Source organism: Felis catus, chromosome E1, assembly GCF_018350175.1.
Source record: "Felis catus isolate Fca126 chromosome E1, F.catus_Fca126_mat1.0, whole genome shotgun sequence".
In the NCBI taxonomy this organism is placed as follows: Eukaryota; Metazoa; Chordata; class Mammalia; order Carnivora; family Felidae; genus Felis; species Felis catus.
The window spans coordinates 48,305,773-48,842,564 of record NC_058381.1 but is presented as its reverse complement, the minus strand read 5'-3'; the positions used below and the strand labels follow the sequence as shown (position 1 = coordinate 48,842,564).

At 47.0% G+C, this 536,792-nt stretch overlaps 2 protein-coding genes, 4 long non-coding RNA genes and 1 other non-coding gene across 12 annotated transcripts; 5 read left to right on the top strand and 2 right to left on the bottom strand.

Annotated features, from left to right (window-relative positions):
• The first annotated feature begins 51,770 nt into the window (after positions 1-51,770).
• On the top strand, positions 51,771-454,854 carry PRKCA (protein kinase C alpha). 4 transcript variants are annotated; one of them, XM_023244468.2, is made up of 18 exons: positions 51,771-52,028; positions 54,940-54,971; positions 208,745-208,827; positions 325,090-325,201; positions 328,631-328,759; positions 364,073-364,229; positions 365,303-365,437; positions 365,691-365,787; positions 379,281-379,304; positions 395,160-395,297; positions 396,348-396,521; positions 398,516-398,607; positions 401,112-401,174; positions 402,061-402,199; positions 424,296-424,376; positions 432,920-433,027; positions 435,793-435,933; positions 448,267-454,854. In XM_023244468.2, exons 1-18 carry the CDS (start codon positions 51,856-51,858, stop codon positions 448,429-448,431), a joined length of 2,043 nt encoding a protein of 680 aa, XP_023100236.1. In that variant the 5' UTR covers positions 51,771-51,855; the 3' UTR covers positions 448,432-454,854. The 4 variants fall into 4 exon arrangements, 3 of the variants coding, with proteins under 3 accessions (XP_023100236.1, XP_023100237.1, XP_044900797.1); XM_023244469.2 differs by lacking the exon at positions 379,281-379,304; XR_006589713.1 differs by lacking the exons at positions 435,793-435,933; positions 448,267-454,854 and adding an exon at positions 432,397-432,523 and having other exon boundaries at positions 432,920-433,020.
• On the bottom strand, positions 90,442-93,306 carry LOC109494423. 2 transcript variants are annotated; one of them, XR_002149297.3, is made up of 2 exons: positions 93,129-93,306; positions 90,442-90,922 (listed from the first exon to the last, which is right to left on the bottom strand). It is a non-coding gene; the product is annotated as an uncharacterized LOC109494423 (long non-coding RNA). The 2 variants fall into 2 exon arrangements; XR_002738210.2 differs by lacking the exon at positions 93,129-93,306 and adding an exon at positions 92,151-92,650.
• LOC109494422 lies at positions 396,203-420,938 on the bottom strand. Its single transcript, XR_002738205.2, has 6 exons — positions 420,388-420,938; positions 416,152-416,277; positions 405,312-405,459; positions 401,305-401,514; positions 397,465-397,596; positions 396,203-396,544 (listed from the first exon to the last, which is right to left on the bottom strand). It is a non-coding gene; the product is annotated as an uncharacterized LOC109494422 (long non-coding RNA).
• Positions 442,682-442,788, top strand: LOC111557879. The gene has a single exon (XR_002738295.2). It is a non-coding gene; the product is annotated as a U6 spliceosomal RNA (small nuclear RNA).
• Positions 454,855-465,583: 10,729 nt separating the features above from the next.
• LOC111557850 lies at positions 465,584-466,477 on the top strand. The gene is made up of 3 exons (XR_002738234.2): positions 465,584-466,115; positions 466,192-466,334; positions 466,419-466,477. It is a non-coding gene; the product is annotated as an uncharacterized LOC111557850 (long non-coding RNA).
• Positions 466,478-476,120: 9,643 nt separating this feature from the next.
• Positions 476,121-518,762, top strand: CACNG5 (calcium voltage-gated channel auxiliary subunit gamma 5). Of its 2 annotated transcripts, XM_023243849.2 has the most exons (7): positions 476,122-476,234; positions 504,441-504,531; positions 508,878-509,130; positions 510,571-510,657; positions 512,361-512,501; positions 515,292-515,437; positions 515,747-518,762. In XM_023243849.2, exons 3-7 carry the CDS (start codon positions 508,935-508,937, stop codon positions 516,002-516,004), a joined length of 828 nt encoding a protein of 275 aa, XP_023099617.1. In that variant the 5' UTR covers positions 476,122-476,234; positions 504,441-504,531; positions 508,878-508,934; the 3' UTR covers positions 516,005-518,762. The 2 variants fall into 2 exon arrangements, with proteins under 2 accessions (XP_044900579.1, XP_023099617.1); XM_045044644.1 differs by lacking the exon at positions 504,441-504,531 and having other exon boundaries at positions 476,121-476,234.
• Positions 518,763-530,447: 11,685 nt separating this feature from the next.
• LOC109494117 lies at positions 530,448-531,521 on the top strand. Its single transcript, XR_002148696.3, has 2 exons — positions 530,448-531,081; positions 531,313-531,521. It is a non-coding gene; the product is annotated as an uncharacterized LOC109494117 (long non-coding RNA).
• The last annotated feature ends 5,271 nt before the right edge of the window (positions 531,522-536,792 follow it).

Here is a 536,792-nt window from a genome sequence, read left to right as displayed (position 1 = left end):
AGGAGTGGCTACATACAAGGGATTGAGCAAGCAAGCAAATATACTAAGGAGTCAAGATTTTTGCTGGTAAGGAGAAGTAGCAATGGGGAAAGAAGAAAACTAAAACAAACCCTGTAGTGTTGGACTGTAAGTGGAGATATCAGTACAAGTTTTGCAGAGACAGAAACAGAGACAGCAATTTTAGATGTAAAGGTGCGTCCGTGTGTATATATGCATGTATACCTGTACATACATATAATTCCCACCTCTTTCCACTAAGGTAGCCTGGGAATGACAAGATACTCAGTAGCAGTGACCATACCTAGTGCCTAGATCTTGGTTTCTAACAGAACTATCTGTGAAAGGGTACGAAGGCTCCTTGGAAAATTGGCCGATTCCAGGACTGGAAAGTGTTAGACAAATCTGGAACATCATGTGATGAAGAGAAACTCAGATAATGCTCAGAGAACGAGGGGGACATGTTAAAAAGACCCAGAAGTCATTTGAAGAGGTTCTCAATAGTCAAAGAGGAGACAATTTGAGGTTCAAAATAAGTAATGATAGTAATAAGTTATAATCTATTGACTAAAACAGGAATCAATGAGTCCATGTTGATAGTAATGAACATATTAACAAGGATATGGGAAGATAAGAAAGTTCTTCTTTATGGTAGAATGCCAATTAATTACTATGGTAGGAATACTGGAATCTGAAAATTGCAATTTGGAAATCATCACAGAAATATTTAACGGTGGCAAGAGATATCAGTGGACGTTAAACCTCAAGGGTATTAGTGGGATTAGAAATGAGATGCTCATATAGCCTTAAAAGTGTCTCCACTTAAAATACGTATTTATTACAAAGAGAGGGAAAAGGAATTTATAGTGAAGGAACTCAGCAGACACTATCTTAATCAAATAATCAGAATTATACCACCATTAATGGTGGGCACATTCGTTGACGTAGCGTGCCCCCCGGAGAAGTTGGTGATGGGAAGAACAGAGTATCTCTTCTACAATATTCTTGCCAAAACCATAATGACCTGGGTTGTGTCATGAGAAAATATTGCACATACTCAAGTTGAAGGACATTATGCAGAATGACTGCCCTGTAATCTTCAAAGAGGCAAAGGCCATGAAAGGCAAGAAAGATGGAGGGAGCCTAGGGAGATGTGTGAAGCTGGTGCTGCAAGAGACTGAGAGGGTGTTTGGTGAAGGTTGAATGGGGTCTTGGGGTACAGAGTATTTGGAGGCTTTTGTTCTATTCTTGGAAATTTTCTGTCTACTTGAAATTTGAAAATTATTAAACATATAACTAAAAAAAAGAAAAAGGAATACGTGCCTTTTTCATGGTTTCCTTGAGAGTGGTAGGGTTGTTTTTTAATTTTCTTTTAAGTGTTAATTTATTTTTGAGAGAGACAGAGAATGAGCAGGGGAGGGGCAGAGAGAGTGGGAGACACAGAATCCAGAGCACTGTCAGCACAGAGCCCGACACGGGGCTCAAATTCGCAGACTGTGAGATGGTGACCTGAGCCGAAGTCGGACGCTCAACCGACTGAGCCATCCAGGTGCCCCAATGAGATGTTGTTCTTAAACCAAACTGTATGAGACCTCAACCTTTTTGCATCACCCCATTAAAATCAATGTATTGGAGGGGTGCCTGAGTGGCTCAGTCGGTTAAGTGGCTGAATCTTGATTTCACCTCGGGTCATGATCTCGTGGGTCATGAGTTTAAGCCCTGCATCAGGCTCTGAGCTGGCAGCAAGGAGCCTACTTGGGATTCTCTCTCTGTCCCTCCCCCACTTGCACTCTCTCTCAGAATAAATATGTAAACTTAGGGGAAAAAAAACCAATGTAATGGACAGAATGTTTTTCAATTTTAAGTGTGTATATGTATATGTGTGAGTGTGTGTGTATGTATATAAAGAGAAGTGGCTATAAGTAGATACGCATACTATGTCTACACATTATTTTTGAACCATTGACATCCAGCTCTCATTTGCCAACTACTAGACTTCGGGAAAGGATGCAAAAATTATAGTAACAAGCCAATGAAGAGACAACTAAATCCAACTTAGTCTGACAAGTTATGAGGGGAGTCACGTGGGTTTGGGGTTTGATGGAGGGTCTTTTTTGTTTTTTGGCGAGTAAAATTTTCCCTTGTGTGTACAATTAAATACAAAGGCAATGGATGATGATGTGCACAATGAATACATTAGAATTACTGTTAGTCCTGAGTGCACAGCCACTTGAACGTGTCTGAGAATTACAAGATGTTCCCAGAACTCTTCCAAAAACACACACGGGTCTAATGAACAGCCTTCACGATGAGCCTTAAGAGGAAATGCAATCCTTTATCTTCCGTCTGTGAGTTGTTGTCCTGCGTCCCTTCGGCACCATGGGGTCGGCCTGTAGTCTGGTCTATCTTCTCCTGCACATAGCTCAACTCACACTAACTAACTTGCAACAACAACCAGGAAGCTGGCTGATAATCGAGGTTAAGTGACATTTTAAGGACACGTTGAAACTTACCACTGAAGTTTAGTTTGGCAGAGCGAATGGAAAAACCGTTAAGGCAAAAACCCAAGGATGGGGCAGCTGGGTGGCTCAGTCAGTTGAGCGTTCGACTTTGGCTCAGGTCATGATCTCATGGTTCGTGAGTTCAAGCCCCACATGGGGCTCTCTGCTGTCAGAACAGAGCCTGCCTAGGATCCTCTGTCCCCCTCCTTCTCTGCCCCTCCCTCACTTGCATTCTCTCTCTCTCTCTCTCTCTCAAAAATAAAAATAAACATTAAAAATCTTTTTTTTAAAAAAAGAGGGGTGCCTGGATGGCTCAGTTGGTTAAGTGCCCAACTTTGGCTCAGGTCATGATCTCATGGCTCGTGAGTTCAAGCCCCATGTCAGACCCTGTGCTGACAGCTCAGAGCCTGAAGCCTGCTTTGGATTCTGTGTGTGTCTCTCTCTTGTCCCCTCCCCTGCTCATACTCTCTCTTCTCTCTCTCTCTCTCTTTCAAAAATAAATAAACATAAAAAAATTTGTTTTAATAAAAAAAGAAAGGAAAGGAAAAAACCCAAGGAATTTTGGCAAATCAAGTGGTTGTTTTGTATTGTTGGGGTTTATACTCCCCACTAATTAGCCAACCCTTGGATTTCATGTTGCACTTAGTGTATTGTTTTATTAACCATGAACAGGAATACACAGACACATAGACACTTAAGTTGGAGAATACTTGAAAACATCTGTTTTACAAGAAAGATAGGAACTTGTACTTGAAACTCTTCATGGGTTTATATATCCTTCCCTATTCTGCTTTGTAAATTACATTATAGAGACCTAGACTCAGAGTCCAAGGTTCTGTATTCTTAAAATCACATTGCATCATACGTTCAAAAGTGTTCTTATTTACTTCACAAGCAGAGACTTTGACCAAAACATTCAACATTTAGCAACAGTTTAGATTTTACAAAAAACCTCTCAATATTGTCTCTTCCTGGAGTGGGAGTCTAGCCGACACCCACCAACAAACTCCCAGTAGAAAGATGCAAGTCCCTTTGCTCCTATGATAACAGAATCTATCAGGAATGATGAACATAATTGCAAAGGGGATAAAGGAACATGTCACAGGGCTTAATGGGCGGGATTCTATACTTCTAGAAATACGTAGTCAGCCTCGGTCAGCACTGAAACATCTTTGTGTGAATTCTAAGATTCCCTACATGGAAATAGCTTTTACCTTGAAGGCTAATGTCTTTATATACTACAATTTCAATCTTTATCCAGAACTGCTGTTTTTAACCTTGGCTGCACATTATAATGTCCCAGACTATTGGAAGAAAGCAAGAAAGAAAGAGAAAGATTGAACAGAATTTCTAGGAGCAGGGTCTAGGCATTGGTAAATTTTTTAAGTGCTCAGGCAATTATAATTGCAGTGAGAGTTAAGACCCTCTGATTTAGAGTATCAATATTTACTTAAGTACACCTGATAGGATTCTACCTCTTGCCAAAGTGAGACTGCCGTCTATACTTTCCATATTATGCAACCTCTAGACCTCTTCTGGATTAACTCTGGGTTCCGTGAATTCATTCATTTTTTACCAAACACTTACTAGGCCCTTACTAAGCTGTATTTTGTGGTTGATATTAGAATTTCAGAAAACATGTAAGACTTGATTGTTGTTGCCTATAAGGAGTCCCGGGCTTACTAGGATTGAGATACGGTGCTATAAATAAAGTAATAGAAGAAAGTTAAAGTTATTCTTCTTCAAAGCAACCGCAGAAACTTCACAGAGGATATTTCATTTGGCTTATGTTTCACAGAACTTAGTGGTTCAAAGGGAGTGACATGGGGTGGGGATACAATGGCAAGGATAGAATATTCCAAGTAGCTGCCGAGGCAAGGGGGCACAAAACAGCATGCTGTATTCCCAATAGGTGCAAACAGTTGAATGCTGCTGGGGCAGAATAGTTCAGGTGTGGAATAGTGGGAGATGAGGCTGGAGAGAGGGTAGAATCTAGAGGACAGACGATCTTTTATTCCATGCGTAGGAGTTTGAACTCATCCTGAAGGCAGTGAAAGGAGGACCATGGTCAGGTGTGTATTTCAGAAAGGGTATTGACAGCAGTGGAGAAGGCAAATAGGGGTAAGAGAGTAGTATGGGATTGGGAAGAAAAAAAAAAGAAAGAAAAACCTTAGTACATCTCAAACAGAACTCATCTCCCATCCTGACTCTCCAAAGCAACCTTGCGTTCTATGCCGTCAGGGATCGGGAGACATTTTTATGAAACGAGCCATATGAAATTAGCCATGTGTACCCCCAGCCACAACGGTTTGCAACATTGCTGTGCTTCTGAAACATGCATTGGAAGAAAGGACTTGATTCCCAAACAATGAGCTGAGATACCAGAAGAATAGACTCCAAGCAAACGACGAAGGACGGTAGTCGGAATAGGAGGGGGTTTGGGCTGGGCAGAGTCACTAAACCAGATGTTCAGGTTTTAAACTGGGGTGGGAGAAAAGTGCCCAGATACAACTGTGATATAGAGTCTATGGAGGAGAATACGAACCCGAAAGAAAAAAGGAGCACAGGGTGTGGTTCTTCGGAGGATGACTCCGTCGGGGAAGGAGGACAGGCTCACCACAATGGAGGGAACGTGGTGTTCTGGTTAATCATGATGCCCTTACGTTTGGGTCCTGTCTATTAGCTGTGGCATTTTTGGCAAGTAAGATCCCATAGTCAAGTTTTTATCTCTAAAATGGGTAAGAAAAGAAAACCTACTTCAAAGTCCGACTGTCAGGATTAAATTAGTATGCATGCCAGGGTACTTAAAAAATGCCTGGCTTACACTGAGCACTTGAGAAAATTTTGTTCTCATGAACATTCTTATTAATATCACAACGACTGGGATGACTTAAGCCAAGGTACTGGAAATTCTCACACAAAACCACAATAGATTTCCAAAAGGATCAGTGGATTGGTGCTCATTACTAGAAAACACACACACACACAAAAAAAAAGAAAAGAAAAAAGAGAGCTACATTCCATATCACCATTTTACTACTGCAAAATGCCCAAGTTACCTGTCGGTGATGGAATGTGGGTATTTTACACTCTTCCTTCTTTTTTTAATACATCAGGCTTTTGTTTCGTTTCATTTTTGCCGATTTTTAAACATCTGATCAGTAGCTAAGACAGAAAATCTATTTCCACATTTGGGGAAAATATAAGATTTCCTGTGTGGAAATCTACAAACACAAAAGTAGGGATGTGATCCTCGCGTGTTAATTGAGCATTCCTGGGCACTGCTTGCTTACCTGGCCTCTGTCCCCATGGGCAGCACAAGCATAGGCCTCCCCTTTGTATAGAACTCATCTTTGTATAGAAAATTCCACAGATGCTCCCCAGGAAATCCAGCAGAGTCATCATGTCCCCCAGGTAACATCTAATGGTCACCAGAAACTCCAGCCAATTCTTCTGGAACCACCTTCTCAGCTAGCTCACTCTCCTTGGCCCCCGTAACTCCTGGGCAGGAGGGTCTGGTGCCAGGTCCCAACTCCCTCCCTTTCCCTGCTTCATGTGAAGTCCAGAGTTAGGGCACATTTGGGACAAAAAGCCTGTGACACTTTGAAACACAAAGAAGAGAACACTAGGATCTTTCCCATAGGTGCCATGCACTGTTTAAAAAAAAAAAAAAAAACATACTGTAAGAAATAGAAAGAAAAGATCTGTATGATCTCATTACTAGAGATTCTAGAAGGGAACAGATGAGGCTTAACAGATGAGGGCCTGCGAATAAAATGTTGAAAATGTGTTCACTGATGATCCGATATAGAAGAAAATGAGGAGGTAGCCAGAGACACGAATTTGACTTTTCAAGATGTTCTCTGATGAGCTCCGATATAGAAAGAAAAGACTATGCTGATAATTTTTTTAATTCCCCTCCCCCCCAAAAAAGGACAGAAGGAGGGGAATATTACAAGAAATGAATTCAAATGCAGCTTAAACCAAGTCTGCAGAATGTCAGGAGCTCAGCTGACTAAAGGAAATCTAGGTTGAGATAAAGATCACGAGAGCTACAAAGGACAACAAAGGTGGGGGACGGAACAGGAAGAGCAGGGGGGTGGTATTCTACTTCACAAACAAGGCGGCTCATGCAGAGAATTATATTTTTTTTCTTCTCACTATAAAAGCATGTTATATCAGTCTAATCAATCTGGAAAACAAACACTTGAAACAAATAAAAATCATATGATCTTACCAGGTAGAGTTATGTCCTTGCAGCATTTAAAAAAAAAATTTATTAAGTTGGCTCCATATCCAAAGTGGGACTTGAACTCACATCCCTGAGATCAAGAGTCCCGTGTTCTACCAACTGAGCCAGCCAGGCCCCCTGCAGCATTTAAAAATATTTTGTTTAATGTTTATTTATTTTTGAGAGAGAGAAAGAGAGCGTGTGTAGGGGAGGGGCAGAGAGAGAGAAGAGACCCAGAATCTGAAGCAGGCTCCAGGTCTGAACTATCAGCACAGAGCCCGACCCGGGGCTCAAACCCACAAACCATAAGACATTACCTGAGCCAAAGTTGGACGCTCAACTGACTGAGCCGCCCAGGCACCCCATGCCTGCAGCATTTTTATATACCAAAATCAAAATCAGGATCATACTGAACATATAATTTTGTGTTTTATTTTCATATCATAAGCTCTTTCTCAGATTGTTACATATATTCACGGTCTTCTATTTTATTTTATTTTATTTTATTTTATTTTATTTTATTTTATTTTATATTATTTTTACTGAATTTATTATTATTTTTTAATGTTTATTTACTTTTGAGAGACAGAGTGCGAACAAGGGAGGGGCAGAGAGAGAGGGAGACAGAATCTGAAGCAGGCTCCAGGCTCTGAGCTGTCAGCACAGAGCCCAATGCGGGACTTGAACCCACGAACCATGAGATCATGACCTGAAGTGAAGTCAGATGCTTAACCGACTGAGCCACCCAGGAGCCCCTCACGGCCTACTTTTTTAAAGCGACTATACAATCTTTCATCAACTATAGTTTAATTATCTTCCGAATTTTGGACATTTCACCATTGTGACTAACGCCACCGTTAGGATCCTTTCACAAAACATTTGGACACATTATTTCTTTAGGATCTTATTTCTAGATGTGGAAGGACTTGAACAAAAAGCAAAACACTCCTTTTAGATTTATTTATTTATTTCGAGAGAGACAGAGACAGTGGGAGCAGGGGAGGGGCAGAGAGAGAGAGAGGGAAAGAGAGAATCCCAAGAAGGTTCTGTGCTGTCAGCACAAGCCCGATGCAGGGCTCGAATTCACAAACCCCAAGACCATGACCTGAGCTGAAACCAAGAAAGAGTCAGACACTTAACTGACTGAGCCACCCAGGCACTCCAAAAAGCAAAACATTTTTAAGGATCTTGATACACATTACGTAGTTGCCTTCCAGAAAGGTTAGCCTATTTATGCTCCAAATTTCCAATGCATGAAGGTTCCAAATATATGGCAATATTAACACTAGACAAAGAGAGAGCTCAATTATTTAATTTTTAGTCTCCCTTGTGAGCAAAGAAAATTTCACTCAACCAACGAAGTTAAAGTAGGCATCATGAAGATGGGCTTGAAGCTCAACTAGAAAACAATATAAGCATCTAGCTGTCCAAAATGCATTTCAGAGGGGGCACCGGGCTGCCTCAGTCACTAGAGCATGCAATTCTTTTTTTTTTTTTTAATTTTTTTTTCAACGTTTATTTATTTTTGGGACAGAGAGAGACAGAGCATGAACGGGGGAGGGGCAGAGAGAGAGGCAGACACAGAATCAGAAACAGGCTCCAGGCTCTGAGCCATCAGCCCAGAGCCCGACGCGGGGCTCGAACTCACAGACCGCGAGATCGTGACCTGGCTGAAGTCAGACGCTTAACCGACTGCGCCACCCAGGCGCCCCTAGAGCATGCAATTCTTGATCTTGGGGTTGTGAGTTCAAGCCCCACATTGGGTGTAGAGATTACTTAAAAACAAAATCATTTTTAAAAATTCATTTTGGGGCTATACACCCAGAAAAAGAACTTGTAATTGGGACCTAAACAACGCTGTCATTTATCTTTACGATATAGGATGGTAAAGAAGACAATCTAATAACATAAATATTTTATTTAAATATATATATGTACAACACTGTGATATTGTAAAGAATATATACAGAAAAATGCTAGAAGTCAAGGCACCAAAATGTTAAGAGTATTTCAGGTAGGGGGAGATCTTTTTTTTTTTTTCTTGTTTTCTCCATTTCCAAATTTTATGTAATGAGTTTGTATCACTTTATAGTGGGAGAAAAAATGAATTTTTAAAAATGATAAACAAGAGAGATTTCTAAAGACATGGGAGGAAAAGCCATAGATTGTGAAAACCAAGGATCAGTAAGTTTGACATAAATCCACAGCCCAATGCTATGGGCTATTAGACAAGATGGCTTATGTGCAGTTGGATGAAGGTACAATGATTAAAAATCAACATAGGGGGCGCCTGGGTGGCGCAGTCGGTTAAGCGTCCGACTTCAGCCAGGTCATGATCTCGCGGTCCGTGAGTTCGAGCCCCGCGTCAGGCTCTGGGCTGATGGCTCAGAGCCTGGAGCCTGTTTCCAATTCTGTGTCTCCCTCTCTCTCTGCCCCTCCCCCGTTCATGCTCTGTCTCTCTCTGTCCCAAAAATAAAATAAATAAATAAATAAAAAAAACGTTAACAACAACAAAAAAAATCAACATAGGTTCTCTTCCAATAGGTTACAACAAATTAAGACTGAGTCTGTTTCTGACATACTTATTAGGTTAGTAGATAAGAGGAAATGCTTTAGCTATAGTGTGTGCCTCCATTTTAGCAAAGTATTTAATGGCTTCTCTGTTTTTTTTAAAGAGTTTTTTTTTTTTAACTTTATTTATTTTGAGAGCGAGAGAGCAGGCATGTGAGCAGGGGAGGGACAGAGAGAGAGGGAGAGAAAGTATCCCAAGAAGGCTCTGTGCTATCGACACAGAGCCTGACTCAGGGCTCGATCCCACAAACCGTGAGATCAGGACCTGAGCCAAAATCAAGAGTCAGACACTTAAACACTGAGCCACGCAGGTGCCCCTCATGGTTTCTCTTTTGATTGTATCTTCGGAAGTGAGATGCTGACCTGTGCATTGGACTAGGGCACCCGGCTGTCTCAGTCAGAAGAGCGTGTGACTCCTGATCTCAGGGTTGTGGGTTCAAGCTCCATGTTGGACGTAGAGATTACGTAAACATAATTTTAAAACTTTAAAGATCTGAAATGTGGATTTGACTAACATGTTACTAGTTGATTCAGCAGCTGCTTATACAACGATATGTGAGAAGCTCCGTTCAGTAGCTCTAACAAAACAACCGGACCCCATGGGGCTTATTAGCTCTAATAGGGTTAGATTATGTGAAAGGAAAGGAGGTCTTGGAGGCTGGTTCACTTGAAGGCACAAATCTCTCCCATGAATATGATCTATTGCTTTTTTCAAGAAAAAGTTAATCTTTGTGCTCACTTTGGCAGCAAATGTACTAAAAACGGTATTCTTTGAATGTAAAGTAGGCATAGACACCCAACGATGTTGATTTCTGTGGACCCCTCAAGAAGATCGCGGAATTTAAGCAACATTCTTAAAGCATCTCATTGTATGAATGTGCACAAATACATCAGGGACCTTTATAGACGACTTTCCTTGTCTCCTAGGTGAAAACAAATCCAAGTTATCATTTAACCTGTCAAGGGTAGGGGCGCCTGGGTGGCTCAGCCGGTTAAGCCTCTGACTCTTGGTTTCAGTTCAGGTCATGATCTCACGTTTCATGGGTCCGAGCCCTGCATTGGGCTCTGTGCTGCCATCGCGAAGCCCGCTTGGGATTCTCTCTCTCCCTCTCTCTCTGTCCTTGCCTCGCCTGCTCTGTCTCTCTCAAAACGAATAAAACTTTTTTAAAAAAATGAAAAATAACCTGTCAAGGGTACTCATGACTTTCCTTTCGTTTCTATGAGTTCTCACATTACTTTTCTTCAACAAAGCACATCCAACTTCATATACTTGCCTTGCTCCAAGTCTCTGCATTTAGATATCCGTATCCTCGAGCTAAGGATCTTTGTATTATGTGCATTAGAATACACTCCTCTCCTTAGCCCATTATGCAAAAGACTGATCATTTAGAAATCATTTCAATAAGAAAACTATAGAATTCTGTCCCCAGTCCTCTTCTAATATTTTCAACAATCAGATGAGCTCTAAAAAACTCTAAAAAATTCAGAGGTTGCACAAGCTGAGAGAATGCAGAGTTGATCACAGAAAAGCAACATTAGCCAGAGACCACAGGATAAATTTCACAAGATCAATGTAAATCACAGCATGCCAGTTGATTAAGTAGAGGACGGAGCGGTTCTAGCATGAAGAATTTCCAGATGCTTCTATCGACCACAAGTTCAGCCTGACCTAGTGATGGGGCTGAAATGTAATCCAGTTAGGCTGTGTTCAAAGTCATAGACAGCTCCACTCTTGAACACAATTGCTTCTTTGTATTGTGCTGGTCAGACCAAAGTTCAGCAATTCTTAAAGAGCTCTGAAAGACAATGAGTAGTCTCAAAGTCATGTAATGGGATAATGATTCAAAGGATCATGGATGTTTACACTAGAGAGGCAAGACTTAGAAAGCTGTCTCCAAACATTTTAAGACCGGTTATGTGGAGGAAGTTTTAAGCAAGTTTTAAACTTTGTTTTGAGTTGTTCCTGAGGGCAGGACTTGAGTTAATGAGTAGCATTTATAGGGAAGAAGGATTCAGTGTATGAAATAAATGTTTAATAATTAAAGATTTTCATCAGCCGAATTGGTTGCTTCAAGAAGTGGTGAGTGTCCTGCTGTCAGAGGTAACATCAAGGTTCTGGGCCCTTAGAGTTCAACTGAGTGATCATTCCAATAATAAATCAGGACACTGTCCTACTTAGACACTCCGTGGCTCCCCATTAAAATTAGAACAAAATAGAGTCTCCTTACCATGGTCTACAGAGCCCTCCACAGTCTGGCCCCTGCTGACTTTTATTTTCAGCTCTCTCCTCTTTTCTGTTTTTTGTCTATTTATTCACTTATTTTTGTGATTATTATTTTTAAATTTATTTATTTTGAGAGAGAGAGAGAGTGCAAACGGGGGGGGGGGTGCAGAGAGAGAGGGGGACAGAGGATCTGGGTTGAAAGCACAGAGCCCAACTTGGGGCTCACTCCCACAAACTGTGAGATCATGACCTCAGTCAAAATCAAGAGTCAGATGCTTAACTGACTGAGCCACCCAGACACCCCTGTGATTATTCTTTAATGATGACTATGGGCCAGGGCAGCTGTGAACAAAGCCAACAAAATCTCTTCCCTTAAGTTGCTGACACTCTAGTGGAAGAAGAAAGGCAAGAGATAATGATAATGAATAAATAAACGAAGCGTCAAGTGATAAGTCTCATGAGAAAAAATAAACAGGATAAAAGGAACAACGAGTGACGATGGAAGGAAGCGCCATTTTAAACAGGGTAATCAGGGTGCACCTGGGTGGCTCACTTGGTTAGGCGTCTGACTTTGGCTCGGGTCATGATCTTGTGGTTCATGGGTTTGAGACATACACTGGGGTCTCTGCAGTCAGTGAGGACCCTCTGTCCTCACTTTGGATCCTCTGTCTCCCCCCACCCCACTCATGCTCTCTCTCTCTCTCTCTCTCTCTCTCTTTCTCTCTCTCAAAAATAAATAAACATAAACAGGACAATCAGGGCAGACCTCTCTAAGGAGGTAACTTAGAGCAGATACCTGAAGGGAAGGAAGGAGTGAGCCCCAGGGATCCCTGAGGGTGCACCAGGGACACAGCTCCAGGTCTGTGGCATGTGCAAGGAAGGGACCAGCGAGGCTGGAAGGGAATGAGGAAGGAGTGAGTGAGGTCAGAGATGGGGTAGAGGGGGAGCTGTGAGGGGAGGGCAGCAGATCTTACAGGGAAAGCACCCCTCTCATGGGTGCGGGGAGTATTATCCAGGTGAACACAGATAGGAGCAGAGACACCGATACGTCGTGCTCTCTAATAGTCACTGGAACAGGGTTTGGGTTTATTAGGAACAGGAATCAACACTTGCAAAGAAAGGAGAGGAAGCTAGATCGGGAGAGAAAGAGGTCGAACTAAAATGTGAACCCAGAAAGCCTTGGGCAACCCAGGGGGGAGCACTGGAGCCAGTACACTGTCAGTGTCCTGAAACATCTGGGGCTTTTATGTGTCCTTCTGGCTCGGTCAGAGGACGCAGGTGGCCCAGGATGGGCATGACTTCAGGCAAGGACCCAAGGTCCTCATCAAAGGAGACGATGGACTCCTTCGGTCCATCAGTGGGAGGCCGTGTGCTGGCCACACTCCCTGCAGGTGGGCAGTGAGTCCTTCCCTGATGGAAGATTTGGTAGTGCATCTCTGTGACTACCACAGAGGTGGATACAGAAACTGCTAGAGTTTCTCTTTTATTCATTTCTGCCCAAGAACATCCCCAAGTTTCATCAGGGCCAACGGCTGCCCAGCTGGATACCACATTTCCTAAACCCCCTTGCAGCTAAGCGTGGCTATGTGACGACATCCTGACCAATGGGGTGTGAGCAGAAGTGATATGTTCAACTTCTAGGTTGCATCTTTAACAGGGAAGCCATCTCTCCCCTACATGCACACACATTCTCGCTCCCTTGCTATGGTCTGGAATAGAAGCCATGGTTGTGAGCCTACTTCAACCATGAAGACAAGACCAATAATGAAAGGAATGCTGGAGACACAAGATAGATTCTGGTTCCCTGGACGACCTCACAGCAGAGACCCTTCTACCTCTTGGCTTGAGAAAAATAAGCAGCTATCTTATTTGAACGACTATATTTATAGTTCAGCATCACAGCTAGGATGATATTTCTGTTTCAGCATGTTAGCCCACACCCTAACTACTGCTGAGGCGATGGCCATAGTCCATGTTTGCACCAAGATGGCGGCAAGGGAAGTGGTGAGCAGTGATCAAACTCATTTGGAAGAAACAGTCTGTGATTTGCTGATGGATGTGATGTGAGATTTCAGTAGAAGAGAAGGTCAAGAATGACCCAATTGTAAGCTTCAGCAATTGGAAACATAAAGATGCCATTTATCGAGATCAGGAGACTAGGAAGGAGTGGACTTTGAGTTTGGTTCACAAAGCCACAAGTGCAGTTTTTCACCTGATAGATTTGGGACGCCTACTAAGGCCAAGTTGGGTATAAGAAGCTGGAACTGAAGGGGCGCCTGGGTGGTTCAGTCAGTTAAGCGTCCGACTTCAGCTCCGGTCATGATCTTGCGGTTTGTGAGTTCGAGCCCCGCGCTGGGTTCTGTGCTGACAGCTCAGAGCCTGGAACCTGCTTCGGATTCTGTGTCTCCTCCTCTCTCTGCCCCTCCTATGCTCATTCTCTGTCTCTCTCTGTCTCTCAATAACAAATAAATTTTTAAAAAAATTTAAAAAAAAAAGAATCTGGAATTGAAGAGATAACATATGGGAGATGAATCTGGGAGTTGTTTTTTTTTTTTTTATGGTATTTAAACCCACAGTCTTGTTTCCTCCCCTGAAACATGTCAAAGTCTTTGTAGTATTTCTCTCTGTTTGGAAAACTTTTCTTCCAGATATTTCCATTGCCCTTCTGCTCATCACTGGGGGCTTTTGCCTTCTGACCCCATTCACTCAGAACCACACCACCCTGCTTTATCTCCTCATCACACGTACCAGCACCTGACATTGCCTTTATTAATTTGCTTATATATTTATTGTCTGCCTTTCTACCTGGAGTGTGGGTCCCTCGGGGGCTGACTCTGTCTTTACCTGTTGCATCTTTAGCACCTAGAACAGTGCCTGACACACAATCCATGTGTTCCATAAACAGCCGTCAACTGACCGATGGAAGAAGAAAGGAATCGAGCAACATGGGTGTTCAAAGCCATTTCCCCGGCAACACTCACCAACTCCAGATTCGCTTCTACAAATAAACCTCTTTGGAAGATGCAAATGCCTCTTGGAAAAGTTAAGTCTCATCCATGTTATAACAAAAATTAATTAAATCAGATTATATACATAACAAATATGTATTATAAATACATAGATAAATAGATATCAGATAGAGTAGCATTCAAGAAATAAGCTTTTGGTTGAAATGGAAGGAGAATCTTTTTTTTAATGTTTTTTTATTTTGAGAGAGAGAAAGAGTGTGTGGGGGCGGGGAGGGACAGAGAGAGAGAGAGTCTCAAGCAGGCTCCGTGTTGTCAGTGTAGAACCTGGTGCAGAGCTCCCTCCCATGAACCATGAGATCATGACCTGGGTTGAGATCAAGAGTCGAAAACTTCACTGACTGAGCCACCCATGTGCCCTGGGAGGAGAATCTTTAAGGGACTGGGTAGGCCTAGCAGCAGCTAGAACAAAAAAATGAAGTGTGGAATGAGAGCAAGTATGACTGGCCTAAGCAGAGAGAGGGCAGAAATCAGAAAGACGCAGAACAGAAAGTGACCAGGGCCAAGTTTATCTTCTTGTAGCATCCGTGGAAGCTGTGCACAGAGCCTGCGTTACAAGATCGTGATTGCCATTGAACAGTGTGTCTTAATCTCTTTCAAACTCATGTTTTTAAACAAACTCATGCAGTTTATTACTTAATGCATGTGCTCAGCTACTCGTGAGATAGGGCTGAACACGGCTACAAGTGGGGGAAGAAATCACCAACCTCATAACACTCTCCTGCACATAGATGTCGGTCCTTGAGATGTATTTATCAAACCTACTGCTTTTTTTTTTTTTTTTTAATTTTTTTTTCAATGTTTATTTTTGGGACAGAGAGAGACAGAGCATGAACGGGGGAGGGGCAGAGAGAGAGTGAGACACAGAATCGGAAACAGGCTCCAGGCTCTGAGCCATCAGCCCAGAGCCTGACGCGGGGCTCGAACTCCCGGACCGCGAGATCGTGACCTGGCTGAAGTCGGATGCTTAACCGACTGCGCCACCCAGGTGCCCCCCTACTGCTTTTTGATAAACATAAAAATCTTGTGCCCTCAGTTAATGTTATTTGAACAAAACGCTACGATCAAAACTAGATTAGAGCAATGGTAATGTAGAAAAGAATTTTTTATTGAGATGTACGTAAATTTTAGTCGTAAGATACGAGCGTGAGCTTTGCACTAACTTCGTCTTAGAAACCCAGCCGCTCGCACAGGGACCCGCCCCTCCAGCGGCTTTTTGTACCTGTCCCTGAGGCTGCTTCGTGCTCAGGCACAATGGACTTTAGAATAATCTCCCACTGTGTGTGCACGTGCACGTGCATGACCGTACCCCTAACCGGGACCCTTCACCCCGCTGTAGGGGGAAGAAAAATATCTTTTCCTCCTACCCTTCCACGTTCTCTTGGCTGGGGCTTCTGTGACGAAAGACAGATTAGGAAGAAAAAAAGCAAAGAAATCTATTCAAGTTTTGCATGACATGGAACACCTTCATAAGGAAATGAAGACCCAAACAAATGGTTAAACTGGACTATTTTTTTAAGTTTTTTTTTGTTTGAGAGAGAGAGAGAGTGGGGGAAGGGCAGAGAGAGGGAGGGAGGGAGAGAATCCCAAGCAGGCTCCGCACCATCAGCACAGAGCCCAACATGGGGCTCGATCTCAGGAACTGTGAGATCATGACCTGAACCTAAATCAAGAGTTGGATGCATGACTGACTAACCACCCAGATGGCCCTAAAGCCGACCATTTTTATGCTAGGTTTTGTCATCAGTGGTCAGTTTGGTGAAGAGTAGAAAGTTGTGGGGAAATACAATAGGACAAAAAGATATGAGGCAAAGGAAGTCAGCTGGGGGAAACTTAATGGGTCCTGTTCCTTCAGATTCCTCTGGTGGCCTCCCTCTCTCTGGAGATAAGAATGCTCCTGTCCTTGGGGGCTATAAGGGTACATCCCACACAAGGGTCTTATGATCTGCTTCTGGGGAAGGTCACACAGTCCCTCCTGGGGCACCTCGCTGGCTCAGTCAATAGACTGATTTTTGATCTCCAAGTCATGAGTTTGAGCCCAACGTTGATCTTAGAGATTACTTAGGGAAATAAGGGCAAAAAGTCCCTTCTGCACAAGCCATTTGTCAGATTCCTTCAGCTTAAAATACTCAATATATCAAGGTGCCATATTTTGGAGTAGAATGTCCTGATCCCCATCACTACAATGCTTTCTTTCCTACTGGTGGGAAAACCAGGAAGAGTAAAGAGTAACTTAGCTTCATGGGAAGCATCCTGGGCTGTGTTGGCTTCAGAAGAGACATCCTGTGGACCCTTCTAAAGGCAAATTCCCCCAAGTCTGACCAACTGCCTTGGAGAACACGGCTGTGGAAGGACCTCAAAGCCCTCCGAAGTCTTAATCCGGGTTAGTACAGTCGGCCACTGACTGCATCTAGCCTCTCTGGCTCAGCCCCATGTCACTCCAAACGATCTCTATGTGCTCTCCTCGTCAGAGGTAGACAGAAAAAAGCGAAGTCAAAAGACAAGGAAAAGGGATTTGTATGTGCATCAACTCCCTTCTCCAATGTAACGTGAATTTTCACGTAGTAGGAGCTATATTTGTGAAACTGCCAAATAAGAAGTTCAGATGTTCAAACTCCCTCCTGTGAACGTTCAGAGATGGTTGTACAGTTATCACAGTCCTCATCCACATGTTCAAAACTATTCCAACAGTACAAAATATAATTAGTGAGGTAAGTTACCTTCTCATCTCTGACCACCCTGGTTCTCCTCTTCAAAGTCGATCACTCTAATGCTTTTCTCGGGTATCCTTCTAGACATCCTCGATGCAATAATTTATTCTCTGCTATTCTATTTACAATGATGCCAGCATACTATTCACACTGTTCTAGATCTTGTTTCTTTCACTTAACAGTATATCTTGGTGACCATCCCATAACTGTATGTATGGATTTGCCGTATTTTTCAAACAGCTGCATAACATGCCCATTGTATAGGGGAGTATATTGTAACTTATTAAACTAGTACCCTAGTGATGAACATTCAACTCGTTTCCAGTCTTCTGCTATTGCAAACAGTGGTACAGGTTTCCTTGCGCACGGGTGTAAATACGTCCGTCAGATGAATTAATAAAAGTGAAATTACTAGACCAAGGGTGTGCACATGTTAAAATTCTGACAAGTAGTCTCAAATTGTCTCCTGTTGGAATTTGGCAGAAATTCTGGAATTGCCTTTCACTGAAATTGTAGCAATTTCACAACAACCAATAATGTATTAAGAGAAACGCCGGCTGTTTAACTCAAGTCTCAGCGGACGTTTCCTTCAGTGAACACCAGGTGGCAGAACTAGACCCCCCTCCCCACCCCCCCAGCGGACACCCTGCGGGACCCAAAGCGTCGTTTTCGTTCTATGGATTCAGTAGATGAATTTGGCGAACCAGTTGTACATTAACGAATCTCTCTATAGATGGAGATGTTTCCATACATCAGCAATGGCAGATGGCAGCCTGTGCTTTTTCTTCCCCCTTTACTTGACAAAAACACTAAGACGATCTTTATCCTTTGCTCCATGATCCTTCTCCATTACCCAAACACTACCTTTTCTCCAGCTGAATGGAAAATGTGCGAATGGCGTAGAGAGCAGAAGATAGTGATACTAACTCTTGGAGTTGCATTTATGCGTGGAAGCAACTTATTTGGTTCATGTTGCCGCAACGAGGAAATGCATGAACATGTGTATGTCACGTAAGACTATTTCTTCAAGCAAATAGACATGAATGATTAAAGTGATGAGGCTTCCTTTCGGCAGTACATCAGCACACCAATTTCTCAGCGCAAAGACATTCTTGTTTTCCTGGAGTGTGTCATTTGAACAGAATAAATATGATTAGGGTTGCGCCTGCTTTGCCGTTTATGAGTAAACTTTTAGATCTGAGTTTAAATAGCTGCCCCCAACCCACACACGCAATGGAAATAGTACTTGTTGGCTTGTATGTACCCACCTGTAAGATGCTTCCTAGTCTGCGGGTGGGGTGGGGGGAGGGATATTTTGAATCAGGTAAACAGGTAGGAAGTTAATGAAATTGATCTCTGAGCTACATTTATAGGATCAATATCAACTACCTATTACAGTCTATTATTGTTCTTTTAGAGGGAGTGACAGATGCCTTATTTGTGAAGTATCTGAAGACAAGAGGTGTGTGATTTTAGTGGCAAAAAAAACATCTGATTGCTGTAGTTCCTTGGGACACTGAAAAGTCCTTAAACTGAACAGGAGGGGACTCTGCCTCAAAGAGGGAAAATGAAGGTTTATAAGACCTATTAATTGCTAGGTGTTTTCCAACATCCATCTCAATGTCTATGACAACTTTATGAGGCAGAAGTTATACTTATGTTTTAGATGAGGAAACCATGGCTCAAAGAAGTTAAAAATGGGGGCGCCTGGGGTGGCTCAGTCGGTTAAGCATCTGACTCTTTTTTTTTTTTTTCAACGTTTATTTTTTTTTTTTGGGACAGAGAGAGACAGAGCATGAACGGGCGAGGGGCAGAGAGAGAGGGAGACACAGAATCGGAAACAGGCTCCAGGCTCTGAGCCATCAGCCCAGAGCCCGACGCGGGGCTCGAACTCACGGACCACGAGATCGTGACCTGTGAAGTCGGACGCTTAACCGACTGCGCCACCCAGACACCCCAAGCATCTGACTCTTGATATCAGCTCAGGTCATGATCTCACGGGTTCGTGGGTTCAAGCCCCGCATCAGGCTCTGCACTGACAGTGAGGAGCCTACTTGGGATTCTCTGTCTCCCTTTCTCTCTTGCCTTCCCCCCTGCCCTCAAAATAAATAAACATTTTTAAAATTTTTTAAAAAGAAGTTAAATGACATGCATTAATCAACACCATTACTGAGTAAGCATCAGGATTTAGAACCAATTCTGGGTTCTCGGTGTGTGGCACCTGGGACCAATGGCAATGGCATCACCGGCACACCTGGAAATTTCCCCCAAATGCAAATTCTCTGGCCCCAACCTATTCTTGCTGAATCAGAAACCTTGGAAGTGGGCCCAGGAGATTTTGATGCACGTTCAAGTTTGAGAACCACCGACCTTGAGGCGTTCTGTTCCACAACATTGGGATACATGGAAGTGATGCGTGGGAGGCGGGAGAAAGTGTTCACCGAGGTACCATCGTGAGCCAGACACGTGTGATGTGTGTGTCCCATCTTTTAATCCTCACGACTACCACGCAAGTTAGGTGTTGTTACTTTGATTTTATGTTGAGGAAACCAAAGCTGGGGATGGTAAGGTCGTTGGTGGAAGCTAGCAATATCAGGAAGAGTCAGAGACGCAATTCACACATGGGTCTATCTGAGTCCAAAGCTTAAGCTGCTTTCAACATACACTAGAAAGCTCTATCCTAATAGTGATATTGGTCAGCTTAGTGTGTGTCTATCCTGAGGGCACGCTACACACACAATTGTAGTAGGCTTAATTGTGCAGCTTCCCAAACTAAATCTAGATCAAAGACAACATGAGAAGGATGATGCTAGAATGTACTGAAGGGAGCTAAGGGAGCTAACGGCAGCAACCTGAAAGGCAGATAGCCTGAAAGCTATTAAAAAGTGAATAACTCTTGAAAAAAATGTAAGCCTACGTCACTTCATAATCCGAAAAAGCAACGCAGGTTAGTCATAAAAAGTTGAAGATCTGGCACTCTATTGTGTGAGGGTCAATGACACTCCTTGACCTTGTCACCGTAACAATGGATATCTCAGGGGTGGGTGGGCCGTTGAAAACAGGTTGAGTTTTCCATAAACGCTGTGTCAAGTGCATTTCAGAAAGATCCGCATAAGAAATGGTTAAAGTCAAAAATGCTTTTGGGGGGCGCCTGGGTGGCTCAGTGGGCTAAGCATCTGACTTCGGCTCAGGTCATGATCTCGCAGTTTGTGAGTTCCGGCCCCACAACAGGCTCTGTGGTGACAGCTCGGAGCCTGGAGCCTGCTTCCGATTCTGTGTCTCCCTCTGTCTAACCCTCCCCTGCTTGCACTCTGTCTCTCTCTCTCTCTCTCTCTCAATAATAAATAATAAACATTAAAAAAAATGCTTTGGCTCTTGAGACTCAAGGTATAATTCACCTGAGCAGTTCTTCTGGACAGAATTGTGCACTCCTCAAGGCCACTACTGCCCCAAATCAAGTTGGCCTCAGACTTCCAGCCCATCTTTCCTTTTGTCTCACTTTTACTGTTAAAGGACCCATGTTGCATCCAGCTCTAGCCCTCAACCTGGAGAGACTGAGGTCCTGACCTGGACACAATCACATGGAAAAGGCTGGAAGCTTGAATTTAAGTTATTCGTGCTCCTGAAATAACAGATAAGAATCCTGGAGGAGCTGACCCATCCCTTCGTTTTTCTAACACAATAAAAGAGGCCCCATGAGTTCGAGCCCACCCAAGGACGCCATGAATGAATGAGTGAATGAATGAATGAATGAATGAGCCCCATGAGTTCAGGCCTACCCAGGGATGCCATGAATGAATGAATGAATGAATGAATGAGGCCCCATGAGTTCAGGCCTACCCAGGGATGCCACGAATGAATGAATGAATGAATGAGGCCCCATGAGTTCAGGCCTACCCAGGGATGCCATGAATGAATGAGTGAATGAATGAATGAATGAGCCCCATGAGTTCAGGCCTACCCAGGGATGCCATGAATGAATGAATGAATGAATGAGGCCCCATGAGTTCAGGCCTACCCAGGGATGCCACGAATGAATGAATGAATGAATGAGGCCCCATGAGTTCAGGCCTACCCAGGGATGCCATGAATGAATGAGTGAATGAATGAATGAATGAGCCCCATGAGTTCAGGCCTACCCAGGGATGCCATGAATGAATGAATGAATGAATGAGGCCCCATGAGTTCAGGCCTACCCAGGGATGCCACGAATGAATGAATGAATGAATGAATGAATAAATGAGGCCCCATGAGTTCAGGCCTATCTAGGGATGCCATGAATGAATGAGTGAATGAATGAATGAATGAATGAGCCCCATGAGTTCAGGCCTACCCAGGGATGCCATGAATGAATGAGTGAATGAATGAATGAGCCCCATGAGTTCAGGCCTACCCAGGGATGCCATGAATGAATGAATGAATGAATGAGGCCCCATGAGTTCAGGCCTATCCAGGGATGCCATGAATGAATGAGTGAATGAATGAATGAATGAATGAAAAGAGACCCCATGAGACAGCTCTAAAAGAGACTTCAAACACTTTCTTAGCCATTGTTGCTAGTACAGTCACTCACCAGAGATTTTTTTTTTCAACATTCCTAACCAGGATTTTTTTTGCTCACTGAGTAACAACACACTTTGATGGTTGAAAATAAAAGATGAGCTAACAGACCACATATCAGAGTCTTAAACGTCCAGGAAAAATAGGACACAGAAGTGTACAGAGAATCCAGGAAACCGGCCAGAAAGAACAGGTCAGCGGGCCTGCCTGAGGGTTCGGACCCACGAGAGTTCTTTGCCGCACTCTGCAGGGACCCGGCCGATGGTCAGCCCTAGCTGCTAACAAGATCATGGTAATTCAGACTCCCGCTGGGTCGTGCCGGGATAGTCAATAGTGTCTCACGGGGGGGAAAAGAAAAAAAATGTTCCTACCTGAATCGCTCATCAGGCTGGACTCATTATTGGCCTCTCCATAGCTGGGCTAAAGCGACAGGAAAGCAATTTAGGGATAGCTGATCTAGAGCACATCAAGGTACAGTAGCTGAGCGGATACAGCACCAAATTCAAGAGAACCCCTTAGGTGGCTCCTACCACCAATGCGGGTTTCAACCGGCACCGTCTGAACAAGCTTCATAAAAAGTGCCGACGACAGGGGCACCTGGGTGGCTCAGTCGGTTGGGCGGCCGACTACAGCTCAGGTCACGATCTCCCGGTCTGTGAGTTCGAGCCCCCTGTTGGGCTCTGTCCTGGGCGCTCAGAGCCCGGAGCCTGCTTCTGATTCTGGGTCTCCCTCTCTCTCCACCCCTTCCCTGCTTGCTCTCTGTCTCTCTCTCTCAAAAATAATAAACAATAAAAATTTTTTTTAAGTGCCAATGATAGAGCAGCAACAATTTGCACGAGCTCTCACAGGTGGTGGAATATCTGAGGGATTGGGCTAACACGTGGGGTGGGACGGAAGCCAGAAGAGACAGCCGCCCCCAGAGACCAGCTCAGCGCCCCGTCCGCTCTGCCTCCCTCTCCTCTCCTCCCCTGGCCCCGGCTCCGGCAGCAACTCCTTTGCTTCCATCAGTTAGTGTTGGTACACAGCTCCCGCCATGTGCTAAGTGTTGTTCTTTATGTGACAGAATCCTCACGATTCCACGATGTAAGTACTATTATTTCCCCTCTCCCGGACGCAGCAGCTGGGGCTCTCGGTAAGGTTAAGTATCTTACCCAAGCTGATGCAGCTGTTAGGATGTAGGGCTGGGATTCAGACTCAGGCATTCGGACTCCCCAGCCTGCCCTCTGAACCCATCACGCTTGCTATCCAAGTGTGGTCCCCAGAGCCGGGATGGGGCAGCAGAAAGTATCAGTATCTCCCGGGGGGCTTGTTAGAGTGCAGAATCTCCGGTCCCTCCCGCCCAACCCCGAATGAGAACCTGCATTTTTTACAAGATCCTCAGGTGGTTCATGTGCTTATGACATCTAGGGAGCAGCTCGCTCTGGACTGCTGTGCCTCTCCTCCCCTTCTACTCCCAGTGTGCATGCACGCCCTGGGGACGGGCGGGGACCAGGCAGGGCTGGATGGAGGGACGGGGACGGGGCAGACCGTCAGCTAGAGGACACGGTGGCATACCACCAGCAGGAGGGTGGAAAGGGGTGCTGAAGTAGATTTTGTTACTTCCAAAGACATGGCAACAACTTTTGTTGCGATTTCCCTGAGCTTGGAGATGTTTTGTGACCCTGAGCTTGGAGATGTTTTGTGATGCTGACGGGCTCGAACTCTCACCATTCGAATGCTCCCCTCGGTGCTTGACTCATTGCCAAGACGCAGCTGCCTTACCTCTGCCCTCTGTTTCTCAGAGCCTGTTTCAGTGCAGACCTTGTCCCCTTTCATGAATGAGCTGGAACTTAAACTCTGCCTGAAGATGAGTATCTGGTCCTAGAATCAAAGATCTAGTGTTGGGTCGGGGGTAGCTATCTAGTCCAGCAACCCTTAACCCTGGAGATGCCTCCCAGGTCTCCAAAAGCTCTTCCAAAACATACTCCCTGAATCCTCTCTGGATTCCATGAGTCAGAATCTACAGGGAGACCTAGGGATCGTTGTTTTAAAAAGCTTTCAGGGGGCACCAGGGTGGCTCAGTTAGTTAACCGTCCAACTCTTGATTTCAGCTCAGGTCATGATCTCCCAAGAGGAGCCCCATTCTCTCTCTCTCTCTCTCTCTCAAAAATAAATAAGTAAATAAAAAATTTTTAACGGACAAAAAAGGACATTTTGTGTTGTGTATATCTCACCACGATAAAAAATGAAAAATGAAAAAAAAAAAAAACAAAAACCCTGCAGCTCTGTCATTTACCAGCTTGTGCCATTTCTCCAAGCTGCAGTTTCCTCCGTCTGTAAAATGAGTATAATATTATCTTCCGTACATGTTGTTGTAAGGGTCTGATAGCTGTGGTTAAATAAAGCACCCGGCACCATATTTGTGTCTTCATGGTCACTTAGAGAGTGAAAGTGTTTATATGTGATGAGTCATGGGAAATTTGGCTTTGTAATTGCTGGGGAATTAACCCCGAGAGGCAAAGCCAGATGAGCAGTCAGTCAGAGAGGGCAGAACTGACACTTTAAGGAATCAGAACACCAATGAGTTTTAAGACAAAACACCGGCCTTCGAAGACCTTGTAGCTTTTAAGGGGCAGTTGATCTCTGGACCCGGACTCCTCCCAGCGGCTCCTTGCTGGTTCTCTTCCGTGGTCAGGAAGTGGGCAGTTTAGGAAGCCCTGGCCAAGACCATGGTTCTCAAACCTGGGTGTGCTCTAAAATTGCACAGGGAAGACCGTTAAATACACAGATGCCAGGAGCCATTCCTGGAGCCTCTCATCCGACGGGGCATCAGTTCAGGGCTTGGATGGATCCTTCGTTCCTCCAACTGACTGGGACGCACTAACAAGTTCAAGGGCCACTGGGCTGGGGACTGCTCGCTGCCTCTGATGCCCACGTAGTTTAAGTGGCCATGTGAGGAGGAGGGCTGGGACAAGATCCTGAGGTCTCAGGAGGCCGCCACGGAGCCAAGAAAGACAGAACAGTCCGAACCCAAGACGGGAAGTCTGTGGAAGCATCAAGAAAGCAGTTTCAAGCCGCCAGAAAGAGAGGACGACAAAAAGAGAGAGGGAGACAGTCCACGGCTCTCGAACTGTGTCAAATTAGACGGAGCTCCATTCAATGAAACATGCAACACCATTCTGCGGCTTATAGTTTGCTCATAGAGGTGGCTTCGGCAATGAAAACAATTACGCACCTGACTTGGTTGTACAATTACGGAAGGTCCCTCTAGCCGGACTAAGAATCAAATTGGCCTGGTACAGGTTAACAGGAGAAAATCAAATAACGGGTGTACGGATGGGGAATCCACATAGACATGGAAATTCCAAAGACAGGCCAGCAAAATGCGGTATATAGGTCATTCTGAACCGGGGAGAAGGTGGGTAGGGGGCTGGGACTTCGGAGGAAAGAAATGCACCTCACAGGACAACAAGAAGACCGGACGTGTGGTAATTAGACATTTGTCCTGCCAAACAGATGGGCCACTCAGATAAAATTTACCTCTGTTAACAACCCTTATTCTGGGAAAGACCCCCAATTTAGATTCATCTGTGTGGTTAAGGGAGGACAAAATTTCCTCTTGGGCCCACAGGGTCTCAAGCGCCTTCAGCCCAGAATAATCCATATGCCAACGTAGCCCATTCCAGCAGGGGGCTGTCCTCAATCTCTTCAAGAGTGACGGCTGAACATTGCAAAGTGAGAAAGTTAGGTGTGGATTCTGGTGCACCAAAAACCCCGTTACTTTATATCTCGAGATCAGACTTAAATTGCTTTGGCCTCCTACCCAATGGCTGGCAGAAAATTCAATCCCAGGAGGTTCTGGAGGGTCCCTCCGTCCTCCTCTTGGTCACACAGTCCTTTGGCTTCTGTGGCATTAGCAGAGTGGGGCAGGGGCTAAGGCTGAGGCCTCAGCCCATCCTCACAAGCTTTTTCCAAGTTGTTCTCTGGCCTCCAAGATGCGACAGAGAAGTTCGGTCCCTGCCAAGACACGGTCTCTGAGTCTCAGGCATTGCTGCTCTATGGTCTCAGCAATAGCCCCCCCATCTCGTTGATCGGTGAACAACAAGGCCCCCTTCACTGGCCTAACGGTACTGGAGGCAAGAGGCAGCCTCATGCATGCTCCCAGGGAGCCATCACTTGCCCCGTGGCCATTTCTGCCTCCCACATCCCTTCAAGTTGCTCTCACTTGCTTATTTCTGCAGACCCCCTGCAATGCGCCCTTGGACACATCGTGTTGGCCCTTCCCTCATAGGAATGGGAGCCAGTAGGGAATGGAGAGAATAACCCCAGGTAGAGGACTCTTTTTGTTTTTCAGTAATTCTCCCTGTTGCTGCTGTGGAGCCCGTGGTTGGCTCCCTTCTCTTTTCATTGCCCTCAGCAGATTTGGGAAACAAACACATTTACTAACCAGAGAGGGACACGGGAGTCCCGCGGCCATAGTAATTGTGTTATCTAGATGGCAAATGGAGAACTGCTCCCCTACTGTGCCCCCACCCCCACCCCCATCCCACGACCAAGACTGGGCATTTCCCAAAGCACCCTTTTCCTGAATCACTACTTGGACCTGCTTAGCGCTGCTGCTAAGAAAGCCTGGATCTTGCCTAAAAACGGTCACATCCATTATGTCAAGTCTGGCCCTAAGATTTGCATGCATAAATGGCTACAGTATAAAATGTCCTGAAACTTCTGTTTTGCGGATTCAGTTCTAGAGGTGTATGAGTCAGGGTTCTGAGCTGCGAGTAACAGCAAGTTAACTGGCAACGGTGAGCACAAAAGAGTTGTATTAGAAGGATATCAGGGCACTCATGGATTCCGCAGGAGGGCTTGGAAAAGGCAGAACCAGGGGAGGTGAGGCGGCAGGTAGCCCGGCCATGGTGCTTGGCAGACAGCATCATAGACCACAGGACAAGAAACGGGACCGCCATGAGCAATCTCTCCCCTCCACTCCTTTAAAAAATATTTGTACAGGGGCGCCAGGGTGGCTCAGTCAGTTAAGCCTCTGACTCTTGATTTCGGCTCGGGTCATAACCTCACAGTTTGTGAGATCGAGCCCCACACTGGGTATTTATTTCATTATTTCATGACTGGAATCTCTTTCTCCTATTTCGCCCATCCCCCCACCCAAACCACCGGTCTGTTCTCTGTACTTATGGGTCTGTTTCTGTTTTTCTTTTTTAATTTTTTTTAAAGTTTATTATTTTGAGAGAGCGATTTTAATTTTTTTTTTAAGTTTGTTTAGTTTGAGAGAGACAGAGAGAGAGAGAGTGGGGAGGGGCAGAGGGAGAAGGAGAGAGAGAGAATCCCAAGCAGGCTCCGTGCTGTCAGTGCTGAGCTGACCTGGGGCTCGATCTCATGACCATGAGATCATGACTTGAGCTGAAACCGAGAGGCAGATGCTTAACCAACTGAGCCACCCAGGAGTCCCAAGTCTGTTTCTGTTTTAGGTTCGTTTGCTCATTTGTTTTGTTTTTTAGATGCCATAGGTAAGTGAAATCATATGGTGTTTATCTTTCTCCATCTGACGTATTTCACTTAGCATAAAACCTTCCAGGTACACACACGTGGTCACAAATGGTAAGCTCTTATTCTTTTTTATGGCTGCGTAATATTCCATTGTATATTCTTATGTGCGTCTATATTCATAGACATACCACATCTTCTTTATCCTCTCAATTCTCAGTGAATACTTCCCTAGCCTGGCCATTGTAAATCCTGCTGCAACAGACATGGGAGTGCATATACCTTTGCAGAGTAGTGTTTTTGTTTTCTTTGGATCAACACTCAGCGGTGTAATCACGGGATCATACGGTATCTCTATTTTTAAATTTTTGAGGAGCCTCCGCTCTGCTTTCCACGGCGGCTGCACGAGTTTGCACTCCCAACGAGCGTGCAGGTTGGTGGCGTTAGGTACATTCACAGGGCAGTACAGCCATCTCCCCCATCCGTCTGCAAGACTGTGTCATCGTCCCAGACCGAAACCTTGTCCCCAGTAAGGGACTTCCTGGTGTCCCCTCCCCTGAGCCCCTGGAAACTATCATTCTACTTTCAGTCTCTATAAATCTGACTACTCCAGCTGTCTCACGTAAAGGCCATTATACAGTCTTGGTCTTTTTTGTGACTTTATTTCCCTTCGCGTAAGGTCCTTAAGGTTCATCCATGTTGTAGCATGTAGCAGGACTTTCTTGCTTGTTAAGGCTGAATAATATTTTATTGTATGTGTGTACTACATATTTCTTATCCATTCATCTGTCAATGGACACTTAGCGAATATGCCATTATGATCATGGCGATACATATACCTCTTCCAGGGACGCCTAGGTGGCTCTGTTGGTTGGGCGTCCGACTTCAGCTCAGGTCATGATCTCATGGTTCATGAGCTCGAGCCCCCTGTTGGGCTCTGTGCTGACAGCTCAGAGCCTGGAGCCTGCTTCGGATTCTGTGTGTCCCTCTCTCTCTGCCCCTCCCCTGTTCATGCTCTCTGTCTCTGTCTCTCTCTGTCTCTCAACAATAAATGTTAAAAAATTTTTTAAAAAACAATACCTCTTCCAGACCCTGCTTTCAGTTCTTTTGTGTCTATAACCAAAAGTGAATTGCTTCACTTGGACCATATTATGAATACTCTCCTCTTTGTGACTATGCCTTTATGTACCTCTTTTTTTTTTTAATTTTTTTTTAATGTTTATTTATTTTTGAGGCAGAGAGAGACACAGCATGAGCAGGGAAGGGGCAGAGAGAGAGGGAGACACAGAATGTGAAGCAGGCTCCAGGCTCTGAGCTGTCAGCACAGAGCCCGACGTGGGGCTCGAACTCACGAACTGTGAGATCATGACCTGAGCTGAAGTCGGACGCTTAACTGACTGAGCCACTCAGGCGCCCCTTTGTACCTCTTTTAAGATTCAGCACCTCAGGGGAAAGATAGCCAACATCGTTGATGTCTTGGACAGTTATCCCTTAGCCCATCTCTCACTGTGGTCACGCCCCAGGCATGCTGGTGCTCCCACCTAAGGCACCCTCTGCCTGAACCTCAGGAACTCACCCAGCCCTCAGTCTGTACCCCAGAAGGTGTAGGAGCATCTCCTAGAGACCAGCATCCCAGCCTCCATTTTCTTTAAAACAGTTTTATTGTGATGCAGTTTCCAAATCATACAATTCACTTATTTAAAGTATACAATTCAGAGGCACCTGAATGGCTCAGTCAGTTAAGCATCCAACTCTTGATTTCAATTCGGGTCATGATCTCATGGTTCGTGAGTTCAAGCCCCATCCCTCTGGGCTGACAGCACGGAGCCTGCTTGGGATTCTCTCTCTCCCTCTCTGTCTACCCCTCCCCCACTTTCTGTTTCTGCCTCTCTCTGTCTCTCAAAAATAAATAAGTAAACATTAAAAAAAATAAAGTATACAATGCAAGGATTTTTAGTCACTGATACGTGCAACCACCACCATAGCCCATTTTTATCACTTCAAAAATGTTCCTATCTCCATAGATTGTCCTGTTCTGGAAATCTCATGTAAATGGAATCATATAATATGGGGTCTCTCATGTCTGGCTTCTTTCATTTAGCATCATGTTTTCAAGGTTCATTCGTGTTTACCATGTGTCAGTACTCCATTCCTTTGCGTAGCTGAGTAATATTCCATCGTATGGATAGACCGTGTTTTATTTATTCATCCACCAGTTGACGGATATTCAGGTTGTTTCTATCTTTTTGTTATTGAACAGTGCTGCTATAAACATCTGGGGTCAAGTTTTTGTGGGGACATATGTTTTTATTTCTCTTGGGTGTACGACCAGGGGTAGAATTGCTCTAGCCTCTTGTTTTTAAAAGACAACTGGGAGAGTCATTCTAGATCGTTCCCCAGATGGTCCCCAGCAGGATGGAGCCCCGGTGCCCACACTATAAGCAGCTTGGTGCCACACCCTTAATTGGTACTTCCTTCTTCTCCACTGTATTTGCTCTGCACCTGCAGGCTTGCTCTCTGGGATCATCTCCAACATAAACTCCCCGCACCCAAATCCTTGTCTCTGGCTCCGCTTTTAGACGACTCAAATTAAGATCTGAAAGCTCATCACTGGCAACACTTATTTACACACTTGTTCTCCAGGAGTCAGGGAGAAGGAGTGTGTGGTCCTTTCACCTCCCATGGTTCCAAGACTCACCCCCAAATAGGAAAGGTGTGCTGCTGGGGCACCTGGTGGCTCAGTCAGTTGAGCATCCAACTTCAGCTCAGGTCACGATCTCGCGGTCCGTGAGTTCGAGCCCCGCGTCGGGCTCTGTGCTGATGGCTCAGAGCCTCGAGCCTGCTTCGGATTCTGTGTCTCCCTCTCTCTGCCCCTCACCTGGCTTGTGCTCTGTCTCTTTCTCTCTCTCTCAAAAATAAACAAACATTAAAAAAATTTTTTTAATAAAAAAAAGAAAGTTGTGCTGATAGGAAAAACCACATATGACCACCACCACAAAAAGACCCTATAAGGTGATCCCAGGGGATAGAGGAAGCCAACTAGAGTGTTTCATGCACATTACGCTAACAAGGACCTATTTAATTCCCACAACGGCTCTAAGAGGTAGGTGCTGTCCGAGAGGTTGGGAGTGTGCCCAGGGTTGTCCGGGAAGTGGAGGGGCCCAGACTGGCAGCCAGGTTTGTCCGGTTCCAGCGCCTGGCTTCTTTCACGTCATCAGCCCTTCCTACGGGGCTCCTCACGGCAAAACTGTAATTCCCTAATTGCCTTGAAGTGAGAGCGTCGTCTTGGCTCCAGATCCCACTGCAAATGAAGCCAGATGCTTCTTTTTCAGCCTTATGAACCTCCCATCGCTGAGAGGTGGTTGGCTCCCCTTTTCCCTGGATAGAGTACAATTTTCATTTGCTTTTCAGTAATCTTATTGATGGACTGTGGTTCTGAACTGCTTCATCCTTGACAACGTCGAGGCCAAGGAAGGGCAGGCTGCCCCCCAGTGGGCCACTTTGGCATAAGAGTATTTGAGCTGGAAAGCCATCAGAACCCAGCAGATTCGGGAGAAGCTCTTTATCTCCACCTCAACCGCCTGAAAAGAATTTCTGTGGAGGACCTGCTCCAGGAAGAGAGCTATCACCATAGATAAGCACAGGATGATATGAACCAGGTATGATAGACCAGGAGGAACCTAGCAAGGCCTGTTTGATCAAAGTCCTTGGGTCCCAATTGTTTATCAAACATTGACTCTTTTTCATTCTTCCTGAAGATTGCTTTCCTTCCCTTTGAAGACCCAGGCTCCTACCCCTTTCTCCTTAGATCAGAATGACATATAGACTTCATTTTGCCTGTCTCCACAATTTCCCTGTCTGTGTGGGTTGCCTGCACGTTTGCTATCGAGTTTTATTTTCTCCTGTCAACCTGTCTCGTGACAATTTGGTGCCTAGTCTGGCTAGAAGACCTTGAAGGGGACAGGGGTTCTTGCTCTCTGATAACACACTGCCCCCAGTGTAGGGCCCCAGGGTTGGGAGCATCCTGGTTGAAGAGGAAAAGTCCACGATCGAGCAGCACGTCTTGCGTAATGCTGTGGTTTCTTCCTTGGTTAAAAGTGAGCATGCTTTGGGGTGCCTGGGTGGCTCAGTGGGTTAAACGTCTGACTTCGGCTCAGGTCCCGATCTCAACGGCTCGTGGGTTTGAGCCCCGGGTCTGGCTCTGTGCTGACAGCTCACAGCCTGGAGCCTACTTCAAGTTCAGTGTCTCCCCCTCTCTCTGCTCCTCCCCCACTCATGCTCTGCATCTCTCTGTATCTCAAAAATAAATAAAAGTTAAAAAAAAATTTTAAAAATGGTGGGTATGCTTCATGAGCAAACGCTGAGAAACCATTCACACCCGTGGTTTGTGGCTGTTTCTGGGACGGTAGGTGATAAAGTCACTCAACACATGGACTCTGCAGTGAACCGGGCCTGAGTCTAGGCTCTGCATTGTCCAGCTGTGTGCGCTTGACCAACTCACTTCACTTCTCTCAACCTCAGCGTCCTCATTTCCAAAGCGAGGCTTTGATATAGATCAAATTAAATGACATTTGTGAAGGGTCTATACGGATGTCAGCTTTGTTACTGTAATCTCTAGAAAGACCAAATATGGCTGTTTTCTTACCAACCAGGCTGATGTCCGAAGTATGGAGCAAATGTTAATAGTGCCTGTACCAAGAAACTATTCAGGGGCGCCTGGGTGGCTCAGTCGGTTAAGCGTCCGACTTCGGCTCAGGTCACGATCTCACGGTCCGTGAGTTCGAGCCCCGCGTCGGGCTCTGGGCTGATGGCTCAGAGCCTGGAGCCTGCTTCCGATTCTGTGTCTCCCTCTCTCTCTGCCCCTCCCCCGTTCATGCTCTGTCTCTCTCTGTCTCAAAAATAAATAAAAATGTTAAAAAAAAAAAAAAGAAAGAAACTATTCAAAAGCCTAAGACCTGTGTCACAGATGCCCATTGCATGGACGGAAGGAAGAAAGGGAACCCGTTAAATCCACGTGTAAGTCTCGGAAGGAGCCCAGATACTTTGAAACGGTGGTTCTCAAAGCGTGGCACCAGGGCCAGCGACAGAAGCGTCATGGACAAGGAATGTGCTCAAAATGCAAATTCTCAGGCCCCACCTGGGTCTATTCAATCAGAAACCCTGGAGGTAGGGCCCATTTTAATGACATTTAGAAGGTTTTATTAATTACGTTTTTTGGATTGAATAAAAATGTAACAAGATTAACACCCTTCCGGTGGCTGGAGATGCAGCGTTTTTAAGTACACGACCTCAGCTACCCCTCACAACAAAGCGGATAGGTGTGCTTTATTGTTACCATTTTCCAGTCAAGAAAACTAAGGCTCAAGAGAGAAACAGAGTTTGCCCAGAGCCACAGGGATTCCCCTGACGCCAGCGTACTGCCCCACTACATTGCGGGTTATCCTTTCGCGAGATTAAATGTCTAAGGCAGTCTTTCCAGTAGATGACTAAGTAAGCTGGCACAGACTTCCAGACTAGCCAGGACAGTGACCACAGCATATCAGGAAGATGTGTCACTAAGAACACAAGACAGCAAGCGGTCTGATTAGGAGCATTCTCTGGTGACCTTTACCCACCTTAGGGATCCTTTCCTGGCTGGTTCTTCCACACGTTGCGCAATCACTCCCATGCTGCCTGTCTCCCATCCTGCTTCTGCACCCCACCCACCCCAGGAGAGCCAGGGGCCCGTCCCTGGCTGAGATTTCAGGCTGACCGACCTTCCAAGGGTGTCAGTTGAGCACCCCACCCTCCGAGCTCTCCTCAGACTCTCTGGGCACAAGCAAGGACTGCAGCATTTCCATTCTGCTTTAGCTGAACGGTCCTCCCTTCCAGACTGACGTTTCCTTGTACAGAGGGTGGGGTCCTCTGCTTCTCTGGATGTGTCATCCACCAGTAAGGACAACCAAGAGTCATCCCCAGTACTTCACACAGAAACCCTCCTCTCCCAGGGCACCTGGATGGCTCAGTCAGTTAAACGGCCAACTTCGGCTCAGGTCATGATCTCAGGGTTCATGAGTTCAAGCCCCGCGTCAGGCTCGGTGCTGACAGCTCAGAGCCTGGAGCCTGCTTTGGATCCTGTGTCTCCCTCTCTCTCTGCCCCTCCCCCGCTCATGCTCACTCTCTCTCTCTCTCTCAAAAATAAAATAAACATTAAAAAAAAACCCTCCTCTCCCAAATGGATTTTCCATTTTCTTACGTAGGGGCTCCCAAAGTGTAGTCAACCCCTGCTGACACTTATTCACACCCTCGTGTGAAGGAAGAGGGAGAATTCATCGGGGACTGAATTCTAGTAAGTCCTAGGGAAATGTTTCCTTAATGATGTCAGGTCCCCCAAGGCTGGATGGAAAAGCAGGCTACATTCAGGGTTCTGTTCCAGCCGCCAGAAGACGTGGCTGATGATGTTCCAGGCTACCCTTCCCTGTGCATAATCCTGCTTACATCTCACTGGACACTCTCACTGCAAAGGAGGCTGTGGTATTTTAGCCGAGCGCATTGCCTCCAGAATACAATAGCAAGGAAGAAGGGGCAAATGGGGTTGGGTAGACAATGAGTATTCTCAGACACTGGGGGCATAGTTAGCTATAGGAATAGGAAGTTTAAGGTCGGCCATGCCAATACCACAGAGACTAAGAAAAGGCCATACAATCTGGCAACCAAGAAGTCTCTGATGACCTTTGAGAGGCCGAACTCCGTAGGGTAGGTGTGTGGGAGTGGGGTGTGGGAGAAGACCTATGACAAGGGTTAGGTAGTGAGCAAAGGCTGAAGGAGTAAAGATGTCGGACCGAGACATCTCTACAGAGATAGCTGAGTCAAAGAGGAGAGAAAGATAATAGAAGTGCACACAATTCCTAACCTTTATTTTGACTGCTTCTTTTCTCTCCCTACTCAATCTCGACAAGACTTGCTAACAGCAAAATTGACTGATGGGAGCCTCAGCCACTCTCTCTTCTTCTGCCGGGGGCAGGTGCTAATGAGGAATGAAATGACCAAAGGCTGAACTGCAGGAGGGAGAAGTGAGACCCCGGAATAGATACCAGCCCCGCTTTGAGCACTGAGGGAAGATTTTTTTCCATCACAGAAAGCTTTCTGTTAAGTTCTTACTTTCATCCCTGATATATAGGGGTCTTAAGTAGGGAACTTATATTTACTGAGCACCTACTATGTGCCAGATACAGGGCTTGGAGTCTAATGTCTATATCCCACGAAGTGCTCTCAGTAGCCTTTGTGGGGATGTCCATTACTATCCCCAGTTTCCAGAACAGGAAATTAAGACTCACGGAGGTTGAGTCATCTATCAAGATCAAGCAGCTACATGGGGCGCCTGGGTGGCGCAGTCGGTTAAGCGTCCGACTTCAGCCAGGTCACGATCTCGCGGTCCGTGAGTTCGAGCCCCGCGTCAGGCTCTGGGCTGATGGCTCAGAGCCTGGAGCCTGTTTCCGATTCTGTGTCTCCCTCTCTCTCTCTGCCCCTCCCCCGTTCATGCTCTGTCTCTCTCTGTCCCAAAAATAAATAAATGTTGAAAAAAAATGTTTATTAAGATCAAGAAGCTACGTAGATTGCCACTGGGAATTACATCTAGATCTATCTGCCTCCAAAACCCTTAGTTTCTCCATTATTTTTTGGAAGATCCGTGAAGTGCTATCAGGGAGTTACAGAAATGTACTTCTTTGAGCACAAATTCTCAGAATAGACAAGGAATCCCCCTTCATTTGTTTGTTTTATAAAGTCCTGATCTGTCTTGCTCTCAAGAGCCACTGGCCTAACAGAAATCCTCAGAAGGATTCGCTTGAGGAATCTAAGCCTTTGCTGTCTGTCTAGGTTTTCTGTGAGCCTAAGCAGGCAACAAACTCCCAGCTGCTCAGCCAACCCACTCCAGGGGCACTCGGACCTGTTAGCAAAAGGATAGGGAGTGGGAGCCAGGGGTCCCAGGCCTCGGCTAAGAGAATCTCTCCGTCAAGGGACAAAAGCATCGCAACTCTCATAACAACTTGGCATTGACAGAGTTTTTAATAAACATAGACATTTGCTACTGTTAACTGCTCCAATCCTTCTCATCAAAAGTCAAAGAGGGTTTTGGCCCCTATTTGGATTATCAGCAGCAATAAAACATCTGGAATGAATCCACGAGAGGCCTTTCCAGGATCGTGTGTGTGTGTGTGTGTGTGTGTGTGTGTGTCCCTCTCTCTCCCTCCCTCTCTCCCTCTCTCCAGGTCAGGTTACATTTCTGATCATCCATTGAGGCTCTTTTATTTGTGGAAATCTGCTTTAGAACATATTTCATGCGGTAAAAGAGGCCAAAAGTGATGGCTACATGTTTATTTATTATTTTCTCATTAAGTGGCCCTGCAGTGAACCAAAACCGACCTATTGGACCAAGAAACATCTATTGATTTCTTCTAAGGCTGAGTCAACATGAAACGAAATTACTGGATGCAGTTAGAAGAAGAGATCCTAAGCTACGGTGGTGCCCGTTAACCTTTTCATTCCAAATGTCTGGCGGGACCCGTTGGCCAGTATTTGGCCTAGAGCACGGCAGGGGTGGAGGCTATCTGAGGCACTTTGTCTCTCACTTTTTAAAAACTTGGATCAAGACACCGTGTTGTGCAACACGAATATTTTTCTTTAAAAGGCAAGTATATATAGAGGTTATGTCTGGGGGATGGGGAGGGAAGAGACAGCGGGGAGAAAAACATTTCTCTGATATTTGTATTTTCCCACGTTGCCTATCTGAGCCTTCTTTTAAAAAACAAACACTGGCTCGAATGAAAAAAAAAGAACACCCCCACAAAAGAGGGGGGGCACGCGTAGAGGTTGTTTTTGAGAAGCTCACCCTCTCTGTACAGATTTTTGGGAAACCCATCATCACCCATCTCTTTCAAGCTGACGTGCCGGTTGCAAACTCACAAAGAATCCTGGGCGTTACGGTCTCTAAAAGAGAAATGTGGAGGCAGACTTTCGGGCTTGGATCCTAACCTCTGTGTCGTTCTGGCAGGTTCTCTTGGTCACACGTACCCAGTGAAGGGTGAAGGGGAGAGATGAGACCTAGTCCTGAAAATTTGAGGGAAAACATTTCTGGCTGTAATTAGCTGGACATTTCAGGAAAACTCACGTGGCCTTCAAAGCTCTCCACTCTGTTTTGTTTGAGAACCTTCAGCTCCAGTGTCCCCATGTGTAAGCGGAGATTTTTTTTTCAGCTCAGAGATTCATTGATTTGGAGCCTCTGACAGGTTCGGCTTGGATGGGTAGGGCTCCAAGATGGGGCGCCTGGGTGGCTCAGTCGGTTAAGCGTCCGACTTTAGCTGAGGTCATGATCTCACGGCTGGTGAGTTCGAGCCCCACGTCGGGCTCTGTACTGACAGCTTGGAGTCTGGGGCCTGCTTCGGATTCTGTGTCTCATTCTCTCTCTGCCCCTCCCCAACCCGTGCTCTGTCTCTCTCTCTGTCTCTCAAAAATAAATAAAATGTATTTTTATTTATGTATTCTCAAAAAAAAAAAAAAAGAATAACAAGAGAGGCTCTCTCCATATCCTGCACACCCGTCCTTAAAACACATATTTTATTTATCATATGATGAAGTATGAGGCAAATTGGTGATTGTTAGCCTATTGCATATTCCCAAAGGACTTTTTTAAGGGGCGTGTGGGTGGCTCAGTTGGTTAAGGTTCTGACTCTTGATTTCAGCTCAGGTCATGGTCTCACAGTTCGTGAGTTCGAGCCCTGAACAGGCTCCGTGCTGACAGCACACAGCCTGCTTAGGCTTCTCTTTCTCTCCCTCTCTCTCTGCCCGTTTCTTGCTCATGTATGCTCTCTCTGTCTCAAAATAAATAAACTTAAGACAAATTTTTTTAAATACATAAATGGTTGGTGTTTGGTAGTTCAGTCCAATAATCCAACAGTTTCTAGATACCGGAGTAGAGAGAAAATGGACACGGTTACACTTTTTTAGGAGAGCCTATATCTGAAAATTCAATCTGATGGAAGGATAACTTAGAAGCTCTGGGAATGGCCTTCTTTGTCCTTTTTTTTTCCCTTTAAGAACTTCTTCAGATAAGAGCTCTTCAAATTTACCCTAGTGTGTGTTTAAAGATGACTAATCGGTTGCTTTAGGAATCAGAAGAACTTAAAACTTAAGTGTGAAAGGTCAAGGTTGTTATGGCTGACCAGTCAGAAGTGACGTCAGAGCATCATCCAAAGATCATCAGTCATCAGGTAACACAAGTGGGCCCTGAGCTCCTTAAGGATAGGGACCTTAGCTTTCATCTCTGATTCTGTGGACTAAGCAATATGTCTGAGTAGCATCAGAAGCCATGGGCCATGGACTTTGTCTACCATGCTTGAAATGATGTGGCCCAAGGGGACCTTCCCGGGGGCAGGTGGGGTACATTTGGGACCCCAGGGACATGAGGGTGTGGAGGCACAGGATGGAGGAAGGGCAGTGAGGATTCAGGGAGAGAACAGGACAGGGCAAGAGGGACAGCAAAACTGTTCTGTGGCATTGATGGGCAGGACACGTTCTAGAGTCTGCATCTTTGGGCACAGAAAGAAAGAGACTGGACAACAACCCTCAGAAGCCAGGTGGTCCCCAAGAATCAGCCTCCTGGCAGATGCAGGGAATAGACAACCAGAGGAAGAGGAAAAGGTTGATGAGCTCCACTTCTGACGGTCTTCCATTCCCCAGGCGCCAAAAGTAGGATGTACTTCCACGGCCCTCATTAAATCTGGAAGGAGAGGGTCATCAGGGCCTCCTGTCCTCTCAAGTCCCTCCCACTTTCCTGATCTTGCACATTTATCTAAAAAGCCAGAGAGGCAATCCACAGATGGACAGAAAAGATTTAGAATGCAAACAGGATCAACTGAGGGAGTCAACCAGAGATGACTGGTTTGGGTCAAAGCGAGGAGGGCTGGGACCAGATTCTCATTTGGGTGTGATGATTCAGGTCAGCCCAGCCAACAAGACTGGACGCTCCACCAGAAGAGGGACTTCATTGGAGTCACTGCTGTATCTCTGATGCTCGAACGTAGTGGACAGTCTAGGCATATGTACTGGCTGTGGGATGAATGGAGCCAGGATGTGCCAGATGCTGTGCTAGAAGGTGGGAAGGTATGAAGAAAGGACTTTATGAAGCTTGCTGTTGGGGAGACTAACTCTGAAAGGATAATTATCCCAGAGTGTGCCGGAGATCAGTGTGGAGGGCTGGGGAAGCAAAGAGAGAGAAGACAGGGCACAGAAAGGCAGGAACTACCTCGTAGGTAAGGGGAGGCTCTCACCCCACTGAATCGGGAAAGAGGTAACTGGAGACAAACATGGCGGTGGCAATGACATGCCCAAGGCTCACCGGGTCATCGTCATCACACAAAGTCCAACAGAAACGCTTCCCAGACGGATTTTGGCCTTGATGGCCTCACATCTGACCCCTTAGAAGGAATAGCAGCAGAGTTCATTTGCAGCCCTTTACTCACATCTGCGGTACGAAACTAGGTATATGTGGCTCACATCTCTCCACGGTCTCCTGGGTCGTCCCTGAGGTTCTGTTGAGTTTAGGACATCTTTATCAGTTTTAGTGGCTTTGTTAGGGTGTGTTTAAGACACCGCCTAGGAATAGCCATAAAAAACCATAAACCCATGTGTGGCTGTCCAACTTTGACGGTGTCCATAATATCACCCTCCTTTACCGTATTCTATCCATAAGTTAAATTATTGCAACTAAAAGAGGAACCCTCCCAGGTGCACAACAGAAAGCACAGACGGTGAGAAACACGGAACGGTTCACAATCACAAAATTGTACGCGCGCCTTCAGTCCTCAGCCAGCAAAGGAAAAATGATTAGTCGTTAATGATTCCTGGCGGGTTAGGCTCCGGGCTTAAGATTGATATAGTTATGGAAGGACAAAGTACCAAGCACCAGAGTTTGTGTTTCAGTGCATCATCTGTGCCACGTCCAGGTGCTCTGAGGTAAATTATACACTCTATGACAGGAAAAACCCCTGACAAATAGGTGGTGACTCAACATGGAGGTGTTGAAATCTTTGTTTTGCCTGTTTGTTCCTACCTTGAGCCAAATGAAGGAAGCTCTGTGTTCAACTGCTACAAATCATTCTTGCACCACTCAATGGAAGACTGGCCTTTCTCTGATTCTTTCATTATTTACATTCTGCCAGCCGCAGCTTTAGTTCCTCACCAAAAGATTTCCTAAACTGGGGAAAAGAAAGGAAGGAAGGAAGGAAGGAAGGAAGGAAGGAAGGAAGGAAGGAAGGAAGGAAAGGGAAAAATCTCAAACTACCCCTGAGAGAACCCACTTGGGAGAATTCCTCTCATCAAGACAAACATAGAGTTGACACGCAAAGTGCTGAGGCCACCAGTATGATCATTGCATATGGCGGATGGGCGAGTGGATGGGTTCAGGACATGGGCTGTGGCTCAGGCGTCCAGGGTTCAAATCTCAGCTCTGCTAGTTCCTAGCTGTATAATGTTGGCTATATACCTTCACCTCTTCGTGTCTCATTGCCCCTTTGCTCCCCTTGGGTTAAATGGGGATAGTATTAACACCACCTCCTATGACGTGACGTTGAATAAGCTAACACTTGCTTATAAAAAGCTTAAAATAGTTCCTGGGACATCGTTAAGCCCTCAATAAATGTTAAATATTTTTTTTTTTAATTGTCATTTGTCTCTTGTGAAACTTTATGTGATCAAGTCTGTTTAGGTTAGCTACAGAGAGCTAAGTGATCTAGCCTCAACTACGGATATTTGTTTATAAATTTAACATTTATATTTCATTGGTCCAATGGGCAAGGAAATACCATTGTCTGACCGCCTCAGCAGACTTGCCCCGGATGTCATTTTTTCTGTATGAGAACAGCTATCATCAAATGGTATGCTTTCTGCATTCAATTAATTCACTCCTTTGAAATTCCACTAAAATTGTTTTCTTTTTTTTTTTAAGCTTTTTTAATGTTAATTTATTTTTGAGAAAGAGAGAGGGACAGAGTGTGAGCAGGAGGGGGGCAAGGAGAGAGAGGGAGACACAGAATCCGAAGCAGGCTCCAGGCTCTGAGTTGTCAGCACAGAGCCTGACACGGGCTTGAACCCACTAGCCATGAGATCATGACCTGAGCTGAAGCCGGACGCTTAACCGACTGAGCCACCAGGCGCCCCAGTAAAATTGTTTCCTGTGGCTATGGAGCAATCTGTAGACTAGATTCTTTTTCAATGTTAGACCTTGTTTTTCTTTTAGCTCAAACCATTTCCTGATCCATGACACCCAGGCTATCAGGGAAGCACCAAGTTTCAAAGGTAACGAATCTAGATTTGACAACCTTTAGTCCAGTTTCCTCTGAATCATTTTGATTCTTTTAGGGAAGCAGCTCATGCCCTCTTAGGAACACCCATGCATGCAGTACCCCAGCTACGGCCCTTAGGCTTCCCACTGTTCCCAGATCTTTTTAAAAGGGCAGAAGAAAAATCTCCACGTAACACTGGGCATCAGATAAAATGACACACAAAGCTGTTGTTAAAAAGAAAACCACAGGGGCGCCTGGGTGGCTCAGTCGGTTGAGTGTCCAACTTCAGCTCAGGTCGTGATCTCGTGGTTCATGAGTTTGAGTCCCGCGTCGTCTGCTGACGGGGCAGAACCTGCTTGGGACTCTCTCTCTCTCTGCCCCTCCTTCGCCCTCAAAATAAATAAATTAATTAAAAGAAAGAAAGAAAGAAAGAAAGAAAGAAAGAAAGAAAGAAAGAAAGAAAGAAAGAAAGAAAGAAAGAAAGAAAGAAAGAAAGAAAGAAAACCACATGGGTGCCCGGGTGGCTCAGTCAGTTGAGCATCCAACTCTTGATGTTGGCTCAGGTCACGATCTCACTGTTGTGAGACTGAGCCCCGCGTCAGTCTCTGCACTAGACACGGAGCCTGTTTAAGATTTTCTCTCTCTCTTTCTCTGCCATTTGTGCTTTTTCTCTCAGAGAGAGAGAGAGAGAGAGAAAGAAAGAAAGAAAGAAAGAAGAAAGAAAGAAAGAAGAAAGAAAGAAAGAAAGAAGAAAGAAAGAAGAAGAAAGAAAGAAAGAAGAAAGAAAGAAGAAAGAAAGAAGAAAGAAAGAAAGAAGAAAGAAAGAAGAAAGAAAGAAGAAGAAGAAAGAAAGAAAGAAAGAAAGAAAGAAGAAAGAAAGAACAAAGAAGAAAGAAAGAAAAAAGAAAGAAAGAAAGAAATCCACCAGCCTAAAATGGTGTCACTTAGACCAAGTTCCCAAACTGATGCGTCATACATGATCTAATTACAGTTTCAACCTTCCCCAGAAATGTCATCTCACTTGACCCACAGGCCAGGAGTTTTTCAGTCCATACCAATGAATCTGTCACCTGGGTCCTCTCCACCCTCCCCAGAGAAAGATGAGATAATCCCTGTGGAAAGACACTTTGTTTTTCCCCTAGAAAGCTGCCTCACCTGGAGAAATGCTTTTGTTTGGCTAACAACCTTCTTGCCCCACACTCCTTCTTTAAAAACCTTCCACTTTGTCCAGCTTCTTGGGAGTGCCTGCACTTGCCAGGTGGGATGCGGCCCGATTCATGGATTGTTTCACAAAGCCGATTGGATCTGCAAATTGTCTTGGTTGAATTTTGCTGTTTAATGCTGTCGATGTGAGTTTTTATGTCCCCCGAGGGTCACTTTTGTCATTCTTTTTGTTTTGCCCAGAACAACACTCAGAGCATATTGTTACCCTCTCCTGTTTAATTTACTGAAGTTACAGGTTGAAAATATAGTTTCTTCCTTAAGCTTTTAGGTTCAATTTATAAATCGCACTCTTTGATGTACAAGTCACTTTAGAGATGCTTGAAGAAAACCCTCACACACCACAGCGAAGTATCAATCGTCTGGCAAACACAGTTCTCCCCATGAAGACCTACCATTCAGGTTTCATAAGTCCAAGGGACTAAACTTATAAAACCGATGAATCTTAACGTTCTCTTAAGCGTTTTGCTCCCGCTTATAAAGGCAGTATGAGTGCAACTTGAAATTACAGTCCAAATCCATTAGTGGGTTGCACATTTTAAATTAGAATCACAAAGCAAATCTGTTAAAAGCCCTCAATATGCCCAATTCTCTCGAATACAAGTATACACAGTTTGTTTCTAAGATCAACCGAAAAATACAAATGCTGCAGGGTTAAGGTACTTTATCATCTCTACAGGTGAGTCTGGATCTCCTTGGGGTGGAGAATGTCCTCCCCCTGAATAGTAGACCTTTATACCCTACCTGCAATGTGAGATTCCTGTCTTACCCAGCCGAGGCTGTTGCTAGACATCCCAGAAGAGAATGAAATCTCCAACTAAGACACCCAAGGGTGACTTTTCTTGTGACTGCCTGTGGATTTGGGCCCTTTTTCAGTCACTCTGCCCCAAATTCCATTCTCCCCATCTGCCTAAAAACAGAGCCTTCCAAGAGAACTCGACTGTCATAAATCTCCTTCTTGGGACTTTCATAACTTTTATCAATGGAGATAAAGTCACGGCGATAAGGAGTCACCTACACAGATGTTGTCACAAAAATACCACATTTCCCATCTGTTCTCCTAAAGGCCTGTTTATCCTTCCCAGAAGCCGTTTGTTTTTTACCTACATGCCCTTTTTTCTCACCTGTCTTTCCCTACTGACATGTTAGATCAGCCTCCAATTCTAACCACCCCTTTGAGTAACATTTTTCTGTGTGCCTCTGCATAGGTACACGAATACATCTTGGTCTTTTCTCCTGTCAATCTGTCTTTTGTTCATTTAATTCACACGTACCCAACACTGAACCTAAGTGGGTATACGCAACTCTTTTTCTTCCCGCACACCTATCAACCATACTTAGCCAATGTGTCTACTGGACATATCTATTCACTGCTCCCTCTCCAGGGTGATTCCTATCATCACACAAATGTAAGGTTACTGGCCCATAAAACGTGTATTTAAATCTCATTGACTGCCCTCCTTGACTTCTTTTACTACCGTTTTCCATAGCACACTGTAACCTCTCACTTCACTTTCTCTTCTTCCCTTCTTTCTTAAACCCCCTCCAAAAAGCTTTAACGCCTCCCACTTCTCCACTGAAACTGTCTCTTCTGTCCAGTCTTCATCCCCAATGTCTGGGAACAGTGCCTGAGCATGTAAAGCATCCTCCATCAATATTTACTACATAGATTGTTTCTTTTTTTTAATATCAACTTTTTAAAAGTTTATTTATTTTACTTTTTGAGAGAGAGACAGCATGGGTGGGCAGGGGCAGAGAGAGAGAGAGAGAGAGGAGAGGGAGAGAGAGGGAGAAAGAGGCGGGGGAGGGAGAGAGAGGGAGGGAATATCTCAAGGAGGCTCTACAATGTCAGGGAGGAGCCCAACATGGGGGCTCAAACCTACGAACGAGGACATCATGACCCAAGCCAAACGCTTGACCAACGGAGCCAGCCAGGCGCCCCACAGATTGTGTTTCTGAATACCTTCCTTATTCTCCTTATTTGCTAAAGCCACACTTTGTATTTGTATAGAAATCAGAGTGACATTTGAATGGATTCCAGGACTTTGGGAGGGGTCTCCCTTCCAGTTCCAAGGCCATGCCGAACAGACACAATTGCAGATTGTAGCGTTGGCCAAAAAAATAGTGAGTGTGCATTCAATAGAACCAAGCTGTCATCACCGCACTGATACTTATGAACCAGCCTCCTCCCCGGAGGGGGCTGGCATTCTACGCCACTTACTGACCTACCTGTCTGAACTTTGCTGTCCATCCCTTCCGGGCTGCTTCTCCAAGTTCTGTTTCAATCTTTGCCCTCTGCCAATTGGTGGGAGGTGTGCTATTTTTGCTTCATTACTGCACACAGCATAAAACACCCAAACTGAAACGGGATCAAAGCTTTGAAGGTAGTTATGCATGGGCTTTAAATGATGGCTGTCATAAAAATAGAAGTGAGCATATGTGAGGAGTTACATTTTGCCAGGTGGAATGTCCCCAGCCTTCCTTCTCCCACTGAAAGCACAAAGAGAATGTAAATTATACAGAGGCAGGGATTGTATCTGTTGTGTTCCCACTGTATCAATGTATGGCAAACACACAGGGCGCCTGGGTGGCTCAGTCAATTAAGTGATTAAGCCTCCGGCTTCTGCTCAGGTCATGATCTCACTAGCTCAGAGCCTGGAACCTGCTTCACGTTCCGGGGCTCTTTCTGCCCCTTCTCTGCTTGTTCTGTCTCTGTCTGTCTGTCTCTCTCTCAAAACTAAATAAACAAACCTAAAAAAAAAAATGCACACAGTATAATATATTAATATTCCAGGACTTAGCATTCATTGCTGTGCATATGGATGGGCAGCTGGTCAATGCCAGAACTTTCCCTCCGCTCAGCTACCTTAAAGTTAACTCCCACTCCCAACTATCGTTTAAAACCAGTTCCTAGGAGCATCTAGGTGGCTCAGTCAGTTAAGCGTCTGACTTTGGCTCAGGTCATGATCTCACGGCTTGTGGGTTCGAGCCCCTTGTTGGGTTCAGTGCTGACAACTCGGAGCCTGGAGCCTGCTTCCGATTCTCTGTCTCAGTCTCTCTGGCCCTCCCCAGCTCCTGCTCTGTCTCTCACTCTCTCTCAAAGATAAATAAACATTAAAAACAACAACAACAACAAAAACCCAGCTCCTAGACTTTTCGTAATGCAAAATCCTAGAAAGAATACAGAAGTCCTTGCCCTGAAAGGAGAGGTTGGAGGGAGGTTTTGTCCAAAAGGATATATAATAAAGGGTACAAAAAAATGACAAAGGAGGGGAGGAAGTAAAGGTGGATCTAGCTGTGGGCAGGGGAGTAAATTTTTTTTTGGTGGGGGGGGAGGTGAGGAGGTTTCTGAGAGGCTACTGAGAATGTGGGAAATCCCAATGAGTGTGGCAAGGAAGAAAGGGAAGAAAGGGTTGAAAAGTCTGGTTGGGGGTTGGTTATAAATTGGGTTTTGTTTGATTCTCTTAGAGGGACTTGAGAAATAAATGATATATTTTTAATTTTACTATTTCCTTTTTCTTATTGGACTGTGCTTCTGTATTTTCATAGAATTTTATTTTAGAGAGAGAGAGCCAGTGGGGAGAGGGGCAGAGAGTCTTTTTTTTTTTTTTTTTTTAACATTTATTTATTATTGAGAAACAGAGAAACAGAGCATGAGCAGGGGAGGGGCAGAGATAACGGGAGACACAGAACCTGAAGCAGGCTCCAAGCTCTGAGCTGTCAGCACAGAGCCCAACGGGGGGGCTCGAACTCATGAACCGCAAGATCACGACCTGAGCCGAAGTCAGATGCTTAACCGACTGAGCCACCCAGGTGCCCTTAGGGGGAGAGAGTGTCTTAAGCAGGCTCCATGCTCAGCACAGAATAGAGCCTAAGGAGGTGGGGCTCAATCCCATGATGCTGGGATCATGACCCGAACCGAAATCAAGAGCTGGACGCTTAACTGGCTGAGCCCCCCAGGCGCCCCTGGACTGTGCTTCTTTAAATGATATTCCACTCCAGGGCTGAAGCTCTCTCCTTCTGAGTGATAGCAGAACACTGAGTTCCCTGAGGGCAGGAAGCATATCTTCTTTATTTTGTATTCCTGGGTGTAGCCAGGCGCCTGCTACAGAGTTGGAGCTCAGGGAGTAGTTCTGGAATGGAAATAAACCAGACTGTCACCTACCAGACCTAGTGGGCTTGTCTTAGCCCCCCAGGCAAGGGCAGCTGAAAGCCTTGTGGGAGGGCCAACTGGTGTTTCGGCTAGTTTTCTTCTGGTTTGTCTGTTGGGTTTAGTGTGCTTAGCTCCTCGACTTGTAAAGTTTTTAGAGTTTTGTTGCCGTATGATTGACTTACAGTAAACTGTACTGTATAATTCAAAGTGTATAATCCGGTGAGTTTTGATATGTGAACACATGGGAAGCCCACACCCAAAGAACATAGCCGTCACCCCAACAGCTTCCTCCTGGTCATGACGTTTGGCATGTTTTGTGTTGTTTCAAGGTTCTGTGATCTAGAGGTAAAGAGGAGAGGTAGGGGATGGGTGAAAGAAGGTTCATCGTGAAGCGACAGTTGTCGAATCCGGGTGAGAGGTACACTTTCGCACATAGGTGGGCAGATAGTTTTCCCCAGCCAGGTTTGGGAAAGTGGGACAACTCTTGTGTACCCACTTCCATTTTAATCAGTAGTGAATGGCAAGTCATGGGAGTTGTGGGGGTTGTCACATAACTAGCATTTGCAAAGAATCCAGGCACTATGACCTTTGCTGAAAAGCAACTTAAAGGTGAAGGTGGGGGACCACGGTATCTATTTGCAATGCGAACTCTTATGTTTTTGTCAAAAAAAAGTTTTTTTAATGTTTATTTTTGAGAGAGAGGGAGAGACAGAGCATGAGCAGGGGAGGGGCAGAGAGAGAGAGAGGAAGACACAGAATCCGAAGCAGGCTCCAGGCTCCGAGCTGTCAGCGCAGAACCCGAGGCGGGGCTTGAACTCATAAATTGTGAGATCATGACCTGAGCCAAAGTCAGACGCTTAACTGACTGAACCACCCAGGCACCCCTGTTTTTGTTTTTGAGAGAGAGAAAGAGAGAGAGAGAGCACAGGTGAGCAAGGGGGAGGGAGGGGGGGGGGGAGAGAGAGAGAGAGAGAGAGAGAGAGAGAGAGAGAGAGAGAGAGAGAGAGAAGCAGGGCTGGAGCACACAAAGTGCGATCATGACCTGAGCTGAAGTCTGATACTTAACCAACTGAGAATCCCAGCGCCCTCTAAGGTACGTTTTTATACTCCCTCCATGTGTTGCCTCATAGTCATTGGGAGTGGAGCGAAATACATCTGTCAACTCAGAAGAAAGAACTTAAAAGAACACGGGAGCTCTCAGCTCTGTTCCCCCAAAATGCAGACTTGGTAAAGCCAAGAAGGACCACCCTACCTTGCATTTGTATGAGATTTTACGATTTACTAAACACTTATACTCATCAACTGGTTAAATCCTTTAAAAAAATTTTTTTTTTTAAGTTTATTTACTTTTGAGAGAGGGAGAGAGACAGACCATGAGTCGGGGAGGGGCCAAGAGAGAGGGAGACACAGAATCCGAAGCAGGCTCCACGCTCTGAGCTGTCAGCACAGAGTCCGACACGGGGCTCGAGCCCACAAACCGTGAGATCATGACCTGACCTGAAATCTGACGCTAAACCGACCACCCCAGGCGCCCCTCAACTGGTTAAAATCTTAAGAAAGTCCTAGGATGGTTAAGAATATCTCCATTTTTAGAAGGAGAACTCAATTTACTCAAGTTACACAAACTAATAAGTGCCCACATCTGGTTTGTGGCATGGCTACTATGCAAAACTGGAAAAAAGTGGAGAAAAAACACTTTCAGGAGGAAGCTGAAATACTGGACACCAAGAAGCCTTCTTGGGCAATCCACTCAGGAATTCAACTCCCAGTTGTAGTCGAGGGATAAGGAAGAGGTGAGGGTCCATGGCTTAAAACAGATTTCTCAGATATTTTACATTCAAATTGACAGTTTCTACTTCATGCAACAATAACAAAATTCTGGCAACAAAACTTTCTGTGTTTAAAATAATAAATGGGAGCACCTGGGTGGCTCAGTCAGTTAAGCCTCTGACTCTTAATCTTGGCACAGGTTATGATCTCATGGCTCCTGGGACGGAGCCCCACATTGGGCTCTGTGCTGACAGTGCACAGCCTGCTTGGGATTCTCTCTCTCCTTTTCCCTCTCTGCCTCTCTCTGTCACTCTCAAAAATAAATAAATAAACTTAAAAAAATAAAATAATAAATCCCTTCTTTTTGATTAGAGGAAAACATGAAAAAAATTATGGCTTCTGATGCCCTTTCAAAAGGTGAGTCCTAGGCCAACGTCTTCTCTTCCAGTACAGAAAAGTATCTATGTTCCCACCACCAGAGATAGTCACTTAGATGGACATTTTGCTGTATGTGCCTTTACACACACATGTGCATTCACAAACACATTTGTATTCATATAGATGCAAGTGTGGGTAAGTGTACAGACATTTTAAAAACTGGAATCATGGGGCGCCTGGGTGGCGCAGTCGGTTAAGCGTCCGACTTCAGCCAGGTCACGATCTTGCGGTCCGTGAGTTCGAGCCCCGCGTCGGGCTCTGGGCTGATGGCTCAGAGCCTGGAGCCTGTTTCCGATTCTGTGTCTCCCTCTCTCTCTGCCCCTCCCCCGTTCATGCTCTGTCTCTCTCTGTCCCAAAAATAAATAAACGTTGAAAAAAAAATTAAAAAAAAATAAAAACTGGAATCTTACTTTGAATACTGTTTTACCTCCTGCTTCTTCTACTTATGAGCAAATTAATTCTTTTAATACGATATAGCTAATTAGAAATCTTTGGTGCTTTGTTTCCAGGCTTTTTAAAAGTTACCATTTTTCTTAAACTAGAAACAAAGATTCTAAGGTACAGTAGAGGACACAGTGAAAGGTTAAGTCTTCCTCCAACCTCTTGGACAACCGTACCTGGTCGTCCTGGTATTAACTCTGGGGCTTCTGACCCACCCACCCCTAGGAAATACTATCCTCCTTCCTAACTTACCGAGCGGCAGGTCACTTCCCAGCTAGACTTTGTCTCTCACCATTTCATGAGACCTGCCATTCGCCCCAACTCTAAACACTGCCTAAGTAATTATACATCCCCCCCCCCCCTGTTTTCTCAGCTCTCCGAAACCTTGGATTAAGTGCATAGAGTAAAACATGAGCCTTTTAATTATCTTGGTTACCATAAATCGCAGAATCAAGCTTTTTATACACGTAAACAATTCCTATTGCTCCATTTGAAAACGGCCTGGTCCATTTGAAAACAGAATAGTGATTCTGCACAGAGCAACAAGTTTTAGGTGGTAGCCTAAAGATTATTGGTTTTAAGTGAACCAGTCTGGTTTTAGAGTCATCACTGCAGTGGCCTGACTTTGATCCCAGCCCCCAGCCTCTGGGTCCTGCTGGTCTGAGCAAGACCTGTACAAAGTCTGGAACTTACTGCTCAAAGGCAGGGCTCACAGAGAAGGGTTCTGACAAACCATATTCAGTCTACCATTCCCTGTTCTTTCCTGCACCTTCTCCATGAAGCAGCTGACTCTAAAATCATTACCAATGCCCAGGACTGACTTACCGCTCCCTCTCCCCCTTTCTGTAATGCCCTCCATTTCAGTGCTATGCAGGAGAATTCTCCGGTTGGGTAGAGGGGTGAACCGCAGCCCACATTTCCATCCGTCCTTGCCAGGGGCAGCGTTACACTGCTTGGTAAACCTGTTCCTGGTACATCTCCACCCACAGCCCCCACAATTGGGCTACGCTGTAGGCAACTGACCACTGAGGCTCAGCCCAGTTATCCATCAACTGGCTTCTAGTTAGTTCTCTCTTCACCCACAAGAAACAACAGTAACAACTGAGGCAAGAAAGCCAAGTCACAACCTGAAAGAAAAGATATATTGTCTCCATCTGGTCCACCCATCGGGGAGATCAGTCGCTCCATTCCACCACATAGGAGATGACCAAGCTGCTGCCATGGCTCCTTTGGTTGTTAGCTCATCCTCCGTACTACTTTACTCTGGGATTCCAGTCTCTGCAATCTCACCCTCCAACTCTGCCAGCTTTTTCTCCCATCATTACATCAAAGCTTTAGGGAAACCGAAAGAATCCTGTCTTTATAAAATGTATGAGGACCACACTTAAGATGGTGAGGAGGAAAGAATTGTGTGTTTTATTCTGTGTGCTATCGGATTTACGATTCTTAAACAACAAACAACCATGGCTTGGAATGCTTACCGTGTTTTGCGGAGAAGTTGATCCATGTTCCTAACATGCTCTGCTTTTCATTCCTTCCCTTGCCTCTTCCTTTTTTGCCTCCTCTGCTTGGAGGCGCTGCCATGATGGGTGAACTTTCTGATCAGAGTATCAAACAGGTGCACTCTCTTAGCATTAACAACATTGTAAACGGGCCAGCAAAGCGCACGCTCCACTAATGGCCAGTCTATAGCTTACACTTGCTAAAATACGAAAGACACTTCTAGAATGAGGCATTCCATGAGCCAATCTTAAAAGATGGTAGCCCTAGGTGATCCCTGTGATGGACTCTAAAATTGGCATATATCTTTACTTTTTTTCCTTTTTATTTTAAACTTCTTGAAGAATTAAACAACCTGCTCTCTTTCTTGATGTTCCTCAGCTCGTGTCGCTGTTTTGTGACCCTCGTGACTCTGACAACGTAGAAAAACCACAGTGAGACGCTGGGGGATGGTTGTTTCCCTTATGTATGTTAAGCACCCTCCAGGCAGAACTAATAAATATTCAGCAAGTGATTAGTTGGTCCATCCCCACGTGTCCTTTGCAGATCCCTGCCAGCTCTCCTTTCACCAGCAGTTTCACTTGGTAATTTACAAGTGTTCTGGCTGCACTCTGCACCTGCCAGCATTGCAGTAATTAGCTTAGGATGCAAAACGCTTTCTAAATTAAGGTTCCGGACTTGTAGAATCAAGAAAGGCTGATAATCAACCTTGCAACTGTAGTACCCAACGAGCAACGGGATAAATAGGGATAAACAACCAGGGCAAGTCCTTTAACCGTCCCGCGTGCACATTAGAGGTCTATGCAAGATGCAGGTGAAACCCAGCTCAACAGTGAGGGGCAGGTGGCAGGGTCAGTGGGCGAAGATTTGCAATCAAGCCCTTCCTCCTGCCCTATATAAGCAGCGTGGAGGGCGCGGGCCGGGGCGTTTGGGGGCACCTACGGCTGGAGGGGCATAAAGCCTCAGCGCCGCGTCTCGGAAGGTGAGGAAGGGCGGGTGTCCGAGCGGGTTGGACCCAGAGACGGCGGCGGCGGGCGCTGCCTGGAGCCCGGTGCAGCGAGTCGGACGTCCCAGCGGGGCGAGGGGTGACCAGGAGCCGGGCGGGGAAGGATGAGCTGGCTGGGATGGGAGGAGGAAGCCGAGGGAGCAGGAGGCAGAGCCGCAGGAGCGGAAGAAGAGGAGGCGGAGGAGGGCGAGAGGCAGGAGGGAAGGGAGGAAAGGAGAAAGGCGGCGGAGGAGAGCGGCCCGCCCTCCCGGCGTCCTCCTCCGCTCCCAAGTTCGGGCGGGCCCGGCCCGGGCCGCCACCGCCGCCACCCCACCCCCGCCCTTCCCCGGGCTGCTCGCAAAACGCGGAGGCGCCGACTCCCCCGGGCGCTCGCGCTCGCGTCCGCCCCGCGCGCGCCCCCGCGGCCCTCGTGCTCCGGGCATGCGCAGTGGGCGGCGCCGCTCCGGGCCGCCCCTGCCGCCGAGAGTAGGAAGCGCGAGCGCCCGGCGCCGGGCTGTCAGTGAGCGTGGGGCCAGCGAACGAGCGAACGGCTCCGGCTCCCGCGCCCGCTCCGGCCCGACTCTTCCCCGGCCGCCGCCGCGCCGCGACCTCGGCCGCCGGCCCGCGTTCCCCCTCCCCCGCCCCCGCCCGGGGTCGCCCGCCCCCGCCCCCCGGCCCTCCCCGGCTGCTGCCGCTCCCCGGTGGAGGCAAGAGGTGGTTGGGGGGACCATGGCTGACGTTTTCCCGGCCAACGACTCCACGGCGTCTCAGGACGTGGCCAACCGCTTCGCCCGCAAAGGGGCGCTGAGGCAGAAGAACGTGCACGAGGTGAAGAACCACAAATTCATCGCCCGCTTCTTCAAGCAGCCCACCTTCTGCAGCCACTGCACCGACTTCATCTGGTAGGTGCGCGCGGGCCGGGGCGCACGGCCGGCCGCCCGGACCCCCTCTCGCGGCGCCCGGGGGCTGGGGACCGGCCCCTTTGTAGCCTGGGTCGCATCGCTCCGGGGACCCTCGCCCGCCCTCCCCGCCCCCACGGCCGGGCGCGCCCACTCCGGGGCTGACTCACTCGGCGAACTTGGAAAGCCGGCCGAGTCCGAACTCTCGCCCGGAACGGCGCGCGCGCTCCGGCGACGCTTTCGGGCAGGACTCCCGGGGAAGTCGCCGCCAGGTCACACACACACCCCCCTGCCGCAGGAGGGGAGGCTGGCCCCACGCCGCAGTGACACCGATCCCCTTCGCGGGTCCAGTGTCCTCCTCCTAGGCGCACCCGCCCTTCTGCACCGATAGAGGAGCTGCTGCTTGGGTGTGAGCGAAGGGGAGCGAAAGAGCCCAAAGGGCAGAGTTTTCCCGGAGAAACACGCCCGAAGTAACCGGGGAGCGGCGGCGACTGCGCCTCGCGGTCCAAGTTACGGGCGAGCCAGGCTGGGCGCATTCGGGGGTGTGTTTTGCTCCCCAGCGGGCTTGGACTGCGCTGCTAGCTTGGGTCCCTGCCTACTGTAGCTTGTATCCGCCGGGCACGGGAGACCGGACTTGCCCGGGTGAACCCAGGGGGAGCGGAGAGACCGCAAACTGCTGAAAGCTTGCAGTGGAGGAGGGGGGACTAAGACCAGGCGAATGGCAGGAGGGCAGAGGGAGTCGTCTAAAACAGACCCTGTCAACACGAGATTAGACGTGCAGCCTGGTTGAAGAGGACCGAGGCCTTAGTTAAGAACACTACTGTAAGGTGTCAGAACTCAAGTAGAATGAACAGGGGATACAGACATTAACTTGGGCCAGTGGTTTGGGGATCCTGGTAAACGGAAAGCCTTCAGGGGTCTCTGCACCCCGTGAGACCAGGTGCAACCGTACATGCCCTTTTCTGGTCACGGTTCTGGCTTTCACTGATTCTCAGAACGTGGGCGACCCCTTCTCCCACAGACCCCAACGTGTAGAAAGCTGGAACTTCAGGAATACCAGGTGTCCCAGTTTTTTCCCCTTTAGATTGGCAGATACCTACCAGCCTTTTAGTATGAATTCACGAATGTGACTAGGAGGCTCCCCAAGTCAGAACTAAGGCAAGCGTTCCTTAATTCCTGTCGACCTTAGGCTAGGGGCCGCACTCGGGTGACAGTGTCTCCGTGCACCTTGCCACTAACCTTTGTGTGACCTACCCTGTTGGGGCCCTGGGCAGAACTGGTGGATGGCTATGTGAATCCATCACACCTGGAGGCAGAGCACTTCAAGCATGGTGCTAATAAAACGCTTAATTTTGCCTCTGGATGGCATCTGAATTCACACGGCGGGGGGAATCAGTACCACGAATGTGCTCATAAGGTGCTCAATTTTTCCTTTATGGAGATTATCTGAATCCATCACACTTGGAGGAACTCGCCTCTAAGGGCACCACAGATGTGCCAAAGTGCTTAACTTTACCCTTCTGGATGGCTATCCGAATCTACCACACCTGGGGAAAATCCCCTCCAAGGGAGAGTTGGACAAGCCTAGTCCTAATAAGGTGCTTAGTTTTTTCCTTACAAATCTCAATAGTTCCGTAAAAAGCACAGTCATGTCTATGAATGATTACCACTTGTAGTCAGCGTACAAAGCAGTTGTGTTCCAAGGAGGAGTTAGGCATATCTACAGTTATCTAAAATAAGTTCTTAGAGCTTCAGGGCAAAGAAGATCGTGCATCTAGTTAAGGGGAGTCCTGCAGCCTCCTATCCCATGCTCCATAAAAAGGGAACAGTAAGACTGCTGTCTGTGCCAGAAGTAGGTAAATTAGGAAAGACTTGTAACATACATACCCAGGCTCGCTAATGTCTTTCCACTATCTGGTGCCCCAAAGGACCTGGTGAACTGCTGTGGCACTTCGGGTCACCAGGTGTAATGTGAAGTGGAAAATGTCTCCCTGTCAGCTTCCTCCCTGGCTAATTCCCCTGACCGTAAACTACTTGGAAGGTCCTGGAAAATATTCACTAGGATTGTCTCGCAGTGGTTTTAACTTCAGTTATCGTTCATTGTTTCTGTGGGCCCTTAATTTACCAGCATGTTTTAAATATTAAAACACTTTAAAAACCATAAAAGTTTGGGTTTATGTGGGGGGGGGTGACTAAACATATGAAGGGTCTTGTCAACTTAGGATGGCTATGTAAAGCAAAAGATTAGAGCTTATGCTAGAGTTTAGTGCAGTTCATTCTAGTTGTAACCGTGTTTATGGTTTAATGTGTCTGGCAGGGAGGGCAGAGTAAATCTTCTAAAGTAACCTACAGGAACAAAATAGCCTCTGTATTTGCTTTGAATCCTGTTGATTCTCCCCCCAAAAAAATTCACGTGCAATTTTAATAAACATATATTGTAAAACCGGTCTTTTAAATCAAAACTTAATGTTGAGTGGGTACTGTTTGGAAGTTTCTAGACCCCTATTCTATAATAAATGAAGCCACTTCTTTAGGGAGAGCAATGACTTTCATTTGGTCTTTAGGGACAAAATCAAAGTGTACTGCTTTCAAACATAGTCCTCTTGTTGAACATCACGGCCAACTCTAAATACCCTAGCCGTCTGGTCTTGAAACTTCAGTATTAATAACAAAGTGTAAACTTAGAGAAGATTGTTGTACATTGAAAAAATTCAAGGAGCCTTTGGAAGCCATACAGAGGTTGTTTTTTTCCCCCAAAACCGAATTTATTCAGTACTCTGAGCATGTTTTCCTATAAAATCGTTGGTTCTCACGTGTAAACCCTTAGTTCTGTGGAATACTGTTTCATAACTGGCTTAAACTATGGTATACAACACAAGATATGTTAAGATATTTTGTTGTTTCTGTTTTTCAGGGGGTTTGGGAAACAAGGCTTCCAGTGCCAAGGTAAGCTGTCACGTTGGATTTTATTTTCAAGTACAACATGAAACCAGCATTCCAAACGGGAACAATATTTCCAGTCCTCTTTTCTTTGTGATCCAAAAAAAAAAGGTGGTTTAGATATTTTCAAAACGAGGTCTCTAAATTTGGACTGTTTAAAAAAAAAAAAAATCAAACGGTATTGCCTAGTAATCTGCATATAGAGCTGCCTTTTTCTCATTGAAGAAAAAAAAACCTTCCTGTAACTTTATTTTTTGCCAAGAACATTCTTGTCAGAAACTGCTGTCTCTGTGTGGGTGTTGAAAAGAAATGGAATCACTTTGTATTCATGCGGCTTTTCTGGTTCTCGCTCGGTTTTTGTTCTTTATTGCTCTTACCTATGCCTTAGGTTGGACTCCTTGTAACTAATTTTGGGCCATGTATCATTCTAGCGATTCTTCTTGTTTTTGGTTCTCGATTGTTGTCCAGAACAAAGTCAGCATGTCTAAAAGTTACCTAGATCAATCATAATGAGTTGCCATGCTAGGAGGCACGTTTTTCCTTTAGCGTGAATGTGACTGTGTACTAACGACCTCTTGCATCTGGGGAGAAATCCATTTATTTCTACCTCGTATCTGTAGTTGTGTGTCATGCGTGTTAGGTAGCTGTTCTATACGTTGTGTTCTGTTTAAAGTCCGTGCTTGGTAGCTTGTGAGGGCATTCTGGGCTCACAAGCCCACCTTCTGGCTCTCTTCATCATCTATATTATGTTTACTTAGTTGTGGTTCCATTTCCCATCTGGGTGAAGGTTTATTAAGGTAAGTGGAAAGTACGTCGTAGACTGGAAAATATTATCCTAACACTGTTTAATACTAAGTACATCAGAGAGAGACCGTGTACTTCTTAGAACCCTAAAATTGTGCCAGCGAGTTGGTGTATCTTTTAAAGTTCAAATTCATGAACTTGTTTCTTACACTTCCTAAATACGTCTTCAACGCAGCTGTTTTATGGTATAGTTAACATTCTACCTTCACGAGTGCTTCCAACTCTGAATCAATCCCTGAGAGTTGGGAAATCAAGAGATATTCCTTTATGGAGAAAGGTGTGTTACTGCCTCACTCCTTGTAAAAGATGAAAGGAAGATGGGGCTCTTTACGTTTTCCAGTTGTGGACCTGAACTTTGTTAGGCAATGTTTGGGCGTAGGTTGGAAATGTGACTTTATTTTTTAAAAGAAACTTAATGTTTGTTTTTTGACAGATACAGAGCACGAGTGGGGAAGGGGCAGAGAGAAAGGGAGAGACAGAATCTAAAGCAGGCTCTGAGCTGTCTGCGCAGAGCCTGACGCGGGGCTGGAACTCACGAACTGTGAGATTATGACCTGAGCCGAAGTAGGTTGCTTAACTGACTGAGCCACCCAGACACCCCAAAATGAGAATTTTTTTTTTCTTGACCCTTCCTTTAAAAAAAAAAAAGTGGCAAGTGTGGTTCCGGGCTAACTGATTTACGTCTATTTTTTGTAACATTTGGGTGGGAACCTATGGAAACATAAAAATACTTGTCAAAATGAAGGTTAGGTGTTAAAGTGTGTCATTTCTTATATGTTAAGACTTCAGGATAAGCTTGGTCCCTTCTAGACCTGCTTATTTGAGTCAATTTTGTTGAAATCAGAGTGGCAGTGTTAGGGGTGTAAGGGAGTCCTGCATGGTCCCCCCACCCCACCAGACTACATTGAATTTTTTCTTTGGAGTGGATTAGATTCATGGTTTCATGTGAGCTTGACTCCCATAAAGTAAGAAGTGAAATTGTAGGCTCTTCTCTTTTCCCTCCCTCAGATAAGATATTCAGTCACTCTTCAAGAGCTCAAAATTTCAAATCCTTCTCCAATATCCACCCACCACAGTAGGCAGTGGATATCCTTCCCTGTCAAAATCTTCCTTATTCTATTATTTAGTGGTTGCATGTTGGGCGTATCAAACTTAGCCATTTCCGATGCTTTAAGTTCACACTAGTGAAATATTGTCAGTGATGTCCTTGGACACCATGGTATTTCTATAAAAGATACCTAGAAGAATGTGTGTACATCTTAGGTCTTAATGAGTACAGCCGTGTTCTCAGAAGGTTACAATTTGCATTTTCAGTATTAAGCGTACCCCATTCCTTTCACTCTTACCAGTATAGGATAGGTCTCTTTTTTCCTGACATTTTTGCTCTGGTAAGTGAAAAGTTTTAATTTTCATCTGGGTAAGGCTGAACATTTTTTCAGACTCGTTTTAGCCTCTGCATTCTGTGGATTGCTTTTACCTAATACTTGAAATGTAGTTCTTACAAAGCAGACAAAATAGAGCAGCGAGTATGTGGTTGATGCAGTTCATTGGGGAAGAATTAAACCACAGGTCTTATTTGGGTGAGTTTCTGCACTGCGTTTACAAACTGTAATTCACAAACCATTTCAAATACAACCTAATATGCTATCTGCTTGTTACATTTTGTTTAGTATGTATGCTCAGCATTTGACTTCGAGTATGCATGTGTTAATCCATTATTCATAACTTCTGGATGTTAGCCCAGGACAATGCCTTTTAATTGCACAAATACAGTTCCCTAACACTTGCATTTTGGCACTCTCCTCTAAGGTAACATCTCATCATTTTAGAATATACTCAATTTAGAATACACTGTTTTTCTCTTAATGTTCTACCAACTTAAAATCTTGTGTTTGGTAGAGTCCTGGTCTTCAGGAGAAGAACCCCTCATCCCGTGCCTTTAGCAGCATACCCTCTCGAGATGGCAGTTGGAGTTGGAGACTTTTTGTATTCCTTATGTTTTCTCACCTGATGGAGGCAGCATCTTCTAGCTCTTAGTATATGGTCCATGACTTTGGTCAGTAGAATAGCTGTAGCTAAGTATACCTTGGAGAGCCGTATGTGCTCCAAATAGCTCACCTGTTCATAAAGTAAGATAGCTTGAAATCTAAAATATCAACTCCCTTCGTAAATGTTCAGAACTAGAAGACCGAAGCTGTGACTGGTAGCCCTTTAAAACTGGGTTTCTAATCTATGCTATTAGAAAGCATTTTATAAGCACACAAAGGCTTCTTTTCCCCCCTGCTTCTTCCCCTCCTGGAGATGCAGTCCAAATGGAAACAGGACATTTCTCCAAAGACTTCCTGGATTGTTGCCATTTGTGCTTCATGCCGTTGTTTAGATGGCAGTACAGGGGTACTGCTCTGAGAAGGTGGATCTTACCGGGGCTGGTAACCGAGGAGGATCCCACTGTGAACATTGATTGGCTGCCTGAAATCGTGAAAGCAAGGGCCATACACACTGGAGAACAAAGAAAAACGCAGAAAGTAGAGCGAGGAGCTGTGAGATAGTTAAGGTTCTTAGATGACCAGCGTGGTGCTCTGTAGCTCCGTCCTTTCAAGGGTAATCTCAGAATTTGCCTTTCGATTTTTGTGAGGCTTAACTTTCTCTTGGTTGATATGCTCCTTGCTGGTTTTTTCCTGTGAGGCTAGCAGAGAAGCTGGTCCTTGCCCCCAATCTGTTCCCTCCCTCCAGGAGAGGGAGAAGGGTTTCTCGGCCTGGTCATTGATGAGGTTGAGATTCAGACCTTGGAAGGTCTGTCTCCTGTTGCTAGTCTTGTGCACCAGCTGCGTCTGGAGCTTCTGTCATGGAACAGCAGAGACCTTCACCATGCTGCTCAAATGTTGTCTTTTCTCTGGGGGTAGTGGAGCCAGTGGTCTTCTCCCTTTCACTACTGGGAAAGGGAACAGGCCAACTAGACTACTAGACTTCCCCCCCCCCCCCCCCCCAGCAAGACTGCTTGCAGTTCTCAAATTTCAGTGATACAAACATTCTCTCCAAATGTGACCTGCTTATCAATGTGACAAACCGTTGTTAGCCTGTTAAATCTGTTCCATCTCGGCATGTTTTTTCTGCTTTTTCTGTTCAATGTCCCAGATCTTCAAAATGAACAACTACCCCAGGATCTTTGAAGAATCCCCTAAAGAGCATCAGACCCCCACCAGTGACCACGATCAACAGACTGTGGCTCTGATTGATCAACACTGGATGTTTGCGGGGTCTGCTGGGAATGCGTGCAAGCTTGTGTGATCCCCGTGTGCTGCTGTGCATCCATCTTGAATCCGGAGCCGTTGCTCTAAGTGCCCCCCAAATACTGTACTACTTCTGTGATTCTAACTGAAGCTACCTTTCAGCAGTTAGGGGGTTTAAAATCCATTTCCCTTAGGCTGTGGCCTTCAGTTTTGAAGGCCTGTTTCAGAATAGATCTTACCAGCTCACCTGAGTGGGATGGCGTTTCTTCTCTCTTGAATGAAGGTTGATGGTGTGTTCTTATTTTTATGAAATGTTCTTTTGAGAGAGCATCCCAAGCAGGGTCAGAGCCTCCAGCCCAGAGCCCAATGTGGGGCTCGAGCCCATAAGCTGTGAGATCATGACTTGAGCCAAAGTCAGATGCTTAACCTACTGAGCCACCCAGGTGCCCCTGAAGATTGATGTTTGAGGGAAGAATGTCCCCCTGCCCTCCCTCTGTTGGCTGCATGAGAGAAAGAATTGCAGAAAACTGGGCCCGTTTAAGGGAGGATGACCTTTAACAGGGGATAAAGTTGGCAGCTTTGCAGAAAACGATGTCAGGTTCTTTCCATGGCTTACAAGACGCTGGGAGCCACATGGTGTGGACACCAAGTGCTAGGAGGTGGAAGGGGGCTGAGGTCTGAGTTGGGCTGAATCACGAAGTTGACTGCCTTCAACAGGTTTCCTTCCCATGTACTAGCTCATCCACATTAGTGATGACCCACTGATTTTCAAAGCTGACCCCACGATTTCCCATCTTTAAAACTGGGGTGCTGGCATTTTGGCACCCCATTTCTTGTTGGTTACTCTTCATATGAGAAGCTGTGTTAACTGTAGGGGATCTCCCGGGGCCATCGAAACAATCCCAAAAAGACCGATCCGTGGAAGAGTATAATTTGAAATTCTGATGGTTTTGCCTTGAGGTCAGATCAAAGCCTTATTTCATCTTCAAAGAATAAAATTGTCAGAAACACCTAAAACAGAACCATGGTGGAGGTGGGCAGTTAGAACTGCCTTTCTTTCCAATGCTTTTTTTCCCCCCCTCCATAAAAATGCGTTAATACTCATTAGAAGTAGGGATGCATGGATGAAATTGTTGGATATTCCCATTTGGTGCTATATACTTGATAGGAAATGACTTCTGATTAATGGCTTCCTGAATTGCTACTTAGTGCGTTAAGTGAATGTGTTTAGTTGTACACTCCCCACCAGAATCTGATTCAGTAGTGTAGGGGGGTGATTATCCGACTAAGCAGGAGAAACCCTAATTTTTTGCTGATGGACCTGACGTTAATGATAGGATTTACTACCCTCTGAGCGTTTCACTCCTAGGCGACATTCTTCAAACTTAAGTTTTTAGGCACATTAATTCTTGTTCGGTTTTCCTTCCAGGTATTCAAACTAGTGTTCACTGTGGAGCTTTCCTATTAGGATGAAGTCCAGCTCCTGAACGAGACCTCTTAAGTTTCCTGGTTTCTTCAGACTCGTCTACCGATGCTTTGCTTCTTTGCGTGCTTGAGTTACTGCAAATAAGTTGCAGTTTCCCAGAAAGGGTCCTGTTCAAATTTTTTTGCCCCGATAACCTGTCTCACCTGTCAATATTAGCCTGAAGTTTAGCTCTGACGTCTATTCTCCCTGCCTTTCTGGACACTCTCCCAGTCATGGGACCCTCCCCCTCTGTCGTTCGTCTCCTCTGCCAGCCTTGAGAGCAAGGACTGCTTGTTTCTGTCTCCTGTTTAATGCAGTGCCTGGCACTTGGTAGACACTATATAAATATTTGTTGGATGTATGGTTACACAAACGACCTAAGATATGAATGTCCATAGCCAGAAGGATTGCAGTGACTTCTGCCTGCATACTTTTTTTTTTTTAAATTTCGTTTATAATTCAAAGTGATGTCAACTAGGATAGATCATTAGATGACTTCAGAAAAAGTAACTCTGAAGCTAAGCATACCTATTCAAAATAGGAAACAAAATGCTAATTTGTATCTAAGTTATAAGCAATGGTAAATTTAATAGCAAACCACTTAATGTGCCTTTTATCTTCAGAGAAGTATCTAGGCATCCATAAGGAATACTATTGCCACAAATTAAACGGCATCTTATGGGCCACGGCAGGACAGGGGAGATGTCTTGGGTACAGGGTGAAAAGTTAAAACCAGCTCCAGTGCACGTGTTTGGTACAGTCATTTAAATGTTCTGTTTCATTTGAGAGTGCTAATCGCTGAAACCAGACCGTCATGCTCCAGAGGGAGTAGTAGCTCAACTTTATTGATTCTGATATTTTTAAACTGCTCGTACCTGAAATGTTTGTGCCTTGATGTGAGAAGGAATGGAGGAGTGTGGCAAAAGGAGTGCCCAAGTGGAACTGTGAAAACTGACAGTCGCTTTAAAGACCTCTGTCAGTTGAAAGGAAAGACAAACCGATGTTAAATGCTGAGAGATGCTGGACGCTTAGGAACTGTGACATTTTACATGATTCCATCCCCAGAGCCCCCTCATGAAGCACAGGATAGGATCTCTTAGAAATGAGCGTGCTGAAGAACTACCAGGCTGGTGGGGGTGGAGCAGGGGGTTCAGATTCAAACAGTTGTGCAGAAAACCCTTTTCAGAGCCAACTGGAAACTTTTTTGGTACTTACAAAGCCTGGATTTATATTAGAGGAAAGAATGAGGCCATTAAGGGAAACATTTCTTGGTGACAGAATTAAGGCTTCAGTGTCCTGTCTGTCAGAATTTCCATGACCAAGCCCTTTATTTCAGATGTTTTCTACTAAACTGAAGTGTTATGTTGGACTTCAAGCCGAGGCATGGACACTTCAGTATTGGTATGGTATTAATGTCAAGTCGAGATGACATGACTGTAGCTACATTAAAGCCCTCTATTATACAGAGGGGGAAAATGGCTTCTGGAAATAGATTTCTATCAAAAATGTAATGGAGGGGAATGATTGTTAGCACAAGATCAGAATTAAGAGCAGGTTCACCAAGACTAGTATGAGGGCAGTTCATCTTGAATGAGTTTACTTGTGGGTTTTTTTTCCCCTCCCCAGCAGTTACCCATCTTTAGTTGTAGCATTTTGGGAAATAGGGGATCCATCTGTAGTCCCTGCAGTGATTGCAATAGGTAGTTAGGAAACAAAGGTGGAAATGCGGGACGTGAAATTGTCCAAGTTGTACTTCAACTTTATAAACTCGTTTGTATGAGGAATGGGGTAGGAGGAGAATCCAGTTAACAGCTACATTCTGAGCTGTGAATAATCACAATAATTGAGATTAATTACAATTGTGACGATTCGACTCCCATGTTTTCACCAACAGGATAATTGACACTCTTGACTCTCCTGGTATGTCTAGTAGTTCATGCACAGTAGTCCATGCTGTAGGTTTTCCTTAAAACCCTGCGGTCACCCATGAAGGGTTTGCTCTTAGACATTGTTCCAAGCACTTCTCATCAACACCGTCGATCCTCACAATTTTGAAAAGGTAAGCAGTGTTCTCCTTTTATAGATGGGGAAACCAGCACTGAGGCACAGGAAGCTTAGAACTTGTCCAAGGTCACAAAATTGGAAAACAGTGGAGCTGGGCTTCAAACCCAGGCTGTCTGGGTCCACCCTCCCAGGCTGTGAACCCAAGTGTTGGGCTTCGTAGTTTTTTTTTTTTCTTCCAATTTTTAAGTTTATTTGGAGAACACATGCACAGTGGGGAGGGTGGGGAGAGGGAGGGAGGGATGAGAATGAATCCCAAGCAGGCTCCACATGGTCAGCACAGAACCCCCATGTGAGGCTCCAACTCGTGAACTGAGATTCTGACCTGAGCAGAAACCAGGAATCAGGTGCTCGACAGATTGAGCCACCGGGCACCCCCCCCCCCCCCATAGTTCGTTCTGTTTGGTAGGCTTACACCACTACCTGGGCTATGGAGGTGTGAAAGAGGGAAGTCTTTCAACTCCGTAACACTTGCCATACTAGTCACAGCGGGAGATGATGCCAGATCTGTGCACCTGCTCTGTAGATCATGCCTGGCACTGGGGGGCATGGGACAGAGCCCTGGGCGTCGAGCAGAGAGGAATGCTAGACGAAGAGTCTTCATAATAGAAGTTCGAATGAGATAGGGGTGGTCGAAACATTATGGGGGTGGGGAGATACTTCCTGGGCTCGTTAGGAAGGAGCTTTGGAGTTGGGCTTTGCAGGATACAGAGAATTTCCTTTGGGAGAGATGGGGGAGGCTTTCTAAAGCGAGGAAATAACTAGAGCAAAGGGGAAGGAGGTGGCGGCGAGAGGGACTCGTATAATTGGGGAGCAGCGTAGGCCAGGACGGAGGCATACTATCAGAAATGTCGCAAACGTGCCTGTCCCCAACGGAAAACCTGATTCGAGAAACCTACGTGGCACCTACGTGTTTTCCTCCACATGCTGCTTCTATGCCAGCACTATTTCATACCTTCTTATGTGGTGCTTTTCTCCTCAGAAAATTGCAATTACAGGAGACTAAAGCATTGTCTTCATGTGAAAGATTTTTTCATATTAGAGATTAGAAAATAACTTGCTTTAGGAAGTGCATGGCTTTGACCCTATTCCAAGGGTCTCTGTTATGAAGCTGGGACTGTTAATTGCAGCATCCTGTTGGAAGCCCAGGTTGTTACAACAGGGAAATTACGTGACTAGAGATAATCCACTGAGTTAGACTCGATGTGTTCATAACCTTAATAATGAAAAGTAGAAAAAGCACCTAATTAAAATCATTTTCTGTTTCCAGAACTGCATACTAAAGGTCAGAACTTCTGGTTTGTTGTTAGTGGTTATTCCCAATCCACGGTGCTAGACTTGGATGTTTATAATCCTGATCAGAAATGCGTTTAAAGGAAGGCAGAGGGGTGCTGCGGAGCTGTGCGTTTTGGGAGAGAAAAAGGACTTTCACGTGGGTTTGAGTTGCAGAATAAAAACTCACGTAATCCTGTCACTATGCTGACCCGGGCTTATGACGTGCCAACACCCTATGGGGAACTGGCCTTGTTCCCACTCTGTAGGAGCAGATGGGGGTCGGGGGCAGGGTGCGCGGGGAGGGGAGCAGGCGGGCAGCTTGTTCATGGTCAGGTGGCTTTGAGACCAGGCGGATTCAGTAAATGTGATCTTTACTATCTGAAGCTATACAGCTAAGTAGCCAATCCCTTTTACCTTTCTCATTCTGCTTTCCCTTAGATTATCTAATAAAGCATGACTTGTGGTGCTGTTTATTGTAATTAGGATAAAACTCCCATTGACTCAAAGCTAGGCTCGGGCTTATAAAGGCTTTTAACTTCTGTTTGGATCGCTCTTGAAATTAAGAGGCAGTAAAGGAGCTTCATGTATTTTCCTTTTGAATTAATGCATGCAACTGTCATTTTGAAAATGCAAGATGGGAGCTGACTCTAAAAATTTAAGATCCCACAACTTGATAACTTCTTACAATGTACAGAAGAGTTCAAATCCTACTTATCTTCTATTCCATAAAGATGCTTTTCTTTGGTGCAGTTGTAATCCTAAGTTTGTACGTGGATGTTTTAACACTTTGCCAGTGGAATACAAAAACACTGGTCCTGTTCTGAGTCATTTGCCTGATTTTGAAATCTTAGTAGACCTCACTTTTTCACATGCCGAGTTGGAGCATTAAAGTGATTTTTGTTGAGTTTCACATTCGTTTCTTCAATCTCAATGACTCCTTAACATGGAAAACCTTTTTGCAAAAGGTATGCTTAAGAGAGTTGAGGGGGTAGGTGTGGGGGGAGAGGGAGACAGAGGCTCTGAAGAGGGCTCCCTGCTGATCGCAGAGAGCCCGAAGCAGGGCTCAAACCCACAACTCGAGATCATGACCTGCGTTGAAGTCGAAGACTTAACCCATTGAGCCACCCAGGTGCTCCAATCCTCCTCCTCCTCAAACTTTACCACCCCTTTAAAAATGAGGGTCGCCTGGGTGGCTCAGTCGGTTAAGTGGCAGACTTTGGCCCAGGTCATGATCTCATGGTTCATGGGTTCAAGCCCTGCGTTGGGCTCTGTGCTGACAGCCCAGAGCCTGGAGCCTGCTTCAGATTGTGTCACCCACTCTGCCCCTTCCCTGCTCATGCTCGATCTCAAAAAAAAAAAAAAAAAAAAAAACAAAACTAAACGTTCCAGAAGCATCCAGGACGATTAGGTCTAAACTCTAGGTATCAGAGTTAAGCTGCATGGCCTTGATTTTTCCCTTTTTGCTCAATGGCACCATCAAGCACCATAGCACCTGCTGGGATTGAGCCGAGTCTGTGCTCCTATGATGCAAATCAACATGCAAAATCACATTTTATAAAGATTAATTATTGGGTGGGAGCTGGAGTAGTTGGCATGATAAAGACCGGCCATCGTTAAGGTGCCTGGGTGGCTCAGTCGGTTGAGTGTCCGACTTCAGCTCGGGTCATCTCACGGTTTGTGAGTTCGAGCCCCGTGTCGGGCTCTGTGTGGACAAGCTCAGAGCCTGGAGCCTACTTTGGATCCTGTGTCTCCCCCTCTCTCTGCCCTTCCCTGCTTGTGTTCTGTCTCTCGCACTTTGCGGGGGTGGGGGGAAGACTGGCCATCATTGTCCTTGCCTAAGGCGAATCTAATAAAACCCAGTAGAAGGCTAAGATAAGGTGAAGGTGCTGGGGAGCAGAGGATAACACCCCGGATGAGGCTCTGGGTTTATTAAACTCTTGGTATCCTACCTCCCGTTATATTAATGGTTTTCATGACTTCACAAACTCAGGAAAAACTGTTCACAATAGTAACTGATAAAATTGTGAACAAGGTGCTTTTGGCTGACTCTTATCAGTGCAGAATTAATGAAGGCCTAAGTTTTATCTCCAAATTTGGAAATGCATGGTCAGCTTCTGGCCCTTGTTTGTATTCCTGTGTAACCCTTCGATGTTAAATTGTATTCAGTATGTTGTAGACTTGGTCCTAACAGGCTGCAGCTATGTGGAGGCTCCCTTGGGATATTTAAAATTTATTAGAAATGGTAGAACTTACTCGTGTGAGATGGGCAAAATCTTTTGGTTGCTAAGAACTTGGGTAGCTCTTAAAAGCATCGGATTTAATATTAAGTTCTGGATTCTTAAAATTTGTTCCAGAGCACAAGCAGGGTTGAGGGGCACAGCATCCCAAGCAGGCTTCGTGCTTTGTGCAGAGCCTGACATGGGGCTTGATGCCATGGCCCCGGGATCATGACTGTAGCTGAAATGAAGAGTTGGAGGCTCAACCAACTGAGCCACCAAGTCTCCCCAAGTTCTATATTCCTAAGCGATAAACACATGCTTGTGTTTAAATGTAGATTAACAACCTGAATTAACATGCATCTAAGCATTCCTCTTTCTTGACCTTCTTGGTGAATTTTGTAGTCAGGGGATCAGGAAGAGCTAGGTTCTTAGAATTTTAAATCGACAGAGGACTATGGAGACTGTATAGCTGAGGTCCTTGAATTCATAGCTGTGGAGTTGGTCCCCAGAGTTGAGTGACTTGATATAAATGTAACCATGCAAGTGTGACCACCTGAATCTCCAGCCCCAACTCCTGTCCGGTGCTCCCCTCCTCCTGTTTGGTAGGTCATAAACCTGTGTACTTAGCTGTAACCCTGTAGCCTCGAACCTTAGGTGATGTTGCCAGTGACCATAGGTGCTCATCCAGTAGTTTGTATTTAAAGAAGTGAGGAACATGCCAAGTAGGTGGTTGATTCCCTTTACTTGAAAAACGGCTGTGCGTTCTAGAGGTGATGTGTCTTGCCCTAAAGTCCAGGAGTTGCATTAAGGATGATCTATTTTGTAGTGTAGATGACCAGTGGGAGTAAGATCTTGAGTTGGTATTGGATGGGAATTAGTGAGCAAGGAAGAGGTCTACTTGAAATTCTTTTTTCCTGACTTTTTTTCTAATTTTAATTCTTTGGGAACAGGCTATGTTCCTAAGGCTACTTAAAAAAATTTTTTTTTAAATGTTTGTTTTTGAGAAAGCATGAGCGGGGGAGGGGCAGAGAGAGGGAGACACAGAATCCAAAGCAGGATCCAGGCTCTGAGCTGTCAGCACAGAGCCCAATGTGGGGCTCGAACTCCTGAACTGTGAGATCATGACCTGAGCTGAAGTCAGATGTTCAATCAACTGTGCCACCCAGGTGCCCCTAAAAAAAAAAAAAAAAAAAAAAAAATGTTTTTGACGTTTATTTTTTTGAGAAACTGAGTGGGGGAGGGACAGAGAGAGAGGGAGACACAGAAACTGAAGCAGGCTCCAGGCTCTGAGCTGTCAGCACAGAGCCTGACATGGGGCTTGAACTCAAACTGTGAGCTCATGACCTGAGCCGAAGTCTGCTGCTTAACCAACTGAGCAACCCAGGTGTCCCTCCTAAGGCTACTTATAATCTTATATGGAGATCTCACACCATTGTTGGGCTGGCATTTTCTAGATTATGTGAAATTCTGCACAAATCAGTATCTATTTAATCCTAGATACTACAATCACCTGGAGATTTAGAGTAGCCCCTTAAAGGAGATGTGAAAAGTAACAAAATGTAACCATGGAGTTTACTTGGTTTTGCTTTCTGTAGTAAAAGTAACTCCACCCTTAGAATTTATTTCTGGACCACAGTACAGCCAAATACAGAAGTCAGATCTTTATTTCCTATAGTTGCAGTGTTGATCTGAGGTTCTGATCTTGGAAATACAGTAATAGAAACACAAAATAAACAAAGTGCTAGATCTGAGAACATGTTTATTCATACTTTTCTCAAAACTCATTTTCTATCTAAATCCAAACAACACAAGTCCTTGTTAATTGTTCCTTGGAAAATTGTTCATGTCCTAGATTTCTAAGTTCCTCTAAAAAGGAGCTCAGAATGATCATTCCTCCTGCCTCATCCCCCGCCCCCCCCCCCCCTTGGTGAATTTCCCTGCAGTATTCTTGGATGTCTTTATTGCTCTGAGTATTTGAGCCCTGTTCAAAATCAGGAAATTCTAAGTGAAGACCTACCACTGTATGAATAATTTTGAATATTTTTGTTAGGACTTAAGTGCTGAGAGTAGGCAGCTTCCTTGCTACATTCTCTTGCTCCTTTGTGCCTGCTCTATGGAAGTTACTTATGCTTTGGATAATAGCCTGCCGTTTCAGATAATTCTGTTTTCTGGAAAGAAAGCTTTGAATCTGGGGTGGGGCAGTGAGTAGGGACTTGGAGGTTCATTAACTGAGACACCAGCCACATCTCTGGGTGATTAAACTGTCCCTGGCACTAATTGGGGTTCTGTGTCCTCAAACACTTGAAAGAAAGGTTTTTGTTTTTTCCCTTTCAAACGGTTATTTTGAACTTATTTTAGGTACAGGAAGGGTGAAAAATGGTACAGGGGGTTTCCCTAGATCTCTCACCTGGCTTGTCTCCCTGTTAACATTTGACATACATTTCCTTATGTATCTGGGAGTGCCAGGGTCTTTGGACCTGTAGAGTTTCCCATGGTCAGAATTCTTGCTGACCCTCCTGCTTACACAGCACATTGCTCTATTTTTGGCAGAATGGCACCTGGACACAGGTTTGATTGGACTCGGGTTCAATCTGGGTCATGGTTTTCTTTTTTTTTTTAATTTTTTAATTTTTTTTTTAACATTTATTTTTGGGACAGAGAGACAGAGCATGAACGGGGGAGGGGCAGAGAGAGAGGGAGACACAGAATCGGAAACAGGCTCCAGGCTCTGAGCCATCAGCCCAGAGCCTGATGTGGGGCTCGAACTCACGGACTGCGAGATTGTGACCTGGCTGAAGTCAGACACTTAACTGACTGGGCCCCCCAGGCGCCCCTTTTTAAAATTTTTTTTTTATGTTTATTATTGAGAGACAGAGCATGAGCATGGGAAGGGTAGAGAGAGGGGGAGACACAGAATCCGAAGCAGGCTCCAGGCTCTGAGCTGTCAACACAGAGCCTGATGTGGGACTCGAACCCACAAGCTGTGAGATCGTGACCTGATGAAGGTCGGACGTTTCACCGACTGAGCCCCCCAGGCATCCTTTTTTTTTTTTTTTAAGATGCTGTTCTAACCATGTGCATGTAGTTGCATGTATATTGTGGAAAGAACACCAGTGGAGTATTTTCCTATCAAACCATCCCAAGTTGAGGACTGTTGACCTAGTCAAATGGGTTTAAGTTTTGCAGTATCCAGTATCAACGTGGGAACACTTGCATGCTACACGTGGAAACTAGGTTGTCAGGTCTTTCCAAATGTATGGTGTTCATTATACCTCTATGCAAATCTTGGTTTTTACCAAGCACTGTGGGTGAGAGGTCCGTGTGGGTGTCTGTGGTGGTGGAAAGAATTGCTAATTGTCAAATAGCCACTTAACCTGCCTGAGCCTCACCCGCGTGACTGAACTTACGGTATTTTCTGTTCTGGGTCTTAATTTCCAACAGAATTGGGACTTGAGAGTTATTTTTGTACACTGGAACATCTGGGGGGCAAAGAGAATAAGCACATGAGGGGAGTTTGGTGTGTGCCTATCTGAAGAAGCAGATGGTCCTCTACTCTTGGACCTGCTGTGTTGTACAGAAGCATATGCTGTTGATGCGGAGGGAAGAGGGTTTTCATAAGAATCGGGGGCCTTTTCACCCAGGAATTTAAGTTTTAGCTAAATGATTTGAGATGTCTGGAAAGCTAATGGTTCCTTAAAGAACTGTAGAAGTACCAAAAAAAAAAATCACCTAGGAAGTGCTAGACCGGGAATTGGGTAATCTTGGTTTGAATCCAGTTTAGGCCTCTGCCATCCTTGTAATGAGGGAGCTGGGTTCTCTAAAAGGTGGCAAACAGGTGACATTCTTGCCAGCTGCTGTGGCAGAGAAGGCTAACCGTGATCCTCTTTCAACTTGAGAACCCTCCACTTTATACACCAGGTAGCCGTAAATATCAGGTGATCAGAGTTGGTGTGGGGGCCCAGCAAACCTGGTCATTCCTAGGCTGCCTTATTTTCCAGGTCCCCCCCCCCCCCCCCCCAACTTTTGACCTCTTGAGGATCACGAAGATGAAAGAGCTAAGTCACCTTTCTGGTCAGTGTTGATATGTTCCCCCCTCTCACTGCTTCTAGGCCTTTTGGCTAAGATCAAGTGTATCTGTTATGGGTTTAATGTTTCCCTCTCTTAATTCTTTGATACAAGAACAGTATCTCTAAAAAAAAAAAAAAAAAAAAAAAAATCTATGGTACCAAATTAAAAAGAAAAACCCTTGGGGCGCCTGGGTGGCTCAGTCGGTTAAGCAGCCGACTTCTGCTCAGGTCGTGATCTTGCAGTGTGTGAGTTCGAGCCCCGAGTCGGGCTCTGTGCTGACAGCTCAGAGCCTGGAGCCTGTTGCAGATTCTGTGTCTCACTCTCTCTGACCCTCCCCCGTTCATGCTCTGTCTCAAAAATGTTTAAAAAAAAAAAAACAAAAAAACAAAACTTGAAACACTGAAATTTTGATGCAAAACAAATCACCGATTACTGGGAATACTTTTAAGTTTGAGAAACTGAGACCATGTGAGTGGGGGAAGGGCAGAGAGAGGGAGAGAGAATCCCAAGAAGGCTCCGTGCTCTGTGCAGAGCCCAAAGTGGGGCTCGAACTCCTGAAACGGAGATCGTGACCTGAGCCAAAACCGAGAGTCCGACACTTAACTGGCTGAGCCACCCAGGTGCCCTGGGAATTAGTCTTAGGAATGGAGTTGGTTTAGGATGGTGGTGGGTAGGGGGAGAACCCCGTTCATTCCTTGATGCTATTTTTATTAACATGGAAGGTGTTAGATTCTTCTGACTTCTGATGGGTCTCAGCCAGTGTTTTGGTTTTACTGTCTGGTTTATGTGAACTTCTTATAGTTGAGATCTGGTATTTGAATTGCTTTTGATTTTGTGTTCTTGGACCCGTGTACTCTCTCTGGAAATAAGATCTGTAGAGGAAATAGCAAATAGGAGTACACCTCTGTTTTTGACTTTGTGGGAAGCGAGATGAAGGCTGAAGGAACGGTAGCCTAATCAGAGCAGTACTTGCTGGTGGTGGGAGTCGACTGCTGTGTGCAGAAATGCATCAGAGAGGAGATTAGGTTGGAAGCAGCAAGTTGGGATGCAGTGTTCCTGAAACTGAACAGAGTTAAGGGAGAGGAGAAAAACCCTATGGGGTAAGTAGTTGTGATTTATTTATCTATTTTTTTGAAAGCTTGCTTACAATCCTTTGAGCTAGACAGAGCCCTAGGATTACTTTGTTTATAAGACTGCATGCTTTTGTGTGCACAAATCCTATTTGTGCAAATTTGACCTTTAATTTCCATTACGGTCTCCCATCCCTGTCCTCTTTAAAAAGCTGGCCTCTTGTGTGAAGCGTTAGGCTTTACGGTTGTAAGGCCTTAAGACTTGCATCGGTAGCTGGCAACCATACATCTCATACATAATACATAACCATACCAATACATAATATGTATTTAGTACATATTCTCTACCAGGCACCATGTTAGTTCCTGGGAATGATAGTACCTGAAATCAAATGGAGTATGGCCTTGGTGGATGGTTAGGGGTCAGGCACTTTGCATAGCTTATTTAATCTTCATGACAAAAGGAGGACAGGTGATCTTATGGATGAGGTGTAGAGGTTGTGTTGCCTGAATTCTACAACTAAGTGGGTTAGGTTAGTATTTACGTATGGATTGTGATGATGGATGCATTGTTTTAAAAATCAAACATAGGTTATTGTGATTGTTCATCCAAAAATGGTTTTTGAAAGGTGAATCCTTCATATTTTTAAAAGATTACTTTTTTTTTTTTTTACAACTTGGATCCAGGTGTTGTGTGTCCCCCATCACCTCCCCCCCCCCCCCATGCCAAGTCACTCCTATTAAAATGTGGAAAATCTCTTTGTAAGAACATGCTCTTTAATTTCCTGTCTTAGATTCCGGTGGGATAGGGTGATCTAAAACAAGTTCAGTCAAGCCTAGCAAATATTAAATTGAGGTTTCAAAGATCCATGGAATGAGTTTATACTTGACAAAAGATTAATTCAGCCCTACCATTTTACTTTCTAGGAGTGTCCTCTTTTCTCTCCTTACCTGAGGTTGGGAGACTTTGTAATTAGGTTTGCTGTAGGCCTGCTCTGTCCATCTTTTTGAACTGTCGAGGTCAGTTATGTTGAACTTCTCCGGTTGTCAGGTGCAATCTGGCCATCACAAACTTGACTTCTCCTAGAAGTGGTGGTGTGTACTTCCTGATGTGATCACCGGATTTCATATATGAGGTTTCTTCGATAGGGTTCTAATTTACCAGTACTTGTGACTGCTTGATATTCTGAAGTTTGATAAAGGAGAGGCTTGCTCAATGACGGGTTATCTTTGTTTTACTTTTGATCGGTTTACTTAAAAATATTGTTACCTTGTTTATCCTACTTCCATAACCTCCCAGCATTTGAAATCAGTTCTGCAAACATCTCTATCCTTAACCCCCATGATTTAATTCTTCAGTTTCCTGTCTGCCCTCTCTAGAACTTTCTCATGTCACATATTGGAAATGAGTCATTAGTAGTTAGCTTTTATTTGAAGATTAGTACAAGTTTGTAGGAGAATTGCACAAAATGAGGTAGAAAATTTTAGATTATTACCTATTTAACAGATGGTGTACTTTAACATCATTCTATCTGCCCAGTGTAGTGCCTAATGCTGGATATGCAAATGAGCCAGACTGAGAGCATGTCTGCTGTAATCCCTCTAGTAATGGACCCAGCCACTAATCCAGTAGTCACGTGGGGAAATTACCATAGATTGCTTATGGAATTATAAAGGAAAGGCCTCAGGACTCTGCTGGTAGATAAAACGGGGTCCTAACTTGGGGGGAGGGGGTCAGGAAAATCTCAATGAAACCACATTGGAATGAGCTCCTAAGGATAAAAAGGGGTTATTGAGGTCAAGAAAAAGGGAAAGGCTTTCTGGACAGAGCAACCAGCCTGTACAGAGATCCTGAAAGGAAGGAACATTGTGTTCTAGAGACCCAAAGCAGCCCTTAGTTAATGGAGTTTTTGAAGCAAATCAAAGCATCTTTTTTTGTTCCTTCCCATGAGTTAGGGTCATAAAATCATAAAAAGTATTTAATATTGCATGTCGTAATGTATCCTTTTTGCCTCTGGCATTCCTCTTGGATCGTGAACATAGCTGCACTTCTGTTGCAATCCCAAGAAAAGCCTTATAAGGCAAAAATACTAATGATGTTTCATGAAAAGGACTTGAACGATCAGTAAAGGGAACATTAATGCTATTTCCTAACATCCACTGAAGTTTTACGTGTCTGGTCTACAAATCCTTAATTGAGGTACAGTTAACCTACACTGTTTCAGGAGTACGCTACAGCGAATTGGCAATTCTGTACGTAATGTGATGCCACTGTAAGCATAGTCCTCATCTGTCACCATACAACCTTATTACAAGATTGACTATATTTCCTGTGCTATGCTTTTCATCCCGACACTTACAGGGGTCTTGGGCTCTACTGATGTAGCTACTTGGGCTCATCCCCGAGACTTACTAACTGGGAGTGTGTACCTCTTGGTACTCTTCACCTCTTTTGCCTATCCTCTCCCACCCTCTGGAGTATTCTGAGTGAGGGTGCAGTGTGAGAAAAAGCTGGAGAGGCAGACAGGAGCCACCTTGCAGGTCTTAAATAGAAATCTTTTTAACCCAGTCTCTTAGCCTAGGGGGTTCAATAGCCTGCCTAGCCTTTTAGTCTAGCCATGGGGGATCCTTCGGAGAGCTTTAAGGAAGAAGGTAGCCTGATTTGAATTTCCTTGGAAAGGTTAACACCTGCCATCAAATGGAGAACTAACCAGAAGCGGGCTAGAGTGGATGGGGGCCGCCCATTGGGAGGCCCACCTTGATTCTGGTGAGAGATTTCCCAGAACTACAGAGGTCGTAGTGGAGAGACGTTGATACATCCAGGGTCTGCTTCAGCGAAATCTGCTGCACGTGGTGATGAATGGCTCGTGGAAGCGGGAGGGTGGGGGTCAAAGATCCGCAGGGCGGTGGTGTCCCTCGGTACTGTGTGGCAAGCGAGAAGCCCGGGTTTGGGGGACGAGCATGTGATTTCTGGACCTGTGGAAAGGGCAGTGCCTTAGGTCTCCAGAAGGGCTGAAGGTGAATGTCAGGAAGGCCTCTGGATTGAGGCCCTGGGGCTGAGAGGGGTGGCCAGAGCTGGTGAGGAAATACGAGCCCTCTCCCTACAGGTAGAACTGAATGACGCAGCAAGGATTCGTGTGCCTGGGGGGAGGGCCAACGCAGTCACAGTCCATCTCAGAATGCTGTCATTGTGTGTGGAGATGAGAATGAGCCTGCCAGAGCGGGGAAGGGGGTGGTCAGCGAGGCAGGAACAAAGCCGGGGAGGGGCTCTGGTATTGGAAAAGGCAGGGAGGAAGGGGATCGGTTGACGGAGGCAGGGTGAGGTTTACAGATAAAAGCTGTGTGGGTGGGATGTTGGGGGCAGATACTGTCATGGGGCCAAGAGCAAAACGTGCTGTGTCCGTGCCCATCTGAGCAGCAATTCCCTGCAGGGTGACTGAGGGTTGTTCGCTTACCAAAGTAGTTGTGTCTTTGAGGGTCCGGCTCCCTGGGAAGGTCCACGTCTTTCAACCAACCAGGTTGAAAATGGTGTTACCCTTTCATCAGAAAGAACCCTCTGAAAGCAGAGTGCTTGAAACCAGTCTTCACTGAGTTGCTCTTGGCTCCTCCTCTCTGCTTTTCTCTTGGGTATTAATACAGAAGGAAACTGCTGGAGTAAGAGGTTCTCAGCTAATCAAGGAAGGTACACACGTCAATCGTCGCCCCTCTGCCTTTACTCAGCTAGGACATTTGTACGTATCCGTAAAAGGACTTTACTTTTTCAGTCGTACAGCTGTAATATCTATTTATCCTATCAGCAGAGATAAAAGGGATCAGTAGGCAAGCGAGCATTTGTCAGTGTTTGAGAGATGTTAAGCTCCCATATTCTATTAGAGACTTCACTTTTCAAGTATTTTGTTAAGAGGGCCTCAGCATGATCGTAGGAAAAGGTATTTGGAGGGTCACGTGCTCGAGAATTAACGAGATTGCAGAATTTTATAAATAAGATGGACTTTCAAACAGCCACGGAAGAAGGGATTTTGGACTCCTGTCTGTGTGGACGAGGCTGGCGGTAGGATTGATGGGTTCAGACTCTGGGAACCCTGGTAGGAATGAAGATGATGTATGCTTTCACTCTGTCTACTCCTAGACTGTTTGTTCTAAGAATCTGGTCTGTTAGTACTCTGTATTTTTAACTCGAGCAATCCCATAAACTGACAAGGGGCATATTCAAGATGCTGCTGATAAAGTCTGCCCCGAAGATCACATTTTAGTGGGTGCTTCCGGAGAAATCTGTGGGGCTGGGGCATCACGTAATTGAGAAATTTTAGCTCCCTGCTTCTTGGACTTGTTCTCAGGGAAGGTGGAGCTGGATGTGTGGTGGTCTGAGCTGTGTATTCGGACGACCTGGTCTTGTAGTTCAGGTCCAGAGAGCCTATGTCCCATGCTTCCTGTCTTCTCAACGTTTTGCTTGGCCTCACTCCTTCTGACCTAAAGTGTAAATAGGGCCCCTTTGCGTGTCTCTCTCTGTAACCTGTGGAGACTTCTATGTAGTTGGTGCCATGGTACGTATTTAACACCATTACACTTGGATTGTGCTAGTCCGGATGGCCAGTTCCATGCCACAATGACACATTAATCCCCTAATAGCAGTGGCTCAACACGAGAGGTTTGCTTCTCCCAGAGGCATCCGTGGTCACTGTGAGCCCATGATGGGACTCTTGTCCACACAGTCATAGGATCTTGGCATCTAGAGCCTGAGGCTGCCTCTTTCAGAAGCTAGGGAAGAGAGAGACGAGAAGATCCACAAGGGCTTTTCATCATTTCTACTCAGAAATGACTCCTCCTCTGTCCCTGCCCCCCACTTGGTGGCCAGAGCAACATGACCTTCCAGTGGGGGTGGGGGGACTGATTGGAAGTTGCTGGGAAGAATGGGAATATTTGAGTGGTCTGGTCTCTGCTACGTCTGTAGCATCTTTATTTCTGTGAAGGAAACTTCTGACCACTGTATTTGTTAGAGTATAACCTTACTTGTTAAATGTCTTGCCATAGCCTTAATGAAAACCGTCTTAAAGACCATGTAGACTGTTTGCCTTGTTAAACATTTATTTTTTATAGTTTTTTTTCCTTTCAAAGACTTGATCATTGTGTTTTCCTCTTGAATCCGATGACGTAGAACAAAAGAAAACTGCCCCACTCACAACAGGATGTATAAATGTACTACCTTTTGGAATAGACCATGGGAATTCTGGCAATACCTGTGGCATCTGAGTAATTTCATGGCCTCTGATGTAGGGTTTGGGGGGGGGGGGAAGTGGCAGACACTGGCATCCTAGCTAGATTCATCCATTTTCTGTGAGGTCTAAAGAGGTTCTGGTATTTTTAAGGGATCTTGTGATTTAAGAGTCTAGTTCTTTTAAGGAGACTTACATTTTTGGTTTAGGTAGAATGAAGACTTGAGATTTTCCTTTGGTCCTACCTGATGAGCACCTCTGTCCCATGGAAATTTGCAAGAGAAACCAGCATGGAGGCAGGAAGTCTGTCAATGAAGTCTATTACAATCACCGTAAAATAGTTGTGCCTAATAGAGAATCTAACAAAATACAAGAGTGATTATTAATGGAAGTGGATTCCTCTAAATGCTGAAAAGCTTTGTATTCCTCAGAGCACTTAGTCGTTACCGGTATTTCTGTTACAGCATGAATTACCCAGCTGTTCTGATGGATGTTCAAGGATAAAAGTGGTCTGCTCTGAATAAATGGGACCTTATTAGAAGAGTCTACATTAATAGTTTTCAGCGTGTGTATTTGCATGGTCATTTAGTTTTCCATAATGCTGTCTGTTGATAGGCTTATCTTGTTGGAACTACTTTCCAAGTCCTGTGAAGAGAGAGAACATTTCTGTGCACTGTGCTTGTTTGGAGGCTGAGGGAGGGGTCTGGAGCATGTACATGGAACAAAGAGGATTTGAGTCCTCACCAATGCAGGCAGTTCTCTTGTCAGCAACCCCCCAAAGGACATGGGATTCCTTGAGTGCACCTAGTGTGTGCCCTAACAGGACAAGCAGAAGGAGGGTGGGGGCTTTCCTTCTCCTGGATGCTAACTTCAGAAACTCTTCAGAGGGTGCTGTTTTCAATTTGTATTTTGGAGCTCACATGTGCAAACAGGAGAGAGTCCGAGAATTTCAAGCAGATGCTAAGCTTCATGCAGAGCCACACTCGGAGCTTGATCCCACGACCCAGGGATCATGACCTGAGCTGAAATCGAGAGTCAGACACTCGACTGAGCCACCCAGGCACTCTTAATCGAAACCTTGACCTTGTGGTTGGATTCAGAGTTTATTCAGAGTTTAAAATTCTTATCTCCTTGCCTCTGATTCGTGTTTTAGACATGTTGCAAATAAAGTGTGAAGGACAAAGTCAAGAAGTAATCTTTGTTAATCTGTTACACTTCCTCTTCCAGTGTGTATATGGCTTTTTCTTTTCTGGTATGTTGAGAGTTAAATACATTATTAGATAACTTCTGTCACCTAAGGACATATCGTGACCAACAAGCAGTTAAAAAGTGACTAAAGACCTTGAATAAACATTTCTCCATAGAAGATACACCCATGGCCATTAAGCACGTGAAGAGGTGTTCCTCACTGATCATTAGGGAAATGGAAAACAGGACCACAATGAGATGCCAGTTCCATTAGGAGGGCTGTTATCCAGAAAACAGGAAAACCAGGTTGGTGTCAGTGTGGAGAAATTGGAACACCTGTGTATTGCTGGTGGGACTGTAAAACGCTTGTAGCCACTGTGGAAAATGGTACGGTAGTTCCTCAAAAAACTAAGCCTAGAAATACCCTACAATCCAGCAATTCCACTTCTGGATGTATTCCCCGAATAACTGAAGGAAGGCAGAGATGTGAACAGATAATCATAGCAACCCTTCTATTCGAACAGCGTTATTCACAATAGGCAAAAGGTTGAAAGCAGCCCAAGTGCCCATTAAATAGGAAATTCAGACACGTGCTACAACACGGATGAACCTTGGAGACAGGATGCAGAGTGAAATAAGCCAGTTAACAAAAGGACAGGGGCGCCCGGCTGGGCTCAGTCGATTAACCGTCCAACTTCGAGTCAGCATAAACTCAGTTTGTGAGTTCGAGCCCTGTGTCTGATTCTGTGCTGAGAACCCGGAGCCTGGAGCTTGTTTCAGATTGTTTCCCCCTCTCTGCCCCTTCTTTGCTCATGCTCTGTCACTCAGAACTGAACATTAAAAAATTAAACAGGAACAAACACTGGGCTTCCACTTGAGGTCCTGCAGTAGTCAGGTTTACAGAAGCAGGAAGTAGAACGAGGACTTCCAGGAGCTGGGGGAAGAAGGGGAACGGGGAGTTAAGGTCTCACAGGTAGCTTCCATTTGGGAAGATGACTGTGTCCCGGAGGTGTAGATGGTAGGGGTGGCTGCAGAATTTACTTAGTGCCAGAGAACTATACGCTCAAAAATGGCTAATATGGATTATAAGTCCTATAGGTCACCACAATTTTAAAATTGGTAATTTCCTATGTCCTTAATATTCTCTGCAAACATGATGTGTGTAATCCTAAAACACCTATCATTTTCTTTGGATAGTGACCTTATTTTGCTTCTTGCTAATCAAAACAATACAGTGACTATCCTTGGATAGCAGTTTTTTCTTACAGGAAGACAGATCCCTAGAAGTGAGGTTTATTAGGCTACATGGTATGAACTTTAAGGCTCTTGATCCATATCGTTCCATTACCCTCAGTTATTCTCGTTCCAGCCAAGCACTTATCTTTTCAGACACCACGTACTATCATTAAAAACAAATTGTCATTTTTCTAATGCACGCATCTTACTAGTGATTTTAAAATGGTCCCACTCTAATCATGCCCAAAACATAGGGAGTGCTTGCTCTTAGTCGAATGAATTTGAGTATTTGAGTGCTAGCCACCTGCCCCCTTGTTTTTTTAGGTGTATAGGACATCCTATCAAATAAGATTGATGTTTGTGCTTAAAGTCCAATGGAAGGGTCCATTAGAGAATCATAGTTGATGATTGTATTTGCTATCAAACGAGAATTAAGCCTGACCCAACCTCCAAGAGACCAGGCTTCTGTGGGACACACTTAAGCCAGGACTTGGGGATAAATAGAAGGCCTGTAGGCAGAACAGAGGGCGGGGGGAGGGGTGGGAAGGTTTCCAGAGGAAAGATCCCATCTTGCGAACCACCTTTTGTTGTTCACCTGTTAATTACCCTTCTCCGTCTGCTTCCTCTGTCTCCTCCCAAGTATAAATATTCCCTACCCCTGCACCCCTATCTGCGGTAGGAAGGACCCTGCGCCCACAGAGTTGAGGGGACTGCTCCATGGGCCTTCCCCTGGTCTGGAAGTGGAGCTGGCAGCGTGGGATGGTGTGGGCCGGAGTCCGCCCTTCTAGGACTCTGCTCATAGGTCCCCTTTATTTGTAAGGCTACTTGATTAGAATCCATAACATTTTTCATTTCCTCTATGGAGTTAAACTAGAAAATCCTGGGAAAGGGTAGATGGGGAGGCCCCAAGGGGACCTTGAGATGTCTGAGGGCTCAGGATGCTGAGGGGATAAAGGATTAGAAATTGTCAGCTGTTCCCTAAAGCCACGTTCACTTGCATGCTAGTCTCAAAACTTAAAAATTTTCTTCCACTTTACAACTAGGAAACCAAATCTCCATGAGGTCACTAATTTGCCCATGTAAACAGAGCAGTTTGTGGTCGACCTGTAAACCTGGTTGAACTAGTAACCTTAACTTCCTAATAAGCCTCCGTGCCGTGTAGGGGAAGACCAACCACGTGGCATTGGCCTTTTGATTTGGAGTATTAAGAGCTGGATTGAGTGGAATTCTTGAAATCCTACATGCTGAAGCATTAGCCTGTGACGACCATTTCTGTGCTTTTCCCCGAATCCAGAACTGAGCTGGACTCCTGAAATGTGTAAGCAACATAGGTATGGGTTTTGGTAGTTTGTTTTTTTAACCTGGAATTTTTTTTTTTCTTAAACCTCAAATTTTGGCAGGTGACCCGTTCTTAACTCAGAAAATCCTTCCAGCCAGGCTGTCCAGTTCTTCCAGAGGCATCTGGAGAATCCCAGGTCCCCTTGGGTATTGTTGATAACCTGGCCTCACACCTCTTTTTTTTTTTCCAGGGAGCCTTTTTGGGGTTGGCACTGACCCCTGAGGCTGCCAGGGCTCTGTTGCAATCCCCAGAGAACATTGGTTTTCTTCGGTCCCTGACCAAACTTGCCCCTTTCCATTTCTGCCTGGCTCTGAACGGAAGACTTCAGTCCAATTTTCAGAACTGGCTGTTTTGATTCTGCGCAAAAAAAAAAAAAAACACAAAAAAAACACCACTTTGGCTGCGAACCATGCTCTGCATATTCGCATAAGCACCTAATGTTGCTTTACTAAATTACCGAGAGGAGATGATGAGGGAAGACTGGCACCGGGAGCATCTGCCAGGGCTGTATATTCTCCTTGTATCGGTTTGCCTGACTTCCAGGATTGTTTTCATTCTGCAGCTGCTCTGCAAGCAAGTTTGGTATGCTGAGGGCGACACCCGTTCTCTGTCCCCCTCCACCCCTCCTCCGTTCGCTCATCTTAAACATGTGGGGTTTGGGGGTTATTCAGTAGCTGTGTTAATAGACGAAATGTTTAAAATCTAAACGAGCAAGTTCTGCAGCTGTGTCTGGGCTTTGACAGCATTGTGGGAGTTCAGAGGGAAGAAGGGGTGGGGGACGTTGGGTAGAATGGAGGATAAGCAACAAATAAGATGTTTTTGCAATTTTAATTGGCTCTTCTTGGCACAGGTTTCTTACAGCTGATTCTCAGACACTGACAGAATCTGTGTGCTAAGTAGTTTGTTGGACATAGCAACAAAATTCCCCCGGCCGGTATATTACTGGTGGTGGAAACGTGTTGCCTGATCTCCAGGTAACGAGGACCTACTTATCGCAGGGATCTTAGGCTCACAGGTTTCAGTTTTATCATTATACAGTGTGGAGCTGCAGAGCTAAAGAGAGTTTGCTCTCCCCTCTTGGCATTCCTTAGATATTGATTGAAGAGTGAGTGTGGGTGTGTGTTGGAGGGGGAAGGAGGGGCCGGGATGGGTAGATCGTGTAGATAACCTGTGCTAAAAGGAATGGAATAGATACACAGCTTAAACAGTTCCAGTTACGTTATCAACCTAGGGAGGGGAGATGGCTGGGTTTGGAAGCTGACTTGTAACACATCTGGAGTCCTAACCTTCCAGAGTGTTACAAAGTTTGCGAGTGTACTTCCGATATCCCTGCCTTAATGTCCTGTTTATTTGTCCCAGTATTCATCTATTCTCTTAAAATGAGGCCTTCGGAAAAGGGGCTCAAAAAGAATGTGGATTCTTTTGGAAAGCTCAAATTTCTTAAACTTCCACTTAGCCTAAGATCCCTCTTGTTCACGCAATGATTTTTTTTTTTTTTAAACCACTTGGAAGCTAACTTTTAGCTTCTAAGAAAGTTTCTTACCTGACTGTTTTCCTAGAGTTACTGAAAAACGATTCTCGTAAAGGAAGTTAGATTTCTATCCTGTTCATTTTAGCTACCTAATATTTTGTCGTTACTACTTGAGGGGAACTTCGAAAGAAATACAACAGCTGTTCTGGAGTACATTTAAAGAACTGTAAACGCCAAAATCTGTTGTTTTTCCTTGACTCCCTTCTCTCCCCCGAAGACCTTTAAATAGAATCCGTTTCCTTTTGCTGCATTAACCCCAAACCCTATCTGATTTCTTCCAGTTGCCAACCAAAGAGTGGCAGCTTGCCTCTGAAGGCCACCAGAAAGGACAAAAATGTTTTATTCAGATAGTCGGATGTTAACCTAGGTCCTCAAACCAGAATGCCCCACCCACCCCCGCACACCAACAAAATAATCCTTAGAACTCGGAATCTGCCAATTACGATACGGGCGTTTGATCAGATTTTCAAAAGCTTTTATAAAATTATATAATACAGGTTAAACGAAAGGCCTGAATTACAACTTTTATTGCAGGAGCTAAAAGTGTAAGCTGTACCATTTGTGCACTTGATTGATCCCAGGCTTAACTGTAAGGATCGTTTTGGGGTAAAAATGGTGTGGATTAGTTCTGTGTTAAACACACCTTCATCTTGGTTATGTATTGCATTAAACTCTTTGGGAACAGATAATAAAAGACATTTAAGCCTTACGGACCAGCTACACTGAAATGTTTGCCAGACTGTGGCTCAGGCAAAAACAATGGACTTTGGCTTGAAGGTAATCTCGGTAATGGGAAACAATTACCAAGGCCTTGGGGAGAAAACTGCTTTGGGGTGGGTGAATCGGCCTTCGGCAGGGGACTGGGGAATTCTGGTATCCGTGCTGGTAGATGGAGTTTGTCAGAACAAGGCCACAGTTAGGTTTAGGTTGTGAAATCTTCAGAAGCTTCTCATAGCAGATAGGTCAGCGGAGACTTGGTTCTTCAGTGCAAACACGGATGCTCCAAAATATTAATTTGCCTGGAGTATAATCATGGCATCTTAGTTTAAGATGAGAGAATAAACAATGTTCAGGGGAGTGGGAAATTAGAGTATAAACGTTAGGATATTTAAAATGTTCAATGGAAAACGAATGTCCTAATTGGGTGCTCTTGTCTGTTCAGAGTAGGCAAAGGCTATCTGAATTGGGGCATCTCAAATCTTATTTTTTTTTTAAGTTTATTTTGGTGGGTGGGGGAGGGGCAGAGAGAGAGAGGAGACACAGAATCTGAAGCAGGCTTCAGGCCCTGAGCCGTCAGCCCAGAGCCAGACACGGGACTCGAACTCCTGTAACTGAGATCATGACCTTAGCTGAAGTCGGATGCTTAACCGACCGAGCCACCCAGGCACCCCTCAGATCTTTTATGTAAAAGTCATTTATATGGAGACACCTGGGTGACTCAGTCGGTTATGCGTCCAGCTGTTGATTTTGGCTCAGGTCATGATCTCACGGTTCATGAGTTTGAGCCCTGAGTCAGGCTCCATGCTGACAGTGTGGAGCCTGCTTGGGATTCTCTCCCTCTCCCTCTGCAGCCTGTGCATGCATGCATGAAAATAAACTTATAAATGACTTCAGTAGAGTGTGTATGGGGTGTGTGTGTGTGGTTAGTCATCGATAGAGCAACTATTACCGTGGTTAGGCCAGAAGGAGTAATTCCAGAATTATTGGGCAGTTGAGAAAGGGAACCAGTAGCAGCCCTATCCCTATACTGCCCAGAGGAACTTGACCATGTGTTCCTGTTTAAAGGGCCAGTGCCAGGAGTCCTGGAAATCCCAGGGCTGGTTATGTGGGAGTCAGGAGGGAAGGCAGTTAAGTCCTTACATCCTTTTTTGCCTATAGGAAGGATAGATACAATATTACACATCTTGAAAAGTCACTTACATGGATTTTTGTCATTCTTTACTCTTTTGAGAACCTTTAAAACCCTCATAATGCCTTGGTGAATAAATTTCTTCTGGCTGGTCACAGATCTGTCTAGAAGGTTATGGACTTTTGACTCTTGGCGGAAGTTTTGGGACATGGCAAGCCTCATTTCTTACAGTGTTTGCTTGCAGCAGATTGTAGTTGACCCTTCAAAAGAAGTTTGTTGAAGGGTAAAAGCATTTTCTAAACCATCAGAGTTTTGAATTTTTGAAAAGTAGTCAAGTGAGGAATGGTTCTGCTGAGATGAGTTATAAATGGCGAACAGTTACAAATAATTAACTAGATACTTGACCGTGCCAGTATGATCCTAGCACAGTGTGATAGCAACTTGGAATCTGAAATTGAACTCGACCGAATAAAGTTTGTTTGCCCTGTATGTGAATAAACCTGGCTTTTGCAAGTTGCCCTAAGCGTTTATATATTCTTAAGCCACCTTGCAGGTTCTTGGAACTTGTTTGAAATAAGTCTCAAGGCATCTTGTAAAATTGTGATTTCTGGTTCATTGCTTTCTTACAGCCCTTCTACAAGGAATTTAAGATGTTGGATAACCTTACATGGGCCACAGACACAATATATGTGGCTTAATAGGTTGTTTTTCATATAGTTCTGTAGTTAAAAATCTCACCAGTCAACAAATGTTAAACTATACACAGTAAGGGTGCAGCAGTGACCATATCAGATGTGTTCCTCCTAAGGAGTGCTAAGATCTACCGTTAAAAAGCTGAATCAAAACTATCCCAAGAGTGGAGTCTATGTGGGATGTAGGGTAAGCATGTGAACCTATTTAAGTATAGGTAGAGCTAATGCCAGACAACTCAGGGAATTCAGGAAAAGGACAGATTGTGAAAGTTACAAGCCTAGATACTGTAAAAGAAAGTAACTGAACAAAAATCTTGAGGGAGACGGAAGAAAAATGAGAGGAAGTACTAGCTTGCTGATGCTTGTATCAATCCAACTATTCACGTATGTACAAAGATGCCTGGAATGGTTTTTGCCTATTGCTAATATTTTTGTAGATGTCTGTGCTGATTTATTTCTGCATTTGCCTTTCTATTCTGTGTTGCATAAAATCTTCAAAATACTTAATTTTTAAAAGCTGTAAAGGAGTGCCTGGGTGGCTCAGTTGAGCATCCGACTCTTGATTTTGGCTCAGGTCCTGATCCCAGGGTTGTGGGCTTGAGCCCTGCATCTGGCTGTGTGGAGCATGGAGCCTGCTTAAGGTTCTCTCTCTCCCTCTGTCCCCTGCTTGTGCTTTCTCTTTAAAATAGAATTTAAAAAGGATGTAAATAAGCCTAGGTGTTAACAGTAAATCTCAGATGTTTGGGATATGAATGGTTTCTCCTTGTACTGCTAATTTCTAAAATTAGGGGGAGATGGAATGTTTCCTATACTGAACCCTGGTTCTATTACACATTACAGACTTGTTTCCTAAGTAACTGAGAATATACATGGGGGCTCTAGGTATTTTTGATAATCCTTCTGTGTCCCGCTTAAATTTCTCCCACATCACGTGGTTTGTCCCTCTTACCTATTCTGGGGGTCATACTGGTCCCTGTTACAATCACAGAATGGTATGGCTTCCTTTCCATGAAACTTTCCCTTGTTTTCATGGAAACCTATTGAAAGCTAGGAGGGGTGAGGTGGGCAAAGGCAGTTTTGAGATGATCTTTTTTTTTTTTTTTTTTTATAAGTTCACTCAGCCCACCCTTCAGAGATGAGGTTGGAGGGAGAGAGCAGGGGGAGTGTGAGCGGACTGGACAGGACGCTGCTAAAGCGATCCTGCTGAAGGGTGATGGTAACAATGGCAGAGGAGAGATGAGAACTCTGGGAGGGATGTGAAGGGAAGGGAGGGTCAGGGTGACCCCTGGGTTCTGAGCTCACACAACAGGATGGACGGTGGTGCCATTTGGGAGACACGGTGTGGTGGAAGAGGAGCTTGGTGTTTGTCTGATTCATGAGGCACAACTAGGTAACCTTGGGCTTCGTTTCAAAGTCAATAGTATCCTGCTGCTGAGTGTTATGTCTTTAGAGCCCATGAATGGGCTTCCTGGGGCCCTTTGCTCCTTAAGGTCTACAGCATTTTCGCATTTTTGGGTGAGACGCTTCTGCTGCTGCTGCTCCTCTCTTGGATGAGACCCTCAGGGAGAGCCAGGACTCAAAGGTTAAGAACCACTAAGAATGTCTCATCAGTGACTGTTCGTGAATACTTGTTCTTATGCTTCATGAGTCTTTAACAACATGAATGAGTAGAAATCTGTTGAGCTTTGTAACAGGGAGTTCAAACTGCCCCTAAGTCCCCCCCCCCCTTTTTTTAAAGTTATTTTGAGAGTGCAGTGGGGGGGGAGGGGTAGAGAGGGGGGTGGGGACCGAGTGTCCAAAGTGGACTCTGCTCACAGAGAGCCAGCCAGATGCTGGGCTCAAACTCCAGAATGGTGAGATCATGACCTGAGCCGATGTTGGATGCTTAACCAACTGAGCCACCCAGGTGCTCCGAAGTTTTTTGTTTTTTGGACCTTTTCCCTAACCACCTAAGACCAAAGCGATTGCTTTCAGTTCCTTTAGTGGTCACTATACATGGGTTGTTTTTTGCCTTATTTCTGTATTTGAGCATGCTGCCTGGCTTTCTAAATAGAAACCGCAATCATTAGCCTTTCCTTGTGTTCTGTAACTTACATAATTATCCCTGTGAGTTTAGTGTTGGTTCCTGTTTTACAGGTAAGGAAACCGAGGCTTTAATAACGAAGGAAAGGGAATTAACTCGTGTTAAGCAAGTGGCAGAACAAGGATTTGAATCCAATCTAGTGGACTCTAGAGCCCCACTGTTTTCTGCTATGTTGACAAGTCCTGTTGGTGAAAGTGATGCTTGTTTTTAGTATCTTAGTGCTTTGTAGTCCAGTCCTTACTGAAGGAGTGAGTACTGCTGTCTAATCCAGTTGTCTGTATAACACGCAGAGTAATGCCCCTTTTAAATTGGTTTCCTGTATCCTGAGTTCAAGCCTTGAGTCAAGTTCTGTGCTGACAGCTCAGAGCCTGGAGCCTGCTTAGGAGTCTGTTTCTCTCTATCTCCCTCCCTCCCTCCTTCCCTCCCTCCCTCTCTCTGCCCTCCCTGTGGGTGCATGTGCGCGTGCTCTTTCTCAAAAATAAATCAACGTTAAGAAAAAATTGTTTCCTGTATCTTGTAAACTAAATTCCCTTATGCCCTGTACCTAGATTTTCTTAGGAGTTTATATACCCTTTGGGAAGAGCAAAATCATTCAGGTTCAGACCTGACATTGATTTGTGTGGCCATCCTTCCCCTCCCATAACAAGTTTCTGGCCAGTTTTTTTATTGTACATGTTGCTGCTTTTTTTTTTTTTTTTTTTTTTTTTTTTTTTTTTTTTTTTTTAAGTAGTGATTGAATTAAAAATCCTTGTTAGGAAATTGAATTTCTGAAGTAGTCCTTTCTGTTCAGCCTGTGTAACTAATGGACAATTACCTTTAAGTTTCCTCGGGAAATCCTGCTTTAATGACTTTGAGAGTAGTGTTTACATATGCGTTCACTTGCCTGGTTAGTTTTACAAGGAAATCCAGACAGGTTTGGGTCATCCTATCCATCAGGCAGCCTCCAGAGGTGGACTCTGGATCTCCTAGTTTTAGAGGCTGGCTTTCCCTGACCTCCTGGGCAGGGGAACCACTTCTTTCCCAGGGGGAAAAAAGGAAAGTGTCAGAGTGGTGGCTGAGTGCAGCATAGTCCTTCTGATTATTGACATTTTTTCATGAAATTGCCTCATGAAGCAATAGCCTTCAAATTTAGGATGAAGAAAACTCAGAATTCCAAAGAAATGTGAAATAAGCAAAAATTGGGAACACTTAAGGGAATGCGTATCCCTGATAAGTGCAATTAAGTATATTAACATTTTGATTCTGAGGTGCCTGCCAAATACAGTGCCTTGTATATAACAGATTGTTATTTATTGAACGAATGCAGTTGGGTGGATAAATGCCCCTGGGGTCTAATCTCCATGGGGTCAGAGTTGCTGTATTTCTAGCATCATCTAGAAGGTACTCTGACAAAATTGTGAGTAGATAACTGAATGCTAGTAAAAGATAAATTGTTGCACTGGTTTTATTATTAACGACAAACCCTGAGAGATGACAACAAACTATATTGGAGAAGCCAAGGTTACTAGAAACATTATGTCCTGTGACACTAGAAATCACTTTTACTTGGAAATATTAAAGGACATTTGGAAATTTTAAATATAAATTAAGCCCATGGTTTTTATTTTTTTCAAACAAGGAAACATGACAGATCATATGCAGCCCTTAAAATTATAAGCATTACATTGCTATAATAATATCAAATAAAAAGCATATATAAACTGCTTTCAATTATATGGAAATGATATATTGATATCGAGGAATAGATGAGAATATGGATATCCAATCCATGGTCCTTTCAATAGTTAATTTTATATTGTGGTTAAAAACACACAGCGTTAACTTTTTAAATACTTGAGTAGTGTTAACTATATGTGTATTGTACAAGGGCCATTTATTAAACTTGAAAGTCTCAGGGCCCCTTGATCCTAAAACTATTGGGGACTCAGCTTTTGTTCCTGTGGATTTGTAGAAATACTCGTCTTGAGAGAGAGCATGTGCATAGTGGGGGAGGGGCAGAGAGCGGGAGACACGGGATCCCAAACAGCACTGACAGTGCTGAGCCCTGATACAGGGCTCGAACTCACAAACCGACCGTGAGATCATGACCTGAGCTGAAAGTGAGAGTCGGATTCTTCAAAATGTTAAAACAACAAACCCCTTACATGTTAACACCAGTTTCCAATAAAAAAAAATTTTTTTTTTACAAGACAAAATGAATGGTGTTGCACATATTGGAGATTTCTGTAACATCAGACTTAATGAGACCCTGTTGGACTTCGGTGCTTTGCTTTCAATCCGTTGTGCTGCTGTTGGTTTGGCTAAGTAATGTCCCCCACAGATGTAATTGGAAAAAAAGCATTTTAACAGGCATTTCAAATAGTTGGAGACATTCTTTGATAGAGTTGGCAAGTGAGTTTATTTTTATTTTTTTAAATGCTTAGTTTTGAGAGAGCATGAACAGGGCAGGTGCAGAAAGAGGGGGAGACACAGAATCCAAAGCAGGCTCTAGGCTCTGAGCTGTCAGCACAGAGCCCGACACGGGGCTTGAACTCCCGAACCGTGAGATCATGACCTGAGCCGAAGTCGGATGCTCAACTGACTGAACCATGTAGGTGCCCCAGCAAGTCAGTTTTTAAAGATTAGCAGAAATGGGGGCACATGGGTGGTTCAGTTGGTTAAACATCTTGACTTTGGCTCAGGTTATGATCTCGTGGTTTGTGTGTTCAAGGCCCATGTCGAGCTGTGTGCTGACAGCTCAGAGCCTGGATTCTGCTTTGGATTCTGTGTCTCCCTCCCTCTCTGCCTTACCCTCCCCTACTCGTTCTCTCTCTCGTTCTCTCTCTCTCTCGTTCTCTCTCTCTCGTTCTCTCTCTCTCGTTCTCTCTCGTTCTCTCTCTCTCGTTCTCTCTCTCTCGTTCTCTCTCTCTCTCGTTCTCTCTCTCTCTCGTTCTCTCTCTCTCTCGTTCTCTCTCTCTCTCGTTCTCTCTCGTTCTCCCGTTCTCTCTCGTTCTCCCGTTCTCTCTCGTTCTCCCGTTCTCTCTCGTTCTCCCGTTCTCTCTCGTTCTCCCGTTCTCTCTCGTTCTCCCGTTCTCTCTCTCTCTCCCGTTCTCTCTCTCTCTCCCGTTCTCTCTCTCTCTCCCGTTCTCTCTCTCCCGTTCTCTCTCTCTCTCTCTCCCGTGTTCTCTCTCTCGTTCTCTCTCTCTCTCTCTCTCCCGTGTTCTCTCTCGTTCTCTCTCTCTCTCCCGTGTTCTCTCTCGTTCTCTCTCTCTCTCCCGTGTGTTCTCTCTCGTTCTCTCTCTCTCTCTCTCTCCCGTGTTCTCTCTCTCTCTCTCTCTCCCCCCCGTGTGTGTTCTCTCTCTCTCTCTCTCCCTCCCGTGTTCTCTCTCTCTCTCTCCCTCCCGTGTTCTCTCTCTCTCTCTCTCTCCCCTGTTCTCTCTCTCTCTCCTGTTCTCTCTCTCTCTCTCCCCCTCTCTCTCTCCCCCTCTCTCTCTCCCCCCTCTCTCTCTCCCCCTCTCCCCCCCTCTCTCTCTCCCTCTCTCCCCCTCTCTCTCTCCCTCTCTCCCCCTCTCTCTCCCCCTCTCTCTCCCCCTCTCTCTCCCCCTCTCTCTCTCCCTCTCTCCCCCTCTCTCTCCCCCTCTCTCTCCCCCTCTCTCTCCCCCTCTCTCTCCCCCTCTCTCTCCCCCTCTCTCTCCCCCTCTCTCTCCCCCTCTCTCCCTCTCTCTCTCCCTCTCTCCCCCTCTCTCTCTCCCCCTCTCTCTCCCCCTCTCTCTCTCCCCCTCTCTCTCTCCCTCCCCCTCTCTCTCTCCCTCCCCCTCTCTCTCTCCCTCCCCCTCTCTCTCTCCCTCCCCCTCTCTCTCTCCCTCCCCCTCTCTCTCTCCCTCCCCCTCTCTCTCTCCCTCTCCCTCTCTCTCTCCCTCTCCCTCTCTCTCCTGTTCTCTCTCTCTCCCTCGTTCGTTCTCAAAAACAAAAATTTTAAAGGTTAGGAGAAATGGAGAAAATTAGACCATATCTGTGTCCACTGGTCTGTCTTAAATAATGAATAGCTCTTTTAAAGGCTGTGTGACCTCATTCTTTGGTTGTTTGGAAAATAGTTTTATTTAGCCCTGATCTTCTGAGTGTTGACACATTTCATTATGAAATATCAAAAAAAAACAAAAAAAACCCGTTAATATCACCATCAATCTCATAAACACCTTTATTAGGGCTGTCAAGCTCATGGAAGATTTCTAAAATTCTGTTTTTTCACTTGAAAGCTTAAATTTTCTCATTGGCAATAAAAACGCAGTTATTTTCCATGAAGTGGCAGGTTCATTTTCAAGAAAGTCTTGGCAAATACCTGAGTCTGAGTAACCATAGTTGGTAGCTGTCTTTGCAGTAAAAAACGTGTCCCATGGAAAGAGGGGACAGGACCACCATCACCCTCGGAGGGCAGCCGAAGTGCTTTGTGTGTCCAATCGAATATCAACATGGAGTCTCTAGTGTTTCAAGACCTTCTTAAATATGAAGCTGGCCTTAAGCAGCAGGTCCTGGGGTTTCAGGGTGAGATGGAGGTAGTGTCTGGTGCCAGAATACGGTAACTGCTGCCTTGAATCGTGCTCAGGGGCCAGCGATCTTCCTGCCCTTGCTTCTGTGCCACCGGGGCAAACGGCATCCTGGCGAAAAAGGGAAACAATGAGTTAGTATCAGGATAATCGTTTTGATCTTGCTCGACCCTTGGAAGTCTCTGGATCATACTTTGAAGAGTTTGGAAAAACATGAACATGCATACTTAATAAATGGAAGTTGTATCCATTGTCTGCAACAATACATAACCTCCAGTTTATATTTATCTTGGAGAAATGCACTCAGGACATCCAGTGTCACTGTCTTATTTCTGTTGGCATGAAAAATGGTTTGCATACCTTTAGCCTACATCAGCAGGCAGCTGGCATAGGACCCAAGAGCAGGTTGGACAACAGAGATGAGGGTAGGCAGCCCGAAGTTAGGATACTCTAACAAATGAATCATCCACATGTGGATAATGGCGTTGTAAAATTATTCCCTGCTTTAGTCAGCAGTTTAGTTGAAAAGCAGCGAAAACTGTACAGTTAAAAATTACGGGTCTCCAAAATAGGCTTCGAGTGTAGCCTTTAACAGAACTATATCTAGGGTTGGGTTGAGCATTTTCATAGACTCTGTCTTTGGGAATGTAACTTTAAGAGCCTTGGTAATTTCCCTTAATGGAGTGTTCAAATTGCACCAGACTCCGAACAAAATGTGAAAAGCTGAGGTGGTGTCTCTAAGGAGCATTGGTCAAGTGGACAGAAGTGACCCCCCCCCCCCCCGTACCTACCCTAAGAATCCCCAGTAACTTGTGGACAATCCTCGAAACCCTCGAATAAATCACATCCTGCCTCTGGTAGCAGGTATAGAACAGAACTTATTTTTGTCTTTTTAAAGTTTGACAAAATCGTTTTTCTTGTGAGAGTTGTATTTAAAAAAAAAAAAAATTTTTAACGTTTATTTATTGAAACAGCATGAACGGGGGAGGGTCAGAGAGAGAGAGAGAGAGGGAGACACAGAATCTGAAACAGGCTCCAGGCCCTGAGCGGTCAGCACAGAGCCCGACGCGGAGCTTGAACTCCCAAACCGCGAGATCATGACCTGAGCCGAAGTCGGACGTCCCACCGACTGAGCCACCCAGGTGCCCTGAGAGTTGTATTTTTAAAAAGGGAAAACTCCGGCAGATGCTGGCTTTGTGCTGCTGTCCTGTGAGGCTAAACAGACATGTGCATCTGGCAGGGTTGTAGACTTCTTGGTGGTGGGGGAGGGTAGGAGGAAACCGGTAGCTTGAGCTAAACCGGTCTTGGAGTACAGGGCTCTACTGAGGTTGCCAAATACCTTGTCACATCCTTTGTTTCTGTTGTTCTACTTGTAATTATTCTCCTGGCCTGATGGATGGAAGAGACGAATCCTTCTCTGCTTAACAGTCTTGACCGTGAAGGGTTTGTCTGTCTGGTGGACTTTGGCAGGGCTGAGCGGGTTTTCCGGGGCCTCCCGGTTGTCCAGCTCCTGTGTTCTTGTACCTTCTCCAAGCTGCTGACTGCGCACCAACCCTAAATTATTCCTCTGGTAGAAAAACACTTGGCCTGGCTCCCAAAAACTCCTAATGCTCTCCTCACTTGCACGGCTCTGATTGAGTGTTAGGTATCTCTTTGGCTGCCTCCTGTGTCTCTTCTTTTTAGGGCCTTTGTCAGTGTCTTATGTGTGTGAAACATGAAAAATGAGCCATAGAGCTGCTGGAACTGGAAACTTAGGGTTTTTAGGCCACTGTTCCTTTATCGCATGGCCTTATCGGGTTCTTTGGTTACAGAGGTTAAAAAACAAAATCCACCCTAGGAGCCAGTAGATGGGGGGTGGGGGGGGAAGGGGAGGGAGAGGATGAGCACGTGATGGGCAGTGAAAAAAGATATTGTAACTAAAGCTCTGGCCAGTATCCTCAGAGCCGTGGCCTTTGAGGTGCTGGCAGGAGTCTGCTTACAGCTCAGTCCGGTTGCAGATGAGACAAACTTGGGATAACAGCCCCTGCCCACCCCCCCCCCCCGCCCCTGCTTTAGAACGGGCTTTTCACAGGTAGTGGTTCTGGGGGGTGGGGTGGGGGGAGAACCTGCATCCCCAGGAGGCAGCGTGCATCTCTGATCTGAAAGGGAGGGCACAGGAGGGGTGGCCAGTTGAGTGTCCAGCCCCCTCTCGGCTCCAGCAGGTGTATGTCCCCTTTGAGACGAGGGAGGGGTTGGTGACAGACGTGACAGTTTTTCCCTCCTTGCTGGCCCAGATAAAGGAAATGAAGTGAAAATACTTAATATGGGTGTTGTCTACCTTTTGGAAGGCTGAGTGCTTGTGCTGGGGGCCGGTTCACGGATAGTCATGCGGTTTAGATGAGCATCCTTGAGAAAGTTCCCAGAGACCTGTTGTGGTTCCTTCTCTCCCCCTCAGTGTGGAGCCCACGGCTTCCTTTCTCTGCAGGCCTGCAATAGACCACATGCTCTTCAATTCTCACCTGATGGGACTGCAACACGTTGTGGGTCTGTCCGTTGGTTCACTTACCAAAGTGTAAATGTTTGGAAGACACGGAGGTGGACAGTCTGTCCCAATCAGCCTTGGACTTGGCCCTGCCTGGGACTGAGCCTGGTACAGGGCTTGAGGGGGTGGGGCAGGTAGATCAGCAGTGACGGGTGAATGGGGAGAGTCATTGGCCAGGAACACCATGGAATTGCCAGCACGATGGTGATTTTATCCCCCCCCCCCCCCCCAAGGCTGTGGAGGGATGCGGGCCAACAAACGGGCAGAGGTAGGGATGCCAGTATCTGTGTTACCTGGACTCCAGCACCGGTTGGGTGCCCCTCGCTTCTGAGCCTGAAGGAGCTTCCCCCTCAGTGTCTGTAGATTCAGCCTCAGATGTCCCGAATTTGAGGATTTGAAAGTAAAACCCTGCACCCAGGATTCTCAGATTTTCCTGGCTCCTCACTTAAGGCAAGGAGCGTGATTCTGTTGATACTTAACATTTCTTCTTCCACGTATTGGCTTGAGAAAGGGCTTTGGAGAACTGGAAAATGCCTTGACATTGGAAATAAATAAATTTCAGTATGTGTTGCTAAAGAAGTAGTCTTCTAAGCTACTCTGGGGTTAAAAAATTACTAGAGGTTTTGGATTTCATGTTTTAAGTCCTAGTTAGTATTCTAGTTATTTAAACTCGTAGAACCAGGAGCCAAGACTGGCTGCCACTTCCCTCCCTGGATTGGCTTCATCCCTGAGGGTAGTAAGTGGACTTCCTCTACTTCAGTGCTTACAGATGCTAAAATGCCTTACATCAGGTCCCGAGGGTACCAGTGCCCAAGTCCAAATGCTGACAGATCCATATTTCCATTGGAATCCCTGGGAGAAAGAGCTTGACCCCAAATGGTCAGGTGCCCACCATGGTCCGGTGAATTCTGCCCATTCAGAAGGAGCCTGGAGAGTAAGTGTGGCTTAGAGACCTCAAGTGAGCTCCCAGTGTCTGGGGGTTGTCTCCAGAGGCTGTAAACAGACTCCCAGGGCCATACAACTTAGAGCAAGGGATGGGGGTCCGGCATGACCCCCGTTCCTTTATCACCAGTTACTTCCCATGGCTTCTTTTGCTGGGGGGGGGGGGTGAACTTGGCCCCTCCCTGAGGCCTGTACTTGTGGGGGAGATGGAATTCTCAGAGCGGGGCTTGTGTTAGGCACACAGCCCAGGCATCTCTGCTGCAGTGTTGTTCAAATAGTTCTACCAAAGTGGTAGTTTCCGTGGCTAGCCGTAGGAAAGATGAAAGGGGAAGAATGTCAGGAAAGGAAAGAGCATCTTGAAGCTTCTCTGGGGGTGGTGGTGGTGTTTCCGGAGTTGTGTTTTAGGAGTTGGGGGAGGAGGGAAATGGTTGAGAATGGTACATGAGGGATGTTCTTGAATTTTCTGAGAGGAAATCGTTTTATCCAGCCACTTCCTATTTCAGAAATAACTCTCAGGGCCCTGCAGTAATCTGTTTTAATATGTTAGACGTCTCAGTCGAAGATCATTGTTCACGGTCCACCGGCTTTACCTGGTTGCAGCAAAGATAGTTTTGTTTTTATGCCACGTGCTCGAGAAATCTATTAAACATCTGGGTAGATAGGATTGCATTAAACTAATAAAAACCCCTGGTTAAAAGAGATAAGTGCTAGATTTAACATTGGAAATCCTTTCCATTAAGTACAGTGCAGGCAGGTCTTTCCGCACATTTTGGTGAAGCTTACCCATTTTTGATGGCTTGCTGTGATCATAATCTCCACTGTAATTTTTATAATTGCTCTCGGTAACCTATTTGGGCTGCCTGCTCAGTTCTACAATCGGTGTCTGTCCTTTCCACAACAGGTAGAACCGGGTCATTTGATTCAGAAAGGGAGTTTGCTTTCTCTTGTAACTTTTGGGATCAGCCCCTTAGTACCTTACCCGGATTACCAGTGAACATGTCCTATATTCCATCTTGAAAATTTATCTGTTGGGGCATCAGGTTCTTTAAAACTTGTGTTTTCTGTTTTATGGGAGGAGCTCTTGGCTAGGGTTGTAGACCTCAGCACCGTCTCTTACTAAATGTGTTCTTCAGGCAGCACACAACTTTGGACTTTCATAGTGGGCTTTTTTTTTTGTTGTTGTTGCTTTTCCTCCAGATAAAGTAGGTCCATGATGATCTAGAAGGTCCCTTCCTCCCCCATTGAATCCAGACTCGGATTTAAGAAATTGGATCTTTGTCATTTAGGGTTCTTATTAAGCAGAATAATTCTGTTCCTTGCATGCAGCCTTGCGGTTCTGTATCCCTGTAAACACAACACCTGATATGCTTGCTTTGTAGACACTGTGGGTTGAGTAAGTGAATGAATAAATACACGGTGGCCATTCTGAAACTCCTGTCTGCAGTCTAAATACATAAATGGGGGTTCAAGCCAACCCAAGTCTGGCCTCTGATTTGGAGCCCAGCTTGAAAATGGAAGGTTAAAACCCCTCTTGGAGTAAATTGCAGTCTCGAGTCCTGGACCATCCTTGAATCCCTCCAGGTTCTTACTCTGCAGGACCCAGAACACTGGGCTGTTCCTTTTTCCTGCTTATTCACCCTGGGACTGCCCACTTGACTAATCAGTTTAAGCTCTTCTCTCTTAGGCCACTAATCCTATTTCTCCAGCTGAGAAAGCAGCAGGATACTAGTAACATGTCCCATAGCTATTAAAAGATAGTGCCTTGCACCTTAAGTACTACGTATTGTCCTCTGCAAAAGGAGGACCCTACACCAGAATCTTCATTTATGCTTTTTTTTTTTTTTTTTGCGATCTTTTATTTTCCAGTGTCATCAGGGGAGAGACAGAATTTTTATTGTCCTCGCTGATTACACATTTCTGCTTTTCAGCATCATAGTGACAGGCTTGCCTTCTTATACATGTTTACGTTTTACCAACCTGCTATGAACCCTACTTACCAGAGGGGGAGAAAACAGTGACCATTAGAATAATCTTTGGCATGTGGTAATTTCTGATTAATTGGAACTAGGCACGTTTCACAATACTTGCTAACCAGTCTCAATTCCTCCAGGTCAGATTTTCTTGTTGAACACTCCCTGCACCCTCTCTTCAGTTTATATGCAGGGAGGGCTACATTCAGATGGAGATCGATCTCCTAAGCAGACGGCCAACCCAGATCCTTTCAAAAACCTTGCTGCAGGTGCTAATGGAAGCCTAGAGAAGGTGCTAATGAAGGGGGAGGTGGTGAAATGCTGCCTGTTAAAGCAGTAAATTTCTGGGATTTTTGGAGTTAAGGGGTGTGACTTGGGGTCTGGTAGCGATGGAGTTCCTGATGTCCTGCTGCCACATCTTGAATTCTCACCAGTAAGTCTGCATCTGTTGGTTGTGTCCTTCTCTGAACTTGGTCTGAAATGGTGCCATCACTATTACCATGGCCATCTTGATCATTTGGAGTCCTTTCATGGTCTGATTCAGGTGGGGAGTCCGATATTTTAGGGATATCTTAGGGAAGATGTTTGCCCACTTGCCCATTGCTGGTTTCCTTTGAATAGCAAAACCAAAACATCTTTTATGTCCAGCTTTGGGGGAAATGATTCAGTCATTAGTATTGTATATACATGCAGTTGACAAATTGTCAAGTCCCTGCTTAGAATGAATTTGGGAAACTGCTCATAAAAATAGACCCTGCCATTTATAATACATAGTAGTCACACTGTCATTAGTGACTAAAAAGCTGGAGGTAAACCTGAAAGCTGATGGTGATCAGTGATGAGATGGAGGACTTCTTTTCTTCATTTTCTCTAATTTCTTGTACAAATTTTGAGTGAGTGAGTGCCCAGAAGGGGCAAAAAGAGGGGGAGAGAATCCTATGCAGGCTCTGTGCCATCAGTGCGGAGCCTGATGCAGGGCTCAAACCTGTGAACCGTGAGATAATGACCTGAGCTGAAGTCGGACACCTAACCGACTGTGAGCTACCCAGGTGCCCCTGTCTAATTCTTGTTTTTTTCTTTTTTAAGGAAGCATGCTATTTGTGTAATGATATACCACATAGCTGGATATTTTAAAGTGAGCAAGACTTGCAAAGCAGTTAGAAATGGAAGCTTTGGTTAAAAGTAACCCCCTAAAATACTCTTGGGGATTTAGAAGTCTTTTCTCTAAAGATCATTTGGGGGGATAGGGTTGCTTGGAGGTGAAAGTTCCCAGCAGGCAGAGCTCTCAGGTGTAACTTGAGTGCAGGTTGTCAGGGGCTAAAAGGAGTTGGAGAAAGAGAGGAGAGGGTGATCAAACAGGGATGAGGGCACCAAAGGCAACCGTGGTCTAAATCACACCATCTTGGACCAGCTCTCGTGCATTTAGCTTTGTTTTCACTGCCATTGTGTCCTTTTTTTGCTTTTGTTTTTGAAGGAGAGACACAGCATGAGCTAAGGGAGGGGCAGAGAGAGGGAGACACAGAATTTGAAGCAGGCTCTAGGCTCTGAGCTGTGAGCACAGAGCCCGACGTGGAGCTTGAACCCACAAACTGCCAGATCATGACCTGAGCCGAAGTTGGATGCTTAACCAACTGAGCCACCCAGGAGCCCTGCCTTTGTGCTTTTTAATGCGGCCAGAATTGAGAATAGTAAGGTCTGTCCTGATAGGAGAGGCAGCAGAGGCATAAAAAAAAAAAATCCAGTAAAAATTTTAAAAGCTTAGGTTTGGATTTAGAATGCATTACGGGCATCAAAAAGAAAAAAAAAAAAACGTTCCTAATTCTCCTGAAGGTAGAATGGCCACAGGGCTTTGGGATTAGAACCAGGTTGAATAGTGGGCCTGCAAGTTATTAGCTGAGACTTGGGGACCAGTCCCCTAACTTTTCCTACTTAGAGTTCTCTATAAAATGGACACAGCTTTCTTGTAGGGTTGTGTGCTTATTAAATAAGAGATCAGGTATACACGGGTTCTTACTGTAGTATACAGCATGATACGTACTTGGTAGATGGTGGTCATGAGCTAACAGTGATGAAGTCAGTGGTGTTACAGACCCAGCTAATGCTGTGTTCTGGGGAACACGATGTGTTGACACTAGTTTGGATTAGGAACCTGGTCCCGATTGTAAGTGGTTCCTTGGAAGTGCAAGCAGACAGCAGAATAGTCGCAGACGAGTTTCTTGTGTAAGACCTCCTTTCTGTTGGGGACCCCTGAGTGGCTTCTTGGGGTTGGGCTCCAGCCTGGGTGTGAAGCCTACTTAAAAAACAAAAACCCTCTTTTGTGTTGAACTTGGAAGCAGAGGAAAGGGTAACAAATTGTACAGAGCGCAGGGATATTAATTAGAAATATGACAGCACCTGGGTGGCTCAGTCAGTTAAGCATCCGATCTCAGCTCAGGTTGTGATCTCGCGGTTCTCGAGTTTTGAGCCCCTGGTTAGGCTCTGTGCTGCCAGCTCAGGGCCTGGAGCCTGTTTCAGATTCTGTGTCTCCTCCTTCCTCTGCCCCTCCCTCACTCATGCTGTCTCCCTCTCAAAAAAAAACATTAAAAATTATGACAACTATAATCCATTTTTGCCTTCACTTAATATTTTAAAACTTCATAGTCTGATCTCTTGAGCATCTTGAAAAGGAGAAACTTGGTAAACTGTAGTTCTCAAGCATCAATCTATAGGCGCAGTTGTTGCATATTTTTTTGAGGACTGAACTTATTTTCCCAAGAGGGCAAAGGAGCTCTTAACTGTAACCGAGTGGTGCATGCCCTCCTGGGGTACTAGGTGGACTCAAAGGATGCTTTGTTAGCGGCTGCAAAATGTCTTCAGCTCTTGAAGAGACCAGAATCCGTTACATTTAGGTCTTCTGGTATGCAAAATACTCATTGCACATAGTAATGAATGGATGGTAAACTGTTAGTCTGACTCCTTTCCGTAAGATGCAAGCCTAAAGCTAACCTAATATTAAGAAACAGAACCAACTGCGTGGCTCATTCCAGTGCAACAGCCATTTTAATTCGTGGGACTACAGTGTTTTTCTTCATACAAAACAGGTACCAACACTTGTTTGAATTTTTTTTTTTTTTTTTTTTTTTTTTTTTTGGCTAAGTGACGGCACATTGACTCTTTGCAAATTAATTCAGGATCTCATGGCTGATTGACTTAGCGAGTATACCCCAAACGGCTCCACTCCCACAAAGAAGTGTCTCATATTTTCACACTAAAAGTCCTGGTCTCCTTGATTTCATTAGTTGCGTATATTGTGCTTGTCGGAGGAATTGGAAAAAAAAATTGAGGTGCTTACAATGAGAGTAGCTTGACCTTCTGGTAAGGGAGGGTCTCACCTCACACGAGGAGGTGTGAACAATGAAATGAGCCTAAGATTCACCATGAAGTCACTGTGATTTTCAACATTGTCTTTGTTATCCTGACAGCTGATGGGTTGGTTGCCTTTTTGTCTTAGCTGTGCTCCCTTTAAAAGTAAAGTTGTCTGGGAATCTAGTATAACATGTTTTCGTACAAACTTGCCACTCTCAAAATGCATCTGGAAAGAGCCAGTTAAATTTAAAAGTGTGAAATTTGGAGGTTATGAAACCTGAGATGGCCTCAACAAAGAAACTCTCCAGAAATGCCTGAGTGGCACCAGTTTTCATTGCTAACAGCCCATGGACATTCCTCCCTTCAATTCTTTGAAAATGCGCATGCTTGTCAGAAATGGTAAATTTGTTACTGGTTTTGGAATTGGCAAGTTTTAAAAATTATCATGGTTTCTTAGTGTGTTCAGAACTGGATTCGATACACAGAAAACTGGTTTCACTGCTTCCTTAGAGATATGTCATGCCATGTAATGACCTAAACCTCTCAGGAGCTATAAAGTTGATGGGATTAAAGCAGCCTCTTGTTTGTAGAAGAATCCCAGTCTGGCCGTGTGGGTCTGAAATCCTAGAGGGCCTTAACAACTTGAGTTCATTGTCCTCTGAAGGGAGTAGGTAGCTTTATTTAGTAGAATACCCATGGGTGGGTGTGTGTGTGTACGTGCACATGTGTGCGCATCACATAAGGGATGGGTTGAAGAAATGCTGATGGGACAATTCAGTAAATTGTGTCCCAAATACCTAATAATTCATTCTGGGCCAGCACCAAAAATATTTAAGATTTTTTTAAGGATTCTCTCAAGGAGTTGGGAACAGAGAAGGATTACAGAAGTATTTATAGTAGGCATAAACTTGCACATAAACTCAAAGTACCTTAAGCACACTTGTTGGAATTATTTTAAAGATGTGAAGTAATTACTTGTTGTAGCCATTGTTTAACTCCTACTAAACCGTGTTTAACTGTTGGTTTAGCTCTGGTTTTCACCTCTTAAATCCCACGTTCCCTAGACCAGAGTTAAAGCAGCGATAACCAGGATGTCCTCAAAGATGATTAGATTGTAAGAGGACAAGGTTTGTGGAGACTTGGGGATCCTTCATAGCACTGTGAAACTGCGACTGAAAGAATGTCTTCTATGCTACTCCAAAATAACTTTCCTGCTCAGATGGTGCTGGGCTTAATTACCAAGACCCTAAATAGATCTTACTTCTTTGTAATATTTGAAGTTGGAGGGAAAAGCTTCCAGAGATGAGAAGCTCAGCAAACAAGAACCTTTCACACTTGTTGAAGGTATTAGGAGTTGATTCAAATGACATTGCCTTTAATTGATTGGAGCTCCCTTTCAGTGCTTGGGGGTGGGGTGGGGAGGGAAAGACTCCATGGGAGCCTGAGTTGCTACCAAGAAAAATGCCCATTGTTTCCTTGTGGACCCTGACCCTGTCTTCTCTGCCATGTGGTTGGTCATGGGCCCTTTTCCTGGTCTTGGCTGAGAAGTCCAGAGATGGGAGTATAAGATTGGAAGAAGCCCCAAGGTGGATGAGGAGCTCGTAAATGTTGGTTGTGGCAGCAGGAAACATGGGGAATAATGTGAAAGGACCAGCTCTTTGACCTGCATGGTTCCGGGGCCTTGGGCAGATCAAATGTACGGGATAAATGGGCTTTTTTTTTTTGCAGCATCCTTCATAAACCCCTCTTGAGGAAATCTCAAAGCCATGCTCATGATCTGAACTGGATAAGGTGGTGGTGGTTGTTGTTGTTGTTGTTGTTGTGGCTCCTTTGGCACATGGTTGAAGTCTGTGGCTCCAAAAGCATCGAGTTGGTGAATGGTTAGTTCCAAAGTTGTACTTGGCAGTTGAGGGTAAAGTGCAGACCGGGGTTGAGGGAATGTTGTTCTTGTTTTTGGGACTTTAAGTCTGTTTCTTGTTTTGTTTTCCATTTGTTTTGCGTAGGTGATTAAAAAGGAAGGGAAGGAGACTAAGTTGAGGTTTCAACATGCTTTTCATAACCTATGATGATTTCATTGGCGATGATTTGCAGGACTTGAGGTCTTGAATGCTGCTTAGCCGTGTCCAGGATGTGTTCCTGGAAGGAACCAGTCTGAGTGAACTGGTCTTTCCATGTTAACTGTATTTCGGATTCCAGATATCAACAAGCCATTCAGCTGAGAGCATCCTTTTTGGATCTTGAGACTTCAGAGGCTAAAATAGGTGTAATCTCTTTATCCTTTTGTGGTTCTTTTTGGAGATGAGCACATCAGAATTTTATTGTTTTAAGCTAAGCGCGTGGACTGTACCCAGTTATCTTTTCTGCTTTTCAAAGAGTTAACTATTATTGAAGGTGGTCACTGCTATTGTAGTGTTAACAGATGGGTAAACTGTAGCTTTTCATTAAGAGAGCAAATAAATCAGGTCTACCTCGCTTAACGTAGTAATCTTGATGACCATGGCAGTCTTTGAGCATGTTCTCTGCGTCAGGCAGTGCTCCCTGCTCCCCTTGATTCAACGGCCCGGTGGATCTGGTTCACAGGGGAGGTGTGAGGTCTGTTACCCCATAGCTTTGGTGCAGAGGCTATACCTGCACCTCCTCTCCTATCAGCCCCCTGTATTTTCTAGAAGGAGTTGAGAGCTTTTCCTTTTGCTGCTGCTTCCTGAGTGGAATGCCACCCCTACCCTCCACCCCCTTCCAGCCTGGCTAGTGCCTCCTGACTCTTCAGACTGGGTGTTTTCTCCTGTCCTTTACTCCTTTTGTTCCGTAATTTCCAGTGTTTCTGCTGTACATCTGTTACAACTGCCTGGTGTTGGATACCTTTACTTGGTCCTCTGCTGCTTAGGGCAGAGACCAAGTCTTGTGTGCCTCATGGGCCTGGTACACTGGATACAATAGGTCAAGTTTGATTGTGACTTGATGGGGAATTGGATTTTCCTACCCTCACTAATTAGGATGGTACCTGCATGTTTGTGGGTTCCTCAAACCTCTTGCGTGAGAGTGTCCTAGGGCTCTGAGAGATTCTAGAAATCTGATGTGTTGGAGACCATCCAAATGTGCCCAACAATTCCATCAAGCTGTATCCTCATTCATGTGGAAACTCCTTTTGCTTCTGCCGATATATTCGTTTTGAGTGAAAGACCTTGCAAAACCAAGTGCCAGCCAGCCCAGGGCATCCAGAAAGCCTGGCATGACTACTTTGGTGTCTATGGTGTTTTGCTCAGTCAACCTTTGTATTCTACACAGGGCAATCTCTTCCCATTGCAGTGGCATGAAATGAATCTTAGAGGGAGTGACTGAGTTAACAGTGAAGCCAGAAAAATGAAGCAATGGCTTTCCTTATTTAGATTAAAAAAAAAAAAATTCTTGTTAAATAGAACACTATAGCTAGCTTTTTGGATGTAAAGAGATCTCCTTACATTCCATAAGTAATAAATCCTGACTTCTTGAGGCAAATTGTCTACTTAGTGAGTTCATAGTGTTTTAAGTAAATTCATTAAGAACGAGCACTCTTCCAATAAAGCCCATTTCTCAAAAAGTCTGTGTGCTCTGCACTGTGCTGGCTGCTGGGAGAGATGTGGAAATGGACAGGCTAGGGATTGGCTTTTAAAAGATGACCAATTTCATGCGAGCAACAGACCAGGGAACAACCTGCAATCAAGAAGGCGAATCATGATAAATGGCACCTGAGAGGTCAAACCAAAGTGGTTTTAAGCCAAAGAATGGGAACTGAGGGGGATAAGTTGACTTTGGTCTTAATGGATGTACTTCATACAAGTAGCCCCATGGGGAGAGGGAACCATGTGAGCAGAGAACACGCATAGAGGTTGGAAGACCCCAGACCTAGAAGAATAGCGAGAGAAGTCCACGTGGTTGAAATGTAGGGAATGTCGTGGGGGGGGTGGGGGGAGGGAGAGTTTGATGCCTGCCCACTGACTATGACATGATGAGGGGTGGCTTTTCCCTGATGTAGAAGTTTCCACTGTTCCATGGCTGCTGCTCCTTCTTGTGCACACTCAGGATTTTTTTCCCCTCTCCTTTCCACTTTCCATCCCATCATGGTCTTCTGTGAACTTTCTAATTTTAAACCAATCGATGTGATTTTTCTCCTGCATGGGTGGCTCAGGGAACCCTTTACGAAAATAATTTCCCACTTGCAGACTATTTCAGAACCAAAGAATGTAAAACATAATTGCATCAGATGGTTGCAGAGTGGTGGTTTTCATCATGTGTTCATGACTTCCAAAGGTCTGTCTGTAAGCCTCTCCTATAAGAAGTGAATATATCCTAAACTTTAGGAGAAAAGAAGAGGGGTCTAATCTTAATAGCAGTGTTGATCTTCACATCTTGATGTTCCTAGAATGTGTTCTTGACTTTATAGTGGAGTTGAAGCTTTGGTGGTGGGGGGAGGGCCAACTGGAAATAGGAGGTCACACTTTGAGGAATGTCTCCAACATCAGCATCATGCGGGGGTCTGTGGTATGTATCCGGCACGACCATGGGATAATTAGTCTTGGTATGAAATGCCTCCTGCAAGAGCAGAGGAAGGATGGAGAAAGGCTTACCTGTTTTTGCTGGCCACTTAGAAGCCTAATGCAGGAGGAGGGGGAAAAGGGTGTGAGTGAACGACCTGAACTCTGGACTAAGCACTTGATCTCCTGGAATTCCATTTCATCAGAGGAAGTTGTGTATCTTGTGTATCTTAGATATATTTGACCAGTAAGTTCATGGTCTTAATCACTGAACTCCTGTCTCTACTGATGTTTTTTGCTCTGCCCTTATCTTACTGTGATATTTACATTCCCCAGTAGATTAACTCTTAGTATACCTTGTGGTAACTAGAATAAGTCTCCTGTAATCCTAAATACTCAATAAATATTCCTTAAAAGGAAGATGATTCTCCTTGACAGAAAATTGATTTTGTTCAGTGTGTATCTACTGAGAAAACAGACTTATGAATGTTTAATACTACCTGATTATCCTACACTTACTTAAGCCCGGTATAAAACGCATGCCAAAGCCTAACATAAATGATTTATTATGCACCATTTAATGTTATCTGAGCCATGGTTTTTCTTATGAATTGAGTGTTGATAGTCATGTGGTGGTCCTGCTTTTTACTTCCCTACAGAAGGCATCTGAGGTGGCTACCTGTGCTCTTTGCTGAATAGTCAGAAATGTGGAGACATCTGTTACTTGTGTGTCTGTATCATGATGGGAATCACCCTTGTACTTTCCAAGTTTCCTTTATAATTAACATTGTGATAGCTACAGAGCTACCCCCGAAACCATCCCCACAGATGGTCCTAATCTCCCCAGTTATAAAACTATGTCAACATTTTTTAAAGATGTTACAAACAACTATCACATAGTTGACATTTTAGATGTCAACGCAGATGATCTTTTTACATATTTTATTCAAGATGTAGCTATTGTACTTCCCGAGGAAAAATCCTTCTGAAGCTTTTGGTTTCAGAAGGTCTTCGATAAATAAAACCTTGATCGTATTGGTGGGAAAGGTACTTGAAAGCAAAATTTACTGTTTCCTGAGTAACTTTCCCAGGTAGGCCCTTTCTAGTGCCGTGCACCTGACTACCTTATTAAAAATAAATCGCCTCTGCGTTCTCATTTTCAGGGCCTGGTACTGAGGCTGGAAGTGGGTGGATGGGGGCTGGCCGTTCTTTTCTACCAGGGAAAAGGCAAATAGTGAATTCTGGAGAGACCTTAACTGACCCATTAAGTGATGGAGCATGTGAATGAGTTGTAGGGAGTTTGTCAAGGTTAAGGCCCGGAATTTGAAGGAGTGAGATAGCAGGGGACAGAGGGGAGGGAGGATGTTAAAGAGGTGGTGGACAAGCTGTTAGACTTTGGGGGAGATGAACTTGGGGAGCCTGTCCCCTCCGGCCCATTGTCTTGAAGGCGGTGGATGGGGGCAATCTCACTTGTATTTCTATGACCCTTGGCTCCGTGTGTGATGATGAAAACAAAAGGATAGGCGTGATCTAAAAGTCCATCCTAAAAAAGCACTTCATAGCAGAAATTTTAATCATTGTCTAAATTATTCAAAGACTTGAGAAGCACAATAAAGATCCCAAGCTCTTGCTAGAATAAGAATTGTCATGCCAGTGATCTCTTCCTTGCCCCCCCCCCATCCCCCTGCCCCCGTTGGCAAACAGGGCAAAACTAATCTCTTGAACACATGGCTTTCCCAATTTGCAAACAGTTGGGAAATTTCAGGGGTTTTTTTGTTCTTTTTGTTTTTGTTTTTTTTTGTTTTTTTGTTTTTTTTGTTTTTTTACAGGACCCTGTTGAGTTAAAACCAAACCAAAAAAAACCTGTTCAAGGGAAACCAAAAGGGGCCCCAGTGTTCTTTGTGGAAATATCAGGGCCATTGGCCGAGAATTCCCCAGCTCAGAATCTGAGCTAAGAAAAAGCCTGCTTGGTCACCTTGGTGGATAAGAGTTGACAGTAGCCTGTGGAAGACAGGTGAAAAATTATGGTCTGGAAGCCAGAGGCTGTGAAACAAATGCAGAGGTGACAAAGATATGCAGTAAAAACCATGGCCGTATGTAAAAACAGTAGTTAAAAACAAATTTAAAATTAGAAGTTCTAGAAATGTGGGGATTTGCCCTTCCTATACCATTTTAAATCCTTTGCTCAGACCTTTCAAAATCTGTTATGCTGGTAGTGAACTGAGTAGAATGGTTTCATAAGGTCTGTTTTTCCCTCCTGGTTAAATAAGTGACTGGGTTAAATAAAAGCAGTCCTGTTGTGGTCAAAACACCTAGTTCGTGGTCTCCTAAAACCAGGTTTGAAACCTGAGTTACATCCTTGCTGGCCTTACGGTTCTCGGCAAGTTTTCAGTGTTCAGCTTTGTCATGGTGCCTCATTCCCTAAACGAAGATCATACCAATTTGCAATACAGTACTCAAAAGCATGCAGAGTAATTCGAAATGCTTTGCAAAAGGTTCTTGTATAGAAAAGGTGCTTAATTTACTGCGTGCTAAGTTTAAGAGGCATCACTTGTGATGACTTCCCTGTATTTATGAAACACCCTACAGGTCTAATTCTTTCACAGGGAGTAACTTGAATGAGTAACTGAAAGACTGAGATACTTTGCCAACTGGCTAGATTGGCAGTGTTGTGAACTCAGCCCTCCAACTGTCCACTCAGTGGCATTTATGCCACAATGTGTTTAAAGAAAGGAGGTTCGTATAATCTTGGTGTTTCTTCTATGGAGTTCTAGGCATTTGGTTTAAATTGTTGAAGCTGATTGGGCATTCCGAAAAATCTAGGCTCAATTGTTGACCATCGCAATGACTTTGGACTTGTGGCAAATCCCTTGGCGTATTTGGTGTTTCTCATTCATAGTGTATGGAGAGCTGCTTTATATGAGGGAAGGTGTTTAAGAGAAGACACAGGTCAACACATCTTTAAAAACTATTAAGTTCCATACAAATAGAAAATACTCCTGAGCCTCCTGGCTGGTTTAGTTGGTTTTAGAATGAAGGGGGCAGATGGAAGGTGTGGGTCTTGCTCTCTGGCCCGAATCATCTGACCCAGAGGAAAGTTTGTTTCTCAGCCTTTGTTTCCTAATCTAAAACTAAGGGAGTTCGGCTATCTGGCTCCCTGTCCTTGTCAAACATTCCAATCTAGTGTATCCCATTGATCCTTGACTGGTATCTTCTTTCTCCGAGGTTGTGGAAGATGGCTCATGGGGTGAGAGCTGGGTATTGCCTGCAATTCAGATGATTTTGTTCAACTTCTGTTGACTGATTAGGAATTTTGCCCAAAGGGAGGTCAAGGTAAACCTGTTAAGTGCCGGGGGTTTATCATACTCTAGCTGGTGCAGCGTCTCTAAGGTCTTGTCTCCTAATGAGCGTCACTTATGCCCATTTAATAAGGTCTGAGATCTTTGTACTTAGGAGGATCTTGTGCAGATTGTTCTTAAAGTCCAGAGATTCCCTCGTGAAACAGCAAAAGTGTGGGGAGGGAAGACCCATGAGAGCAGAATTGAAATTTACACATGGGATCCCCCCAAATATCTCATTAAAGGTAATTAATTGCCGGAGGCTGACTTCAGCTAGATATTGATCAAAGCAATTGATGCTGGATAAATGATGAATAAATTATGGAATTTTTAAGTTGAGGGCCTTAAGGTACTCTTCCTGATCTCCAGGTATACTGCCCCATAACCAGATGGATTTTCTTGTGAAAAGTGGTTCTTGGGGCACAAGACTGTCTTGCAAGTCCCTGCCTAAGACCTGGCATGTAATAGATGTCTAAAACTTCGTGTTGAATCCAACCAGGAATTCTAAAGTCATTAGTATTTGAACAAGTCTAAGAGAGTAAGCTCTATTGAGAGGCTGAAGCTAGAAGGATTTGAAATGTGGATAGAAGCTGTGTGTGTGCATGACATCAGTAATTATTTATCAATGAAGATCACCTATTGGGTCTTACTGTGTTTGAGAATCTCCCAGGGGCCTCATTTAAAAATGCATCTCCAGCAGCTGAGATTCTGACTCCATGTGTCTGGTTGGGACCCAGAATCTGCACTGAGCCCCAAGGGGGTCTGTGGACCAGATGTTTTAAGTCCGACCTCTATATGCATGGGCATTTAAAGCTCCTTGGCAGTTGCAAAATTAGAACTCCAACTGAAACCACCTAAGAGGTAGGTGTGTGTGCATACACGTGTATTACTTATCTCAATACTGGGTCTGCTTATTAGGAGAATGTTTCACAGCCAAATTCGTAGATGTTTGGGTGTACTGGTGAATCACTAATTCTGTAAAATGTAAGCAGTGATACATGTACCCTTTCCTGTGAGGTGATAATCTGTTAAGCAAAATTCAGGAAACCTTTAGCTGAACCTTTGTGACTTTGTTAGATGTAGTCTTAACATACACCCCCCCCCCCTTTTTTGGCCACATAATTAAGTACATTGATTCTGAAACTGCAGGGATTGGGTTGCTGACCCCTGTAGAATTGAAAATCCAAGTAGAATTTTTGACTCTTCAAAAACTTAATAGCCTACTGACCAGAAGCCTTACTGACAAGTCAGTTAACAAATGCTTTGTATGTTATGTGTGTTATATACTATATTCTTAGAATAAAGTAATAGAAAAGGTATATTTTCCCTTAAGACGTTTAAATCTGTATTAGAGCAAGAGTGAGCATGAGCCCCAGGGGAAGGGCAGAGAGGGGGGAGAGCGAGAATCTCAGCCTCAGCACTGTCTGCTCAGAGCCCGATGCGGGACTTGAACTCAAAAACTGAGATGATGACCTGAGCCAAGATCAAGAATTGGATGCTTACCTGACTGAGCCACTCAGGCACCCTGACAAGTACTGTATCTGTCTATATAGAAATCTGTTTATCTACAGAAATCACATGTCTGTAGATCCACACAGTTCAGATCTATGCTGCTCAAGGGTCGACTGTCTCTTCTCAGCAATTTTCTCTGGAGAGTTTTCCCTAAGAAATGAGTAGGCGAGCCAAGATATACACAACCCAGGGTGCTCATCCTTGTCCTCTATCACAGGGAAAAATGACCAAAAACTAGGATGGCTGCAAAGGGAGGTAGATTAAGTTATGGTCCCCACATACAGTTAGATACACAGCTATTAACTGAAAGTGTTGAAGTCCATTTGTGGTCCTGGAAAGATTTTTAATAGATGGATAAAGGAGAACACTGGTTAAGGAACATGGTAGGCACATAATAGAGCTAACATTTACTGATTGCTTCTTACAATGTATCCTTTCATCCTCACTAAACCTTTGAGTTTGAAGTGGTGTTATCCCTATTTTCTGGACATGTGGCCAGAGAAGGAAAGTGACTTGCCCAGGGTCACACAGCCTGTAAGTGGCCTCTGAAGTTCTGGTGCTTTCACTGTCCTGGGATGTTGTGCCTATACTAATGTGTAGACCTTTAAAGGCCTGTGAAGATACACAGCAACATGTCTCTAATAGGTAAGAGCATGGTTTTGTTTTTCTGCTGCTCTGAACTTTCTCATTGTTCCCCAACTGCCAGTTGTTAAGTAAACCAACAAATAATCCTCCAGTGGCTTTCTAAACGTGTAAAGCTGGCTGTTCGTATTGCTTGGGTGTTGGAGGGATTTACTCGGAGGGCATCACAGAGAAGCCAAACCGATTAACTGCCATGGGGAAGGTGCCACGGAAATCCTTGTGTTGTCATGATCCGTTTCTATGCCGTGACGGGGGGGGGGGGGGTGTTATCTCTTGGTTTGTAACCAGTGAAGCCCTCCAGGCTTGGCTGTAGATTTGATGCTAAAAACCCGAGGACCATGTTATCAGCTGACACCCTGGCCTTTAATCAGGAGCCCAGCGCTTCCTGGTTGAGTGGCTTCTTTTCCAGAGGGAGGGGTGGAGGCTGGACCCCGGTACTGGGGAGGCCAGCACTTCTCTTGCCTCCCTGCCTTCTGCGTTGGGTGTATGTCCTCCATGGTCATGGGGACAGGTCTGTGTCTGCTGGAGGAGGGGGCTCTGCTGCCTGTGTGAGGCACAGCTCCCCATGTTCCCTCCTGGGCTTTGCCGTTTCAAGCCTCTTTTTGCCTCCACCTCTCTCCACTGGAGCCAGCTTCCCTCACCCTGAGGGACCTGCCTTGTCCCTGCTGTTGTGTGCTGGGTGTGGCTTCCTCTTCCCTCGTTGGGGGAGCACTGAGGTCTTTGTCCTCATCAGAGACTGAAGGCCTGTTTGTCCTCCTGGATTTGTTTCTCTCGAGGTCGTGGGGACATCGCCTCCATCACCTCTGCTGTTCACGGGGCCGCTTGCCCGTTACCATGGTACTGGTCCAGCCTGAAGGAGCTGCCATTGTCTAATTTCCTGCCTCATCCCTCGGGTCCCCTCGGCACCTCTGTGCCCTGAATTAAACAAGTCCAGGATGACATGGTAGAAGGAGCTGGATTCCGGGGTGTGTGGGGATTCCTGGTCTGTGATTCTGGTCTTCAGGGAAGGAAAGGAATTGCGTGACGTTACAATTGCCATTTTTCTGAGTGTGTGCCAAGCGCTGGCACCTGTCAGGTACGTTCCTGCTGCACTGACTGTTCATGTGTGTGGCCTCGAGGCGAGTGTGGTTTCATGGAAGTGTTAACCATCGAATGGAGAAACCTGGCTCTGCAGGAGACAACCCAGAAGGTGTTTGGGAGAAGAGAGGGAATAGAGTGTGGTCATTGGAGTTGGAGCTGAAGGCACTTCCAAAAAAGGAAGTGCCCAGATCTGGTTAACAGATATTTATGACCCATGGCCTGGAAACACCTGAATGTGTGAAGACTTGCAGGGCCCTGGCTTGCCTTCCACCACAGGCACTTTTCTGTTCAACTTGCTAGCTGAAGACGTGTGATCATTCAGGGCTGTACAGTGATGGATGGGTTGTACTTCTCTGGTCCTGCTGTTTCAGGATCCTGGCCAGTGGTACTTCTGGCTGGTCTTTTTATTGTGTGCATTTTGCTCTATTAGCTGATGACCTCTTGGTGAAGCTAGTTGAAGTCTTCAGGGAAAGGGTCTCACATCTACCGTATTACAGATGGTCCGTGTAAGCCACATGCTTGTTGAACAGCTTTTAATGTTAAAGCTCTGGGGAGCGGGGGCAATTCCTGTGTGTGTGTGTGTGTGTCCTCTTGACCAGTTCTAAAATCGGGTTTCCTCGGGGCTTGTTAGAGCCTTCAGGTCATCTGCCAGGGAGATGCTAAGTTGGGAGAAAACAGATGTAATGAGGAGATACAGGGGCTCAGAGGAGCTCGGGTGAATCTTCCAGTTCCTGGCTTCCTGGGCTTGCCCTGCTCGTTGGAACCATGCGGACCCAGCATGTTGTGTATTTGCCCCTCGGCAGTAAAGGGGTTACTGGTACCTCCCTTGCTGATGTGTTGAGCTGTGAAGATCCACTTAGGTCATGGATACTGAAGGGCTAGAGGGCTTGTAAGACCTGATTTGTGATCTCTGCCAAGATTTCCTTGTTGAGTGCACATTTTATGGACTTCTGCATGTTGGGCACAGTGCCGTATACTGGCTGTCCTCAGGGATAGGGTCCCAGGACTGGCAGCCTCCGCTTGATGTAAATGTCAGTTCTGTGGTCCCTGCTGGGACCTGCTGGATTGGAATCTCTGGGGCCCAGGAATCTGCATGTGTAGCAAGCCCACCTCTTGATACTCCCATTCAGATTTGAGAAGAAACCTGGCATTGGTAGGAAGGATGCAGAGACCAATAAAAAGCTAAACGTTGTGGGTGAGGTTGGCACAGGTGGCAGAAGGGGGGAAGGGGAGGAGAACAGGCGGTCTGCTGGATGAGCTCTGGTTTTTGGGCTCCAGTGTGAGATACAGATGTGGGTCAGATAAACTACTGTGGACATAGGGGAGAAAGGGGGGGGCGGGTGGGGGGTCCTTACCTTGGGTGTGCTGAGAGCAGACCGGGCTTGAGTGCACACTGGAAGGGGAAGGTAAGGCTCCCCTCTCCACTGGTTCTGCTTGGCACATAGGCCAAGAAGCCTTGCGTGACCAGGACCGTGAAGATGCTGGAAGGCGTACCAAGCCAGTCCAGAGCTTGAGTTCAGATTGCCGCAAGGGGCTGTGTGCCTCATTCCTCCAAAGACGTACTTTTTTTTTTTTTTTTTTTTTTTAAAGTTTAATTTTGAGAGAATGAGAGGGAGAGGAACAGAGAGAAAGGACACAGACCCTCAAGCAGTCTCCCTGCTGTCAGCACAGAGTCCAGTGCAGGGCTTGAACTCAGTAACCATGAGATTGTGACCTAAGCCAAAGTTGGATGCTTAACCAACTGAGCCACTCAGCTGCCCCAAGAAATAATTTTTCTGTGAACTTAGAATTGTTCAAAAAAAAAAAATGTAAGGTTGAGGTTTCCCATTTGTCCCCTACTCCCACAAACACATAGCCCTCTCCCACAATGAATGTCTCCCCCGCCAGGGTAGTGCATTTGTTAACAATGACGAGCCTACATGGACACATCCTAATCCCCCCAAGGTCTATAGTTTACCCTTCACTCTTGGTGTTGGACGTTCTGTGGGTTTGGGCAAATGTGTAATGACAGGTGTCCATTGTTATGGTATCATTCAGAATATTTTCACTGCCCTAAAAATTCTTGGCCTATTCATCCCCCTGCTCCCTGGAAATGATGGGCCTTTCATTGTCTCTGTAGTACCCCCCCCCCCCCCCCCCCCCGCTCCCAACCAAGTGTCACGGAATTGGACACCCACAGTACATAACCTCTTGAGCTTCTTTGACTTAGTCCTGTGCATTTGTTTCCTTCTGTGTCTTTTTCATGGCTTGATAGTTCAGAACGGGTGAAGAGGAGATGATACAGGTGTTCGGTTATGATGTGAGCTATGGGAATAAAGGCACCACATAGGGAAATCCGGTCAGTGGTACTGTAAGTATTGTATGGGGACAGATGGTAGCTGTCCCTGCAGTCAGCATGTGTAGAGCTGTTGAATCACTGTGTTGTATACCTGAAACTAATCGTGTCTGCTGTACTAAAAAAAAAAAACAAAAACAAAAAAAACCTAAAAACTCAACTAAAATTCCTACAAAATTATAGGTTTAGTGTTTTGAAGAAATAAATGCCCCTGTCTTATTTGCTTCTGAAATCGAGCTGACTACTAAGTCACAATCCAGTTTAGGAAGTGTTTGGACCTTGTTCCCAGTGAGCCATTCAAGAAGCACATAGAGCAGAAATAAGAATGTAAAGATTCATGTGGGCTGCCTTGTAGGGAATTAAGAGATTTGACTTCATGGGAAAAACTTGGTTGTCTGCCCATACTTATATGTCTATACTTAAGTTGAGATACGTAAATAGACTCTGTACAGTTTAAATTAGGAAGTCACACACCTACTCAGGTTCTTCATGATGGCCTTTGTAAAAATGGAATTAATAGTACAGACCTCATGGGGTGGTTGTGAGGGTTAGTTGATAGATTAAAAGCCTTAGAATAGAACCTGATGCTTAATAAATACTCAGTAAGCGCTTATTAAATATCCCTTTTATTTCTCTAAATATTTCTAGTATGCTGTTAAATCACCAGCATAATCACTACTCGAGTGTTAAACACTCTGCCATAGAAGTCTTCAAATATATAAATGTGTTAATTACTTTTGCCCACAGTAAGCAACTAATAGACGGTTACAAATAATGAGGTAAGGCTAATATTTTCATTGTTTCATAACCTATTTTTTTCCCTTAGTTGTAATACTCTAGATTCGTGAAAGGCAATTGTAGAGTCAGGTGGCAGAAGGGATTGGTGGGTCAAGTTCCTTGCCCTTAAAACATCTTAAGGGATGAGATGTTGCTAAGGCTTTCACAAACAACACCAGTGATGGTTAAAAGCAAACCCAAACAGGCAAAAACAAAACAAAACAAAAAAACATAAAAACCCCACCTGGGATGGCATTTGTTTGTTCCTTCTTAAGAAGCCTCGGGAAAATTTTTTTTTTCTATTTCTGCCCAAATGTGGCAGAAGGTGTGAATGTGTGAGGAGCTGTATAGGGATGGCTTGAGGCCAGTTACAAGTCCACATTCGTAACTTGGGGCTCTGTCTCTGTCCTCAGAGAGTCCCTAGTCTAGGGAAGCAGGGAGGGTGTGTTGGGTTGAGGGGCTGCTAGAGGTAATGAACTCACCTGGTGGAAGGTTTTAGGTGATGAGCCCATGGGCATCATTCAGCCAGGCAGACCTGACTGCTGGGAACGCAGCCTGAGGAGAGGAGGGCCGGGAGGGGTCAGGTATGAGGGGAGGGAAAGGCTTGGACAATAAGGTCACAGAAGTAGCGTGAGGTCAGAGTGGATTCCTTGTACAAGCCCTCGAGCAGATTTACTAGGTGAGATGTAATTCCTGGGTGTGGAGAAGAAAAGTGGATGTGGATTTGCCAGCACATGAAGAAGTTACAGTGAAATGTACCCCCATCCCCACGGTCCTAGTTCAACCTCCTCCTTCTGCTGGCTGCGTTCTAAGAAACAGAGCAAGTTATTTTGCTGTCATCTTAAATTATGTTGTGACTTCTCTCTAACCTGTGGTCTCCAAAGCAGCAACATGTGGACAGCCAAAATCCTCTTCTGTTCTTGTCTGTGGTATTCTGTAGTCCTCGGGAGAGGATTCGAAGCTCCTTCTGAAATGCAGGCTTATGTGATGAGGCCTATCATGGTTTCTCAGGTGCTCCGAGGACCTATGACAGCAAAGTACCAAATGGTGTGAGAGACTGTGACGCTTTGGCTCTTCTGTTAATCTGCATACGGAAACTTCTAGACATGGATATGTTTGCAGAAGGAATGTATGCAGCAAGGAAGGGCTCGGCTGGGAGAACTGGTTTGGTGGGGGGAAACATGGAGGCCAAGGCTCTCCAGAGTGGCCGGATGGATGGGCTATGCTTGTGGGGAAGGCCATGGGCTGCGGGTTGGGAAGAGATCCACCCCGTCTTGTGTTGACGGGGGCAGTGTGCTCAAGAGATGGCTTTCAGCTTTGAAAAAAGACTAAGTCATTAAATACTAGCTTCTGTTTTTACTTGAAAACAAGTACTGCAATATATGGAAAGAACAGAAAAATGAGAAAATAGAGGGGGAAAAAAAGCTTAAACTTAGTGGTTCTCAACTGGGAATGATTTTGCTTTCTCGGGGACATCTGGCAATGTCTGGAGACCGTGTTGATTGTCACAGCTGAAGGTGGGGGCATGCTGCTGGCCTCTACAGGGTAGAGGCGGGGGCTCTGCTCAACATCTTAGATGCACAGCGCAGATCCCAGGGCCAAGACCAGCCCAGCTCCAAATGCCAGTAGTGCTGAGGGGGAACAAATCCTACAGGAATCTCTCCAACACAATTTCCTTTATGTTGGTATATTTTTCACTTTATATGCAGGTATACATAAGAACATATATGGATTTATTTCTAGATACTTCGAGTAAACATTATATTCTAATGATGCTGACTACGTAGTAACCTAAGGGTTGCAAAATGGTCTTCCAGACTTGGCATCCCGTGTTTCTGTAATGCAAATATTCTAATTTACTGCTCTTGGGAATGACCTATAATGAGCAATTTTGTGCTTTTGGCTTTTTCTGAATTGGCAATTATTTCTTGAAGGTAGGATTGACAGGTGTTCACATTAGTTTTTCTAAGGGGGGGTAGAAATTTTTTTTTAACGTTTATTTTTGGGACAGAGAGAGACAGCGTGAACGGGGGAGGGGCAGAGAGAGAGACACAGAATCGGAAACAGGCTCCAGGCCCTGAGCCATCAGCCCAGAGCCTGACGCGGGGCTCGAACTCACGGACCGCGAGATCGTGACCTGGCTGAAGTCGGACGCTTAACCGACTGCACCACCCAGGCACCCCAATTTTTAAAAGTTTCTTGGGAAATATTTCCAAACTGCTTTCCAAAGGCATGGTACCAATTTCATGGTGTGATCGATGAAAGGACTTCCTGTTGGCTTGTGTTCTTGCCAGTATAGAGAGTCAGTGTTTAGGGGGAAAATTAAAATGTGCTTTTCAGGGGTGCCTGGGTGGCTCAGTTGGTTGGGTGTCTGCCTCTTGGTTTCAGCTCAGGTCATGATCAGGTCATGATTGTGGGGTTAAGCCCTGCATCGTGTTCTATGCATGATGGAGCAGGCAGAGCCTGCTTGGGATTCTTTCTCTCTGCCCCTCCCCTGTTTGTGCATGCATGCACATTCTCTGTCTCAAAATAAATAAACCTAAAAAAAAAAAAAAAAGTGTTTTTCCAGTGAGAAGTCTTCTCTCCCAAAGCTTGTGAGAGTGTCACTATCCTTACAGCTATGAGTAGCATCAGAAGCTATTCTACAACTGTCTATTCAACAAGGTGATTATGACATAGGTGAGTAGAATGCCTATGCTGACAGCAGGGAAATTTATTAAGAAAATACGATAGTTTCAACTTACAGGATTTTCTGAAGAACCAGTCATTTGAAGCCTCCTGGAAAAGGTCAAATTCTAAGAAAGCAAAACAGTTTTTTCTGAAATGATTAAAGTTATAATGTTGAGGTAAAATGTAAGGTTGGTTACACTGAACCCTGTAGTTGTACATTTTATAGGGCACTGAGCTCTCTGTAGCATTTCTTAAAGTGTATTTCCTGGGTGCACAGGACGGTCAATAATCACGTACTAAAGATCAGTGAATAAATTGATAGCCACACCGTATGGTTTGGAGTATAATTTTCTACCAAAATGATGAAAGAATTATGGTTGAACATTGCCTTTTGATGGACTTGTGGCCTTGGTTATGAGTTATTTGATGTTAAAGCATTGGTTAGAAACAAAACCCCCACCTTGTCAGTAGGAAACCTCTTTTGTGGAACTGATTTGTCCTAGGGCTGGACTTAACCCATTGTCAAAGAAGGGAGTTTCTCGTGTTTTCTGATGGAGTAAGGAATAGAGGGATAGCAATAAAAAATCAGCTCTTACTAGAAAAGATTTAGGTCTTTTTGGGGAAAAAGATCTTTCATAATGTTTTGGTTCCTCTATGTGAAGGGAGAGGGGAACCATTCCAAGTATGTTTCTTTAAATATTTGTTGGAAAATGACTTTTTTTTTTTTTTTTTTTTTTTTTTAGTAAAGACATCTGCTTTTTCAGTTCTTTCAACATCTTAATTTCATCTTGGTGCTGGGATGTGCAAGTAAATGCCTGACCTGGGATTTTGCTGACTCTGCCTTCCTCCTCTGACTTTGTAAACCTTGTTTCGATTATCTTTCTGAGAAACGTGGCTATTTTGATTTGTTTTAGGAGGGCACACACAGAGCCATGTGATACATAGTGCAGTTGGGACAGGGACTGTAGACTGGGACTGTTCACAAACACAGTGTGGGTCATTCCTTATCCTAGGTTCATGGACTCTTTTGCAACTTTCTCTGCCCATCAACCTAGAGTTCAAAATAAAGACCAGGGACACCTGGCTGGCTTGGTCAGAGGAGCGTGCAACTCTTGATCTCAGGGTTGTGAGTTCAATTGCCAAGTAGAGATTATTTAAAAAAATACTTAAAGTCAGGAAAAAGCATTGCATCAAGTACTTAAATTGCTCTGACTAGTCTTATATTCACTACAGAAGATATTTGAAGACCGTGTTTTTGTCATTTTTATGGGAATCGGGTGTAAGACTTAAACCTGGGATGAGCCACTTCAGAATCAGATGCCTAAGCACGTGGGATTTTGGTCACGTTGCTTTATTGGGCTCTGCCCTTTTCCTTACTGTGTGTTATCACTGGTAAGCTATACGTTTTGATTTACAAAAACACATCTGGGGCACCTGGGTGGCTCAGTCAGTTAAAAGTGTCTGACTTAGTTTTGGCTCAGGTTATGATCTCACAGTTCATGAGTTTGAGTCCTGCATCGGTCTGTCTGCTGACAGTGCTGAGCCTGCTTGGGATTCTTTTTCTCTCCCTCTCTTTTTGTCCCTCCCCTGCTCACCTTCTGTCTCTTTTTCTGTAGCTCTGTCTCAAAACAAACATAAAAAAATTCAAAAAATAAGAACATGCTTAAAATATAAAACATGTACTTCTGATGTAAAAAAAAAAAAAAAAAAAAAAAAGGTACAAAACATGAAAAAAACCTTTTTCTCTTGCCACAGGCCCATTTCACAGCTGTAACCTCCATCAACTTCTCTTGTGGATTTTTTCAGAATTTTGCTTTTGTCGTTTCTTTTACTGTTTTTAACTTACAGCACAGCCTGTAGTTCTGCAACTTGATTTTTTCACTAACAGTAAAGATCTTGGACCTCTTTCCACCTCTGCACATAGAGATGCAGCTTTGTGATGGTCAGTAGTGTTCAATTATGTGGATGTGCTATAATTGTTTCCTGCTGAACATTTAACTTCCATGCTGGGTTGTGACTTTTAAAGCAGAGCTGTAGTGACATCCTTGGACTGTCTGGATTTGAATTTGTGGCTTTACCTGCTTCGAACAGGTTACCTTATTGCTCTTGGCCTCTGGTTTCTACTCTGTAAATGGGGGGGAGGGGGGTGGATTTTATGTGTAGCAAAAGAGGTAATGCATATGCACTTCGAACAATGCCTGGGACATGGCAAGTGCTCAGTAACGGTCAGCTCTAGCCCTGGCTGTGTACGTCTTTGCGCGCCTAGGAATATATTCCTAAAAGCAAATCGTTGGATTGCTAGTTGGGGGGAAAAAAAAGTGCAACTCAAATCTTGATGGGTATTCCCAGTTGCCCTATGCAAATGTTGCCCTGAGTTACTCTACCAGTAAGTAAACTTCTGATCTTTGAAAGGCAGTTTCCTGTTCTTGTTTTTATTTTAAACCTAAGTCTTGAAAGCAAGTTTCTTCATTACTTCTGTCTACTTATCTCTGGTTTTGACGACATAATGACACCTCTTAGAAGTGCCGGTGTGGGGAGTGTGCTTTACAGTTTGCCCGTGGAAGAATTAAGGAAAGGACTTGTGGTTGAAATTTGCTCCCTCACTGTTTGGATACAAAGTGCTCGGACAAGAGTAAAGGTTATGTTCTGTGTGTTTAATGTGGCTTGACATTTGCATTTGAGCAGGTACATCCGGTCTGATGAACAATGTGGAGACCCATTTGGATGACTGACATCAGCTTGTGGTACAACAGGAAAATTGTTCTGAGAACTTTGCTTCTCGTTGGGTGGGGTCAGGGGGCAGGTGCAGCGCTTGGCCACAGTCCGATGCACAGTCTCCTGCTGAGTGGTAGAGGAACTGAGCTTCCTGCTTGCAGCCTGTGGTGAGGCCTTGTTAGCTGTCAGTCTCATCAGGTGGACTGATGCAGGGGGCGGCTAGAAAGGGAGTGGAGGGAGTGAGGCCCCTGCAGGGGATCTTGGCAGTGCTTTGGAGGCACCTGGCATCTTGGGAGTGTGTCCGTCTCCTGGAGTTGGTGACCTCCCTTTCCTTTTAGTGGAGACTCCCGACAGTCCAGACAAGGACACGCTTCGCTTTGACCTTCCTGCAGTACTAAGAGGGCAGGGTCAGTGGGAAAGTGGCTTCTCCAAGGACGGTGAGGTGGTAGTAGTCCTGGCTGTTCTTGACCTCGCGGCTGCTTGACAGTTACCCCTCGCTGGTTCCCTCCAAGCCTGGGGGCTCCCGGTGCAGTCCTGTGTGGGAGCCCCAGGAGCAGGGCAGAGGTAGACAGGAAGTCAGAGCCAGCCTTGATAGGGCAGCGAGCGTGCAGCCGGCCTGCACTGCAGACCTTCCAGAGGGCTCCACCTGACCTCCTCCCACTGCGCTCTGACTCCGTTGTGTTGCCCCTGGCTCCTTACCAGGACTGGTTCTGTTCTAAGGTGTCTAGACCCTTGTTCCTTCATCGATCATCTCCTTCCCTGGTGTGGAGTTAGCTGCCTCTTGAAATCAGGTTATTTCAGGACTCAAATAGTGGAGCAGAAAACCTCTGTGCCAGAGAATGCAAGAGGGGACCACAGGGCAGCATGAGTGGGGGGCACACAGGATGCTGAAGTCCCTGGGTCTGAGTGAAGTCCCTGCCGGTAGCTTCCTTGACTGTCCACATAGTGACCCGTAGAGGCTTTGGGGGGTGGAGAAGGAAGGAAGGAGGGGGAGGGGTGAAGTTTTAGCTCTGTGGAATCAGACTTTTTTTTTTTTTTTTTTTTAACCGAACCTAAGAGTTTGCGAGGCAGACTACTTAGAGATTCAAGTCAGTATTAACCTCTTGGTCACAGTTCTGTTGCAGAACTTGAACATTAGGACCCTCTCCCTGCAAAAATGCACACCGTGTATTCCCACAAAAGTGCATGCCTGGTAAGGGGGTTCATGGGCCCCTGGAGTTTGTCAGAACCTGCACTGTGGGGCAACTGCATTGTCCCCCCACCCGCAAAAGACTGAGGTCAAGGTTCCTACTTGCCCAGGATCATACAGAGGTGGTGTGTCAAATCCTCAGACTTCAGAGCCTTGTCTTGCCTTTCTTTTTTTTTTTTTTTTTTTTTTTTTTACAGTGCCATTGGCCTCTGGGGGGGGGGGGTGACCTCATGTTTTAAGACCTGAGAAGAATAACCAGAGGATACTGTACTTCATATGAAATGGATGATGTTACTAAGAAGTAAACATAGAGGTGAAAGAAAAAAAAAAAAGGCATGGGCAAATAGTGAATTGGTGGACATTCCTAGTGATGTTCATTTAAGCCATTGATGTGACCATCCTGATTTTGGAGAAACGGCTTTGTGTATTGCAACAGTCGTAAACAGCGTGGCACCCTCCCATTCAGCTTACAGCTCTGCGGTTAACCTGAGATCATAGCTGCTCTTCTTTTGCTCACATCCTCCCAGGGACCTCCATCAGAAGGCCTCCACATAGAAGGTGCTCAGGGAAAGGTCTGTAGAATTGAATTCCACTTGTATAAGTAAGGCTGGGCTGGGAGGGGAAGGAAGAGAGGTATGTAGCTCACCTTGGGCCTGTGCCTCCCTAGAGACCGGCCTCCTTCTGCAGCATAGCACGTGTGAGGAGCATAGCTGACCTCGGCTAGACTTGGTGGGGGAGGGGAGGGGACTCTTCAGCCTTGAGACCTGCACGGTCTCTGCCTCAGTATCCCCCTCTGCAGAGGGGTACCTCCCAAGGGTTGTGAGGAACAGGAAACGTAAATGTAAAACTAGGGTAGTACTTACCGAGTCCTCGGGAAACAAGCAGGTACCACCTTCAAGGTCCTCTTCTATTGTCGTGATGACTGTCATCACCGAGTGAGCCATGGTGGTTGAGTGTGAGTGGTGTGCCTGGCACAACTATGCTTTGCGGTGCTCTGGTCCCATTGGGAGCAGGTCACTGCTGCTTTGCAGATCGCGGTCAAAGAGCGAAGGTGGTACAGGGTCACCACCTTCTGTGATCAGGCTATCAGGCTTAAAAGTGGTCATCTGTTTGACGTGCGTGGACCCCAAAACTTGATTTGTGTATGCAGTCTTCACAGTCTTCTGCAGAAAGTCCAATACAAGTTTATTTAGAGTACACACGAATAATGGCTCATCTGTTTGTAAATAATCCAAGGGAAAAATCAGTTGCTTGGAACAGTATAAAATCATGAAGGACAGACTATTTTGCAAGATTTGAGCATCCCCAGATGATGTGTGTGTGTGTGTGTGTGTGTATGTGTACATATATAAATATAAATATATATAAATGTGACCTAAACATTCATGTTAATAGTTGAGCATTCCTGGTCTCCTTGGGCTACAATAGCTGAAACTGGGTTATGAGAAAGAACTTTCAAGAGCTATCCCTGAGCCAACAAAAAGCTGAATCAGTCAACTCCCACTCAGCTTTTTAAGGAACACTGCTTTTTAATCTAAAAAAAAAAAAAAAAAAACCAAAAAAAAAAACCGAACTGTTTCCACAGATGTTTGCGTTGTCAACAGGGCCTGCGGTGATTTTTGTGGAGGGCGGAGGGGAAAGGCCGTGAACCTTGATCTCCGAATTTCCCGGGGATGATCCTATTTGACATTTCAGTGATGAAATCCCAGCTTTGTTCTCGGAAAGGTCTTCCCTGAGCCGTTGCTTATTCAGGTGACCTGTTGTGGGGTCTTCGAAAGGAGTTTTACAGGAGCTCCCGTGGCCGCCTCCATCATTCGAGACTTTAAGCAAAGCTTTCAGGAGCTTAGCCTCTGGGGGGGGGTAAGCAGCTGTGACCTTCCGGTGGACTCTCCTCCTGAGGTGAGAAGGGATCTCCTCCCAGGTGAGGGATCTGTTGGACGATTCTTGAGCCAGCCTTTCAGTAGGGAATTAAAAGTACTAACAGGACTCTTCAGGCATTTTCCACTCTCCATGGTGTTGGCCAAGCACTTTGGTGGTCTGTGGCCCGAGTGCCGGGGTCTTGGAATGGAGCTTTCGGAGCAGTGAGCAGGAGAATGCCACCGATCCCCTCTGTTTTGGCTTCTGGTCCACTGTCGGGAGTGCTCAGCCCGTGACCCCCACAGGGGCAACATCTGGATGCTTCAAGGCACCCCTTCCACCTTCACACACATACTTTGTGGTTCACTCACTTGTCTTGTTCATTCCCCAAATACTGACTGCTTCTGATGTGTTACTCGAGTGCCCCTTTCTCCCTCCAAGAGAAGAGGGGCTCTTCGCTCCTCCCACCTCAGCTCCCACCTGCCCCATCAGAGTACCTGGGGCATTCGTTACTCCCTGTGGGCAACTGCTGCTCCCTGTGGACTGATGGTCCCTGGGCTCCGGGGCAGAGGCTGGTTGGAGGTTCCATTCCCTGCATCTCCCACGGTGCCTCGTGGTGGGTGCTTCATTGCTTCCCGGATGGAAAATGTCCAGTCTGTTGTACTGAATCACTAAATGGCCATGTGGTCATCAAAAACTATAGATGTTTAAACCGACAAAACTTGAGAACGGCGCTGTGAACGTTTGTGTTCCTCTTAACTGGACCTACACATGGCAGGCGTGCCTACTCCATCCCCCTTCTACACACACGTAGGTACACATACACGTGTGCACACGCTCGTGCCACAGGGTCTGAAAGTCGGCTGCAGACAGGCCAGTACAGCCCTGAATATTCCAGTCTTCAGGAATATGAAGCCATTCTGAAGTATCCATCCAGGGACATGGTGCTGTGGGAGTGCAGAGCAGGGAAAATGCTGTTTTAAGCTGGAACAATTAGAAATGGTTTCATTGAAAAGGTAACATCTGAGCTGAGCCACTGGGAATGCAGACAAGAGTTTATGGTATCCCTGTCTCACATCTTAACAGGGAAAAGATACCATCTTTCAAAAATGTCGTATTTTCTTGAAAAACTCAATTTTTACCATATTTAGGTGGAGTTCTTTTATGATTCCACTGTGGTTTTATAACCACACTGATTCTTTCCTTAGCCTCTCAGGGGTTGTCATTGAAAAAGTGCCTTTAATTTTGCTTGCATTGACTAGTAGGCTTATTAATGTGCAAGCGGGGGCTGTGTAGACCAGCAGAGTGCTTAGTCAGCTGGCTTTTCCTCGCTGTGAGAAATGCTAGCGAGTGCTCAGTGACTTAGGGCAGCAAACCAGAACCAACTTTTGCACTTTGATGAGAGCTGTGGCTTAATTTTGTTATTACCCACCGGAATTCTGTACATCCATAAATGTAGGCTGTTCCAAGTAGTTGGAACTTCACCTATTTCTACCATATAATAGAAGATTTTGCTAAATAAAAAACGTGTCCTTGAAGTCGAAAGGCCACCCCTGAAGCACTTTGGGGAGCACCGTATGCTTTATAACAATTAGAGGCAGCATTCGTGTGAGCAAACCACTCACACCCTGGACCAGTCCAGAGAGGCACTTTGAGAGCTATGAGGTATTTTGTTGGCTATGTAAAAGGGAAATTTATGGATAATATTCACTATTGGTTTAGAGTGGAAACCGTAGCAGCTTGTGTGAACTGGAAGTAATTCCAAACATAGACCCGTGGGCTTCTAGAACATGGCACTGTGAGCAGTGGTAGAGGTCATCCTTACCAAACCTGGGTCTTGATTTTCATTTTTTAAATCCAAACCCTTCTCTGAGATTAATCCCTGGTTTTGTTCAGCATTCTAACAGGTGGTTTTTTCACTGGGGCGGTGGTTACATAGAAGGTCTGGGGATGGGGGAGAATGTGGGATAATGGTAGGGCGCATCTTAGTACCACCCTGGCTTCTGGTTGGTTCGCTGGCTCAGTGTGTCCAACACCCTCTGGGTTTTACGCGGGAGTGTAGGGTCGCCATGTCTGCAGGCCATCGTCACTGGGGTTGTATCTTCCAACACCCACAATCCACATGATTGCCCAAACCCAGTTGGCAGTCCTCTCAGTGTAGCAGAGGACCCAGAGAAGCCAGCTCCCCCTCTATCGGTGAGTGGTGTGCTGGGCGGGAAGGCTCTGGAGCCTGGGTTTGTGCAGAGCGTGGAGTAGAGCATTTGGTGGGGACCAGCAGCTTGCTGTGCTTGAGGCCCTCGGTTTTCTTTGGCAGCTGTGTGGCTCCTAGGTCAGAGCTACCAGAGGTGCCCTGGGGACCCCTCCAGGCTGAGGTATCGAATACAGGCTTGAGTGGGGGGCCTCCCTCAAGGTGGAGGTGGACCTGACTCCTCTGTTGGCTTTTAAAACAGTCTAGGAAGGCAGATGAGTAGGGGCAAGTTTGGTGCCATGGGGGACAGAAGCCATTTTGAGGTGGGGGGGGGTGGATCTTGGCTTAACATTTCAACATGAAGAAAACTTTTCTTTCTGAAAGCAGAGGTCTGCAGAAACTGCCATGATTGAGCTCAAAATTCCTGGGTCAGGATTAGAACTGGGCTCTCATCCAGCACCAGCCCTTCCATGGGCGGGCCTGTGTGGCGGCAGGTAGGGAGAAAGAATGAATTTGCAAGGAAAGACTGTCACACCCAAAGTCTTAAGAGCGGCCCTGCCATGGGTAAGTGATGAATGCCGTGCTTTATTCACTTTCTATTGCTCATCATTCACGGCCAATTTAATGGTGTGAGGGTGCAAACCCTGGGTTCTAGATGTTGAGAGTTTAGCTGTGGAAAAGACCACTGAGTCTTGTTCTAGTGGGGCTACTGTTCTGTGGGCGGGGGGGGGGGGCCCATGAGCAGGGGAACAGGGCTGTCACATGGGTTGCACCCTTGAAGTAAGGACTTGATGGCTGACAGTGCTGAGTGGAATTTCAATGCAAGCCATATGCAAGTGTACCTTTTCCAGTAGCCACATTGAAAGTATAAGAAACGGGGGCACCTGGGTGGCTCAGTCGGTTAAGTGACCTACCTAGGCTCAGGTCATGATCTCGTGGTCCGTGGGTTCGAGCCCCGCATCAGGCTCTATGCTGACAGCTCAGAGCCTGCAGCCTGCTTCAGATTCTTTGTCTCCCTCTCTTTCTGCCCCTTGCCCACTCCTGCTTTGTCTCTCTCAAAGATATTTTAAAAAATCTTTTTAAAAGTACAAGACGCTGGGGCGCCTGGGTGGCTCAGTCGGTTAAGCGTCCGACTTCAGCCAGGTCACGATCTCGCAGTCGGTGAGTTTGAGCCCCGCGTCGGGCTCTGGGCTGATGGCTCAGAGCCTGGAGCCTGTTTCCGATTCTGTGTCTCCCTCTCTCTCTGCTCCTCCCCCATTCATACTCTCTCTCTGTCTCAAAAATAAATAAATGTTAAAAAAATTTTTAAAAAATAAAAAAATAAAAAAAAAAGTACAAGACGCAAGTACAACTCATTGTAATATTTAATCCAGTATATGTTATGTAACGGATAGATAATTTGAGAATTTTGGTTTCTTGCATCAAGTCTTCTAAATCTGGTATTTTACACTTAGAGCACATCTCCATTTGGACTTGGACACGTTCCATGTACTCAGCGGGCACATCTGGCTAATGGCTTTGGGCAGTACAGGCTTAGAGCTCTAGGGACAGTGGTACAGGTCCACGTTAGATTGGGTAGTCTTCTAAGCAAGACCCATCAGCTGAGGACAAGCAGTAGCTCTTAAAAATGACCTGTTCTGTGTTTGCTGCTGCTGGCCCACACATCATGCTAAAGCATTTTATTTCAGCTGATGAAAACGGCTTTTTTTTCTTTCTTTCTTTCTTTTTTTTTCTTTTTTTTTTTTTTTTGGCAGTTTTGCTCTGAGCACTGTGGGATAGGATACCCTGAGGACAGGCAATAAGAGATCCCTCAATATTCTAGGAGGTGACAGTGGAGAGAGTGGTTAATTCTTGCGGGCTCTGGGGCTTCTAGGGGCTGCCTTTTGTCTGAGCCTGCGTTCTGGGTGCAGCAGAAGGCAGTGTTGCAGATGCCTTATTTTCCACTGCCTTCCTTAATGATGGGATAGAATTCCACCAACGTTCGTGTTTAACCTGAAAAGTCTCCCACTGGGAAAAGTCTCTGGCTCAGGCAGCAGGACTATTTTTAGCATTATTTTAGTACAGGTTTAAACTGCTATTTTACTGAAGATTGTAGCTATTAATTTTAAACTTAAGCAAGGATAGGGTTGCTAAGTATAGTTCTCCCACCTACTTAAAATAATTTTCATCAGAGTTTTTCCAGTTCAGCTGCACGTCAAGGAATTGGTTCAGTCCGTTTACGAAGGCCTTGCAAAAACCTGAGGGGAGTGTTTGCAAACAGTTTTTACACCTCCCCTTCCCCTGCTTTCGTGTGCACAAGTAATGTGTTCTTTGGTGCCAGTGTGAAAAAGACAAAAACAGTCTGTTATTATCCCACATCTTGACTGCCTTGTTTGTACCTCTAGGTTTCTATTTTCCAGTGCAACTTCATGTGTAATTTTATATAGTTCTTTTTTGACACTGAAAATTGAGTATTTTCTCATGTTAAACGTTTTTCAGGAATACGCTACAGCTGCATAATCTACCTTCTGTTTTGTCCTTGATTTAACTCTTGGTTGATCCTCTATTTCCATTTTTATTCTAAGCAACGCTGGGATAGACATCCTTCTACATAACTATTTGAAAGTCTAATTATTGCAGCAGGGATTGCCAGAAGTGAATTCTTGGCTCCTTAAGGCTTTTGACACATGCTGCCAGATTACCTTTGAAAACCTAGTGCAAGCCTAGGGTGCCTGGGTGCCTCAGTTGGTTAAGCAACAGACTCTTGATTTCAACTCAGGTCATGATCTATGGTCTGTGGGATTGAGCTGCCAGTGTGGAGCCTGCTTGGGATTCTCCACTCAGACGTGTGTGCGTGCACACACTCTGTCTAAATAAACTTGAATATAACCTTGTGCTAGGTGGTCTTTTTTTTTTTTTTAAACCCTACAGTGTATGTGCCCTTCTCCCCCAGTTCAACCCATGCGGGATTGATCACTTCAAGGAAATTGTTGGATAAGCATGTCCTTGTGATGCAAAAAATTTTTTTTTGTGATGCAAAATTTTTAAATAAGGAAGAAAAGATAATGGACTCTCCTTCTGTTTTTCTTCTTAGCCTGTCTTTTGGAGCCCTTGTCCTTGACTGATAAGGAGCAAATGTCTTAGGCAAAATTGAGGGATGTTGGGTACAGGGGTCACAGATGGTTTTTGACTGCTTTTTTCTTGGAGCTCTGTTCATGAGTGTTAGGACTTGATAACTCATGGTACTGAAGACTTGAGTATGTCAAGCTACTCCAGAGCTTTGTGGTAACGTTAGCATGTGTAATCAGTAATAGGTCATAGAATATGACCCACTTGAGGTATTGTTAGTACTGTTACTCATAATGCAGTGTTGACGGCTGCGTCCTGAAGATACCACTATGTTCTGACTCCTATGTTTTGCCTCATTTTTCATGGCCTCTGCAGACTAGGGCTTTGTGACATTGTCTAAACTCCAAAGGAAAGGATGATAGCTATTGTATTTCCTTCCCCAAGGGAGCTGAGATCTATGGCTGACTTTTTTTTTTTTTCAGTTACTGTGTACTAGGCCCTGAACCTCAACACTTGATTTCATATGGTTAATCCTGACAGCATTTATGGCAAGTACTAATATCTCTATTTTATTGACAAATTTGAAGCTCAGGTAACTTCCTTGGAATCACACAGCTAGAGATGAGCAGAGCTGGGGATTGGCCCCACAGCCCAGGTAGAGTCCAGGCTCAGTGTCCCTGATGGGTGGGAGGAAATGAAGATTAAAACCAGAGAAACACTCAAAACCATTGGGATTCCAGCTCCGACGTTCTTTCCATCTGCCACACGCGGGTGTGATTTATGCCGACGGAGAGAAACTGAGGAGACAAAGTAGGTGATTGCACAGCAGTCTTGTAACCTAGTCACATGTTTCAAGTGAAGAGTGGCTTAGGGTGTCTTTGAGAGGTCTTAGTCCAGCATCAACTTTGATTTTTTTCCTAACTTGGAAGATTAAGTGGATAAAGAAATGAGGGGGTTGGAGTGAGGAAGGCATTGAGTGGATAGAAGGCAGGGGAAGTTCCATGAGTAACCGTAGGAATCCTAGGGGACTAGAAGCTAGGAGGAGCATGGTCTAATCAGACAATTAGGTTTAATCCGACAATTAGGAAGCAAGACAGAGGAGGGAAGGCTACCCAATTTGGAGGATGTGTGTTAGTATTCAGGGTAATCAGACAGGGAGAATCCTCAGCATATGTAATAATGAACGGGCCAGCAGATGGATGATGGGGAGAGGTGGGTGGCTTTACGCTACTCCTATGTTCTTTTAATATGAAATCCTAGCATAATTGCATCAACTCATTTAAAACAAGGTTATGCAATTAGGGTCCTACTGTTAAAAGCTTCCAGAGATTTCCGTGTGCTAGGTGGAGTTACGTTTACTTTAAAAACCAAACTTGTGCTCTCTCTTTATAGACTTAATTTTTTTTAATGCTCAATTTTTGGTGTTTACTGGTTGTGCAGTTTCTGAGCTAGTTTGGAGCTAGATTCAGAGCTAGTTTAGAGATGAAATACATGAACAGTTTGGCTGTGGAAAGCCCAGAGGAATGAAACTGTGGGCATGGGGAATCCCTTGTTGGAGAGCGTTTTCATGTGGTCCTAGGCAATTTTCTTTTATAAGAAAATCAGTTTATTACAAACCAGAACAAAATTTAAGTCTCTAAATTTCTACCTTTCCCTTTGAAGTTGTCAAAACTTTAATGTTGCTCTTTATTGTGGTTAAAACATAGAACCTAAAAGTTACCATCTTAACCCTTAAGTATACAGTTCGGTGGCATATTAAGGATGTCACTGTTACGAGACCGATCTCCAGAACTTTTTATCGATCTTGAAGAAGACTCTGTACTCCATTAACTCCATTCCTGTCCCCACTGCCCCTCGAAATCACCAGTCTCCTTGGTTTCTACGAAACTACTACAGACACCTCAAGAGTAGAGTCACACAGACCATTAGTTGCCCACTTGTGTGACTTAACGGGATGTCCTCAAGGTTTATCCATGTTGTCAGATGTAGCAGAATTTCCTTTCTAAGGTTGAATGATCTATTGTACGTGTCCACCATATTTGGCTTATCCATTCATCCATGGCTGGAGAATTGGGTTGCTTCTGTGAACATAGGTGTGTAAATCCCACTTGGAGGTGCTTTGATCTCGTTCAGATATATACCCACATGTGGGACTGTTTGATCGTATGGTAGCTCTATAGTTAGATTACTGAGGAATCTTGGTACTGTTTTCCACAGCAGCTGCACCGTTGTACCATCTTCCTGTGCATGAGAGTTAGAATTTCTCTCCATCCTCACCAACCCGTTTTTTTTTTTTTAATGGTAACTGTCCTGATGGCAAAGAGATCTAGTACATCAAATGTTTCCTCATAAACAAATATTAAAGCACTATGATTTGAGATGTATCTGTTGACTGCTACATTACCTAAAGAGAATGTTTAAAACACATGCATATAGGAGTACTGGTTGCCCAAGAATATTCCAGACAGTGTTCCACTTTAAGTGTTTGAATGGAGTTCTACTTTATTTAGTGCGTTCAGTTCTGTAAATAGGGAGTCTTACAGTGTGCCAGTTGAGAACACAAGGCTTCTTACAGGTAAAGCCAGAGTTGAACCTTTGAAAATGAGTAGAGTTTCACCTGCTAACTTTTAGGGATGTGAGTGGAGTCCCTGCCGTCAGACCCATTGAGGAAAAGGAAGGCCTGTTGAGGAAAACTCCGGGCAGTATGATGCTGTGTGGACATGCTATTCAAGGAAGGTGAGGTCCCAGAAGTTGGCCTGATGCACGTCTCAGAGCTTGGGTTTTAACCTATCGAAGGTGGGAAGGCAGTACAACATGGAGTGACATCAGCACATCACTCTCACAATGTAGTGGTGCATCAGAGATGAGGTAATTGGTTTTCTCTAATTTCAAGTGAGATCAGAGCTGACCAAGGGCAGCAGTAGTAGGGACAAGGAAGGGGGGAAAGTTTCAGAATAACTAGAAAAATCAGCCATTTGCTATTAAGTATGTGGGTGGTGAAATAAGAGGGAAACTTGAATACAAGTCCCAAATTTCTGATAGGGATTCCATGATCTGAGAATGAGAGCAGGATACTGGGGCACACGTAATTCCATTTTGGACATGTCGAGGTTGGTGCATCTGTTGTAAGACCTGCAAATGGCGAGGGTGTCCAACTGGCCTTGGGTTGAAGTCCAACTTGCCAGAGAGTTCAGAGATAAAGATGTACTCTTGGGATTCATTAGACTGGTTAAAACCATGACTCTGGGTTTATTTTGGGTAGCCCCAAAATAGGGTGTGGGGCAGAAAAAAGGAGGCCTCTAAGTGTGATGTTGATGGATCTGGAGAATGGGCTGTGAGAGTTGGGGGTGGACCAATAGGGAGTTGGGTCACAGGCTAAGAACATAGGAGTGTTCTCAGACTCACCTGCTGAAGCATGTGGACCTTTGCCCAAGCCATTTCTGTAACTCTGTGGCTGTGGGAAGCTAACCTTAGCAAAATGTTCAACGAGGAGGTAAAGAGCTTGAATATAAAATGCTTTTTCAAGAAGTTCAGGTGGGTCAAAGGAAGTTTTTATTTACAAAGGGTGGGAGAGATTGGAGCATCTTCTTATGGAAGAGAAGAGGTCAGTTACCATTAAAGGAGCTTGTGTTCTGCAGGGCTTGTTGTGTACAGTGGATTCAACATCTGTGCGTGGACAGATGCAGGGGTGAAGTTTGTGCCTGGGTCACTGATGAACTGAGGCACAAGACTAAGTGGCTGTGGGTGACATTGGCTAAGAGCCCTCCCCCCCCCCCCCAACCTGTGTGGATTTCTTACCTACAGCACTAAAGATGTCTCCTGGTTTTGAGGGACAAATTGAAGATTTACGGTGAAGAATGAATAGTTAAAATAGAACTGGTTTCTAAAAGACCCTGGAAAGGGGGGACTGAAATCTTGGTGAAATTATTTTTTTTTTTTCTTTAATAGGAGTAAGACATTTAGGGGAAATTAAGGAAATGAGATGGAGAAAAACTAAAATATTGATGGACTTGGTATTAAAGATGTTTGAAGGATAATTTTTTTGTGAGGAGTTCAGGACTTTATTTTTCATCCGTGTTGTCACGGGGTCCTTCAGCGTGAATCCCCCTTTTCGGCCTCTCCTGGTATGTCTTCTGCAGGAACAGTGGTTTTGATTTCACCTGCACATGGTGACCCTTGGCTTCATATTTATGGACAGATTCATTACTCAGGATTCGAGTTGCTATTAAGTGCACGGCACTCTATTTTAACAGGGTTGTATCAAGAACATACTGGAGTTTTCTTAAGAGGCTACAATAGCATGCATTCCTTCATCAGTGACTTCTGAGCAATTACTGGGGGCATATTGAAATCATTGCAACATATTTCCGTATCAATAAGCTTATTGTACCCCCCCCCCCCCCCCCGGAAACTTAACCACATTCCAGTCTAGCCTAAGGAGGAGATATTATCCCTGACCCTTATTTGGTGGTGAAGATAAGGAAATGCCCACATCAGAGGATTGACAACTTCATAGGCCCCTGCCCAGCTCAATGCGGTGCTTCGGTAATGGGAAGATTCTGAATCTCCTATTGAATTTTAGCTCCGAGTAAGATGCTAGCATTATTTATGAATTTACCCTGTGAGCTATAATTCAAATCCTTAGCCATTCAAATGAAAAAATGAGTCACTAGGAGTAGTGTTTTACTTGGAACCCATTAAAGCAATTTAAGTGAAAGTTTTCCAGGTATAAATACCCAGTTCTCTGCAGGAGGGCGAGATGTAGAAATATCTTTATGAATGCTCTTGGTGAGCGAGGGAGACTGCATGGATAGTCTTTCAGAGAACTCGGCAGCCGTAAATCCATTTATGAGTAATTCAAGTAATAGAGCCTTGCAGCTTAATGCTAGTTTTTAATAATGTTGTTAAAAGAAACGAGAGGTTTAAATGCAATGCATGGAGAAATGGGGCCATTACAAACTTGAATAAGTGTTGTCAGTGGATCCAGTAGATTCTTTCATCATTTTGTGTATATTGAGGTTGTTGACTTTAAGTTACTCAAATGGAAATTCTCTTCCAGAGAAGAGTCCTTTGTTTATAGTTTAAGGACTGCTGTGGTTTTCCCAGAGCCTCACTTCTCTCCTCATCCTGGACAAATACATTTGTTCAAAAGTCAACCAGCTGTTCGTTTTATATCTTAGGAAGCAAGACTGTAGGCAAGCACCGAATTTGTGGTTCAGGCTCAATTCTTACCCTTACCTCCCATTTCTGTTCCATGCAGTCACATGCTGGGTGCCTGGAAGGAAAGTAATGGATAGTAACTTACTCCAGCACCATGTCCAGCATAGGACATTGCACTAAGAGATGCCCAGAATATATTTGTTGGTAGTTTTCATGAAGTAATACTGGTAAGGAACTACTTGTTATTCTTGACTCCTTCATGGAGGGGGGGAAAAAAAAGCAAAAAAAAAAAACAACCCCAAAACAAAAATGGAAAAAATCCTTGCATATGCTGAATATGCAGTAGTCTCAGTATCTGTGTCTTAGATGCTTGTCATTGATTTATTTTGGGCAGGTCACTGCTAACAAGCCCTATAGGAGGTTAGCTGTAAGTTTTTCTTCACTAATATTCCAGAACTGCTGAAATCTATTGGTCTTAACACTACCCCAATGCTACACCTTGCTAGAAAGCCCTTCTTGATGTAACAAACCCATCTTCCTGGAATTTCAGCCCATCTGTTTCTCTATCAGGAGGAAAGGTGGAGGACAATGATGGCCCATAGAAGGCGCACTTCCCAGAGCCTTGTGAGAGGCAGGTGTGAGAAAGGAGAGCTGTGTGCAGGCCCTGGACATTCTCCTGTAGCTGGGGACCCCACAGTCTGTTCTCTGGTTTTGCCACTCGCGGCTGACTTTCCTGAAATGGCCCATAAACACAGGAACGAGCTATGGGTAGTGGTTTCTGTGGATTTACGCATGGACCATCCATGCCTCCTGGGATGCTTTCTGGATCAGATCCAGCTGTCACTTCCCATAGAAAACGTCTACGTACATTTAATGCCCCCACCAGATCTTTCGGCAGCAGTGTTCCATTACTGCACACTCATTAATAACGGGAGGGTGGGGGACCAACCTTCTGTGTAATTGCTGTTTGAAGTTCAAGAGTAGACCTCTAAAGACTTAGTTGGCTTTAAAATGTGAATTTAGAAGTTCGTGGTAGGCAAAGCATATTTCTGAGGGTTTGTAATCCGTAATTCACCCCCTGTACCTCTGCGTGTGAAACTAACCCTTTCCAATAGCTACTATTGCCTGAATGAGAAAAAGTTGACAATTCTTGGCCGATGGCTGTCTATGCTCTCCATTAGCAAAAGTTTTTGTTTTTGTTATTGAAAAACTCCAGCATTTTGGTAGATTATGCTCTGCTGGGCTCTGCCAGGTTTTCTGTTGTTGTGTTCATATTAGTGGGTTTCAGGGGCTTCCTGTGGTATGGAGGAAGAACGGGGTACATTATTTTTGCCTCTTTGTGTGCAAGCACACACACACACACACACACACGCACACACACACACACACACACACACAGGCTTCCTTCTTTCCCACCAGCTGCCAGATTTGAATAGCTGTCCCGGTTTGCTCTGTCCTATACATTGAATTAGTGGGCTGAGTTGAGCTGAGAGCAGCCCATTAGAGTGATGGCCAGTTGCCAAACACACCCAAAAAACTTGCTTAAAGATGTCTGAGGAAACGGTTAACAGAGAACATGCCTTTGGGTGTCAGCGCCTTTGAATTCTTGCTTGTTTTCACTAAAGGTCTCCCACTAAGGCAGCTTTGAATTAACAGTGTGATTTCTTTATGGGTTTAGTCTCTTTACCAGGGTAACTTAAAAAAAAAAAAAAATTCACTGGATACTCAGATAATGTATTTTATAAAGATCTCCCCATTGTACAGATGCTGATAACCCTCCATGAACAAAAGACTGTTCTGGGTCACCCAAGGGTGTGATTGGAATCAAAATAAAACCGGTTCCCAGTGGCTACTTACCACTTTCTCCATCATGCCTGGAAAGCGTGTAGCTTTTCTTGCCACGAGTCTGAGGCAGGGCAGAAAATGCTTCATAAAGCATTGTAGAGTTTGGCTGCGTTTTCCAATGTCCCAGAGAAGATGTTGGTGGATAGGAATCTGTTGTACAGAAGTTATGGATCCTTGGTAGTTAAAACTTAAAAAAAAAAAAAAAAAAAAAAAAAAAAGGCATTTGGTCATTTGTACTGATTTCTGTAGTTGGATTTTGCTGCCGAGGAGGTCAAGATGAACACCATCTGCCTTCATTGTCACCTGCTCTTTTCCCATCCCCCTACCCTCACTGCTGTGGGGGTCCGGAACTCACTGCTGGGTTTTGCCCCGCCTGCAGAAAGCACTCGTGCCTGCTTCTGAGGGACTAAATTCTTGGCAACCTCCTTATCTGTAGAGGACTTTATTTCTAGGAAATCTAATTTCAGGAAAATGATTGCATTTCTGAAACTCTTATGTGATAGTCTCCCTTGCTTTGAAAATGAAAGCCTGGGTATTAATATTTTTTCCCTGTTGTGTAGACTCTTTGAAATTAATTTTGTATTTGTCCACTGGGCATCCTGTTGAAGTAGGAGTTAAATTTGAATTGTGACTTTCATGTTTCTGTCTTGAATTGATCCATTTATTTCAACCCAAATGTGTCCCAGAACTTGTTATAGTTTGCATATAAACATTCAAAATCTGCGTGATGCTGCTAATCTGAAGAATGTTTTGCATTTCTTGTTAAAGAAACAAAAAACAAAAACCCCTCTTCTTCCTTCACACTTAAATTAGCACACTACCAAAAGTGCTGCGTTTTATGGTACATTAACAGAATTTTACTTTATCCTAACTTGTCAAGGATTGACATTCATTCTTAAACATGGCAAGCAGCATTTGAGGTCTGTCTTGAACAAGGTTGTGTTTTTCTTAGAAATAGTGGATAAGCAGTTCAAAAATCAGTCTTTTAAAAACTGAAATTCATCATTTAGAAATGGGCTGGATAAGGTTTTGAGCATTTATGTGATTTGTTGTTAGAACCACCCATGACTTGAAGGTTATGCTCAGTGACATATTATAAAAATTGGCATTGACATTAATTCACTGTCTCTACCCCTTTTGGGTAGATGGATGATACACACTGTAAGGATTTACTGGAAAACATGCTGTAATCAAAATTGTCAAAGGCAGCTACAGGTCTGTGACATGTCATTTGCAGATAAACTGAAATTATGCAAAAGGGAAAATATTGGGAAGGAAAATAATTCTCAGTCTCATTATTCAGTGTTTAGAAAGACCTACTAGCTATGAGATGGTGTTGACTATGTTTCATTGATAGTTAATTAGCATCTTTGTAATGGTAGGATTTATTCAAATCACTGCATATTAGGGCAGCATTTTAGTCTGAAGGTTGTCAAACATCTTCGTATTACACTTGGAGCTTTGAAAACTAATTAGTAAAAAATGAGAGGAGACATTAAATCTGTGTCAACTAATCATTCATATCAAGGCTGCAACATCCAGCTTGGGTGTTAAAAGTGCTGTGTGCATGTTTGAGGGTGCCTGCCCAAGTGGGAGTGTGCAGACCCATAACTTGTTACCTAACTTTTTTTTTAATCTACTTGGTTAAAAAAAAACAAAAACAAAAACAAAACCAAACTGGTTGTAGTTTTACTCCCTCCACTGTCCGTGTAAATACTCATTTTTACCTTCAGCAATTAGGGCGGGAAGGGGGAGGTCAAATACCAACCAGCGCACTTGCTATGTGTTACTTGCTTGTGATATGTGGGAAGTCAAGCACTTCTGGTACAGTATTTGGCAGTTATCAGAAAACTCTAATTTTTTTGGAAGTGTTTGGTTGCCACTTACAAGTGACAGCTGGAGGAATTTTGGAAAATCTTGAGGTCTGCCCTTGAAATACGGGACACTTGGGGTGCCTGGGTAGCTCAGTCAGTTGAGTGTCGAACTTTGGCTCAGGTCATGATCTCCTGGTCTGTGGGTTTGAGCCGTGTGTTGGGCTCCATGCTGACAGCTCAGAGCCTGCAGCCTGCTTTGGATTGTTTCTCCCTCCCCTGCTCATGCTCTGTGGCTCTCAAAATAATAAACATTTAAAAAAAATACATGGGACACTAATGAAGTAAGGAACAGGTTGGGTGGGGCAGAGGTAGGGGGGAAGGTTCCGTTTTCCTTTCTCCTTTGCTTCACTTGTTGAAAATCTCGGTGGTTCTCACTAGGTCTTGGGGGTGGGGTGGGGCTACCAGGTAGGCTTGTGTTGTCTCTGTCGTATGCAAGGCAGGTGACACCCTCATTGTCTTGCTATCCTGTGTGCAGTGTCCATTCTAATGAATTATAACTTGTGATAAATATTATTCCTGTTAATGGGAAAGGAAAAACCTGGGAAGGTGGGTGCTGTTGCTTTAGTGAGTACCCAGAAGCCCTGTACCATACGTCCTTTATTCTCGGATGTAGTGGGACTATTAGAAATCATCGGCATCTCTGAAATGTACATATGTCAGAATAACTTGGTATTGAGAGAGGTTTGTGCTCTCCAGTCCCTATGAAGTAGATGAGACCACAATTTCTCAGTATGTGGAGAGTCCCAGACAGAAAACCAGACTCGGTTGGTAGATCCTACTGGTCTACCACTGCCCACTGCGTTCATGTATTCACCTGTTCACTCCTTCAGCCAACGAGGACTAGCTAGATGCCTGCCTGCGTGCCTGTTCGCGTGTCAGGCTGGAGGGAATGGGACACCTGGTCGTGGTCTCCCCAGTCCCTTTCTCAGAAGTCTGTGGTATACACGTTAATGGGCTTCTGCTTTGGAAGGCTCTTTAATTGTGCAGGAGTTATCACGATGGAATTTTTCATGCCTGAAGATCATACATCTTTCCATTTGGGGATGTTTTTTCTTTACGGAAGCAGTATCTTGTAGATCGCACACATTAGAAGCATTCCCAAAAAACCTCCCAGTATAGTTTAACAACCCTGAGTGAATTAGTTGGTGATTCAGAAGTGGCTAGTCTGTTCCCCTATCACTGAAAACAGTACTTTGGTTACTCATATTTTTGGTTTGAAGGACAGTTTACAGCTGCTAAAATTGCTAAGGAAATACCCTAATACAAGAGCGTGGCCTCTTGGCCTTTTAAAAAAGTGACACATTGTTGTTCTTGGTTTCTGAGAGCAATTGTATACATTTCATTCCAATTCACTGACCTTCTTAAGTGGTTGAACTCTTGAACTTGACCAGTGAAGGACTTCCTCAGATGTGTGCTCTATACTAAACTACGGTTTGTTCTGGCTTTTCCTTAGACGGGATCCCACTGCCCACTAAGCCAAAGTGAGCAGATCTGTGTGTAGAACTAGTATTTTCCGTGTTGGAGAATCCTTAACAGGGTGTGGTCTTTTTAGACATGCTTTAAGTGTTTAAAGATTCCTCATGCACTTAACGTAAAAATGTGCCTAACTATCCTGGATGCCCTGAGTTTTCCTTATGTCTGGGCCTGTGGTCCTCAAAGCCTGTCTGTGGACCCCTGGGTCTTCAAAGTCCACAAGGTCTTGAAAATCAAATTTATTTTCACAACGCTAAGATTTTTTTTTTTTTTTTTTTTTTTTTTTTTTGGTGTTTTCACTGTGTTGACCTCAGCCTGAGTTGAGGCAGCGTCTTGCTGGGCTGACTGTTGTCCTAATCAACCCCATCATACACTTACCATGATGAAAAGATGCCATTGTCACTTGAGAATGTCTTGGAAGCAGTCGAATGATTTTATTAAACCTTGACTCTTCAGTTTACATGTTTGATATTCTATGTGACAAAACGCGAAAAACGTTTAAAATGCTTTTTCATACTGAAGCATGGTGGTTTTAAGAAAGCCGTGTGTGGGGCTCCTGGCTGGCTCTGTGCATAGAGCATTCAGCTCTGATCTCCGGGGGGTGAGTTCCAGCCCCACGTTGGGCATAGGGCATACTTAAAGTCAAAAATTGCAAATACCTTTTTTTTTTTTTTTTCCTTAAGTCAGCTGAACTAACTGCTTTTCTCATGGAACAAACACCACTTGTACTGGAAAGTGACAAATAAATCACCAAGGAAAGGTCATTCAGACTTGAGCATTTGTCAGACATTTTCTTTAAAATGAAGTTGGTGGGGCACCTGGGTGGACCAGTTGGTTAAGACTTTGTTGTGCTTGGTGGGTTTGAGCCCCTGATAGGGCTCTGGGATGACAGCGCTCAGCCTGGAGTCTGCTTCAGATTCTCTGTCTCTCTCTGCCTCACTTGCACTTGTTCACGCTTGTGTGTGTGCGCGTGCTCTCTCTCAAATGAACATTAGAGGCACCTGGGTGGCTCAGTCAGTTAAGTGTCCCACTTTGGCTCAGATCATGATCTCAAAACCGGTGGGTTCGAGCCCCGTGTCGGGCTCTGTGCTGACAGCTTGGAGCCTGCAGCCTGCTTTGGATTTTGTTCCCTGACCTCCCCCCCCCCCCCCAACCCTGTGTCTGCCCCTCTGTTCACTCTCTCAAAAGTTAAACATTTTTTTAAAATAAACATTGAAACAATAAAATGAAGTTAGCAATCACTTCAAGGAAAATCATGACTAGTATTTGTGCCAAGTGCAGAAAGGAGAAATGTTGCCCTAGGGAAATAGGGGAGCTCTGCATTGGGGCCCCAACAGCTCCATACGATTCTCCAGGGAGCTGGGCCCTGTTTGGTCTGCTCTCTGGCATCCTTGTGAATTCACCACTAGCTCTTGAGTAGCAAGGTTAGATGTGTTTTTGTGTTTGGGTCAATAACTTCATGAAAATATACCACCACCTTTTCCCCTGCTTCTACACGTGCACAGACCAGGGATGTTTTTGCATTTCTCAAGTAACAGGACCAGCATGGCAGGGGTTCTAGTCTTCGAGACCTTTGCTACCGGTTCTGCTTGGTTTCTATTTATGGGTGACATCGTGACTGAAGCAGATGTTACAGTTCAGCACCAGGCATTGTACTAAAGGAAATAGAAAATGTAGCAGACTGGCTTAATCCATTTTGACATCCCATATGAAGCTGCTTAAAATTGGAAAAATGGCAGGGTACAAAGGTCTAGAAACAGACCACAAAGGAAATATGTTGACATATAGTCAAGAAAAAAGACTGGAAGGAAACATACCAACAGGATAACATTTATCTTCAGGTGGGCTGGCCTAATTTTTTTTTCCCCATATTTTGACCTTTTCCAAATTTTCTAAAATGACCTTGGATTACTTTTCTAATAAGTAAACTTTTTAAGACCAGTCTGTTTCATAGTGAAGTCCATATAATGTCTGCTGACCTTAAGTTCAGCAGTATTCTGTATTTAACCATGATAAGGAGAAACCTTGTCATTGAATTTAAATTTTGCTGTTATTTTAAAAATAGCAAGGTAGGAAAGAGTCACCCATGGACTTTTTTTTCCCCCCTCAAAGAACAGCATATCAAACTAGCTCCAGATTGATCGTGAGTTAGGTTGTATTGGAAGAGAATGCCCTTTGTAACTTTCCTAGTGATCTGTAAGGGATTGGAAGCTTGCTGTGATGTAGAAGTTTACCTACACTTGCTTAGCTATAAATTACTAACTTCTGGCCCAAAGGTAATCCTGAATGTCCTAAGCTTCAGGAATACCTTTGTCAGAGGCTGGAGGCTTTAAAAACAAACTTCCAGATTCCTTAAGAACATTGTTAGAGCATTTTTTCTTTGTTTCCACAAAGATCCAAAATTTTCTTAAACTAGAGAAAAAAAATATCCTTGAAGAAAACAGAATGGTAAGCTTTCTGACTCCGCCTTCCCTCTAAGTGCCCTGGGGTCAGGTGGTTTCTGGGCAGGGTGAGTGATGGTACTTGGCCTGGTTACAGTAAATGACAAGCTCCCTGCATTCTCAGATTGCCTGTGGTCCCCTGTCCTAGGTGGGTCCTTGGGAATTCTAGATACACACCTGGTACACAGTGAGCATTCCCTGAATGTTGGCTGAGTGAACGAATGGGCGATGAGATCCCTCCCTCATTGTGGATTTTTCTTAATCATCTGTAAATACTTCAAAGTCTCCTATCAGTAAAGAGCCTGTACTGTTAATTGCTCTTACTGAAGTGGGTGGCTGAGACTGGACCACTTCCCGGTCATGACCACACAGGCAGCTTGGTCCTGGACCCCTGTCCTGATAGCTGAAGGTGGACATGAAGGAAAGGGGCGGGGCGTGGGCTGGGCAGAAAGCGGGGCAGAATGGCATTAGAGAAATTGAGCAACCCTCCTGGTTCCTGATGCATTCGGAAGGGGGGCAAGGGAGAAAGCAACGGGACAAGTGACTAGAAGGGAGGGCAGCTGGGGGAGTGTGGACAGTGGTGGCATGGTCTGATGTGCAGAACCACATAGGCCAGTCCTTCACCCCTGTCCCGAGTGGCCTGCCGGTCGTCTTTGAGCCTGTTTGAGGACTGACAGTAATTCTAACAGCAGCCGATGAATGCTTATCATGGGCCAGGCATGTTCTAGACGAATTCGTTCAGTCCACCCAATAATCTCGAGTAGGTACTTTTTACAGATGAGGAAGCAGTTGTGACAGAGTTAAACCACAGTCCTGGAAATGGAAGGTGCTGGGATTTGATCCCTAGCAGACCCCTCGAGCTCCGTCAACTTCCTGCTTCCCTTCCTCTGGACAAGCTGTGTGGCTCCCAGGGACTGCCATTTTGGGTGTCAGAGTCTTTCTGTGGTTTGATCATCTCTGTCCACGTGTCACAGTGCACCTGAAGAGGTTCTGGAATTTTTTTTTTTTTGGTGTGCGTGTGTGCATGCATGTTTTACAAGGACAATGAAAAGATTACCTGAAAATCATTAAATCTGTGGACTAATTTATTGTAGTGTTGTATACAATTGCCAATACATAGCTGTGCCCAGTGTCACAGAATAATTTGGTTAGAGTGCAAGCTTCTAGTCTTCGCCTGGAGAGAACCGGCAGAATCTGTAGCCAGATACAGAATATCTATTTTAAAACAATTTTTTTTTTTACATTTATTCGTTTTTGAGAGAGCACAAGTGGGGGAGGGGCAGAGAGAGACAGAATCCGAACCAGGCTCCAGGCCCCGAGCTGTCAGCACAGAGCTGGACGCGGGGCTCAAACTCACAAACTGTGAGGTCGTGACCTGAGCCCAAGTCGGACGCTTCACGGAGCCACCCAGGTGCCCCAGAAGAGCATTTGTTTTTGCTTGGAGTATATTCGTCGGTGGTTTCTGTACAGCAATTCCCTTTGCATCTTTTACTAGGGTGTGCAGATCGTTGTAGGCTATCCTCACAGAGACTTTAGTCTACTCTGAGCTCATTTGAAGTCCAGCAAATGCTCATCAAACAGACTTGCAGAGAACTCCAGCCCTCTTTCCTTAACTGCACATCGCCCAAGGTGAGGAGGGTCCCCGTGCTTGGAGCTTCACTGCAAAGTGACAGCTACCTGTCTATTACCTAGGCATGAGTCCTGGTCTTTTGCTTGGCTGTGACTCAGGTATTGGACAGTGAAAGGGCGGACTTGTACTGATGTATAATTTCTCTACAGAATTCCCTTCTAGAAATTGCTCCCTTGGTGGCAAAAAACAACCTAGAGCAGAGCCAAGGCTGTTCTTAACTCCCCAAGGGTGCAAGTGGCTGGGATTTTTCACTCTAATTTCCAACACCAGGAGTGCGTGCTATGTTGACCTGCACAGCAGTCCTAGATACTGCACCCTTGGTTTTGCAAATCAGCCGTGCTTGAGCGTGGTCCTTGTCCGGGATCATGCAGACAGCTCGGTGCACACTGCACTTCGAGTGAGCTCATTTTACTGTTTATTGAAGCGACCTCCTGTTTGGAAGGAAGCACAGGAGTGAAGGAAGATAATGGCTTATCAGAAATGGGGATGGCTTGCAGATTGATGTGGGTTATGTTCTAAAGACATGAATGGAAGCTGCCTACTTGTGAAAGAGCCTTGTTTAGTGAAGTTTCGGAGACTAAAGTAGAAATCATGGGAGGTAATAGGGACAGTCTTCAAAGCCTGTGTCCGTCCGTGAACTTCATCTTCTAGCAATTGCCACCTTGTGCTCAGCACTTAGCTATGGAGTCACACAGTGAACCAAACTGGAAGAATCTTATCCTATCTGGGGTCAGTTCCTAAATAATAGCATTGCTCTTAAAGAAGGTGAAGCGTTGGGGCACCTGGGTGGCTCAGTAGGTTGAGCATCTGACTTCAGCTCAGGTCATGATCTCACCATTGGTGAGTTAGAGCTCTGTGTCGGGCTTTGTGCTGATAGCACGGGAGCCTGGAGCCTGCTTCAGGTTTGTTCTCTCCCCCTCTCTTTCTTTCTCTCTCTCTCCCCCCCCCCCCCCCACAAAATAAACATTAAAAAAATTTTTTTAAATGTGAAGCATTGGTTTTGACTGCATTTTGGGAAAAGTAAGAACTAGTTAACAGAGGAATTTTGATGGGCTGTTTTGACACAAAGTCTTCATAACTTGAGGCCAGTTTTAGATCAAGAAGAGGCTTCAGTAGATGGTCTCTCTTGGCCTGGAATTCAAAGATACTATGCCCTGTGTTCCTCTTGTTCTGGAGTTTCAAAGTCCTCTTTCCAGGGAGAAATTGACCTTGGGGGAGGGGCGGGACCCAAATTGTTGCTAGCTTATTGATAATGCATTAATTTTCTACCAAAATGGAAATATTCTTAGGTTCTGAAGGAGGACATGAATGTCTGGCCTGAAGTCGAGACATGATTACACAACGAATCTTGCAAGATCCAAACAAGCTTGTGTTACTACTATTCTGCTCTTAGTCCCCATGCAAATCACTTTGTCCTGCTTTTACTTAAGTGAAACCGAAAGGTGTTGGTTGAGTAATTTAGGAGGAAATAAAAAGAATAGTGGGCTTTGGGGGGAAATTTGTCAGGTAAATTCATAGTCTATTCTAACAGAAGGGAGAGCTGCTTTGGGGCCACCTTCAGGTTTCATCTGTCTGCAAGGAAGGGGCTGTCCCTTTTCTCCTTTACTGCTTTTCTCTTCTATCAGTTAATATAAATGTGTCAAAACTTAACCGAAAGTACTAAATGATGGGCCCCCTTCACCGAGAACAGAGGATGAATCCTCAATACATGGACAAAGTTGAATGCCATAAAGACAGGTGAGTTTGAAATTTTTAAATGACTCAAATGCAGTGATGACTTTAATCAGCTTTGGGACTCTCTGCAAAAACCCTCAAGTTAGAGAAGCCTGTGCTGGAGGACAGACTTCTAACTGTTTCTTTTCCAGTTTTTTTTTTTATGTTTATATTTGAGAGAACATGAGGGCAGGGGCAGAGGGGGAGACCCAAAGAGTCTGAAGCAGGCTCCAGGCTCTGAGCTATCAGCATGGAGCCCGATGTGGGGCTCCAACCCATGAACCATGAGATCATGACCTGAGTCGAAGTCAAATGCTTAACCGACTGTGAGCCATCCAGGCACCCCTAGCCATTTTTAACTTTACAGCATAATCCTCAAATGAAGAACATGAGACTTCATGTCAGATCACTTTTATGTATCCTGATACTGTATTCTTTAGAAAGGATTGGATTCTTTCTAGCAATCTTAAATTCTCAGCAAATACAGGTAAGATTGTGCTCCTTCCTCATCTGATTATCAAAGTGGTACCCAAACACACTGTTAAATCTGTGGATCTCATAGCAAAAGCACTAGAGCTGTCCGGTGGGATTTCATCTTCCTTCTCACACGGAGGTAATGGTGTCTGTCCAGAGAGCAGAGAGGGTTCCCCCCTGACCCTGCCCCCAGATTTCTGCCTCATGCAACCATTGATGCCCCAGAGTAAATAGTTGTGCCTGCTGTGTGTATGATTCCTGTTTGGAAATATGTTAGTATCTGGAATATTGATAATTCAGAGAGATGAGTAGATCCTACATGAAGTATGAGTCCACTAATGCGGAATGATAGGACTAAGAAAGATTTCTTTCAGCGTCTTTAGAGAAGCATCACTTACAGATGATAATTGTTAAACTGCTTCAAGACAGTCCCTCAGGGATACCACCTGCCAGTTCTGGTCACCATGTGTACTTTAACACAGGCTCTTTTGAGGCTTTTAACGCATCTCGGTTTTCTTCCTGGGTAATCGGCAGTAATAATTAGGGTTTACTTGAATGGCCTACCCCCAGTTGAGAAACACTCATATTAGGCAGTAAAAAATATTTAAAGCACACTTATTGTTCCCGAATCTTACATGGATAGCTCTAATTAGACTGGGAGCACTTCTCTGGAGCTGAATGTGTTTAAGAATTCAATCTTCTAAGTGCTGGTGATGTCATTTTTTCAAGCAGTGGCTTGCTGTTCCGTTCTACCGTGAACCCTCTTCCAGCTGCAATGCACTTTAGTTAATAGAATCAAGTGCTTGCCTTCAAGTTTTTTAAGAGCATAAAAACCCTGTTTATTAAAACAATTCTCTTTGGCACTCGGTAGCATTCTGACGATGCTGTCTTCGCAGGAGTGAAGGGGAACTGTGGACTTCCTAAGGGGAGGCGGGGGAGACAGGGAGGATCATTCTCTCCTGTCGTGGGTCTCTGGGGGAAGCATCGCCTCTTAGTCGAGAGCTGTTTGAGCTTGCCCTGCCCTGCACACTTTTGAGTACCTTTCTGGCAAGGAAGCAGCAAGTATCCTGGACATGGGCCATGATTTTGTGCTTATGTAATACAAACTCTCATTCTTGCAATTCACACGTTTCTGAAACGTTACTTGGAATAAGAATTAGTGACAAGTATTCTAAATCTAGAAAACTTACAGAAGATCCAGAAACAGAATTTCTTGTTCCTACATACAGCGCAAAGGCTTTAGCGGTCTGTCTCTGCTCTATGTGGAAGAGTCTAGTCAAATGCCACTCACATGTGACCAAACAATGGCTGGTGGCCCCCTTGCCCATAGGAAATGTGACTTGAACTGTTGTTGAGTTAATGTAACTGATGGCTTTGCTGAATCACTGACCACGGTGAGGTTCTTCCCTTTCCTGATGAATTCGGAGACGTCGTGTCCCTGGAGATTCCCCCCCCCCCCCCCCCCCGTCTGCATCCACGTGTCTTCCATCAAAGCCGGAACCACTGAGTCGTCTTACCGATATTCTACCCCCCAGGTTTGATGCACTCACCTGAGTGTGGTTTTTGTTCTCCCCGTCCTGCCCACCCTGGTCAGGGCTCCCCGTCGTGCTGTGATGAATATTGCTACTTGCTGCTTATGGGGTAAAGAAAATTTGTCAACTTACTATCAGCCTATTGTTACAGGCCTTTTTGTTTTCACTGCCAAAGGTGTCCGTGACTGTATGGGGGCAGTTTCCCTGAAAAATCAGTTGAGTGTATATTCCTAGTACATTCTAGGGTGAGAAATGTCAGATTTCTGTAGCCTATTTACCTGATCCTGAAACTAAACAGTATTGCATAGAACGGGACTCGGGGGTTGAAAAGGGGTTTTGTATCCCCTTTCAATTTTTTTTTTCCAACGTTTTTATTTTTTTGGGACAGAGAGAGACAGAGCATGAACGGGGGAGGGGCAGAGAGAGAGGGAGACACAGAATCGGAAACAGGCTCCAGGCTCCGAGCCATCAGCCCAGAGCCTGACGCGGGGCTCGAACTCCCCGACCGCGAGATCGTGACCTGGCTGAAGTCGGACGCTTAACTGACTGCGCCACCCAGGCGCCCCTGTATCCCCTTTCAAACCCAGTGATTCAAAGTAGGATATCTGTGGGGCACCTGGCTGGCTGTCTGACTCTTGAATCCTTAGAGTTCTGAGTTCAAGCCCTGGATTGGGTGTAGAGCCTACTTAAAAAATAAACATTTTGTTGGCATGTAACTTAAGCTTTTGAAAGCTGTAAGGTATCTGCAGTGGGTTAATCCTAATTATGGGAAATAGGTCTTGTAGGAGCAAGAATGGTCAAAGATTTTTGGGGGGACAGGGTGGGGTGGGTGGGTGTGATTCAAGAGGAGGAAGGGAATTATCTTCCAGGTCTGGTGTCAATGAAACCTGTCTTGACTCTGCAATACGGTCCTGGCTGCATGGATGGGGACGAGGAAGCTCAGTGTAACTAAGCCTCTGTGCAGCAGTAAGTGACTGAGCTGGGTGGGGGGTCAAACCCAGATCTCCCAGGGCTGTGGCATCACTTTTTCTGTGCGTGCCAGCATTGGAAAGCATGAAGATGTGGTTACCTGGAGGAGGGGGGGAGGACATCTCAGGCTGGGAAAGCAGTAAGAGGGGCAGTCTAGAAAGGAACATGAGCCAGAATGTGTGAGGACAGCGGGCGGGTGAGCCCTGCTGTAGAGGCTTGGTGTAGGGCTGGGTACAGAAAGTCCAGCAGAAGGTTGGGGCCAAGTACAGGCTGAGCACTTGCTCTTCAGCGGCTTATGGAGCCTTCATAGGCTTCTGAAGAGGGACACTAGGACAACTGCCGAGCAGTGTTCTGTCATAAAAGTCAGCGTGTGTTCTGCCAGATAGACAAGATGGTGAGATTTCAGGTAGTATTTGTGCACCAGGTGTGAGTGGTTACAAAACTTGGGGGTGGGCTGCTTGGAGGAAGAAGGTTATTGTGGGCACTGCCTGTTCTCCACCCAATAGCATTTCCCTTCCTCGGTGTTGGCAGAGTCTGGATGTGGGCTGGTGGAGGCAGTCCAGCCCTTGCCCATGTGACTCTAGTACGTCCTGATTGGTCTAAGCCCATCATGGGAACCCTGATAAGGGTTGGGGTGTGATTCCTGCGAGTAAGACAGGTTGACCTCTTTTCTTATTTTTGAGAGAGCACTAGCAGGGGAGGGGGGTAGAGAGAGAGGGGGACAGAATCTGAATCAGACTCCAGGCTCTGAAATATCAGCACAGAGCCCGACGTGGGGCTCCCAACTCATGAACCGTGAGGTCATGACCTGAACGGAAGTCAGACACTCAACTGAGTAAGCCACGCAGGTGCCCCAAGACTGGTTGGCTTCTGAAAGGTTTCCTTACCCTAAGAAGGGACACAAGGAAGAAGCCACTTGAGCTTCTGCTGAATGTCGTGTGCGCATGAGTCTCCTGGAGTTGTGGCAGCCATCTTGTGACCATGAGGAGAGCTGGTTTTGTTAAATGGCAAAGCCGAAGACAGAAAGAGGACCTTTGTACATGGTTGAGTGACTGGGTTAATCAGCCCTAGGATTTCTCTACCTCAAGTCTTCCTTGTTTTGTAAGATTAAATAATTGCTGTTTACAGCTACAGTTGTCAAACTATGGCCTATGGGCAATCTACCACTTGGGTGTTTTTTTTTTTTTTTTTTTAAAGATATAGTTTTGGGGCACCTGTGTGGCTTATTTGGGTAAGTGTCCCACTTAGGCTCAGGCCACGATCTTACAGTCTGAGTTTGAGCCCCGTGTCAGGCTCTGTGCTGATAGCTTGGGGCCTGGAGCCTGGTTCAGATTCTGTCTCTCTCTCTCTGACCCTCCCCCACTCATGCTGTTCCTCTCTTAAGAATAAACATTAAAAAGTTTTGTTGGAATGTGACAATGCCCATTTGTTCACGTATTGTGTGGCTGCTTTAGCACTGTAACATCAGAGTTGGGTAGCTGTGGAAGGGAATACCTGCTTCACAAGCCTGAAATAGGTGCTGTCTGGCCCTTCAGAAAAAGTGCTGACCCCTAGTTCAAGCCATCTTGAGTTAGGTCTTCTGTTTACAGCCATAAAGATGCAGGCCTTGTTTTGTGTATATTAACTGGAGATCGTTGTGTAGACGGGTTTTTTTGTTGGGCAAATGTGGTCAGGACTGAAGGTAGACATTTGGAATTCACATCGTAGAAACCAATTGGGGAAGAGTATCTAAGAGCGGCTAGTCATTCAGGTCAAGTTCAGAGGGGTTGCAGTTTCAATGTGGTAGTACAGAGCAGGAGCCAGATGCTTAAAAAGAATGGATAGGAAGAAAAGGCCAAAAGGTAGATTAGTTTATTGTTAAAAATTAAAATATCCAGGCATTTAAATTGGGGGAGGCAAGAACTATTTTGATGGTCTCAGACATGACAATGTTTAACCTGATTATCCCAGACAAGGGAAAAGTTACTTTATAGCCTCTGGTTCCTGCTCCTGTCCCTTGACCCTGTAGTACTGGGCAAAGAGCTAATGAATACCCTTAGTTTGACTGGTGACCCTTTACTTCTGTGGTCTTTCCTTAACCATGACTGAGACCTTCTTCCTACTATAGTGGCCCAGCTCATTATTGGCTTTGACAGATCCCACCCTCTGGCTTCTGCCCCTGTGAGTCCGTTGGCAGTGATTTGCTGGAATGATCAGGGGTAGAGACACCTGGTAGGTGTGATGGCAGGGATGTATGTTCAGAAGGCGAATCTATAGGGCATCGCATGAAGCGATCATTTTAGCAAAGGTTGTCTTCAAAATACTCAGGAACAGGTGAGATGAGATGTCAGGGAGACAACCTGAGCCAAGGATGATTTATTTGATCACCTTGGTGGGGGGAGTAGAAAAAGTTGGTATCATATCAGCATTCAGGGGAAACTGCACAAAACATTTCAAAAAGTTGAAAGGTATTACAGAAAAGTTGAGAACTTCGAAGTGCAAGGCTTCTATTAGCAGCAGGTGTTTAATTTGTTTTTTAAAGTTGGAGAGAGTGAGCATGCACATGCGAGCTGGAGAGAGGCAGAGGTGGAGAGAGAATCCCAAGCAGGCTCCATGCCTGCTTCAGAGCAGAGCCTGATGTGGGGCTTAGACATGAACTGTGAGGTCATGACCTGAACTGAAACCAAGAGTTAGACACTTAACTGAGCCCCATGGGGCTCCATGGGTATTTAATAAGGCCAGGAGTTAGAGGGTCATTGAGGTGATGGTGAAGTCAGACTTCTGCTTAAACTTGCACCACCACCTAAAGGTTTTGAGGAACCATTCACGCACGTTGAATTGGTAGCTGAAAGTTTTCTATCAAATGGTTGTTGTCATCGTCTTTTTTTTAAAGTAGGCTTCATTCTCAGTGTGGGGCCCCATGTGGGGCTTGAACCTCATGGCCCTGGGGTGAAGACCTGAGCTGAGATCAAGAGATACTTAGCTAACCAAGCCACCCAGGTGCCCCTTTGTCTTTTTAAAAAATGTAGTTTGAAGGTCCTGGGGGAGGACAAAGAATGCCTTTCTGCTACTGGGAGATTTGAGGGATTTCTCTGCCTCTTTGGCCAGGCCCAAACTCTGAGAAGGACTCTGCTGATTTTGGTCGGGTAACATTGGCGTAGTTCTGGGTATGTGGTACAGAAGTGTCGAAAAAATGCCATACCCCTGATTTTACGGGACGTCTGTCTTAAGATGCCCTGGTCAGTCTAACTCATGTTGCAGAAACCTCTTCGAAAATGAAAATTTGCAGCCTAGTTTTGATCCTCGTTGGTTTCATGAACCTGATAAACGTGTGTGAATGTGTACATTGGGTTTTGCCGTCTTTGCATTTTTTTTTTCATAATCTCTTGGGGATGTTTAATGTAGAAAACGGGTTTCTAGAAGCAGAACCTGCATTTTACATCCTTAGGGCTGCAGGAAATAAGGATGTTCTGTTTTACTAGGATTTGATTTGTGGTTTATCATTCAAGAACCAATTGGTAAGGAGTAAAGGAGAGGTTGCATGTATGTGGATTAGACGGGGCTGGGAGGAGATCTCAGGATGGCTGCCTCAGTCTGTTGGCTTTCCAGATGAGGAAGGAAGTTATCATCTACCCTAGTGCCTTCTCTGCTCACCGGAACCAAGCATCTATCTCCCCTGCCTCCCTCACTCTCAGTCCCCCTCCCCCCTCCCTCAATCACTTCCCCTCCCTACAAAATGTAAGTGAAAGTAGGAGCCCATTGTCCTCCAAGTCTACACTGAATAGCCGAATTATTGTATCACAGATGGGGAAGAGTGATAGGCCTGTTGGTGGGTAGGTAGTATCTGGTTTTCTGCTTGCTTTAAGATCATTTCTTTTTAAGATCATTTCCTAAAGTGGAACTTGTAACAGATTTGTGGACTGTGAACATAATTAAGTACTTCTGTTTGTGGTCAGCATCTCTTCGGTCTGTATGATAGAATGTTGGTTGCGTCCTTCAAGGACCCCGGGGCTACACTTTATTTTCTATGAAGGTAACCATACAGATACACATACCTATATTCTTTTGCACGGTCTCTGAATTCTGCTGGGAGCTAGCCAGCCCTCCTCCTCTTTTTGCTGTCATGGTTTCCTATTCAGGCTTCGGGTAAAATTGATGCAGAGAGAAAAATCTGCCTTCCTTCACAAGTCCCCTGTGCTTCTAGGCTTTGGGGGCAGCATCAGATACAGGGGCAGAGTATGAGGACTGTTCCAGACCTCAGCACCAGCTGTTGTAGTCTCAGCTTCTCAGCACGCTGCCCAGAGATGCCCCTGCATCCCCTCAGGTCCCAGGAAGCGGGGCTGCAGGAGAGCCATTGTCTCCCAAGTGTGGTCAGAAACCATGTTTAGACTCCTGGTAAGCCAACTGAGGCAACTGTTATGTCCCTACATCCTCCTTTGAAGGATGCAGCCCGAATCCGGAGCAGAGTGGGTCTTCAGGTGTTTTGGTGGTGGGCTGGAGGGTGTTGCCCTGAAGCCCAAGAAGGGTTCCAGATGGGAGCGGATTCGGATTTACCTCCAGTAGAGTGTGCTTTTCATCTGTGGTCCGGAGCTCCTGCAGGAACCAAGTTAATGGACACTTCTCTACTGTTAGTCCTAGGTCTTTGTCCGTATAGAGAAGTGAAGGTGGGTTTCTGGGGCACAAGGAAATAAATGACCAGATGATGGGAACTAGGGTCAAAGAGTGCTCTTTTAGGTCCAGGCTCAGAGCAGCATTGCTTGATCACTGTTGATTTTCTTTGGTCCTTTCTCATGACTTTTCCCTTCTGTGCTGGGAGGAAAAGTCCAGCTTGCTGACTGGCCCAGGGCTTTCCAGGGAAATCACAGGACCCGAGGAGAAGTGGAATGTTAATTTGCTTCACACGGCGAACCTGCTTTGTGGAGCAGGCTCTGGGCCTCGAGCTTGTAATGAAGTCACAGCTGGCCCTTACTGTTCAAGCTGGAAAACTTATTCCTGTTGATGCACCACTAATAACTAGTTTTCAGAATGCGGAGTGTTTCTTCTTATAATTGTCCACTAATTTATTGTCTTCCTGATGGGGGGAAATATCCATGTATCTGCAGTCATCACTGCTCTTTGTGCGACTGGGTTTATTGTTTTTGATACTTTCAGATATTTCAGACACGGACCTTTTATATGCTTTATGTGGCGCAATATTCATACTTATTAGGGCCATTTAATAGTGTATGTAAATGCTTTCAGTGCAGCTGTCCTGGACAATAGTCATGGAAATGAATTCATTTTTTTTTCCTTTGATACTTCAAATCTTTTCATATTTTTTCTTGATGGAACAGACCAGGGTCGTTGGGAGAGGCAACTTCTGTTTTTCTTTGTAGGGAGGCCATTGGAGTTTTCGTTGTTTCTCGCAGGTCCTGACCCATGCTGGTCAGAATAAAATTAACTACATCAGAAATACTTGGGCAAGCTTTGTCTCTGCTCCCGGGAGGCTGTGGTTGACCCCTCGGGCCACCAGTGCCTCCACATGTTCCTTAATGCCTCCCTTCCCCCACTTGGATCACCCTGGAGTTCCTTCTGAAACAGAAGTGAGGGCTGCTGCGTGGGGTTGCTTCCTGAGTGGGACAGGTACATAGTTCCGTTTCTGGAGGCTTCGTGCATCTGTCCTGCTTGTTAGCTTCTTCCCTCTGCCACACATCTCTGGCTGCTTTTAATCTTCAGTGAGCACGGGAAGCCGAGGAAGTGTATTAGAACAAAATCTAAAACGAAGCCGCATTGGCACCAGGTAAACCTGAGGACCTGTCCCGTGGAACACCAGGGATGGTCTCTCCCACATGCTCATGCCTTTTCATTGGCAGTGATTCAGCCTTTCCGAAGCACTTCCTAGTCACTCCTTCATGCCACCTTGAGAAATGTGCCCTGAAAGGCAGGTGAACGTGTTTTTAGGATTGCTGTTGAAGCAGCCACCACTCACTATAGGAAGCACTAAAAGGGCGATTTACTTTTGTGAGTAAGGAGGAGAGCTTTGCTCTGTAGGCTTTTTCTGAGACCAGCTGGGAGCTGATCCTATAGAGGGTTTTGGGAAGCAGGAAAAGGCGGGCTGGGCAGGCCTTGGGCAGTGGAAGGGAGTAGATCGTAGCTGCCAAGGTCAATGTGGGTGAGCTTGCTCTTGGCCTCCTGACAAGAACATGGCAATGTCAGGAGGGTGTACTGGTGCTGAGCTGTCAGGGATCAGTGAAACTGGTGTTTTGTTGCCATGACTACAGACCAGGTTTTTCCCCTTTTGTTCTCCCACATCCCCCCACCCTGCTCCCCCCCCTTTTGGCGCTTTCTCAGACAAAGCTGTAGGAGAGACCCTCCAGGAAAAAATCTTCCCTGAATTCCTTCTCCTTCCTGAGATCTCATTTGCAGGGATCTGATTTTTCATGGCACTAAATAATTGAGAAAGCTAAGGCTTAGGGAGGCCACGTGGCTTTCCCAGGTCCCCACGGTTGGTCAGCAGGAGAAGGTGGTCCTTCAGGTTCTCCAGATCTTCTCTGTTTTGATGCCCAGACTGTGCCATTGGTCCTGTGGGTTAGTGTTTCTCACACAGGTGTGTAGTTTGTTTGTTGAGGGAATAAAGCGAGGTTGCCTGTGCTGTGGGTAGGTTCGATTTTCTTTCTAAAGCATGACCAGCCGCTGCTGATCATATCCCAATCTGCATATTCCATACCTTGCTGTAGGTAAAGACAGCTTGACAAGCCAGGCTGGTTGTCAGGTGTAAGCTGATGCACTTGGAATGCCCAAAGCAAGGCTCTGATGTATGTGATTATATTGGAGGAAGGCGGCCAACGAGAGGGAAGAATTCCTCCTAATTTTGGCTTCCTTACCCCCCTCACCGCCCCCCCCCCCTTTTTTTAAGCAAAGAGAACTCCAGAGACTAAGTATTCCAGGAAGCAGGATGCTTTCAGGAGGCTGTGAGTAAATCAGTGTGTGTTCCCTGTAGTATGTGCCCTGGAGGAGAGCCCAGAGCTTCCCCTTAGCCCCTGTGTGGGGCCCTGGAGGCATCTTATAATGAAATTACCTGCACGAAAATTGCCAATAAACACAGTCAAGAGCAACCTCTCCCCGTGTTGAGTTCTTGCCAGCCTCTTCTTCCTCTTCTGGTCTTTGAAACACCAAGGGAGCTTTCCAAACCCAGAGCAGCTAAAGGGAGAGTGAGGACGGGGCATGAACCCCTCTAGCCCAGGGCTCCCCTCAAACTTCACCTCCAGGACACCTGGGGAATGTTTGCAAAACCCCTGACTTAGGACCTTCTGTGGGGAGGCTGGGCACTGGGTTATCTTTGCAGAGCTTCCCCGAGGGCCCGGTACCCTCACGAAAGGGCTCTGCTGTAGGTCCGGCTCCGTGGATTCGTAGCTACAGCCAGCAGGGCACAGCAGGACATGAGGAGCAGAGCTGGGGCAGAGAGCCTCACCTTGGGGGCTTGCCCTTGGTCTCCTAACCAAACTCGGGGTGGGGGGGGGGCTCCTGGGCCTGTTAGATGCCAGTGGAGCAAGGGGGCAGAGGAGTCCTGTTTTCAGCTTGAGCCTTGAGGTTTGGAGAAGCGTGAATGGGGGAGAAGACGGTAGTTGTTCCTTGATGTGTGCAACAGCTTGGCTTTGTTCTGATGGACAATGGCTGTGTTGTCCTGATTCTCATGCCTCGATGAGGCTGGGGGGCGGGCCGGTAGTGTTTATGGAATCCAGTCCCTCTATGTGTTCTATCCAACGTGGTTTGTGTAGGCCTTGGTAACGCATCATAGGCCTCACAGTGCTGAATAAAAGGAAATCAATTGGCTTTAAAATGATTTTTGAGAGGCAGATGATGGATCGGTCTTCTAGGTCATGTCCGTGGGCGAGCACGGGGAGTACGGAAGCAGGAGGGCCGTTGTCGGGTGCAGAACCAGATCTGTAGCTGCTGCTTTGCTCCAGGAAGGCCCCTGAGTGAGGCTCGGGAATCGGATTGTCCCCTTCAGGCTTCAGCTCTACAGTTTGCTTCTCTGTGTGGACCTGGGACGGGTCGCTGAACTTCTCTGTGCCTCGGTTAGCATTCTGGCACCCAGGCGCCCTAACACTTAGTTCTAAGGGTACTACCTACCTCATGGGGTTGCTGGGGGGCGATCGTAAAGTGCAGTCATGTCAAGTGCTCAGAGCCTTCCTGGAACACGGTAATTGTTCAGTTAACATTAGCAAAACTGCCACAGCCCAGAAACCCTAGCTTGAATGTCTGCATTATTTGTCTCCTAATCTTGACTTTGTGGTTTGATCCATATTTTTCTCAATGCTGAGTTTCAAATTTATTTGTACTTTGCTGTTGGTATTCTTGTGGCTAACCTTTCGATCGTGTGTGGGTGAAATTAAAATAAATTCAAATGCCAGGCTTTGGTCCTGGAGTCCAGAGTGCTTGAATTCAGAAAGACAAGATTTTTCTAGTTTTCTTATTTTTTCTTTTATTTACTTTTGGAGAGCGAGCCGGAGCGGGGTAAGGGCCGGGGGAGAGAATCTTAAGCAGGGGCTACTCCTAGTGCTGAGCCCAACACAGGGATCGATGTCATGACCATGAGATCATGACGTGAGCCAAAAGCAAGAGACAGGCACTTAACTGAGCCACCCAGGTGCCCCAACAAAGATTTTTCTAAGCACAAGGGTGCAGCTGGGCTGATACCACATTGAACTTTTGGCCTGAGCATGTGTTCTGACCTATCTGGGAACTGTTGCCTAAGTGTGTATCTCTCCTCAAGTCCTGTTTCCCCCCCCCCCCCCCCCCCCCATTCAGGCCCATTTAAGGTTCTGGAACTGTACTTCGCCAGATGGACTCCTAGCATAGATGGACACTTTTTCTTTCTAAAGTGCAGCTTATAGGGGTGCCTGGGTGGCTCAGTCAGTTGAACGTCCGACTCTGGATTTTAGCTTATGATCTTGGGGTTGTCAGATCTTGAGCCCCGCATCGGGCTCTGTGCTGAGTGTGGGGCCTGCCTGAAATTCTTTCCCTCTGCCCCTCTTCCCTGCTTGTGTTCCTATTTTTCTCTAAAATAAAAAAACTAATAAAGCACAGTTTGTTGTCAGAAAGCCCAAAATGTTGTGACAAGAAGGCTTGGTGCTCCTAAAAACTGGCAACTTGTCGGTGTGATGGTAAACATGCACCTTCTTATAATTGTAGATGCTCGTGGGCCCGGGACCACACATACCACCTTCGAGGGGATCACTGTTCTGTTAAACACTGCAGTTAGCCCTGGACTAGGCTCTTGGAGAGGGGAGGTGAAGTACAAAAGAACAGTCTGCAAGCTTGATGTGGGGGGGGGGGTGAGACACATGATGACTTGGGGAGACCTTAGGAGAAAAAGGGAATGTGAAAAGATGTATCTCGAACAATACACATTAAGCATAGTGCTCATGGAATGGATCTAATGAGCAAGGAAAGACCTTTTAGGAGTGGGTGGATTCTGAGCTGGGTCTTGGAAAAAATGGAGAGCTTCGTAGGTAGAGAAGATGGCATGTGTTGAGAAGGAAGATGTATGTTGGACATGACCACCCTGACGGACTCCTACTCTAAACCTAGCAGCGAAGTTAGAATTGGGGGAGCTGAATGACCAGGCGCGTAGGTGTGTGGCATCCGACACATTGAGGGAAATCCTTGCAGCTTCTTGAGCCAGACCTTTGGTGCAGCTGGAGGGAGCATGTGCTGAGATGTTTCCACCCACTGGGAAGGAGCAGAAAGGAGGAAATGGGCTACTAATGGTGGAAATGTGCGCGAGTGGGAGGGGAGTCACCTTTTTGGACCTGGGGGAAAGTCCTCAGGGTCTGTTCAAAAGTTGAATAATAAGGGAAGAAAAATTCCAAGTCTCTAGAGGTGGAGGTCTAGCATGGATGACATTGATTTTGAATGAAGATCACGTGACAGCTAGAAATAGCTTTGCAGGGGGAAATCATTCACTGCCCTCAAAAGAGCCTGGTTTGAAGTTGGGACTCTGGATTCCACGTGCTTCTGTTCAACTCTCAGTTACTACCTGGTTATCAACTGTGCGATTGTGGGCAAACGTTCTGTTTTACTTCCCCCGTTCATAAAATGGGGATGATAGCACCTACCCCATAAGGGTAGGTATGAGGGTTAAGTGGGAGTTCATCTAAAATGTGTGGACCAGCGCTTGGCATGGAGGAAGCACTCCCTGTCTTTGCTCTAATACCGGTAGTATCCATCATATTGAAAAACCAGAGTGTAGGTGGGGGGCTGAGGATGGGAGGTCTAAATTTTGGAGACGCAAGTGCTAGAACTGTAAGGATAAGGGATCTTCTCAATGGGGTGAGTTGAGGATCTGTGTAAATGGAGATCAGCCTGGTGCCTTAGGGAAGACCCCTGTGGAATAGTGGGAGGACCATAAGAAATCCAAGTCAGACCATGAATAACTGGAGAATTAGGAGACAAATCAAGAGACTGTGTTGTCATGGAAACCAAGGAAGGAGAGTGGTTTTTTTTTTTTTTTTGAGATGTGCTCCAAAACAGATACATGGAGAATCAAGTGTAAATTGAGGGGGGGAAAACATGTACCATTGATTGGGCCTGGATGTTGTTAAAGATGGTAACACAGTACAGTTCTGGGAAAATTGAGAGAAGCTGAGTTCAAAGGATACAGGAACCAGGATAGGAGAGGGTGGGCAAATGATGAGTGGCATAATGATGCAGAGGAGCGAATGCAACCCCCCCACCCTGCTTCCCTGTGGGAGAATGGGGTATTTTAAAAGAGCTGTGAAGAACAACCAATAGAAGGCAAGAGATCGGAAATACAAGTGCAGGGAAGAGTAAATGCGAGCATCCAGGGGAGGGAATCGGCAGTGTGATGTGCACACGGAGAAGGAAAGGCTGAGCAGGGGAAGGGGTTCGTCTTGTCCAAGATGAGAGAAGTGCAGGCTTGGTGGGAGAAGGCACAGGTCTGTAAGCAGGTTGTCTGTACAGGGGAAAAACATGACTTTGCCTCATGTGAAGGATGTTTCTTGAACCTTAAACTTGGAGTGTTTTTTTTTTTTTTTTTTTTTTTTTTTGCCAGAGATTTCTTATAATGTTTCTAGGCACGGGGGAAGAAGAAACGTGGAGTTCTCATAGCTTTCAGTGTACAGGTCATTTCTGCTAGAAAGACGGAAGTTTGGAAACCAGCTCACAAAGGGATTTGCTTGTTGACCCTGGTAGGTGAACGGTGCCCCGCAGTCAGGGGTGCTGCTTGCCCGATGGTCCCCCAGCAGGGACGGTTAAGGAACAGGCTCCCCTAGAGCAGCTTGGGTCAGGATGCTGTGAACGGCAGCGTGAGTGGGCCATTCTCCTAAGGTTTCCTCTTTCTGGCTTCCGATAGATGAGCCCAGTGGGATGAAGCTGTAGCTGCTCCGTGCCCACCTGGGCGAGCTCCTCTCCCTCCCTGCTTCTGCTAAGTCTTCTCAAAATCCTTCATCTCCTAGTCCTTTCGAAGAACTGACTCGTGTCTATACGTAGCTGTTAGCAGGTTCACTTCCTGTTTGGACACCACGAATAAACCAGGCGATTTTACCACTGTCCGGCAGGCTTCTGGATGAAGTGCCATTTCTCTGGGCTGTTGGGGGTGAGGGGGAGAGAAAACCAACGGCCAGACCCACAGAGGACTGGGAGCAGTGTGTACAACAGGGTTCAGGGGGCAGCAGGGCCGAGGGGTGTCGTTCTCTGTGCATGACGGGGGTTGAGAAAGCAGAGGTTTGGAGGCTGTGGTGACCTCCGGCTCCTGTGTTTGGCAGTGAAGGTCCTGAGCGTTTCGGTCTGGCCAGAGCTCTGTCAGCAAAAGGCAGATTCAGGAGTCTCGTTGCCTCTGGCTGCTGGTGGCCCCAGTGTTCCCAGAGGACGTAGATCCCAAGTCTGTAAACATCCAGTTGCACTGTTTCCTGGCAACAAGAAGCTCAAAAAAGGAAGTGCTCGAGAGACGAAACAAGTTGCCCGAACTTTGATCAGATGTGGGAAGTTGTTCTTCTAGAACTGGGAACTTCATTTAGGCCAGACCAAAAAGAGAAGATTAGGGGGAGAATAGAGAAGTAAACAGTCACTCCTAATAGTGATAAGAATAACCGCCATCGTTATTGTCGGCGGCGGTAACGGGTATCTGGTGAGGACCTGGGTGCGTAAAGTGTTCCCTTGCAACAACTTGTAATAAACGAGTTACTATATGCATGCTTTGGGTGGAAAAAAAATCACGCCACTACTGTCGTGTAGACACGTGGCCTGGGCTGGCTTCATGCTTTCAGGTTCTAAAATGTGTTCCCGTAAGGATCAGGGTAGTTCTTACAGGGAGGGCCTGTTCACTGTCCTTTGCCCTTTGTGCTTCAAGTCTCCAGAACCTTTGTGGTTGAGGTTTGGAAACCTCAGTTGGAAAACTTGGGCTCCGGGGTTCCTGATGATCGTCTCTGTCAGACGATGTATGAGCCTTGGTGTGCAGTCTTTTGCTGCTGTTCTTTTTGGCAAGCACTGTTTTTCGTTACTTGATGAGAAAGCCTTTCATGAGTCTGACCCAAAGGACCTGATTAGCAGAGGCAGAAAAATGGAATCGGCAATTGCCACGTTATAAAAAGTGAAACAAGGGTGGTTGTGTTGTCGTCCCTCCCACACAGCCTGGAAATCCCATAATTAGCGCAACAGTCGTCTTGTGCTGATGGATTTCCTAAGTCACTCCCAGAAGAACTTGGATGATACGTCCATCCCTTCTAAATAACGGTCTTATTCCCCCCCCCCCCCCAAAATGTCCTTTTCCCATGAAATACCAGAAACACGGATTCCTAAGACATTACAAGCCATCGGCTTCTCAGGGATCGTAACTACGCTGAGTTCCTCAGCTCAGATTTCTGAAGAGGTGAAGAATAAAAGGTAAAAGCAAGTGCAGGCCCCACATTTGTAAGCATTTCCTGCCTCAAAGCTACGGGATGGAAAAGACTTCGAGTCCTGTGTAGCTGAAGACGGGGCATGTTCCCATGTTTGCATTCTTCAAATGTTATCAACGTACCTACTCTGGACCAAGTTGGTTATTCAAGAAGTTGGCAAATATTCATCAAGCTCCTGTTCTTTCAAGTTGTTGGTGTGGGGGGGACTCTGGAGATTAAAAAAAAAAAAAAAGGTGGGGGGGCCTGCCCTCCTAGGATTTAAATTTTAGCAGCAGAAGACGGGCCTTTAACAATAAGTGTCAATACTTAGAGAATCCCGATGACAGTGAGTGGCCCTGAGAAGCAGGAGACCCTGAATGTGCTTATAACCTGGTCTGGGGCCGGTGGTCAAGGGGGGCTTTTTGGAGGCCTGGATGTTGAAGGCAGGGACCCAGGGTGGCCGAGAGCCAGTGAGGGATGCTTGGAGGATGAAGTGACAACAGTGGCTTGCCGAATCCAAGATGCCAGCACTTGAAAGATTCTCGCCGGGTCCTGTTAAGTTCACGGTTCTTGCCGACTCCCCTTTGCCAGCAGGGGCAGAACGCTTGTTGCGAGAGGGTGGTACCTACTTCCCCTTTCTCTTCAAAGTCTGTTTCTGTGTCTAAAAATGAACCGGAGCCCCATCTGCTTGTGATTTTTTTTTTGAAAACCCTTGAAATGTTTGTTATTTTTAATACCACTTCATGTGACTCTTCTCATCTAGAGAAGATGCTTCTATTCAGGTGGTTTTGTGGTCATGCCGGGGATCTGTAGGCCTTCCCCTTGAAAATGGAAGTGAACGTTTGTGATCAGTCTCCTAAAGGAAGTGAAGTAAGAGCTACTAGGCTTTCCCCGCCCCCCCTTCCCCCCCTTTTAGGTAACTTGTTTCCCTGTTTCCTGAATTTAGGTGAAAACAGAACACTTAATTTATACTGAGGTGATCTATTAGTCGTGGTAACTTAAGGCATGTGTATATTTGTACCATATTGGATGCCAGTGGCATAATCCCTAGGGGATGGTTTTCTTAGAACGAGTCCATGGTGACCAGAAGCTGTTGGCGGTTTTATATATGCCACACCACCACAGCCCTGCTTCAAGTGCCTTTGGTTAATGCTGAGTGACGGGCGGATGGACAGAAAGTTCACCCAGGAAGATACCCCCAGGTTCTAACTGGTTTAGCTTTATGGCCCCACTTTTGCCACGGGGTGTCTTTTCCATGCCAGCATGTTATTTCATCTTGGTGTCTTTCCATTCTGGGTCTCCCCTCGCCCCCCCATCCCCCGCAGCCAGTCTCCCTCCATCTGTTCCTGGACCCTTCTCCCCCAATCTGTTTCTGTTCCACAGAGGGGCTACAACTCTCCATCCTACCCCATACTTCCTGCTGATGATCACGGAGAAGTGTTCCACTGCTTTTTCAGGATGAAGTCCAGGATTCTCTGGACTACTGGGCCGTGTGCCCTCTACCTGCTCCCTGAAATCTCTTGATTCTCTGGGGGGCTTGAGTGTGCCTTCCCTCCTTTCTGTTCTGGGCCTTTCCTGGCTGTTCCGTCAGTGCTCTTCTCCTTTTGCTCACCTGGTTACCTCCTTTTCTGACCCTTCAGTTACAGCTGGAACCTTATTTACCTCTGAAGAGTTTTCTTTGGGCCCCGGATCATCTCCGATCCCTTGGTGACTTTCCTATCATTCACGTTTGCTCATCCTAGTGTCCGTCATAGCTGCGATGTAGTCTTCACACGTTGTCATCCAGATTTGTCTCCCACTGGAATGAAAGCTCAGGCCAGATGTTATCTTCCCTTGGATTGACCTGTGAACCTCAACACTTAGCATGTCTATGCCATATTTTTCAGCTTTAGACTTTAAATATGTATCTCTTGGGACACCTGGGTGGTTCAGTTGGTTAAGTGTCTGACGTCAGCTCAGGTCATGATCTCATGGTTTGTGGGTTGGAGCCCTGCGTCGAGCTCTGTGCTGACAGCTCGGAGCCTGGAGCCTGCTTCAGATTCGGTGTCTCTCTTCCCTTCAAAAATAAACATTAAAACCAAATATGTGTTTCTGCTCTCCCCCCCCCCCCCCCCATATAGTTGAACATACTGTTTGGGGATGACTGTTACCGAGTTGACTGGCAGTGAGTGGTTCTTTTGCAGCCCTGTTTGCCTAAGAGCCAGTAATTTTTTAATATCGTGGGAATGGTTGCATTTGATGTGAACACAGTGGCCATGCCAGTCCTGCCCACCATCTCCGGGTGATCATGTCATGTCAGTGTTGCCGTCCTGGGCAGAGTCCTGCTTGGTGTCTGGTTAGATCTCTCGGAATGCCCACTGGCTGCTAGGAACTCGGTTAGGTGGCTGAAGTTCAGAGAAGGTCAGTGGCTTGCCCGTTGTTGGGAGTGGTGGGTAAGGATGGAGAATCCAGCTTTTCTGGTTCTGGCTTGGGGTGTGGGCTGCCCTCTCTGATGGTTTTGTGCTGGCCTGTTGAGCGTTAGAACGATGCATACGCCGGTCCCTTAAAAGCTGTGCTGTCTCGAGGCTCACACATAATGAGTGAGCAGTGATTTGGGATAGCGCGGTTGAGGTGATTGGCATTTGTTTCTCTTAAAAAGCAATTGAGCCTTGCTACTGGAGAGCAGGAAATAAAGTCGGGCTTCTTTGATGTCACTGTGGATGAGACCTTAAGAAGGCTTATTTGCCCTGGCTGGAGAGCATTCCCACGAGAGTTTGTGGAAGGAGGAACTTAACTCACTAAACCGGTCACACACATTTCTTCAGGTGCATGTAGACTTCTTAGTTACTATGAGTGACAGATTGTGCCACGTTGGGACATGGGCAATGGCATGAATACAAGGCCTGCTGTGCAGCCTTACCTGAAATTCGAGAACTGGTCCTTGGTGACAGACAATGGTAAAGGTGGGCAGTGGCTCACTTAACAAGAGGAATAAAAAAGGCGGTGGATGGAAGAAGGGGCAGGAAGAGGTTTAGCTAATAAGAAATTCCTGACCACCCACAACCTAATGAAAAAATGCTCCCCCGTTGCCAGAAGCTGGCAAGATCCCAATGGAAGAGGGCGAACATGTGGTTAGATACCTACTTCATCTGGACAGACTTCTGCAAGATGCAGGCTGGGGTAGTAAATCCTATGCTTTGAACTCAGACCTAAGTGGGGGGTGGGGGTTGACTCCCTGCTTCTCACCAGCATCAGCAAATGACTTACTCTTTGGGAGTCTGTTTTCCATTCTGTCAAGGGGGTTTGGGGATATCTCACAGGGTGGTCGCATGAGTCAAAGGCCACAAGTATGCAAAGTTCCTAGTACTGGTCCCAGCACAGAGTGAGGTGTGCCGGATTGTAAGTCCTCACGGACATACTTGGCTTCCGTTTCCCAGGTGCTGGTCCTGCTCTGCGGGTACTGGTTCCTGCAGTCCAGGAACTTCTGATAGAAGCTGGCCCTATCTGCTGTCACCCTGCCTCGCTGACTCGAAGACACGTGCTTTCACATTTCAGTGTTCTGGCATCAGATGTTTTACAGTTGATAGCATGTCATGGTTCGATTGGCAGCGTTCTTGACTTTTAGAAGTGCATCTTACCGTGGATGGTATCTCTGATGTCCTGAGACTGGGAGCTCGATGACTCTTGGGAGAGAGTCTCAGAGGCCGGTTGCCTTGTGAGTGAGGACTCTGAGCCCCCCTCCTCCTGACCTGTAGGGAACACCCCTTTATCTGGAGTGTAACAGAATCAACATGACTGTGTGTGTGTGTGTGTGTGTGTGTGTGTGTGAGAGAGAGAGAGAGAGAGAGAGAGAGAGAGAGAGAAAGAGAGAGAGCGCGCGCGTGAGTGCGAGTGCACATCAGCAGAGGCTTGTCTTTGAGGTAAGGGTTTGGTGGCTTCATCTGGAGAGGCATGCTGGTGCTGAATTTCGGGGAGAATTTCTCCCTTGTTGTCTGCCTGTGTAGGAGTTTAATTTTAGCGCTTGGGACTGGGAATCATTTGTTGAGAGGTACTCCCACCCCTAAAACCCTTGTTTGCACCTGGTGGAGAGAATAAAGCTTTCAAGCACAAAATATAATTTCCTTCCCTACGTGTTTCTTTTCATAGTGTTTTAGAAAATCCTCCTCAGTCTCCAGAGTCCTTGAACACCTCTCTCTACTACTCGGAACACTTTTCCCCCACTACCCAGAACACCTACCAGGCCACACCCACGCGTGCCACACACACACACACACACACACACACACACACACACACACACACACACACACACGCGCCTAGTGAGACCTTAATGAGCCCTGGTGTTTATAGTGACACGTGCCTGCCCCTGCCTGAATTTACTACCCAGACTTGCCTCTCAGTGTCTTGTCTGTGACGTTCCAGAGCGTGGGACTCCTGAGTCGGCCGGTGTCTCTGGGTCCCTTTGAAGCAAGCTCTCTGCCGTCGGAGCCTCTGCCTGTCCAGGTGCCTGGGGCTGCTTGGAGCCCTGAACCCAGGCGGGGCTGAAAGGAAACGAGAGCGGGAACTGCACTCTGTTCCAGGCGTTTGCATCTCCAGGCTGGCTGGCTGCAGTGGATCTGGGGAGCGCAAAATTCCAAGGCTCTCGGGGTCATTCCCAGCAACTGCCTCTGAGTGGAAGGCCTCTGACAGCGACAAGGAGGAATCCCTGGTTATTAGGGCACGGGACTAATTAAAGCCATTCTGGGAGGAGAAGAGCTAATTGAGTGTGACCCCTCAGAGGACCCGAACAGTCACACGTGTAGACAGACTCACTGTGTGATCATACACGTGGCGGGGGACCTGAGACGATGCTCCAGTGCGTCTGCCAAGCCAGTGCTCGGAGCTTTGCTCAGTGTGCTTGGCGGTAAGTGGTGCAAACATTTGTGACCCACCTTGTGTCCCTCATGACCGTGACTCCCTGTGGGGTCTAGTCCTTAGTGGTGGCTTCAATCTGCCTGCTTAGGGCTGTGTTCCCCTTTACGTCCAGGGATAAGGTGGACTTTGGAGCCATAGCGCTTTCCTAGGACTCCAGCAGCCTAGGCTCTGGGGAAGGTACTGCTTTCTAACATTTGTGATAGGCTCTTATCCCTTCACCTGTGTTCACCTCCTTCCAGAAGACCGGAGGGGCCTGTGGTAGAGACGGCCATCCTCCCTCTGGCGGGCCCAAGTATCGAAACAGCATCCTTCTCCAAAATGGAAAGAGTTTCTCTTCTTCCTAGTCACCATTGCTCAAGAAAGATAGGTTTTTACTCTCTCTCAATTGGACCCGGATGGAGACGGTCTAATTATGCTTAAAAAAAAAAAAAAAAAAAAAAAAAAAGACGGGGGTTTGGTTTTCATAGTCAGCTGTATTTTTGATACGGCTGAGTTCTGGTAGGTGCTTACCTCGAGTCCGGTGAGGAGCTGCAGAGAGCCACCTCCCCGGGGCACCGGGCTTGCTGCACGTGGGTGATGCCGAGTGGGGTCCTGAAGCACAGGGGCTGGTGCCCCAGTCCCCTGGAGGCAGCAGCACCTTGGTCAGCGTCTGCTGTGACTCATCCCCGGGAGGGGAGGACCTGGTTGCCTTGAGAACTGAGGGGCTGAAGTGAAGGTGTATCTCAAGGCTCTAATGATCCCCTTGACCTGCAGACAGACCGCTTAGCTGGGTAGAAGATGTGGTTCAGAGAGAGAGGGTGTGGGGCGGGGAATCTCCCAGCACTAACTTCTGAGGATGAGAACTTCCAGTCCATTTGGCTTTTCATCACACAGCTGTTTCCAGAGAATGCAAATCCTTTTTAACAGTTGAGGACATTGACTCTTAATTCCTCTTTATTTTTCTTTCATGAGAGTCTTAGGATGTATATATGAGCCATCCATTTCTTAAACTGTTAACAGCATTCTGTTTTTCTCATGAAGCTGGCACCTAGCCTCCTGTTCTTTCCACCAGGGGCGGGGGACTGGTGGAGCTAGATTTGGGGGGGGGGGCGGTGAGCCCGTGTTGCTGTGAGCGGTGGGAAGAACCTGCCCTTGCTGTGACATGGGCGCGTTTTCTAGGCTCTTGAGTAGACACCTAGGAGCGGAATGGTGGAATCCTAGGGCAGCAAGGTTTAGGTGTCTGAAATCTTGCCAAATCGTTTCCCACAGCAGCCACACCATCTTAAAGTTCCACCAGCATGGACGGTAACTCTAAGTTCTGCCACCTTCTTGCCAACACTGGTTGGTGTTACAGTCCTCCTACTTGCGTGAAGTGGTAGGTCATTATGATTTTAATTTGTATTTCCATAATGACTAATAATACTGATCATCTTTCCATAATTTGGGGGGATGTTTGTATCTTTTGGAGGAAATGTTCAAATCCTTTGCCCATTAAAAAATTGTTCTTAATGTTTATTTTTTTTTGAGAGAGAGAGAATGAACGGGGGGGGGGGGGGAGCAACAAGACCCAGAATCCAAAGCAGGCCCCAGGCTCTGAGCTGTCAGTGCAGAGTCTGACATGGGGCTCGAACTCGTGAACTGTGAGATCATGACCTGAGCTGAAGTTGGATGCTTAACCGACTGAGCTACCCAGGTACCCCTATGTAGCCCAGTTTTTAGTTAGTTAGTCTTACTAAGAACATTTTCTTTTTTGATTTTGGAACATGAGTTGGGGAGGGAGCCAGAGGAGAATCTTGAGCAGCCTCCACACTTAGCACTGAGCCTAACTTGGGGCTTGATCCCATGACTCTGGGGACCTGACCTGACATCAAGAGTATGACACTCAACCAACTGAGCTCCCCACGCATTGCTGGTTGGTCTTTCTATCGAGTTGTAGGAGTTGTATATTATGGATATGAGTCCCTTACCTGTTACCTACAACTCAGTGACTTGTCACCTTCCTTGAAGCCCAAAAGTTTTAAATTTGGTCCAGTGTATTTTTCCTTTGGTTGCCTATACTTTTGGTGTTATGTTAAAAACCATCCCCTAACCCACGGTCATGAAGATTTATTCCTGTGTTTTCAGAATTTCATAGTTCTAGCTTTAAAGGGTCCAGCTTCTTTCTTTTGCATGTGGATATCCAGTTGTCCCAATGCAATTTGTTGAACAGGTGGTTTAAAGAAATTCAATTTGGGGTTCCCAGGGGCGCTCATTTGGTTAAGTGTCCAACTCTTGATCTCTGCTCAGGTCATGATCTCAGAGTTGCTGGGTTCCAGCCCCATGTCAGTGCAGAGCCTGCTTGGGATTCTTTCCCTGCCTCTCCCCCTTTTGTGCTGTCTCTCTCAAATTTTAAAATTCAATTTACTTAAAAATCTCTCATCTCTCCCATCCCCGACCTTTTGCCTCTGGCAACCACTAATTTGCTTTCTGTAAACTGAGCTTAGTGTCTATATCTACGGATGTGTGCATTTAGGTTAAATCTAGGGTTTAGATTTTTTACATCTGAGAGATCATAAAGTATTGGTTTGACTTTATTTCACTTAGCAAATGACTTTTAATTTAAAACGTAGTTTGCCATAGTGTTAAGTTGGAGAATTCCTTTGAAATCAAGCCATCAAAAGCCAGGCTAAGAAATCATCAAGAGGGTTCATCCTGTATTTGGAGAGCTGACTCCCTGAGAATGTTTGGGTGGGAACCTTAGCATATTAGTAATGTGTAGACCGTGAGGGAAGTGTCCTACCCCTGAGATGTACAGGGAATGGTTCCAGCTGGGAGACATCAGGGATAACTAGGGAGTGAGGGTGTTGAAAGAAGGGAGCAGTTAACTTAGGTCCTTCTCAAGTCCCAGTTTACTTTCCTCTGGAAGGTCTGCCCTCAGACTTCTGATTCTGAGTAGGAGAGTGAAGATTTTCATCCCTGTGTTTAGGCAGTCCTCTGGTGCAGGCTGGCCTCTTCCGAAGTCCTAGGCAGAACTCATCGCTGCTCTGCCTACTTCCCAAAGTATTGTGTCTGTGCCCTGCATGGTGTGTGGGTATTTGGTTATTATTTTTGCCTCTGCTGGGTAGTGAGCATCTACAAGGTATGGATATTTTACTCCTTTTATATCTGTAGTTTAGCTGCATATATGGCTCAGAATACAATAAAGGTGAATGGATCAAATTGAATGAAACCCTGGAATGGCACTGTGCTTTTTTTTTTTTTTTTTTTCTGACAAGCTGATGTCCTGCTGTTACTTGGTTTTGTTGGTATCCGAGTACATGCTTCTAAACTTAAAGATAATGTGGATCATGAGATCTTTTTGTTGTAATGCAGTGTGTCCTAGTAAATTCAGTATTGCAAAAACAAGATCTGGTTAACAGAAAGGGTGAGTATTGTTGCTCTGGAGCGAGGGGAAAGCTGGAAGTTGGGTTTAAAAATGAAGATGCCTGGGGCACCTGGGTGGCTCAGTCAACCGGTTAAGCGTCCAACTTCAACTCAGGTCATGAGTTCGAGCCCTGCGTCGGACACAGTGCTGACAAGTTGGAGCCTGGTTTGGATTCTGTCTCTCTCTCTCTCTCTCTCTCTCTCTCTCTCTCTCTGCCCCTCTCTTGCTCTCTCTCAAACATTTAAAATAAAAAGATGCCTGGTGGAAAGGAGTAGCTACCTCCTGCTCTTGTTGGAGGCCTGTTAAGCTTTGTTGTTAAACGGCTAGGTGTAATGAGGGCAGTGGATTGGGAAGGCAGGCCTATCCTCCAGAATGCCTTTAACCTTTAGAAGGACCCCGTATCTGTGCTTTGCCTTAGTTTTGAAAAAGAGTTGCACAAAAATCCAAATGTAGTGATCAAATACATTAGCGGATTATTCAGGTTGTAACAAGTCTGTCCTTTGGGAAGAACTGGCATTATCCTGGCTCTTTGATTTGCCCCAAACTAAATCAAGCAATGAACAGACTCGTACAACTTTACCCTCATAAAAAGTGATTTTCAGAAGTGCAGTGAATCTATTATCCACCTTGTGGACACAAAGATTCTGGCAAAACAAATCTAGCAGCATTTTAAATTTATTGAATCTGAGTTTGGTTCAGTTTCTTTTTTTTTTTTTTTTTACTTTGTTTATAGTGTTTTGAAGAGAGCCTAGCTTTTAGAAAACACTAAACAACAACAAATATGCTTCTATGTGCTTTAAAGAGAATGATACATGGAGAAATGGAGGTTTGTTTTTTTGTTTTTGGTAACTTTTCATCTTGCCTTTGAAAAACACACAAAGTGGCAAAGCTAACAGGGCTATTGTTGGCTTGCCTGAATTGAACACCTTTGCCCAGCCAATAACACCTCTCAACCCTTTTTTTCCTTTTCCCCTCTCCCTGCCCCCCAACTCAGCTTCTAGGTCCCTGGCACTGTGCTAAATACAGAAGTACGTTGTCTGGCAGGTAGTTTAGTCTGGAGACGAGACACGTGTATATAAAGCTGTTACCTTTGTAAGCACAATCAGGTGCCAAGTTAGGGGGACTAAATATAAAGAGACCAGGCCCAGGGTCTTGCTCTTAGGTTTGGGGTTGTTGCTTTTGTTGTTTCAGGGTGTGCTTGTACAGCCTGGCATGTTTAAGTGGGGACGATGACCATGGTGGCAGACGGAAGAAGGCATCAAAACCTGCTGATGAATGCTCATCAGTTGTCGTTGGATTTGGGCAGTGGGTGATTCTTGTTGCCAGGAACCTCAGTTTAAAGGCACTGTGGATTGGGCTCCTGTATTGATTACTTCTAAGAGGTGATTTCTCGTTCAGTTGGGTTTCAGTTTCAAGGAGGGGGTCCTCTAGGGAGTTGGGAATGTTTTTCTCTTCAAAGCATCATTGACAGCTTTGCCAGGATGTCATGGGAAGCACGGGAAGAGTTAGAGGCTTTGGAATTCTTTGTCCGTTCCTAACTGAGCGACCTTTGACACTGCACTTAATTCACCCAATAAACACTGATGTGCTTGTTGTATGCCCCACGCCAGGCCCCCCAAGACCTCGTGTTGTAGAGGGGAACCTAAGGAACAGCTAAAGAAGGTTTGTGGAACATGGAGTAGAGGCATCCCACCCTTTCTGCAAGGATTAGGAAGGGCTCTCTAGAGGAGAGGCAAAATTCCTTAGAGCTATGTTAGAGATGATAGTACCTCAGTGGGTTAGTGCTATGTGCTATGTATTTAAAAAGATGAAAAAAAAAAAAAAAAATTCCTGGCTTGCAGTCTACTGCATGAATGCTGGCTCCAGACCCCCTACCCGGGGAAGGGCTTTGTTTAGGTGCATGGAAGAAGGGTGCTCGGTCTACAAGAAGGTTTCTATGGTGAGGCAGGTGGAGATGAACAGACGGATCGCAGGAGAGCGGAGGCACCGAAGGAAACGGGGAGCTGGATTTCAGGAAAGGGTCCAGAGCAGATGCTATTTTCTCCTGTGGACAAGTTACTACCAAGATGACTTTTCACCCACACACTTAACTCTTTACACGAAGGCGGACGCCTAAAGCTTACAGGGTAAAGTGGTTAGTGCATGAGCTTGTGCTGGCTGATATTTCAGTATCTTGGTTGCCCAGTTAGGGGCTCCTGCACTGTAATAGATCTGTTGTAAATTGTGCTACGTTGTTTATGAAAACCACTGACTGCTTTTGCAACTAATAAAAGGAAAAAAACTGATTTTTCCATTTTTAACTTTGGGAGAAAAGGGTATGGTTTGCGATCAAACTTGAAGTGGGGTTTGTGAGCAGAGGGCTAAGAAAGAATTCTTGAGACCTTTTTGGTGCAAAAAAAGGTGATCTTCTTATACAGGGACAGGACCCGTGGGCAGAAAGAGCTGTATAGGGATGGTGAGGAGTGACTATGTACTTTACGTTTGTGGAGGGGGTTGGTGGAGATAGAGATAAAGGAAGTTTCTAAGGAATTTTGAAGCAAGGCTTTCAGGACCTTGAGGGGCTATATGCTGTGAAGATCAGGTTGCTTTTGTCTTTAATAAAGCCTAAACATTAAGCTGCTAAGGCCACCTCGAGTTCCTTGAGGAAGGTCGTGCTCTGTGTGTTTCAGGTTTCCAGGGGCTGCAAAGCTGTAAGGACAGGTCAGCTACATTCCTTTTGCCTTTGTTTCCCTCATCAGTTCAGAGCTGCCACGGGGAGGTTTCCTGCTGGCTAAAAGTAGAAAGGTCCACTCCATGGCTCTCTCCGCCACTGTAAAGAAAAATGTCGGGGGTTGGGGAGAAAAGGAAGAGTTGATGTCACCTGACTCAGAAGAAACTGCCAAGTGAATATAGTCTCTGGATGTCTGTTCTTTCGTTGATCCTTCCATTGCATTAACCAGGTGGTATATTGGTTAAAAACAAGATTTAGGAGATGAGATACTGGTTTTCATCTTTACAAGGATATGGATAATGTACTGCCAGCCTTGTAAAGCGACATATTAAATCCTCTTAATGTTTTCAGCTGTGCCTCTCAGGGCTTTTTTGTTTTTTCTTCAGATTTGATCTATAAGTGGAGATTCTAATGATAGAATATAACTGAAGTCAGTATCAAGGAGTATTCTGGAGTTTTAAAATCTTGTAGGTGCAGAGTTAGAAATACTTTCTGGGACAAGTTTGGTGAAGGATGCTTTTGTTTTGATCACATGCAGGCCATATAGCATCTAAATTTGGTTTGTAGAACGACATGTATTTTTCTAATTAAAATATGTCACAGGAGGAGAGTGGTTTTAATGGTTATATTCTGATGATAGGAAGTTGACCAGGTGTGGTAGGTGAGTAGATGTGCTTGGATCATACTTGTGTTTGCACTGTGGAGGCTGGACATAGAAAGCCCCTGATGGGTAGGCAGGGGGTATGTGGCAAGAGCAAGAATGGATCCCTAGACTGTCTGTGGCATTCCAAGCAGCCACAGTTCATGAAATCAAAGCTTCAAAGCCAAGTTTTTATGAACCTTGGGTTTTCTGTACACTTTGGCTTAATTGGTGATCCCTAATAAAGACCAGGAAACAAATCTATTTCTTCTCCAGGCAAATACCTTTTTGATTTTGTCTCAGTCTAGCTGCAGAAAGTTGACAGAAAGCAGGGCATTGCTGGGAAAATAAACCTGATTAGGGCTTCCTATGGGGCTGCCTACAGCAGACCTTTCCTCTTGCAGAACACTTCACTTGTTTTCTGTGACGTTGATAATGGCCCCTCCGTGGGGTGGCAGGGACACTTGCAGATTGACCAAGGAAATGGGGGCATCAGGGGTGGGGGGACTTTAAGTCCATGCAACCTGCATGATTTATTGAAAACACTAGCCCTGGCTTCATTTCATCTAGGGAGTGTCTCCACTCTCTTGCCTTCTCCTTATTCGGGTCCCTCAGATGGCCTCATTAAAGGCGAGCGCTCTTGCTCACATCCAGCATCGTGTTTGTGGAGGAGATGGGACTGGGACGCAGGGACCCCAGAGTCCGGGCCCAGTGCAGGCATTACCCTTTCCCTTGGGTATGTAAGGGAAGGGGTGTGTGTTCCTGAATTTCCACAGGGAGACGGAAGCACAGCTGTGTCCAGTAGAATGAAGAAGGGCCCATGCTTCTGCTTTGAAGGTTTCCCTTCCTCTGGAGACACTGTGCACTCCAGGAACCCCAGGGAACAATTTCGTTGCTCAAAATGAACACACTCGGCTTGTTCCTGTCGCGCTGAGCCTGCAGGAATGGGGCCTGTGTACTGGCAGCTAAAGCGATGTCCACGAAACTCCCGCACGGGCTCCAGACCTCATTTGTGCAGGGACTGGATCCCGGACATGCTTGTTGCTCAGAATCGAAGAGCCTTGTCATGCCTGGGATCCCACTCCACGGGGCTTCCCGAACCCCCACTGCATGTGAGGTAGTGAGTAGCGGCACCTGTCTCGATCATGGGGGTATGAAGAGGTGTTTTGGGGTCCTGAGAGGGCCCATAGTGGCCTAGGAAATGAAGCAAGAAAGCCTCGTTCGCTCCCTTCCCATTGGCTCGGTGGTCATGGAAGTGGAAATACCCCCAGTTGGAAACTTTATGGGGACCTCGTGGCTTAAGGTGGAGGCTCAGTCCCAGGGAGACACTGGGCATTCACCAACGTATGATTCCACACAGTCAGCCCTTCGTGCCTTATGTTCTCTGGGGTTGGTCAGCTTGCTTCCCTTTCGAAGCCCGTGTTTTGGGTTGAATTGGATTGACAGCAGGACATCAATGGGAAATAGATTAGGGCTTCCTACCTCACTTCTGAGTTTTCTTCTCCTCAGACCTAGATCTGGTGTATTTTCTCTTTCCCTGAAGGACGTATGTATTCTAGGTTTTCAGTAGGACTGTGTAGCCTCAATAAGAGTCCGATGCCTCTGTTTTGTGTGTTTTCTTTCTTCAGACCCATAGCAGGACCAAGCAGGTTTTTAAAATTATGGGATGTAACCTCTTGGTGTTCGAGTTAAGTCAGTTTTTTAAACAATACCCAGCTTGATAGGGTGGTTAGCTTTCAGTATTAGATGTTAGCCAAGTACTTATGGATGTTGTATGTCTGGTTTCTTTATCCTGAGAGAGAACACAAGTAGGGGAAGAGGCAGAGGGGGAGAGAGAATCCTGAGCAGGCTCCATGCCCAGCGCAGAGCCCGAAGTGGGGCTCAATCTCACGAACAGTGAGACCGATCACAACCTGAGCTGAAATCAAGAGTTGCTTAACTGACTGAGCCACCCTGGTGCCCGTATGTCTGGTCTCTTCAAAGAGTTCTTTATCATATCCTAGTTTCCTGATTTGATTTTAGCAGAAACAGTCAGAAATGACTCAGAATTATAAAGCTAATTGCATTCAGCTTGAAATTAGTTTGTTGGCTAAGCCAGGCCCACCGTCCTCCCTGGGGCAGTGGCTGACACGTGGTAGCTAAGGCCGTCTGAGGCCCTGCAGACCCCTTGGTCACGGTGTCACGGTGCCAGCTTCCTGGGGAATGTGCTTTTGGACAGACAGGGTCAGGCGGGCACTGCCTCAGTGGCAGGCAAATGCAAGAGGGGGTGGGTCTGAAATGCCAGGTGATCGTAAACACTGAGGAGCCTAGAGCATACTTTCTGGAATAAAATCCAGCCAGATGCAGGTGCTTGGGGATGGAGGAGGTAACATCTGGGCAAGTTGAAGGTTTTCAAAGGGGCGAATTGCAAGATAGGAGAACTTGATTGGGGTGAGTTGGGGGGTTCCTTTTTCTTTCTCCTCCACCCCTATCAACCTTGCCACCATTGACCCTGGCCTGGGCTAGGCAGTGGGAGGTGCCTGACCAGGGAACATGAGGTCTGGGAGGTGGGGTGGGAGTTGTAGAAGGACGTAGAAGTTGGGAGGCAGATGGCAGAGAAATGCTGAGTGATAATTGGGTGGTGGGGTGTCTGTGGCCAACTCAACTACAGGTATGGCCTTATTTTTTCTCTGATGAGTAATAACTTTAGATCAGCATAAATGAGCCTGGGACTGCCTGTATTCAATTTTTCCTTTGGAATGTTCTTATTTTCCTCACAAACTGACTTCATTCACACTGTCTATTTGGCAATATGGGACCGAGTTTGGAGCTTAGTTCTTTTTGGCAAGAAAAGTTCATTAATTTCAGTTGGCTCCCCACACATTTCACAAATGTGCCTGAAAAAACAAAGTGCCTCTTATCGCCACCTAGACAGCCTAAAATTGCCAGGAGTGCTGGGTTTTCAGATAGAAAGGGCGACCATTGATGTTGATGCTGTGAAGACTGAGTCCCCCAAAGCATTCCGAGCTTGGATCTTCCAGGAAAATGATGCTAAAGCCTCAGTGAGTACAAACCATCATTCTTGCATTCCTGAAAATGACTTTCATCTCATATTCTGTAAACACCAATCAACTTAGAGGAAGAGCCTTACTGTGGCATCTTTTTGAACTCGGATCTTACCTGTGCCTGATTTTCCTTTCACTTAGGTTTTAAGACTCAGGGCCTGGGAGAGACTGAAGTGCATGCCTTCATCTGTGAGTGGGTGAGTGGGAAGTTCATAGACATGGGTTAGGGTGCAGGCCTACCTACACATTGACTTCCTCCCCTTGTCCTAGTTCTCCCTGTCCTGGGGGGACTAGTGTCCCCTCAAATTTCATGATGAATTAGAATCTCACAATGTGACCTTATTTGGAAATAGGGACTTTGAAGGGATAATTAAGATGTTGCACTAGATCAGAGTGGGCCCTGTCATCCAAGGCCTATTGTCCTTATAAGAAAGTGATGTTAAAGGGGCACCTGGATGACTTGGTTGAACATCCAACTTTTTAAAAAAAAAATTGTTTAATGTTTATTTTTGAGAAAGAGACAACACGAGTGGGGCAGGGGCAGAGAGACATAGACACAGAATTTGAAGCAGGCCCCAGGCTCTGAGCTGTCAGCACAGAGCCCAACACGGGGCTCGAACCCACAATCCAGGAGATTATGACCTGAGCTGAAGTCAGATGCTTAACCAACTGAGCCACCCAGGTGCCCCAAACATCCAACTCTTGATCTTGGCTCAAGTCATGATCTTGTAATTCATAGGTTTGAACCCTATGTCGGACTCCGTGGCTTGCTTGGGGTTCTCTGTACAACCCCCATTTAAAAAAAAAAAAAACGTAAAGACAGAAGCACAAGATGAAGCCCATGTGACGAGGTCAGGAATATAGCCATGTGTAACCAGGCCAAGGAATGGAAGGAGTTTTTGGGAGCTGCCAGAAAGAACAGCAGGGGGCAGGCTCTCTCTTAGCCTCTAGAAAGAGCCAGCACTGCTGACCCCTGGATTTCGGACTTCTGGTCTCCACAGTTGGAAGAGAACCATTAATGCATTAAACCACCCAACGTGTGGTGCTTGGTTACGGCAGCCCCAGGACACTGACAAACCCACTCCTCTTCCATTTTGCTTCCTTTGCCCACTCCCTGGAGGATGCACACTGCTGTTCATTCTGCTTTCCTCCCATCCTGCCCACATCTAAGAGTTTGCAAGGGTCTGTGTGGATTTTCCTTCCTATCCCAGGCTCTGTAGGAAGCCGGGGTTTGCAATAGTCAGACCCTCTGTCTGGGTGTGACGTTGTTACCAGCAGCGGACTGGAGTGCATCCTTGAGCATCTCGACTTCAAAATTGTCCTTGGGCCATAGCTTCTGTGCTTGCTTCCAGTTAGCTTTTCCACATTTGAGATAACTGGGGGGGGGGGGTCTAATTTAGAGCTAAGTGTGCTTGTTGGAGGGGAGACAAGCCCAGAACAAAATTCCTTCTTCCCTCGCCCTCGGCCCTGGCTTCCCAAACCAGGGCACCAAACAGCTTGAGCCCAGGCAGAGCTGACCCACACAGGATTGCAGCTTTAGAGGAACGGCTTTCTGTGCTGAAAGGAAAGGGTGGTGAATGGTGGCAGACGGGGAGTCATTCCAGTGGTTTGAGCTGCCTTGGTGGTTTTGGGTGTGCCCTGAGTGCCCAAGGCTTCCACCAGTGTGGTTGAGGGAGGATGACTGGGATGAAGACTTGTTTCCCTTGGGTGATTGTGACAGTAACTTAATGTCTCAATACGAACGTAAGGGGTGGAGTCATTGTGGGATCTTCTTGTCCTGTAATTATCACTGGTATTTCGGGTATTTGTCAGAGAAGAGATGAGTTCTTAACCCTCTGTGTTGGGCCTGTGTGGATCCGGAGAACACAGATTTGTGTGTCTGTCGAGGGCCCTCTTCTGTGTTTGGGTTGAAGAGCTGGCTTCGTGAGGGGGGTGTGTGTGTGGTTGTGATAGCACCTGCAGGGAAGTCTAAAGACTTCGATGGCTCACTTCTGCTTCTAACCGATTGGGTCTTGGAGCCTTTCTCTCTAAAGGGGTGGTGATAATGGTGCTACCACCGTGGGCTGGTGACCATGTAAGCTGCCTACCGAGTGCCAGCGGGAGTACCTGGTGAACCCTGAGTTCTCAGTAAAGCTTAGTCTTCGTTGTTAAGTTAGCTGCTGGATCACCTACTGGACTCCTCCAGATCTCGGTTGACCTTCTGTATAGAATGAAGGAGTGAGGCCTGGTTGCCTCCATGGGTTCTTACTGAATATAAGAATCTGCCCTCTTTTCATCCATCAAGTTGGTTTGGAGAAGCAGCCTGACATCAGTGTTGGAATCTTCACCGAGTCCTCTTGTGAAGGTAGTGATTTCCAAGTGCATTAAGCTTAAGACAAGAACTCCAGACTACTTAGTTTATGGGGATATACGGCTTTTAACTTCTAAGATTTGAGATGTTACGGAATCACGTAAGAAAACCTGTCTTGCGGAATCATGCAGTGATGCGTTCCTCCCTCTGTTAGGATCTTTGTGCGAATGAATCTGCTTTCTATTTAGGCCATTGGAACAGTTATATCTGAAACATTGACTTAAGGCTCAAAGAAATCTACAAATTCCTGGAACAGAGCCTAGACTCCAGAATTCAACGAAAACTGGGTACTAGAAACCACGATCACGAAACCCCCAATGGCATGTTCTCAGCTTTTTAAGGAAACTTTCACAACTTCCTGAAAATAACTTCATTATATTTGAGAATAATTATAAATATTTATAATCCTGTGATCGAGCTTTTAGGTTAAAATAATCATGAAATTGTGAAAAGAATTTTGTATCTTCTTACAGGTTTGACTACTGACTTTCCCAGTTTGCATTCGATTAGAGCAAACAGAAGGAAAAGGGGAGAAGGGAAGGAACTCAAGTTAAAAGCCTACTGTGCTCCAGGCACCTGACAGGGGGTTTATGATCTCTGTTTTATAGAGGCTCAGAGAGGGAAGGTAACATGAAGTTTACTGAGCTGCAAAGTAGGGGAGTTGAGATTTGAACCCAGGTCTCCTTGTCTGCAAAGCTTGTCCACTCCAACCTACCTGGTGACAAAAGGCGATCCCTTTGAACACTAAAGAGCTTGTTGAAACACTGAGCAAAGGGCAGCATAATGAATCCTCCTTGCTGAGGGGTAAATCTGTGTTCTGTGCCTCCTTTGAAAAGGCAGGGAGTAGTCTGCCACAGTACTCCCTAGAAATGTTAGTGGTTCAGTTTATTCTTTAAAGATTTTTGGTAGGTGCAGCACACTTAAAAAAAAAAAATCCTCGGGGCGCCTGGGTGGCGCAGTCGGTTAAGCATCCGACTTCAGCCAGGTCACAATCTCGCGGTCGGGGAGTTCGAGCCCTGCGTCAGGCTCTGGGCTGATGGCTTGGAGCCTGGAGCCTATTTCCGATTCTGTGTCTCCCTCTCTCTCTGCCCCTCCCCCGTTCATGCTCTGTCTCTCTCTGTCCCAAAAATAAATAAACGTTGGAAAAAAAAATTAAAAAAAAAATCCTCTGGAATGTCTTTTTTTTTTTAAATTTTTTTTTAATGTTTATTTTTGAGAGAGAGCATGAATGGGGGAGGGGCAGAGAGAGAGGGAGACACAGAATTGGAAGCAGGCTCCAGGCTCTGAGCCATCTGCCCAGAGCCCGACGCGGGGCTCGAACTCATGGACCGTGAGATCGTGACCTGAGCTGAAGTCGGATGCTTAACCGACTGAGCCACCCAGGCGCCCCTCGAGTGTCTGTCTTCTAACAGTACTTAGATAATCTAGAATTTGCTGTCTTGTTTTAGTTATAATGCTCTCTATCCAGTTCTTCTTGACCTTGAAGAGGCAGGGGGAGGGACATGTGGTTGTAGGCTGGACAGTGTTTCTGCTTAATTTTACTGGATTGATTGAGCTGATTTCCCTAGGAGTGCTCTTAAGCAAATAATTATTTGGGACATTGCTCTTCCATTTCTTCCAGCGTGTGTTGCTCTGTCCTGCTTTCTTGACTCCCCTGTCCCCCAGTGCTATCAGGTGAGTGCATAGGCAGCCTGTATTGTTTCCCTATCTGGCTGCTACTTGTTCAGGAAGGGCCATGCCAGGGGGGCCTTGAGTAATCTATCCTCTGTCTCTAAGGATGAATCATTCATGAAAGCAGGTTTCCAGCCTGTTGATCGGATGCACGCTTTTCTTGCAAAGTTGATTCCTTTTTTTAAAACCACCCTTTGTTTTCTATTGGTTTCCAGCATGGTTTTTTTTTTTTGTTTGTTTGTTTCTTTGGTTTGTTTTTCTGAGTAAGTCCAAAGGCATGGGCATTCTTAGCTCCAGATCCCCTGCAATGTAACAAGTTCCATAAACGATCTATGAGGATGAGTGAGAGTGGCTTTGGGAATGCCTAGCACAGTTGAAGGTGGCACTTGTGTTGTGTATGTATTTGTGCTCCTTATGAGAGAAGTGATGGTTCTTACCATCAAAGCGTGGTTCTTACTACTGTGTAGGTTTAAAAAAAAAAAAATTTACTGCCTGGAGATTTTATCCAGTTTAAACGCTCAGTTTACGAAAGGGTTTAAGAGGGGGGGAAAACCTACAGGGTTGGTAAGCTAAGGCATGGCACCCTTTGTAAGCCCACCTGTCTCCCAGCTTACCCCCCCTTCTCAAACTGGTTTTTGTGTATGTGTTTTGTGCATTTCTGTTCCTGAATTTCAGCAGTTCAGAAAGGGGGGGAAGTACTAAAATCACTCTATATTGGCCTTGGTGCTTATTGAGTTTTGGTGGAATAAAACTTTGTCTTGTCATCCCTATGAGTCATTCTGCTAAGGCTTTGGAGAACCAGCTGAATTGCATTTTTGAACGTTCTTGCTGGGTTTTGTGCCAGTCTGCCAGTTGATAGGGCAAACCACCAGACTCTGGTGTCTCCTTTGCTATGGCAGTGAAATAGCATTACAAGGATTTGACACGTGGGACATGCTTCAGATTAGCACAGCAGGGGCTAAAGGCTGTGTGCCATAGGTCCTACCCACGGGTTTATCACAGAAACAAGTTTATAAAACAATACATACAGCCTTCTCTGAGATTGTCTTGATGATAATGTTTGTTCTTTAGAAAAGCGTACCCAAATACTTTGAAGGTCAGAAGCCAAATTAAAAACCTCACTACCAGCCTATCTGTATATTTGGGGATGGGGGGGGGGGGGGAAGCAAAACAAAACAAGCACAAAACATTGCTCCATCTCAACCAGCATGTGTGATCTTGCACATTAAAGTATGGGTAAATCATCACTAACGGTGAAATGTTCTACGATGGGACACCCGTGTAGCACAAATTATGAAGAGTTTCAGGTATCCTTTATTTTCTGATACTGAAAATAAGAAAATGCCCTTAAATTTCAGTGTGGTAATTGTCTTACCGGCTTCTTAGGCCCATTTTGAGATGACGTCATTGTGGCTCAGAGAGCTCACATCATAGGCTGACAGTGGCTGAAAGGATGTAAACTTCCTAGGGAAAAACGTATTCAAAGATACATTCGTAATAGAAAGCCACGTTCACAGGGCTCTTAGGTTGGTGTTGTGGGCCAAGGGTGGGTAGCAGATTCTGGGACTCTTAGATCCAGTGGATGGAGGCTGAATGGTGCTCAGTAATTTCTGGAAGAGCACAGAAGACCAAGCCTGGTTGGTCAGTGCTGCTTCCTCATTCCTAAACCACTTGTACCCAAAAAGATACAAAGGAGGAAATGTCAGGCTGGAAAGAAGCAGAAGATTCCTCGTTCCAAGAAGCAGCCAGTACTGCTTACTGGGAGAGCAGAAAGAGGTACGCAACAGTGAGGTTGACTGTGAGGTGATAATTTGTATCTGTATAGAGATTAGATTTTTTGAAATGGAGTTTTTACAACCTTACCTGTAGAATCTGTAAACGTTCAGTCATTTTCGTTCTTAAAATAGATAAGACTTCCATCAAAGGTCTCCCTTCATTTACTAAAGCACATGAATAATAGTCTTCCTTTTTTGGATACTTCTTTTCTAAGCCAAGATAAAGGTCATCATCACCAGTGACGGCAGCTTCTTTGGAGGCAGTTTACAAAAACGCAAATACTCCTATCTACCACCCACAGTTTCTGCTTTCTATAAAAACGCTGTTGCTTGGCTTAGAGGCATAAAATGGCTTCTTTTGCAGGGGGTGGGGGTGGAAAAAGCCCAGAGATTTATTGTTGGTTTGATCTAGAAAACACTAGCTATAGAGTGTGAAGGGAGAATTACACATATGTACGTTCACCCGCCTGTAAATATAGAGGCACACACGTATTTTTAATGAGTTCCTGGCCAATTGTAAGAGATGATTTCCACAAAATCAGTTTTCACCTGTAGACTTCAGAGGGCTTGCCCACCTTGCCTGGGGCTGGAAAAGCATTTTTTGGACAGAGCTGTTCACCCTTAGCTTGGCTCCCACAGCGGCCTTGAAGCTGGTCAGATCCCATGGTCCTCACGGCTTTCCATCTCTTCTCCGTTGCTGGGGTGGGAGCGGCGTGAGCATCAGGACCACTGCCACACCTGTCGTGCCGTACACACCCACTTTTTTTCCTAACTCTGCTCTGAAACCATCCTAAGCCAGATCAGCAACTTGAGCCATGTGAGTTGCCTGAGCAAACTTCTAGCAGCCCAGGAATTAAACCTTACATGATTGAATTCTTAGCCTTAAGATGCTGATTTTTTTTTTTTTTTGAGTAGACTTTAGAGTCCCAGAAAAATTGAGAGGAAGCTAGAGATTTCCCTATAAACCTGCCAAGGCTTATCTTATCAATATATCCCTCACCACAGTGATGCATTTGTTGGTGAAGTAGGGTAATGTGTCATTATCACCCAAAGTCCATAGTTTACGTGGTGCTCTATATTCCTGGGGTTTTGACGTAGGCATCCTGATTTGTATTCCTCATCATGGTCTTAAACAGAATAGTTTCACTGTCCTGAAATTTGTCTCTGCTATACTTGTTCACCCCTTTTCCCTGTACCCTGGTAACCCCTGATGATTTTATGGTCTCCCTTGTTCTTCCTTTTTGAGAGTGTCTTCTAGGTTGGATCCGTACAGTACGCATCCTTCTCACATTAGCTTCTTTGACTTGGCAACATGCGTTTGAGGTACCTCCGTGTCTTGTCTTGATTGCTCATTTTGTCTCAGTGCCAAATGATATCCTATTGGTTATATCACTGTTCACCCGCTCACAAACTGCTGCAGGGTATGTTGATTGCTTCCAAGTTTTGGCAGTTTTAAATAAGGCTGCCATAAGCATCCATGTACAGGTTTCTGTGTGGACCTAAGTTTTCAAATCCTTTGGGTAAAAATGAAGCCATGCAACTGCATTTACCATGCATCACATGGTAAAGATGTTTAGCTTTATCAGAATTTGAGTGTCTTCGCAAGTGTGCCGTTTTGTATTGCCACCATCGGTGAGGGAGAGAGTTCTGCTCCACACCATCACCAGCATTTCTTGTTGGCAACATGCTGGATGTTATTCTGATGGCTCGTTGTTTTGATTTGCACTTTTCTGGTATGATGTGGAGCATATTTTCATCTGCTCATCTGTCGTGTGTGTCTCTTGATGGCGTGGTGTTAAGGTCTTCAGCCCCATATTTCAGTTGCTTATTGTTGAGCTTTAAGAACTTGTGGTGTATCTTATAGAAGTCCTTCATCAGGCACGTCTTCTGCCAATACTTCCAGTCTGTGGCTTGTCCTCACATTCTCTCAAGGGAGTGACTTTATGCATAAGTATCTTTTATTTTAACAAAGCCCAGCTTATCAGCTACTTCTTTCATGGATTGTCCCTCTGGTGCTGTATCTAAAGTCCTTGCCAAACCCAAAGCCCTCTAGATTTTCCTGTGTTATCTTTGAGGATTTTGTAATTTTGTATTTTAGTTCAATTAAGACCTTAAAAAGAGGATTTATGTGAATGAATGACTAGCAGATTCCTCAGTGGATAAACCCACAGTGACTTAATATTTACAGAACATGGAGAGCTAATGCTTTATTTTTATACCCAGAACTTTAGTCCTTTGAGCTATTTTGCAAACAAGATTTGTTTTGCTGAAAGGGGAAACTTAGTTCAGCACTGCCCCAAGAATACACATTATTATTGGGTAATTTTCTTATGTTTGGCTTATCCTGATAGGAAATTTGGCATCTGATGTGTTGGACTTCTAGCAGTAGAACTATGTAGAGAGAATAGTTGGTATTGACTATAACAAAGTTAGTTTTGATTTCATAGGATCATTGTCTCTATTCTGTGATGGCACTTACCACTCAAGAAAATTTGTAGAACCCAGTAGCATTTAAAACATTCCTGGAGTTGTTACCATAAACTTTGGTATTGTGTAAAATCCACCATTAAAAAAGTCTTCATGCAAATTACTCCATTTTTATGATCTGATGTAATCTCAGCCATAAGTCAAAAGTTGTCTTTTCTAGGGCCATGTAGTCCTCTGAAGTAAGTCCTTAATTCAGACATGAGGAAATGTGGAATAAAATGCACGGAGAATTATGAGGAGTTTCTGAAATCTCTCCAAGCATAAGGATGGGTCTGGATCTTCTCACTCTACCATGCCTGCATTTTTTTTTCCCCCTCAGTGGATGAAATTTTGGCACGTGAAACTCACATGTGCAAAGACTGTGGGTGGAGGAAGAGTGGCGAAAGGGTCCTGGGGAAAGCTGAGAGAAAGAGGCTGGTCCTGTGTGTCCCAGCTGGAAACCATGTGAGCTGGACCTGATGAGCCCTGCTTCCTAGTCCGCCTGTGTGGTCACAAGCTCCGTGGTCTTGGGAAGCCCTCTCTAGGTTTTGTGGCTTCTCTTGTAGAGCTGAGAAACGGGATGGATTGGAGTTATACTGGAAAGCATTTCCCATTGAACAACAAGTAGCTTCGCCCCCTAGTTCCTCCCATGTTTTTTTCCTTCTTAGCCTCAAAACAGGACAGAATGCTCAGTATGGTATTACTTGCCAGAGTTTAACCACATTGAACCTTTTAAAAGTATGGAGTCTCTACCATTGAAAATTGAGTATTTCACATAAAATCTAGACATTAGTCTTAACTAAATTTTGGCACGAAGCACAAAAACTTTGGTTTTTAAATAAAGTCAGCCTCCTTTCCACTTCTCTTCAGGGTACATACAGAATACCACATTAGGATCTTTACCCTAGGGCCTAGTAAAGGGAAGTCAGTGTGGGAATATGAATTGTGACCTCTTCATTCATAGAGAAAATTTAAAATTACTCACCTCTTTGGTTTAAATTGGAGAGTGGCATTTAATACTGGTGGATGATTGATTTTTTTCCATTGTAGTGAGAATTTTTTTTAAAAGTTGTTGAGAGTGTGTAAGCAAGGGAGGGGCAGAGAGAGAGGGAAAGAGAGAATCTCAAGCCGGCTCCATGCTGTCCCTGAGGAGCTTGACATGAGGCTGGTATTCCATGGACTGTGAGATCATGACCTGAGCTGAAATCGAGTCAGATGCTTAACCAACTGAGCCACCCAGGTGCTCCAGTATCAACATATTTAAAAAAAAATTTTTTTTAGATTACATTTATTTTTGAGAGACAGTGTGAGAGGGAGACACAGAATCCAAAGCAGTCTCCAGGCTCTGAGCCATCAGCACAGAGCCCAACGCGGGGATCGAACCCATGAACTGTGAGATCCTGACCTGAGCTGAACTGATTGAGCCACCCAGGTGCCTTGTGACATTTTTTAAATGAAAGCAAAACTGTACCAACATTCAGGTGGAACCTACAGTGGACTTGCTTGCTGATGGCTGTTTCCCCAAAAATATGCATGATGGACCTCGCTCTCTGGTTAGTAAATCCTCATTTTCTCTGAGAATTTTGGAGAGAGATGACTACAAATCTTTCCCTGGTCCGCAGAGGATTTGGGGAGATCGTTTCATGTGTACTGCGTCTTACCGACTTGGATTGAAGCCACAGCAAGCTGTGACCCCATTACAATGACCAGTTAAGGCTCACAGATACCAACGTGTTGATCAGGGCGATGCTCACAGCTCTTGGGTTAAACGCAACATGACCAGATTCCATGTGGCTAACCTGGGTTTGTTAAACACTCATGTGACATTACCGGCTGCCTGTCTCCTCCTCTGCAAATGAGGGGTTTTGGCTAAATGAGGCATTAAATTTCATTGGGAGCAACACGCTTGAACGGTTTCTGTTAACTGGGCAATTGTGGTGTTCTGCAGAAAAAGTACCTGTAATGAATCTTAGCTGCCTCCAGGGCATTTTTCAGTTGAAGAAATTTATTTGTGGTTTCATGGGTTTTTAAAACTTCTCTTGGCCCTGAGGAGTGTTGACGTGCCTTTTCTAAGTTACGAGAACGCATGCGATAAAAGCAGTTCTCCATCTAGGCGCTCCCTGTTAGCTGCTCCCAGGAGCCATATGGTCTCAGATCGGCCCTTCTTTTTACTTCTCATGAGCTGCAGCCCACGGTGAAGGTAGGATGCCGCTGTGAAGTAAGTTCTTGGGGAGCCTGGGTGTCTCAGTTAAGCGTCTGACTTCAGCTCAGGTCATGATCTCACGGTTCATGAGTTCAAGCTCCATGTCGGGCTCTGTGCTGACAGCTCAGAGCCTGCTCCCAATTCTGTGTCTGCCTCTCTCTCTGCCCCTCCCCTGCTAGAACTCTGTCTCTCTCCCTCAAAAACAAACATTTAAAGTGATGGGTTGTCAACTAAGTGCATATTTTGTTTGGTATTTTGGCTGAAAGAAATGGAAACTGTAGAATAACTTTCCTTCCCGGGTTTATACTGTGTAGTTAATCTATTAGAACATAATATGCATCATGCCCCCTCCCCTGCTTTTTTTTTTTTTTTTATCTTTTTTAAACATGAACTGGAAGAAAAACAATTACTCGCCTTGAATCCTGGCTGATGCCCTTACGGCTGCGTCACAGTGAGCTGGGTTCTCCTTTGTGTGGCTGGTTGGGTATCTGGCTGGCTGCCCTCAGCTTACATTTGTCACTTCAGTACTTTGCAGTCAGCTGGCTGACTCGTTCCTGCAGGCTCTTCCCCACCCCCGCCCCCCCCCCCCAAAAAAAACTATAATTCGTCTTTTTCCTACAGTCCAACACTTTTGCAAGGGACAGAGCACGTCTAGCTAAGAAACCAGCATCCTGCCGTACCTGCTATGCTCAGATCTATGGGTGCCCTTTTCACTGAGAAGCTGACCTGGGAAAAATGCCCAGAGTGACTCTTGGTCCCCCAGAACAAGGATGTGCTCTGCAGCCCAACAGCTGTGTCATCATTAAGCAAGAGCCCCAGTGAAGGGTGCAGGAAGGGTGGAGGTGGTTGGGGGGGGGGTGAACACTGGGGAGAGAACACCCTGGGTGTGGCAGCAAGAAAAGCCCAGATTCCCACTCACCCATTCTTCGCACCTCCCTCAGCCACCATCCCTAGTCTTTTGCAGTTCTCTCTCTGCCTTGGTTCATCTCCTAGTGGAAAACTCGGCACCAAGGAGGATGTGAGGACGACGTTCTAAAGTATCCACCCTGCAGATGCGGTCTCCAAATGCAAGAGAGTCCCTGTGGGCACTGCCTTCCTCCCGCTCCCGTGGGGGCCATGTTCAGTCACCCATCTGAAGACGCCCAGGGAGTATGCCCTGGGTGTAGCTGGCCTCGGGGAGGGTGCACACACCCCTGTATCCACTGGCTTCCAGGAGTTTCATTGTGATCCACGGATGTGCTGAGGACCAAGGCGAAGTGCTGTCACTCCACGAGGGCTTGCTCGGAGCCTGGTTGTCTCTGGTTGCTCGGTACCCAGCATGAGGACCTGTAGGAGAAAGCAATGGGTACTCTACTTTTTATGTCTCCAATGGCACCTGTTCGTTGGATAAAAGATTAGGTAGAAACGAATATACAGATACAGTGCCTCTACCAAGTGATAACCATAGCACAGGAAGTCTTGATTAAAAAAAAAAAAAAAAAATCTCATGGCCTGGCTATCTCTTGAACAATTGATTTATCCTAATCTCCTCTCCATGACCATCTACAAATTGGGTGATCTTGGTATTTAAAAAATATATATTTGAGAGAGAGCAGAAGAGGGATGGGGCAGGGGGGTGGAGGGAGAGATTCCCAAGCAGGCTTTGTGCTGCCAGCGCAGAGCCCAGTGTGGGACTCAGACTCACGAACTGTGAGATCATGACCTGAGCCGAGACCAAGAGTAGGACCCTCGACTGAGCCACCCAGGCGCTCCCGAATTGTCAGCTTTTGTAAATTGGAGGCTCATTCAGGTTGCGATGCCTTTCAAAGAATGTTCAGTGTTAGGCAGCAAACAACTGTTTCACCAAGCTGCCCAACTGTCCCTTGGGTTATTGAGGCAGTATTTGGAGGTGGGACAAGCCATCTGCAAGTATATATGCTTGTGATTGAGTAGTCGAGACTCCGTTTCTGACATAGACACACATGACCAATTGGGGTTAAATCTCTCAGCCCCTAAGTGCAAGTATTTGTGGTTTTGAGGAAAGTGAAACTTTGATAGTGGATGGGAAGTGCCAGAGCTTATTGGGCGAGGCTTACAGGAAACAGAAGCCTGAGTGTCTGTGTGCGGGGGTCCGTGAACTTCAAGGCCTTACAGAGGAGGAGTTGGTGTAGCTTTTTATCAGGAAGGTTAAAGAGGACTTGGAAAGATCTTGCTCTTTAAGGCCGTGACCCATAGTGGGTATCTGTTGATGTGTGCTACATATGTGCCCTTTTGTTTTTTTGCTTTCGGGATGGACTTTCTTGGGAAGAAGAAATAAAAAAATATGGGCTGCGTGTCCCAGGAAGAGGCCACAGAAATGAAACCTCCGGGTCACATGCCAAGAAAGAAATTCTGTGACATATTTCTGAGCTGATGCTTAATGGACCTGAACCAGTTTGCATTTTGCCTCTTGGAGTTCCCTGGCCCCAGCTGGCTTTCAGGACCTGCTCCGTGCAGACCTGGTAATTCCCCATGTGTCACCCAGTTCAGACCTAAAGGGTCCTGTGAGTCCTTCTCAATACCTAGACACATCCCCTTTTGAAAGACTTGATATTCTAGGATTTAATTTTTAGGGAGACCAACAAAAACCATGCAATGTGGTCCTGAAACCAGTGTTGCACTGTTTGAGGGGAGGAAACAGAACTTAGGGAGTCTTTTTAAAAATCTTATGTGTGTTTTTGAGACAAACACAGCCTGAGTCAGGGAGGGGCAGAGAAAGAGTGAGACACAGAATCCGAAACAGGCCCCAGGCTCTGAGCTGTCAGCACAGAGCCCCATGCGGGGCTGGAACTCACAAACTGAGATCATGACCTGAGCCGAAGTCAGACGCTTAACCGACTGGGCCACCCAGGCGCCCCTGACACAGTCTTCTGATGGGCTGCCCTGTCTTGGGCTGACGAGGTTAAGTAACAGCTCTAGCTAAGTGTGTGTTCCATTAGATGGCCCCGTAGGTTAGATTTCAAAGGAGAGGGGTAATGCCTTTTCTAAACTTTTTTCTTCTGTTCCGTCTGTATTTGGTACCTGCATTTCAAATGTATTTTGTTACACTTGTCCAAAGTGTTCCATGAGTTACAGAGGGTGAGCATAGATGGAATAAATTAGCTTCAGGATTATTTTGGGCATATTCTTTAATTTCCAAATCTTCAGGTTCACTTTTTGGTTAGCCGACCTAATACTTCATTTCTCTAATCTTTTGGTTCCCACGAGTAACATTCTCCACAGCAGTTTATTTTGTATTGGTGACAATATCAGTAATACATCACAGAGATTGGATACTCTGTATCAAATGTATTTTGAACCCTGTTCTCAGGCAGTGCAGTAGATCTTGAGCTGCTGCCGACATCGTGTACCACTCAGTGTTTAGAGTGTTTATCATCGTTGAGTGTGTGTTGTCTGTTCATTAGCTCATGAGCTCCCTCAGGTTATTCATTGCCTACAGGGCCAGGGTCTGGCACATAACAGATACTCAGTAAAGGTATATTGAATGGAAAGGAGTTGCAACAATGTATCAAGGACAGGACAGTCACCGGAAAATATTGGCACCCCAGAGCAGAGCGATGATTTTTCATGCCTCTAGGATTTTAGGTAGGGCAATATAAAATGTATCTTCAGACTGGTGAGTCTGAACGAGTTTGAAAAAAAAACAGTTTTCTAAGTTTTCTCCAAAACCACAGAGAAAGCTCTTTTTTAAAAATGGTGAAGACCAGGAGTTCCAATTTTTTTTTTTAACTTATTTTTTGAGAGACGGAGTATGAGTGAGGGAGGGGCAGAGAGAGAGAGAGGGGGAGACACAGAATCTGAAGCAGGCTCCAGGCTCTGAGCTGTTAGCACAGAACCCGACACGGGGCTCGAACTCACGAGCTGTGAGATCATGATGGGATTTAGAGAGGAAAGATGAGGAAGCAGAAGACTGAAAATTGGATCAGTTTGATGAATAAGGTTTGAATTTTGTTCTCCACCAACGAGGCAACCTCCCAGGGGGCCCAGGGTGGGGGTGGTGGCTCCTGGAAGGTCTGGGCTTTGCCTTGCTGGTTCCAGGGGCTGTGGTCACCAGGGCACAATGGTCGTGCCTGCCTGCAGCTCACACAGCCACACACAGGCAGACATCCTGTGTTTGCTCATTGTGGGTGGCAGGGTGGAAATAGTCTCAGTCATTACTTATACCTCATGAATCCTGTTAGCAATTCTCCAATTTTCTTTTTTTTGTCAAGGGAACAGAAATCCATTATCAGGTGTTTCCACAAAATTGACCTCATGTTTACTTCCCAGGGTTTAGTGCTTGGTTGCCAAAAAGGAAGTGAAGAGTCAGCAGAGTTTAGGTCAAGCTGCTTGGAGCGAATATCTTCAAATTAACAAGACTCCAGGTCCTGTCCGTGCCGTCAGCCTGCAGATGCCCCCCTCCACCCAGGCGCTGTCCTGCAAAAGAGGTGTTGGGAAACAAAGTCCAGCTCTCCTGTAGGATCCTGCGTGGATCCCACGTGTAAAGTAGCTGGAGAATCAGGTGCACAGTGACGGCAGGTGACTGCATGATTTTCAGAGAATGGTGCATTTTTAAGAGACCGTGGCTTTTTTTTCCTTCCTTTGCCCCCTCCCCCGCCCCGCCCCCAAAGTGCTTGAACCCAGATTTGTCTGATGGGTGGTGAAGAGCCAACTTAAAGAGCCTTGAAGGACACTTTCCTTCCTCCTCTTTCTTACTGGGGAGGCCACTGCTCAGAGCCGGGAGACCTGCCTGCACGGTGTCACCCCTTTGCTCCAGTCTCTCGTGCTCCAGCATCAAATGTTGTTACCTGTGTGGGTGGGGCAAGAGGGCCCACATCCCACTACAACCCAGTCCTTCCACCGAGGCGTGGGGTCTCCCGTCTGTCCTGGCCCAGGATCCCCGCGGTCTGTGATTGGCCTCCAGCCTTGGGTTTTCTGGGTGACTTCCCCTGTCCCGCCTGTGCGGATGGCATTGGCTTGTCCCGGCTTGCTCACGTGCAATGTTGCTGCCCATGTCTTCCTCTCAGCTGCAGCGGCCTGCTCACCTGGGCTCTGGCACTTTTCCTGTAGCACCTGACTTTCAGAAAGGGACCACCTTGGTGCCCCGACCCTCAGCTGCCAGAGTCCCTCTGTCCAGCCGGGCATTTCCCATCATACTGTTCGTCAAATCCAAGTGTAATGGTGGGGAAAACTAGAGCCTGATGATCAGTGCGCTCCCACGTGGTAAGAACCAGTGGCTGTGATTGTGGAGAGCTTATTCTGTGTCCAGCGTCATGGTACTGCTTGTCCTCCAAGCAGACGGGAAGGGTTGGAGCTCTTTCTCCTCGCACGTTAACTGTTCGGCCATTCATTTCTCTGACACCGTTTCCTCATCCTTATGAAGGCTGGTACTTTTTTTTTTTTTTTTTTTAACTTTTTAAATATTTTTGAGAGGGTGCGAGCAGGGGGGGGGGGGGAGGGAGAGGGGGCAGGAAGAAGCCACAGCAGTGATGCTCCTGATGTTATAAAAAAAATTTCCAATGATGTTGTTGCCTTGTGTATGTGTGTGAGCACACACAGCTTTGATTGGTTTCTTTTGATTGATTAGTTTATTAAATTTTTATTTACAGCTTGTAAATAGTTTTATGGCATAAAAATATATAAAATAGGGGCGCCTGGGTGGTGCAGTCGGTTAAGCGTCCGACTTCAGCCAGGTCACGATCTCGTGGTCCGTGAGTTCGAGCCCCGCGTCGGGCTCTGGGCTGATGGCTCAGAGCCTGGAGCCTGTTTCCGAGTCTGTGTCTCCCTCTCTCTCTGCCCCTCCCCCGTTCATGCTCTGTCTCTCTCCCAAAAATAAACGTTGAAAAAAAATTAAAAAAAAATATATATATATATAAAATAAAATTTATATATTAGATACAGCATCAGTATATATAAAAAGATAAAAAACAAAAACCATATATAAACACATAATAAAAAAATATAAATACCTACTATAACATATAAACATACTCATATAACAAATATATATTCACATAACACGTGCTCACAACACAGTGCTCGCATGACATAAATATGTGCTCACATGACATATTCCTATGACAAATACATACCTAACATATTCACATAACATATATGTACTCATGTAACAAATACTCAGATATATGCTCACATAACATAAATATATGCTCATAATACATATATAATACATAAATAATTTTTTTTATAAACATATTATCAGGTACCTTGAATTATTTGACTCATTTCATTGATTTATTTGACTGACTTTGAGAACTTAAATGATGGGGGTCCAGAGCTCCCGGCAATGCAGCCTTCCTGCTTGCTGCCCAAGGAATATGGTCTCTGCGTATGTCTGATGAATGGACGACTCCGTCAAGTTGAAAGGCTTTTGTCACCATGCAAATTGCAAAAGCAGGCTCTTCAGCTAAGCTTTTAAGGGAAGGCTGAGGGTGAGCCGTGTGCTGGGGCTGCAGAGTGCATTTCATAGCTGTAATGAGTCAGGCGGAAAAGGACCGAGCTGGCAGCGTCCAGATCCACGTTCCACCATTAGCTTTAAGACGTGCTGAAGGTCCCGTCCCATCCCTGCAAGCGAGCTTTTCTTCTGAAGGAGTCCTGTTTGGGTGGGTGGGTGTTTCTTTTGATGCCAGAAGTTTCATGTACTTGCAATTTAAATAAATAATCGGAACTGCAGCTATTTGTACATAGGATTACTGCAGTTAGTTACTTGGATAGAACGTGCTTGTTTGGGGATTTCAGGGTAAACATGCAAACACTAAAACTTGTGTAGAATGTGGGTCACGTACACGGAGCATCTGAAAGCTTTGCCCAGTGTTCACCTAGAGCAATTTTCCAGGCTCTGCATGAACAGCCGGCCCTTGTGACCACTTAATACTCCCACAAGCCTCCTTCATTTTCAGACAGCCCTTACATCATCCTCTCTTAGAGTTAGCTGAAATCTGATCCCCTATAACTTTCACTCCCAGGTCCTATAGGGTTTCCATTCTTGAGGGACAAACAGAACAAGCTTAAGCCGCCCTGCAAAATACCAGACCTTCCTGTATTTGTGGACAGCAGTGTTGCAGGCTGACACTGCCCTTTCAGGCAGATCCTGGTTTTTAGGATGTGGTTCGGAGTCTCAGATTTTGTCTTTAGATAGCCTAAACCAAGGAGACTGCAAACAAGACGATGAGGGAACCTCTGGAACCCTGAATCATGCCTCAGGAGGAATAAGGACTTACATGCAACTCTCCCCTCCTCCGTTCTGGAGTATATACGTCTGTTAATGCAACCTCTTCTACGTTTTTTTTTTTGGCATCTGTGCTACATTAATTGAATCAGTTAAAATTTAGTCTTCATCTTTGCTGTTCTCTATATTTCTACAGTTCTGAAGCTAGGTGTGGGAATTTGAAATGTCTTTACTACTTGATGTTACCTTGATAGTATCCAGTTTGTGGAATCCGCCTGGTCTAGCTTTGGAGTTTTTTTTCTGGGTTCTAACTTGACCGTTTAGAATACACGCTTTCTCAGTTTCCCATTTTCTTCCTCTCGTTAGGGAAACTTGCCTTCTGTGGGTTCACAGAAGATAAATCCTACCTTCACCTCTCTGCTCCCATTTAAAGTGGATACATTTTGGGGCACCTGGGTGGCTCAGTCGGTTAAGCGTCCGACTTCGGCTCAGGTCACGATCTCACGGTCTGTGAGTTCGAGCCCCGCGTTGGGCTCTGTGCTGACCACTTGCTCAGAGCCTGGAGCCTGCTTCGGATTCTGTGTCTCCCTCTCTCTCTGACCCTCCCCCGTTCATGCTCTGTCTCTGTCTCAAAGATAAATAAAATTAAAAAAAAATTTTTTTAAATTGGATACATTTTGTCTATTTGTCAGAAACTATCTTTCACTGATACAGGTATTTGCAGGTTGTAGGTACTGATCATTGTCCGTGGAGTGGGGTGTCATCCCACATAGTTGTGGAATGAGGGTTTTGATGGCTGTTGGTGAAGGTTTGAAGGAATGCATGTAGGTGAGGAAACCCCCTCCCTGCTTGTGGTGGGTCCTTATGTAATCTTAGCTAGTTCTCTTCCAGATCTGGACAGAAGACACTGGTTTTCTGACTCCCTTCCTTGGTAGTTGATTAGACTTAACACACTTTTAGGATCTTCAGCTGTTGGGGTTGAGGAGGGCATGGCGGGCCCAAGTTATGCCGACTTGCCCCTCAGGGACCTGAGCTTCTATCTACCATGGCGCCTCCTCCCCTTGTCCTGGCCAGGCTTCTTGACCTGCCTGATTGGAGGGGGGCCCTGGGCTCTGAGGGAGGCTTTGGAAAGCCAGGAGAGCACATCCGTCAAGGCGCTGTCTGGTCCAGTTGGGCTGATGCTCTGTCAATGTCTGGCCTTGGAGGGGGAAGGGGTGGAGGTCAGGAAGGAGGTGGTGAGATGCTGTCTTGTTCTGGTCCTATTACCTCTTTGTGGAAGTGGGGGCTGTTCGGGTTCCCTGGTGTATTTTCTCTCTTCATAGGGAATATGGAGGAAGGGCTTACCCCCTCAGTGGCCTGTATAGGCTGAAGTTGGCTGAGGCCCAGACTTGCCTGGTTTCTTCTGGTCCTTGATTTCCTTGTCAGGCCTGATAACGTCTTTACTTAGGTTTTCTTTATTTCAAAATACTCAGGTGGTTTTTTTTTTTTTTTTTTTTTTTTTTGGTGGACTTTGGGACTGATGACAGGACTATCTATCTCAAGAGGGGTAAGAATACTCTTTCAATGTGAAGAAAATGATTTAAAATCTGGAAGTGCGGCATAAGGGCGAATAGCATGCCTTCTCAGTGCTTACCAAGACCATCCAAAGATTGATTAAAGGTATTCTGCCTGCTTTTGTTGGATTTTAGCTTTTCAAACAGAGCTAGAAGTTCTCCTCACGAGGAAAACCTTTTTTTGTATCCATATGAGAGGCATGGTAACTAATTGTGGTAATCGTTTGGCAATATAGTTATAAGCCCTACTGTGTACCTTAAACTTCTGTCGTGCTGTATGTCCATTATATTCTGACAAAATCGAAAGAAAAATGTGAGTTTTAAACAGCAAAAGGAAACCTTGAGATATAATTCACGTTATATATAGTTGACCCTCTGAAAGGGTACATACAATTCAGTGGTTTCTAAGACTTTTGGAGTTGGGCAGCCAGCAGCAGAGTCTGTTCTAGAACCTTCTCATTGCCCTGTATTAGTCACTCCTGTTCTCTAACCCAACGAACCTTTTCCCTAAAAGCCTTTCTTGGTGAAGTGTAATTCTGGTTTCAACCAGCTTTACCAACTTAATGTTTCCCTCCTGGAGTTGAATGGCGCCTGCCTGTTAAAATTTAAACCGCTTGATTTTGTAGCCTGCTTTCCTCTTATTCAGTAACACATCCTAGATGTTTACCAGCTTTGTTCCCTAACCATTCTCTTACCACATAGTTATTACGGCTGTAGAGTAATTACATCTAACACACGGACACCTGCTAAACCTACATGTCTCAGTTGGATGCTTAACTTCTTTCCAACTTTTGGTACTCGGTATATAATGTGTTTGGAAGTCTGTCCCGCTTCTTCGTGCGCATTTCTCATTAAAAAAAAAAAAATTGCATGTGGAATTGTTAATGCAAAACCAAAAGTGTTCTGGGAGTGTTTTAGTGTGGTTGACACACAATGTTACATTAGTTTCAGGAGAACAACATCGTGATTCAGCCGGTCTATAGGCTGTGCTCACACGCGTACTTACCGTCTGTCACCATCCAATGCTATTTGAATACCATTGACTCTCTTCCCTATCCTGGCCCTTTTATTCACACGACTTACTCTGTCACTGGAAGCCTGTCTCTCCCACTCGCCTTTGCCCAGTTGCTCCCCCCATCGTCACTTTGTTCCGTGTATTATACGTCTCAGTCTGCTTTCTAATTTTTTTTTTTTTTTTTTTTTTTTTTAGATTTCACATATAAGTGAAATCATATGGTATTTGTCTTTCTCTGACTTACTTAACTTCGCATAATGCTCTCTGGGTCTATCCATGAGGTCCAAAATGGCAAGATCTCATCCTTTTCTATGGCAGAACAAAACATTTTTAAACAGACAAAAATAAGGTGTTAGTGGTTTTATTTTTTGTTTTGGGATGTTTGTTTTTTTTGGTTCTTGTGTGGGTCTCCACGTCCTCGAGCATATTTTCTGAGTTTTCTAATTTTTGTTCATGCTCCGTGGCTGAACACCCAGTGGCATGAGTCAAAGAATTGTAGAAAATAACTGATAGATGAACAATGTAACAAATTTAATTCTAAAGATGCACGAAGTAATCTTTTCAATAGTCAAAATGCACTACATAATCTTGGACCATGGAGCTATAAACATCTTTTAAAAAGTTAGATTTTTAGTTACTACATTAATGGTTGAAAAAATTAGTGCAGATGAACAAAAAAAGTAAATCTTCCCCAAATGCCATTGCTGACAATCCCTTTACCACTGTGGTCCATACCCTTGCAAATTCTTGCCCGTGCAAAAACATGTACGTTTAAAAACTCTGTAAACAGCTCTACATCATTATCGTCAAAGTGAATTTTTTGAAGCACCTTTGTGTAAGTATTGATCTTAAAAGCCTTTTGATCTTAAAATTGCCATAACTTATTTATGTTTTTAATTTCTTTTGCCTTGTTTTCTGGCATGTGATTGGTCATTATATTCATTTGGTAAGGTTACCTTTTTTTTTTTAATTTTCATTTTTTTCTCTGCCTAATGTCCTCCTTTGTACAAAAACTTGCCCATTTCCTTTGTCTTCCCTGGCCCGCTCACCACTGTTACCCGTGGGCTTTGGAATCCCCTGGACACTTTCGAATGTCCTTTTTGGAAACTTACAACCTTTATTGCTTTGTAATTATGTTGTGTTCCATCTCCCTGATGCTTTATTAGTTCCCAACATACTTGATAAAAGGAAGTTAATTAGTGTATTACGGCTTCTTTTGAATTGTTCTCCAAGATTAGCAGAGGAAAAATGCTACATGGGTAAAAATTTACATAATAATATGAACAGATTTTGCCACATAAATGCAATGTAATCTCAAGAAAACAAAAGCATTTTATTCAGGGAACCTTTCTACGTGTATTGATCTCCAAGAATTAAAAATCACCACTGTGCGGATGGCCCTGAAATTTTGGAAGTAACATGGTACCATGTTTGCGTTAACGAAAATGTTTTGCATCTCTAAAACGTCTTTTCAATTCTGAGACCGTTCCCACCCCTGTTGCAATATTGACTCAAATCAAAACCAAACTGGAACATTAAACATGAAGCGCTTTTCCCTAACTTACCTACAGGAGCTTTGTAATTACCTGACTGAAGGAGGGGAAAGAAAGAAGAAAAAGGCAGTGGGTTCTGAAGTGAGTGTTGACTAAAATATTTGAACAGCTTTGTAACTTCCTTCTGTGAATCATGACCTGGAGTACTGTTTCCTTGGTTGGTATGAATCACATTCTGTCAGTGCTTGATTCGTCTGACCTGCCCCCTCCCCCCAAGCCCCACCTGCCTGTGTAGTTTGCATGAGGTGACCTGGGCCTATTTTCATGTTTTTACATAGCTGTTACTGCACACTGGGTCAGATGACGGCCCAACGTGGTAAGAAAAACTCCCTTGACCTGTTGTCCTTTTTCAACCTCAGCAACAGCCTCCTTTCCGCCAGTCTTGCGGGCACGTGAGGCTAGAAGAGACTTTGCCTCGGTGCTCAGAGCCCATGCTGGGAAGACTGTACTGCATGATCTTGAAACGTTCAATTTGTGACTGTTTACCAGACTAAACTTGAAGCTCTTCAAGGTATCTGAGCCTTGGGGGGGGGGCGCCTGAGTGGCTCAGTCTGTTGAGTATCTGACCCTTGATTTTAGCTCTGGTTATGACCCCAGGGTCGTCGGATTGACGCTATTGGGCCCCATACTGAGTGTGGAGCCTTCTTAAGATTCTCTTTCCCCCTTTGTCCCTCCTCTGCTCGTGCACATGCACTCTCTCTAAAACAAAATACTGAGCCTTACTGATCTTTATAGACACCGGGGTCCTGGCGCCATGTCTGGGATGTAGCTATTGCCCAGTAAATACTTGTGGACCAGAATTTAAACTGAATGCTTTCTAGTCACTGCCTCTGTTGCTTTACCACCTACTTTCTTGCCCACCCCCGTATATTTGGTTTCTATTTTTTACAACTACCAAAGCCACAACCTGTGTAAGACCATGACCTTCGAGTCCCTGATCTCATAGATCTGTCTCAGCAACTTCCTGATGACTTGTGAGAGAGAGACCATCAAAAATTTGCTTTTTGAGATGTTCCCACCTTCCATTTTCAAGGCTCCTGGCTGTCTGCTTGCCTTCCCCCTACACCTATCTCTTTTCTTGGGCTAATGACTCTTCTAGTCACTTAAGCACACCATCTCTCTCAAACCCACTCAGGGTTGTGCTTAATGAAATCCTCAAATTGTCACATGCCTGCCAGGCTTCCTGGCCTTCTGCTAGGAGCTTCATGGGTGATTTTTGGAAGAAGTGAATGAATAGGTAAATGTGCACATTTTTTTTTTTTTTTTTTATGTGATCGACTTTCAGAATAAACTCTGAAACTACAAATACCAGAAAGGTAGACCTGGCTGGTGGCCTTGCCCTTAACCTTCAGTTTGCAACCAGACGGCTTGTTTTCTGAACAGATGTGTGCTAAGGATGTTGACTCCTCAGGCAACTGTCAGAATTTGAGAATAGGGATTAAACGGAAGACTAGAGGCGGAGGAGGGGTCATGACCTTAGTATCCACCTACCCAGCCGGTCCCCCAAAAAGGTCTCCAGGGAGCACAGTTGGAAACCCACTAGGTGGATTCTTAAGTCTCCTGATTTTGTTGTTCTCAGACTCTGTGATTTTTAAATGAGTGATATCCTCATGACCATTAATGCAAAAGGTGACTTCCCTGGGGTCTTGGTCCCCCGAGGATTGCAAGTGCTAGTTTTCTGGGTGGTTTTACACTTGTGTTGGGGACGTGTCATCTCCCCACTAGGGATGAAGGAAGCACTTGACGTATAATCAGGCCTTGTGCAAACACAGTCCTCGTTATCTTGATTGCAGATACCGGCTAGTGTATTAAGCAGGACACCCACACACAAGATCAAGGATGTTTTTTGTTGTTTATCTTTGAGAGAGAGGGAGACACAGAATCCGAAGCAGGCTTTAGGCTCTGAGCTGTCAGCACAGAGCCTGACGCGGGGCTCGAACCCACGAACTGTGAGATCATGACCTGAGCCGAAGTTGGACGCTCAAGTGACTGAGCCACCCAGGTGCCCCACAAATCAAGGATTTTAATTTTGAGTTGCTGATTATACTTAAACTCATTTGTAATCATGAGCAAATCTATGCACATACCCCAGATGCTTTTCAGATGTCAGGGTTTCTATTTCATATCAGCAATTTGGATTTAAAACACCTTTTTGTTTATAGTCACTTGTGGGCCCTTATTTTTCTTGGGGTAAAGTATGAACAGCACCTTAATGCCTTATTAATCACACGTCACTGCTTTGGACTTAAAGGTACCCTCGGTCTCCATTGGTGACAGAGCTAAATTTTGTGGGCCTCAGGTATGCTAGCCCATGGAGCTGTCAGGGAAGAAAGACTTCCTTGAAGGCCTTCCTGCTTGTTCATATCCCTTGATCGAAATCTGAAGTTTATTTACCTGTGGAGCCTTTCCCTGAACATGTTAGACTTTTACTGCCTCTGATTACACTGGGTTCCATTTGAGAAATGGGATGTGATGGTTTTTTTGTCACAGGGGCACACTGGTCTGATTAAAAATGTTCATTGATGGAATGATTTGTTTTCCGGAAACTGCCTTGGTTTATGTAAGCTTTCTAAACCTGCTTTTTAGCAAAGTACTTGGCTTAGATACGTTTATGGTCTGAGAATCTGAGGTGAAAGTTCTCGGCAGGATTGGTTTCTTTTAGGGACAGTGAGGGAGAAGGACTCTCCCCCAGACTGGGGGTTTGTTGGCAATCATTGGAATTCCTTGGCTTGTAGGAGCATCACCCCAATTTCTGCCTTCATTTTCTTAAAAAATTTTTTAACGTTTAAATTAGGGGGAGAGAGCGCAAGCAAGGGGGGTGACAGAGAATCCGCAGCAGGCTCCAGGCTCTGAGCTGACAGCATAGAGCCTGATGCGGGCTGGAACCCACAAACCATGAGATCATGACCTGAGCCGAAGTTGGATGCTCACCTGACTGAGCCACCCAGGTGCCCCTGCCTTCGTTTTTGCGTGGCGTTCTTGTGTGTCTTCGTCTGCATTTCCCCTTTTGTAAGGACGCTGTCCTATTGGATTAGGGCCTGCCCTGGGCCAGTATGACCTCCTCTTAACTAATCATGTGTGTGACAGCACTGTTGCTAAATAATGTCACATTCTGAGGTTCTGTGTGTTAGGACTTGACCATAAGAATTTGCAGAGAGGGGTGCACAATTCAACCCACAACAGGACAGCTGATGCCAGAAATGATCAGATGACATTTTCGTTTCCGAGTCTGTTAGGGGAGAGGAGTGGAAATAATAAAAGAAGCTGAGTGTGCTTCAGAGACAAGCTAGAAAGACACCTGTTAGAGGAGAAATCCCGTCCTCTGAAAGAGCTGCGAGATTGTTTTTAATCTACTAGGTACAAAAGTAACTTATTTTTGAAGTCTTGGCTCTGGTGTTTCTAACCACTTCTTTGTCAGTATTCTCAGAATATCTCAATGGCCTTTGATGAATCATGGAGGGGGAAGGGTGTAACCACATGGGCAAAAAAACCCCATCTAACGTATCTCTCAGACTTTTATTATGTACATTTCCAAATATCTGCAGACATCGTGAGAGGAGACCATATACCTGTCTCAGAGCTGCAGTAAGTGTGGACTTGTACCAATTTTGGCTCACCTGTTTTCTCCTTGCCTGGAGTCTGTTAGAGCAAATGGCGAACATCATGTATTGCAACTTGTTTAAATTTCTTGAGACAAAACTGATGTTTCACTTTTATAATAAAAAAAAAACAAACCATAAAGCTATTCAATGATACGTGTTACAAAATATACCCTGGATTTTACATTATAACAAATTAAAAGAGGAAGAAAAGGGAAAGATAAAAGGAATGGATGGACAGGACTAAGGGGAGAGTCTGTTTGAGAGACCTACTACTTTCCAGGTTTTTCTGAACGAGACCCTGAGCTTCCCTAGGAGCAGGCACCATGTCTTGGCCATCCCTTGACCTTCATTCTTGGTGGGGTGTAAGCGTATATTAGGTATTCAGTAAATATTTGCTGAATTACTAAATGAATAAAGAATGGATGAGATTCTCCAAAAGGCTTGCCCAGAGACAGGCTCAGAAAAAGACATTTAGAGACAAAAAAAGGAAAGGAGACTCCGTTTCTTTGCCTGTTGGAGTCTCCAGAATATTTCTTCCAATGCTGTGTCACAATGTAGCTTTTCTACAACCCTAGTGACAAATACATTGATCCCTGCTGAGCCCCTGCCCCAGGCTGGATGGCATTGCCTTATAAACTTCGAGGTTTCATCTATACTGCAGGTGTCCATTCTTCATTTGCCTCACGTGTGATCATCTTCTGTTTTCCCAGAGTTCGGGAGCTGAGGTTTCCTTTTTGCCTGCCATTCTGGGGAAGGGTTGGGGTGCTGTTAAACGTGCATTTCACCGCAAGTGTGATTTTGGGGTCCGTACTGCAGTCAGGCCGGTGCTCTTAGACAGGAGTTACCATTGAGCAAAATGAAATAGGACTTTAAAAGACTACAGAGAGTGAACCCTAAGGTTAACATGGATTTGGGGAGGTAATGATGTGGCAGTGAGGTCTATCATTTGTAACAAATGCCCAGCTCTAGTGGCGACGTGTCCTGTGGGGGAGGCTGTGCATGTGTGGGGAACAGCGTATATGGGGAATCTCTTTATCTTCTGTTCAACTTTGCTGTGAACCCCACTGCTTAAAAGAAAAGTCCCTCAAAAAAATACTGTCGGGAGAAATCTGGTGTTACAGGCTTGATAAAGTCTTATGTAGCATGTATGCAATTTCTTTTTGGGGTCAAAAGATGGAAACCCAAAGTGCTTGCTGGGTTGCTGATGTTCAGATACGGAGTCATTGCCAGCCTGTGAAGGCTTTATGCCCTTAGGAACTTAAAAGGAAGTTGGATCCTTCAGATGATTTGGAAATGACAAAAACTGCCGCAGGATCTGAGCTTAAAAATCAAGCCTTGGGATTTCCCTTCAGACACGTTTGCCTGATTTGTCATACACTTTAAGGGATTTTTCTCCGTGAAACAGATGGGCTTTTATACCACAGTTACTCGAAGTATTAAGATGATTTTACTGCTCTCTGTTGATGGTATCGGAGATGTCCATCCCGTTTCGGTTCTGGGTCGATTATGACAGTCCAGCGGAAATAAGTCACAGAAGGGAGGCTGTGTATCAATGCCCTGTTGACCTATGTGTGGCTGTCATTACCTACCTTCTTCCGACCATGTGCCTTTTGGGCCATATCTCCTCATCAAATCTCCTCTTTGCTCCTTGAGTCGGGAAGAGTCCTTCATACTGGTGATTGGCCTGCCTGTTCTTGAAGTTTTTCTGGCCTAACCCCCCCCCCCCCCCCCGCCAGGCCCCAGAGTCAGGACTCGGACGTCCCACCTCGCACACCACCACCTCCTTTCCACTGTCAGCCGAGGATGTGGGGGTCGCCAACACGCTCCCGGGCTCCTTGGAGTCCATCTGCCATCTTGCCTTCAGCTCTCAGCTACTCAGATACCTCTTAAAATTCGGTCTGCAGGTCCCAGCTGCCTCTTGAGCTTTAACCCTGGAGGTCCACTTGCTTGCCTGGCACATCTATCTGGGTGACCCAGCAGCATAGGGTACTCACTTTGTCCAAAAGCAGACACACACAGTCGTGTCGTCTCCTTCAGCCTGTGTAATTCCCGTGAGCGGGTGTGCGGGTTTCCAGGTTCTGGTTCATTCTTCCCTCTTGCCCTCCTTCGTTCATTTCCCATGATGAACTGTAAAAGCATCTGTGGTAATGATTTTATATATTCCAGTGTACAAAATTGTATGGTGTACGTGGAGGTGTAGGGATATATGGAGAGAAAGATCTTTTGAAAGGTTGTCGGAGGCTCACATCCCTGAAAGGTCTGGAGGTGACTGCCACACCAATGCCAAGATCTGGTTTCTTGCTTTCTCCCTTAGTGTTCGTGCTGCTAAGGCTCTTCTCCTGGTTGAGGGTGGCCACGCCATTTGCCCAGTTTGCTCTGACCTGTAACCTAGGGGCCCTTCTTTCACACCTCATATTCAGTGTCTCTGCTTTCTCCAAAATGTATCTCAAAGAGCAACTGGGAAGGAATGCAAAAAAAAAAAAAAAAAAAAAAAAAGCCCTCAGGTGGGACTCGGGGACTTGAGAGCAGAGGAAAAGGTTAAAGGTGACTCCCCTGGGGGGAGGAGAGGCGTGCCTGGTCAGAAACGGGAACCCTGGGAGTTTGTGAGAGTTGGTTAGGAGCGTGTGCACCAATTCTCCAGGCAGAGTATACTACCTGAAAACTGTCATCCCCTCTGCTAATATGTGATAAAGCACATTTACTTGATTTGTTTTCATACAACTTGAACACATATGCCACGAGAAGACTGTTTTCCTTGTTACAAATCTGAAACCAATAATTTTCCTTGAGCATGCAAATATAACATAAGCTTGGATTTTTGCGACTCTCCCTACAAAGCTGAACGTGGTTCACTTGCCTTAGAGAGTTCTCATTTCATCATATTCTGATGTGACGCTACCTTTCATTAATCCCTTCCAGCTAAGCAAAATTTAATTACAGCCACGTCACATGATGGCAGCCATTCATGTATTTAAAAAAAGGAACTCGAGGAAGCTCAGCTAGCCACCTTCTGTTCTGAATAAAGCCGGACTGTTAAATGTAGTAGGTTTTCCCTTGAATTTGGGATTTGTTACATAATGCCGTACCCTTTCCCCTCCATTTTGGGTAACGGAGTTTTTTATGCCTGTGTTCCATTTATTGACGCTGACCTGAATTTGAAATGATACAGACTTGAGGGCGAAAAGGAAAATCAATGATTGCTTCAAGAGCAATGGGAAGTGGTATGTAGTGTATATTTTTGTTCCCTTCCATGAATCTGGCAATCCATGTCAAGTGTTAAACAGGGCTAATGCCATCTTACATAGAGTGTGTCAGTGTTGCAAAGATCTGGTTGAAAAGCCAGGCCTGCAGTCTAAGGGGACTTGCCTCTGCCATCATTATTACCAGCGTTATTGGCTGCTGGTGAGTGAAATGGGAGGCTTGGTAGAAACACGTCTCTGGTCCTCAGGAGTTAGGAGTCCTCTGCTCTGAATTCCACCCCACACCCCCATCTTCACTCTGTTCTGTCAGTGACTGTGTTAAGAATTTCATGCAATGGAAGCAAATACTTGGTTTTCTAAATCAAGTGCGAACAAGAATTACCGTGGAAGATTCCCATATGCAGGACTGCAAGGCGCTCTCATTTATAATTTCATAAGTAGTGTTGCAAGTTGCTGAATTAAACTTCATCATGGTAAGAGCGCCATAACCTAAAACTTACCACTTGGATCATCTCAAATGCGTAGCTGAACGCCATCAAGTGGGCTCACAGTGTTGGGCTGCCATCACCGCCGTCCAATCTCCAGAACACTCTCTCGTCCCAAGTAGAACTCTACCCATTTAGTGCTTATTCCCTGTTCCTGTTCCCCAGCTCCTGGTGGTGACCTGTGCTCTACTTTGTCCCTGAATCTAACTATTTTTAGGGTACCTCCTACAAGTGGAATCATGCAACAGCCATCCTTTGGTGTCTGTCTTGTTTAACTTAGGGATGAACCTTGAGATCATTACCCTATCATACCATATGTCAGAATTTTTCCTTTTTAAGGCTGAATAATCAATTGCATGGATACACTGCATTTTGCTTATCCGTTCATACGTTGGTGGACTTTGAGGTTGGTTCTGTTGTCAACTATTTTGATAATGCTGCCGTGAACGTGGAGACCCAGAAGTGGAATTGTTGACACATGGAGGAGTTCTGGGTTTAACTTCGGTATCATCTTACGTTTTCCCCATCATGAGACAAGGGTTCCAGTTTCTCCTCATCCTCGCCATCACGTGTTATTTTGTTAACTGCCTTCCTAGTGGGTATGAGGTGGTGATGGGTCACTTTCCATTGGAACTTTCTCTCCTGTCCGAGCAGTTGATGTGCCTCCCTGATTGATGTGTAATTTGTGTTGGTGGTGTTCCTGATGAGCCGGAAGCAGGTGGCTGTGACTGATTCCTCTGTACGTAGCCTTGGCCCACCATGCTCTTTTAGTAAAGCTCTAGGTTCGAATGAAATCTAGAAAGTGGCTCTGGTCATACCACTTGCCCAAGATCACTCCAGGAAACGTGGCCCAGTGTCAAGAGCCCCCAAGTCTTTGACCTCTGTGAGGACATTTGGCATGGAAACCATAGCCTCTGCAGTCCCCCAGGTGTGTCTGATGAGCCAAGACAATTACAGTTAAATCAGTTCTTAGCAGATTCAGGGGGTACAGTGTCAGAAGTAGTGTTCCTCTCACACGGAGTGTCCGGCTTTCAGCTTTGCCCTTTGCTGGGTTTTGTTCACTTTGATGAATGACTTTAATGACCATGACTGAAAACGGCTGTTCCCATCAACATGGCAGCATCGCGGCAGACCTCTAGTTTTTTCTGGAAACTTTTGTGAATTCTTGAGCCACACGTAGGTGACTGTTTGTCTGTCTTGGAAATCGACTTCTGACAGACAGTGAACACTCTGTTAACTTCCATTTTGCTTACTCCCGGAAGTGAGATTAGCGTGTGATACGGACTCATAGATGAAGCACTCCCAATTTTAAAGCCAGGTAACGTTAAGAACCGTTATTTGGCCAAGCCTGCAGTCTTTTTTTTTTTTTTTTTGTCGTCCTCCCACATCATTGGCCCAGTGTGATTTGTGCGTCTCATGTGTCATCCATTACCGTTGGGTAGCATAAGCATATCACGTAGAGGATTAGAGGAAAGGGATTTTGTGCTTAGGAAATAATATGAAGATTTACTTTGTGATTTTAAGCTGCATGATAGCTTCATATTTTAAGAGCTCTCATTTGGTTATGTAAGCAGGCATGCCCCAGAGTTTTGGAAAATGGGGCTCTGGCTCCTTCTCACCAGCCAGCCTGTGCTCATTTGAGCAAAGGCTTAAGTACCTAGGGTCCAGCTCCAGGACCAACCATGGGGTGGGAGAAAATTGCCATGATGTGTGTCCACTTCCTGTCTGCCAAGGTCAGGCAAACGCGTATCAAATGCATACTGTGTGACAGGTACTGCCTTATCCCTGACTTGCCTCGATTCCCCCTCGCTCCATACAGCATGGTGAGATTGAACACCTTCAGGATTCTAAATAAAAATAAAAACAGCTCCTCATTTTTAGCCGGGGGAAACTTTTCCCCTCTCCACATAAACCTGATAAGTACTCCGGAGTTACTGAGCCAATCTGTTCCTCGTTCTTCAGCTATCCCAGCAAGACTTCTCAAATGTTTGCATTATATTGTCTTACAGAATGTGCATTACCCGGTTTAGTCTGGAACTTGAAACCAAAGGTCAAGGCCCACCGTTCATCATTTTGGAATCTCTGGCCCTTGCTCAGCTTTCTGGGCTGGCCTTTCTCAGACCAGTGCTGTGTGCAGCCAGGGTCTGGGAATATAGGCTCTTCTTCCCTGCCCTCTTGGAGTGGGGGGTGAGGTAGGAGGAGGGGGGTAACTGGGCTTTCTGTTCCTGCTTCTGGGCACATTGTTTCTTCTTTGAAGATTATCCATTCTGAATCTTGAGTATTTGAACAGGCCTTGTAGGGTCCTTATGGTTCAGATGGCTCCCATGTGACCCTTCGTCTCCTGTTGGGTGAACCCACGCATTTCCAGGTATGACTTTCATGTAAGGTAGGCTAGGAAGAAGTAATTTGGGAGACAGCTGGGGCTCTTTGCTTCCCCTGCAGATTACACCATGTAGCGAGGGCCTGGAACTTCTTGGGGTAAAATTGGATAGGCTTTTTGAGGCACAAAACAGAAATAAAATAACTGTGGGTTGAGATTGATAAGTGCATTGAAAGGTACATGGGGATTGAAAGGACAGATTAAAAAAAAATTCAAATGGATTTGATAAATACAGGTTTTCCAAAGTGTTCACCTGAATGTAGAGATGGTTTTAAAAAAAAAAACCAAACCCACAGTGTTGAACGATTAAGTAGGGAATCCGAATGCTCATTTTCCTTTCAAAACACCATATCCATAATAAACCATGATGAGGAAATAATGCTCCTGTGACCCTTTTCCCTTCGTAATTTATCTTGCTAATTCCAGTGAGCGAGCGATGACTTTGTGCCTGGGGAGAGCCAGCAGATGAGATTAATTTGTGCCATCACAGCCTTGCTTTATTATCTACCCTTGGAGAGGGTTGGGGAGATGCTTTTAGCAGAAACACTGTGAAAAAGCTTCTCTGAGGGTTTGGAGGAGCTAAGTGCTGCCTTTGACAGTGTCTTGGCACTGCTGGGGCAGCCTGGGAACTCGTTGTCACTTCTCTGTCCCCTCCTGCCTTCCTGGTGGGCAGGTGCAGTGGCCTGGCAGGCAGCCAAGGAGAAGCCTTTGCTCGGGCATCTCTGCTTCTAAATTAATTTTTATTAAGTTTATTTTGAGAGAGTGTGCATGTGTGAGAGAGAGCAAAGGAGGTGCGGGTGGGGGAATCCCAAGCAGGCTCCACACTGTCAGCGTGGAGCCCGATGTGGGACTCAAACTCTCAAAATGTGACATCATGATCTGAGCTGAAATCAAGAGCCAGGCTTTTGACTGATCAAGCCACCCGGGTGCCCCGGCATTTCTGCTTCTAAGAGGATGCTCTTCAAGACCTCCTTGTCACCTTCCTATGGATGGTCCTTTCCTACTGCCACCTCTGTTTACTTATGTCTGGCCTACCTCCCCCCCCCCTTTTTTTAAATTGTTGTTTTTAATAAGGACTTCTATAGTGACATTGTATAACAACCATCTTAAAACTATTTTAAAAGAAAACAGCCCTCCCTTATCCACTGCTGTGACAGGGCATACCCACATCTTCCTCCTCTGGGTTATTTTATTTTTATTTTTAAGTAGGCTTCATACCCAGTGCAGGGCTCAAACTCATGACCCTGAGATCAAGAGTTGGTTGCCTAACCAATGGAGCCATCCAGATGCCCCTTGGTTACCTTATATATATAAAACACACACATACATATACACATATGTAATACATATACTTTAAATGTACGTGTCATCCTTGCACTCCTTTTTTCTGCCACCCATGTATAAAAATCTTGGCATCACCTCCTCTGTCTTTGTGCTCCTGTCAACAGCTAGAACACAGTGGAAGGAAAGGGGAGACCATAGTTCCTGTTGTGTAAAATGTACATGGTGACCCATGTTAAATAGTGTTGAGGATTCAGTTACATGTTGCATGTGCAGGGACCCATCAAAGTGACACATAACAGGATGCTCAGTAGTGTCTGGGGTTGGTTGGCAAGTCTGGTTGGTTCTTCTGCAATTTCTCTGGCATCTATTACTTCTATTTCTCAGCAGACTGAAGGATGACAGTTACTTCATCCTTATATAAGAGGCTTCTAATTGGGCCTATTGGCCCAAATCTGATCCATTAAATTCTTCCTATTGGCCACCATTTGCCCTCCTAAAGCACTGTTTCTGTCCGTGTTACTCTTGTTCAAACCTTTCAGTGGCTACCAAAGCTTATCAAAAACATTCTGAATGTCTTAATGGCCACTCGAGGCCCTCTATTACTTTCTTAATACTGGGCTTGGTACTTGTTCTCCCCTTAGGATCTCCGCTGTCTGCAAACCTGCCATTTTCTCCCTCTCACAGAAACAACTGACCCTCTTCGGTTGGCTTTGTCTATGGCCACGTGTGCAGGGAATTGTGGTATCTTTGGGGGAAGAAAAAAAGAGCCCAGAATCTGGGGAGCTCTAGCCTTCCTTCTGCAGCAAAGACTTAGGGCTTACCCAGTATTTCTGAGGGTATACTTTTTAGCATGTTGTTCAGCAAAGAACAGTGGATGGAGTACTAGACTTGAAGCTTTGGAGGAAAGACTACCTAAGTCATTTACTTATTTTGTATCCTCCACGTTATGCTATCCATGAAAATCTCTTAGGGAATTATTTCTGTAACAGTTCTTTGATCCGTCCTCAGTATTTAGCAAAACCATGTTGAACTTGGAAAACATTTGCTGTGTAGTAGATTTGCAGGGACTCCCCAGAACTCCAAGGGGCATCTGGTCACATAACAACTGGTGATAGCATTTGTGGCCAGCAGTCATGTATAAGAAGGTGTGTGTGTGAGGGTGTTGGCCTCCCCCCCCCCCTTCATTTCAAAGGGTTGTTTTCTGTAGATTGAGTTTGTGGTCTTGAGTTCAGAATTCTGAGGAAGTTCTACAACCCACAGATGGAGATACTGTATATATAATCTGCTATTACCTTTTTATTTTTTTTTTAATTTTTTTTTCAATGTTTATTTTTGGGACAGAGAGAGACAGAGCATGAACGGGGGAGGGGCAGAGAGAGAGGGAGACACAGAATCGGAAACAGGCTCCAGGCTCTGAGCCATCAGCCCAGAGCCTGACGCGGGGCTTGAACTCAGGGACCGCGAGATCGTGACCTGGCTGAAGTTGGACGCTTAACCGACTGTGCCACCCAGGCGCCCCTGCTGTTACCTTTTTAAATTTTACCCACAGGGTGTCATGTGTTTAGACACTTATATGCATGCATTGTGTATTAGTATAGGACAGTGCAAAGTACCTGAGACTGATTTCATGGTTTATACCTTGGGAAATTGTCTTAGAACCTCTGGCCCTCTCCTTCTCCCTCTCTCTCAACTTTAGAAAATAGAAACTAGGCTTAAGGTCTCATTAAGCCCTGAATCCTGGCATTTTCTGGTTCTACTATATATAAGTCTGATTGATACCAAATATTGCTGAGTCCTGAAAAAAATGCCTTCCGATTGCTGTTTAAGATTCTGTCTGTTGTGAAATGAAATTGACTTCTAACAGCATGTAGCCCTATTTGGAAACCAAAGTTTGTCTGTTTAATTACTAAGCTTAGTTTTCTTTTCTTTCCACCAGTTTGCTGTTTTGTGGTTCACAAGAGGTGCCATGAATTTGTCACTTTTTCTTGTCCTGGTGCGGATAAGGGACCGGACACTGACGTAAGTAGTCTGAAAACTGTTATTTTGACGTTAATGCAGATCTTTGACTTCAACCTCTTCTTTTAATGCCTGTACAACTGTTGCTTTGGCACACATTCTTAATGGGAAGACTTGTCAATGGGTCCTGTACAACTTGGGCTCCTACCAGTGAACAGATACAAAGCCCTTTTGAGCCCTGGCAGGGTCGAAGGAGAGTTTGTTAGCTTGTATTCTTCCACTCTGGGCGACCACGTGGACCAACTCCACCAAGTTAATAGTAAGAGCTTTCACTAACACAGTGTGCTGCTTTTCTGAAGACGTTGACAAATTTTACAACGTAAACACGAATCCCCTTTCACGGTTCACCCTAACGGTTTATTGACTAAAAGGGCCATCTTTGCTTTTAGCCGATGTGACATCTTCTTTCTAGTTTGCTTCCTGAGATCCTTGCTGCCTTTTCATTATGTGTTATAAATGCTGCTGTCGATTTAAATAATTTAGCATCTGCTCCACTGAACAACTGATCTCTGAAGCTGCCCATGTGTGAACACACAATTTTATTTGTGCCCTAATTCTGCTGCCTCTAGTGAGCATCTCTCTTGCTTACATCTCTTGTTTACTGAAAAATGGGATCATCAGAGGAGAGTGGGAGCCAGGAGGCATGGGAAACACCAGTATCTAAAATATATTGAGTGGAAAATTGGGCTGTTACATGGAAAATATTTCAGCAACAAAAAAATGCAGGGGAGGCCTGGAAGAGGAGACCTTTCTATTATTCCTACCTTTGGCTCTTCCTGTCAGGAAACACAGATCTCAAAACAGCTTTGTCAGTGCAGGCAGGGCTGAATTCTTCCCTTTTCTGAAGAGGGTGTACTCATGGTAAGCTCTGGGGTTCCGATCTGCCTTAGTTTGGCACAGGTATCAAAGGAACTTCCATTGCGTTTCTGCTAAGATGCCGGAGGAAGCTGCACCGAGCAGGAGCCCTAGGCTCTGAGCTGCTACTGGTCTGCAGAGGCTCTGAATGTGGGAGCCAGAGAGCCTCAGAGATAACCCTGTTTTATATCTTTATAGACTGGAAAGCCCACATCCGTGGGTGGCCCACCTACATACAAAAAAACTATTCTTTCTTTCTGGAGTATTGCCTCCATTCGGGACACATGGAGAGGAAGAGTACCAGCTTTCTTGAAAGTTGCCCTCAAGCATCCCATGGTATTTCTTTGGCCTCCTTGCTCATTATTCTCAGTCCATCCTTCTTTTCTCCCATTTTGGCTCCAGCAAGAATGGTGTGTGTGTGTGTGTGTGTGTCTGTCTGTCCGTCCGTCCTGCCCACAGAGAAATAGTTTTAGTCTGACTCCTTCCCTTCTTCATTCCCTTCACTCTGGCCCTCCTTCCACTTCTTCATTCTTTTGGTTTAAGTACTCTTAATAAGGGTAGAGGCTGTCGTCTGAGTGTGTTACCTGAGGGATCTCCTCTAGGTGGTCAGAGGCTTCCCCGAGGAAATGGCATTTAAACCGACCTTCAGGAGCAAGTGGAGATCATCAGACACCAGGGAACCTGTGTGCATGCACGTTGGGGCATAAAGGAGCCCCGTGGAAGACTACCTCAGACAAAGGGAAAAGCAAGTGAGGAAGCCCTGGAGTGTTCAGTGTATATGAGAAGAAGAGCGAGCTGGTCGTCAGATGTGTAGTTAAGGATTTTGAACGCAATGTTAGGACTGGTAGGGATCCAGAGGAAGGGTTTAAACTAGGACTGGTGTGATTGTTTGCATGTCCCAAAGGTTTCTTTGCTTTCCTTATAGGAAATATCGACAGTGGAAATGGGTTTGATGTACGGGTGAGGATGGGGAAATATGAAAGCTTGAAGAGTAGCACAGATGGCAAGGTGAAAGGTCGGGGTAGGTGGAGACAGTGAGGCTGGACAGGGTAAACTCACCGTGTATTTAGGAGCTGGGCCACAGCTCTTGGCCGCTGGAGGATTGGGGAGGTGGAAATGGAGAGACTGACTCTCTGGCCTCTTGGCCAAACCTATGGATGGAGGCTATCGAGGCTGTGGAGGGAGAATGTGTTCAGAAGTATGGGACAGGGCTGATCACGGGCTTCTCTTTGGGCAAGTTCGGTTTGGGAAGTCTGACGTGGAGAACACAGTTATCTGTGAATGCAGGTGTGGAGTTGGGAAGCAGGGTGTGTTTAGAAGATAAAGGTTCCTCTGTTTGGTTGTTATAAGCTTTGGGTGTGCAACATCTTGCTGAGAGATGGAGGTAAAGAATAAGGAGAAAACAGATGAGGGCCCAGAAAAGAGCCCTGAGGAGGCTCCAGTGGATTGGATGGGAGAGGAAGGGGGGCTGGGAAGGTCCTACAGGCGCTGTAGGTCAGCTCCCCGATTACGTCTGATTTTATGACTTCTGTAAGCTTTTGGTATTATACATAGATATGTCATATACATGCAGGTTTGCACAGGACTGTCCTGTTTACACGAGGAAGCCTTGGTTTATGCGTGCTACAGCTTAGTTAATGTCCATTAGTTATTTTTAACAGCCCCTTTCATGCCCAAAATTCTTACCCTGTTTTGATGATCATTATGTTCCCCCTGCCCCGTCCCTTAGTCCTTGAATCCCCAGCCAGGCAGAAAACCTTAGTGATGGTCCGCTGGTTGTGAAATACAGTGGGAGGGACACTTGTGATCTGATGAGTTAGTCTGAGTTCTGTCCCTACTCTGTGTTGTGTTACCCACTGTGCATGCTCAGCCTCACATTTTAATATCCGATCTGTGAAAGTGAAGATAAGAGATGTTTCGTTTTTTTTTTTTTTAATATATGAGAGGAAAGAAGTACAGCCTGTGCGTTCTCCTCCCAGGAGAAAATTTGCCTTTTGGTTGTTGGCCCTGAGAGGCCAATCAGGAGGGCTTTGTACAGCCAGGACACAGGACCCTGTGTGCAGGGCAGTGTTTATTGTCCAAATTCGCAAGATGCCAAATTGGAACTGCACCAAGGAGGTAGCTGGAAAAGCATGAAGGTGTCAGGACAGAGCTGAGATGAGAAAGGAGGTTTTTCTTATTTTATCTTTCAGAATGTTTGAAAGTGCTAGAATTCTAGAGCTGGAAGGGGGGTGGTAAAGACTTGTTTAGGTTAACCTTATTTTATAGATGGGGAGACTGAAGCATATAGAAGTAAGGCGTAAATGATCTGGGGGCTTTGTGACATGTTGCCCCTGGGTGTCCAGCGGGCTAGTGGTTGACGCAACAGCCGTGTAGAGGAAAGGGGGGGGCAGGGCGTGGCCTGGAGAAGTTGCTAGCTCGTGCCTTGGTGTTAATCGTTCAAAGTTCTGCTCACACATTTAGCAAAGTGCTAAAGGGCATGAAAAGAGTTAAAGGAATGGAGGGATCAGGAAACACAAAATGCAGGCTACAAGAAAAAAAGACCTTAAGCATCCCCCCCCCCCCCGAGGATTTAAAAGTTTCCTAGACTAAGATCTGTGTTGTCCATGACGAAGGCTCAAGATTCATACAGTTCATGTGCTGCTGGCTGATGCCAGCCCCGAGGACGTCAGGGCACTCCCCCACAGGGACAAAGTTGACGGACCCTGTGAAGTACACCAGCACTGTCCCTGGTCTTTCCATCCTCAAGATAGACCCCTGAAAAATGAAAGAGCAGTGCCCAGATCCCAGTAACCAGATGGTAATAAACATTCTTGGGAACACGGATCATTTTCAGGCCTCAAGGAGCAGGCTCGTCGAAAGGATGCAGAAGTTATAGGGAAACTCGGGGAGGAGAAGAGGGTATCTGGGTTCTGTGTGAGGAGCCGCCCCCCAAACATGTCAGGCCGTTCTCAGCCCTCCCCCACCTCTGGATGGGCAATGTTGTGTTGCCAGACATTCCCTGCCAACATGCCTGGAGATAAAAGCCATGTGTTCCTTGGAAATGCAAGCTGGTGCAGCCACTCTGGAAAACAGTATGGAGGTTCATCAAAAAACTAAAAATAGAACTACCCTACCACCCAGCAATTGCACTACTAGGCATTTATCCACGGGATACAGGTATGCTGCTTCCGAGGGGCACATGCACCCCCATGTTTATAGCAGCACTGTTGACAATAGCTGAAGTATGGAAAGAGCCCAAATGTCCATCAATGGATGAATGAATAAAGAAGATGTGGTGTATATATATATACAATGGAGTATTACTTGACAGTCAAAAAGAATGAAATCTTGCCATTTGCAACTACATGGATGGAACTGGAGGGTGGTATTATGCTAAGCGAAATTAGAGACAAGAACCATGACTTCACTCATATGAGGAATTTGAGACAAAACAGATGAACATAAGGGAAGGGAAACAATAAAATGGGACAAAACACTCCTAAATATGGAGAATAAACAGTTACTGGAGGGGGAGGGAGGGAGTTGTGGAAGGGGGGATGGGCTAAAGGGGTAAGGGGCATTAAGGAATCTACTCCTGAAATCATTCTCACTATATGCAAATTCGGATGTAAATTTTAAAAAATTTAAAAAATGGAGTAGCTAGGGAAGAGGCTTTCCAATACTTTTGGTGGCAACCAAAGTAAGAAATGTTTTACATCTGCACACACACACGCAATCACACATATGTACATAATTGAAACAAAACTTTCATTAAGCGCAAAAAAAAAAAAAAAAAAAAAAAAACAACCACGTGTTCCTGAGATTGAAGGGCAACATGCCGTGCACCGAGGAAGGGGGAGAGAAGGCGAGACTGGGCATTGGAAAGGCCCCCGGGGTTGGTACGGCATCTGTGCTCCCAGGTGTGTGGCCTCAGAAGACAGCCTGAAGCTCTGCCCAGCGCGCCTGCCCCCATCCGAGATTGTGTAAGACCCCAAAGAAGCAACATGAAAATGGCCCATGTGGAGAAACAGCTGACTTCCCTTTCCTCACCTCCCTCTCGACCTCCCCAGTTAAGACATGAACTGGGACACGGACAAGGACAGGAAGGACTGTTACCTTGTTGGTTTTTTGGGGTAGGGGTGGGGAGTGTGATTTTGGGCAGTGCTTTGGTTTCTTCAGCTGCCACTTGTCCCCTGAGCCGACATTTTCTTCTTCCTGGCTCTGGTCACGATGGGGTGGACGGAGCGGGTGGTGGGTTCTAGAGGGCCGACTCCTTCCTCAGACTCTTTCACGATTTATTTTTTTTAATGTTATATCTGAGAGAGCATAAGAAGGGGAGAGGCAGAGAGCGAGGGAGACACAGAATCCGAAGCAGGTTCCAGGCCCTGAGCTGTCAGCGGGGTTCGAGCTCACAGACCGTGAGATCGTGACCTGAGCTGAAGTCGGACGCCTAACCGACTGAGCCACCCAGGTGCCCTTTTCCTTCACCATTTAGAATTTCAGCTCACCAGCTGCCTTGCCTGGAACTCCTCCCACTTCTTACAACAATCTCCACTCAGATTCTGTCCATGAAGCCTGCCCTGCTAGAGGGGAGCAGGGTATTTGGGTCTTGTGTGTGTGTGTGTGTGTGTGTGTGTGTGTGTGTGTGTGTGTGTGTGTGTTTTAGCACATACAATCCTTTTTTTTCATACCTCATGTTTCCTGTGGGTGCCTTCAGGGAGAGAAAATGGTGAGGCAGACCGTTCAGATATCCCTACCAATCTCAGTCCTACCCTGAAAACCGTAGAGCGAGACACACACAACCCTTTTAATAGGTAAAGTTGTAGGCAGACAGATGTGTATAAACCCACACAAATGTTAGACAACTCTTTAAATGCAACCTTTGGAATATTTGCTCTGTGGGCCGGATCTGTGAGCATTTGAGGAAGAGGGGAAGGGGTTGCCCTGTTCAAAGGCTTAAAGCCCACCTCGGGGCGATTCTGCTTCCCTTGAATTTGTGTTTGTTTCTGCCTCGCGCCTTTTCGCCAGTGCCCCTGCCTTTCTGGGGAGAAACCGTACGTGCAGTCTCTCGCACTTTTTAGAGCTGAGCCATACAATTAAACAGCATTCAGGTGATTTAAAAATCACTTCATGGGTCATTAGTGTACTTCACCTGGGAGACCACCAGCCTCCGTACAGGCAGCATCGCGAGTTAGCTGGTGCCTGCCAGAATGTTCGGAAGGGCATGGATGAATTTGTTAAGAGGTGTGGGTGGGGGGTGGGCAGGGGGCTGCTTCTGTTTCGCAAAGATTGTAAAACTGAGCCATTGGAGGAAGCTTGAGAACATAAACTATAAATGCTTGGAGCTGAAGTTGGAAGCGATTGTGCACAGGGCCACAAGCGGATAGTGGTACCTGGTGTGGAGCTGGACTCTGCAGGGGGCTGTATGTCCAGCACACGAAATTTCTTTCACTTACGACGGACTTGAGAATTCTCTTGTTCTGGAGTTCTTTCCGGTGTCTTAGAAACCGAGCCCATGAAAAAGGCTGCTGAGTCGTTTAAAATTCAACACTTCAGAGCTTCATTTATAACAAAACTCAAAACATTTAAAATAAACCTAGAAATTTAATTAGCAAATCTTCTATTTTCTCAAAGTGTGCTTTTACATTTAATATGGAAATAAGACAGTTTTGTGAGCAAACCCAGCTATACTCGAAACACTTCGCTATTCCTGAACCGACAAAGGGAGATTTGTAAAAGGTGCAGGTGCTAGAAAGTTGTGTTGAAAATGCAGCTGAGTGAGGTCAAAAGAGCTCTGGAGTGGGAATTGGGAGTCCTGTCCTGCCAAGTCACTGAAAATCCTTCTAGACCTTGGCTTGTTTATTTATGCATATGGAGGTTGAACTTGGTGGTCTCGAAAGCTGTTTGCAGCCTTCAGTGGCATTCCATCACTAAGTACTGATCGAGAGCTTGGTGCCCTGTTGATAGGGAGCCAAAGACGGTTCTTGCCCTCCTGGTGGGTCCTCCCTAATCAGAAGGATGAGCTGAGTGTGCAAACAGTTATACGATATGATTGCATATGGTAGCTGCCATGCCATAGACGGGGAAGAAATAAAATGCTACGAAGTGGCCGGGGGCGGGGGGGGGGTTGCTGGAGAGCATGCATGCACAAGCACCTTACTTTCAGAGTTCTCTTACAGACCAGTAGGACCAGTGTTTTCATGCTTGGCTGGTTTAACGGAGTTCTGTCTCTGGCCAAATGGTGCTGTCCAGTGGGGCAGAAACTCAGTTGGCAAGCATTTGCCGGAGGACCCGTAGGAAGAACGCACGCTAGGGAGACGCGCGGTGTTGTGTGTGTCCTCGTGGGATCCCCTTTAGATCCAGCCCCCGAGGAAGCCTTGATGGGGTCCTGAAGCCACCCCGTGCACTCGCCCACAGGTGCCATTCTTCACGTGCCATGATGCCACCGGAAGCCTTAAAAAGAAGTTTTCAGGGAAACAACCCAACACAAAACTCCCGTGCTAATTCTGCTCTTCAGTGGGTGGATTATTTTATGTACCAGATTCACAGTAACAGAAGTATTTCCTACAAGGGAAGGGACTCCTGCTACTTTTGCGCCAAATTAATTTAGCTGGGAGTTAAAAATAGCCTCAAAGACTAGCATCCGCCGTTCGGATGTACTCAAGGAGACAGCTGGTTGGTGGCACATCCATTGTCTTTAGCTACCAAGTTTTGGCCCGTGAGGAGAGGAGAAATGAGTGCCTATTTAATCCGTGCACCACAATGCCTGTTGTCAAGAGAGTCGCCCTGGGGGCTTTTCCGTTTAATCCAAAGAACCTTTGGATTTGCCACTGCTCAAACATCTTGGGTACTGCTCTCTCGGAACGGCATGTAAGGCCAGTAGCACATTCTTTGCAAAATCTCCACTCTTGGCAAACTGTCAGCCTTGGAGTGTGGCGAGGTTGTTTGGGGAAGTGACCTAGTTCAGTGCAGCTAGATCTGTACAAGGGGCAGTGGATGGTACAGGTGGATGGTACGGTTTGGGGTCCAAAAGGTTAGTCGATAAGGTTAAGAGAGTATTTTCTTGGTAGAGTTGTAAATGGTTTCTGACATCAGGTTGGAAGGAGACTTGTGTGTGTGAAGTACATAGGGATCCTCGTGCAGCCTCTGCGTGGCACTTCCACGTTGGTTTAAAAAAAAGTTGCTGTGCTGCTGAATGGTCTTGCCTGTATAGTGAATTCTTCGTGGAGAGATCCTGTGTCTTTTCTCTTTGACAAACCAGAGCTCAGTGCAGAGCCTGGCACAGAACGGGCACCCAGATTTGTTGAACCAGAGTGACCAGGTGGAAGGAGGTCTAATTTGACCTTTAACCTAATTTGACCACCAGTTGATTGTATGTATCCGGGGTTGAATTACTTCGTTTTAGCTATACGTGGGACTGTTTATGAATATCCCTCTTCCTAGGAGAGTTTTAAGTTTGTTTATGGTGAGAGGGAGAGAACCAGTGGGGGAGGGGCAGAGAAAGAGGGGGGAACAAAATATCTGAAGCAAGTTCTGCACTGACAGCAGAGAGCCCACTGAGGGGCTTGAACTCATGGGCCATGAGATCATGACCTGAGCCACCCAGGGATCCCCCTCTAGGAATGGATACTTGATTAGTATTGTGGCACCTCGGAAGGGGGATGGGAGAAACATACTTGGACTTTGCTACTTTTCACAGACCATCTCAAATCACTGTCCCACCTATTGGGAGCTTACAAAGTGGTGGACCTAGGCCATAGCTTTTGACTGGCTAGGGTAAAAATTGATAGGATGGCTTCCTTACTGATTTCTCTTTACCTGTGCAAGTGACTTAGTAACATCAGGCGGTTCACGGTTTACAAACAACCGAATTTCCCTATCCCTGAGGACTGTTGCTGACAATGATGTCTAAGGAACCTACTACTAGGGCTGACATCACTGGAAGCCCAGAGTTAGAAATTCTACCAGGTAATGGCAGCTTCATGGTTTTACCTGATGTGTATTTTTAGCATCTCTTTTGTCTGGTGCTTTTTTTTTTTTTTTTTTTTTTTGTATTTGCTGTATGTCATCATTAAATGTTTGCTGGGCATTTTTTATTGCCAGGAACTGGGGTGGGGGGGTGTAAAGATTAATAGGTCTAGTCCTTATGTTCAAATAGTTTATCCTTAGTGGGATGTCATAAACGCAAGTAAGCATCATTAAGATAATTGAATGGATAACATACACAAATATACTCGGCATATATTAATCCCATTGTGTAAATGTGAAAGTCAAGGCTCAGGGTTGGTTCAAGGACTTGCTGGAATCTGGTAGTAAATACTGTGTTAAGCTTTGGACCAAGTCTCTGCTTCCTAACCAGTTCTCTTCCCTCAATACCAAGTGGGTTGGTCACCAAAGCCACTTAAGGGGCAGATTTTCTGCCACTGAAAATTCTGTTTTTGTGACTAGAATCTGGCGTCCGTGTGACTCAAGCTTAAAATGGTAAGAGAAATTGGGAGTTGCACAGATATTAACAGTAGAAGCTTTCATAAGCGAGACCAACAAGGTGAACTAACTAGTGAAGACAGAAACTGTAGGAAGGAGGCTCTGTGAGAGCCTAGGACAGTTTGGTGACTTAGTTTGGGTTCTTAAGAAGGTGGAACATAGTACTTTCCAGGACCCTGGGTTTCTGGAAGGATTTAAGTGGCTTTACCCTAAGCTGTAAGCCAGCCTAGAGAGCTTTTTGGCTTATGCCTGAAGCTTGTTCCTGGGTTTTAGTGAGTCACTTTTTTTTTTTTTCTTTCCACAAGCTGAAGTAGGAGTCCCATTCAATTAGCCGGTACCTTACTCACCTTGGCTGTTTTCTGCTTAATGAATTTTTTTTTTTAATTTTTTTTTTCAACGTTTATTTATTTTTGGGACAGAGAGCATGAACGGGGGAGGGGCAGAGAGAGAGGGAGACACAGAATCGGAAACAGGCTCCAGGCTCTGAGCGGTCAGCCCAGAGCCCGACGCGGGGCTCGAACTCCCGGACCGCAAGATCGTGACCTGGCTGAAGTCGGACGCTTAACCGACTGCGCCACCCAGGCGCCCCCTGCTTAATGAATTTCCAGCAGAAGATTCCATCTATGGACAAAAAGAGAAGTGCATTTCCTCAGGGCTAGGAGAAGGAAAGAGATTTGTAGAGGATTTTCTGGCTAGCATTATCACTGGTACATCCATTTATTAACAGATCAAGGGTCAAAAACAATGGTAATCAAACGAGCCCATTTACTAGGAATTCTGTCTATGCCTTTGATAGTGGTTAAGACCCATAAAGCAAGTGGGGAGGTACCTCCTCTGGCAGCTTTTTCTATTATGTTGTACCAGAAGCTATGAGCAGGAAATCATGGCGGCTGGTGCTAGCAGGAGATGAGATGGATGGTGTGGGAAGATCAGTTCTGATCATTGTTCATTCAACATTTCTACTTTTGTAATCTAATCTCCCAAAACATATTTGGGTTTATACCAAGGGGGAAAAGCTAGGTTCTAAGAGGAATGTCCTTGTCCAGATAAGTGTCACATGACCATCAGGCATTAAATAGTCCTGATTGCATTCCCCAGGTAATTCCCCTGATGTGGAAAGAATGCTCAGGTTCTTTATGTTGAGGATGTCACACTCAAAATGTACCACACTGTCCTTATTTTATCACTGCCTGTTCTCCCTGCATATCCTCCACTACTCAAGCCATTGCCTCTTCGTGCCACTCTGTGTTGAAATAACACCAGACAATCATCTGTGCACAGCCTCCCAAGCCAGAAGCCTTGGGATCATCTGGGTTGTTTCCGTCTCTTTAGTCTCTCAGATCTAAGTGGTCTCCAAGTTCTGTGGACTCTGACTCTCCCCTCCATATTCCTTGCTGTCATCTTCAGGAAAGCCTCATCGTGTTCTATGAATTGGTCTTACAGGCTCTGGACTGTTTCTCCTTTAGTCCGTCCTTGGTATTGCCAGCGAGTAGTACTCCAGTCGTTATTTATATATATAAATGTCATATCAGGGTTGCCATACATATCAATATTTGCCAAAGGTTGCTGCACAGTCACACAAGAGGACTCCCCTGGTTGTTAGCTGGGGTTGTTGGCTGGGGCTGTGGTTCTCCATGTTGGCCTTTCCAGGAGGGTAGGTAGGTTTGTCCTGGTGGTGTTGCAAGAAGGCAAGCTGAAACATACATATGCTTAAACTTCTGCTGGCACTGTGTTTCCTGATGTCCCGTTCTCCATAGCAAGTCACACGGCTAAGCCCAGAGTCCCTCTGAAGGTAGGTTAGGAATCTCCAGAAAAACAGAACTAATGGTCTGTATGTATATTCATCATACAAGGAGACTTTAAAGAAATTGGCTCATATAGCTGGCAAGTCCCAAGATTCACAGGGTGCGTGGGCAAGCTGGAGACCCAGGAGAGCCAACAGTGTAGTTCTAGTGCAAAGGCCAGCAGACTGGAGATGAAGGGCCAGGGTTTCTCTTGAGGTCCAAAGGTGGGGAAGAAGCTCATGTACTATTTTGTAGCCATTGGACAGGAAGAATTCTCTTGCTTGGTGTGCATGTGTGCATGTGCACGCGCCCACACGTGCTCAAGAGAATGGGTATGGGGTGGGGGGAAGGGCAGTCGGTGCTTTCCTTCTATTTAGGTTTTCATTAGGGAAGGCAATCTACTTTATTCATCCACCAATTTAAAAGTCAATCTTATCCAAAAACTCTCCCACAGAAACATCATTATTTGACCAAATATCTGGGTACCCTGTGGCCCAGTCAAGTTGACACACAGACTTAGCAATCACAGGGGGAACACACAGGGTAGGTCCTGGGAGGCATGGGTTGCTCTGCCCATTAATGTAACAATTTGCCACAGGAAGACTGATTTTGATCCTATTATGTTTTCTTTCCGCTTACATCTTCCTCATCTCTGTATCCCTGATACTTAGTATGATTTCTGACTCCTGGTGGGTGATCATTGATATTGAGTGAATAGAAGAAATAATGAAGTCCCTGATCCCAGAATAAAATGAAAATAATTTCCTTGGTCTGTCTGTAAAACATTCCAGAAGATTGTCTCAGAATCCCTATGAGCCATTTCTTAATTTTGAGTCATTGTCATTATCTTTAGAAAGCGAATTTACTTTTGAAAAATATAAGCAAGATATCAACTGAACCGTGGTCACTAACTCTGTGTGACCAGACTTTTTCTTAATATTTTTTCTGTTAAATGTTGATGGAAAAAATCTATTAAAAGGAAATGCTTGTTTGGTCAACCATACGTTTTCAGTTTACATTCATTGAAGTGATTGCTAACTGTACAGTTAATCTGGAGAGGTTTATAACCGCAGTTCAAGAAGGGAAATGACACAGCCAAGAATGCTACCTTAGGAGGCGGTAGTCAAATTTATTTCCACTTTGGCCACTGCTGTTCTAGATGCCTGTCTGTCCTGTGCCTAACTGTGCCAGTATGGATAATTTATGCATAACTCAGAGGTGGCTATTTGCGCTCATAAGAAATTTATATTGGTAGAAGATTACTGAGTGAAAGACTGGATTTTGAAAAACACAGATTATAAACTTTTACAAGTGAGGGCTTTATTTTTCATGTCCTAAACCATAGTTAAGTACCTTTCAGAAGGAGGGCAATTTGGATGCTTGCTTTCTGCCATCTTGAGTTCCTAGCCTGTCCCTCCCCATCTCACTTTCAAGGCCGGAAGCTTTGTAGAGTTAACATGGGGTAGGAATGTTTAAACATGAGGATTTCATACTTGAAAATGATATTCTCTGTGGAGGAGGGTGATTTTAGGTTTCTAGATACTAAGCTGTATCATGACTCATTTGTTCTTAAACAGGTCGTTCTCCTGTTACTAAAAATTAATCACAAAAGACCAGGGAAGCTTGAAAAAGAGATCACACACAGCAGGTTCTTAAAATTAGAAAGGCAGGTCTGCTCTCTTCTGCACTTGCGAAGTTTGAATGATGCACCAAGATTAAGGTAATTGATTTTAATCACATTTGTCCCATTGCAAATAGGTGAGTTAGAGTAACTTAATGTACAGAGCAAACATGGCAGGGGGGTGGTGGGATGGTAATGGTAAGTTGAAAACTTGAAAATGAATCACATAAGTGAAACAGACCTTGTGTCACAAGCACTTTTTGTCACTTTGGAGCTGTGGCCTTGGATACGATCATATTCTCACCTAAAGAACTGTTCATCTGGGAGCCGGACCCTGGGAGAGTCCAGCAACACAGCTTCCTGCTTTGCTCCTCATTTCTGTCCTTGTGTCTTGTAGTTTATCCTCTATGCGTAGCTAGAGTGAGATTTTGCATGTACCAGGCAAATCTGACCATTGCATTGCTCAGTCTCGACCCTTCGGTGGCCTCCTTTGACCATTAGGATTGTGATCTAGCTACGGTTAGTCTCACTGACTGGAACATGCCAAGCTCATTTGAGCTTTGGGTCTTTTGCACAGGTGGGTTCTTCGGGAATGAGGCTCGCTCATACTGTTCAGGTCTCTACTCAGATGACCCCTCATTGGAGATGCCTCGTTAGATCACATCCTCCCATTATTTTCTGTTAGTCTGTCTTTGCGTACTTCATGGCCCTTATCACCACTTGAAGCCATAAGCATTTACTTGGTTATTTTTTTTATCTCTTCTGCCAGCATGAAATACAGTGAAGTGCAGGTACATTGTCTTTTGTGTCCGTGTAACTCAGAACAGTGCCTAAAGCCTGAAACACTCAATATTTGTTGACTGAATGAATGTTACTCTTACAAGAGAAAAGACAAGCTTTAGAGTTCTGTTGCCTTCTGACGATATCACTAAAAGGAAACAGCCTAGGATCAGGGGAGATTGTTCCTCTTCTGTGATGACACTGCCGTGAATATAGTAATAAACTGGGCCATGTCACTGAAGCCTGAGGTGTACCATGTGAATGTGTCTTCCAAAGAAACCGTGATTTTTCATAATCATAATGTTAATATGTGGTCTATAAAATTCAAAATGTATGTGATCAGTCTTATTTAATTAGAATTACCTAATTAACCACCAGTATCTGATAGTCTGCCATTCTAGGTAAGTGGGATAAGTTTTGAATTTCAAACCTTGAGAAAAGTTTACACCTATAGGATTTTCACATGAAAGGTTATGGCCTGGCTGCACATTGGCTTGGGAGTGGTGTCATTATTCTTAGATTTCCCTCTGTAGCTGTTGGTTTCTCTTAACATTCTTAAACAGCAGGGAGTTAAGTAAATTGTGATATATCACTGTGATAGAATACGTGCGGCCATTAAGAATGATGATGACGGAGGTGGTGGAAAATGTTTCTGTGGTACTCGGTGCTAGGGGGCTTACTATAAAGACATTACTGTGATTAGAGTTCTGACAGAACTTGTATATTGGGGCTGGACCTAGAAGTGAACCTAAAAAATTGAAATCATTTGATGATTTGATTTTTAAAAAGTTTTGATGTTTATTTTTGAGAGAGAGCACCAGTGGGGGGAGGACCAGAGAGGGAGACACAGAATCTGAAGCAGCCTCCAGGCTCTGAGCTGTCAGCACAGAGCCGGATGCGGGGCTCAAACTCCCGAACCATGAGATCCTGACCTGAGCCGAAGTCTGACGCTTAACCGACTAAGCCACTCAGGCACCCTGACAATTTGATTTTTTTTTTTTTTTTTTTTAAAGATGATTGGATTTGGGAGATCTACGCTCTGGATTTCATCTTGTTAGAACAATGGAGTTTTCAAAAAGTCATCCTATAATTCTTGAGGAATAAGACAAAGTGCTGTGTTCCTTCAGAACGTTATCCACACGGAGCACGCCCACCCATCTGAGAGTTCTTGGTCCAATGGTGTGATGGGAAAGCAGGTTGTTGTAGATGTCTAGACTGCTTCGTGCCCAGTGTATCAAGCAGGAGGACCAGAAAACCTGGCCAAGCAACGGCCACAACCAAATAAGGGGCATCGTTCTCCTCACGTAACAAAATGTGGGGACTAGCATTCTGGGGCTAATGTGGCATCTTCATGATTCGATGAAAGATCAGCCTCATTCTGCCTTTCAGTTCAGCCATCTTACCATGTAGATTTCATCCTCCCCTTTGCTGCCCTCCTTATAAGGTGGCTACTCCATTACCATCCCATCCATGAGAAAAGTGAAGTCAGTCCAGATGCCTATTGAGTCTGCTCCAAGAACTCCCCCAGAAACACAGCCCAGCAACTTCTATTTGCATCATATAGACCAGAACTCTGGCTCTCATAACCACTCCTGCTTAGAAAACAGAGGGGGGAGGCCTGGGTGGCTCAGTCGGTTAGGCGTCCCACTTTGACTCAGGCCATGATCTCGCAATTTGGGAGTTCAAGCCCTGTGTCAGGCTCTGTGCTGACAGCTCAGTGCCTGGATCCTGCTTTGGATTCTGTCTCTCTCGCTCTCTCTGCCCCTCCCCCACTCACATGTGTGTGTGCTTGCTTGCTCTCAAAAATATTTGTAAACTTTTTAAAACGGGCTTGGAGTTTTTGTTTTAAGCTGAGTATGTTTCTAATTTGAACGAAAGCAAAGTAGTTGAGTAATAGAAAGTGAATATTGGATAGGCAACCTTGAATTTTATGTCGAGGATGCCTCGCCACTTTTTAGACATAACCACCTTCACGTGTTGTATTTGTGTTCTTTTCTATTGCTATAACTTCATCTCAGTACAGGAAGAAATCCGTTACATGTCATGAGGGATCTTCAGTTACAATCGGATGTTCTTTCTTGATTGGTCAATAGAAAAAGACAGGAGTGAGGAAGTCTTATGAGTTTTAATAAGCCTCTTTTGTTTTTTCTTTAAACACTTAGTTCTTTGGAGAAGGTACTTTTACTCGTTTGGTAAGGAATATTTTGGTTTTCATAATGAAACGTTGAGCTTGAGTAATTTTTCAGTCACAGTGTTCTTTTATTCTTATTTTCTTGAATTTTAAGTATGCTTCACACCGAATGTGGGGCTTGAACTCACGACCCTGAGACTGAGTCACATGCTCTACCAGATGAGCCAGCCAGGTGTCCCCTCTTCAGTCACCGTGTTCTTTGGACATAATAGCTCCTGATAGTAGATGAGGGTTGACTGAAACCAAACAGCTTTTCAGTAACTCACTTCTTATTTAAAGCAGCTTTGGTCTGCAGCAATGTCCCCTGAGCTGAGTGAAACGGCACTTTTCCATGGGTTCTAGTTGTCCTCCGGAACCCGAAGTGCCCTATGGGCAGCAGATTTTAAGGTGGCACTGAGAAACCAGTATCATCGCCATAGGAAAGTGACCCAGAAAATGAGTTAGAAGGTGTTGAGTGTGAAGGAAAGAAGAAGCTGTAGGAATTGATCTGAGCTGCCTTCCATGCTGGGAAGAAGGGTGAACTTTGGAACCCCAGGGGTTGACCCAGACCCAATGACTAGGCGTTATAGGGAGACAGAGTTTAGCATAAATTCCACAAAGAACTTCCAAAGAGTAGATGTTTCTAATAAGGGAAGAGGGACTCCAGAACAGGGAGCCCCAAGTAATATAATAAGGGATACTAGTCTGGCTTAACCCAGAGGGAACAGAGCTGGCTCTGCCCCACTTAAAGTTGGAGGTGAGGCTCTGGAATGCCCTTCTCCCATGCCACCTGACCATTTTCTTAATTGAGGTAATTGACATAGAACATTATTAATTTTGCATGTATGCCGTAATGATTTGGTGTTGGTATATATTGCAAACAATAAGTGTAGTTAACATCTGCTTACATATATGGTTAACACTTTTTTTTTTCTTGTAATGAGGACTTTTAAGATTTACTCTCCTGGCCAAAAAAAACAAAAACAAAACAAAAACAAAGCCCTCTTGGCAACTTTGAAATCTGAGGTACAGAATTAACTAGTCATCATGTTGTACGTTGCATCCCCTTATTTCATGAGTGCAAATGTGTACCTTTTGACCTCCTTTACCCGTTTTGCCCCCCCCCCCCCCATCTGGCAACTACTAATCTGTTCTCCGTGAGCTGGTTTCTTTTCCATTTAATATTCTACATACAGGTAAGATCTAGTATTTCTTTGTATTTCAGTTAGCACGATGACCTCTGGCTCCATCCATGTTGGTGCAAATGGTAGAGTTTTTTTTTTTTCCATGTTTTTTGTTTATTTTTGAGAGAGCGTGAGCTGAGGAGGGGCAGAGAGAAAGAGGATCCGAAGCGGGCTCTGCACTGACAGCAGCGAGTCAGATGTTCAACCGACTGAGCCACCCAGGCACCCTAGGTTTCATTTTTTAATGACTGAATAATATTCTGTTGTCTGACTATGCCGCATTTTCTTCACCCATGCATCCATTGTGATAGTTTGTTTTGTATCTTGCCTGTTGTCAGTAACGCTGAAGCAAACATGGGGTTGTATGTGCCTTTTCAGTTAATGTTTTTGTCTTCAGATACAAAGTTTGGTTTTGTTCTTTAATTTTGTGAGGAATCCCGGTACTCCTTTCCACGGTGGGTGCACCTATGTAGAGCCTCACCAACAGTGCACGAGGGTTCCCTTTTCTCCATATCATTGCCAGTGCAGTTCTTGTCTTTTTGATAATAGCCACTCGGACAAGCGTGGAGCGATACCTCATTGTGGTTTTGATTTTCATTTCCCTGATTAGTGATGTTGAACATCTTTTCATAAGCTTGTTGGCCATGTTGTAGGTCATCTTTGGAAAAATGTCTATTTCAGATCATCCCTTTTGTTGTTGTTTGGGGTTTTTATCAGATAACCATATCCACCTGGCCAATTCGTAGTCTTCCTTCTATCCCCACAGACTCCATTCTACTCCCCCCCCCCCCCACTTCAATTGCCCCTCTTTAATTCTTTCTGAGTGGACCTCTCTGAAGACATAACACCGTGCTCTGTTTCTGTGTCTCTGCTCCTATGCTGCAGCCTGTTAAGGGCAAAGCCCATCTCTCAACTTCCTGCCCTCTGTGCTTATCTGGAATCTCTCGATAGTTACTGACTTAGCAAGTGAATGAAGAGAGGTTGGGTGATTCTGCTGAGTTAACCTTGAAACGTTACACAGAATCTTTGTTTTAACTTTATGTTGAAACCAGCGCGACTCTCACAGGTTGTCTTTGAGCCAGCTGTGGCCTTTCGGTGGAATGAACGGTTGAGAATAACGAGTGCCGTGGTTCTTGGTGCAGGTGCCACCTACTTTAGGTGTCTGACTTTCATTGCTTCTGACAAGGTTGCAAATTACCTGTTAAACTGTTTCTATGAAGCGCTTTATGCCTTGTGGCTCATGGGGTAAAGTTGCCTTCTGCACCTGTCGATGGTTGTGGTGTGGACCAAGGAACAGCCAGGATGCCTCCAGTGGATGTGAATACAGCAGGCCACCGGGGGCTTTTTGTTGGTTGAAACAGAATAACCAGAGAAGAACAGGCAAGTTTTAAAAATAACTTGGTACACATGTATGTGAAAATAACCTTACCTCCCAGGGGCTGAGGGGAAGAAAAAAAAAAAATCTGTAGGTCCCAGTTCTGCCTGATGTTCCAGGGTATTTTTAGTAAGAGGGCCCTTTTTCCTTTGATGGTCCATGAGGGGAAGATCACAGCAGAAAAAAATACTGGCGAGGCTACTCCAATTGTTGGGTGTTTCATTTTGTTTCCACTTCATCCGTGAAAGAAAAGCAGACATTCCCAGAGGCTCATCATGAGTGTAGTAGAAAAGGAAAGTGTAATTTTTTCTCTCTCATTTGTTTATAATGCATGATTTAGTTATAACACATACTGCTGTGAGTTATTTTTAGTATGTGGTAAATTGTTGTAAGGGCCTTCTAAGAAATTCCTGTCTCCTAAGGTATTTCCCTTATTAATTATATTCAGGAAAAATGATGGTTTTTGGAGTTTCTTCGTAATTAGGTTTTAAATGAATGCAACTTATTTCCTGTAGCATTTGAACTGTCAGCATTTCACTGTTACTGCCACCAGAAGGGTTTGGTCTGTTTCTAATAGAATCTTCTAAGGGAAATTGATGAACCTGGTAACCTAATTTTAGACCTCTTGAAATTTGGCAGATGGATGGTATTTATAGTGTTCTGAATCAGTTCCTATTACATGTTTAAAAATAGTCACGTCATTAGAGACTACATTCAAGAAAGAAAAGATTTTTAACCTCAAATCTAGTGCCCAGAACATTGTTTTTAGTCTCGTAAAGTGTATCTGCGTTTTGGTAGCAATTTCTAAAGAGCCTTTCTGTACTCTTTCTTCTCTTTCCTGTGTGATGCTGCTGTTGTCATGGAAACGGATCTTGGAGTTGCTTTGTTATACAGTGTGAGGGACTCCCTGATATAGAGAGGTACTGCAGGTCATTATCAACACAGAGCCTTTATTAAGCATTGTGCAACGATGCCTGCTGTGAGCTTGGATGGAACTCAGATTGGCGCTTACAATGAAGACACACAATTGACACCCATAAATACAAATCGGGGTCCTCAGCCACGAGAGCCTTGAAAAGTACAAGCAGTGGCACATGGTATTTCTATTTTAGGTGGTGAGGGACATTCTTAGTTGGGACAGGTCATCATTATGTGCCCAGTTAGGGTTGACGGATGGAGAAAGGAGGATTGGGGAAGTTGGTTGAATAGTACAGGAAATGAGCAAGTCAGAAGTTGGGGGGCAGGCGTGTTGGAAATTCCCAAGGTCTGTTCCCAGGTGGAGGCCAGCTCGTGTGCTGAGAAGGGGCTCCGTGTGTTGGTGGTTGTAATGCTCTGAAGCCTCAAGTTATGGATGTTTCATTAGCAAGTTTGCAAGTTGTAAGACAGCCCAGTCTGCTCTTAACGCAGGGTGTGTTTGCAGTGTATGCGATCCTCTTGATTGGGGTCTAAGGCGGAGTGAGGTACTTGGAAGGTGTGGTGGACTCGCTGCCCTGAGATTGTCTGTCGCCTTCTCACTCACCAGCTCCTACCTTAACCTCCCTGGACCTGTTTTGTCACCTTTCAGCTGGTGATATGCCTGCCCATCCTGCCCTCCTCATCCCTCGGGAGGCAGTTCTCAAAGGAGGATTCCACACCTGCAGCCTTAGCATCACCCGGGAATCTGTTAGAAAAGCAAATCCTCTGGGGCTGCAGGCGCGTGGCATTGGCAGCTCTGGGGATGGCCCCACAGTCTGTTTCCCAGGCCCTCCAGGTGATGCACCCTGAGAACAGCTGTCCTTGGACGTGTCTCCGGGGTGGCCTTGTTTACCTTTGCTGACGGTTCCTGTTGCTGTGGGAGACTCCTGGTCACTCACACCTTAACTGCTCCACTGTTAAAGGAAGGGTATGGAGTCAGGCTGCTCTGGGTTCCCGAGCTGTTGAAAAAACAAGACAGAATTTTGAATGGAAAAAGTCTCTGAGTGTTTTGCTGTCAAAACGCAGGCCAAATTCAGCTTCCCAGAGTGAGTGCAGTTAGCAGCCATTTTTCTCCTATATGTCAGGTATCCAGGTTTATGATTATCTTTTTTTGCTTGGGCTGAAGAAACCATTAAGCGCACATTTTTCTAACCCGAGTCTCCTGCATTCTTATTCCTATGTGGTAGTTGATTTCTGGGCTTCTAAAACCCGGAAGATTGTGCCCACAGACTTCACAGGAAAAGGAGAATAACTCCAATACCACTTGCAACTGCTATTTCAGACACAATGAAATTCTCTTGGGTCCTCTTCAAACACCTGCTAGAGAATATTAAAAAAAGTTGCGAAGATTTAAACGTCTTAAGCCATCATTGGCATATTAGGAGGCCAGGGCCCTAAATTTATGAGATGCCTCAGATATCATGTGGCATCGTCAGGACTCTTTGGGGACCTGCCCACTCGATACAAACCAAATTGTAGCTCCAACTAATTTTGATTTGGAAATTGCCTCCTTAAAAAGAAAAGTACTAAAAATGTTTGACATTTACAGGCTTTTTGCAGCAGTCTGCAGTTTCTCTAGCAAGTGTCTTCACAGACTTTGAAAGAATTTGGCAATTGCCAACTCGTGTTTTTAGATGGCATAGGACTCCCAAGTACAGTCCGAATGGTATGTTATAGTCCTAGATACATAGACTGCAAGGACTATGGAAGTCAGATCTCTCAGGGGTTTTTTTGTTGTTTTTTGCATTTTTTAAGCCTGTTTTCATTCGGCATCCTCCAGATGTAAGCTCCTCTATAAGGATAGTGGTAGTGTGTGACCATGGAGAACTTTGCTCTCCCTCATTCTCAAGTGCTTTTTCTGCTAAGCCCTGTCCGTAGGGTCCCATGAGGGCGGTACAAATGATGAGATGAGGTCCAACTCTTTTCTAAGGAAAATTGTGATTTCTTTTTCTTTGGCTAACGAGGACAACTAAAAGTAAACGTCCAGTTATGCAGTGATGAATCTAGTCAGGCTCAGTGTGTGTTCTGTGAGGAGTCCTAAGTTAGAAGCATAAATGTTGGAAAGAAGGCTAGTCTGAGACAAGTTCAGGTCCTTGTAGAGAATGGACTCCCCTTGATTTTAGATTTCTACCATGCATCTCAACACAGAGACTAGGATGAAGAATGGTTGCTTTTACTCTCAAAGGCAAGCACACTGGCGCAGGAAATAGATTTGGCTTCTACTTTTGATCGGTTTTCGAAATACTGAATGTCCTTTGAAGTAACCAATGGCTGTGGAGGATCCCAGGGGAAGGAGTTGCATGCAGGAGGGAAGACCATGCTGTGTGTGTGACCCGAAATACACAGTTGGGAAAGAACCCTGCCTTTAGTGCCTGGCCCCCTTGGCCACTAGTCAATCTCGCATTCTCCTCTCAGCAATATTTTGGCCCTCTTTGTGCGTGACAGGGACAGGGGTCTTTGTCTTGGTCTGGACCACAGATGATCCTGTAAGATGTCCAGTTTAGGGGGCTGCTGAGATCCTGAGATGGGCATCCCCCAGGTGCAGGTGGGCTGGGAGCCAGGAACACAGGCAGTGTGCTTGGGGAAGGGCTGAGGGACAGCACAGGACTGTTTGTGACCTGGGGCAAAGCCCGCGAAGCTGGCTCTGGGACTTTGTCAAGTCCCCCTTTCTACGTAGCTGCTTGTCATTACTGTTTGCTGCTTTTTAGTAATGTCTGTATGAGTCTTTCTCAGCTATGGTAGGCAGAAAGGAGTTCCTGGCTGTTAGAGCCAAAAGGAGAGGACTTGGGGGGGGGGTGGGAGGGGAGGGGACAGTCACAGAAGCAGAGAGAGCCCCTGAGCAAAGAGAAACTTGGGTGGGCTAATGAGAAGGGCTCGTTGTGGTCTCTTGGAAAACCTTGGTTTTGTGCTCAGTATTGTTACAAAGGAGTCAAATAATTCCCTCAAAGGGGACTGTGCTGAGCCCCGTGGGGTCCTTTGTAGGGGGAGAAGGGACCAGCTGCTCAAAGCAAACAAAGGATGTTTGGGGCTGTTTTTTGATGCCGGGGTTCTAGGCATAGCAGTGAGAACCGTAGTGTCCATGCTGAACTTGGGGAAAATGGTGTGGAATTGTGTAGCTGGGTACACTGGGTACACTGATGTACAGCGTGTATGGATGACACCTTAAAAGTCCCGAGAAGACAGCATAGAGCATTATTTACTGGGAGGCCCACTGTGAACCTAATGGGGCCTTGAACCCTACCCCTTCCTGGGCTTGCCTCCGGGGCTTCCTTGATAGATTCTCAGTGCTGCTTCCTCGTGAATCCTGTTACTGCTCCTGGAATAACTTCTTAGTGCCCCCTGTTTCCATCTGTGTCCAGAAATGGCTATGGAGGATTCTGGTAGAAGGGCTTGAGTGTAGGAGAGAAAACAAGTCTGTGCAGTGCATGTGACCTGAGGGAAAGCCGGGAAGGGTGGACTTGGGGGATTGCAGAGGGTGGGGTAATGACCTCCAAACCTGGCTGCACCTCTGAATCACCTGGGATACTTTCCAAAATGCATTTCCTGGGCCCATTATGAATTCGGGCAGGCCTTATTGGGGAGGATAGGAATGCGCGCAGACTTCAGAGGCACATGATCCTAGGGGTAAAGCTCGTCACCGAACAACTTCTCCAGCTGTGTGATCGTAGGTCAGTTAACCTCTCCAGAGCACGGCATTTTCATCTGTGGGCGTAGGACTAATACTACTTAGAGTTTGGGGAACGTGTTAAACCAGGCATGTCAAATGCTTAGCTCATTGCCTGTCACATTGCTAATATTTATCGAATGATTATTGTGCTTAACTAAAATGCCGGGGGCTGCTCAGTACAGTGAGAACGTGAAAAAGAATTAGAAAAATCATGCCCCCTGTCTTTATAAATCCGTGATCTAGATAGATGGGAAAAGGAAATTCGCAGGACTGTTTGGTGAACCTTCGAAGGGGAGACGCTGTAATGGAGCTCAGATTACTGGGAGATGTTGGGGGGTGCAGTCTGGACGGGAGTGGGGTCCAGGCTGGAGCCGTTGGAGGTGAAGAAGCCTGCGCCTGGAGACGTTGCAGAGGGAGCGTCAGAGGAGCTGTGTCACAGAATTGCCTTCTGATGATGTCAACACATCTAATACAAGACTCTGACTAATTGCTATTTATAGTTGCTTATATTCAAAAGCTTGTTTATACTGCAGAAAACTGTCAGCTTGGGTGTGTGTAGTGGAAAGAGCTCAGAGCTCAGTTTGAAGTCCTGAATTCTTGTCCCTTCTGTGTCCTAACCGGCCAAGTGACCTCAGATGAGCCTCTCGACCCCGACGTCTCCACTTCCTCGTTGTGGGGGCAGGGGAGCAGACAACCGCCAGGGGTCTTCTGTCTGCAGCATTAACCATCCAACATTCAACAGAAACATTGACGGCGCTTCCTTTCCAAAGCATTGATTGTGCATCTTTGAATTTCAATTCTTGGTACTGTGTAAGATCCATTGTTAAGTGAAAGGCTGTGTTTTGCTGATTTGTTCACGATTCACATTCCCATAAAGTTTACAAAGACAGAAATTTCCACTTATAAAAGCGTTTTTGTTCTGTTGGAATTATATAGGTCTCCTTCATTATGCTTTTGTGCAGTTTCTAGTCTCAAGAAGCCGTGACTGTCCTCTTGGGAAGACTAATGTGGGAGAACATCTCAGCACATCATTGCTCTGCCCTAAGTAGTCAAGCAGTTGGCTGCAGATAACCTAGGATGCTGGAGGAGGCGTTTACTCTTATTTCGCAGATGTGTGTTTGCTATGGGCCAGGCCCTCCTCTGTGTCCTGCGGATCCATCAGGGAACTAAGTAAAACTCCCTGTGTTCATGGAGTGTGTGTTTCAGTGCCATTAGCCTGGAAATGTACCTACTCTGTTGCCCGAGGTGAGAAGTAATCTGACAGGTGTCAAGGGCTGTCTTCCTTTATCGAAGATCACTTCCCCCTCACCCTCCAGGGTCTGCCATGTGACCCTGCCGGAAGACTAAGTCATGACCACTACAGTGCACTTTTATATAGAAATAATAGAAGATAGGACTGCCGGGTGGATGTGATTATTGCCAAAAAGGCCACAGCTCTTCCTATCCTTGTTGCGTGCTCCCTTATAAATGACTTTGCTGCAACTTTGGTCAGGAAGTGGAGTCCATTTCTCCACTCCTATGGGTTTAGACTGGCTCCTGGGACATCCTTTGACCAGTAGAATGCAGTATGAGTGAGGTCATGAAAGGTTCTGAGCCAGTGCATTCATTGCAGGGCTCTGCAGCTTGCCTGGAACTTCTGTCGTAGGACAAAACCCTGACTCCTCTCCTTGAGGGTAACAGGCAGTGTGAACCAGGAATTAGCCTCGTGGCTGAGGATTCCTAGCCCAAGCCAGAACTATCCCCCAGGCCTGGGAATGAGGCTGTTCTAGACCACCTAGCTCCAGTCAGCTGCCAGACGGATGCAGCTGGTTGAGTTTTCACGGGCTTAAAACCTCAAGGTGCTCATCGACACCGGCGCAAATGTTTTTTGCTAATAATTGAAAGTTATAAACATTTTGTGTATTAATATAGATATTCATTGTTTTCCCTCTGTCATTAATTACCTAGACTTCAGAAAGTTGAATTTGAGAAATGCCTTGCACGTTTTAAATGATCGACTTAGAGACCAGCCTTTGGACTAGAGCATCACCTGAAGTTCGGTGGCAACCCCTATGTGCTTTATGGAGAGATGAGCATAAGCAGGGGTGATGTGGCAATTGTTGGACGGTTGAGGTTTTCTAGGGCACGTGGGGTGTCCTTGGAAAGGCATAGGGCTAAGGTGACCTGACCCGAATTTGCACAAATACGTTTTCGCTGAACTAAGATTTGTCTCTTCACTGAAGATGTTGATGAAAGCTGTGACTCAGTAACTTGAGTCCAAAGCGGAGAACGGACGTCTGTCTCCATAATAAGTTAAGCGAACATGGTGCGGCCACTCCTCATACTTTAACCTTCTTTCTGCCGAAAGTCGTCTTTTTTTTTTTTTTTAATCCAGGAGGAGGTCTGAGAATACTCCCCGTGCATAATTGCTTTATAGACACCATTTTATCTAATACCCTTGCTAATACTTATAAATAATTAAGTCAGTATGGTTCCAGTTTGCTTCTATAATGATAAGCCATATGTTGTAGGAGGTGGTCTAAAAATAATGTACTACTGTGATTAAAAAAAAAAAATCTGGGACATTGCATATGTCAACTACAAGTGTGTAGGTTTCAAAAGTTCATGTGATGCTACTTTGCTTTTGCAATAAGACCGATGTTATTTAGGGCCTGTGTTTGCGCTAACTGAAAGAAATCCGAAGAGAGCATTCGTTTGTACACAAGGCAAAAAGTAAAGCCTCGTGTTGAGTGTTGGTGTTGTAGCTCGTCCCTGGGGAGGCAGTGAGAGCAGCCCCAACGGGCTCCTTCCCCAGGAACTAGACTCTGTGTCCCAGCATCACACTGCCAGAGCTTTGAACTGTGTGGGCATCTGTGTTTCATCTCGATTTAATTTGTGCACTGGTTAGCAGGATGTGTCCTAAGGTATGAGAAAAGTCTACGAGAGGTTATTTTTTGGGGTCTGGAAACACTCCCAAGAATTTTCCGTATAAATGAATGGTAACCACTTTATGCCATTTTCTCTTCTGAAAGGTTTTGTAGGAACGCTGTGCTTTTGGATAGCAAGGAGAATTCTCTATTGCTATATGGATACCTGTTCTGATCAGATGAAAACAGCTACATGTTACTATAAGGAAATATTGAGGACATATACTAGTCATAAAGTTAGAATTAGTGAAGCAAATTTTAAGTAAATCTACAGCTGAAAAAAAAAAAAAAGTAAATTGTTCCCTGGAAGGGAGACAGTTTCTCTGTGAAGGTGATTTCTGTGGAGATGATTGGGTATGTTTGAAATAGGTAGTTTGCCTAATTTTTTAAAATTTTGTTTTGAAAGAATAATCAGGGAGGGGCAGAGAGAGCGAGAGAGAATCCCAAGCAGGCCCTGTGCTGTCAACACAGAGCCCAATGCAGGGGCTCGAACTCACAAACCGTGAGCTGAAACCAAGAGTCAGATGCTCAACCGACTGGGCCACCCAGGCTCCCCCGGTAGTTTGCTTTATGATCGATATACTGCCAGTATGAATTTGCTGTGGTCACCTGGCCATCCCAGAAGTCGGTGGCTTTAAAACAACAGCGGCATGATCATTGGCATAACCTATAGGTCTTAAAAGGTTTGGCTAATTTAACCTGGGCACCTTGCTTTCTCCTTGTGGGGCTGGGGGCTCATCTCTGCTCTTCATTCTCCCCCTCCTCTGATCGGAAGGCCGGTCTGGGCATGTTCTTCCAGGGCTGGCAGAAGCTCAGGACGATAAGCCGAAATGCCAGGAAGTGCTTCATTCCCGGCTCGGAGCTGGCACGTGGGCATTTCTACCTCACTCTGTTGGCCAAAACACGTCACATGGCTGAGCCCAAAGTCGAGGTCAGGAAATAGGCTTGCTCTTTATGGGAGAAATTCCAAAGTCATGTGAAAAGGTCACAGATACAGGGAGGGGCCAGGAATGAAACCTGTGTAAAGGTAAAGCACTGGGGCCAGGAATGAAACCTGCCACTTTATCTTAGTGACTCTTAAGAGCCAAGATTTCCTAAAAAAAAAAAAAAAAAAACCAGCACAAAGGTAAATTAGAGAAGGTGTAGGCAGAGTTGGGTATAGTTGGGTCTGCATAGAGTGAGGACACCTGTCTTCCTTCTCCTATACCAAGGGTTGCAAACTACAGCTTATTGGGCCACGTCCTGTCCAACACTTGTTCTTGTAAATGTTCCACTGGAACCCAACCATGCCTGTTCTCCAGTGTATGCATTGTATATGGCTGCCTGGGCCCCGTAGCAGGAGTTGAATGTGTGTGGTTGTGACAGAGATTGGCCCATGAAGCTGAAGATGGTAACTGGCACTTTACAGAAAAGGCTCGCTGACCCCCGTTTTATATTATGAGACTGAGTAGTTGATGTGAAGCAAATTCAGTTGTGATCCCCCCCCTCTCTACTCCACCCCCATCCCCCTTTTAGGGTTTTTCTAGTGTGCATTTGTATTCTCCTGTGTCTCTCTAAAACAGGTAAAATCGGGAGGTAAAGTAATCCTGGCACCTGGATTTTGGCAGTGAAAGCCAATGCAATTTGCATCCCCAAGCTATAATCCTTAAACCCAAGTTGACAAGTCAACAAATTGCAGCCAATAGAACATACAAAGGAGGGAGCCAGTTGCTACTTTTGCCTTTACTGTTAATGCTTTGTGGCTGTGTGGGTCATTCATGCTGCTAGACAATAGGGTGATTGTTTCTGTTCTGCTGAAAGACAGTCTGATTGTGCTTTGTGTGGGGTGAAGTGCAGACCTGCTCACCTCTGCTCCCAAGAGAAATGCTTGCAGACCTTTGTCTGCTCAAATGTCCTTCTGTCAGCTTTTGGAGTTATGGTGGGAGGCCCATGCCTCTTGGTCAGCATATTTTCCTGCTAGGTTTTTCCCCCTTTTTTCTTTTTTAACTAATGAAATTACTTTTTTTGGTTAAACTATTGGAGAGAAAATTTTAAAAAATATCCATTACATTATACATACCACCCCCCCTTACCATATATTTACAATGGTTTGAACTAGGAGGGACTTCATATAGTTTGAAAACAATCTGGATGTGTGTGTGGAAACATGGAAAATGTTTATAATATGGCGTTCAGTAATAAATGTAATACAAAACTGGGGCGCCTGGGTGTCTCGGTTAAGTGTCCAACTTTGGCTCAGGTCATGATCTCACAGTCCATGAGCTCAAGCCCCACATCGAGCTCTGAGCTGTCATGAGTTCAGAGCCTGGGAGCTTGCTTTGGATTCTGTGTCTCCCTCTCTCTCTGCTTCTCCCCTGCTCATGCTCTGTCTCTCCCTCTCTCAAAAATAAACATTAAAATAAAAAGAAACATAATAGGAAGTGGCTGCAGGTGCCCTGTTGCAACTATGTAATAAGCATGTGTGTATATGTATGTAGTAATGTCTTGATACCCAGAACCTAGGAATATGTTACTTTTCATGGCAAAAAAGGTGCTTTGCCAATGTGATTAAGGATCTCAAGATGGAGAGGTTATCTTGTATTATCTTGGTGGGATCTGTGTCATCTCAAGGTCCTTCGAAGAGGAAAGAAAGGATTGCAGTCAGAAAAGGATAATGGAGGCAGGGGTTGCACTTTGAAGAGAGAGGAATGGGCCTTGAGCCAAGGAATATAGGTTGCTGCTAGAGGCCGGAAAAGGCGGGGAATCAGAAGCCTCCAGAAGGAATGCATCCCTGTCAGCACCTTGGTTTTAGCCTTGCCACTAAGTCTATGGTATTTTGTTACAGCAGCAGTCAAAAACTAATACAGCTTATAGAAATGGAAGGGAAGATATTTCAACATGAGACTTGGAAGTTGTAAACGTTTAATTCATTTTAGTTTACATATTGAGTGAGTGGATGAGTTTATTTTGGTTGAGTGGCTAAGACTAAGAGGTAGCAAGTAACTTTTAAATATTAGAAGAAAGGAAAAATGGTAGGATTTGAAACTCAAAATCAAAAGATATGTAAACACAGCGGAATTATTCTCTCGTTGGAGTTTTGCTGTGTCAAAGTGACAGATGACTCCAGCCTTAATGAGGAAGCCAATTTCTTTTTCTTCTTGTTTCTAAGCCTCTGGTTTTCAGTGGTCGTTCTCTGAGCTGAAATGTCATTTTTGATTACTATTGGGATTTTTGTAGTTAAGGTCTTTGCGAAAGTTTGAGTGCAAGTATTGAATATATGTGTTCCAACTTGCGTCAAGTTCTGTAAGGTGACAACGGCGTTTTTCCGTCCAACTATTTTCAAGTTAGTAGAAGCAGTTGTGAATAAGGCTGGCTGTGTGCTTTCCCCAGCAACTGGCCCTCTGTGCTTTTGACTTGAATGAGTCATTTCCTAGTCCTGCCTCTACTTTTCCGGAGCCCTGTGTCCTTGCAGAGCCTGTTTACTTCGTTGATAAAAAGCATCCGTGAATTGCCTCATGGAGCAGGTGATAAGGGCTGTGCACCTGCCAGTGGGATCACCAGCCCTGGAGCACTTCCTTGTGGGAGGAGCTGGCCCATGGGTGGAATCCTAGCATGTCCTAGACTTAGCAGTTTTTCTGCACAGAAAGAATGAGATTTGGAAAACTTTATTTGTCCCAAGGCAAATTCTACATATGTAGAGCAACAGAAATGAAGATCACTTTGAAAATGTCCTTGTAGACGTCCTCTAGCATTCTGGCTAATTCTTGTGAGTCCTCACGTGAAGGCCTTGAACCTTGTGGTCCATGGCTTAGCTGGATAAATCAGAGTCCAACTGTCTCCTTAAGCCTCCAAGTAAGCTGCTGACTACCCTGCCTGATGGTGTGCAGGCTGATCAAATAGACTTGAGATTTCAGCTGACTCCCTCCAGAAGCTTTTCCTTGCTCTTTCTTGGTCTTGCCGCCTCCTCTCTCCCCCCAGGTCTGCAACGTGCAGTAAGGAAAACTGAGTCAGGGGGAGACAGAACCCTTTCTGTCCCTGTGAACCAAATTAGGAGTCCTGCTCTTTTGGCTTTGTTTTTGTCAATATAATGAAACCCTTAAACATTCTTGGAAAGTCACTGATGTTATTTTGGCTCCTACCCCAAGCTCTCTTCCCTCAAATGACTGCTGCATGGTGTATCCTGTCCAGAATCCGTTTATTCTGATCCTTACGGTCTTGAATTTCATCAAATATCTTGAACTCTGAATGGAAATGCAAGCTGAGCACACTTATTCCAATTGAGGCCATATTTTGATATGGAAAGAGGGACAAATCCACGAATATGCTTAATGAAGCCAAAGACTGTGACTTAAAGTCTTGTTACTGAGAGACAGATGTGGAAGGCAGAAAGTATGCTGAATGGTGAGGTTTGATCACCAAGGTCATCCAGCAGCCCCCACCCCCCTGCCAAATGGGTGAACTTAAAACACCTGGGCAGAAAGAAAATACTATCAATACATTTTTTTTTTCAGCTCTAGAGATGGTTGGATCTAAAACAGAGCCAGGACCTTGGCAATCTTTTGCACCCCTCAGTGTGTTTGCTCGTGGGATAAAGGTGAACCTTTTCCCAGCACCCTCTGTTGTGGAAAAGTGGGGGAGGTGGTGCCTGCCTAGTGTTCTGTATCTCTTTGGTGAGAGGAAAGAACCACCTGCATCTCAGAGCTCAAGGGAGGAGGGCTCCTCGGCCCAATTCAAGGCATTCTCTAAACTGGGCAAGAGAATCTATGAATTCCTTTTTCGGGTTTCTGCTGCAATTCCTGTGCTGCCACACAGCTTGAAATGCTAACATTCCTCCCCTGCTTTTCAGAGGTGATAATATTGGGGTAAATGGTGGAGGTCCAGAAAGATCATCTTTGTGCTTCTGCTTGGTCCTGGCTGTGGAATAAACAGCTGGGGAGCCAGCTGCACCCCCCCCCCCAGCTCTCTCTCCCATGGGCCTTCTCCTGACAACACTTCGAACTGCTTGATTACCTGGATTTCGTTGACAATTAGGATCTTTTCAGTAACCGTTGTTGCCCCAGTGGGACTCTTGCTGTCTCCTGTTCACTCAGCAAACACTGAGGTACGGGGCTCTAAGAAAGCCTGCGATTCAGCGGGCCGGGGACACCCTCTATGTGGGAGCCACACCGGACTGCTTCATCTGTTCTGTGGGAGACTGGCTGAAAGACGGGGTGACCTGGACAAACACTGGGGTTGGCAGCTTGGAAGCCTCTTCCCAGGACACCCTAGACCAGTGCCGTTCAGTCCTGCCTGCACCTTGGCATCATGTGAGGAGCTATTAAAAAAGCTGAGTCCCAGCCTTCTCCAGGTCACTTAAATCCAGCCTCGGTGGGGTGAGGGGGAGTCAGTGGCCCCAGTGTTTGATCTGAGCTCCCCAGGTGATCCCAACTTGAAGCTGGTGTTGAGAGAGAAGCCCCTTGTTAGCCCAGCCGTTTTCCTTCTTGGCTTGGGGAGGCCAGACCGCTGAGCTGTTGGCTCCCTGGCTCTGTCCTGCCTTTTATGGTGTTGACTGCTCCAGGTGAAGCCACCTGGTCCTGTTTTCAAAGGCCACCTTATAACAGCCTCTTGTCCTCCTTGTCCCCGTAGCTGCTTCTCACGCCCACCTCTTTGGCACCCTTGGATCCCAACATGAGCAGACAGCACACGGTGTGGATGTCTGCAAGGCCCTGTTTAGCAGCCGGGGTGCAGACAAAGTGGGTTGTCTTCTCAAAATTTTCTTTTTGGGGGCACCTGGGAGGCTCAGTCAGTTAAGCATCCGACTTCGGCTCAAATCATGAGCTCGTGGTCTGTGAGTTCAAGCCCAGTGTCAGGCTAAGTGCTGACAGATCAGAGCCTGGAACCTGCTTCCCATTCTGTGTCTCCCTCTCTCTCTGCCTCTCCACTTGCTGGTGTTCTTTCTCTCTTCTCAAAAATAAATGTTAAAAAAAAAAATTTTAAATGCTCTCTCCAATGCTTAGCTCTCTGAGACTTCATGGTCTGGGGCCAGTTTCTCCAGTGGTGCCATTTGATGTCCCTGGAGGGGAGCTGCATTCACTCCTGGGCCCCAGGGTCCAAGTGCCTGGAGCACAGCAGCTCCAGAACCTTGCTCGGGCTTGCTCCGGCATGATTTAGCTTGGAGCACTGTGTTCCACTTCTCCGCAGATCGGGGTGAATTTCCAGGAGGGAAGACTGCAGATGGCTTTGCCTTCCGCATGGGTTTTTTCCTCCCCAAGTGACTCACTTGTACTCAACACCCAGCTCCAACTGGAGTCCCTTCGGTCTCTCAGCCACCTTTGCACAAGAGGAATTACAGAGCCATCTGAGGGCTTTGACACAGTCACGTGATCACTCCGTAGCTTTTTGCTGGGTGATTTTTACCAGACTCCATTCTCGTACTTTCTTTTTCAGTACCATTGACTTCTTTCCCCTCCTAAGCCGTTCATCTTCCAATTTAATCACACTCCCACGGTCCTTCCCTCTCTGCTTGGGATAATGCTGTAAGGACCAACCTGGCCTCAGGTTCTTGCCCACTGCTGGCTGCTGTCGCTTGCACATCGATCGCTGTGGCCGTGGGCAGGTTCCCCCACTGCATTCTGCATATCTGTGTGTAGTTGTGAGCTTCAGCTCATTCCCAGGAGTTGAACTGCTGCTCTGGGTGGAATTGGTTTGCACACACAGCATACTACAGAGGGGAATAGTGCTTTCTTAGCACAAAACACACATTTGCTTTCCTGCCTTCAGCGAAGGGAAATCCACGGCTGGAAAATACTTGAATGCGGTTGTAACCTAGGCGGTCAGTGACACCTCAGCCGTTTGAAAATGAATTTTAAGTCATGAGAGACTTTAAACGTAAGAGCTTTCTGTGATGTGCCTTTTGAACCCTGTACTCGCTCCCCTTCCCAAATGATACTTAAAGGGATGTCCAGAAACATACAGAAAAGTGATAGGCTCTCTTTTTATTTCGTGAAATGACCTGCTTTTCTTCCTCAACCCTTGCTTTTAACCAATGTAATTGCATTTGGTTTGCCGAAGAGGAAGAACGTTCTTCTGCCATGTTTGCCTTTAGGTCAGACAGGATGTGCCTTTGTCTTCTCGAAGGCCGGCTTCATGCTAATTGTTAGGCGGCGTGTCCTGAAACAAATCCCATCCAAGGCTGGGCATCTGTGCGTTAGCCACTTGGTTTACAATTCTTAAGTTAGCTGGGCAGAGCAGGATTGTTTTAAGGGTCAGCCTTCTGCCGCTTTCCTCTAGAATGACACACCTGTCTTGCCCATCAGTTTTTCCCACCTGAGGCTTTAATCAGACACCTTGTGCGTCAGTCATAAACAAGCAGGAAAGATCCAAAGGAGATTTTTCACGTTGCCTCCCACCTCGGCCTGGTAGAATCCTACCCAAAAGCCTTTGTCGGCTTCCGAGAGCTGTTTGTGATTGCCCTGGCTTACTTCTGCCCGTGCAGAAAGGGAAAGCGCAGACAGGCCGGCTTTCTCTGGCACTTAAACAAGTTTTTTGAAGGCTTTCTGTTGGACTTGGTGGGGGTGGAAGCCAATCCTTCTCGTTAGGGCAGAGTATTGAACACTTTGCTTCTTGAGAAGTGAGAGGTCCAGCTTTCAACTTCCAGCCGAAGTTTTTCTGTCCTTGAGAGGCAGTATGAAGATCCTGACGTTTGCTGATTTCTTCTCCCACCCTTTGAAAATGGTTCCTTTTGGTTACATTGACCTTGATTGTTTTTCTTCCCTGGGGAACTGACCATGATTTTGTGTCAAAGACTTGTATTTGCATCTTCCTGTCAAATGAGATCTAACAGGGCATTTCTCCTTACTCAGTGGCATAATCAGAGTCCCTGGTGCAAGAGCAAAATTCCATGGTCACCTGTTGATTCTTGGGAAGTATGAACAGTGCATTTTATCCCTAAATGTCGGATGTCCTCTTGGGTTTTGTATTCTTCATAGAGAAAGTCACAAGTTGATCTTTCCAAAGTTTCTGGCCAAATGTGTTTGAATAATAAACCTCTAGCATGAGGGGAATGGACAACTAGAGTTTAAGCTTAATGATAATTGGACCCGTACCCATATCACTGTTACAACAAAATGAAGGAGGATCCCTTGGGACTTAGGCTGTCTAATGACATATGCTGGTTTTGTCGAGCCAGAGGATTACAATTTGAATATGTTTAAACTTCGGTGAGACCGGAGTTGAAACAAGTGCTTTACTGTCCTTTTTTTTTTTTTTTTTTTTTTTTTTTTTTAAATCTATTAACCCCATCACAAATGATGGAAGTTTAGCATTTACCACATACATATTAAGTACCGGGTACTGTCCATCCTCAGTACTTGGTATGAATTCGTGCCTTGAATCATCCCCAAACTCTGAGAGTGCACTGTTAACATCTTTGAAAGAGACTGTGATTTGAACATCTGCAGACTTGACCTACAAATTCACTCTTGGAGCCATACTTCACTGTGCATCTATACTGCTGCTTAGGCGCCATTTGTATTTTGCCAGACGGAGAAAGCTCACCAAGGATGAGGCCTCCTAAAATATTCTTGAGTATAAATAGGCCATCTGTTGATCTCCGTGTCTTTCAGGCCAGAGGCTCTTACCTCAAGCCCAACACATGGCAGAAAAAGATATTCGTTGATGTCTTGAGGGACGGTTCACACTGCGTAAACAGGCAGGGGTCGGCTGCTGCTTTCACCTGCCCCATCTTGGACCCAAATCCCCTCATTCCTGCCGCCCACAGGCCTCTATCTGTTGGCAGGTGTCCTCACCAGTTCAGTACTGGTCCACCTTCTTCAGGGTGAGTGCTGTCCCCAGAGCATGAGGCATAGAATGTGGCCATTAGGGACTTCTGCAAACCACTGAGTTTGGGAGATCTTTTTCTCCGTGGTTGGTTCCTGGTCCTATCTGCTCTGTCCCTCCCTCCTCAGTTCTTGGGGGCTCCCTTGATGCTCCTTTATGGTCTTTTTCCTTGTTCTGTCAACAAGAAAAAGGTACAGGATCCCAGGGCATCGTGGGGCTGCAGAATCTTCTAGTTCAACCCCCTCATTTAAAAGAAGGACCTGACCTGTGCAGCTGGGTAATTGTGTCACTGAGGCCAGATCTCCAGTTTTCTGACTCATTGTCTTTTGTACTAAAATGCCTACCTTGAAAATGAAAGTGAAGACCTACTGAAAACAGCACCGTGCCTGGAATGTATTAGGAGGTCAGCATTTATTACTTTCTGTCTTCACCCCTGGGGGTACTGACTTTTTGCTGGGACTCTGGCTTCTGCCTTTGGATATTTACATACTCATGATTTCTGGGTTTTGAGTCGTTGCTTTTTAGAAATACTTATTTTTAAATTCTTGCACGTGCCCAACTTTTTTAATCATGGTGTTTATGGTCCCCTCAGCCTGTTGCTGATCACGGCCCCTGATAACCAGCCACACTGTGCAGTTGTGGAATTGAGATGCTCCGATAGGAAACTGATGTCTACAAAACACAAACGCCTTGTCTGGTGGCCAGAGCCTTCCTGTGATATCTGGCTAGATCCTCTATTGATCAAGGGAAGCTCATTCACAAAAGAGCCACAGAGAAATGCACAAGGTTGGGGAGGACGGGAACCCACAAGAAATGCCTTATGAGGTTACAGCTTAGATTATGCATTCTGGGAAGAACAGGATAATGCAAATGAAAATACCCAGAATGTTGTTAGAACGGTGTTTTGCATGGTTGATTTCAGAGTCAGAATGCCTGGTTCAAATGGCTTCTCCACTTCCTGGGTCTGTGACCTTGGGCTACCAGTTCAACTCCTCTGAGCAGTGGGCAGGGGATGCTGCTGTTCACAATGTCTCCACTGCCAGCAGCTGTAAGAGCCCCACGGGTTGCTGAGAATGCATTTAAGTTCTGTACCTTCAGAGGTTTGTCATGGGGCTGAAAAAGGCAAACACACATGAGTGCCCCACACAGCATTTTAGCTCCCAGTAGGCACTGGACTTCTTTGTCTCGTTCCCTCCCCATGTCCCTTTACCTAGGCAGAGAAACATCTGGTACCTTGTGTAAAAAAAAAAAAAAAAAAAAAAAAAAAAAAAAAAAAAATTCCACCAAATGGGTTCTGATGGAGTTTGGGCCACTCAGAAGCCATGCACCTTAAACTGCCTGGAAATTCTCTGGAAAAGGCACACTTCCTTTGCCAGGGCTTTAGGGAGGTTTTGCTTTGCTATCAGTGAAACCATATTTACGCAAATAAGCTACTCTCCGAGGTTGAGAAGGAATCTGAGATGCCATCTTCTTGCATTATTTTTATTGGGAGTTGGGATAGTCTCTCAGTTGGAATCTCCTTTTACTTGTGGGAAGTCACTGGGTGAACAATGTGGCTGCTGGTCTGTAGATTTCAGATATGGGCATGATGCCTTGTTTCTTCCTGTTACCCTGGAACTATGGCAAGAGTTTTTTTCTGCCTCATTTTACAGATTAAGAGCTGAATCAAATTCTAATTACCTCAGCAATGAGTTGAGAAGAATTGGGAGGGCTTGTGTGTCTGCCCCCTCAGAGTGGGGAGCCTCAGAATCTGTAGAACTTGGAACTTCTTAAAAACCAATGTTTCTGGCAGATTCTTTTCAGGTTAAATTATATTGAGCATATGCTCTGCTATAGACAGGTTGAAGAATAGGATTTGGGCTATTTCCCTAAGTTTGTAATCTAGGAATATGGATGATCTTTGGGAATGAGTAAACTTCTGCTTGACAGATGATAAATTCATAATCTGAATTCACCACCTGAATCTTTGCTCACCTGTGAAATGGAATGAGGTCCTGATTCATGCTGCAGCGTGGATGAACTTGAAAACATTACAAGGGAAGTCAGTCACAGAAGACTGCATGTTGTATGGTCCGATTTATATGAAATGTCCCAAGTAGGCAAATCCATAGAAAGTACAGGAATGATTGCCAAGGGTGCTGGTCGGGAGGAGGGAAGAGGTAATGACTGCCAATGGATATGGAGTTTGATTTGGGGATAAGAATACTCTGAAATGAAATTGTGATGTTTGTACGACTTAATAGACTTAAAAATTCCTGAATTGTATACTTTAAGTGGGTGAATTGTATGGTGTACAAATTGTCTCAAAGCTGTTACCAAAAAAATTATATAACTTCCACGCAGATGTACTTAATATGTTAACATATGTGTCTACGGAGAGAGAAGACAGCCATACTGTTGACTTGGATATTGGAATTGACAGCAAGACAAAATAAACCAAAATAAACTGATGTAGCCCCAACAGTACCTGCTGTACTGAGGTTTATTGTTCCAAATCCTCAAAGTTTTCAGAAGAGAGCAGTTGGGTTTTAGGTGGCCCTGTATCATTCTTTTTTTAAAAAAATTTTTTTAATGTTTTTATTTACTTTTGAGACAGAGCATGAGCAGGGGAGGAACAGATAGAGAGGGAGGCACAGAATCCGAAGCAGACTCCAGGCTCTGAGCTGTCAGCACAGAGCCCGACGCGGGGCTCGAACTCAAAGACTGCGAGATATGACCTGAGCCAAAGTCGGATGCTCAACCGACTGAGCCACCCAGGCGCCCCTCATTCTACTTCTAAAGCACACTGGAAAATATATATGAGAAGTGAGCTAATTTGCTTCCCAGAACATTCTTAAGCACTGACCTGGATTATTGAGAAAGATTCCGGACGTTAATTTTCTAGCCTGCCGACTACCTGTTGGGGAGACTTTGACAAACGTGGGTCCCTTTTCTTTTTCTCTGTGATTTTGTGATTGAAGGTTTTATGGTAAGTGAGAATGGATTTTGTTGGAGTAGTGAGCAAGAGAATTCATTCTCCACACTTAGAGCCGCTCAGCTCCTGTAACAAAGTGTCTCAGCATCCAAAAAGAGTGGAAGCTCCCCAAAAGCTTTTCCAGGGGTGGGGGGGGGGCAATGGATTGCAACCGTGCGTAATTGGAAGTGGTGACTGTTCTTTGAGCTCATAGTTTTAGCCTCCCACCCGGCAGAACCTGCGAACAGAGCTCCTGAGAGGTAGACTGACAATTGAACCTGTTCACCCCCTCCCCTTTCACTTCCTGTAGCCACAAAATCAGAAATGAACAGTGACAGGTTCAGAAATGACAGGAGGGAGAGGCAATAACCAGAGCTCTGAGAGCACCCAGAACGAAAAAGCATCTGCTCAGAAATAGAGAATTGAACAAGAGTAGAATATCCAAGCACCTTCTCTGAGATTTTGTTCATTCAGCATTGACTCCTTGAGGAAGGGGGATGCTCCAGGCAGTAGAGCATATAATCCATGTTTGGGCTGTGAGTTCAAATCCCTCTTTGGCTGCGTTCTAGCTCTTTGATCTTGGGAGATTTACTTAAACTCTGTGCCTCACTCTCCTGTAGAATGTGGATAATAGGGCTTTGTCTGTAGAGCTGTTGCAAAGATTAATGGATGCTTAGAACACTACTGCTCTTCCTTGATAGAAATTAGTTTGCCATAGTGGCTCATGTGGAAGTCTTGTGGATATCTGGGATAGAGTCAGGGAGAAGACATGGTTGCTCAGTCACCGTTGGGTTTTTCCATCCTCCTGTGTGCATTAGATTGTTAAATCATTTGGAGCTGTTCCTTGCAGTTGGTGCTGGATAGAGTTGAATGACTTGGACTGGCCTCCCAGAAGCCCACCTTAAAATCCCTCCACTGTATCTAACACCTGAACTTAGGCTTTCTTTCTGAAGTGCATTCTAGTCATCAGAATCTGCTTCAGGGGTTTCAAGAATTCATTCTCTGGGCCCAACTTTTTTTTTCTTAATTAAGTAATCACAACACCCCAGCATGGGGCTGGAAATCACAACCCTGGGATCAAAAGTTATATGCTCTTCTGACTGAGCCACCCAGGCACCCCTCCAACTCTCTCGATTTTTTTTTTTTTTTTGAGAGCTTGTGAGGAGGGGAGAAGGGGCAGAGGGGGAGAGAGCATCTTAAGCAGGCTTCATGCTTAGCCTGATGGGGCTCGATCCCACAACCCTAGGATTATGACCTGAGCCAAAGTTAAGAGTCAGCCACTTAACCAACTGGGCCACCCAGGCACCCCTCCAACTCTTTTTTTCTAAACTATACTCTCAGGAAGCACACTCCACCTTCCCCACCATGCTCCTGAAGCTGTTTTTATTCATAATTTAAAAACGCATCCAAATGTTGAGAAGTCTTGCCTACCCAAAATCAGAAGTGGTGGAAAGCGTCAATATTCTCATTTTTTTTTTCTTTAAAGAGCAGTAAGTAGTTCACCAAAGCCCACTCAAAGTCCACCTTTATTTACTGTAATTTACAGTAAAAAAAATTACTTAGGGCCACAGATAGCATAATTCTACAGGTAATAATCACTGAGAAAATAAAAGTTTTGAACCAGATTCTCAATTTTGTGGCTCTCTTTCCCCAGGGATGGGATTTAGCAGGTGTAAATAAGAATCACAAATCATTAAACCCTAGTCATTGTGGTTTGATGGGTTCTGTAGTTGGGGTTCTTTAGATTGCCTATATGAGGCTCCACTCAAAAATTATTAATGTTTGGGGGTGCCCGGGTGGATCTGCCTGTTAGGTGTTCAATGCTTGATTTTGTTTCAAGTCGTGATCTCAGTTTATGACATGGATTCCCATGTCGGGCTCCGTGCTGACAGCGTTGGGAGCCTGCTTGGGATTCTCTCCCCACCCCCCCCACCCCCGCCCTTCTGCTTGCTTTTTGCATGCTTGCTCTCTTGCTCTTGAAATATTTTTAAAAATAACATTCTTTGGAGGATTTTGTATTGATAATTTGTGTGTGATCAAATGCCATGTGGTGTCAAGGTCACACTGGGAGAGTCGTGAGATACAAATCTGAAGGACCTAAGGTTTAATCTTTGCACGTCACCTTTGTTGTAGAAAAGCGCGGGAGTTTCCCTGAACAATATTGATGTGTTCTCTACTTCCTCGTTTGTGAATTCTCAAATATTTATATTACCATGGAGTAAGAAAGTGCCTTCATATCTAGGGTCCTCTCCATGGTGTCTCTTCTTTTTCTTGATGTGACTGAAGACTTTCTTTTGGGAACAGCGAGGATCCAGAGCTGATCCCTGCTGGAAATTCGTGACCAGGGTAAAGAACATGGCTTTGGAATCCCAGCTCTGTCCCTTAAAGCTGGGCATCTCTGAGTTAATCTGCACTAGCCTTAGTTTCCTATTCCACAAATGGGAGAAATGATCGATGCCCTGGGGTGGTCTGAGCATTAGATAATGAGCACACCTAAAACATCTAGCAGAATGGCCAATAGATAGTAGCAGCTGTTCAGTTTTCTGTCTCATCCATTGTTGGTAATACTGTCCTGGTTTAAGTATGGACATCAGTGGCATTTGGGACTTTCGCATGACCCGCCATGGGTTAGAATGGGTACTATAGCAAAACAATTCCACGTTTAGCTAGAAAACGTTTGAGTTAGCAAAGTACTTGGCAGGGCGATGTGCCCAAAGGACCCGAGAAAGGCCGTTGTCAGGAGAACAGAACAACCCTTTTTGCCAAAGGTGTCCTCTCTCTCGGGCCCTGTACTTGAGGCCTCATCCCGGGAACAGCCACAGCAGCAGCTGGACTTCTAGACTTGGTCCTTGCACTCCCCGGAGCAGCAAGCTGGATGTGGTGTATATGTGTATAAATTAATGCTTTAGATGGAGAAGATGTTTGTTTTGTTAATAGTCAAATGCAGCAAGAACAGATTTCTAATTTGTGGATTATTCTTGGGTTTCTTCAAGCATGATAATCTCATTGAGTTTAAACTTGCACTGTGAAAAATGGTCAACTTTCATGTGAGATTTTTACATCAGAAACCATGTTGTGTCCGTAGAGGATTCTTAGAACTCGGATTCAAAGGCCTAAGTTTACTTGTCCTGGATTCAACAGCTCCCTCAGATGCACTGAGTAAATGCAACGTGTAGTCTTAGGTGGCTCCAATTAAAGAAGAGTGAAAAGCATAAAACAGTTTTAGAAAAGGTCAGCACACTTAGAAATAGGAATCCACCATTGTTCGTGCAACCTGGGGGATTTGAAAATAAATTGATTTTAAAAATCAAATTAAACATGTAGGCCACCCGTCTTTTCTTAGTTTTGTTCCTCTCCTTTTAGACTGGGTGTTACAAAGCCGGGAACGCATAGTTTCCCCCATCGGGAACGCCAGGCCAGAAAACTTCTGGAAGTGTCTGTGGCAGCTTGAATGCTGCTATTTAAGAGCTGATGAAGAGGCAGCTTGGAGAAAACCTCAAAAATAAATACTCTGATTCATCATTGTCGTTCAGGCTTTCCAGCCATCGCAGCCAGCCCAGGGCCTCTGAGACAAAGGGTAACATTCAGTACAGAGCCCGCTCGGCCCAAGTCAGGAGCCCTGTCGGTGAGGGGGCGGAGAGGGAGGCAGCTGACTGCAGAGCCCGGACGGGGCTTGGAGCTTGAAGGGGAAGGACAGCCTGTGCTGATTTCGCTTCATGGAGGGGAATGAATAATCTGAAGACGGATGTCTTCTGAGAGCAGGGACTGTCTCGTAAATAACACAGCAGTCAGTTGGGTAGCTGCTGCAGTGCGGGGGCCGCGGTTAGAAGCGGCATCTGCAGCGGTCTCTCGGGAGGCAGCGCGCCCTGCAGCCCTGGGCACCCCAGTGCTTTGCTAGGGCCACAGTGGTTACTGGGGAGGGTTGCACTCAGAGCATTTGGACTTTTGCGGACAGTTCAGAGTCCGAGATGGAGAGTGGGCTGTTGAGTCTGTTAGACCTGCATCAAATCCCCGGTTCTGCCTCTTCTGACCCCTTTCTTTCTCTGCATCTGTAGTTGTCCCCAGCTGTAAGAAAGGCCACCACCCTGTTTTGTGAAGATGGACTGTGATGGCACAGGACAGGAGTGTAATCAATGGCTGTTATTAGCACACTGTTTGATCACTAGATCTGACGCTCACTGGGTGGGTTTCCTTGTGCATTTCCCTCCCAAACCCTTGGAGCTTCCATCTCTGCAGCCCCATCCTGCCCCCGCGCGGGAGACCAGCCCAAGAGGGTGAGGCACGTGCAGGTGTTCAGTAACCCTCCGCAGAGGAGGGAAGTGGCTCTTGTTCGTTTTCCCCATGTGTCTCCTCAGACGATCACAGTGCTGGTTTAGTGACTGCCTGAGCTGTAGGGTGAGACGAAGATCTGGAATAGACTCTGAGTCTCGTTTATTCTTTGCAACAGCTCCAGTAAGAAATCTTGACGAGTAAAGATGTGACCGTGAAGGTCCTTTTTTTAAAACAATTTTTTTGACCTGCCGAAAATGCTATTTTTGCATTGCAGAGATAAGCCTTGGCTGCAGATGAGAATTTTGTAAGAAGGTCTTCCAGAAAGTGCTGCTGCTGCTGCCTCCCACCCCATCCCCCAGCTTGGGTTCCTGTCTCTCATGTTCTTAAAAGGGACTGAACTTTTGCAGAGCCAAAGGACACTGAGAGATTTTGGAGGCTTAGCTCCTCTTGTGTTTTTCCTCTGTGGTTTAATTTCTGCAGCAGATAAAAGCGCAGTTTACTGGGCTTCAAAGCTAGTTTACCCTCTGGACATGAATGTGGAAGAGACGGTCCGACTCTTCAAACAGGCAAATCCAGGTGACAGCTGCAGTTCTGAGACTAGGAATTAAACATGTGCAAAGTGGGGCTGACTTCCGATCCACAGCTCACAGCACTTGAGAAGCGTGTACAACTCTGTCTGCCGAATACAAAAGCCACAGAGGGAGGCAGCTAATTATGTTGAAAATTAAGTAAAAATATTGCCACATTATATCATGCTTATGTACTTATTCTGGGGTTTGCAGAAAATGCCCTGTAAAAACGTACAATTATGTTTGAAACCCTGGAGTCTAAGATTTTCCATGGATGTATTACTTCTCCGTTATCCATTGAACATCAAAACCCAAAGCTTGTGTGAGCCCCTGAAACATTTTCGAGTCCCACAGAAGATTTTTATAGATAATTTGACTACATTTGTTCTTTGTGAGGCTGATTATAAGCCACCATGTGGAAGCCCATAGAGGGAGTTTAGTATCCGGCATTTACAGTGACCCTAAGCTCATATTGCAATCATTATGGTTCTGTATGAAAGCCACAGGGGGGAAAAAAGTCATTTCATGCCTTTAAAACTTACTGGTTAATGTTTACAGAGTTTATACAGGGTGGACTAAGCCAAACATTTTTTCCTAGCCTTAAAATTACTACAACAGGAGTTATAAGAAACTTGTTCTGTATCAGCGTTAAAAATAGAACCTGTTCTTCTTCTTTTCCTGTTGGTTATGCCTGGGTTTTCCATGATACAGTTTGTGGTTAATTAACTCAGGTCACGTTTATTAGCATCACTGCATGCAGAAGCTTCATGCTAGTTTCTGTGGACAAACAGTTGTGGTACTTGGTCTGAAAAGCTTCCTGTGTGTGAATGCGAAGTGGGCAACTGGTTAACCATGGGCACACTCTACTCTAGCCAGAGCACAGAGGTCCCATGTGAGTAGTAGTGTCCTGAAGATGTGGGTAGGGAGGGACTATTTCTGTCCAAAGAAGGTTTCTTAGAGCAGGTATGAAGGACCTGGAAAGATCGTGCAATAAGACTTGGATTGAGGGGACACTGTGGTGCCAAGGGGGCAGGGTAGAACATTCTGGGCAGAGGCACCATGTTACAAAGTGAGAGGACTATTCAGAAGCTACTAGTTGAGTAGGATTCCATGGAGGAGGCTTGTGGTGCACAATGGGGGCTACAGAGGTAAGTGGGAGCCCATTGGAGGGACTTGGCAAGCGTGTGCCATTTTGTACTAAGCAGTGTTTGTTTCCCTTGGAAAATACAATCATGCTATTAAATGACACAGTACAAGGTAATTGGTTTTTTGGTTTTTTTTTTTGAGTTAAATTGTTTCTCAGGTCACTTTATTGGCGTGTGCATGTAATTTTCTCAGAATGGGGGTACCATTTTAAAGATGAAATTTGATGAGTCAATGAGGTCTTTTCAAATAAATTAGTTGGGAAATGTAATAGTTCTAAAATACCTTGGAGTTACAGCTAAAGTCAATTATTGTTTCATCCATTGAAGTTGAATTATGCTGTTCTCACACAATTTCTGGAGCTACACACTTCTATAATTTCTACTTTTATCAGTAATAAAATAATACAATATGCTTGATTTAGCACCTGACATGTTATAAACTTTGCCTCATAAATGGTCATCTGCTTGTTTCTTTTCTATGATGGCAGATTTCTATGAATAGAGCTGAAAATATTTATATAAAACACGAATTTGAGAGGAGTTTCCTTAGAACGGCTCAGGTGTACTAACTGAGCATTCAAAAGAATGCCCGTGTTTCTTGGTTTTGTAGCATTCCTTAAGCAGCATGTAGTTCTTGCTTTTCTCACCAAAACCCCACTCATTTTCTTACCTGTATGGTGAACTATAAGATAATTAAATGTAGAGCTTACTGTGAGGCAAGGCTTTTGATGATATCAACTTTTATTTGAGACCAAAGAGTCTGCGAGTTCCAGCTTGTCTACCAGTATTAATATGAGGCGATGTGGCACGACGCAGAAGTCAACCCGGACAGTATCACGTTAGCAATCGTAAGCACCATCCAGAACCCTGTGTACCCTACACCGTAGAAAATGCTAGCAACCAAAGTCCATTGCCCCAAACAAGCCCGTTCTTTGGTTTTCTGTGTTAAATATCAGAAGCAGAAAATGGGAGGGCGGGAAAATGGTAGACTCATTGAGAACAGGACTACATTTCAGCGGGCCCAAAAATTATATGGAAACAAGACTGCTCCAGGCCACTTAGTGTAGGAACAAAAGCCATATCTCGCTCACTGTCACACTGGTATGGACCAAAAAACACTGGTTCAGGGTTGTCCTGATGATGATGAAGATACCCAATTACATTGATTTCTAAGAGATCAAGGTACTTAAAATACATTTCAGAAATATTTGTTCACGCATTGGCTTAAAGATTTGGTATGTAAAAATGAAATACCCAGAAAAGTACCTATTTAGATGTTAATTTTTCTCTGAAATCTTTGATGTTAATATAATACAGCCACTCTAGCTATCTTGTGATTAATGTTAACGTGGTATATATCATTTTCTATTAACCTATCTGTTTTTAAATTCAGAGTATGTTTTCATGTAGATAGCCTATAGTTTGATATTATGTTTTTATCTGATGTGACAATCTTTGTTTTTTAATTGGAGTCTTTATGCCATTTATATGTAATGGGAGTAACATTAATTTTCATGGGGTTCTAATTTACATTTAATCACCACTGTCCTCTTTCTATGATGGTGTGTTACTTTACTTCCTGATTGCCTTGTTAGCTATAGTAGTTTCCTAGGGCTGCCATGTAAACCACCAGAAACTGACTGTCTTGAAACAAATTTATTTTCTCACAGTTCTCAGACTTAAAAGTCCAAAATTAAGACATTGGCAGGGTCATTGTTGCTGGCAATCCTTGGTGTTCCCTTGGCCTATATCTGCATCATTCCAGTCACTGCCTCTATCTTCACATTGTCATTCCCCACCCCCCCACCCCTTTGTGTGTATCTCTAAATCCCCCTCTCCCTATATAGAAACCTAGTCATTGGATCTAGGGCCCATCCTAATTCAGCTTGTCTTCATGTCAGTTATATTTTCAAGACCCTATTTCAAGTAAGGTCACATTCACATGTACTTGGGGTTTAAGACTTAGAGGTCTGCTCCTTTTTTTTGGATATAGTTCAACCCATAACCTTAGCTATACCTCGTTGGTTTTATTAGCATTTTCTTGGGGTTTATAATATCTTTAACCAGTCCATCTACCTTCCAATGATATATCACATGTATAGTGTAAGCCCCTTATAACAGTTTGTTTCCATTTCCCCTCATTTCTGCTCAAGTGTCAAGTGCTGTGCTTAAAATTCTATAGATGATTGGGGATTAAGAGTACACTTATGAGCACCGAGTAACGTATAAGAATCGTTGAATCGCTATATTGTGCACCTGAAACGAGTATGACACTGTATGTTATCTGTACTGGAATTAAAGACTCAATTCAAAAAATACTGTAGCATCTCTCCTGTATCTGTCCTTCTTATATTCTTATTGCTACTAAGGTAAGCCCGGTATTTCTTGTCCCATGTCTTCAGTAGTCTTGTTTCATCAGTTTGCCATGGCATTCTGTGGTCTTGCCCCTATGTAACTCCCGACGTTCATTTCTGACTTAGTTACTGTTTTTCTCCAAATGTGACCAGATGTGTCACATCGCTGTACTTTTGTTCACACTGAGTCTTGAACACTCTCCTGCCCACCTTATCCACCTGTGAGGCAACTATTTCCCTTTCAACACCCACAACTTTGAATCATCCAGTGGAGCCAGCTGTGGCCTTCTGTGGATGATGCCCACGCCAACCCTAGTGCCGGCTGCTTTCTGCTGCAGTTTCTTGCCGCCCTTCCCAAGAGGGCACAGACTTTGTAAGAGTCCTCTGTCTCAGCATCTAGGACAGCAGCAGACTCATAATCCCTTCTCAGTAAATGTACCCTGACAATTAGAAATTGAGTGCTGGTTTGACGCTTCCCTACTACTTCCTGAAAATTGTGTGCAAACAACTAAATTTATGCTCGGCAGGTGTTGTGACTGCTTTTGTCCACCCTAAGTTTTTCCCGTTCATTGTTAACTTGTTAAAAAGTCACTGGAGAGTCATTTTGATAGTGTCAAGGAATGAAAGACCTGAATGTATTTTCCAGATGCATAAAAAATGTGATTTCCACACTGATGTTGGAAATTATCAACCCCTAATACCACCAGTTCGACTCAAATATTTACATTAGCACCTGATTTTTAAGAAGCAAAGAAACCATATTAAGGTATCTTATGCTGATACATCAAAGCACTTAACACAAACATTATGCCAGCATCTTTTAGATAACTCTAATGACATTGAGAGACATTAATGACATATTGAGGCTACTCGGAATTTAGCAAGACCTGTCGCTGTGCTCTTTTTTCCTTAGGCCTGCCCACAAATCCCAAATCATTATTCAAACATGGGAACGTTCCAAAGCGTCTTTTCTGATTAGAGAAACCAAACCAACTGTGGCTATAATAGAGGGTCTATAGCCTGAGTGAACTTGTTGCTGGCTTTTGTACAAGGAGACTCCTTGAAGTTCTTGGTGGAAGGGTATTATAAAGCAAAAAAACTACGGCTACTTACGTTTCTTATTAGTCTTGAAAATGCGTAACAAAAAATGTACTGAGATGAAGGGCAGACTCCCGCTGAGCCTCACAGGGATGATTCAGCCAGGATAGATGAAGGTGTTTCTCTTCATACTCTTTGCCCCTAGGGCAGGACTGTTTCCTGCCCTTCCCTCCAGAAAATGATGTACACTCCTTGAGGGATCTACTGTTAGCAAAGTTCAACACACATACTAATGGATGGCATTTGAGTATGTATCATGTACCAGGCACCAAGGTAAGATCACACAGTTGTCTTCTCATTTGTTTGTGTCACCCTTGCCAAGATAGGTGCTGCGGTATACTGAAAAATGGCCCCCCCAAAACATACCTCCATCCTGATCCCCAGAACTTGTGGGATCTTGGATGTTAAGGATCTTGAGATGAGCGTCTTCTGAATTACACAAGTAGGCCCTAAATGCCATCACAGGTGTCCTTATGAGAGCAGCAAAGGAATGGTGCACACACAGAGGAGGCAAGACTGTGGTTCCGGAGGCAGAGATTGGAGCAGTCTCTTGTGTGGTCACAAGGAATGCAGAAGTTGGAAGAGGCAAGGAACAGATTCCCTCCTGGAACCTCCAGAGGGGGCACAGCCGTGCTGACCGTGTGGTTTTGGCCCAGTAGTACCGATTTCGGGCTTGGGCCTCCAGAACTATAAGAGAATACATTTCTGTTGCTTGAAGTCACCAGGTTTGGGATAACGTGTTACAACAGCCTCAGGAAAGTCATACGGGTGCAGGCATCCAGTTTAAGCAATGCTGTTTTGTGAAAATCCTGATTTGTATAGGAAACAGAAGAGGTGTTCATCTTTCCTGAAATATAATTTACATATGGTAAAATACATGGATTTTAAGTGTACAGTGTGATGAATTCTAAAAACTCTGACATTTATTTTACAAAAGCCTGGACCGTGAGATTTTTCTTAAAATGCCAAATACTGTAGATCCGTATTCAACAACGTATTAGTTATCTCTTGCTGCATAACTAGTCACCCCAGGACTTAGTGACCTAAAGCGAGAACACCTTTGACCTTTCAGTTTCTATGGGCCGGGAATCCAGGCATCGCCTAGCTGGGTGCCTGTGACTCGGGGTCTCCTAGGCTGTAATTCAGGAGCGGCCTTAGAGTAGTTATCTCAGGGCTTGAACTGGGCAAGGATGTGCTTCCAAGTTTGCTCACGTGATCGTTGGAAGGATTGCTTCCCATGGCTGTTGGGCTGAGACAGCTCTTAGTTGTTGTTGGCTGGGTGTCGAACTGTCCACACTTCCTTGACTCCTGGGCTTCCTCCTTTCATCCTAGAAGCATGTAACCTCAAGAAATGCCAGCAAGATTGCAGTCACGGTCGTCTACCCTAATTTCAGAGATGACAGCCCAACACTTTTGCTGTGTTCTGTTCATTAGAAGCAAGGCAGTAAGCCCAGCCCACACACACTCTAGGAGAGGAGACCACACAGGGTGTAGAAACCAGGAGGTGGGGATTCACTAGGAGCCACGTATGTAGCAGCCTCCTGCAATGTAAAGTACATGAATAACTATTTTAAAAGCCCATCAAGTTCTCTGATCCCAGGTATGTCTTAAGGAAAAGCTAAAAGTCCTAAAAATGAGTGATTTTTAAATTAGGGTTCTTTTGTCCTTCGGTGTGGTAGGATCAAAGCATTTGTGTTCCTGGTAAGTAAGATAATTCTGTAGATGTGAAGGAAGTTTAGTTGAGTCATTTGTCACCACCTGATACCCTGTCTTCCCCCATGTCTCTTGGGCTTTACCTACTGTGATTTTTGAAATATTCTCATAAATGTTTTAATTATCCAAGCCATGTACTCTATTGCAGAGGAGGTTTCTCTTTGCTACAGGAATGGACTAGTCAGTTGGGATGATCTGTTGCCCCTGAACAATTACTGTGCCAATACCATCTCATAATAAAGATCATACGGTTGTTTCTACAGTTTCCTACTTCTGTAAGTTGTGAATTCTTTGAATACAGGAATGGTGTTTGAAGAGCCAGCACGGTATTTTAAATGTACCAAGGGCTTAAGGGCTGTTACTCTTTCTGGATTGGTAGACACAGAGGATAGATAGCCTTGTAGAAAGTGTGTTATCACCCTCTTTGCATGGCCAGACTTCCTGGCTGCAGCATACTTGGGGTCTCCTATATGGAAACCGCCACCCAAAGATCCATCACTGCCAAGATCATGCTTTTCCACTATGTGGCAGAATCTTTCTGGAGGAGTGCTTGCTCTTCCTTGACACGTGTGTGCGTGCATGTGCTTGTGTCTCATTCCCCCCGTCATTTGGGCATCTTTGAACAGAAAAGCAAGATGGCTGCTTCCCCACCCAATATGGCAGGTCCTCTTTGCAAGTGTCTTAGAAAATGTCCCTCCTTAGAAGTTTATCTTGTAAGAATCCTAGTTTGTGAACTTCATTGGAGAAATTTTTAGGCAACATGGTGACTTGTAGCTTCACTGTTCCTTTTAGAACCACGTGAGAACACTGGAGAACTACTCCACCCAGACTTTTATTTGAGTTACAAGAACACAAAGTCTTTGGGTTTAAAAGAAAAAGAAAATTATTATGACTGGCACTTCTACGATGAAATACCACAGTTGACAAACTTAGTTTCCATAGTAATTTTAGACTGTCCTTAGGTGAAGGGTTTCCCCTCCAGATGTTATGTAAGATGTTATTAAAAATGTGTGGAATCCAAGCAGAATCCACAAGGTATTTCATTTGTCATACCTTGGCAATGAATGCTACGAACTTTTAGTTCCCATCATCAGATACGTATCCTCCTTGTTTATTTTGCCAAATGAATTTTCAATTTTTTACCACTTGCTCTCAAGAAAAGTGTTCTGAGAGAAGGAAGGCATTCATGCAGTTCAGCTCAGCTGGGGTAAGCCCTCCCTGAGACTAAGGTTCTTTTGCACTGAGCAGCCAGCTCATGAGAACACCTTTGGGCATCGTGTTTCTGTTTACTGCCTGGAAGCTTTCCATTTTAAACACATTTGGGTCTTTGACTGAAAGATACTTTAAAAATGCAAGATTTTTTTTTATCACTAGAAAACATCTATTAAATATGCATCTGTACCTGGAGCCATATACTGATGAGTTAATTCCTGTGCTCAGAGGAGACTTTTGTTTTTCCTGGGCATTAGGTGACAAAAGCTATCCAATTCCGTTTTAGCTCATAATTTATTATTTAAAGACATTATTGAAGGCCTGACTCCTGGAGCTAAAGACCTGGAAATATTTAACCAAAGGAAGAGAACGTGTGCAGACCTCAGAGCTGTCTGTCATTAGACACTGGAAAGGCTGTTGGGTGTGAAAGAGGGTATGTGCTCTGATGCTCCCCAGGGAAGGACCACGTAGAACCAGAGTGGGGGACAGGGAAGCTGGTTTGGAGCGATGTAGGAACAAACCTGCCAGTAGTATGGTGGCTGACCAGCTGGTTTCCCAAAGTCATAAACCCATGGTCTCCGGTGACATTCAGAGACCCGATGATGTCCTTCCCCCTGTGCTGCGGGGGAGAATTTCTTCAACTGGGTGGGAATGGGATGGGTAGGAATCATTTTAAGGGATAGAATCTTATCTACAATGTCTGATTTTTTTTTTTTTTTTTAGGGACTCGGTTAAGGACATAATGAATTATTCAGAGACTCCTCTCTGTGAAGCAAGTTGCACAAAGGCAGACAACTTGATACAAATTACGATTCTAAAATTGTTAGTAATATATTTTATTCATGCACTCTACTTACAATAGCAGATTTCCTGCTTGACATTTCTTAGACATATCACTCATGATCCCACAGTTACTCTTTGAATGGGTGTGGGAACCAGCCCTCAAAATGATGTACACAGTCTAATGGATTATTCAAGCCTCAAAACTTTGGGGGGAAAAGATGACTCATTAGCGCTTTCAAATGCATATATTCAGTAAAACCATTGGTGTAACAGCTCTCGTGTAATAGGTACCAAACTTTGGTTTCTGTCTTGTTGTGTGGGAAGCGGCGATTTCTGATCCGTTTTAGCAGGGGCCCAGTACCTCTTTTAGGGAGCTTGGTAGCGAAGCTCACAGACATCGTTTCAGCAGACATGGTAGTTTTCCTTGCTATACTTTCAAACTGTTGAATTTTTTTTCCCCCCTGGTATTTTTGTCTTCCTGAATGAGTGATAAGACCCACCACGGTAGATTCTCTGCAGGCCGGTGAGGGGATGTTAGCCAGAGAACGGTGTGTTGAGTTCATATGAGGAGCAGGTGTTGTGAGCTGACAGTTTGGACCCTGCTCTCCCGTCTCACAGGTGCACGTTCTAAACAGGCAGAAGGTAATCCTGTGCGACCCAGATGCCTGCCATCAGGGGCTCCGATTTGCTGGCATCTGGGGAACCTGTGATAAAAACTTTGTCTCTGGATAAAGCCTACTGCTGCCAAACTCTGATGGGTTTAAGAACTTTATAGCCCTCACCAACATGGGAACGTGCCCTCGTGGAATTCTCATAAAACGTGGTGGGGAGCGGGTGGGGGGGGGCACTGCTAGGTTTGAGGCCCAGTCTAATGATTGTTGGTTTGGTCTGTGGTTGGTTTATGCCCAGATATTAAACAGCGACTACATGCCAGGCATTGTGTAGGCACTGAGGCTCACATAGACCTTTCCCCTCCTGGAGCTTATGGTCTAGGTGGAAAGACTGACCATGAACGTGTATGCAGAAAAACGTGTTACGGCAAGTCTTGCTAGGCGCTACCTAGGCTCAAATAGCTGTACTGACAGGGAATCAGAGAAGTGCTTTCTTTGGAAAGTGGGGGATGACTTTGCTAGGATCACACCCCTAAGCTGAGATTCCTGGGATGTGTCCAGTCAATGTAAGTAGGAGCAGAGGAAGGTGCATCCCACGTAGAGGCGAGCCTGGCCATGGGCCTGCAGCTCTGTGGGCAAGGACGAACAAAGCACAGGTGAGGCCGGCAGAGACCGAAGGTGCTAGGCCTCGTTGGGCGTGGTGAGGGGGTTCCCTTCCACTTGCGGCAAAGGGGAGCTGCTGCGGTTCTAGGGTGGGAGCAAGATAGTCAGAAAGATGACCCTGGCTGCTGCCTAGAAACAAGAAAAAAACGGGCAAAAGAAAATACGAGGAGAGCAGCAGCTAACTGCAGGTGGTCGGGTGGAAGATGGTAAAGCCCTCCCCTGGGTGGTGTTGGAAAGTGCAGGCAGTGAGAAGGTTCCATTGTGGACCAGCTTGCCGTGGGCGAATCCTGCCCTGCAGCTCTGAACAGCATGCCTGGGGCCTGGTGTGCTTTCTAATTCACGTCCTTCCGCAGTTGTCTCACTAGAAGCAAATGGACGGTCCCTGCAGAACTTGGTGCTCAAGCATCTCTCCCTTGCTGTAACTTCACGTCTGAGCAAGCGTGGCCTCCCTCTGGGCTCAAGGGGGACAGCTCAGGGGCCCCCATATTTGGATCCATCATGGCTGTTGCCCTGGAAGGTTTGAGCAAAGGAGTTCTTAAGTTGGACTGTTTGAGTAGGCGGGCCTCAGCAGCCCTCCAGCCCCTTCGTCTTAGAGTTTAGGAAATTGAGGCTCAGGGAGGTTATGGGTTATCTGTCCAAAGATGCACAGCCAAGTTAGGGGCAGGGCCAGAGAGAAACTGGCAGCTGAAGCGAACTTGCTTTCTTTCACTGAGGATTTTGAGTGATACTTTTGGAAATCTTCATTTAGATCCTTCTGGGGCCTAATTTCAAAAACTTCCTTCAGAATTTCTTTAAGCCGGTGAAAACCCCAGGACCGTTTCAAGTAAACAGCTTCAAAGTGGAATTTTAATGTTAGCAATATCGTCTCTTTTGTATGTGAACCGTGGTAATTGGGCTCCAGTCTCTCGCGTGAGAAGCCAGACTGTTTCAGATCTAATGAATCTTGGCCACTGGGGCAGATAGATTGTGGATTCACTATTTATAGTGTGTTTAAGTGTCACTTTCCTCTTCTCTCTTAATGAGCGCTGAGCTGAAAGATGGCCCGCAGAGGCTCAGAGCATATAGATGAAGAATGGTGGGGAGGCAGCTCACAGCTGAATGCTTCCTGGTTCATATTTGGAGCCGAAGGTTTAATTTAGGATGTCGGCTCTTCCTCACAAATGAGGATGTGCGCTCCCACATAAAAGGCAGATCAGTCCTTTGCAGACTGGAGAGCTTGAGGAAGGTGGGTGCACTTGGCCAAGGTCAGTTCTCCCTCCAGAGACTTGCAGCTGCATTTCTAATGCTGAGGAGAGTTGTGTTGACAGTTAAATCAGCAACCTGGAGAATAGGAAGAAATTGTCCGGGAGGGCCTCGGCTGGGCCCAGAGGAAATCCAGAAGATGCGCAAACAAGAATGCCATCTAAAATGTAAAACGCGAACCGAAATTGAAGCCAGTTCTGTGAAAAATAAGGGTAGCATCTGCGTTTCAAGCCCCTCATCTGTGTATTCTTTGGGGGGGGGGGGGTTGGTTCTGGCTTTTGCCCGGAAGTTGTCCCATCATGCTTGTGAAGCAGCACGGGTAGTGGGAAGGACACTGGGCTCGGACTTGTTGGCCCTGAGCCAGCTGTAGGGCTCTAGGCAAGTCCCCTGATCTCTGAGTCTTAGTTTCCTTAGCTGTAAAATGGTAATAGCATGAGCCCATCTGACCACACTGCATTGGCCAAGAGGATCAAAAGAGATAATGTGCGAGACGGTCTGTAGGTTGCGTAACCCCACTCAAAGTCTGTTGGCTCCCAGCATCCTGGCTGTACATTCCAATCGTGTGAAGAATTTAATATGGTCAGCCTCACCTCTGATCTTTTTCTTCCACTTGGCCTGGGTTGGCACCCTTGGAGGTTTTCAAAGCACCTGAGGTAATTTTGGGCAAGCCGGGGTGAGGGCCTCAGGCCTGACAACTGGGGGCTCTCCAAGGAGTCTGGGGGCCTTCCTGAAGTCAGCCATAGGTCCGGGGGGATGGTCAGCTGTCTTCCTCTGTGCTCTACCCCTGTCTCTCAGGTCTCCCCGGAGGTTTTCCCATCTAAACACTGATGCGGCCAAATCGTGCTGGGGTTTGTGGTACTAACCAGACAACTGCCTGAGAAGGTGGGCCTGTGGAGAGCCAGAGCTACTGTTTTCCTCAAAACATACCATTTTAAAGGATCCTGAAGTCTGTTAAAGTAGACTGATGAGATTAATCTGATAAAGTGAGCACGGGGTAGATGTGCAGAAATGATCATTTTCACATGCCTCTTAATTCAGTCAAGAATAATGAAAGAGCCTGTGTTTACCAACGGAGCTAGAGTTTAAAATCTCGAGTACAGAATTCATTAGCCTGTTTTAATGAAGAAATCCAACTTCCTTGTCAGTGTGTGAAACTCAGCTGGAGTACAGCTCGATGCTGCTTTGAAATCTATCACAAGTGAACAGGCAGAGGGAAGCCGCACTGTACCCTTGACGTGGAGGTAGCTTTACTCCTGCCACTGAGAATGTTTCCTAGAGAACCGAAGAGAACGAATCCTTTAGACTTGGTATTGTTGTGTGTCACTTCCCCGCCCAGGGATAATACCTTTCTTAGAAGCAAGGTGTATGACCCAGGATTCTATCTCTGGGTACATTACCCAGAAAATGAAAGCAGGGTCTCCTGTTCATACCCCCATGTACATAGTGGCCTCAGTCACAGTAGCCAAAAGGTGGGCGTAACCTGTGTCCATCAACACACGAGTTGATGAACAGAATATGGTATATTCGTGCAGAGGAATGTCACTTAGCCTTAAAAAGAAAGGAAATTTCAACACGTGCTATTAACATGGGTGAACTTTAAAGGCATCATGCTAAGTACAAAAGCCAGTCACAAAAAGACAAATGTGTTGTATGATTCCACTTGCATGAGGTACCTAGAATGTTCAAGTTCATAGACAGAACATAGAACAAGGGCTACCATGGACTAGGGTTGGGGGGGTGGGAGTGGGGAATGAGGAGTTAGTGTTGAATATGTAGAGTGTCATTTTGGGAAGATGAAAAAGTGGAGATGGATGGTGGTGGTGGTGGTGATGGTGGTGGCCCAGTGGCATAAATGGACTGAACACCACCAAATTCTATGTTTGAAAATGGTTAAAATGGTAAAGTGTGTTACGTATTTTATTGTGATAAAAAAAAATTGTAAGTAGAACAACAGAGGTTTATCTGTCAGCCTTCCCCACCTAAATCCAGAAGGGTCCCGCCCTGAGAAACGGTGAGCTCTTGACTGTTTTTGCCATCACGGCAACCACAGTACTCTCTTCTTGCTGAAAGCCGGGCAAGGAGAAGAGCAGTTAGTGAGATCGGTGTGGGGGCAGCATGGGGAGGAGAGCTTGAAGGAACACAGCAGGATGAGGACAAATAGGAAAGCCGCTCAAATGGTCCATTTTATCCCTCACCAGTGAGTCCCCTGGCATTTTTCTGGGTCCCGTGAGTCGTCTTGGTCTACCAGTTGGTTTTCTCCGATATTCCAGCATATGTAATAATAACCAACATTAAGAAAAATACTGTATTTCCAAAATCTTGAGCAGTGCTTGAAATGGAACAACTACCTACTTTCAAAGGTTCTATTATCCCCATTACAGACGTAACCAAATAAGCACAAAGGGAATAGTATTCAAGGCACACAGCTGGGCCACAAGCATCAGATAGCCAGAATTTGACCAGAGAGGATGTATTTGGGAGAAGAGGCTTAATTGAAAGGATGTTTTGTAATTTGGAAAGGAAAAAATTTGACATATTTAAAGCCTAGGTGGAAATACTAGACTGTGTCACGTTACATGTTGATAGTGTTTAACCACTTTCCATGGCAAGTGAAGAGTACGGCCTGTGCTTGACATATAAGACGTGGAAGAGGCAAACCTTTCTTCTGTGGCAAGTAGATACCAAGGGGGGAAGGAGGCTGCCTGTGTGATACAGTGAACTTCCTGTGATCATTTCTGTAGCTCAGTGTGCAAAATTCAGTGTAAATATAAGCGACTAATTTAAGTATTTACTTACAATACTGAGCAAATAGGAAAGGGGGTTCTGAGGTAATTGGATAAGAAGCCAGGTTGGGCAGTACATTATGCAGTTTCACTAGACAACTTCCAGAACATTCCAGAGAAGTCCACCTGGCTGTGTATGGTGAGTGAGGCTGATTCCTGCTGGTGGATTGTTACCAAATTGCGGATGCTAAACAGGGTGTCAGTCCCCAAGCAGGCTAAACATCCTTCTAGGTTCCATGCAGGACTGTCTCTGAGGTAATGCCTTCTCCAGCCAACCACTGAGGTTATTGCCAGAATTCTCTGGGAAGAGAAATGGACATGTAGTTCATAGTTGCTGGTTGGTTTTTTTTTTTTTTAATTTTTTTTTTTAAAGTTTATTTTGAGAGAGGGCAAGCGAGTGGGGAGGGGTAGAGAGAGAGGGAGAGAATCCCAAGCAGGCGCCATGCTGTCAGCACAGAGCCTGATCTTAGGCTTGAACCCGCAAACCATGAGATCATGACCTGAGTGGAAGCTGGACATCCAACCGAGCCACCCAGGTGACCCCGTGGTTTGTAGTTTTTTGTTTTTTCTTTTTTTTTGACCAACCATCCACCATTTTCTACTCTACCTTTTCTCAATCCAGAATCTCATTTCTTCTCCCTGCTCTGTCTTCTGTTACCTCGAGGTTTCATGGAAATAAGAAGTGGGTCCTCTTTGCTGCCAAGGCACTGTGTTTTGGAAAACTTCATTGATGTTCATCGAAGAAGTATTTGAAAACATATCTTAGAAATGAAAATCAGATGGGAGGAAGTCCAGAAATCTGAGTTCATGCCATGACTGTGACGGGAGCCAAATCTTAGCGAGCTGGTAGATGGGGGGAAAAGAGGAGGGACATTGCAGGAGACCATCATTTGTACTTGTTTCCTGGGGAAAAGTTCTTGCCGGAACATAAAAAGCACAAAATATCAAAGGAAAAGATTAACGTATCAGGCTTCGTTAAAAAAAACAGAACAAGAGTCTCCGTTTGTGTAGAGGCTTGCAATTTCCCCACTAGGTTCTTCACCTCGTTCTAGATGTTGTCGGGTGCTGCAGGTGAGCGGGAACCCCATGGTCCCAGAAACGGGGGTCTGAGGACCCCCTCAGAAATGCACACTTTATGTCAGGATATCAGACTAAGGAGACCTCTGCTGCCAAAACCCGATGGTCTTAACCCCTGTCAGCCAACCACTGCTTCCCGGGATAGCTCTTTAGGTTAGCTGACGTGGAGTTAATGAAGTATGGAGGTTTTCAAAGCAAAATGTAACAAATGGGTTTGGAGAAGTACCTGAGGAGTTCTTTGTGGTATAAAATGACATGATAATCATTTTATTTTGAGACGATTTAAAAATCATTTCCTCTGTGTTCTGTTGTCTAAAGCTGACCAGTTCAGAAGAAGAAGAACTTTGTATGACTTGAAGTGTTGACATGGGGAACAAAGCCTTTCATCTTTGGACTTAAGCCTCCCTTTTCCTCCAGGAATTATGCAAGGATAATTTAGGTTAGTGCAAGACTGAAAGCTTGAGGTCTTTGGCCATTTTTTCCTGTATACAACATTTTCATGTGAAAAGCCATGCCTTCAGCTGCTAAAGAGCAGGAGAAAGGATGGTCAGTAAATGAGGTTGGGCCAGTAGGATGTCCATATTAAAAAAAAAAAAATCAACCAAGTCCCGCCCTTAACATAAAAGCCGATTCTGAATGCCTAGATCTAATTGTAATTGTAAAACAGTAAAGGTTCTAAGAAAAATAACAGGGAGTGAGGTTTAAACAGAACATAAAGCACCATGAAGATTAATATATTAGACTACAATAGAATTAAGGGAATGTGTTAAGACATTGAAAAATGAAAAGTAAGCTGGGAACAGGGGAAAGACGTCTGCTATACTTACAGCTGGTAAAAGGCTTGGGTCCAGAATCACAGTTCCTACAGAGCGATAAGAAGATCCTCCAGTAGAAACACGGGGTAGATCTGTGCCTTTCACGAAAGGGTAGACCGTAAACATGTGAAAAAGGACTCCGCCTCCCTGGTCGTCAGGGGAATGCAAACAGCTCGTAGTGGGATCCCGCTACCACTTGTGAAGAATAAAATACAACCCCACAGTTCTGAGAGCTGAGAGGGACCTTCTGGTGAGGTTATATGTGGTTGCCACCGCTTTGGAAAATCATCAATATTGATGAAAACTGAACCTAACCCCCTCTAGATAGGAGAGTTCCATTCCTAGGCAACCTACCCAAAAGAAGTACGTTCCTAGGTGTACCAGAAGTCCCATACAAAGTGTTCATAGCCATGTGCATAATTGCCTTAACCTGAAAACAGCCCATATGTCCCTCACAGGTAGAATGGAATTTTCGGTATAATCCTACAGTGGAATGCTATGTAACAAAAACGTGAGTCTCTGAGATAGAATGCTGAGCTACAGGATAGAGGTTCAAGTTATAGTTTGACAATTCCGTGCGCATACAGTTCAGCGAGGAGCAAAACGTAACCAGTGGTGCTAGGCATCGCGGTAACCACGACCCTGTTGGGGAAGATGGTGATGTGGAGGAAGCATGCGGGAGCTTCAGGTTCCCGTTCCATTGTGACTATTGATGGGGTGGTGGACACGTGGAGGGGCTGAGGGTACAGGTCCTAAGGCATCCGTCTGTGCGCTCTGATAAGGATATGTTAAAAAATCGTTACACGTGATAACAAGTTTATTTCAGACATGTTTTCAAACACCCAGGCTCGTGTGGCGTTGGGCGATAGTGTCTGCCTGGTGCCTCAGAAGCATTGGTAAGCGGAGGAAGGATGCCAGTAAGTAGAAAGTGAGATTGTGATATTGCTAAGTCACTTGCTCGTGGTGTGAAAGACTCTGCTTTAGCTCTTTTTTCGGGCTTCCCTGCCACTCTTTGCTAGTTTTGGCAGTTTTCCTATTAAACTTGTATGTAACGTCCTGATATAACTGTGCTTGTCTGGAGCGGAGTATTTAAAGAGCTATACCCTTTTCAACCTGAATTCTGGGAATGAAGTTTTCATTAGCAGATTGACAGCATAAACCCAGTGGGATGTACTCTGGGCTGGAAGCCAGAAGCCCTAGGTTCTAGGTTCAACTTCTCGTCGAGACCTGGAACAAATCATTCGGCCATTCTCTTTGGCATCCCCCCACCACTTAGCACCACAGCTACGTATACCTACCCTCATCTCTAGGATTGCTTTGAAGATACAAATATCCGTAAGAACAATGGGCAAGTTGTGATGACAGAGTGATCTGCTTGCATAAATCATACCTTCCAGTGAGGTTCTAGGCATGTTTGCATATGCTTCTTAAATTTTTTTAAGCTTATTTAGAGAGGGGAGGGGAACACAATTCAGGGAGGGGCAGAGAGAGAGAGAGAATCCCAAGCAGGCTCTGCTCTGTCAGTGCCGAGCCCAATGTGGGGCTCGAACCCACAAACGGCGAGATCATGGCCTGAGTGGAAGTCGGACATTGAACTAGCTGAGCCACCCAGGTACCCCTGCTTCTTATATTTCTTAGTGAATGTCTGTAGGCATGCACAGTGTGAAAACCAAAGCACAGTTTTTAAAAAGTCAATATGATGGAGGAGTTTGGAAGAAATCTTAACGTGTAGAGTTATTTTACTCCTAAATCCTATTAGGTTGCAGAATTGTATATACTGATCTCTCTGTTGTCAGGTTATTACTCAACCACGTGGGATGGTTGAATATACCGGCAAGGAGCTGGTTCAGGAAATGATTGGTCTTTTACCTGTATTTCCGAAGTAATTTTTGTCTGTATGTACAGATATGTTTGAACTTAATTATTTGCTTGTTCAGTAATATTCCAAGTTAAAAATGAGTCTGACACGGCTCATTTTTTAATTTAGTTTGACATACAATATCCTATTTCAGGTCTATGTCCTAGTGATTTGTTATTCTTCTACATCAGGAAATGATCCTGTGATAAGTCCTGTTAGCTGTCACCATACAGAGTTATTACTGTTATTGACTGTATTCCCAAGCTGTACATTCCCATGACTTATTTTGTAACTGAAGTTTTCTCTCTCTTAATCCCCTTCACCTATATTCTGGCTACCCCACAACCCTTACCTGTCTTCGGTGTTTTTGTTTCTAGGAGTCTGTTTCCGTTTGTGTTTGTTACATTCCACTTACAAGTGAAATTATGTGGATTATATGGTATTTGTATTTCTCTGACTTATTTCACTTAGCATAATGCCCTCTAGGTCCATCCATGTTGTTGCACACCGCAAGAGTTAATTCTTTTTTAAGGCTGAGTAATACTCCTGTGTGTGTGTGCATGCCCACGTACATACGTATACTGTATCTTTATTGATTCATCTGTGGACAGACATTTGGGTTGCTTCATATCTTGGCTCTTGTAAATAGTGATGCAGTGAACATAGGTGTGCATATATCTCTTTGAATTGGTGTTTGGTTTTCTTCGGGTGTATACCCAGAAGTGGAATTAGAGAACTGAATGGTAGTTCAATTTTTTAATTTTTTGAGGTACTTCCATGCTGTTTTCCATAGTAATGGCCACATCAATCTCCATTATCACCAACAATGTATGCGAGTTTTCTTTTCTCCACACCTTTGCCAACACTTGTTATTTTTGTCTTTTTGAATGATAGTCTAACAGGTATGAGGGTGATACCTCACTGTAGTTTTGATTTGCATTTTCCTGGTTAACAATGTTGAGCATCTCTTCATGTGCCTGTTGGCCATCTGTGTGTCTTCTTGGGAAAAATGTCTATTCAAGTCCATTGCCCATTTTTGAAAAAATTTCTAATGTTTACTTATTTTTGAGAGAGAGTGAGCAGAGGAAGGGCAGAGATGGGGACAGAGGATCCAAAGTGGGCTCCATGCTGACAGCAGCGATCTTGATGTGGGGCTCAACCTCACAAACTGTGAAATCATGACCTGATTGGAAGTCAGATCCTCCACTGACTGAGCTGTCCCACATTGTCCATTTTTTTAATTGGGGTGTTTGTTTTTTTGATATTAAGTTGTAGAAGTTCTTTATATAATTTGTATATTAACCCCTTATGAGATGTATGATTTGCAAATATCTTCTCCCTACCTGGTTGCCTTTTTGTTGATGATTTTCTTCACTTGGAAAAGACTGCTTAATCATTTTAACTGTTGTCACTGGTATTTGGGATTTTCTCCTTGATGGAAGAAAAAACTAATTTGGAACTTTTCATTGAATGAGTGGGTCAGAGGAAATATATATGAGAAGGAGGAAAAACAAACCTGTATTTTAATCAACTTCAGTTTATTTGAACAACCTTCCCAAGTGAATTCTTTGGGAATTGTTCTCAGAAAATGGACTGTTGATCTGAGCTACTGGTTTTAAAACTTTTGTTTAGTGACAGATGTACATTTTTTTTAATGTTTATTCTTGAAAGACAGCATGAATTGGGGAGGGCTAGAGAGAGGGAGACACAGAATCTGAAGCAGGCTCCAGGCTCTGAGCTGTCAGCACAGAACCCAGTGTGGGACTCGAACCCATGAACCCTGAGATCATGACCTGAGCTGAAGTCGGACTCTTAACCGACTAAGCCACCCAGGCCCCCGACAGATGTATATTTCTACAAATAAAACCTTTCACTGAACCTCAATATGTAGGGCAGATACAAAGAAGGTCACTGTTTGAAGCAGGGAGTAGGGAGGGTCAATACATTTGACTACTCAGATTTGAAAGATGATTGGACACCATGAACAGCTGGGTCACTATTATTCCATGTTAGGGTGTAGGGAACATTCTGTACGTGTGATCGTGTTATGATGGTATTCTGTTTCAACACCTCCCCCCATAAGTGGGGTGCTGTCTGTTCAGCGCATTGATCGAAAAAGAATTCATTGGCTGTGCTCTGTGACTCTGAGATCCTCAACAAAGTAAGTTAGGTTCCTGGTACCTCTCGATGCTGATAGATTAACCTTAAATTGAATTTCTACAGCTTCCAAAATGAATACTTGGAGATGCTGTGAAAAATACCATCAATAACTAACAAAACATCCAGGATGAGCCAGCTTTCCAGATGTGCTTGTTCATCAAATTGTCCATGTTTAACTCCTTAACCGCTGAACCTTTCCTCTGAGCTTTTTTGACTAAAATATTAAAAAGTTACATAATTTTTTTCACACCACTTTAGTAATGTATGAGGGATGAATATCTGTCCCCTGTAATTTTCAGTGAAAAATACAGCAATCGGTAGTTCGGTTCTACAGTGTTTGGTGAGACCTCCTTTCAGACCCAAAGTGTAACATCCCCATCTTCAACACTCCTAAAAAGATTGAGAGCTGCTGACCCAGGAGTTTAAAAAGTACATGTTTGTTTGTAGGAGTTTGAAAGAGCTGCATTATCTCCGTAGAGGAACTTTTTTATGAATCTTAGGACATTTTATGTAGAAATATTTGGTCCCTGGGTTGAGTCAATAGGATAACCGTGGGAAATAGAAAAATTGTTAGGAAGCAAAAAAATGCACAAAAACAGCAACTCTTCTTCGACAGTTGTCCATTGTTATAAGAGCCCGGCCATCAGCAGGTAAGTCCTCACTTCTGAAATGCCCTCACATTATCAATCTCTGAGATTGTAATACACACCTAAGAAGTCTTGATCGGTTCTTACTCCACTAAAATCAAGGACGCTTTTAGGTGATCCTGTTTGTACAGAAAATAAAAAGCACTAACTGCAGCCACTTCCCCGCTCCCCTCCCCTCCCCTCCCCTCCCCTCCCCTCCCCTCCCCTCCCCTCCCCTCCCCTCCATTTTTCTGTTTCCACTCATTGCAGAAAATTCTAACAATATCCGAAAGTGTGAAGGAATAAATAAATCACCCAAAATTTAAGAGCTAAATCGTTAAAATATTGACAAGCAGTTAGAACAAAACATGACATTATTCTTTGACCTTTTATGCTTTGCTCCTGTCTTTAGCGAGCTACATCTGGCCTCCTTAGGTATTGGTTTTCGTTTTGAAGGGCCATCTCCACCCACCAGAATAGACACCTTGCTCATAAAAAAACTCCACCTTCTCAAAAGAAATGTCATTTGTAAATAAGCATCTAGAAAAATGTCCTCAAGGGTAATAAAACCGTGTCAAACAAGATCCTACTTACTGAATTAATGAAATCACAACACCCAGGGTTTGCTAAGGGAGGTAAAATTAAAATGGCAGTTTTGTAACTTGTCTGTGGCCTGTAAGTTGATACGGCCTTTTTGCAAATGAATTTGGCAGTATGTATCGATAAACTTTATTGTTCATAGCCCTTCCTGTCTGTCCGTGGTTTTACCTTCCGTGGCTTTAGTTACTATCAACCGCGGTCCGGAAGCAGATGATCTTTCTCCTAACGTATTCTGTCACAAGGCCAACAGTAGCCTAACAGTCTGTCACAATGCCTCCATCATTCACCTCATTTCATCTACTCACGTTGGCATTTTATCTCCTATCAACGTAAGGGTGAGTACAGAACGAGATTTTGAGACTGCGACCACACCCCCATAGTTTTTATTACAGCGTATCGTTAAAATTGTTCCATTTTACTATGTTAATCCTATTGTGCCTTTTTTTAATGTTTTATTTTATTTTTTTTAGTTAAACATTCATTTTTGAGAGAGCGTGAGCAGGAGAGAGGGAGATAGAGAATCTGAGGCAGGCCCTAAGGCTCTGAGCTGTCAGCGCAGAGCCCCACACGGGGATCGAACCCACAAACTGAGATGATGGCCTAAGCTGAAGTCCCATGCTTAACTGAGGCACCCAGGTGCCCCTAATGTTTTTGAAAGGGTAAGCAGGGGAGGGGCAGAGAGCGACAGAGGGTCTCAAGTGGGCTCCGTGCTGACAGTAGTGAGCCCGATATGGGGCTCACACTCCCAAATCGCGAGATCGTGACCTGAGCTGAAGTCAGATGCCCAACCGGGTGAGCCACGCAGGTGCTGCTACTGTGCGTCATTTATAAATGAAACTTTATCGTTGGTATGTGTGTATAGGAGAAAACAGTATAGAATTTGGAACTACCGTGGTTTCATGCATCCACTGGGAATCTTGGAATGTGTCCCCCAGGGATAAGGGGGACTGCTGTATAACCTCGACCTGGCAGTGTCCCTTTTGTGTTCCCTGAAGAATGAATCCATATTTAGAAAGCTGTTTGTGTTGAAGTGCTCCTGTCAGCGGAACAGAGGTATACTGTGCGGCCCATTTGTACTTGAATCCAAATACCCATCTCCCAGCTCTGTGCCTTGGACAAGTTACTTAACCTCTAAACCTCAGTTTCCACATCTTTGAATGGGGGTGACAATGGTCTGGCCTCAGCAGGGTTTTGTGAGGATCAAAATGAAACTTTAATACAGAGAGCATTTAGAACCCTGTCTGGCACATAGAAAACACTTGGAAAACTTTGCCTATTATCACCTCGTGTTGTGTTAAATAAAGTAACATTCAGGACAGTGTCTGGATAAACAGAGCTCTGTGTTAGTGTTGATATTCATACATAAAAGTTGAGACACGTGATCATCCAGTAACCAGAGGAAAGGCAAAAGAAATTAGAGGTGGTGAATGTTGGTTAAGAAGACTGTCACGGCACAGAAAATCCGTTACCCACAGTGTTAAATGTAAGGATACCAGATTTGATGTGCACTGTTGTACCTGTACAAAGGATGTACCATAGGAAGATGAACTATAAGAAATCTATTTTACAGTTGTAACACCAGCTTCCGTGGGGATTGACAAAGCATGAAAAAGCTTGGATTCTGACCTCAGGAAATGAATTTTAAGTGTGAGAGAGACTTAAGCCCCTATGGTAGATCTCACTAAGAAGAAGGAAGAGGGGCGCCTGGGTGGCTCAGTCGGTTGAGCGTCCGACTTCAGCTCAGGTCACGATCTCGCGGTCTGTGAGTTTGAGCCCCGCGTCGGGCTCTGGGCTGATGGCTCGGAGCCTGGAGCATGCTTCCGATTCTGTGTCTCCCTCTCTCTCTGCCCCTCCCCCGTTCATGCTCTGTCTCTGTCTCAAAAACAAATAAAAATGTTAAAAAAAAAAATTTTTTTTTAAAAATAATAAAGGAAGAACTTGGATTCTGGACCAGTCTATAATTTGAAATAAGTGCCTTTTAAAGTGCAGAAGCCCGTGGCTCTTCACTTTGGCGTATGATTTCATGTCCCTTGCTCCAGTCATCAGGGCCTTCGTGCTGGGTTCCGGGCTCTTGGTTCCGGGCTGAGACGTAGAAGCTTCCTCTCCAGAGCAGAGTAAAAGCAGATAACGACTCTGAGGTCAAGGACCTTCTGGGACGTGGCCTGTGGCCTGGGCAGGGGAGTCCTCTGGTTACCGGGGGTCTCGGCCCTAGCCCTGTTGCAGCCGGACCTGCTCCCCATTCCTTGCCCGGCCACGTCAAGTGTCTTCTGTTGCAGGAGCTGCACCTGCCCAGCCCCTTGGCTGCTTCAGACCTAGAGCTCAGCCAGCCCATAGCTTCAGCTTCAGTCATGGCTTTGGCTTTCTGCTCCATTCCTGGCTCGTGGAGATGCCTGTTTTGCAGGACTGGGGGGGAGGTGGAGAGGGGACTACGTCTTTTCAAATTTGTGTGTGTGTGTGTGTGTGTGTGTGTGTGTGTGTGTGTGTGTGTGTGTGTATACGCACAAGCACAGGTTGTGAAGGATGAGCCTACAATAGTGTCTTAACTGTAAGTCCCTGTCATGTTTGTCCTTAGAGCAGATGACACTGCGGTGAAGGTGGGGGTTGACAGGAGTGGGGAGAGCTGCTCCTAGCCTGTTCCCTGTTGCCTTGTGAGTCATTGTTTTCCCTTCTGTGTGCTTCACTTCCGATCCTCACCGCCTGCCTCCACACACACACCCTCTCCCCCCCCCCCCACCGAGAGCTACCCAAGGACCCTTTCCCGGCCCAGGATGTAGCAGAACCTTCTGGAGTGCAGGTTACGTGTCTGATGCTGCCTCCACCCACTCAACCCTTCTCCTAACCCTTCTCCGTCCAGCTCCCCTCTGCTACCTTCCAAGTGCCAGACTCCAGCTGATTTTCTTCTCCTCTGTGAGGAGAGAAGAGGCTGAGTTAAAACACAAAATGACGTTCATGGTCTTCCTTTGATAGTTGCTCATCATTCTGTCCCGGAGTTGGGGCACCCCTCCCCCCCACCCCAGCTCAGCACCATTGAGAGACTCTCCACCTGTCCCGGGTAGAGCCCCGCAGGCCGGCCGGGGCTCCCACAGGTCTTGTCCACGTGTGTTTGTCTTTCGGAAACCCTCCAGAACAGCGGGTTTCAGGTCCTTGGAACAGGGTGAGATGGCAGAGAATCTCATCACAGGGAAGCCCTTCAGTTTCTGTCCTTAAAGTGACAGCCCAGCAAGGGCACATTCTGGACGAAGTGAGCTCAGCAAACCATCCAGGCACCTGGTCAACAAGAAAACCTATATAAAGCCACAAAGCTATCTGGGGTTGGTTTGGTTTGTACACCCCACCCCTTAGAGGAATAAATATAAAGGAAGAAAGTCAGTGACATTCTAGAGAAGTAGCTCCATCCATAAGTCACTGAGTCCCCACCCTTCTTCATCATTTCAGATCAGAACCCAGCATGGTGGCACATGTCCTCCTCCAAATCTGTGGCTGCCATGGTAATGCCCCAACTGGCCACCTGTCTCCAGTCTTGCCCCGGCTCCCTCTGTGCTGGGAATCACACCCCCGATGCCCACATTTCTGTTTCAGGTCTTCCCATGGCCCCTCTGGCCAGCCTTTATGAACCCACCGTAGATGCCCTCCCCAGCCCTGTGCATCGCTTCTCCCCTCCGTCTCCCCCGCAAGGGGCTACTCGCATTTCTGGTGGCAGCTGCGGTGCCTCCACAGTGACACGGGCTGCTGCTCTGACCCAGAACGTGTTCGTGCACATGTTCTATGATGAGCACCTAAGTAAACATCCACAGTGGTGCTGGGGTGCAGCACAGGGTAGAGTGGCCTTGCTCCTCGTGAAACCTGCGGACTAGTGGGGAAGACAGACATCGAGTCACTGAGATGATCGTTAAGTGAGTAAATATGGTGACGGGAGCCATGAGGGTGACCAGAGAGGGGCAGACCAGGAGTCAATGGTGTGACATTTAGGCTGAAATCAGGTGGGAAATAGGTGTGGGAGCCTGAGGGAAGATGTTTCCAGGGCACGCTGCTGTGGTTTGCTGTGTGCCGGGCACTGGCTTAAGGACTTGGCCTGTGTTGACTCACTGCGTCCTTCTAAAATTCTGTATGCTGGGTGCTTTTGTCATCCCTATTTTGTAGATGTGAAGACTGAGGCACAGAGGGGCTCACGGGATGATGGGATTTGACCCTGGTTAGTCTGGGTCCCAAGCCCATGCTGTAATCCCGTGTTATCTTGCTTGGTCCCGTTTGGGGCTTTGAAAAGAGCCCTTTGCACCTACAGCTTAGGCCCATGAGGTGGGGCCAGACCAGAGACAGGCTTCTGGAAGCTCTGTCAACAGTTTAGTGAGTGACGTTATCTCATTTGCGTTTCTCAGTGGTCGGTCTACTTGTGATGAAGGCCCTTGACGGAAGAGGAGTCAAGGGGAGGGAAGGAGGAGGAATGCACACTCTCGCTTGCTAGTTTAGGGGAAAAAGACACGGGTGTGGTCGGATGTCCCTTCTTCCTTCACGGGCTTTCCTACCTGCCCTTCAGAGTCTCGTGCTGGTGTCACTGGTGTCATGTGGACTGTCCCTTCGCCTTGCTGGAGTTCACGATCCTCCCAGTGAGTTTCCCCACACAGCAGGCCTTCAACAAGTGCGCTAGAGAATAGAGGCGAGATGAATTCACAAAGCTAAAAAGTCAGGTGTCTTAGTAATTTTGTGGTTCAAGTTCATCTAAAAACCTCTGATGCAGCCTTCATGCTCTAAGTTGCTGTGGCTTTGACAAAGGTTCTCCTTGACCAAACTCAAGAGTTTTCTCTTCTGGACGCTCTTCTCAGCTAGCCCTGACTTTTGGGTTTGTATGTCTGTCTCTGCATTTTCCGTCCAGTTGTGGCAACAGTCTTGCCAATAGGTCAGTTCACCCAGAACTCCCACCCTCGATATCTGATCATTTTCCATATGTGATGGAACTCTACCCGCCATCGTCCCCCAGGGGCTGATTGCCCTGGCCTGCCTTCCCAAATCCTCCCTCGCCCCTGATGCTTCCTGTTAGTAATTTTCCAGCCACTGGTCCCCACCCTGCTCCTTGGCAGTAACTTTACACTTTTCCTTGTTGCCTCCAGAGTTGAGCCCACCTCTGTCCCCTATGGAAGAACCCCTCACGGTAGTTTCTGCTGCGGTAGCGTTCCCGAACAAAATCTGCCTTGCTGTTCTTTGACGAGTGTCCCGAACAACTTTTTTTCTTTAATAGCCCTAAATAAATTCCTCGTGGGGTACCGATGGTCTGTTATTAAAGCTAAAATTTCCATTCCCTTAATAGCGTGAGTGGCCAGAATCACTCCTCCAACTTCACATTCTTAAGGAGTCAAAAGTTCCTTGATGGCAGGCCAATCCACGCACTGCCTACTGGTGCTACCGCATTCCTGCTCAGCTCTCCAGGACCCGGGGACTTCAAAGTGCTCGGAAGCCAGCGGGAGTTGGCGGTAGGGGGCCAGCTGGGATGGAAACAGGCTGACCCTCCCGGCTTCCCTCATGGGCTTTGGAGCCTGTGTTGTTCAACACGAGATCACGGAGCAGTGTTCGGGTTCGGAGTCCCAAGTGTTCTAAGCATCTCTGAGATCTGAGAACGAACACGTTGGCTTCCATGTAACCAAGTATTAGAGAAACCACCCATCTTTTAACACCAACTTTTACTGATACTAAAACATACATCATAAAATGTACCATCTCATTAGCGTGCAGCAAGGTAGATTTTCACCAACTGAACGCATCCACGTAACCTCCCAGCTCCAAAAACGACGCGACGGCACGCTGCATTCCCCGCATGTCCCTCTGGTCACTGCCCTCCCCATGAAGGCAAAGGCTATCCTCGCCTCTGATGACCTGGATCGGTTTTGCCTGTTTTTGACGTTAGGTAGAGTCCTACAGTGCGTAGGAGGGTGTACAATTAAGATGAAATTTGGGACTTCAAAAAAAAAAATGTTTCCCTAATCTTCAATTTATCCCGTGTACCTAGAAATAAAAATCAGATGAGTAGAAAGGCCGTCTCATCAGAGAAAGTCTGTCCATCAAGGATCAGACCCACTTGGCACAAATCCACCCTTTAGAATTTACACAGTTTAGTGGTTATAATGACTGTTACTTGTAAATTGTGAGTACATTACTGCCTTTTTTTTAATCACTTGAGAAAGAAATTATCCTAAATAAATTTTCTGGCGTCAGCAACTGGTAAACTTTTCCTACAAAGGGCCAGATAGTAAATATTTTCAGCTTTGCTGCCCATGTGGTCTCTGTGGAAGCCACCCAGCTCCACCATCGTGATGCAGAAGCAGCCCCAGACATGCAGAAATGAGTGTGGCTCTGCTCCAAAAAACCTGATTTATGGACCCTGAAATGTGAAGTTCATGTGATATTCACTTATAAGACGCTATTCCTTTTTTTTTTTTTTTACTTTAACCATATTTGTGGGGGAAGCTCTCTAAAAATTTCAAACTTCTTTATATTCTCAGAGTGAGCTGATGACGTTTTCTCAGTAAACGTGGTCGCCGTGATATAGAATCGCTGGCCCTGTTCTCTTGCCATGTCTCTTTGGATGAGTTGCTTCTCTGGATCAGTTTCATCTTCCTTGGAATGGGGGAGATAGTCAGCTGCTCACACAAGGGTGGCCATGCTGTAGCCATGGGTAGAAGGATCCAGTCTGACTGATCACAGTTCCAGTGCCCAGGCTGTACAAGGTGTTAAATATTTTGGATGTCATCCTTGATGATGTCCTACCCATAGACATTTTCTGTGTACCGTGCCTAATGTTTGCCAACTACGTGATCTTTGCTCTTTCTCCGCCTCCTACAGAAATGGCTCTAGGTGTTCGTGGCTAAAAGGAATACTCTGCTTCCACATTCAAACTCTCTCTTACCTCTAGTTTTGTTAGCTTGTCTAAATTTTTTGATTTTCTATTCTCCTAGTGGCCACAAGATGTGAGCTATAACTTCACCTGGTCTACCTTCCTCCATCAGATCTGCCTGCTGTTAGCAGCCTTAAAATTATCTAAAGTGGAGGAGAGAAACTGTGTTAGATCCCCAGTTGAGCTCGTAAGAAAGTGAGCTTAATGTAACATAGGGTCAAGAGCAAAGCCAACAACCAGACCAGATAGCCTGGTGGGATTCTGGCTTACCATTTAGAGGATGTGTGTCTTGGGATGTTGTCACTCAACTTGTCTGTCCCTGTTTCCTTGTCTGTAAAGAGTAGGAGAATAGTATCTAGCACCTCATGCTGGTATGAAGATTGAGTGAAGAGTGTCAGGACTTTTCAGTCCAGGCACAGAGTAAGCACTGAATGTTTGCTATGACTTTTGGTTTTCGTTCCGTGAATACATCACGGCTTGGTTCTGATGCCTGGTAAAAAGATAGTCAAGGCTCCCAGATAGGTGACCGCAAGATCAGAGAGGCCGCATATAAAATGACAGATTTTCTAGGGAAAAAATAATATGTCACGGGGTATTGCTTTATGATTTGATGATGTTCTGTCTCATTGTTGACTAACAGCTCTAGATATCTCCTCCTCAACTGGTCTTTTTCTGTTTGGAGATTCAAAAACATACTGGAAGGCAAGGCCTAAGAATGGCTGATAGTGCCTTAAATGCTGTGCAAAATGAATTTAATCCTAGGAGCCTTTAACATCCTGGAGGGAGTCTCAGTTAATGGTTAGTTTCTTTGGAGGAAGTATATTTAAAGAATTGCAGTGCTGGTCTTACATATCTTTGATGGAAATCAAATCATTCCTGGGTCAGTGTTTAGTTAAATGAGCCCCGCCCCCACCACCACCAAAAACCCCTCCCATTTATACGGATATGGATATAATCACTTTGCCTTGTTAAGGAGTGAAGAAAAATTATTTTAATTGAGAGGTAATTTCTGAAAATGAGAAATCTGTTACGGTAGTAGGATTATGGGTGAGGAGTATTTTTTTTTTTTTTAAGATGGGTTTGCCTTTTAAAAAGGCAGGGAAAAAAAGCCCGAAGCTATTATAGTCTTTCTCCAAAATAAATTACCTTCATTGAGATTCTAAGATTGCAGAGGTGTGTGTCATAAAATTAAGACCCATCAGCCTAAAGCCTTAAGTAGGTAAGGATATTCTCAGAAGCCGTATTCTAAGCGTGTTGCTGCCCGTTTCTCTGGTTGGTTTTGGCTTGAGTTAAAGCCGAAACCTATCAGATGGGCTGAAAGGAAAACCTGTCACCTTTGGACCGGAATCCCCTGTCCCTTGTCCTACCTCTGCTCTGCATTGTTCCTGCCCCCATGTCCTTCTGGCTTGGCTTCTAGCAAATCTGTGAGCCAAAGGTTGAGGACAGCTTCCTAGGACTCCTGTCACAAATTGCCACAAACAGGGTGTCTTAAAAAAATGAAAGTTTATTCTCTCTCCGTTCTGGAGGACAGAAAGTCCAAAATCAGGGTGTCAGCAGAGCCATGCTCTGTCCAGAGGCTGTAAGGGGGAGGGCTCTTCCTCACCTCTTCCAGCTCTGAGTGTTTCTGGTCTGTGGAAGCCTGACTCCCAGGCTCTACCTCCCCATGGCCTCTCCCCTGTGTGTCTCTCCTCCTCCTCTTTAATTTTAATGTTTGTTTATTTTTATTTTTAAATTTACATCCAAGTTAATTAGCCTATAGTGCAACAATGATTTCAGGAGTAGATTCCTTAATACCCCTTACCCATTTAGCCCATCCCCCCTCCCACAACCTGCCCAGTAACCCTCTGTTGTCTATATTTAAGAGTCTGTAATGTTTTGTTCCTCTCCCTGTTTTTATATTATTTTTGCTTCCCTATGTTCATCTGTTTTGTATCTTAAAGTCCTCATGAGTGAAGTCACATGGTATTTGTTTTTCTCTGCCTTCACTTAGCATAATACCTTCCAGTTCCATCCACGTAGTTGCAAATGGCAAGATTTCATTCTTTTTGATCACCGAGTAATACTCCATTGTGTTTATACACCACATCTTCTTTATCCATTCACCATTGATGGACACTTGGGCTCTTTCCATACTTTGGCTATTGTTGACAGTGCTGCCATAAACATGGGGGTACATGTGCCTCTTCAAAACAGCACACCTGTATCCCTTGGATAAAGACCTAGTAGTGCAATTGCTGGGTCATAGGGTAGTTCTATTTTTAACTTTTTGAGGAGCCTCCATACTGTTTTCCAGAGTGGCTGCGCCAGTTTGCATTCCCACCAGCAGTGCAAAAGAGATCCTCTTTCCCTGCATCCTCACCAACATCTGTTGTTGCCTGAGTTGTTAATGTTAGCCATTCTGACGGGTGAGGTGGTATCTCATTGTGGCTTTGATTTGTATTTCCCTGATGATGAGTGATGTTGAGCATTTTTTCATGTGTCGGTTGGCTATCTGGCTGTCTTCTTTGGAGAAGTGTCTGTCCATGTCTTTTGCCCATTTCTTCCTCACTGGATTATTTGTGTTTTGGGTGTTGAGTTTGATAAGTTCTTTATAGATTTCCTTCTCTGTGCAGAAGCTTTTTATTTTGATGAGGTCCCAGTAGTTCATTTGCTTTTGTTTCCCTTGCCTCCAGAGACCTATTGAGTAAGAAGTTGCTGTGGTCAAGGTCTCAGAGGTTTTTGCCTGCTTTCTCCTCGAGAATTTTGATGGCTTCCTGTCTTATGTTTAGGTCTTTCATCCAATTTGAGTTTATTTTTGTGTATGGCATAAGAAAGTGGTCCAAGTTCATTTTTCTACATGTCACTGTTCGGTTTTTCCAACACCATTTGCTGAAGAGACTGTCTTTATTCCATTGCATAGTCTTTCCTGCTTTGTCAAAGGTTAGTTGGCCATACGTCTGTGGGTCCATTTCTGGGTTCTCTGTTCCATTGATCTGAGTATCAGTTTTTGTGCCAACGTTTTGTTTCTTTTTTTGAGAGAGAGTGCAAGCGGGGGAGGGGCAAAGAGATAGAGGGAGACACAGAATCTGAAGCAGGCTCCAGGCTCCGAGCTGTCAGCACAGAGCCTGATGTGGGGCTCGAACTTAGAGACCATGAGATCATGACCTGAGTCAAACTCAGATGCTTAACTGACTGAGCCACCCAGGTGCCTCTTTTCCTCTTCTAAGAACACCAGTCATTGGATTTAGGGCCCACCTAAAGAGATTGCAAGATCCTTAATTACATCCATGAAGACCTTATTTCTTTTTTTTTTTTTTTAATTTTTTTCAACGTTTATCTATTTTTTGGGGGACAGAGAGAGACAGAGCATGAACGGGGGAGGGGCAGAGAGAGAGGGAGACACAGAATTGGAAACAGGCTCCAGGCTCTGAGCCATCAGCCCAGAGCCCGACGCGGGGCTCGAACTCATGGACCACAAGATCGTGACCTGGCTGAAGTCGGACGCTTAACCGACTGAGCCACCCAGGCGCCCCTGAAGACCTTATTTCTAAAGAAGGTCACCTTCCCAAGTCCCGGAGGTTAGGACTTGACTTCTCTTTCTGGGGTCACTAGTGGACCCACTGTAGTTGGCTTCACAGATGTTTTAACTGACCACTGAGCAGGGCTTTCCACCCAGTGACACGCTCCCCTCTTCCCTAGAACATTGGCAGTCTGGAATGGAAGTAAGTCAGCTGTAGAGTAGGGGGCTGGCAGCTTAAGTTTGGAAGCCAGCTTCCCACTCATTTACCTGTGGCCTTGAAGGTGTTATTAAATGTCTTCCAGCCTTGGCCGTTCTCTTCTGTAAAGTGGAGGTGTTGCTGCCTACCTCACTGGGTCCCAAGGAGTATCTGGGAGAATATGCAAAGGCAGCCAGCGTGATGCACGTTTTATAGGAGGACCTTAGTAAACGTCTTTGAGTCTGGAATCAGTCACCCACTGACCTTAACATTCACTTTCTTGCTCTCAGATGCATTCTCTTTGACAACTAACATCTGTTGGGTGAATCCGGACAAATGGGGGAATGGAGTAGAACTTTCTCTGTCAACGCAGCGTGTTGACAGGATTGAGTGAATTAATATGAAGGGTTTGGGCAGTACCTGGCCATGTATTTGTGGTTGTCACTGCTGTGGTTGCTGTGGCACCATAACCCTGTTGATCTGAGCCAGCAGAGAACAGGTCTGTAGGAGGCCACTGGAGATCACAAATGGACCTAACTGAAACCCACCCCATTGTATGTAGTGAAAATTGCTACCCACTTGGCCCTTACCTAGCTTTGTACATCCTTCAGCTTAGGACTCAGTACTTAGTAGGACCTCAAAAAATACTTCTGACGTAAGAAAAAAAATGTATTCCAGGTGTTGAGGTAATAGAATTAGCATCTTACCCCCCCCCCCCCGCCCTCATAATTTTAACTGGCATGATGAGAGTCTAGTGTTCCGTGATCACTGCAGGAGACAGAAAGGACAACAATAGTGCTTTTGTCAGAAGAAAGGTCTTCACCTTTTTTACCTTAGGCCAGTAAGTACCTGGTCCCTTAGGAGCTAGTTTAAAAGAGGTCATTCCAGGATGCCTGGGTGGCTCAGTTGGTTAAACATCCAACTCTTGACCTTGGCTCAGGTCATGATCTCGCAGTTAGTGAGTTCGAGCCCCCCACATTGAGCTCTGCGCTGACAGTGTGGAGCCTGCTTGGGGTTTTGTCTCTTCCCCTCCTCAGCTCTCTCTCTCAAATAACATTAAAAAAGAAACAAAAAAAGCCATTCCTACCTTTCTTTGCCCCCCCCCCCAAGATTTGATCCTTGATGGAAGATAGTCCCTCTGTTGATGCCAAATAACAAAATCCTGCTTTCACCTCAAAGGGACTTATACTACATTCCTTCAGCAGCCCACTCCCTGGATGACTCAGTGTTCTGCTGTGTAGATTTTCCTTGTGATCGTCATCTGTTACCAGTTAATGTTGACTGAGTGTCCGTATTCATGTGTGCCAGGCTTGGTCAGGACATATAAAGGAGACCTGGTCCCCCCCTCTGCAAGTGTGGGCCTGAGGGCCATTGGAACCCTAGATTGATGCAGTTCACAGTTGAGGATACGGAGACTGAGAGGATATGTGAGGCAGAGTTAACAGTGAAGGGACATTTTTACCTTAGTGCTGCCATGTTGCTCATATGTTGCCATTGCGTATGGCCTCAGGGCCTGGCCAGGAGCTCCTATCTGTTCAGAAACCTAGAGACTTCCATCTTCCTGGAATAGAAAGTGAACAAAACCTTGAGCTGGAGTCACGGAAGCTGAACGTGACGATACAGTTCCTGGCGTTACCGAGGCCGCCGCCCTTTCCGTGTGCCCACAGACCTATGGAAGTGTCTTTCTAATAACGTTTACTTGTGTCAAATTTTATTTCCTTTTCCTGCCGTTCATCCCTGTTCCTTTCCTCCCCCCACCAGGATAACCACATCCTGAAGTGCTCTTTTTCAACATGTATATGACTCTCTGCCTAATCGTCTGGCATCATTTTGTGTGTTTTAAGTGTTACATAGATTACACAATATAAATTCCTTTGTAACTTGCTTTCTTTTTCCTCTGTCGTTACGGATTGGAGATTTATCCATTGATTCGAGTGGATCCGGTTCGTTTGCTTTACTTGTTCTGTGGTGACAATCACGTGTGCATTCCCCTCCTGGATGACAGGTCTCTTGTGCATCGCGCTGGTTTGAGCGGACCTGCCACATACACCTTCTTCAGCTCTCCTTGCTCTCGGGTGACGATATCTACAGGCCCAGGGCACACTTGCAAGAGGACGTGCCGGTCACTAGGAGGGCACGTCTTGACGAGGTTTGCCAACTTACTTTCCCAAGTGCCTGAACCAGTCTACATTCCACCGGCTGTATCGGAGGGTTCTGTTTCCTCACATCCCAGCCAGTGAACGCCTTTATCTGACCAGCCACAAGTTTTCAGCCCGACAGGTGTGAAAGAGGCCTTTGCCTCTCTGTACTTGCTGGGGATGCTAAGCCTCTTTTCACATGTTCACTGGCCGTCAGGCTGCTCCTTCTAGTTGTACATCCTTGGTGTATTTTTTTTTTTTCTCTGCTTCCTTTGGCAATGTAGGGGGAGACATGGTTCTTTCCTCGCAGGTTGGTAGAAATCCCTTACGTATTCTGGATGCTCATTTTTTGTTGATGGATTTGCAAGTATCTTCTCCGGGTCTGTGACATTTTCACCAGACCATTTTAGTGAAAGACCAGGAAGAAATGGGGAAAAGCATTTCAGCCTTGCAGGGAAGCGTTGGTGAAAGGGTCTGTTAATTCTGCTTCTGAGGCTGATTTGAGGCGGGCTATGGGCATGGAGTGCTGTTCTTCCCGTTTATTGAGGTGTCCTCAGGACAAGGCTTTCACATAGGTATTGTTTTCTTGGTGTTTATTTTACATTTGCCTTTTCAAAGTACTGCGTTGAGGAAAATGCCTTTGTTCTTGCGGTTCTCCATGCTCGCTTGTTTTGGGACCTTGGTGATGAATTGCTGATGCTGTCACTCAGGTCACGGGTGTACATGAGCCTGGCCCCTTTCAGTACCTAGAGCTGTAAGTTCCTATGGCTTCTGGAAGCTTTAGGATAGCCTGCCAACACCCACCAGCACGTAGCTGATTAGTTGCCCTCCTTCCAAAGTGGAGACGTGTCTTAATACAGAAGCAATCCTCGTTCATTTACAAACCCTGCCAAAAAGCCTAATTCTACCCTCGCCGTGAAGAAAAACTAATACTTTGACTTACATCCTGCTCGAGTTTTTCTAACACGTATATGACCGTGTGAGAGTCGTGTAACGACAAAAGTGTCCTAAAGGACTTCTTGTTGTAGGTTGTACTCATTTCACTTAACATTATTGGAAGTCTCTAGGCTGATGGATATGGTTCTACAGTGTCAGCTTTAATGGCTGCATAGCTTTTCCTTGTAGCTTGAAGTTTATAAAAGATTCCTTAGTATTGAATATGCTCATGCTTTCCTTTTTTTTTTTTTTTTTTTTTTTTAATCTGCAAGAGGGGTCCTTAAAGTGAAAATAGGTAGGTACTTAGAAATATCTTGTGAAAAGAAGATCTAAGACCCAGGATTCCTGAATTAAAGCCACGCTCACTTCTAGGACTTTGGTACATAGCCCAGGTTGTTCAGTGTGATGGGGGAGGGCTATAGTCATCTGGGTCACTCGTTCCTGGGACACTTGTTGAGCCCCTGTCACATGTCGTGCACTTTCTGTGGGTTGGGAACACGGAGATATTGAGATGATCTCAGACCCAGGTGTCTGGGGCCATCGTCTGGGTGGCTGTGCAGAGCAGTCGAACAGAGAGGTGGCAGGCTTAGGCTGTGAGGAGGCTGTCCCTGGGAGCAAGGAGGGCGATCTCCAGTTGAGGGGGACCGAAATTGGCCTGGAGGATGATAACCCGCGGCAACCCTTGTCACACGTTAGCTTTCTATCTGAAAGATATAAATCGCTTACGTTGACCAGAAGTACAGCCTCACCTGTGTTCAGGGTGAGTCACGTAACCTCCAGTTCTGTGTCCCTCATCTGTCAGGGATAATGACGACACCAGCCCTATCTGCCTCACAGACGTGAAATTCAAGTCACTAAATGTTGTACAAACAGTATTGCTGATGTCCTCGGATGCACACAAGGGCATCATGTCAGGTGAGCTCCCAGAGAACACTGAACAGGATGCTGGTTGTGGCATGATCCCTCCCCACCCACCCCCAGGCCCCCACCGAGGGGAGGTGCGGACAGCCACCGGAACCTGCAGTGGGGGCTTAGAATCCTCCTCGGTCCCGGCTCTGCTCTCACACAGTCAGGGTTCGAATCCCAGCTCTGTGACTTGATCTCCTTGTGCTTTAATTTTCTGCATCCATAAAACCAGGATGACCATCGTATCCTTCTGAGAACCAAACGGAATAAAGCCTGTCAAGTGCTTAACCCGGGACCTGGTGGTGGTAAATGCTTGATATGTGGAAGCTTTGTTGCTGTTGTGACTGTTCTTTGCAGCCTGTTGACCCCTGTGAGGAAACTGTTGGAGCAGAGAATAGCATTCCCCCAGCAGGGGCAACCTCAAATCAAATTCTAGTTTTAAGATTGACTTTTCATTCATCATTCTAGAACTTCCTAAATAGCTCCTTCCTAGTAAAAGCGCCCTGTTCTGGGGATTTAATTATGGGCCATGAGGATTGTTTTTTTTTTTTTTTTTTTCCTGAACTAAGACTTGAAGAAAGTGCTGGTTTGCTGCTACAGAAAAAAATGAGGAGAAGCTTTGACCAAACCACCATTTTATCAAAGAAAGCCCTTTCCATCCCCTCCCTTCCCTCAAAGGAACATAAAGGAGGGAGGGCGGGACAAAGGACACGAGCTCACAGTATGTTTCCAAAGATTGCATTACATAATTTCGTGAAAAACTTCCTCCTTTGTTCTTTTCCTCTTGTGCCTCTGAGGAGTCACAGATCTCGTCCACATAAAAAGGAGATAAAAATGACTTACTCAAGAGTCGCACAGGGAATCATACTCCGGCAAGACTGGAGTGGGGTCCTCCCGAAGTTTCCTTTGAGCCTTCAAGGTTGCTGCTTCGTAGAGCTATTTAACTTCAGTCCTTGTACGGAAGCAAACAATTTGTTTCCTGAATGTTCGCCACCAAAGAACACCAGTTCATTCCATCAAGAAGCATTTATTTAGTGCTTCAGTGCCCGATCCTGAGGATTAGTGGGAGTGAAGGCCCAGCTGCCATAAACAAGATCCCAACTTACAGTGGCAAAGGGTACAGGCCTATTTTTCCTCTTCTGCGGCGGTCTGGAAATTGGGGCGCTCTGCTGCTTTGTCCGGGGACCCGGGATTCTTTCGTCTTGGCACGCTGTTCGTTTTCCAGGGTGCTTTCCTTATTTGCATTGTTGGAGCTGGCATCGGGGGAGGGGGAGCTCTAAAGCTCAGTGGCTTGAGGTCAAGGCCCGGCAGTCTGTCAGACAGCACTCAGGTTCACAACCTGCGGGCACAAACCCCGGAGCGGCGACACTGACCTCAAGAGAGGCTGGCAGATGTGGTCCCAGCCAAGCAGCCCCGACGCCAGGCTGAAACTCGAGGGTGGGGTAGGGATGGGGTAGGAAGAGCCTTCTATCACCGAAAGAGGAAAGGAGTGGCTAGTGGGGGAGGGCGTATTGCCATCTTGGTCACCGGTACGAAGAGGTTTTTGATTTCCTGTCGTTTTGCCCTCTAACAAACCTGGAGGAGGAAATTCCTGCTGCGCGAATTGTGCCACTCCTCACTCTGCCTTCCCAGACGTCCCCACTCCTTGGAAGGCAGGTGCCCGGGAAGGCATGGCTGGTGTGAGAGGGAGTCTGCTTGTCCCATGTCGGTTATTAGCCCCAAAGGTCGGCCGGGTGGGAGGATGGTCAGTCTTTGCCCTCTTCTCCTGTTGGAGTATTTCACAGGGAGCTCCAAGGACACAGTTTGAAGAGAGAGCCCAGACCTGATGACATCACCCGGCGTGAGCAGTGACCGCTTGTCCTGGCACGTGCTGGCCGGGCGGAATGCTCTAGTGACGGCAGGTTCTGGATTTCTATTTACCAACACGCTCCGCTCCTGCTAGATGATGCGCCACAGAGCAAACAAAGCCGTAGATTACGCTCCCAGATGGCTGCCTTATTTTTAGTTTGGTAAGAAATTTCTGGAATCCGTTTCTTCAGGACAGTGGTCTGAGTAACTGTAATGAAGGGCGAACCCAGGAGCTTCCAGAACGGTTCTGTTTGTTAGCATGTAATCGCCTGACGCGTTCAAGGAGAATCACAGGAGACTATGTTTACAACTTGGGCATTTTTTTCCCTTGGCGCGTCTACGGTTAAGTTCCCCAAATCCAAAAAGACCCTCTCCGGGTTCCAGGGGAAGATAATTAAGCTACAAATTACACTGGAACTCTGCTCCTCTCTGCTGCAGGGAGCCTCAGACATCTTCTATGCTGCTACAAAATTGCATTGTTCAAGTGGGGCCCCGGAACCGCAGGTGGTTCAGTCATCCACCTTCCTAGATTAAGGACCAAGATAGAAACCTTTTTAAGTCTCCTACGGAGGGAAGGAACGTCTGTATTCGTTTCCTGGGACTGCCATGACAAATTAGCACTACTTGGTGGCTGAAAAACCATAGAAATGTATTCCCTCCCAGTTCTGGAGGCCACAACTCCAAAACCCAGCTGTCAGCGAGGTTTCTTCCAGGCTGTCAGCCCCTCGCTGCTTCTGGTGCCCGCTGGCAGCCCTGGATTGTTAACATGGATCACTCTCTTCTCTGCCTCTGTCTGCAGGGGGGGCTCTTCCCTGTGTGCCCCTCAAATCTCCCTCTCCTCGTGAGATCATCAGTCATTGGGTTTCAGGGTCAGGGCTCACCCTAAATTCTAGATTTCATCTCAAGAGCCTAACTTAACTGCATCTGCAAAGACCCTGTTTCCAAATAAGGTCACATTCACAGGTACCAGGGGTTAGAACTTAGGCATATTTTTTTGAGCAACACAGTTCAGCTCACTACACTGTAAGGGTAAGTGTGCATTAAGAGAGGAGTTTAAAATCCGTTACCGCCAAGCACCAAGCCCCCTGTTTTGTTGACCAGAGACACCGCCGAGAGCCTTGGAAATGCACCAAGCCCATGCTTCACAGCTGGAGTATCAGAAGTGGCACAAAGCGAGCTGGCTTGTCCCGCAGAGATGGCTCGGGTCTGCCCACGGTCACGGGCAACCCCGTTTGCACAGCTAGCTGCCTGTGAACCAGCCGGCTCGTACGTCGTCACGGATGCTTCCTTTGCGTGTGCTTTTCTTTCTTAGGCTCTGTAATTAGTTTGGTGGGTGCAGCCCCTCTCCCATCTCCCAGCGCTTGATAAGTGTTCGTTTATTTCTTCATGGGCACCCTTTGGCGTATTTTCCACTTTGTACCTTTGCTGTTTGTTGTGGCTTCCTTAAGCCCCATAAAAACAAGATAAAAAAAGCAAGTGAGAGCAGGGCAGGAGAAGTCAGAACTGTAATTTAGGCGTGCAAGGTTCAATTGGATGTGTTTTTCCTTTGCCCTCCCACCTTCGCTGCTCGGAAGCAGGCCCCACTTGGTGCCCGGTCACATTAAGCCCGCCCCCACACGTTCCCATCCTTTCTAGGGTAATGGGTGTCTTCCTAGGTGCCTGATGGAAAGACAAAGGTTGTCCTTTGTGTCAGACGTTCAGGGTCTTTGTAGGAAATTGAAGAGAGATTAAAGTTAAAACAATTCCTTTTGTTTGTTTGTTTTTGTTTTGTTACGAGGGGTGGTGTGGCTTAGCTGCTGTAGGATGAGAAAAAGTCACTGGGTTTGAACATGAAGCAGGGGTCGGGGAGTGCTGGGTTTGAAGGGTGGACCTGAGAGATTCTGGTTCTGCTGGCTCTTATGTTACCGTCCGGAGGCCTCCCTCCCGCTCTGGGATTCTTGAGTACCAGCTGGAGACTGTCTCCAGAAAGTGTTTTCTGTGACGGGGCAAATGGAAGGCCGGGGCCAGCTGCTTTGTGCGGCTCTGCTGTGCGTCCTTTGAATTCCGGCCTTTGGTCCTTTCCCGAGCACATCCTCCCTGAGGACAAGGAACAAGAGAACACAACTGTCCCAAAGGCCTCACGTGACTTGTTTTTTTTTTTTATTTAGGACAAGGAATGATAGTAACCTTGCAAATCCCATTTGTGCTTCCCTTAGTAGTTGGGAAGTAAATTTTAGGTCTAAGCTGTTTTATTTTACTTTATCTTTTATTTAAACCCAAGTTAGTTAACATTTAGTGTAATGATGATGTCAGGAGTAGAATTTTAGTGACTCATCACTTGTGACACCCAGTGCTCATCCCGAGTGCCCTCCTTCGTGTCATCCCCCGTTTAGCCCATCCCTCCACCCACAACCCCTCCAGCAACCCTCAGTTCTCTGTATTTAAGAGTCTCTTACGGTTTGTCTCCCTCTCTTTTTGTCTTATTTTTCCTTCCCTTCCTCTGTGTTCACCTGTTAAGCTTCTTAAATTCCCCATGAGTGAAATCATATTTGTCTTTCTCTGATTTCATTTAGCATAATACAATCTAGTTCCATCCACATTGTTGCAGATGGTAAGATTTCATTCTTTTTGATGCCAAGTAATACTCCATTGTGCGTCTGTGTGTGCATACGTACGTACATACCGCATCTTTATCTGTTCATCTGTGGATGGACATTTGGGCTCTTTCCACGCTTTGGCTATTGTCAATAGTGCTGCTCTAAACATTGGGGTGCATGTGCCCCTATGAATCAGCATTTTTGTATCCTTTGGATAAATACCTAGTAGTGCAATTGCTGGGTGGTAGGGTAGTTCTATTTTTCATTTTCTGAGGAACCTCCATGCTGTTTTCCAGAGTGGCTGCACCAGTTTGCATTCCCACCTGCAGTAAGTCTAGGCTGTTTTATACACAAGCGTGCACGCATTTAAATAGAGTCCTCTTTGGATCTTCTTAAAATGAACATGGTGTTTAAGATGCCTCTGCAGTGGGCTTGGGTAGTCCCAAGTTGGAGGTCTTTTTTTTTTTTTTTTTTAATTGTGGTACCATATACATAATATATAATTTACCGTGTTAACTAACCATTTTTAGGCTACAGTTCTGTGGCATTAAGTACAATCACATTGTTGTGTAAGCAATATTACCATCTGTCTCTAGATATTTTCATCTTCCCAAACTGAAACACTGTCCCCATTAAACACTAACTCCCCATCGCCCCACCCTCAGCCCCTGACAACCACCTTCAACTCTGCCTCTGAACTTGTCTCTTCAAGGGACCTCACGTAAGTGGACTGATACAGTATTTGTCCTTTTGTGACTAGTCTTTTCACTTAGTATTTCCTCAAAGTTCATCTGTATTGTGTCTGTACTTCCTTTTTTAAGGCTGTGTGATATTCCATTGTGTCTACAGACCATATTTTATCTTTAATCCATCCATAACTAGAGTTTCTATCTTACTCCTGGTCTTGCTGAGACCTTCCTCTCCATCCATTTCCTCCTTCAGCTGCCTGCCTCTCTTCCCTGACATCCACCAGAACAGAATCTTGCTGTCCTAAACCATCTCTGCAAACAAGGTTTAACAGAGTTCGTTAAAAGGAAAATAAAACGGTTATTAGCTCCAAATAAAAACCTACCTCAGGCAAGTCTTGGTGACATCTTTGGGAAGAAGATGGCCCAGGAGACAGCAAGGCTTCCTGGCATGATAGAGCATTTCCTAAACCCATAGGCAAATCCTAGAGTACTAAATCTGGTGGGAGTTGCTTTCTCGAAGAAAACCTGGTTTTTGAAGGCAGGACCCTGTGTGTGGTTTTACCACGTGTTGGTTTAATGTGTGAGGGGAAGGCAACGGGATGAGCTGCTTGCGGCAGCGAGACGGTCTTCTGTCCCTTTGCCAGGCGGACCCGGATGGCACTGTCCGCCCGGCTGCTGATCAAAGGCAGGGCTCACCCCCTTCGCTTCAGTAGCATATGCTGACGACAAAGTGCAGGTCCCCTCGCACCCTACTAATTAGGTTTCTCTTGAGCTGTGCCGCTGGCTTCTGCTTCTGAAAAAAGAAGTCTTGCTTTTGAATATGACTTGATTTAGCCAAATCCCCCACCCGCTTCAGAGTCCGGATTGATCTGTGTTCTCCGAGGGAGTTACTATCTGGGGTAAGCTTCAAATGTAAAATTTGAAAAGTAATGTGAAATAACTACAATTCTTGTTTAACTTTCAGGATTTTATAAACTTTTAGCCACCAAGACACATCCTGTTGCCTAGAATGGCATGCTGAGTTGTTTTGGCAGAAGCACGGAGATTGTTGAAAGAGGATGGTTAAGTGCCTTTTTGTCTGGGTTGACTACTCTGTGAAGCTGTTACTGCCTCCCTCGCTAGATCTGGTCTCCCGCGCTCCTGAGGTTCCTTGTTAGTAGCTCATTAGAGTATTTATCACATGTTCCTGGGATCATGTACACACAGGGTTTGCAAACTAGACCTTGTATTAACAGAGGGCACCAGATTCCGCATTGTTTTATTCCAAGTATAAGGGCCAAGGTATGGCAACAATCACTTATTAGATGCCTGCTGCATTCTAAGCACTGTCCTAGGAACTTAACACTGTGAGAAAGGCATGATTGTCACCATTTTACAGCTGAGGAACTGTGGCCCAGTGGTTTGGAACCCCCCCCGCCCCCAGCCGTGGTCTGTCAGCTCATCAGTGGGGACAGGAGACCCTGTAGGACTCCACAGCTTGGTGTCTTTCCTGTCAGACCATGGCTTCCCTTTTGGTGGGAAAACACCAAATGTCTCATGGTAGAATTAATAATCAAAACCACAGTGAGATATCAACATGTCACTTTATGTGTGCATATGTACACACAAACGTAAATATATATGTGTAGTCATCAGTGTGTAAGATAAATGAATAGTGATAATGTTTTGGTCTTTTTCTATGTCACCCGCATTTTTCCAAGCATGCATTCACCTTAGTTGGGGGTGGGGTATGCTGCTGAATTGAATTTTTTAAACTGCTATTTATCAATATACTTAACAATTTATAATCATCCATGTGAAATGAAAGGTTACTCCATGAATGATACTTTAGAATAAAGTTGTCAGTAATTTGGGGTAGTATATTTTTAAGACTCCTCTCAAACCATGCACGAAAATAAACTTGAGAGGTGTTTTTTGGGTCAAATATAATAAAGTTACCTTAAAAGTAAAACTGCCAGTTATTTTACTAGCAAAAGATGGGTTTGTTCAGGAATAGCAGAAAATTGCAGTCTGGGACAAGCAAGCTCTGGCCAAACCGTAGGCAAGTCCAGGCAACAAAGGAGAGGACTGGCTCATTTGCAGAGGAAAGGGGGACATTGGGAAGCCTGTTACAAACAAAAGTCTATTTAAGCGAGAGTTGGAAGTATGGTGGCTTCTCATTGGCCACAGCTCACTGTGACGGTCTCTCATGGGCTGGGCTGTTGCTGGGTCAAGGGGAAAGCCTTCTCAGCTGCTGGGATAGTGAAGTAGTATCCACCTTGCAAGGTCGTCTTTTCCTATTGGGTCTGCAGTTGAGCAGTGGAGCCTGAGCACTTCCCATGCTGAACCTCCTGATTCTGTTTTAGTGAGATTTCCCTTTCTTAATTTTAACAAATTTAAACCCAAAACAAAACAGGAGATAATAGAATTAAGGAAGTCTGTTACAGAGCTCATACAAATTTATAAGGTCTCCAGTAGATAAATTGGCAAAATAGTTCAAAAAAGAGCTCACAATTAACAAATAGAAATTATTCTAGCACTCTGGCAAAGATATTAAAGTTATAAAAATGAAATATCACTTCTCACATATTCGCAAAAAATTTTTTTTGGAAAACACCTAATAATATGCTAAAAGAGCATATCAAATATTTTTCTGTGTTTCAGTTTGCGTTGTAACTTGGTACTCCTGTTGGAAAGCTGTCTGGCTATATCAAGAGCTCTAAAATATTTGTGGCTATTCTTTTAGTCCCTTCTAAGAAAAGAATACAAAAATATAGAAGTTGTATACATGAATATGTCCAATGTGATAACTTTCACTAATAATCATGATGCAGATTATGACTCATTTATCCATTCATTTGAAAATTATTCTAAAGTCATGGCAATATAACTAAATTTACCTAATGTAAAAGTACGATTTTAAAGTTATAGTTGTTCTAAGTATAACTTTACAAAAAGAGACTTGTTTAAAATTACCAAAAGGAAATACATTAGAATGGTCCAGTGATTGACTTGTAGTGGTGAGATTCTGGGATGTTTTCTTCATTTTCTTATTTTGTGATGCAGTTACTTTTAAAATTTAAAACATTTTTATAAATAGACTTTATTTTTAAGAGTACTCTTCCCTAGAGTATTTAATTTTATGCTTATTATTGCAATCAATAAAACCCAAATGATGCAGGCTTACTTGACTGGCTTTCAAATTGAAATATTAATTAGGCAGTATTATCTTAATGAGAAAAATGTGCTTAAGACACCATGAATTAATTGTACTTTTGCCAAACCACTCTAGGGTTAAATGATCCTCTTCCAGTTTGCATAGTTTTTTGGAAAAAATTCAGATACATAATCAGTGAAGTGGAGACTTTGTTGCAGGCAAGCTATGAATTTATGTTTTAAAAACGTATCCTTGGGGCGCCTGGGTGGCTCAGTTGGTGAAGCATCTGACTTCAGCTCAGGCCAAGATCTCACAGTTCATGGGTTTGAGCCCTGCGTCCGGCTCTGTGCTGACAGCTCAGAGCCTGGAGCCTGTTTTGGATTCTGTGTCTCCCTCACTCTCTGCCCCTCCCCCACTCACACTCTCTCATGTCTCTCAGAAATAAACATTGAAGAAAAAAAAAGCCTTTTTGGGGAGGGAAGCATGGATTGCCTATACCAAACCTTCTGTTAAAAATGCAAAAAAATCTGAATCTGGTGTAAAGATAAACACACTTTAAAATTTTAGGGTAATTGTCGAGGTCCAGATTAGAAAACACCATGTCATTTTTCTCTTCTTGTATGTGTTGGTGTTGATCCTAAGGAATATCTATCCAGCTATAAAAGTTAATTTTTCTTGTAGCAACAGCTGGTTCCTCAGCCAGCTCAGGGTGTTTCCTAAGTGGATGGATACAAAGCTTGAGCTGCTATTTTAGGTTCCGCCTCCAGCTAGCTGCTCACATGTAGCCCAGTTTTTCGTGGGTACGTGAAGTCTGAATTAAAGTACAGGGGCTGCTTGGGATGCCCACAGGATCAAGCAGTCTCAGTTTTCTCAATTTATATTTAACTCAGCGGACATTGTCATTTGATTGCACATACACACACATTAAAAGAAACTAAAAGCGGTATCTTTAAATGAAAAGATTCGTTATCAAGCTGAGTAGCTGCATGCTTCCCGAAGTCCCTTCCATTTGTAGGATTTTAGAATTTTGGTGATCTCAGAGCAAGGATGCAGCATGAAGTCCCTTACTAAGGCTTTTTGTATTACAATTGGGAGGCTCAAAATTTGGTTTTGGAATGCAATTGCCTATAAAGATCTGGATGATGTCTTCTGGACAAGACACTGGCAGAAAGTTAGATTAATTTGAAAGCTAAGATGGTCCTAGGAAATTATCTTCAAGATAAAATTGCCAGAAAAATGCTTACCAGCTAGACACCTTCTGCGTGGTCGAAATGTTGGAGTTTCCGTAGTTAACTTGTCACTGTTGTCCATATGTTGACACGGATTCCTGTCAGCTGATCTCAGAATACACGGAAGCACATCAGTTGGTTTAATTTTGAAGTTTGGGTGTCGTGTAATATTTCCCACATACCTAATTCTCACTTTGGTGGTGGTGAACGTCCCTCTGATTCCAAGCAAGTAGTTAGAATGCTCTGTATCTCACAGTTACGAATTCTGGGACACTAGGGGTTTCTCCGCACTCTGCACTGAAGATTATTCTTTCTTGAGGGTCTGGGTCTGTGCTCAAATTGAAACAAGGAGTATCAGCTTCTTTGTCACAGGTTTAATGCGCTATAAAGTGTATATACTGCACATAAAATATATTTTTACTGTTTCATAAACTCGACCTATGGCATTCGTTGCTTTGGACATCTTAAGCTGGTAGAATTTTTGTTGCTAGAGAGAAATTTCAAGGGCTCTCCAGGTCATTGGGTTCCAAACTTGAGTCTTCAGGAAAAACAAGAATTCTCAGGTCCCATTATAGACCTGATCAGTCCAAAGCCCGTGGGTGTGGCCCAGGAATCTGTGTCCTTGAAAAGCTCTGCAGGGGGGTTGGAAGGAAGAGGAAAGAGTATAGGGGTATTCTCAGTGGTAGGAGACAGGCCAATAGATGATTGTTTAAGCTGGAAATGGGTACTCAGGATTCATTGTTCTATTCTTCCATCATGAAAAGACGATCCACTCCTCCCACTAAGGGATGAGGACCTGCCGGGGCCACACATGTCATTTGTGGCATCTAACACTCCGGTTTCTGCCTCCCTAGACTGAGCTGTTCAACTCCACGTTGCTGTTTTAATCATTTTTACTGATCTTCTTGGAATTTAAAAGAGCATTAAGAAACTTGACATGTATGACTCAACTAGTTACACACACACACACACACACACACACACACACACACACACACACGGGAATGTTGCAAGATTTGTTCAGTTTTTTCTCTTCAAGATGCCCTGAAACCATCCCATTGGGCTGCAGGATAATCACTGGGTTTTCAAGCACTGTGGTGCTTCCTCTTTGCCGCCACGTCCAGTAATAGACCGTGTAAGTCCAATGACCCCGGAAAGAGTGATTACAGGTGCCGCACAGTGGTGTATTACCTGTAGTAAGCAATGTCTGATGAACTGCGCAGCCAGATGCGGAGTGGAGATGGGAAAGACGTGCCAGAGATTGGAAAATGAAGATGGCGGGACTATGCTTGTGGCCAGTCACGGGTCGGATCCTCCAGTCTGGCCAACAAAATAGTTAACTTGTCCTGTGGAAACATCTTACTGATTTCCTTAAGCAGTCGGCCAGCTGAATTAAAAATGTGTCCAGCTGTCTGGATGACCTGACCAGAAGCCCCAAGAGATGCAGGGAAGGGAGGGGGAGGAGGAGGAGGAGGGGGAGGGGGAACAGAGAACCCCACATAATTGAGTTGAAAGGAATTCTCTTAAGGGCCACCTTGATTTTTGTTTTTTGCTTTGACAAGGATTTTTAATTGTGAGTGAAAATACTGCTTTATGTTTTTGTTGCGAATGTTTATTTAAAAAATAACAGTTGTCCCTATTCTTATGAATTTACTGAGATACTCCCATGACCTAAATTTCACCCCCTGAAAGCATACAGTTTTGTGGTTTTCAGTATATTCACAGAGTTATACAAACCAACCCTGTGGGCTCCAGACAAACATACGTCCTCCCTCAACTCCATAGAAGAATCTAAATGAGGGTTTTTCCCAGAAGAAGGGTTATTAGCAGAAAAAAAATTTATCTGAGTGACCCATCTGTTTGGCAGGGCAAACATCTAATTACCAAACATCTCTTCTTATCACCCTGTGAAGTGCAGTCTTCTCCTCAGAAATCCCAGACCCCGACCCCCTTAGGGACATCTAGACCTCATTTTGCCTCTCTCTGGAATTTCCAATGTCTTTGTGTATTCCTTATGTATATCCCTATTAAATTTGATATTCTCTGTTACTCTATATCATGTCAGTTTTCAGCCCTGCTAGAAGGACCCTCGAAGGGGACCTTGCTCCCTGACAGTGGCCAAACAATCTGCCATTGTATGGATATACCACACTTTGTTTATCTATTCATGGGCTGATGGACATCGGGGTTGTGTCCACTTTTTTGTAACTGATGCTGCTGGGAACACGTACAGGTTTTGTGTGGACACCCGCTTTCAGTTTTCTTGAAGAGCTGCCTGCGAGTGGGTTGCTGGGTCTTATGGTAACTTTATGTTTAGCATTTTGAGGCACTGCTGACCCATTTTCTAAAGCGGCTGCTCCGTTTTCTAGTCCTACCAGCAGCGTATGAGTGCTCCAACTACTCCACATCCATGCCCACACTTACTGTGGTAGAGTTCTTGATTCTGATTATCCCAATGGGCATCAGGTGGCATTTCCTTGTGGTTTTGATTTTCATTGCCCTAGCTGCGAACGATGTTGAACGTCTTTTTGTGTGTTCATCGGCCATTCTGTGTCATTATAGAGAACTATCTATTCACACCTTTGGCCCATTTTATACTTGGGTTGTTTATCTTTTCATTGTTGGGATTGTAAGAGCACTTGTTTTCTTTTAAGCCTGTCTCAGTGTATTAGTAGAAAACTGAATGCAAAACAAAAGACAAAAAAAAAAAAACTATCTTAAACACTGAAGAAATTATAAACAGCTTGATTGGCTTCTGCTATGGTTCTGTGTGACCTGCTTTTAGGGGATCATTCTGGTCATTGGAGAAATCTGACCTTGATAATGTAAATATATTAAATACAGCTCATATATAGAATCAGGAATCCTTTTATAGCCTGTTAGGGTAGATGCTAGACCTACAGAGGGGAACGCTAAGTTAGAGGAGATAACTGTTTTACATGGAGAACATTTTGATATTTGTGGAATCTTTCATGTTACATAAATTTGAAATCCTTATGTGCATTTGAGATTATTTCCGTTAGAGGTTTTTTGTCTTTAGCTAAGTTGTATGGAAACTCAAGAGATAAGTATCTCATTTGCGGTATTGTGAATTTTTCCAGGGGAAGGAAACCTTTTTTTCTTGCCGACAGTTGAAGGAAATTATCGTTTCTGTCTTTAAATTATCATAATTGGGTTTCTCCATCACAGACTTGTAAAACTATGGGGTATGTATAAAGTCATGTTTATTCATTTGATATTCTGAACATAAGTATACTAAACTCGATTGTGTTAATTTCAGAAGAATAGAACATGACGTTTACAATCAGGCAAATACACGCAAGTTGTAATTGCGTACAAGGGTTGCTTATGTTTCCAAGAAAAAGTCAAATCTCCTCCCCAAATCTCATTAGCCGCTGTTGATTAGCGCATCTGACACACGACCGCTGACTCTCCCCGCCTGTGTAACCAGTACACCATCAACAGATGAAGCACAGCGTCGACCACTAATTACAGTTCTCAGCCAGAATCCTAGAACCTGGTGCAGGCTCCCAGGAGTTGAGTCCAGGATAGCACAGCAGTGGTTATGAAGAACAAAATACAATAGGAGGTCAAATGCATAGTAACCTGCAGAGTTGTTTTTCAGATACACAGAAATGGATCTCAGTATAAAAAATACTTTCACTGGTCAGTGCTGTTTGATACTTTAAATATTTCCGGGCTATACTAGTTTCTTTGGGATGCCATAGCACATTGCCACAAACCAGTAACGTACAACAGCAGAAATGTGTTCCCTCACGGTCCTGAGGCTGGAAGTTCAAAATCAAGGAATTGGTAGCCCTGCTCCCTCTGACGGCTCTAGAGAACAATCCTTTCATGGTTTTTCCCTGGCGATTCTTGGCGATCCTTGTGACTCCATCATTGTAATCTCTCTCTCTGCTTTTGTCTTCGTGTGGCCTTTTTCTCATTTGTATCTCTGTATGTTCTCTCCCCTTCTTATAAGGACACCAGTCATTGGATTTAGGGCACATTCTGATTCAGTGGGGCCTCACCTTAATTTAACTGCATATGCAAAGACCCTATTTCCGAATGGGGTGTCCTTCGGAGGTCATGAATTTGGGGAGTAAGGGTGTGTGCATGCTCTTAACCCCATTCATAAATCTAGCCACTACATTTTTCAGGTACATACAACTTTTTAAATTAAATGATTGTAGGTTTCCACGGATGTCCCCTCCCAGACAAAAATAATCTAACAAAATACATCCCAGAAGTTTGGGAGGTGACTGTGTGTTTCAGAAAGGGGTTTTTAAAAATCCAGAAGGGATGGGGGGGGTGCCTGGGTGGCTCAGTTGTTTAAGCGTCTGACTTGGGCTCAGATCATGATGTCGCTGTCTGTGAGTTCGAGCCCCGCATCGGGCTCTGTGCTGACATCTCAGAGCCTGGAGCCTGTTTCGGATTCTGTGTCTCCCCCTCTCTCTGCCCCTCCCCTGTTCACACTCTGTCTCTCTCTCTCAAAAGTAAATAAACATTAAAAACATATTAATAAAAATAAAAACCCAGATGGGAGCTGATGTTTTGGAGTATCTGTCGTGTGGTAGGCATCTTTACATCTAATACTTCTGTTAATTCTATCAAGTTAGCTTTTTTTTTTTTTTTTTTCCCATGTAATTGCAGTTTACTAAATTTGTTGGTAAGTTCTTTAAAATGTTACCACTTCCTACCTGTTACTGTATTTATGTCTGTCTCATGCCAAACATGTAACTCTTACTCAGACACTTCACAGCTGATTTGGAACAGATTTGTAAGCTACTTGAACCTCAGTTTCCTCATTTGTAAAGGTGGGGGGTAGATTATTCATAGTTACTTTATACAATGTTGTGGTGGCTAGAAATTACTATGGCTGTCAAATATGTAGTGTTCCACAAATGTCAGTTCCTATTACCCTACTTTTTTCTGGCTCTTTCAGACAAGTGTGCGTATTCTTTTTGTCATTCCTGCCAGGGAGGGTTTAGGGGTAGATGTATTGCAGACCTCACAATTTTGCATCAAGACCTTGTCATCCATGGGCTTGTCAGTTAAGAATTGCACACAGCTATATACAGTAGAAAAATCCCAAATGATAGCAATAAGAGCATTGGCTTCTCTTGTGAAAGGAGTTTGGAGGGCGGTAGGCCAAGATTCATGGAACAGCTCCATAGTCCTCAGAAACAAGGCTTTGTCTCTGCCACATCGTCTGAGCCCATGAGCTTCCATGCACAGCCCCCTCTGCCCCAAAAGGGCTGCTGAAGCTCCAGCCTTCATGATTGTGTTGCATGTCACAGAAAGGCAAAAAGGGCACCTCTCCCAGCTAAATGACCTCATTTCATGCAGCTTTTCCAGAAATCCTTACACTTAACATCTCATTTGTCACCTGGCCACACTTAGCTGCTAGAGAAATGTTTTCTTTCACTGTGGATCCCAGTGTGCTCCCCAAAATGGGTTTTCTTTTAAGAGTGAGTAGATGTTGGGGTAGGTAATGGGATTCTCTACTGTACTAGGATCGTATTCAGAAGGGCTCTGAAGATAAACACTTTGGGATTAAAGGTCCAATCTGGAAGGTGAACCATAGATGTAGCTCTGTTTCTGGGGTAAAAACATCCCCATTTAGAACAGTCTTGGATGGGAGTGCAAGCTGGTGCAGCCACTCTGGAAAACAGTATGGAGGTTCCTCAAAAAACTGAAAATAGAACTACCCTGCGACCCAGCAATTGCACTACTAGGCATTTATCCACGGGATACAGGTGTGCTGTTTCAAAGAGACACATGCACCCCCATGTTTATAGCAGCACTATCAACAACAGCCAAAGTATGGAAAGAGCCCAAATGTCCATCGACGGATGAATGGATAAAGAAGGTGTGGTATATATACACAATGGAGTATTACTTGACAAAAAGAATGAAATCTTGCCATCTGCAACTATGTGGATGGAACTGGAGGGTATTATGCTAAGTGAAGTTAGAGAAAGACAAAAATCACATGACTTCATTCATCTGAGGACTTTAAGATGAACGTAAGGGAAGGGAAACAAAAATACAAACACAGGGAGGGGGACAAAACAGAAGAGACTCATAAAAATGGAGAACACATTGAGGGTTGCTGGAGGGGTTGTGGGAGGGGGGATGGGCTACATGGGTAAGGGGTACTAAGGAATCTCCTGAAGTCATTGTTGCACTAGATGCTAACTAACTTGGATGTAAATTAAAAAAAAAAAAAAAGCCTTGGAAAAGATTGTTACAACAACCCATCCACAAGTAGGGAACTGTCTGTACTCTAAGCCTGAGAGAAAATGTTTTATTTACTTCCCCAATTTTACCGTCTCCCACCGTACCGTTTGGTCCTTCTAGGCCTGAATGTCTTCCACGAGGAGGAAGCAAGGCTTTGTTAGAGCTGCTTTGAGTTTAAAGCAAATCCACAAACTGTACTGAAGCAAAACATCACAGCACAGGGAGAAGATCACCCCACCAGGCATCGTGATCCTGTGCCTGTCCAGGGTTTCAGGAGCACCCCTTTCCCTCGTGTCATGTTGGCACACCCATGCACACTGGGACAGGAAGTGGAGCTCCAGGGTCCCTGAGCAATGCGTTAGAACACTGAGTGTTGTACTTACAGATCCAGAAGTAAGAAAAATTGCCCCATGTTTGGTCAGCCATTTTGCCTGGTGAGGTCTTGGGCAGTAAGACCTTCACCACTGTTGGGAATCCTGGCTTCAGACGGCAAGAAAAATAGACCTTTTTGTAATTCACAGCCCTTCCTGAGGGCCCGGTTCAAAAGTCTGCCTGGGACCTAGCAAATCATTGTTTGCTCATTGTCCATGAATTTTAATTCTAGGAACAATGAAATAAAATTAGGTAGAAATCCACACATGAGGTGGAATGGAGCACGTTTAAGTGTCTATGCATCCTCGTCTCCCCATCCCTGCCGCGGTAATGACGGTAGAAAAAGCACTGTATTTTCAACCGTGAGACTTGGATTCTAGTTTGCCCCAGTGCCAGAGAGCTGAATATCTTTCGGCACATCTTCGTTCAAATGTAAAATGAGTGAGCTGCGATAAAGAGCCTTTGCAGCACTGCGATTGCTTTGCTCATTTATTTATTCAGTTCGTTCCATGGGTGCCTTCTAAGTGTCTGCTGTGCCTCTGGCTCTGTGCCAGGCCTTGAAGCTACGAAAGTGACGAAGGCCCAATGGCGGGTTCCATCCACCTGTGTGGTTTATGCAGAGATACTTGGGCACCACCGTCCCCAGCTTCGGGAGCCCATTGCCAAGATGGTGGAAACCACTGGGCGGAATCTACACTTTAATGAGATTTGTTCTGAGCCATCATCACACACTTAACTAGTTGTACCTGTGCTAAGTGCCATACGCTTATGTTCCAGAGGGATCCAACTGGAAGAAAAAGGGCAGAAGGGTTGAAAGGTGAGGCAGAAGAGGGGGCTGGGGGTCTGAGAAGAAGTTCTCACAAGGCTACGGGAAGCTCTGAGGGTTTAAAGGGTGGGGCCATGGTCAGCTTCTGGATGGGAGGCAGGAGTTCTAGATTTCCTGTGGCTTGTGCAGGGTGGGGGGGGGGGTGCAGGTTGAATAAGAGCAGGACACAGGCCTGTGAGTAGCTTACAATATTAAAAAGAAAAGTTCCTCATTTATAATTCTGATTAACACAGAACATTTATAAACGACAGCCTCTGGGAAAGTGACAGAGAAGGCATTGCGACATGTCATTCCAGTCTCTTCCTAATGAAAAATGTGAAGAGCCCAAGATCAAAGGACACAGATGTTCAGGAGCTGTTTCATCTCAGGGCCTGATGGGAACAGGATGACGGACTGGGTTTTAAACATGGAATATCTGGTCCGTTTCATATCTTTCAGCCTAACTAAGTGTGGGCTGTTTTCTTGATGTTTGTGATCTCATTCTTGGACGTCCGTTCCCCCGCCCCCCTCCCTCCGGCTCACTGGCTGGGTTGAAAGCCTAACTTTGTTGTTCAGGTGGGCCCCAGTCCATCTGCCACCAGATATCGCCTGTCGTTATCCAACTTATGCCAGCTTCGTCAGTATCAAAGGGGGAGGATTTGAGATCAAAACAGAGAACAAATTTGATGATGAACCAGGGAAAAACAGGCCAGGGTCTGTCCCTAATGGGCCTGTTTCATCCACTTGGGTGAATTATGCATGAACTGGCAGGGAGCTGCTGGCCTAGGCAAAGCTACCTCCAGCTACCCAAACCCAAATCCGAATATGGGAGAAACCACCAGACAGCTTCCCAAGTGTGGCCACAGATGGGCACAGCATTTCCCCTCACATCTTAAAAACCATGTTGGAATTGGGCCAACAAGCCATTCAACCACCCGATGACCACCAGGCCTGCCTTTGTCAAGTTGTTTGGAAAGCACATAAAGTACTTTTGGAAATAAAGCACCTTTAGGACTGTTTAATATGGTGGGAAGTTATTTATAATGAGAAGTACACACTCATTGTTTTGAAACGATACTGAAATTGTATCAGGGCAAGAGGACATAGGCTAACGTCTTAAGGGCTTTCTGGTGCCAGAAATCTATTGTGTCGTATATTGAGTTGACCCAGCGTGGTCACCTATTCGAGTAGGATCAGAAGAAATGCTACGTGAATTTTCGGGTCAAGGGTGACTTTATTCTTTCATACGCTGTTGAACAAGGCTTGTCTGGAGGTGTTGTGATCACCTCCAGTAAGCTTGGTCATTCATCCATTCCTTCATCCATTCTCATTCGTTATTTTCTTCCCTAGGTGTATGTGTATTCGTTACTGTTCCTCTGCACTGTACGCGTGCATATTACGAGTATTTCATTTACAAAACAAATGGATTATTTCTGGACCTATTAAGACTTTTTTTTTTTTTTTAACATTCATTTATTTTAAGAGAGAGCAGGCATGCACGGGAAGGGCAGAAAGACAGGGAGAAAGAATCCCAAGCAGGATAAAATCCAGTATGGAACCCTGCACAGGGCTCAGTCCCATGCACTGTGAGATTAAGAGTCGGACTCTGAACCAACTAGGACGTTTTTTTTTTTATCGTGATTTTAAAATCTTTCATTCTAGGTACAATTTTGAGAACATTCTGGCATTAAAAAACTCTGGTTTTCAAAAATAAGTAGCAGACATCAAGAAACAAGGGATTACAGAATTTGAGACTTTACTCACGCGTTTTAATAAGAGTCTGACTCAGGAATGTCCTATTCCAGGGAATGTACTATATGTCTGCATTCTGTAGGGACGTAGGCTAGGCTGGGGGCATAGACTTTGCTGAATATCTAAGGAGTTATAACTACAGAGTGGTGGGTCACACTTTCTCATGTAACTTTTCCTCCCTCCCTCCCTCCATTTTATCTATCCATCTATTTATTCATCCATTGATTTCTTTTATTAATTTCTAGAATCTCTAGACTCTCCCTGGCAAGTAGGTAAGGAAGGAGAGCCCATAGGCATAAAAGTGGTCCCATTCAACCTAATTAGCCCCAAATATCACATTATCCTTCCCTCAGGAGCTGAGAAAGTTCAAGCTTACAGACTGAAAGATCTTACAGCCTCGGCAGGTTTTGGTGGTGTTCTAAGCCAGTCGAAGGACCAAAGGTCGGGAAATAACTCTGCAAAATGGCGCAAGTAGGGATTCTCTGTTGACGTGGCTGCAATGAAGTCCCGTTAAATCCTGGATTATGGAAGTCCGAGCCGGTTACAAAAGGAAACAAATTGGAGTCTCTTTTTTACCCTCTTTCCTGTCATCTGTATAAACTATTCTAAATTAGTCTAGGACTCTGGCAGGTGGTTATAGGTTTGAGGAAGCCCTAAAGCTAAATGTGTAGGCAGAAACATTAAGAGCTTTTTTAACAGTGAAAGCAATAGCTGGCTCCATCTAAGTGGGACTGTTGATTTTTTTTTTTTTCTTTTTTTTCCCTGGGAGGAAGTGACAGTTGAATGCCTGGCACTTCTACATGGCCTATTTTCCCCGTGGGAAATTTTTAAAAATATCCATTAAAGCTGGTTTGTATATGCAACAGAAGGGCATAATATGCCCCTCAAATGAATATCATTATCTTCATCCGTGAAATAAAAAAGGCTTTGAGGGACGGCAAGGCTGTGCACATTTGTCACAGCCACGGGGTTTGGCAAAGCTCAGCTGTGTTCAGACTATCCTCTCTCTCCCCAACCCGCTGTCTCAAGGCAAAACCTCATTAAGCAGATGTTTTAAGAAGTTTGTTGTAGTCCCTTTTAAACTTCCAAAGGGGAGGGAAGGAAAGCTGCCTGTAGAATGTCCAGAAGCTGTTTTGTTTTGTTCTGTTTTGTTTTACACTTCCTGCGTTCCTCATCCCATTATAAGGGTATAAAGTCATGGAGGGGGCTACACTGAGATGTGGGCGGTTGTTACTTAGGAACAACCCAAAACATCTAAGAAAACAGACTTTCTGGAGTACCTAAGAAAAAAACAATCAGATCAGCCACAGTGTCCCATGTTGCCTTCAAAGGGCCACAGTGGGGTCGTTGAGAACACAGATCCCTAAACACGTGTCCCATACAGAACAGATCGCGCAGCTTTCTGAGAGACATGCGGTCTCGACGGGCTGGGTCACCCTGGCAGGCAAATGGCAACAAGAGAAAACAGGAGCCATGCTCTCCCCTCCTTTCTAGCCCTGTGAAATCCTGATGAAGTGCTTAAAAGCCTCGGCCGCTCCTGGTGGCCTGCTTTCCTGAAATGATGAAGAATCCAGCTCCCTTTTTAAGAGAGTTGCCCAAAAGTCTCCATCTCCAAAGAGGGAATGGGATGGTCTCTGGCTGTAAGCGGCTCATCCTTCTCGAGCTAGGAAGACGCGAAAGAGGAGGGAACCAGAACAGGAGAACACAGCTTTCCCGGAAGTGGCCAGCTGACTTGTGTTTGCATCGGATTGGCTGGAGTCATGGCGCATGGCTAACTTCTGTAGCTGCAAGAGAAGCTGCCACACGTCCTTTGTCAGCTGGATGTGTTGTCTTTCCAACAAAGCCCAGAAATCTCTAAGGGGGAAAAAAGGGATGGGTTTTGGTCAGGACCCTGGAAGCCGAGTGATTCTAAGAAGTCAAAGTGAGCACGTTTTCAACAGCACACTGATATTATGAATGGCTTGTGTCCTGTCCAGATACCTCACTGTCAGCTCTCCACAGGAAGTGTAGACATTTTACGGGCTCTGCACTGAGAGCACAAAGCCTGCTTGGGATTCTCCCTCTCCCTCTCTCCCTTTGTCCCTGCCCCACTTGCACGTGTGTGCACGCTCTCAAAATAAATATTTTTAGCCAATTTGATAATAAATTATATTAAAAATGAATTTTAAAAAATTTTTTAAGAAAAGGAAACGTAAACATTTACTGTACCTGGGAAGCCACAATTTCTCCTGAACCCCTCTCTCAGTTATTCTCTGCATGTTTTGTAAGGGTAAAGAGATCTATCTTGCAGCTAACAAAATAACCCTTGAGGCTTGAAATACATTTTATCATGGAGCATCTGAAAATAATTCTGCTCTGAAATTCCATGATGAAGTTGTCCTCTGGCAAGGAAGGAAATATAAATCTGTATCCATTTATCAGCACAAGTTCAACTAAGCTTTTTCAAAGACTTAGTTCTGACATATGCATCTGCTTCTAGTACATATTAACTCCTGATAGCCTGACTAGAGAGGAGCCACAAGTTCCACAGAGAAGATTCAGGTTGATTTTGGTGTTAGTCAAGTAAGGAGTCTCCCTTCTCTTCCCGAAATTTTGGACTGAGCTCTTCTAGTCAGTGAAATCTTGAGGGTCTAGCCTACAGAGACCTACCAGGGCCAACCCAAAAGAATGGCTGAGTGTTTGAGTTGCATGAAACGAAATGGCATTTTTTTGATGATTTTGCAGTTCACGTGTGTCTGTAAGTATTTTTACTTTAAGTTCATCAAAATCATGATTCTATCCATTGAGGCTTTCTGTCCATTGAGCACCTCCTAGGTCCTACAAGCCCCGTTTTCCTCCTATATGTCTAAATACCTACTTTGCTCTAAATTTACTATTGGAAAGCCTTGTATAATCAATTCCATTTTATCACCTGTGATATCCCACTTGGTGTTCACGCAGGGGGACCTTTTGCTTCATTTACAAAATAGAAATCTCTTCACATCTTCATTAGAACCACATTTCTTTACAGAAGCTGTGGGTTTTAGGATGAAAGTTAAGGGAAAACATGAAGCATGTAAGCTTTATTGATGGATGCACTTTTTAGAAGGACAGATGCCTGTGGCTGGTGTGGTATTTCTGTTGATGTGTTTTCTTAGGAAATGTCCCAGAAACTTCTAAGGATGGCAGGGGTTAAGAACTAGTACCTCTGGGTACATCTGGGTTCTAGATGTCATCAGGAAAGTCTCACTGGAGACACTCTTTGGTTGTGTTAAAATACCTCCTGATCCTTCTGTGTGTTTGCTGTGTTAAACCTTAGCAGGGATTTGCAACTAAATTTGGAGTCTGCGTTAAGAAAAGGGTCTTTAAAAGTACCCTGAATAACAATCCTACTCTATCTACATCCTGCCTGGGGACTTCTCATGGATACTGAGTTCATAGTTAATAGCATGCAGACAGTGGCCATCTCCATCTGTAATCTGAGAAATGAGATTAGCAGTAACAGAGGAAAGCCAGTGGCAAACAAATACGTTTATAACCAGGAGTTTAGCCCAGCAGAGCAGATCCACTCCCCCCACCACCGACTAAGAAGTGATTCTCTTCTTGTAGTCACAGCTCAAGGACAAAATAACAGTAAAGCCAAGTAATTTTAAGGTGCGTTGTAATAAGACTTGATTTATGGTAGTTCTTTTTCCCCAGAAAATGAAACACGATAGGAACCCTTGTCAGGCGATTAGCTCAGTAAACTAGAGGGCACTGACCTCTCCCAAGAACCTATTGATTTGCGAGAAAGTTTAATGCCAAGACTAGAACCGTGAGCTCCTTTGCAGACCAGCCTTCCCTTCCCATTTCCTGAAGGACAGTTCAAACAGTTTCTCTTTCCCGTCCTGTCCTGGTGAAAAAGACTTGCCGTACCTCATTTCTTTGGTAAGAGAAGTTGAATAGCTCCCTCTTTATGCCACAAAACCAGAGTTATTACTCAGCAGTAAAATCCAGAAGTGAAATCAACAAAAAAGTTCTAGGGTTTTCCTAAATGGGTAGGAGTGCCTGGCTGGCTCAGTCAGTTAAGCATCCAGCTTCAGCTCAGGTCATGATCTCACAGTTTGTGAGTTCGAGCCCTGTGTTGGGCTCTGTGTGCTGACAGCTTGGAGCCTGCTTCGGATTCTGTGTCTCCCTCTCTCTCTGCCTCTCTCCTCCCTCTCTCTCAAAAGTAAACATTAAAAAAAGTTAAATCTGTTAGTTTCAGGTGTATGATACAGTGACTCAATAATTATGTACATTACTCAGTGCTCATCATAACTATCTGGAAGGCTCCTTTGGGTGGAGAATCAAGAAAAACCTCTCTGGGCAGGAAGGGAGATGAGGGAAGCAGAGCTGAGCCCTGAATGACCAGAGAGGCATCCGTGTAAAGAGCTGAGGTGCCTGGTTCCAGGCACAGGGACAGCAAGTGAAAAGGCCCCGAGATGGGAGAAGTAAAGGATGTGTGCTGAGAGCAGATAAATAATAAAGATTTTTATAAACTTCTAGAAAATGGTAGGGTGGGAGCAGGTTGTGAAGCAAAAGACAGAAACTGTAGCAGAGGCAGTCAGAGGAGGCCTCAAGGAGGAGGCAGCCTACAGATGGGCCTTGAGGCATGTGTACAAGCCATGCCGAGAGCAGGCAGGGTAGGGGACAGAGCTTTTCCCGGTAGGGGGCGGGGAGGCCCTTGAGCAGACACCAGGGCAAGCTTGTGGGGTGGGCAGCTGATAGGGAGTCCTATGGAGAGAAAGGCCGTGCAGTTGGATTATGGCTTGGGCCGAGGCAGTGGGGAGCCCCTGGCGGTTTTTGAGCCGGGGATGGTGTGTACCAGGCAGCAAGTGGTGAAAAGTAACGTGGTCAGGCTGGACTGGTGGGGTGGGGCTGGAAGCCATCAGGGGACTGGATACGTGGCTGTTAAGTCCTGGCTTAGGGCAGCAAAGCGGGGTTCATGTGGAAGGCCGGGTCGGGAGAGCTGCCCAGCCACTGATGAACTGCCCAGCCTGTCCAGTTATCTGCAAAGCATCCGAAACCCCCTCCCAGTATGAACCCGCCATCGTGGGACTTGGGATGTGGAGTAGGAAGAAAGGACCATTGACTTGAGCAGACAGGGAGTGTCTGGAAGATGGTTCTAAATCTGTGTCGTCCAACAGTGTAACCACCAGCCACCTGCGGCTGTTTACATTTAAATGAGTTACAGGTAAAGGAAAAATTTAAAACTTCAGCTCCTCAGTAGGAGTCGACGCATTTGGAGCGCTCTCTGGGTAGCTGGTGGTCACTAGCTTGGTCAGGGCAGGAATGAGGCATTTCCATCGACAGAGAAGGTTCTCCTGGACGGCGCTGAGCTGGACCGACCCCTCGTCTGCCCGATGAGCGAATCTTTCATCTCTCTGTGGATCGTGAGACAGTCTCCCGTGGTGTTTCATGTCTCAGACTCCCCTCCCTGTCAGACTTTCTACTGCTGCACAACATATGCACTTACACATACCAATTAGATTCTTCGTGAAATTACATCGGTTTGTCTGTCAAATGCTGCAGGCTCGATAAAGAAGAATAGAAAAATCACTTTGCAGAAAGAACAGAATGAGTTGCACGTTATCATAGAGGCTGAATAAGATTTCAGCCTGATTTCGCTTTTTTGGAGGAGGTGGTTGCGAAGGAGGGGACTGTGCAGGCTCTGAAGCACAAATTCATCAGAGCTGCGCGGTAAGTGCGAGCCTCCAGCGGCGACCGTCCCTCAAGTTCTTGCAGCCCTTGATGTCATTGTATTCCCCTCTAGTGGAATTAAAGGGTATCCGGCTTTCTGCTCCAGCCGGGACATGTTTGCGATCCTAGAAATGGGAACCTAAAGATATTAAGGGTGGAAAATACTGTTCTCATTTATTTCCATCTCCTGATACGTTTTGTTTCAGGATATGTTTGTTTTGCCATGTTTTTCCTGTCCTCGCGGGATAATAGTGTTCCGCTTTATGTCCATTTGGGCATCTACACCAAGTATCAAATTCATTTCGGTGCCAGGAGACTTCATGCTCGGTATTCTACTGCGTCTGCCTTTGGTTCCGCATCTAAGACAGAGTCAGACCCATCAATGGAGTCAGAGGCCTGGATTGAAATCCTGATTCTACCGCTTGCTAGCCACAGATCTTGCTTAAACCCCGAGCTTCAGTTTCTTCATCTTTAAACTGAGAACTGTCCTCCTCTGACCCTCCATGGCCATATGACAAGATAAGGGGAAATAATGCACGTCCTTTGAGACCTAACGTGGTCTGACCTCATCCGCCCGCCACAGCATCCTATTAGAAAGAAAGGGTAAGCAGGTAGGCTGGAACTCTGTTTCTGAGTGTAGCAACGAGGGTCTAGGGCTGCATTCAGGTTGGTTATAGGGGACCACTCGCTACCATTTGGTTTTGTAATGCTTCCCCTTTTCCTTTAAATGTTGATTTTTTTTCCCCCTCAAGTTAAGCCAGGTAACAGGAGAAACAAAAAAAATTTTTTTTAAGAATACTAGCCTTCACAGTATTTCTGTCTCTTCAGATATAAGGAACATCAGTTTAGAGGTGTTTGCTCAAGCACATTTAAAGGCCACATCCCTCTCTTTCCCCACCCCCTCCTTCCAGACCCCTTTTCCTAGCCTCCTTTGCAGATGGGGAGAAGCGGGCACTGAGACTGAAAAGATCTGTACAGCAAACAGCACTGAATTTCAGCCTTAATTGTAACACCACTCTTGGCCAGGACAAATATTAGCATGTTCTTGGTGACAGCTTTGCTCGGTATTTGTTTTACTTAACAAAAACCAGAAAAGCAAAATTCCTATGTGTATTACAGGTTTCTGCCACTTGCTCGGCGTGTGTTCACAGACACCTATGGTAGTGTTGTTCAGTAGTTACTAAATGTCCAGGACTTGAAGATTGGGCCAATTATGGTGCCTCTGTGTGACGGAATACACAGTAAAATGTGATACTGCTTTGTATTTAAGGACATGGAAAGATGTTCAGAAGGGCAGGCTTCAAATTTTCCTAAGAGCTGCATACGTGGTCTAAGATGTGGGATTGGAGGTCTCTGATGCAGTCCTGGGGGAGGTCTGAACAAGTACTGTTTTTGCCATCACTCTTCAGGCAGCGTTCTGGGAGGCATTCATTGCCTGGGATGCATTTAAAGTCACAGTTGGAAGAAAGTGCATTAGTGTTACCTCCCATTGTTAAAAAAAAAAAAAAAAAAAGTAGAAAGAAACACATCTGTTTGAGATGTGCATGCTCTACAACCATCAGCACACGGCAACCAAATGCAGAGATGCTTGGACACAAAGCGGCGAGTGCAGAGGCGGATGCTAAAGGACCACACGGCTGTCCCCGTGGCCGTGCCTTCTGGGAGTGAGGACCGAGGTGGAAGGGTCTTTGCTACGAAACGAGACCCGGTGCACCGATGAAAAACTAAATACACAGAGACTGTGTAGCAGAGTAGAGCTAGAGATTCTTTTTTTTTTTTTTAATTTGTAAGATCTGCCACTTTATGGCTTTGGATCAGTCGCCCTTAAGTGACAAATGGTTTGAGATTTACTATGAAAAACAAAAACTGAAGAATGAAAAGATCTCAGCATAAAGAACAGTACATCCTTGAGAAGAGAGCTGCCTCATTTGGAGAGGGAGGTGGAATATGTAGTCACCGGATTTGTGGAGTCTCTCGACAGTCGGGGAGTAACCAGAGGAAAATCCTAACTCAAGGACAAATGCCTGCTCCTGACAAAAATCAAGGGAAAACCAAGAAGTAAAGGAACCTTTTTAGCCAAGAGAGGAAACTCTGGTTACTTGTAAGTACAGCCAGAAGGCTCAGCAGCCATCGACCCCAACCAGAGTGACTTTAAGCAAAATCATACCCTTGGCTTATAAAGGGTAGATAGCTTTTGCATTTAATATTTTGTTTTCATCCCTTTGACCCAAGGTTCCTACTTCGGACGTTTATTCTGAGGCGCTAAGACACTTGCTCGGCGTGTGTTCACAGACACCTATGGTAGTGTTGTTCAGTAGTTACTAAATGTCCAGGACTTGAAGATTGGGCCAATTATGGTGCCTCTGTGTGACGGAATACACAGTAAAATGTGATACTGCTTTGTATTTAAGGACATGGAAAGATGTTCAGAATGAGCTGTTGAAAAATAACACCCTAGACCACCAGTCTATTTAGTATGATTTCTAAGAAAACATACTCTTCTTTCTTGAATGAAACATACCAAAATATTAATATATAGGTAATTTCCTTTTTAGTTAACTGTATTTTCTAATTTTGATATAATGAGTATGATTTTATCTACATAAATGAACATGTGAGTAAATAATTAAAAAATAACAAGTGACTAAGATATTTTACCATAAGCTGTACTTTAAAAAAAAAAGGGGGGGGGGCGCCTGGGTGGCTCAGTCAGTTGAGCATCTGACATCGGCGCAGGTCATGATCTCACAGTTCGTGAGTTTGAGTCCTGTGTCGGGCTCTGTGCTGAGTGCTCAGAGCCTAGAGCCTGGTTCGGATTCTGTACCTCCCTCTCTCTGCCCCTTTCCCACTCATGCTCTGTCTCTCAGAAGAATGAATAAATGTTAAAAAAAATTTTTTTTTAAAAAGGGGGTGCCTAGGTGGCTCAGTCAGTTAAGAGTCCAACTCTTGATCTCAGCTCAAGTCATGGTCTCACCATTCGTGGGATCAAGCCCCACATTGGGCTCTGTACTGACAGAGCACCTGGGAGAATCCCTCTCTCTCTGCCCCTCCCCTGCTCATGCTCGCTCGCTCTCAAAATAAACATTAAAAAAAATGCAGTCATGACCGAAAAGATCATTGGCCATCAGGAAGTAAATATCTCCTAAGAGCTAGGAGGAGTAATATTAGTAATGAGCCATCTGGAGAAGGAATCAGGGTTACCTCAGGAAAGAAGGAATCCTGCCCCCTCTGGACTTTGCAGTCAGGAGGGAGAACAGGACACATTTATCTGTCTCCTCTGTTGTGTTTAATCATTGAATGAATACCAGCTGCTGGAGAATTTTCCAGCATTATAGGGAGCCATGAAAATCAGCCTTCTTGCAAACGTATGTTATACTTTTTCCAGTCCATGACAAAGATGAAGCATCTCCCTCCTCTGAAATACTAGGCTTCAGAATTTGTCCCATGGCATCTTAGAATGTCACATAGGGTTCCTCACATGACCAACAACCCAATTCTGTCTTTACTAAATTAAACAAAGATGATAGGATCTTGGAGACTCTTGAATAAATATGTTTCCATTTATCTCTGATTTGTTCTCAGATCATCATATAAACTTGGCCATGAATTTTTTTTTTCAGAAAACAAATAACTTTGTTCAGGGCTGGCAAGGGTTCACATAATTAAGATGCCTCTTATATTCCTATTTTATTTTCCTTTCAAACGACGGCACTGGAGCTAACCAAATCTTTAATTAGCACAAACATTATGTGGTGCTTTAAAAAGTGTTATAAAAATTCGTCTAATAGAGAACAGATCAGTGTTTGCCAGAGGTTAGGGATGGGGGGAGGTAGCTTGTGACCCTAAAGGGGTGGTAGAAGGAGGCTTCTTTGTGGTGATGGAGCTTTTTTTTTTTTTTAAGTTATTTTGAGAGAGAGAGAGTGCAAGTTGGGAAGGGGAAGAGAGAGGGAGAGACAGAGTCACAAGAAGGCTGTGTGCTGTCCGTACAGAGCCCAGTGCGGGGCTCGAACTCACAAACCCGTGAGATCATGACCTGAGCTGAGATCAAGAGTCGGCCCCTTAACCGCCCAGGTGCCCTGGAGCTTTTCTTATCATGACTGTAAATGTGATAAAATTTCATGTGATTATATGCACACACTCAATGAGTGCACATAAAAACTGGGGCGCCTTGGTGGCTCAGTCGGTTAGGCAGCCGACTTCGGCTCGGGTCACGATCTCGCGGTCCGTGAGTTCGAGCCCCGCGTCGGGCTCTGTGCTGACAGCTCAGAGCCTGGAGCCTGTTTCGGATTCTGTGTCTCCCTCTGTCTGACCCTCCCCCATTCACGCTCTGTCTCTCTCTGTCTCAAAAATAAATAAACGTTAAAAAAAAAAAACTGGTGAAATCTGTACAATCTTGTGCCCATATCTGTATTTCTGGATTTTGATCATCTACTCTGGCTTTGTAAGCTATTATCACAGGCAGCGGGCGTGGGGGGAGGCTGGTTGAGGAATACACAGGAACTCTCTGCACTATTTTTACCACTTGTGAGTTTAAAGCTATTTCAAAATAAAAACTTAAAACAGGAAAAAAATATTATTGTTTTTAAATAGCATTAACAGATTTCACTGTTCAATTCTACCTCTTGGTTTTCTTTACCTGGTAATGGTATATTCCAGACAATGCTTGAGCCTTCATCCCTTGGTCCTAGAATGAGCAGACAGGTGCTTCTACTCTGTAGCCCTGACTTATAACATGAGAGGGAAGTAAGTGTATGTTGTGATGAGCCACTGAGATGGGGGTGTTCTTTGCTGCTAAGCTAACATAACCTCTAAAAGGTAGATGGTCTCTGATAACCCCCAACTTAAAACTATCTTCAGTTGACCTTAAAACCTACAAGCTTTCAAAATTTGAAGTTCTTAATCCATTCTTTTGTCCTTCCTCAAATATTATAAAATGGCAGTAGGGTGTGAGCTTTCTCTGTGTCTTTGTGGATTATATTACTACTCAAAATGTTTTCTGTCCCTTCACAGAGAGGATTATATACGCTTGCCCTGCTGATTCCCAGCTTGGCCGTGTGTCTTGCTTTGGCTGATGAAATGTGAGCGGAAATGATGGCATCGTTTCCAAGTCAGAGATTTAAGAGCCGTTGAGTGGTTCTGACATTGTCCTTTGCCATGAGACTGGCAATATCCCAGATGAGGGCTGCTCTCTCAGCTTGGGTCCCAGGAGAAAGAACAAAAAAATAAATGTTTACTGTGTTGAGCCACTGAAAATTAGGAGTGATTTGCTAATAAAACGTAACTCTGCTTCTCCCAAGTGAGACTTGACCTGAGCCACACCTGAAGTCTTTACCACCATATACATGTTGCCTGGCACATAGTTAAGTGTCCAGTAAATGATTTTGGGGGTGAAATGAAGAGGAGATCCCATACTTTTAAATGAATAACATTAGGCTTTGTGACTTGGATATTTGCACATTTTAAACATTTTAATACCAGAATTTCATACTAAACCGTCAAAGATTCTTTTGTAATTTGAAAGCTGTAAGTGACAGGACATCAATATATGTCAAGTTTTTGTCCTAAGATGATGGAAGCATGTAAGTTTGATTACAGGCAGGGAGATAGTGGTTATATTATAGCTTTTAATTAAGATTTCCTTCTCGGGGCACCTGGGAGGCTCAGACGGTTAAGCATCTGACTTCGGCTCAGGTCATGATCTCACGGCTTGTGAGTTCGAGCCCCACATCGGGCTCTGTGCTGACAGCTCAGAGCCTGGAGCCTCTTCAGATTCTGTCTGTCTGTCTGTCTCTGTCTCTCTCTGCCCCTCCCCCGCTCACACTCCGTCTCTCAAAAATAAATAAACAAAACAAAACAAAAAAAGATTTCCTTCTCATTGATGGCTACTGGTTCCAAATATCTGCAGAGTGAGCTCATATAGGCACCTTCTCAGCAGATTGCTGGAAAAGCTATAGACACAGTTCGTTTATCACCAGGTCGAGCAGTTGTGCCCCAGTTCCTTTGACACCTGCAGGCTCTCCCTCTAACGGCATCTCATGATCCTTTTGAAATATAACCATATATATTCAGCTGGGATTCAAGGTAATTTGGATTACAGAGGCAATGTGTGCATTCATTCTTTTTAACTTAAATCTTTTCAGATAGGTGTAGTCGCCTCTCCCTGTCATTTCTAAATCTATTCTGTCACTACACTTTCCCAGAGGCGCATATATATATATATATATATATATATATATATATATGTATATATATATATATATGTGTGTGTGTATATATATATATATATATATATATATATATACATACATATGGCTGTATTATTCTATATCTGGGGGGGTTGTCTTTCATTCTGTTTTTCTACCTGAATGTCATTTTTTTTATGTTCCATTCTGCGGCTGTACTCTTTTCATTAGACAGTATATCTTAGAGACCTGTCCATGTTATGGTTACAGAAAGACCTAGCTCATTTGATTTAACTGCTACGTAGTATTCCATAGTATAAATATGTTTTGGTTTCTTTAGCCATTGTCTTGCTGGTAGAGATTTATGTAGAAGTTTTTTTTAAGAGTTGGCTGCTTTGTATTTAATGGTTACAGCATCTTGTACAACTGGGCAAAGGACCCATAAGAATTCCTCTACTAGCAGAACCCGGTTGGACAAGTTAGCTCACCTGTAAAGATGTGTGTTATTCGTCAGAATAAGATAGGGCTACGTTAAGATCAAAAGTGAACTGTCAACAGAAATGCAAGTTCCTTGGTTCTTCCTTACGACAGGCACCATTCAAGCAAGCCCGTGTAACCCAAGGCCTGAGGCATGCCGTGCACCCAAATATCCAGTGGACCGGGCCGATTCTGCAGCCTGAAAAGGGATTTGGGAGCCTTGCTCAGTACATGGTGTCCAGTGTAATAATTATGGTGATATTCAAGTTACATAAAGTCACCCTGATCATATGATCTGGTTTTGGTTATATTCTCATGGTAACAACAACAACAACAACAACTTAAATAGGAATTTTGAATGTTATTAAAAAATTTTTCTCAAGAAATTTAAGATCACAGAAATGATGCCAGGTTCACCCTTGGAGCAGTGTTCTTGGTGTTGCTTGTATAGTCAGCATGTGGGTGACATTTAGACCCAGGCTTGGCTTACAGTATGATTCATGAGAACACATCAGATGGTGAACATGGGGAATTTTCCTTGGTATTTAGAAGGAGCAGCTTGCAGGAGGCACACTGCTTCGGGCGCTTAAGGAAGCCACCCCACAGGCTTCTCTCAGTTAAAAACAGTCTTTTCAAGAGACTCTTAAAGTCTGAACTCTGGCCCTCAGTGACAGCCATTTTGGTGCTCTGTGAGAAACCTGTGGGGCATTTCAGAGACCTTCAAATACTGCTGGAAAATCCAAGGCAGGCTGACCTCCGGCCAAAAGGCTGCCATTATCTTACTCGGCAAATTAAAAGGGCATTTGAAATGATGGCTGTTCAACTGTAAACATCAAAAAGCATCATTGATTGCCTGCCAATGGGTGTATAGGGAGCTTTAGCCCCTCTGGAGGTTTCACATTACACATTGGAGGACTCCAGCCTTGAAGGCCACCGCTTAAAGCGTACCTTGAGGGGTGCCTGGGTGGCTTAGTTGGTTAAGCATCCAGCTCCTGGTTTCAGCTCTGGTCATGATCTCATGTTAGTGGGTTCCAACTCTGCATTGGGCTCTGCCGTGACAATGCAGAGCCTGCTTGGGATTCCCCTCCAGCCCCCTCCCCCCGCCCCCAAGACCTCCCCTGCTCGCTTACTCGCTCTCTCAAGTAAACATTAAAAAAAAAAAAACAACTTCCCTTGAGCACACCTTCTAGATGGTTATAGCTAACACAACAAGAAGGCATCCAGGACACTTAAGGCCTCATCAGTATCAAAATTTTGTGCAGCATAGACCCATGGGTTTATTTTCAGCCCATTGCATAATGGTGGTGGTGATTTTGACAAGACTGACAAGTCCTGGTAGAAATGTGGAACAATATCTCCAAGGAAAGCTAATTAAGTTTTAAGTTGCTGTATTATAAAAACTAAGATGTGAGAAACAGACCACAGATGCTTTCAGTAGAACTTGAAATTTTCATTTGTTACTTTTTTCTAAGAGGTCTAGATTTAGATTTGTGGGTTAGACTTCATTTGTGCCTATGAAAATTGGTTTAGTCAGAAACTTCTTTTTTCTCCCTCTAACTGTGTCTACAACAGAAACAGCAGAGCTGAATGGCTCCCCCTTTCATTATAACATAATGTCAGGCTTCTGACATGTGACAGTAGGTTTCATACTCCACTTAATGAGAGGCTGCCAGTGTCTAGAGAAGTAAAAAGTAAGATTATATGTATTGCATTAAGTGGGGGAAATTTTACTAACTTTGTAATAGTGAAGGCCTGGAGTATACCCGCCATTTGTGTGTCTGTTGGGGGCGGGGGGGTGTCTAAGGTCAGACTCAACCATAAGTAATATGTAGGATACCTTGATCTCCAATCCTCAGGTGCATAGTGGTAAAAATAAGCTTTTGTGAAGACCTTAGTACACATTCACTGAAGGCTCAGCATGCGTGAGACAAATGGTTTTAGAGGAAAATAAGACAGGTGACTGTATCCAGGTGGCTTTGCAGTCCTAGAGGCCTCTGTGTCTTTTCCCTTTTTGCTGGGGTCTCCAGGGAGCTTGGATATAATACTAAAAATTCTTGCCTTGGTTCTGATCCAGCTGCAAATTCAATATTGAGCTTGAGGGCCTCTTGGACTTCGGTCCTCTGCATGTATGTCTGGGATGTGCTTGTGTGTGTGATACAATGAGGAAAAAAATGAAAGGGGAGGTAAAGTAATAACCCCATAAGCAGCAGAATGTGTAAGTGGCATATTAAAGACTGAAATCACACGTTCTGGAAGGCCAGTGGAAAGAGGAAAATTGTGACTGGTGTTCATGTCTGGGGAGGCTTCCCGGAAGGAGGAAGCAGCTTAGTGATTTGCCATTTTTGGTGTTTGGGCCTGAGATGGTTAGGTTAGGCCAGGAGGGAGCAGCGAAAACAACACGAGACAAGCCTGGGTTACATGCACCCCCAGAAGCCCACAACTTACGTTTCAAGGCCCACGACCCCCCCTGCTGCCACCATCACTTGGGGGGGCCCCCCGTTATCCTCCACCCTGAAATCCTTTTGTTTTGAAAAGCTGGTCAGAAAGGTTTGGAAATAGCACATGGTTTCTTTGCTTTGAGAAAAGCATTCTGATTCTGGTTTTCCAATAAATCTTTGAACTCCCCCTCCCACCACCCTGTCACGAGATCCAGTGGGTTATGTATTTGGTGGATAGCCATATACGCTCCTTTGCTGGTGGTCTACTTGAATTCGTGGTATTTACCCAGCAAATAGTACTGTATTCCCCATTCAGTACATGGTGTGTTTGGTTCATAAGCTGTACAATAAAAATACACATATTGGAGGGGCACCTGGGTGGCTCAGTCAGTTAAGCATCTGACTTTGGCTCAGGTCATGATCTCTTGGTTTGTGAATTTGAGCCCTGTGTCAGGCTCCGTGCTGACAGCTCAGAGCCTGGAGCCTGCTTCAGATTCTGTGTCTCCCTCTCTCTCCGCCCCTCCCCCACTCATGCTCACTCTCTCTCTCTCTCAAAAATAAACATTAAAAAAAAATACATGCATGGGAATTATGCATGTAAGATCTGGTGAAACCCTGAAGTCTATAGTTAATGCCACTTAGCAGCGTCCCAAGCCTGGTTTTCCTAACATATTGTGGTTATATACGATGTTATCACTGGGGAAAGCTGGGCGAAGCGTATATGGGAACAACCTGTACTATTTTTACAGACTGCTGTGAGTCTTAAATGGCTTCAAAATAAAAATTAATAGTTTTTCTTTCTAAAAACAAGACCGAATCAAAGAGATCGTCCAACCTGGTTAACTTTTATTTTAGCGGTGGCCTCCCTCCCCCGACCCTCAGCAGCCCGCGGGCGTCTCCTGACACCTGTAGGGCCCCGTGAAATACCAACTCCAAAGTGCTGACCCAATCCCTTCAGATTCCCGATGAGGAAATCAGAGCCCAAAGAAGTCAGGCACACCACTAGCTAGCAGCCATGGATAGGAACAGAAAGAACCTGAGAGCTTTTTAGGACAGCTGTTCTCTGTAAATCATCGTAAGTCATGGCTCTTTAGCTAACAGTGTGGTTTCTTTTGTCAGAGGAGGTGAGATTAATTCAACTGGAAATGAGTGTCCGTGCTCCTGCATTCCATTTCCGTGGAGGGAGAGATGAACTGTCCTTACGGGCAAAGCAGTACACAGTCGGGTTGGGTTGGCGGGTGGTTTCACGGTTTACCACCCGGCATGGGTCACTTGCCTGGGAAGGCCAGTCTGGGGCAGAGGACAGGAACCCAGGACCCCAGAGGAAGTCGCCTGCCTTCTTGCCAACTTGGCTTCCGTCCCAACCACCTGTGAGCCCCAAAGTTGATCAGCTTTCCTCTTGCTCTCTTCCCATTCTGGCCCACGTCCACTATTACTGGAAAACCTTGGGCATCTTGGAGTTTCCTTCTAAGGATAGTATAACTGTAATAATCTTGTATTTGTCTAGGGATTTTCAGGTTGCAAAGCCCTCACTCATGTTCCCTAAGATAAGCCCCACCCCCAGACTACGACATAGGCAGACTGGCTTTATTTCTGCTTTTAAAAATGCGTGACATGGCTTGTCCAAGGTGGAATTTGTATCAAAACTCAAGTCAGAACACAGGTCTCCAGAATCCTGGTAAATGCTCTTTTTGTAAGAGAGGTCTTGGTCATTGTAAAGCACTTGCACGCACTTGATGATCAACGAACAGGTTGACAGTTATTACTATCGTTATCGTAGACCTGATCTTTGGCCACTCATGATTTTGGAGTGTGAGAACTCCCAAGACTTGGTCATCCTCCACTCTTCTACAGAAGGCGGAAGTGATGGTTTCCTCTCTTCCTACACCTCCAAACGGTTAGAGCCTAAAGATGCCATTTGGGGACCAGATGAGTAGGACTTAGATTTTCCTGAAAAGTGAAGCAAGTTGGCGTGTGCCACATCAACAGAGATCTGAGTGACAACCGACTGGCAGGACAGCCGCCCTGGAGCTGCCTGACACACCCAGGCTCCAGAGGGCTGTGCGTGAGCTGCCGTGCCTTATTTAGTGCCTGCTGTTGATGCCTTCCTTCTGCAGGGAGAACTGCCTGATTCCTTTCCTCTAGCACCCTGTTTGCCCTCCACGTGGTGGGACGTAACCTTTACTGTCAACTTGAGAACTTTTAATTGATCCTGACATTGTTCTGTGCCCTTGACTTTCTGCCTAACATCTGGGAGATTGGAGAAATGGTGGGATGCTCTAATGGAGGAAGGCTAAGCCCATACTTGAGACCATATTCACAGCTACTACTTGTTAAGGAAAATAATCTCCCAAGGATGGCATTGATCTTTCACACCCTAAGAGACATTTAGAAAGTAAACTAATGACCTACCTCAATATTGCTAACCATCTGCACACACCTGTAACTAGCACCTATTAGGCACTTACTAGATCTTTACGAAATGACCTTCTAAAGGCCCTCAGTCTTTATGTGCCTGCCAACATTAGGATCACCTGAAGGATTTGTTGAACCATGAACCTTGAGGCCTCACATAGAGAGTTTCTGATTCATTCAGTATGGAGAAGGGCTTAATAATTTCTGACAAGTTCCAGGTGATGCTGGTGCCTTGTAGAGACCGTATTTTGAAAATCATGATCTGAAGCAGAGGCAGGCAAAGTTGTTTGTTGTGTTGTGTTTTGTTTTGTTTTGTTTTGCAAGGGCCAGATAGCTAATATTTTAGGCTTTGTAGCCATGTTTTAGGCTTTGTGGGTTCCGTCACAACTACTTAACTCGGCCATGGTAGCCACAGAAAATATATAAATGAGTGAGCATGGCTGTGTTCTAATAAAACTTTATTTACAAAACAGGTAGTAGGCTCGTTTTAAAAAATGTGTTGAAAATATAAAACTTTGTTTGAAAATATGTTAAGATCCTGGATGGATTTTTTCAAAGCTCTTGGATGGGGATCAGTGTTAAAGATGCAAACGTTGGTCGGATCCTATCTGAGCCCTTCCCTGGCCACGTGACTTTGAAGGTCACTAATGCCTCTGCAGACTGAAGATAATAATACAGGGAAAAATGAAATGTTAACATGTATCGAGTCCGGTGCTTGCATGTTTAGCATAATATTCTTTTTAAGATTCTGCATGATTGAAATATTCTAGAATTTTAAGTTTTATGACTTTAAAAAGTAATTATGGTTGACGCTTGAACAACATAGATTTGAACTGCATGAATCCACATATACATTTTGTATTTTGTATTACTTCTGTTTTTCTTAACATTTATTTTCCTCTAGTTTCATTACAAGACTACATTATATATGACCTATAGCATACAAAATATGTGTTAATCGACTATTTTATGTTCCTGGTAAGGCTTCCAGTCAACTGTAGGCTGTTAGTAGTTAAGTTTGGGAGGAGTCAAAGTTATACATGGATTTTCAACTGTGGGGGAGTGGGTGTCGATACCCCTAACTCCCTCCTCCCCCCCACCTTGTTCAAGGGTCGGCTGTGTAATTCATTGGCATGTGTGGCCTAGATTTTAGACTCTAAAGTCAACCAAAAGATAAGTCATCTTATAGAATCAAAATCACCTTTGGAATTCCCTCAAGTCACCACCAGCATCTAGGCTTTTAGAAAGTCAAAAGCCAAGAGTATCTTTCTTTCGTGTATACACAGCACTAGACTAACGGGGTAAGTCAAGCTTACCTTGCCTGCAGTGGAGCTGTTGACTTCATGCCCATCCCCAAAGCCTTGTTCCTCTTTTGTCTTCTCTTAGTTCAGTCAGTGGCAGCTCTGTAGTTACAGCTGATTGGGCCACCAAAAATGATTCAGGAGGAGGAATTTAACAAGGAAGTGCCCTGATAAACAGACTTGAGTATGAATTTTTTTTTTTAATGTTTGTTTATTTTTGAGAGAGAGCAGGGGAGGGGCGCAGAGAGAGGGAGACACAGAATCCAGAGCGCTGTCAGCACAGAGCCTGATGCGGGGCTTAAACTCACAAACCGTGAGATCATGATCTGAGCCGAAGTCAGATGCTCAACCGACTGAGCCACCCAGGTGCCCCTGAATTTTTTTTTAATATTTCAAGTAGGACATGAAAGTCTTTCTGCTCAACCCTCTATGTTTGCATATTAGTAATGGAGGTCCAAGAAGCAGAGGGGCTAATCTACCTAGATAGACCCACCCAAGCATTTAACAAGACTGACTTGTCTTCGTGACAGCTCTGTAAGATAGGTACTGTTAATTTCCCAGTTTGCAGTTGTGGAGGAAATGATATTTGTCCGAGGTCCCGCTTCTCTGAGGTAGTCACCCTGGAACTGAACCCAAGCCGTCTGACTGCAGGGTCCATGCTCTTTACTTACTCTGCTGGGCTGTATATCATGTTTAGTTCCTTATCTGCGATCTGGCTATAGATTGAGGAACAGAAAGGCTATTTGAGAGAAAGCTGTTTTGTACCTTCAGTAATTTGTATGTTATGCTAGGGAAAGTAATGAGATGGCAGCAGGGGGCCATGGGGAGTATACTTTCAGTGCATTTCCAATTTTCACCTGATTACCTTGGAGCTTCCCTGTACAAATGCATATAATGTTACGGGAAATTTAGTGCAGAAGTAGGAAGATATCTCTGTTGGTTTGGGTGCATATCTGGTCTTAATATCGTACTTCTAGAAAACTCGCCCAAAAGGAGATCACCCATACTCCATTAAGCAGATCCAGGATCATTCCGTTCAGCTTCACAAATACACCCTGATTTCGTATCTGCCTTGTGCCGCAGCCTGTGCTAGGCGCGAGAGACCCAGCAATAAATACCATGGCATCTAAAACACTGTGCTTGCCCTCCAGCACTATTATGATTCTAGGTCCTGAGGTGGTAACGTTGGTGAAAACCCTGGTGTGTGGAAATTACACCCCATAAAGAAAGGAAACATGGGTATTTCTTATATGGCTCAAAGTGGGCAGCTCATAAAAACTCAATGTGGCAAAGTCCCCACCACCCGTGCAGTTATCCCAGAGAATGGTGCGCAGTCTGGTTCTATTGAACCTCGACGTGGGGAGGGGAAGAGGCAGGGCCTGAACTTGGCTTAGTCCAAAAATGTGTTTCTTTCGTGACTGGACTGAACAATGCGCTTCTTCTCCCCACCAGGACCCCAGGAGCAAGCACAAGTTTAAAATCCACACTTATGGAAGCCCCACCTTCTGTGATCACTGTGGGTCATTGCTGTATGGACTTATCCATCAAGGGATGAAATGTGACAGTAAGTAAGTTTTCTTTTCCACTAGATCAGGTGAGGCCCTGCCGTGTACGTGCAGGGTTTGCAGGGCACTTCGGGTTTAGTAACTTTTCAACACGAACTCATCAATAAAAGACCCTATTCGGGGGCACCTCGGTGGCTCAGTCGGTTAAGTGTCCAACTTCAGCTCAGGTCATGATCTTACCATTCATGAGTTCAAGCCCCGCATCGGGCTCTGTGCTGACAGCTGGGAGCCTGGAGCCTGCTTCGGATTCTGTGTCTCCCTCCCTCTCTGCCTCTCCCCGGCTCATGCTCACTCGTTCTTTCTCTCAAAAATAAACATTTAAAAAGATTTTTTGAATAAATAAAAAGAACCCGTTCAAATACATACCACACCAGAAAAGTATAGGATCGCTCCACTGTCAGTGTTCTGATTTATTAAACTACTTACTTGCCTGATTGTGAACCACCCCCCCACACACACACAAAGAACACCCGATTTATAAATGAAGTTAGTACTGTCACAGTTTTTTGTGGTGGAAATCTTCCATCACTGTAAAATGCAGGCTACTCAAACCCCAAAGCAAATGCCATGTGTTGAAGGTAGACTCCCCCACCTCCAGATTCCACATTTGGTTAGGCTTCACGATAAGCTAAGCAACCCTAGTCATTATCTTCCTGTGTCTCTAATTAGTGGGTGGACTGTGGAAAAATCCAGTAGGCTCTCCTTAAAACTGAAACTACAATGAAAATAAAAACCAGACATCTTAAGTTTGCTCACCCTGCACGTTCATGGACAGATCAAGTTTCTGTCAGTCCGGTTAGAGATGCAATCACGAAGACCATGGACAAGGCATCAGCCCCCCTGCATTCTCCTTTTTTGTCCTGCATGTATTGTCATCAAGCACCAGGTAGAAGGAAAACAACTATGGAAACTCTTTGTTTTGATCGTTCTTATGAGATTCTCCAGGCCGTTTATCTGTTTCAATAATGGTTTCTGCTTTTAGGACACAAAAAGGTAATTACCGAACCTGTTTTTCTGGTAGACAGGAGAGTGTTGGGGAAACATCAATATATTGCCATTCGTTAAATATTGCTATTATGGCCAAAAGCTTTGTGTGTCCTGCATGGAACGAAGGCGGTGTATATACAAATCAAGGTTAAATGAACATTATAGAACAGATGGATGGTTTCTCAGCACATGGGGGTTCTTCACGTTAGAGAGCTGTCAAATTTAATAGCCTAAACAAAACCTTTGTGATGATCCAGACCAGTGGTTTTCTGTGTTTTGAGAAACCCTGGGATTCCAAAGACATGGTTTTTCAGGGATTCTGCGAATGTGAATTCTAAGTGCATTTGTAAATACACTCCTAAGTATTTTAAAACTTGGAACAAGAGTGAACACTTCATTCAGTGTGTTACACACTCAAGCTTGACAAGTTGGAGATGATGGTGGAGACCGTGTTCTGCCAGCTTTACTCACGGGGCTGAGCGTGCAGCCAAGTTTCTGCTGCCGAATCCACTTAACCGAAGAGTCAACCAGGTTGTATGTTGTCGAACGACATTTACCATCTCTACATATGCTTCTCTTCTGAGTCTGGATTTGGGGCTGCGGGACAACTTTAACAAAGCACAGAAGTAAGTGCCCTGTCAGGGCTGAACCGAGACAGCTGGTTTCACGGTTCTGTTTGGATCAGGGGGCTCTATAGGTTATCCACGAATGTCTTTATACCGAATAAACGGTATAAATTTGAATTTGTTAACTAGGCTTATGCTAATGAAGGAACACTCATCCGGTTTATATGTTGGGATTCTGCTTAAGATTTTGTTGGGAAAATGGGTCCCGCTACTAAAAAATTTTGAAAGCCGCTGAACTGGGCCAGTGCTTGTGTTTGGTTTTGTTTTGTGGTCAGCTCTTTTCCTTGGAGTCGTATGGTTTCTGGGGCCTGTGCTCCTTCCTCAAGGGAAGCCAAGAAGCTCATGGGTGCCAGGACCCCAACACCTCCCTTAACTTCCGCAGAGAAGGTATCTCTTTCTGTGCTTCGCACGTCCTAGGGTTACAATACTGTGTGCAATTCTGCTTGCTAGGGGAACGACCTTAGCAACCACTGTCCAGAGCGGCCACTCGGTTTGCAGAGTAGGAAATGGGATCAGAGAGAGCGCTTGAGTTTTCCAAGATCTCAAAGCTGCTAATGGGGGAGTCGAGACAGGGATACAACCCAGGGCACTTTTGCGTCCCTGTTGTGCCTGTCCTTTGCAGAGAGGCTGGCCTTTATTTCTTCCAAGTTACAATTCTGCCCAAGCACTTAGAGACCAGATGTGGTTAATACAAGTCCGATGGATAGCACACCTTTTCGGGAGCGTTTATGTTGGCTGCCTCAAGGTGCTTGATTCTGAATGGTTAGCTTCAGAAATAGAAACCTAAACAGAATTCACGTTCGTGAATCGGCTAATTGGCCTTTCCTCATTTGTGACCATTATCCTCCTTTCTGCCTTGAATTATAGCAAATATACGTTATTTGCGATGCTTTTTGCAATTTACCTCATCATGTTAAACACTCAAAATGAAATGAACACGGAGGCTCCACCTTGAATGCTACGGAAGAGCCTCGTAGCATCCCGTTGGGGGCGTGTAAGGAGTCCAGTGGCCATCGCTCCTCTTGGCAGCCTGAAGGGACAAGGACAATAGAGCTGGAACACCTACACAGGCACTCATGTTTGCGTTCAGCACACAGGATTCTCTCTAGAGTTTCTTTGGTTCACGGCACCAAGACTGATCTTTTTATTCCTCCCTATCTCACCCACGTAATGTCAGCTGGTAAGGAATGGCTCAGCATGCCAGGCGTGTATTTGTTTTACTTAGAATAATATTTAAATATTTGAAGACAGGTTTAAAATCTCAAATACAAGTTCTTTAAAAAAAAAAAAAAAAAGAATGCAATGCACTGAAGCCTTCTCAGAGATACAGAGTTAACTAAGGCAAGAAATTTTCCGAACTTCCTGTACTCGCCCCACGGACTCATATTCTTGCTGAGTGGTCAGCTCAGAAAGGCATAAGAAATTATTTGGCAAAGAATATCCTCTGTTTAAAATGTGCATATAATTTGCCTCTGCGTGCATGAAATACTAAGTAGTCTGTGCTTTGTATGCATTTACCTGTGTGCATTCTGTACAGTGTTAAATATTTGAAGCATCCACAGACGAGCAGGCAGGGGTATTTTGCTTCAGTTAAGACTGGACAAATATGGCACGGGTATTTTAAGGATATTGTCACACGGAGCCTGTGTGGTAAGGGACATCTGCTAACAGTTCTTGGTGTCACCAAAAACATTATAGCAAAGTATCGAGTTAGAGGGTAGCTCATTTTCACTTGTGCTCATACAGCAAAACACTGAGGAGGTGATGGTTTGAGCCCATATGTCCAGCCTTACCCTTTGCTTTCTTGATTCACAGCCTGTGATATGAACGTGCACAAGCAGTGTGTGATCAATGTCCCCAGCCTCTGTGGGATGGACCACACAGAGAAGAGGGGCCGGATCTACCTGAAGGCTGAGGTCACCGATGAAAAGCTCCATGTCACAGGTAAGGCATGCTTGTGGAGGTGTGAGGCATGCGCAGCTTCTCCGAGGGCGTTGGGGTCCAGGTCAAGAGGGTCCGTCACCGCCTCGGAGCTGGTCAGACTCCGAGCCACCGATTTCCCATGAACACGCCTCCCCAGAGACCACACTGTGTGCCGACTTCCCAGCTGCTCTAGCGCCTTAGAGTCAGAACTGCCGTGGAGACGGAGCTGCTCTGACGGCACGGCCCGTGTACCGTCCCCCGGTGACAGGGGGACAGGGAAGCCGATTAAACAAAATGCCGTCGGTGGGTGTGCACCAGGGTGGGGGGAGATGGGTGGATGATCCAGATGTGTAATGGCCTCGGGCTGCGGTGACCCAATCAGCCCACCCTCATGAGGACGCCAACAGGAAACAGGAAACAGCCATCACGTTATCGAGTTACGCTTCCTCTGCATCAGGTGCTGAGAGTTTCACCATAGATCGTTGATTTAGTCCTCTCAACCACCCGCACAGTGGCCTCATTTCCCAGAAGAGGAAACCGAGGCAGAGAGAGATGAGAAATTGGGAATGTCACAGAGCAGGTGAGGAGCCAGGGTGGAACTGTGCCATTTCGACTCCAGACCCCCTGCTTCTCCTTGTGGCACCAAGGGTGCCGCCTGTAAACAGTGCAGTCGGGGGACCAGGATTCCCCGCCCACGGCCCAGAACATTCCCTCCCCGGGGCTGTGTCTGTGTGGGCTGTGCCAAAGCATGGCCTTTCCTTTGGTTTCCCACCAGATCCACTCTGGGTGTGTCCACAAGATACCCAGAAACAAGTCGTCCTAGAGACTTGTTGGCCCAGGGCTCATCATGTGTCCTCAGACGCTGGGCCGATCTTTTCTGTGGTCCACTCCGTGTCGATTTATGGTTTTACAGTCCATCGTCAGCCTTCTGCCTTGTTTCTGTGTCCTTGGGGTTCCCTCACGTGCTACCATACCCTCTCTTTTCTCTCCCAGGGGTGTTTGTTTTCATTTGAATAGCGAAGGTATTACGTTTCCATCTGTATTTAGGAAGTTTAAGCTATCAAACAAATGGAAAGACCATATTGTTATTTATTTGTAAATAACGGAAGGTACTGTAGAAGAAGGACTGGCAGGGGCGCCTGGGTGGCGCAGTCGGTTAGGCGTCCGACTTCAGCCAGGTCACGATCTCGCGGTCCGTGAGTTCGAGCCCCGTGTCGGGCTCTGGGCTGATGGCTCAGAGCCTGGAGCCTGTTTCCGATTCTGTGTCTCCCTCTCTCTCTGCCCCTCCCCCGTTCATGCTCTGTCTCTCTCTGTCCCAAAAATAAATAAACGTTGAAAAAAAAATTAAAAAAAAAAAAAAAAAAGAAGGACTGGCAGGGGCCCTTGAAGGGGGTGGGGGGTGAGGAGAGGAGGAGTTCCAGAGGAAGCTCGCTGCTGAAAACATCCTCGGGTATTTTTTAGTTTGAAAAATAATCCACCTCTCTACCCAGTGCTGCCCCCTCAGGTAAGACTTTAGAGAAAAATCAAAAGATGTTGAGGTGCTGCTAAGAAAGGGTCAACACACTTCGCCACTGGGGTCACCTTGTGAAAGAAACCAAACGTCGCTAAGGGTCAAGACCGATTTATGAATCACATCCTTGTCTTGGGCACACAATCTGTTTTGACCTTTTGGTTTTAGGGACGTTCCTTCGTTTTCTCAGACCATTGCTTTGCACCCTCGCCTCTGGGGCCGCGGCTCTCACCTCCGTTTCCCTTTGATTGGACTGGCGCTGCTGGTGGGGTCCACTCTGCCCTCTGGGCTGGCGGCCAGCGCCCCTCTGGCCTTGAGGGCACCAGTGCTGTCTGCCCGGAGGAAGTGAGGCTCCTTGGGGGCCATGAGAATGTCCCCCGGTGACGGGGGGACAGGGGCCATGCCTTGGGGGCCATGATAATGTCGGTACCGTCACACCTTTACCCTTGCTCTCTTTTCTCTTGAGGCTCTTGCCTCATCGAAGTCATGTGCTGGGAGCAGGGAGTGTGCAGTTTGGGAGAAAATGACCATAAAGCAGTGCGTGGTAAGGGATTCAGAAGCATAATGTAGACTGCCTATTGGCTAAACATTTCAGTGTTTTTCCTTCGTTTTATAAAGCTACCGCTGTTGGCAATATAATAGACATCGCAGGTGAACAGTCGGAGCCTAATTGTGAGGTGCACAGCCCACTGTGAGACCGGAATGCCGGGGCAGGGTTTTTAAGTGTTCAGCTCTCATTCATCCTGTTTCCGAATACAGCAAAGCACCCTGCACGCTGCCCCTGCCCCATGCCTTCTCCTGGCATAAAAGCAGCAACCGTGTGGTGCTGCCCGGGTTGTCCACAGTCTACTCCGAGCCTTGAGAGGCTTGCACGTGTAAAACTGCACCGAGGGGCACAGATGCCTGGCTAGTGTGGCACGTGGTACAGAAGAGAAAGGTCAGGTCCCATCCTGCAGGGTCAGCAAGGAGTGTGGTCCTAGGGCTCCCACCCTAACTGCCCCACCATTGCCTACAGTTGAACCTGATTCACAACTGTAAGATCATCTTAGGAGACAACACCCTTCATCGAGTTACACTTTTCACGCAGGAAAGCCAACGAGCATAGCTTACGGCAGCAATCTAAGTCAAGTCTCTTGAGAATTAGTCTAAAATGTTTTGCCTAGATCTAGCTCTAGGAATGTGAATCCAGCAATGGCTTCATAATAATGGCAACAGCAGGTAACGTGAGTGGTGCCCACAAAGGAGGTACTTCCTTTTTTTTTTTTTTAATTTGAGAGAGAGAAAGTGGTAGAGAGGGGCAGAGGGAGAGGGAGAGGGAGAGGGAGAGGGAGAGGGAGAGGGAGAGGGAGGGAGGGAGAGAGAGAGAGAGAGAGAGAGAGAGAGAGAGAGAGAGAGAGAGAGAGAGAATCTCAAGCAGGCTCCACACTCAGCACAGAGCCCAAAGCAGGGCTCAATCCTAGGACCCTGGGATCATGACCTGAGCTGAAGTCAGGAGTCAGACCCTCAACCAGCTGAGCCCATCAGTGCCAAAGGGCCATTTTCTAAGCACCTGGCATAGTTAAATTCTACAAACCTGTGTGGAAGTTTACTTTGTTACCCTAACTTTATAGATGAAGGTACAAAAAAATTAAGTGACTCATGCCAAGTCAAGTAGGTGGTAAATTTAGTAGTTAAGTGTTTAATTGCTAGAAGTAGAGAGATTTCAACGATAGTGTCAGTAAGAATTGGAACCTCGTCTTAATTCTGGCTGCTATAATAAATACTGTAGACTAGGTGGCTTAAACAACAAACATTTCTTTAGCACGGCTCTGGAAGCCGGGAAGTCCAAGATCAAGGTTCTTGGTGAGGGTTCTTATTTTGGTTTGTAGATGATTGTCTAGCTATGTCATCACTTGGGAGCGGAAAGAGAGAGGAAGTAAGCTCTTTGGTGTGTCTTCTTATAAGAGCACCAATCCCATCGTGAGGTCCCTGCTGTCATGACTTCTTTATTTCCCCAAGGCCCCATATTCAAGCAGTTAGGGGTTCCCACCACCTTAGGGGTTAAGGATTCAACATATGAATTCTGGGGGGGACACATAATTCATAGCAAATCTATTTTTTTTTAAATATGGTTATCATTTATGTCAAGGAAACCTAATCCTAAGTAGGAAAAGCCCCAAACTCAAGGAACTAAGTAATAATCATTTGCCCAGAACTTTTAATTTGGAGTAATTTGAGATTTTCAGAATCAGAGTTAACCTTAATGTAATGAGAATACAAAAAAAACCTAAGTAGAGCTTACCGTCCAAATGCAAAGAAAATAAAAATTCCAGAAGTAGTACAGGGTTCCCTTCACCCAGTCCCCTTCTGCCATATTAACGTTCTTCTGTGACCATAGTTGAAGCATCAAAGTAGACACGTTTTTATTTTTATTATTTTTTGGATATTTATTTTTGAGAGAGCATGAGCAGAGGAGGAACAGAGAGAGAGGGAGACACAGAATCTGAAGCAGGCTTCAGGCTCCACACTGTCAGCACAGTGCCCGACGCGGGGCCCGAACCCTCGAACCATGAGATCATGACCCGAGCTGCAGTCAGACGCTTAACTGACTTAGCCACCCAGACACCCCAGTAGACATGTTTTTAAATAGTACCTGATAAACTTCTAGAAAACAGGTGCCTGTGTAGCTGTAGTTAGTCACTAGAAATTGCTTTAAAAAGAGCCAAAGAGAAGACTTCTGATGTCTCTCATTCCAGTGGGAAAAGACTACAAGAACTACAACGTGAAGCCCCTTTGGAGCAGAACCTACTGGTGATCCTCCCCCCCCCCCACCCCCTGCTGCATTACCTGCCCAGTCTCCTAACCTAGTAGTTTCAGGCACAAGTTTGTCTTAACGCATTTTAAATAACAGTAGCTACCATTTATTGAGTACGTACTCTATACTCAGTGTTTATAAGACTGGACCTTTCTTTGTGCTGAGTGCTTTCCCTTCCTTGTTCCAGTGACCCCTCAAACAGTGCCACAAATTGCTATGATTATCCTTGCTTTCGAGTCGTGCGAATGAGCCGAGAGAAGGGAAAAAATCGTAACAAAATGGAAAGTGATGGCGGTAGAGCTCCAGTCCACATCTGACGCCCCGGGGGGCTTTCAGCCCCGAGGCTGCGAACCTCCCAATTCTATTAAAGGGGCTCCTTTTGAATAAATAGCAAGCCCATCTTCACTCCACAGGCTCTGTGAAGGTGCAGAAGGTCCAAATGTGAGACTTAAAGCCAGGGGAGAAAGAAAGTAACTTTAAAAGGAATTAATAGACAGTCCAAGCGCATGTAAAATTAAATGCTTGATGACGTGGGTGCTAAATGATACGCCATGGAGGAGACTGAGAACCGCAGACACTTGGAAGAACCCGGTATACACAGTGAACCATCACGAGTGGAGCTTATGTCCCAATGCGAGTGCTATCTTGGAAAACGCTTTTAAACCCTGAGCAGCTGTGTTAATGGTTAGATTCGCTCATCTCCATTTTTACCTGTGCAGAATCGCTCAAATTGAAACTAATTCCCAAATTAAAATAGAAACTCCCAACAGACTCCTGCTTTGGGACAGAAATCTGCCTTTTGAAACCAGAGATGAGTTTCCTTTCTAGCTTGGTACAGTATTCATGGGAAAGGGCTCCGCGTTAGTGGTATATTTTTATTTTTTTGCCTTTGGGCAATGGCGCTGATGTTATCTGAACTGTGTCATTTTTATTTCTTTCAATATGCGGTTTTAATAGGTTTTCTACATTCTTGTGCGCTCTTTTATTTGGCTTTTGGAGGAATGGTAAAAAAAAAAAATTCCCTCGTGGGAACAAATTTTCAATTTAATGTTGTAAGTAAATGGAAAAAAGATCATATGCTTTACAGCTTCTCCAAGAACACATGTCTCCCACAAATAGATTATTCTGCAGAAGAGTCTCATTTTCTCAAATACTCTGGGTGGTTAATTTGGCGTGGAGATCGAAGTTCTCCACTGAGTTCTGTGGGGGAGGGGAGGGCCTGGGGCAGGATCTGGGGCTCCCTGAAGCAGAAAGGTCACATCCTTCTCTGCCTTCTGGGGCTGTGTGCATTTTGGTGCCCATGCCTCACCACCCCAGCAGTCGAAACTTGTGGTCAGGGTATTGTTGTTGCTTTTTTTTAACTTTTTTTTTTTAATGTTTATTCATTTATTGAGAGAGAAGGATGGAGAACGAACAAGGGGAGGGGTAGAAAGAGAGGGAGACCCAGAATCCAAAGCAGGCTCCAGGCTCTGAGCTGTCGGCACAGAGCCTGATGCAGGGCTCGAACCCACGAACTGTGAGATCATGACCTGAGCCAAAATCGAAAACAACCAACTGAGCCACCCAGGCACCCCAAGTATTGTTCTTAAATTATATTCCCTCCGTGTATTTTTCTGTCTTGTTAGCACATAGGCTGCAGAGTCAAGGCAATGAGATTCAGTTTTGTGTCATAATCATTCTTTGATTCATCCATTCATTAATACATCTATTGAACGTGTGCCAGCCTCTCTCAAGGCACCAAGGAAACAAAGATAATTAAGACATGTCTTTTATCGTGGAATGTGTGATCTTTGGAGGGGAGGGGGCAGGTGGAATTAAGTCATTAAAAAAACAAAAATGAAGAATGACCGGTAGTGTGCCAGATGCCTTCATGGGTGGTCAGAGCTTGGGTGAGCGACACCTCACCTGCCCTGTGAAAGTTGCAGACAGCTTTATGTAGCAGGTGACCGTGAAGATAGGAAGGCATTTCAGGTACAGGTGCAGAGCTGTGGAAGGACATAGCGTGTTCAGGAGGTTCGGCACAGTCCAGGATTTGGCAAATTTTGAGTGTCAGGTGGGGAGAGCTGGAAGGAAACCTCTTTGCATTTTCAGGGGATCAGGGCTATAGTCCTCAGGTTTACAGACTGCACAGTTCTTAGGGGCCCTGGAGTATGGGCTCTGGGTTAAATATGTCTTTTTGAAACAGGCGGATTTTAAGTTGCAAGTGGCTAGGTTTTCAACAAGGACAGAGCATCAGTCTCCAAGCCTGAACTCCGGACCTCACCCTGAGGTTCACAGTGACCCTCGACTTTCTTTGTCAATGCCGAGAAAGGGGGCGGAGCAGGTGGTCCACTGGTTCCTGAAAGCTTTGTAGGGATCTTTCCCCCAATGGCGGACGGGCTTGTGGAATAAAATAATCAGTGTGAGGCTGCCAGGTAGGAGGAGTTGGCCTGAGCTGCTTGCTTAAAGGAGAAGCTATTACTCAGAGGTAATTTCTACGAAATAAAATCTTGGCTGCGGGATCTGGATCCAGCCCAGGAGCACGATAGGTAATGCAGCCGATGGAGCTGGCCTGGGGTTTGGGATAGAGAGAGATCAGCAAGTAGCGGCTTACCCTCGGGTATATCCACATTGTCCGTTACTGGTGAGACTCCATTGATCACCTAGTTTGGGTATTTTCCTCGACCCCTCCACTACTGAGGCACCTTTTTCTGTTTATAATTAACAAGGAGTCTGGGTGTCCTATTTGGAGACCAGCAGTCTTCCATCCAGGGGTCGTAGCATCCACGGAGGGGCCGTAACCAGTTATCACATTCATGGTTGCACAGTGGTGACTCTCTAATTCTGCAGTTCCTTCTATGATCATTTGCTGGCATTTGTCTGAAAGAAAAGCTTTTCATTTACCACCCCCCCCTACATTTTTTTAAGTGGCAGTTTGAGCCCACAAGTTCTTTTTGACTGTCAATTTTTTTCTGTTCAAATTATTCAAAATATGGCCAGTGAGAGCCCCCTTCACCTTGTGACATGACCCACCAGGGTTTATTTTTTCGTTTTCGTTTTGTTTTGTTTTTTCTTTTTGTTAACACTTCCTTTCTTTCTGGAACAGGAGAGTTCCCATTGTACTTAATGTTTCTGAGTAACCCTGGGTACTTTTTTCTTTTTTTAACTGGGAAATAAGAATCCGGAGTCTAGGTGTCTAGGTGCTGGGTGCTCCTTGCTCCTGGGGTGTTACGGCTTCTCAGTCCTTGCAGTAGACAGAGGTCAGAATCTTTTTTTTTTTTTTTTCTTTTAATGACTCCACACTAGTGCTTCTGGTTCTGATTGTCCCGGGTTCTTCCTTACCTTTCTCCAGTCCTTTCTCTTCCACCTCCTGATCCCTGGTTCCTGATGACATCAATAAGTTTATCCTTTGCTCCTCCCCACATGATATGCAGCAGAATTTCAGAATTCATACAGTTACTGGTGACTCTAAGAACAATCCAGTTCCATAAAATTCAAGATTCTATTGCATTTCTTGGGGCGCCTGGGTGGATCAGTCAGTTAAGCGTCCAACTCTTGGTTTTCGGCTCAGGTCATGATCTCACGTTTCATGAGTTTGAGCCCCAAATCGGGTTCTGCACTGCCAGTGCAGAGCCTGCTTAGGATTCTCCCTCTCCCCCCTCTCTGCCTCTTCCCCATTCATGCGTGCTCACTTTCCTTCTCTCTCAGAATAAACAAACTTTAAAAAAAGGATAAACACGAGATATTATTGCAGTTCTTAAAAATCCTTAAATGATAGCCCACTAAGGGTAAATAGTCAAAATGCTGTCACTTGGATTTAATGTTTTCCAGTGAGTTCTGTTCTCCACTTGATACATGCTTCCTTAACCAGGTGATCAAGCTCCGCCTCCCCCACCCACAGCCAACTGAAAGGATGTTCCTCCTAGGGTGATGTAACAGAAGATACACAGTATGGCCTATCAAGTATCTTTGCCAAAACCTGATAACCTGAATCTAATCATGGGGGGGAATGAAGCAAACGAATCCAGATATTAGGACATTCTACTTCTTAACCAATCTGGACTTTTCAAAGTGCCTGAGTCTAGAGAAATGAAAACCATCAATGGGATGGTTCTTGAGTAAAGGAACCTGCAAACATGGCAACCAAGTATAATCTGTAAGTCTTGATTGGGTCCTGGATCTAAAACAAATAGCTATAAATAGGACTTGGGGTGACAGTTTGGGGAGAATGTGAATGTGGACAGTATTTTAGATGTTTTTATCAGTGTGAAATTTGTGGACGATAATGGTGATGAGATTTTGGAGGGCATTATTGAAGTACTATTGGGGTGACTTTTCTTGATGTCTGCCACTTAACCTACAAATGGTTCGGGGAAAACAAAAAACCCAAAAGACTGAAAATACAGGTAGGCACATGCACGCACACACAGAAAGCGTGTGTGGCAAAATGTCGATAAATAGTGAAGTTAGATGAATGGCATACAGGTGTTTGTGGTACTGTTCTTTTGACTTCGCAGTTGGTTTGAAATTATTTAAACCAAACTCCCAGAACCCTGGGCAATGATAAGGTGGAACTTGTTGCTGTCTGTAGAGATCACTCATAGCTGGAAGGAAGTCCCAGGTGAGCCAACATCAGAGCTCCCGATGGGAATGCTGGTGGACTTGCAGCCGGTCAAAACACAAGTAGCAGATGTGGAAAAGGGGACCTTGGAGCAAAACAGAGAAACTACCGGTATTTCTTGAGCACCTAGGTCCTGTGAGAAGAGAAGGCAACATCGATAAGTACTTTCCGTGTACCGGGTCTTGATTGGAAGCCTTTTTGTATATGAATTCACAACCCTTCGAGAAAAGTGCCGTCGTTATCGTCATTTTGTAACTGGGGAGACAGGCTGAAAGAGCTCCCCGGGGTCTGCCCAAGGTCACGCAGCTGCAGAGTGGAGGAGACTCCACCCCAGGCCCCGGGCACTAGCCTCCCATACTCTCCCGCAGCCGACCCCTGGCTCTGCTGAGAAATTACGTACCAGCTCACGACCCCTTCCCTTCGGCGCAGACGCGACCCACACTGTTGCTGAAGTGTTGTGCAACTTCACATTTCCGCCCTGCAGTTAACTAACAGGTGAGACTGCTCTGTGACAGTCCTGTGGCCCCTGTAATTCCTACAGCGCTGTGGGCGCCATCGTGAGTGAGGGTCCGTCATCATTGCCCCCAGCCTCCGTCTCCCAAGGCTTAGATGATGGCTGGAAATAAAAATGGCAGCAGGGAATCTGGCTGGGAAAAAAAGGAATTAAAATGGGCAAAGAAGGATGGAAACAAATCCCCCCTCAGGATGTGTTCGGCCAGACATGTGACCTGCCCGTGTCCTTTCTCACCCTGCCATCGCTGGCTTTTTCTGAGGGGCTCTGGTTCTTTCCCATTGTAGAGCCTTCCCCGCTCTCACGTTCCCATAGTCTTGGAGGAACCCATCTCGAGCGGTCACCTGCCTTGAGCTTGCTGGTGCTTGACATCCCGGCACATCCTTTGCCAAAGAAAATCAGAACTGCGTCTAAGCTAAAAACACAAAGTAGTATACTTACCCCGGAAAAGCACTTCCACGTTGCCGCATTCAAATGCGTATGTTTCCAGGTGATGCCTGGCATGTTTTCAAGGGGTTTATCTACTCTGTCTCCTTCCTCGACTGGCTGTTCCTCAACATCACATGTCATATGTATGTGTCACCCCCTCATCAGCCAATACCTTGCCTGCCTCCCCAGTCTTATCCCTTGTGTTCCCTCGCCCCGAACCACCCCCCCCTTTGACACACTGTTCCGATGGTCAAGAAAGCTGTGTGTTGTTTTCCCAGGGGGACAGACTGTTTCCCTCCTCCTCACCTTTGCGTATGCCATGTCCCCCACTCTCTCAGGAACATCTTTTTCACACTCAGCTCCGGATACCTTTATGAAGCCCCTCCTAACATTTCCTACCTTGCCTAAAATTGACCACTTTCCCCCCAGGCCCTTTATAACGTTTATAATGTGATTTCACTTACATTTATTTGCATGTTAATCTCTCTCTACCAGACCGTTGGCCCTTCAAGGACAAGGAGGTTGTCTTACCTCTTATATCCGGCCTAGTGCCTTGAACTGTGCCTAATGTGTTTGTTGAGCAGATGATGTTGATGGAAGTATCCAGGAGGCACAGAATAAAAAACTCACTTGGTTTTTATACTGTGCTGTTTACATCCCAGATCCAAGCAGCTCTTCGCATTTTGACCCTAGGTCTGGTCAAGTAAAAATGATTCTATTTTAGGCGCACCTGGGTGGCTCCATCGCTTAAGTGTACGACTCTTGGTTTCGGCTCAGGTCACGGTCTCGCAGTTTCATGAGTTCGAGCCCCGCCTTGGGCTCTGCACTGGCAGCACAAAGCCTGCTTGGGATTCTCTCTTTCCGTCTCTCTCTGCCCCTCTCCCACTCGTGTGTGCGTGCTCTCTAAATAAACTTAAAAGAAAAATTTTTTAATGATCCTATTTTACGTCATTCTGGAAGCCACGTGACTTCCGGGATCCTTTAGAGAAACACTTCTCAGCCAAGAAAGAGGTTCATCCTCTCAAAAGGAACATGTCCTTATTTACATCCTGACTGTGGTACCTCATCCTGGCCTATCCGTGGCAGAGCTAAATGTCAGGCGTGTGCTAACTAGCTGCCTGCCCTCCTACGTGTTGTCATTCCTGCATGGTTCTTTGTGCAGCAGTTCAGACATAGCTTTCCACGGTGGCTGCTTAGTCACTGGATGTCCGTGGGAGGCGGCAAGACTGGGGCAAAGGGCAAGATCCCATGTCATTTCCTTAATGCAGCGTGTGCCTTTGTCTTAAAATACCCTGGTATCCAAGCTCAAAGTGCCACAGTTTCTGCTCTTCCTGCTTAGGATGATCTTAAGCCCCTGGATTCTTTGCAGGGACCTCAGTCATCATCCACTTTGACTTCAGTAGTTCCTGCCATGAAGGAGCACTCTTGAAGATGGGCTTTGAATGCCTGCATTCCTGGGAAGGGGAGGGAAAAAAAGAAAAAGAAAGAAAGAAACATTTCTGGGGCCTTTTTCAAGATTATGCCATTAGCATACAGGGACGTTGACATTGACTGAGTGGGTCATTCTTGTGCAGGATTTTAATTGCTTCTAATTATAGGATTATCATTTAAGCACAAGATTAATTGCCATGAAATTATTGCAAGGAACTTGATCTTCTTCTAGAAAGTAAATGCATCAGGCAAGTGAGGAATCTCTTAGAAGCTTGCAAATGGTATCTTTTTGATCACATGATTGAAACTTTTTTTTAACTCTTTGATGGGGAGAGGAGATGTTAAGGGGATTGGGACGGAAGAGAAAACAAATAGCGGATAAATGCCCCTTTTGGTTTCCCCATGCCCCCACCACAAGGTTGGAAAACTTGAACATTCAGTGTTTGGGAGACCTGTGGTTCACCAATAGAAATGTCTCAAAAGAAATGCAGAGATTTCTCCTGCCTCGATTCATTTCATCCTCACAGGTGGATGAGAGTGGTCCACTAAAAAGCCAGAAGCGGCAGATGCTGTCTTTTGGTCCCTTCCAGCACTAAGCTGTTCTGATACCCCACAAACATTCTTTTCCAAACATCTTGAAAGGAACCTCCAGCTAATACGCGTACACGTGCTCTGGTTATTAGCACTGAAATGGTGCAGAGAAACATCAGACTATGTTCATCTCCGCTTCTAGGCATTTTCACTTGGAAAGAGTGCAGATTTCTTGAGAAAATAGGAGTTGAGTTCGCTCCCGGGGCTCTTCTAAAATATGCCCATTTGAATAAGGCAGGGAACGGCCACCTGCAGAAGCTTTGCACCAGAGTGTCCCCCGCGGGAGACACTCTTTCCTGGGGAGAACAGTGATTGTACTTCACCACCCATTTTCCTTGGCAATTAATGCAGGTTTTATGGTTAATTAAAGACAGTCAGAGCCCCTTTTAAAACTAAGTCAAGCATTTTTTCCTAGAATAATGAAGCAAGAACAGATGCAAGGCGCACTTCCTGTAAAAGTGTTCGAGGTGGGGGTGCTGAATTTGGGGAAAGTTACGTTAAAGAAAGTGTCGCTTCACCAGCTTAGACCCACTGGAGGCAGGCATGTAATCAAAAGAAATGCCTGTTTCGTGGAACACCCAGTGGGGAGGTTGAGGGAGGAGGACTCTTGTTCTGGAAAACACCATGCTGACATCTCTCTCCCTTTAAGACACTCTGCCTGTAGCCAACCACTGCTGGAACGGAGGGTGGGCAGGACGTGTTTCTCTGTGTATTGCCACCCTCCTTTTGTGGGCTGCCTGGGTGGGTACCCACAGAACTCATGTGGGTAAACATCCGCCAAGAAGACCAGAAAGGAAAGTGAGTGCGTCACATGTTTCAACCAGCACAGTGCAGCCTCCTAGATCGTACTAATTCCCAGCTACTCTGGATGACCCTGAGTCCCGTTTCAGTCCCCCTACCCCAGCCCCACAAGAGAGCAGAGACTCCGTCATCCTTAAAACTTTGAGCTTCTTGAAGGATGCCATTATATTAAAAAAAACAAACAAACAAAAACCGAAAAACAAAACCTCAGCACGCGTTAAATGACCAACACTGCATGAAGAAAGAATACAGGGGGTCTCTAAGATAATAAAAGTGATCTGGTTTTAGAAGAAACTGTGCTATTGGTTTTATGGTCAGATCGATTGGGATTGACTCCCAGCTCTGCCACTAACTAATGTTCAGTAAGCATTAGGGATTGTTGCTCTATGAAAAGTTGTGTTCCAGCCACATTTAAGCTGATACAGTTCAAGGAATCTGCTGTGTCATTTACTGACCCCATAACTCTTTAGGGACTTGTTCATGATGTCAACTATGACCACAGGATTCCAGCCACACCCAGGAAGACCGACCCCCAGCTTTCGTTTGTCTTCCTTTACCGTGCCTACCAAGCATGACCTAGGAACACCCTGGAATCTGCACCTTGAGAATTGAAAGAGCTCCGTGAATAGAACGTGTGCGTGTTAAGCTGAGAATATCAGCCCTCAGGATTCTAACCTGCCGTGTGCGTCACTCTCATCTTTACCCCCCTAGGTTTCCCCTTCCTCCTTTGCAAATTCATATGAAGGCACTTAAACTGTATGTATTCTGAGGTTCCCTGTGGCTCTCGCATTTTACCGCGGGAGCATCACACACATACCAGAGAGAGAGCTAATTGCTGGGGCCGGTCAGCATGGTCCCTCTTGAGGAACTGACAGAACCAGGGGCCCCAGCAAGTCTCTAACTGGATGAGGCTTGAGAAGCATTGGGTGTGGTGACTTTCGGACAAGTTTGAACAGCAGATGCCTTTCAGAGCAGTCTTATTTGGAGAGAGATTCCCATTAAACAGAGCTCCTCTGGTTAAAGGGGAGAGGTTGGAGCCCCCACATCCCTCCTCCTCCTTGACCCGCGAGGAGACTGTGGAACAGTTTGAGAACCACTGATACGGCCCAACCTTTTTGGTCTAGATGTGGAAACACACACACATGCACGCACACACACAGGACTCAGAGAGGGAACATGACTGCTAGATGTAGGGTGTCTGGACGTGTAAGGGACAAAACCAAACTTCAGCCCACTCACGGAGAAGAAATTATCAAAAGAAATCTGCTACGGTGGGAATGCTGTGGGACCCTGGAAGCAACGAGAAACAGGAGCTGGCTTTCTGTATCCCGTCGTCCATACACGAACTGCTGTCATTCGTCCTTTCCTGGCATGTTGGGCTCTCCCCACACTGCAGAAAGCATGGCCCTGGACGGTTCTCCAGTTTTGCCTCTAACTGCTTCACGATCCAGACTCCCAGGGAAGGGATTCATCGGCTCACTGTGGGTCATGTGCCAGCTCTGGACCCCTTGACACTGGCTGATGCACAGAGTCTTAGAAGAGGGCGGGCAAGGTGAGGGAAGGGCATGTCGCAGGAGCAGGAAGTGGTGCTAAGCAGACAAGATGATAAGTGACACAGTATGGCCGGGAGCTGGCAGGCGGGGCTGTGCAGAAGGTTGCTTTGGGAGCAGGAACCGGAGCCAGGCTCCTGCCTTTCAATTTGGTGCCTTTTTCCTTCAACCATGTTGCACATCCGTGAAGTTACTGAAGAGCAGAGGCCGTGTCTAAGCTTCTGTACAAAAGTTGGATATGACTCATCAGTCCCTTTTGAACAAAACCTATCCCTGCCCTGGCCGGTTTCCAGAAACAGCCAGGGATAAAGGAAAAATGGATTTGGCTCTATTTGCCCAGTCCAGCCACCCAGCACATTAATCACCCCTCTCATTTAGAAGCTGTAAAACAGCACACCAGGTCTCAAGCATAAATGGTGTTGATGTAGAGGAGATTTAGTGGTGGCTTTACCCCCAGGAAGTGGCGTTCTTTGAAGGGGGCCACGGTTAGAAGGTAGAACGGGTGCCAGGAAGGTGGAGACGTTTGATTAGGGCCTGGGAACTGGACAAAGCCCTCCAGCCTGGCTTGTGAACGGTGTGGCCCGAAATGACCCTCCCCCTGGGCAGCTTTGTCTACCGGCTGCGTGGCTTACTTGGTCCTGGAGACTCTCGGCCTGTCACCCCCAGGGCCTTGCTTTCCTGAGCATTTCCAACTGCGAGAATGGACCAGTTGGCAACATGCTAACAATGCCTCTTGGCTTCTTAGCCTCTCTCCGGGGGGAAAAAAGAGTCAGGTGACCTGGCTTCCATTCAGCAAGGGAAAGACAAAGCAAGGTACATTTTGTCTGTGAATCATCACCATTAGTCTCTCCCTCGGTTGGGGAATTGATGTTGTCTCCTGCTTGGTTTGTAAACGGTGGTGATTACGCTGGGAACAGCAGGTCCCCCACTCCATTCTGTCCTCCCTAAAGCACTTAGATCTCAAATGCCCACCTCTTGAGGCCTCCCGAGGAACGGAATCTTCATCCTGTGGATAGTCTTTGACTTGTGGGCCCTGTAGTACTGGGACGTTTCCTGTTTCCCCTCTCCACTTGGCTGGTTTTCGATTCAGTGACTGCCTTGGCACCTTGGCTGTGGTTCTACGAGCAGCCTGGTTATTAAAAGTCCTACACCCAAGATCTTCAGCCCCCAATCTTTTCAGAATTAATTCAGTTCATGTGCTAGGTTTGATGCACGTGGTCACCTTGGGGCAGGCACCCCTCTTGACCGATGGGCTTAGTCAGATCCCAAAGGTAATGAGAACTTCTAGATTTTTTTTTTTTTTTAACTGCGGTTGAAGTGGTAAGAGGCTTTTCCAGGTAAAAAGCCCTTAGCCCTGACATCACAAGTTTAATTAATGTTTATCTGCAGCTTGGCATTTTCAGATTAAAGACGGCAATGGTGTAACAGAGAGGTTGGGAACGCGGTTTATTGTTACTCTGGCCCTCTCTCCAAAAACTGTGGTGTTCTAGAGACAAAGGCTAATTGTGGTCTCTTGTTGACACGAACCCCCACCCCACCCCCGTGGCTCCTGGTAAGTGCATCCCTCAGGATCAGCGCAGACCCCTTTTTTGGTGACCCAAGAATGTATGGGAGAGTCTTCGGTCCTGAGGGGGTTGGGAGAGCGGCCTGGGGTGGGACACTTTGTCCCTTTGGAGGAAGTACGGCCCTCACGTGTGGGCTGTTACTGGCTACCCCGGCCTCCCACGCAGCCGGCACGTTCCTGGCAGGGAGGCCCGGCAGAGTCCACCGAAAGATGGGGCTCCCTCAGGCTTCTCACGAGAACAGATTTCCTGCCCGTCACCAGCCTCACAGGTGTCTGCACCTAGTCCCTTGTATAAAGGGCACAGAAGGCTGATCTCGTTTGGCTTTGTCTCTGGGAGGTTCAGCGACTTCGGGGGGTAAAAATAAAGACCCAATAAGCATGTTCGTCTTTGCCACACCGATGTGAACGCTTATGATTTTATTAGCAGCTGCCTTAGAGCCAGGCCTGATTTAATTTAATTTAATCTCCTCGGTTATTTTCAGTTTAGCTCCGTCTATTTTAAGCACGGATGGAGGGGAAGTAATCAGACTGAGGGGGCGGAAGGGGGGAGAGGCAGGAAGTACCTTCCGCTCCCCTCCCCAGTTACTCAAGCTTAACCAGCCTTGATAGAAAGCAACGACTTTGTGGAGACAGGTCAGCCGAACCCAGTTCGAGTTCTTCTCCTCTGCATCTCTGGTATCGTCTCTGGGATCCTCTCACTCCTCTGAGGAAAACATCCTATCAGCTGGGGCGGGCAGGGGGGGATGATGATTACGCAGCCAGAAATACAAAAGGAACCATTTAGGAGAGAACTGAGTAATGACACCTTCCCCTGCCCCTCCCCTTCCCCTTTCTCCTCTTAGCAAACTGCATTTGTCATCACTCCTTGTCTTTGGAGCGCTTTGATGCCCTGGATTGGGAGCGGGGCGGTGGGGAGGTGGGGGGCTGATGCCCAGAGTCTCCAGGTTTGACGGGTGTCTGAAGGTTAGTATGGACAAAAGCTCTGTCAGTGAGACCCAGAACCAGAAAGACTCGTGCCCTGGGGCTCGCAGGCCGGCAGTGAGCCCAGGAGCAGCCTTCCCAAGGTCAGATCCATCCCAGTTTTAGATGCTCCCTCTGCGGACGGAAAGTTCTCTCCCCGCTGCAGTGTTGCTCCCATGCACCCAGGACCCTTACGTTCACTTGTTTTTTTGTTTTACTTGTTTACTCGGCAGAATCCCCCCACTTACAAGGGTGCCTGGCACTTAGTAAGTCTCAGTGTCCGTGGGATGGCTGGTTTTTTCCTGGATGACACTGATGACAAGAATAGTTTTGTTTTTTTAAGTTTATTTGGAGAGAGAGAGAGAGACAGAGAATGAATGGGGGGGGGGGGGGGCAGAGGATCCGAAGCGGGCTCTCTTCTGTCAGCACAGACGTGGGGCTCGAACTCACCAACCGTAAGATTGCAACCTGAGCTGAAGTTGGACCCGGGCACCCTGCTGATAAGAGTAGTTAAAAGTTGCTACTTATCTTGTGCCAGACACCGTGCTGGTGGTTTTACTTGCATAATCACGTTTAGCATTATAGTTCCTATTGAGTGATACTCTTCTCTCCAGCCTACAGATGAAGAAATGGAGGCTTAGGGGGTTTCGGGGATCTGCCCGGTGACGAGGCAGAGCTAGAACTTGAGTCCCGGAAGAACGTTTCTGTTCTGTGTCCTGGGAGTTTCCTTGAAAACATGACCGAAATGTTCTCGGTGGCAGTTGATGGATCGCTTGCGTGAGTGTTGATTCAGAGCCTGCCCTCCACACCCTGCAGATCGGAGAGGCCCCGAGAGAAGGAGCAGTGCTTGGTTTGGGGCTGAGTGTAGGAATGGCAGGTGGGGAGGGGGGTGTCTCGGTGGGCCGACTACCCTCTGTGACTGATTAACGTCAGTCCAGTGGGTCTGTAACCACATCTCCGTGCCACGTTTCTCAAAGCAGCGTTCTGTTCAGTATGCACATGACTCTCCCGCCTCAGACATCCTGAACCCACTTCTCCAACAGTGGAAACTGCAAACCTCTGTGGTTAATGAGTTCTCCCGAGGTGATTCTTAGACGCAGTAACATTGGAGAGCTGCAGCTCTGGGTATTTCAAGTGCTAGTTTTATAGTAGGTTAGGTTTACTTAAAACTAAAACCAAAAAAAAAAAAAAAGTCTGTATGTTTGGAATGGTGTTGGGGGTAAGTTATTAAAACCAGAGCACCCGATTACATAAAGCAGACGGTCATGTGGAAATGTGGTAGCATCTCAAGGCAGGTAACAACAGCTAATAACTCTGGCCCTTCCGTTTTTTGAGCCCCGAGATTCACTCTTACCGTTCAGAGGCAGCCAGGCACCTAGAGAACAAATCCAACGTAGTCCTCTCAGACGCCATCATTTTACAGAGAGAAATAAAGCCAACCCTGTGTCTGCTTGCTTGATCAGAGCAGCCTCTATAGTCAAGATACCCAAGAAAGCGAGTCATAATGACATAATGAACCCATTTTATTGATTACCCTGTATAGCACTGTCCCATAGACCACAAATAGCAAAAATCCGCTGGGGTAATTAATGCCTTCCTTCCCTGTAAACAGACCTCAGGGGACTCAGAACTCTGCCAAGTGAACATGGAATTATGATGGAATTAGATAGACGTTTGAGGGCATCAGGCTAAAATTTCACATTTATCCCAAGATAGAGGCAGCTGTGCTTCTGAGGCCAAAAGTCCTTGAAGGGAAACACCCAGAAGCTTCTCCCTGGGCCAGTCTCACAGACAACTCAGATGTCCGCCTCGACGCCCCTGCTCTCTCACTTGAATTCAGTCCTGCTGGACACAGGCTGGTCTTACATGTCTGGGATCCCTCTATCTCCTGGGGCCGATTTTGCCAAGCTCTGCTGCAATCCAGTATTGATGGAGCCTGGAGTTCGTTCATCCCCAAAGAAGACTCCTTTCCCTCAACTCTTTGTCCCCGAGGGAGGGTGGGGGGGATCACTTCACTGTGGCTTCCCTTTATCTTAATTCTTTGTAGAAGCGTCTGCCCCGAAACCTGAATCCCCTGTCTTTCAGACGATCTGTATGAAGTAACTCCAAGTGGTTGAGCAGCAGCGTTTACCTTACAGCAAGTGCTTAGCTTCTGATCTGTGGCTCTCCCCCCACCAGCCCCACGCCAGCTGCAGGGCGTCAGGGAGACCCCCAAAGTTAACATGCGGAATTTTGTATCTGCGTTCTGGGAGGGAGGGCAGCTACAGGCATCCTCTTCTCCAAGGCCTCCTGTGATCCTCCGAAGTTAGGAGTTACTTCTAGGATGAAGGACCTTTCACAACCTAATCAGTATCCAGACTAGGAACATAGAACTTGGGACATAGGTTATACGCTGAAAACAGAGAGTAAATACACGCTGTGAACGTCAATTTGCAGACAGCGATGCTCCAAGCGGAAGGAATCTTAGAGACTTCCTAGGCCAGCCGACCCCATTGCTTTCCAGACAGATGGCGTGCTCCCCTACAGACCACCCAAGAAAGTGAGCGGTGAGCTGAGCAGGCTGGAGACGGACCCTCCTCCTTGCCCTGTGCTTCCCCCTGACCTCTGCCTTCAGGTTCTGTCTGGAGCGTCTGAAATTTTCGTAACATTAAAGCTGGAGGTGAAATGGCTGACGAGATGATGGAGAATGGAGTTGATCAGACGTAGCCTTGGCCTGTAAAGGACAGACCCCAGTGTGCCAGCACATTGAAAAGCCACCCACAGAGGGACAAGGTGGCAGCATAGAAGCAGGAGTGAAGTCTTTGCCAGGAGAAACGATGGTCGGCAGCTTAGATTCAAACCGAGAGGAATTTCCTCCTTTTCCTGTTCACCGGGCTTTCTAGGAACAGTGGAATTCAAAGATCCACCTAAGGAATGAGTACATCTCTATATCGAATTAAGGCACCCAGCTGAAACACGGTTTCTCTTGTGTCCCTCTGAAATGTTAGAAAGACCTAGCAAAAGCCAGAATCCCATAGCTGAGACCGACAAACTGCTTCAGTCTTAGAGGAGTTTCTCCTGACTATTAGCCTCGTGGGGCTGCATTAAAAACAACAACAGCAGCAATTGTATCCATGGTCTGGCCATCCTTGGTGTATGACACACAGCAAAGCCCTATGCTTCTGAAGAAAAGCAGGAAGATTCTTTATGTCTCCCCTTTGCTCAGAGAAACAGGGCCTTCAGCAGCCAAAAAAAAAAAAAAAAACACCTGGCAGGCAGCCCTTTGATTTCAGGGAGCCCAAATCCTGTTCTCTCTTATCATCCCACACAGCGTAACTTCCGAAAGAAAAAAGGATTGGCCATAGGAAAGGACTGATCTTGGTGGATTATGTCCCTGAGGGTCATGAGCCCTGTGTGTGAAGCACACACGTGTGGACGCGTGTGGGGGTAGGAAGAACCTGAATGTCCGTCAAACGGACGCCATTGACTCAGCGTGTGTGATTGTCCTGCACGGTGACAGGGATGTGACCTCACCTAGGTCCAGCATATCCGTTTGAGTGCCAGGCTAGTTGTTTGTTTGTTTGTTTGTTTTGTAATGTTTTATGTATTTTTGTGAGAGTGTGTGAGTGGGGTAAGCGGCAGAGAGAGGAGGACTGAGGATCCAAAGTGGACTCTGTGCTGACAGCAGAGAGCCCGATGCGGGGCTCAAACTCTCAAACCGTGAGATCGTGACCTGAGCTGAAGTTGGACGTTCAGCTGACTGAGCCACCCAGGCGCCCTGAGTGCCAGGCTAGTTTTGAGGGAAGAGAACTCACAAGTATCCAAGTAGACAGTGGACAGAGCCAATGGGGAATCTAAACATAGTGTCCTTTGGCAAACACCAAGTCTGGATATAGCTTCCCTCATGTATCCCTCCGGATATAGCTTTACTCGCTTTGCAAATGAATAAAGAAGGAAAACATACACGTAATACGTAACCCATTTAAAATATATATTGAGGAATAAAGGAAAGGGAGTATTGTGGAGAACATATTTAAAGATGAATTGCTGAGGGGGCAAGGACTACAAAACATCATTTGCGAAAGCTCTGTATAAACTTGCGTAGAATGCAAGAATACAGCATCTCCAGGAAACAGGAAGCCCTTTCAGCAAAAAGGTTGAATCGTAAAGAGGATGAGACTTTGTTTTTGTTTTTGTTTTTGTTTTTTAATGACATCAGGATATACAAGGAGGCAGACAAGATGAAGTCAGGTGGGCAAGTAAGAAATGCCTGCAAACGGGCTTAAATTGCAGGAACATGATTAAAATCATGATGGGCTAGTAAAGAACCAGGGTGGCCCTGTAGAAAATCAGATGAGTGCTCCGGAAGAATCCTGAGGAGCTCTTTCAGAATGCAGGCAAAAGGACAAAATGATGGTAAAGAGAGGATAATACCAAATGGAAGACTCAGAACAGGAGACGACTTGAGAATCATTGTGTTCGTCCCAAGGATGAAAGAACAAAAACTGGACACAGGAAGCGATAATTCCATACGATAGGTACAAATATATGGAGCATTCAAACTAAACAGAATGAACTCTATCCCAGCACAAGTAATGGAGGATTACATTCTACAGCTAGAAACATTCTAGAACATTCTTTTTTTTTTTTTTTAAGTTTTTATTTAAATTCCAGTTAGTGAACATACTGCGTACTATTAGTTCAGGTGTAGAATTTTGTGATTCATCCATTCTAGAACATTCTTAATCACAAAGCAAACAAATGCCTTTCCTCCAGGATATATAGGTTACAAAGAAGGAAACAAAAACCAAGTTGGGATCAGACTTCTCATTGTACACAGGACTTAATTTGAGGAGGAAAGGAAGCATCACTTACAGAGCTCGGAGAAACAAAGTTGGTTGTGCCAGAATTTCTCACCCGGCCAAATTGCCATTTACACAGCCTATTGTCAGATATGTAAGGGCTCAGACCATGCATCTCCCATGTGCCTTTCTTGAAAGCCACTTAAAGTCAAGCCAAACAGGACTACGAGGCGAAGTAAACTTAAAAGTTCGGAAATGGGGTAGTCCTGATACATGAAGACAAGTAGTAAACTTTAAAATCAGTTGAACATACTTGGGACACCTGGGTGGCTCAGTCAGTTAAGCATCTGACTCTTGATGTTGACTCTGGTCATGATCTCAATGGATTGTGAGTTGGAGCCCCGCGTTGGGCTCTGCACTGACAGCTCAGAGCCTGGTGCCTGCTTCGGATTCTGTGTCTCCCTCACTCGTGCTCTGTCTCTCTCTGTCTCTCAAAAACTGAATAAACGTTAAAAAAAAAAAAAAAGAATTTTTCTTAAAATATTCAGTATGCCGAAGTGTCCTCTTCTGGGGTGGCACGTCCTGAACCGCATCAACCTAAAGCAGAATGATTCACAAACCCAAGAGTACGCAACAGACAGAGCTTTACTAGATCAAGGGCAGCAAGCAGCTGAAATGGAATTGCCCTACCCACCTGGGTGGAAAGGCTTTCTTTCAAAACATGGGGGAAATCTAGAACAACGTAAAGCATAGGCTTGTGGAAAGCATGAACAAAGTCCTGTAGGATGCCGTCAGTGGCCTAATATAAACAAACCACAGCCAGTCGACCCAGTAGAGAAGATGAGCCTGATTCCACAAATGTCTAAACATTTGGAAGAAAAAATAAATTCGATCTCGCCTCACACTGCACACCAAAATGAATTTCAAATGAATTTAAAAATTGCACACACCCAAAAAATAATAAAGGAAAACGTAAGTGAGTATTTAGCTAATGTCAGGGTAAGGATTTCCTAAACATAAAAGAAATAGGAGAAATAAAAAGGGAAACGTTTGACAGAGTTAACTGTCTAAAAACTTAAGTCCTTGTGTTTTTAGAAACATCGCGAATGAAAGCTAAATGCAGTTTGCAGCAAATAGGACAAGAGCTGTTATCATTCACTGAGGTCTAAGGAGCTCTTCTGACCCAGTGAGAAAATAATTTGACGCCCTGTAGGAACTTGAGCGAGGAGTTGAGTCAAAGAAAAAGAAATAGCAATGACCAAAATAACCAGATGGGGAGTGAACAAACAAGAATTTAAACCTGAAAAGCAATCAACGAAGCCAGAATTACGCTGCTTTTTTGGAGAGGTTCTTTTGTGTTTGGTTCTGTTTTGTTCTGTTTTGTTTTTTGTTTTGTTTTGTTTTGTTTTTACTTTACTCATCATACCCTTGGCAAGACTTTGGTAGAACTTTTGGGGGAGTAATTTGGTGATCCATGTCGAGAGTCTTGAATGATTTTATATTCTTTGATTTCACTCCTAAGAATGTGTCCTGAGGAAAAACATGAGAAATGCAGATGAATATTTGTGCATGAAGATCACTTGCTATGTTATTTACAGAGGTGAATTTTAAACTACACAGATAGCCCCCAACAGGGAACTGATTAAAGAAATTATGACATAAAGCAGGATGTTAGGCATTTAAAATGTTTTCAAAGCATGCCTTGTTATAAAGGCAGGATCTAAAACTGGGTTCATAGATGTGAATTCTGTAAAAACTAAATAAATAAATATTTCAGTGGAGCTACATGCCGAATAAAGGGCCTGGCAGTAAATACACTAATATGCCAAAATTAGTTCTCTCTTACAGCAGAAGTGTAGGTGACTTAAATTTCCCTCTCTGTACTTTTATGTAAGGGTGCCTGGGTGGCTCAGTCGGTTGAGTGTCCAACTCTTGATCTCAGCTCGGGTCATGATCTCACCATTTGTGGGATCAAGCATCATGTCAGGCTCTGTGCTGGCAGCACGGAGCCTGCTTGGGATTCCCTCTATCCCTCTCTGTCTGCTCCTCCCCTGCTCGCTCTGTCTCTCAAAATAAATGAACTTTAAGAAATATATACATATATTTACATATTTAAAATTTGTGTACAATGAGTGTATCACTTTCATGAGGAAAAAAATATTTCTTAAAATCTTCCTATGTTTGTGCAAAACCATTTCAGCCTCCCATAACCTGGAAAATACTATGTTCCTTGCAACCATATTCCATTCCTTTCGGAACATCAAGGTTATAGAACTTGAACAGAAATTTTTATTGTCCATTAACTATAAGAGAAAAAGTAGTGAAATATTTATGATCTTTTCCCAAGGACCAAAATGTTACTTTCTCATCTCAGACCCCAATCCTCCAAATTCTCTTTTGTAAGTTTTATTCCAGTGACACTTTGATTGAAGAGTTGCTGACTCATGTTTTCTGGCGTATCAATGGCCATTGTTTTAACAGGGACAGAAATTACGTCCTGCTCACCACACAATGGTGTCTCACCAATGAAACAGAACATAAAATAAATAGGTCCTAAAATGTGAGATTACATGCGTCCCTGAATCCAGATTTATGTGTGGGTTATATGTAGAAGGGCAGGGATGCCAAGCAGGTGTATTTTGAGTGCGTCTTATTTTTTTATGTCTTTGTCAATACAGGAGCAAATATTACAAAAAAAGTATGGGTCATATCTTCTTAACAGGAAAGAGATCAAAATTTGAATTCTGTAAGATTCAACACAGATGGTGTCAGCAGACTGGGCACAGCATAATATAGTACAAATGGGCCAAACTGAGCGACTCCAAGACTCCATTTTGTTCAGAGGGTCACAATCCGTGGTTACTCGGTCCAAAGTCATTCACCGTCGTTGATGACACCTTTGCATTTTATTTCTGAAACCTTGAGAAGTTCTACATGATCCTTTTCCCTAAGAGTAAATGGCCCTCTCTGCTATGTTTTCCTATGTTTTTCCCTGAAAGTTGAAGCTATGTTAAATGCCCTCTAGTCTTTGTGGATTCAATGACGCTTTCTTCAAAGCATCTAACATTTTTTTTTTTTTTTTTAAGTGTGTGACTTCTTTTGGCCTGCTAGGTTTTTCCTTGTCTGAGAGTCCCTCCAAATGGACGCTTTTTGTACTGCAACCAAAACATAAGTGCACGCTTTCCTGTCTGTGTTAGCTTTTCGGCCAAATAACAAAAATCCATTGGGCACTCATGGGTTTTGCCTTGCCCTGTGCTGTGCTGACCCCGGGGGGAGTTACCCAGTAAGATATGACGCGGCCCCTGCCCTCAAGTTGCCGTCGGTCTGTAGAGATGAGATTCTGGTGGCCTGAGGCAGCCATAGAGTGGGAGATCAGAGAAGAGGAGTCTTGTGCCAAGACAGGGACGAGTAGAACCGGGATAGATGGCAGTGTGTGCTCCAGGTGGCCCGGGCTGGGGCAGCATGGCCCCAGAAGCACAGGACAGGGGTGGTGTGGAGAGTCACACACTGAGCCAACAGTCACCGAGCATGTACCAGGTGCTATGCTAGGCCGTAGGGCGTTAAAATAACTAATGGCGGGGAGACTGGCCTCATTGGCGTGGAAGGGGCCTTTTGGGTTATGTACGTACTAGGTGTGGTAGGTCGGGTACGGTGAAATAACATAGCCAGTCAGAACCGATGCCAGCTCCTGAGTCACGGCACCAGGCACCAGGCGAATGGACCAGAGTATGGAGCATCTCTAAAGTTTGTGCAGAAATATTAAAGTAAGTGATCGAGAACACAGGCTGTTGGCATCTTTTCTCTACTTGGAAGCCTCAAAAATACGGTGTCACTCAAGCGATGATTGAAAATCTCTCAGTTCTGTTTTGTTTGTGGGAGGATAATGTGGCATTTCGTTTCTTCTAGCTCAGTGATTCTGTGGAATCAGTCTGATGCACAGTGGTGACATGTGGGGTCGCCACCATGATCAGGTCTCATCTGTCCTATCCAGTCCATATTGGTGCCCGTTGGAAGTTACTTCCTTTTGCCAGCCTGAGCTCAGCGGTTCACAGTCCTGGCACCCACGTTCATGCCAGTGGAGAAAATTTGCCACGGCAGCCATGGCCACGGACAGACCACCTTACCAGCACCTCCTGTCCCGCAGTTCTCGGCCAGTTTTCACTCCCCATTTCCAGGACCTCCCCCAGTCCCCGGACCTCTTCCATCCCCAGCCAAAGCAGGGAATCCACCAAGAGACATGCCGCCTGTCCCATGCATGCAAGTTCTGGAAGGGCATGGAGAAAGGAGGGAGATCCCTCCGCCCTTAGAGAACAGGGCTTTTAAGGCATGCAGCAAAAAAGTCCTCAGCTCAAGTGCATCGCTGCCCTAAACCGGCCATAAAAACCGTGATAGTGCCCTAACGGGGCTTATGGCTTCAAGAGAATAAAGAATCTGTAACCCGAGTTTTAGGGTGGACCTGTCTGCCCCTCGATTAAAACCCGTGCGCAGCAGGAATGACTCGGGAGCTGTTGCTCTCAGAAGTTGCCCAGGGCCCTTCCTCTGTGGTGATCCTTCTGTGCCAGCCTGATGGCCTACGGCCTTGCCAGCTCTGACTTGCCCTCCGTCACCTGTGCCGTGCTGCACCTGTGCCAGGGCCTGTCGATCTGCCTGGTTTGAGAGGTTCCGACTCAGAGCCCCTAAGCCCGGAACCTTGCCTATTGCTAGACAGCTTGGCCACCCCCGACACATCTCGTGGGAAGGGTGTTCGGTAAATCCTGTTCCGGAAGCAATCTGTCACCCCACCGGTTTCCCATCAACGTGTGCCAAGCCGTTCTGGCTTCTGGTGCCGAACTGACTTGTAACAACGTGAGGAAACTGGCAGCTTCTCAGACGCAGTTTTCTCCCTTGCAACATCGGCAGGAGAGGCCCCAAGTCCAGGCGAAAACAAACCTTGAGAACAGGGTGTTCTTCCTAGTAATGTGACCGAGAAAGCGTAATCTAGAGGAAACATGAGAACCTGGTGATGTGACTGAACTTCAGCGTCGTTCCGAGCTAGTAGGGTGAGGGTTTTTCCCCTTTTTCTGTCTGATCCAGCCTGTCAGCTACTTGAGATGCTCCTGAACTGAGCACCTAGGCTGTCAGGAGAGTAACTCTGTCATCAGGACAAGCCCTTGGCTACAGCTAGATTAACTAATAAAGCCAAGGGGCCTCTCCCGTGCCCAGCTCTCCTTTAACAGATAGGCTTCTGGGCATCCCACTGCTCCCGGGCACACATTCCTTTGAAATTCCAATTTCCAGGGCGCCTGGGTGGCTCAGTCGGTTAAGCATCCGACTTCGGCTCAGGTCATGATCTCACGGTTCGTGGGTTCGGGCCCCGCGTCAGGCTCTGTGCTGATGGCTCAGAGCCTGGACCCTGCTTTGGATTCTGTGTCTCCCTCTCACTCTGCTCCTCCCCCACTCACACTTTCTCTCTCTCTCTCTCAAAAAAAACATTAAAAAAAAATTTTTTTTTAATTCCAACTTCCCAGCAGCTGTTGCATAGTTAAAAAATGGCCCCACTGATGCCTTATCGGGCTCGCCACTTGCACCTGGTCCCCGGGTGGAACCAAGGTGTGGAACAGGCTGAAGGGCACGAACAAGGTAGGGTTGGCCATTTGCAGCAGGTCACGGCCAGATCGGATGCTCCAGGAAGGAGGCGGCGAGTCAGGTTTGCCTAGGACGGCAGACTGCTCCACCAAAGAAGCTCCGTGCACCTGGAGGAGAAGAAAGCACGCGCAAGTACGCCTGAGAGACGTTGGCTTCCGAATGTTCTGAGACAGGAGAGGACAATGACCAAGAACGGTGACCCACGTCGTTCCTGGTGGGAGACACAGCCCCTCCTCAACTCCAGCCCGGGACCCCTCTCAAGCTTTAGGACAAATTCAGAGTTCAAGAGGCTCAGATTAAGGCAGAAGGAACGGGAAGGAAGCAGAGTCTTTACCAGGAAGTAGACCTTCTTTCCCATGTCACTTTCCCTTCGGCGTGTGGTTGAGACGGTGCAGAGGTGTTGGTTCTGTGTCAGGGATCAGTAAACTATGGCTTGAGGGCGGATGTGGCCCTCAGCCTGTGTTTTCTAAATGAAGTTATATTGGAACACAGTGTGTTCATTTGTTTACATATTACCTGTGGCTCCTTTTTCACTATGCCAGCAGGCTTGAGCAGTGGTGATGGGGGCTTTGTGGCCTGCAAAGCCTAGAGTATTTAGGATCTGTTCCTTTATAGAAGTTTGCTGTCCTGTTCTGCACTAACACCTGTACCTGAATGCAGGGGCCGAATAGAGAGCAGCGCTCAAGCCCCAGACTCAAGACCCCTTTGCACTCTTGACTCCATCACTTACTAAATAACCCACCTCGAGCAAGTTCCTTAACATCCTGGTGTCCTCAGTGCCCTCCTCTCGAAAATGGGCATCTGAGTCGTGACTTCACAGGAGAGCTGTGAAGGTTAGGTGAGCAGGTGTAGTAAGGCAGCTGGAAATGTCATAAATCTGTCCTTCTTTTTGTTGAAATAGAATTCGTATACCATAAAATTCACCTTTTAAAGTGTACAATTTAGTGGTTGCCAGCATATTCAACAAGGTTGTGCAGCCGTCACCCCTAAGTCCAGATCGTTTTCAACCCCACCGCCCCTCTCCCCCACCCCCCGCAAAAAGGAACTCCTGAATGATACCCATGCTGGGCCGAATAGTGACTGTGCAGAGATATCTGGTCCTAACCTCTGGAATCTATCAATATGAGCTTATTTGGGGGGGGGGGGAATGTTTGCAGATGTGAAGGGTGTGCAGAATCTTGAGATAGGGAGATGATTCGGAATCTATGTGATCACTTATGTCCTTATAAGAGAGACTCTCTGGCATTAAACTTCTGTTCACCTTTGATCATATCTTTGTAAGAAATTCTGGGTCTTAAAACTTCTTTGAAAGAAGGTGCTATGGCTGTTTAATAATTATCAAAATTCTCTGGGTTTGCTGGAAGATACCACTCATGGATTTGGGAAGCTCCCATCACTCTTATGGCCTGATGTTCAATGACACCAGGTTCTTTTGACCACAGACACTACACTGGGTCATTCATTTTCCACACTTGCCTGTCCCCCGACCCCCCCCTCACCCCCACCATTTTTGCATTCTCATTGCTTTTGCTGTTGGTAACTTCACACAAAGAAGAGTTTGTATGGTTTTGTTTTTCTGTAGCGTCAGAAAACTTATTTTTTGCTTTTGCACGATGTGGGGTAGGATTATAACATGTTGTTTATTCTTGTTTTTGCCGTGGAGTAAGGGGGGAGGGGGAGGGGGAGGGTCACGAGGTCAGCACGCCCTGAACAGTCCTGACTTTTGCAGCAAGTCCTTGTTTCGAGCCTTTGTCCTTACTGTTGGCTTTTTAAACAGAAGCCATGAGCAAGGATGCTCGCAGAGAGAGGGAAAAAGACACTAAAGATAGAGAATTATTTTCTAAAGCAAAACATACCATTTGAAGGGCCACGTTGTCCTTGAATTTGGAGGCACTTGACTATTCTGTGCCTCGCCGAACAACGTTCCCATACAGATTTGAATTCTGTTGAGCAGGATTACTGTGGGTCAGTGAAGACAAGTCCAGTCTGTGAGCAAAGGGGTCATAGCTGTGTCCTCCATGAAGCTTTTAGCGTATGTTGTGCATGAATCCTCCAGAGCCTCCGTGGGCTCTGTGCCTAGACAGAGTGCCCTAAGGCAGCCTCAGAGTGAGGTTGAAAAGCCACAGGGAGTCAGGGGGGAGGTGGGGAGAAAACAGCAGATAGCTTCCATGGTGTTGGCCCTCTAGCTTTATGTTAGGTGGTGAGTTCCGGGTGTTGTTATTAGACTCGATAATTTATGCTACATACATTCCCCGGATCAAGAGACCATCTGGACCATTCTTTGAATGGATCAAAGATTGCACTGATTTTTTTTTTTTTTAATCCCAAGCTATTTTAGAACAACTAGGAGCTGACTGTTGAACCCTGGCCTAACCCTGAGGTCTGGAAATTCCAGTACTGTATGAACTGCCCTTTTAACATACCAGATTTCTTTACCCTGAGAAAGCAGCCCTGCCTCCTAGACCAGACAGGAGGCCTGCACGATGATGATAAAGATAGCAAACACGTATTAATGTGATCATTAGTAATGATGGCAAATGCTTCTGTGACACTCCATTTGTTCCAGATTGCCTTCTAAATGCTTTACAAATATCAACTCCCTTAATCTTCACAACGACCCTATGAAATAGGCACTATTGTTCCCGTCGTACAGATGAACACACTGATGAGTGGGGTAAGTTGCCTGAAGTCATACAGCTAAAAAGAGGTAGAGCAAGGATTCGAACCCAGCTGCCCACGCTGGTAGATGCTGTGTTATAGTGGCCCCTTGAGAAGAAGTCAGCTGCTGTCTGCAGCCTCTTTCCAAGTGAAGTGAGCCTGACCGCCATTATATATCCTCAGATGCACGTTAGACACTCACCTGACTTCCATTGTTTGTGGGGATGGCTTGCCTCTCCCTGAGAAAGCATGGCGGCCACCTCTACATCCCCTGCATCAGGCGGGCCTTTGGCAAACCCCTGGCTTCATTCCCAAGTGTTAGCTGTTCCATCTACCAGAATGTGCCTTTGATGTAGATTCCCAGTCTGGGTAAGGCCGCCTCTGAGCTCTTGACGAGCCAGCTCATATGCCCGAACACTTAACTCAAAACTCACATGTCCTGGACTTGCCCAGCCATCTAGATCATGTATCTCTGAGGCACCGTGGAGGTGCTTTTCAGTCTTCATAATCTTATTTGAATGGATTTTGTCCAGAAATGATACCTTACATAATCAGGAAATTATATAACCTCTTAACCCAGGCTGGTTTTTCTCTCTTTCTTAAGTTTATTTATTTTGAGAGAGAGACAGGAAGAGGGGCAGAGAGAGAGAGGGAGAGAGAATCCCAAGCACTGGCTCTGCATTGCCAGTGTGGAGCCCAGTGCAGGGCTCGAACTCACGAACCATGAGATCTTGACCGGAGCCAAAATCAAGAGTTGGACACTTAGCCAACTGGGAGCTACCCAGGCGCCCCCCCCCCCCCCCCGCCCCGCCACCACGGCTGGTTTTTCTTAATGCTGGGCTTGACAGCAGATTCTTTAATAAAAATGAAAACCAGCATCTCAAGACGAAAGATGGTAATAGGACTCATACTCTGTATTTCTATTCAAGTTCTGGAATTAGAGAACAAATAATGGTTCTGAAATGGCCAGTACCATGGCGCAGACATATTTCTTGAGTGGACGTGTCCTTCTCACAGAAGCTGCAGAACAACCACGGACACTGGGGGCGGGGGGGGGGGGCGGAGGCGCTCCTACCACGTGCCGTCCACGGGGCTCTGGGCCCAGTTGGGTTAGTGCTGCAGCCATGAGTGGGTAAAGGATGTGTTGCTTCTGTGTCACTCTGTCTAGAGACCAGTGACCTCTCAGAACTTGCATTGACGTGATAGCACTTGACCCCCAAAGAGCCTCATTCACAGTAGTTTACACAGTAGCAGGTGTTTCTTTTTTTTTTTTTTTTTTTTTCCCTGCGGTCAAAACAGTGTGGATGTTGTGCAAGATGAGAGGCAAGAAATGAGCCACGGGACCTGAGCTGGGTCTGTTCTTGGACCTGCTGTGAAATGCTGCCCTTCCTTTGTGCCTCAGATGGCACGCTTCCCACGCGTGGGGCAGAGCCCCTGGCGGGCTAGGACTTTGGCTCGTACTTGAGATGATTTCTGAAGGTGCTGAGCTGATAGAAGAAAGATTTCAGTTACCATGGTGAGAAAGTTATTCCTCTTCCGGTTTCCCTTCCTTCTTGGTTGTAAGGTGTGGGGCTTCATCCAGGGCTGGAATATCCCTAACGCTCAACCCTCGTTAATTTCCCCTTCGGCACCAACATCAGGCCTCAGGGGCACCTGTGTCCGCTGGAAGTAAGGAACTCTGTTCGATGTTCATTGTTATTTATTTTTATGGTTCCTTTCTCCCGATAGCAGACAATCTTGGTTTTCCATTTACCATCGTGATACGTTTCATTTTTAAATGCTGAGTGTTAAAAAGTGAGTGTATTGTTTTTTGTTCATTTTTATTCTGTTATATTTTTTTAATGTTTGTTTATTTTTGCGAGAGAGAGGGAGACACCGGATCTGAAGCAGGCTCCAGGCTCTGAGCTGTCAGCACAGAGCCTGACGCGGGGCTCAAACTCAGACCGTGAGCTCAGGACGTGAGCTGAAGTCAGACACTTAACCGACTGAGCCACCCGGGCGCCCCTATGATTTCTTTTTAATGTGAATAATGTACTGAGTTCTCAAGAGATGCCAGTGACATGGGTCAAGGGACCACGCTCTGAGAACCACTGCCAGGTGCATTGAATGGCTTCCTGAGAAGCCCCTAAGATGCTAATGCCTGGCCTCAGTCTGGACCGGTTAAATGGGACTCCGGGGGGTATGGGCATCAAGTATATGGCAGAAACATCACAGCTGGGGTGTTGAACCACCACCCTGGTGTACCTAGCCACCATCCGCACCTGCGCAGAGGGCAGCGTCCCCACCACCCTCTGACCCTGCACCTTGATTGCGTCTTCTTCCTTCTCCTGCCTCTCACCCCTCACATCCACTGTCTCCCTCATTTGGCTCTTCTTTTCTCCTCCCTAACTTGCCCACACCTACTCCTGTTGGTGACCCCCCTCCAGCGCTGCTTCTCAGGCTAAGACCTCACTGGCACCACACGCTTGCAGGTGCACCAGAAAATTTCCACATCGTACTGTCCTTCACAGCATCTGCTTTGCCAGCTCTTAAGTTGTCAGTCCAGTTTCTGGACATCTAAGGCTTTAGGGTTGTGTTCTCTGCCAGCAACGTGTATTAACAATGATGATAATAATCATTATTGGGCTGTTACTGTGCACCTATCACTGTTCTGAGCACTTTGCATGTATGAACTTCTATAATCTTTCCCAGGGCCGGGGCCAGGGGGTGGGGAGCGGTTTGCCATGCTCCAGATGAAGAAACTGAGGCACTGAGACCTTAAATATCTTGCCCAGGGTTATACAACCACCAAGCGGCAGAGCCAGAATTCAAAGGCAGGCAGGCAGCCTGTCCCCAGAGCCCACATTCTGAGCTGATGGGGACCCCAAGTCATCAACTCCCAGTCCTGACTCGGATGCCCTGGTGTGCGGTGAGTCAGCTGCACATCAGGCAGGCTACTCTCCACTGCAATGGGAAATTGAAATTTGGACCCAGTGTCTACTTCGATGACATTTGGAATTGATAACTCTCTTTATTTTCCACTTCAATCATAGGATCTCAGTGGGAAGCCCACAGCTTTAAATCCCATTAAGACTGTAACTCATCACCATTCAGAAGAGATCCACCTTAAATGATGTTGTGTGGGCTGGCTGTCAGGACTAGAAATTGAGGATGAAAAAAGCAGTGCCCGTAATCATTCTGTAACTGGCAACACTCTTAGCAGCCTCTGTGGTTCCTCATTAGTTGCGCTGAGATGTAGCCTCAGTGTTAGACGTTCTGGGGCTTTAGCTGCCTTTTAAAAAGTATCTGATTCTCATCCCAGTGCTTAATTGGAGAGAGACCTTTGGCCCCTTCCCATTCCTTATGGGAGAGCCCTATGTTTATGCTCATACTTTTCACCTTTTGTGATCCTTGGGTTGCTGTTTTAGGAGACTGGGTCTTCTGCCATGCACTGAAAGACCTTCTGCATGAGCTTGAGGGAAATCTCAGGCAGCCAGATCCCCTGGAGACCTTCTGCCCCACTGAAGATTTTGAAACTGTGGGCACTGGGGACTAGGCATGGTAAACACTCCCATCCTAGTGCCTTCCCCCCCCCCTCCATTTTCTAAGCCACTAGCTGTATAAAGCACTTTACATACGTCATTGCATTTACTTCCCCCACCAATCCCGTACCACAGAGAGTGAGCCCCTCTTCATTTTTCTAGGTGAAGCAGCAAAGACTCAGGAACTTCTGTTTTCCGGTGCTTGGGAGTCCACGAGGGAGGCAGGATTTGAAAGCAGATCTGATGAGCCTGCTTGCTTATATGTTCTATCCACCCCCAGGTGGATAAAGTTAGATATCATCTTATGAGGGGGAAATGCTTGGAAAGCATAAGTGAATATAGGAATAGAGGAACATAGGCCTGGCTTCTCTGTGGCTAGTTGATCTGAGCCAGTCCACTCCCCCCACTCAGACCATTTGAATAATGGTCCTATTTGTCACCTGCCCATGCTAAGGCTTCCAGACAAGGAGGATGTAAGGCTATTGGCCAGCAGGCGTGGGCACTCAGTGTGTCCCCAGGCTGGTAATGGGCAATGCTAGTCTGTGACTTCTCTTGGGGCAATGTCCAGGGACCCAGCATCTTTAGCATCCCCTATGCCCTGCTCTGTATCTGCCCACTGTTAACTCTAGCACCTTCTTCTAAAATTCTTCTAAGGACTTGCTTTTAATAGCCAAGCTAAACTGATAATCAGTACTAGACAAGAACAGTGTTTCCCCAATACTCCCATGCATCAGAATCGGGAAGCTTGGTGAACACAGATCACTGCACCTGCCCCTAGAGTCCTGACTCAGTCAGTGATGCTGATGCTGACGGTCTAGGGGCCACACTGGGAGAGCCACTGGGCTTCAGAGCCCAGTCCCAGTTTAGATGTGTCCTCAAGGTGTCTGGCTAATTAGGGACCCTGATGATGGGAAGTTTCAGCCATGCTGGGGAAGATGCCTTTGGAAGATGGTGAGGAAGACATTTGGGATAGGCAGGCTCAGGCTTTTGTCCCTTCTTATCATAGCAATAGATAATGACCTGTCTCATTTACATGCAGTGGCTTCACCCGTTCCCAGAGGTAATAAACCCCTGCTAGCTGCATCTCTGAGCATGCCTTCCTCTGTGGATGAAATGGCCTTTGCTCCTCATTATTTTGGATTCCCATACGGGTGCTTCTTGGTCTAGGATGCGCATTGGAATCATCTGGGGGTCTTGTTAAAATGAGAATTCTGAATTGGAAATTTGGGGGTGGGGCCCAAATGACAGATTCCACACATCTGATGGGCACACAGCTGATGTCCCAGGTGCCGCTGGTCTGTGGACACGCTGTGCACGTCACATAACAAGGCAGAGCACACGTGTGGGGCGTGTTCTGTATCACAGCTGTATGTGCCCCTAGCTCTTTCTGCTGCTGCACAATAGTATCACCTGGGGAGCTTTTCAAAATGTGGGCCACACCCCTCAGAGCTTCTGGCTTAGTTGTGAGCACTGGAATTTTTGAACCCCTTCCCAAGAGATTCCAACGTGTAGCCAGGTTGGAAATCGCTGGCCCTTTACAAAGCAAAGAGGTGAACCCTTTTAGAAGCTCAAGTGTGACGCAGTGCCATGCACTGGGTTGGCTGGTTGTGCGGGGGCAGGGCACGCACCGGTTCTGGAGAAGGGCTGCAAATAGCACCTGGGGGTCTTATTTAAACTGATTCTGTTTCAGCGGCTTTGGGGAGGGGCCCAAAGCCCCTACTAATAGGAGGTGCGCAAGGGTCACGAGTGCTGTTGGTCCAGGCTGATAACGGACTCTGAGGGCAGGACCGCGGGGCCTGCGTGATGCCCATTATCTCTGGCAGCAATGACAGCGGGAAGCTTTTCTCATATTGAGGATCAGAGGCTTTTGGTCCTCCCCCTCCTCTCCCTTTAAACACCATCTTGAGGTCTCTGTCACTCAGCTTGGTCCAGACACAGGACACTGGGCAATACAGGTCAGTTCTCTTTTTATAACATTTGATGTTTTTTTTTTCTTTTCTCTCCACAGTACGAGATGCAAAAAATCTAATTCCTATGGATCCAAATGGGCTTTCAGATCCTTACGTGAAGCTGAAACTCATTCCTGATCCCAAGAACGAGAGCAAGCAGAAAACCAAAACCATCCGCTCCACACTGAACCCCCAGTGGAATGAGTCCTTCACGTTGTAAGTTTTGTCTTCCCCCCCTTGATTGAATTCCCTCCCTACACATCACAGAGCTGCCCACCTCACTGTGAGGGGTAGCGAGGCGGGCCTGTTGTAAATGCCTTTAAACATGGCTCCATTACTGAGACTATCTCAGACCACTGCTAAGAGGTCGCTGCTGTCACCGCTGTTTGGTGGATGGTAATTTGGTTTACCGGGGGTTACGTAATGCAGGCCCCAAATAGCATCAGAACCTACCCTGTACAAAAAATACTTTTATGTTAAACACACAGTGTATAAAAGTATAAAGTGTGTCCGCCTCTTGATGGACTTAAGTTCTTTGGAGGTTTAGGGGAAGGTGAGAATTTAAATAATAATTGTTAAAACCTGGAATACAGGAGTCACATGCTGTCACCACTGAAATGGAAAAATCATCCTCACCTTTCAACAGGGAAGACTTCTTGGAGGAGGTGACGTTTAAAACGGGGTTTAAAGGAGTGCCAGGATTTCAGAGGCAGAGAGGGTAGAAGGAGAAAGAAGGAAGGAGGCAGCGGGAGGAGGCGTAAAACCGTCAGGGTTGAGAGAAAGCACTGCCTGCAGCCGAGCACAAGCAAGTGACAGACCTTGTAGACTAGGACACGCGGGAAGAGGTTTATGTGTGGACAACCCCAAAGGGAGCTCTTTTCTGTAGAACAGAAGTTGACAAGCTTTGCTCTATAAAGGGCCGGATAGTGAATATCTTAGGCTTCATGGGTCATACAGTCTGTGTTGTAACCACACAACTCTGCTGTTCTCAAATCAAAAGCATTCATAGACGATATATGCACAAATTGTCATGGCTGTTTTCCAATAAAACTTTATTTACAAAAACAAGCTGTGGGCCAGATTTGGCCTGTGGGTCCTAGTTTGCTAACTGCTAGTCTGGAGCTTTGACTGCCATGGCCTGGTACTCTGTTGGCAGTGGGGAGCCACAGGAAGAGAACTGAATATGCTATTGTTGTTTGAATGTCAGACTCCTATCATGAGCACGTGGCATCTCCCAGGAAGCGACGGTCTAGATAACCTTGTGCGTGTGCACGTGTGCTCTTTTGTAGCAAATTGAAACCTTCTGACAAAGACCGACGGCTGTCCGTAGAAATCTGGGACTGGGATCGAACCACAAGGAACGATTTCATGGGATCCCTTTCCTTTGGAGTCTCGGAGCTGATGAAGATACCGGCCAGTGGATGGTAAGGATGCCCAAGGTTGTATATGTCCGTGTCATCCAAAGGTTAATAGTCTTTAAATGCGAGAGCCCTTAGAGATTCAGCAAACTGGCTTTGGTCTGAAATGACCATTGACTGTGAGGTTATCTGGCTGTGGTCTCCCCACAGGATGCATTTCAGAAACAGCCGGTCTAGAGGTGGAAGGAGAGATGTTGCTGAATCCGTAGCGGCCCAAATGTGGCGTTCCTAACTCTCCTTCCCTCCGTGTCTCCCAAAGGTACAAGTTGCTTAACCAAGAAGAAGGTGAGTACTACAACGTACCCATTCCAGAAGGAGATGAAGAAGGAAACGTGGAGCTGAGGCAGAAATTCGAGGTGAGGACATCAATGAAATGGCGGGAACTGCCTTTCCTTTGGAAAGCTTGACCTCAGGCAGGGCCAGGGTTTGTGGTCACACTGCTGGAAGACAAAAAGCAACTTAAGTGTGCATCTTTTTCCATATTTAAGAACAGAAATGCCGCCTAATCGCCTTCCTTGGCAAGCTGTGTTCACATTCTAGGCCTGATTATCATTTTAGAGAACAGAGACCAGAACTATCCCAGAAATAAGCACGGGTGATTTCTGCGTAAGAAATTGGCTGGCACATCCGTGGGGAGACAGGCAGTGTTCCAAGTGCAGTGTTCTCCTGGAAGGAAGGACTGTGCTTCTCCAAATGGCAGGGGGACACTCTGGCATTAGCTCGGGCGGTGGTTTGGGTGTGATTAAGCTATGAAGCCAGCACCTTCATTTTTGCTCCAGACCTTTAGAAAAGGCCAGCTCGTTGTCTCCTTCCCAGGGAGGGTCTGTGTTTGCCTTCCGTCCCAGATTCATCTGTCTCGCCTCCCTGTCCTGCTGTGCTCTCCCTCTCCTCCTCACTTCCCTCTTTCTCTTCTCCTCTCTGTCTGTACTTCTCTTCACTTTCCAGACACCTCCGCTCTTAACGAACGTTCTTTTCTCTAAGCACCTGCCTTACTTTCCAGGTCACAGCTTTTAATCTTTTCTGTTTCCTCTAATCACCTGCACTTGGGCTGTTTGAGGCATTCGTACAGTAACCATACCAGTCTGTGTAACTGGTTCATTTCTTTTTGCATCTTTCTCTTCTTCAGGCTAATTAGGATTCCCGGAAATTCCCGTACCCTGAAGAAACACACACACACACACACACACACACACACACACACACACACACAGAGGTGTACAGATACTTGAACTGTTACTGAAAATACACTAATGAGGTGCAGATGGTTTTCTTTTCCTCCCTCCATCGTTCCCTTCTCTCAAGTAAAAGTTTGCGCTAAAGAAACACGTAGGTCATACGGAGGTAGAATGAATTCCTAGGGACAGAAAAATGTTCAGAGTGCTTCTGTTACGCTGGTACTTGGTTGAAGTGGATGCTGATGGCAAATGCTTAAGGTCAGGGCTGAGTCCGGATGCCCTCAGAAGGATGAAGGAGTCATACATGGTATAAGTCAATGGCAAGGGACAGCAGGCCTCAGGACTGGTGACAGACAGTAGGGTGTGGACTGGGTCTAAAGGTGGCCGCTGTTACTCAGCACCCGTTGACTGCTGCCACACACAAATGAGGGACCTTCTGGCCACCAGACCTTCTGGTTCTTCAAGAGAAGCCCAGAATCCAGATGGTTTGATACGACATCTTCTGACTTCTTTTAATATTGGCAGCTCATGAAAACTCAGCTTGGTGTAGGTCAGACACACATCTATTGGTGTAAACACGGGTAAAATTCAGCCAGTGGAAATCAGCTTGTAATCCTGCTCCTAAAAAATATAGGGGGACATATATATATACACACACACATATATATATTTATTTTTATTTATAAATATAATATATAATTAATTTATAACATATGTTTATGTTTATTTATAATGAAGTTCTTTGAGAAGGGGCCTTGTAATACTTAGAGGCATTCAAGTGCAGAGATGGGTAAGGCTTGGGGTAGCTTCAAGCATCTATACCAGGCATAGCTGTTTTTCTATTTATTTTTTCCTTCACTTGCTGCATCAACTACTCCCACCTTCACTCCGCCCCTCCCCTCCCCCGAGCTGAGGACAGGAGCCCCATCCCCAGCATCACACCGCCTCTGTGAGGGCTGAATCCTTCCAGAGACTTCTGGGCTGCCGAGTGCGGGCGCTACTCCTACGTCTCAGGCAGGGAAAGAGCCGAAAAGCTGAACGGAGCCTTGCTGACGTTCAAGCTATAGGTGTAGATCATCAGCAATCAACGGGTCAGGATCTGCTGGTATAGGATGCAGTTGAGGGCAGAACAGTACTGAGGCATCATGATGGCGTCTCTCTTGGAAATACCCAAGACTTGGCTTTACTGACAGAGAAATATTGACCCACTTTTTATGCTTCATTTCCTTGGCTTCCTGGCGAGTAACCTTCCTGTTTTTCTGGGCAGTGAGCGTAGCTTTTTATAAAGGTCAGAGTTCCAAACTCAAAAATCACAAGGGGCCGGGTGCGAGGGCTCGAGGCCAGAATCGCATTTCTCTCTAGAAGCCGGTTAGAGGCCACATGTGTCATGCCGGTCGCTCTTCTCCCTCCCGGCAGTGCACTTTGCACCGGAGTTCTGCGAGCCCAAGGCCAAGTGCAACAGAGGGCCAGAGCCTCTGCCGTCCAGCTTACAGACTTCTGTGCCCAGAGCACCCATGTGAGCTGCGTTCTGGCTTCTCCTTTAAACATCTCTCAGCTTCCTTAGACTTCACTGGAACGGCATGAGCTCGTTTTACTGAGAGTTGCAGGCGACCAGGCAGTAAAGCCACTCAATAGCGGTGTCAAGACGATGCTGAGAATTTTATGACAACTGTTGCGTTGTATTTTTAAGATACTTATAGTTTATAAAATTATATAGTTACAACAAAATATTATATTTATTTTTGAGAGAGAAGAGAGACAGAGCACGAGCCAGGGGGGAGGGGCAGAGAGAGAGGGAGACACAGAATCGGAAGCAGGCTCCAGGCTCCGAGCCGTCAGCCCAGATCCCGACGCGGGGCTCGAACTCACGCACCGCGAGATCGTGACCTCAACCGAAGTCGGACCCTCAACCAACTGTTGTGTTGTATTTTAAAAACAATATCCAGATCTGATTTCAGACAGGCGTTATTGTGTAACGGTGTTCTGTTGAGGTCTGTCAGTGTGAAACTGGCATTATTTCCCCCGGATCCAGCTGTTGGGAAGCCGCGTGCCAAGGCAGAAGGGCCGTGTCCACGTTTGAGCAGTTCTGGGTGACAGCCAGCATTCCCAAGCGGGGTGCCACCTGCACCAAGTGCAATTTGGGGAACTTCCTCTAACGCCCACCCCACTTCCTCCCTCTCCACCCGCAGCCGTGGTATGACTGCTTCCTGGCGTCTGCAGACTCCCTCCTTTGTACGTGTCTCTCCACGTACTTGCCATCCTGACTGGCTTTCCAGCACCTGACTCCTTTTCTCCTCCACCCGCTCTTTCAGAGATCCGAGATACTTTGCCACCCTCTGGTAACAGTATGATTCAGCTGAAATGTTTAATTTGAAGTTCAGTGGTGAATCATGACTGGGGAAAAGACAGCATGATGACTAATCCTTTCAGGAATCAGCAGGACTCGGTGGGCATTGTGTACCATCTAGTCCGCAGGGTGATTCTTTCCATGACCAGCTCTGTTTTCTGGAAAGAGTTAACTACGTGTGGTTTTCAAATCCTCTTCCAAAAACCAAAAGCCATCCAATCTGATGGAGGAAAAACCCAAACAAATGAGCATTTACAGTTCTACCACCGCATTAGTATTTATCCAATAACGTGGGGGGAAATGTTTTTAATGTATCGCTGATTCTAGAATTCTGGCAAACAGAATGATCAGTGGGGAGAGCTTTTAGGAGCCAAAGAAATCCCAAGACGGTTGGAAATGACCTGATTCTGTAACACATTGTCCCCCTCAAGCACTTTATCTGCCCGAAAGTCAAAACAAGCCAGAACCTTGGCCCCAGTGTTTATGGAAAGTATATCTGTGGGTCTTTAAGCTGATCTATGTTTGTCTTCAAATAAAGTACACATAGTTCCTGATTCACAAACACAAGTTATATATCTGTTCATTTGTTCAATAATAAGTTTCCAGCAATGAGTAGAACAAACAGTGCCTCCTGTCTGTGGGGCTTATCTCCGTACCTTTGGGCCCTGTGTCAGGTTTTGGGAATAAAGCAGGGAGCCTATAGAGAAATAAGCATATTAGAACCCCCTGTGCTGCTCAGGGATTCTCCAGGACCTCCTTTCACTATAGAGCGGATCCAGGATTATGGTTCCTTCCTCCCGCTTCTCGGTCCCCACTCCCTGCGATGAGGCTCAAGGCCAGCGTTGGGGAGAGGGTCTGCCTTCCCTTGCAGGTGGTCCAGAGGCTGGCTTAGCCCTCGCTCAGCAGACTTCCTGCAAAGGGTCACTGTAAATATTTTAGGCTTTGCGGGCCTCGGGGTCTCTGTCTCAAGCACCATACTCTGCCTTTGTGCCGCAAAAGCAGCCACAGAAAGGATGTCACCAAAGGGCGTGGTTGTGTTCTATTAAAACACTCTTTGTAAAGATAGGTGACAGACCAGATCTGGTCCATGAGCCATAGCTTACTAACCCCTGGACTCTGTGTTAGAATCAAATCCTGGTTCTGCCAGTTATTAACCATGTGACTTCCCTGAAGGGTGTGCCCTTCAGTGTAAATGAGAATAATAATAGTATTTTATTATACTAATATGATACCAATTATACTAATTTTATTATACTAATTTTATTATAAATTATACTAATTTTATTATAATAATAGTACTTGTTTTAAAGATCAAATTAGGTTGTCATTAGAAATGTCCTAAAAGCATGCTTTTTTTTTTTCTTCAACATTTTTTTTAATTTATTTTTGGGACAGAGAGAGACAGAGCATGAACGGGGGAGGGGCAGAGAGAGAGGGAGACACAGAATCGGAAACAGGCTCCAGGCTCCGAGCCGTCAGCCCACAGCCTGACGCGGGGCTCGAACTCACGGACCGCGAGATCGTGACCTGGCTGAAGTCGGACGCTTAACCGACTGCGCCACCTAGGCGCCCCAAAGCATGCTTTTTATACAAGTGTTTTATCATCATCCCTCAACATGTGTCATTGCAGAAAGTAGGTTAGGGAGGGTGCTTTTTTTTTTTTTTAACTTCTGGAGAATCCCTAAAAAAAAAAAAAAAAATTAATTTTGATACTGAAATTGTGTTCTAAATGGTTGGCAAGGTCTGTGTCCTGTGCTCCAGCCATATTATGAAGCAGGGACATATTGATGAGAACTTTACCACCATTTATAACGTCAATTTTATGGGGAAAATAACGTCTTCATTTACATTTCGATGGATTTCCAGCACATGATGTGTGTGTAAATTGGGAACTTTGTGTAACTATAGGTCAGGTGATCTCTGGACGAAACGAGGTTTCAGGGGAGTTGTCGGGGGAGTAGGTGGAGTCTGACGCTGAGGGGTCTGTGTGCACTGACATTTCTCAGTACGATAATTTGGTATCGGGCCCTGAGCCAAGACTCAAAAGGGCACATTTGAAAGATGTTTGACACGAACCACCCCTCGTCGGAACCCAAGTATCATCCTAAGCGCAGCAGCAGCTAACTGTTCATCCAGATAAAGACAGAAATGGCACAGTTGGTTTATTAGTGATTGCGTTCGCGTGCAAAGTCCAGCGTTTCTATCGCTGTCACATTGCTGTTTTGATCTTTTACAAAATCTGGGATTTGACTCATTCTCCTCTTGAGCCGTGCCTAGGGAGTTCTGCGCGGCATTCAGCTTCCCACCTGGAAGGAGAGTAACTTCTGACCGCATCTTTTCATTCTAAAACCTTTCCAGGGGACTTTCTTGTCCTCGGTCCGTCTCCGTGGTCATTAGTGAGCTTGAGCATCTTTGTGCTGTGTTTATTAGACTCATTGACTCTTCTCCTGAGCCCTTTGGGCCACATCTGCCTCCAGTGTTGGGGTTGTCCTAGAATCAAGAACCAGGGAGAACGTTTGGGGGAGGAGAAAAGGAGACGTGTGCTGTGCAACCACTCTCCGGCCCTTCCTCTGAAGCCAGCCGCCTGTGGCCCGGGTCTTATCCCCGCCCCACATCCCCATCTCTGATGCAGAGCCTTCCCGCCAAGGCTTGGCCCCTCGCCCTTGGGGCAGTTTCTTTCTAACCAAGACCTTCTTCCCTAGTCTTGGCTCCTCATAGAGAAATGAAGCAGTAAGGCTGATGGCCCGAGCCCTGGATCCGGCCCCCCCCCCAGGCCAACAGCACCTGAGCACAGGCTCAGGAGATGGAAACCACTCCCTGCTTCTTCCCGTTTCATAGTTCAGTATTTAACAAAATAAAAGCCGACTTCCATTTTGCTCCAGGACCGCAGCTACTACCTCTAATTTGTATTTTGAGGACTTGCCACTACAGATGGACTTGAACTCATTTTTACCAGTGGGATCGCTTGTCTCTCCCACATCGTGTTTACAGTTATTGCAGATTTCTGCTGTAAAAAAAAAGTCCAGCAGCTTTCCTTAAAGGAGACTGCACCGTTCTCTCCTGGCCCGATTGTCGAGGCATTTTGCTGTTCTCACCATTTTGTTCCAGATAATTAAAGCAGAACAAGATGAGAAGCTCGAAGCACCTCGTTCCGTACTTGCCATCCACTGCTGGTGTAGGAACTCCAGGGAAAGTTCAAATCTAATAGGAAAAAATGAAAGTTAAAAAGCAAAACAGACACATTCATAGCAGAATTAAGATGGTTAAGAAGCAATGCACTTTGGGCTTTGTCTGCCGTGGAGTATTTCTGTTGTCAGAAAATAATGGAAAGCAGTGTCCCGTTAGAGAGCTGGCGAATGATCCAGCACTGATAGCCCTCTGGAGCGTCAGGATGCAAGAGGACAAGCCGAATGTATTGAACTTGCCGTGTCGCCTGAAATGCGGGTGCGCTCTCCCTAGAGAAACACTTGCAGAGTTCTCTGAAGAGAAATTCATGACCAAGTGTGAAGTACGGCAGTGGCTCTTGGGGCGAGGTCTTGACTACCAGCTGCCATCCTCTCCCTTCCTGGGAGCAGCAGGTGGGATGCTGATGGGGACAGAGATGACATCGGCGGTGAGCCCAGAGAGTGACCGCTAAGCTCCAGGCAGTTTCTGTGCTGAGCCCTAAGACCACTTGCCTTTGAGAGGGGTCCTGCACCGAGGTGGGAGTTTCAGCCCGGGAGTTAGGCTGCTGGGGTTCAAATCCTGGCTTGTCTACATCCCGGTCGCATGAACTTGGGCCAGTTACTCCGCGTTTCAGCATGGTGTTCTAGAAAGAGGACACAGTTTGGAATAGTCATGGCTCCACATCCTCACTGTACTGCTTCCTAGCAGTAACCTTGAATAAGATGCTTGAATTCTCCGAGCTTTAATCTGTGAAATGGAGGCAGTAATAGTACCTACTGCATAGCATTGCTGTGGCCATCCATTCAGCTCATTTGTGTAAGTTGCTCAGCCTAGTCCCGGGCATATAGTAAGCGCTCAATAAATGTTAGCTAGGACTTTTTTTTTTTTCTTTTTTTTGCGTTCGTTATGGCTGATTATATAAAAGAGACTCAGGTTTGTTTTTTTTTATTTACATTTATGAAAACTTACAAACTCTGACACTATACTTGTATGTGCAAAGAGATGCTACAGAGAGGCAAGAGCATTTGAGAAGTTTTGTCAAGGAGTCATTCCTGAGAACCAGCAGATTGATTGTCCCCACATTCACTGCTTTCTAGAGCCTGAAACTTAACTCCAGTTCTCTCGTGATACCCTCAGCGGCAGGCTTCCCAGCCCGTCGCTGCTTTGGCTCAGTTTCCCATGGGCGTGGCTCACAGGCAGCATTTCAGGGTTGTTTGAACTTGAATGCTTCCCCGATTGGCAGCTTGGCCAATGCCACCCTCGGCCTGACCCCTGTCCGTGCATCCTCTGTGCTCTGCCCAGGACCTCACATTGCCACCCTTAGAATAACTCTCATTCTCCCCAGTTACAGACCGTCACCTCACTCTTCATCTGTACAGCCTTTATCTTCAGGTGGTCAAGGAACACGAGACATTCTTCTACCCATGGAATCAGGTCAGCCCATAGGAACCAAGCTTATTCATCTCTGCCGGTTTGAACGCATCGTCAGCTAGATAATCACATAACCCCCGGGCGCCTGGGTGGCTCAGTCAGTTAAGCGTCCGGCTCTTGATCTCAGCTCAGGTCATGATCTCGCGGTTCATGGGGCCGGGCTGTGTGCTGACCATGCGGAGCCTGCTTGAGATTCTCTCTCCCCCTCAGTCTGCCCCTCCCCTTGCTCACGCTTTCTCTTTCTCTCTCTCTCTCTCTCTCTCTCTCAAAATAAATATTTTTTAGAAATTTAAAAATAACAATCACAGAATCTTAAATCTCAAGGAGTAAATAGCACATTTTCCCATACCTTGAAAATCCTCTAGGGCCGTGCTGATTAATTCAGCAGCCACTGGCCATATGTGCCCATCGAGCACTGAAAATATGGCCAGTCTGAGGTGAGATGTGCTCTGTGTGTGAAGTACACATTGGATTTCAAGGACTCTGGAAAAAGAAGAGAGTGTAAAATGACTCAATAATAAGCAATATATTGATTGCTGAAATAATATCTTGGGTATATTGGGTTAACTATATAATTAACAAATCTGCTATTTTATTATATACTTTTATATATCAGTATTAAACATATTATTGAAATTAGTCGGGTTAGTTGGTTAGTTGCTTTAGTTGGTTAAATTTTTAATGAGGAGGTGACTAGGAAACTTAAATTTATGTAGCTCACCTGGTATTTCTGTTAGGGCTAGTCTAGAACATTCCTCTCAATAAAGAACAGTTTGTTATGGGGTGGGGACTAAAACGCAAAACCAGTGACTTTCTAATGTATTTTTCCTGGGCTTCTAAATCATCACTATCCAAAAGAACCAGCTTTCAGAAAGTAGATTCTCTCAAGATGCAGGACATGTTGCTGGGCCCAGATAAGTTTTGTTTGCTGTTTTTTGGTTTGGGGTTTGTTTGTTTGATTGGCATGGCCAAGTAATTAGTAGAGAGAAGGATGTAACAAAGCTGAGGTGATATTTGAGTTACCGAGTAATTTGATGATATACGTTTCTAATAGTAGCTCCAGAAGTCAGCGAAATCTATGGAGAATCTCCGGTCAGTTGGAAAGCTGTAAGCAGAGTTCTAATCTGGCTCTCTCTTCTAGTCACAAAGATGCTTTACCTCCTGGACTTTACTAAAAGTGTTACCTAAGGGCTCTGAACCTGTGAGCCACATTAATTTTAACATATTTTGGAAACAAGGTGACACTCAACTTTCCATGGCTGAAATGTTTTATTTGGAGTGTTTTATTTGTTTGAATAGGTTCTGCAAAATGTCCATTGGTCAGAATCTAAAGCAGGATTAGCAGCGGCTTCGCTGATGTCTGTGCCTTCACAGTTTTTGTGACCATTCAGAAGCATATCAGGATCTAAAGCAGAAGCAGACAACGTAAAATTGACAAGGATGCTCCATTAGAATGGGGTTAGTGATAGAGGTCCAGAAACTACTAGAAAGAAGTATCCCCCTGAAGACGCTACAAATTGCCCTAAGATCACACATTGTATCTCCTTTTATTTATTCCGGAGAAACATTTCGAGATTATCCCTGTTACTGATTAACAAATTAATATGATCCGCTTACTGTGAAAGTATTTAAATCAACACAGATGAGTCTCCGTTGCCAGGTTATATGCGGATAGAGCAAGCAAGCATTTTCCTGTTTACTGTTGCTGAAATTGGATTTTCCGAAAGCCTCCATTGTCTTTGAAGACTTTATCTAATTCAGGATGTTCTTCTGTGGATGAGAAAAAAGAAAATAGTTCATTGGAGACCCTCAGATAAATTGTAGCTATTTGCTGATTTGATCGGGCCTGCTACTGTTACTATGGAAACCTGAGTACTTTCCAGTGACCTTTTGGACACAAAACAGAAAAATCTATGTGCCCCAATATAGATTCTGCTTTTTTTTTTTTTAATTTTGGTCCTTAAATAGCTTAATTAACTAATTTCTGAACTGTGCAACGTTAAGGGGGAAAAGTCTATAAAATGCACATCAGTTGAAGGATATTTTAATCTTTGTAGTTCAGCTCTGTCTTAGAAACAAACCTTAAACTGAAATGAGGCAAGGTTTAGTGTTGGAAATCATTTTCGTGCATTCATTAGATCATTGTCAACAGAGGTTAACGCTAATGCTCAACTTAGCAGACTCCAAGAAAGCTTCCAAAAGCAACTGCAGAGAATTTGTGATTAGTCTGTAAGGGAGGGCGAATGCAGTTCTATCATAGCATTGGCAGCATGCTTTCAGCTTAATTTCTGTTACGGAAATGACTTTGCTGGGAAACCAGAAAAAGATTCCAGTTGTCTGTTCCACCCTAACGGATTCCTGAAATGACCCCAAAAGCCTTGTGTTTGTAGCTATGGGGTTGGCCTTATGGATGGATATTGCTGGCTCAATAAACTGGTCAAGCCTAATACGAAATGTTAGAGGCAGCTCTCCACGTGAAACCAGGCCCCAGTACCCACGGGAGATTAGCAAGGCAGGAACTGGAAGGTAGGAAGATCGAGCCAGCGTCTCTTGGCACTAACACAGACACGGGGCACGAACGTGGGGCCCCCAAGCACTGACACAGGTCCCTATGGTTTTAGCCTAAGCACCAAAGAAGAAGTTAAGGCCCCTTAAAAGAGGAAAGCCTAGAATAAGCGTGACCCCATACATAATGCTGTTCGCTGTTTTTCCCGAGGAACAAGTCCTACGAAGAATTAGAATCGGGGACCTAGAGAGGTCAGTCCCAAGGATTCTGAACTCCCTGGGTAATCCTGAAAAAGAAAGCGGCGACCACTCTGGTGCTCCCCCAGATCCCCACGGCTCCAAGTGTGGTAGGGGGACCAGCGGCATCCGGGAGCTTGTTAAAAGCACAGAGGCTCAGGTCCCATCCTGGACTCTTAACTGAATCAGAATCTGATTCTCACAAGATCGCCAGGTCGTTCCTATCCCCTTTAAGATTTGAAAAATGCCATTTGGAGAGGATGCGACCTGTTGACGAGTGAGTGAACAAGCTTATGTTCTCCACTGGCTGTGGAGGTGACAAGGCCAGACTCCATTACACCCAGCATCCTAGTTAAGTGGGACAGGCATCGCACCCACCCACCCGCTGGGGTCTGGCCCATGCACGGTTTTAATATTTTGAATGATTTTTTAAGCTTAAGATTCGCAACACCTGAAAACTAGGTGGAATTCATACTTCAGTGTCCACAGAGTCTGTTAACACAACCACGTCCATTCCTTCGTTGGCAGCGGCTACTTTCATGCTGCAAGGCCAGGGCTGTGGCCCTGCAGCAGACATTGAAGGGTCTGCAAAGCCTAAAACACATGCTGCCTGGTCCTTTACAGAAAACGCTGGTAATGCAGTAAGAGAATATTACAAGTGGCAGAGGTGTTTAAAATTATCCTTTTTGATGAGAAAACAAAAGCACAGAAGGGACTTCGCCGAGCTGGTCTTTAGCAGGACCCAGAGCCCCTGACTCTTCTCCGTCGCCCTCCCCGTGACACCACACTCCCACCCCCTTCACGCACATGTCCTGCTCTCACAGGCACCTTGGAACTGGCTTTCCCTTGAAAAGACCCTCCCTTCCCCTCCCCTCCATCTCAAGCTTTCCAAAGCCTACCCTCATTTACATAAGTCTCAAGCCTTTCAAACCCATCTGAGGTTTCCTTGTGCTGGAGTCACCTGTAAGACTTGTCACCTTCAGGTCTCCAGAACGAAAGCCTCAAGCCCTGCTTGCAAATGCTTCAGAATCTAAACGTCAGGAGCCATTCGGCTTTTGTTGACAGCCCAGGGGAGGGTGTCTGAGCCCGTGTGTCTAGGGAGCTGATGGAGGCAGGGCCGTGGCTCAGGAGCTCCATGAACTGCGTGGCTGTCGTGGCCGTTATTGACAACCAGGGAGTAGACGTTTAGGCAGCTCTCAGACAGGCACCGTCTCCGCTTTGCCCAGAGGCGTTTTGCTTCCTCATCACCCATGCGACACCCAGGCATCCAGCATGTGTCCCCTCAGAGTGGTCCTGGATGTGTGGAGCGAGAGGGTCTGTGGGAGTCCGGCCGATTGACTTCTTAAGCCTTTCTTCGACTTTTTTTTCCCCCGAAAAAAGATTTGGGTTCGTTTGTCATGTTCCAAGCGTGAAATGGCTTAGGGGTCTCTCTAGGTCCAGTGGAGTCTCAGAACAACTGCCTAGTGGTTGCTGGAAGACTGTGAGGCTGCCTGTCACAGGATCAAAGTGTGTCTGCTGGGGGATTTTTGTGTCCTTGCAGAAGGTGACCTATTACAGATGGGATCTGGAGGTAGGACCCTTCTGAAGGCATACTATTCAGGGCATCTCGGCCAATGTGGAGTCCTCTGTACCTCCAGGTATTCAAGCAAAGATCAGGCAACTCTTTCAGAAAGGTGCAGGAGAGATAGAAATGCCCGATTAAATTCCCTCCAAGGTTCTTGGAAACACCACCACCATTTCAATAAGGATGTTTTTGTTGCTATTGTTAGTTTCCTTTAATCTTGATGTGGATGAAGATCTCTGGCCTAAAGTAGAGCTTTTGGGATTGGAATAAAATGGCCTATTTTGAGAACAATTATAAATAGATATGTGATTACAGATTTAAAGTGCCCGTAATTATAAGATGTAACCGAAGCTAATCTATCCATACCTGCCCAAAGAGGTGTAAAAGTCCTATTTGACCAGCTTCCTATTTTAGTAGACAAAGCCTTCTGGGCACAAAGTGTCATCTGTCTGATTGCCTCTCTGTTCATGGATGTGGTGACCCTTTCAGGCTGTGGAATTGAGGTTCAGAAAACCAGCCTCTTTCTCACATTTTCTCCCGGAAGCAGACTCACACTCTGTATGAATGTGTAGGATTAATCTCATGACGACTCATATAAAGTTTTCTGTTAAAATGGTTTCAGTTTACTTTTCTCACATGAGTACTTGAGAAACTAAAGTTATCCAGTCATGGTGGGCTTTTCTAAAGACAGAAATTGAAAGATGAAAAGAAGTACCAAAACCTCGTTACCAATGGCATTCGGTCAACCAGAACATGGTTAACCAGCCGCCCAGCCTGTTTCACCAGTTAACCTTGGGCTCTTCAAGGTACCGAACGGTCTTCTGAATCATCAAGGGGGGAAAAAAAATTAGTTCTATCAGTGATAGTTTTCATGGTAAGTGGGTTTGGCTTGTCTCTGATTTAATGAAGAGAGGCGACCCTTGTGTTAAATCCTTGGGTCCCTGGCTGTGTGCTATCTCAGACACTTGACAAACCAGAGACCCCATCACTCCATCATATGGATCAGCCAAAAGCAGAAGAAGCGTCCATGACTGTAGTGGAGCCGTCTGACATGATGTCATGCCTGGCCACATAAAAGCCACAAGGAGGAGAGAGACGGGCCTTGGATCCACGTGGTCTGACCCAAGTCCTTCCATTCTCTCATACGACAAGAAGGTGTTAGTTCCCACCCCTCCAAGGGCCAAATCAAACCCGCAGCTGCCAGGGACCCAGAGCAGTGCCCGCCTGAAGGTTCTCCTCCTCCTGTCCTGGACCCTCACGCCACGTCCTGGGCTGTCTCTGCCCCACGCGCTCTGTGTGCGTTGTACGTGGAGCCTGTGGCGTCTTGTACTCAGTCCTTATTTTTCTCGTGCTAATTGTTGTCCTGTGTGTGTAGCGTTTCCCCTACTAACCTAGCAGTTTTTCTTCTTCTCCTGTCTCTTACAGGGATGTTATGTCCGCTTCTTGAAGGTAGTTCTCCCTCCACTCGGTCCTTTTCCACCTTCCCTTCCACAAAAACATCCGCCCTGGTTTTTGTGGCTGCGAAGCCTGAGCCCCCGGCCATGCTCTCCACTCTTAAGGATGCACTGTATGTTCTGGTGGCTTGAACCTTATGCTTACTTGTGTCCTAGCTCGTATGCTCCCGTCCCGATGGCCACGGCCCTCCAGTGAGGAAAAACGTTCCTCGCACATCGCCCAGAGAGTATACGAGCCCTCCCCACTCTTCAGATTAGGTTCATTTAAGATTATACCAAGGAAATCTTGAAACCTCCTCTCCGTGATGAAAGATAAATTCCCGTCTGTAAAATTTAAAAAGCATCAAATGAACAGAAAGAGTGCATCTTTAAATTGACAGCACATTTCCCTTTTCCTTCTGTTAGTATATATTTCCAAGCACATGTTAAGACTCATTTGCAATTTTCTGTAGACCCACATCTACATAAGCATGCAAGCAATATGGTGTACTTACACTACATGTGCGTGTTTATATATGGAAGATGTAGTGTAATATATCATGGGCTGAAATCACCAGATTTTTCTGATGTTCTGAATGCCTGGCTTAATACTACTCACTATAATTTCATTTGTTTTTTTCATTTTTTTCATTTTTTTTTTCCAACTCCGTGGTCATGACCTAATCAACCATTCTCTCCCCAAACTATCAAATGGAACTTTGCAACTTGCATGTAAATGATTTCAGAAATCTTGTCTGTAATCATTTCTGACAACACCACTCTCTTTTGGGGAGCTGGTTAGAGCCGGGTACCAGCTGTGTTTTCAACGTATTGCCTTTGTTAATAATTGAAATCCACTCTGGACTGTTCCAGCATATCCGAATTGGAACCACCTGGAAAATCTAAACATTCAAATGCTTGGGTGAAAAATTCGCAAGGGAGAAATCCCACACCCGATCCTAAGCTAGAATCAACATATAATACTCCTTTTTAAAACACTGTACTAAAGAAAACCTCTAATAAGTCATGTTTTTCAAGTTTCTCTCTGTAGAGCCTGTATCTGGACACTAGAGATGTGTCCCCTGGGGGGCCATAAGAGATTAGTGACCCAGAGTTATTGAAAATCGGGACAGAAAACATATTCTTTGAGGTTTGATGAGTCTTACACAGTGTGGTGACTATCGTGTGTGAAAGCTCGCATCTGCCAAGACTCGTCGCTCTTGTCGCTGCCCTCCTGTTTGCCTTTTAAAACGTTTAAAACGCTGTCACACAATGCCGTGTGTTCACGTTGGAGAAACATCTTTAGAAGTTGGCCACGCCTGAACGCGCCGAGCCACCCAGTGATTTCCTCTCCCAGAGCGAAAACCTCCTGCCTACACCCTCAGAGTGAGCCAACACCTCTTGATCCTTCCAGGACGTGGAGACAGTTCCTACGTAGAAACAGACAAATCACCTGTCATCTTATGACCTGTTACTTCAAAGGACGCCTTACCCTGATGAAGTGAATTCACACTTGGGGACTCAGAGTCAGGTCCTTCCTGTGACCCACGTGTCTCTTGCCTATGTGACGTGATGCTCTTTGTTATTAGTTTGGAGACTGTGTTGTTCTACGGAGAAATACATATGACGGGGCTGTATTTCACAACATGCGGGAAAAGCCGGGTGCCGGGGCGAAACTCAGATGTGGCTGAAAGGGAAAAGAAAGGAGAGGACAAAGAAGGAAAATCAGGGGGAAGCCTTCACTTCTCTGGATCTCCCTCCTGGCGGGTAAACCATGGCTCCTTCGCAGTGAGGGGCTGTCCCCATCTTCAGAAGGACTGCCATCCCCAGCCCCCACCTGCTGGGCAGCACGGCTCCCACCGTATCACTGCAGGGAAGCAGCAGTGTAGTGGTTAAGCTCCGGGCTACCTGGGGGTTCAAATCCCAGCTCCGCCGCCTTGGGCCACTTAGCTTATCTCTCTTGCCTCAGTTTCTCCATCTCTAAAACGGGGATGATAAAAGCACCAGTCTCCTAGGACTGTTGGGAGGACTGAATGAGGAAATCTAAAAAATGGTGAGAACAGCGTTGCCACTGCTGTTACCCTAAGCATCCTCCCTCTTCCCAGCCCCAGGTGTTCCGAACCAGAGGTCTTCCCAGACGGAAGGACGCATGGCTGTTTTCTGAGAAGCCATCACCAAGCTAAAACGAACCCTTTGTCGTGTTTTCTGAACCACCCATGGGCCCCGGGTGGGGAGACCCGGCTGTGCACTAGAGGCTAGCACCCCCCCCCCGGCCCCCCACACGCAGCAACCGAGTGAGACCGTCCTGAGTTCACTGAAGAGCGGTGTCGGCAGGGCCTCTTACCCACGTGCTTTACATCCACGCACACGTCTTGTTTCCTGTGCCTTTTGTTATGGGTCTCAGGACAAGAAGCACAGATCGTGCTATCCGAAAAAGAGAATGTCACCTGCCTGTTGGAAATGTGCCCCGATGCAGGCAGTGAAAACGGGGTGTCATCGCTCACACCTGCTTGCAGGGTGGTATCGCTTGCTTGTGCGTGAACTAATCTTCACCTAGTGGCTCTTTCTGAGAATAGACTTGTCAGTAATCAGCCCACCGCCGGCTCCCCGGGGACCATTCCTCTGTGTGGACACGCCGGGAAGAAGCAGGCAGGCAGGACCCACCACTGTCACCAGCGGCCGTGGGTGGGCAGCCAGATTTGCACGGAAACTGGCGGCTGGAGCTGGGAGAAGCAGCCATGGTCTCATTTCTTACTGGGGGTGTCCCTTTTGTAGCCCACATTTCCCTGGGCCCCAGCAGCCTGTAGGTACCGGCGGGATCACAGTAACTGAAAGACTTTGAATTCTACTAGTTCTCCCCAGCTTATGGACTCAAGATCCCCACCCACTTCCAGGCAGGGAACACCCCCTTCCCACCCCTCCACCCCCCTGTTCTGAGCCACACACACCCCCTCCCCAAAGCTCCTCCTCAAAGGCCCTTCCTGCCCTGCAGACCAGCTCTTAGAGCAAACACGCGTGGACTGCTTGGCCACGTCCCCCTAGGGCAGTGGGGATCCCCCTCCCCGTGCATGTCCTTTCCTTCATCTCTGCCCCTCTCTGCTTGCTGTGCAGTGGAGGAATCTCTCTTCTGGCCTGGCAGCAGCTACTGAACTCTCACTATGTCCCTTTCACTGTAGGAAGCGAGGGTTCCCCACGCAGGAGGAGGTGGGGACGATCAGTCCATTTTACAGATGAAGAAACCGAGGCCTCAGAGACGTCAACAGTGCCGTAACTGGTATTGCAGTCCGCATCTGGTGGACAGGCTCCTCACCTTTTGCGTCCCCAAGCTTCCCTGTCAGCCAGTGTCCCCAGGGAGCCCAGAGAGCAGCCCAGACAGCGCAGCTGTGGCTAGCCTGGGAAGCAGGTGTCCCACTGAGCTATAATCAGGTCCCTCGTTTTTAAAAACCGGTGCGGTCTTAAAACTCTCAGTGAAGATAGGGTGAAATCAATGGTCACGGAAACGTTGTGCTAAATTTAATTGCAGTCAGCTCCACTTTCAAAATGCTTACTGCTGTCAGAGACATTTTGTGATTAAAAAAAAATGAGCGAGCAAACATATCTAGTATTGGGGAAAGGATCATTTTGTTTGTGTTGGCTGAGGAGGTGGGGTTGGGCCTCGTTTGCTAGATGCCCAGTCCTGCTCACCCTCTACGGCAGCAGCTGGACAGCAGTGGAGGGAAGTGTCTGGAACTTTCCCTAGGGAGGTGGACTTTATTGCCAGTTATGGCTTGGTTGTGGGTTTTTGGTGTTTTATTTCTTCAGTTGATTTCAGGAGCTGCTATTCTCTGGTCATTTAGCTCCAACTGAATTTCCCCAGTGGGCTTTTTTATTGAATTCTGCGCTCCTGTGCCTATCATCATTTCTCATTATTTCCTGGATTGTTCTGTGTTTCTACCTTTCAGAGAAACACAGAGGCTCCCCGGGGCCACTCCCCCGTTCCCTCACAGCCCTCCCTGCCTCCTTTTCCCTGCTTCTTGCAAAGTCTGGGCTCAGAGGAGAAGATTCAAGAATCCTAGGTCTAGAACCGTCGACATGTTATTTTCTAGAAATGAAGCATGCCCAGACTCTAAAACACACTTCTGGCATCGGTGCACAGACCACGGGCCTCTCGCAGAGGCCCAAGGTCTAACTGGGAAGATACGATCGGTGTCTCATTTGAGCAGTCGTAGGAGCTTTACCTCTGTAGGCCAGACCAGGGAACCTTAGGCCTATTTCTACTAAAAGATCCCAGTCGAAACACAGTCGCTCCAGAAAAGCAACACCACAAGAGGGCAGTCAAGACTTGCAAATAAAAGACTCCAGGAAAAGTTGCACACCTGAGTTAGGAACTTGTGACTGCATCTCTTTACTCTTGGATGGATGTGAAGATGCATCAGCACTTTAGGTCCCCCGTCGTTCCTCGGTTTTATGGAATGATAAGGTGCCAGGAAAGCCAGGAGTCCAGGCTTTCTCTGGGTCTGAGTGACTCCTGGGGTCTGTTCTGACCTGTGTGAGCCCCAGCCCATTCCTCTCCACCCCGCTTTCTTAGCAGCAGAGAAGTCCCCACTTCTAAGCAGCCTTGCTGACAGTCCGGAAAACCATTTACTTTGATAGCTTCCAGGAGTTCACGTGGCTCCTGACCCCGCCAGAGCTGACTCATAAAGCCAGTGCAGTATTAACCCCAAAGGGGAACATTCCTGGCAGGAGAAGGGTTACAGGTTTCTAAGGAGTACCGGGTGCCGAAAATGCTCTATCGGTACCGTGCCACGGCCACATCCACTCCCATCGTGCCTTCCCAGAGGCATCAGACAAATGTCTGCCATCACCCCCTGGTGAGAGACCATCTTTTTTTGCAAAGGGTAAAATTTAGGGGAAGTTTTTGGTCCTGGGACCCTCCCTGAAGTCTGGAATCTTAGCGCCTGGGGAGGACTAAGGGCAGCAACCTTCCCAGCATCTGTGTATCAGGTGAGACACGCGGTGATACTCCAGCCTGATAACCGTGCAGCAGTCAGCCTCAGCAGTTAGCAGACTGATCTGGGAAATGGGGGAACACTAGGTTGGCGGAAAAGGAAACAACACAGCCAGACGCTAGGGGCGTGTGATATTCAGTCCACCAAGAAGAACCAAGTGCTCTGTGTTTCCCCACCTTGGGCAGAGCGCTAATAAGTCACGGGCCCCACATTCCTCCTTATGCCAGGCTCGGTTGCCATGACAGCAGGCCTGCTGGCTTCCTGTGAATTCATTTCAGCACTGGCAGCAGCCTAAGTGGATGTGTCCGTAGAAATGTTTCTTCTTGAGAAAAGGACTTAATGTGGTTTCCCCTAAATTTCCACTCTACCGAATAAGTACTTCACTCACCACGTCGTTTGGCAGCAAAACAACTTGTTCCTGTCCCGGTGAGCACATCAGGCATCGTGGAAGAGTGAATCATTCAGGTGCATTTGAGGCTCTTAATTGTTGCCATTCCGACGGGCTAGCAAGGAGATACAGACGTTCTGTTTGAATCTCACTACAGGGATATAGGGCAAAGGTTGGCAAAGCACAGCCCAAACAGCCCAGATTCCAGCTGCTGCCTGTTCCTGTAAGCGAGATTTCACTGGAACACAGCCTCGCTCATTCATCCATCCGTGTAGCTTTCACGCTACAATGGCAGAATCGGGTTGTTAAAACAGAATAGTTGACTGGCAAAGCCGAAGATACTCATTATCCGTCCCTTTATGGAAGACATTTGCCTACCCTGGATACAGGAGGGTGACCACCGAATTCAGAGATCAGAGCTCAGGGAGGAGAACTGATTTAGACACGTCACTTAGCCCACCAGGCCCCAGGTGCCTCGTCCGCAGTCCGTAACATGGGTGTCTCAGGTTAGCTTATCTCCAACTTCCTTCCAAATGCTGAGCGCTCTGTCACCCTTGTGCCGTTGGTAAAACATTGCGTCCCAGATGAGGCAACTCTTAGCACAGGGGGGTGGTTCTCTGCCAGGTGGCATAGGGTCCTGTTCCAAGGACCGGTAGAGAGGAAGGCTAGCATCCTTGACGTCTTCCTCCAGTACCACCACAGCTCGGCTCAGTGGCCACGGGTAGTGGCGTTCACTCTCTAGACCCCAGTGCCTTTACCTGCACCAAAGGCAGATCAGACCTTCCCAAGGACACTTCTGCGGCTGACAGTCTCTGGTTCTGAGGAACTCCCCGCAGCTGCCAGCAGAAGAATGAATGACGCTCACCTGTGATTTGCTGTTCACCTGTGACCCCGACTCGAGGAGGAAACTCCGGTCGGCAGGTGTTGACATACCTGTACAGAAGGAATCGCCTGACCCCGTGCCTCCAGGTTGTAGTTTCAGGCTGGCTTACCGAATCTGAAGGCGGTGGGGGGTTGGGGGGGGGGGGACAAAAAAAAACAAAAAAAGGACAAATAGGTATTTCAACCACAAAATCAGACACACGTCCTAAAAGAAACCAAGACCCTGTCTTCAGGAATCGGGTTGCCTTGACTCTCTGGGTTTACTTCCATTCTCTCTGACACTTCATGGTCAGGTTCAAATGTCTGGCTTTTGGCATCAGCTTTTGCAATGTACCTCTTGACCCGGCCATCCCACGTCAGGAATCTATCCTAGGGAGCCCGGATAGAGATTTGGACTATTTGGACTTCATGCATAGAGATTTGGACCATAAAGTTGTTCCTCTGGGTGTTACTGAAAACTGAAAATTGGAAACAACATAGCTGTCCAGCAATAGGGGAAGAGCTAAATACACTGAGGTGGAGCCAGAGAGTGGAGTATTACGCAGTCAGTAAAACCATGTGGTGGACGAGTACTTATCAGGTAAGACGTTTACAGCACACGAAGGTGTAAAGCGGGTTGCCAGCGATGTAATTCTGTAGACGTCAAAAGAAGAAAACATGAAGAGAATTAGAAGAATGCATACCAAAATGTTAACAGTGATGATCTCTGGGCGGTAAAACTATGGCTATTTTAAGGTGTCTTTTTTTGTTTTCACGTACCCGTGCCTGTGAAATTTTCTAAAATGATCCAGTGCTACTGTTCTAACAAGAAGCAGCATTGTCATAGAAATTATTTAAAAAGCAGTAACTCTGCCTCTTAAAAAATATTGTGTTCAAAGTCACCATCTCCCGCAGGGTCCACATCCGTCCACTTATTGTAAAGGTATTTGAGGAGCACCGTGCCCGGCGCTCTCTCAGGCCCTGGGGATCCATCAGTGAGCAGAACAGATAAGGTCCCTTCCAGTGGAGGGAGAAGAAACACATGCTAGGTAGTGAGAGGACCGTGAGGGAATCCACGCCACAGGAAGGAGAGGGTGGGGGGCCGTGTCGAAGCCTCAGCGGTAAAGCATCACCTGACAGAGCAGAAAGTACAAAGGCCCTCGGGTGGTAAGCACGCTTGGCATGTTCCAGAAGATGAAAGACCATTTAGCCAGAGAACAGCAAGCATTTTATTTATTCCAACTGTGTTACCCAGGAGACTGTAGCACATCATCTTTAGCCTGTTGCCGGATTACAGAGTAGATGTCATGACTCATGGCTTGTTAGAAACACACCGGCCGTATTCCGTTCATGGGATCATCGAAAATGCCTTCAGATCCTTTGTGTTTTTCTTCTCCCGAAACCGCTCAATCTAACAAACACGGCACTGGGTGCAGGTGAACATGTTATCCTAGGGCTAAGATGCTGGGCACAGATACTTGTGTTTATGGAGCAACACCAAAACACCATCAGTCTTAGGTTGTCAGAGTTGTTCAGATAAGCCCTGAACACAGGACATTTTTGTTGTAAACAAAAATAAGTAAATAAGTAGAAGAAATCCCCTTTCTGCATTTGCTCCTACAGTTTGGTCATTGTTGGACTGTCTGCCCCTGGAACCTTAGAAGTAGAACCTGCTGTTGTCAGATTCCTCTCTCTGTGCTTTGCAAACATCTTTGATAAAGACAGTCATCAAAACCATGCTTCCTGTTATGCTAAGAGATACAATATTATTGAAGACACGTTCACAAGATCGGTACAAGTGGGCACATTTAAAACAAAACGGAAAGCATTACAGTAGACTTTGGAGGGTTACCCAAGGCTCCATGATTATACAGTGGACCTACCAAGGGACTTGGAATTACGGTTTCCTCTCTGCTTCCTTACTACAGAAGAACCTTTGGGCTTAGATTCCTACTGAGGATAAGATAGCGCCCCTAGAAGAATTGCTAGCCAGGGTGCTGTTGTATTGGGGGTTGGCAATGTAGGACTCTACACTCTTCCATGTCTTAATGTTCTGTCTGTCTTCCCACACACCGAAGCTAGTGTATAATCATTATACAAAATTCACAAATTGCAGACCATCTATGGTCTTGTGTTAAAGCGTTTGGAATTGGCATCACTGTAGGTCAGATCATCACATCTCAGCAGCGGCAAATGGCCCAACGTGATAGTAGAGAGCTAACATCTACCACAGTCCAATCCTTCGTGAACTCCCGGTGCCATAGTTTGCCCATATCCACCTCTCAGTTTTCACTTGAAACTCCTCCCCACCCCCACCAATAACAACCTACACGTGTAGAGCTTCTGACAACACACACGACCGCTCCTCAGGCACAGGTATTTAACACACACACGCACTTTGACCCCACCCTGCGAGAACATTCATTTGTGGGACTCAGATTCTCCCTGTTTCATGTGCTTTACAGAAACTCGCCTAGGAGTCCTTTAAATTGGTGAACCCCTTCAATGGTTGCAGACTGCTAGGACTTTTGGGGAATGTGCCCTTGGGGTAAAATGAGGTGCGTGTCAGTTACTAAGAAATGTTCCCATGGGGGAGAGCACGTCGCCCGTTCTCACACCTGGCGGTCCACATAGCAGCATGAGCCTGGACTTGACCTGCTGATGTGCTAAGAAACCTACAGTCCTGGATTCTGCATTGCTTAATCGTAACCAATAAACCATGCTGCATTTTAGTCTAACTTTAAAAAGAGCATGCTAAAGCTTCAGTAGTTGAAGTCCCTGTATTATCTTTACAAACACCGTGTGTCATCATTTCCGGTCTTCCCCTTTAAAACATTCTGTGTCATGTACTAAGTCACGGTCCTTTCCTGCATGGTCCTAGCCCCTGGGGGTGTTCCAGAAGATGCTCCAGAAATCGGGGAGTAGCTGGAGCTGAGACCCAGTTCCTCTCCTACCCCACCAGGAGGGCACGGGAGCGTGGAAGTCCAAGGGACCTGCTGCAGCCTGCCCACAGGTCCTGAGCCCGTTCAGAGCCTGTCTGCGGCCTTGACACATATCCATAGATCACGGTGTTTCGGGACCATGAGTCAGGCAGATCCCTGACCCAGGTGACCCACAGCTGTTCACAGAGGCCTTCAGTCCGTAGTCAGGGAGCAGGTGCAGGCCAGGAGGCTGGGCGAAGGATCGCGTCTCCTTCCCTGGGGCAAAGGAAAGAAGGTTGTGGTGTGGAGCTCTGTGCTGGGGGCTTTTGCAAAGGATTCTTCGTTGCACCTCCAGTGTAGCTCAGGTATACAGGGGTCTTAGCACGGCTGTATTACAGATGAGCAGTCTGATACTCAGGCAGTACAGTCTGCCCAGAGTCACACAGCAAAAATGAATAAAGCCAACACTTGATCTCAACTCTTTGCAGTCAGAGTCTGGGGCTCTTCCCAGAATTTGCCATTGATTTTGTATTGTAATTGAAGATTGTGGAAGGTGGAAAGGGTCACAGGGACCCTGAGGGGACTTTGAACTTGGAGGAACATTCCAATGATCTTAGACTAGCACATCTGAAACTTGCACAGGAATCACATGATGGTCTTGTTCAAAATGCATGTTCTGATTCAGTAGGCCTGGAGTGGGGCCCAGGAATCTGCATTTCTGCCAAGCCTTCTGGTTGTGCCAGCGTAGCTGATCCACAAACCACACCCTGAATTACAGGGGCACAGACCACAGTGCCTTTGCACTGCATGTCCTTCAGAGGAGAGGCTACTTCGTATTGATCTGATTTCCCCAGCATCTGACCCCATTTGTGGGGCATGACAGACACACAGATATTTGTGGAATAAATGGTGGAATGTGCTACATTCACACACAAGGACCCATGAGCCGCATCAAAATGTGTCCTGAGAGAGAAGTCAAGATTTGGGATTTGTCAGCAAGGAACACTACCAGTGGCCTCGTATGTGCTTTCAGTCTCCAGCCCCAGTGGATGCTCTCCGCTCTCCTCTGGATTCCAGTATTCGGGAGACACTCTGCTTCTCATCTCCGGGTGCGAATTCCTGTTTGCTCGCGTACCCCAGCGGGGCGTCTGGCCGCACAGGGCATGTTTGCGTTGCTGAGTGAAGGATGTCGGCATGCTTATTCTGAGGCCTCCTCGGGTTTGCTGAAATCTCTACGGTTAGGCTGTTGGCTTCAGCTTTATCCCTAGACATATATTGGTTTTCTTTGCGCTCCTGGTGAAGCCTGAATTACGTTCATGACAACCGGTGTTGTGTCAACAATACACAAGCTGAGAAGGGCAGATCTCTTCCTCCTGCTCGGAGCCCGGTTGCCAGACGACCCATTCAAAAGCTCAAAGAGAGAAATCGCCCAGAGGCTCATTGGTGGTCTTCAGGCGGGTTCCAGCTAGGTCTAGTGCAGACCGAGCTTCCATTAGAGGAATGTCCCCTCAGAGAAGCCTCCAAGGGCATGGTTTCAGCCGGCTGGCCCAGCTAACTTGCCTAGCGTGGCTCCTGGGGAGGGTCACTGTGTGGCTGAGCTCCCTAAAGGCAGGGGTGCCCTCATAGCCCCTGTCTGAGGCTGTCCCAGAATGACCAGTGGTTGCTTGAGGGAAGAAGCTCCATATGTGAACATCCAAATGCACGGTGCTCGGTGTCCAGGGGCAACTCTCTGAAATGACATACTTGGGAACAGCCGCTTTTCTGCATTCGCGTTTGGCGTCTGGCTGGCCATACCGTTCGTGGTTTGGCCTCTTCAAATTCTGTTTGTAGGGCTTAGTGAAGACGTATGTTTTTGAATGAATGAATGAATGAATGAATGAATGAATGAATGAGTGAGATATTCAGTGAATGTGCAGTTATGTGCCCAGTGCGGTGCTTGGCCCTAAAGATACAAAGAATGAATGAATAAGATGACCCCCTGCCTTCCAGGACCTCACAGTCTAGTGAGAAAGACCAGTAAATCCTCCAAAAAGGTACATGTGTTTCTTTAGGTTCCTCAGAAGTCAACTCTGCCACAGAGTTTTGAGGGCAAGGAGCCCATTTGGGAAGGGATTCCAAGAGTCCTAGGGGGCAGGGAGGGAAGTAGGGATGTGACCCAGGGAAGAGAGAAAGTCCAGCCAAGGGTATGTTAGTTATCCAGGTGGTACCTCAGTAGACACACTGGAGCGCAGTCCCACTGGAGTGCTAGGGAGACGACCTCAGGAGGCCACGACCTCCTGGGGCACCAACATGGGAATGTCCAGCTTGTTCTGCAGGCGTGGCCCAAACAGGAGCCTCAGATGCACGCAGGGGTGCAGAGCCAAAAGCTCCGGGGAGGTGGGCCAGTCATAGACAAAGTCTGACATAGGTTGGAAATCCCAGGAGGGGAGGAGGCATCAAAAAGATGGAGAGGTGATACTTGAGCTGGATTTTGTGGATGAACAAGATAGCAAGGCCCCTATGGGAAGGGCGGCCAAAGACTGGAGGCCAGTGTGGTTGGAACAGAGCAGCCAAGGGAGCCATGGGAGCGAGGCCAGAGAGCTGACAGCCAAGCGTCTCCTCCTCATCCACTGTGACAACTTGGCCTCTTTCTGTCCCATGAGATGGGAAGCCAGGGAAGCAGGACAGGATCCCTCCAGGGAATGTCCAGAAAGGGAGGTCACTAAAGTGGGGATACTAAAAGTGAGGCCCCCTCAACAGAGAGGTGGTGAAGAAGACCCTGAGAAGACACCAGATTCTGGACAGAATCTGCAGGTAGATTTGGCATGACCCCGCTGATAAGTTAGCTGTAAAGTGTTACTGGGAGAGGCGTTAAACGAATACCCTATAAGTATTTACACGTTGCCATACGAGCTGTTGAGAGCAGGGCACTGTGAGGGAAAATAGCGGGAGGCCTTGCAGGAGGGCAGATGTCAGCCTGGGAAGGGGTGGGGGACATTGCAGGACAGTCCGGGGCAGGCAGACTGCACTCCCACAGCATGAGGGGGTGGGGAGTGGCGAAGGATGGACATCTGGAGGCAGAGGCTGCCTGAGAGTGGACTGGAGGTTGAGGCTGTGTAGCCCACCCTCCTGGGGATCCTCTGCCTTCCCTGCCCTCGGGCCTCCCCACCAGCCTGCAGCTGTGCAGCTACCAGGGTCACCACCGGCTGCCTCCTCCAGCTGTGCTGTCGATGAGACCCAGGCTGAGAGAGGGGCTTGCCAAAGTCAGGCCCAGACCACTGAGCTTTTGATCTTGTGGAATTGCCTGCCTTAGAAGGGCTGACTTTGAAGGGTCCATATTGGAGACGGCTCCATGCCATCCGGCAGCCGGGCGTGCAGGGGGCCGTGTGGAAATGACTCCAGAAGCCTGTTCCAAAGGGGAAATGTGGAAGACACGTCACTCTGGTTGGCAGCTTCTATCTCAGGGCCGCCGTGAGCTGGGGAGAAATCCCTGTCGCCCTCTGGGTCAGGCCACTTTCTAGCCAGCCCTCTCATGGTGAACGCGGTCGGTGTGGCAGAGCCTGGCGCCTCTCCTTCCAAACCAGCCCCCTGCTCCACCAGCCACGTGGCACCCAGCTCTGCTTCTGGCTAGAGAGACACGAGAATGGAATCTGCCCTGGCAGGGCAAGAAACTGGGGTCCTTCCTCCATCCGGCCTCACCTCCTGGCAGCAGGAGATGCCGTCTGCGTCCCCCTGACCTCACAGATGGACTTCAGAGCAGGGTCTAAGATCCCCTTGCAGTTGGGTTGAGAAGTACTCGGATGCAGAAACGCTTTTATCGCATTTACATCCCCTTGGGGAAAATCTTGTCCCTATAACTGGACTAAGGCCATAGGACAAAACTCAGGGTCTTTGCTCGGTTATGGCCCCCAGGGAGGGCAGTGTGTCAAAAGCCTAGTGTCTGTTCTGGAAGTCACCACTGTCCGTGGTGCTGAAGCGTCAAAGGAGGAAGGAGCAGGGGCTCTAGGAAATCGCGTGAGTCTGGAACCTCTGGTTAGAACCCCCCACGCTTCAGGTGGAAGCCGGGCAGCCCCCAGGCAGCACCAGCTCAACCACAGCCTCACCTGGGTGAAGACATCCTTCAATGGTTTCAAGCACCTCAGAGACTTGAGTCTATTGTATGGGGATCTTTTCACAGTTTATCACGAATAAAATGACAGAATAAAATTAATCTCTTTGTGCCTCTTCCTGATAACTTTTCTTTTTTATAAATCAGAAGAACAGAATAGAGTAGCTGAGTTGGTATTCTCTTCTCAAACTTCCCAATTGTTCATTTCGAACTTCGACACACACCACAGAGCTTACCAACTTTGGAATCGTTCCTGGGGCAGATGTTAGGAGAGAAAGAGGACGTCAGCTACCTCCCTGTTGACCTCAGTCGGTACTTTCTAATTGACTAAGTTCTTCTTTCCAGCTTCTCTCTTAACTCAGGCCCTGCGGGCAAAGCATCCCGTGATGGGGACCGAAACTGCCCTCTCTCAAGCAATCAGGACTGCCCTGAGCCAGCAAGACCCCGCGCGATTGACCCCAAGACAGTGATCAACTTGGCCTTCACTGCCCACCTGTGTGTACCCACCGGCCTTTGTCGCACATTCTCCTTACACAAATCTGGAAGTGTTTTCAGCACTTTGGAGACAGCCTTTGGGACGCTAGTCCGCTGTCTTCCTGGTGCTGGCCTCACTGCAATAAATTCCTTGCTTGTTGCACCTCCAACTCATTTGTCTGCCTTTGGATTTTGTCAGCGGCGAGTGGTCGAACTGGTCTGTTTGGGACCCCTAGAACCACCCTTACGCCCCAGCTTCCAAAGGACAGGGCTGGTCCTGCAGTTGAAGGGGGCTCCTGATGTAACCCTAGCGGCTACATCCGGGCTCTTTCTCACAGGTCTGTCTAAAAATTCCTTCCATCCTCTGTCAAAGTGGAGGCCAATTTATGTATCACTGCAGATCAGGTTTTGTCTTTAAAGAGTGTCAGTGTATCCACCAGCCCCCAGGTTCACATGCATTTCCCACCAGGCACGGCCACATAGAGGTGTATGTAGTACAGCTGTATTAAATACTTTCAGCCTGGTAGCAAAAAAATTAGAGCTGTCTTCCCCCCCCCCCCGCCCCCCCGTGTCTTAATGTCTCTGCTTCAGCAGGTGTGCTCAACCCATCCAAGCATATACACTCAAGCCATGAGGTTTGATCTCTATACAGACGTGTTATTTTTATCAAGGAAAAGCATCCCCTGACAGTATCTGATGGATACATTCACGCTTCATTTCCTCATTCAGCCAGAGTGTAGAGTTGCACGCCCTGTGCCAAGCACTGTGTTGAGGCCTGGGGGCCCAGAGACGGCTGGGGCTCATTCCACTAACGCACAACCTCTTCCACAGGGCCTGATGCGAGGTACTCAGTAAGTGTGGGATGAAGGGATGCTGTTGCTCTAAGAGGGAATATGGGGGGTTCCCGGAGAGCCTTCTCTGCTGCTAAAGAAAACATGTCAGATCCCCTGTCTTCCCCTCCTCCAAGAGCTCAGAACTGATGCTGACAGTGTTTTGGTCACACAGTAAAACCCAGAATGCCTGCAGGTGTCCTGCACCTTCTCGTAGTCACCTGAGTGATGTCCTGGCACCTGCACATAGGTCTGCTGCCCTGGGGCTGGGCGGGGGGGAGGGGCAGTGCACCTTACCCTTAAGAATGTAGGCAGAATGACAGTCTTTGCCCTTGGGCTCAGGGCTGTGGCTTTGGCTGTTCAGCCAAACCGCAGAACCCCAGCCTTTTCAGCAGCTGACATGTTCAGAGACTGGTTCTCTCACCATCAGGCAGGTGTTCCACACGCAGAGTCTGTCGGGAGATTCTCCACAGGCTTCTTTGCTGACTGTGGAGACCTTCCCGTGTGATTCCCATGAGCCTGTCCTTTTCTACTGAGCCCTCTGTCTCTCCTCCACCTTTGACCTGAGTCTCTAACTCTTAGGCAGAGTAACGAGGGTGAGGTCTCTCCAGCACCTTTGGGTAGCAGGAGTCTAGCTTACAGAAACTCCTTCTGGTAACTTCCAGGTCACTGGCCAAGGGTCGTTCAGGTTCAAAGGGTGCTGTGTGTTTTGTGTGAAACCAGGTTCTCAAGCATATCACCGTTTCTTTTCCTCTTGACTTACACACACACCCTGTGTTCTTCTTGCTGTGCCTTTTAAAGTAGCAATAAATCATCCCCAGAGCTTGCCGGTTAAGAGGTTTCTCTCCAGGGGACTCTACCCTCCTTTTTTTCCTTGAGTACAAGTTGGCTTTATGCAGATGAATCTTAAATTGGAAAATCTACAAATAAGAAAAGTGTCAGAGCACAGTTTCTTTCTTTTATTACTTCAGCCATTGTGAAGCACTTGTCCCCCAGAGGTTGACTTTTACACCCTAGAACAAAGATCAGCAAAATCGCACAACTTGATTCTTGGGTAATCTACGTAAAGAGTGGTCTCTTAATAGGGAAGGGCAATTTTTTTTTTTTTTTTTTTTTTTGCTACTTTGAAAACGTTGCCCTTAGGGTAAGTATATAGCCACTGAATTTTGAATGGATATTTCATCACCCTGTGATTTCTTTTCTTGCCCCCATCCCACCTCCCACCTCACATCAAGCTTCCTTAAATGCATTCTTTTTCCTGGGGGGAAAAACAGTGACCCATTGTTTTCACCTGTGTGTGTGTGTGTGTGCTTATTGTTTAGAAAGCGAAGCTCGGCCCTGCTGGTAACAAAGTCATCACCCCTTCAGAAGACAGGAGACAACTTTCCAACAACCTTGACAGAGTGAAACTCACAGACTTCAATTTCCTCATGGTGCTGGGGAAGGGGAGTTTTGGAAAGGTGAGAGGGCAGTTGTCTGGGGTGGGGGGCGGGGCAGGGGAGGCTTTTGCAGAGAATGCTGGGATTCATCCTGGGCCCCCTGAGGTTTCCAGAACAGCGCTCGAGATTTCCCTGGTATCTGTACGAGTTTCTTAGATGTTCCCCGCCCACCCCCACCCCTGCTTAATGTCTTTAAAAACAAATGTATCCAAAATGCTACAGAGAGGGAGCGCCTAGGTGACTCAGTCGGGTAAACATCCAACTTCAGCTTAGGTCGCGATCTAATGGTTCATGAGTACAAGCCCTGCATCAGGCTCTGCAGTGACAGTGCGGAACCTATCTGGGATTTTCTCTGCTCCTCTCTCTATCTCTCTCTCTCTCTGCTTCTCCCCTTCCTTTAAAAATAAATAAATAAACTTAAAAAAAAAAAGCTACAGAGGATTCACTGTATGTTACCATTTCAGGGTTGAGAACAAAGCAGGTGCTCCAAAATGTTAACTGAATGATTAATTTTCACAACTAAAAATGAAAAGTTGATTTGTAGTAAGTGAATGTATTCATTAAGAGATGCTGAACTGGGTTTCTTCAGTGATCAACCTATATGACCACATCTGGCTTCTCTGGCCCCAAATCTCATGGTAGATCCAGGAAGCGATTTCCATCCTGCCTTTTTCTGTCTTGGCTCCTGACTCGTGAGAAGCTTATAAAGGTCAGTCCCATTTTTGTACAAAGGATGCTCCTGAAAAGTGTGCACCCTTCAAGACTAATGCTGAGGGCCGTGTATGTTCCTTTTAGCAGCCACAGTAGCGCCATCATGGGGCCGTAGCCTACACAGGGTGCAAATCCCAACAGTTTGTAAATTACACAGGGCTGGAGGAATTTAATCTACACTGACATGCAGTATCTCAAAATTCACACACCAAATGGAACTTTATGAATATGTTTATATCACACATTTATAAACTTGCACAAACTAGAACAGTCTGAGTGGTCACCTGACCAGGTTCCTCCCCTGTCCCCAGTACCAGACATAGGGTCAGAGTTTTCAGGTTGCCTTCCGTCTGCTCCCAGGTGATGCTCGCTGACAGGAAGGGGACAGAAGAACTGTATGCCATCAAAATCCTGAAGAAGGACGTGGTGATTCAGGATGACGACGTGGAGTGCACCATGGTGGAGAAGCGAGTCCTGGCCTTGCTTGACAAGCCCCCGTTCCTGACACAGCTACACTCCTGCTTCCAGACGGTGGTAAGGACCCTGGGAGAGCGTACCTGTGGCACAACACACAGCATGTGCTACCTAGGGTGACCCCTGAACCGGAGTGTTCTAAGCGTCTGAATCAACCTTACTCCAGTGGAGAAGGCTGAAGAAGGGCATAAGCTGGGAACAACCTCCCATTGTTGCACCACCGGTAGCTTAGGGGTGTCCCCTCTCTGGGATGTGCCCTACTGAGAGACGCGGCATTAATGCTGTTGAATTCAGCAGACATTTGCATGAAAGGTTTTTGTTATTCCAGGCACTGTGCTAGGACCTAAGGATACAAAACCAATAAACTAACTCAGGGTCCCGGCTTTTTCAGGCTACTGATCAGTTGCCAAGCATAGCTTCGGAACATTAGGAAACTTGATCTCCTGAAAGGGTGTATTCTTATTTCCTGCACACAGCAGGGTTGGCCATCTGGTCTGTTTTGGACAGCCCATGAGCTCTAAGAAAGGTTAGAGAGGAAAGAAACCCACAAGGAATGATATTTTGTGACATGCGTAAATTAGATGAAATTCACATTTCAGTGGCCATGAATTGTTTTCTTGGAACACAGCCACATTCCTTCATGTTCTTATCATCCACGGTGGCTCTCAGGCTATGAAGGCAGAGTAGAATAGTTCCAAGACCCACACAGAGCCCAAAGTATTTACTGTCTCTAGCCCTTTACAGAAAGTTTGCCCAGCCCTGTCTTCCAGGAAAACTAAAAAGAGGACAAAACAAGTTCCAAAACACTGATCAGCCAAGCTCCTGGCATGGAGCTTGCCAGTGCCCTGCAAGAAATACAAACTTTTTTGTGGCACCAAAGACAGGCTTTCTACTCCTCGATGGCTGCCCTTGCTAAGATATGACTCAGTAATAAGTGGCTATAATTATTACTGTTAGGAGTTTAATTATTTTCAACTTCCTTCTGGCCAGAAAAATGACTTACCGTCTTAACGTTTCTCCTTAAAATCCCTTGGCCAGGGAGGGAAGAACGATGTGCCAGAGAGGGGTCCATGTCTCCGAACCCCGGCCCAGGTCCCGTCCCCCTGGTCAGGACACTGGTAACACTGTTAAAGCTCTGGAAAGAAACAAAACATAGAAATAAAGATGGAGTTAAAATTCCTAACAGGAAAGCTAGAGATAGAAGCTTCTGGAGCTGTTTCCCGGCTGTCAGCAGCCGCTTCATCATTTTGTCCCTCCCTGTGCAACACTTGAATGTTTCATAACCTCCATGAAATGGCGATGATGTCTAGAAGCGAGCCGAGGTTGGCTTTCACCTGGGTGTGCTGTGCCGTTCAACCCCGGCTTCCCATCTGCCTCGCTACAATGTCCTCATAAATACACAGAGTTCTATGATGTCCGCCCTTCGCGGGGCCGACACTTAGCACGCCAGTGACAGAAAATAAGAAACGATGTTTGGGCCTGTTATGGATGCAAAAGAACATTTGGTTAGCCTCTCCGGTTATAGTTCCCTCCCCCACAGTATTGAACATTTATAATTTAGGAGCCCAACCCAGCTCATGAGATTTGTTTCCAGAAGCATCCAGTGAGACATATGACTGCATCACTGTGACTTGCCCCCCAGACGCTGCAAACCAGAAACACCAGTTAAAAGTCAATAATCGGCCCATAAGGATTCTTCACAGCATCCGTTAAACGTGCAGTATGTGTGCAGGAGAAAGAGGAAGAGCGTGTGAGGCCATTACTGTAACAGGGAGCATACGGAACCAGAAGGGGGCAGACATGTTGACAGAGGGCCATTATTTCAGAGTTACATAATGACTTTATACTTCCCAAGGCCCTCGTGCACTAGGGTTCATTATGTATTTTTTATCGGGGAAGAAAAATCTCGAAGGGCTCGGCTCCACTGATCAGCTCTGCCAGCATGGCCCACGGTTTGTTAACTAATGCGAAAGCCAAGCAGAGTCTGGAAAGAGTGAAGGAAGCCTCTCGGCCCGTGGCCAAGCCCTACTCACGTGTTGAACCTTGGTCTTCAGGATCGACTGTACTTTGTCATGGAATATGTCAACGGTGGGGACCTCATGTACCACATCCAGCAAGTAGGAAAATTTAAGGAACCACAAGCAGTGTGAGTATTTTTTTTTTAAGTCCCTTAATTTAGACAGTTCAAATGTGGAAGATGGGGCTTTGCCACTTTGGGGTTGAGCACTGGAACCTCCCAGGGGGCAGACTTCTTGGCTGGGTCCATCTATGCACTTCCAAAGGAGAGGTTTATTCTACTTCCAGTGAATTGGAGATGCCGGTGTATCCTCCCCCCGTCCCCCCCTTCCACCCTCACTGATCGAGTCAGCCCCTTGCACACCCACGATGCATCAGGCACTGGGATGTGAAAGGCTTTCTCTGCCCTCGGGGAGCTCACCGCCTGACATGGAGTAGAAGTCGTCTCTGGACCATTGTCATGTGTAGCCGTCACTTTAGAAGCAGCACAGATAGCATGCAAGCCCTGATAAAGAGGAGAGTGAGGAAAGAACATCTTCAGGGAATGTTCTTGCCCAAGCCAGCAGGGCAGAAGACGGTTTGAGATTGGGTTGGGGGGGCGGGGAGGAGCTCCCGATGATGAGTCCGGTGGAGCACCTGGCTGAGGACCACCGAAGGCTGTTGGGGGGCTCAGTGGAGCTTGATACCCCGAGGCTAAGTTTTCACAGAGCCCCGCTAACCAAGAGTGGAAGGAAGGAAGGAAGGAGGGAGGGAGCGTGGGGCCGGTGCAAGGGGGTTGGTGAAAATCTGTGTAGAGGAGAGACAACGGAGCTTTAACTCGGTCTTGACCTTGGATCCAAAGAGGGGTAAGGGTCTTTGAGAAACAGTCTGGAGGAATAAGAGAGAAACCTCTTCGGGTGATACCTCATCTTCGGTTTGGGAGGGAGCAGCCACCAAGGAGGAGAGGATCTGGGGGAGAACCGGGAGCTCCGCTTGGAGGGTTTCATCAGGGCCACAGGAGTCAGCAGCGTGGGGGAGAGACACGGGCTCCAGGGGAAGAGAGAGAATTGCCCGTCTAGGCAGGGACTTTGATACATGAAAGAGCAAACCATTTTTCAGGGGCCAGGAGGTCACAGGACACTCTGCAGAAGCAAATCTATACAAACAGCTTTTTCATTTCCCTCAGCGAGGATGCATAGTGGGCACGTGCCCTGATTAATTAAGTTAGCAAATGTTAATGGGATTCTGGCCCATGTTCAGTCTAAGAGCTAAGTCTGTGGAGTGTTTGGCCTCTGTGGGTTGGTTGATCTGTCTCAGGGAAGATGAACTAAAGGTAGAAGAGGGAATTCTGTGGTAACAAGCTTAAAAAAATGCAAAGGGAGGAGTGCCTGGGTGGCTCAGTCGGTTAAGTGACCAACTTCAGCTCGGGTTATGATCTCACAGTTTGTGAGTTCGAGCCCCGTGTCGGGCTCTGTGCTGACAGCTCAGAGCCTGGAGCCTTCTTCGGATTCTGGGTCTCCCCGTCTCTCTGCCCCTCCCCTGCTGATGCTTTGTGTCTGTCTCTCAATAATAAATAAATGTTTAAAAAAAAATTTTTTTTTTAATGCACAGGGGGATTCTTTTTGTTTCTGGTTTTATTTTTTGCTTTTCAGTTTTCAGAAATGCCTGTCTTTATCTCCTCTCTCATTCTGGTACTTATAAAGCATTAAAATGCTCGGATTGTAAAGTAAAGCTTGATAACACAGAGCTGGAAAGAGCAAGTAGCAGAATAGCAAACCTTAGGTTGCAAGGTAACATTAAGGCATCTCGTTCGGTGGCCTTAACGTTGTATTTGAGTTCCTGGAAAGTGTTTATTTTCAAAATACAGGAAAGCATGAAAGATAATGTAAAAGTCGCCCGGAATCCCGTCTCATTTCCCTCCCCCCATCCCGTCCTTCTCCTGCCGGACCTTAGGGGTGCCCCCCACCCCCATCCCCAGTGAGAGTTTGGTCCTTATCATTAGAGAGGTTGCTCTCTGCTTATATTAAGCCTCCTGGGTGTGATGTTTGCACAGGCACAGTCTTTTGGCTTCTCAGACTTCAAAGATTCCTAAACACTCTGCAAATTTTAAAACCTCTTTCAGCATTTACTCTGAGTTTATTATGAATTATTTAAAAGGGTAAACTCGAGTATGAATCATGGTGCGTGTCCCATTTATCTCAGCACTTGGGGCGAGGATGGGGGGGTGGTGAGTTCACCAGCTACAGGGTGCCTCACTAGGCACTGTCCACAAATAGGAAAATGGCAGTTTTCTCCACTCTACCCGAGTCCTGACACACAATAGTCCAGCAGCCACTCTTTAAAAGATTGTATTCGAAATTTCGTTTAAGCAGTAAATTACCTGTCCACCCACCTCAGACAAGAAGTGTTGGTTTCCAGACAGGTAATAAACCTGTCTCATTGACTTAGTAGCTGTAAAATGCCTCGGGAGGTTGGAGTGGTGAAACGGCAGAGGGAAGGGCAGAGAGTTAGTCGTGGGTAGGGCCATGCTGATCTCTGAGCGTCCCGGGATCTTCTGACATTCTAGTATCTCTTTGATGCCTGAACTAGAAGGGTACGAAACATTCAGGAATCCAAAGAGCAAGCCAGAGGCCTGACCGGCATTTCCTTCTGCAGATTTTATGCGGCAGAGATCTCCATTGGATTGTTCTTTCTTCATAAAAGAGGAATCATTTACAGGTGCGTGCTGAATCCCTGCCCGCAGCCCTGCGACGGACCCCTGCACCTCTGTGTGCGCGTAATTCTGTGGTGGGGACTTAAGACACGGAATTGCTACCCACTGAGGTAACAGAGACCTGCTGGGACCCACCTTTGTTGGCAGCCTCCTGGCAAATCAGAGCCACTTTCTGATTTCCGGATGTCAAAAGATTTTCTGTCTCGCTTCTGCTTCCCACAAGAAAACATGCTTTTTCCTCTCCCCTGGCAGCTCCTTCCTCTGCCTTTTTTTGGAACGGAGGTCAGGGAGCAATGGAAAACGAATTTCTGTTATAGATGCTCGGCAGGAAAGGAACATGGGGAGCTAGGGAGAGGCAGGGGAAAGAAAACCATTGAATTAAATCCTTTAGGTTGTTATCTACAGTGAGAGTCTGATGCCAAAGAAAGAATTCTGGTGTTAATTGAAGAGTAAAAGACATACAGTAGACACTTGGAAGGGACACTTGTGTGACCCAATGAGGTTGTTCTAAACCTGTGATTTTGCAAACCTGGCTGTGCACCAGGCACCCCTCCTGTGGGATATGAGTAAATCATCTGACTGAGATCTGCCCAGATCGGCTAAATTAGAATCATGCTCAGCCAAGGTTGGGGATCACTAGTCCAACCATTCAGTCATTGATTCGGTGTGCATTTATTAACTACCTACTGTGTCCTAGGCGCTATGTTAAGCTCTCTCTGGAGATTAAAAAAAGAAAAAGAAAGAGTTATTTCCTTGTCCCAGCTCTCCTGGGACCCATAGTTATATGCCATTGAGATGGTAGCTAGTCAAATATCCTTCGGTCTCAGGGGCTCCAGAGCAAACCACGTAGTGTCACGGGAAGGACGCTGATGCTGTCCTGCTTCCTTGCAGGGATCTGAAGTTAGACAATGTCATGCTGGACTCAGAAGGGCATATCAAGATTGCTGACTTCGGGATGTGCAAAGAGCACATGATGGATGGAGTCACAACCAGGACCTTCTGTGGGACTCCAGATTACATTGCTCCAGAGGTAGGGACCCCGATTCCCCTTGTTTTCTAGACCAGACCTTTCAAATAGCAACTACAATCAACAGCCTCGCCGGGGCAGAGAATCATTAGTGAACCACTAGGTCAGTGAGCACAAAATGGACTAAACTGAACTAGAGCAAATTAGAAAACAAGTACGAGAACTCGCCGCACGGTAAGGATATGTCTCGTTTCGTGGAGCCGTGTTGTGTGGTAAATGAAATAGATTTCTTACACGGTAATGGTCAAAACAATTTAAGCTACACTGTTGGGCAGAGAAAGGGGGATCTGGCTCGTAAAAATGTTCTGCCTGGGAAAACTGGGTCAGAAGGTGGTTCCGATGATGGCTTTTTGGTAAAATCCAAGTGACTGGTTCTCTAAATGACACCCTGGAATTGATCATGAACATTTCCGCGCGGAATTGATCATGAACATTTCCGCGCGGCACCCTGGAATTGATCATGAACATTTCCGCGCGGCCGTAAAGGGAGTGGTTCCAAGATGTGTGTTTGCAACAGTGGCCACGTTGCTTCATCTTTGTTATGATACATACTGAGTACTCTTCTTCCTGTTGTGAATCTTCCTACACCAGCGACTGGGTGGGCTGTAACCCTGGGTCACTGTGTAGCCAACTTTCTGTCCCCACGCACAGCCCTGTGGCTGCAACAGTTTCTTCCCAGCTGAGCTGCAGCATAACAGAAAGTAACAAAGTCAGGTCATCCTTCCCTCTAGCAGAGCTCTCGCGCTAGCTGTTGGCAGCTTGTGTGGCATTTATTTAACCTGTTGCCCCAAATGTTTATCTTCGAGGCAGTAGGTATCTTGAAAAAGACACGCGCGTAGGAATCAGCCCAGTGTGTGCTTCAGTCCTGACTCTCTTCTCTGCAGGCTGTGGGAACTCAGGCAAGTCACTTAAGCTCTCTGCAGCCCTGTTTCCACAGCGGCAAGTTAGAGATTCTACACCTGTAGAATCGCTCTGAGGACAGAAATGCCAAATACGGCGTTCTGCACCCAACAGACCCTCGGTGGTAGCCAGGATTCCAAAAGGGAAGCTAAATTTTTTTCCCTTTGTTAAGTAAGAGCTTGTTTGTTTGTTACATGCCCAGACGGTGTGGAGACATAGACTTAGAACATTTACTCAGAAACTTAAATTCCCAACCACAAAGGTGACATATTACCTTGATACATAACTTAGTGGGGTTTCCCCTCCCCCCACCAAAGAATTCATGCATCACGATCTCCAGGCATCACATGAGCTTGAAGTGTCATATTTTTCAAACACAAAGAATGGGGAAGATCATACAGTAAAAACACAACTTCCTGATGCAGTGTTTATTCTGACACCTTCTGTGCCTGCTTCATTTAACACCCACCAGCTCCTACAAGAGTGTGGTGACAGGGAATGGCAGTGTGTTTTTAGGAAGAAAGGTGGTTTGAACTTCATCTCCATTAAGACCCAGTCTCTGCGATCAAACAAATAGCTTCCTGTGTTCAGTAACACCTCAGCCACCTGATATCCCCGGGGATGACAGCCTCCCACAGAGATGAACTGCTCCAAACAATTGATGTTTGTTGTCCTTTTTTTTTTTTTTCCTAATGTTCTTCATTGTATTAGTTTCCTGTTGCTGCTACAAAGAATAGCCCTGCAGTTAGTGGATGAAAACAATACAAATTTATTATCTTAAGGCTCTAGGGGCCAGAAGTCTAGAATCAGTCTCACAGGGTCAAAGTCAAGTTGTTGGCAAGGCTAAGCTCCCTCCAGAAGCTCTGGGGTGGGGGGGTGGGGGGATAGTCCTGTTGCCTCGCCTTTTTCCAGTCTCTACGTGACTACAGTCCATGGCATAGTGTCTTTACTTACCATTTCTGTCTTTTATGACCCCAACCCCATAGCCTCCCTCTCCTAAGGACCATTGTGATTACGTGGGGCCCACCCAGATAACCCAGGTTTGTCCCTCTGTCTCAGGATCCTTAATCACATCTGCAAAATCCCTTTTCCCAAGTAAAATTAACATATGCACAGATTCCGGATTCAGATGCACCCACCTTCGGGGAAGGGGACGCGGCGGATCCCGCCACACTCATGATGGTGTCTCATCTAACTGTATTTGATAAACTCCCACTCTCCTCCTCCAAGTACACGTAAACATGCTTCTATAACATATCTTGGTAGCTTTGGAGCTTTTTTTTTTTTTCTTTTTTAACTTGTACTCATTTGTGTGTATGTTTAGTTCCGTGCAACGTGATCACGTGTATAGATTCAGTTCTCCAGCACCCCAGTCAGGAGACGGTATGGTTCCATCCCTTCCTAGGAGCCTTTTATAGCCACGCCCACCTCCTCCTGTCCCCCCTCCTGTCCCCATCCCCACCTCGCAGCAGCCACTCACCAATTTTCCATCCCATAACTTTGTTATTTCAAGAATGTCACTCAAGGGAGTCATGGTCACGGTATATAACCTTTGGAGATTGGCTTTTTCACCTGAGCCCTTTCTAGAACTGCAGTCATCATATTTGAGTGCACCTCAGCCACCTGGGCAGGTTGCTTAAGAATCCCGTGCCTCAGTTTCCCCACCTGTGAAGTGGGGATAATAATGTGGACCTCATGAGGTCATTGTCCGTAGCTCGGAGCGTTGTCTGGCGCGAGACAGGTTGGTCCTGCCGTGGTCATCGTTCACTTGACTCATCCGCCACATTGCACTGCGAACCCCTTACGGTCTTCTGCACAGCCTCCCTCGGTGGTCCTCACGGCACGTTTAGGATGAGGTGCCCGAGGCAGTGAGGGTGTGAGGCCACATTACTGAGAAGTGCGTGAACCAGGCTTCACCATCAGGCTCAAGCTGCCCGCCGGCCGTCGTACTGCCCACGTCGTTAAACCGCTGCTCTGATCCTGAGTGATTCATGGGCTCCGAGAGCACGCCACACACGTACCGTGCCAAGCAGGGTGCCACTGGGGTAGCGTATCCCACGGGGCCCTGTCCTTGACGTGCCTTACAGTGTGGAAAACGTGGCCCTCACGCCAACAGACCCCAAAGTCCGTGTTTAGATCCTAGTTGGCTTTCGTTGAAAAATAAGCTGAACCACTTGGGGGGGACTCACTGCACGGTAATTGTAGGTTGTCTTACCTTTTGCCGGCATTTTCCCCCTCCGGGTCCAGGAATTCGGCATATTCAGCCGTGGGAATAATCGCAGTGAAGACGAGGACCATCTAGGCTCACGGTTTCTGAATTTTGCTCAGAGGGTAATATAATCCTGTCCTCCGTGTAAATCTTTCTGTCAGGCAGAGGTAAAAATAATTATCTTCGATGGCATTTCCCTTAATAGGCAAAGCAGAGGCTCAAATATTTATGACTGTTTGTTCAAAACCCTTGAAATGGATTAACATTGTGGCATCTCCTTAACCGGTGAAGATAAGCTAAGGCAGACAATGTCACTAACAGACAGGACTTCTGGCATTGAGTTGGACACCCACGGAAGGGGCACTAATCAGAAAATGATTCCCGCACCTGACGTTACCGGTACTCTTGGCTTTGGGATAGAGAGGATTCTCTGGGGTGGGCGCGAGCCCCTGAGAAGGGCGCACAGAAGCGCCATCCGGGTTTAATCCCCCACCTGAAAGTGAAGTCCCGTTGCAGGGTCAGGACCCCCCGGCAGCTCAGAATCGGACTGTGAACACTAGCATTGCCCACTGTTTCCTGGAAGAAAGAGAGGCGGCAGGGAAAGGGCTTGCTTCTGGCTGGCGGCCCCCTGAGTACCCCATGTGGTACTGTGCCACGCGGAACCCTTGCTGTGGCAGGGGCAGTGACCCATGACATAGTGACTACTCTGTACCAGACCCTCCAGCACATCTTCTGTTTTGTTGCGTTTTGTACATGAGCAGAGATGAAGTGACCCGCCCCAGGCCACACAACAGCTGATAACAGGCAGAGGTAGGATTTGGACCTGAGACATTCTGACCCTAGAGCCCTGGTATTCTTTCCACCTGTGGCCCCACCCCCAGAGATCAGAGAAAACTCCCCTCGTCCGTCTGACCTGGAGTTGGGGACCGGAGTCACGGTTCTGTCTACCTGCGGTCAGTGACTCGGGGGGTGTATTCCTGCTGTTACAACTGGGCAGACCCCTGGGAAGCCAGGAGAGTGCCTGCTGAGTCCCTGGCAGGCTCGGCACGGAAAGGGGCCCGCGAGGACCTGGGAGGGGCCTGGAGCTGGAGGCAGTTTGAAATGGGCCACGGCAACCCAGGAGACATGTAGGGTGAGGGACGTGGGTGAGACGGCATTCCCCTCGGTAAGAGCAGATGGCACCCCCCACGTGGCCAAGGGAACCAGAACAGTCTGTGGGCACAGTAGCCGGCCTACAGCCCGCCGGCCACAAGCAGATGTGCAGACTCCTGTGAGGGTTGGGGGCTGGATGAGGTCAGGGAGCCGGAGACCTATCCTAGGGGGCCGTGGCTTCTCCTTCCATCCCTGTGGGAAGGCCAGCCCCATACTGCCTATGACAGCCGCCAGAAGTCTGCATTTTTATGTAAAATTTGCCCAATTGTTCAAAGTTGGGTGTAAAACGTATAAGAGAGGGGCATTTAAGCGTTCGACTTCTGCTCAGGTCATGATCTCACGGTTCATGGGGTCAAGCCCCACATCAGGCTCTGCACTGTAACAGCACAGAGCCTGCTTGGGATTGTCTCTCTCCCCCTCTCTCGCTGCCCCTCCCCGACTCGTGCTTTCTCTCTCTCAAAATAAATAAATAAACTTCAAAAAAGAAAAAAGTTAAGAGCAATGGACAGAGGTAAGATTCAGCCAACGGGCCACCAGCTGTGACCTGTTCTGGAGGGGTTCAAGGGTCACATTTGAGGAGCCACATTTTAGGAATGGGGGGAAAAAAGACCAAGGGGCATCCAGAGAAGCAGAAGAACTAGGGAGCCATAGGGTCTTAGACACTAAGGAAGGTAAGTGCTCACGAACTCAGAGATGGCCAGGGACGGCAGAGGTCAAGGAGGTGGGGGTGGGAGGGGATCTGGCCACGGGGAGCCAGCCGTCCCTAAGAGCATGCGGTGACGGTGCAGCAGAAGCCAGATGACGCTGAGTGGAGGGTGGGCTTCAGCCGCCAGGCTGGAACTTAGGGGAACGTATGATAAATGATCAGGGGGACGGTGGATAGACGGTCACTCCCAGGGAAGCGAGGTGAAGGAGGCATCAGTAAGGCTGAGCATGTTTCTAGGCCAGAGGGAACATGCTCAGAACGAGGAAAAAGGAAGATAGAGGGTATGTGTGTGTGGAAGGGAGGTGGGGGGTGGGGAGAGAGCATCCCACAGGTCAGGAGGGAATGGGATAAGGAAGCAGGAGGAAGGAAGAACGTGGAAGTCATCCTCACCGGGAGGGGTAGGCAGGGACCTGGGGGCAGGAGGTGCCCTGCTCGGCTCCGTGGGGACAGCCGGTGACCCACACACACGCAGTAACTTCCCGGCAAGCCACAGTTCTCTGGGTGCAGGGGAACAGAGATTGCTGCAGGCTGGGGCCCATCCGGGGCCAGTCACCTGCACAAGCCACCTGAAGTGACCGAGTGGGAACAGGTGAGTGAGGCCAGAGAACAGTGTCTGTGAGAACAGGAGAGTTGGGAAGAGGTTCAGTTGGGGGTGGGGGGTGGAGGAGAGTGACAGAAGGGCAGGACGCTGCCACGGGGGCTGAGGAGGGAGGTTCGTCTCTGAATTAGACCTCTTGAAGAAGCCGAGGTCCTCACGGTGGCCCGAGATCCTTTGTTGTCTGCGCCCCTTCCCTCCCTAACATCATCTCTCACCTCACCCTCCACCCCTCACCCCATCTCCCCAGACCAGCTGTACTGGCTTCCTTTCCGCTCCCCCAATTCGCCAGACCCTCCCAAGAGCTTTTGCTCTTCTCGTTCCCTCTACCTGGGATACCCTCCCCCTTCCGCGTGGCTTCCTCCTGCCCCTCAGCTCAGATGTCACCTGCAGGAGGCCGTCTTTCCTGGTGACTCTGTTTAAACCTGCAGACCTCCGGCCCCCATTCAGCACTCCTGCCCACCTCCCTGCTCTCCTTCCGTGGTATTCATCACCCTCGGATACACCCTGTCAGGACTCGTGTGTGTGTGTGTGTGTGTGTGTGTGTGTGTGTGTGTGTGTGTGTGTGTGTGTGTGTGTGTGTGTCTGTCTGTCTAGCCCGCCCAGCCCCCTGTGGCAGAATCGCTGTGTTTTGTTTGCTGCGGAGCCCCTAGCCCCCGGGGTCTGGAGCAGTACCTGGTGGGTGGAGTGTATCTGGGAAAAGCAGGTGCGGCATGCCATGTTCCTGCTGTGGAGGAGGGGCTCGGCCACAGAGCAGAGCTGAGGCTGTGGCACTGAGAGGTCAGGAACTCCGTGGCAGGTCATTAGGTGATTCCCAAGGCTGCCAGCAGGTGAATCCCAAGGTGATTCCCAAGAGCTGATGCTGGTGGCACGAGACGGGCTGCAAGGGACAGCCACGTGCCTCACGTCCTCGACCCACGAGAGCTGGTGCACTGGAGACCCCCGAGTGTCCAAAATGGTGGGCCATCAGCCTGGGTCCCCCGGACGGCCCAAAGTGCCAGAATATCAACGCCCCAGGAGACACGTCCTGGCCTTTGGGGAAAGAGTTGTAGAACGGGATGGAGATTAGAACGGGTCTGATGGTTAAATGAGAAAAGAACTCACGAGGTGCACGCAGCCAGGCAGTAAATTAGGCCTTGCGCAGCTGAGAAGAAAGGGGGGCAGTGAGAGAGGGCGAGCAGCCAGTCGGCACCAGCCGGGGCGCCTCCAGGATCGGCGCCTCCGAGCCCGGCCCCACGCCACACCGGCGAGCCGAGAAGTGCTTCATTAAAGGAGAATGATAAGCCGAAGGGTGGCTGGCTTGCTTTCGGGGGCCAGTGCCCCCTCTGTGCAAGGTCACGGTCTGATGCCTCCGGCTTTGCAAAAGAACATGAAGCAGCCGCCTTCCCTCCAAGAAATATTTAAAGAGCCAAGACCAGGCTCTCCCTTGGGTGGTTCTTCTTAAATTGTGTGACTGTCCTCAGATCCTTTCCAGGAATTATGCTGGTTATATCGTCTCACATATGTTATCATCTGCCTGCAGCTCTGTGTCTTAGTTCACCTGGCCTCAGGGTTTTATCAGCGTAGCCCTGTTCTCCGGAGTACTTGGCCCCCTCTGTGACATTGTGGTCCCCGAGGCCTCTGCGGGTCCCATCCTTCTTCCCGACTTCCTTCCGGTTCTTCCTCGAGATAAGCCAGCTTCTCGTGGGTTAGCTAGACCCAAGGCAGAGCACCTCGCTGATTCTGTCTTCTATTTAAGTCAGCTCTACGAGGTTGGTGTCAGTGGCTCTGTTTTCCAGTTGACGAGCCCAAGGTGCAACGAGATGCGGTCATTGTTTCCCTCGGCCCCAATTCAGGGCAGACCTGGGCTTGAACCCAGGGCCGGTCTGCTGCCCCTCGTAGTGGCTGTTCTCCCTGGCAGAGGTTGGCTCAGGTGTACCCCACGAGTGCCTCACTCCATCACTGCAAAGAAGCTGCCCTCAGTCCCCAGACTTGTTTGCAGAGCCCTCATGGGGTTTCCCATGTGCTGTGGCTGCATTCATTGGCCTTTCATTCGGGGAGCTGTTAAAATCCTGTAAAAACAGGGGCACCTGGGGGGCTCAGTCAGGTAAGCGTCTGACTTCGGCTCAGGTCATGATCTCATGGTTTGTGGGTTCGAGCCCCGTGTCAGACTGTGTGCTGACAGCTCAGAGTCTGGAGCCTGCTTCGGATTCTGGGCCTCCCTCTCTCTCTGCCCCTCTCCCACTCATGCTCTGCCTCTCTCTCTCTCTCTCAAAAATAAACATTAAAAAATATTTTTTAATAACAATAAATAAATAAGTCCCGTAAAACTGGGTCAGAGATTCCTGACATCTTATTTCACCTCTTACTTTGCAACGGAGGGGGGCGTATCTCGAGAGTGATGACTGACACCGACTCATTCCCTCCTACGTACTACGCGCTTATGTCTGTTGTCCTGCTGAAACCTTACACTAGGCCTCTGAGGCGAGTGGTGTTACCCCAGTTTTACAGACAAGGGACAGGAGACACGGAGAGGACAGGTGACCTGCCCAGGCCTCATAGATAGCAAGTGGCAGGCCAGGGACCCTGGGCCATCAAGGGCGGATCGGCTGCCCTAATGCCATCAGTGGCCAGGTTCCGCCCTCAGTCTGTCGCTTACTGCCCTGTTACCAAACGCCTCTAGAAAGACCACCAGACCGTGAGACCTCCCCATTCTCGGGAGTCTTTTATTCCAACTAATAAAGCTCCCACGGGCACAGGATTGATTCCTAATTCCTAGGTCATTCCTTTACTGCACAAGTAGTTATTTTGTTCAGATACACAGTGAACATTTGGAACAGCTCCCTGTTCAGCAGAGAAGGCCTGAGGTAGGGAGGGTCCCGCGTGGGCACCAGGCTCTGGATCTTGTCTGATTCCCCAGCACCGGGCACCCCCGTCCACCGCCCCGAGAGAGACCGGTGACGGGTGCCGTGGCTGAGTTTGAGAAGCACTTGGAGGGGGACCAGCAGGCAGGTGACAATACGTTTGATTCTGGACTGATTCCTTTTTACTGTGTTTTGGCCCCATGCAGACCGTCCACCCCTGAGGGGAAGCTTCCTATTTGATTTCAGGTGGCTTTTTCTGCAACATTGTATAGTGAGCTCTGGCTCCAGTTCTGCTCTTTTAAGAACATGGGGTGACATCTGTAAAATGGGGATCATCCCTCAGAGTAGGACTTCGAAGATTACGTGAGTTTTGCCCTGGCTGCCTCAGCGGAAGCCCCCCATACATTTTTTTTGGTCTGTTATTTGACAGTTGTTTCAATTATCCGTTGCTGTGTGACTGCCCCCAAACTTCATGGCTTAGAACAACAACCATGTGAATGCCGTGACTCTTGTGGGTCAGAACCTCAGGCAGGACTCGGCAGGCCTCACTCCTCACTGCTTCTGGGGGCATTGGCTACCACGGCTCTGTGGCCCTGGAGAATCCAAGTTGTCCTTGGGCTGTTGGCCGTTGGCCACGGCCCCATGGGTCCTCCTCTGTGTCGTCTGTCTTTCCATGAGATCTGTCACCATTTTTTTTTTCAACATTTATTTATTTTTGGGACAGAGAGAGACAGAGCATGAACGGGGGAGGGGCAGAGAGAGAGGGAGACACAGAATCGGAAACAGGCTCCAGGCTCCGAGCCATCAGCCCAGAGCCCGACGCGGGGCTCGAACTCACGGACCGCGAGATCGTGACCTGGCTGAAGTCGGACGCTCAACCGACTGCGCCACCCAGGCGCCCCGAGATCTGTCACCATTGAGTAGTTTATCCAGAGCTTCTCAGCACGGTGGCTGGTTCCCAAGAGGGCAAAAACAGAAGCCATAAGTCCCCTTAAGCAGCACCTGGAGCTTAACTGTGTCCCTTCAACCACATCCTGTAAGTCAAAGCAAGGCCCAGAGCATGCCCAGATTCTTAGGGAGGTGCTATAAATTCTGTCTGTTGGTGGGAGGGGTGGCATTGTCACCCTGAGGGGGGATGGGAGGGGTCACTGTGGCTTTTGGAGGCAGCTGGTTTTGAGCTCTGTGTTGCCCAGTGGAAGCTCCTCAATACAGCACGTGGAAAGGGTATCTCTCAAAGGTGCTGAGGGACCAGGGGTCCCTGCCCTGTGTTTTAGAGCTGAGATCAGCAGACTTCTTCTGCTAAGGGCTAGAGGATAAATGTTTCAGGCTTTGAGCTTTCCAAGAGGCAGAATTGAGCTGTTCTTGCCAAAAGGCTGGTAGTTTTTTGTTTTTTTTACATTTTTTTCATTTTGCATTTGTTCATAGGCAGGTCTTACACAAATGGGAGCAGGCCGGAGTTGGCCCGCAGGCTGGAGGTTGCCACCTCCGCCTTTAGAGGGTTCTCCCCTGGCCCTCCTCCAGCCTTAGCGCTCCGCATAGGGTTAGAGGTGCTGTAGGGCTTGGGGGACATGCCCCTGGGGACCTGGGAACTCCCTTCCATGACCTACACGGGCCTCTAAGATCCATTTTTCCTAGGGACACTGCCCTGACTCCTGTATACGATGGAGAAGCCAGTGGTGGCTGTATACAGGGGACAGGAGGACAGAGCTAGGACGTGCAGGTCAGGGTGCACAGAGTCCTCATAGATGTGACAAAGGACTAAGAAGAGAAGTGGGTGGAATCTAAGGGGTCCATCCTGCCCCCCAGGCAGTTGAGAAGCATTATGGACCGACTTCTATCCCCACAAAACCCAGGCTGCTCCCTAACCCCCCATGTGACTGTAGGCAGAGATATAGGGCCTTTAAGAATGTAGTTAAGGTTAAATGAGGTCCTTCAGAGTGGGGCCCTGAGCTGATAGGACTGATGTCCTTACAGAAAGACCAGGAGACAGCAGAAGCGCACCCTCACAGAGGAAAGGCTGGGTGAGACACCTGGAGGAGGAGGCTGGCTGTAGCCAAGGAGAGAAGGTTCCATGAGACAGCAACTGTGCCAGCAGGCACCTTGGTCTTGGATGTCCAGCCTGCAGACCTATGAGAAAACGAATGTGATTTAAGGCAGTCAGTCTGTGGTATTCTGTTCCGGCAGCCTGAGCTGACCGATACAGGAAGACATATTGGTCAAGGTGGTAGGAGAGAACGTGTCACCGTTGGTTTGTAACATGTGTATTCAGACACTTGTTCAGTATGTGGGCCTCCGTCACTCTTGTCCCAGTGTCCCCTGGCACTGTCCCCCAAATGTTAGAGGTGGACCCATCCTGGGCCAGTATGGAGTCCTGCATTTAGGCCAGGGAAAGCATGTCATAAACCAAGACGTATTTTATATAGTCACGGTCAACGTCATCGTCTCTCTTACGAAGCAAAACAGGCAGGAGGAATGAATGAAGGTCTCAAGGTCAAAGGCAGTGTCTCAGATGACCTTGTCCCATTCCCAGCTCCTGCTTGCAGAGGAGAGCGGGAACACAAGAGCCAGGCTGAGTCCGGGCTCTGCTGTGTTCCCACTGTGTGTCACTGCACCAGAGCTTGCTTGTGCCTCAACTTCCCCAGGGGTAAACAGTAGTGCCCGGCACAACGTGGCCTAAGGACTGTGGTCGGGGGTAGCTCTGATTCCAGTTTGGCCTCTATTAGAGTTAGTATCAGGATGTTTCTCACTGTTGAGAAGGTTCTTGAAAACATCAGGTTGGGAGGAGAGTGTCTAAAGAGGTGTTTGATTTCTTCGGCATAACAAGGGATTATAGACGTTGTGCTAAAGAGGTCAGGTGACCAAGTCAATTAGGCAGATGTGTTCCCAGACTCGTTTCATTGTCACCGCGCTGATTTCTTCTGTGACCAGCACGTGTTACCAAGGAGCTAGAGAGAGATTAGCCCAAGCAGGAGATTAGCGTTTCCTGGGAAGAATCACAAAGACTTGAAGCGGGAACACTTTCCCACGTGTAATTAATTCAGCATGAATGCCTACCTCAAGGGTCACAGATCACCTGCCACAACTCAGTAGCACACATCCCAGAGGGAAAGAAATGCCAGGTGCAGGGGTATTTCTTTGCAGCCTGGAAAGGCGGGCACTTCATTCACAATTTCACTTGCGGCTCCCTCAGAATCGGCCCAGCCACTTTGGAAGACAGTCCCGCAGTTTCTGACAAAGCTAAACGTAGTCTTTACCATACAATCCATCAGTCATTCATTCACCTTATGCAAACTTCTGCGTAACTTATGTCCGCACAAAGCCCGCACACGGAGGTTTGCAACCACTTTATCCACAATTGCCAAAACTTGGAGGCAACCAAGGTGCCCCTCAGCAGGTGAACGGCTAACTGAACCGTGATGCAGCTACATAATGGAATATTATCCAGCCCTAAAAAGAAATGAACTGTCAAGCCGTGAAAAGACCTGGAGGAACCTTAAGTGAGTATCGTTACGTGAAAGAAGCCGATCTGAAAAGGGTGCACGCTGTGTGATTCTGCCTCTAGGACACAGTGGAAAAGGCAGAGCTATGGAGACAATATAAAAGACGAGTGGCGGCCATGGGTTAGCGGAGAAGGAGGCAGAACAGATGGCACGGGCAGTGAAATTGTGTGCAATACTACAGTGGCCAATACATGTCACGATCCGTTTTCAAAAACCCGTGGAATGCACAATGCCAAGAGTGAACCCCAGCTAAACTCTGGATGAGGATAATGCGACAATGTAGTTTATCCGTCGTAACAAACCTACCACTCTGGTGAGGGACAAACATACCACTCTGGTGAGGGCTATTTATGGGGGGTGGGGGGAGAAGACTGCACGTGTGTGGATGGAGCATATGGGAACCCTGTACAGTCTGCTCAGTTTTGCCGTGACCCTAAAACTTCTTTTAAAAATGTATTAATGGGGGCACCTGGGTGGCTTAGTCTGTTAAACATCCAACTCTTGATTTTGGCTCAGGTCATGATCTCATGGTTCGTGAGTTCGAGCCCTGCGTCGGGCTCTGTGCTGACAATGCAGAGCCTACTTGGGATTCTGTCTCTCCCTCTCTCTTTATCCTACCCCCACGCTCACCTGTTCTCTCTCTCTCTTTCTCTCAAAAATAAATAAACATTAAAAATATAATTTAAAACCTTTAATGCTTATTTATTTTTGAGAGAAAGAGCACGAGGAGGGGAGGGTCAGAGAGGGAGACACAGAATCTGAAGCAGACTCCAGGGCTCTGAGCTGTCAGCACGGAGCCCGACACAGGGCTCAAACTCACAAACCATAAGATCATGACCTGAACCAAAGTTGGATGCTTAACCGACTGAGCCACCCAGACGCCCCATTAATTTTAAAACTTTAAAAATTTTTATTAATTAATGGGGCGCCTGGGTGGCTCAGTCGGTTAAACGTCCGACTTCAGCTCAGGTTATGATCTCACAGTCCGTGAGTTTGAGCCCCGCATTGGGCTCTGTGCTGACAGCTCAGAGCCTGGAGCCTGCTTCGGATTCTGTGACTCCTTCTCTCGCTCTGCCCCTCCACCTCTCACGCTCTGTCTCTCTCTCAAAAATAAATAAACATTAAAAAAAATTTTTTTTAATTTTATTAAAAGATATATAGCTTCTGGTCTTTCTCTGCTAAATGAAAGTCAGGGATAGACCTGGAAAGGAGGTCTGTAATCACCAGGCTTGGTCTCCTTCCAGGCTTTGCTTCTCCCTCCCTCCCTCCCTCCCTCCCTCCCTCCCTCCCTCCCTCCCTCCCTCCCTCCCTCCTTCCCTCCTTCCCTCCTTCCCTCCTTCCCTCCTTCCTTCCTTCCTTCCTTCCTTCCTTCCTTCCTTCCTTCCTTCCTTCCTTCCTTTATCCCTTTTGTAGGAGATGCTCTTTAAAGCCAGTGTTGGGGCGCCTGGGTGGCTCAGTCGGTTGAGCGTCCGACTTCGGCTCAGGTCACGATCTCACCGTCCGTGAGTTCGAGCCCCGCGTCTGGCTCTGGGCTGATGGCTCAGAGCCTGGAGCCTGCTTCCGATCCTGCGTCTCCCTCTCTCTCTGCCCCTCCCCCATTCATGCCCTGTCTCTCTCTGTCTCAAAAATAAATAAACATTAAAAAAAAAAAAAAGCCAGTGTTAATCGTTACAAAGCATTTTAGTGCCAGGTGTTCCTCTTACGACCTTTTGGGGGAGCAGGACTTCAGTTGTCCTGCTGTTCACTCTCTGTTCCCATAAAGTGAGCCATCAGGGATGGAGAAGAGGTGGGTACTGTGAATAGATTGTAAAGCACCTTTGTTGTCATTCGAGAAGTCATTTTCTGTTCTCTCCAATCCTAGATGGAGCCACAGTTTCTGTCTAAATAGAAAGTATATGCTTTAGACCCCAGACATGCCATTTTCATCTTGTGGCAATTCTCTTTATACTTATATAATGCATTTTGTCCAAATATTTCAAACATAGCAGGTATTCGTCAGGCGATGTGCTAAGATCCCTGATATAAGGTATTACATTTTACTGTCACTTACCCATTTTCGTGTCTGTGTCTCCCCAGTTCGGGTCCTAATCCCTGTGCCCAGCAGAGTGCCCAGTCCAAAGCAACGTGCAATTAGCCATAAACAGCGCGAGTGAGGGAAGGAGGAAGTGGGGAGGGTCTGTGAATGAGAAAAAGAGAAACCTGAAGTTTTGCTGCTCTGGTAAAAATTAATTTAATTGCACGAGAAGGGGCTTTTAAAATCTGTTTTATTTCTTTTTGTACCCCGTGCCTAGAGCAATGTCCAGCACATAGGAAGCTAATATTTGCAGATAGAGTGAATGGAAGGTTCGGTGTTGATGAGAATTGCCAGGTGCCAGCAATCATTTCGGGGTGTTTAATGCATAGTACGCATATAATCTCTGATAGCAGAATGTTTCCTTTGTCCTCCTGTGAGCCGGGTTCCGTTTATTGCCTTGATTTCATTTTCGCCTGCCTGCCATACCCGGGAGCCGTTTCTTATTTCCGATGTTAGGCATTATGGAGCCATATAATACATTCACCTCACCTGCAGTAAACACAGTTTATTATACAAGAGGCCGTTTTATCCCCTACCACGTTCTGACCCGGTAGGTGCCCGATTTCCAATATCACAGCTGAGGCAATGGAAACTCAGAGAGGCTAAGCAACTTGTTCAAGGTCACACAGCTCCCACATGGCAGAGCTGGTCCCCAGAAGTCAGGTTCAGAGCGTTCTCCTCACGGTGTGCTTCCTGTGCAGTGGCTGTTGGCAGTCTGGGCTTGGACGTGCCTCCCAGAAGGTGTTTGACTGGGAAGCCTCTTGGCTGGCGGTGGGGGGCAGGGGCAGGGAACGGCTGCCTCACCCCCACTCACCATGAAGCTTTTCTATCTCTCATGCTCGGCCCAAGCCTGGTGCTGTAGGAAGGGGACACAGTCAGGAGACAGTGTGGCGAACCAGCCCGGTGACCTTCAAGCAAGCCACTTAGCTACTCTGAACCTCAGGTTCCTTTTCAGAACCCTGAGGACACTTTTGCAAAGCACCTCAAAGGCTCCCTGCAGCCTTAGCAACCCAGCACCCCTACAGGCACTTTGGATTTTGCGCTTAAAAGGTCAGTGGTGCCCACAGTTTGGGCTTGGATTAGATCTACTTGTTTCTCCAGCACAAGCTTCCGGGGTGGTTTCGTGATGCTGGGGGGGGGGGGGGTCCCATTGCGCAGGAGGGCAGCCCGGCCCCTGCTGGGGAGGCCTCTAGGGGTTGAGTGGGGGCAGAGAAGCAGTCTCAGCAAGACGTGGCCAAGGCTCCAGGAGAGGCGTGGCCTGGGTCTGTGGGCCCCAGAGGAGGGAGTGGAGGAGACGGTTCGGGAACTCACGGTCCCAGCTGTCGGGACAGAACACCCAGAAGACACTCCAGCTGATCTTTTTTCCCCCGACTCTTTTGACACGTTGCTGTTTTCCACCATGTACTTAAAGAGGGCCTCTTGTGTTCCATGATCTGCCCTTGGGAACTTACGATGTTTTTCGAAACAACCATAATTTTTTCATCAAAATATTTTTAGGGGTGCCTGAGTGGCTCAGTCAGTCGGGTGTCCAACTTTGGCTCAGGTCATGATCTCACAGTTCGGGAGTTCAGTCCCCACATCAGGCTCTGTATTGACAGCTCAGAGCCTGGACCCTGCTTTGGATTCTGTGTCTCCCTCCCTCTTTCTCTCCCCCACTCATGCGTGCGCGCTCTCTCTCTCTCAAATAAATAAATATTTAAAAAATTAAAATATTTTTATTTTTTTAACGTTTGTTTATTTATTTTGAGAGAGAGCATACAAGGCAAGGGAGGGGCAGAGAGAGAGAGGGAGAGAGAGAATCCCAAGCGGGCTCTGTGTTCTCATTGCAGAGCCTGACACGGGGCTCCACCCCACAAACCGTGAGATCGTGATCTGAGCCAAAACCAAGAGGCAGACACTCAATGAACGGAGCCACCCAGACACCCCTGAAATATTTTTATTTTTTAATAAGAGGAAGAGATATTTTTTTGTTGCCCTGAGGCGGTAAAAGGCCTCAAGCATGTTTTATGCATAAAGGCCAGTGCTATTTTATAACGGCAGCCTGGAGAGAGCCTTCTGTGGTCAGGCCGCTGATCAGAGCGGGTTCGGGAGGGTTGGCGAGTAAACACGGTGTGAAAATGAGGAGTCGAGTCCAGTCAGGGTACAATCAGGAACAGGAGAGTGACTCTTCACACACATGGCGATCTCATGGGTCCCGTTAAGACCAGGCCTCCAGGGCGAGAGTTCCTGAGCCAAATGGCCATCTGGGCAGCTGTGATCCTGTTCAGCATTTGAACCCCTTTATGGGTCAGTTTCCGCCATAGCCGTCCAGGGAACCACACTGGGTCACGGGCTGCTCTTCAGTTTGGAGAAAAGGTCAGACGTGTGGATGCCGAGTCTGGAGAAACAGAGTTCAAATCCTGGCTCTGCGGCTTACTTGCTGTGTATCATCTATCCTTGGGCAAGCTCCTTAACCTCACTTCCTCACCTTTGAAATGGTGAGGAAAAGTCTCCTAAAAGTCTCACAAGGGCTAAACGCGCTAACGGGCTAAGGAGCCTGGCGCACAGCGAGCACCACGATGGTGTCGTTGCCTACAGTCTTGGGTGCTGTTGCCAGCAGCGTCGGGAACCTCACCATGCTGCCCCCCCAAAAGCTTCTGAAGCCCCCCCTCCTCTTTGAGAGGCCTTTGAGTACGCAGCCCTGGCAGAGGGTGGAAGGTGGGTGGTTTCCGAGCAATGTCCTTCCAGCAACTGTGGCCTTTGGCCTGGTCAGAGATGAGAAGCCGCCCCCCCCTCCTCCCCTCCTCACTGCCCCCCTCATTCCTGGTCCTGTGCCCGGCCTGGAAGAAAGCTCATTCATATCTTACTTTTACAAGACAGGCAGCCATTTGAAACATCCTGACATCTCCCCCAGGCAATTGGCTCATGTAAGTGTAAGGAAAATGATCGTAATGACAAATAGCAGTAAAGCTGAATGACAGTGGCCCTGTTGGGGGTCCGTCTTTGAAGCTAAAGGCCACCCTCCATGTGCCGAAGGGAGATCTGCCAAGTCAGCCTCTCTTTTGTGAGGTTCTCTGCTGTGGGAACCAAATTGCCATCTCAGCCCCCCCCTCCCCCGCCCCCCTGCAGGGCTTGGCCGCAAGCCTCCATTGGCCCACACATCCCAGAGACACCTGCTCCCATCCCCAGTGGGGACAGAAACAAGAGAGCCTCACCATCCATTCTGTGGTCTCTGAGCCCGGTGCTCAACCCAAAGCTGACTCCCTGGGCCAATAAGAGCCCAGGAACTAGAGTGGGTTGCAGGAGCCTGTGAGGGGGTGTAGACCAGCATCATCCAGTAGAAATAAAATGCAGGCCAAACTGCATGTAGCAGCCATATTCTTGTTTTGTTTTTTCTAAAGATAGATAGATAGATAGATAGATAGATAGATAGATAGATAGATAGATAGATAGATAGATGTAAGTAAGTAATCTCTACACCCAATATGGGGCTCAAACTCACGACCCCAAGATCAAGAGGCCCATGCTCTACTGACTGAGCCAGCCAGGCGCCCCCTAGCAACCGCAGTTTTAAAAGTGGAAAAAAGAAGCAGGTGAAATTAAGTCTGGCATATTTTATTTAACACAATATCTCCAAAATACTAATGAGATATTTTACGGTTTTGGTCCCAAGTCTTCGGAATCTGGTGTGTATTTTGCACCTAGAGTTTGAACTAAGCCGCGTTTCAAATGCTCAGGAGCCGCCGTGGCTAATGGCTACTGTACCACACAGCACAGGTGTAGACAGCTCACGGGCAGGGCAGCCAACATCCTACATCAAGTGTATCTAAATGTTTATCTCCAAATGGGGCTCCCTAACACCATTTCTCTTTGGCAGTGAGATTTTGGATAATCGGAGGTATTTATTAATAGCAGCTCATCATTGAGGGGAAAAGCATGTTTCATTCTACAAATGAATTTGCAGGGCGCCTGGGTGGCTCAGTCGGTTAAGCGTCCGACTTCAGCTCAGGCCACGATCTCGCGGTCTATGAGTTTGAGCCCCGCGTCGGGCTCTGTGCTGACAGCTCGGAGCCTGGAGCCTGCTTCGGATTCTGCGTCTCCCTCTCTCTCTGCCCCTCCCCTGCTTATTCTCTCTCTCACTCTCACTCTCTCTCAAAAATAAATATTAAAAAAAAAAACCTTAAAAAAATAAAATAAAAATGAATTTGCGACGGTAAGGTTGCACCACTGTACCTTGTAACTTAGCTCTCCGGACCTTCCGTCTCATCGAGCGCACAAGTCAGGGCTGATACGCTGTGAGCTGCCCCAAGAAGAATTCCCGCCGAGTTCCAAATCCCAGCCTGTTAATACAGCTGAAGGCGCTGCAGTATTCAGCATGACTTTGTCATCTTGGCCCCAGCTGCGGAGCTGGCGGGCTCCAGAGACTGCCAAGTGCTAGCACCGAGAAAAAACGAGCCACTGGCACTTGACGTTCTGCTTTGGTAAGCCTTGGAGGAAGGAGAGGGTGTTATCAGCAGGAGTCATGAGAGTTTAATGCTGTGGAAACAAAATAAAAAGCAAGTGGAACCAAAGTTGATAATAAGAGGCAAGACGCAAAACAAAACAAAACCCTTCAGGGGCCTGGCTTTCAGAATTTGTGAATCATTCTGGCCAAAAACAGGGTTTCCGTACCCATGACCTCTGACAGCTTTCCAAACTCAGGTGGCATTTGCTGCCACCCAGGAGAGGAGTCTGGTTGGTCACATTGCTCAGATATTTGTAGACGAGAGGATATGAAATACGGCGTGACCTCCCTCACTCAGCCCCCACCATTCTGCAGCTTGATTAATTCCCACAGCAACACGGTGCCTCCGCTCTGCCTGTGTTAGAAACAGAGTAACTAAAACACTGATTCATGAAAATAGATTTCCGGGACTGGTTTTCATACAGTTGCAAGAACAAATTTTATTCAAGTGCTTTTGAAATGTTAGAGGTACAGCTACTAAAACGGTGATTTTAAACCTCTTTAATCCTTGAAGCCCTTTGATTAATATCTTATGTGGTCTCAGTATGCGTGATTACATATATTTGAAAGCCATAAACTATTTTTAAAACAAAATGTCAATATTCAGGGCACCACTTACGAACTGATTGGCTTTGGGCAGGTCTCTGAAACTTTTGGCCACATCATCAGGGCGCCTGGGTGGCGCAGTCGGTTAAGCGTCCGACTTCAGCCAGGTCACGATCTCGCGGTCCGTGAGTTCGAGCCCCGCGTCGGGCTCTGGGCTGATGGCTCAGAGCCTGGAGCCTGTTTCCGATTCTGTGTCTCCCTCTCTCTCTGCCCCTCCCCCGTTCATGCTCTGTCTCTCTCTGTCCCAAAAAATAAATAAACGTTGAAAAAAAAAATTAAAAAAAAAACAAAACAACTTTTGGCCACATCAGCTTTCTCACCTATAAAACGGGAAGAATATCATTTCTGCTGCATTGGGTTCGCCAGAGTGTTCCTAGAGCGTCCGATACATAGGAGGTGCTTAGCAAATGTATGTCTTTGCTCTCCCAAAGAGCATTTCTCTTGTTGTTCTACTTGGTCAAGACAAGCTTTGATCCAGTCATTTCCTGTCTTGGAACCAGAATGACAGGCGTCAATGTCCGTCATCAGGTAACGCGTGGCAGCTCATTTCAGTAGGGCTTTTTATACCCTGTATGCGTGCAATTTCCAAGTTTTCAAAAAAGAACAAATGGAATTTAAAAAAGAAACGAAGGCCCCCTCATAGGTTCCTCTGGTTATCATTTTCTTGTCAAGGAAATGAGCTCTAAAGCTGCCAGATCCGAGCGTGTATCCCGCGGTTGCCGCCCACACCGAGGCAAGCCACCAGAGCTTGTGTTTCTCGTTCTACAGGGGGAAATATTGGTAATACATTAAAGACATGGAGAGGAAGAAACACGCAGAAGGTCTGTTTATGTCCCAGGACGTTTCATTAGGCATCATGGGCCGTTAAAAAAAATAGCCTGGAACGTTTCAAAGTCAGATGCGTATGCAAAATGGCAGAATGGTCTTACTGAGTACCTGTTGGGACGTCTTCACCTGGAATCCTGGGGCGTGATCCATGGTGGAGGGAGGGGGCAGGGATTGTGTGCCTTAGGCAACTATACCAGTGTTTTAATAGCCTGTGAGCTAGAAATTCAAATCAGTGTTACCCTCTTCCATGAGGGCAGGTCGTGGGATTATTCTCGTACTTCTGAGAGCCACAGAGATGGAGCAGTCGGGGGACAGGTCTCTGCGAGCTATCATCCCGCTCCTCACCAGCTGCCTGCATTTGGGGCATCTCATTTCATCTACTCTGATCCTTTTCCACTTATCTTGCTTAAGTCTTTAAAACAAATCTGGGGCACCTGGGTGGCTCAGTGGGTTGAGCGTCCGACTTCGGCTCAGGTCATGATCTCACCATCCGTGAGTTCGAGCCCCCCTTCGGGCTCTGTGCTGACAGCTCAGAGCCTGAGACCTGCTTCGGATTCTGTGTCTCACTCTCTCTCTGCCCCGCTCGCACGCGCTCGCTCTCTGTCTCTCTCTCTCTCTCTCTGTCTCTCTGTCTCTCTCTCTCTCTCTCTCTCTCTCTCTCTCGGTCTCTCTCTGTCAAAAATAAGCAAACATTAAAAAATAAAAAGGAAAACAAATCTAAGATATCATGTCATTTCACTCATAAATACACACATTTCTAACCAAAAAGGACACTTCTTTTGAGTTAATCTTTTAAAAACATTTTTTATTTAAATCCAAGTTAGTTCACGTAGAGCGTAATAATGGTTTCAGGAGTAAAATTTAGTAATTCATCACTTACATGCCACACCCTGTCATCCCAACAAGTGCCCTTATTAATGCCCGCGACCCTACCCACCTCCCCTCCTGCAACCCTCAGGGGTTTTTTTCTCCGTATTTAAGAATCTCTTATAATTTGGCTCCCTCTCTTGTTTTATTTTTATTTATCTTATTTTTATCTTTTATTTTCCTTGTTTTTATCTTATTTTTCCTTCCCTCCCCCTATGTTAATCTGTTTCTTTTTTTTTTTTTTTAACGGTTATTCATTTTTGAGAGACAGAGAAACAGAGCATGGGTGGGGGAGGGGCAGAGAGAGAGGGAGACACAGAATCCGAAGCGGGCTCCAGGCTCCGAGCTGTCAGCACAGAGCCCGATGTGAGGTTTGAACCCAGGAACCATGAGATCATGACCTGAGCCGAAGTCAGGTGCATAACCGACTGAGCCACCCAGGCGCCCCCTGTTTTGTTTCTTAAATTCCACATATGAGTGAAATCATATATTTATCTCTGACTTATTTCGCTTAGCATAATACACTCTAGTTCCATCCACGTTGTTGTAAATGGCAAGATTTCATTCTTTGTGATCACCAAGTAATATTCCGTTGTATGCTATCAACAATAGCCAAACTATGGAAAGAGCCCAAATGTCCATCAGCTGATGAATGTATAAAGAAGATGTGGCTTATATATATATACACGTGTGTGTGTGTATATATACATATATATATACACACACACACACACACACACACACACATATACACCCAAAGGACCCTTTTTAACTAATCATCATACCATTTTCCCACCTAACAAAATTAGTGATAATTTCTTAATATCATCAAGACCATGTTTCAGTGTTCCTGATTTTTTCTTACAGTTGGTTTGGTTTGAATCAAGATTCAGACAAGGTTCAAATATTACATTTGATCATTTTGTATCGCTTTAAAAATGTTGTGAAAAACTTCAGATACGTTATCCCCGCCATCATCTTTGTGAGTTTTAGCAAAATTCTGTTACATAGCTTGATTATCTTATTTACCAGACCCTGGGTCTGAATGGCCTCTGGCTTTTTCCGAAAATTAAATCCACCTCACTGTCCAAATATTCTTCACCAATGAGGATAATTAAACCTTCAGACAGCACTGTGTAGTTTCTCCGGGTGGATTCAGAGTTGCTGTTCCCGAACAGGTTTTGGGCAGTGAATTCCCGGGTGGTGGTTCCTGGTGTATCTGATTTGCAGGGCCCTCCCCGCTTAGTGCAGAAAGCTCTACGTGCTTGACGTATCTGTTCTAACACAGGCTTTTTGATCGCCAATAATTGTAATCAATGTTTGTGTTTTCCCACAGATAATCGCTTATCAGCCGTATGGGAAATCCGTGGACTGGTGGGCCTATGGCGTCCTCTTATATGAAATGCTAGCTGGGCAGGTAACGGGTTGCTACGTTTTTATGCTTGTTTATTACTGGATAATGGGAGTCTTTCAGCTCGGTTCGGGCCACGGTAGCAGGACCTGGCTGCTGCTGGTCTGACTTCCCCAACCCAGGTGAAAGAGGGAGAAATCCACCCCCACCCCCCACCCCTTGAAAGGGGGTTATATTCAGTAGGCACAGCAGTCATCTCCTGGTCATAAAAACCCCACACTGAAAGCTGCAACCTGGGGCCCAGACAACGTAGCTTTCATATCCTACACAAAAGCCCCACGGAGGACGACAGTGGCCTCTGTAGGTTTTCAGAATCTCAACACCGGGTTAGGTTACGGGTCCCTGCACGTTTGTCTGCACACATTACCCCAGCAGCTGCCCACTGTGTATCATCGCGATTGTTATCAAAGGAAGAAGACAGTAAAACTTGAAGAATAATTTTAATAGCTCCTTCCCATCTCTCCGTAACTAACTCTCGGCAGTTCATTGTCATTTTCACAAAAGTCCATGGAGGCTGAACCTCCAGTTACAAAAAAGACAGATTAGATTTCTCTGAGAGAGGCCGCGTAGGTCAGATAAGCGGGGGGGATTACTGCCTAGGCTGGCGCTCTTTAATATATGGCCTTAATATCTGCGTCGTCGGGGCAAATCGCACTGGCCACGTTGACGAGCAACCCCAAGTCTCCGCAGTCTAACACACGACACGGATTTATCTTACATTGTCCATATGGCCATTCGAGGGCAGGCTTCTTTCATTCACTGGCCCTGCCGTCTTTTAGGGGCTCACATTCCTTCAGTGACCCCCTCCTTACTCAACTGGCCAGTGAAGACAGAGCAGAAGGGAAGTTGCACAGAATGTTTCGGGGGCCAGGCCTGGAGGCGTGGTGCACCTCTGTCCTTCCTGCAGCCTGCTGGCCGCACGGCCCTCACTGAGACGCAAAGGGCTGGGAAGCAGGATGTGTGTACCTGTGAGCTCAGCGAGGGGGAGCAGGTCGGGTGAGCATCTATCCACCAGATCTCTGTCATTTTACCTAAAAACAACTCTGCCCTGGGCAGCTTTTTATAATTCCCAGCACTCAAGTCCTGATGTCCGGGAGTCTGACCTTCCATAGCCAAAAGCCTTAGAGAAAACGGAAAGAAATGCCCGTGGTGGGCAGCTGAGCTACGCCCAAGGAAATCTTTGAATCTTTGCTCCTTGGGATGAGGCTAGGGGGCGGGGGGAATCACCCTTTCTGGCATTTGACATCCATTGACTCATTTGTGGATTCATTCAGCATATACTTGAATGTGTACTGTGTGCATGGTTATCACTATGAGCAGAACAGACAAGAACCGTTGCCTTCATGAGGCCCCCAATCTAGAGACAGTAGACGAGCTAAATAAGGAAAATACAGAATAGTGACAAGCTAAGAGGAAAAGTAACAAAGCAGGAAAAGAAGATGTAGTGCTGGAGGAGATGGAAATTTTATTGACGGCCAAGGAGGGCCTCATGTGTAGCTAAAGTGAGGACCAGAAAAAAGTAAGAGAATGCCCATGGGCATATGTGCAGTAAAAGCATTCCAGGAGACAGAAACAGCAAGTGCAAGGGCCCTGGGGTGGAAGTGTGTGGCCGTGTTTTAAAAAAAGGACAGGAAACCACCAGTGTGTCCAGAGCAAAGTAGCCTAGAGAGGGAGTGGGAACTGAGGTCTGCGAGGGAAGGGAAGCCCAGGTCTTAAGAGTATGAAAGTCATCACAGACCTTTGGCTTTCCCTCTGGAGTGGGACGCCATTGATGACCCTTGTCTTACATCTTTGGGATCTAAAGTAGCCTCTTAGGTATTAAAACATTCAGGGCATTAGCCTGCATTTGGTTGTTAACGGAGAAGTGATGTTAAGACTTGATTGCTAGTAAAATGGTTTGTGATTATTTAGGCTTTTAACCCCAATAAAAATATTCATCTCAGGCCAAATGCCCCCCATTTTTTTAAGCACAGAAAAGCAGGTTATCCAGAACCACCATTAGTGAGACAACAGCAAGGGGCCTGCCCCTTGAGTTAATTTCCCCTCTTTAGAATTCTGACAATAAAATTTGAATGATCGCCCGCCCCCCAGAGTCCTGCTGTTCCAGAAGGCACAAAAAGCTGAGTTCCCCTTCTCAGTCCCACTTGAATGCTCTGACTCTTGAGTCCAGAAACAAATGCTGTGTTCCCTGAGCCCCATTTGCATATGTCAACAGAAGAGATTGGGTGGGTGGAAATGGGATCTGTTTCCAAGGAGCCTGGCCTGCAGCAAAGTCCCGCATCCCCCCTCCCCGCGAGGACACACACACCAGGCCACCCTCTCACCCCCATCTTCCCTCCTCGCCTAGCCAAGCTCGGGGGGACTTCACTCCCTAGAGCAGAGCTCGGGAAGTGCTGCCCTCCTGCAGGGGGGTCCCCTTGGGGGGTGCATTTTAACACCCTGCGTCACTTGGGGATTGTCCCTGAGGCCCTCGAAGATGCCCTCCCCGTGCTCAGTGTTTCCATAAACATTCTGGCACGTTTTTGCTATTTCCCAACCTGCTTCTCAGACTCCATTAGCCTGCCTGATAGGATTCCTTCAAGTTTTCATGGTCTCTATTGAAAATGGTGACACTCTTTAAATGGGGTGTCTTAAAAGCAGCCCACATTCAGGCACAATGGCAGGCTCAGCCATTGTTCCCCTGAATGCACACCGCGCCTGCCCCAAACACAGTGTTTTCATTTCAGAAACCCACTTCTTAGTCTTCCCTGTGACTCAGTGCGAATTTAAATGTATTTCTGGGCTGTGACTCAGCCCAGAAAGGATAATGAAGGCTCTGTGCCTTCATTACCCAGAGCCCCCCAAAGCAGCAGGAGCCTCCAGGCCCAGCAGAGGGTATAGATGCTGTTATTGAAAAGTGAGATTAATTATAAAGCTGTTGATGGGGTTGTGGTCTAAATTTGTCCCCTTTCATCACAGAGGGCTAGAGATGAGCAGAAAAGATAGTTTATTGCAATTTTCTCCTCATTTGCGATGTTTATTGTCAGCAGCCAAGGGGCAGTTAAACATAAACAGCCTGAGTCTTTCTTCAGTTCCTGGATTGCTTGACAAACATGATTACTTTCAGGCATAAACAGTATTTACCCAGCACTGTAATGAGCATATCGTAGCTTCACGCGGTCACCGGGCTTCATCATAAAGGGACCAGCCCTCTCCTCTTTAGATCCCCTCCACCAGGGTTCTTTATGCTTTGTCTTTGTTCCTAATATACCGGTGATGGGTACTTGATCCCCCAGCTTCAGCCTGCCTTGTCCTTGGGTGCTCTCCCACCCCACCACTGGTCATCAGTGGTCTGTAGACAAACATGGCAGGGCCCCATCAACCGCAGAACTAGTAAGTGATTTAGAAACCATTTTGGAAAAGAGTAAACCGTCATCCCTCACCTGTCTGTCTAAAATTCACAAATTGCATATTGCTAAGCAGGGCACCGCTGGGTCAGAACATTTTTACACCAAGCCAAGACTTTACTTATTAACAGGTGGCTTAGCCTGAGACACAAAGTCCAGATTTGTAGAAATTTGAAAATGATCGTGGGAATGCGGGAGAGAGGGGGAGAGAAGCAATCCAAAAAGTTCACGTACTTAGTCCCCCGCGACGCATTGCCTCCTGTTGTCACGAGGCTCGGTAGCCGAGGTGCCTGGGAAGGCAAATGAATATAATTACAACTTCACCACTGACCTGCCTTCAATGCCAAGGCCTAAGCAGCACTTACCTGTAAGAATGCTCCCCGGGGTGACTAGGACAGACTTAACAAGAGCCATAAAAATGGTCACATTCTGCAGCTGTGTAACCCCACACCAGGGAAGTTTTACCTTAGGAAGTCATTCAGGGAAGGAAAAAAGGACATATGGCACAGCGACGTTTATAGAAGCTGCTAGTTCTCAGAGTGCCGCCCCGGAAGCCATTGTAAATGTGCCTCTGGACAAGTGAGCCCGTCCCTGACGCATGATGGATCAGCTCAGCGGCATTAATCTGGGAACACCGGGAGCCACGGAGAAAGCGTTTGCAACAGTCCGTGAAAAACAAGAAACTCCAAATGATGCGTCATTATTTGAAAATAACGTGACAGGCCTAAGGGCTCCCAGAAAAGTAAGAGCGGTTTTTGCATTGAGGTAAAGGGAATGTGGGTGCTACCTTCCTGGAATCCCGCTCCCCGCCGGAATACATGGTTTTAATTCAATAGAAGACTCCAGGGAGCATTTCTGGTGTGATGAGCATTGTTGCTGGTCACCAGATATTTGGGGTCTTCCTTCTGGCACATGTTCGGATGGTACCTCCCGGCTCACTCGTGATTGGATAGAGCACATGACTGATTTTGACCAATGAGATCTGGAGCACTTCAGCCCTGGCGCAGGGCACCCCAGGAGCATCCCAGAGGGCACCCCACTACAGCAAGACCAAGATGGCAGCTGCACCATCAGCGTGGGTCCTCGGGTGGCCTCTGCTGACTGGCAGAGGACGTGTGGCAAAGGCAAGAGATATAGCAATCGGAATGAGTCTGGGAAATCATGCCAGGTCTCTAGGCTAGAGACATTCTACACAATGACTTGAATCATGTCAGGCCACAGCGACTGCCCCTGTTTCTTTTCAGAACCACTACTCCTTATACAGGATATGGAAATGGTCTCCCCCACCCCTGCCCCAGTGGCGCCCTCTTTAGGTGCTGGAGGGACCAGCAGCTGAGCACCTCCCAGTCCGCCCCACCAGCAGCAGTGCCAGGGGACCATCCTTCACCACGGACCCACCGGAGCAAATGCGAGGCATTGGCATTGCTCAGAATGGCTCAGAGCCCGCACCCCGCAGTCAGGTGTCTGCGCTTGAATCTTGGTTCTTCCACATCCCAGCTCCGTGACCCTGGCCAGAGCACGTAATACAGCCTCAACCAGCTCAGCTGTAAAACGGGCTTAATTGTACATACACTATACAGTGGTTTGGAGGGTTAAGTGAGGGAGACGTGCACAGTGCTCCCCACGGTGCCGAGCACACAGAAGGAGCCTGAAAACACGTGTTACTGCTATTGCCACTGTCCTTACTGCTGCTCAGTCCCAAATACCGGCTGTTCATCAGGCAGTACAGACTCAAAGTGGGTGATAACAGAACATCAGGGATAGAGGCACCTGTCTACCCTGGGATGCGCTGACGGGAGAGGCCCCAGTCTTTGGGGCCACATAGGGATGAGATGCAGGGTGAAACCCCAAGGCTCTGCCCCCAAGGACACGTGGTCGTGTGGCTTTTGTTCTAGCTTAGAAATCTTAACAGGTGAGCCCAAGGGCCCTCAGGGTCCTCGATCCCCCAGCCTATATGATTCACATTTGGATTAAACAGCTTTCTTTACTGCAGGACTTCTTAGAACATTTAAAAAATGTAAATATTGGGGCGCCTGGGTGGCTCAGTTGGCTAGGTGTCCGACTTCAGCTCAGGTCTGATCTCACCATTAGTGAGTTCAAGCCCCACGTCAGGCTCTGTGCTGACAGCTCAGAGCCTGGAGCCTGCTTCGGATTTGGTGTCTCCCTCTCTCTCTGACCCCCCCCCCCACTCATACTCTATGTCTCTCTCTGTCTCAAAAATAAGCTTTAAAAAAAATTTTTTTTAATAAAAAAAAATGTAAATGTTAATGCACATCTCCAGAAGGGGGTAAAGGGTGCAAGACTTGACCCAGGGGTATCCTGTAGGACGAATACCTGCTAGTTGTAAGGAATGCTGTCTGGGGTGTGTCAGGAGCCAGGTGTCCTGCTCTCAGGGGGAATACAGAGGGGGCCTCATGGCCAAGCACTTCCTTTGATCATTAGTAGGCACAGCTCACCTGGGCCAAGTGGGTCCCCAGGCCATGAGGACAATTAAGCAGCTGCAACAGCCCAGTGCCCTGCATGGAACATTCCCCCAACCCCCACCCCGCAAATTCCTGTCTTCTACATCAGAGTCGGGGAAAAGGCAGCTGCATCGACCTAATCGTCTTCAAACGCGGAGATTCTTGCTGAGAAAGATTCCTGGAGATGGTTTGTCTGCGTTTCCCTTTGCAGAGAATTTCTCTTAAGCCTTTGGCTTGGATTATCTGTGACCCAGCCCCTGGAGCATTCCTGTTGCTAGTACGTGAGCACCACCAAAAAGGCCAGTTGACTCTCCCTGGTGCCTCTGTCACTGCTCAGCAAAGTCCGCCACGTTTGGCCAGCCTCACGGGTGTGTGACCGATGTAGTCATACGGGACCCAAGCTCCTAGAGCCTCATGCATCTGGTTTGATGATCTGCTGTTGCCATCTTGAAATTCTTAATAATTATCTAATAAGGGGCCTACGTTTTCATTTTGCATTGAAATCCACAAAGTATGTAGTTTCTCCCAACTAGCGGCCCTAAGGGGCCACATTGAGAAGTGTTGTTTGGTTATCCAGGAGCAGAACCTGTGCCTGGCTCCCATTCCGGGCACCATGACATTGTAGAGAATGAATACATAGGAAATTCAGAGTGAATGGGGCCCTCTGGATGTGTGCAATTCACAGCCTTGAGCAGAAACTACATCAGGTTTGCTTTAGCCATGAAAATCTCCTTGGCCAAGAACCAGCCACATCTATGGATCACTTATTTGGGAAAATGGGATGTTGTGTGGGTGTCCTATCACAGGTGTCCTGAAGAAGTGGGTTGCATGATATCAGGCAGAGAAGGTGTAGTGGGATATAGACAGCAGGACTGGGCTCCAGTGGAGCTCTTGGCCAGTGCAGCTCCACTCACACCTGCAGGGTGTCATGCTCTGTTCTTTCTAGATTGAGGTGGCACAAACCGGCTGACCCAGGTGACCATCTGCACATGCAAGCGGGTGTCTGTGCCCAGCTGCCTTGCCGTGGGGCATCCAGGCACCATGTTACTTCTGCCCAGGGACACTCACCATGGCGGGCTGTTCCTGCTCTGCTCAGAGCATTTTAGTTCTTCTCACCCACCTGCATGCTTTGGCCAAATTAAATATTCTTTATACCAGGTGCTTGCAACTGGAAAAGAGGCCTATTTATTTCTATTTCTAGACCAAAACAAAACAAAAATAATGGCACCAGTCCCAACCCCCTGCTCTTCCCTACCTGGTCCCAAGGTGGGTTCTTGATAGACTTAGTGGCTTTCCCTTTGGTGGGTGTGGCTTCCGTGTGCTGACCCCACAAGTGACTCCTATTCAGGGCTGAGGGTCGGGGAGGACTAAGGCTGGGGGTCAGATGAGCAGGTTGGAATGATCCAAGTCGTGGTTCAAGGGGAGCACTCTGCTTGGTTCCAATGCTCTCTCTTACTCGGAAATGCTCGACAAGAAGGGATATCCTGCTGACTACTGCACAGCTATCTGTGGCCCACGATATAGTTTACATTCAAGCTGGACTCTGCATTAGCAGAGCCCTAACCATGTCAGCCAAAGTGACAGAGAGTCCTCTCTTCCACGAGAAGGAAAATGCAACGAGATTGAAATACAGGGCTTCTCTGTATGAAAGCTGACCCCTGGTCTGCCTTTCTTCTGCTAAACCCAAGGTTAGCTAAGCCAGAAAGAAACATTAAGAAATGGCCCATAAACCCACTTATCCTGTGTACTGTCCCTCCAGAGTGACAGGTAATTTGCCAGACCTCTTGGGATTAGAGACCTGCCGGAGGGGAAAACTTGAAGGACGTCCTGAGCTCACCTGCTCCTCCCAAGAATTCTGGCAGCCCCTTCTAAGACCATTCATGTGCCTTAATAAAACACCAGTGCCACTGGGCACCGCCCTTCATCAGGCACCTGATGGTTCCGTGATAAACTAGCAGGAGTTTTGCAGACTCACCAGGGAACCCCATTTTACAGATCAGAAAACTGCATCTTAAAGAGATGGGTCGCTCGCCCGTGGACACCCAGCTAAGAGGTGGTGGAACTAGAGTTCTGGTCCAGATCCTCCTGACTTTAAAGCTGTGACCTCCTACAAACCCAGTTGAAGCGGAAAGGGAAATGTCCAGTAGAAACTAAGCTCCCGTCACTACCACCATGCAGGTGCCAGGCTCCCGACAGAGCAACTCCCTGTTGGGTCAGAAGGGCCCTGGTGTGAATTGCTGGACCTGAGGAAGTCCATTTTGCCCGTGTTCTGATGGCCCCATCGCCCCATGCTCAGAATCCAAAGGTACTGGCATTCTCCACCTGCCCCCGCCCCTGCACGCAGAGCCATCTGTAACCTAACTTAATTACAATTAAATTTTTTAACACATAATTACAAGATTAATGGATTAATTATAATTTATTTGCAAATCATTAAAAGCATTACTCAAAAACATTTTCCCTAAAGATGGTTTTGGGTTGCCCAGGGCAGGATAATTAAAGAGACAGAGGAAAAAGTGAAAAACACACAACCGCCAACCTAATGAAAGATAATCAAATAAACCAGCAACTTCGCTGAGCTAACCCTGCAGCCCGTGGTGCGCCGGGAAGCCCCGTCTGTTTCTTGGCGCTGAGTGGGATCTTCAGGCGCCATGTTTGAATGACTCTGCGTGTTTTCCCATGTCTCTGTTTTCTGGAACAGCCTCCATTTGATGGCGAAGATGAAGACGAGCTGTTTCAGTCGATAATGGAGCATAACGTTTCTTACCCAAAATCCTTGTCCAAGGAGGCCGTTTCCATCTGCAAAGGAGTAAGTAGATCTGAATTCTTTTATAATTACAGACCCAGGAGGTCGACTAGGGAAATCCCTTCCCCACACTTCTGAGAGAGATGGCGGAGAGACCGCAAACCCATGCCACTCATTTCTGCCATCAAGGGCTCCAGTGTGATGACCCCTGGGGAACAGTGGGAGATATGGCGGCCTGGAGAATGGGTTCCGGTCCACTGGACTTCCTGGAACTCTGGCCCAGACAGCTAATCGCGCTGTGTTTTAGTTTCTCATCCACCTCACGAAATTGTGACCTGAGTTGCCAGACGTCATCTTGGGCGCTCAGAAAATGTTGGTTCTCTTCCGTTGCCTAAAGGGGTGTGCCTTGGGTCATTCTTCATCGGATTCTCTTTTTTTGAGATAAACCGTGCATGCAGAAATGGGCACCAATCGTCAGTGCGTAGATCAGGGAATTTTCACAAAACTAACACACCCATGCAGTTGCACTCAGGTCAAGAGAAATTATGTTTTAGGGCACCTGGGTGGTTCAGTCAGTTAACCGCCTGACTGATCTCTCAGTTCACAAGTTTGAGCCCCGCAGCAGGCTCCCTGCTGTCAGCACAGAGCCTGCTTCTGATCCACTTCTCCCCATCCCTCCCCCACTTGTGCTCTTTTTCTTTCTCTCAAAAGTAAACATCCAAAAAAAATTTTTTTTTAATTTTTTAATGTTTTTATTTATTTTGAGAGCGTAAGCAGGGGAGGGGCAGAGAGAGAGGGAGAGGGAGAGAGGATCCCATGCAGGCTCCATGCTGTCTGTGCAGAGCCTGACAAGGGGTTCAAACCCATGAAACTTGAGATAATGACCTGAGCGGAAACCAAGAGTCACACACGCAACTAACTGAGCCACCCAGGTGCCTTTTTTTTTTTTTTTTTTAAAGGGTGCCTGGGTGGTCAGTCAGTTAGCGTCTGACTTGATTTGGGCTCAGGGCATGATCTCGAGGTTCGTGAGTTTGAGCCCCGCATTGGGCTCTGCACAGACAGTGTGGAGCCTGCTTGGGATTCTCTCTCTTCCTCCCTGTCTGCCCCTCCCCCGCCTGTGCTGTCTCTGTCTCTCTCAAATAAAAAATAAATACATGTTTAATTAATTAGAAGAGAGAGAATGTTTCCGACACCCTAGAAGCCCCCTCCCTTCCTGTCCCACAGCTCCGCCCCTCCCCTTGAGGTAAGCAGCGTCCCCACTTGTCCCTGCATGGATTAGCGTCACCTGTTCTGAACGTCACACAGATGCAGTCTTGCATTGGACGCTTCCGCGGGCCTGGCTTCTTTGAGCCAACACTGTGATAGTGAGATTTCTCCACTTCCTGTGTCTGTGGTTCCATCCTGTCTTGCTGTGTTTCTTCCACTGTGACCACAGCACAGTTTATCTATTCGTGTTATTGCTGCTGGGCCTTTGGGTTGTTTCCACGTCAGTTTCGGGAGCCACTGCCACGAAACTTCCAGGTTGTGTATTTTGGGGAACATACGAACTGCTTCTGTCGAGGAAATACCTCGGAACGGAAATTACTGGCTCGTGACTTGGTCTGTTTTTTTTTTTTTATTTTTTATTTATTTTTTAATTTTTTTTTTCAACGTTTATTTATTTTTGGGACAGAGAGAGACAGAGCATGAACGGGGGAGGGGCAGAGAGAGAGGGAGACACAGAATCGGAAACAGGCTCCAGGCTCTGAGCCATCAGCCCAGAGCCCGACGCGGGGCTCGAACTCATGGACCGCGAGATCGTGACCTGGCTGAAGTCGGACGCTTAACCGACTGCACCACCCAGGCGCCCCGACTTGGTCTGTTTTTAATAGTCAAGCTTCAGGCCACAAAATTATCGTCAGACCCAGAGAGATGGAAAGTAACACGCTGCTAACATTTTCCGGTGGGTTTGATCGTTGGGACGCATTTATCACCTGTCTTCCAAGGGCCAGGCACTGTTTGCAAATCTACACAGAGAGAGCTGGGCCCTGCCCTCCAAGCTGGTGGCCCGTGTTCGCCTCCACGTCCTGCCCTAGGCACGTGGGAATTGACTAGTCACCTGCTGGTCCTGGCATTTACTTTGCCAAACCCGCGAGTCTTTGATTAATACGGTTTGGTCCAAGCAATAAACAGGCATCTGATGTTTGTTGCTAGTATCACATGAGATGCACAATTTTCAGTGATGGCATACCTCTTCACACACGTACTTTTATAGACATCTGGGAAGGCAGTTCGACACAGATACCTAAAGACACCTATTTAAATTCCTCTGGCTGTGGGGCCAGATTGTCTCCCTGTTTCCTTTATCGTAGAAATCACTGTAGAAAGACCCATACTGTCAGCAGCGTATCTGTGAGTTGGGGGTCAGTCTGCACAAGCGGCTGATTTCTTGGGGTGCTCTCCGGGCGTCCACACGGTCTGGGCTGGGGGGCAGAGCTGCCGAAGGGAAGGCAGTATTGTCCAACATTCTCTTTTTCTCCTATTTTTTGTGCGTGTGGTGGGGGAGGGCGGATTTTTTTTTGTTCAACTTTTTTGAGGTAGAATCGACAAACTTTGTGCGATACGTCTAAAAATGTGCCACCTGGCGGTTTGATATGCCCATCCGCTGTGAAGAGATTTCCCCGTATCAGGTAGACACGTCCCTCCCCTCACATAGTTAGTTACCTTTTGTTTCTTCATGGGGAGAATTCTTAGGTTCTGTGCTCTCGGCGCATCTCAGTTATACGATATGCTGTCGTCACCCGTGGCCACCACGGTATACGTTACGTCCTCTTTTCTGTGCTTTCCAGCTGATGACCAAACACCCCGGCAAGCGGCTGGGTTGCGGGCCCGAGGGGGAGAGGGACGTGCGGGAGCACGCCTTCTTCCGAAGGATCGACTGGGAGAAACTCGAGAACAGGGAGATCCAGCCGCCCTTCAAGCCCAAAGTGGTGAGTAGGGGGACGTGGCCTGCTCCTGAGCCCCATTTTCCCGAATCCCAGAGGGGTCGTCGCGCCCTCCGTTTCTCTGGAGAGAGGAGGCCGGTGACCCCTGACCTCTGCGGGGTGGGGGAAAAAAAAAGGCCAGGTACCGGCCTTGCCTTCAGTCTGTGGCTTGAGCCCCCCAGATTCCTGCTGATTTTCAGAGTCGGCACAGACCCGGCGGGGACGGGGGCCCGTGCCCACCAGTAGGGCGGCTGCGGGGTGCCCCCCACCCCAGAACCGAGAGAGCGGTGGGGGGCACACCTGCTTTGGGGATCGGGCTTCATGGACTCACAGGCCCAGCGGGGCTGTAACCGTTGCTCCGAGTCCTTGACGGGACCTCGTGTGTGTGTGCGGCTCTCCTGGGTGCGCCTTGCGCCTGAAGTGTAACCAGAGTTTAGCCAGCTCCTCTGCAGGCCCTGGCTGCCGTTCCCTCGCTGGCCACGGCCTCCGCTGCAAGCAGTGGGCGCCAGCCACCACTCTGGCTTGGCCACCTTCGTCGAGACTCTTCCCACAGGACTCCCGTTCTGTGCGCGTGTTTAACAAACCCCGGGCGCCAGGCCCACCCCGTCGCTCATTTAACCCTCGCAGCCAACCTACAGAGTGGGTCCTGGTGTCCCCGGTGTACAGTTGAGACAACTAAGGCACAGAGAGGCTGAGTAACTTGCCCGAAGACACACAGCTGGCAGGCGGTGTTCTGGCACCGGGACCTGTGTCCTTCCCCCTGCTGCACCATCTCTCCGTCTCAGTGACCGCCGTCTGCCAGGCTCCTGGTTGTCGGTGGTAACCAGCGTCGGCCGGTCTTAACGTTTCTATCCCTAGAGGTGAACCGAGAGTCTTTAAGACACAGGCCTCCTCACTCATACCACCTGCCGCTTTTCAGTGCTTCCCGGGGAGTCTCCATTACCCCTCCGCATCCCACCCCTGGGGGCCAGCGGATCGTGCCTTCCAGCTCTGCCTCTGCCGGCACTGGGCCATGACCTCAGTGCCCCTGCTCCCGAGACGGCGGAGCAGCTGTGTCCCACAGCCCACATCTGTCTCCTCCGACAGGCGCCCGTGAGCAGGCAAAAGGGACCCCCCTGGGGTGGCTGAGTTACTGACTGGTTGGCACAAGCTTTATTCTTAGAGCAGCAACTTCCTCATCAAATCTGCTTATGTGTCCTCTACTCCAAGAATAAAACTGCTGGTGGTAAGCCCACTGCTACTTTTCCGAGATATTCTTAGAACAAACTGAAGGAAAACTAAAATTAATCAGGTCAGTTGACTTCGTCCTGAGTCATCGTTTCAGAGAGGACCCTTCTGTGTCTGCCACCCTACCTTCTCTTAGCCCGTCCTGGACACAGGTCCCAGGGGGTTCTCTCCGGATCCCTTCCCTTCAGTCTGCAAAACCTGGTTTTAAGGGGGCGGGTGGGGGGAGGGGTGAGGACAGTCATAAATTATGCTGCAGGCAGTCTCAGAACATTCTGTTCGGGATTTTCTTTTCTCCCTTTTGTGTGTATCTAGCCTTCTTAAGTATAAAAGGTCCACAGTAGCATCGAACACAGTTTCTTTACGGGACCAGCGTAGACATCCCACACTGACCCTGCTTTAAGTATTAAGCAAAATACCATTACTTGTCTGTCACTTTCCAGAAAGAGGCGAGATGCAACAAAGTCAGCCACAAAACACGTCTCCTATTTATTCCACTTCATCCTCAGGAGCATTGTGTATTTGCGTGGTCTCCCCCTTTATGTGGACACTGCAGCCCTAAACTCAGATGTAGGGGAACAAGAGGGCAACATGGGTCCAGGAGCCAGAGTCTGACTGAGCTGTTCCCCAGGGGCCGTGCAAGTCACTGCAGGCAGAGTTCGACCGCAGCAGGGAGTTGAGCCACGAGCAGTGTGTGTCTGTTTGTTTATTCCTGGAGTGTGGCTCTTTGGTGTTTTGTTTTGGTTTTAACAAAGGGCTAGCTAAAATCAAAAGGAAGAAGCAGTTTCCTCTGGCTGTGAAGCGGCCCCCAGGCTCACCTACAGAAGCCGGAATCATGGACCAAGGCCCTACAGCCGGAGGGTTTCGTGTGAAGGGCCCGCTTGGCAGGAGCTCTGGTCAGAGGGAAGGGAGAAACGCCCTTTGCTCACAGTGAGTTTTCCCAGGCAAAAGCCCACGTCTTGCTGGAGACCTTATGCAGAAAAGGAAGGAGCTGGAAAGCATACACGGTGACAGCGGACGGGGCAGCAGGGGACGCGAAGCAGTGCTGGGGGTTAGGAACGAGCAGCTGCAGGAGTGAACCGCGGACTTTTTGTCCCAGGGCAGAAGAGACTCCAAGGCTAAGAGGTCAACGAGAAAGTTCTGGTTCCCGGGACAGCTCAGTTTCCCTCAGTCTCTACACCACGCTGCCTGTCTACACAGCATCAGAATTTGGCCCCCAGTCTCGGGTGAAGGGGGGCGTCTCCACAGCCTCAGAGGGACCACATGCCACGAACAGTCCGGGCGGCCGGAGAGGACATTTACAACAGCAGAGCGCCGGCTGCGTCCGGATGTCACCGAGGCCGCACAAACTCCGCCTGGGGTCAACACGGCCGTCGAGGAGAGCTAGCGACGTGTTAAAGTTACCCTCTGACGTTCCCCCCCCCTTCCTCAGGGACAAGCGTCATTCCCTGATCCAGAGCTAGTTGAATAGTCAGAAGAGTTTCCGGGTAAAATACCGAGCGGAATATTCTCTGAGGGGCGGTTCTGTCGTTTCAAACAGAGATGCTGCAATGCGGGCCTCGCTGTCGCGGCAGGGAAAACTGGCAGAAACGGTGCTGCCCGAGGCTTTGCCCGTGGGCCGAGAACCCCCCCTGGGAGAGCGTCCCCCCTGGGAGCGGTGGCGGTGGCCCTGGCTGGCTAAACCAGTCTGTCTTGGGGAAGTTTGCTCCATGCTTTTTCAGCAAGTGCCACTGAATCAATTTCCCTGAGATTTATCGGATTAAGGACCGTTCCCTCCTGACGCCCGGCTCCCGTGGTCCTTGCGAATGCCAGCAGTAAGGCCCCAAGCACCCCCAGTTATCTGCAGGGTGCTCCTAGAGATCAAGTTTGTGCTTGTAACTCGGACGCTCATCTTTGCCTCAGCTTTTAATTTTCCTTGGAATCTCCAATGAAAGATGACTCCAAGATCATGAGGTGTGGGTTTTTGGTTTTGAGAGTCGAGGGAAGTCCCAGAGCTTATGCGGAGCAACCGGGGTTCCCATAGTACCCCGTCTTTTTTAATTTTCCTACCTAACAGGGCAACGGGGTGGCTCAGTCGGTTAAGCTCCCTATTCTCAGCTTCCACTCAGGTCATGATCTCATGGTTTCCAGCCCCACATCGGGCTCTGTACTGATGGTGCAGAGCCTGCTTGGGATTCATTCATATTCTCTCTCTCTCTCTCTCTCTCTCTCTCTCTCTCTCTCTCTCTCTCTCTCTCTGTCTCTCTCTCTCTGCCCCTCCCCTGCTCATGCTATCTCTGTCTCTCTCAAAAATAAGTAAATAAACTTAAAAAAAAAATTTCCTACCTACAAAAGTGATATCACTGAAGATAGACCAGAATGCCACTGAAAATGCAAAATTTCAGGATGGGTGAATCCATCAGGATTGGATGCTGAGAGGCGCCCAGCCCAGGCACAGACGTGGCAGCAGGGGGGGAAGAGCCCCCCCTGCAGGAAGCACGAACCTGCCCCGAGGCGGCCCACCCTGGGAGAGCCCGGTCCTGGCAGCGCTGTCCCCCCAGAAGGCCGCCGTGCGCCGTTGTGAAGGTGGAGGTGATTTTCTGGAAGATGGAACAGTCATGTACTGGTTTATGTCGTAAAACAAAAACAAAACCAGCTGTGTTGTGCTCTCCTGGAGAGGAGGCAGCCACATAACTCTCTCTTCTTGATGGAAAAAAGGCACAAAGCGGGCTGGTTTCTGTTTTCTCTCAAAGAGAACACAACAGCAGAAGAGCCTCTGATCCACAGACCCAAGGACCATCAGCGTTCAGAACAACAAGCTGGGCCATCAAAGAGGCTTATTAATAATGTTCAGCAGATGCATGTAAGAAGGTACCTTTTCTTAAAGTTTAAAGCAGATCTCATTCCTGAAAAGGCTAATGTTCAGTCGCTGAGGGGGAAATGCCAGGGGCCAGGCGACCTCCCCATGGCGTCAGATAAATGAGGAGGGGGCCCCCGTGAAAGGGTGACGTAGCCCAGCCCACCTGACCCAGCATCTTGAGATCCCACCAAGAGAAGGAGGGTTCATTGTTTCTGTCTTGCCAGAAAAATCAAAGGCTTAGTGTGCCCTTGGAGGCACACATGAGCCCACGATTCTGATCCAGTGTTGCTTTGAATTGGGTAGGCTTTTACCCTGATTTATTATTCATGTGAATAGAGTGCCCAAGAACCGCCTTCAGATGCCCATTCATCCTGCCCATGATAAATAACAGTTCACGGAACTCTCAGAAGTGGAACGTCGATCGATTTTTCGTGTTTGAATTCTATCCATTGGCACCGAGGAGCAGAATAGCTAGCTCACAGGCAAGCCAAAAGCACTCACGATACTTAAATGGTCATTCGAGAGAGAGAAAGATTAATCTATAAAGTTAACACCGAGAAATAGGTTCTGGAGTTGATAGATGAGCAGAGCACTTTGGAAATAGGCCTGTCTGTCACGGAGAGCCTTTCTGGGGAAATTGTTGTCTTTATTTTATCAAAAAGGGGGAAAAAAATAACTTTCATCAGGACTTTGTCATCCTTGCAGCAAGAGCCAAAGAGAACAAGAACAGTGAGAGCGAGTGTAGGTGCCAGTGTGGTGTGATTGCATGGTCAGGTTCATTTTCCCAGTCACCTTGAGATCTAGACCACCGCGATGAAGGGCATGTGGCAGTAAAGAGAGTCAGTGAGTTTTGGGGTCTCTCGGTGCATATATAAAAGTTATGTGTACTCTACCCTGTAGCCTACTAAGTGTGCAATAGCTTTGAGTCTTTTAAAAAAGAATGCACGTACCTTAACTGAAAAACACCGTGTGGCTAAAAAATGCTAAGCATCGGGGCGCCTGGGTGGCGCAGTCGGTTAAGCGTCCGACTTCAGCCAGGTCACGATCTTGCGGTCCGGGAGTTCGAGCCCCGCATCAGGCTCTGGGCTGATGGCTCAGAGCCTGGAGCCTGTTTCCGATTCTGTGTCTCCCTCTCTCTCTGCCCCTCCCCCGTTCATGCTCTGTCTCTCTCTGTCCCACAAATAAATAAACGTTGAAAAAAAAAAATTAAAAAAAAAAAATGCTAAGCATCACCTGAACTTTGATCAGGTTGTAATCACTGATCACGGATCGCCCTAACAAACACAATAACGATGAAACGTTTGAAATACTGCGAGGATGACCGAAATGTGGCGCAGAGGCCGGAAGTGAGCAAATGTAGTTGGAAAAATGGCATCAGTCGACTCGCTTGTTGCTGGCACGCCACGGACCTTCCGTTTGTGAAACACACAGCATCTGTGGAGTGCAACAAAACAAGGTGTTTCTCAGTGTCATCAGCTTGTTTAGGAAGTTGGATGGTGGCTTAATTATTGAAGTCAGTGCCGTGTGCCTTTTTAAATCTTGAAAAAATGTATTTTGAGATAACCTCCAATTTCAATGTTGCAGAAGAGTTGAAAAAAAAAACACCCATAAAGAATTGCTGTATTCATTTTACCCAGATTCCATACGTGTTAACACTTTACCACCTCTGCTTTATCATTCTTTCTCTGCATCTCTGAGTGTGCAAGTGTACAGATACACAATTGTGTGTGCTTTGTTTTTTGTGGGGTTTTTTTTTTTTTTTTTGGAACCATTTGAGAGCAGGTTGCAAAGGCGATGCCTCTTTACGGCTACATGTTCCGTGTGGATTTCCTGAAACGTAGGACACGGTAACTGTGTCCTTCTTAGTAATCGCTCTGCAGAGGTCGTTAGACGGAGCCGCAGCCTTCGGGTAGAAGAAGGGTCTTGGAGCAGTTGTCTAAGTGCTCAATGCCTTGGGTTGCTTGTCCTCCGTTCTCTCCGGTCACAGGTAGGCTCATTCTCTCAGCCTTTCAGTGGTGCGAGCAAGAGTGATGCTAAATAAAATTGAGAGATTTCTCAAGACTCGGGGAGCTTCACCGACAACATGTGAACACTAACCAGCCTTTGGAGACCGGAATCGGCCACCTCACGGTGTACCCGGGTGGGACGTAAGCCTTTAAGCCAGCCTAAGACAGCTCCTACTTGGTTGATGAGAGGGGAGGAGTCTGCCTACTCTCTGATTGCTCCTCTCCCAAATGCTTTTCTGCTGGAAAGAAAAATGGGGAGGAATGAGACGTTTGAAATCGTAATCGATATAAATAAGCGGCTCTGTTGCAAGCCTCAGGGAGCTTCCGTGGTGATGGACGGGATAAGTGCAGACCCCGTGCGCCTCAAGTTGTGTGAACTGACGACCTCCCCTCGTCTGCAGTGAAGGTTGCCGACAACACTGGTCGTCACGACATCTTGTTTTGGAAAAGGAGCCTTGAATCCTCTAATGCTGGCTGTTCCTAAAGAAAGACCAAATGGAGCGCAAGTTTTTGCTCCATAGAATATGGTCCGGGGTAAGCCAGAGCCTTTCCGTCACGGACGCACGGCTCTGACACCTACAAGAACCCACGCATTTAATGGGTGGCTTACAGCCTGTCTCTGTCAACAAACCCATCAATAGAACCGGTTCCCTCTGGACCACAACTGGCCCTGAGATCGGCCCGAGTGCTCACTTCAGCGGCACGTCTACTAAAATTGGAACGACGTGGAGAAGATTGGCACAGCCCCTGCACAAGAATGACACGAAGCTTCCTGAGATTCGCTCTGAGGCAACAGATAAGTACTTGTTTGATTTCACCTAAGAAACGAAAACCTGTCTCCAGTCTCTCACCACAGGTGATGTTGGCAGGAGGTGAAGGAGGTCCTAATCCCTTTTTTAAAAAATGTTATTAAAATAATAACTAGGGGCGCCTGGCCGGCACAGTCAGTTAAGCATCTGACTCTTGATTTCAGCTCAGGTCATGATACTATAGTTTGTGAGTTTGAGTCCCGTATTGGGCTCTTTGCTGACAGCAAATTCATTCTCTCTCTCTCTCTCTGCCCCTCCCCTGCTCGTGCTCATTCTCTCTCTCTCAAAATAAATAAATGTTAAAATACTAACTCTGTGGTGAAAGAGTTAAGATGGACATAAAAATGACAAGACACTATCACCCCTAACCCCAACTACTGGTCCCACTATTCACCATCCCTTCTGTAACCTTTGGAAAGCTGTATGCATGTGTGATCATACACACAGCGAGGTACCACGCATCCCATTTTCCATCTCGCGTCTTTCACACGGCGGTATATCTGGGAGGTGTTTCCGTGCCAGCGCATGTGGGTCTGTGGCACGCTTGACACGGGCCATTCTGACCCTCAAGTTCCCAGGGCAGACACTGACTCTTTTCCAAATGCTTTTCCTCTGTCCGTTCTTATTCTCCAGACTTTCTGTACCAAAATGCACTGGCTTCAGTGGTCATCCAGGCCTTCGGTGAGCACATTTCCAGATCCTTGGGTGACTAAACGAGCAAACTAACCCCACTTGTTAACCCTGAGCGTGTGCTCCTGCTTGTGTTGGGTCATGCACGGAAGACCGTTCCTCGAGCATGCTGATCTTACAAAGGGCTGCTGCCCGAGACCCCAGCCCCCTCGCTGGATGGTTCCATGGTGTGGACACGACCTCCCAGGTGGCCCAGAGCGGAATATTCGCGCTCATTTCTGCGGCTGGTTATTTAAGTGAAGTCTGCGCCCAACCGCGAGTCAGAAAGCTGTGCACAGACGTATGCAGTGTTCTTACTAACGCTCCACTAGGATCACCACACAGTGGGGCTTGAAATATGGGTTCCCTTAAGACGAAGCCTATCCTGCTACATCTGGTAATTGCCAGAGATGTTCCCCACCTCTGTAAGTTTCCTTTCTCCTCCGTCTTGCAACGCGCCTTTACTCTCTTGCTTTGTTCCGCGCTCTGCCTGCTCCTTTGGGTTTGCTTTGTAATGGCAGTGTTTTCGAGCTACTCATACTCACCCTAATTCCCATACCAGTGACCGTGGGGTTATATTCTACATGACTGAGACACCAAGGTAAAGGACAGAATTGAGACCAACACATGTATTGTGCATTCTCGGTGGCCTCTCCCAGGTAAGAATCACGAGAAGCCGACTTGCACGGGGCCGGCTCAGTCTCTCCCCACGGCCCTTCCACAGGGGGCACAGGGCTGTGAGTGGATCGTGTGCTGCCCAGAGCCCTGGATGGGGAGCGCCGTGACCCCAAATTCCACCTGGAGCCTGCGTCTCTCTGTGCTTTGTCACCTCTTTATCGTGCCTGACTTCTGGGTTCATTTTATCAATTATGATTTTACCAAATGGATAAGAATGTCAAAGCAACAAAGGAGTTATGTCCTGAATCCAGAACTAAGGGAGGCAGATAGCTTATTAATAGTGTTACCAATAGTGTTCATTCCTCCTTCCCGTATTGATGACATGCCCTGTACGTGGGTGCGTGCTGTATGTGCTGTGCCTTAGGGCTGTATCGTGCCTGAGCATTTAGAAAGGATTGCACGTCTCGTTCCCTCGATCTGCAAGATAGCATTGGAAGGTGGATGTTCTTATACAAAGAGATGCAGTGATTTTCTGTACCACGGGCTTTTGACCTCTAGTCGGTCCCTCTCCCCACCGTACCTCCCATTTTCCCTCGGGGGTCAAATGCAGCCCTGTCAACACCGACATCCTGTGCTCTCCACGAGTACCAGAGGACCTGCCTGGGCTCACACCCTGGCCCAGCCGGCTTTGGGCTGCCCCCTGTTGCCCTCCTCACCTCCATCTTTGGTTCCACACCAGTGATGTGGTCCTTCATATCCCAGATGGCAAAAGCCTCGGTTGGTGACAGGCGTGGGTCGCCTTGGGAGGTGAGGACGGTGCGAGTTGCCAAGAGGTTTTGCTAACACGTAGCAAATGCTGCCTGCATCTGTCGTGGGTTGTCAGGTGGCATAGGGCTCAGAGGCCATGACCCACGCAAACCTGCCCATTGTCGCACGCTATGGTGGAAGCTGCCCTTCCAGTGGCCGCGGTAATAACCTTCTTGCATCATCCCTGAGGAAGGTCGAGAAGATGTGTGTAGCCTGGCCAGCGTCGTTTTTCACCTGCGCTCTCACCCAGTCATTCACAGGCAGCACCAGTGCCTCTAACATCCAAGATGGCACCTGAGTCCTGCCCACGAGCCGATAGTTACGAGTAAGGTTGGCCCGCAGACAGCAGGAAGAACCTATTCTATGTTTGAAGTATAGTAAATACCTTGCTGAAGTCTTTATCTTTTCCCCAAGGATCCAAAGAGCACTGATTTTCATTCTCCTTTTCAGCCATTGATGGGTGCTGATTTGAGGATGGTTGCAGTTCTCCACACAAACATCTTGAAAAATGAGTAGGTCAAGATCATCTCCAATTTGACTTAAAGGAGATTGTCTCTTTCAGGGCTAATTTCACGGAGTTGTGGAAGACTCGTTTTTTTTTTAACCATTAAGAAATAGTGGAAATGGTGGAAAAATAGACTCTATTTCTCATAGTACCAAACCGATGATTAAAATCCCCCTCCCCTGCTCTTTGTGCTCGGGGGGGGGGGGGGGGGGGAAGCGGCATCCGTCTGATAGGAGCTCCCTCAGAATAGGAAGTTCTTCTGAGTCTTGGATCTCATCTGATCCTCAGGTTTAGCCTCCAGCGTTTCTGGGGCTTTCTTGCCCATGGTTGGCTGGAATACACGAACAGCTTTTTTATCCCTTGCTCCCAGCCTGCCCTTTCGCCTCAGTGAATAGGTTTAAGAAAGGTTTTTCTTTGCTGGAATGTGATTTCTCTCTCTTCAGGATCAGAGAACATTCTAGAGTGAAGTAGAGTGGGAAGGAAAAGGAAGAGGTTTCCGGAGGCAAGCAGTCTCGAGACCAGCAGTCCCACTCCCGTGCAGTGTGAACTCCAAGCAGAGCTTAGACTGGCCTGGTCTCCGGGGGCCCCCTTAGCTCTCTGCTGGCAACCTGCACAGCACGAGGCTCTAAGCAGCGAGGGGTTCTGCCCCACGTGTTACCCTTCTTAGCTCCGCAAGCTGCCGCAGCCCTTAGGAGTAATTCTCCCCAGGCTTCTCGGTGCTGATGTTTGTGTGGTCCCCTCTTTAGATCTTGGGGAGTCTTCTTTTAGTTCTTTCGTTTACGTGGCAGTTGAGCCATGGCTTTTGGAATTCCCTTTGGAAGATAATCTGCGAATCCCCTAAAAATGGTACTCACAGGAAAGGTCAGACCTGTGCCATCTTTTCACAGAACACATCCACAAGCCTAGGGTTGGATGGACGGAAGACAGTCTACCTTGGCTTGCCTTCCTCTTCCTTTTAGAGACTTCGCCTTTTAGTTTTCCCAGAAGTTTCTTCTTGCTCACCTTTGCGTGATTAGCGAATAGGAAAAGAAATGCGAACGATCGCTTTTTGAGGGAGCGCATGCCCCAGCCTCTGGGAGCACCTAGAGTGGATTTCCATGAAATCTTCCAGGTCGTGGGTATTGCTTAATCACGTTCCCAAAAAACATCGTCCTCAAATACAACTGCCCGTCTCACATGCGGGCGGCAGGACCCATGTGACGAGCAGGCCCAATCGTGGGGCCTCCGTAGAGTGGCTGCAAGGGCCCCACACAGTCCTCTGCCTCCCTCCACATCCACACCCACACCCACATCCCCACACGGTAGTCACTGTGTGGACTCTCCCCCCCCCCATTAAGAGTGGGTGGCCACTCACGAAAATGAACCCCCTCCCCCCCCCCCAGAAAGGGAAGCCGTCAGTTACGAAGACCTTACTTTGGACTCACGACATGCTTTCCACTGCAACAGACTTAGGAGCAGGGTCTATTGGATGATAAGAAGGTGGAAAAACCATAATGAAGCTAGATTCTCAAAGAGGCCTTCTAGAAGGTGGGAAAGATGTAAAAGAGGAGGTGGGAAACTATCGTCTGTGAGACTAAACCGGCCTTACAAAAATAACAGCAGCTCTTGTGCCCTCACTGCATGCTGGGCTCTGTGCAAGACGCTGCACCCTTAACCTTCGTAGCAGCCCAGGGAGGGGGCATGGCTCTTCTGCCCCTTTCACACTCGAGGGAGTGGGAGAGACCCCACCACCACCACCTTCGCGGTTTACCTAGAGCTCTCCGGTAAAGATCCAGGAATGCCTGGTTGGTTTAAAACCGTGCTAACTCAGAATTAATGTGCCTTATGATTAATTAGTCAATGCTGCCCTATGATGCCAGCAGGCAGAAGGGTATCATTTGCAACGTGGGGAATACCATTATTTGTATCACCGGTGCAAACCCACCCCTCCCTGCCTCGGAGTCGTGTGGGGTCCTGGGGACTTCAACATGCCACAACTCTCTGAGTGGCTGAGCAAGTGGGGACACCCCTGCCCCCCACCCATTTGGGGTCAGGCTCCCGAGCGGTGCCGTGCACGCGGCCGTGTTTCTCGGAGCCTCGAACAGGGCAGCTCTGCCCCCAGGCTCTGCCCGCAGCCCCTCCTGCGTTGAGCACCCCGGTGGACCCTGGAGGAGAGGAAAATCCAAGACAGACAGCAGGCTTGGCTCTGCCTGCTCAGGGCACCAGAGCAAACCCCCTCCAGCCTGAGACCACCCACGAGGGTCAACCTATCTGCCGGTTGACCAGACAGATCTAGATACACTGAAGCCCAGCTGGGCCCAAGGGTGAACGGCCCAACCTTGCCACCACACCTCTCTCAGTGTTGGTCGAGTGAGGTTTTTAGGACTCTGCGGTTGCAAGCACAACACAGCTTTCACTTTATTACAAATACGGTCGCAAAGAGCCGGGTGCGGGACAGTAATCTCAGCCTCTCGGTCCCGAGGTTGCTGCCTGCGCTCCCACCCAACATCCTAGCCTTTCACCGTGGACAGTGACCCGCGGCCCCGGGCGTGGGTATCCTGCCCCTCGCCCGCTTGCTCTAAGAAATGACAGTGAAATCAAACAGGCTGTGTCCTTGCTGCTGCCTTTCTATCAGCAGTGCCTTTCCATGGAGGGTTTCGGTTCCGAGGGTATTTGAAGGTTTACGACCGAGTGAGTTTGCGTTTCTGTTCGCTGTGCCCGGCTTTTGAATCCAGTAGGTGTGCAGTTTCTCCAGAATTCTTCCTGCCTCGCCAGGCCCGATTGGCGCGGGCCAAGCTCAGCCTCGCAGAGGCCTCTCGGAGACATGCTCCCTGTACTTTGGTAAAAATTACTGACCTGTCCTTTTTTCTCTCTTCTCCACAGTGTGGCAAAGGTGCAGAAAACTTTGACAAGTTCTTCACGCGAGGGCAGCCTGTCTTAACACCACCTGATCAGCTGGTCATTGCTAACATAGACCAGTCTGACTTCGAGGGGTTCTCGTATGTCAACCCCCAGTTTGTGCACCCCATCTTACAGAGCGCAGTATGAAACTCACCACCGAGAACTAACGCCTCCCCAGCCCCCAGCCCTCCAGCAGTGGGAAATGATCCTTAACCCTAAAATTTTAAGGCCATGGCCTTTTCTCCCGTTCCAGATGGAGGCCTGAAAATTTTAGGGTTATTAGTCCAAATGTGAGTAACTGTTCAGGGTTTCTGTCTTACAACCAAGAACATTATCTTAGTAGAAGGCAGTATCATGTACAGTGTTCAGTTTAAGTATGTAGAAGTCACATCTGGCTGTAGATTAACCCTTCCTAAAAAACAAACTCGCCCCCTTTTTTGGTACGGTTTGATATATCTTCCATGCCCTCTGTCAGTTTCCACCATTGGGATTCCCCCAACCAGAGATGTTCAAATGAACCTGTCCCGGTCCAGTGGGCAAGAAAATATCTCCACCTGAGATGTCTTTGGACTCCAAGAACGGGGACCCCAGAATGTGAGCCAGGCGGGATTGGGGGTAGGGGAGACTTGGAAATCCCCGCTGCTTCTGTTCTCTGCCTCAATGGAAACAGTCCCGAGATGAATCAAGTCCCTACCGGTGAGTCGTTTGCAAGCTGTTACCAGACGTTGACTGTCTTAACCCAATCACGGTTCAGTGATGACCGGTTTTAAAAAAACAGACACCTCAGAGGAATGTTGGTGAGTCTGTCAGCTGCCCTATTTGGATGATAAATTATCTGGATACTTGCATTTCTTTTTAAGAGGCCAAATCTAAGAACTTTGCTAAATCAGCATGTGACATCATTTCAGATCAAGGATAACCCAGTGTGTGTGTACGTTCATTTTAATCTCTGGGAGATTATTCCGTGATCCAGGGTGCCATCCGCAATTATGCCACTACTCGTGAGTGTTGTTAGCCAACCCCCACCCCGACCGATATTTTGCTGCCTACTTCCTGAGAAGCTGAAGCATACGCCCCATCCCCTTTTGTACTTATTTATTTAATAGGCTGCGGTGTCGTTGATGAGAGTATTGCTGTAAAGTAACTGAACAGAGTGTTGACTGTAGCATAAGTCTCCATCGATCGGTATCTCTCCCATCTCCAGCCCCCGACATCCGCTAAGGGACGGAAACCAATGCAGTTTCGGTCCCCATTTCCAGATCATGTTGAATGGCACACCTGGGGGCGTAGAATCAGGAAAATCTGGATGCGCATCAGCTCAAAGATATTTTATTGCTCGAAGGATTTTAATATGTTTTGCAAATGCATCATGCAATGAATTTTGCATGTTTATAATAAACCTTAATTACAAGTGAATCTATATTATTGATATAATCGTATCAAGTATAAAGAGAGTATTATAATAATTTTATAAGACACAACTGTGCTATATTTGTGAAGGCTCTTGTTTCTAATCTGCTTCTATGATTAAGTTTTAGCCTAATTCCTTGCTGCCTCCTGTCCCCCCACCCCCACCCCATGCATACTCCACACACTGGCACTGTATCAGATATATTAATTTCCTGTCGTAGCTCTAATTTTGAAAACGAATGGCTCTTTTACGTGCTTAATTTGATTCTACCTGCAAACAAAAGTTTTGTGGTCGGGGATCGTCTCTGAGAGGACACTCTCTCCCAGCTCCTTAGCAACATCTTCTGTCCTGGTTCCTATTCCACTCTTCCTCGTGGGGACAGCGGGAAGTGTCGGACTCCCGTACGTCTAGTGTGTTCGTGCAGGTGTGATGTTGTTGCAGCCCCTGGGCTGGATTTTGTTTGGTTTTTCCTTTTCAGCTTTGTTACTGTTAGTGGCTCGGGGTGGGAGGGACAGGAGCTTGGACGCAGCAGAAGGACTCTGTCCGCCTTGCCCGCCCCCGGCACGACTTGCCGTTCCCTCCAGCACATCACAGACTTCATGAGACAAACCGTCCCGTCCAGCCGCCCCTGGGAACCGCCGTCCCCTGGCACTAACGGCAGACTCTTCAGAAGCTGCAGGTTTTCTCCCACCTGTTGCTCGAACTGGCCTTTCCGGTCTCGGCGAAGAGCACTTCTGTGGCGAGATGCTGCGCTAACAACACAAGGTCCTCGGAGAAGCCAGCCTCCTACAACAGAAAGAACATGGAAGCGGGGATCATTTCGTACAGGGGCCTCTCCGTTTCCCCTTCTCCCCCAAATGCGTTTCTCAACTAAGCACCTCCTCATTTTTACTCTCTGGCTATTTGCCTGAAATTCACGTCACAACCGCTGAAGGGTCTTTGAGATGGCAGACCCAGTCTGTCCTGGAAAGCCTGGACTGGAGGAAGAGGTGGGGTAGGCAGTGGATCCTCCTGGAAAAGAGCAACTTCCTCCGCACCGCCTTTTACGGGCTGTAGGCTTCAGAATTCAAAAAGGGCCCCAGCACGCCCAGAGCTGCAGCCCCCCCCTGGTCAGTGCACATTTGGGGGACACTTCCCCACCAGGTACCCCTCGTTCGGTGCGATAGAAAAGGGACCAGTTCATAGAATGAGCCTAAGAAACAAAAAAGCCAGACGCCCGCCCTGCCCCAGGACTGAGCAGCCGCAGGACGAACCCCCAGCCAAGCCCCAGGCAGTGAGGAAAGTTTCAGAAAGGAACTCGTGGGGTTATGGACTATTTGTTCCCGAGCCCCACGCTGCCTGCTTGTTTTTTAAGCCAGCAGGAGTCTCAGGCTTTCCCTCGAACAGCCAACACATTTCCGAATTCATAATTCTCCAGGAAACATGTTCAGCATCTCAGCCGGCTTGTATTCTTTCAGAATGCATGGCAGAGTCTTAAGAGGAGATATCCTGGCTGTGGGGCCCAGCACTTGGCCTGCGGGACAGCAGGCTTGAGCACAAACTTGAAGGAAAGACAGTAAAACTCAGGGCCTGGTGAAGTGTTACCCGTGCTGTACCCTGTTCGGTACGTGGCTTTGTACCAAATTTAGATAAGGGCTAAATGTTTTAAAGGTCTGAGAAGCCCAAGACCGTGATTGCCGGAAGAATAAACCATGGGGGTAACCCTTGCCAACCGTTAGACCAGCTTATAAAGGAATTGATTTATATAAGCCTGTGGCGTGGTCCCACTTCACGGGCATCGTATGAAATAAAAGTGCAGGGAAGGGGTGCTTTGCTGGCCGCAGCGGGCGGCTGGAATGAGGGGAAGCACCTTGGATGGCAGATGACCGGGGGCCTCTTGAAAGACCAGCCCCTGAGCGCCGCCCGAATCACTGAGGACCGCGGAGGTCCAGGGCCCGGGCAGAATCTAGCACAGGCTACTTCTCCACCAGACTCTTCGGTCCGTAACTCTGAGAGGCCGTTCACATCGCCTTGCGTCCTGTTGTCCCTTGGACGGTGGCTGCTTCTAAGCAGAACTTGGCTCCGAGGCTACAGACCAGAGGGCTGGCAGTCCTTCTCTTGGTGTCTTGTCTGAAGGCCCTAGATGCTTGGCTTGGACGGAAGGACGTGGAGTGTGCTCCTGGCTGCAGCCCGCAGAGGTTAATGGGAGGTGCACTGAAGGCGGGAAGCAATTCGAAAGGTCGATAGGAGACCCTAGGAACTGAAATAATCGCTCTCTGGCACATCTACTTCTCTTTTATCCCCGTGACCTAGTACCAGTGAATGCAGACCTTCTTAGGAGATGTGTTAGGCTTAGTAGGAATTTTGGCAGAAAATCAGAGAGTGTAGGCCACTCTAGAACTTCCCCTGACATGGTTGGTTAAAAGGTGGTGAAAAACCAAGGTGGGTGTAAGCCAGCAGACGGTTGCGGAGCGCGTCTCTGAGCTGCAGTCCTTAGCAGAGCGTGCAACTTATTTGCTCGGATGAATACACAGAGCCCAAGAGAGACACCCGTTGACGTCCCGAGAAGGGAGAGGTTGGTGGAGGCCGAGGTCAGTAAGGCGTTCAAAGAAGAGCAGGGCTTGAGCGTGTCCAGGAGGATTTTGCAAGGAGGAGGAAGCCAGGAGAGCGTGGAAGGAGAGGGCAGCTGGGGAAGGAACCTGCTGCTATTTCCGGTGGCTTTGCGCTGTTGGTTGTTGATGCACCTGCTGGTCCCGGAGAGCAGTTTTGCTGCCCGAAACACAGTCTAGTCCTCCTCAGGAAACATCTCCTGAGTGCCAGCCAATTCCTCACTAGTCCTCGAGGCCCCCTTCCCCTGCCTGCCTTGGAGGGGCTCACCATTCCCTGGGCAGAGCCAAACCAGCCAGCACACCCTGGAAGCCAGTAGGTCCCCACCCATTTTCTCCTGTGGCTTCCTGCCAAGAGTTAGGGCAGCCGGGGATGGATGGAGAAGTGGCAAAAATAACTTCACACTGCAGTTCCCACCTGATTGCACTTCGCAGGACAAATTTGGGTTTTTCCTGCTGGGATCTGACTTCTCAGTACCAAAGAGGGAGGAAAAGTGAGAGTCTTATGTTTTTAAATGCCTCAGAAAGGCAACACCAACTGACTGTCATTTTCTCACTTTGGTCTGATGAAGCCAGTCACCTCTCTCTTGTGTGTGCTCATCACACCATTTCCTGTCCCTTTAAACCCAGCAAGGGCGGGCGCCTGTTCCCCCACCGAGCACACTCAACAGTCATCATCAAGAAATAGACGCTGACCTGGGGACCCAGATAGGATGGTCCTAACAGTTACAGGAGCAGCAAAGCCATGACAGTTATAATGAAGGAAAGGGCCCCTCTACTGCTTAGTGACTGCACACTAATTTGACAAGTGGAGAAATCGTTTTTAAAACATTTTCCTTGAGTTCCTTGGGTTACATTTTATGAAATATACCAGACTGTAAACATTTCTGTCATTTCCCATCTGGGCCGACGCAACAAATCTAGGGAATGCCATATCTTTCTGCTGCAAAAGATACAGAAAATTGGGGAAGGTGACCTGAGTTATAGCAAGCAAAGGCATCTAGAAGTCGTGTCAACCCCAATTCGGTTAATTCTCTGATGTCAGGGACTCTTGGGGAGTTGAAATCATGTATGACCAGGAATCCCATGCCTCTGATTTGTGTTCTGATCAGATGTCAGTTCATAACTGTGTAGGTCTCAGTCATGAAACAGCCTTACAGTGACCCTACACTAAGGCCCACGAGTTCCAAAGACTTTTTCTGAAACCCTTAGGAAGAAATTAATTTGTTAATTCCAGTAGAACAACCGAGTATACTGGGCTATTTGTACTTTTTTATGGAGAACTTTAATAACTCAATTCTTCTTTTAAGATAAGTTTTTAAAATAAAATTACTGACACTTTCATAAGATTCCAATCCCTTGGAGTCTATAGGAGGACTCAGACGGGGTCAGGCTAGAGCACCCCTGACCTGCACTCCCACTGCAGGATTTTCCCATGCCAGTGGTATATGGAGTCCACATCAGAACGGCTGGAAATCAGGTGGAATGTGTTGGCAGACTGATGCCCTCCATGTTTTTAATGGACACTGGGGATAACCATCTAAGGTCTAGAGACTTTTGGACCATAGGAAAGATAGCTTTGTTGTCCCCCTTCCAGATGGAGCCCCGGGATAGCATTCCCCTGGGATCCCTGGGGTCCCTTTCCTTGCTCTGTGAGGCTCTGTGACCACCTTTTGGTTTGAGGGGCAGGACATTTCCTCAGCTCTGTCTCCAGTCCCCATGGGTCCCCAAGTCTCACATTCAGTGAAGATTCAGAAGTGCCCTGTAGAGATTTTGTCCACTGGGCAATTCAGATCTAATTCAATATCCCCAAGAAAGAAGAGGTGTGACAGCAAGCACCCCCTGGGGCATCTCTTTCAGAATCCTCTCTTATGTGAGTAGACAGAACCCCACTTTTCAGAAAACTATCAAGTCTTTATAAGAACCTTTTTTTCTTTTCTAAAGACAAAAGGTGGCTTTGCATTTTCTGATTAAATAACTGTGTCTTTGTCTCCTCTGCTTAACTTTAGGAGTATTTATTCCTGTGATTGTTCGTAGATTTTTGTTGATATTCTTCCTGGAAGGATGTGATTCTTAAGGGGATTAGCGGACTATTCAAAATCATCCACCGAAGGCAGTTATTCTTTGGAGTCTAAATGGTCTAAAAATTCACCTCATATCCTTTCTATCAGGGTCTTTCAGAATAGCTTTTATAGATGGTCAGAGACATTTGAAGTCATTGCTTTTGCCACATGATCGTGTGTGTGTGTGTGTTTGTGTGTGTGCGAAGGACAGGTCATGTTTAAATCGTTAATTGAAAAACATCGTGTAAGACCCCAAATTCGGACGGAGGAGGAAGAGGAACAGGTGGCGGTTGAGGTTTTCCCTTCTGTATAAGCACCTACGGATGAAATGTAAAGGCCATTCAACTGTCCAGTAACATTTGGTTTAAAGCAGGCGAGATAGATGTATAAATTCAGTGCTTTCCTCACTTTGTAGAACCTCTGATCTTCGTTTGCATGATATGCTTTGTTAGACACATTAATTGTAGTTTGGAAGCAAGTGTGTACAAATAAATATAACGATCATTGCTCAGCGTTCTTGGTCTCATTTGCTCGAGCCCTTGGTGGCCTCACCGTTCTTTTTCAGCAAGCCTGCAGCCAGCTTTGGGTGGAGCCCGGGGTCCTTGTTTCGTTCACGCGTGTCTCCGTTTAAGCTGACACTGGTTTTGCGTAAAGCGCGTTGTGCTTTCATTTGAAACCCAAACGGTTGCCGGGTAAAGTAGTGGTAGGTCACTCCCTGGGTCGTTTATCAGCCGCCGGTGGAGCGCCCGCTGGGGGCCGGGAGGGGCGCGCCAGGCGCCAGGGACGTGCTGGGAAGGGGAGAGGAGCGCCCCGTCCGGGTGGCCCCTGCCTGCCGGGGGCTTCCGTTCGTCACTCCCAAACCGCGGGGGACACACAGCAGCTGATGTCGACGTCGCCCATCGTGTTGGCCACACTGCGGACCCGGCTTCGGGACCGCCAGCACTCTTGGCCTCGACAGCCCTCATCCCGGGTTTATTTTATTCGTGGGCGAAAAACGGGCGGGGGGGGTAATTTTTAAATGTGAAACAGGTGGGGAATATTCACACCCAACACGGGGTGGGGGGGGTCACGTCGGGAACGAGTAAAAGCCAGCGACAACAAGAACACTCCTTCTAAAAGCCGAGGGCCAGCCTTGGCAAAGTCCGCCTTCACTTGCTTGCCTCCTTTTGGGGGGCTGCTCCCCCTTCATGATCTCGGTTTCATCCCTCGGCCGCCTCCCTCCCTCCCCGTCCCCCACCCGCAGCCTCCAGCCCTGTCCCCTCCCAGTGTTCTGAGTGGGGTTCCTGAGCACCGGTGTCCGCTGGGTGAAGGTCCGGTCCCCAAGCTGCCCGGCTCCCACTCGAGCCTCCCGGAGGTTAAGGGTCTCTCGGCTGCCAGGGGGATGGTTACTGAGCAAGAATAGCCTAGAGCAGCGTGCCGTCGCTGGCTCCTAGGCCGGCCCGAACTTCACTCTGGGCTGGTGGCTTCACCGTGTATGTATGCGGCTCGTGCCTCTTCCTCAGGCTGCCTCGCAGATCGGCCCTGCGCCACGTGGCTTTTCACCGCGCCCTCGGCTGCCCCCTGTGCGCCCTTTGACCCCGTGAGGCTGGTGAGGCGCCGCGTTTCGTGGCATTTCCTTTACCGCAATGCAGAACGGCGCCCTGTGGGTCGTCCTGCACAGAGCAGGGTCCTCAGCCGCAGCCGATGACCCCCAGGGCCTGAGCGGGAGGCGCAGAGAGAGAGAGAGAGAGAGAGAGAGAGAGAGAGAGAGAGAGGATGCCTAGCAGGTTCTGCACTGTCAGATCTCATGAACCATGAGATCATGATCTGAGCCGAAGCCCAGAGTCAGATGTGTAACCAACTGAGTCACCCAGGCGCCCCTGGTTTAGTCCTTTCTGAGAAAGGGACCATGTGCCAGCTGATTGGGGGATTCCATTGGGAAGATAATTATGGAGCCAACCTCGGAGTCCAGGCGCAGGGCTGGATGGAGGGGTGTGGGTGCCCCGGGCGGGCCCTAGCACGGGGTCTCTAATTGTGTTAAGTGGGGCGGGCCCATAGGATGCAATGCAGGAGCACGGTCAGTCGTGGAATCCCAGCTTCGGCGAGACCTGCACAAGTTCATCCTGCACCACCCCCTCCCGCTCCCCCACACCACACACACCCACCCTCTTGGGTCCAAGTCTCTGCCCATGGCTCACCCCGACTCCTGCAGGAGCCTCCTCTCTACTGCCTTGCTCAGCCTCTCCAGTCTGTCCACTCCCTGCAGGCAGAGTGAAGTCCTATCCAGCCACATCTTTTCTTCAAACACTCCCAAGGACACCCCGTTGCCCTTGCGAAAGACCAGATCCCATAACATAGCTGTGAAGGCCCGTGCAAACTCCCCAACCCTGGCATCCTCTGCCCCCACTTGGCCCCGCGTTCTCTTGACTCCTTGACCTTCCTTCAATTCCTCAAATGTGCTGTGATGTTTCCAACCACAGGGCCTTTGCACCTGCTGTGCCCTCTGCCTGAAACATCCTTCTCCAAGCCTCGTCAATGCCCCTTACCCTTCATATCTCAGCTGAATGGTTAACTCTTGCAGAAGGCTTCTCTCTCCTGCCAGACTGGCTCATCCTCCTCCCAACCCCTCCTACACTTGCTTAGTGCCTACATCCCTTTTTTGTTTTGTTTTGTTTTGTTTTGCGCTTATCACGTTGCCACTTTGCATTTCTTTGTGGGAATACTCGAGGGCCTGCCTTACCAGTTTTCTTTTTGAAATCGGGTGTCACACTGGGTTGTGCTTGCCGTTGCCCTTCCGGGGAGGGGTATAGTGTGTAACCCAGAGCGAGAGGTCAAAACCAGTCCTTCATCCAGGACTGGCCTCACTGTCCCATGTCTATACCTGCCCACTTATATCCAGTCCATCAGCGAGTCTTGTTGGGTCCACCGTATAGCCGTGGTTCTCCGTGAGCGGGGGTAGTTTTCCCCCCCGTGGAATATTTAGCGATATCTGAAGGTTGTCACAACTGGAGAGAGGTGTTACTGGCATCTAGAAGGTAAAGGTTAAATAGAGGCCAGGAATGCTGTTCAACTTTCTGCATCGCTCCGGAGAGCCCCCCCTCCCCTCCCCCACCAACCACAGAGAGTGATCGGCCCAAAACGTCAGTGGTGCTGCTGTTGAAAATCCTGTCCTAAAATGTGCTCAATCCATTCCCTTTGGTCCACGTGCACTGTTCCCTCTGCCTGTCTCCTTGAGGTCACGCTTCACCCCCCCATGACCCTCTCTGCACGGCAGCCAATGTGACCTCATCCCGGCAAACACCTTCCCTGTCTAAAGCCCTCCAAATGGCTTCCCGTCACCCTTCAAATTAAGGTGCCGAGCAGTGCTTGGCCCAGAGGAGGGGCCCAGACGAGGGTGTGCCGAAGGAGTGGATGAGTGAATGGATCCCAATGCCCCTCTGAGTCTAGCAGACCATCGCTGTGTTTGGCCCGTGCTGTTCACAAACTAATTAAGGAGACAAGATGTACACACACGCACACACACACACACACACACACACACACACACAAGCATTAATTAAAGATCAGGCTTCAAACACTTTTCGTGAGCTTATGCCAAGGAAACCCACGTTGAGTCTCTGTCCATCAGCCTGGCATCTGGAGGCAATGGCTGCCTACACTTGAACTTGAGTGATTGTTTAAAGCCCCGAGCTGCGTCTCCCGCCTATTGAACACTCCGGGGGCTGAAGCGACAGTTCAGCTAAAATGCTAATGCACCCGGGCAAAGCAAAGGCCATCTATTTTCGCACTCTGTCCCCATCCTGAGAGTGCGCATCTCAGGGAGCAAGGCTGTGCCTGCGGGGAACGTGTGAGAAGTGCTTTCGGCTCCAAGAAAGCAGAACTGGATGTCTCTCCAAGATTCTTTTTTTGAAAAGCTATTCAATAAATATATTGCAGAGAGGCCTATTCTGAGCATGACGGGGAACGTACAATATGGCTCTCAAGAAATGAAAGAGCCGGTGGTGGGCTCGAGGACTCAACAGAAACAGGTGACGATGGCGAGAAACGAGCTTAACGCAGATTTTAAGCACACCGCACACGCGCACGCTCCGTGAGCACCAGAGGTATGCGAGGCACTCTTCTCCTTGCCTTACGTGCATTTATTTAAAGCCCACGGCAGCCACGCGGGGCAGGTCCCATTTGCTGTGCCCATTTTACAGAGGAAGGAGGGGAAGTCCAGAGAGGTTAAAATAATTCCCAAGGTGAGCAGCACCACACAAACTGAGCTGACTGCCAGAGCAGAGATGTGAGCAGTGCCAGGGCCTTCCTGGAGGAGGGGGGCAGGAAGGCGGCGTTCTGATGAAGGGAAGGAAGGAAAGGGGAGATCACACACGCACGGAAGCCAGTAAACAGGTGGGGGGGGGAAGGACTAACTTATCAGCGCCCACTGCGTAATTTCAACAGAATTTCATGGAATCCTTGTGGGTACCCCCGCGGAATAGAAAATCATCGTTCCCACCTTCCAGATGGGGAAACTCAGGCCCGAGTGAATAACTGGCTTCTGATTACATGGTCCCTAAGCAGTACGGGGGGGGTGGGGGGGGGACTGTCTCCGACCTCACCATGCTCAGGGGCCCAAAGAGGCAGCCTGGGTGGGGATGCAGAGCCTTTCTGGGGCCCGTCTCCCCCTTACAGCTTTCTTCAAAGCCCATCTCATCATCAAGGGGGAGTTTCCTTCTCTTGGCTGACTCTGGTGCCTAAGAGATTAGAGGTTTCTAGAAGCCTCTCTCCCACTTTCCCCTCTTCCCTTGCCTTTTTTTTTTTTTTTTTTTTTTTTTTTTTTTTTTTTTTTTTGAGCTGCCTGGGTGTGGGTGGAGAGAGAGAGAAAAATAGCACTGCAGTTCTCAGAACCTGGCAGGTACCTTTGCAGCCGCCCCCACCTGGCTGACTCTTGCCTGGAGAGACCTGGGAGGAAGGGGGAGGCGGTTGGGAGGGCTGGCTGGCCTGGGGGCGGCTCACCCACCCCCCATAGGACAGCCCCGAGAAGTCATGAACAGTTAGAGCTCTGTGAGTGCAGGTGAATCCCGGGAAGCCTGAGGAGGGAGGAGAGTTTCGGGCTGCCCAGGTGAGGAAAGCCTCACCTAGTGGCTAGTGAATCTGTCAAAATAACAGCGGATTTCTTTGGCAATGGGCGGCCAAGGCTCAGTCGGGCAGAATACTAACTATGGGGATGTTTCTACTTTTTTTTAGAAAATGTATAAAAATAGCACCTGATTCTTGTAGCTAATACAGGTAAGGAAAAGAAAACCCCACCATCCCGTGATAACCACTGTCATGCTTAAACTGCTTGATAAGTTGCTCACCTCATTTAAATAGTATTATCTTATTACCTTTTCGTGACAAAACCCTCTTATCAACTCCACTGGAACTCAAAGCTGGCCCTCGAAAGCAGGGATCACACACAGTGACATGCACGTACTTTAAACGTGTCATTGTAACTTAGAACTTACAAATGCACAACCATTCAGAAAAGAGGACTTCTCTCTAAGGGTGGCGTTTCTTTCTTGCATACACTATACCCATATGCTTGACTTAAAATTTCCAATCTGGGTTTATTTGAAGAGAAGCAAAATAGTCACAAAGCGACCTCACTGCGAAGTCCTAGATTGTGGCAGTATTTTCCAGTCTTGTGCAGTCACCTTGCCCAGCTTGAGAACCATTTTTTAAAAACTCATTTTTCTTCTCTTTCTTAAACATTTCTATTGTGGTTATTAAGACAACTCTATGATTTGCACTTGTGTGTTCTCTCAGTTTAGGTGGTATTTGCTTAAATTAACCACACAACCATAGAGCAGACATCAAAAGTTTGGGGAATACGTCGATTCGTGCTACGTCACAGTGGAAACAAAATTGCACGGAAATACGAGAAGATAGGAATGGAGGAAAATAAAATATTCAGCATGGCATGGGAATTAATTAGTGTTTTGAAAGGGAGGAAAATGTTGGTAAATCTAGTAGGTCATTCGGGGAACATCAACTAAGAAAGATTCCACTACAAAATATAGATCTTTCCACATAATTGATCTAAGGGCTGCATAATTTCCCATTTTGTACAGATGCATTACAATTCATCCTAACTCATCATTTGCTTTTGGTTTCCGTGTTCTAACCTTTAGGTGGCTCTCAATTTTTTTTACTGTGATAAACGATACTGTGATAACTAGTCTAATCTTTTTCTTCTTCACACACTTGACCAATTATTTCATTCACTCATCCACTCAAAAAAATGTGTCTGGAGCCCCTCCTAGGTCCTGTGTATCATCCTAGGTGTTGGGGATCCGGCAATAAACCAAGTCAACACAACTCCCCGCCCTTGGGGATTGCGTCCTCATGGGAAGTGTTCGTGTCCTTAGAATAAATTCCACAGTGTTGGATTCTTGGTCAGTGGCTATAAGCCGTCTTAGGGCTCTTGATACACATTGTCAAAATGCACTCAGAAACAAAAGAAATGATGGCTTCTAATTTTTAACCAACCTGAGTCATTTCAAAGTTTTCTGCACACACATACCTACACCCTACACACACAGCTACCATGCATGTTAGGTAGCCATTACTGCGTAACAGATTCCTCCGAAACTTAGCCACTCGAAACAAATTATTATCCCACGGCAGGTCAGGAATTTGGTCGCGGCCCATCTGGGTGGACTGGCACGAGATCTCTCACGAGTGTAGTAAAGGGGTCAGTCACCCAGAGCTGTAGTCAGCTGGAGGCTCGACTGGGTCACCAGATTGCCCTTGAACTGTCACCAGATTCTACTTGAAGCCAGTCACTAAGGGCAGCAAGCGTGTTCTCAAGGGGAGAGGAACTAAGCTCAACCTGGAATTTGGGGACATATTTTAACAGCACCACACCACAGGCAGGTGAGCCTTCCAGGGCACTGACTCTTGCCAGGAAGAGAAGCAAAAACCCCAATTTTCTTGTCCCGAAATGCATTTCGATGAGCCTTACTATTGCCTTGTATCTTTTTTCTTTTCTATTTTTTTAATAAATTTTTTAACATTTATTTATTTAATGTTTATTTATTTTGAGAGAGAGACAGAGCATGAGCAGAGGTGGGGCAAAGAGAGAGGAAGACACAGAATCCGAAGCAGGCTCCAGGCCCTGAGCTGTCAGCACAGAGCCCGACGCAGGGCTCATACTCACAAACCATGAGATCATGACACGAGCCGAAGTCAGATGCTTAAGCGACTGAGCCACCCAGGTGCCCCAATGTTTATTTGTTTTTGAGAAAGAGAGAGAGAGAGAGAGCGAGCATGAGTGGGGGAGGGGCAGAGAGAGAGGGAGACACAGAATCCAAAGCAATCTCCAGGCTCCAAGGTGTCAGCACAGATCCCAACTTGGGGTTTGAACCCACGAACCACGAGATCATGACCAGAGCCAGTCAGATGCTTAACCAACCGAGCCACCCAGGCACCCCTTTTCTTTTCTATTTTTAACTAAGCCTATTTTCTTCTTATGAAATACATGCTTATTGTTGAAAACTTGGAAACTACAGGAAAGTCAAGATAAAATAATAAAATTGACCTCTCATCTCACAACCTGGAGACCACCCACTGATAACGTTTTAGTTTATGTCCTCCTTCCTATGCATGTTTCCTTACGTTGTGGGGAACATAAGGAACACACAATTCCGTGTCCTGCTTTCTCACCTAATATTATCGCAGACATTTTTCTTCAAGTCCCTACCAACTCTTTGTACTGAAAATGTTAAATAGCTACAACTTTCCATTATCTGGATGCCCATAATTTTCTTACTAATTCCCTTAGTGCTGGACTTTTAGGTTGTTTCTCATTTTTTAATTATTTCGAACAACTCAGTGATGAGTATCTCTGTTCCTAAAATTTTGAATCCATTTAGGATCATTTTCTCAGTTGGGTTCCCAGAAATATGACTGAGCACTTTTGAGACTGTTAGTACCTACTGCCTGCTATGCTTCTTGAAGTGCTATGCTGTCTTCCCATGATAAGGTTTTCTTCCTCTTGGATCGACTAGTAACTAGTGTTCCTTTGCAACCAATGTCAGTGCTGTTCTTAGTTGGTTTGTTGTCAAGTGCCTTCATTCATTCATTCATTCATTCGCTCAACAAATTTTATGCGAGCACTATGTTAAGTGCCAGGACTGGGCTATGTAGCAGGGATGCAGTGATTAGCAGAGCTCATTATTGAGCAATTTTAGCTTTTGCCTCTTTCCACAGGATGTGAAGTGGCTTGCAAGTAAAACACTGTAAGTGAATAATAAAATAAAAAGGGAAGGTCAGGACTGAAGGCAATAAAAACATCAACAACTGCATTTCCCACAAAAGTTAACGAAACTGCTGTCATTGATTCTTAAACTTGGTTCTGCCCTCCTAGCAGCAGCCATGATCAGTTACAGGGTTCTCATAGCTGGCAAAGGGGAAGCTTTTCCTCTGCGTGTCCCTCTGGGAATGAAAGCTTTTCCTAGCACTGAATTCCAAAGGGAATTTCTTGGGTGTGATTTTATTACATGGAAGACAGAGCAATGTAAGAAAGGAAGTCCTCAATAGCAACTTGGGTTTTTTAAAACAGTGAATGCAGTAGCAAATTTCACATGGCCCGTCTTTAGTGATCTTTATCAAGTCAGGGGCATATGTTAAAATACAGCTTCATGAAATTGACCAAGGGAAAAGCCAAACCTGAAAGTCTTCAGGTAAGTAGCCAATTATATGGTCCAACTTGGCCCAAGAAAATAAGTTAGAATTCCTGGAAGAAAAGAACAATGAGATACAAGGTTTTATCTATCAACTTGGCAAATATTAAGCTTTCTTTAAAGATTAAAACCCAATTTTGGCAAGAGATGGGGAAGTCAGCCCTCTCATACACTGCGGGTGCGAATATCCATTAAGACTTTTCTGGAGCGCAATTAGGCAAAGAGAAAAGAGTCTTAAAAATATGCTTGTACACAGCAATTCTGCTGTGGGGAATTTTTTTTCCTAAGGACATAACAAAATATGCATACAAAGACTTATGAACTAGGAGTGTGTTCTTGCTTTGTAATAAACACAGATGGACGCACCCCAGGGCTAGATATCTCTGGAATTGGGGCAGCTTTGGGAGCTGGAATGTTTTCTGTATTTCATGTTAGTATTTCAGCTTCTTTTTTTCTTTTTAAAACTTTTCACTTTTAAATAATTGAAGACTCAAAAGAATTTGCAAAATAATGCAGAGAGTTGCCATACATCCATCACCCAGCGTTTCCCAATGATAACATGTTACATAACCAGAGTAAGTTATCAAAATCAGGACTTGGATCTAGTAAAATACTACTCCCTAAATTACAGACCTTATCAGATCTCAACAGGTTTTGAATGCTCTGTGTGTGTGTGCGTGTGTGCACGTGCATGTGTGTACTCATGCGTGTGTGCGTGTGCGCATGCGTGCACCATAGGTGTGTGTGTGTGCATGTGTGTGCATGCATGCGTTTGTGAATGCATGTGTCTGTGCGTGTGTGTGTGTGTGCATGCATGCACGCATGTTGTGTCTGTAGGGGTGTTTGTGCACATTGTGTGTGCATGTGTGTGTGTGTGTAGTACTATGAAATCCTATCGTACATATAGATTCATGTAGCCACCAATGTATTCAGATCAAGAACTGTTCTATCCAGAGGTGCCTGGGTGGCTCAGTCGGTTAAGCACCTGACTTTGGCTCTGGTCATGATCTCGTGATCTGTGAGTTTGAGCCCCGCGTCGGGCTCTGTGTTGACAGCTCGGAGCCTGGAGCCTGTTTCAGATTCTGTGTCTCCCTCTCTTTCTCTGCCCCTCCCCCACTCACCCTCTGTCTCTCTCTCTCTGTCTCTCTCTCTCTCTCTCTCTCTCTCAAAAATAAATAAACATTTATTTTTTAAACATTTTTTTTCAACGTTTATTTATTTTTGGGGGACAGAGAGAGACAGAGCATGAACGGGGGAGGGGCAGAGAGAGAGAGGGAGACACAGAATCGGAAACAGCCTCCAGGCTCTGAGCCGTCAGCCCAGAGCCCGACGCGGGGCTCGAACTCACGGACTGCGAGATCGTGACCTGGCTGAAGTCGGACGCTCAACCGACTGCGCCACCCAGGCGCCCCAAAAATAAATAAACATTTAAAAAATTAAAAAAAATAACTGTTCTGTCCAGAAAGACTCTCACTTGTGCTGCTACTTACACCTTCCCCAACATAGTCTGCAGTGACCTCTCATCTTCCTCCACCACTATAATTTTGTCGTTTCAAGAGTGTCATATAAATGGAGGCACCTGTGATAGAAACTTCTGTGTGTGCATCTGCTTCTTCAGCTTACCTGTTTTCTCAAAATTTTGACTGACCCTACCTCCTCCTGCCTAAGTGGGTCTCTCTTGGTATTTCCCCCAAGAGAGGAACTCCGATGGCACAGTGCACCTGAAAGTCAGCCCATGTCATTGGTCACTGGCGAGCCCACGTGGATTGGCTGTTGGGGTGTCAGGTTCCCATTTCTGGGCCAGTCACTGTGGCTGAGGGGAGTGGCCATTTGACACAAAACATGGCCAACTTGGCCCACCCCATCACCATCCCCTCTGAGACGGGTGCAGATGCTGGTGTATCTACTTCACAGCTCATTGGGAAAAAGCCTAAATATCTGTGACCTATCTGATAGCCATTCCTGTGTTCTACTTTGCAAGCACAACCACAATTTGGGACTGATTTTGGGTGAACATGGGTTCCCTGGGTCCTCTACGGCCCCAGGGGACGGATGTTCGTCGGTGCAAGCCAATCATGGGAATCCCATTCTCCTTCCCAATGGCTGGTTCAGGCAAGAGCATATGACACAATGTGACCTGAGTGAGGACGCTTTCCATGAAGTGTCTCAGACAGCCCCTGAAAGGCCTGTGGCAACCACCTGGCTGGGGGCAGGTCCAGGAGAGAACAGCTCAGCATCAAAAGGCTTCCAAGTGTTTCTCAAGTAGGAGAGAGCATCCTTCTGGGTGGTTCTTCCAAAAGCCCTTTCACCAGGAATCACTGGCCCCCAACCCACTGCTGAGGCCAGAACAATCTATAACAAAACAGAACACAAACCAAGAAACTAAATTTGAGAAAGGAAAGATTAAAGGCCAGAGAGGAGATGCCAGGAAATTTTATTAGCCTGAAAACAGAGTAATCATTTTGTGAGTTAGGAGGGTCATTTTGTTCCAAAGGCCTGGAATGATTTCTGTGTCTCTGTGAAGATTCCGGCCCCCATCCTAAGCACCTGACATTCAATTGTCTCCAGGCTTTGTGGGGATTTGAAAGAAGCAAAACTCTGTCCCCTTATCCAGGGACTTCTGCCTCCACAGGGTAGGGAGCCTGTTTGTGCCTAATAATTGGGTGACTATGAGAAATAAGCCCACCGACCCAATCAAAGGACGGTCATGGAGACTCAAGCACAGTGAAGACAGACTTTAATCAACGTTCTTGCAACAGCGGGTGTCTGATGGACAGGCACACTCAGGGCAGTTACAGCAGGCAATTTATCGCCTAGCATGAAGCCCCTCCCCTGATTCCTCATTGGCCGAGCACTACAGAGGTAAGTCCCTCCCCTGATTCCTCATTGGTTGAGTACTACAGACGTCACAGCCTTACCCAGAAGCCAGTTCTTTGGCGCATGCTCCTCACAAAGCCCAGGAAGCAAAGCCTGCAAAAATAAGCCCCGGAAATGGAGAGGGGAAGAAGAACCAGGAAGTGAAGTGTTCTAAAGGCTTGGGACTCCCCTGTGCATGTGGGGGTAGGAGGGTTCATACCTATTTCCAGTAAGTTGTAACCCTATTGTTGACAGCGCAGCTTTTGTTTGGTGTTTTTGAAAATGAATCGTCTCACTTCTCACAGTGGCTATATAACTACTTGTCCAAACCAGGACACTCAGGAGAGTAAAACAGAGACCTGTTGATTCTGCTGGGACCGCAGACAAAAGCCGGAACCATCCAAAGCAAACTGGGCTGGAGGGTCACCCAGCAACCTGCCCGATTCTGGTGAGAGCTGCACTGCCCACCCCACCCCACCCCCACCTCATCTGCTGGGAGCCACATGTCAATTGGATATTTTACCTATTTCAGGACTTCTCAACCTTGGTGTGATGACATTTGGAGCCTTCATTATTACTTCTTGGGGTGGGGGGGGGTGGGTAGGGGGGACCATCCTCTCATTATAGGATGTTGATGTTGAACAGCATCCCTGGTCTCTACCCACTAGATGCTAATAACAACCCCCTCCTCAAGTTGTGACAACCAAAAATGTCTCCAGATCTTTCACATGTCCTCTGAGGAGCAAAACCATCGGGTTAAGCATTGCTGTTCTAGGTCCATCCACTCACTGTTTCGAGGAAGGATTTCAGGCCAAGGATGTGCTGAGGAGTTAGAGTTTATCTACAGTTAACAAGTCTTACAGTATCGGGGCCTGCTATGACACACAGAAGCTGGGGTCAGGAGGATATGTGAGTCTCCCACCCAAAAAAAGTCCCTGTGCCTCTGAAGAGCCAGTCGGGGACAGTCCGTTGGCCAAAAATGCGTGCCTCCCACAGTACACAGCCCTGCAGCCAGATCACCCCCATCCCACCAGGGTGTGCCAGGCATGGTGAATGAATGAATGAATGAATGAATGAATGAATGAATGAACTCCAGTTCCATCTTAAACTTACCGAGTGACCATGGGCAAGAGCATTTAGTCCTGTTGAGCTTTAATTTGCTCATTTAAATAATAAAGAGCATCCACATGGCTTACAGTGGTCCCGTGGTACCAAATGAACTGAGACCCTCCAGTCCATTCTATTCCAAAAGGGGGCAGGTTGCTACTGGCATCTAGTGGGGCAGAGGCCAGAGACGGTGCTCAACATCCTGCAACACACGGGGCAGCTCCTGCCCCTACCCAAATGCAGATAGTGCCAAGGTTCTGCAGCCCTCATAAGCCCTCTGCAGCCCTGAGGCACTGGGTTTGTCCTAGAACTTGGGGCTGCCTTCTCCTAGGGAAAGTTGGGGGGGGGGGGTCTCTGCCCTCCTCCTATCCCATGAAAATAAAGGAATGAGTTAGAGGTTGTATCTCCGACCTCTAAGGTTGTCCTGACCTATCAGTGGGAAAACTGCTTAACCTCCCCCTATAGACCAGCATTTATGAGGTTTAGGGAAGGACCAGGTGGTCATGACCTGAGCCAGGACCTTTCTGAGTATGGCCACAGATGGCTGGCACTGGGCGACATCAACAGACTCACAGAAGATGCCCCAACCAGGAGAGATAGTAGCTAAGTACGAGTTAGTGTCCCCATCTTCACTTCTGGACAGAGTAGCACCTACCTTCCCACCACCCATCCTCCTGGTGGGCCCTGGGGGGATCCTGGCACATCCAGGTGACTCACACTGCCAGGGACACCAATGGTGTCCAGAAGACATTTTCCCCTTTTGTTCCCTCACTGCCTCTCCCATGCTCTCGTGCTGCCCAACACCTGCTCTTAGAAAGTGCCTGGCAATTTTTGGTAGATGACTGTGAGCCATCTAGAAACCCTATCCTCCCCACAGAGATTTATAATTGAAAGCGCTTTAAAACCTAAATAGTAACAATTGCACCTGCTACTGTTTGCCAGACCCTGTGCTACACATTTTGAATATATGGTCTCCTTTATTCTCTCAACAAACCCTCCAGGTGTGTGTTTTGGGCCTTATGCCCATTTTTCAAATGATGAAACCAAAACTTGGGGGGATTGAGTAACTGACCCAAGTCACTTAGCTAGTCAGTGGCAGAGATGAGACCCAATCTCAGACACATCTCCCCCCAAGAGGGCATGCTCGTAATCTACTGAGGATAAATGTGTTCTAGGTACGCGGAGGTATCGCTTCCTGGAGCGGCTGGAAACCTGAGCCAGTAGCTCCCAGCTACAAGAAGACCGGTCCCTTTACCCCAGTGGGCCATCTGCAATATCATTGTCTTGAAAAAGGGCGAGAAAGACAGCCTGAGCTAAGCTTTCTCCTACCAATGGATAGAAAGCCTATCAGGAAATTTTAGACACTTACCAGTAGATGGCAATGATGGAGGGAAACAAGGAGATATTTTCTATCCCCATGCAGGAACAGAATCTATGATCTTTACAAGTTTGTGACTGTAAGGAGATTTATCGTTCTTAATCAACACTTGCAGAAGCTAGGGGCTTCCAGAAAACCTGAGGCAGGTCTGTTTTTTTGAGAGAACAACTTGTCATGCTGACAGTAGGGTTCCACTTCCCGGAACCAAGCCTCCATGAATCCTTTGCTTGCTCTGAAAAGGCAGCCAGAGGCTTCATCTCACTGTGCCTAACTGTCTTCTGAGACTCTTTGCCCTGCAAAATCAGTGTCATACGCTTCACACCCACTGGGAGGGCTGATTAAAAAAAGGAAAATAACAAGTGTTGGCAAGGACGCGGAGAAATTGGAACCTTCGTACATTGCTGGTGGGAATGTAAAACCACTCAGCCGCCGTGGGAAACAGTCTGTCAGTTCCTCAAAAAGCTAAATATAGAATTACCATCTGATCTAGCAATTCCACTCCGAGGTACATACCCAATAGAACTGAAAATGAGTGTTCACAACAATACAAGAACACACATGTTCATAATAGCACTATTCCCAATGACTAAAAGGTGGAATGACTCAAACGTCCATCAGCAGATAAATGAACAAATAAATTGTGGTATATACATACAATGGAGTATTAGCCATAAAAAGCAGTGAAGTGCTGACGTGCGCTACAGTATGGATGAGGCTTGAAAACCTTACGCTCAGTGTAAGAAGCCAGACCCAGAGGGCAATGTATTGGATGATTTCATTTGCATGAAATATACCGAATAAGTACCTTCACAGATACAGAAAGCAAATTGATAGTAGCCAGGAGAAAGGGGGAGTGGGAAGCAGCTGGGTACCAGTTGGGCAGAGGGTTGCCTTTTAGGGAAATGAAAGCCCAAACAATCCTGAACGATATAGTCAATTTCAATGTTTCTACGGAGCAGACCCAGAGAAACCTACTGCAGGAGGACATTGTCCTAGCTGGAGGGGCACACCTGGCCCCCACCCTTACTGGCCAGCTGGCTTCTCAGGGGCACATATTGCTTCCTTCCCAGATGCTGCCTGCCTAGGAAACCACCCTCACTCATACCTTTCAAAGCTTTTTTTGTTGTTGCTGTTAACTTCAAAGTTAGGAAATGGCTACTTAAGATGCTATTTTCTGTCCTCTCAGGAACCAGGTAATTGAGGAGGTGGCTGGAGCCTGGTCCTGCTTTCTTTGTTCTGAAATATGTACTCTCATTTCCTGGCCTCCCTTTCTCCTTATTCGCACCCTACCCTCCAGGGATTTTGGCCCTTTGTTCTGGGTGCCCAACCCCACCATGCCAGTGCTTTCTACCCAGCGGTCTGTTTGCCCCAGGGAGGTGGCCAGTCACCTGACCAGATAGTAGGTGAGCTGAGCTGCTACACACACACACACACACACACACCCCGCTTTGTCAACAATCTTGCCAAAGGTCTGGAAGCTCTCTAAGGAGCTGTGCGTATGTCGCCTGACCTATGTAACACCTTAGCCCATGTGAATCCATGCTGCTGGTGGCATGGATTAGTTTATCAGATGAAATTAGTGTCTCCTGGAGGCCCGAGGGCATGAGTCAGCAGGCAGAGAGCTTTTATAGAGCTCAGTAGAGGCCCTGGAAAAGTCTAGCACTTGTGAGGCCGTGATCAGCTTTTGCAAAGCTTTCCCCAACCACCTGGCTTCTTAGCCCTGCAGGGAGCTGTCCAGGTGCTGATCCGTTTGAGTGCCATCTTCCTGGGCCACCTTCAGACCTTGCTGCCTGGGTCTTTCTCTACCCGGTCCTGCTGCATTCGGCCCCAATCTATGGCCTTCATTTCAGTGGCACTTCCTTGGACACTCTGCAACTTTCTCCATGGTCAAAATGGAGAGGAGTCTTCATTTTGCTGATGGGCTCTCCTGCCCTTGGAACTGTTTTATAAGCAACAATCTAGTTGCCAAGGGGACAAGTTATGAGAGCAGAGGCTGAACAGCTGGTCTTAGGGGACAGGGAGAGCAGCTTGGAGGATGGCCAGTGGGAATACGAGCGGCTGCTCCGTCACCCGGCAGAGACATGAACGGCTGTGTGAACACTCCCAGGTTTCACACTCTGCTGCATCAAGAGGGGGAGAGAGTGCATTCTAATTGAAGAAAAGAAATCCATTTTCAGCAGGCTACATTTGGAGGTCTGACCAGGCATTTAGTGGGCTGTGAAGAGGAGAGGGGCGTTAGCTGGGGGCGTGGAAAACTGTTCAGGCAGAACTCAGAGTTGACAGAAAAGGGAGGGGCATGGTGAGGTCTGAAAGGGGGAAGGGCAGGATAGAGACAATGTCCCTGTAGACACCTCCTCCACCAGCAAAGTCAAGTCCAGGACAAAAAGAGGGAAACTTAGGACTCAATCTGTGAACAAGGAAGAGCAGGTGAGTAAGCACTCTCACCTGGAGGTCGAGCACAGCTCTGCCTTCTAGTTCCCCACCAACCAACTAGCCTGGAAGCATCATTTTGTGACCCAGCCTTCACCTTGAGGAAGAACAGAGAACCAACCTCTTGCTTCTTGAAGTCTAGTATTCTTTGGGCCCTGAATATTCTCAGGGCTAGTGGCCCTGTCATCTCAGCCTTCCCCATTTCCCCAGGCATGCAGAATGTGTGGCCCCCAAACAGCTCCGGGGTTCCCCTACTGAGACCAGATCCTGTGTGCCTGGGCCCCAACAGCTGACCTAAAGGATGTGGCTGCTGTGCCCACTCGCGGCATGGGTGACGCAGCACAGATGGAGCCTGAACATGCCATTCTCCCCATTCTCAAATTTCCCATTTCTAGGGAAAATTACTTCTTTAAACCTCCATTTCTCCCATTTCATCTGGAAATGAGGGATAGCAATGTCCTAGCCCATCAGGTTGTTGTGAGAACCAAACGTGTTAACACATAGAAGGCACTTAGCAGTGTGTGGCATGTAAGTGATATTAATTGTAATAGGTACTAAGATTGTTAGCCAATGCTCCCCTAGGGACAACTCTACATCAAGCTCAGTTCTTGCTCTGGCTTTACCCAGTTCTGCCTCTCCCAAGGCGGATTTCTTCACTGGGCCCTCTTCCCTCCCTTCCAATCCCCTGACACACACGAATACATACCCCACATGTCTGAGCTCATGCCCATTTCAAACTTGATCTGGATCTGCTGAGAATTTCTCATCTCCTCCATTCCAATACTATCAGTGGTCCCTTCATCTCTCTTATTACTCAGCCCCCATCAGTGTTGATGACCACTTAGGCCTGGAGTTCAGGGTTCCCCAGCCCATCTCCTCACTACACTGACAACATAGCCCATATGCTTCTGCATGAATTAGTCAGGTGTAGGTACTAGAAAGGGTAACAAAGGAAGGAGGGAAGGAGAGATGAATCAGGTTAGGCTAGTAGTGACAAATAGCTCTCCAAATCCAGTGGCTTCAAACAACGACCTTTTCTTTTCTTGCTTGTGCTATGTCTGTCCAAGGTCAGCAAGGAAGCTCTATGTCTAATCATTTCAGAGTGACAAAATGACATTCAGAGTGACAGAAGCTCTATTTTGACTAGTGTCTCCACAATCCCAAAGGAAGGGAAAAGAACATGGGAAAGCATTCAGAGGCCCCGAAGCTTCCACCTGGAAGTGACCACATGTCACTTCTGTTCATATTTCATTGGCTAAAGAAGGTCCTCTGTCCAAGCATGCCTTCAAAAGGGCAACAAAGAAAATTTCCTGGGGCGCCTGGGTGGCTCAGTCAGTTGAGCATCTGACTCTTGATTTTGGCTCAGGTCATGATCTAACAGTTTCATGGGTTTATATCCAGCATCGGGCTCTGTACTGACAGAATGGAACCTGCTTGGATTCTCTCTCCATTTCTCTCTGCCCCTCCCCCTCTTGCACTCTGTCTTTCTCAAAATAAATAAATAAACTTTTTTTTTTTAAGGAGGGGCACCCGGGTGGCTTAGTCAGTTGGTTAAGCATCCAACTCTTGATCTTGGCTCAGGTCATGATCTCAAGATTTCATGAGTTTGACCCCGCATGGGGTTCTGCACTGACAGCGCAGAGCCTGCCTGGGATTCCCTCTCTCTGCCCCTCCCCCACTCATGTTCTCCCCCACCCCCCAAAATAAATAAATAAACATTTAAAAAAAGGAAACTCTTCCTGTGGGGTGGAGAGCACCAAACACCCAAACATATATACGAAGTCTCCTACTGGGGTATACACATCATGTGGACCTTCCCAATCAGTCCAACCCTCCCAAGGCACCCAGCCCCCCCACCTCTACCTCTAAGGGGACCTGACTGGACCTTTCCTCCTCTGAGACATAACTGGACATTTTCCTTGACATGAATACAAGGCACATTTTACAAAACTGAACGTGCTCGTGTGTGTGTGTGTGTGTGTGTGTGTGTGTGTGTGTGTGTGTGTGTTTCTAATTAAGACCTAACGCATGAAGCCCTCAGATTTGCTCGAATTGGCCCAGGATTCAGAAAAAGCTGAGGTTTTATGAAACTCCTCAACCAATGGGGAATGTATGAATTATTGAAAGGATGGAAAAAGAGACCCAGGGAGGAAGGGCTGCTCCATTATTCATCAGGCCCAGAGTCCCCAGGTCCCCAACCACTGCTGCTGGCTTTGACACCTACAGCATTTTCCCATTATGTGTACAGGGAGCGTTTCAAACACATCGTATCGGCAGCCTCCAAAGCAGGGCTCCCACGCATGCCATCCACTGCCTGTCTCATTAGCTCAACCCTGGGCTAAGAATGTCAGTATGCAGAAACCCTCCCTTCCCAGGGTTTCTGCTCACAGGTCTCCGGGCCTGAGGTCCAACTCCTTAAAAGAACCAGCCTTTCACTCTGGCCCCAACATGTCCCTCCAGTTTTCTCCTCCTACCCTACCCCAGGCCATTTGCTTTGACTTCTCACCTTTCACATTCTCATACCTTTGCCCATGCTGGCCCCTAAGCCTGAAACTGCTTTCCCATATGCCTTTGTCTACTGGGTGAACTTCTATTCATCTTTAAGACCCAGATCAGACAAAGGGCAGCTAACTTCTGAGAGCTTGCGTGTGAGACATGTGTGCCAACACGATCTCAGCGAAGTGTCACAATAACCCAGGGAGGTGGGTGTTAGCACCAGTGCCAGCTACGTAATTTGCGGGGTCCAGTGCAGAATGAAAATGCTGCCCCTTGTTCCAAACCGAGAAAGAACTTCGAGATGGTGAAAGCAGATCGTGAAACCAGGCACAGAGTATTTTGAAGAACGAGCAGGTCCGTGGGACTGCACACATCACACGCCCGCGAAGTCAGCCCTGATTATTGAGGAGTAAACCAAAACTCAGAGGAGTTAAGTATCATGTCCAAGGTCACACAGCTTGTGAGGGGCAGAATGAGGCTGAAGACCTCATGCCATCTAATCCAAGTCCTTTTTTGCTCACCCTCGCATCTCCTGAGGTATCCTCACTTGCCTCGGGCAGAATGGCAGGGGAGGAGACTGTGAGCACCCCCGGAAACTGATTTTCCTTTTAAAGAGTGCTTTCTGCAGGCAATGGGTCTGTTACTTTATCTTGGGCATCGCAGGATGACTTGGAACACAAGCGTCACACAGATCAAAGAGGGAACTGATCTGGGGAGCAGGTGGCATTCCGGCGTCCTTCCATCGGCCCACAGGAGAGTCCACTCCACCTGCCATTCCCACCCTCATACCCTCACACCCACCCCCAGGCAGTCTGCTTCCACCACCACCCCCAACACGCGTGCGCTCTTCAGTTGCCTGAGGCCATGGTTGCTGTCCAGCCGGGGTGACCCTGTACAACACAGAACCCAGGGCAGGATCTCTGACCTTTGCTGGGAATGTGAAACGCAGACCTTGAGAAAGACATACCTCCTGGCTGCAGAGTCCGTGTTTCATCTTTTCATAGCACCGATCCAGCTCTGCCAGTGGTTCTGTTTGCTGATTTGTTTCCCCTGAAAAGCTTCAGTCCTGGGAACACCCGTCTTACTGACATCCATTCCTTCAGCAAATACTCACTGTACACCTACTATGTGCCAGTCCTTCTGCCTTCAAGGAGCTCACAGGCACAGCCGGGGAGAATGCCAGTAAACTCGCCATTGCTACACTGGTGACAGCAAGAGAAGTGTCCTGAGTCCAGATGAGAGAAGGAGAAATTAATTACTGGGTCAGAGACAGCAAACTGAGTAAGGTCTTGGAGAATTTGTGGGAGTTTTCCCCGTGGAAAAGAGGGCAAGCCAAGCAGAAGGGACCAGCACATCTGGAAGAGATTGGGGCTGCTGGGCACTGAGGGTTTGAGAGACGTGGACAGCCGTCCAAGGGTAAGAGGCCTTTCCTCCTGAGCAAGTTCTAGGGGCTGCGGGGGGGCACTCTTGGGGAAGTAGAAGAAGAGAGAAAAAGCTGGGAATTTTTTAGGCCTAAAATACTGTGAACAGAAATGTGGGGGTATACTTCCCCAAAAACCTTCAGTTGTCCCAGCTCCACATGGTCCCATTCACACACGACAACGTTTTCCGTGATGCCCAGGTCAGATCTCAGCAGCAAAAGGGCTCCTGCCTTACAGTTTTCAACAAACATGTTCATTGCTGATGTCTTGTTATTGGCAACCTACCTTTGCCCCCAAACGCATAGATAGTCCATGTATTTGACCGTTTCATTGTCTACCAAAATTTTACTGAACCCCCCGAGCAGAACCTCCCTATGGCCTGGCTGGACAAGCTTACATCCTGGAGATTCATCCTTGCAGGGAGGCGCCTCCTACTCAGAGCGGATTCCGGAGCTGCTGGTCTGTGAGCAAGCCCCCCACACACATACTGGACAAGGCTACAGGTCAGGCTGCCGTTGCAGAGAAGTGAAGGTGGGCTAGTGTTCAGGCCAGAATGGGTAACCCTTGGGTGCCAGTATCCAATCTGACCGGACAGGCCACCTTGGCCCCAGATGCAGCTTTCAAATTAGCCATCAAGTCACAAATACTTATTGAGCACCTACTGAGTGTCCAGGGCCCAGGGAATGAAGGACACATACAAACTGAAGAAAGAAGAAACTAAAAATGTTGGTTGCTATCATGTATTGTACATGTGTTTCCACTCACGGTGCAGAGGGGCGAACAATCTGCTTAATGCTACAGAAAGCAAGCATAGCACTAGAGTCTTGAAAAGCACAGATCCTGGAGCCAGACAGACCTGAGTCGCAATGCTGGCCCTGCCAGTTTCCAGCCGTGTGTCCTCAGACACATCGCTTCACCTCTCTGGGCCTCAGTTTTCTCAGCGGTAAAATGGGATTGTGGGGAAGGCTTTAAATAACTTCATGCACACAAAGCGCTCTGAAAAGCCCGCAGGGCACTGGAAGTGAACAATAAATACCAGCAGACCTCGGCGTTGTTGTTTTTATCCTTAGTTATTACTAAGCAGAAGCAGCTGGGATTTGAAAGTCTGACTAAAGTCGGGGGGTGGGGGGGTCTCAGTCAACCCCCATGCGGCCCCGGAAGCCTCTCCTCCCCCACCCCGGGCCCCTACTTTCCACCCGCAAACCCCGCTAAGGTGCTTCCCCGAGACGTGCTCACCTCCCCGGGTGGAGCCCAGCAGCCGCAGGGTCCCGCGGCCCGCCCTCCGCTCGCCGCGCGGGGGCGGGAAAGCCCCGCCCTCGGCCCCGCCCCCTGCCCGCCCCTCCCTCTGCGAGTTCGGGGCTCCGGCTGCGGCGGCGGCTGGGTCACCCGCGCGGAGCGGTTCGGCCGGACGCGACGGGACGGGCGCCCGGGAGCCTGGCGCCGAGCCTCCCGCGCGGCGCGCCGAGCCGGCGAGGCACCTGCGACCTGGGTCGGGGGCCGCGACCGCTCCAGCGAGGTAGGAGCCGGGAAGCCGGGGTAGGGAGGGTGGGGGAGACCGGCTCTCCCATCCTGGGGCGCGGGGTGGCGGTGGGGGGGGGGTTGGACGACCTCCCGCCGGCGCCTTGGCCCCTGCGCGCGGCCGCCCCCCCCCCCCGATTCCCGCGGAGCCAGGGGCAGCGGCCACACTGCCCCCCGCGTGCGCGCCTGCAGGTCAGGCGCGGGGAAGGTAGGGGCCGCGTGGTTGCGGGTGCGCGTGTCCACGCCTGTGTGTGCGCGTGTGTCCGTGTGTGTGCGCGCGCGTGTCGGGGATGTGCGGGGGAGGAGATGACGCCCCCTGTTCGCCGGCGCTGCTGGGCAGTTCTTGTTGCCCACTCCAAAGCTGAGGGCACACTCGCAAGACGGGCTTGAGTGGGGCCGGCAAAATTATCCGCGTAATGCGGGAGGGAAAGCCCCCCCCCCCCACACACACACCTGTTGAGCTGGGCTGCCCACCTGTGCCTCGAATTCCCCGCTTCTCCCGCGTGACCGCGGGGATGGCGAGGATGCCCGGGTCCGGCGGGGTAGGGCAAGTGCCCCTGCCAGACGCCGCGGAGCAGAGGTGGACACGCAGGGGAGCAGAGGGTGGCGGGCATGGGGATCCGCTGGCCGGGGCTGAGTGTGAGCGCTCAAGCCACGAGGCACGCACCGAAACATTCCCCCCGTCACTCCAGAGCCTCCCTCCTCCCCATGTTAATTACTTGAACTGCCTTTGACCTCATCCTCATTGGGCAATTGATGAAGGTTAGTTCGTTAAAAAATTTAAAGCGAAGTCAGATGGTCACTTCTTGGGACCGAGAGGGATTTAAGAGGTAATTCCTGGAACGTGGCGGGGGAGGGCAGAGGATCCTGTTCCGAGCCCCTCCCAGTGCTGACCCTGCTGGGTGCGGGGTCGCAATGGCCAGGTGCAGCCTTGGGCTCTCATCCACCTTCTAGAACTCGCCAGCCACCTCGGCGTCCGTGTTTATGGTTGAGGAGGCTCTTGTTCAGAGAAAGGAAGGGATTCACCCACTTTGTGGGATTATCGGCGACTAGACGGGAGCTGGACCCAGGACAGGGTTCCCAAGTGAGAGACAGACGTCACACTCCAGCTGTCACCTGTGCTGCGTCCTGCCCCACACCATCCCAGGGAACAAAAGCTGGGACTTTCTTCTTGGCCACATTATGCCACTCTCTCATCTGTCTCAACCTCAAGGCTTGATGAATTCACAGCCCGGGTTGCAGGGAGGGCGGGGGGACTTTGGTTTCGAGCTGACATTCTGGCTTCAGGACATCTCAGGTCCGCAGGCATCTTGGTGACAGATCGGCTGTGCCTCTCTGCTGACACCACAGCCAGCACCCCTCCCAGAGTCTCCTGCCTGCCTGAGAAGCCCTAAATGTGCCTCACTTCTCCGCTAACGTGACGGCTGGAGAGAGCTGGGGACATCCTGTCACAGGGTCAGGTCCCCAACGTGCCTAGAAAAGGTGAACTTTGTAGCGGTGCCTAAGGCATCCCCATCCCAAACTTCTACCTTCGTCTTAACTTGTGGGAGGCAGTGGACACCCTGAGGGGCGGGGGGTGGAGCCAGGGCCGCCCTGTCCACGTGTGTCCAGTTGGTGAGACCTTGGCATCCTGGCAGCAGGCTTGTGAGAGCTCAGCCGCTCTCAGGCTGTGAGCTGGGGTTCTGGGACTTGGGGCGGGGGAGGGGAACGCAGGGGGGAGGTCGGCTGAGTTGGTCACAGTTGGCTGGAGGAGGCAAGCCTGATGTCGTGGTGGAAAACACGGGCTCCAATCCCAGCTGGATCACTGACTTTGTGACTTTGGCCGAGTCACAGAAACACTTGGAGGCTCAGTTTCCTCTTCTGTAGAATGGGGCCGGGACACAGATGTCAGTGGCGGGCTCCATGGCGGTGTTCCGGGCTGCTAGTCTCTGCTTCCTCCAGCCCCCAAGCCTGACTCTCAGCCACTGTCCTTGTGGGAGGTGACTGTGAAGCTAGGAGCCCTCATGCCATCCTGAGCATGGGGGGGAGTGGGGGGCGTGGCGGTGGTGTGAGTTTTGGTATCAGGGTAGCTCACAGATTGAGCTCGGGGTCCCAGAAAGTGAGGATGCGAGAGTTGGAACCCAGTCTCCACCAAGCCCTGCCTCCGGGAGAGCTCGTGCTTCTGCCCTGGCTTCTAGCCACCAGTGTCCTGGGCCTGCCCACACGGCCTCCTGACTCATTCCTAGGTGGTCACCGGTCATGTGCCTGCTCTTTCCTTCCATCCTGGATTGGGGTCAGCCTTCCTCCCTGGCAGAATCAGGGCCAGCTACGTGTGACTTCAGAGGCACCAGGAAAACCCCTGCCTGCCACCTGCCAAATGTCCTGTCTCCCCAGCCCTGGCTGCCTGCTGCCTAATATTCCACCGTTAGAGACTCCTTCCTTTCGCTCATGGCCTCATACCCACCCATTTGTCAGCTATGAAACCTTGTGACTCATTTAAAAGCTTTCGGGACCCGTGTGCGAGGGGAGAGGGAGAGGGCAGAAGAGAGAGGGGAGACGAAAGAAGGTGGGGAGAGCAACAGGGAGAAGAAAGTGCTTTGCCAGCCTCAGAGTCTACAGAGAAAGGCCCAGTTGTGAGCCCGAGGAGGCCCCAGAGGGAAGGAAAGATTCAGGCAGACGGGGCAGGGCAGGCGGCAGGCAGAGGAAGTTGTGAACGTCCAGTGGGAATTCTCAGTGAGAATGTGGGGTGGGTGGCCCGCGGGGGCAGCAGGTGTTATATAGAGGTTTCCAGCCCTCTGCCTGGGGTGGGGTCTTTGCAGCCCGTTTCAGAGGTGAAATAGACCCAAGGCAAAAGCCTCCTTCCTTTTCTGCCGCTCCCCCTTCCCCCCGGCACACGGCCATGTGGTGGTTAATGTATTCTAGGGCGGTGTTCTCTGCATTTGGAGAGCCTGGGCTTGTCACGCTAGCTGTTTAAAGCTGTCAGTGGTAATTTGTTAGGTCAGCAAAAGGCCTGGGCTGAGCAGGACCACGGGACCTTTCAACTCCTGTGATGCCCTGAACATCCCACGTCCTTCCTCAAAAGAGCAAAAACCACATCATTCACTCAGACCCACAAGTCTCCTGGGCTGCCAGAGACCCGGAGGTGCAGGACTCGGCTGGGATCACCCTCAAACGTGGTCCTCAAAGATCTCCCTTGTGGAGGTGGTTCCTTGCCCCGGTGGGCGTGTGGGGGCAAGTTTTGGGGGGGTATGGGGATGAGAACTGACCGTCCCTGCCCAGGGGGTCCATGGACAGGCTGGATGCGGGGAGAGGCAGGCCAGCATCACCCCGGCCCTCAGAGAGCCTGGAATATGTCCTGACCGCATAGCCGTGAGCTGTTTGCAGCCCATCTGAGCACCGCAGAGAGCAGAGCTGAGACCAGAGAGAAGTTACAGGTCACCAGTATGACCTGTTGGCCATGAACTCCCCAATGACAACCATTTAAAAAAAAAAATTGAGGTGTAATTGACATTTAACGTTATATTAGTTTGACGAGCATTCTTTTCAGTTTATTTATTTATTTTGAGAGACAGCATGCAGGTGCACAAGTGCAGGAAGGTCAGAGAGAGAGAGAGAAGGAGAGAGAGAATCCCAAGCAGGCTCTGCACGTCCACACAGAGCCCGGTGCCGGGCTCGAACCCACGGACCATAAGCTGAAGTTGGACTCTTAACTGACTGAGCCACCCAGGAGCCCAGTTTGATGAGTGTTCTTGAAGATTAGTCTCAGTGCTGTCTGTTCTTGGATGATGATGATAACGGCAGCAACTCTTCATTCCAGCACAGTCATTTATTGAGCGCCTACTGTGTACATGGTGATGACTATTCTGTGATGAAAATACAAATGTGATATGACTGGCTTTCGGGGCCAGATTATTCTTTGGCAGGGGCTGTCCTCCGTGTTGTAGGATGTTTAGTAGCATCCCTGGCCTCTGCCCACTAAATGCCAGTAGCATCCCTCCTTCCGTGGAGACAACCACAGATGCCTCCAGACATTGCCTAGCGTCCCCTGGAGGGGGAGGGGGGCAGACTCGCCCATAGCTGAGAAGCACTGGGGATACAGCTCTGAACAGAACAGACAAAATTCAATCCCATTCCCTGAGGAGCAAGAGTTCTGAAGAGGGAGATGAACAATAAATATGCTCACGAGGGAAAAATTTAGTAGGTTGTCTGTGAAAATGCTAGAGAGAAGGACAAGGCAGGGCGGGAGGTTTGGAGGGTGGGGGTGGGGGTGCCGTTTTCAAAGGGGCTCCTACCCGGTGCGACCAAGAGGCTGAAGAAGGAGGAGGAAGAAAGTGAGGCAGAGATCTGGGGAGAGAGCCTTCCAGGCAGGGGCAAGAGACAGTCTAAGAGCAAGGAGGACAGAGGTGGCCGGGTGGCAGCGGACTTTGGAACCACACGGAGGGGAGTTCAGATCCCGGCCCAGTCACTGGGTAGCTGTGTGTGGCCGTGGGCTAGTCCCAGAACCTCCCTGAGCCTCGGCTTTTGCAGGGACTCGGGCCCTGTCCTCAGCCCCTCCCGCTGCCCGTGCCAGCTCGTGTGTCCCCCCTTCTCCGTGCACGTGCCAGTGGGAAGCCAGAGGGCAGGCAGAACCCCCTCCCCCCTTTCTCCCAGCTCCAGGCTCTTGTTCTGGACAAGTGCATCTATTCACTGAGCTGCAGCAACGCCATCTGGTGAGGTCAAGGCCAATATCTCCGGAGGTCAAGAGAAGTTCAGCCCTCCAGCTCCCCTCTCCCTGTCCCCTCTCCCCTCTTCCTCTCCCCTCTTCCTCTTCCTCTCCCTTCTTCCTCTCCCCCTCCCTTCTTCCTCTCCCCCTCCCTTCTTCCTCTCCCCCTCCCCTCTCTCTCCCTCTCCCTTCTCTCTCTCCCCTCTCCCTCTCCCCTCTTTCTCTCCCCCTCCCTTCTTCCTTTCCCCTCTCCCCCTCCCTCTCCCCTCTTCCTCTCCCCTCTTCCTCTTCCTCTCCCTTCTTCCTTTCCCCTCTTCCTCTCCCCCTCCCCTCTTCCTCTCCCCCTGCCCTCCTCCTCTCCCTCTTCCTCTCCCCTCTTCCTCTTCCTCTCCCCCTGCCCTCCTCCTCTCCCCTCTTCCTCTTCCTCTTCCTCTTCCTCTCCCTCTCCCCTCTTCCTCTCCCTCTCCCTCTCCCTCTCCCTCTCCCTCTCCCTCTCCCTCTCCCCCTCCCCCTCCCCCTCCCCCTCCCCCTCCCCCTCTGAGGGCTGGGGAAATGGAGCCAGAAACATAAAGCAACTGCCCTGAAATCACAGGGCTGGTAAGCGGTAAAGCAGGGACGGACCCCAGGTGTCTCTGACGTTCAAGGAGGCAGGCTCTCCCTGTGCAGCTCTGTGCCGGCAGCCGAGGACATGGAGGCATTAAAAGGGGAGAGAAAAGTCTTGGGAGGGAAGGAGGGACACGACATTTCAAGGGCTACACTTTGGAAGGAGGTCACCAAGTTTTGATGACCCTCCTTGTTTACAGTTTTTATTTTCTTGTTTTTGAAGTAGTTGTGTCACGGCAGAACAATTGGGAAATGAGACTCATTGTGTGTAATTCCAGAGAGCAGACTCTGAATGGGAAAGGAAAAGATGTTAGGGGGGGCAGGGGTAGCGCTGGTGAAGCCTCAGGCACCCTTCTGCTTCCTTGGTGTTGCTGCCCAACATGGGGTTCCCCCGCCTCCCCAGAGTTCAAGGTCAGGCTGCCTGGATCACCACCCAGCAAGGATGCTGCAGGAGGCGTTCCTGCCCCAGGAGTCTGGACATGCGCGAGCCCCTCACGGAGGGAGACAGCATGCCATTGACTCAGGCACTTGCCCAAGGGCGGAAACTGAGGCAGCTGGCACGGGCTGGGAGTGGGGGGGTTGGATGGAGGTGTTGGTCTTGCGTGGAAAGGAGCCAGTTGCCAGCTGGCCCTAGGTCAAGGAGGCAAGAACCCCTGGAATATGGCAGTATTCCAGCTGCCCTCCCGGTGGGGATTCTCGAGCAAAAGGCAGGGGCCGCACCAGGAGCTTGGCATGGAGGGCTTGGCTGGGCAGGCTTGGCTCCCTGGCTCAAGTGGGAGAGCCCGCGTCGGGGAAGGGGACACTCTGGGGACCTGAGATGATGAGCCACAGCATGTCTGTGCTGTCCACCCCAGGGACAGACCCCCTCGAGAGCACGGGTCCCGGGTAGTCCTCCCGTTAAGAGGAGACAGCAGGGATGACTGTAACAGTAATAGAAACTAGCCTCTGTTGGGCGCTTATCACATGCGAGGTCTCGTGTAAGGTTCCTGCTGTCCAGTCCTTACGAGATACACCGTGCTGTCGTGTCCCTTTGCAGACCGGGGACCGGGCTTGGCTGGTAAGCGTTGGCGTGGGGGTGTAAACCTAGGCTCCCATCGTGAATGCCCCCGCCCCTATGTGGGGCAGAGGATGGAAGGAGCTCCGTCATCGCTCCATGCGACCTCGGGCACGTGATTTTACCTCTTTGAACCTCACTTTCCTGAACTGTAAATTGAAGGGCAGAGGAGTTACCGTGCAGGGTTGGTGCAACGATAAAATTAAAAGGGAGACAACAGACATCATACGACGTCAGACAACAAAATATGCCCAGTATGCGGTGGCCTATCGCTTTGTCTTCCTGGCCCTGTGGACACGGAGCTTGTCACACCCTCTTCGTGATGTCTGAAAGAGGTTCTGCTGAAATCTGAGGCCAGCGGATCCTTCTAGGTGCCTTGTCGGTGACCTTGGCACCGAAGGCAAGATCAAGTGTAAAGGCAGTGGATATAATCATTGCTCCCATACGTGTCCCCTGCTCTGGGCCTCCCATGCTGACCTTATCTAACTGCCAGGCAACTCCATGAGGTCATTACCGTTAACCATATTTCATAGGCAAAGAAACTGAGGCACAGAGAGGTCAGTTAGCTTGCCCAAAGTCAGCCACAGCATAGGTAGAGCCACAATTTAAACCCAAGGAGCCCAATGGCCTTTCTGAGATCCTTGGAATTTGTAAAAAGGGAAATGTTTCCAAGTCACCGGGCCCAGGGTCTGACTCTTCCAAAATTCTCTTCTCCTTCCCTTCACTTAAAGCAAAAACACTTTGGGGCACCTGGGTAGCTCGGTTGGTTAAGCGTCTGGCTTCAGCTCAGGTCATGATCTCGCTGTTCGTGAGTTTGAGCCCCACATCAGACTCTGTGCTGACAGCTCAGAGCCTGGCACCTGCTACAGATTCTGTGTCTCCCCCGCTCTCTGCACCCCCCCCTCTCTTTCTCAAAAATAAATGAACTTACAAAATTTTTTTTAAAGCAAAAACACTTCACCAGACAGGAACCAAGGGGACGTAATGGACTCAGCTCAGGGGTCACTTCCTCCAGGAAGCCTTCCCAGATGTTCCTTAGCTAGGGACCCTTGCTTGTGCTTCTATGGCATTCCCAGCACACCTCCATCAGCCGACTTGCCCCCAGGACCGCCAGCATCCATTCTTCCCCCCTTCCTCACTAGGTCAGGGGCTTGCCAAGTGGTGCCTTCTACCTGTTTAATGACCTTCACTCCTGCTGGTTACAGGAATCCGTGCCCATGCTTCCTTTGCCCTTTGCAGATCTGCTCTCACCCACGAAGCTTGTGTTCACCAGTGGCATTCACGATACCTCCCAGAGGTCAGTTACCAGGCGTTAAAGGCAAGTTCGGGACTTCTGTCCCTGGGGTCCGGGGCACGAGGTCTCGGGCTGCTCCTGGAAGCAGCAGAGTATCTGCTCCCGAATGTGCAGTGACAAGACCTTAAAAACATGTCCCACCTGCCCCGCGGCTGCAGGACCGTGTGGTGGGTAAAAGGCGTGGCCAACAGAGGCCGAGTTCTCCGACGCGAGGCAAAACCGGGAGGGAGGCTGGAGTTTGCTGAGCAGTTACTTTGCGCCGGCTGTGTGCCCAGCACCTCGTGTCTAGACCTCCTCTGATCCACTCGGCAACCCCCACTGTCCCCGCAAAGCAGTTGCTTGTATGCACACACTTCTGGCCTGCACTCCTTGAATTGTGTGGTGAGTCGTGCTCTTTGATATAAATAGATGCAATCCTCAGGGGGTTTGTGGTGAAATACACATAACATAAAATCTCCCTTCTTAACCACCTTAAAGCGCACAATTCAGTGGCACTTAGTACATTGAAACACTGAGCAACCATCACCACCTTCTAATTCCGGAACATTTTCATCATCCCCAAGGGAAACCCACCCACCAAGTCCCTCCGCCAAGTCCCTGGCAGCCACACATCTGCTTTCTGTCCCCATGCATTTACCTCTTGCGGACGTTGCATGTAAATGGAACCCTACAGCGTGTGGCCTTTTGTGTCTGGCTTCTTTCACTCGGTGTGATGTTTTCCACGTTCACCCGTGCAATGTCAGTGCTTCATGCCTTTTTAGGGCTGGATGATATTCCGTTGTGTGGATATGCCACATTTCGTGTATCTGTTCGTTCATTGACGGACATTTGTTTAGGTCTCTCCCTTGGCAATATTATGAATAATGCTGCTCTGAATATTCACGTACCAGCCTTTGAGCACCTGTTTTCAGTTCAAGAGCTTTTTAACTATGGTTTCCCAGGTTCTATGAACATGGGAGCTCAGCGCAGTTAAGTAAGTTGTCCCAAGGTCGCGCAGCTGTTCACAGGGAGAGCCAGAGCTTGAGCTCACGTGCTCTATGCTCTTGACGGTGAACCTCTTCTCTTCCAGTGCTCACAGGAGGCCGGGGTCTTGGGCTCAAGCTTCCTAGGAACGTCGCTCTGTTCCTGGCTCCTGACTTGGCACCTGGCATTCCCCTGCCTCGCATGGCTTGCCCTCCAAACAGAGGTCCCACCGAGTGTGGCGCCGGGAGCATCATCCTGGAAGCCATGAGCAGGAAGCGTTGGCACGCCAGGAAGCAGTGCCTTCCTCCATGGGATAATACATTCAGACAGCACCCACCGCCAGCCATCGCCCTGGGAGGCAAGCGACTTCTTGCGCAGATCTCACTTGCTCTCAAAATAGGTGGCTGTTCCCTGGCGGGTGACCTTCACTTGTACGTCTTCATCCTGGAGACCCCAGGCGCCTTGGTCAGCCTCCTTGCTTTTCAGGAGAATGCCAGGTGCTCTGGGGCTAGCAAATGCGGAGCACCAAGGCCAACTCCATCCTGCCAGGGCACAAGGCACCTCTTTGATGGAGCCCAGGGCGTGGGCTGTGAGTGATGTGGTCAGGAGGGCCCCCGCCCCCGCCCCGTTATTTCCCGGAGGGGATGCTGTCTCCTGAAGAGGGTAGGCGGGATTCGCTGTGTGCATGGAAAATGCCTTTATTTTTTCCACCACCTGCATCAGAATAGCTGTTCCCACCCACTTTCAACTCCAGCGCTACCCTGAGACCACCTCTGGCCTCGCTCCTGCCCCATTGCAGGAATCTTGACCTTTCTCCTAGGTAGTAACCCTGATAACCCAGGCCACACAACCTGACCCTCCTGGAGTCCACTCCTGTTTGGTGCGGTGGAGACACTGGGGCTCTGTGGTGTCAGAAGGCAGGCACAGAGCCCACGCCTACCTCTCTCCCTGTCTGTGTGACCTCAGGCCGGCGCACGTCCTCTCTGAGCCTCAGACGCACATGAATGGGGAACGTCAAGGCGGCACTCACAGAGTATCATGACAACTGAGTGAGACTGATGTCTAGAGAGGCAGCTGGAATACTGCCTGGTCAACGCAAAAGTTCACAAAGACATGCTTCCCCCCCTGGCTTTCCCTCCCTGCGTTGGTCAAGTGCTCTGCCTCACCTGCTCAATGGGGGCCCGACAGAAGTGAACCTGGGACCTCCCAGGTCTGCTTGCTGCCCAAGCCCAGGTCCAGATCTGAGGCCCTCATTCCAGGGGAAGGCCTTGTCAGCTGTAGAAGTTGTGGGTGGGCTGGCCACAACCCTCTCTGGGCTTCAACAATCGAGAGCATTTGTAGCAGGAATCCCTACCCACCTTCAGATGCGGAAGCCGCACAGGGAGTTCTAGTGTGCAACTCTAGCCGCAGTGATGGTGCATGTTGGTAGAACCATGATGGAATTATGATCAGAGCAAGCCCGAATGCAGAGGCCCCTCTGGGCTGGGCCACGATGCTAGGTTACTAGTCCTTACACCCATCCCTGAGGGGGGTCTATTTTTATCCTCTCTTTATAGATGTAGAAACTGAGGTACAGGCAGATGAAGACAACGTACCCGACGTCACTGAGCTAAAGTGACGGAGCGGGGATTTGAACCCAGAGCAAATCTGAATGAAGGACACTTGATTTTGGTAACTTCTTGGGACACAGCCCCGGGGTATGAATTTGCAGGGGGTGGGTCCTTCCACCTCTCATGCTTCCTTTGCTCTGGGGGCATTGATTGCCCCCTGAGGGCACAATTAAAAGGGCCCCCAAGGTGGGAGCCCCCTCCCAGCCCTCTATATCCTTGGCTGACATGCTGCCCCTCTCTGAAACCTTCTGTGGGACATTGCTCCAGATTTCCAGGCACCCCTCTGCCTTCCCTCCTCCTCCTTCCACAGGAAACTTCCAGAAGCTTGAGGGGTGAGCAGCTGCTGAGTGCCAGGAGCTGTTTCAAGCCCCACATACTCTACTGTGTTTCATCCTCTTAGCACCTGCACCAGAAGTATTATCTCAAGTTCCTAGTTGAGAAGATGGAGGGCCTAAGAGGTTAATTAAAATGTCCAGATGAGAGCACATAGTATGCCACGCAAACTGGGGGGCCGGAGACTCAAGACCAGACATTGGCTGATGATGGTGCCAGGTGTGGGCTGGGCCCTGAGTGTGAGTCACTTCATGCACTCCTCATTATGTTCCTAAAATAGGTGCTGTGACTGTCTCCATTGAGAACATGTCTCTACAAATTCAGACTAAAGTGTTAGTGGCTGATAATGCTATTTGTACCCGTTGGATTTCAGCTCAGCTTTGAAGGTACTTGAGCCCAAGGCAGGTAGGAATTTTATCTCTGCAAGAGAGATGGGTTTGGGGCTATGGTAGGAGCCCTGCCTCCCTTCTTTAACCTTCTCCCTTTACCACCACCCCCATCAGCTGGTGACTTGTTCAGACTCTGCTGAGCAGACGCCGGTGCTGTGAGCAGAGAGGAGCCAGGGCATCCAAATCAGATAAGTGGGTGGCCCTTGCACACTGATTGAGAACTAGCTGTCAACCCAAGGGCCAGCAGGCAACGGCTGGCCATTAAGGGCACACCACTGGGTTCACCCAGCTTCAAGATCGATTCATATCAAAACCACAGCCAGCATTTGTTTTCTGTCCTGCTTCTGTGGAGGGAAATAAAGCACGGAAGGCACAATATAGAGACATCATTCTCCACTATTGATTTCTCCCACACCCTCTCACTTGCCTCTGGACCGGAACGTCTGTCTCCCTCCTGACGGATGTGTTGTTGTGAGAAGGGTGAGGAGCACTCATCACGTGAGGGGCCCCAGGACACCGCACGGGGCAGGAGGGGCTGCAGAAGGGAGTGAAGTCAGCCCAGGGCGGGAGTCAGAAACAGCCCGCTGTGCTCGGTTCCTACCCCGGGGAAGGGCAGGTCCAGCACCGGTCAGCTCAGGGGACCCCTAACACTGAGTCCTGGGGATTGCACTTCCTGGCTGAGCGGCCTCCCAGGGCTCTGTCCTGGGGTCTGCCTGGGAAAGCACCCTGCCTCTTTGCGGGGGAGAATGGGGTGGACACAGGCAGAGGACTGTACCCCAGAGGATGCAACGTCAAGTCCTCCCTGGGCCGAACACCTCTCTCAACCTTGCTTTTCCTGCCTGCAGAATGAATCATGCCCTCCATAACACCATCTTCCGAGGCTTGATAGGAGAATCCAGGGAGGTCACAAACCTGTATGAAAGCATTTGTTAAAAACATCATTAATGCTGAGAGTCAAGGTCAGTGCAGTCAATCGATCAGCAAACACTTCTGCATCCTGTGGTTTCTCCCTGTTTGCCTGACGGCTGACGCCAGGTCCCTGGGTGTGTAACCTCTGTGGGATCAGAAGGTCAGACTATGAAGGTGCAGAGTCAAATAAGCAAGAAAGAAGATGAGATAGAAGAATTAAAACCCGTTCTTCCTCTAGGAGGTGGGTCCCAGGACAGCTCCCTGCCAGTCTGGCGAGCAGCTGAGTTCGGTCAATCGTCAACCAGCTAGTAGAGGTGAGAAAGCAAGTCAGTAGTCTGTCCCGCCTTTAACCCCGTGAGCCACTCGTGGGCCACAGATTCATCCAGAGAGCGTCCACAGGTCTGCCGGACTCCCCAGCATTCCCGTGCTGGTGCGGCTGCTTGCTTCACGACGTCCTTGTACCCCCCGCCGCCCCAGGCAGCCCCATTTCTGCTGCTCTCAGCCAGGCACTGAAATTGACAGGGGATGGGGGCCTGAGGACCCCATTAGTGGCCTGCAGAGTTCCATGTGACTTGGGCATTGCAGACTGAGGTCAGTTGTCCATTAAGCTATGGAACTGAACACTCCACTTAGCAGTGTATATGGGACACAGTTAAATAATGAAAATAAAAATAGAACATCGCAAGAGCCTGGGGCTGTCTGGCTTATGCCCCAGGAGGAAGCAGGGGAGGCCATTCCCGGGAGAGGGGAGGGAATTCACTGTCAGCCTACCTCTGCCATGAAGCTGCTCTTGTATTTTTCTTTATATATAGGTCATCTTTTGTTAATTTTTAAGTTAAAGGTCGTATATATGTGTCTGTGCTTATTATAGCACATTGGGAAATTCAGAAAAGTGGAAAGAGGCAGCCTTCCTTCCTCTCTCCGACTCTGTATTTTTGGGTGGGGGTGTTAGAGATCTCTGGTACCACCCCTAGGAAAGAAAGGGGAATGAAAACCCATCCCCCCCACCCCCCACCCCCCCCCTCGGGCCCCATGCTGCACCACCACAGTCAGCCAGCAGGGGGCGAGTCAGCCACCTACCGTCTTACCCAGTCGGCCTTGTCCCTTAGCTTCAGGAAGACAGCTAATTAAAAAAAGGGGGGAAAGATCATTATGTTATTTTTAAAATGTGGCGCATCCGGGCGCCTGGGTGGCTCGGTCGGTTAAGCGTCCGACTTCGGCTCAGGTCATGATCTCACGGTCCGAGAGTTCGAGCCCCGCATCGGGCTCTGTGCTGATAGCTCGAGCTTGGAGCCTGTTTTGGATTCTGTGTCTCCCTCTCTCTCTGCCCCTCCCCCATTCATGCTCTGTCTCTCTCTGTCTCAAAAATGAATAAATGTTAAAAAAAAAAATAAAAAATAAAATGTGGCGCATATTTATTAAACATGTTTGGGAAAAATAAACAGTAAAGTAGAAAGAATAAACAAATTCATCCATGATCTTACTATCAAAGCATCACTCTTAATATTTTTATATTTTCCATCTCAGATTCTTGTTTTGCAAATTAGCAAACAAATCATCAGTATTTTTCCCCCCACTTATTCTTCATTTAACATCGTCCTACTGTCATTTCCTTCAGTGGCAACATGAGAGTCCGATGGGTGGATAAAGCCACAGTTCATATATAACCCCTCCCTCCAGAAAGGCATTTTGGTGGTTCTGAGCATTTTGCTACTACAAACAACAGTGAATAAACACCTTTGTGTATTTTTGCACTTGTATTTATATCTATTTCCTTAGCAGCGGTTCCCAGAAGGAGAATTTTTGGGACTGAGAGCAGTGAACGTAATTAAGGCTGGATGTATGTTGCCCGGTGGTTTTCCATAAGGGGCACCCCCACTTCATTCTTTTGCCAGCAGAGTCTAAGGGTTACTGTTTCAGAGGTGAAGTTATTTTTTCTTTCTTTTTTTTAATTAAAAAAATTTTTTAATGTTTTCATTTATTTTTGAGAAAGAGAGACAGAGTGTGAATGGGGGAGGGCAGGGAGAGAGAGACACACACACACACAGAATCCGAAGCAGGCTCCGGGCTCCGAGCTGTCAGCACAGAGCCCGATGCGGGGCTCGAACTCACGAGCCGTGAGATCGTGACCTGAGCTAGTCAGATGTTCAACCGACTGAGCCAACCCAGGCGCCCCAAAGTTGTTTTTTTTTTTTTCCTAATTGAGCTTTTTATGTTGAGCTAATTGGAGATTTTGCGTGCAATTGTAAGAAGTCACACAGAGGGATCCCATGAACCCTTTACCCCGTTCCCCCCCCATGGTAACGCCTGCAGAATTACAGCACAAAGCAACACAACCAGAAGATTGACACGGGCGCCGTCTAGATGCAGCTCAAGGGTCTCTCCTGTTGACCCTGGCCTCCTCTCCCCGCCCTCACTCTGGTCTCTGATCCCAGCAACCACTAATCTATTCTCCGTGTCTTCCTTTTGGTCCTTTCAAGAACCTAACATAAATGGAATCATGAGGCAAAGTTTTAAAGACAATTATGGTCAAAAAATAGAGGAAACATGGGGCGCCTGGGTGGCGCACTCGGTGGAGCGTCCGACTTCAGCCGGGTCACAATCTCGCGGTCCGTGAGTTCGAGCCCCGCGTCGGGCTCTGGGCTGATGGCTCGGAGCCTGGAGCCTGCTTCCGATTCTGTGTCTCCCTCTCTCTCTGCCCCTCCCCTGTTCATGCTCTGTCTCTCTCTGTCTGAAAAATAAATAAACGTTGAAAAAAAAAATAGAGGAAACAAACTTACAAATAGAACTATAGAAAACGCAATTTTGAATTGGCGAGTCTCCAGGCCAGCACTGCCCAACAGAAATAGAACGTGAGCCGTGTCATTTAAAATTTTCTGCAGCCGCATTTAAAAAGTATGAAGACATAGTAAAATTAATATATTTTATGTAGCTCAGTATACCATTTCAATGTATAACCAACGTGTTTCCTTTTTAATCTTTCTTTAATGTTTGTTTATTTTTGAGAGAGAGCGTGCACACAAGCAAGGGAGGGGGAGACAGAGAATCCAAAGCAGGCTTCTCGCTGTCAGCACAGAGGCCAGCGCGGGGCTCAAACCCACGAACCATGAGTTCATGACCCAAGCCAAAGTCGGACTCCCAACCGATTGAGCCACCCAGGCTCCCCGTCAACATGTAATCAACGTTTTAAAGACCATCAATGAGATATTTTACGTTCTTTCCCCGTAGTAAGTCTTAGAAGTCTGGTGCGTATTTTGTACTGACAGCACATCTCAGCTTGGACTGGCCACGTTGCAAAGTGTTCCAGAGTCACGTGTGGCTAGTGGCTGCCATATTGGATAGCTCTGCTTTAGTCCACGTTGCACTGAAAACAGACCAGGCTTGTGAGGGTCCCCTTGTTGGTTAGTGGCTCTCAACCTTGGCCACATATTGGAATCATGTGGAATTTTTTTTTAAGTATTGATGCCTCGCCCCACCCCCATCCAACCAGAGAGTAGGATGTAATTCGTCTTAGAAACAACCCAGCATTGGGATTTCTTTTAAACCCCCCAGGTGATAATAGGCAGCAGGGATTCAGGACCCCTGGTTTAATAAGGGTTTGAGGTTGTGTCCTCTTCTATCCTGTCTGGCTGTGGGATTCTTGTAGAGGCCCTGGGGATGCCGTTCTCTTTTCTCCTCTCAGTTCCTGACCCAACTTCCTAGAGAGCAGGCACTTCAGCAGTCACTGAAGGTTTCTGTACCTCTCAGCCCTTCGGAGTCCCACCTCAATCTCTGCCTTGTTCAGTTGGAGACAGTTATCAAGGCTAGTTTGAAAGGGAGATGCCCACAAGTTTCCTCACGAATTGCTCCCAGCCCATCAGCGCCATCTTGTTACCCTGAATATTTTCCCCACTGGGATCCACCTCCTTTGTGGCCAGTCTCGCTTCCTTTCTAGATCAAGGAATAAAGATGAAGACGGGCGGAGAGCCCATGACCTACTTTATGTCACGGAATCCTCACAGCCACTCTGTAAAGGAGCGATCATTCCTGTATTATTGATGAGACTCTGAGAGGCTCAGTGCATTGCCTGAGGCCCCAGAGCCCACGCTTGCACGTCTGGGCTGGCCTTGACCATGTGGGCCAGTGGCATTATGAACTGAGCAGCCAGAGCCAGAACGAGAGTCAGGCTCATCCTGCTTTGCACTTCCTTTTCCAGACCAGGGCTTCTCCGTGGCTGATGGCTCTCAGGCCTGTGAGGTGTGTCGCCGGCTGAAAAGGAGGGAGGGCAGTCTTGTCACCTACTGTCCCAAGGAGGTCCAGTAAATGGTAGGACCCCTCCTTCTTGGCCCTGAGTTCTCTCCCCTGGTTTTTACTTTGTCATCCAATCAGGAAATATTAAAATCTGTTTTAAGAGGCGCCTGGGTGGCTCAGTCAGTTAAGCATCCAACTCTTGGTTTTGGCTCAGATCATGATCTCACAGTTTGTGAGTTGGAGCCCCACATCGGGCTCTGTGCTGACAGCAAGGAGTCTGCTTGGGATTTCTCTCTCTCCCTCCCTGGCTTGCTCTCTCTGTCTCTGTCTCTGTCTCTCAATAAGTAAATAAACATAAACAAAAAATTTTAAACGTGATTAAAATCTGTTTAAAAATGCTGTAATGGGGCGCCTGGGTGGCGCAGTCAGTTAAGCGTCCGACTTCAGCCAGGTCACGATCTCGCGGTCCGTGAGTTCGAGCCCCGCGTCAGGCTCTGGGCTGATGGCTCGGAGCCTGGAGCCTGTTTCCGATTCTGTGTCTCCCTCTCTCTCTGCCCCTCCCCCGTTCATGCTCTGTCTCTCTCTGTCCCAAAAATAAATAATAAATAATAAATAAATAAATAAATAAATAAATAAATAAATAAATAAAAATGCTGTAAGCATTTTGACTTCATCTCTCAAAGGTCATGAGGCCTCTGCTGGGGCACAGATTTCCAGGGACCACTGGGCCACCTCCCAGGACCGAGACGGCCAATGGACTTCATTCCACATCCATGCGGCCACGGGCCCCCTGACTCACAGGGAGGGCCACGCTCACAACCAGGCCATCAGGGCCCACAGGTTGGCCCAGACATTGGCTCATCTCTGGTCACGGGGGCAGGAGGGGAGCAGAAAGCATCATGCTGAGAACTGACTCCTCAGGGAAACGCCTTGTCCCCTTCTATGCTTCTCTGCCCTTGCCCCGTCTTGTTCCGGGCTGTCACCCTGTGGTGGCTGATACATCGTCACGTTTCTGTGTTAACATCCGGGAGGCCTAGGATTCCGGGCTCGTGGATGTTGTTCCTGGGCCCGCAACAACCTGGCCTGCCGTCTGTGTGACCTAGGACTTGGGACTCACTGGGGCAGGGCCAGACCGCATGGAACAAGGGCGGGAGATGGGGCGCTGGAGCGAGGGGAGGCATGTGCATGCCACACACCATTAGAGCCCTGAGTTCTGGTAGAACATGCTGGAGGCAGGGAAACGGTGCTTGGCAGGAGGTATTTATAGAAGGGCGTGCTTGGGGTGCTTTGTAACGTGGCCGGGCCACATTGATCGTCTCGCAAGAGTCCTGAAGCAGCAGTGTGTGTTTCTGGGGAGGTGTGCCCTTTGCCGGGGGCCCGGAGCTGGTCTGTGGACCCCAGTGCTGTCCAGGCAGCTTCCCCAAAGCCAGACCGGTTTTCCTCCCCAGGCTGCCCCCACCCCTCCTTTCTCCCTTCTCCCAGTAGGAAGAATCAGCAGAAAAAGAAACCTCTCCCTTGAAACATAAATACTCTAAGCACGGGGGGGTGGGGGTGGCGTGTAACCAAGAATCACTCCCGAGTGTCTAGCAGAAAACAACGAATTGCTTTTTTCTGCTCTACCCCTCTTCCTCCATAATCGCTGTTTCATAAGGAAAATGTCTGGCTTGTACCATCCACCTGAGTGATGCGAAGGCCAGGGACAAGAGGGCTTGAAATCTTCTGCCCTCGTATCGTAGGCGAGAGGCTGATGATGTTGAGAAAAATCAGAACCAAGTTTTCACCCGCCAGTCAAGAGTGTCCCGTCTGGAAGAGAGAGTTTCCAAGGTGGTGAACTGAGCTCTCTGCGGACACATCACCACCGCAGCTGCCCGAGAACCCGTCTGAGGGATGAACGAGAGGCCGTCCGGCATAGCAGATAATAGGGCCAGGTAGCGGGGTTCAGACCCCAGCTCCCCCACCTTCTGGCTGGGTGACCTTGGGCACATGACTGCACCACCAACCTCCCGACTGTAGAGTGGGGATAATGACGCTGGTTGAGATGAACCGTGTGCACCTACTATGTGCCAGGCGCCTGTTCCTATTTTAAACTGGATGCATTTAAACTAGCTCACCGAATCCTCATCGCCCTGTGAAGAAGCTCCTACTAGTGTTATCCTTACTGTAATAACAGCGCCTCCCAGCAAGGGGGTGTCTTAAGGATTAAGTGAATTAACGCGTGTCAGTTGCCCAGCACAGCGTCTGGGTCGGCCCTGGAATCGGGGAGGCAGAAGGTGCACAAATGAGAGAAGCAACAGACCCAAAATCAGGGTGCTAAGGAAAGGAGAAAAGCCTGGGCCCGGCTCTCTCTGTGGGCTTTTGCAGACTGGATCTGATGGATGGCCAGTGTCACCCAAATTAGATCAAGTCTGAACATTTTTCCTGTCTACACGTATTGAGACACGGGGTGTGGAGTTGTTTTTCATTCCTGGCTGGCCTTTATTGTATCCGATAGCCGTGGGGGCAGTGATGTTATAGCTGGGGCCGAGCCGCCGGTGCTGTGAACGGAAGGAGGCGGCCACATGAGTGGGCTTCTAATTGGCAACAATTAAGACTTCGTGCCATTGAATTACGTAGTTTGCAACCCTCTTGGCTGCTCCGTTTAAGTGGAATCTAAAAGAAGAGGGAAGTATGCGACTCTGCCTTTTCTACAGAGGATTTGAGTTTCCACAAATCCTGCAACATACGAATCCACTTCTGTTGGGGTGGCTGTTAGTGGGGTGTCTCTTTTCACACCGGGCTGGTGATAGGCTGGCCAGGACGTCTGTCTGCCGGTGGACTGCCCTGTCTCCTTGCTGCGGGGGTCCCACACGTGCTGGACGGTGGGGGCAGGACTTGGCAGGGTGGAGGGAAGGAGGGTGTGCCTGTGGTTCACGGCCGGTGGCAGGGCTGGGGGGTGATGGAGGCCCCCGGTCAGAAGGGAAAGAAGTTCAAGGTGCCCACATAATTTACTCAAGAGCCCCCCTCCGGATTGTGGAATTTTTTAACTCTGTGGGTTAGATGGAAGAGAAGGGTGGTCTCCATCACTCCATGGGGGAGAAATGCACAGAGCATGGGCTCTGGGGCCGGACACACCTAAGCGTGAATCTAATCTCTGCCACTTATGAGCTGGGTGACCGCTGTGTCTTCAACCTCGGGTTCCTCCATGTAAAGAACAGATAATAATGCAACTTGGCAAGGTGGATCTCAGGATAAGATTAGGGACGCTCAGTAGATAAATGGGCCCGCCAAGTGGCAATCGTCATCACCCTCCTCATCATCGTGGTCATGGGTTGTCCGGTTCTAACGCTCATCCCCTGGGTCTTCAAGGCGTGTTTGTGCCTGGTATGCATTTGTAATGTGGGCACGTGAAATAAAAATGAGTCTCTTAAGCCAGCCGCGGGGATGAGTGCCCTACACACCCCTCCTTTTACTGAGAGCTTCCATTTTAAGTGCCTTAACATGTATCAGTTCACTAACCACCCCCCCCCCCCCACCACCACCAAAACCACCCTACGGGGAAGCATTACTATAATCATCCCATTCTACAGACGAGAAAGCCATTCAAGTAGTTCTGGATGTGAATCGTTTAATGAAACCCTCAGACAGCCTGCCAACGTGGGTAGGTCTGCCATCAGGAAGTGAATCTGAAACTGATTCATTGAGCCACAGAAGGGATGGGTGATTAGAAAAAAAATAAATAATAGAGGAAATGGAGCCTTGTTCCACCCAGGCCCCCTGGGCACGGGGAGGACTCAGCAAACAGGCAGAGGTGGGGAGCCACCAGAGGGGGGGTGGCGACACCCTGACTTAGGGGAGAGTCACAGCCCACGTGTCCCCTGTACCCCTGCCGGACCCCTTGCTGGTGCAGACGCGACACCCGCTCCTGACTGCTCAGTCTGGCTCTTCCTGTCTCCAGGCAGCACTGAAGGTGGGACCTCAGCCTCCAAGCCACTGTCATGTTCTCATTTCTGTCACGTCGGTGGTAGATCAAGATGGGGAAAGTTGCCCAAAAGGAGGGAGAGGAAGGGGCGTCGATCTCGTTCTCTTGCTCCTGAAAACACGGCCTTAAATGGGAGTTTTGGTTTTTTTAACCTGAAGCCCCTGAACACATCCCTGTGGGATGTAATCACAGGACAGTCCCCTCCCCTTTCTCGCATGGATTCAATGGGGATAGCTCTTCTCTCTTTTTTTTTTTTTTTTAATTTTTTTTCCACGTTTTTATTTATTTTTGGGACAGAGAGAGACAGAGCATGAACGGGGGAGGGGCAGAGAGAGAGGGAGACACAGAATCGGAAACAGGCTCCAGGCTCTGAGCCATCAGCCCAGAGCCTGACGCGGGGCTCGAACTCCCGGACCGCGAGATCGTGACCCGGCTGAAGTCGGACGCTCAACCGACTGCGCCACCCAGGCGCCCCGGGGATAGCTCTTCTTGAGGCAACCTGTACTGCTTGTCTGGTCTCTCAGGAATGCGAAGTTCCCCAGCCAGTAACTGCACCGTCCGGTCCCAAGTGGTAGCCAAACCTTCCAACTCTAGGCAAAATGATAGCAGTTGTCCACCCTTAGCTCAGCTGTGTTGTGGTGAAAGCCTAAAGCCCTGCAAAGGGGTGCAGCTGGCCTCTTGTCTGCTTAGCTGCACTCCTCCCTCTTGCTACGGGTTTTGGGGGTGGGGGCAGAAAGAGGGAGCAGGAGAGGTAGAATTCTTACCTGACTGGCATTCTTCATGACATGGCATAGACTCTCTGGGCTTGGGGGTGTTCAAGGCTGGGTCTTTTTACCACTGTGCTGTCCTTGGGTTCTTCAGAGACACCTCCCCCCCCCCACACACACCCATCCCTAATGCCTTCTAGCTTGTTCCCTTCATGTGAGTTTTGCACTCTCTCATGGTTCCATCCTCAGGCTCTTGGGAACCCAGTGATTTCCTCCCAGCTTCTCTCTGCCAAGGCTCCTTCACCCTTCCTGGCAGCCATCTTGGATGGGACCTAAGTCGCTTCCATGCTGGTGCTATGCTCTCAGGCTTGGCCCACTCATCTGTGGGAACACTCCTACATCCCTTGCCCCCAGCAAACTCTGGCAGTGCAAACCAGCCGCCGAGCAACACTGACCTCTCCTTCACTCCCTCCACCACAATAAGTAGCCAACGTCTCTCTCCTTTTAGATTTTCTAGGCCAGACTCACACACCAGGCCACCGGACTCCCGGCATACACTGAATCCTCTCACTGAACTTGAGGTTAGGGGCAGGGATTTCCCACCCTCCTGCCCTCTGTGGGATAAGGTATTTTTAACAGCCAAGGGCACATCTGTAGCCCTTTCACACATTCTTCTTCACACATCTCCCACGATCTTCAACTCAGTTAACAGTTTCACCATCAGTGTGGGTGAGTACTTTAAGAGTCATGAATCCAGGGACGCCTGGGTGGCTCACTTGGTTAGGCTTCCAACTCTTGATTTCGGCTCAGGTCATATCCCAGGGTCTTGGGATTGAGCCTTGCATTGGGCCCTGCACTGGGCATGGAGACTGCTTAAGATTCTCTCTCTCTCTCTCTCTCTCTCTCTCTGCCCCTCATCCCTATTCACTTTCTCTCTCTGAAAGAAGGAAGGAAAGAAAAAGAAAGAAGAAAAGAAAAGAAAAGAAAAGAAAAGAAAAGAAAAGAAAAGAAAAGAAAAGAAAAGAAAAGAAAAGAAAAAAGAAAAGAAAAGAATCATGAATCCATTTCACCATTATTCCACTATAAGTTTCCTGGGGTGCCCTGCTCACAATTTTGGAATATAGTACCTACTATCTTAGAGATCTCCCTCTCCCTCCTCTCCCTCCTCTCCCTCCTCTCCCTCCTCTCCCTCCTCTCCCTCCTCTCCCTCTCCCTCTGTATATATTTAGATACATAGATTAGAGAGATAGAAATATACATACATATATAAAATACTTATACATACTTACATAGTATAAGTATACTTATATAGTATATATGATTTTTTTAACCCAAGTATCATACTATACACAATTTCTTGGATTTTTCGCCTTTATCACCTAATAATTAATCTTGGAGAGCTCTCCATATTGAACATACAGAGCTTCCTCATACTTAATAGCTACAGTTTGCATTCTATTGTATGGTTGAATCCTAATTTATTTAACCAGCTGCCCCCTCCCCCACAGTTGCTTGCTGTGCATGTAGTGCTGCAGAGATAGGTTTCCACGCACATCTGTGTATAGGATTGTGAATCTATCCATAGAGTACATTCCTGGAGGCAATAATTGCATTTTTAAGTTTCGTGGGTGTCCCCGAATAGAGCTGCAAATTCACTTTCACCAAGTATATATGAAAGTTCCTGTGTCTCACAACCTTGCTAGCCCTGGATATTCATTCATTCATTCATTCATTCATTCATTCTCCCTTTCTTTCGGTCTCTGTCTCTGTCTTTCTAGGGGTTTGCCAGTTATACTAGTGTATTTTTTTTATTGAATGCTTGGTTTTTTTCATCAATTTCTGCTATCTTGTTTTCTTCCTTCTATTTGGAGAAGAGGTTTATTTGCATTTTTTCTATCTTCTTGAGATAGATAATTAGATAATTTACTTTCAGTTTTTCTTTTTTTCCAATACATACTTTTAAGGCTACAATTTTCCTTCTAGCCTAAGTTTGTTTTATGCCACAAGTTTTGATAAGGCATGTTTTTGTCATCATTCGGTTCAACAGACATAGAGAAAATCTTAAAATTAGAGGGGGAAAAAAGGCACACTAGCTTCAAAATAAGTCTACATATATTTTAAACCTACAATATAGTATTATTTTTCCTTTTTAGTCACTATTTATTTAAATTTCCCCACACAGTTACCCTCTTCATTCTTTCTTCTTCTTTCCTGTATTTCTATGCTTCAGTACCAGATCATTCTGCTTAAAGAATCTCTTGAGTATTTATTTTGATGCAACTTTGCTGATGACAGATTTCCTCAGTTTTCATTTTTATGAAAATATTGAAAAATGTTCAGTGTTGAAGGATATTTTTGTTGGGTATGAAATTCTAGGCTGATGATTGCTTTCTTAAAGCACTTTTGAAATGTCATGTTATGTCATGACTTTCATCATTCCTGTTTCTGGTGTCTCTTTTGTTTTGTCATAGTCTTGCCTCTTGATGTGTCTTGTAATTTTTGATTGAAGACTACACATTTGAATGGAAAATTGTAGTAGTTCTTAATGGTGTTATCTCCTCCAAGTAGAATTTACTTTTGTTTTTGGCAGTCTGTTAGATCAGAGAAGATTGCCTACATCCAGTCGTAAATTGAGCTGATTTTAAATAGGCTTAAATATTGTGGAAGCTGATCTCTTACTTGTTCACCTGCAGCATAAGCCTTCCTGAGCCCTATGTTTGAAAGATTGGGCTGTTTATCAGACCTGCCCTTCTTGGTGAGCCCTGAACACCTATTATTGACTCTGTAGCATTATAAGTCTGCTAGAGATCCTCATGGCCTTTTTCTCAGCCTCTCAGATCCACACTCCATATGAACTGGCCTACGCATCAAGTGGAAAACTGTACAACATGTCAGGCTTACGTCAGTGTATTTCCTTTATCTTCTGGCTTTTTCCCAGAAGATAGGGGAACTAACCCCAGAATCATATGTCATTTTTTTCTAAACATAACTCATTGCATTGAATTCATAGATTAATTTAGGGAGAGTTAACATTTTTCTTACATTGTCTCCCTACCTGAAAACATGATACTTTATTTATCAGCCTTGTTTTATATTTATCAATAGTTTTAATGTTGTCTTTATACAGCACTAGCACATAACTTATTAAGGTTACTCCCCTATAGTTTACCATTTTGTTGCTACATAGACAGCACTATATTTTCCAACTGTATTATAGCTGTTGTTTTGTTATGTTACTTATATGTCCACTTCTTTATTTCAATAATAGTATTATTTATAATGTTTTTTTTCAGCTGGTCTTGATGTAGGCATCCATGCCTACCGTCCTCCACTATTGATGATGATTATGCACCTCAAAAAGTCTCAAATCACCGATGTAAGACATTTTGCTTTATAAAGGAGGCTCAGATGTTTCCTGGAGCATCATCAATTGTATAGAAGACTTAGTCTTGAAAATCATGTTGATGTAGTGAGGATAGCAATCAGGGCTGAGCAGAGCCCAGGTGCCAGTCTTCTTTTCTTCTTGGCAGAGATGGGGGAAGAGCTCTTAACTGGGGCACTTTGGAATTCTGTGTGTCCATATAAGGGGACCTTTGTTGTACGTCAGGTAGCAGGGGTAAAAATACCGTTGAAACCTTTTTTAAAAAGCCTGACAATACTTCTAAGAGTGCTAAAATGTTTCATATCCTTTAACCCAGAAATTCCACTTGCAGGAATATGTCCTGAGAAAATACTTGCAGATGTCCACAGGTATTTAGCTATAAGGGTGTTTGCCTATCGTTGTTTACAATAAGGAACTTTTTTTTTTTCTGAAACAGCCCAGTTGTTCCACAGTCGGGAAATGGTTGCATCAGTTTTGGTATATCCAAATCACAGGATATATATATTCTGCAGTTGCTGAAAACAGTGCAGCAAATATTGACGATGTTAAGCAAAATGAAATCAGGCTATACTGTGGTACGTGCAGTATGCTCACATTTGTAATGCATGGAAACAATATATTTTGCATAGAATAATTCAACAAAGAAAGTCATATTAATGGTGCAGTTGCTATCATCACAGCTTATCAGTACCGCCTGATTAAACCGTCTCCCACTTGCCTTGGGGTCTGTGGCCATGCCTGAGGAGAAACATTGTGGATGTTTTGTAGGGCATCTTGTTGGACCTTCAGCAAAATCTTGGTCAGCAATCTCCCCAGCTGGACTTTTTTTTTTGGCAAAAGCAGTGGCCCTTGGTGTATGTTTGTGATGGCTCTTGGTTTCCTCTAGAAACTAGTCCATCAGTAACCTCCTATCAGACACTGACCTCCATTGCGGGAGGTTTGGGCACGCAGTGTCACAGTGGCACAGAGTTGTGCCAGAGTTCTGCCTTCTCACTTCTACAGCCTGGACTCCCGGCAGGACAGACTGACTCTGGCTTTTGCTCTTAGCCGCAGGGCAGGGAGCGCTCGAAATACAGACAGCATATTCCTTGGGTCCTGCTTTTGTCAAAGGACAGCGAATCCTTGCCTGGTAATATTCACTTCCTCCAACAGGCATTAGCATTGTGGGCAGGGAGAATTTGGTGGGTCCAGCATGGAAAACAGAGCACTCATCAGCGCCCAACCAGCAGCTTCGTGATCACTTGGTAGAGGGCAGTGTCTCTAAACTAAGGCGAGATGGGTCCCAAGTTGGGAGAGCAGGACAGTAGTGATGCGTAGACGTCTCAAGGCTTCAGGTGACTCACCTCCTTCTGATGCTGAGCCTCTAATGTGCTTGACACTTAAAAATTCAATACATATTTGCGAATATTATATTTATTATCTGTGCAGAAACACCACCCTGCCCACCACGAAGACACCTTTTACATCATCATGCAGAGCGCTTTTAGCTCCTGAGATGAGAAGAACCTAAAATCTTTCCAATCCAAATGCCTTCGTTGATAGGGAGGCTGGAGAGGGTAGGGATTTGGCAGAGTAGAAATGAAGGCAATTCTGCAGGCAGCAATTGCCACGATCAGAGGGCGATTGGAGAGCTGGATGGAGATGAGAAAGTCCGGGACATTTTGCCCTTTTTCAGGGACAGATTTACCCTATTAAATCTGTTGTTCACTTGTTTTGGGGTGTCAGGCAGTGGGACTTTCTGACCGTAGCACTGTACTGAGATGGCATGAGGTGGCCCAGCCTTAATTTGATTGCACTGCGATAAATCTCACAACAATTCTTACGAAGTTTTCCCTGCTTTACAGATGAAGATACTGAGGTTCAGAGCGGTCATGTGACTTGCCCAGGGTGTGACGTGGGAGAATTGGCATTGCAACTCAGATCTGCCTGATTCCAAAGCCCACGTGCCGTTCGCTCCCCAGCATAGCTGCAGATTCTAGGGATTAAACTGTGACCCTCAGTCCACCTGGAATTTATACCATACTTAGGCGGCGAGAAGAAGATGCCAATCAAATGAGTAATAGAGTTATTTTGGTAATTTCTGCTGTATTACAAATTACCTCAAAACCCAATGGTGTGAAACAACAACTACCATACTTTGCTCGTGATTTTGTGGGTCAGGAATTTGGGAAGTGCTCGGCCGGGCTGCCAATCAGAACGCCCGTTTCTGGCCTCCAAGGCAGTGGTTCTCAGCCAGAGGTAATTTTGCCTCCCCGGGGGCATTTCTGTCTATTACAGCGGGGGTGCATTGGCATCTGGTGCTAGAGGCCAGAGATGCTGCTGAACATCCTGCATCCCCAAATGTCAGTAGGGTCGAGGCTGAGAACCCCCTGCTCCACAGCTTGGTGATCGTGGGGGAGTCGGGCTTTGTACCTGGGGACTGGCTGTCCTCTGCCCGGGCTCCCCAGACAACCAGGCAGAAGCGGCATCTCCTGCTGTGACCCAGCCTCAGAAGTCACATGGGACACATCCACGGCCTCTGTTGGTCAAAGTAGTCACGAACCTGCCTAGACTCAAGGGGAGGAGAGGTGTGTCGACCCCACTTCTCAATGGGAAGAGTGTCACAGAATCTGTGGTCACTTTTTTTTTTTTCGACGTTTATTTATTTTTGGGACAGAGAGAGACAGAGCATGAACGGGGGAGGGGCAGAGAGAGAGGGAGACACAGAATCGGAAACAGGCTCCAGGCTCTGAGCCATCAGCCCAGAGCCTGACGCGGGGCTCGAACTCACAGACCGCGAGATCGTGACCTGGCTGAAGTCAGATGCTTAACCGACTGCGCCACCCAGGCGCCCCTGTGGTCACTTTTTAACCACCATAGAATGTGATGGGGGTCAGCGTGATGGGAAGCAGGCAGAGACACAGGACCACTGGGGGCTGTCCTCTGGTCACCAGCGCATTCTGCTGGGTGTTGGCCAAGTGGCCACTGAGTCACGTAGACCAGCTGAGAGTTGGAGCGGCTGGAACTGACTCAGAAGCCCTGTCAAGGACCCCACCCCCAGCCCCACCCCAAACCCTTCATCAAGTGCTATGGGGCTTTCTCTGGGTTAGTGGGAAACAGACCAGGATTCTGCGTTGGACTTGTCTTCCATTTTTCTCCTCCCCAGTTAAACCCTGTCCACCACTCCCCCCACACTCCCAGTTCTCCACCTGGGCTGTCTCCCACTCCTGTCTAGAAGCTCACCTATCTCTGAGCACCTAAGTGCTTCATCATTGGCTTGGGCAGGGAAATGTGGCATTAGTGATTTAATCTCCACAAGACATTTCTCCCTAATTGCTAGTCACAGATGATAATTAGCGACTGTTAATTCCTGATAATTAACAAGCAGATTCGTAGAGGTAATGGCACCAGGGAAATCATCTTCAAAGGCTCCAAGCCGCCATGCTTCTGGGCCCCAGCCTCCAAAGGATGACACTAGATTTTGGCATCTCTCGCCCGGAAATTAACTGGGACCCTGCATTTCTGTTTACATAGGGCAGTGATTGGACAATTGAGGACTCTAATCTTTGGTTTTCTTCTCTGGGTATAGGTTTGTTTTGTTTTGTTTGTTTTTAGAAGCTTTGTCGAGCACAGAACAGTATAGAGAAAATCAAATACATCTAATCTTATGACCTGGAAGTATCCACCATCAACATTTGGGTTCATTTCTTCCCAGTCTATGAATTTTTTTCGTAGTTGAGCTCATGTCAAACATGTAGTTTTATACCCCCAGCTTTCTTCATTCAATATTATAGCATCAGCGTCTCATCTGGTGTCAGCAGCTTATATAAAAGGTCTGCCTCCCCCGTGAGAAAAACCAAATGGATGTTGTAGACAAGGGACAGGATTCATGAGGAGAAGTAACCAAAGAAAAGCAAAGACCTGATCATTTGGGAACTAGGAATTCATTCCAGACCAGAGTGCCTTCAGGGGACTGCCATCCCTGCCCCGCCCACTGAAGACATGGCTAGAAGATTGTCACACGGGAAAAAGAGTGGGAAGCAGTAAACTAAGATGTTCATGGTGGGAAATTGCAATAATTTTCACCTTCTGCCTTACGATTTTCCGTGCAGCACAGAGAAAAAAAAAAAAAACATTGGATCAACGTTCAGAAGATTTCCAGTTCGCACTCTGTCCCTCCACGAACTGGCTGTGTGATCCCAGGTAAATCTCTCATACGGACCTTGATTTTCCTAAATGTGCTTTGAGGGAAGTACATGTGTTAGTCTTCTCGCTCTAAAAGGTGGTTTTCAGAATCGGAAATGGTGGGTGAGAGTATGCGTCTCAATATGAGAAGATATGCCAGCTGAGCCCCTAGAAGTAAGCCCAGTAGGGGCAGGAGACAGCCGTGTGTAACACTTGGCTGTTTACAAAGACAATCTCCCAAAATCCTGTGTCACGTACATTTCTAGATTCCCCAGTGACCTGCTCTGGATGTGCCTCTTCACCCCAAACTTCCTGAACCCGTTTATTTCTTCAGTAGGGAGATGATGTAGCCGGAGTGTAGACTTTGGAATCAGACCTAAATTGAAATCCGTACTCTGTCACCCACCTGTGATGTCCTGTAGGCTACGTAACCTGTCTGAGCCTCAGTTTCCCCATCCGTGAAATGGGGCTAATCCCACCTACTTACGGGATTGTCGTGAAATCCTGATGAGTTACTACACACAAGGGGCTTTTCCAGTCCTCAGCCAATGATATTATTTATTCGTAAGTAAATAACTTCATAACTGAAGCATCAAAATAACGGTGTAGGGAGTAAGATTACCACTTTTCGCTCTGTGCAGCGTTCCATAAATTTGTTACACACTCTGGAAGGGGACTTTTTCCCTTTGCCCCAGCTCACTGCAGACTTTGAGTCTCCTAGGACAGAGCTGGGCTGGTGGGTCAACTTCAGCCTCTTTTATTTCCTGCTTATATAGCTTCAGATCCAATCTCCTCTCTACTTGCCTCTCCCCAAATCTCTAAGATCTAAATCTTTTTTTGTCTGTCAAGCTTACTGTTAAAATTGGCTATTCAGCTCCAGCCAGGCACTAGCTGTCGTGTTTCAGAAGCTCGGGTCTGTCTGCTTGGTAGCCCTTTGCTGTGTGATAATAATTCCTTACAAAGCGCTGTCATATCTCCTGCTGCATTTAATCCCCCAGCAAGTTCGTGGGGTGGGCAGGTTAGAGCTCAGCATTCTTCATGGAGGGGGGCAACGCTGTTGGCAACAGGCGCCATTTTGTGGAGGCAGAAGTTTGGAAAACATTGCAATGAGCAAAACTAAACATGCTTTTCAGGCCCATAACATATTAGGGTGCAAGGTGACTCTTCAAGACCTAGATGCAGTGCTTCCCGTGCCCTTGTTGCCCCCCACCAGAGTCCTTTTTGCTAGAATATTGTTCCATGGAACCCACTTTGGAGAACACTCATAGAGGAAGCACAAGTTAGGTCTCGGAAGGAGGCGGGGTGAAGTTCAAATGCAGGCACCACCACTTGCTAGCTGAGCCATCTTGGGCAAGTTTCTTAACCTCTCTGATCCTCAGTTTGCTCGCCTGTAAAATGGAGATGGTAATAGAGCTGTACAGATTAAAGCGTTTTGCAGAATGCCTAACGATCATAAATATTCAATGCACTTTAGCTTTCGTTGTTATTCTCTTCCTCTGTGTTACATAGGAGAAAAAAATAGCCCTCAGAAAGGTTACTGTTTCAACCCTACACAGTGAGTCAGTGACCAGGCTGGGTCCAGGTTTCCCAGCTCTCGCTTGCAACATCCAGGGCTGTTATTCTCACTGGGGATCTAATCCCTTTATTCTCCTCGCCTGCCCTTACCTGCCAGCCACCTGAGGGGGACCAATTCCATTCCCTCTGGCAGATTTTGGAGTTTTGCAAGCCTCACATGGGAGTACCCAGCAAATTGCTCTGGAAGTCTTCGTTATTATCTGTCCCACGTCGCCACCCCGCCCACCTGCCATTTCCCTAGGGCTCCTGCGGGCAGCCTACCTCCCCCCCTGGGAACCCAGAGTTCTGGGTTCTGCCTGTTTTGATCCTGCCCACCCCCCTTAGGTCACGGTCATGATGCTGCCGTTTCATACTTTTCCAGCCTGTGAACTCTGCGAACAACAAAGCCTCTGCTTCCTTTGCCTCTTTCGTAGCAGCCAGCACAGGGCTCCGCACACAGTAGGTGCTTTATTAGATGCTTGTAACCCAACCGGGAGCCAAGCCATCCTGCTCTACTGCCCACCCCACTGAGTGGACGATGACGTGGCTCGGTGGTGGGGCTGGCCGTTTGGGATTTTCTTTTTCCCTCCTCTGTCAAAGCCAGTACGGGAAGGATTGTGCTCTGCAGCCTGGTGGGCAGGGCGCCTTTGCTTCCGTGGAACCCACTTTGGAAAACACTCACAGAAACGGAACAGTCAAGGTCTCAGGAAGGAGGCAGGGTGAAGTTCAAATGCAGGTACCACCACCGGCCGGCTCAGCAACCTTGGGCAAGTTTCTTAACCTCTCTCCGTGTTCTCACACACACACACACGTCCAGGAAACCAGCGTGGGGCTTATTCTGTAGACAGTCAGCTGAGGGGGCAGGGCCGGTGCTGTGGAACTAGGGTCAGGACGTCCCTCCTTCTTGTGAAGGGCACCCATTTCCCTCCCTGTCTTCCTTCTCTCCACGCCTACAGCAAGCTCAGACCTCACAGACGAATCAAGCCTCCTGACCTGAGTGTGGCTCCTGTCCCCTTGCAGCTGGCTCAGCCAGGATATACCCATGTCTCAGCTGAGGGATGATGCTATGCTTTGGGTAGGGCCGCTGGATCACCCCCAGGGCCCTGAGCTCGGTGACCCCACCTCCCTATCCCAGGTGCTGTGGCACCTGACTCTTTGTGAGCATCAACGTCCTATTTCAACGTTTTTGACTTTGTATTACTGCAAAGGGCCAATGGAAGGTGCTGACAGCCAGGCAGCGTGGCAGGCTTGACCGGCTCAGGCCAGACACACTGCCTGACTTGCCTTCCAGAACTGTGCCTGCACCCTGCAGCCCCACTAGGTGGCCCTCTTCGGGGCTCTCATCACATCTTGGGCTTTCCCTAGCATGGCACTGACTACATTGTAGCATAGTTGCGTGTTTGCTTGGCACAGAGCTTCTCAGAAGTCCGCAGATACACAGCTCACCTGGGTCTTGTCGCAATGTCGATTCTGGTTTAGAAAATTGGAGGGGCGCCTGGGTGGCTCAGTCGGTTAAGCGTCCGACGTTGGCTCAGGTCATGATCCTGCGGTCCGTGGGTTCAAGCCCAGGACTGAGATCCCTGCTGGGGATTCTCTCTCTCTCTCCTTCTCACTCTCTGCCCCTCCCCACTCACTCCCTCTCTCAAAAAATAGATAAACTTGGGGCGCCTGGGTGGCTCAGTCGGTTAAGCGTCCGACGTCGGCTCAGGTCATGATCCCGCGGTCCGCGGGCTCGAGCCCCGCGTCGGGCTCTGTGCTGACTGCTCGGAGCCTGGAGCCTGTTTTGGATTCTGTGTCTCCCTCTTTCTCTGACCCTCCCCCGTTCATGCTCTTTCTCTGTCTCAAAAATAAATAAATGTTAAAAAAGATTAAAAAAAAAAAAGAAAAGAAAATTGGAGGGCCCTGGGATTCTGCGTTTCTGACAAGCTCCGTCCGGGGTGATGCTGATGCTGCTTGTCCGTGGGTCACACTTTGAGTAGGAAAGATCAGTCGTTCTCAACTTGGGCTTTACGTTAGAATCGTGCAGACTGTTTATAAGATACCACGGCCCCCACATGAGCCCAGTTGCACCAGAATCTCTCAGGCTGGCAACCCAGGCCTTAGGGAGTTTTAGATGCTCCCTGGATGTTTCTAGATTAACCCAGAGTTCGGTTCTGAGCCGGCCCGTGGGCTCCATCAGAGTCGGCAGAGTCGGCATCTGTGTTTCCCAGCTCTGAGCCCAGGGCCTTGGCCTCGGCAGGAATCGGTAGCTGTGCTCGTGGCTCACTTTGTGTAGATGCTTGGTGTCTGGCTGGTTCAGAGCTGGCTCCTGCCAATACCACGTGCTGGGCCGCCAAGGTCAGATGGTTTCTGATGAGGTAGGTTTAGGAGGCCCATTGGGTTTGGACTGTGGTGTGGCTTCTTGACTTGTGTTGACCCAGAGCTGCAGCTGATTAGAGCCCATGAGGAAGATACCCTCCCAAGATGCCTTCCCTGCCCCTCTACCTTATTTACATATTTATTTATTTCTTTATTAATAAATGTTTATTTATTTTTGAGGGGGGAGGGGCAGAGAGAGAGAGAGGGAGACACAGAATCCGAAGCAGGCTCCAGGCTCTGGGCTGTCGGCACAGAGCCCGATGTGGGGCTCGAACTCACGAGCCGTGAGATCATGACCTGAGCCGACGTCGGATGCCCACCTGACTGAGCCACCCAGGCGCCCCTGTGCCTTTTCGTAAAGGGTTGACTTTAGTTCCCTCCCGAAGACCCCTCATCCTGGCCTGCTCAGAGCCATGGTGGCTACCACCGGCCCACCCTCTCTCTGCCTCCAGAGCGCACCTCCTGCTGGTGGGACCTTGGCCACAGGCCGCCCAGCGACCTCTGGGAAGATGAGTGGCTGCGGGAGGAAGGCCCTGACCCTGCTGAGCAGCGTCTTTGCTGTCTGTGGCCTGGGTCTCCTGGGCATTGCGGTCAGCACTGACTACTGGCTGTACCTGGAGGAGGGCGTGGTCCTGCCCCAGAACCAGAGCATGGAGATCAAGATGTCCCTGCACTCCGGCCTGTGGCGTGTCTGCTTCCTCGCAGGTAAGGGCACCCCAGGTTGGGACAGCCTGGCCCCAGAGAGAGGGCCGGCTTGTGCCCCCTTGGAAAACCTGCCCGAGGGGCTTCCCACGGGGAGGAGATGCCCCTGCTGGACGGGGGGCGGTTCACCAGGGACGGTCCTCGTCAACTCTGGGTGGCGCTCCCTGCAGTGACCAGGGCCCGTTCCAAACTCAAGCCCTGAGTCACGATGTCATCCCCCCGGGACCTGCGTGTCCTCACCTGAAAGATGACCGTAACCACGCCTGCCCCGAACTGCACCTCGCAGGCTGGACGAGGTGGCCTCACGCGGGTCTGGAACTGTTCAGGGACTTCTCCATCTCAGGGCCTCCCCACAACACTCCAAGGCAGGACTTACTTTTCTAACCTTACGTGAAGATCCGGGGAGGCGAAGTGAGTCTCCGTGACTCAGCGTCGCATATATCCGCTAGTTTACAGAATGGAAACTACTTAGCGGTTTTCCTCTTCCAACCCCATGAAGTGGGAAAGAGAAAACACAGATGCGGGTCCTTCCAAATCTGCAAGATGGTGTAGGCTCGGATCCCGCCTATCTGGGCCTCCCTCCAGTTTGCTGGGACTTCTCTGGAACCCTTGAGTTGACGTTCCCAGCACTTGGCCTTTATCCCTTTATCATGGCCCAGAGCCACCTGCACAGGAGGAGCATCTCCATACTCCGTGACTGGCCGCAAGCCTGAGCTGGCTGGAACGGCCACAGTGTGATCACTGAGCATTTCTTGAAGGGCCCTGTCACCTACGTGCACACTGGGCAGAGGGAGCATGTGGTCCCTTTATAATAAATAGGGTTTTGGAGGATGGGGGGGTGATTGGTGCCCACCGGTATTCAGTAGGGAGAGCACCCCGAAGCCTGGCCTCCTGGTGACTTGTGTCTGCTTTGGGAATGGCATCTGACGTTTTGACCTCACCTCCCACCGCCCTAGACTATGTGGCATCGATCACATAGTCACATGTAAATGTGAGGCAGCGTTTGAAGTCCCTAGTATTTGGCTTCCAAAATGATTGACAAGGCTTTCCGGGCTCTGTTCCATGACACCCACCCCGGGGAGTCTAAGCCAGTCATGCACCATCGTCGGCCGAGCCTGCCCCAGAGCGACGAGGCGGCCGCCAGATGTGTTATTCAACCTCCGGTTTGCAGGGCGGTCTGCCTCCCATGTGACTCTTGATGCGTGGGTCCGTCTTCACAGTGGCGCTTCTGTAGGAAACATGTGATGTCGGGATGTGATGTCTGCAGGAAAGATGTGGGTCACCAGCCAGGGACGGGACGCCCTGGGGTTAGATCCAGCCCGGGTGCAAATACACTGTGGGTCAAAGCCCCCAGAAGCAGCTGGGAACCCCATTTGAATGTACTAACTTCCCGTCCACGTTTCAAGAATCGCCTGGAAACGTCAACGATTCTTGTCTTCACAGGTGAGGAGCGGGGCCGCTGCTTCACCATAGAGTATGTGATGCCCATGAACACCCAGCTGACATCAGAGTCCACCGTCAATGTTTTAAGTAGGTGCCTCAGACTTTCTGACCTGGGTCACTGGCTTCCCAGAGCAGAGCAGGGCGAAGCGAAGAGTCGGGGCGACCAGGCTGTTTTGCAAGAGCTAACGCCCTTTGACTCAGCCGGCGGTGCTGGCCTGAGCTCACCAGAGCTCACTCTGCCAATTATTCTTCCAGTGGCGATGACGGTCTTGTGACCCAGGCAAGGGAGAGGGCATTTCTGCCCCGTGTCTTAGCCCGTGTGGGCTGCTGGAGCAAAATGCCACAGATCAGGTAGTTTATCAACAACAGAAATTTCTTTCAGTCCTAGAGTCCGGAAGTCCAAGATCAAGGTGCCGGCACGGTCACGTTCTGGTGAGGGCCCCCTCCCTGCTACAGCCGGCGCCTTCTTGCTGTGTTCTCACGCAGATAAAGGGGAGAGGGAGCTCTGTGGGGTCTCTTTTATAAGGGCATTGATCCCAGTCATGAGGGTTCCACCCTAAGCATTCAAGCTATAGCACTCAGGGAGCTAATGCAAATTCTCTGGCCCCCAAGGTTGACTTCATGGCCTTTGCCTCACCAGGGCTGATTCTGAACCACCCGCCTCCACCAGTATGAACTTGCAATACAGTTCTGATACTAATCACTCCAAGTTAGCACAAAGTCACAGTCTAAGTTCTCAGCCCCCAACCGGACTGCCCTCACTTCACACACCAGCTGGAAGTTTGGAAGTCCCCAAGGCCACCAACATTTCTGACAAGCTGGCTACAAGTCAGGGGTTCCTGTGACCCCCTCAGGTTCAAAAAATTGCTAGAACCACTTGTAGAATTCAGGAAAGTGCTATACTTATCACAGTTTTATTATAAAGGATACAGATCAAGATCAACCAAATAAAGAGGCACGTAGGGTGAGATCTGGGAGGGTACTGAATGCCGAGTCTTCTCCCCACGGGATCAGGACGCATCAGCATCCTGACACACGGATGTGTCCACTAACCTGGAAACACAACCAGGCTTTGGGGCCGAGTTTTTACTGGGCTGCATTACAGAGGCAGGTTGAGTGAGCTATCAACCACATGACTGAACACAATCTCCCCGTCCTCTTCCCAGAGTCGGGCCTGTATCACATGGCTCAAAACCCCTAAACTTCTAATCCCATGGTTGGTCTTTCCAGCCCCCATCCTGAGCCAGCTGATTGGAAGAAACTCGGTGTAGTCAGGGAGCCCACTATGAATATCAAAGACTCTCTTATCACTTGGGAAATTCCAAGGATATAGAGGCCATCTCTCAGGAACCAAGGACAAAGATCAGATACATTTAATATGCAGACCATTCCCAAAATTGAAGAAAACCAAGGCCAGGAACTGTCTCCTGCACCACTCAGAGATAGATGCCTTTGCCCATGGAGAATACCCCCAGGAGAGGAAGTGAGAAGGGTGACCAGGCCCTTCCACAGCTGCCATATTGGATGCCTAGTAGTTTGTGCTGGGAGAAAAGACAGAAACATGTTGGCCCTTGAAATCAGACCTCCCAGCCCTGCCTCAGGGACAGAAGCCCTGCCAGCACTGGGAGGTCCCCAGGCCCCCCAAGGAGGGTATGGAGCCCAGAGAACTGGGCAAGCCAGAAGACTTCAGGGACCGGTTGGCAAACACTTCCAGGAACACTTGAACTGGGTGGGTGAGCAGGAAGTAAGGCGGTGGGAAGCTGACAGTATCCTCTTGTGCCCTCGATTAGAAATGATTCGTTCGGCCACACCATTCCCTCTGGTCAGCCTCTTCTTCATGTTCATTGGGTTTATCCTGAGCAACATCGGACACATCCGTCCCCATAGGACTATACTGGCCTTTGTCTCCGGCATCTTTTTTATTCTCTCAGGTAAGACGTGCTGTTTTCTTTCGTGCACTCTGGACTCTTGATCAATGGCTCTGCTCTGGGAAGTACTGATCACAGCTGTGGGTCAACCCCTGGCCCTGGAGCCACTGAGTTAGTGCCCCAGGAAGAACAGAGTCACAGTGAGGGACGCCGCTGATGACCTCACGTCCATCCATGACCCTGCGAGAGGAGAGACCTAACAGGCTCACCTGGGGCAGAGTGGGGATTACAAGCCTGGGCTGTCTCCTCACGCCTCACTGTTCCCACCTCTTGCTTCTTAGTTCCACCAGTAGTGAGCACACTTATTTTTGAAGGGGGTATTTCTTCCTCATTTTGCAAGAAAGTGCAACCTGCCTTTGGAATACTGGCCCCTTCACTCCCAGCCCTGAGCTATCCTACAGGAGACTCCTACTGTCCCCTTCACTTTCCAGTCACACCCCACGCCCAGGTCCCTTAAATATGGATCTATCTTTTTGGATTGACACCAGGTTGTCATTCATTCATTCATTCATTCATTCATTCATGATATCTACCAGACTTTATTCTGGTGTTGGCATCATTGCCTCCAAAAAGGTCAGCATAGTGGGAGATATAAACAAGTAGACAGTGAATCTGAACACAGAAGAAAAAGGGCTATGATAGCAGCCAACCAGAACTGCTATGGGGCCGAGAGCAGTGGCTGAAACTCAGACCAAGGGTTGATCAGGGAAGACGGCCAGGAGAAGGCGAGTTGAAGGATGAGTAGGAGTTAGGTAAAAGAGTGAGGTTGGGGGTGGGGATGGAAAGGGAGCCTGGAGGAAAGAGAGAGGATGGAGTGGGGGGGGGAGGGGGGGTAAGGTGCAACGTGGTGGGAGGAGAGATGGGATGTGAGGTCGCCTTACAGGTTTTGGACATTGTGAGAAACCTCAGAAGGATGTTGAGTTGAGGGATGATATGATCATATTTGGGGATTTGGGAATGACCACCTGGGGAATGAAGGGAGAGAGGGATGCAAGACAGGGGCAGGGAGAGCAGGTGAGAGGTTATTTCGGTGGCACAGGAGAGAGGTGACAGTGGCCCAAACTAAGGGGATGAGAGGAGAGAAGAGGGAGTGAAAGCATTCAGGTGACATTTGGAGGGTAAACTCAACAAGACAAGGACTAGGTTTTCAAGGGAAGAGTCAACGGTGGTGCCAAGTTCTTGCTTGGGCAGTGGGTGGATGACGTGCCACATCGTTGATCTAGGGACCACGGGAGAAGAAGCAGATTTGGGCCCAGCTCGTGAATTTAGTGTGGGAAATGCTGAGTTTGAGGTGTCCGTGTAACATCTGGGAGGAGGCATCCCAAAGGCTAGAGGGTCCATCCGTCCTTCCTTTTCTCCTTCCTTCCCTCCCTCCTTCCTTTCTTTTCTCCTTCCCTCCCTCCTTCCTTCCATTTCTCCTTCCTTCCTTCTTTCCTTCCTTCCTTCCCTCCCTCCTTCCTTCCTTCCTTTCCTCCTTCCTTCCTCCCTCCCTCCCTTCCTTCCCTCCCTCCCCTCCTTTCTTCTCTTCCCTTCCCCTCCCTCCCTTCCTTCCTTCCTTCCTCTCCCTTTTTTTTCTCCCTCCATCCTTTCTTCCATTCATCTGTCCATCTTTTTTTCAACTGACCCATCCATCTTCCATCCATTCTTCCATCTATTAATCCATTCATCCACCTTTCCACCCATCAATCCAACACGTATTTATTGAGCACCTGCAGTGTCCTAGGCCTGCCCTCTGCATGGTGATATTTCTACCTAGTCTAAGAGGGACAGACTCAGGGGTTAAACTTTTCCTTTACCTTTCTATGAACTTCAAATAGTCAAGGCTGTACAGTAGCTTCAAGGCGCCTGAAGTTTTTCAGAAGCAGGCAACGGGATCAGAAATCTCAGAGTGAACTGGGCCACCTGAAGTTGTTTTCATGATAACAATAACGAGGATTCCCTTGGGCCAGCAATGATTCCAATGTGAGTTAAGCACCAAGGAAGGCTTGAATCACACCTATTTTCCTTTAATGTTCCCCTACAAGATGCCCTAGTTTAATCATGTGAGTGGAATTAAGCCTGAACAGCTCAAAACAGAGTAATTAATTATGTCCTGATTCAGTTACAGTAACTAATTGAATGCCCGAGGCAGTCACTTGCACCACGGCACAGGAGTTGGGGCCCCACTGGCCTCTTGATTTAACGCTTGCCAGAATCCGGACAAACTCTGGCTTAACCTCTCCTGCCTTACAATCTCAGTATGCCGCACCCACGGTCAGCTGGGCTGTGAAGACCACGGGCCACTTGGTCTCCACAAGGAGGTCACCACCCCCTGCTGGAGATAGGGGATCGGACGCCCTGGCCGCCTCTACCAAGGGAGCCCATCTCATTCCTCAGTTTAGCAAAAGCCACGTGCTAGTTCAGTGGTCTACACCCTTACTTCACATTATCATTAAGAGAGCACAGTGCCAGGGGCCCAGCCCAGGCCAAGTGACTCAGAATGTTCAGGGATGGGGCTCAGGCAAGTATGTCTGACAGGTCATCGTAGTGGGCAGGTGGGTTGAGACCCACGGGGCTTCCCTGGCCCAGAAGGTGGCTGGATGGGGAGCTTTCTTAGCAACTATCTACTTTCTAGAAGGTCATGGTCTAAACAAGGTCTTTAGGAGGAGAGCTCCTACTCTCGTTCTAGTCCAGACGGAAACCATTGTTACCACAAGGCCCACGGCTTCCTTCCTGAACCCCAAGGGGAGGTGGGTGCCCCATCAGCAAACTCCCCGGGCTTCTTCCCTAAGCACCCCCTTGCCCTTGCCCCAGGCCTCTCTCTCGTGGTGGGCCTGGTGCTCTACATCTCCAGCATCAACGATGAGATGCTCAACAGGACCAGGGACACGGAGACCTATTTCAACTACAAGTATGGGTGGTCGTTTGCCTTCGCTGCCATCTCCTTCCTGTTGACAGAGGTAACCTTCCCCCAGCAGGCTGGGTGGGGGCGGGGCAGGAAGACACTCGGCGGGGCGGGGGGGGGGGGGGGGGGATGCACTCGCTGCGGCTGGGGTGGGGGGGACGCACTCGCTGCCCTTCCTCCTCCCCGGAATGTATCACTCTCTTCACCCCCGCCCGCTCCTCCAGGACATCCCTGTTCTGTGCCCGCATGCACGTCCCTCCCGGCTCCAGCTGCTCTGGTGGCTGTGTCCTGTGCAGGCCCCAGCTGGGGAGCAAGGCCAGGCCCCCCCAGCAGTGAGCTCTCCTCTGCTCTCTCCTCACTGTAGAGCGCTGGGGTGATGTCCGTGTACCTGTTCATGAAGAGGTACACCGCCGAGGACATGTACAGGCCTCACCCCGGCTTCTACCGTCCCCGTCTGAGCAACTGCTCCGATTACTCAGGCCAGTTCCTGCACCCGGACGCCTGGGTCCGGGGCCGCAGCCCGTCTGACATCTCCAGTGACGCCTCCCTGCAGATGAACAGCAACTACCCAGCCTTGCTCAAGTGCCCCGACTATGACCAGATGTCATCCTCCCCCTGCTGAGCCTCACCGCCTTCCTCCCTGGACTGTGGACAACCAGACGGCCCTTCCCATGCTCCCCTGATGGTCTGTGAGCCCCAGGCCCTTGGTTGACAGGCCCAGGCTGCCCCACCATGCTTCGCTCTTGTCCCTTGTCCCTTGACCCGTGTCGTCTCCAAGCTTCCCCAAGAGCGGCTCTGGCTGCCCCCGGCGTGGGGTCAGGAGTCTGGAGCCAGCGGACAAGCTGATCGGCTGAGGGTGTGGGCGTGGCCCCGCCTCTCGGGTGCCAATCGCTCCTGCGGCTCTCCCCTTCCTTGGGAGACGTGGCTGTTCCAGCTGTGTTATCTGTCCCCACACACCTTCCTCCGTGGCCCCAGGCCGAGACGAGCTCTGAGATGCCGAGTTCCTTACACAGACCCAGCCGGACCTGTGTGCCTACCAACTAGCCTGGCCCCCGTGTTCGTGTTCTGGACCATCAGGGCGAAAGGTGAATCTCATACGGAGGTCTGGCTGGTTCAGAATTGCCAAGCAGTGTTCCTCGTGAAATCCCTTATCCGTTTTCGTTACCCACGTCGGTCCGCGCGACACGCCGTCCTGTCCTCCCCGCCCCCCCTCCACCCCATAGGCTGTGAATCTTCTGTCCTCTCTTCCCACCAGGACTCGGCTGCCCCAGCCTTGGTCCCTACCGGGCTAAGTGGGGGGGGTGGTGGGGTGGGGGGGGGGATTCTGAGGCTACTCTGAGAAAGTCACAAAGAGGTGTTAATGGCTGATGATGTCTTAATATGTATGGCCCCTATACCGTTTTTAACAGGGGTCTTTAATGCCTTAACCCAAGAAGTGACTCTGACAAGAAGAATTTCAGACTTTGGCTGGTCCGAGTTAGTACCATCAGGCACTGTTTCAGGCCCTGGGGATACTGCCCCTGCTCAAATGGGCAGTATTTCCTGTCCAAGGCCCTAAAATAGAATCCTACAGACACACGTCTATACCACCTAAGTAGAAGGCAACTTTCAAAGAGGCTGCCTGGGATTTGGAGCTGGATCTGCCAACACCTGGTGCATTTTGAGTCTAAACTAGCCAGACTTGGAAGGATCCAGCCGCTTTCTGTGAACATTTGGGGGTTGCCCTTTAATCCTAACACAGGGCAGCATCTGCTTCCTGGACTTGGGGCCTACGTCGGCAACTAGATGGTTCCAGATGAGGCATGGTGATGCCCGTTTCCCTAGTAGCAAAGCTGGGCTGGGAGGTACCAGGCCCTCTCCATGAAATGCAGCGGGGCGGGTGGGGAAATCGATAGAAGGGCCGCCGCAGGATGTGACCCCAGTTCTCCAGGCATCTTCTCAGTGTGTGTAGTTCTGGTTTTGAGATTGTGAGTAGCGAAACAAAGCCAGGCTCTCTGCCATGTGTTTTTTTTGCATTGCCAGCTTTTCGGTCTTTCTCTTGCTGTCTTTAAGATAGCATTGGGTTCCAGGTTCGCAGGGCCGCCGCGGGCAACACGTGGGCCCTGGAAAGCTGTACCAAAAAACACACATCTGTGGGTACGGACTTGGAAAGGACAGTCTATTCGTTTTCTAGAACTGCCGTAACAAAACACCGCAGACCCGATGGCTCAAAACACCGTTATTTGCTCACAGTCCTGGAGACCAGAAGTCAGAGATCAAGGCGTCAGCAGATTCGCTTTCTCTCCCTGGCTTGCAGATGGCCATCTTCTGGATGTGTCCTCACAGGGTCTTTCTTCTGCTTGTGTGCCCACCCTTGGTGTCCAAATTCCCTCGTATAAGGATGCCAGTCAGATTGAATTAGAGCCCGTCCTGAGAGAGCCCGGTTTTATCATCGCCGTGTAGAGGCCCTGTCTCCAAATACGGTCACGTTCTGAGGTTCTGGAGGTGAGGGCCTCAACACACTACTTTGGGGGCCACACAATTGAACAGGTACGGGCAAGTTGCTTCGTAGCTGGATTATAACGCCTGCTTCACAGCACAGTAGAGAAGATCAGAGAAGGCGATTCTGGTCCCAGCTCAGCCACTCACTCAGCACGGATCCTTGGGCAAGCCCGTCTGCTCTGAGGGGCTTGGCCTAAATTATTTTCAAGCCCCCCGCTTCGCACACACCCGCCCCCAACTCCATTGATTCAGCCTCGTGTAGAAAGCTCCAGAATGCCATCATACGTGACTTTTCAATCCTTGCCTTGAAACTGATAGCAACTATAGACCCAACCCAACTTTCCAGTCCATTGGCACCTTGCACATGACCATCACACTCTGGTTACTGTTTACAGAATAAAACGGAAACCACATTCTTCTCCGCGGCAGAGGCATCGGTCAGTGTACGTGCAGACCAGTAGGTAGCATTTCCGAACTGGACCGCTTGTTTAGATGTGCTCTTCTCCGGTTTTTGTCAATGTGATCACCCTCCTAAGATGCACTTTCCTGTCCCTCATTTCCCTCTCTCTGTCACTGTACTGAGCTTGCTTTTGTGCACCTGGAAAAAATAGAACCCACGCCTAAACACGAGCTGATTGTTGACTGACGTCATTAGGATGGGCCTTTATTGGCCTGGCTGCTGGACTTGCTAAGCCAAGAAGCTCTTACCTTGGGAACATACAGCTTCTGCTTCCCTTACGAACAGGTTCTGGGTCATCGTCCTCCTTCATGCGGGAGGGGGGAAGGTTATCGATCATTGTGGAACCATTATGGCTTCCTTTCCGTCCACACACGAATCTCAGAACTGGGGGTCTGTTTGCAGACTCCCCACAATCAAATATTAAACTGTGTAATCTCAACTCAGAAATCATAATCCGGCTCCTTTCCCAGTGCCCTTGCTGATCTCTTGTTTCCTCAAGAACTCAAAAAAACACATTGATGAGATTTTTTTTCCTCCCCCTCCAACACTTGAAGAGGGAGGGTAATGAACTGAAGTCTGATAAATTGGGGAGTAAAAGCACTCAGGGTCACCAGTGGTTGGGCAGGAATAATTCCACTGCTGGCTCCCTCCCACATGGAACTCACCAGCCTCCTCCTTGCCCCGGGGGGACTCCGCGACACCCTCTGTCCCACCAGATGGCCTTCAGAGGAATGGGGTGTTATTAGGACTGTGGACTGAGTTGATGGGGAGGCATTTGGGGGCAAATCCCCAAGTGCCACCAGCTTCTCAGTGATGTGTCGGGGGGGGGCCCTTCCTTAATGTTTGGGTAACTCCTTTCTCCCCACATAAAAGTGGTGTATTGGGGTTCTCCAGAGAAACGGAACTGATAGGATGCACCTAGAGATTTATTTTAAGCAATTGGTTCCCATGGTGGTGGAGGCTTGGCAAGTCCAAAATCACCAAAATCAGATGGGGGAGGCCAGCAGGCTGCAGACTCAGGGAAGAGTTGCAGTGTGAGTCTGAAGGCCACCTGCTGGTAGATTTTCTTCTTGCTTGGGGTAGGTCAGTCTTTATTCCATTCAGGCCTTCACCTGATTGGACGAGGCCCGGCACATTCTAAGAAAGAATCCGTGTTACTCAAAGTCCACTGCCATCAATGGCAATCTCATCGGAAACACACCTTCACAGAAACGGCCAGAATAATCTGGGCGCCGTGGCCCAGCCCAGTTGACACATTAAATGAACCATCACAGATGGATAAAGGGCAGATGAGATCCGGGGAAATGGTATTCCACCTTCAGCATTGCAGGGTAGGGGGGGCGCCTGCGTGGCTCAGTCAGTTGAGCATCCGACTCTTGATCCCAGCTCAGGTCACGATCTCGCGGTTGGTGGCATTGTGCTCCTCGTTGAGCTGTACTCTGACGGTGAGCGCCTGCTTGGGCTTCTCTCCCTCTCTTTCTGCCCCTTCCCCACCCTCTCTCTCTCAAAGCAAATGTATAAACTTTAAAAAGAAGAATTGCAGGGGAGGGGTGAGATACAGGAGTAGGGGGAGTCGGCGCATCTCTGCTCACCCATGCACGCACGTGTACGGCCACGCCCAGGGCTCTGTTCTTTCGCAGGCTGTCCCTCCAGCCGAAGCCGTCTCCCTGACGAGTGCGTGGAGCGCGTTTGCAGCTCCCCCAGTGTTGGCTGGTATCCTACACTCGGTGAATACATGCTCCCATGCTAACACAACCCTTGAGAAGTTTCTCGGCCTCTGGAACACGAACACTCCGTGAGTGGGAACAGGTGAATGAGTGGATTCCACCGAACGTGCCAGATGGACCAGGGCCCAGCCTGCACTACAAGTGTGAAGTCAGCCATGGCACCGAGTCTCAGAGGCCACCAGGGTGCAGACCTGACTCTCCCCAAGGGGGTGGAAGGTGGTGAGCCGTAGCTGGGCCAAAGCCCCCCCCTCCCCAGGACCCAGGATGGGCGCTGGGGCCTCAGGCCCTTCCTTCTGGAAGAATTCTGTTTGCTGGATTCCCACCTACAACTGCACTGGGATCCTAGTGACCTTGGACAGGTCACACCCTCCCGGGGCCTGCCTCGGCTTCCTCATGTGTACTAAAGGCCGACCTCCCCGTCTGCTTCTGAGCCAGACTTTTCTGCCCGGGTCGCCCGCCCTTGGGTGTTTGCATCCAGCGAGGCTTCTGCTCTGCTGGTTCCGGGGTGGCAATGGACCTGAGTTCCCTGCAGGGCACTGCTCCCGCTCTGCGTATTGTCAGCAGCCTAGGGACCTCCTTTTTTCATTCCTACAACGAGGGAGTTGGATAAAGTCATCTGCAGGTTCTGTCTCCAGCTCAAAAGACTGTAAGTTCTGTAGGCAAAATCCAACCAAGCTCAAATGATAGACCCCCAGCCTCTGCCTCCTGCCAAGGGCACCCAGATGACACCCCCAAAGAATGCAGAATTTAGCTAAGAGAGCACGTACTCGGGGGACCTCAAGGAAGAACAAGATTGTGTATGATAGAATGCAAATGGCAGGCCCCAGAATAGCCGGAGGGGAGAGGGGGGAGGTTTCGAAGATGAACTCAGCTGTCCCCTTCTCAGCCAATGGGAATGGGAGGCAGTGGAGCTTCTCAATCCAGCGTCTGCTCCCCTGGATGGCGTTATGGGAAGTGAGGCCCCGGTGAGCCAAGTCCGGAGGTGAAGAGCCTCCAAGGGTTCAAGGTCAAGAGGCACCACTTTTGTGCCAAAAGGCAAGAAAAATCTTTCCCAGCTGAAAGGTACCCAAAATGTGACTATGTCTGTTAGGAGATGAAAGTTTCCAGGTGGGAGTTGGGTGAGGGGAGGGAACTGACAGTTCCCTGGAAAAGCTCATCCTAGAAATGTCATCAGGAGCTCAGTCTTGGCCTTGATTGGCAGATGAGATGCTGGCCGATTATCCCAGTGGGCTGAGGGCTCGGGGATAGGATCCGTGGCTTCCTCTGCTGAGTCCCAACCCAGCCTTTCCACCTCGGAGCTGGGCTTCAAGCCTCCAGCTACCCCCTCCGGGAAAACCAGTGGCACATTTCAGGCCTCAGTTTCTCCACCCATAAGATGGACAGCCTCCTCGGCCTCTCTGCCCTGGGAAGGAGTGAGCCTGAGTGACAAATGGGAATCCTGGTGCTGCCCAGTGGAGCAGATGTACTGGCTCAGGGCTGAGCACTGGTTCGGAGTCACCATCTCTATGCCCCAAGCTTAGCTGACTTGCCGTGTTTTCCCGGCCCTGCCCCGCTCCAACCCCTCATCCTGTGCGTAGCCTGGGAGAGGCTTTTTTCCCATTCCTCTGGCTCTCTCCTCACCAGCAAGGAGCAGTTTTGGGGGGATGTATCTGATACCCCACTGTTCCCTGACCTTGGCCTTGAGATCCTCCCTTTTTAAAGCTGGTGGAGATCAGATTCTGGCTTATGCGCTGCGACGAATAGGTCATTTCAATGGCAAATAATAGTTTGACTCAAACTGCTTTAAATAGGAGTATTTCTTATCTTCACGTCAGGAAGGCCAGGAGTAGGTGTGGGTCCAAGACTGGCTAATTCATGGGCTCAATGATGCCATCAAAAGCCCAAGTTCTTTCCATCTCTTGGTGGTGCCGCCATTGACTTTATCCTCAGGCTGGCAGCAATCCCAAGGGTCCTATCTAGATACAACAACATCAGAAGGAAGTGAAGGACTATCTCTTCTTCTGTGGCTTTCTTAGGAAGAAAGACCAATTTCCCAGAAGTCTCCACCTCTGGGGTCATGTGCCCATTGATAAACCACCATCTGGCAAAGGGAAGGGGTGACCACATACTCCAGTCATCTATTGAAATAACGAGTTACCCCAAACCTCAATAGCTTCATCGCCATCATATCACTATTTCTGACACTTTGGGGGGCTGACTGGGCTCAGCAAGATGGTTCTCACTCAGGATCTCTCAAGGGGTTAGAGTCAGCGACTATCATCTTCAAAACTTCCTTGCTCACTTGTCTGGCAATTACATCCACCGGGACCACAGCCAGGGCTGTCGGCTGGGACACCTATGCACAGTCTCTTCACAAGGCCTGGTCTTCCTTGGAGCATGACAGCTGGGGTCTGAGAGTGAACATCCTAAAAGACAGGCAGTATTGCCTTTCTTTGAAGTAACCTTGGATGTCATCCGGTGTCCTTTCCATCATAATCACCAGATCACCCAAATGTAAGGGGAGAGAACGCAGATCCTGCCAGTTCGAGATGTGATGCGCGTCAAAGTCCTCTTGTGAAGAGAGGGACATGAGAAAGGAATCTGTTGTGGCAACCACCTTAGGAAAATACAATGTGCTGCACTATGATTGGCTTTGACCAATTGTTCTTCCAGTATAGATTCTGATTTTGTTCTGAGCTGGGCACTGAGACTGTTTCTCTAACAATTTCCAGGTGATGTCAAGACTGTGCCATGTTCTAGGCTCTAGGGACTGGGTTCCAGGCACATGAGCTTTTTTTTTTTTTTTTTTTAAGCTCCCAAGGTGGTTCTCATGTGAAAGCAGAGTTGATAACCACTGGCTTCGATCTACCAGGATATCCCCCTTCAGATTGAGGATAAAGCCCCTTCTGAGTCTGGTCGGGGAGTACTGCTTCCCAAACAAAGTAGAGGAAAAGAAGGGGAAATGATCCTGGGTGGGCAACCAGAGAGGCTAAAGGCCCAGGCATCTTCCTTGCTCCCTCCCAACCCACGCAGACCCTGCCTCTTTAGACGAGGCTATGCCATGGGCAAGATGTCAAGTCCATGGGCACATTCCCGGCCTCTCTGCTCCTGGGCCCTTTCCCTGCTGAGCTGGTACTCATCGGGATGCAGGAAGGGCCTGCCTTTGAGAAAGAGGACAGCAATGCTCAGCATTCTGGAGCCAGTATTCTCTCTGCCCCCACTTTCAGGGCCAAGGGATGGACTTCTGGCTCTGAGTAGGCCTTAGATGCTCAGAAATGACCTTACAGTCTCAGGGCTCCGACACAGAATTTAAACCAGTCTTCATCACTGGTCTTTGAATAATTCATTTCACACTCAGCAATCATAATAAGAACAAGGCTTGAGGGCTTTGGAGGTTTCTGATCAGGCAATAAAGAGACCATGTATGACAGTCTTCTCAGCAGACTGGACTTGGCTCAATTTTTATATTAAGTCCACCCACATCCACACATCCACCTCCTACCCCGTATTAGACACAATAGAATCCGTGTGAAAATACTATGGAGTCTATTTTTTAAAAGACGACAACTATGTGTTTAAAATGTAAAAGTCCTCCTCAGGTTATTTGTCTTAACAAAATGGCCAAGAGGCAAAATTAAACCAACCCAAGAGGCTCCAGGTGAGTACCACACATTAAATCCAAAGCAATTCTCAGTGCCCTAAATGATCAAGGCTGGATGGTGTCCTACGAGGTCAGTGGCAGATTCGGGGGAAAATGGATTCACCATCTTGAATCAAGACACGGTTTCTTGTGAATGTCAGTCTAAGGCCCTACGAGTTCAGCAGAGGGGTCATCGCCAGACGTCGTCATCAGCGTGCATGTAAAGCCCTTATTCAGAGCGTCTGGCACGTAGTAGGGGTTTTGCGAGCGTTCCTTCATTTAGCCCTCTCAATCCAGTTCGTGAAAGGACACTGACACTTAAAGAGGGTTGGGGGCTTGCTCATAACCACACAGATGATATTTGCGGTGCTCTGAAAGCCCTGTTTTAATTGGTTGCTACCTGCAGTTCTAAATGCCCCACACGGCCAAAGCGTCCACTTCCGTAATCAGGGAAATAGTCCAGGCTCCTGTTCGAAGATTGATGGGGAAGAAAAGGTCTCAATAAGTGGGAAAGAATGGTGGGGTGCCATTCTCCTGAAAGCTCTCCATTTACTACTCTCATCTCTGCTGGAAAAACTCACTGCTTCGTCCTTCACACTCACACACAGCACTTACGACACCAGACGCGTGTCGGTTTCCCCACACCAAGCTGGGTGTCCCACAATTCAATTCCACTCTGACATTAACCAGAGTTGGCGCAGACCCAACAGGTTAAGAGGGTTCGGTCCTGTGAGACTGTCCCCCACTTCTGATGCCAACTACAAGAAGGTCTCCAGGTTACGCCCAACTTCTGTCCAACTTGGCTACAAATCAGGGGTTCTTATGACCTCACTCCTTGGATCCAGTCACTTGCTAGAGCAGTTCACAGAACTCAGGGAAACACTTACGCTTCCCAGTTTATTAGATGATAAAGGTTATGATAAGGATGCAGATGAGCAGGTGGATGAAGGGATACACAGGGCGGGCGAGGTCTGGAAGAGTCCTGAACACAGGAGCTTGTAGCCCTGTGGAGTTGCAGTGTAACACCCTCTGGGCACATGAGTGCCTTCGCCAACCCAGATGCTCTCCAAATTTCCTCCTTCGGGATTCTTATGGAGTCTTCATCATGTAGGCCTGGTCAATCGTTAGCCCAATTTCCAGCCCCTCTTCCCTGCTTGCAGGATGGGGGGTAGGGCTGAAAAGTCCAGGCTTCTAATCATGCCTTGGTCTCTCTGGTGACTAGCCCCCATCTTGAAGCTATCCAGGAGCCCACCCAGGGTTGCCTCATCAGAACAAAAGACTCTCCCATCACCCGGGAAATTCCAAGGGATTTAGGAGCTCTGTGCCAGGAACCAGAGAAGAGACCACCATGTGTATTTTCTACTATTTCACCCAACCAATGTTGGAAATGGATGTACAACTCCACGTTTTCCTGCATGCTGGCCCCTCACTGCACTCTCCTCTTTTTTTTTTAATTTAATTATTTTTTAATGTTTATTTTTGAGAGAGAGACAAAGACAGAGCGCAAGCAGGGGAGGGGCAGAAAGAGAGGGAGGCACAGAATCCGAAGCAGGCTCCAGGCTCCGAACTGTCAGCACAGAGCCCCACGCGGGGCTTGAACCCACGAACCATGAGATCATGACCTGAGCCAAAGTCGGACTCTTAACTGACTGAGCCACCCAGGCGCCCCTGCCCTCTCTCCTCTTGACAGCTCCTGGAGGAAGGCTCACAGCCCATGTTTGGCCTGACTGGTGAGAGTGTGACTGGCGTCATCCGGCTTGCCCAATGACCTGATCCTCGTAGTGCTGGGGAGTCAGCCTCAGATGCTGGCCATGAGCACTCAGTGGACTCTGGCCTCCAGGCTCCGTTTTCCAGGCTGAATCCCAGGACACTGTGAAGCAAATAGCCAGTACAAGCACACGGAAAGGGAGGCCTTGACAGTCTGAAGCCCACCAGCTGGAGAGGAGGAGGGAATATTTCCGTTTGCTCAACAGAACGTTTCCTGAAACACCATATGTGTGAGCTCCCATGCTGCTGGCTGCGTGAAGTGCAAAGGAAAAAGTGTAGCACAAATGAATTTTACTCCAACACTACTTAAGTGTGACAAATGTCACCTTGTTTTTCTAGATCAAATTAAGTCTGACCTTGAGCCCCCCCCCCAACTGGGTGGCGGGAAGTTCAGTGTCTCCAAGGGTTGCCCAAAATCCCAATGGGGAGGGCATGATGGAGGCCATCGACAGCTGGAATTCCACAGCCCAGCCCAGGGTAGGCGCTAGGGTCCCTGCAGAGGCAAGGACACCCATGCCTGGTGTCCAATGGCCTCAGAAACACCTGCCTCGGGCCTGTGAGGGACTCTAGTCTCAACCACTCTAGGATCCCACCTATTACGCTCCCTGATTCATTTCCTTCCCAGGATGGGGACTGTCCCCAGAGTTGGCTGTTCTCCCTGACCTCTTCCAAGGACTTCCTTCCAGCCTGTCCCCTTGGAAAGATACTCTGTATTCTCCCTCAGTGGGTCCGTGGAAACAATGGTGGATTCTCTTTCTGGGATTCGGGGGGGGAAAAGAAAGAGATGAGAAAATGATCAAAGCATTCGTAATAATTTACCCTGTTAGACTATTAATAATAATTAAATTAGTACTAACGCATTATTTTAGCTATTGTTACCATTATGTCAGCATCTATGCAAGCAGTTTATCCTACATCATTTCATTTTATTTATCGATTCCAAACCCTAGAGCAGAGTTGAGTTAATTACACTCTCCGGGGGCGCCTGGGTTGCTCAGTCGGTTGAGTGTCTGACTCTTGATTTAGGCTCAGGTCACGATCTCATAGTTTGTAAGATCCTGGGGCTCTGTGCTGAGAGTGCAGAGCCTGCTTGGGATTCTCTCTCTCCCTCTCTCTCTGCCCCTCCCCTGCTCACACCCACACACACCCCCCCCTCAAAAGTAAATAAATATTTTTAAAAAATTACACTCTCTAGTTCATGGTGCGTGAACTGGTCTGTCACTGGTCCACAAAGGCTTGGCTCTTGGTTTTTTATTTATGCATGTGTTTTTCCTTTCTTCTCCTACCCCATGAGTAACCACTCAAATGTATTTCATAAGGTAACTTTTTGTTTATCTGTTGCTCCTTAAATGTGTGTTGTTGAGTTTTTTTTGCATGTAATTTGAATTCGAATAAATGGTTTCACATTATGTCTGTCATTCCCTTTCTTGCTTTTTCATTAACACTGCTGTTGTGATGCTTCTGTTTTTCTCCATGAACTTGTAGTCCATTTCCTCTAATCACCACCTTTTGCCTAAATCCCAGTGAAAATCCCACTGACAGACACCACAAAAATGGGGTTAAGAGGCCAGAGCCAAGAGCTCATCGCCCAGACCTTACAGACCTTGTGGCCATTGCCTTGGGATACCAAAGAGTGGAATGCATCACGGGATATGTGTGCACTTAATTTGACCAAACGCTGCCTAGTTGCTTTTCAGAATGGAGGCCACAGTTTCCATTCCCACAGGCAAAGCATGAATGCTTCTATATTCCACTCCCCGCCCCCCCCCACCCCGACTAGAACAGTCCAGCATTCCTCAGTGGCAGCCCCGTTGACATCTTGGCTCAGATGATATTTGTCGTGGGGGCTGTCCTGTGCATTGCAGGATATTTAGCACGTTCTTGGCCTCTACCCCGTTGACACCAGTGGCACCCTCATCCTCCATCGTGGTGACCAACAATGTCTCCAGATGCTGTTCTCTGCAGGCGGTAGGCGGGGTGTCCCTAGTTAAGAACCACATAGGCTTATCTAGCTTTCTCTTGTTTGTCGTCTAGTGGGTTTCACCGACTATTCCACGAGGGGAGCATTATAATACCTTCTTCCAGCAGAGGAAACTCAGAGAAAGTAAGTGATTTACCTGCAGCCACATATCCGAGAAGAACACTCTCTGAGCCTTCCAAGAGCTCAGTTTCGCATGGAAGACACATCATCCAACCAAAGATCTTCTGTGGATGAATGGACCAGCCACATAATTTGGGAACATGAAAGAAGGAGGGTTAATTCTCCCAAGAGTAGCGGGGAGGGAAGGGAAGAGACAGCGGAAAATGGCGGTGTCCTTGAGCCGGTCTTCAGAGGATGGGAACTGGAGGCTAGATTGTCTGATGCCAAACCCGAGGTTCCTACCACTGTGCTATGAGGTCGCCTTCTGCAGGTGAGAGTATACGTTCATCTTCAAGAGCTTGGGAAATACAGACAAATGAGAGCAGGGAAAGAAACCATGCATAGCCTCACTACCCAAACAAATCCACTATTTTAAAACCACTGCTGAGTTTTTAAAAATGTCAGCCAGGGGTGCCTGGTGGCTTAGTTGATTAAATGTCCAACTCGGGTCATGATCTCATGGTACATGGGTTCGAGCCCTGCGTAGGGCTGTGCTGACAGCACAGAGCCTGCTTGCTTGGGATTCACTCTCCCTCTCTCTCTGCCCCACTCCCCTGCATTCTTTCTCAAAATAAATAAATGAACTTAAAAAACTAACAATTTTTTAAAAATTAAAAAATGTCAACCTTATTCAAAAGTAGACAACATAGTACAGTGAGCTCTCCTGCACCCATCACCCAGTTTCAACCAGGATGAACACATGTCCAACCCCTGAATGTTTAGAAGCAAACCCCAAACATCACATCATTTCCTGTATAAGCATGTCACAGTTACGTATATACGCTCAGATTCTTTTAAAATCACAATACCGAGGGGCGCCTGGGTGGCGCAGTCGGTTAAGTGTCCGACTTCAGCCAGGTCATGATCTCGCGGTCCGTTAGTTCGAGCCCCACGTCGGGCTCTGGGCTGATGGCTCAGAGCCTGGAGCCTGTTTCCGATTCTGTGTCTCCCTCTCTCTCTGCCCCTCGCCCGTTCATGCTCTGTCTCTCTCTGTCCCAAAAATAAATAAACGTTGAAAAAAAAAGATTTTTAAAAAATAAAATCACAATACCGAGAGGTACCTGTGTGGCTCAGTTGGTTGGGCGTCCAACTTCAACTCAGGTCATGATCTCACCATTCGTGAGTTCGAGCCCCACGTCGGGTTCTGTGCTGACAACTCAGAGCCTGGAGCCTGCTTCGGATTCTGTGTCTCCCGCTCTCTCTCTGCCCCTCCCCCACTCACACTCTATCTCTGTCTCTCAAAAATGAGTAAGTGTTAAAAAAAAATTTTTTTTTAATCACAAAGCCAATAATAACACACTTCAAGAATACCTTAAGTTTGACATCTGAAATTGGGAGACGTGAAGTTAGTAACCCTTGACAGTCATGGTCCGGATCCATTGTTTCATTGGCGGTTGTGAAATGTGAGTGTTCTAATACTGCTCTTTCTTCATTGACGAGCTGGAATACAGCTCCAGAGAAACGTCCCCTCATCTGCTTTCTGCTTTCTGTACCTCGATCGTCACTCTGTTCTGTAGCTGCATGTGCCCTGTCGTATGGATGTGCCCCGTCTCCAACCGATGGACATTTGGGTTGATTCAGCCAAAACATCCACTAAGGGGTACCATTTTGCCAGCCCTCGCTCAGAAACCATTCTTTGATGATGTTATCTCTATTTTCAACACAAATCTCCAAGTTGTAAATTTTAGTGCGATGATTCTCTGGCCCCTGTGCTTTCCTCTGTTCCGAGGCCATTAGCCACCATGAGTTCCCCTCTAAGTCCGCCCTGGTTAAACGGCTCAAGAATGGCCACTTCTCTGCCAGCCTTCGGACGGGCCCAGGGCAAGGCTGGAAGGCCATCCCCTGGAAGGCTGGGTGAGTTTCAGGTTCTCCCGTCACAGGGTGACATTGTCAGGAGCTCCCGCCCCCCACGTGGAGAGGGGACTTTCCTGGAGGCCCCTCCAGCTGTGACTCACCAGCTCCTGAGCCCAAACCCATCGGGGGAACCACAAATGGATTCTGGAGAACAGGGAGTGAAAGCCACCTCTGTGTGGGAGAGGATGTTATAATACCAGGCTGTCACCAAATTAACGTTATTAAACAAATGCACAAAAATAGCAGCCATAATTATTCCTATACAGTAGCTCAATCTGGAACTTTCCGTGCGTTTCTGCGCCCCCTAAACATAGGGCTGTCGCTATTCCTGCTCCTTGGGTTCTTCCTCCTTTCCTCTCTCTAAGATGTTGCAGAGGAAAGAGCCCCACCTCCACCCCGCAAGCTCCCGGAACCTCTTTGTTGCCTTGGGAAAGAAGAAAAGTCTGAAAACTAAGGTTTCTTCAGTACCTGCTATGTGCCAGGCCCTTTACATATGAAATTCCACTTAATCCTCGGAACAATCTAATGAAGGAAGTGCTGTTATTCCCATCAGACAGATTAGCAAACTGAGTCCTAAAGAGGTCATGTTAACTTAATGGCCACTGGCTTGTAGATATGAAAGCCCAGGTTTGACCAACTCCAGAACGTTTGCCCTTTGCCATTCTGCTCCACTGCTCCTCTGACGGGTATCTCCCCAACCTCCTCCTCCACCTCTCTACGGACGCCTCCCATCCAGGCACCTGCCCACAGCACCACGGCTTTTCGAGCTGGCTCTGTCCCAAGTGAGTCCCGTGTGTCCCGGCTCGTGGCCTGGCCACTGCCCCAGGTCAGCCCCAAGGCCAGGGTTGGGCCAGAGCCCCTTATAGGGGAGCAGGGCAGGAGGGAAGGGGCCCACGCAGAGGCCACCACGCTGGTGCGAGGACAGCAGGTCACGGCGGAAAGGCCAGAGCCTCAGAAAGTGGGGCCCAAGCCCAGCTCTGGTCACCAGGCCAGCTTGTCCGGCGAGGGTGGCCTCATCATCGAGGGAGCAGGTGCACTGCATCACACAGGGCCGGTCCTCACGGCAGCAGCCTGGTCCTCGGTCAGACAGGTTGCCTCCCCTCTCAGAGCCCTGGGAGCACTGATGCCTGCCTCTACGTCACATGTGAGAAACGTAACAGAGGATTATAGAGAAGGTGGGCACGTAGCCATTGAGGGCCTTCCCGAGAGCCACGCTCCGGGATGAGGACACCAGTGGTCAAACCCAGATCCTGTCCCTTTGGGCTCAAGAAGCTCACAGGTGAGCAGAGCAGAGGATGACGATGGCGACGATGATGATGAGAACTATTATTACCAAGTGGTGGACATTGTGAGCACCACCCGGCCCCGCCCTCTGTGAAGGACTTGTCATCCCCGCAGCCATCAGTCCCTTTCTTTGATCTGCAATGACTGCCCCAGCTGGGAACCGCTCCCCCAGGCCAGCTCAGCTGCTCTGTGTGCAGCGCCCCCTCGGGGTCGAGGCTGGGCTGCTCCTCTGCCCGATACCGCGCCAGGTGGACAATTGCCATCGCACCAGCTCTTTCTCTCGGTCGGCTTCCAGAGGAACGCGCAACAGGATGTCACTGTAATTATATAAGCGCTGAGCAAATCAGGATCCTGGGGCTGCCTGCAGGTGAGCTGAGCTGGCGGGATGCACAGGCAGCGGCAGGAAGTTGCCACGGAGGACATCTTGTGTATTCCTCTGCCCGGCAGACCCGCTCCCCTTCTGGCCAAGGAGTGGCCAAGGAGCCCGAGCTGGGCCAGTGGTGGGCATTCACACTGGATAAGCCAAGGTGGGGAGCTCCCCTGCCCGCCCCCCACTCCAATGAAGGCAGCTCACCTCTGCACTGATTTCACACCCCAGGCAGGTGCCTCCCTGTCCAGGCATCTCAGGCAGCCTGCTCGTGATGTCCCCGGTGTCACTTGACTTTCCCCCTCAGAGCTGGCCGTGGAGCTGGACAACTCAGGTAGCCTATGCTCTTTCCTGCCCCAAGCCACTGTGATCTCCGGGTTTCTCGCTGACCTAAGTAGCCACACCAAATAAACTGTGCTTTGCAGCTTCACAGCTGGGAATAGTTCTCAGTCTCTACTGATTGGTTGCCTCTTCTGTCTACGTCCCTTTCCCAATCTGTAAGTGCTATGCTATGTATGATTCTGGAACATTCTGCCATCCCTCTGTAGCCCCTCTAAACTGCAGTGTCTCTCTTTTTTTAATGGTTGTTTGTTTGTTTGTTTTGAGAGAGAGAGAGAGAGAGAGCTTATGCGATGAGCAGGGGAGGGGCAAAGAGTGAAGGAGAGAGAATCCCAAGCAGGCTCTGAGCTGTCAATGCGGGGCTCAATCCCACGAACCATGAGATCATGACTTGAGTGGAAACCAAGAGTCAGACGCTCAACTGACTGAGCCACCCAAGTGCCCCGCAATGTCTCTTTTAAATGTGACTTCCAGAATTGATTCAAAACTCCAGCACCAAATGCTGGGCTGTACCCCTTTCTTGATGTGGGCATCGTGCATTTGTCTGTCAAGAAAATGGCATAAACCTGTCACCTAAGGTGCTTTTCAGGCCAGCAATCCTTAAGCCAGTCTCTATCTGGGAAATTGGTTTTTGGAGTCCAATGTCAATATTCTACATTATCAAATTCTGCACTTGTTCATTCAATATAGAATTTGCACATGCAAAGAAGCACTTTTTTCCCCTCAAATTTCTAATGCTTCCCCAGCTCTAGAAGAAAAAAAAAAGAAAGCTAACAACTCTGCCCTCTTCTGGTCAATTTATTATTTTCCTCTTTAATACATGTGCTTGGAATAGAACGGAACAAGCTGAGTGCCTTCATGGTTTTGACATGGCCTCACATGCATTTTCTTCTGAATAATGCACACCTGCGTGCAGAAATGCAGAAGGACGTGTCACAATGTGGCTCGTGACTGCAGTTTCGGAGGCTTGCCACCCGCCTCTGTTCCACAGTCCTGGTTTCATGCAGTTTCTGTTAAAGCCTGGCAGTGTGTTGCTGCCTTAGGAGGCAGGGGAGACTTCTGTCTACAAAATAAGCCTCCATAAGGACCATGAGTCAACCTCGGTGCTTCCTATTTTATTTTGAAACAATGTGAAATTTACAGAAGGTTGCAAAGCCAGAACAAAGTTTTTTTTTTTTTTCTGAACTGGAGGTTCCCAAACTTTCGTGGCAAGTGGCACCCTCGGGGTCCCAGTCACGATTTCTGGGGCTCCTAGGGCAAAGGAAATAGCTAATAGTTCCCCTTATTAGGTGGGGCTCCTGTGACCTCAATCATCACAGAGCCATATATGGCCTGCTGCAAGGATGTGCCCATCTCCAACAGATAGACATGTGGGTTGATTAACAGTTGCTGTGTTAATAGAGGCTTCATAATGTTTCCATGTTTCCCTCGAAAAACGTTAAGATGTCCTGTGGCACCTCTCAGGGTCCACTACAGTGTTCTGGGACGCCTTGGCACAGGGTTTGGGGACCACAGCCCAAGGCCAGTAAGTTGTTGACTTGATGCCCCTCCACCTGGAATTCTTCGTGTGTATTTCCTACAAAGGTGGACACTGCCCTACACCACCCAGTGCAATCCTCGCCGTTAGGAACTAACCCTGACACATCACTACCACCCACGTGAGACCGTGGAGGTCCGAATAAGAGGCCACAATGAACTAAAGGAGGGATTGACCGGGAGGGCTAATGGGGCTCTTTGTAAAGGTGAGGGGTGAAGGGGAGCCCCCCAGGTCGAAGAGGGGCATTCTATGTCACTGCACAGGTGTGGGGGAGCTTGGTGTATTTGCAGACGGTGAGTTCGTGGAGGCTGGAGCCCAGAGCTTGAGACCGGAGTCATAGGTGGGGGTCAGAGACTTAGCACCCTGAATTCCAGACTAAAGACTTCGGACATCATTTTGAAGGCCCTGGGGTAAGCCAAGCCAGACTGATTTTGACAAGGGTCTCCCAGGCCACAGCACAGGGGGTGAAGAGGAGAAGGAGGGAGGCTGTCCACTGGTCCAGGTGTAGCCCACTGGGTGGGCCTGGCAGGGACGGAGGGGTGACTCCCTGAAGAGCTGAGTCCCGCTGACTTCCCCTTCCCACCCTAGACTATGACGATGAAGTCCCCTGCTTTATCCGACCGATCGCAACGGAAGGCACTCTCCACGTGTTCACTCAATGATCTCAAAGCAGACCCATCCAGATGCAAGTGTGAGAACATGATGGAGGGGACATCGAGGAGGTCAGCGCTCAGGGCATGGCACGTCTCAGTTAATTCTGGAAGCTCTGACGTCAGATGGCTCGCGTCGGTTTCCAGACTCCCCCACACTCTCCCTTCCTCACAGAACAAAAAGATATTAAGAATCACTCCATGGGTTGTCATGGGGATTAATGAAGACACCTGTTTGAGGTTCTTAGCCAGGATCTGGCACAGAGTAAGGGCAAAATCAACGTTAGTTATTGTCATCACACTTCTTGAAAGATCTGTATCTGACACAGGAGTCCCTTTCAACGTAGACCAATCCGGGGACCAACAACTTGCTTAATCAGTAAATTTTGAACAAATAGGATGTTGGTGTAGGTGAGGGCTTGGCTCTAGGAATTCAGGATGGAGATCGGAAGGGACAAGGTGAGCTCTCAGGCTGCTGAATGGGGAGCTAAGGGGGAGGAAGCCTCCAGAAAGGCGGTTGGTGTCCAGAACCCAGCAGAGTGGTCAACAGGTGCTTTGACCCAAGGGGCTGGGCCGAGAGGCAGAGACTAAGAAGAAGCTGTGGGTGGACCAGGGGGCACGAGACGGGTGGAGTCGGAGAGGTTGGTGGATGTGTTATGGAAGGAGAAGAGAACAGCATCTAGCAAAGTCACATGTCTCCATTCACTCCGAGCCCCGAAGACCTTCTCCCGTGGATTCCTGGTGACCTCAAAGGGGCAGAGAGAGGCCTGGGGCTCAGGCTCAGGAGGTATAGCACTGGGGAGCCTGGGGAGAGGAGGAGACACCCTCCAGCCTGATCTCAGCCCAGCTCCAGGGAGTCGGCTGGTGTGCCCGAACACAGAGAGGGCGCCGTGATAGAAAGGGAAGATATTTGCACAGCACTTCTCACTCGCAATCTCTGGCACCCATTCTTTACGAGAAGAGGGGATTTCCTTTGGGAAAGCAGTCCACAGATGAATAAGCTTAGTTTCTTTTAAAAGAAGAAGCACCATCAGCCCACCAGAGTTTAAACACATTTATCTGAACAGAAAATGTGTAGCAAAAAAAAAAAAAAAGCTGCAACACACACACACACACACACACACACACACACACACACACAGGCATATACACTCCAAATGCCAAGGTTCTAAAGGCAGAGCAGGTGTGTCCCATGGGAAGACACTGCGATCAGGAGGCTGATAATTAAGCTGCAAACACGTACAGAGACACTTCTTTGGCCACAGAACATTGCAGATTGCTCTCAAATCCCACTGTCTCTAGCCAAGAAGGAAAAAAAAAACCTGGAGAATCTAGCAATTACCTCCAAACGCTTTCACCAGCGATGGCCTCTGGGAAGGAGGAAGAGGGCAGGGCAGGGGCCAAGACAGAGGGAGAGGCAGCGGGGAGAGGGCAGCCCCGGACACCAGGGTTTGAGCCCAGGTGTCCGAGGCCGGGGGAGAGGAGGCTGAGAATGAGGGCAAGTGCCGCAGGCTTTCCCACGTTTGGGCTCCCAACCTTGAATCTGGGAATGCACTGCCCACTTCCTACAGTCCTTCTGTCTTTGAGAATGCATTTCTCAGCAGCAGAGACCCAGCTCTACGAATCCACGCACCGTAACTTTAAAACAAGTTTCTTGCCTTAATAGAGGCACATCCGTAATTAACCGGGGCGGGGGGGGGGCATTTAGGAAAGAGGGTGCTCCTCACCGAGGCCCCGCCGGTTGGCATGGAAACACCCAGCTCACAGATGCAGGCTCTGGCATATTCCGGGGCAGAGCATGTCGACCCTGCTGTTCTGGTGCAGGCATCTAGTCACCGCAGATCCTCTGCCTGTGGCCGGAAACCAAGCCACTGCGACTTGTAGATATTGTCCACTAACAAGTTACAAGTCAACGAATCATGGGAAAGCTAGACACTGAGGAAGGAAATATGGGTTTGAGCAGAAGAGCCTTAGCACAGTGGCTGACCCAGGGAGGGTGTGTGTGTGTGTGTGTGTGGCCAGGGAGGACTTCCCTGAGGAGATGACATTTAAACCCCGCCCTGATGCATGAGTGAGAGTCCCCCGGGAAAGGTCTCAGGTGGATGTTTTCGGGCTGGGGCATCCGCATGTGAAAAAGCCGTAGAAGTGGATTTGGGAAACTGCGAGAAGCCCAAGACAGCAAGAAGGAGGTGGACAGACATAAAGGATGGAGGCTAGGGTTGGGATGGGGATCCAGATTATGACTGTGCGCATTATTTGGTATTTTTGGAAGGTGGAGGGAGCATTTTACAGAACTATTTTCCGTGAAAACAGAAAGTCAAGTCAACACTTCTGCCCAAGCCGGAGACCAGTTCACGAGGGCCTGCGTCTGTCCTTCTCTATAAGGTATTCTAAATTAATTCTCTTTTTTTTTTTTTAAGTAGGCTCCATGCCCAAGGTGGGCTTGAACTCACGACCCTGAGATAGTCGTATGCTCTACTGACTGAGTCAGCCAGGCACCATCAATTATGTATTTCTGGTAGCGTGACTTTTGTGTTTATTCTGAATCATTCCCCAGAAGAGGCTGGGAAACCACTCAGCATTTGTCAGGTTCCAACCAACGCGCCAGGTGCTGGATCTGCCACCTGATGTAAATGATCTCCCACCTAGTTTTCAGAATGAGCCAGTGAACGTGACCCGTTTTGCCTCCTGCATACACGGGTCTTGGAGAACCCAAACTACTTGTCCCAAACCACCTGCCAGCACGTAAGGAGGCTGATATTTGAAATCAAGTTCACCTATCACCTTCTTAACGCCTGTCACCTTCATGGTCGCCTGCCACCTTCACCCAAGTTCCACAGAAGGGACACTTACTCAGTCATTGAGCCAATATATGAGCGCCTATCAAATGCCAGAGGCTGTGCTGGCCTGAGCCCTTGCCCTCAAGGAGTCTACCTTCCAGTGGACCGGGCTGGGGATAGAACAGAGCAAAAGCACCTCAGCACATACCGAACTTAGGTTCAGGCTCAATGTCAGTGATAACACAGGCTCGGGTGGAAGGAAACAGGGAGAGGTCTCTAAGGAGCTGACATTGGGCTGGAGGCTTGAGTGGTCAGGAACACTGTGGAATCTATTAATCATAAAGGGTTGGATTAAGTTCAGAGAACGGTAGCCTCTCATAGTGAGAAACCATGGGTTGTCCGGAC

What these genes read in the sequence shown, in the direction of transcription:
- CACNG5 (XM_045044644.1), top strand. Translation starts at nt 508,935, where the DNA reads ATGAGTGGCTGCGGGAGGAAGGCCCTGACCCTGCTGAGCAGCGTCTTT. An exon ending in GTCCACCGTCAATGTTTTAA is followed by an intron (nt 510,658 to 512,360) that starts GTAGGTGCCTCA and finishes GCCCTCGATTAG; the next exon opens with AAATGATTCGTTCGGCCACA. An exon ending in CATCTTTTTTATTCTCTCAG is followed by an intron (nt 512,502 to 515,291) that starts GTAAGACGTGCT and finishes CCCTTGCCCCAG; the next exon opens with GCCTCTCTCTCGTGGTGGGC.
- PRKCA (XM_023244468.2), top strand. Translation starts at nt 51,856, where the DNA reads ATGGCTGACGTTTTCCCGGCCAACGACTCCACGGCGTCTCAGGACGTG. An exon ending in GGAAGGGGAGTTTTGGAAAG is followed by an intron (nt 395,298 to 396,347) that starts GTGAGAGGGCAG and finishes GTCTGCTCCCAG; the next exon opens with GTGATGCTCGCTGACAGGAA. An exon ending in AAAAGAGGAATCATTTACAG is followed by an intron (nt 401,175 to 402,060) that starts GTGCGTGCTGAA and finishes GCTTCCTTGCAG; the next exon opens with GGATCTGAAGTTAGACAATG.